We start from the raw sequence: 576,716 nt of genomic DNA, 5'->3' as shown, positions 1-576,716 counted from the left end.
TTTGCGCATGTACTCCAGCATTTTTTGAGTCATCGGGGGCTGAGGACGAGGCAGCAGGCAATTCCTCCGGAGGCTCGGTCGGCGATCTTGAGGGTGTTTTGGCAAACATATTACGTGAGCTTTTCTTCTTGCCAGCCCCAGCACCCTTAGTCATGGTGACGAGTAGTGGGTGGTGCCCAGGGCCCCAGAGGAGAACAGCGATCAGAAATAACAAGCTACCCCGTTTCGAATACACCGGCCGGGGCGCCGCAAGAAGAGTAATGAGGCCTGTTGAATGTAGCATCAGAGAAGTTCCTCTATGATCCGCAGGGCCAGCTGTGTGCCCCCCCCGTAGCGGCAAGGGGAGGGTCGAGGCAATGGCGCCACAGGCGCGCCACTTCAGTGAGGCGATGCAGGAAGAGTAGCTCAGATCAATGGTAGCAGTGGGCCACGCGAGTCAGTTCTGTGAGGTGTTTGACGATGCGACTCCGTCTCTACGGAAGAGCAATGAGCAAAGCATGCAGTAATATGGGAGTCCTCCCCTAGACCGTATGGCATGGAGCGCTCACATAGTTAGTGCTGCGGTGTGCTGAGAGTGAAACCCCGGATTTAGTGCAGTACAGTGAGGGGGGCAGGAGCCCAGCGGATCCGATCCAGCAAATCGTGATAAACAGGTGAGTGAGTAGGTTAAGCCACACAGGTGAGTACCGTTTGTACAGCTGCACCGCTGTAAAGAAAAGGAGAGCCCAAGTTCTGGAGGCAGGGGCGTCAAGCAAGGTAATGTCCACCGGGGGGCCGCCCAACACCGGCCCAAACTCACTAGGATATGCCACTGACACCAGTAAGTGTATGGGGGGAATAGAGGAGAAAACAGTGGCGTTGTGAGCCCCAGGCGACAGTCAGGCAGATGCCCCCGAGGTCCCGGGCGGGAGGCAGCCTTCACTCGATCCAGACTAGTAGGGCCCGACGCCAGCTCCTGCCGTCCAAACCCTGCCGAGGCTCCGCAGCCATAGAGGTGCCGCGGGTCAGACAGGCCGGGAGGCAGGGATCCAGCAGCATGGCCGGCCGCCAGGACCAGCGGCGGCAGTCACACCCTCTTCCCCCCCCCAAACCCCCTACCTTGCAGCCGGTCGGATGTGTTCCCGGAGGGGGGGGGCAGCGGGGAGAGGAGGCTGGCGAATTGCAGAGGAGTCCGCCGTGGGATACCAAAAGTCGGCACAGGAGATCAGGTCGCAGGAGGCTGTTAAAGCTGGTGAGGGGGGGGAGGACAGGGGGGCCGAGGTCGGCCGCAGCAGGATGCCGCAGTATGCAGAGGGTGGCCTCGCCCGAGGCGGCAGTGCGGTGCGTCCCGGGCTCAGTGCCCCTCCCCCCTACAGCAGGCCGCCGAACCGCACCCTCGGGTGGCCGAGTGGGCCGCGTTCCCCGCAGCTGCAGGGCGGAGAGGGCGAGCAGAGGGATCCTCTGGCACGATCGGGAGGTGTAGCTCTGCGTCCAGGGCACCTCCAACTCTGGGACTTCGCAGGGATGCGGTGGGGAGTCCGCAGCAGGAGTAGCGGGGCAATTATGCAGAATAGGCAGAGTTGATGGCAAAGAAATTGATTGTATCCTCTCCCTGTCCGGAGGTCCACACTCAGGCGGCCATCTTGTTTCGGCGCAACAGCGCCCCCCCGTAGCAGCTTTTTGAATGAATGTAGAGATGAGGAGATCGTCTCAAATGTATTTGAGCCTGCTCTTCTCAACGAGTGGTACTTGGGTCAATCATTTTAAGAAGACCGCTGAATGGGCATCCTTAAGTTTAAACAAAAAAAAATTTAAATGTTATTTCAAGTCTGGGGCATTCAGATTGGACAGGTTCCTAGAGGTATATAAGGCAAAGGTATCTTCCAATTATTTTTAATGCCAGTGAAATCTGGATAGGTTTGAACTGTCATGCCCTAGAGTGGTTGCAAAATAAATTCCTGTGCCAAATAGCAAGTCTCCCTCCAGGTACAGCATCTTCTGAGCTGAATTGGGGTGTTCAGTTTGAAGGTGTCAAAAAGTTAAGATTTTTCACTTACATTTTAAAAGCACATCTGGGATTTTCTGCAAATCATGAACTGAATTTAAGTGTGATTGCAGCCTCCCCTGGTAAAGAAAAATACTTGCTGTACAGGGCTTGTAAGGCCCTATCCATTTGGATAGGGGTTGGAATGTAACTAAATTTGCCACATTAATTCAACACAAAATGGCTCTTAAAAGCAAGAGCTTGTGTGATGGAGAGTGGCAGCTAACCAAAATATATATACACTGCCCTCTTTAAAATGAAGACACATAAAAGACGGCAAGGAGACAAGATCAATAGAATACAGGAGGCTTATGCTAATATGTTTCAATATACCCAACCCTCAATAAATGAAGAAGGTGTGCAGGAGGAGGCGGCGCAAAGTGTGCCTGCAAACGGAGTCGATGAAGATTTGCGTAATTTTCTGTTAATTTGTTATTTTGGTGTTTGGCGTAAGTGTGGACATGCATGGAAGCTATGTTTTTTTAAATATAATTGTAATGATCAGGTTTTTATATATAGCTTGTTTAAATATGTAAAAGCTGCTTTTTAATTTTGAGCATGTTCTATGTGAATTTGATAAAATATACATTTTTAAATGTTGCTAACGTTCAATGGAGAAAAAATGTTAAATGTTAAAGATATCTGTAACGTGCACCGTCGCCAACGGCGTTGGTCCCCAGGTGCTCTTGCGGATCTGCAAACGACAAGGTGGGATGGATTAGTATGGTGAAGAGGAAGTAGGATAGTGAGAGGAGTGGTGTTCTGTTGGCAGCTTCAACTCGGTATACACCGGGTGCTGAGCTTTTGGTGCGAGTATCGGGGCGATGACAGTCCTCGTGTGCTGTTGGTACGGTTTATGTGTGGTAAAGTGCATGCGGATTGTGGTGAGAGAGGTGGTTGTGTTAGTTTGAGTGAAATAAGTATGTAGAAAGTTTTGAGCTTTTTTTTTTTTTGGTTAGTGGGTTAAATGTTTTGCAGATAATCACCGTCTGGCTGAATGCCTGGGTTTTGGGAGTCTTGCCTGGTGCGAAAACGGCTAGACTTGGGAGACCCGCATGAGAGTAAGAGTGGGGGAAGAGTCCCACGCCCAACTGGGTATAGTAACTTACTTCGCTGTGATTGAGAAATAATAGAATAATTCAGTGCAGTCCTAAAACACTGCTAGATTGAGAGTCCCACAAGGGTAAGGAGAGGCTCGCACCTGACCGAGATTCGGTTTTGGCGCGACGCAGGAGTCTGGGTCTCCTCTTGCCCTACCATCTAAGTGAATGTCTGCTTGAAAACTTTAGGTGTGGGACGGGCCATGATGTTGTGGATGAGTCGACTAAGTGGTTTCATCTTGGTCTGCCTGTGTTCTGTCTAGTGTTCTCCTCTTGTGACTATCTCTTGATGTCTTGTGGACTGTCGTGGGGTGCATTCTGATCGAGATTGGTTGTTTGGTGGGGGCCGATGTCGGTCTCTTTATTCTTTGTTGATAATCAGTGTGGGCGTTCTTGTGGGTGGTCTTCTGGTTACGCAGTGAGGAGCCAGGATTTGAGCAGTTTCCTGAATGCCAGGTGATTTCTTGTGTTCCTTATGTTCTTCGGTAGGTAATTCCATGTTCTCGGTGCCTGGTGAGAAAACGAGGATCCAAATTATGTGAAAATGGTTCTGAAGGTGCAGCGACTGCTCTGTGCTCAAAACCTATTTCCCCCCTTTTCCCAACAACGTCCACAGTAGGCACAACTACTCCCAACCCTTGCAGGTGTTCCTGGGCTGGGAGAGTGCAGTTTATTCGGGGGAAGCAGAGCCCTCATTGCTACCACCAGACGCCCCTGCCACTTAGGCCCCAAGAGGCGCTGGTCTCGAGAAGAGCGAAGACCCTTCCGGCTTAGGCAGTGAAGAGCCAGGATTTGAGCAGTTTCCTGAATGTTAGGTGGTTTCTTGTGTTCCATATGTTCTTCGGTAGGTCATTACATGTTCTCGGTGCCTGGTGAGAAAACGAGGATCCTCAAGTTTTCTTTTGTTAGAGGGTTTCGGTTGTAGGCGTATGTTGTTTGATCTGAGCGTTCTTGTCGGCTGGTGTAGGAGTAATTTATCTCTCAGGAATTCTGCGCCTTGGTTGTGTAGGTTGTGTATAGCTCTGTGCGTGATGCACATGGGTTTTAATTTTATTCGCTCTTTTATTGGTAGCAGGTGTTGTGTTCTAGTCAGGGTAGTTTGAGAAGGAGTCTGGCTGCCGCATTCTGTATGCTTTGTACAAATAAATATTGAGTAATACGGTAGGCTTTACATATCACTTCACTGGGGCTTTGGAGCTTAACTCCTAAGTGTTATTTTGCCATCTAATGCCGTTCTTTTGGCATTTAATGGTACATAGTGCATTTTAAAGCATCTGAGGCCTGTTACATTGGTGAAAAAGTTGTTAAATACAAATATTTTTCTGAAGGATTTGGGGCTTCTTTTCTCTGCCCAAAATGTATTTTGCACAAAACTTGCTGGAAATTATTGGTCAAAACTTTGAGCATTTGACGACTACTTCGCGAGGGGTGTGGTGGTGCTGGGTATTTGGATTAATTTATTGGCTAGTTAATTTAAATGTATTAACAGTAACTTAATTGGATTTGAATATGGGGCGAATTAATTATGAAAAATGTGGAATGAATTTGCCTTATGTGGCCATTATCAGCGGCGTGCCAGAGTATCCAAATGATGAAAATATTTCCACTACAACACTATGTAATAATATAGGTGACACTAAAAGTAATATTTAAGATAAATATAATGCATGGTGGCATCAAACGCAAACCTCATTTGTACAAAAAGCAGTGCATGCAAATTATTTAATAAAGTAAAGTTGAGTATGCATGCTACTAGCTGTATAAAGGAACATAATATGACCATTTTCTCCAGGACACAAACATGGGAACATGGTTCAATTATTTTGCTCACTAATAAATTTGTCAGCTGGGCAAAGTATCTGAAGATGACAGGGTTTTAACAATGACACTGGTATAATACGTAAGGACATTTACTGAAAAATCATTTACATGGTGGCAACAAACTCAAATATTGCATCTACAAAAATAAACAAACTGGAACCACAGCAGGCTCATTTGCCAACATTCTCGAACAGTTCAGGACTATGTCCTGGCTATACTTCTACTGAGATCTCATCCCTTCATCACCTTACCTTCTTCTAGGCCTCCACACCATGTGCTAGAGCAACTGGTGAGCAACAATTTACAGTTCCATGAGCAACATGTTGCTCCCGAGCTACAGGTTGGGGGATCACTGACATACATTAGTGCCAAAAGGGTACTTTGTTGGGGTTCAGCAGGCCGGTCCGGCCAGGTACGCTTAGCAAATTTAGTTGCTCTCATATATCTTAGAAATTGCCCCCTTGGGAGACCCTCTTTTTGCATGAGATCAGTGAGTTCTCTATAGGTTCCGTTTTCATACTTGTCTCCCCAGGTGGCAATGCCCAATCCCTCCACGCATCGCAAAGCTTTCAGTTTTTCTGGGTCCCACTGTGTTAATCACACAAAAGTAATCAGGATGGGGGTATTGGGAGAGTAGGGGTGCTGAGCCTCAGTGTCATGTGTCTTCAACCAGACCTGTCTAGCCACCCTTAATAGCAATGGGTAAATTACATGTTTGCTCCCCGGGTACCATATTGCTTCCCTTAGTAACACTGGGCTTATCGGAGTGCTAAACAGAGTAGACATTCTGGATTCCGTCCCCAACACGGGACTGAAACCGCCCTTATTGACTTGAAAGCGCAGATCGATTCGCTCAGAGACAACGGGCAAGCCGCCCTACTCCTCCTCCTCAACCTTTCTGCAGCCTTCGATCTGGTCGATCATTCTGTCCTTTGCTCACACCTCCACACTTCGGCTCACTTCTCCAGTGAGGCCATCACCTGGATCACATCCTTCCTCAACGGCAGGACTATGAGGGTCTTCTCTCCCACGGCGGCAGCAGACCCTATACCCATCACATGTGGTGTACCTCAGGGCTCCTGTGTCTCCCCCACATTATACAAAATATTTACCAAGCCCCTTTTCGATGATTTGGATCATCTCGGTATCACCTACACTAACTATGCAGATGATACTCAGATCCTCCTTCCGCTTTCAGGAGATTATGGAAAGGATTTGGCCTTGCTAAATAGGGTGTACATCATCATCCAGGCATGGATGGCTACTCATGGACTATGCCTGAATGATGATAAAACAGAACTCATCATCTTAGGCACCACAATCAGTATAAAGAAACTTGGCCCGGCCTATAACTCCTTCATGATTGACGGGAACAACATCAAAGTCGGACAAGAGGTCAAAACATTGGGATTCTATCTAGATTCCAATTTTTCCCTCAAAAGACAAGTGAGCTCCCTTGCATCCTCCACGGCTTACACGTGCAAATTAATCCGTGCAGCCAAACCTTTCCTGTCTGACACTAGCTGTCTGACACTCGCCAGAGCCCTCATACTGTCTCGCCTCGACTATTGTAATGCCCTCTACCTAGGATCCACCAAGGCCACCACCAATAAACTGCAAACCCTTCAGAACAACGCTCTCAGAGCAGCTCTGGGCATTTCCAGAAGAGAACACATTACAGGTTTCAGCCAACAGAACAATTGGCTCTCCACCAGAGATAAAATTCTCATAAAAACGGCATCTGTCACCCACAAGTCTCAACAACGCAGCCCCAACCTACCTGATCAACAGGTTCCACAAACAATCCTCCTCAAGACCCGTCAGAACCGCATACAAAGATTGCCTATCTGTCCCCCACTACAAACGGGCCACCATAGGAGGCAACAGCTTCCCGGTAAAAGCTGCCAAGCTCTGGAACTCCCTGCCTCCAAACCTTAGAGTAGACTTGCCCTATCAGAACTTCCGCTCCAAGTTAATCTCCTGGCTGAAACTGGAGACCCACTAAGACTAGGTAGTGTCCAGCGCTACACGCACACATCGTAACCACGTGTGCCTCTTGCTTACCTGTATATTACATTACCGCCTGCTGGCCTTACTGATGATTTGTATATACTGTATATAACATTTGTGCACCTATTTTTTGTATTATGTATATTCCTCGTGTACTGTAACCAAGCTTCGAAAATTCTTGTAAAGTCTGCGCCCTGATACCCCCGGGTACACTCGCGCATTATAAATAATAAAACATAAAACAAACAAACATAAACACATGTTCTGTAGTGGTTTTGTCTGACAGCCATTTAGCAACAAAGCTAAATTGAGCCGCTAAGTAGTAGTATTCCAGCCGTGTTAGTTGGACACCTTCCTGCTCAAAGGGGAGGGACAGGGTGGGATGGCCAATGGGAAGAATTCCTGGAAGAAGTGTGCTTCAATATAGACGGTAATGCTTGTGAAGCTATATAGAGCCTAGGTAAAATGATCATCTTCGTGATAGCCACCCTTCCCATAAGCGAGAGGGGCAATCGGGACCAAAACACCATTGATCTTTCAACACCCGCCGCTGCCCTCCATGTGTTCAGAGCGTGTCCCAGATACCTAAAGGAGTCATGTTCCCACTTCAGGCCTAATCAAGCGCAGAGGTCAATTTAGTGTCATTTAGTCCCACTAGGGGGAATAAGCATGATTTCTGCTTATTGAAGGTGATCCCACGACAATCTTGCAAAGTCGTCTAGGACCTCTAGGATTATAGGTTAATTATGATGCAGTTGGCATGAGTATAGCAGTATAAAGCGAGCATATGTGTGGTGTCCCCTATTTGAATCCCCACCTCCTGCTACTCTTGTCTTAGGTATGCCGCTATTGGTTACAATGCTAATATTTAAACCATCGGTGAGAGCAGGCGCCCCTTTCTATGGCCCACTGTCTTGATATGTGCCGGCCTGTCTTGACTCTAGCGGTAGGGGGAAGTGTACAGTATTTTAACCCATCGTGTGAAAAAACGCTTCAAATCCGAGGCCCCGTAGTGCATCCTCTATCCACTCCCAATACACTGAATCGAAGGCTTTGACCGCATCTAGGGATGCTGCTGCATGTTGTTCTGAGCCACCTTTAGTTTGGTCAATTACATGTTGTAATCTGTGCAGGTTTGAAGTGGTGCGACGACCAGGTACATACCCAGTTTGGTCCAAATGTATTGGTGCTGCAATGCACCGACGAAGTCGTGTGGCTAGCTTAGAGGTTAATAGCTTAAGGTCGTAATTGAGCATGGCCAGGGGGCAGTACGAGTAGCATGTTTCTGCAAGTTTACCAGGCTTAAGAATGGAACACCCATGTTTCACGCATTGTGTTCGGGAGTTCACCTATGTGCGCAGGAAGTATCACAAGCAAAAGCAGCAGGGTACTTGTATTTCAGGGGTGCGCAGGAAGTATCACACGCGATTCCATCAGGGTACGTGTATTCCAGGGGTGCACGGGGAGCACCACACCTGAATTGCACGTGTGGGTCCTCCCAGGTGTTCCCTCTACACCCTCCACGGCCCCTGCAGGTGGCCCACACCACAGGGGCCTACCCTGCACATGTCCCGCAGGCACCCCATCCACCATGGCCATGCCCCCCAGCCAACCCACATGTTACCTTGCACTACTGCCCACCAACGCATGTCCCCCTGCACCCCCAGCCACCAGGGGCACCCTCCACCAGGCCCCCACTCATGTCTCCCACCACCCCACCCCCCCAGTAGTGCAGGGGCACCCTCCACCAGGCCCCCACTCATGTCTCCCACCACCCCCCAGCAGTGCAGGAGCAGCCTCCACCAGGCCCCCACTCATGTCCCCTATCACCCCCACCCCCCAGCAGTGCAGGGGCACCCTCCACTAGGCCCCCACTCATGTCTACCATCACCCCACCCCCCTAGCAGTGCAGGGGCAGCCTCCACCAGGCCCCCACTCATGTCTCCCACCACCCCCACCCCCCAGCAGTGCAGGGGCAGCCTCCACCAGGCCCCCACTCATGTCTACCATCTGAATCACCCTTCGGCATCCATGTAAAAGACTGGGCAGCCAAGCTGCCCATGACTCGAGCTGCTCGTGCAACTCTTCTGCGCATGTGCTTGGCTGACACAGTGCCTGGGCTGGGCACAAAAATTGATACAATGTTTGAGCCCAGCCCAGGATCGTCTACTTCTGCCGCGCCTGCAAGCTGTGCAGCTCAAGCCCAGGCAGACCAGGCTAACGAAATTCATTGTCTTCCAAAAATCATGTTGCCGTTAGTGCGACATGATTCTTTAAATGAAAAGCAAATATCCAATATTGTATCGCAAACGGCAATGCTGCTTATTTTATTCCTTGTAGTAGTTGATGAGGTGAGCCTGTTGCCAGTTGTTCCCAGGTGCCATGCTATGGCGGGGACTGCACCGCCCGTCGGTAACTGACAAAGAGGCGCTAATTCCATCATCACGTGGAGGGTTATCATGCGTGTCTATGCTGTTGTGCTCCATCCGCATCGACACTGCCTCTGGACTCTCATAGAAGCGCAACCTTCCTTCATGTATCACTTTCCGTTTAGCTGGGTAAGTGAGCATGTATTTGATACCCTTCTGTCATAGCCTGCCTTTGATTGAGATCTGTTCCATTGCTGCTGCATTAGGGGGGTGTAATCTGGGTAGATGGTTACGTTTGAGCAACCTCTCTGTATCACTCCAGCATCCCTGGAGAGTTGTAGAAGCACTTCCCGGTCTCTGAAGTTCAATATTTTTGCAATTATAGGGCGAGGGTGTGATCCAGGTGGAGGTCTTTGTTTTTGTTGTAGGGGGATCTGTGGGCCCTATCAACAGCAAACCCATATGACAACTTGCCAGGGCCGACCTCCTGCAGAAACAGATTCTCTATGTAGGTCGTTGGGTCCCTGCCCGCCATGCTTTATGGTATACCCAGGACTCTGACATTATTTTTTCGGGTATCGGCCCTCTGTGTCTTCAGCCCTTTGTTCAAGAAGCAGTTCTTGGACTCGAGTGATTTCAGCCGGGTTGCTAGGTCGCCAGTGTTTCGGTGTTCGTTACCCGCTCCGTCAGAGATCTCACTTCCTGACGTAGAGGTTGCACATCTATTTTGACCTCATCAATTCTGTGTTCTAGGGAGGATCTCAAGGGTGCAATAGCTGCAAGTACTTTATCTTCTAGTGGGTCCGCCTGAGCGCCACCATCCACTGTATTCATTCCACCCAATGTTGGGGCTAGTGACTGTGACTTCCCGAGGCCCGCAAAGGGGTCCATGATGGTGCCCTTGAGTTTATTTTTGGTTGGGGACATGGTGCTTGATCTTGGAGGTCAGAGAGTATGATGCTGTCTGTGGGCACCAAGTCCCTTCTGCTTGGCCATGATCTTGTCCTGCTAACCGTTACAGGTCTTGCACTTGCAAGGCCGTGCCAGACCTCTAAGAACGAGTTAGTCTGGGTCTGTCATGTCACTGATTTTCTGTGTCCTGCCGCGTATGGGCCGGCAATTCCGAGTAATGCCTTAGTTCAGATGATCCTGTAGTGCGCGAGCCACGTCGGCCCCAGCGTAATTCGGTTGGATGCGGGGCTGTGCAGGACTCGTGGGCAGGGTGGTACACTGGGTCAGGGTTGCACATGGTGAAGTCTTTTAGAGGTTTGGCTTGAGCAGAAGTCTTGACATGCAGCGCTGTTGCAGTGCAAGCATCTGTCTTTACATCTTTGAGTGCGCAACAGAGCTGCAGAAGTGCTTACAGCAGGGAATCTCCACCTCTGATTGGTGCCTGAGCAAGAGCGACATTTGCATGGTTTAGCAGCCCACTGTAATTGATGCCCTTGTGCCCAGCTATGTTCGCCCGAGTCTATGCTCCAATACAGAGGGGGGGGGCACCAGCATCTGAGGGCCACAGTCCGGAGATGTATAAGTGCTGAGCTTCTAGTGTCTTGGCCCGGTCCCCAGCAGGTTGCCACTCAAGCCTGCCGTCGCAACGGAAGCCCCAAGGCTGCGCACACAACCGAGCTGAGATAAGTAGAAGGGGGTGCTCGCCTATGCGCACTAGGAGGACACAGGCTCCGTGCAGGAGGCTCCTGTTATGGGAAGGCCGACCTCTACCTCCCGACCCCCCAGCCACCACCCCCCAGCCACGAGGGGCACCCTTCACCAGGCCCCCACTCATGTCTCCCCCACCCCCCAGCATCCATGGGCACCCTCCACCAGGCCCCCACTCATGTCTCCCCCCCACCCCCCAGCAGTGCAGGGGCAGCCTCCACCAGGCCCCCACTCGTGTCTACCACCACCCCCACCCACCAGGGGCAGCCTCCAACAGGCCCCCACTCATGTCTACCATCACCCCCACCCCCCAGCAGTGCAGGGGCACCCTCCACCAGGCCCCCACTCATGTCTCCCACCACCCCACCCCCCAGCAGTGCAGGGGCAGCCTCCACCAGGCCCCCACTCGTGTCTACCACCACCCCCACACACCAGGGGCAGCCTCCAACAGGCCCCCACTCATGTCTACCACCACCCCCACCCCCCAGCCACCAGGGGCACCCTCCACCAGGCCCCCGCTCATGTCCCCCAGCCAACATGTCACCACAATCTAGATCCCTGGCCCTTATGGTCAGCCTCCAAATGCCAAACACCCACCTGAGTATTGCATCCACCCACTTAGAAATGGCAAAAACATGATAGAACCCCAATTGCAAGTTTGGAAATGAACACATGTCCCTCACATACACCCAATGGGTGTCAGTGAATGTCAAAACTTGTATCATGATATGCATGAAACCAATGAGATGATACTACACATTGAAGTTTGAAGTAAAAATATGTATTCAACGCAACATAAATTGAATCAAAAATAAACAAACAATAATGGATTTCTTTTTTTTTTAAAACCAGCAGGTACGTGAAATAATGCAAAACCACAAATCATAATGCAAACGAAAGGTGTCCAAAGTCACAGTCCACAAAAGTAAATCCAATGGAAAATTAAAATAAATCGAAAACCATTGCTCCATGGTGAAATCATAAAAAAAAAATGAAAATCCAAAAGTCAACTATATACAGATAAACAATCCAGGAACCATGATCCCATGAAACCTATCGAATAACACTACCTAAGAAAAGAAAATATATACAAAAATGTGGCCCATTGTCCAAAAGGTCCAAAAAAAAATGCTAAACCTAACACTAACTACAGAACTATTTACAAGGGCAGCGGGCTAGTCCGACGGCTCACTTCGGGATGTACCGGGCCAGGGCATCATCGAACTCCTGCTCAATGTCCCGGAGGCGCTCCTCCTCCATGGCCCGAGGGTCCGCAGGGCCGTCCACATGTTCCTCCCCCCACACCCCAAACTCCCTGCGGATTGCCTCGAGGCACTCGGCCCGCCTCAGGGCCCTCCGCATGGAGTTCTCCGCCCTGACCATCGTGAGCCGTGCCTCTTCCGCCCGCAGCCGCTCCGCATCTATGGCGTGGCCCAACCGCTGCCACACGGAAGACACTTCCCGTCCTGGGTCCTCATGCCCTCCGGCCGATGCCTGCCCCTCCGATGTCTAAGGCCCGAGCCATCATGGCTCCCACCATGTTGCTGCTGCTGCGCCTCTGCCCGTGCACTGTCTCCTGCTGCCTGCACATCCTCCGCTGGCTGGGGTGCAGTCGTTGATGTGGCCACCCCTGCTGGACGTCCGACTCCCGACTGTGGCAGGGATGCCTCCTCCACCAGCCTGGCCGTACCGTCAGAGGCAGCTCCACAGGGCACCCAGGTGACTGATGGGTGGGAAGATGGCACGGAGGACGACTGGCGCATAGGGGGTTCAGTTGAGGAGGGGGTCTGAGCAAGCCCCATCAAACGGAGGAATCCGGCCTGGGTGACCTGTCCCAGTAGGCTGACGAGGTCAACAAGCCATTCGAGATGACGTGCAGTCTCCTCATGAAAAGACTGCAGGTCACCTCGCATGGCCCGTTGACGCAACGCCACACCAGTCAGGACAGGCTCAACCCGGACCCGGATAGCCACGTCCGCAGGCAGAGGAAGGCCAGTTGTCGTGAGCTCATCCCCTGCCTGAAAACGGGTCTGGACGTAGGCATCCCTGCTGGTGCAAGATGATGCAGTGACAGGATCAGGGACAGGATTGCACACAGGCACCTCCGCGGCGACCTGTGCTGCCTCCTGTCCCTGGTCCTGCACTGCACCACTAGCACCAGTGGAATCCCCACCTCCAGACCCCGTCTCTGTTGCTTGCACGGCCTCCTCCTCCACCAAACCCCCCCACCAACCTGGATGACTCCGTGCCATCTTCCCCCGTTGGGCCCTGTGGCGTCCCAGCTGCCCCTTCTGCTGCCGAGGAGTCCAACTCCGACCTCCGCCTCTTGGACCTCCCCCCGGCAGCTGCGGCCTGGGACGCGGCACCGGACTCCTCACTCCCCGACGAGATCACAACCTGGGAGGGGAGCCGGGCCTTGCGTCTCCGGCTGGCGGTGCGATCCCCGCCGCTGTGCTCCACAGCACCTTCTCCGCCCTCTTCATCAGTTGACGCTGCAGACAGGGAGAAATAAAACACAGGCATCAGGGCACTGTACAATGGACACATACACACATGACAGTTGCACATGAGTGGCATTGGCAAACCTCAGACATGGCATCACAATTGGCAACACACGTCATTTCTACATGCACACATGAGCCATACCACAGCCACATCGCAACTGCCAGCACCATCCATACACATACAACAGCATGAGCAGGCAAAGGTGAGCCAGACATCACATGCAACACAGGGAGTGCACTACACATGCATGCACGCACACCACCACACTTGCATGCATGTGTACACCTCAGCCAACTGTTGCAGTGTTCCGATGGGCATCCATCTCACATCTGGCAATCAGGCTTCCACATCCCGCTGTCACATGCATCGATGTTGCATCACTGTTGCACCCTTGTCAAATACACATGCACATGTACACAGTGCTGATACATGCAGCTGAAAACATACATGCGTGACATCACGAACATGCCTACTTACATACACATTCATCCAAACATGTGTGCCCACACAACTGCATTTGGCATGCAAGCCTACACACACAAGCACCATCCATGTCTCACACATTACAGCGCTCGCATGTGTTAGCCTCACGGTCCTGTACACCCCCACCCATACTCGGCCCCATACAAACAGATGTGCAACCGGCACACTACTGCCACATCACCACACGCACAGCTTACAATCATGATGCATGTACACTTACCGCTCGACTCCAGACGGGTCTGCCTCTCAAGGACCTGGACGTGGAGCGCTGGGGCTATGCGTTCCAGGACCCTCATCTGATCTTCCGACAAGTGGCCCCGGCGCCCCTTAGCATCTGCTGCCTTCAAGAGGCGCCGGGCCTTGTTCAGGGTCCTGGACCTGAAGTCCTCCCAGCGCTTCTTGACATGTTGGAAGTCGCGGACTGCCACCCCCTCCGCGTTGATGGCAGTCACGATGTCCGTCCAGATCCGAGTACGTCCTTCCTTGTCGGCGCGCAACCTTCCGTAGAGGACATCATACTGCGACAGGACTTGCTCCACCAGGACAGCAACTTCCCTGGCACTGAAGCTGGTGCCCCTCTGCCTCTCTGGCCGGGGGTTGTCAGTGGTGCCAGATGTTGCGGTGCCCGACATGACAACCCCAGAGGCAGGAGTGGGTGGGCAACTGGGTCCTGGGGCTGGGCTGTGGAGCGATGGAATCCCAGTCGGGAGTCTTCGGTTGCAGCAGGGGTGGTCACAGCAACAGCACCCCTGGCTGATGTCCAGGCAGCAAATGGCAGGGCACGTGGGCAGCAGGCAGTCAGACAGCAGCAGATGGCAGGTGGGAGCGTGCTCTGGGTTCTGGGGGGCAGTTAATCGGCTTTCTGGGCCGGAGCGTGGTCTTCCGTGTGCTTACGCGTGGCCAGCTTGATACGGAGTGATTTGGCACGTGAAAAGTCCTGCACGTCTGCGTGTAATTCGAGGAAAGGCCCTTAGCGCATAAGCGCATCTGCACGCATACGTGATTTCATTGGCCCAAAGGCCCCCATGCGCAGCTGTGACGTCCCGCGCATGGCCGTAGAGAATGGCGCGTGTAAAAAAAAAAAAGATACACGTCCGAGTGTCAAAGCGTGTAATTGGTGGAAATGGCCTCATCGCGTATGCGCGTCTGTGACGTGTGTATAAAAGGTACGTGTAGAACGCCATTTCCTTGTACGTGCTTTTCGTGGAGAGCGAGTGGGTGAAATCTGTACTTCTTGTCGGTTCACACGCGATTTACTTCACAGCGTTTCCAGTTCGTACTCCGTTACCTCTAACAGCGTTTTCTCTTTTCCTCTTTTTCCTGGGCCTGTTTCCTCAAACAGCGTTCCCTTCTACTGTTGTCCTGTCTCCTCAGACAGCGTACAAATCTTCTTTTGGCGGGGGTGTTGCCAACGCGCACATGCGCATATTTTTCACGCTTTTGTTCCTGGCAGACGGTGAGTCGCGCACGTATTTAACATCTGTGCATGCCCCGTGTGTCGCGTACCCCTTCAGAGGTCATTCTAGGCTGCGTGTGACACGCATATGTTCATTCTTGTGTTTCTGGGTGCCACAGCATAGTGCAGGTTTATTTTTCCACGCACGTGGTCTAGGAGGGGTTGCGTGCACCTTACTTCCCTTTTTTGGGCTGCCTGTGCATTGCGTGACCCGTCATCTTTCCCCAGGGGTGACATACAGCCTTGCTAGAGCACTAGGGTACGATTACCATCTGGTACCCAACCCCTTTGACCCCCAATTGCCCAGGACAATAGTTCACATCGACTCCCATACGCACAATAACATCAGTGCCATGGCTGGGAGGCGAACAAGCCGTAAGGGTGGCAAAGGTGGCCGAGCCCCAAGTGGTGGCCGTGGTGGATCCGGTAGGGGACGTGGCCGTGACTTGCAGGGTGCCCCTAGCCCCCCATGTGTGGAGGAGCAGTCAGGGACACCCATGCCATTTTAACACCCCACCCCCCCAGTTTGAGGTTAACGTGGCTGACACCATCCATGCTCAGCCCTTGTTGGACCAGCCCACTGTGGAACCAGACCTGGCACAGGGTGACTCCATGGCTGACTTCCAGGTCAGCAGGTCTAGGCCACGTGCGCCAGTGAATGTTGGTGTCATCAGGCCACGTGGATCAGGGGCAGCTAGGTCATCTGCTGCCCCGCATAGGCAGGCTGGGGAGGCTGCAGGGGCAGCTGCTGCTCCATCCACCCCACCTCTCACACACCCAGCCAGGACAGTGTCGGTCCAAGTCCATCATGCTGACATTCCCCCTGACACCATCACACTTGAGCTAATGCCTGCACCAACTCCCATGCTGAGTGTGCAATCCCACACTCCTAGTACAGAGTCCACCAGGGCTCCTGCCCCTAGTGTCCAGAGCGGCGTAGGACACTCAGGATCCCCACCACCTTCCAAGCGGAAGAGGAAGAGTGCTCGTCCAGTAGAGGCTGATGCCCCAGACACGGCTACACAGTCTGGACTGTCGAGGAAGCCCAGCTTCAATTAGGCCGAACTGAATGCACTTGTAGAGTATGTGTCCGCACATGACAGCGAAATGGTGATTGTTGCAGGATCCAAGACCACACCTGCACAACGTCAGGCACACTGGCAGACCATTGCGGACATCATAAGTGACCTTGGAATCGTGAGGCGCACAGCTACTGAATGCTACAAGCGCTGGAATGACCTGAAGCGCAGGGCAAAGAATAAGCTGGCCTCAAGTCATGCCGCAACTCTAGTGACTGGAGGTGGGTCTCCAGCAGAGGACATAGAACTCACTCCACATGAGCAGGTTGCTGGGACCTACGTCACGGAGGAATAGATCCAAGGCGTGGGAGAACTGGCAGATTACGAGGCATTGTCAGGTGAGTGCACATGCATGTGTGTGTCATCCATGTGCATGGTGTGTGTGGGAGGGCTTCTGTTTGGGTGCCAGGTGAGGGTGTGTGTGCGCCCTGAGTGGTTTGGGTCACCCATGTGCCTCATCCTATACATTCTGCGCACCAGCATTTGGGTTTAGCAGCATCCCTTCTGCCAACATTAGACATCCAGCCCAACACCACGCCAGTTGCACTTGGAGTGTCATCTTGCCACAACATTGTTGCTTATTTACCTCTGTTTATTCAGGCAGATTGTTTGCATACCACCACTTTTACTCGGGATTTCTCAGTCCTATTGTCACATGTCTGACATGGCTATGGTACAGTGGACTGGCTTTGTTTCCTGGACATGATTTGTTTAGACATGTCCCTGTGCTATAGGACCATTTTGGACTGGCAGCTCCAGGTTAAACATTTGAACCATTTCAATGAAAAAATCAATTTCATGAGCAAACTGGACTGAATGAACAATTGGTGACCACCTCTCCCTCTTCCCTTCATGGCTAGGGTACATGCCATCTGTGTGATGGCATGTGTATTTGACCTGCCAATCACTGGCCAATGTGTGATGCCACTGCTAGGCAGCATGCAGCAAATGTGTTCATCTTCCATCTTGGTGTCATCAATGTGTGCAATCTGCCTACCCTTCACACGCAGTGACAGTGCATGCATGGGAGGGTTTTAGTCATGTGGGACATGTGTCAATCAAGTACTGTTTCTGTAGCCTCTCAGCCCTAATTGTGTGCCATAGTGCTAATGCCTGTTTCCATTTGTTTTTTTTAATGTCTTTGCAGGGGATGACGCACTTGATACTGCTGGGGTTGTGGAGATGGTGCAGACCCAGGAGGGGTCTGAGGGCCGACCGACCACCAGTGAGGGACGGGGTGTGGTGGTGGGTGAGAACCCACAACTGCTGCAGGTCGTGCTCTCAAGGGGTGTCTCTGGCTGCACCTCCCCCGAGCTGTATTCAGGTGTCGATTTGGATGATGAGACCTATGTGCCGTCGCAGGTGAGTGTTCCTGGGAGGGATTCTGTTCTGTCCGACCCACCTGCACTAGGGTTAGAACCCTCAATGGGGATGTCAGTGTTGGCAGGTACGCCTTTGGTGGTTACGGATGCAGGGTCACACTCCGCGACATCTGATCCTGTTCCTGGGCCAGCAGATCAGAGGGGGAATGCAGTCCTGCAGCCTCAGGCAGTGCCGGCACAGCAAGGCGCAGTTCGCCTTGCCCCAGACAGGTGTGGTGCCCGCCGACGTGGTGGCCGTCAGCCACCTGGCAATACCGCATGGGAGCAATCCATATACGGTATGGCAACCCAACAAGCAGCATTATCAGAGATGATGGCTCAGGCCATGGAATGGGTGGCCACTTCCATTAGGCTAATGGAGCGACTACAGCAGGCAACAGACTCCATCTGCCAGTCACACAGGGAGGACATGTTGGCGTCTGACAGGGACAGGCGGGTGGCACTGGCGACTCTGCAGGAAGCCATTTCCATAGAGTCCCAGGGCCACAGGGAAGCCCTGAGGGTGGAACTCCTTCACCTCAGGACGACTCTTGTTGAGCTTGAGGCTTCAACAAACAGAAGGACAGAACAGCAGCTGGAGCGTCCCACATGTATGCTCTCAGCTGAGATGCAGGCAACTAGGGCGGAGTTCCGGGCATCCCGTGAGTTGTTGCATGGGGACCTCCGCACAATTATCCTCCAGAACGAGACCTACCACACCCGCATGCTTGCAGCCATGGAGGAACAGACTAGGGCTTTGCGTGGGCTGCCTCCCATAGTGCCATCACCTCCTGATGCAGCTGCAGAGGGTGAGGAGAGCGACAGCAGTGATTCTCCCACAATAGGGTAGCCGTGTAGGCCATGAGCCCATGGAGGTGTTTTTTTTCCGCAAGATCCACACAGGTGGGTGTTGGTGTGCACCCTGTCCTCGGACCTCCTGGGTGGCCTCCCCCACCCCCCTGGGCCCATTAATGGCCTTTTTTTTTTTTTTTGACAGTGTGTTGCCTTGTGTGGCTCCCGTGGGCATACGCTGCATTGTGGCTGGGCACATGCAGGCTTGTCATGAATTTGGTTCAGATGCTTGGGTTTTTGTGACACACAACCCTCCTGCTTCCCGTTTCCATGGGCTTGCAAAGGGTGTGCCCAAGTGACATTGACGTACATGGTGACATTGGACTCCCATTCGATGTTTGGGCAGTCTGTAGTCAATACTGTGTATACATTCATAGTGCATATTGTAGTTGTATTGTACACTGCATGGTGTATTGATATGTGCCTCTGCGTCCATCTCATCCTCCTAATTTGCAGGTCCATTTCTCATGTCTTCACAAGGCGATCCACCTTGGAACTGGAGTCCATGTTGTAAGCAGTGCACCTACACTCTTGCGTGGCGCAAACACTGTATACTTGGAAGTGTTCGGAGTGCTGGCATCATCAGGTAGTGAGGCTAGCAAAGTTTTAAGTCTGTAATGTCATGTTTAAGGTAGGTTGGAGGTTGTGTAGGTGATTGGTATTCTTGGTAAGTATTTGGTAATGTGTGTTGTAGGTCCTGCATTACTGTGAGCTTTTCATGTGTGGCCATGTTGCCATTAGGGACACTGTAGCTGGTGACACTTGGGGCATGTTGTGGGGATTAATTTGTTTGCTCTCACATTGCATGACATGTCATGGTGTGTTGTGTGGCCGTGCCGTGCCAGGGAGGGGTTGGGTGTCGTGGCACTGTTTTTATGTAGTATTTTGCAAGTGGGTATTCATTTCTGCAGCATGGAAGTGTCTTTTGATGACACTGCATTGGTGGTGTTTGTGTAGGTAGGGATGCACACATTGTGACACTTCCACATGAACAATCTCAAGCTGCTATGGTTCTGACAGTTGACTGTCCCTTTGTTCGTCATAATTGTCAGGTCGAGTCATCATTGCTTATCAGATGGTATGTGCCAGGGCTGTGTGCACTCCACAGGGGTGTGATTTCTATGTGAAGTAATTAGCCACCAGCTGCGTACGGGCTGCCTCACCCCGTGCCCTCTCCCCTCCCATGCGCAGCGGGCGTGCATGTGGTTGGGAATGTGGGGGCACCACCATGTCCACAGCCAGGCCCCGGCGTGTTGCAACATTGTGCAGGACACATGCTGCCACTATGATCCTGCAGACTACTGGGGGCGCATATAACAGCTGCCCGCCAGAACGGTCAAGGGAGCGAAAGCGTGACTTGAGCACTCCGAATGTGCGCTCCACTATGCCCCGGGTTGCAATATGGGCTGTGTTGTATCTTATTTCTGGAGGCGTGATGGGGTTCCGAATTGGCGTCATCATGTGGGTGCTCAGAGGGTAGGCACTGTCCCCTGGTGAAGAGGTGATGGGTATCATTAGTGGGGTAGTGACATAACTCTGCATCTGACATGCATGCATGTGCAGTGGCATTCATACTCCCCAAGCAGCCATGTATCGCCATGCCACCCAGCTTCTACGTCCCGGCTTAGGGTAGACATTCGGTAAATGAAGCTGTCGTGGGTGGACCCTGGATAGTTGGCATATACTGAGGTGATGATTCCCTTGGCATTACATACTACCTGCACGTTGATGGAATGCCAGTGCTTGCGGTTCCTATAGATGTGCTCAGATGCCCTGGGGGGACGTAGTGCCACATGGGTGCAGTCAATGGCACCTAGCACTTTTGGGAATTGTGCCACACCGTAGAAATCGAGGGTGGCAGCCTGCCTTTCTGCAGGTGTCCTGGGCAGGTATATGTGCCTACGGACTGATGGGCGTGCAGTGATGATGTTCAAGACCTGGTGTAGGCAGCGTGACTGCGTGGCCTGTGACACCCCACCCACTATGGCACTTATCCGCTGAAATGATCCTGTGGCCAAGAAGTGCAGTACATTGAGGACCTTCTCCAGGGGGCTGAGTGCTTTGGAGCACAGGGTGGGTGATGTGAGGTCATCCACCCACTCACTGACCAGGTCCAGCATTATGTGTGGTGGAAACTGTACCTCCCATACACCTGGTCATCAGGCATCCCAAAAAGGCTGGTTCTGGGAGTGAAAATTCGGGCCCTCACTATCCTCCTCCTTTGGTAACCCACGGCCACTGCTGCTAGGAACGGTATATTCATCCTGGCGTCTGAGCTTGTTTGTTGTTTGCGTGCACTTTTATGCTGCGCGGGTCGACGTACGCCTGCTTCATGCTGGCTACGTGTTTCAGGATTGGACCATTTATTTTTCGGCGCGTCGTAGGCGAACGTGTGAATCTTCCCGCCCACCCCAGGAATACACGTAGCACGCTCTCCCAGGCCCAGTCACGAGTAAATATTCCCGCCCACCCCTGGAATACACGTACCCCACTCTCGCAGGCCCAGTCGCGTGTGGAAGTTCACACGCACCCCGAAATACACGTACCCAGGGCAATCGCGTGTGGAACTTCCCGCGAACCCCGTAAAACACGTAGCCCGCTGGTATCGCGTGTGGAAGTTCACGCGGACCCATAATACACGTACCCTGATGGTATCGCATGGGAGACTACCCGCGCACCCCAGGAATACACGTACCCTGGCAAATCGCACGGCTGGGGGGTGGGGGTGGTGGGAGACATGAGTGGGGGCCTGGTGGAGGGTGCCCCTGGTGGCTGGGGGTGATGGTAGACATGAGTGGGGGCCTGGTGGACATGAGTGGGGGCCTGGTGGAGGCTGCCCCTGCACTGCTGGGGGGTGGGGGTGATGGTAGACATGAGTGGGGGCCTGGTGGAGGGTGCCCCTGCACTGCTAGGGGGGTGGGGGTGGTGGGAGACATGAGTGGGGGCCTGGTGGAGGGTGCCCCTGGTGGCTGGGGGTGATGGTAGACATGAGTGGGGGCCTGGTGGACATGAGTGGGGGCCTGGTGGAGGCTGCCCCTGCACTGCTGGGGGGTGGGGGTGATGGTAGACATGAGTGGGGGCCTGGTGGAGGGTGCCCCTGGTGGCTGGGGGGTGGGGGTGGTGGGAGACATGAGTGGGGGCCTGGTGGAGGGTGCCCCTGCACTGCTGGGGGGTGGGGGTGATGGTAGACATGAGTGGGGTCCTGGTGGAGGGTGCCCCTGGTGGCTGGGGGGTGGGGTTGGTGGGAGACATGAGTGGGGGCCTGGTGGAGGGTGCCCCTGCACTGCTGGGGGGTGGGGGTGATGGTAGACATGAGTGGGGGCCTGGTGGAGGCTGCCCCTGCTTTGCTGGGGGGTGGGGGTGATGGTAGACCTGAGTGGGGGCCTGGTGGAGGCTGCCCCTGCACTGCTGTGGGGTGGGGGTGATGGTAGACATGAGTGGGGGCCTGGTGGAGGGTGCCCCTGCACTGCTGGGGGGTGGGGGTACCGGGAGACATTTGTTGGTGATCAGTAGTGCAAGGTGACATGTGGGTTGGCTGATGGGCATGGCCATGGTGGATGGGTTGCCTGTGGGACATGAGCAGGGGTGCAGGGTAGTCCCCTGTGGTGTGGGCTGCCTGCAGGGGCCGTGGAGGGTGTAGAGGGAACACCTGGGAGGACCCACACAGCCTATTCACGTGTAGCATTCCCCGGCACCACCGCAATACACGTACCCTGCTGAAATCGCGTGTGAATCTTCCCGCGCACCTCGGAATACACGTACCCAGGCCAATCGCGTGTGGAACTTCCCGCGCTCCCTGAAGTACACGTACCCAGGCCAATCGTGTGTGGAACTTCCCGCGCACCCCGAAACACACGTAGCCAGGCTAATAGCGTGTAGAACTTCCCGCGCACCCCATAGTACACGTACCCGGGCCAATCGCGTGTGGAACTTCCCGCACACCCAGGAAAACACGCACATGCTATTTTTCACACAGCGTGTCTCTGTGTTTGTCGGTACCCCTTTGCACCTCATTTGTCCTAGAGGGACACTGTATGGACCATTTATCATGGCTGTATATGGGTGCTTTTTGTTAGCGCACATTTTGGCGCACATTTTTTTCAGGCGCAAGGGCGCTACCGCCTCCTTTCTTGTGGCGTACTTGTTTGGCCCTGTGCGCGTCTTTGACCGTGCGCTGGTTTGCCCTATTCGATTCCATGAATACGGGTTGTAGGCGAGCGTGTGGGCGTTCCGCGCACTTGCCTCCTGTACTTCCCCCGTGATGCCCATATTTTCACACGCTGTTCCCCATTCCGAGTGTTACGCCCCGTGTTCTGCCTACTTTTGTGATTTGCGCCGCGCTATGTGCGATTTCGCAGTGGCCGTGGCGCACGCTGTTGGATGACCTGTGCGCGGCGCACATTTTTAGCGCACATCCAATGTTTTTCTCGCGCACGGACTTCCATGAAACGATGTGCGCTGGTTTCCCTGCGATTTTCGCACTTGCACTGCGATTTTCGCACGTTTTGGCACCTCTGCGCGGGAATTTTCGGCGCACATTAATTCCATGTATCGACCCTATAGTCTCCGGTGATGGGGATGAGTATTTGGATGTCGTCAGCATAATTAGTGTAGGTGACACCCAAATAGTCAAGGTCATCGAACCGATACTTCGTGAACACATTATATAAGGTTGGCGACACACAGGATCCTTGGACTCCGCATGTGGCTAGTGCTTGCTAGGCAGATGCCGAGGGTCCAAAGATCCTCCTTGATCATTTATCTATGAATGACTGGATCTGTGCATTGGCTTTATCAGAGAAATATGCGGCTGAGGTTAGATGATTAAATAGGACTTTTGTGATTTACTAAGTGGAATGCAGTCTAATAAAAAGAGGACGTGTTTGCCTTTGTCTTTTGAGGTCTTCAAATTGTGTCTTGAGCCATTTCCGTAATGTGTCTGAAGCCTGATTGCCTGAGACCAAGAAGGTTATTTATTTCTAGATGTTGCTGAATCTGCAGGTATGTTGCTCGGTCCAGAATTTTCAGTACAAAATGTGCCGTGGTGATTGGTCTGTAATTAGTGGGGATGTTTGGGTCTAGAGTCTGCTTTTTTTAGTAAGGGAAGGACCCAAGCATCTTTTAAGTTGTCGGGACTGTTTTAAATGAAGTGTTGATTAGGGAGGTGAGGAATGGGGCCAGTTCCTTGGCTGCCTCTTTGATGATGGCCAAACAAAAGCTGCAGTTATCCGTGGATAAGCTGCACAACCTCCTATAATTGATTCATATACATTTGTGCATAAAGACGCTGCATGATCCCCTCCCTCCAAGACAACAACCCTACTTAAAGAGTATGTGTTTTAGACGCAAGACAGCATGCCAGAACTCATTTATTTCAGGTTAATTTAATCCTTTTTTAATTATAGAAAACTTCAACAAGATAGGAGGTTGGAAATCACATTGTTTCACAAGATGTACAAGACTAGAATTAACATAAGGAATATCTTTTAACAGATAAGAGAAACCCTACAAATCAGCATGTATTGTGGGACATTCCTTTGTGGATAGGACAGGAAAGTGGACCGAAGGGTCAAGAAGCAAACTACCACATCCTGGTGGGAGAAGTCTATTCTGACTGAGAGCGTTTTCACAAAAATGGAACACACACATCAGTGAATGGGATGGAGTTATTCCATGCAGGGATTTTAAACATACTAGCAGCAAGGGTATGCAAATAGAGCTTTAGGGGAGCAAGGGTCTTTTGGATGAACCAGAGTGGCCCTGGGCCCACTCGGGTGTGGCGGCAAGCGCAAGAGTGCTCACCAGACAAGATGTAGGTCCCCAACACATGGTCCTGAGAGCTCACAATGGGGACACTGGTGAGCCAAGGAGGGCTAGTTCCTGTTTCACGGTCCAAGTGCCCAAAAAGTTAGGAACTATGATAACGCTGCACACCTGTTGATTTGTGACATAAACATAGTAATCTTGTTTGGTTTTATTGTTATGTTTAATAAAAGCCACACTTTTATTGCCAACACAAAAGTAAAGCGTCTGCATAATTTTGTATGATGCATAATATATATTTTCAATGCTACACAGAGGCTAGCGATTCCAATGCTTGTGGCACCTTGAGGGTCCACACCCACCCACCCACTACTGGAGGGGGGATGGATGGGGACGAGGTGAGCGCAAAAGGGCACCAACCATTCCTTCATGATCCTCCTAGACGATTAACCCGGGATGTGTTTTTTGGTTATGAATAACTATTTTTAGAAACTGAAATAGGTGACATTGGTAAATTGAGGATGTCTGTGACTCATTAGCCAGACAGGGCCAGCAAGATAGAGTCTTTGCTAGTTTTCCTCTCCTCAGAATTGATTTCTTTACCGTGCCACCATAGTTTTTAATGATTTATTCATAAAATGTTAAAATGTTAATGTTTATATGCATGCATTTTCCATATTGATATATGTATTTATGTGGTTCTTTTAGTCTATAACCATAGGACCAAAGGCCTATGTAATACATTATGAAGGTTTTAGTACAAAATGAAAAATACTATTCACTGTGTGTTCTGTTCCTTGTTGTGATTCAAATAACCTATGGAATAGGATCCAGTATTAGTCAAGACTGGGTCATTGAACTATTTGTTTAATGGTTCATCTGGGGGACCTCCCTATGTGTGTTTCCTCCTAGAAGATTGAACATGTTCTTGACTCACTGAAAAATTTAAAAAAAACTATTTGAATATGCGCATTTGTATTTTATTTAGTTTGGTGAGGTGCATGGCACAATAAAACTACAAATTGGGCCTCATTACAACTGTGCCAGTCCGGTAGGCCTACCGGCACCGTTGTTACTGGACCGGCACACTACGAGTCTGCCTGCGGAGTTGCTGTGCCCAGCACGTCTGACCCTGCCGGGCACAGTGGCCACGGTAGGTAGACTTTCACGGAAGCACCGGCAACGTTCTTAACGGTACCAGTGCTTCCGCTGTCCCCATTGTCATTGAGTCCTATGGGACTCAAATGGGAATGTGGATTTACCATTTACCAGCACCTGACTTCCGGAACTGGTTTTACCAGCACGGTTACCGCTGGACTTGCAATGAGGCCCGTTGTATACTTGCAGTTGCTGCATAGTGTGTGAAAATCCCCTGTACTGTCCGCTGTCACTGGGAAATTTGGCGCAAATGGCTTGAACGACACAGGCGGGTATTACTCGTCCAACGTGGAATTCAAGCCTCCCATAAAGCCACCATATAAACAAACGGTAAGCCACCAGCCTGTACCACCCGTGAAAGAGAAACATAAATATTTTAGTTGAATGAACCAGATAAGTGTACCACCTTTGTCGAAAATGCATCCTAAATTCTACAGCATAGTTGCCCTTAGAAAAGTTACTTTCTGGAAAAATGTACTTGGGTTTTGAAGTATCGACCGATTACAAAAGTGAACACCCATTTAAGCCAGAACGGTTTGGGCCATAGGGAAATATTGTTTTTTAGTTGAAATTGAAAGACATGTAAGCGATAAACGCTCCGATTTGCAATAAGTAGAGAAATGTATTCAATTTACATACCAAATTAATTCGCTAGTGATCGATCGAAGTTACAATAATGTAAGAACATGAAATGTTAGTCGTCTCAGTGGTCAAAATTACATCACATCTAGAGTATACTTACTCGTTACTTGGATTGCGAGGGCAAACTGTTGCGCGAAGTTTGTGCATAAGCACCATCATAATCCCCAACATGGACCTTATGAGATAGGCTGCCCTGAAGTAATACAGCTCTGTAACGCATAGTGGTAGTGTGCCTTCTTCGGTTATGTAGGCCGAGCATCCACAGTCTTCATGGCAGCACAGTTATCCACCTCGGTTGGCATGACCTTGCAAGGAATGTAGGTACACCAGGTGGAAACATCTTCCATGCTACTAGGCTCAGGCTCTGGTGATTCATGTTCCCAAATATCCGATTCCCCCATTGCTTCTGCTTCTTTCTCTTTCAATTAGTTCCTCTTCGGAATACTCGGGCTCATACTGGTAGGGCTGTATTGTTGCCATTATACAACAAATATTTAAATAAAACGAAATTACCTCAGTTCTGCTAGTGTAAGTACCTGTTTGCGGTACGTCTTACTAGGAAGATAGCTGTACAGAGCAGAAACTAGTTCTGGGCGATCGAAACTAAATACAGTGAAACGATTGAAAAAGCAATGTCTGCTCAGAAAGGGTCTGTTTATTCTTGTTGAGGAAAGAGGCATCCTGGCATTTCCATCGAGACACGTCAATAGCTTGCGCACAGAGAACGTTGACACAAGACATGGATTGGTGTTGTGAAAAGGGGCGTAAGCGTCTGGTGATGTCAGTTTGAGGGACAGGCCATCTGTATTCTTGCCGCAAGGGCACTTGAACTTGGGGGAATGCATCAACGGCTAAGATTAGCACAAGATGGCCACGCCCAACACGTTTTCGCATGTGTAAAAGTGAGGAAAACTAAGGTAAGATGCATACACATTTTTTTAAAGATAGATTACAGTATGCTTAAAAATGCGTGCCCGAACGATCGAAGCAGTAACATTTTTGAGTAGACTATTCCTTTAAATTCTCTGGCAATGGAACCAGGGTATTATATCCAATAATGGGGAGTTGGAATTTTTAAAGTCCAATCTGGAAAAATATTCATTTTCCCTCCCCTTAGAATCTGTAATGCTCTGACCACCCAATTGCTTTATTTTACTTGTCTGTTCTTTCTTCTTGTGTGCTCCTTGCATGTTATCCCTTTCTTCTAAATGTATTTATGACATCCTGAAATCCTTGTTTTGTCTTCCTTCTAAATTGCATTAGGATTCACACAACAGACTGTGTTGCTGTTAATCAACAGGCTTCTTAATTCTGCAACATTTTTTTTTTTTTACGTTTCAGGACCCCTTGTGTGTGTGTTTAGCTGACTGGATCAGATCTCAGGTACTGAATGAACTTTATTCCTGACACCTGTAATCAGTAATCATGTCCTTTTCAACTGAAGCACAAAAAGTATGCCCCTCATTGTTTATAATTCCTTCAGACCCACAAGGCATGGCCTTTGTTCTCTCGCATCAAACCTGGAATTCGTCTGTGCCATTTTATGGTCATCTGGAAACCAATTCATTTTTTGTACCAACATTTTTCCCAAATGCCTTGCCTACGTTGCCCACCATGTTGCCCACCATGTTGCCATTGAGCCGTGATCTTCTGTCCTACGATTTTGGCATGCCCTCTGGTACGGCAATGAATACTGCTGGAATGGGCCTTCTACAGATTAGTGACCCTGTATCGAAATCTCCAGGTAAGCTACTGAAAGGTATTTTTGCAAGTTAAAGCAGTTATTCATTTTTATCAACGTTGACATTTGTAGAAATCCATCTCTGCAAGAGCAGCTTGTGTACTGTGATTCTTTATGGGGTTGTATGTGGAAAAAAATCAAGCAATTATGTCCTGTGACCCGCTAACTTAATTTTACTATTTGTAGATTGTTTTCATATAAACTCAATTCAATGTCAAGACCGGAGGCAAGCGTTATGCTTCAACTTCTTTATTTCTACTCTTCCACCAAATTGAATCTTCAAATTTGTTCATTTTAATATTTATTTTTTTTGCATGGCAAACACTCTTAAAACTTCATCTCCCTTGAACCTCAGTGGCTCTCGTAGTCCTATCCTGTCTGTGTCCCATAAGCCACCCCTTGGCTAGGTCCTTTCCTCTTCTTTTCTGCTCTTCCAAAGAGATAAGTTGCATGCATACGTAGCTCCTGTGATAAGATATTGTACCTCAGGATGTGTTTTTAAGTGAATAGAGCATTGTCAGAATGTGTAGGGTTGCTAACACAGAGCATGTCAGAATATGGTATAGTCGCGTGCAGCTCTGTCTTCAGTTCACTTTACTGAGCGGGGGCCGACAGAGTCGCAGCCAGACCCGCAAGTAACTTGCTCGCTTTTGGCAACCCGGCTGCGCTCTGACCAGCGCTAGCATCTTCAGACGCTCTGCAGCCGAGCTGATACCGGCTTTTGGCCCACCCAGCCCCGGCAGCGCACCCAGATGAGTGTGCATGTGCATTAGCGGGGGGGAAAGACGAGTGCTTGACCCGCATGTGCACTAGCTCACTCACCCAGAAGGTGCCGTTCTCTAATGCACGCAGTTCCCCGACTAAAGAACCAACGTGTCCTAGAGAACCTTTATTACTTAAACGCTTATAAAGCTACATTTACAAGGCGTGCATGCAGACTCTGGTCCATATGTCTTCCTGAGAAGGCCTTTCCATTCAACAGGCAACACAAAAAGCTTTAAGGAGCTTTAAACATACAACAATTTTGCAACATCGGTTCTGTAGTTCACTGATCAGTGGAGTTCTCGGCCAACTAAACAACTGTGCACAGTTAGTTCTTTCCGTATAAGCCTATATGCCCTTTGGGCACCTAGCACTCTGCCCCCACTTCCCCGAGGATGTGCCATTCAGCCCTCACCGTTCAGGCACCTAGGCACCAGTGTGAAATAGCGAATGGAATCATATGACGGAAGTGTGGGGAGCCGATATCAAGATTTTTCCAAAGACGAGGGTGCTAGGGGATTCCCTCGTAAACCCTGTATCACAAGGGGTGCATCCTCTCCATGATAGACTGGAGGCCCTGGAATCTTTGATTAGGTAAGGCCGCAAGACGCAAAGTTCAGAAAAGGTCAAAAGCACGTCCTCCGAACAGCCTAGCACTAGGGCAGTTGAGAAGGGGCGAGAACAGACCCGTAAGTGAAAGCACCCTACCACTCCCCGGGTCATATCGAGGAGGGAACAAGACATTCTCCTGAGACGGTTAATGTATTTGAGAAGCGGAAGGAAGCCTTCAGGTTATGGTCAACGGTGCCGAGCCTCCTACCCCCTTCCCAAGGGCTGCACAACATAGGGGACGAAGACTCCTTGCCACAGTCCATAGTTTCTGACTCAGTGGCCACCCAGAAATCCAAGGGCGGGAAGAGGAAATGCAAAGAGAAGCGTTTAGAGGAGCCCAAAGAAGAATATGCAGACATGTTTGTTCCCGAGTCAATTGTCGACCCGAGTTCGAATGACTGGCTACCATCACCGAGAGTGGTGCCGTACATGACGCAAAGGCTTGTTAGGCAGAAACCTGGGCAGTTCCCTCTGGGACCACTGCAAAATATTTAGGACTACAGGTGTTTGGCAGTAAACCCACTTGGTAGCAGTCTGTACCACACAGATTCACTTGGTAGCTGTGGCTGAGCAGTCAGACTTCCCTCAAGAAGAGTTAGGCAGTATACATAGTATTCACAATAGGTCAAGAGAACACAATGGAACAAGTAAACACTGACCAGGGCTTGGTGTAAAAGAGATATATAATTATTTATTTAAAACCACATCTAGAAAAACACACAGGCACTAATAGTAAGCAATTCAAAAACACGGTCACTAAAAGATATACACTCCCTTAAAAGAATATTAGACCAGTCTTAAGTAAAGCCCCACTTATTTTCAGACAGCGGTGAGCGCTTAACGTAGATGGCACTCTAATAATTCGTTTTAAAAAAGGGAGAGAAAAGCAGAGAATACATTGAAACAGATCCCAACACTTTTTCACGTACACAAAAAGAGAGGAAGGCAAAGTAACACCGTGAATTCAGAGTCAGTAGGCCGGATCCGCTTTAAGAGGATCAAAACGAAATGTGTCCAAGGTCACACGGTTGTAGTGCACAAAGTCTTGTAAGGGTTCAAAAAGGAGTTGGACCAAAGAAAGGGACCAGTTAGAGGGTCAAGGCGGCCAGCCCAGTCCAGAAGGTTAAGGGGTTATTATTACCTTGTAGCAATCTTTAGAAAGGGAGGCCCGGCGGACACGGTACCTTAAAGTGGTGAGAATACTCCAGCGGGGGTAGTTGTTCCTGGCAGCGGATGCAAGTCGGTGCTTCGTCCGGGGGAAGAGAGGATCTTGTCGGGAAGGAAGACAGGAGTCCGTTGCACAGCCAGGGAAGAAACCAGCCGCAGAGTTTCTCAGGTACAATGAGCGGTCCATTGATTCGCGGTCCAGGGGTAAGTGGCTATCCGGCTGCCGGGGTGCTTGGCACAGGCAATTCGACCACAGACCGGTCTGGGGTGCGAAGAGAAGAAGGTAGACTGGTTGTGCCCACCAGTCAGGGGAAGAAGCCTCTCCAGCCGGGAGATCTTCTCTGTCGTCGGGAAGTGGTGAGTCGGTTCCGCAGGGCTCCACCGGTGGTGTCGTCGTGGTAGGTCGGCTCAGCTTCTCCCTCGTCGGATTCTCGGGTCCTGTGGCGACTTCTGAAGTAACAGTCCCCAAAGCCCTGCTTTTATGCAGCATACCCCCATTCACTCAGCCTAGCTGTCAATCAAACATGTTAAGTGGTGAGCCGGTTGGCTCACCACTTGGGCCAATTACACAAGAGTGCGACTTGAGTTACCAAGGTAACTCAGTTGAGGTTGCCTAAACCCCCTACCCCACCCACTGTGGTACCCAGACAGAGTGGCACCACTTTTGGAGGCTTCTGTGGAGAAGCCCGCCAAAAAGTGGAACAAAGGGCTCGACTTGGGTTGGAGTCACAGAAGAGAACACAAACGCCATTTTAGAATGGAGTCCTGGCAAAAAATACCAACCGGCGAATTAATATTAATTAAATAAACCGGCGGTATGTTCGAGGCTATGAGAATTAAATAATTAAAGTTGGTAGCCTCGAACAATGGGAAAATCCCATAGGGAAATATTTGCGGTCGAATATAAAAAGTAGTTTCTACTGCCACCAGCCAAAACTCGATCAGGGGGGACGGAGACGTGCCCCCTCGACTAACAGACCCCGGGGCAATCGAATTGCCCCAACCAGTACGTCCACAATATGATGGTTTGTACTGTTTTCTGTTAATAATTTGGGACTAGTAAAGCCAATGGTGACTTTACATGCCCTGGGAGACAGTAGTCAGTCCCAGGGTATGGAGTCTAGCGCTCTGTCCATTTGCGGAAATCATTTAAACAGACGGCATCTACCACTGCAAGTTTGCATCACGCTGAGCAGGTATACCAAGCTTCCAAATGTGCCCGGTGTGACTGACAAGCCCCCCTTTGGTCCCTATATTAGGGCACATATTTTCACTCAGCAATTAATATTCTGATCTTCTCCACCTCCTGTCAGATTATAATGAAGCTTTGCTTTGGAGAGCTCTGGCTTTCCCTGAATTCTGTCATGGGACAACATACGAGAACAGTATGAAAGCAGCACGCCTGAATGCTTGCCACCTAAATAAAGCTCTAGGTAGGCAACAATGCTCCTCTCAAGCCAACATCGTTTCAATTGATTTAACTTTACCTTTGTTTGCTTCAGTTGTCTCTGTTCCTGTTCTTTCTCTTTTTCTTCTTTTTTTTCTTCTTTTCCATAAATACTCAATGGGAATGGCACTATACCACTGTTATTTCCTTAGTATGTTCACTTAATGAATACACTGGTTTTGGTTCAGCTTTTACACTCGGTGGATGCATGGGTAGTCGGAGGTTGCGGTCCCGGCCACCACCCAGGAAGGGCGAATGCCCGGTCTTGCATGCTATATTCTGTTCCTTTGGTACCATACATATCTATGCTTGTTTGCAAAATATGGTAGTCATAACTGACTGATTAGGGGCTGAACAAATGAGTCATAATCCTGACGAAGGTGTTTTACCTTGCTACTTTACCACTGAAACGCCATCTCTGCCACAGTCCATACACAGGGGCTATGACTACACCCGTGGCCAGTGAACGTGGCTTTTCACGCTTCTCACGATTCAGGATAGCGGAAGGCGTAGCAGTATAATGTATCAGCCTCATGTCTTACTGTGCATAAATTAGTTTTTCCTCATTAGCTCTGTGACCGGTGTAGTATCTAAGTTTCTGAGGCTTGTGGAATCTGCTTAGATCACATGCTGTGTGCATAGGCCGACATCTAGTGGAAGCTGTGGAGTATTAGTTTGTTTTTCGAAACTCGAAAATGGGCGTCGACACAGGGCGTGCCAGTAATACTATCCCTAGTGTGACGTCCACTGTACCCAAGATCCCTCACGCATCTAGGATCCTCAGATTGTTTTTTTCGCCATACTGGTCGGAAGCATTTTGCGGAGTCCCCTGGCCTTAGCCATACTTTTGCTAAAATATTTAAAATATTTAAAATATTAATCTATTGACATCCTTCCCCGATACTTCGACACTCGACGCCGGCTGGAGAAGAAATCGACCGTCGGCTGCTGCACGACGGATTTGGGCCTCGGAAGGCCTCTGGCCTCGGCCCGGGCCTTGGAAGGCCTCTGGCCTCGGCCCTGCAAGTAGGGAGAGTGGGGGGTTGTACATACTCTACACTCTTGGTATATAGGTACACCTTATACATTTCCTACACTTAACAGCTCGCTGCCTCAAGGTGCGTATGGAGGTTACCCCTTTTCAATTCTGCCCCAAGTGCAATCGCAAATACCCTTGGGTCGACAGGCACGCCACGTGCAATCTCATCTTGCCGAGGGACCACCCCGAAGCGAACTGCAGAGCATGTAGTAGGTTTAAACCTAAGACACTTAAGGAACGTTCGACGAAGCGTTGGGCCCACCACGCCAGGCAGGCGGCCATGGCAGCGGAGGGCGCCTTCAGCGGCGGCAGCGACGCCGTACTTTCGGACGGCGAGGGCATTACGGCGTCGAAAGACAGCCGAGCGCAGGTCCCCGACCTCGGAAGGTCGTCCGACAGGGCGGCTACGGGGAAGACCCCCAGCGACACAAGCGCTTCACACACTACACACACTAAACACACGAAGTCCAACCGAGACTCGACGACGTCGAGTTCTCGGAAAGAGGCACAAACAGAACGGTCCGATTCGGTGTCCTCTGGGCGCTCGCGATCAAGATCGCCGCATGACCCCAGGCAATCATCCACTCTTGCCAAGAGTGCCTCGCTCCCTAGGCTAACAGAAGTTCGATCGTCGGAAGACGAAGACGACTTCCACCACCAGGCCGTGCTCCAGGAGTCGGAGCCCGCAGTCAAAATCAGCGAGGCCCCATGCTCGAAGGACAGGGACCCCACCCCCAATCCTCGACGCCAGGCGTCGAAAACCTCTGGAGCCTCTAAAGGACAGGGAAAACATTTTTCCACTCGCGGGGAGGGGGGAAAACATCAGAAGAAGCAGCCTTTGCACTCTTCCACACCTCTGAAACACACCACTCCCCCTAAACAGACAGACAAAACCAGGTCTGCTGATATGTCTAAAACCAGCAAATCTACTCAAGATAAATCCCATAGACTTGCTGAGAGAGTCATTCCCAGTTCCAGAAAATGGTCGAGTGAAGACATAGATAGGGTCATGTCAAGGATGTCTTCTTTGGCTGATTTTTATGATAAAAATCCAGAACATTTCCTCTCGTATGATCCACAAGGGGCGACACCCTCAGGCTCTAATGATCCTATCCCCCCGAGTAAAAAGCCCCGGTTTGAAACACCGATGAGGTCAGACCCCTTTGAGGTACAACCATACTCAAGACCATACTCACTGTATCAAGGAGAGGCTTCCTTTGGTGAAGAATTTGGCATGGTAGAAGAGCAAACCGGGACGGGCTACTATAGGGATGATGAGGAAGAGGAAGACCCGGAAACATACAGAGTAGATTCCCCGGTAGAGAACGAAGCCCCGGTTACCGACTCCCCGGTCGATAACCAACCCCTCCTAAACGAGGTTCTCGCACGTACAGCAGAACATTTCCATATTGACACCCACGGTGTCCAGGAGGAGAGGGGCTTCGCCGAAGAGTTAGTGGGAGAAAGGAGGCCTGTTGCCCAGACCATCCCTATCCTTAAGTCCATTCAGCGAAGAATAGACCCGTCCCTGGTGAACCCGAACCTCACCAGAGCAGTCCATCCCAGGGTTGAAAAATGTTTCAGGGCGGCCCAGTCTGACCCTCTCTATATAAGAGGACATCTGAAGCCAGACTCCCTAGTTGTCACCAACACTCGTAAGAGGGCTGGAACACCCTTGTCATCGTCCGAAGCTCCTCCCGACAAGGAGAGCAAAAAACTATACGGTTTCGGCAGGAAAGTAGCCTCAACGTCCGCCTATCAAGCAAGGATTGCAAACTCCACCACCCTGTTGGCCAGCTACAACTGCCATCAGTGGGAAGAAGTCGCGGCACTCATAGCCTCTGCTCCTGAACCTTTAAAGGGCCAGTTAGCTCGGATTTCCGCAGAGGGTAGAGCCGTGTCTGGTTGCATTTTGAAAGCAACCTTCGACGCCGCGGACAACGCAGGCAGATTGATAGCAGAAGGCACTATTATCAAAAGACATGCGTGGTTACGGCAGTCTGGTTTTAAGGCAGAAACCCAGGCATCATTGTTGGACAAACCAGTGGAAACCGATCTGTTTGGTAAGGCGGTCGAAGACGCACTGAAGAATGCCAAGGACGAATACGAAACACTCCAGTCCCTTGGCCAGTTAACCAATAAACCCCCTAACCAGAGAGGGAATAGTATTTTTTGTCACCCACGCGGACAAAATTCCCAGAGAGGATCTTAACTATTCCCAGGGGCAGGGTACACAGTGGAACAACAACCAACAGTCTACCCAGGGTTACGGCGGGGGTAATAGGAGAGGTCGTGGTAAAGGCAGAGGCAGCCCCAGCAAGGGAGGCGGCACGCCTCCACCAAAGCAGTGACGCTCCGTTCAGGGTCCCTTCTCACGCAACCCCAGTAGGGGGACGCATTTCCAACTTCACCCAGGCTTGGGAAGGGAATCACATCAGACAGATGGGTGCTGTCAACAGTATCCACAGGATATTGTATAGAGCTACTGCAGCGTCCCCGGAACCATCCTCCACGACAAAGAGTACACTCTTTAGAACATGGGAAGATTCTCCTCGAGGAGATCGCCTTTCTGCTAGAAAAGGACGCGATAGAACTCGTCCCGGGACACCAGGTAAACAAGGGTATTTATTCAACTTACTTCCTTGTGCCAAGGAAAGATTTGACAATGCGCCCAGTATTGGACTTGCAGCCTGCCAACAAGTATGTCAAGCCCCAAAGGTTTCGTATGACCACGCTACAAGAGGTAATCCCCCTCCTAAAAAAGGGGGATTACATGGCAACCTTGGATATGAAAGATGCTTATTTTCATATTTCCATGTTCCCAGCGCACAAAGTATTTGCGCTTCAACACAGTCGACACTACCAATTCAAGGTACTGCCCTTCGGGATAGCTTCGGCACCAAGGGTATTCACCAAGGTACTGGCGGTGGCGGCTGCACACCTACGCAGGGAGGCAATCCCAGTGTACCCTTATCTGGACGACTGGCTCATAATGGGGGAAACCCCAGGAATTTGCAGGACAAACCTTCAAAGGACTATTGACCTCCTCCACGAGTTAGGCTTCTCAATCAACGAGAAAAAGTCAAGCCTGGTGCCAAGCACCTCCAAACAATTCCTAGGAGCAATCCTAGATACTCAAGAGGGGTTGACCTTTCCTTCAGAAGAAAGGATCCAGAATATACTACTGCAAATTCCGCATAATCAGTCCGTTCAACAAATAACGGTACGCAAAGCAATGCGTGTAATGGGCATGATGGAGTCATGTATTTACCTGGTCCCCCACGCGCGCCTGCGCATGCGTCCCATGCAGGAATGGTTGGCGAAACAGTGGTCTCAGGCAAGTGGTCAGTGGGACGGTCTAGTTGTCGTTTCGCCAACACTGATACAAAGCCTTCACTGGTGGACAAGAGAGAATCTCGCACAGGGGAAACCCTTTTACGATCCCGAAGTACAGGCACTAGTCACTACAGATGCATGTCTGACGGGGTGGGGAGCTCACCATCTCCACCACACAGCTCAGGGTCTCTGGTCTCTCTCAGTGGCCAAGAACCACATCAACCTGCTAGAGCTTCTGGCAGTATTCAGAGCGCTTCAGGTGTTCGAGCCCCACCTACTAAACCTGTCAGTGCAAATCCGGACGGACAGCACAACAGCCATGTTCTACCTGAACAAGCAAGGAGGGACTTGCTCGCCAAATCTGTCCAAGCTTGCCCAGAAAATCCGTCTGAGTGCCCATATCCGGAACATCTTCCTGTCATCACAACATGTTCCAGGGGAGCTCAATTCCCTAGCGGATGCTCTGAGCAGAGACTCCCTCCCAGAGGAAGACAAATGGGTTCTACACAGAGAGGTCGTAGAAGATATCTTCTCTCAGTGGGGTTTCCCCACTATAGACTTATTCGCCACAAGCGAAAACAGACAATGCCCAGGATTTGCATCCAGGTTCCCCCAACCAGACTCCCAGGGGAACGCCCTGTGGATGAACTGGTCAGGGATGTTTGCGTACGCTTTTCCACCAACTCATCAGGAAAGTGGTGAACAAGATGAACAGAGAGTCGATGACGCTCGTCCTAGTTGCTCCCATGTGGGCAAGACAACCGTGGTTCCCACACCTACGCAGGATGGCGGTGTGCGAGCCCATCAAACTTCCAGCCTGGTACAACCTGCTGTCCCAGCACCAAGGTCAAACAGTGCACCAGCAACCCAACTCAATGAACCTGGCAGCATGGCTCCTGAGGTCATAGAGTTTGGATATCTCAATTTGCCACAGAGGTGTATGGACATCCTAAAGGAATCTAGGAAACCAAACACAAGGTACTGTTACTTTGACAAGTGGAAGAGGTTCGTTATCTGGTGCCAGAGTAGACAAATCAACCCGGTTAATTGCACTCCTTCCACTATTGTTACATACATGCTCCACCTGCTAGATGCAGGATTGGTTTTTAACTCACTGAAAGTACACCTGGCAGCCCTGTCGGCTTACACCACTTCCCATAGCAAGGATTCGTGGTGGAAAGTACCAGTAGTTAAAGCCTTCATGGAAGGAGTAAAGAGACTTCACCCTCCTATTTCAAACCCACCACCAGGGTGGGACCTTAATGTGGTGCTAGCCAAGCTCATGGGCCCCCCTTTCGAACCCATGCATAAAAGCAGTCTCAAACACCTGACTTATAAAACGGCCTTCTTAGTAGCTATTACTTCTATAAGAAGGGTCAGTGAAATTCAGGCTCTCTCAGTGCAGGATCCCTTCTTTACTGTCCATAAAGACAAACTGGTTTTACGCACACACCCTAGGTTCTCACCTAAATTTATATCAAAATTCCATGTAAATCAGTCCATCGAGCTTCCGGCTTTCTTCCAGGACCCGCAAAGCTCGGCTGAGGTGAAACTACACACCCTAGATGTGCGTAGGGCGGTCCTCTACTATGTAAATAAAACCAGACCGCTAAGAAAAACAGATCAACTGTTTGTCTCCGTAGCTACAGGCAGAGAGGGGGATCGCGTCTCTAAAGGTGCCATCTCGAAGTGGATTATTAACTGTATCCAGCTGTGTTACTCACTCTCTGAAAGAACTCTGCCTTTCACGCCAAGAGCCCACTCTACTAGAGGCATTGGGGCCACTCTGGCTTTCATTGCAAATGGTGTCAAGGGGTACATTTGCAAAGCAGCTACTTGGAGCTCTATTCACACTTTTACTCAGCATTACTGCATTGATACCCATTCCAAGGCAGATACACAAGTGGGACAAGCAGTTCTAAGACACTTATTTGCTCATGACCCTTCTCACATCCCACCTCCTTCTTCAGGTACTGCTCGCTAATCTATGCACAGCATGTGATCTAAGCAGATTCCACAAGCCTCAGAAGGGATACATTACTCACCGTAATCGTATTTCTGATGCTTGTATCTGCTTAGATTCACATGCGACCCGCCCTTCCTCCGCTCTGAGAGAAGGCGCATGGATGCTTGTAGTCTTACCTTTCTGTGTATCTGCTTGGATTATCTGTACTCGCGCTACTCCTCATGCTACCTCATGTCAGAAAAAATACAATCTGAGGATCCTAGGCGCGAGGGATCTTGGGTACACTGGACGTCACACTAGGGATAGTATTACTGGCACGCCCTGTGTCGACGCCCATTTTCGAGTTTCGAAAAACAAACTGTAATACTCCGCAGCTTCCACTAGATGTCGGCCTATGCACAGCATGTGAATCTAAGCAGATACAAGCATCAGAAATACGATTACGGTGAGTAATGTATCCCATACCAAAACAGCTCCTTGGTTGACTTTTGCCTATAGAGACTGTTGTTATCTGTTCCAGCTAAGTTAGGGATAGGTAGCCCTGTATGGTCTAGTCAGAATATCTAGCCCTACAGACAGACTCACCCTGCCCCAGTATATATCTCACATTGAGCGTGATTGGTTTAATCCAGTTTATTTCCTTGAATTGTATTTTTTTTATTTTCCCAAGAATTGTCTGATGTTCATTTGGAACACACTAACAGTCTTAAGTGTTTGATATTGACTTGGAATATATTAATTCCAGTCATTTTGACGTGTTCCACATATTTGTTACTTTTCCTTGATGTATTTCTTTGTCTTGCACATAATTGGCAATTTTATTGTTTTGTAGAATTCATTATTTTTTGTGAATCATTGACACAATAAAATACTCTTTAAATGTTTTAGATTTCACTACTCTTTTTGGATTTATGCTGACAAGCTTATAGTTTACAAGCATAATATTATAGGTACCATATTTTACTAAACCATATGATTAATTCATGAAACAAACTAGTTTAGTAAATGCTGTTAGCTTATAAATCATCTAACTAATAGTGTCTCCGCGGGAACTCCCCATTGTTTGTTTCTAGGTTACTACTCCATTTTGTTACCGAGGTTTGTTGGAGTTCCTCTCGGTTATCATCCCCCACATTGTACAACATTTATACAAAGCCCCTTTTTGACCTTCTCGACTCACTCGGCACCTCTTACTCAAACTAAGCTGACGACACCCAAATGCTTAACCCCCTATCGGACAACTGCTCCCAAGACACAGCTAAGGTCAATGCTGTGTACGAGAACATTCAAACATGGATGGAAGGCGGGGGCGTGGCTAACTAGCCATGGACTAGGACGTGCTTTCGTGCTGAGCTCCTGCTGATCCGACATCCGAGAAACTACGCTTTATAAATGCTACATGCGCCTTGAAACGGAAGGGATGGGCATTGGAACACATGTTCTGCAAGAATCCTGAAGAGCAAGCCATTCGTGTTTGCGGATTTGAAGATAAACCGACTTGTAAGAAGCGTCTGTGTGAATACAGCGTTCCCAAGATGGCGGACAACAAAGGGACTGTTGCTGCAGCCTGGATAAGAAACGAATCTTCCTGAATCAAACGGAGCGCGAGGAAGACGGCGGCCAGTGGCAACGTATTACAATCCTGCTGGGTACTTTCATGACAAATCGGCGCTCCCGGGCCTGTACGAATGTAGCGGTCGGAGATTGCTACATTAATAACACAGAAGCCCTGCGTGGCAGCGCGGCTTCCAGTCATACACAAAGGCAGCTGGTGCCTGCTACATCACGTGGAGCGTGTGGAAGTTGGCTACCAGTAGTCGGCATTGGATATTGCTTAACTGCTGTAACTACGAGGCGGCGCTCCCGAGTTAGAACGAAGGTATTGCTCGTAAATGGCTACAATAGTAACGGTGGAACACCATATGCAAGCAAGACTCCCAGCCGCTCACGAAGGCAGCCGAGCTTGAAGACTGCGTGGATCTGCGGAATGAAGAGCGAGCAACGGTGAGAGGGGAGAGGAAGGCACCGATGGAAAGTCGCATGGGCCTGTGAGCTGCACAGCCCTAAGCGCGGATGATGACAGTGATTCACATTTACATAGAATATACAAAATGGGGCCCCGATGCTGAAACGAACGGTGCAAGATGCTGAATCGAGTGCTTGCACAAATCTAACTCATTTGAATGTTTACAATAGCTGCGGATAGTCGCTGTACACAAGCGCAGATCCCAGCCGCTCACGAAGGCAGCTGAGACTGAAGATTGTCGCAATCTGTGGCATGAAGAGCGGGCAGAGGTGAGAGGAAGAGGAAGCACAGAGCAAGATGCTGGATTGAGTTAATCTGCATGACGGCAGTGCGCGGTGGGCGCAAAGGGGCACGCTGACTGAATTGGGAGGCTGCCGAACTCAGTGTATCAAGTGCCGGGGAATTCACCCCTTCCACTGTTGGGTCATCTGAGGAATACAAAGTCGCTGGTCTGTGCAGTGACACTAAGACCGAGGAGTAAGGACATGCACAACGCAGGGCGGAATAAGCACACGAGATGTGCAGATGGCCTGTCACGTATGAACTGACGCAACACTGCGAGCCTTAGCATAGGCTGGGACCTGCTGTATGCACACGGAGCCCGAGTTGACACGGTGCTAGGAAAGGCGGGAAAAAGTGGGGTGTGAGCACGGGCCCCGGAAACACGCAAGTGAAATACTGCCCAGAGGAGAGACGTGGGAGGACACAGCCCACTCTCAGCTTGGTCTTGCGGGCTGCCTTGCATTATGGCTTGCTTAGAACTCCCAGTCACGGTACCGGATATATCGAAACACAAGACTGCTGATGGACGGAGTGAGACTGCAAGATGTCGGTGGAAGGGCTGAAAGCCAAGAGTAAACAACCCACCATGGACACCTTTGCAAAAGCGCAGCGGAACCCTCTGGCCCCAATTCAAAAAACCAGGGAAGCATCGGGAGATGATGCCCCCGAGGGAGACAACCAACAAGTCCTAGCTGCTATAACAGATCTCAGTGCGAAGTGGGGCACGACAATAGCAGAACTGCGAACAGCCCTGGAGAATAAAATAGATGCCGTAGGAATTGAAGTTACCCTGCTGCGACAGGATGTCAGAGCGCTGGCAGAAAGAACTAGTAGCCTTGAAAGCGCAGTAAAGACGAATACTGACGTAAGCACACACCATGCGAAGGAGATCCATGTGCTCCAACAGGTCGCCAACCTTGAAAACAGAGTGGAGGAAGCAGAAGGACGAGCGAGACGGAACAACATCCGGGTGGTCGGCCTGCCAGAAGGAGAAGAAGGCCAAGACCCCACGGGCTACATGGAGAATATGATCCTGCAAGAAGTGGGTGCGGACAAGCTCTCATAGGGATTCACGGTGGAGCGGGAACACCACGCCCTGATGAGGAAACCACAGCCGGGAGCTCCTCTGCGGCTGATGATTGCGAAAATCTTAAATTACAAAGACAGGGAAAAGATCCTGGAGTATTTCCGTAAGGGCGGAACGATTGAAAGAGCTTCCTCCAAGATCACAGCATACCCTGACTGCACTATGCTGGTGCAAAGACAGATATAGTTATGTGGCGGTCAAGAGAAGACTGCGTGCAGTGGATATCGGGTACATGCTATTGTACCCAGTGAAGCTGAAAGTTCTGCACAAAGGCAGAGCGCTGTTTTTGATACTCCAGAGGAAACGGTGTCATGGTTGGATTTACAGGACTGCCCGGCGCAAGGTGAGGAACAGGACGGCCGAACACACGATAAGTGAAGATACTATATCATGTACATTGCGACGATGGGAGGGTGGGAATTTACTATTGTGCCTTGATGTACTCGATAGAGGAGGTGTCGCCCTCGAACTTTATGACTATAATGGACTATAATATGGTATATAATAGCGCACCTGAAACTGAGAGCATTAGGCGTAGCAACTTTAAACAGGATCACGGTTACCTACCCCTGAGAATTGGTAACAAGGCAGCCACTAGGGCGGCCTCACCCTGCTGAGCCTCGAGTACGGGTTTCACCAGAAAGGGCTAGATGCGGGGGTGACTGAGATCCAGGGATGGAGCTGGGCAACAGTTGGGGAGGGTGGTGTTGGGGAAGGGAGGTGGGAGGGAGAGGGGAAGGGGGGGTTTGGAGTGTTTGTAGTTGTAGGAAGTTTGAATTGGGGAATGAGCCTAGATAGATTGAGACGAAAGTGGGATCGGGACTGCACCGGTGGGAGGGAAAAAGTGGACTCTAATGGGCCATGGGGGATCTTAAAATAATCACGTGGAATGTCAGGGGACTTAACAGTCATGTTTTTCCTGGGCAGGCAAAACATAGACATGGCACTGTTGTAGGAGACACATCTGACATGAGAAAAGATGGAGATGGTTGTGAAGAAATGGAAAGGGGTTGTGGTGGGCTCGACATACTCTGCCTATGCTAGAGGAGTACTTATCTGGGTGGCGCCACATGTCCCGTTTCAACTATTACAAGAAGCGGCGGAAACGGATGGGAGGACGGTCATACTGAGGAGATTAGTGGAGATAAGCATAGTAAATGCATATGTCCCCAACCAAGGCTCCGCAGCGTATTTCAGAACTTTGTGCACCAACCTTAGTATGTGTATGGGTAGTGCGGTTATCTGGGGCGGGGATTTTAACTGTGTATTGGACACTAGGATAGATGGATCAGATGACGAAATGGATAGACCCGCCCCGGCGGCAAGAGCACTGCAGACACTGCTAGATGACTTTGGTCTGGCAGATGTGTGGAGAATGAAATACCCCTGAGAAAGGCAATATTCGCACTACTCCGCCCCACAGCAGCTACATACAAGGCTAGATTATATCTTTGCTACACAAGAGGTATTAACTGAGATTACTCGGGCAGAATATAAAGCTAGGGTCCTCTCAGACCACTCGCCTTTGGTCCTCGGGTGGCAATATTGCCCCCCGAGAACACGGATTCCGACATGGTGCCTCCGAGCAGAGGCGCTTAAGGACCATGTTTTTAGGGAGGACCTAAGCGAAGAGATTACTAACTATTTCGAGACAAATATGGGTAGTGTTGACTGCTGGTACATTATGGGAATCCTTCAAGGTAGTGATGCGAGGGGTGGCCATAGCAAAATCAAAAGGCCTGCAAGGTGGAGTTTTGGCTGACCTACAAAAAACAGAAAAGGAACTAGAAAAGGCATTAAGGGGGGGGGGGGGAGTGCAGACATGGAGTTGGTACTTAAATTACAGCAGAAATGTGCAGAACAATGGGAAAGACTGTGCAACCTCAACTACCAAAAATATATAGAGAGAGACAGCATGCAGGGGGAGATAAAACGGGATGGCTTTTGGCATGGTTATACAAGAGCAAAACTCCTAGACCCACAATCAGAATGATAATTGGAGGAAATGGTAGTGTAGTGGACACCCAAGAGGGAGTTAACCAGGAGTTTGCAGATTATTAGAAGTTGTTATATGGGGATGAAGAGGAGAGTAGCCATGAGAAAAATAACGGAAACATTGGAAGGCATAGGACTGCCTATGATCAGTGTTGAGGAAAGAGAGGAGTTGGATGTGGTGAAGCAGCTGCCTACCAGTAAGACTCCGGGGGTAGATGGGTTCCCAAGTGAATTTTATAAAGTATATAGGGTGGAAGTGCTCCCCCCAATGTTGGAAATGCTAAATGAAGCGTTCGAGGTGGGACGGCTGCCGGAGTCACTTAGAGAAGCGATCATAGTACCGCTTCCCAAACCCAACAAACCTGGGCATAGCTGCGGTTCTTACAGACCTTTGTCGATGTTGAACCAGGACAGCAAGATACTGACGGCTGTCGTGGCAAACAGATTGCGAAGAGTTATTGGCAAACTTATACACCCAGACCAGACGGGCTATGTCCCGAATAGAAATATAACTCATAATCATAGACTTCTCCATTGGATTGTTGAATGGGGAAGCACGAATGTAGGAGAAATGCGATTTTGTCCTTGGACGCGGTAAAGGCTTTCGATTCGGTCAAGTGGCCTTGGCTGATGGCGGCCCTGGCGGGGTATGAAATGGGACCTGGATACATAAGGTGGGCGAAGATGCTATACAGTGCACCACTGGCAAGATTTAGAACAGGATCAGTGATATCTGAGAGATGGCAACTCGGTAGAGGCACCAGACAGGGGTGCCCATGGTCCACAATGCTTTATATACTAGCCCTGGAGTCCCTAGCAATATACCTTAGGCATCAATATGATACTATAGGCATTGAGGTGAGGGGGGAACAACACTTGATCTCCTTCTATGCGTATGATTTGTTGCTGTACTTGAGGTACCCGGAAGAAAATCTCCAGTACATCCTGGAGGTGATGGAGAGATATGTGGGGCTGTCTGGGATAGCAGTGAATCCCCAAAAGTCTAGTATTTTCCCACTGGGCAGCTATAGGGGAACCCCTGTGAGACGGTTACCCATATTACAAATAATATGGGTTGCTAGCACGTTCCGGTACCTTGGGATAGACGTGTACCATACGGTTGAAGAGGAACATAGGCACAATACCGAGGTGGCTATTTTGAAAATCGAGAAGTGTATGAAGTTCTGGGTGAAGTTGCCCCTAGCAATGATGGGACGAGGTGCAGTGCTGAAGATGGTGGTCCTACCTAGGCTTCTGCATTATTTTGGGAATATTCCTTATGATACCTAAGAAGTTCTTTGCCAAACTAGACAGCATGTGTAGGGATTTTCTGTGGCATGGTACTCGAATAGAGTGGCGCTATGGTAGCTGCAGAACTTTTATGAAAAAGGGGGGATAAAGCTGCCTAATTATGAAGTTTATTATGTAGCGAGCCAGCTGCAATATGTTGCCAAATGGCTCTCAGACGAAGCGACCCCCCCGAATCCAGGTTGTTCGGACATGATTGCGGCCCATTTTTAAAAGAGATGATCTGGCTGCCCAAAACAGAAATGAGAGAGCGCCCTAGGATGATGATGCTTGGGTGGAAGATGTGGCGCCGGGCATGCCGGATGATGGGGAACCCATTCCCGTGCTCCCCGCAGATACCACTAGTTGCACTGGCAGAAGGAGATAAGCAGCTCAGGGTGATAATCAGGAACCATTGGGAATTGGTGGGGCTGGTAACGTTGGGAGATATTTGGCGAGAGGGGACTATATGGATTTTGAAGTGCTAGGGGAGGAAGCGGTGTTACACTCGGGCCAGTATATCACATATCACAGAATGGTGCAGAGGATCAGGAAGACCTGGCCCGAAACTGTACTAGGAGAAGAACCAGATGCTATCATAGATGTAATACATGATATATCGGAGGGAGATCTCCAGACTGTACAAGATGGTGATGGCTAAGGTCGGGAAGAATTTAACACAATTGAGATTGGAATGGGAAGCGGAAGTAGGAGCCCCGATAGGGGATGGGATGTGGGAGCGTGCGCTGGGGTACCACAGAAAAGTGTCGAGGAACGCAAGGCTGAAACAGATACAACTGTATATTACGCACAGGGCATATATGACACCTCAGTGGATCTCCAGGTTTGAAAATGCCGGACGACCAGCATGTCCCAAATGTGATGAAGAAAAGGCTGACATGGTGCACATGTTTTGGTCATGCCCGGTAATTGAGCGTTTCTGGGGTGAAGTGGCACAGAAATTAGCGAAAAAAGGGGTTAAGATCATCATAGATACAGCCTGGGCCTGCTTGCTGGGGGGGTTCCCCAGATCGCAGAAACTTAAGCATGTTGGTAAATTGAAAGATCTAGCATATGTGCTCGCAAAAAGGATTGCCCTGGGATGGAAGACATGTCATAGGCCACGGGTGGAGGTGTGGTGGAAGGAGTTGCAGAAATGGGCGGAGGCAGAAACCATGGTATGTCAAGAGGCGAGCAATGAAGGGGGAAGAGGAGGAGGTGGGAACCATGATGGCATGGAAATCCATTAATAGCGGAATTGTTTGGAAAAACACAAGACTTGACAGAATCCATGGAAAATGAGACCCGACAGGTGCATCGGATGCAGAGTGTGTGGAATGAATAGGCTCATATAGGGGGGTGGGAAGGGGGAAGGAGCGACCGAAATTAAGCAATGGACACTTTAACTGGGGATATATGCACTGCGTGTTTGGTTTGTATTGTTGTTTGGTTGAATAAAATCAATAAAATCTTTTTTTTAAAACAAACATGGATGGAAGGCATAGCCTTTGTTTGAACTATGACAAGATGGAACTTCCGATCATTTGCTCCCGAGATCGCCTCGCCAAGCTCCTTCAACTCCTTACCAGTTGTTAGGGAGAATTCTCTGTTTAGGCTGAATTTCCTAACCTAGTGAGTCCCCCAGCAGCTTTGCTGGATTTTTTGGGGTTTATTTTTTTCTCCTGCCAAGAGTGAGACTCTTTTACCCTCACTCTTGGACATGATTTGAGTGTGTTTCCTTGAACCTAGAAGTGTTTAATGGGCTATGGGGTCTTTTACTCCATAGGGTTTCATGTGTTTTTGTGATGTGTGTTACACAGCACCCTCAGTGCAGTGACACAGGGGTGTCTTAGTGACCCCCCAGTATAGACTCCATACCCTGGGACTGACTACTGTCTCCCAGGACATGTAAAGTCACCATTAACTTTACTAGTCTTAAATTCTGAACAGAACCAGTACAAACCATCATATTGTGGACGTACTGGCTGGGGCAATTCGATTGCCCCAGGGTCTGTTAGTCGAGGGGGCACGTCTCCGTCCCCCCTGATCGAGTTTTGGCTGGTGGCAGTGGATACTACTTTTTATATTCAACCGCAAATATTTTCCACGGGATTTCCCATTGTTTTAGGCTACTATCTTTAATTATTTACGGTAGCCTCGAACATACCGCCGGTTTATTTAATTAATAATAATTCTCCGGTTGGTATTTTTTGCCAAAACTTGATTCTAAAATGGCGTTTGTGTTCTCTTCTGTGACTCCAACCCAAGTCCACAGAAGCCCTCCAAAGTGGTGCCACTATGTCTGGGGTACTTAGGAGGGGTGGAGGGGAATTTAGCCACCCTGGACTGAGTTGCCTAAGCAACTCAAGTCGCACTCCATCCTGATTGGCCCAAGTGGTGAGCCGGCCGGCTCACCACTTAGCATGTTTGAGTGACAGCTAGGCTGAGTGAATGGGGGTTTGCTGCATAAAAGCAGGGCTTTGGGGACTGGAACTTTAGAAGTCGCCACAGGACCGAAGAATCCGACGAGGGAGAAGCTGAGCCGACCTGCCACGACACCACCACCGGTGGAGCCCTGCTGGACTGCCTCACCACTTTTCCCAACGACAGAGGAGATCTCCCGCCGGAGAGTCTTCTTCCTTTGACTGGTGGGGATAACCAGTTTCACTGTCTTTTCGCTTTCCCGACGTACCTTGTGGCCGCCTTGCCCGTGCCAAGCACCCCGGCAACCGGGATACCACGTTTTACCACGACCGCGAAACCAAGGTACCACCTTTAACCGGAAAACTCTGCGGCTGGTTTCTTCCCTGGTAGTGCAACGACCTTCATCTTTCCTCCAAGTCGAGATCTTCTCTTCCCCTGGACGACGACGCAACTTGCACCCACTACCAGGAACAACTGCCACCGCTGGAGGATCCTTCCCACTTAAGGTACCATGTCCCGCCTGGCTTCCCTTGCAACCAACTCTACGGGGTAGATTTAGCCCCCGGCTTTCGAACCTGGGTTAGCCTGGGACACCTTGGCTAATCTTTTCTAAAGCCTCTCTAAACTCTTTTTGAACCCTCTGCAAGACTTTCTAAGCCTAGTGTAACTGTGTGATCTTGGCGCATTTGAGCTCTGCTCCCTCTAAGAGTGGGCCCAGCCTTTGGACTTTGGCTCACCAGTGACTTTTTGCTCTCTGCCTTGCTAACAGTGTTCCTGAATCATAGAGTGGTGTACCTCTTCATATTTCCCTCCCTTTCTCGCAAACTTATTAGAGTGAAATCTAGTTAAGCGCTCACCTCTGTATGAAAATAAGTGGTGTTTTACTTTGATTTATCTAATAGGGAAAAAGGGGTGTATATATCATAATAGTAACTGTGTTTAGGATATTTTACAATAAGAGTGCTGGAGTGTTTCAACTGTGTATTTATAATTATATACTTTGATACCAAAGCTCTGGTCAGTGTTTGCTTGTATTATTGTATCTGAGTGCCTATTGTGTATACTTTGCATACTGCCTAACCCTTCTTGAGGGAAGTCTGACTGCTCAGCCACAGCTACCAGGTAAATCTGGGTGGTACAGACTGCTACCAAGTGGGTTTACTGACAACACCTGTAGTCTTAAATCTTTTGCAGTGTTCCCTAAGGGAACTGCACAGGTTTCTGCCTAACACCAGTTGATGGGCATAACATCTCCATTGTATCTGCAGTAAAAACTCTGGGGGTCTACCTTGAGGCCTCCCTCAACATGTCGCAGCAAGAGAATCACATTGCCTCCTCTTCTATATATGCCACCAAGCTGCTCAACACCAGCAAGCCGTCCCTTTCCTCTGACAACTGCACTCGCATCGCCCGAGAACTCATTGGATCCAAATTGGACTATTGCAGCTCACTTCTCCAGCATTGGATCTTTCATGGATTCACATGCTTTGAATGTTTCCCGTCATCAGCCTGGGAATACCTTGGTAACTTAAACATAGCGTTTTCCTATGAAAAACTTTGACACAGTGTGTCCTATTGACGTCTTTTTGGGTGCTTTAGGCTGCACCAATAGGACATCTAGTATAAATAGCCCCGCCCCACGGCTTCACTTCCGATTTCAGCCATCTCCAAACTGTTTGGATCACCTCGTGTTTTCTCTTGAGAAAATTGCTCTTTGTGTTTTCCATGTGCCTATGCTGTTTTGTGTATTATCAGGCCCATCATGTCATCAGTGGGCCCGAAGAAATCGTTGTTTCAGCTGTGAGACCTGCTGCCTCAAGAACGTCTATGAAAGGGATGGGCATGCAGACTGTCTGTATTGCCTGTATCACAATCATTCCGCGGACAACTGTGAGATTTGTCAAGGATTCTCCCAGAAGACGCTAAACGACCGCAACCGGCGGTTGATTTGCTGACTGAATGAGTGTACTTACCCGGGTTTGGAAGTTGGTTCGGCCCGCAGGGGCAAGTCGTCTACTGCGGCGGAGAAGGTGTCGTCTTTGCACCCGAGCGCGAGGTCGGGAGAGCCCCCCTCAAAGAAGCAGTGCAAGGCAGTGCCGGCGGGGAAAGGCGGTGAGTCATCTGGAACCAGGTCGGTGCATCCAAGTAGAGGGTTGGGAGGTTTCTCTCAGGACAGGGCCCCAAGGGCTGAAAAGTCAAGCGAAGTGAGTGCTAGGCCATAGAAGTCTGAGTCACTGTCGGACAAGCCCTCGACAGCTGATGAGAAGTCAGTCCTCCTTGTTGACGAAGCGCTCCTCTAAGGACCGGCACCATTCTTCTTCGGGCTGTGAAGCATCGATCCAGCTCCACGTCCATGTGGTCCGCTTCGCCGGAGAAGGCCAAGCCGGTTCCTCTGCAGAGGGGTTTGTTTACAGAAGTACCTCCGTCGACAGTGGTTGTGCTGCCTTCTATTCCTTTGTCGGCCATTGTGACAACGGCTCCGTTGTCGACCGGGCTGGATACCTCATCGACGTCCACGGCGGCAGGTGTGCAGCTGTTGAAATCCTTGGCTCCGCTGGGGCCTGAAGGTGGTCCGTTGACTTCGGAGGTGCCTTGGCAGTCTGGGTCCGGCTTTGGGCCTTTGCTCCTGTTGGAGATACTTCAGCAAGACCCCATGACATATAACTTTGACTCGAGTTCGAAAGGGAGAGTCATCCGTTTTTTCGATCCGTTGGCGTTGGATCTGCAGCTGGCAGGGCCGTCCGTTTAGGGAGGCCTAGGGGCTGTCGCCCCTCAGTATCCATTGGTGAATCCACACTCGTTGCTGTGCATGCAGGTGCTGAACACGCTGCTGTCACTTTTGGGACCGTTGCATGGCTCCCAGTACCTCCAAGCCCGTTGGGACCCGTGGAGCAGGATGTGTGGGGTGTGCCGTGAAAAAGAGGGTGTGGGTTTCCCTTGCCTGGGCCTGCCTCGGAAGTCGCCTACGGTATGGCCACTCGTGCCGTCTCCGGTAGGTTTCACCGCTCCCCGGGGCTATCCAGAAGAAGGGGAGCTGGTGGATTCTGATCATGACAGTGTGACACTCAGTCGACGGCGTCGTCGCCCAGGCGTGCGGGTACTTGGGATACAGACCCAGAGGTGGATCCCTCGAGTAGCCCTTGTTAGGCAGAATCCAGGGCAGTTCCCTCAGGGAGCACTACCCCAGATTAGGACAACAGGTGAAAGCAATAAATCCCCTTTGGTATCAGTCTGTACCACAAAGATTTAGTTGGTAGCTGTGGCTAAGCAGTCAGACTTCTCTCAAGAGGGAGATGAGCAGTATTCAGGGTTGACACAATAGGCAATACAGTACTATGGAGCAAGGTATCACTGACCAAAGTTTTGTATTAAAAAGACAATATATATTTATACACTTCTAAGTCAACACATAGATCACAATTAATAAAGTAAGTTAAGTTTAGTCCAAATAAAAGCATATACAACTCCCTATTCAATTGTAGACACGTTTGCGGTTAAATGAAAACTGAGCAAAATGGCACAGTGAAAAACAACTACAAATGGCACTAACAATTCAGCGAAAGGGAGAGAAAGTACAAGTTAAGTCGGAATATCTTCAGACATCCCATAGCAACACTTCCCTGAAGTTTGGTGGACAAGTAATGCACAGTAACACTTTAACCAAAAGATAAGTGAATGAAAACTGAGCAAAATGGCACTCCACGAGTTAAAACAGTAGGAAGGAAGAGGGGTTTAGAAGATTTTAGTGCATCAACACATTTCTCATTGAAAACTAATCTAGTGAGAGCAGATCTAACAAATCAGCCAAAGTCAGTAGGCCTGAGCCAGAGTCCGTGGTACAGGACCAAGAGCTTAGCAGCAAAAAATGTTTTTGGCGCTGCAGTCAAGCCTTTAGTAGAAAACTTTTGAAGAGGTAGATGCAAGGCGAAAGACAATGTTAAGAGAGAGGGCAGCCGACCCCACAAGTAGTTAAAGGATTTCAAACACCTTTAGGGCTACCACGGAGAAAGGGCGGCCTGGCGGAACAATGTACCTTAAACGTGGAGAAGTGGCTCCTGCGATGGCGGTTGTTCCTGATAGTTCCTGCAGGTCGAGGGGTCCAAAAGAGGAAGAGAGGCTCTCGTCGTGGAGGAAGGTTCGAGTCGCTGCACTACCCAGAGATGAAACCAGCCGCGGTGCTGCCAAACGAAGTTTAAAAGGTACGCTCCTTTTAATCGCGGTCTGGGTTGATAGCTGCCTGGCTATCCGGTCTCCAAGTGCGGGGCACTGTCGATTCGACCAGGGCAGGTCCGAGGATGCGATGGGCAAACTGGTTGACCCCACCAGCTCAAGGGAAGGAGGCACTTCGCTGAAGATCTCCTCTCGTCGTGTGGAAGAAAAGTGATGAGACGATCCGGCAGGGCTTCACCGGTGGTGTAGATGCTGAAGATGTCTCTGGCTTCTCTTCCCTTCGGTTCCGTAGTTCCAGTGGCGACGTCTTGCTCTTCCAGTCCTCAGGACCCTGCTTTTATGCAGAAAGAGACCCATTCATACAGCCTAGCTGTCACTCACGCGGTGGAGTGGTCTTCTTGGCGGGAGACCCTCCAGCCTATAAGGTTAGAGTGCGACCTGAGTTGCTGTGACAACTCTGTCCAGGGGTTCTACTCCCCCTCCCAAACAGACCCACCTCAGACTCAGTGGCGCCGAAAAGAGGGCTTCTCGGCAGAAGCCCACCAAAAGGACGAACAAAGGATCCCCAACCTGGGTTAGAAAAATGAGTAAGACTCGAGAAAAGTTTTATCAAAGTTCTGGCAAATAAAACCTATCGGAGTAAAGTTAATAAAATAGACCGGTGCTATGTTAGAGGCTGTCAGAAAAAGTGGTAGTCTCGAACAATGGGAAAATCCCATAGAGAAATATTTGCGGTTGAATATAAAAGGTAGTAACAACTGCCACCAGCCAGAAACTTTGTAGAGGGGGACTTTAAGGTACCCTCTAGAAAATGAACATAGGGGAAAAACTATTAACCCCTTCCAATACTTCCATATTAAGATGGGGTGTACTGGTTAAGTTCATAAAAATCGACTAGTAAAGTCAATGGGGGCTTTACATGCCCTGGGAGACAGTAGTCAGTCCCAGGGTATGGAGTTTGTTTGGGGGTTGCTACGACACCCCTGTGTCACGGCACGGAGGGTGCTGTGTGACACGTGCATAAAGATGGTTCCTATGGGTGAGAGACAAGATTCCATAGGCATTAAACACAAAAATAGCCTAGAACACACAAATGCCTGAGAGTGGGGAAAAAGAGTCTCACTCTTAGCAGGTAAAAAGAGACAAACCCTTCAAATCCAGCAAAGCTGCTGGGGGGACTCTCTAGGTAAGGGAATTTATCCATGAAATGAGAATTCTCCCTAACAGCCCTGCTCAGCCATCTCTGCCGGATGATGTTGGCGCTTTTCATGCAATGATGGCAAAGGCTTGTCAAGAGTTTGGTTTTACTCCGGAAGAGGAGTGAAAGGACTGTTTTTTTTTTTTTATTTGACCACGTGGGGAAGAGACTGAAGGCAGTCTTCTCTGTCCCCATATAGGACCACTTGTGGCACGAAGGTCTGCGCACGATGCGCCATCCGTTCTCCGAGCCTGCGGTCAAACGCCGCCTGGAGAAGAAGTTTAAAGCGCTGGAGTCTGCACCCAAGTCCCTCACGTCGCAACCCGCGCGGATTTGGTGGTGTCGTCGGCGGCTAGTCGGAAGGCCCGTAGTCAGCACAAGTGTGCGATGCCCCCAGACAATGAGGGCCGTAAGCAGGATGCGTTCGGAAAGAAGGTGGTTACGGTGGGGGCTACGATGGTCAAGACGGCCTTCTCCTTGGCCATTATGGCTCGCTATAACGGGGAAATGTGGCACTAGTTGGCTCCACTCCTGGATCATCTGCCTGAGCAACAACGGAAGGAGGCAATGCTGTTCGAGAGGGGGGAGGAAGCCTCCAACCACAGCATTAATATTGCAGTGGACCTGGCAGAATCCGCTTATTTCTACATCCCGATGCTTCCCACACATTACAAGTTCCTACAGTTCGTAATATGCGACCATCATTACCAGTTTCGGGTTCTCCTTTTGGCCTCAAGTTGGCTCCTAGGACGTTCACTAAGTGTCTCGCTCCGGTAGCTGCCTTCCTCCGCAGGGGGGCACACCAGGTTTATCTGAACCTGGACGACTGGTTGGTCAGAGGATCGACCCCTCAAAGGACGTCCGAGTCTCTCCATGCATCAATGCTTCTGTTACAGTGGATGGGCTTTGCGGTCAACTTTGCAAAATCTTGTCTGACGCCATCCAGGGACTTGGTTTTCCCCGGGACCCAGTTTCACACGCAGCTCAATCTGGTGAAGCCGTCAGTTGACAGAATTCAGAAGTTGATCTCCAGGGCGGTTTGTGTGGGCGGGGAACATTGGTCGCAGTCTGAGGTTACATGTCTTTTCTCGGATCCATGGCGTCCTGCATCCCCCTCATCCCAATTTGGTGACTGTTTCTCGCTTCAAGGTGGTCACAGAGCCTCTGTTCCTGGTCCAACAAGGTTGTCATCTCCCAGGTGCTGGCAGAGGCCCTCCGGGGGTGGACTCGCTCCGACAACTTTGTGAGGGGCATGCCCCTGGTAGACCCGGATTTTCAGTACACGATCGTGACGGACGCTTCCCAGGTGGGTTTGACGGGAGTCTTGACCAGGTTCAGGGTTTATGGTCACTCAAGGAGGCGTTGTTAAACATCAACCTTCTGGAGTCGAAAGCAGTGCACTGGGCTCTGAAGTCTTTTCTGCCTCTCACTCGGGGTACAGTGGTTCGAATTTTGACAGACAACACCACAACGATGTTCTATCTGCACAAGCAGGGCAGCACGCACTCACGGCCCCTGTCCCGGGAGGCTCAGGCAGTCTGGCATTGGGCCATTGCTGACAGGATTCACATCACTGCTTACCATTTGCCAGGTATACAGAATGTTCAGGCGGATGCTTTCAGCAGAGAAACGGGTCAGTTACACAAATGGAAACAGAAGGACACCCAGGTGGTGAGAATTTTCAAGAAATGAGGGTCTCCCCCTCTGAACTTGTTCTCCAGCCCAGAAAAAAAATCAGTGCCCTCTTTGCCAGCAGGGTGCTTCATCCAGACTGGAGGGGGAGACACGTTCTCATTCCCGTGGACGGGCCTGTTCGCGTACGCGTTTCCTCCGTTTCCTCTGATCCGGAGAACGATCCAGATGGTGCGCAAGGTCCAGTGTAGGGTGATCTTGGTACCCTTATTTTGGCCCAGGCAGATCTGGTTCTCGGACCTGCTTCACCTTGCGGTGGACGACTCGCTTCATCTGGGGTTGGAGCCTGATCTGTTATTGTAGGACGACGGAAAGTTGTGGCATCACGACCCGGCATCCCTCAGTCTTGCAGCGTGTCTCTTGACCACTCCAACTTTGGACATCTAGGGATCCCGCAGGATTGCCGTCGGATCTTGGCTGCGACAAGGGTGCCATCTACCAATGTGTTTTACAGTCGAAAGTGGACTAGGTTCTGTGCCTGGTGCGCAGAGCAACCAGAATTACAGCCATTAGAAGTGTCACCAGCCCGGCTTCGACTGTATCTTCTTCCGCTGCTGGCGAAGGGAGGGCTGGTGTTGTCTTCAATCAAGGTGCATTTGGCTGCTATCTCAAGGTTTACGAGATGCTGCAAATCTACACCTCTGTTCAGGGACAGGTTGGTCAAACACTTCCTCAAAGGCCTTTTCAGGACATTTCCCCGGGAGAATGGGTTTGCTCCGGTATGGAGTCTCAATGCGGTACTCTCAGCTGTCATGAACCGCCGTTTAAACCTATGTCAACGGCGTTGATGAAGTTCCTCATGTGGAAAGTCGTTTTTCTGGTGGCTATTAAATCTGCCAGGAGGATGTCTGAACTTCAGGCTCTGGTCATCGACCCGCCGTATCTGTTTTTCATGAGGGACAAGGTTCTCCGGTATACTAATCCTCGCTTTATCCCTAAAGTGCTGTCGGAGTTTCACAAGAACTCTACGATAGCCTTGCCAACTTTTTGCGCTAAGGCTACCACTCTTGTGGATAGCACTGCATTCCTTCGACGTCAAGAGGGACTTTTAAGTTTTCTCGATCAAACTCAAGTCTTCAGGAAGTCGAGGCAGCTGTTTGTGGCTTTTGGCCCCTCCAACAGGGGGCAGTCTCTTTCTAAGTAAGGTCTTTCCCGTTGGGTCTCCTCTACGATTTCCTTTTGCCACGGGAAGGCTGGCATGTCTTTGCGGCCCTCTCTTAAGACCCAATCTACAAGATCCACGGCTTCGTCAGTGGCTCGCTGGGCGAGTCCACCGCTCAGGGACATTTGCCAAGCAGCATCTTGGGCAGTGCTGTATACCTTAACCAGACAATACTGTTTGGGGCAACAACATGTTGAGGATGTGCAGGTGGGACGTTTCGTTCTCCAACGCCTGTTCCAATAAGGTAGGCTCGCAGCTTCCGGGGTTTTGGTTTGTTCTAATGGTGTTTGTTTATCATGCCTGTTGTTCAATGGTTTTCATTATGTTCATTACTATGACCTAGGGCATGGGGATTTTGTTTGCCTGTTATGCATCACCGGGTTGTCATACTGCTATGTAATCTATTCACAGTATGTGAATCCATGAAAGATCCAATGCTGGAGAAGGGAGTCGTTTCAAGGGGATTGGGTCCTTCGAAGTATTCCATATCTATGACAGGTAATCACCACAGCTGTTCTGCTTCGGAACATTTTCCGCGTCGATACCCTGTCCTCGAGGGCCTCCGTCGAGCCGACATCACCGGATGTTATAAGTAGGACGCACGACGCCCATAGCCTCAGTTCTGTTTTTTCCGCGAACGTGTTCGCTTCGGAGATCTCAGCGCGCCTCGGTTCTTCTGAGTTCTATTCTTTCGGTCCTTCGAGCCTGTTTGTGAAAATTTCCATGATGTCTTTGTCATCTTCTACCCTGCGGCCGGGTTTCAAGAAGTATTGGAACTGCGGTTCCAAGATGTTGCTGACGGACCCGCACAATGCCCTCCCCTCTGGTGCCTCGGTGAGGACCACGCCACTGACTATTGTGACGATTGGCAGTCATTAACTTCGAAGGCATTGCGGGAGCGTAAGAAGAAGCTTTCTGTCGGTAAGGTGGCCAAGCCCGGAAGTCGAAATCCACTGGGCTTTCGACTGACGATTCGAGGGGCGACTCTCGGTATCGTCGTTGCAAGTCCGGGGGGTGGGGTCTCAGTCCCGGAGTGGGTCCTGCCATTCCTCTGCCTCTTCAAGGCACTCACGGAAGCGCTTTCGCCTTCCCTGTCCTGGTCCGAGGACTCCGCCCGTCGGCGGGTTGCTTGTCACAACAAGCATTCCACTCCTGCGGAATGGTATTCATTTCGGCCAGAGATGATGGCGATTTTTCATTCGCAGGGCTCCCTTCCGTCCGCGCCGTCGAAAGACGCCAGCCATGCTAGAGCCACCACTCGCACGCCTTCAGGCTCGGGTGGACGGTACGATCATCGAGCACCTTCGACGTCTCGATCGGACAAGGTGGATCGCTCTAGACATGCCCGCTCCAGGTCCCGGTCCTCGACGCCCTCGAGACCGTCGGAGCCCGTGAGGTCTTCGAAGACATTGACACCTTCGGCGTCGAGGGACTCTCTCGAGTCTCTGCCTCCAAGGAAGCCATTGACGCCATCGGCGCCCATTCTGTTGAAGGACACGCTCGGGGCTCCGCCCTCGAGGACTGTGTCGAAGCCGTCAGCACCGATTCCATGGACGCCTTTTGAGGGTGATTTGTCGGAAGTACCCCATGGCACGGTGGAACCCCCTAGAAAGGCTCTGGCCAAGTCGAAAAATGTCTTTGTCCCTTTTTCTGTGCCCCCATTCCAACCTCTGGATTATATTTCTGAGGTGAAAGAAGGGTCTGCGGAAGAAGTTTTGGTTCCTGATGAGGTACCTGACGAGATTTTGTCTGGTCATAGCCAGATTGAAGACCTGCATCAGTCACTGCACAACGCCAGGGGTCTGGGCACCTCTCCGGAGGTTGAGTTCGGGAGGCCTGAGCCTGGCATGCACGCCGTGTCCTCGTACCGGCACCTTATGTCGAGGGTTACGGAATACTTGGGGTGGTCTGCGCCACCAGTGGATTTTCTGCAGGATGACCTGACTGGTATCCTTGACCAAGGTCCATCAACTGGCCCGGTATTGCCATTCCATGTGGCATTGCAAAGAAGGGTGGCAGCGGCTTGGACTGCTCCAGAGAGTCTCCCGGCATTGCACAAGTCTTTGCCGAAGAAATATCATCCAGCCAGTAGCGACCCCGGCTATTTGACTACGCACCCCACTCCGGAGAGTTTGTTGGTGCAGGCGGCTACGGCCACGGCGAGACAGGCGTCGTACACTACCATCCCTCCTGATCGGGACGACAATCGTTTTGATTGCTGGGCGATGATAGTGTTTTCTTCAGGGGGTATGGCTTTACAGGCAGCTAACTCCGTGTGTGCCTTAGCACGTTTCACTCCAACTCTGTGGAATTGTCTCGTTGGTGGCTGTACATATTCCCGAAGGGGAGGAACGGGATGGCTTTCTTGCTCTTGTTCAGGATGGCAAGGATGCCATGTGTGAATCCGTTCGGTTGGGTCTGGACATGGCAGATTGCGTTAGCCGGTCCATGGCGGCAAGCACCGTAATGCGCAGATTTGCGTGGTTGCGGAAGTCGGGGTTTGCTCCTGATGTACAAGCCCGGCTTCTCAACATGCCCTTTGATGATGAACATCTTTTTGGCAGCAAGCCTGACGAGAGCCTTGAGAGGCTGCAGACCTCCAAAGCTGCAGTGAAATCGTTGAGCGCTGCAGTTCGCCAACCTCCGCCTTTTCGTCCTAGGGGACAGCAATAGAGGGGAGGTTCCTTTTGATATTACTCATCCTTTGGTAGATCGAGAGGAGCTACAAGTCAAAGGGGTCACCATAGGAGTACCAGAGGTGGAAAGCAAGGTACTCGAGGTGCCAAGGCCGCTCGGGCAGTTGCCTCTTTACCCTCAGGCAATGCCGCAGCCGCTTCAGCTCAGTCATGAGGCCATGTCCCATGGTTCGCCGGTTAGGGGAAGGCTGGCGCAGCATCTTGTAGAATGGCGTGCCATTGCTTCAGATGTGTGGGTTTTGGAGATCATAGCCCACAGCTACTGTCTTCCTTTCCGGCAGAGGCCTCACGACAATCCACCAGGGAATCTCTCTTTGAAGATTCCGGATCCTCTCCTTGCGCAGGAAATTCAATCCCTGCTGGAGAAAGGCACCATAGAACTGGTGCCTGTAGCGGAGAGGAACAAGGGATGGTATTCCCCTTATTTTTTTTATTTCGAAGAAAGACGGGGGGACTGAGACCCATCATGGACTTGCATGGTTTGAACAAGCTCCTCAGGAAGGACAAGTTCAAGATGGTTTCTCTCTCTCAAGTCCTCCAGGCCCTTCAACTTCAAGACTGGTTGGTGTCTCTCGACCTCAAGGATGCTTACTTTCATGTGTCAATCCATCCCAAGCACAAGAAGTACCTTAGGTTCGCGGTTGGCGACTTGCACTTTCAGTTTCGGGTCCTGCCGTTCGGATTGACCTCCGCCCCGAGGGTTTTCACCAAGCTCATGGTGGTGGTGGTGGTGGCAGCGTATCTCAGGGAAGGGGGGGATTCACGTCCACCCCTTCCTGGACGATTGTTTGATCAGGGCGCGCTCTCCCGAGTCCTGGATCATCTGTCCGTCACCTGCCACTCCCTTCACAAGCTGGGCTTCTCTCTCAACTTAAAGAAGCCCCACTTGACGCCAACCCACCGGCTCCTGTACATCGGAGCAGTGCTCGACACATCCCTGGGGCAGTGTTTCCCTCCCCAGGTGAGGGCTCGTCACATTCAGCACCTCTGTGCAGGGAGGCGATGCAGCTCTGGTTCTGGGCCATCCAGCAGGAAATTTCGATCTCGGCAGTTCATCTGGCTGGAGACGAAAACGAGACGGCGGATGCTTTGAGCAGGCAGAGCGCAATCTCTCATGAGTAGGAGTTGGCTCAGGAGAGTCCCCTGGAGATCTTCACCCTTTGGGGGGACCCTTCCAGTGGATCTCTTCGCCTCCAGTGTCAACCGGAAGTGCGAAAGGTTCTGCTCGTGGGAATTTACTCCAAAAGGAGCCTTAGGGGACGCGTTCGTGGTGGAGTGGTCCTTCCCACTGCTGTACGCGTTTCCTCCAGTCCCCGTCATCCCGCAAGTGCTGCGGAGGTTACAGAGGCTCGGTTTGGTTCCCGGATGATTCTTATTGCTGCGGCATGGGCCCGGAGAACGTGGTACGTGGACCTTCTCGACTTGTCGATCATCCCTCCACGTCCTCTTCCCTACCGAGACGATCTGCTCTCACGGGAGAGGGGGGTCAGGTTCTCCATCCAGAGGTCAGATCCCTCAACCTTCACGCTTGGCTTCTGAAAGGTTGAGGTCTAAGGATTGGGACCTCCCTGAAGACGTGATGGAGGTGTTGCTTTCGGCCAGATGGCCTGCAACAAAGTCCCTGTACCGTTGCCGTTGGAGAAAGTTCTGCGACTGGTGCAGGGCTAAGAATGTGGATCCTTTTTCATGTGACATTCCTGTGGTTCTGTATTTTTTGCTTTCTTTAGCCCACAAGGGCCTGCAAACGGGTACCATTACAGGTTACCTGGCGGCGCTGTCCATATTTAAGCGCTCGTCTGAGGAGTGTTCTTATTTCAAAATTCCTTTAATTTCGCCGTTTTTAAAAGGGCTCACTAATGTGTTTTCACCGTCACCTTTCCAGGTGCCCGGTTGGGATTTGAACCTTGTTCTAAAATTCCTAATGGGTGTTCCATTTGACTCTTTACATTCCTGTCCTTTGACACTGTTAACCCTTAAAACTGTATTTTTAGTTGCGGTTACTTCCGCTCGCAGAATGAGTGAGTTGCAGGCACTTTCTGTTAAGCCACCCTTCAGTGTTTCATAAGGACAGGGTTGTCCTTGGAGTCCGTCCTTCGTTTCTTCCGAAAGTTGTATCGGAATTTCATTTAAGCCATAAGGTCATTCTTCTGGCATTCTATCCTCCTCCGAATCCTGGTAAGGACGCGGAGAGGCTCCATAGGTTGGATCCTAGGAGAGCTTTAAGTTTCTACATTTCACGCATGTCCTGGGTTAGAGTGGACGATCAGCTCTTTATAGGTTACGCTGGAAGGCGTTTGGGACAAGCTGTTACTAAGCAGACTTTGTCTAGCTGGATTATCTTGGCAATTTCTGAATGTTACCACTTGGCGAGTAAGGACCCTCTGGTAGGCTTATGGGCCCATTCTACTAGAGTTATGGCTGCCTCTCCTATTCTTAACATCTGTGAAGCAGCCACTTGGGCTTCGGTCCATACTTTTGTAAGACACTACTCCCTAGATTCTATCCATGGGCAGGATCTGGCCTTTGGCAAGGTGGTCCTTTACTCTGCAATTTGATTGGGCATTCTAAATTTCTATATTCTAAATTCTTTTCCCTCCTCCATACGTTGGTACTGCTTTGGGAGTCTGTCATAGATATGGAATGCGTCGGAGGACCCAATCCCCTCGAAGAACAAGTTACTCTTACCTGGTAAGGTTCTTTCGATTGGATGGTCCGACGTATTCTATATCGCTCCCTCCCTACCTGCCCCGCTACAGAATTTCTTATGCAATTGCAGCTTACGTTTCCGCAAGGCTTTCTGTGGTCATACTGGCAGAAGATTGGTGCCACACGTTCTGGGAAAAAACTGAGGCTACAGGCGTCATGCGTCCTACTTATAACATCCGGTGACGTCGACTCGACGGAGGCCCTCGAGGATAGCGTATCGACGCAGGACGCAGATGCCGAGAATTTTACAAAGCAGCACAGCTGTAGTGATTACCTGTCATAGATATGGAATACGTTGTTGGACCAACCCATTGAAAGAACGTTACCAGGTAAGAGAGTAATTTGTTCTTCTTACCTCTAACTCCATTTCTCCGGCATTGGTATCTTTCATATTATACTTTTGTGAATAGTCATTGGTTTTGATAACATTCCTTCAGAATTTTTGACATTTTTATTCAAGCCATTAATTCACTTTGATGATGCAACATATGACGTAACTCTTCTACTTTTTATCGAAGCGCCTTGAGGCATAGAAACAACTTTTCACATAAACTCTCATATAACCAATAATGCTGTTTGTTTCCTGGAACACAGGAGGTTAACCTAAATCCCTAAACGGGCAGGGCGAGGTTGCCACTCCCAATGGTATTCCGCTTGCCCTGTCCCCTAGGGTGTGTTAAGCTTAGCAGGCTAACAACTTTAGTCTGAATGGCAGTGGCTCCCCTCGGAGGAGAGGGGATGAATTCCCTGTATTTGTCACATTCCCCTTGGGTGGACTAGCTGGTCTGGGAGGATTCTGTTCCCAGATGATTTACCAACTGGTGATGTCACTGCAGCCTTGGGCCTGTCTTCTGGCGCAGACTAGTTGTTTTCTGTCTTTACTCATTCAGAGTGTAGTAATCGTGAGGATTCAGATGCTCTGCTTCCTAGTCCTTGCGTTTTGTCCCACCATCGTGTGTAATGGAGTGTTCAATGCCTGGAACCTCTCAGCGGCTCGGATGTAATCCAGTGGGCTGGTGCACATATGGAAGATGTGGCCCTCCTGCCCACACCTGTGGCAGAACTGCCTGGGCTGGAGCAGTCCAGTTCGCCGTTGGTAGTCTCTGGGTGACCAAGGCTTTTGGGGAGTGTGCTCCCTCTCCCGGAATAGCAGTGCAGAGCCTCTTCTGCACTCTGGTGGCCTGGATGTGAATAAAGGTTGTGTCTTGACCAGTGCTCTCTGCAGCTGCATGGTCTGGATGGTCTAGTTCAACTCCTCCACTTGATGTGTTGGGTCATACCCTCCGGCTGTATATGGGGACGCCAGTTGATTAGGTAGACTGTACACTCTGTCCTCCATTCCTCCTTCGAGTACATGCTTCCCAGACCACCATCAAAAGAAGGCTGCATCCAGCATGTGCATGATTTCCTTCGCTGTGAGGTCTGGATGCATCGCACGAAGCACCTGGATGGCTCTCGGTGTAGGCTCTTGTAGACTCTAGACTCGTCACCTCTTCTCCCAGTCAAGAGCGCTCCAGTCGTGAATCTGGTTGGTCTGGCCCACCCTGATCTGATATTCCTCTTCACCTCTCAAGGTTGTTTTCTTCCCTGATGAGGGTCTGAGGCAGAGATGGGGACCATGTTTTGATGGTGTGGTGATGGCCTAGTCCTAGCATACTTGGTGGGAGACTCTTGTATGTGGGTCCATCAATACATGTTTTCTGGCATTTTCTTTTTCTTTTAAATACTTGGCCTCCCTCTTACCGGTCTCCAGCAGCCCCTGCTTACCTGAGCACTGGATCAACCTGGTGCACCTGTGTGGGAAGTGGATTTGGGCGGGTAGTGTGGCGGGTCTGAACAGAGACCATTTCCTTCCATTTATTGACTTTATTTAATAAAAGTAAGAAACTCCCGACTATCCTTAATCTATGGGTTTTACCTACCTAACACAAACTAACTAGGTTGCTTGTCAATAGTCTGCGAGTCCAAAACAATGATCGGTCCCCTGTCCAAAACTAAACTATTCTGTCCCTACCAATATCAAAACAACTTCAACACAGGAGAATTACTCCCTTCTCCTGTTGTCTGCTTTTCAGCACAGTCATTTTAGTTCCTTAATCATGGGTAATTCTTGGCCACTCTTTTTACCAGTTCATACAGTTCCGAAATATTATTCTTCAGTTTCTCTCTCGTGTCCTTGACCCCTTGTTTACCCATTCTGCGGGTAATCTTCTCGTGTGTTTTATACAATTGGTGCTTCTATAGACTATGTCCACTGTTTCTCCTGGCTGGACCACTCCTAAGTATTCTCAAATGAACTCTCGCTTTTCTCTGTGACTCTATTTTTACTGTGACGAGTATGAGGATCCCAGTAATGATTCTCACTTCTCAACACCTCTTTAGTATTATTGGGACAAGTAGGAGGGTACCAGTAATTATTTTGTTCGTTCTTCACTGTTCTTTCTTTATTATGAAGGTCCCCTGTGAGGGGTCAGAAATTAGAGACGGACACAAAGTTGTAATGTTTTCAACATTAGTCATCTTTATTAAAATAAAAGGTTTGGATGAAGCCATCTCTGTCCCTATCCTAAAGTTTCCCCTCCTAGGAAACAAACTAAAGATTGGTCTGTCTCATCCTCAAAATAATGCAAACTGTCCCAAAACATATTTGACCCTCGCACTAAAATGAAAATGAAAAAAGTGTGTAAACATCAAATATGAAAAATTCAACAAAGAATCCTTGAATTCAGGAGGTGGTTCCCTTCCCCTGGATGGTATCGGGTAGGTTGGCGAAGTGTCCTTTTCAAATAATTATTCTTCAAGAGTGTGAAATGTCTTTGCCCCATAACACTTTCTTAAGGATGGCCAAACCTAGTCCTTCTGAAGAATAAGAAAGTGTCTTTTATACAACATATTTTTAAGGATGGCAAATGTTTTTGAAAAAACAGTGATTCCTCAAGAGTAGTCGAAATGTCTTTCACACAACACTTTCTTGAGGATAACAAAAGGGTATCTTTTCCAAACAACGCTTTCTTATAGTTGGTTTCCCAGTATGCTCCCCTGCCAGGAATCTCTGGGTTTTTGCAGATGCCCTGGTATATTCTCCTGCCAGGTATCTTTTTCCTCCCCAAAGGTTCATTGCCTGATGTGCTTTTCTCACCAGGACTTGCTACAATGTTCTTCTTCAGTATAGCAGTCTTATGTAACTTTTTGTTTTACTTCATTTACTTTACGCAATACTTGTTCCAACTTTCCCCATAGTGACATCTCATATATGGAGACTTGTTCTGACTCTTAACATCTTTACAGGTATGTATTTGCTTGTAGCAATGTTTATTCCAATTTTCGTCAAATTGGCATCTCAAATATGGAAACTTGTACAGATTTCGCTTTTCAACTTCTTCATTCAAAGGGATTGTGTCCTCCGACGTATTCCTTATCTTTGATAATTCGTCTCCTGCTTGCTGGCCTCGGAAATGTTTTCTCTGTAGAGGGCGCTGCGCGTCGACGTCCGCCGAGTCGATGTCCCTCGACAGCCACCGTATCGGCGCCAATGCCACCATGCCCATAAATAGCCACGTCTGTCGTCCGTTGCTCAGTTCCGTTTTTCCGCGCTTCGTGGGGCCTCGGAATATCGTTGCTCAGTTCAGTCAGATAAACCTCTTATATTTACTCGCTAAAACCAACTCGTTCTCGATGGCTTCTTCATCCGAACCGACGACTCCGCGGTCCGGCTTCAAAAAATGTCGAGACTGCGGAAAGAAAATGTCGATAATGGATCCTCACAGGATCTGCTTGTGGTGCTTGGGAGTCGAGCACCATTGTTCGAAGTGTGAGGACTGCATTTCCATGACGGCGAAAGCCTTGAAGGAGCGCAAGAGGACGCTCGAGAGCGGTAAGTCAGTCAAAACCTCCTTGAAAGTTTCTTCGGCCGAGGCATTCGTCTCTTCACCGTCAAAAGCATTCCCATTCTAGGTCTCGAAGTAGCTCCCACCACTCGTCGAGATCTAGACACTCAAAGAAGAGACGTCGAAGATCCCCTTCCTCGTCATCTTCGGTTTCCCCAGAAAGGGTCTCCTGCCCCACAAAACACAGCTCTCAGGCTGAGTGGGAGGAATTCAGAAAGAAAATGCTAAGCGTCTTCGAGAAAGCGGTCTCGACCCCCTCGAAGACAGCTGAGGGTGATACCCTGGGTGAAAAACCCAAAAAATCGAAATGCCGCAAGTCGTTGCACCCGGCGAAAGAGTCCACCCGAGAGCGCCACGGGCCATCGGGTAAGAAGGCACCATCTTCGCCGTCGTCGAAGATCCCTTGAACGCATGGATCGACGCTGTTGTTGAAGGGTTCTTCGACGGATCGGTTGATCGAATCGACGCCAATTAAAAGAGAAAACCATGGCTACTTCACAGCCAACGGTTATACCAAGAGCCTCCGGCACAATGACGAGAACGTCGTTGACATCTTCGAGTAGGATCCCGATCCTCTCGAGTTCTTCGAGGCCTCTTCCAGTTTTCTTGATGCCTTTCTCGGCGCCTTCGAAGCCTTTCACATCGACGTCGACGCTTTCTCGCCCAATAATGACGAGTTTGGCTCCTTCTGCCTTAGAAATGGGTTTTACACCATTTCCGAGGTCAGAGTACCCCAGATTATCTTCAATCTATGAAGAAGGGGAGGATTCTGACCAGGAAAGACCCTTCGGGCTGCAGAGGACCACACCACCTGTTTAAGAGGATTTTACCTCTGAGGAAAGAAGGTTGAAAGACCTACAGGAATCATTACATGAGGCAAGTGGGCTGGACACTTCCCCAGAAGTGTAATTTGTCAAACCGGACCCAGGGGAACATGCTGAAACCCTCTATAGAACCCTGATGGCAAGGATTATTGAATTCATGGGTTGGTCTGCGCCTTCACCTGTTTTTCAACAGGATGACCTTACAGACATACTAGACAAAGGTCCAAAGGAGGATCCTGTGGTCCCCTTCTATGCAGCCCTACAAAGGAAGATTTCATCAAATTGGGAAACTCCCAAGGTTATCCCTGCAGTCAATAAAAGATTGTCAGCCAAGTATAGGGTAGCTGCGGCTGACCCTGAATATTTATCAAAACACCCGACTCCAGAGAGACTGGTGGTTCAAGCGGCAACTTCATCAAGCAGCAGATCCGCTTACCCTACTGTCCCACAGGATAGAGATGACAAAAGGTACGATTCTATGGCAAAAAAAGTATTTTCTGCTTGTAGTATGGCGTTGAAGTCCATCAACGCCACTTGTACGCTCGCCAGGTTCAGTCGCACACTGTGGGAGTGTGCTTCATCAGCGGCTGACTGCATACCGGAAGGAGAGGAAAGGGAAGCCTTCCTTAACATCATTAAAGATGGCAAAGATGCCATGTGCGAATCTCTTCAAACTGGCATCGATTCCGCTGACAGTATCAGCAGGGCCATGGCGGCAAGTACTACAATCCACAGGCATGCGTGGTTGCGAAAGTCTGGCTTTGCTCCAGATGAACAGGCCAGACTTTTGAATATGCCCTTTGACGGCTCTTCTTTATTCGGTAAAAAGGCTGATGACAGTCTGGAAAAGTTGCAAACATCTAAAGCAGCAGCAAAATCTTTAGGAGCTGCAATCCGCCAAACTCCTTTTCGCCCCTCGGGAACCTCTGGGAGAGGAAAGTCCTTTCGCTATTATACCGCATTCGGGAAAGGCAGAAGACAGCCGGCTCAAAGAGGCCAAAGGAGATCCACCCGAGGTGGACGGGTCAAAAGTACTAAGGCCGCCGCAGCAGCAGCAGCAGGTGCCTCTTTACCCTTGGCATCTGCATCAGCCGCCCCCAAACCATCCTGAGGTCTTTCCACACAACACCTGTAGGGGGCAGGTTAACTCACCATCTGACGGAATGGCAGGCTATTACGTCGGATGCTTGGGCATTGGAGACAGTTGCCCAGGGTTACTGCCTACCCTTTCTACACATCCCTCAGAGTCATCCACCGGGGCACAGCTCTCTAAAAGTTCCAGATCCGCTCCTCTTGCAGCAAATTGTAGACCTGCTAGAGAAAGGTGCCATAGAACCGGTACCTGTAGTTGAGAGGACCAAGGGCTGGTACTCTTTCCCCCCCCCCCCCCCCTACTCCCCCTCCTACTTTCTCATACCAAAGAAGGACGGTGGACTGAGATCCATCTTGGACTTACGAGAATTGAACAAGTTCCTCAGGAAGGACAAGTTCAAGATGGTAACTCTCTCTCAGATCCTTCAGGCCCTCCAGATCCAGGACTGGCTGGTATCTCTGGACCTCCAGGATGCTTATTTCCATGTGCCAATCCATCTCAAACACAGGAGATACCTGAGGTTCGCAATTGGCGGCTCTCATTATCAATTTCGAGTTCTGCCATTTGGGCTAACCTCCACCCGAGGGTCTTCACCAAGCTAATGTCGGTAGTGGCTGCAAGTCTAAGGAGGCAAGGGAATCCACGTCTACCCCTACCTGGACGATTGGCTGATGAGAGCTGTATCTTCGGAACAAGCTCAGATCTAGCTAGATTCTGTCTGCCACTTCCTTCACAAACTGGGCTTCTCCCTCAATTTAAAGAAGTCACAGATGATACTATCACAGAGACTCCAGTTCATGGGAGCGGTCCTGGACACTTCCCTGGGAAAAGCCTCACCACCAGAGGTGAGGGCTCAAGATATTCTGCAGATGGTCAACAAGTTTCAAAATGCCCAACATCTCCCAGCCTTCGACTTTTTGAGGTTGCTATGCCTCATGGCATCCTGCATCTTCCTTGTGCCAGAGGCTCGCCTGAGAATGAGATCTCTCCAGTGGGCACTAAGGACCCAGTGGTCACAATACTCAGGAAGAATGACAGATCTCCTCCGGATTCCGGACAAGGTAGCCCACGACCTTAAATGGTGGGCCAATCGAGAGACCATCTTGAAAGGAGAACTGTTTTGGCAACCATGGCCGGAGATAACTGTAGTCACAGACGCCTCACTCACGGGGTGGGGAGCCCATGCCAACGACTTGACCATCAGCGGTCGTTGGTCTCCATCGGAGTCCAGACTACACATCAACCTATTGGTGCTGAGAGCGATCAGACTAGCACTGAAAGCTTTCCTGCCATCAGTACAGGGGAGAAATGTCCTGATAATGACGGACAACACGGTGGCCATGCACTACCTCAACAAAAGAGGAGGCGTAGGGTCACTGCCACTGTGCAGAGAGGTAATGTAGCTCTGGTTTTGGGCAACTCGGGAAGGAATCTCTCTATCGGCAGTCCACCTAGCCTGAGAGAAGAACTTGACAGCGGACGCTCTGAGCAGGCAGAGCACAGTCTCCCACGACTGGGGGCTAGCTCAGGTAGTCCTTCAAGAGATCTTCGCCCTTTGGGGAACCCCTCAGGTGGATCTGTTGGCCACCAGCACCAACAGGAAGTGCGATCTGTTCTGTTCAAGGGAATTTCCCCTGAGAGGAGCTCTAGGGGACGTGTTCGTAGTGGACTGGGAGTTCCCACTCCTTTACGCGTTTCCACCAGGCCCTGTTATTCCTCAAATTATCAGGAGGTTGAGAAGATTCCGGAAAACCATGATCCTAATTGCCCCGGACTGGGCCAGGAGAACGTGATACCCGGACCTTCTAGATATGTCCATCTGTCCTCCAATCTGTCTTCCAATCAAAGAGAATCTTCTCTCACAGAAGGGAGGTCAGGTTCTCCATCCAGACATCAGAACCCTCAACCTTCACGCTTGGCTTCTGAAAGGGTGAGGTAAAAGGATTGGGACCTCTCTGATGACGTCATGGAGGTGTCGCTTTCGGCCAGAAGGCCAGCAACAAAGTCTTTATACCGCTGCCATTGGAACAAATTTTGCAGCTGGTGTCAGGAAGAGAATATCGCCCCTATTTCATGTGGTACACCAACGGTGTTATCGTTTCTACTCTACTTGGCAAACTCAGGCCTTCAAGTTGGCACTGTAAAAGGCTATCTCGCAGCGCTATCAATCTTCAAGCGCACTGCGGAGGAACCATCGTATTTCAAACTACCCCTAGTAATACAATTTCTCAGGGGATTAACTAATGTTTATCCTCCAAGACCATTCCAAGTTCCCTTATGGGACTTAAATTTAGTCTTAAATTTCCTAATGGGTACTCCTTCGAACCACTCCATTCTTGTTCGCTGAGTTTTCTCACTCTTAAAACTGTCCTATTGGTAGCACTAACATCTGATAGGAGGATGAGCGAATTACAAGCTCTTTCTTGTAAACCCCCATACAATTTTCCATAAGGAGAAAGTTGTTCTACAGGTGAAGCCTAATTTCCTCCCAAAGGTGGTTTCTGAATTTCACATCATTCAGAAAATTACCTTACCTTCGTTCTACCCTCCTCCCCATCCGGGGAAAGAGGAAGAAAGACTACATAGGCTGGACCCAAGGCAAGCTCTAAGCTTTTACATCAGCAGACCTGGCTAGGATTAGGCAAGCAGACCAACTGTTTGTAGGATACTCAGGTCACAAGTTGGGACTACCCATAACAAAACAGACCATTTCCAGGTGGATTATTTTGGCCATTCTGGAATGTTACAAACTGGCTGGGAAAGAGCCACCCCAAAATCTTAGGGCTCATTCAACCAGGGGTATTGCAGCCTCTTCGGCCCTCCAAATAGGGGTACCGGTCAGAGACCTGTGCGGCTGCCACATGGTCGTCCGCACATACATTCACAATATTTTACAACCTGGATTCCTCCATTAGTCAAGAGACCAGATTTGGCAAAGCCATATTACATTTGGTTCATTCCTAAAAGCGATACATGACATTATTACTCCCACCTCCAATTACATGCCACTGCTATGGGAGTCTATCAAGATAAGGAATATGTCGGAGGACGCAATCCCTTCGAAGAACAAGTTACTTCTTACCTTGTAACGTTCTTTCGATGGGATGTTCCTCCGACGTATTCCTTATCGCCCCTCCCATCCATCCCGCAGTAATACTTCCCTTGTGGTTGCAGTTTACGCTCCTTCAAGGTCAATAACCACTTCAGGCATGACTTATCTTATGCTACAAAACGGAACTGAGCAACGGACTGCGTGTGGCTATTTATGGGCATGGTGATATCAGCGCCGATACGGTGGCTGTCGAGGGACATCAACTCTGCGGACGTCGACGCGCAGCGCCCTCTACAGAGAAAACATTTCCGAGGCCAGGAAGCTGGAGACGAATTATCAAAGATAAGGAATACGTCGGAGGAACATCCCATCGAAAGAACATCCCATCGAAAGAACGTTACAAGGTAAGAAGTAACTTGTTCTTTATGTTCATTTGCTGGTGATACTTACTCCAACTTTCCCCATGTTGACTTCTCTTATATGAGGACCTATGTAAGTTCTGTCTTTCTAATTTACTTGGTCGATGTTCAAAATGGGTTTTCAATTGTTCATCTGCCATTCGGTGTGCCCTCTGGGGGTCCCAATACCTATGGACCGACTCACTGCTGTTTGATGGCGTTTCCGAATCGTGGCACTGTGATGCAGCGAAATTTGGGCTCTGGGAAGCCTACACCTGCTTTGCAGACACTCATCCAGTCCTCTCGCTGGTTCTGCTTTACTTTGGCAGCGGAAACTGCTGCTGCTCACCTGGTCTGCGTCTCCAACAGTCTTGGTGCTGCTGTCAGTGCCCCAACAGCGCTTCCAAGGCATCAACTGCGCTTCCACCAGTCTTGCGTCCCTCCGGTAAACTCTGCTGACACACGGTTGCTTGGAAGCACCTGCCTCATGTGATGAATCCTGCAGAGTCATCACTAAACCCCAGCCTAAAGTCTCCTATGTGGCTGCGGGAAGGCAGCCGCTACCTGATCCTAACCCTGTGGGTAGTATCATGAGTGACAAGATGACTGTCAAGGGGAAGTAGTGACTCTGTCAGGAGGGACGCGGTATTCATCCTCTTCTGAGGACGAGATGTCCATAATGTCTAACTATCTAATGGTGTGTTGTCACTGTATGGTTCCCTCTCCCGGAATTACCCAAAGTACCAAACTTAAAGACCCTTTTTCTAAACCTGGAAATGGTACACTCAGTGATCAGGAAGTTAACATTGCATCTTCTAGATGTTATGATTCTGCTTTATATCAAGTTCCAAACCCAAAAAGGAAAACAGCAACTCCTTCAATAACCTCCCGTAACTCAGAACGCTCTGTTACTCAGTCAGATCGGATTAACTAAGAATACAACAAGCAAGGACATTATGGACTTCTTACTACTTAGACAAGGAAGAGGGGCTCATTGTAAAAGAATGGGTATTGGCGGTTTAGTTGTTTTAATGCAAAATACCTGAGCAGGACCTTTAAAAACCTGAAGACCCTTCAGGTGCGACGGAAGTAGCAGCAGGAAGAAGCAGAAGCTTATGGGGCTGTGGCGGCAGCCAAACATGGTGTAGCAGATGTGGCAGAATTCGGGACAATGTGGCCTTGCAGAGGAGGTGCAGCAGGAAGCACTACTGAAGCAGCCACGCTGTGTGGGAGGGATGCTCCCGACACACTGATTGCTCCAATGCTACATTCACACGGAGAGTGTGCAGAGCTGTTAGAACAAGGCGGCAGTCCGATAGGAGCTGACAGAGGCAGAAGAGGTCATGAAAAGAGTAGAGGCAACACCAGCGTCAGACGGTTACGCCAAGACATACTGTCGAGTTGGCCTGAAACAGTTGACCCTGGGGCGCTCCGAAGGAGATCGCTAGGTGATGAGATATTTTTTGGGGAAAACCGAACAATTTAATTAAGGCAAACTGAGCGCAACTCTCCTAATGTGGGATTCCAAATAGGGGAACATTGTAACCTGCATTGCCAAAGTCAGAGGAGGACAATATACAGACAAATTGGGCATAACTCTCCTGAACATGGATGCCAATTGGGAGATTATTATAACCCATATTGTCAAGTGAGCAGAAAAATAAAACCAAGGCAAATTGGGTACAACTCTCCCAGAAAGAGGTCAAGTGGGAGACCATTGTAATCCGCATTGCCTACAGCCAAAAGGGTGTACAACCAGAAAACAAAGGCCGCAGGAGCAAAGCCCTCGTTGTATGAGAGACTAAGGTGGAGAGAACTGTAACCTGCATTGCCAAAAGACGAGCAAGATAACAATTACCCTTTTGTGGAATATGAATTGTGGAAAGATGTAAACCTTTTAATGAAATCTAAAAGAATATCGAGATAAGCAGTTGTTTGTTCAAATCTTCGCATTTATGATTCTTGTGTGGAGAGTTTGGAACCAGCATTACCATAGAGTACAAAATTGTAGGAGGAGTATTATCTTGGCAGGCGAGTAAACCAAGAAAGGGAAAACTTGTAGTTAGTCCTGGCAGGCGAGTGGACCAGGAAGAAGTGATTCGAAGTACTGTGATTGTGGTAATGGAAAAGAAATGTTGACTCCATCACTGTCTTGATAAACTGCTGCATATAAGAAGGGGATTTCTTCACTAAAGTGTTTCCTTTGAAGAAGCAGCAAGAGGTGCTTAGAAATGATTGGCTTGTGGAGAAAAGAAAACTTACTTTTGATTCATGAATTTGTTTGGAGAAGATTTTTATCTTGAGCAGTAGGTATTTGGAAGGAATAGATGTGTTTTTCCAAAGAGCAAGTTGTGAAAACATTAACAATTGTTTTGATTTGTGAACAAACCTTTTTCAGAGAGTCAATCACTTTGCCAAGTGAAAGGAGGCGTTGAATGAAAGACTTTGTATGATTTATTGAATGGTACTTTGTTACTATACAGAACTTTCTTGAAATTGAGCTTTGTTCTGAATATTCCGAATTAATCCAGGGGAAGGGAATTCAACCCTGGTCACAAGATTACTGGTTCTAAATTTTGAGTTCAACATTGTGTGTTATTTTGTGAAATTTAAGAAAGCCAACCAAACCTTGTATTTTGTTGTATATATGTGTAAGGGCAGATACCTTTTGGACACTAGGTCATTTTTCATTAGCCTTAGTTTGTTGGGCAGGGACATCATTGTTAGGTTAGGGAAAGATAGGCGTTTGTTTCACCCCTTTTTATTGAATAAAAATGGCAACTTGTGAACAAACTATACCTGTGTCCGTCGTAGTTTCTGACCTCTTACACTCTCCTCGCCTCTGTGTGTCCGCCTCTGTCTTCAATTCTGCTTCCTGCTTCTCCTGCTCTGCAACTCCCTTTTCCACGTGCACTCCTACTTTGAAGGTGGTCAGCTTGTTCAAATGTACTGCACAGCTGATTCTTACTGTAACAACTAAGTCTGCACGTTAACCTTTGTGTTTCCTTCAATCCATATTAACGCCTCCTTCCTCGTCTCTGTTCTTGAGGCTTGGAGTTTTGGACCTTTTAACATTGTATTGTTTTGAATTCTGGTTTAAATCTAAACCAACAGACAAGATGTTAAATGAGTATTGTGTACATGAAGTATAAATGGTATTCTGCCCAGATTGGGGTTTTAAAATGAGAGGATATTTTAGGGTGACAAGCAATCCGGAATCTAGAAATCATAGGGTCTTCTTTATTTGGGAGAAAAGAATACTGCCTTTCTCCTGATGGGGTCACCACTTCTCCCCGACAGCAGTCTCCTCCCATGTGATCCTCCCTCATAATAACACACTCAGAGTCAGGATCACGTAGCGGTTGCTGTTCACTGGCCACATGGAGGGAGATTTTAGGCCGGGATCAGTGATGACTCCACAGGAGTCATCTCATCCCATACAACTTCCCACTCTTTGTTGAATATTGAGTTGCTTTTCTCACTGAGACGATTATGATTGTCTGTTATGTTCGTTTTCCTTCCTGGGTCTCGCGCCTTCCCCATTACCTCTTACATGGAGATCGCATCACTGGCCCTGTGGTCGTGACAGGATCTTTAGTTCTTTCTGGCAGGTTGGCTTCTAGTCTCTAGACTTTTTTTTTTCTCCCGACCCGCTCCATGCCGTTAACGGGTCTGTGGTTTTGGCGTCTTTCTTCGACTTAACAGTCTGCCGACTCTCGGTCACGCCACCACGTAAAACTCTGTAAACTGCTTTACTTCCCTCAGGTCTTCTTTATTCAGGATTACCTTGCTTCGTCTTCACTCGCCAGCTTGTTTCCACATTTGCAAACTGCACGTCCCGGTCTGGTTCAGCTTTCGTTGCACAGCTGATTCAAATCTCTTGGGCTTCCTCTCCTGACAAGATTTCTTCAACTCCATTTATGACGCGTACCTGGGCTTTCCCCGGCAGTGTTGTCTGGGTGCTCTACATTACTCTGACAATCTTCTTCAGAGTTAATTTTCTTTCTCACAGGGATTTATGTTTCTGCATCACAGTAACGCACATTAATTGGTTCTTCATGTCTCCTTTGGATAGAAGTTGTTGGAGGTGCGGAGTAGGTGAGTGAGTAACCTAGGGAGTTCCTCTTCAAAACTGGTGAGATTCCCTTGCCTCTACCCATAGGGAGTGTATCACGTAGCAGGCTCACCTCCCTAGCCTCACAGGGAAAGCCCCCCCACCCCCCTCGGGGAGAAGTGACTGAATCCCGCGATGCATCACATACCCTTTCCCTTGGTTCACTGGCTTCCCCTTGTTCAGAGATGGGAAATCGGCTGACAAAATCCACATTCCCTACCTCTTGCCCTTTTCAGTGTTCAACTGTAAAACAGAATGGTTGAAGGTCTAGGAACCATTGCATAATTTCAGTGTTGTCTTTCCCCAAGCTCATCCATGTGATGGGAGAGTGTTCGGTTACCAGACTAAACCTTCGTCCGTGAGGTAGTATTTCAGGTGAGTTACAGCCCATTTGATGGCCAGGGCCTCCAGTTCTATGGTGGTGCAATTATGCTCTCCTGGAAAGATTTCTACTTGTGTAGAGTACAGGATGTTTCACGCCATTGTATTCCTGTGATATCACTGCACTAAGACCAGTGTTTGACGCATAGGTCTGCAAGATAAAATCATGTTTATATTCCAGAATTTTTAGGAATGGTTTAATACATAAAATGTTCTTGAGGCCATCGAACTAATTTGATCTTGAGATTTCCACACCAATTTGTGGGGTTGTCTTTTTTTAAGTTTATCAGCGAGTCTTGCAGCTCTGGAGGAAGCATTGTAAATCTCCAATATTATCCTGTTAATCCTAAAAACGCACAAAGCTCTCTTTAAATTTTGTGACGAGCTGTCTGTTACACAGCTTTAGTTTTCTCATTTTCTAGGCTGTAACAAACCATTTACCACAAAGACACCCAAGTACTTGACAGATGATTGGGCTATGTGACATTTCTTTGGAATGGCTGTTAGTCCTGCCTTTCTCTAAGCCCTGACGATTTCATACAAATGGAATAGGTGATCCGTCCACGTCTTACTGTAGATTGATATCAAAGTAGGCCACATAATAATGGCATAAGGGTCATAGAACTTTATCCATCAGGCTTTGAAAAGTCACCAGGGTCCCTTGTAAGCCAAAGGGTAATACCTTAAAGCAGAAAAATCCCTGAGGCGTTGAGATGTTTTTTCTCTACCAGAGGGATTTAGGGGGACTTGCCAATAGCCCTTAGTGAGATCAGTCGTTTAGATGAATTTGGCGTTGACCAATTTGTCAATAAATCATCTATCTGGGGCATGGGATAGTTATCAAATTGCAAGATTGAATTCAGCTTCTGGAAGTCAATGCAACTTCTCCACGATTGATCAGGTTTTGCGACTAGGACTATTGGCGAAGACGAGGGACTTTCTGATGGCTCTGTCAGCCTGAATCATACTCTCCACTTCTTGTTCTATGATTTTCTTTCTGAACTCACAGTATTGTATTCATTTTCTTTCTCACGTGGATTTAAGGTTTTTGCATCACATTAACACACTTTAATTGGTTCTTGATGAGTTCTTGTGCCGAAGGGGGGAGTTTCCCGGGGACGTTCCGCTTGCCTCTATACCCAAGGAGGTTATCGCGTAGCAGGCTCACCCCACTAGCCTTACAGGGAAAGGCCCCCTTGGGGTGAAGTGACTGAATCCCACGATTCGTCACAGTATGAAAGGCAAAGGTAAGTATTCCCCGATCAGTCCAAAGAAACACTAGGTTTTGATAATGGTAAACTCACAAGAAAAGGCAGACAAGAAAAGGCTGGTGTAGGGATCCTTTAGTTTATATATAGACTTCTCTTTCGTCCTGGCTCTCGCTCCTTCCCAACTGGTAAGGTTGGATGGGCTGGAAAAAGCTGGCTACAAAAGATACTTGCGAAAAAAGGGGGGGATCAGTACTCCCTAATTTTCTACACTCACAAGTAAATTTCCTTAATAGTGTGTGGTATACTAGATATAATTTTAAGGTGCGGGGGAGGAAACGTGACCCTGGCACAGGATCACTGCAACAGATAATGTAGAAACAAAAACGAGGATCCAAAGATAGGAGCCCTCCCGTCCCCTGCACTCTGTCCTAAGTCCATCAAAAGATGGTTCATCAAAGTTTGGTATGTTGGCTGTGATTATGCAAAAATATACATGCTAAATGAGTAATGAAGCTAATCATTCAATTGTTTCGTAAAAAAACCCAAAGGAGGTTTTAATTGTAGTCACAATTAGTTCACCATTGAGATTTTAAAGTGAAAAAGCCAAACTAGCTGTCAACAAAATAAAGAAGTAAATAAGCAATGGTAATCAATGTATACAATTCAGTAATGGCTGGCGCGTTCGGGATACGCATCCCTTCTTCTTGAGCCAAGTAGGTTAAAACGTTCATAGTGTTGTGATCAGGGAGCTTCTTGTATGTATAGATGAGGGTTCAATCCAATTCCATTTGTTAAATGGTGAATTCTCCTCAATCTTCATGATGTTGCGTGATCATCTCCTGGTTTGAAAGTGGTTAGATGCCTTCTTCCTCATGTGTGAGTTCAACCGCGGTCCAAAATGGGCGCTATTAATACTGCATCACGTTAGTGATGCGGTAACGTGATGATGTCATCATGTTTGTTTACAAAGAGGACGTCATGCTGTCTCATGGAGCGGGGCCTGCAGCTGGTTCAGGCGGGAGTCGGCCGCGCAGTGGCTTACCTTAAGATAGCTGCCATTTTAAGAAACTTGAAGATGCTCGGGCTAGGTTACGCGTGCGTCCCACCGCGCGCCTTCCCCACACCTCACCAACGTTCCACACCCAGTTTCTGTTGTCTGCCTACTGGGCAGGTCGTCGTGACTCCCCCCCTTTTTTTGGGGCATTACTCCTGGCTGTCCATCCCATTTGTCAAGCGATTGGTTTTCCTTGTTTCTTTTTTTTTTTTTCTTTTTATTTAAAATTCGGTGCCTCCCTCTGATGTATGCTGTTTACAACTGTATTCAAGCAATGCATCCGTTGTAGGAAGCAATTCTCAGCGGCCCTTCCTCATCATGCCTGGGTATCTCACCCTGTGAGTATGTGTTTTCTGATGTGAAATCCACCTCAGGTCTCTGGGTAGTCATCATCTTTCCATGTCGCAGCTGGGACCAGTACCGAAGGTGACCAAGGACTTTGTACAGACCAGGAAGGAGGCCGACTTCAGGGGGACCATACATACTGGTGATGTACGTGTTTCAGCACCTGCCCTCAGTACAAATGTGAAGACTGCTTCCTCAGTTCCGAGGACTTCAGAGGACTGTTTAGAGGAAACCCTGGGCGCTTACACCGGAGTACCTCTGAGTGGGAAAACACTAGTAACTTCTGGTGGGAAAGCGTTACGGCCTCCAGATTTGTTCGGCCTTGATAAAAGGCTTACGGTACCAGGGGGGAAAACCTCATCTGCCTCGACTATCCAAACAGGCATGGGCTCAAGCCTCCAAGGTTGATTCTGTACCAGCCGATACTCCCTCGCGTCCCCTTTCCTCCATACTTATGGGAAATCTCTCCGTCCTTTGGGACGGGTCCGGAGCACTATGTAAAAAGCATCAAAACATTTTTTTTTAAAAAAATGTGTCCTTCCTCTTTCTTGCGTGGGGCCCGGCACGCGGCCGTAACCCCGCCCACCTTGGCTCCGCATCGCCCATCAGTCCTTTTCTCTGCTCGTTCGGGACTGGACACACTTGCATCCTCAGAGATTTTCTTCCCTTTTTCCTCTCTGGCTCTCGTTAGCGATCGTGTACTAGTCTGTCTTTCAAACTAGATTTTCCAGATTGTTCATCGTGTCACCGTCGCTTGACGAGGGCGGATCCCCATCCTCTTTGTTTAGTGTTTGGGTCCGGATCACCGTTGGGACTCCTGTTTTTACTGCGACTCGCTTTCGGTCCGGGCACTTCAACGTCGGTTGGAGCGGTGGGACGAGGTGTTCCGACTAACTCCTCCTTCACATTTTCAGGCGTTCATCGACGAGAACAAAAAACGCCCTGTAATTTCTTTACTTATCAGAGCACCCCGGCTGGGGGATACTTTTTCTAGGTTTCTCTCGGGCCGGGAGGAGCGTTGATCGCTCTGTCACCGGGGATCGCCCTGAGGTGCCCGTTGGGCCTAATAATTGTACCAGAGTTTTCTCCCAGGGTCTCCGTAAGGGGCCTGTGGATACCGGAGCACTCTGAGGCCCCTTCTGTGGGGGCTGTTTGTAGACCCGGTTCTACTGAGTCGTGGGATACCGGAGCTCGCTCTGAGGCCTCTCTGTCAGCTTCCCTCAAAAATAAGACCGGGGTGCGCCCGAGGCCTTGGTGGGGCTTGCTGTCACCGAACGGATGTTCGAGGCCCGCGCGGATAAGGCTGTTACCGGACGTGGGGGTCCGAGGTCCCTCTTTCAGAGGCTAAAGTTACCAACATTTCTGAGAGGCCTGACAAAGGCCTTGCCGGTGAAGGCTGTTTCTCACCGTTCCCGCTCTTGCGGCGTCACCAGATCTGTTGAGGGGGCAAAGAAGGAAAGTTCTTCTTTTACCGGAAGTGCTGAGGTCCTTCCTGGGAAGGCTAATTTGGCGGTTGGTATGTCGCAGAACCATTCCAGGACTCATAGTACCGGCTCTGCTAAGGTTCCTTATGTTGAGGCTTAAGTTAAGACCCCTGATCCATCGACGGGGACCCCTGCCTCGCGTGCCGCAGTTCCCGTCAGGCGATGACAAAATGGCGCCCGTTCCCGCCACGACCACGGTGGCCATTTTGGGTGCTACCCCTACAACTACACCATCGGCCTCCGGTGTTGGGCTTGTTGGCTCCTTGGGTGAACATAGAGTCCCTTGTGCGCATCCTTATCGGCCAGTTTACGATTGGAACGGCCGGATGCCCCTTCCGCACGATGTTTTGTTGCCTGCGGGGTCGGCACCTTTGATTTATGTGGATACGTCGGTGGATGGGCCGGTGTGGCAACCTTCCCCGTTACGTCCCTGGAATTATTGTCCTCATGAGAGGCCTCCTCAGGTTCCAAAGCAGTCCCCGCAGGACGCCTTTTTCGGTAAATTTCAAACGCTCATGCGTACCGACTCCATGAGGGAGTATTTCGAAGGGCTTTTTAGGGAGATATGTCCGCCCGCGCCTCCGGCTCCACCCGTTCCTCCGGTGGTTCTGCCGGTGCCTCCCTTGCCTACGGTGCCTTCCCTGACTCTTCTGCCTTTGCCCCCATTGTACCCTGTGGACAAGGCAGCGCCCGACACGGCTCAGCAGGATCCTGACCTGTCGGATGACGCGCAAGGCGTTCAGGACAATGAGGACTTGCCCCGCTCTATTAGAGCTTTTCATGACCGGGTACTGGACATGATGTGCTTCTTGGATGTTCCGGTGCCCGAGGCATCCGCTTTGCAGGAGGGCGTGCTATCTGGGGCGTTCACCCTGTCTCCTTTGGAGCGTACCGCACTTTTCTTGCAGAAGGATGTTCTGGGCGAGGTCCGCAGGGTCTGGTAAAAGCCACACTCTGGACTTTTCGTCAATAAGAAAATTGACGCGAGATACAGGCTGCTTTCTTCAGAAGAGGTGGCCCTGTCGTCTTGTCCGCCCTCCTCCTCCAAAGTGGTGGCTGCGGCCACTTTGCAGTCCAGGCCTGCAGCATCCTCTTCCTCGACGGCTACTCCGGTTCTGGGAAAGGAGGATACGCTCCTTGACCCCCTTGGGAGGAAAATGTTCGCCAACTCGGCCTTGCAGCTCAGGCAGGCAAATGCCGAACTGGTGGTAGCGGGGGCTAATATGCGGATGTGGAAAGGTCTGCCGGAGTTTGAGGAGTTCATCCCGGTCGAGAAGCTGGAAGACTTTAAGGGGGGGATTATCCGATGCCAGGGTCTTGGCCCAGGATCTCCTGGAGGCTGCGGCTCATCACGTAGACACCTCGGCTCGGGGCCTTATGCTGGGGGTTGATACCTCACGGCAAGCGTGGCTGCATGCCACTAAATTCTCAAAAGAAGCGCAGGACAAGGTGTTGGACCTTCCGTTCGATGGTAAGGAGCTCTTTCATTCTACAACAGATGTAGAGCTCACCAAGACGAAGGATAGCACTCAGACAGCTAAATCCTTGTCGGTTCTTGTTAAGACCCCTTTCAAAATCCATAGACCGTTGTCCCAAAGCCGACCCTCCTCTGGCTTTAGGGGCTTCCTCGACCGGAAATCTCGCAGAGTGGATACCCCTTTGGGGGAATAACCGCCGTAGGCAACAACAGACTTGGTTTTTCTCCCGCTCCTCTGCCTCCTCCTCAGGTTCAGGTCCTCCTCCTCCGGTTCAGGTGGCAACACCACCTAAAAACCTACTAAATGAGGGTTCTCCGCGCTCGCACGAGACCCCGGTGGGAGGACGCATTGCGTCTCATTGGGAGGCGTGGCAGACCATCACCAAAGACCGATGGTTCTTGTCAGTCGCTCGCGAGGGCTTCCGCTTACCCCTACCCCACCCTTCAACCCTCCTTTTCAGCTGTCGGGCCCGCCCTCCTTCAAAGCTGAGGTTCAGAAACTTCTGGACCTCGGAGCTGTGGAACCTGTTTGTCAAGACCGGTGGGGGGGGTCTGTACTTCCGCTCTCTATATGGTAGAGGAGAGGCACAGAAGACCCCAGCCAAGATTCTCGATTACGGTAGCAATGGACAAGCAATCAAGGCCTAGCTTCTCAGGAGGTGATGCAGGCTGGTTCTTAAGTACAGTGTATCCCCAAGCCCCCACAAAGGAATGTCCACACACTGTATTACTGAAAACACAGTCTTTATATAATTAATATTCAAAGGTTATGTACACTTATCACAATAACGCACCTTGTGCTCAGGAAAATCAATAATGGTAAATATCTACAATTCTAAAGTGGTACCACTAATATTAGACCTCATTAAAGTGCATCCATCAAAATGTCACACAGATCAATAAGTGAAACCAGCAATAGAGAGAAGAGAGGAAATAAGGTGGTTGAACAATAGGCAAAATACTGGCCCCTACCACTAGACACAGTTCTGTGTGGAGATCCCCCCCACCTGGGCAACCTGTAAAATAAAGAGATATAACACAAGCCCAGTCCATATATTGTTCAATAGTCTTATTCTCTCCTCCAATGTTTTTACCCCCCCAATGTACCTGGTGGAGTCGAGTTCTTCGAAGAGGCGTCGACAGATCCTTCTGGAGCGACCCCCTTTCAAGCGGGAGTCACAGATCGTCGAGAGGCGTCGGGAAACGTCGAAGACCTCGGGGTTCGGCGACGGGGAATCGACGGCCCTTCTTGAATGCCTTCCCTTTCAAGCGGGAGGCACGGGGCGTCGAACGTCCGTCGACAAACGAGGTAGAACGATGTCGAAGAGGAGGCAGCTTCGTCCGAGCGGTGCTCGTCGGCGTCGGGGCGTCGGCGTCCTGCAAGGCGGAGGTGTGCGGGGCACCTCGATGACAATAGTTCTGGACCGCAAAGATTGTAGAGACGGGAGCCCAGCAAGGGCGTCGGGTCGTCCGAGTCTTTGAGGTCGTTGGGTGGCGGGAAACCCACAGGCAGGTTTCTCCTCGGCGCGTTGGTCGTCCTCGACTTTCTCCGGCAGGATAAGCGGTCGACGATGCGGTCGAGGGAGTCCTTCGATTGAATGTTCTTAGGCAAGGGAGCGGACGGCTCCGGTCGTCGGCGGCACGGCGTCAAGTGGTTCCCACGGCTGGGCAACACAACTTCGACGGGCCTCCAGTGGTTACACAAACCTGCGAACCCTGGTCGACGGCAATGGACTTCGACGGCGTCGATGTCCGGGTGCTTCACTTCGATCTCCTCGGCGGTCCCGTCTCGGGTCGGCAGCCTTTCGAGGGTCTGACTTCCAGGGCGCTTCGGTGAAGATGTAGCGGTGCTCGATGATCCCTCGGAGCACGGGAAGAGGGCGCCTTACCAGGTCCTCTCTCGGGTCAGTCCTTGACGAATTCGGCAACCTTCAGATCTGTCGAAGCAAATGCAGCAGCAAGTCTTCTTCTTCCAGCTGGACGTCGAGGATCAGCAGTTCCAGTTACTCTTGAGTGGAGACTCAGCTTCTGAACGCTTCTGAACAATTTCCAGTGGTGAGAGGTCCCCAGATATACTATTCTGTCTCTCATCCACACTGCTGGCACACACACAGCAGCCAATCACACAGAAGGGCATTCATGCAGTCAGTCAGCCAATCAGGCACACAGTGCATTCAGGCCACACTCCTCCCTTTCAGACACTCACAACAAGGAACGTGGATTGGGACAAGTACCCAGCCATTCAACACTACACACTGCATTCAGGCCAGTTTCGGGCAGGGCTGTCTCCGTCTTTGTCTCACATGCCAGAAACCAGACAACCACAACAAGGAGTGTATATTGGTCACCCACTCCATTCACCCAGGTCCCACCCACAGGAGGTACCCACAACATACAGTGAATGGGAAGGCTCCAGTCAGTCTAGCTGGGCCTTCACAACAACACCATATATGGAACTTCCACCCAACAGCCAGTCAGGGGGAAGGGACAGAGTCAGGGCTTCCCAGGACTTTGGGAAAAACAAGATAACAGGCAATAGAAAGCAAGAGGCCACAGGGGCCATCTTGTTTCCTATCAGGAATCAACTGATTCCAATGGCAGGGCCTGGGTATCCCAAAATGGAGGACACCCAGAGCACCTGTCAAATTCAGCATGGAGCTGCCACCAGCCCATACCCTGCTCTGTGGGCCACCCACAGGTGCCCAAAAACATACACTAAGGGCACAGGGTTGTACCCCTACCCATGGGTGCCATAAGGGTATCCCATGGGTCTGTTCACCAAACCAAAAGAGAGAGCTGCACTGCCAGGAGTCCCACATGGACTCCTGGGCAGAAAACACGACAGAACACACGATAAAAAAACAGTAAAGGACAAGGATTCAGAGGCCCTGTCCCTCTGATGCATTTCCAGCATCACACTGTTCCCTTCGGAGAACGAGGGGCGGCTTCTACACCCGGCTGTTTACGGTGCCCAAACCCAACCAGGCTGGCCTGCGCACCATCCTAGACCTTTCCCAGTTCAATCTTTTCCTACCCCAAGAGAAATTCAAGATGATCACGCCCAGCCATATACGGTCCTCCTTGCAGATGGGCGATTGGTTCAGCTCGGTGGATCTTCAGGATGCGTACATGCATATGCTCCAGCATGGGGTCTGGCATGGATTCACATGCTCATGAATATTCCCCGTCGTCAGGCCGGGAATCCTCGGTATAGAAAAAAAAAACACTAACAGTTTAGTTTCTGATCTGTCTTTCTTAGTAGTAACAAATCACTGGTCTCTGGGTCATACTGCCCCCAGCCAATGACTGCCCTCTCCCTAAGCCCCGCCTCCGGCAGCCATCCTCAGATTTTTACCGCACGTTCAAGTGTTGGGAGTCCTCGTGCTGTAGCTCTCGAGCTTTTGCTGCGTTTTTGCGCTTTTTCAGGAGATTTTTCTCATTTTTCAGTTAAATAGAGCCTCCAGCTCCACTGTTTCTACATCCGATCAACGGGGACCCGTTTCGGAGTTTTCTACGCCCCTCAAGGGTGAAGATTTCGTCGAGTTATGCTTTTGGAGGATTCCAGAAGTTTCCGAGGCCTACCACGGACATGGTCCAGGAGAAAGGAAGCTCGACTCCCGGGAAGCTGTTCAGGACCTGCCCTGGATGCCAGCTTCAGAATGTTTTCAAGGAGGACGAGCATTCGTTATGCCTCTACTGTCTCCATGAGGACAAGACGCACAAGGAGAAGGACTGTGCGTTTTGTGGGAACATGTCGGAGCAGACCATGAAGGAACGCCACCTCCGTCTCGCCAACTGGCTGGAAGGGAAGAGCCCGTCAGGCGAGAAGAAAAAGAAGTCCGAACAGTCTTCTAAGTCCTGTGAGGGTGCCCCGCCGACGGGGGCCCAACAAAAGGCTAAGCACCATGAGTCCTTAATTCACCCTGCTAAGACCTCGATTGAGGATGTCGCTGCGGCCCTGGCTCAGCCTGTGGAGGCTACACCAGTGGAGGCGCCCTCAGGACCCAGAGTCTCCCTGCCACCGTGGAGGGAGTCGTCTTTCAGGCCCATTGAGAAGACCCCCACAAAGTCCTCGTTGGAGAAGGTGGGGGAGAGACTGATGGCCATCGTGGATACGGACACGACCTCTGAAGAAGAGCTCATCGAAGTCGTGGAAGAGGCCCAGCCCATCGGGAGGGATCCCGATGAGGGCAACGACGAGAGCGACGGTGTCGCCGACAAGGCTCCTCAAGAGCCCTCGCGCCCGTAGATTCCGGCGCCGCAGGACACCTCGGCGGCCATTTTGTCGGCGATTCAGCCCTTATGGTCGGAGATAAGGACAAGGTTGCCCCTTCCCCCGACGGAGGTACCTGAGCCAGACCCGACGGGGGAACCGGAGCCAGGACCTTCAGAGAGTCCACTGCATAAGAGGAGGAGGACGCATCCTACGCCACCTCTCCCACCTCTGCGGCCTGCTCTGCCTTCCCCCCGGTCTGCTACCCACGGGGATGATACAGGCACGGACACGGCTACGACAGGTACAGATGACGACGGAGGCGACGACGGGACGTGTCCCCCGTCGCCCCCTGCTTGGGTGCCCCGCCCGACAAGATTGGATCCTTTCATGCCATGATTTCCAGGGCATCCGAGCTTTTTCAGCTCTGCCCAGAAGAAAAGAAGAAAGAAGGGTTCCTTTACCAGCGGCGCGAGGCTAAAAGGAAGACGGTCCTCGCCGTACCGCTTCTTGATGACATCTGGGATGAGGGGCTCGCCCTCCTCAAGAACCCTGCCACGGCGCCGGCAAAGAGGGACCGGTACGAGAAGTACCGGGTCCCCGACGCTGCCCCCTTGTGCCTTCGGGCACAACCTACCCCGGATTCGGTCATCTCGGCGGTGGCAAAGAAGAAAGCTGGGGGGGCATCGGCCTCGATATCAACTTCCGGACGGCGAGGGCAGGAAGTTGGACGCGAATGGGTGACGGATAATCTCATCGCCAGCGACGACTATCAAGGCGTCCAACGCCCTGGCTATCGTAGCCCGCTACGACAGGGAGTTGTGGTTCAAAATCGCCCCTCTGTTGGACTTCCTTCCGGATGCCAAAAGGGCTCAGGCCCTTGAAATCCTACAGGAGGGGGAGAACGCTTCGGACCATGCCATCACAGTTGCAACGGACATCGCCGACACCGGTTTCCGTCAGTTGGGCAACAAAGTTTGCCTGAGACGACGGCCACGAATTTCCGCCAGGACTTACAAACGAAGGTCTTGGACATGCCCTTCGACGGGAACAACCTGTTTGGGAAGGCGGTTGATGAGTACCTTCAGGCCATCAAGACAGACACAGAGACTGCCCGGGCACTGGGAGTGCTCCAACAGCGACGGCCGTCCTTCCAGAGCTCAGGAGGCAGACAAGGTGCCTCCAAGGGATCCGGCAGTGGCTCCTCCTCTTACCGCCAAGCGGCAAGATCTTCGTCCCAGGAAGCCTACAGGGGACGCAGCAAGTCAGGTGGTGCCCGTCGTCGTCAAGGGGGCAAGGCGGCCTCCAAACAAGATTGAACCGACTGGTGGGAGGCCGGCTGGCGAGGTTCGTCAGCGTGTGGGAGTCAATCTCCACCGACCGTTGGGTGCTGGACGCCCTGGCCCAAGGGCACGCCCTCGAGTTTCAGAAGAAGTGCCCTTGCGTTCCACCCGTGGCCAGGAAGGAAAATCACGTCGTTAACTACTGTTGGAAGTAAGGGCGATGCTCAAGAAGGGTGCCATCGAGCTCGTCCCAAAGAGGCTTCGGGGCTCCATTTACTCAAGGTACTTCCTCGTAAAAAAGAAGACAGGAGGATGGCAGCCCATCCTGGACCTACGACGACTGAACAAGTACATCAAGGCACAGAAGTTCCGTATGGTCACCCTCCAGCATGTGCTGGGACAGCTGGAGGAGGGCGATTTCCTGTCGTCGTTGGACTTGGAGGATGCGTACTTCCACATCCCCATTCTAAAAAGACACCGAAAGTTCCTCAGGTTCGTGGTCCAAGGGCGGCACTACCAGTTCAAGGCCTTCCTGTTCGGATTGAAGTCGGCACCCACCCAGGGTGTTCTCCAAGTGCCTCGCACCGGTGGCGGCGCAGCTGCGCCTACAGGGGATCCACGTCTACCCCTACCTGGACGACTGGCTCATGCGGGCAAGGACAAGGGAGCTCGCCGTGGAGCACACTGCGAAGACCGTCCAGTTGCTCACAGACCTGGGATTCTCCATCAACTTTCCAAAATCCCACCTGGTTCCGTCGCAAGTCGCCCTGTTTCTGGGAGCCAAGCTGGACACAGTGGCGCGGCTGGCCTCGCCGTCGGAGGAAAGGACCAGGACCATTCTGGGCAAGGTGCAGCGTCTCCTGGCCACGGACATGGCCAGGGTAAGATCTATCAAGTCCCTCCTCGGGATGATGTCCTCCTGTATTTATCTGGTGCGCCGTTGCAGGCTTCGGATGAGACCCTTACAGGAATTCCTCGACGCCCGCTGGATCCAGTCAACGGGCAGCTTCGAGGACAGGATCCCTCAACGAGACGTTCCGTCAGGCGATCCGGTGGTGGGGTACCCGCTCTCATCTGTCGGCGGGCACGGACTTTCAGACCCCAGCTCACCAGGTGACGACAGACGCCTCCCTGGAAGGTTGGGGAGCACACTCTGGAGATCTTCACGCGAGAGGCCTTTGGCTCCCGGAGGAGTCTCTCCACATCAACATCTTGGAGCTCCGTGCGGTGTTCTGGGCCCTCGGGTCCTTTCTTCCGTCCCTCAAGGGCAAGGTGGTGAGGATCTTCACCGACAACACCACCACAATGTTCTACATCCGGGAGCAGGGCAGAACCAGGTCCCCGGCCCTATCCAAGGAAGCCCAGGATCTGTGGCATTGGGCCGTCGCCCAAGGGATGTTTCTGGTGCCTCTTCATCTGGCAGGAATAAAAAACACGATCGCCGTCTCACTCAGCAGGGAGCTGCGCTCGTGCCACGAGTGGGAACTACGCCAGGATCAAGTGGATCGACTCTTCCGACAATGGGGCGAACCCCAAATCGATCTCTTCGCGACTGCGACGAATTCCAAGTGCCAGAGGTTCGCTAGCAGGTTCCTCCAGCCGAGGAGCATGGACGATGCTTTCTCGTTCCCCTGGGACGGCCTATTTCTTTATGTGTTCCCTCCGCTGCCGTTACTGCTCCGGCTCATCAACCAGCTCAAGAAGTCCCGGTGCAGGATGATCCTCTTCGCACCGGCGTGGTCGAGACAGATCTGGTTCCCGGACCTTCTGGACTTGTTAACGTCCCCACCGGTCAAGCTGCCGACGGACGCAGACCTTCTCTCTAGAGAAGGAAGCGTCATTCTTCACCACAACCCGGAGTCGCTGAACTTGCAGGCCTGGCTCCTGCAGCACTAGAGTTTGGAGGGTATGACATCCCGGCCGACTGCAGAGAGGTTCTTGCAAAGGCCAGGGCGTCCTCAACTCTCAAGTGCTACGGACATAAATGGAAGAGGTTCTCTGTCTGGTGCCGTGCACAGAAGATTAACTCTCTGCGGATTACAGCCCCTCAAGTACTGCCGTACCTACTGTCGCCGGCCAAATCTGGACTGGCTCACGCCTCCATCAAAATACATCTGGCTGCAATCTCCCGATATACCAGGACGACGAGTCGGGCATCCTTGTGGTCTCATCGCCTGGCGAAATAATTCATGAAGGGACTATTCCGATCATTCCCGCCGGTGAAGGCTCCTGACACTAGTGGAAAAGGTTCTCTTTCTGGTGCCGTGATATATATTAACCCTCTGTGAATTACGGCCCCTCAAGTGCTGCTGTACCTGCTGTCGCTGGCCGAGGCGGGGCTAGCTCACGCTTCCATTAAGATCCATCTTGTAGCGATTTCCCATTACACCAGAACTATGGGACGGTCATCCCTGTGTTCTCATCGCCTGGTGAAGGAATTTATGAAGGGACTGTTCCAATCGCTCCCGCCGGTGAAGGCTCCGGCCCCAGCGTGGGAGCTCAACGTGGTGCTGACCAGGCTCATGGGGTCACCATTCGAGCCTCTGCACTCGGCACCGTTGAAATTTCTGTCGTGGAAAAAAGCGTTCCTTGTGGCCATCACCTCCGCACGACGAGTGGGAGGGATCCAAGCCCTATCCTGCAAGCCTCCATACTTGACTTTTCATGACACGAGGGTGTTGCTGAGGACGCACCCTTCCTTTATGCCCAAGGTGCCGTCGGACTTCCACCTCAACGAGCCCTTGGTGTTGCCAGTTTTTTCCCCCGACGCCTTCGTCGCCGGCCGAGAGGACTTTGCACTCGCTGGATGTAGTTAGAGCGCTGAAATTCTACGTGGACTGCACAAGGAGTTTTCGGAAGACGTCACAGCTGTTTGTGAACTTTCGGACTGTGAATCAAGGGAAGGCTCTCTCGAAGACTTCCATTTCCAGATGGCTCTCCGGCTGCATCATGCACTGTCACCGGTTGGCAAACCGACCGCTGCCCGTCCGTCCGAGAGCCCATTCGACCAGAGCGATCGCTGCTACCACGGCGTTCCTGTCTGGAGTGCCCCTGCTGGACATCTGCATGGCTGCGACGTGGAGGTCGACGCAAACCTTCACAAGGTTCTACTGCGTTGATCGGGACTCCAGGGAGGAGTCCAGGGTCGGCCAAGCAGTGCTGCACAACCTGTTCGCCTAAGGTGAGCCTGGTGAGGATGTAAGAGTTGCTTAATGTTGAGCATGTTGTAACCTCCCGTGGTTGTGCATGTGTGTACTGCTATGTATTCTCTTATTCATGAGCATGTGAATCCATGCCAGACCCCATGCTGGAGAAGGAACAAGTTACTTACCTGTAACTGTTGTTCTCCAGCATGGGTCTGGCATGGATTCACATGCGAACCCTCACGCCTACCCCTCTGTGGCTCTTCACTTGGTCATACTGCCACTTTACTACCAAATCTGAGGATGGCTGCCGGAGGCGGGGCTTAGGGAGAGGGCATTCATTGGCTGGGGGCAGTATGACCCAGAGACCAGTGATTGGTTACTACTAAGAAAGACAGATCAGAAACGAAACTGATACTGTTTTTTTTTTCTATACCGAGGATTCCCGGCCTGACGACGGGGAATATTCATGAGAATGTGAATCCATGCCAGACCCATGCTGGAGAACAACAGTTACAGGTAAGTAACTTGTTCCTTCTGATTTGGAATCCACACCGGAGATATCTCTGTTTCTCTTTGGGAGAGGAGCATTTCCAGTTTCGAGTGCTTCCTTTTGGCCTCAGCTCGGCGCCGCGTGTCTTCACAAAGATGTCGGTGATTGTGGCCTATCTTCGTCTGCAGGGTATCCATGTGTATCCGTATTTGGACGACTTGCTCTTACGCAGCCCTTGTCCGTTGAAAGCAGTGGGCAATGTTCAGTCTCTCCTTCAGCTCCTGTTCCATCTTGGGCTGTCGGTCACCTGGTGGAAATCTTCCATGACGGTCTCGCAGGACTTGATTATATTGGGTTTTCGCTGGAACACGATCGACTGCCGAGTGTACCTGACCGGAGACAGGATGGCGGATCTGTTAGCCATGTGTCAGATGTTTGCGCAGTCGGAGAGCATGTCGGCCTGGTGGTTCCAGAGGCTTGTGGGCCTCATGGCCTCGTGCGTATTGGCTCTTCCTCTTCTCAAGATGAGACGGACCCAGATGGCTCTTCGGAGTTCTTGGCGTCAGGCTGTGGACCCGGATTCCAAGCTGATAATAATTCCAGGTTCCATGAGAGTGGACCTGGAATGGTGGTCATCTCTCAGCAACCTGTCGGTGGGTGTGGGGTTTCAGGAGCCTGCCCCTACGGTGACCATCACAACGGACTCCTCCCTCCTCCGGTGGGGTGCGACGTTCGATCTTCAGGTCTCGGATCTCTGGTCGCCCTCAGGACAAGCTCCTCCACATGAATCATTTAGAGCTTCTGGCGATCTTCCTAGCGCTCAGGGCGTTCAGACCGATCATAGCCAACAAGGTGGTCCGCATACGCACGGATAATGTGGTGTCGATGTATTACATCAACAAGCAAGGGGGAACCAAGTACTCCTCCCACCCTCCCCTGTGGACCTATCCATCCAGATTTGGGAGTGGGCCGTGCTTCGCAGTGTTTGGCTGCTTGCAGTGCACATCCCGGGCCAGCTGAATGTCACAGCGGATGCCCTCAACCGGCAGACAGTGGTCAGCTACGAGTGGGAGTTGAAGGCAGCGGTCCTCTCACAACGGTAAACAAGAAGCTTCCTCAGTATGCCTCCAGAGGGGTGCTGGGAGTCTCCTCTCTGGGGGATGCTCTCGAGATTCCATGGCACAACATGAGAGCTTACGCCTTCCCGCCTCTGCCTCTAGTCCATCGAGCAATTTGGAAGTTGAAGAACTCTGTGAAATGTTCCCTTCTACTCATAGCCCCGTGGTGGCCGGCCAGGTTTTGGTTCTCATAACTTCAACACCTGTTGATGTATTCGCCAATCAGGTTACCAGTGTCCCCCCGATCTTCTTCATCAGGGGGAACAGCAGATGTGGCACCCCTCCCCACAATCGCTCAGCTTGGTGACATGGTGCCCGAGTTCAAGTCTTTAGAACATCTTAGCTTGTCTGCGGATAGCATGCGTATTATCCAGGCAGCCAGGAAACCCTTGACTAGATCCCAATACAAAAGTAAATGGCTCAGGTTCTTTCATTGGTGTTAGGGAAAGCAGTTGGACCGAAGGGGAGGCTACGATTGACACAGTGCTGTCCTTCGTATCCTTCCTAGGAGAGTCGGGTGTTCACGTTCGGTCATGCAGAACTTAACTTTCAGCAGTCTCCGCTTATCTTTCTACGAACCACTGTTCTTACTCTCTGTGTAATCCAGCGGTTAAGAGGCATTTGGCAGGCTTGACATGCCTCTACCCTCCAGTTCGTAGTCCGCACCCGCCGTGGGATCTAAATGTAGTCCTGACGGCGTTGTGCCATAAGCCTTTTGAACCCATGCCACGGTGGACCTCAAGTACATATCATGGAAAGTGTCCTTTTTGGTCGCTGTTACGTCAGCAAGGCGGGTGAGTGAGCTCCACGCCTTTTCGGTGGAGCATCCCTTCTTGGCCTTTCACAAGGATAAGGTAGCCCTACAGACGAATCCTGCTTTCCTGCCGAAGGTGGTAACTGAATTACATTTGAATCAGTCGATCTCCCTGCCGGTCTTTTCGAGGGGAATGGGTCCTCCGACGTTTTCCATATCTGACATGCAATCACCACAGCTGTGCTGCTTCGGAAAATCTTCGGCTCCTGCGTCGATGACTTTGATACGTCGCCCTCGAGGACCTCCTCTGACGGCTGACGTCACTGGATGTTATAAGTAGGACGCACGACGCCCGTAGCCTCAGTTCTGTTTTTTCCGCAAACGTGTTCGCTTCGGAGATCTCGGCACACCTTGACTCTTTGGAGTTTCTGTTCTTTCTCAGTTCTTCGAACCTGTTCGTATTGTGAAGAATATTCTTCGTGCAGATGTCTACCTCGTCTTCCACCCCGTGTCCGGGCTATAAGAAGTACGGGGACTGTGGGTCCAAGATGTCAGTGACTGACTCGCACAACGCCTGCCTCTGGTGCCTCGGGGAGGCCCATGACACGGATGACTGTGTCGAATTCCAGTCGCTCACGTCCAAAGTCTTGCGGGAGTGCAAGAAGTTGTTGTCGGTAGGTAAGGTGTCCAAGCCACGGAAGTCTGGGTCTGCGGGGCTTTTGACGGACAATTCGAGGGGCGACTCTCTGCATCGTCGTCGGAAGTCCAGTGGGTCTTGGTACCGGAGTCGGTCCCGCCACTCCTCTGCCTCTTCGAGGCACTCCCGTAAGTGCCATCATCGGTCGCTTCCCCGTCCTCTTCCGAGGACTCCGCCCGTCGGCGGGTCGCTTATCCCACCAAGCATGCGACGCCGGAGGAATGGGCTTCCTTCGGGAAGAAAATGTTAGTGATTCTCGAATCGCAGGGCACTGGTCCGTCCGCGCTTCCGAGTGGGGTCGGTTGTGATCGGTCGAGAGACACCGCTGGCTCGTCCTCGGGACAAGTGGAATCGTTCTCGTCATGCCCGTTCCAGGTCCTGGTCCTCGACACGCTCGAGACCGTGTGCACCTGTGGTGTCTTCGAGGAAGACTTCGATGCTGGTGGGGCCGAGGTCGTTGACGTCCTCTTTCGAGGACCCGCCTCCGAAGAGGTCGTCGACGCCATTGGCGCCCAGGCTGTCGAGGGACACGCTGGGGGCTCCGGCCTCAAGGCCTGTATCGATGCTGTCGGCGCCGCATTCGGCGTCAACGCTGATTCACTCGATGCCTTTCAAGGCTGTTTCGACGGGGGTACCCCGGGGCTCGGTGGAACCCCCTAGAAAGGCTCTGGCCAAGGTCAAGCATGGCTTTGTTCCACATTCTGTGCCTTCTTACCGCCATCTTGAGTTTATTTCAGAGGTGGATGAGGGCTCTGATGATCGCATGGTTCCTGATACGGCGCCAGATGAGATTCTCTCGGGCCATAGCCAAATTGAGGACCTGCGGCAGTCCCTGCACAATGCCAGTGGGCTGGACACCCCTCCGGAGGTGGAGTTTTGTAGGCCTGAGCCTGGCACTCATGCCGACTCCTTGTACCGGCGTCTTAAGTCTAGGGTCACCGAGTACTTGGGATGGTCTGCTCCCCCAGGGGATTTTCTTCAGGATGACCTTACGGATACCCTTGACCAAGGTACACCAACTAACCCGGTACTGCCGTTCCATATGGCTCTACAGAGGAAGGTGGCGGCGGCTTGGACTGCTCCGGAGAGTCTCCCGGCAGTGGGCAAGTCTTTGCCGCGAAAATAGCGCCCAGCCAGTAGCGACCCCTGCTACTTGACCAAGCACCCCACTCCTGAGTTTGGTGGTGCAGGCGGCTGCGGCCCCGGCAAAGCAGGCGTTGTATCCTACCATCCCTCCTGATAGGGACGACATGTGTTTTGACGGCTGGGTGAAGAAAGTGTTCTCTTCAGGGGGAATGGCGCTTCAGGCAGCCAACTCTGTATGTGCCTTGTCACGTTTCACGCACACTCTGTGGAACTGTTTCCTTAGCGGCTGAACATATTCCCAAAGGGGATGAACGGGATGGTTTCCTTGCCATGGTTCAGGATGGCAAGGATGCAATGTGTGAGGCCGTTCAGTCGGGTTTGGACATGTCAGATTGCGTCAGCCGGTCCATGGCCGTGAGCACTGTGATACGCAGGTTTGAGTGGTTGCGGAAGTCAGGGTTTGCTCCTGATGTGCAGGCCCGGCTCCTCAACATGCCCTTTGACGGGGAACATCTTTCTGGCAGCAAGGCTGACGAGATCCTTGAGAGGTTGCAGACCTCCAAAGCTGCAGCAAAGTCGTTGGGCACTGCAGTTCGCCAACCTCCACCTTTTCGTCCTGGGGGACAGCAATGGAGGGGAGGTTCCTTTTGTTATTACTCATCGTTTGGTAAAGCGAGAGGAGCTGCCAGTTAAAGGGGCCACCGTAGGAGTGCCAGAGTTGGAAAACAAGGTACTCGAGGTGCAAAGGCCGCTCGGGCTGTTGCCTCGTTGCCCTCAGGCAACGCCGCAGCTGCTTCAGCTCAATCATGAGGCCATGTCCCTTGGTTTGCTGGTTGGGAAAAGGCTGGCACAGCATCTTGCAGAGTGGCGCGCCATTACTTCAGATGTGTGGGTTCTGGAGATCATAACCCACGGCTACTGTCTTCCTTTCCGGTAGAGGCCTCAAGACAATCCACCGGAGAATCTCTCTTTGAAGAGTCCGGATCCGCTCCTTCCGCAGGAAATTCAATCCCTGCTGGAGAAAGGCGCCATAGAACTGGTGCCTGTAGCGGAGAGGAACAAGAGATGGTATTCCCCTTATTTTTTGATTTCCAATAAAGACTGGGGATTGAGACCCATTATGGACTTGCGCGGTTTGAACAAGCTCCTAGGGAAGGACAAGTTCTCTCTCCCAAGTCCTCCAGGCCCTTCAACTTCAGGACTGGTTGATGTCTCTCGACCTCAAGGACGCTTATTTTTATGTGCCGATACATCCAAAGCACAAGAAGTACCTGAGGCTCGCAGTTGGCGACTCGCACTTTCAGTTTCGGGTCCTGCCCTTCGGATTGACCTCCGCCCCGAGGGTCTTCACCAAGCTCATGGTAGTGGTGGCAGCGCACCTCAGGAAAGTGGGGATTCACGTCTACCCCTACCAGGACGATTGGTTGATAAAGGCGTGCTCTCCTGAGCAAGTCCTGCATCATCTGTCAGTCACCTGCCACTCCCTCCACAAGCTGGGCTTCTCCCTCAACTTGAAATCCCATTTGACACCAACTCAGAGGCTCGAGTACATCGGAGCTGTGCTCGACACGTCCCTGGGGCAGTGTTTTCCTCCCCAGGTGAGGGCTCATCACATTCAGCAGATGGTGCACAAGTTTCAGCTTGCCCAAAGTCTCCCAGCGTTCGAGTTCTTGAGATTGCTCGGCCTCATGGCATCCTGCATTCTTCTGGTGCCAGAGGCCAGGTTGCGGATGAGATCTTTGCAATGGGCACTCTAGCTCCAGTGGTCGCAGTCCCCCGGCAGGTTGTCGGACCCTGTTCAGGTGCTGTCCTCGGTCGCCCAGGACCTTCTGTGGTGGGCCGTCGAAGACAATCTGATGAAGGGGGCTCCATTTTGGCTACCCTGGCTGGAGGTGACCATCGTGACGGACGCATCCCTCACAGGATGGGGAGCTCATGTCAACGAGTTGACACCGGTCGTTGGTCTCCGTCGGAGTCCAGACTCCATATCAATCTGTCGGAGCTGAGGGCCGTCAGGCTAGCCCTGAAGGCTTTTCTGCCGACTGTGCGAGGGAAGAATGTCCTGATCCTGACGGACAACACGGTGGCCATGCACTACCTCAACAAAAAGGGGGGGCAGGGTCACTTCCTCTGTGCAGGGAGGCGATGCAGCTCTGGTTCTGGGCAATCCAGCAGGAAGTTTCGATCTCGGCAGTTCATCTGGCCGGAGACAAAAACGAGACGGCGGACGCTCTGAGCAGGCCGAGCACGATCTCTAACGAGTGGGAGTTGGCTCAGGACATTCTCCTGGAGATCTTTGCCCTTTGGGGGACCCCTCAAGTGGATCTCTTCGCCTCCAGTGTCAACCGGAAGTGTGAGAGGTTCTGCTCGCGGGAATTTCCTCTAAAAGGAGCCTTAGGAGACGCGTTCGTGCTGGAGTGGTCATTCCCACTGCTGTACGCGTTTCCTCCAGTCCCGTCATCTCGCAAGTACTGCGGAGGTTACAGAGGTTCGGTTCCCGGATGATCCTCATTGTTCCGGCATGGGCCCGGAGGCCCGGACCTTCTCGACTTGTCCATCTGCCCTCCACGTCGTCTTCCCTACCGAGACAATCTGCTCTCACGGGAGGGGGGTCCGGTTCTCCATCCAGAGGTCAGATCCCTCAACCTTCACGCTTGGTTTCTGAAAGGTTGAGGTATAAGGATTTGGACCTCCCTGAAGACGTGATGATGGAGGTGTTGCTCTCGGCTAGGCGGCCAGCAACAAAGTCCCTGTACCGTTGCCGTTGGCGTAAGTTCTGCAACTGGTGCAGGGTTAAGAATGTGGATCCTTTTGCATGTGACATTCCCATGGTTCTGTCTTTTTTGCTTTCTTTGGCCCACAGGGGCTTGCAAGTGGGTACCGTTAAAGGTTACCTGGCGGCGCTGTCCATATTTAAGCGCTCGTCTGAAGAGTGTTCCTATTTTAAAATTCCTTTAATTTCTCAGTTTCTGAAAGGGCTCACTAATGTGTTCCCTCCATCACCTTTCCAGGTGCCTGGTTGGGATATGAACCGTGTTGTCAATTTTCTGAGTGGGTGTTCCGTTTGAGCCTTTTCATTCATGCCCTTTGACACTGTTCACTCTTAAAACTGTATTTTTGGTTGCAGTCACTTCCGCTCGCAGAGTGAGTTACAGGCACTTTCAGTTAAGCCACCCTTCACTGTGTTTCATAAGGACAGGGTTGTCCTTGGAGTTCATCCTTCCTTTCTTCCGAAGTGGTGTCGGAATTTCATTTAGGCCAGAAGGTTGTTCTTCCGGCGTTTTATCCTCCTCCACATCCTGGTAAGGAAGAGGAGAGGCTCCATAGGCTTGATCCTAGGAGAGCGTTAAGATTTTCTATTTCACGCATGTCCCGGGTCAGAGTGGACGATCAACTCTTCATTGGTTACGCTGGAAAGCGTTTGGGACAAGCTGTGACAAAACAGACTTTGTCTCGCTGAATTATTCTGACTATTTCTGAGCGTTACCGCTTGGCTGGTAAGGACCCACCGGTCAGCTTGTGGGCCCATTCTACCAGGGTTATGGCTGCCTCTACTGCCCTACAGAGAGGTGTTCCTATTCGTAACATCTGTGATGCAGCCACCTGGGCTTCGGTACATACTTTTGTACATCATTACTCCCTCGAGTCCATCCATGGACAGGATCTGGCCTTTGGCAAGGCGGTCCTTTACTCTGCAATTTAATTGGGCATTCTAAATTTCTGTTTTCTAAATTCTTTTCCCACCTCCTTCCATTGGTACTGCTTTGGGAGTCTGTCATAGATATGGAATACGTCGGAGGACCCAATCCCCTCGAAGAACAAGTTACTCTCTTACCTGGTAACGCTCTTTCGATGGCATGGTCCGAGGACGTATTCCATATTGCTTCCCCGCTGCAGAATTTCTTATGCGATTGCAGCTTACGCTTCCGCAAGGCTTTGTGTGTCAGACTGGCAGAAGACTGGTGCCACACTTTCTGAGAAAAAACTACAACTGAGGCTACGGGTGTGGTGCGTCCTACTTATAACATCCAGTGAAGTCGGCCGTCGGAGGAGGTCGTCGAGGGCGGCGTATCGACATGGGACGCAGACGCCGAAGATTTTCCGAAGCAGCACAGCTGTGCTGATTGCATGTCATAGAAATGGAATACGCTGTCGGACCATCCCATCGAAAGAATGTTACCAGGTAAGAGAGTAACTTGTTCTTTTCTGAACCCTACCTCAGAGGCAGAGAGGGTTCTGCATTATCTGGATGTCAGAAGGGCTCTTTAGTTCTACCTGGACAGAACTTCAGAGTTTAGGAGTTCTTCTCAACTATTTGTGACTTTTGGTAACCCTCCGGGTAAGCTGGCGTCTAAGGCGACTATTTCTCGGTGGATCGCCGCCTGCATTACAGAGTCTTTCACCGTCCAAGGGCTGAAACCTCCTAAGGGTATTCATGCACACCTGGTGCGGGGCAAGGCAGCCGCCGTTGCTTTTCAGAAATATGTCCCCTGGGAGTCCATCGCTAGGGCAGCTACTTGGGCCTCCCCATCTGCTTTTTGTCAGCATTATTGTCTTGACATGAGCTCAAGAGCTGATTCTCAGTTTGGTCAGGCTGTGCTGAAGAACCTTTTTCAGTAAGGGGTATTTCCATCCACCCGTAGTTCCTGTTAGGAGTGCTTGGGAATCTCCCGTAAGTATGGAGGAAAGGGGACAGGACTTAGGAGTATAACCAGGTTACTCATCGTAGTGACCACCTTACTCCTAGTCCATAGTCCCCTTTCCTCCATACGCCTGCCCGCCGTCCCCTCTAATAAGGTTCCTCTGTTATTGCTTATAGGTCTCTGACCTGGCGATAGAAAAGAACTGATGGGCGATGGGTGGGGCGGAGCCAAGGTGGGCGAGGTTACGGCTGCGTGCCGGGCCTCGCGCAAGAGAGAGGAAGGACACATTTTTGGAAAAAAATGTGGATGCTTTTTACAAAGTGCTCCGGTCCCGTCCCACAGGAAGGAGAAGGAGAGATGTCCCATAAGTATGGAGGAAAGGGGATTATGGACTAGGAGTAAGGTGGTCACTACGGTGAGTAACCTGGTTATTCTCCTGGTTCTGCATCTGCCAAATTTGGCTTCTGCAGTTACATCTTCCAGTACTTTGGTCCCGAAAGAAAACCATTCTACCTTGGTTACCATGGTTGAGTCTTCCGACTCCTCGGTACAGAGACAAGGCACACAAGTCCTCTAACAATAGACCTAAACCTTCTCATTCGAGATCCACCCCGGCACCGGCTTCTCCGAGGAAGCGCAAGCGAAAGAGGGCGTCTGTTGACAATGTCTTATTTTTGGTACCGGAGAGTCAAAGGGACCATATCAGCCTAATTTCTTTCTCTGAAGAATGATTCTTCTAAATAATTCAGTTCTTCCTGAACAATCTTTCAGTTCTCCTGTGAGAGTAAATACTCCAGAAATGTTGCCACATTTTTCTCTTCCGGTGGAGGACATTTTGGCCGAACCAGTTCAGATCCCAACATCGCAATCGGGACCACAGCTGGTTTTAACAAATATTCAAGTAGCCCCTGAGTGCCAGGCCAGTGGTATTCAACCTTTAAAATTCATCTCATTAGACTACCCGGAATGACTCATCCAGCCTAAAAGGGGATGTTGAAGAATCCCAATCTGATCCGTCGCACTTGGTAAATGATATTACCAATACGGTTCTTGAGACCATGCTGTCTGAGCCTATTTTGGAAGTCTTGGCTCAAGACATTAAGGACAAAATGTCTCCTCCTGTGCCTCGTTGGGGCGTTGTTCCCATAGATCCAGTTCCTGTGCCAAATCCCGTTTCAGTAAATTGTGATGAATCTGCTCCTTCTTCCAAAAACTGTCCAAGGATACAGATACTGATTCAGATGGCAACACTGAGTCTGCTTCTCCTTCTAAGCTGTTCATGACATTGTGGCATGCAGTACTTAAAAATCACACCTAAGGAGAATGGGAAGCATTTAGGGTAAAAATGATGGGTGTTCGAGAAAGAGAAGCCTCGGTCCGCGCCTTCCTCGGAAGCCGGCCAGGAGCGTTATCGCTCCGACAGTCGCGCACCCTCGAGCCCGGGTGATCGAAGGAGGAAGGATAGAGAACCTTCCAGGACGCAGAGCGAAAAAGATCGCTCGAGGTCACCAATGCCTGTCCGAGACCGAACATACCTCGAAGGGGAAGTTTTCGAAGAGTGCCTCGATGCCCTCGAAGCTGATGCCGTCGAAGTCGGGTACTACATTGACGCCTTTGTCGATGCCAAAGCCCTCGACGCCGAAACTTCCAGCTCGACAAGATCAGCTAGGGAGAGAGAAAGAAAAGGCTAAAGCACCCATGTTGCATTCAGGACCCATTAGCACTCCTCCTACACCTCCTTCAGAGAAGGTTTTCAAGCATCTTCCTAGGAAGGAGTTTTTCAAACCCCTGACCTCAAGTTTTGCGGAACAAGAAAGATCTGATGAGGAAAATGTGCCTTTTGGGCTTGAATTTGGTACTCCAAATGTTCCTGAATGCCTGATTTCAGAGGAAAGCAGGAAAAAGGATTTGGTTGAATCGTTGCACAATGCAAGTGGTATTGATACATCCCCAGAAAATGAATTTGGTAGACCAGAGCCAGGTGAACATGCCAATCCTTCATACCGTCAGTTAATGACTAAGGTAGTAGATTATTTGGGCTGGGCCAAGCCTACAGCCCAATTTGTCCAAGATGATCTTACAGACATACTGGACCATGGTCCTACTGAAGACCCAATTTTACCTTTCCATGTGGCCTTACAAAATAGGGTGGCCAAAAATTGGGAGACGCCGGATTCTATTCCTCCAGTGAATAAACCCTTACTTCCAAATACCGCCCTGCCAGTAGCGACCCCGGCTATCTATCTAAAAATCCCACTCCCAGTCATACAGGCAGCCACAGCTTCTAACAAACTTGCGTACCCGTCTATCCCTCCAGGGACGATAAGCGTGTGGATGGCTGGGCACGGAAGGTATTTTCAGCTGGGTGAATGGCATTAAAATCAGCCAACTCCACTTGTGCCTTGGCAAAGTTTTCGTACACTCTGTGGGAGTGCATGAGCACATACCAGAAGGGGAAGAAAGCGAAGGATTCCTAGCCATTGTTAGAGATGGAAAGGAAGTTATGCAGGAATCCCTTGAATCTGGTTTGGACACTGTTGATAGTGTGAGCAGGTTCATGGCCGCTAGCACAGTAATGCGTAGATTTGCATGGTTACGGAAATCGGGTTTTGCACCAGACGTACAGAACCGTCTTCTGAACATGTCCTTTGACGGGTCTCACCTTTTTGGCAGCAAGGCTGACGAGAGCCTTGAGAGGTTGCAGACCTCAAAGGCAGCTGCCAAGTCGTTGGGAGCTGCTATCTGGCAACCTCAGCCCTTTTGTGCGACAAATCAATCTTGGAGGGGACAATCCTATTGTTACTACTCCTCATATGGATGAACGAGAGGAATGGCCAGTCAAAGGGGCCAATGAAAGGCCACTTGCGGTGGACGAGCAAAACGTGCAAAGCCAGCACCAGCAACAGCCTCTTTGCCTTCAGCATCTGCAGCAACCGCCACAAAACCACTTTGAGGACTTGCATCAGAAAACACCTGTAGGAGGTAGGCTGTCACAGCATCTGCAAGAATGGCGAGCCATTACTCCAGATGTTTGGGCTCTAGAAATAATAGCCCAAGGTTACTGCCTTCCTTTTCTAACGCAACCTCAAAGCAATCCAACAGGGAGACACCCTTTGAAGTTTTCGGACCCGTTCCTACAGCAGGAAGTTCTAACCCTGCTGGAGAAAGGTGCTATAGAACCGGTACCTGTAGCGGAGAGGAACATGGGATGGTACTCCCCGTATTTTTTGATCCCCAAAAAGGACGGAGGACTGAGACCCATCCTGGACTTAAGAAATTTGAACAAGTTCCTCAGGAAGGTCAAGTTCAAGATGGTCACTCTTTCTCAGATCCTTCAGGCCCTTCAACTTCCGGACTGGTTTGTGTCATTGGACCTCCAGGATGCTTATTTTCATGTGCAGATTTTCTCAAGCACAGAAAATACCTGAGGTTCGTGGTAGCCGACTCACATTATCAGTTTCGAGTCCTACCATTCGGATTGACCTCCGCCCTGAGGTCTTCACCAAATTGATGGTAGTAGTGGCAGCACACCTCAGGAGAGGGGGGGGGAGGGATTCATGTATACCCCTATCTGGACGATTGGTTGATCGGAGCATGATCTGCCGAACAGGCACTGAATCACCTGAAAGTCACCTGCCATTTCCTCCAAAGTCTGGGCTTCTCTCTCAATTTCAAGAAGTCTCAAATGACACCTTCTCAATGGCTCGCTCCAATATATATAGGAGCTGTGTTAGACACATCCCTGGGAAAGAGCTCGCCTCCCAGGTCGAGGTCTCAAGACATTCTTCAGATGGTTTTCAAATTCCAAAACGCCCAAAATCTTCAGGCTTACGACTTCTTAAGGTTGCTCGGCCTCATGGCATCCGGCATCTTTCTGGTGCCAGAGGCACGTCTGAGAATGAGATCCCTTCAATGGCCTCTAAAGACTCAATGGTCCCAGTTCTCAGGTCGAATGACTGATCTTCTCCAGATTCCGAACAAGGTTCGTCAGGATCTTCTATGGTGGACTTGTTCAGAGAATATCCTGAAAGGAGAACCCTTTTTGCAGCCATGGCCGGAGATCACAGTAGTGACGGACGCCTCTCTCAAGGGGTGGGGAGCTCATGCCAACGATCTGACAATCAGCGGTCGTTGGTCTCCATCGGAGTCCAAGCTACACATCAATCTTTTGGAGCTGAGAACAATCAGACTACCGCTGAAGGCTTTCCTGCCATCTGTCAGAGGGAAGAATGTCCTGATAATGACAGACAACACATGCATTATCTAAACAAAAGAGGTGTAGGGTCACTACCTCTGTGCAGAGAGGCAATGCAACTCTGGTATTGGGCAATTCAAGAAGGAATCTCTTTAACGGCAGTTCACCTAGCCAGGGAGGAGAATATGACGGCAGATGCTCTGAGCAGGCAGAGCACAGTGTCCCACAAATGGAAACTGGCTCAGGAAGTCATTCTAGAGATCTTCGCCCTTTGGGGAACCCCTCAGGTAGACCTATTTGCGACCGGTATCAACCAGAAGTGCGAAAGGTATTGCTCAAGGGAATTTCCCCCGAGAGGAGGCCTGGGGGACGCGTTTGTGGTGGAGTGGAATTTCCCTCTATTGTATGCGTTCCCTCCGATTCTCGTCATTCCTCAGGTCATCAGGAGGCTGAGACGCTTTGGGAGCCGCATGATCCTAATTGCCCCATATTGGACCAGGAGAACGTGGTACCTGGACCTTCTAGACGTGTCCATCTGTCCTCCAGTACGTCTTCCTCAGAGACCGAACCTTCTCTCTCAAATGGAGGGTCAGGTTCTCCGCCCAGAGGTCAAAATGCTCAACCTTCATGCTTGGTATCTGAAAGGCTGAGATACAGGGATTGGAACCTTCCAGATGACGTTATGGAGGTGTTACTTTCGGCAAGAAGACCATCAACAAAGTCTCTATACCGTTGCCATTGGAAAATGTTTTGCAACTGGTGCAGAGAAAAGAATGTCAATCCTTTTCTATGTTCTATTCCGGAAGTACTATCTTTTCTTCTGACCCTAGCAAACAGAGGTCTGAATGTTGGAACCATTAAAGTTTATCTTGCGGCGCTTTCCATCTTCAAGCGCTCGTCGGAAGAATGCTCCTACTTCAAAATTCCTTTGATAATACAATTCTGAAAATGTCTCACTAATGTGTTTCCTCCTCACCCTTTTCAAGTACCAACTTGGGAACTCAATTTGGTCCTAAAATTCTTAATGTGTGCTCCTTTTGAGCCTTTGCACACGTGTCATTAAGATTACTAACATCGAAAACTGCTTTCCTAGTTGCTTTAACATCTGCAAGAAGAGTGAGCGAATTGCAGGCACTGTCTTCTGGCCCACCCTATACTGTGTTCCATAAGGACAGAGTTGTGTTGAAGGTTAAACACTCATTTCTACCAAAAGTGGTATCGGAGTTTCATTTAAATCAAAAAATTGTGTTACATGCATTGTATCCTCCACCCCATCCTAGTAAGGAGGAAGAATGATTACACAGGCTGGATCCAAAAAGAGCTTTAAGCTTTTATATCTCTAGGCTTTCTAGGCTTAGATTGGACAGCCAACTGTTTATTGGCTACACAGGAAAAAGATTGGGTCAATCAGTAACAAAACAGACAATATCGCGCTGGATTGTGCTTTGCATTTCGGAATGCTACAGACTGGCGGGAAAAGACCCACCAGAAGGTCTAAGGGCTCATTCCACCAGGGGCATCACTTTGTCTACAGCCCTGCAAAGAGGTGTTCCTGTAAGGTCCATTTGTGAAGCAACAACTTGGTCATCGCTGCATACTTTTTCAAAATTCTACAACGTAGATGCTTCCCAATCTGAGGAGCTAAATTTTGGTAGAGCAGTCCCTACTCAGCCATCTGAAGATAATAAAAAAGAAATTAAAAAAAAAAAAAATTCTAATCCCTCCTCCATAAAAATTATCCTTACTGCTTTGGGAGTCTATCAAAGATGAGGAATACGTTGGAGGACACAATCCACTCGAAGAACAAGTTACTTACCAACTGGTAACGTTCTTTCGATTGGATGTTCCTCATCGCCCTCCCAACCTAACCCTCTGTAGATTTTTCCCGGGCTGTTGCCACTCCAACTCTCGCAAGGCAAATACCTGTCTACCGGCACAGTCTACACAGTGGAAAATCGATAATGAAAGGGGGGGGGGGACAGAACTGAGGCCAATGGGCGCTGCACGTGCTACTTATACACCTGATGACGTCACCCTCGACGTAGGCCTTCGAGGGACAATCGACTCGACATCGACGCACGGCGCCCTCTGGCGAAATTTTTTTACAAAGCTGCTGAAGCTGGATGGAATACATCAAAGATGAGGAATATGTTGGAGGAACATCCAATCGAAAGAACGTTACCAGTTGGTAAGTAACTTGTTCTTCTGCATCATCCATAAGGCGGTCTGGGGACCAAACTATCTACAACTTGCTCTCACCAAATACTCTCCCTCCAGATCTCTACGCTCCTCTGGCTCCACAATGACCGCACCAAAAGTGCTGGCCCTGCCAAAAAGTCCGAAAATGCATACCACCAAAGGTTCGAACACCAAAAGTTCGAACATTTGGTGGTATGCATTTTAGGTAGGTAAAAAAAAAAAGAATGCGGGAGACAACCCCGCAGCTGCCTGAAAAAAAAACAAAAAACAAAAAAAAAAAAGTAAAAAGGCTGCAGGATTTTCCACCGCAACACCCCGCTCACTGTACTATACAGTATAGTGAGTGCGGGTTGCGGGGGACACCCCATCAGCTGCCCAAAAAAGAAAAGGCTGTGGGGGTATCCCCCACAACACCCCGCTCACCATACTATACAGTATGCTGACCGGTGGTTGCAGGGACACCCCTGCAGCAGACAGACCAAAAGGTACAAAAAAAATACAAAGAAAAGGACCTTGCAGCGCCGGTTCCTGATCACGGAAGTGAAAGGAAACCCGCGTTGCAGGGACACAGCGCGTCAGAAAGAAAGGTAAGTAGGGGCTGGGGGTGTGTTGGTGGTTTGTGTGGGTGGGGGTGTGTCTTTGTATGGATGTGGTGTTTTTCTAAATGGATGTCCGCATGGGAAATGTACAAACAATTTTGTAGTTCGTACATTTCCCATGCAGATTTTTTGTATGCAGTGATTCCCGTTGCAGGAAAATCACTTGGATTTGTGTCAAGCGCTACTCAAAACAGAGAGCTGATGGGCAATTTCTTTCCTTGGCTGGCTCCCTCCTCTGGAACAGCCTCCCCCTTTCTCGGTCTTGAGCCGGATCTCCTCAGATTCCAGAAGTGCCTCAAGACTCTCCTCCTTGCCCCTCTCCCTCCTGTGTTAATCCCCAGTGTCGCTGATATTGGTGGCCTGGGCCCTTATGTGTCCTTCCAGGTCCTGGCCTTCCGTCCAATCGCCTTCAGCCACTGCCCTCTCCCAGCACTTGCCTTCGGGCTCCCACTGGCCTGTGCCCACTTACTGTTGTGGCAGTGAACACTCCTCACCTAGTGATCTCTGCCAGGCACTCACTTGCTATCCGCAATTTCATTCTCTGGCACTTCCCTTCTGGGTACCTCTTGCACTTACGCCCTTACCTTGTCCCTCTCTCTCTGCACTTGTACATTCCGAATGCTTACATGGCCAATAGGACTGCCTCTTTCTTTCATCAGTCTTTTGCCTATTTGTCCCCTTCTCCCACCCCTTGCCCTGTGGGTGCTTTGAAATAGTTTCTTGATATATAGGTGCATTACAAATGCACACATTTTATTTCTTTTTTAAAAAGGCTTCTTAGTCTGGTCCCAACCAGTTGGCAAGGAGGGAGAGCCAGGACGAATGAGAAATTAAAAATGACCTTTATGGTGATTAATTTTCTTAGTCCAGGCTCCTTCCTCCTTCACAAGCAGCAGCGTGTGGGGGGTGGTCCCCAAAGTTCTTAAACGCTGCACGACGCAGCCCATAAACCCAGCTACAGCATTGGGGTTGGGTGGGTCCCTTAAATTCATTGTCAGGGCTGCATCTGCCAGGTGCAGACCAGCATGGATTGCAGAAGTATGGGGCCCTGGTCCACTTCCTCAAACCGGGCAGCGTCTGCTGCCCTTTTTGGCAGGGAGTGGTCCTTAAGGATTCACCCGGCCCCCATCGCCCCCCCTAACCTCTCCTGTGCAGGGAGTGCCATATAGTGCCATATAGTGCAAGAGTAACCCAGGCACATTGGTGGTGACAGTTGGGTGATCCCTGTCCTCACAGAGTGCTAATGAATGAGCCTGAGCCCCATGGTGGTCAGGAGCAGCGCCAGTGACTTTGGGCGCTTCCTTCCTTCTCACTGGGAGGACCACACTTTGGAGCCTGGGCAGGCCCCGGTGACCGCTGCCCCCTCCTGGCCATGTGGCGCTGCAACGTTAGGATCAACCAGATATTTTAGCAACACGCTGAGTGGAGCGCATGTCAAGCTGTCCGATGCTAGGGTTGAGATTCAACCGTCCTAACTGCTTAATACGTTTTTCAGCAGGATGACTTGTAGCTTGTGGGGGTGTACGGCGAGTTAAACACTCAGTAGTTCACTTCTGTGAATCACGTTATGACAGCCAAATCAAAAATAGTAACTAATAAACTTGTGCTATTTTCCAAAACACTATAATGGTATGGTAAGGCAGGTGAGAGGGTTTGAGCAATGCTTGCAATTGCGGGCGGAGGTTGTTGGCGGACATTGCTTTTTCTATAATTTTTTTCAATTTGGGAAACAAATCAAAAGTACTGCTTATTGACTGTTTTTGTAATTTTTGGTACGGTAATCTGACAATTTAATTCCATCGGGCTCCGAATAAGGAAGAGGGATCCTTTTAGAGCTCTGTGCAACCTACACAAATTTTAGATTGATCGTCACGTTAGTCGCAGTCTAATACAGTGCTCTGTAGCTTCAGGTGGGTCCTCGCTGCATAAATCTCACACGCAAGGCTAATCTGAAATGGTTTAGTCACAGCAGAGAAGCCTTTACAGTATAGCTAAATTCTGAATTCTAAAAATGCTGTCTTATCATAGGAGAAAGATCAAGACGCTGAACTGCTGATACTTCACCCTTTCTTAGTTATCTGCACACACGCATGACATATTTCGTTGATCCTATCCAATAAATTTAAGCTTAGAAAGGTTTTGTAATGCATATAAGCAGGCTGCATCGATTCAGCAGATGGGTAAATACTATTCAAAGGGGTTGTGACTTTAGATGTGTTTCTACCTGTTAATGCATTGTTTCCCTTATTAGCAGTGGTGGAAATTGAAAAAATGTGGTGGGGGATCCCACAAGTGCCGGGGTGGGGGAGGAGTTGGGTGGGGGGCATAGGGGGTGTGGTCTAGAGGGGGCAGGGTTGGTAGTGGCCATCCGATCAGACAAAAACTTTAAAAAAGAAAGAAGAAAAGCGCCCACCACGGCAACATTGCCTTTTACCACCGACCAGGGCTTTAAGTGGGCCGGGGCCTGCCGGGGCTCAGCCCCGGCAGGCTCTGAAATTTCATTTTAAGGCGGGTCCCACTAATCTCTCCTGCCAGCCCCGGCCACTACAACAAAGGGATTTTTTTCTGAAGCCTGAAGCTCTCGCTCGTATGCCAGAAAAAATGCCTTTCAGCCATAATGGTGGCGCCGCACCTGCGAGGCATCCCTTTAAGCAGGAGATACCCGTGGGCCGGCGCCACCATTATGGAGAAAACGTGAGGCCGCTGGAAGCTGAGGCCCTTTTCCTGAAGACTTGGTAGTTTTGTCTTTAGGAAAACGGCTCAGCTTCCAGCGGCCTCATCCTTTCAGCCTTAATGGTGACGCTGCCCCTACCCAGCTGGCAAGGGGCAGCGCCACCATTAAGGCTGAATAGGCGAGGCCCTGTCCCCTACCAGGCAAGCCTATAGAAAATAAATGCAGAGATCAACACTCTATCCCCTATGGGGAGAGGGTGTTGATCACTAGAAAAGGATGCCTGGCAGGGGTGCCAGTGGCCCATTGAGCCGGGGCTCCTCGGGGGAGTGTGGACTAACGGGCCAGCAGGACCCCTGCAGTTAGGCCAAGTCCTCTTGATGAGCCCTGGCTCATTTTTTAGTGCCAAAAAACAAAAAAAAAAGTCTGTGACGGCAGCATTGCCGTTTACCGCCGGCTTTGGTGTAATGCCCAATGCTCGCTACATGTACAACTGATTCCTTTCAGTTGTACATGTAGCGAGCATTGTGCATTACACATCAGTACCAAACCTGGCGGTCAACGGCAATGCTGCGTCGCAGGCTTTTTTTTCCTTCTTTTTTACAGCGTGGTTCATGGGCTTGGGCGGCTGACTCTGGCCGGATCCCGAGATCCGGCTACACATCTGGTGCCGGATCTCGGATCCGCCGAGAGCCGGCCCAATGACCAGCACTGCTTATTAGGCACTTATTTCTGATTAGAATTTAGTTGCCGTTATAAGTAGTTAGAAACTGCAGAAAAACACTCCTTAAATTGTTGTTCTACCTTAAACAATAACATGACTACAAGTAAAAAGGTTACCTGGACATAAATTGAAACACCGAGACTTGCCCATTTTAACCATTCAGAGATTCTGGTTCATGAAGTGCCTCAAATTGTTGCTTTTAAGATACTCTGTGTCGAAATATTGTATGTTTTTTGTTGTGTATCTTAAATTGAAAATGTCAGCCTGTGGTGCGTTTATAAAGCACCAAACGTAAATGATCACCAGCAGACAATATGCACTAGTTGACAGAATTACCTAACACTGTTCAAAATAGCATTCTTTTTTTTTTTCTAGATTTCTTACAAGAGAGGCCATGCCATACTTATAAAGAGAAAAGAAAAGATATCCTGAACAGGTACTTTTTTCCCATTATACCGTTATTTTGTTGCGATGATTAATTGTCCAAAATGTAATTGACCAACCCTATTGAAAGCTGGACAGTGCAATTCTCTTTACCACCTTTTCACTGTTTATGATTTCAGTACGTTGTCATATCCTTTTAGAGCCCCATTCTATTCAATCTTGCTTTGACAATGTTGCCTCGTCTCTAGAAAAATGATATCCCCATTAACACACAGTAGATGCCACAAAGATAAGCAAGTTAAAATGTTAAAACCCAACCATGTGTTCAGTTGTACCATGATCCTTTGTGATTTTACCAGAAACAAGTGGGATCAGTAATGTCGCCCATAAAGACGCATTCTTTTTAGACCATTTCACTGAAAAGCAGTGCATACAGTGACCTCACCAGAATTTGCCTAGGGCAGGATTGTTTAGTGTTGAAGTGGCCTATGCACTGTTTGGCTACAAACCTTGTTGAGAAAGGCTTAAACAATGAACCTAAGAAGAGCTGTTCTTGGGGTTTTCTTCATTGGAAAATTTGGATTACACACCAAGGTTAACCAGTTTGTAAAATATCACCTAAATACCAGCTTGCAACCATCACATCTCATCCTCCCAATTGGCATCACCTGTTAAAACAATCAAAATTCTCCATACTGGACAATAGTTCCATTAATTTAGTCTGCCCTTTGCCGATCTTCAATTGCCAAATTTCTGACTATGCTAATCAAAGCAACAATAATTAATCTATGACCTGAACCCATATAATCTTGCCTCTCCAAGCTTCCCACATGAAATTGATCAAAGTTGATCCATTACCATGGCCCCTTTCCCTTTAAAATCACATCAAAATTTACTGCTCATGCAGACCTCTAAGATAACAAGTCTTTGCAGTGCTAAAATTCTTTAAATTGTACCCTGACAGCTGTTAAAGCGCCTGAAACTCTACAGCTTCAGCGTTGCACAGAAGAGTACTATTTTGCTGCTTCCTAATGGCTCACCTTTTAGCCCTGTTCTCCATCACGTCATTTCATGTATTCCTCCTCAGTAATTCTTCTTCAGTGGCACTGTTACATTGCCACTTATGTTCCTTTTGTCACTTGCCTATTCTGGTTGATGTTTATTTCGGATACAAATCGATCCAAAAAAACCGAGTGTACACAAATGCAAATCTACTCCTAAATATTCTCCAGTTGACCCCTGAACTTGATGCAAGCAAATGAAGTTTGTAGAAACACTAGCTATCCATGAACCAAGTCATACATATGTTTTGACAACCCAAATACAAAGGAAGATTATATTTAAATAATGACGCAAGTCTTAAAACCTTTCAGATCAAGCAGGTAGGTCCTAAAAGAATATTCAAATAAATGGTCAAGCATGCCCTCCGCTGTTGGCCGTATTCTAAATGTTAGTGCCATCTCTGGAAGCCTTGTAGAGACTAATTTGCACGCTTGTTGGGCATTAGTAGTAAATGTAAAAGTGCAGACTTGCTTCTCCAGCCTTCAATCTTTTATAGATTGATTTACTTGAAATACTTTGCAGTTTTTAGGCTGGGAATCCTCAATATGCATTTGCCGTACCAATTTACAGGAAATACATTTCAGTAGGCTGTTCACCTCATTTTGGTCTATTTGACCCACTGCCATTAAGGTGGCAAAGCTTAATCACTGAAGGCCATCTTCAGAATTTCTAACTGCTTTCAGGGCAGATTATCTAACATTTTTGTGATTTTTGTAAAGCTTTTGCAGCAGATTGTGTAGCTCTTTCGATCAGACTCCTGCTGTGATCTTCTTTGCATTATTTCCTGTGATATTGACCATTTTAAGTCCAAGCAATCCTCAAAGGTGTCCGCTCCTGAAGTGAATCCCTTGGTGTTAGTTTGTTGGACCCGGGCTGTTATGCCAGGCCACACACACCCTGTGACACTGAGCTGGAGCTGATAGACCTTGACCGCTTCAGGGCCCCCAACACCTTGCTATGTAGCCCCAGTGCTTGGGACCAGGGGATCTCTCCAAGTCTATTGCACTCGCGCCAATGCACCCTTGATGAGGGGCTGCTCTTTACATGCACGCAAGTATCGGATCCATGCCACTTCAATGCTGGATTATGGATAGTGACAATAGGCTGTTCCAAACAGACTTTATTACCAGAGAGATGACACAGAGGCGATGGCTAGTGGAACATCTTTCCCTTGCCCCTACTTTACAGTGGTTCCTTTTCCTTCCAAACTGCAGGCAGGTTCTTCATGGGGTCACTCTCTACCATGGTTCTTTCAATCTGGTTGTAGACCTTCCTTTGTGCAACCAATTCTTGCAAGGACCATGTTATGCTGGAAATGCATTATGGAGGGACAGGGCCTCCTGTCTATGTCATACCACTTCTCTGTGTGTTTTCTCTGTTTTCTGCCACTGAGGTCCCGCCTGGACCACTGACGGTACAGCTCTTCATTCTTATCTTTTAGTGAACATCTCCCATAAGATACCCTTATGGCACCCATGGGATGTGTTTTTGGGCACCTTTGTATTGGCGGAGTCGGGTTGCAGAGTCTCTTGCCTGCATTGGAGTCTGATTTCTCACAGAGGAGCTGCAGTCTGTCCACTATTGCTGCTACACCACCTGCTGACTCATTAAAACCCTGATCCGGCCGCGGTGCGGGCCGCGGAGTCCGATTGCAGAGTCTCTTGTCTCTGGTCTGCTGGGACTGTTGGGCTGACGAAAGACGGTAAGACGCCCCGTAAAACTTTGCAAACAGTACTGAATTGTGGATCCCAGGAAACCCTATCATTGCCCTTCACTTATGTCCGCAGCAACGAGTAGTGAGCAATTGTAAACCGTTATATTTGGTTAAGCGGGAACAAGTTGGGCGTCGACATCGTAAAGGTTTACGCCTTACTCTGCCTGTCTGAGGCACGATTCCTCTGGAATTCCAAGAGAAACCGCCTACCTGGTGTCAAAACACTAAACTTGCCTCGGGCATTGGCACTCGGAAAATCCCCGCTTCCCGCTCCTACCTCCTTGTTGGTTCGCGTCCCACACGGAGTGCAGCTGTGGGTTGGGCACGCCAAGGAGACACGGCAGCGATCCGTGTCTGCGAGCGCTGCTACCTTTGCGAGCGCTTGCGGTGTTCCCCCTGCTGCTTCCTGTGGGAGTTTGTGAGAGACAGCCTGCGTGAGATATCTCATGGAGCGATCAGGTAGAAAACTGTTAAGACTCTCCAATAACCTTTTTTTTTTCTCCTTCTTTCAAACCGGAATATGAGCCAAGGTAAATAGCGGTAACCTTGTATCCCCAGCAAAGAAAGGAGCAATCTGGGGGTGTGGTACCTCCAACACTACCGGTACCTGAGCGAGTAAACTTAGAGGAGTAATTGAGTGGCAGGAGTGGGTCAGCAGTAGCAGGAGACTGCGGGACTTCGTCCTTTGATCCTGGTGGTGAGTTGGCCCACCCCATATTACAACAGGCACTCTGTGGTTGTGTGCCACTACAACAGGAGACTGCGGGTCTACGGCCTTTGATCCTGCTGGTGAGTTGGGCCTCAGTTTATCAGAAAAGCCACTCTGCTGCTGTGTGCAACTATCTGCAGAGTGTGTTTATGAACAGCGTGTAGTGAAGCTCACCTTATCAACCAAATTTGGAGGCAAACAAACTGAGCGGAAAAGTCTCATTTGAATTTAGCACTATTTGCCTGTAAACACTAGTACTAATGGCGACTGGAACAAGACTTGCAACCAAATCCAAGAGCACACTTGGTACTACGGTTGAGCTGAGGCCCCTTGGAACCAATCCCGATGTTACCACACTAGGTGACATTTCACAAGCATTGAACACAAAAGGAGATATTATAACACTAGTTAACACATTGGAGGACAATATTCAGGAAAGGAACATTAACCCTGAGATTAGTAAGGACATGTTCAATCCAAACAAAGATTCAACAGTGCCAAGCCAGCCCCCAAACCATGTATACAAGATCCAGACAGAAACTCGCGAGCCCCAATTGTCACAAAAGGAAAAAGCGATTGCGGCAAAAAAAAAATTGGGAGCTGGCATATACAAAGGCCAAGATGCGAGAAGATATCGGACAAAGAAGCTTCCAGTGAAAAAATACCAGGCAAGCTCTATCGATGCACATTACAGAAATTGAGGATTTGATGACGAATCAGGCTAAAAGAACATGCAGAAAAGCATAAAGGGAGAGCCGCCATGGTTAGCATCAACACCACAAATCTTAATGCCTGATGTGATGACAAAGGAGTATCACACATCTACTATAGTACATAATATCAGACAACCTGGAGACAGATCCCCAACAACAGAGCATACATCGAATAATAAGAATTTCTGTCAATATCAACCAAATGCATTACCGACAAACACACCAGAATCAATACCCACAACTATGCTAGACTTACAAAATTTGCTGTTAGCTGTAACCTCACAGGCGATGATACCATTCATGAAGTTATTGGAAAGTAATTGCGATACGCAAAAAGATCAAGCTACCCTGCTGGCTCTCATCCACTCAAAGCAGATTTTTGTGGAGTCCTTTCTAAACACGATAAATAATCGATTGAATCAAGAAGCTGAAACAAGTGCCCAATGGCAGTCCAGGCTATTTGAAATAGCAAGAAGAGAACATGAAGAGAAGGCAACACTGACAGCAGGTATGATGGAAAGCTTAGCAAAAGGGCACCTGCCGCCTAGTGTAAGACCGCAAAATGAAACTGGACAAAAGGAACCCGTGCCACATCAAATTGCGCAAGCACAATCTGAATATGTGCAGGGTAGTACCGACATTTTGATAGTGGACTCTATCCAACAAGGTGAGAACGCGATTGAAACCACTTAGGCTCTGACCTCCTTACCTGAGAAGCCAATGGAAAATTTTCCTATTTTTGACAATAAGAACATTGCAAATATCCCACAACCATCACAGAAAAAAACTACCAAATCAACAAAGAAAAAGAAAACAAATGGGTCTAGAGCCTTCTTACGTAATTTGACAACCCCTAAAGCGAACAAAAATATACAAGGAGAGAAAAAAAAAGAGGCAACACTAAGTAGGACAGTGAAGCCACAAAAACCCAATACGACCGAAAATATCCAAACAGATATCACTAGGATGGATGCTGTGATGACTGAAACAAACAAAGAGCGACAATGAAGAGATGCACATAGTCAAGATGATTTGTTGAACCTATCTACTTACTCCAAAGAAGAGCAAGAGCGTAACTTGGATTTGCAAATTTCTACCAATGATCATTCTCTAATCATTGTTGACTGTTATGAAGAAGGTTACACCATAGAGTCCAGCTACACTGACCTCAGCTGTGAAGACATTTCTGATCTAGATCTGGAGACGTCTAGACCAAGTGTGGAAGCAATTTCAGACAGTGAAGATTCTACATCACATTACTCAGAGATGAGCAAAAGAAACAACAAATTAGAAAATAGTGTAGACACAGGTATTAGATCAAAACTGCGGAAACCTTTATTTCTTAATCCTATGGATACTCCTCAAACCATAAAATTAAAAATCAAGCAAGTGGAAAATGATAATTACCAACAAGATCTGATCCTAAACAGAACAAATACTTTGAGACTGATGCACGCAATTGCCGCACTGAGATAGGTTAACACAGGACAGTTGAAAGTGGTGGAATTCATGGATGAAAAGAATTCAGATATGATCCTCGTACATTTGCATAATATAGAAGATAGTGAAAAAATCATGAAAGAGGCTCATCTCTTTTTAAAATTGGGATTCTCATGTACGGCTGAAACAGCAAGTACGAGGAAACCAACACGGGAACCTCAGCATTACATGAAGAGATTGATAAAACGGGAGAGAGGGGAAAATGATGGTGCACACTCCCCGGGGATCTCTACAAAAAGCAGAATGGTACGCTCAGCAGAAAGAGTGATAAATAAATATACGAGAGTAAATGTTACTAACATGCCATTCTGGAGAGAGGAGGAAACCCCACATAAAACAATGACGACAATGTGAAAAAACGATTCATAACCATCAATTAACAGACCTACCGCTACTCTGACTCTGTGTACTTGGAACACCAGAGGATTTTCTCATCTGTTTCGCCTAAATACAGATGATCTATGTAAATATACCTTCATATGTTTACAAGAAACATGGATTGACATTATGCCAGGATGCGACGGTACACAGTGATCCTGAATCCTGCCATATCACGTAAAAAAGGACGTCCATCAGCTGGACTCTTAACTTTGATAAAAATGGAAGAAAATATTCTAGTGGCAGATTCTATAAACATCTCACCGTGGATCCCACTAACGATGGTAGAAATCTTGAGTGGCAAGAAGAAATATGAAAACTTGGTGCAAGTGCCGGCGCAGAGATTAGCAATATTCTATATATTGGAATCAGGCGGCGATTCAAATGGAAGAATTCATTGATACACTATTCTCCGCCGTAGATAGTTATGCTGGAATCACACGATACTGAGATGATCTTATGTGGAGACCTGAATATACATTTATTTGACCTTCAAGGGTTAGCGATTGAGAAAATGCAACTCTCAGCGAGAGCAAAAATATGGAGCAAAGAAACCACAGTGCGACAGCTCTACTGCACCAATCAACTGAACTACAATGCAAAAAGTGCAACATGGTCAAATGGAAAAGTGTCAGCCACTTTGGATTACATTTATATGTCACAAAATCTAATCTCCAAAGTAACGGCTCAAGTTAACATAACCTCAGATAATAGTGATCATCACATTGTCAGCATAACATGGAAAGCACCATATTGTGAAAGTAATAAAATTCATCTACCACCCATGGAAACAAACTCCTCAGTCAGCCGACTGCGCATCAATGATGATCAAATCAAGAAATTAGTAAGTACTTACACCAGCTCTGTGGTATCTGGCATGGAAAAAATTAATTATGAATGGATACTCTCACCGTTCTTACAAAAGATCCATAACCAAGAGTCCTCAAAGAAGTGCCACACCCATGCTTATAACCTACAAGTAGTAAACAAAAAAAAAGAATTGCGGAAATCGATCACGGAAATAAAAAGAAAGAAAGAGGCCAACTCATGGATTGCAATTAGACAAGCAAAACAAAGCTATAGAAATTGGACAAAGAATGCAAAAGCATTGCTTCTGCATCTTGTTGTAAGAGCAATCTTAGCCCTCTTGAAAACGAATAATACGCGAGGATTATGGAACCTATTGAATCCGCAAATGGACAGGCACCATAAAACAATTCAAGGGATATCGGAATCTACATGGACTAATCACTTCAAGGCAATCTACAAATCTACAGTGAGAATTCAATCTACCAGTATGGAGCAGAATGAAATGTCTGTTTGGACAAACTCCTGGACAGAGGAGGATATATTTACAATCATAAAGAAGCTCAACTCATCAAGGGCCCCTGGCCCAGATGGTCGAAGTAACATGCTTATAAAGAAACACCCAAAGGATTGGGCAAAATTCTGCGTTCATCTATTCTCTGCAATTGAAAAAGGGAAACAAATACCCGATACCTGGACAACTGCAATCCTGATACCAATATATAAAGCAGGTGATGGGCAACTACCTACAAACTACAGACCAATCGCACTTTTGGACCCGATTGGGAAGATTTTTGCAATGCTTCTACTAAACAAACTTAATATATGGATTAAGGAAAATAAGCAATTTGACATCAGGCAGACTAGATTCACAAAGAGCACGGGTACTCATGTAAATCTAATCTTGAATCTATTGAAACAGGAGGCATTGGTCAACAAGCATACCACATAAGCAGCATTCATTGACCTGCATATGGCCTTTGATTTGGTAAACAGGAGAACATAGTGGGAAAAACTAATGAAGTGGAAGTGTCCATCAACAATATTGGAACCCATCAAGCAACTATATAGCAATACCACCTTAAGAATCAGACTTTCACAAAAGGGTCAATTATCGGCTCCTATTGAAGCGGAAAATGGTCTAAAACAGGGCTGCCCTCTTGCAGCAACACTGTTTAAGCTGTATACTATGGATCTCCCTGATCCTCCTCGTTTTCAGAAGGCAAATCCACCAAAATTGAATAACCAGCAGATTAAGCACCTGATGTATGCGGATGACATTGTCATCTTAGACAAAACAGAATTGGGGCTACAAAGAAGCCTATGGGAGTTGGAAACTTATATGGTGGAAAATGGCTTGGAGATTAACACAGCCAAAACAAGAATCGTGCCACTTTCAGTAAAAAAAGGACAAAAAAAGAAAGCAAGTCTTTTCAATTTTACATGAACGAACAAAAATTGACAAAGGTAACAGAAATCAAATACCTGGGAGTCCTAGTGAATCAATCAGAAGTTGAGACACCATGGATAAAACAATTAAGAACAAAAACAGCCTCACTGGCGAGACCAGGGTTATTTATACACAGAAAATTCTGAAAATACTCCTTACAACTGATCCTCATATTCTACCGACAAAAAGTAACCGCAATTTTGAGTTACAGGAGTGAGGCTATGATAAACATCGACCAATCAATATGGGATATTTTAGAAGGCATGTTTTGGAGGAAAATCCTTGGGTTATCGAGCTCATTTCCTATCAAAAGAATCAGACATGAGATTGTGACTCAATCATTAAGATCAATAGTCGAATGGAAAAAGATCGACCTGTATAGAAAGATGATTAATGAAGACAAAATACCAGCATACAAACTATTTGCACAGAGATCTGTTACAGTGGCTAACGCGGCATTGGCGACATGGAAGAACTTCATGATTGACGTGATGGCAGCAAACAGTATAACAGAGATTCTTGTGAACCGCCCTCAATGCGCTAAACAAAGATTACAGCGAAATGATTGGATTTCTACCCTAACAGACAAAGCACGATATCAGATGAACTTAAACTGTGAACTGGACAACCGTGCACTCAATGACTTACCGGCGTATCTGAAGCAATTTCCGGATAGAAAGATTAGGGATCAATTCATTAGATTTCGATTGAATCAACTACCAACACGGGAACTTATGGCAAATAACAGGCTCATCTTGAAAGAGGCAGCATTCTGTCGATTCCGTGAGAACAAACGATTGAAACTATACATCATATCATCATGAATTGCCCTGCGTTGGCTGAAAAAAGAAACTGGTTTCGAGAAATATCTACATCTGGAAACAAACTCAATAGCCAGGACAGATGGAATCTAATACTGTCAGGAAATAACAGGAGTCTCACTACTGTCATAATTTAATTTTGGAATCCTATTACTATGATGAGAAGCACATACTTTGTTATTATGGACTTATAGTAGTATCCAAAGTTGCAAGGGAAATGAAATAAGATAGCTTGGAAAGTACGGTCAATGAAGGAATGTGTTTTTTTTTCTTTTTTCTTTTCTCTTTTATACATTTTGGAATTGTATAATTGTATGGATTAATGAAAAGTTTTGACTAAAACGACAACATTTAATAGAAAAAAAAGTATTGCCCACAAGCAGGGTATGGGCTGGTGGCAGCTTCATGCCGACTTGACAGTGTCTCTGAGTATCCTCCATTTTGGGATACCCAGGCCCTGCCATAGGAATCGGTGGATTTCTGAAAGAAGGGAAGAGGACCCCTGTGGCCTCTTGGTTTCTATTGCCTTTTACCCTGTTTCCCAAAGTCCTGGGCAGCCCTGACTGCGTCCCTTCCTCCTGAATGGCTGTTGGGTAGAAACACCATGTATGGCTCTGGGGCTGCCTCCTGTCATACCCTAGGGGTGGGAACCTGTGTGAATGAAGACTGAAGTGAACTCACATTCTCTGTTGTGGGTGTCTGGTTTCTGTGTGTGAGAGACACAATGAATGATACAGCCCAGCCTGAAACTGACTTGAATGTAGTGTTCTGAAAGGCTTTGTACTTGCCCCAATCCAAATCTGTTATGGGTGGCTGGGTGGATGGAATTGCCTGAATGCCTGTGAGCCCGATTGGCTGCCTGCCTGCATGAATGCCATACTGCGTGATTGGCTGACTGAGCCTGGCTCGGGCAGAGTGAATTGAGGGACAGATGATCTATATCTGGGTACCTCTCACTTACCAATTTGTTCAGTAGCTGAAGTCGAAGCTTAGAAAGAAGCAGCTGCTCCTTGAAGCACAGCTGAAAGAGAACTCTGCTGCTGCATTTCTTCAACCAGGACTGATCCAGAGAGGACCTGAAAAGGAGACCACTCCCTGAGCAACGGAACCATTGTGCAAGCTCTTCATCAAAGTATCCTGGAATCCAGTCCTGTGTGCCTGCTGTCCGGAGAAGTGGTCTTCGAAGTCCAGAAGAGGAGTGCCGGACATCTAGAGCCAGAGAAATCCATTGGTATCGCCCAGGGTCCGGAGCAGCGTTTCATGACTGCTGGAAACCGTTTGTCTACCGCCGAGAACAGGGGGTACCCTGGCATAGTGCTTCTGGACACCCGGAGCAGCGAAGTTCCAACTGCCTTAGAACATTTGAAAGGTATCCTTGCAGTCCCCACTGACCACTCTTTCCCACCGGAGAGAGCCCAGACTCTAGTGCCGTGGAAGGTCCGCCGATGGGTTTCCCGCCACCAGCAGCTATCCAAGTTGTCCCAAGGGTCCAGACTTGACGAGGGTGCAAGGTCCACTCCAGTGGTGGAGTCCAGGTCTCCAGAAGCCGTTCAGAAGTCAGTGCTGCGGCTGCAGCACCGAAAGTCATGATAGTCTGAAACCCAAAACCAAAAGACACCTAGGCACCGGTAGCTGCCAGAAGTCATCGAAGGGGCCCAGGAGTCTTATCTTCATCCACCAAGCCTTTAAGGAGACCAGAGCAAGTTTCTACTTCACAGGACTTCTTTGGTCGACAATTTCTATGACTGTAGGAGAGTACCGCGAAGAGCCAAACTGCTGCCATTCTGAAAGACTTTGATTCCTTTTTATTCTTGGATTCAGCATCCAAGTGGCTCCTTCTTCCAATGCGGTGTCCATCTTCGGAGGGAATCGTCAAGTAAAGCCAAGCAACTCTGCCACTTTGCCTGCAAAGGCACCAAAGGTACTGTGACGAGGAAGAACATCTTCTAGCTTCGGGAGTCGTCCAGAGGTCCGAGATTCGTCTTGGATCCTGTTCTCCTGTGGCCTCTCGGGTACTTTGGGATGGTAGAACCTTTTTAAAGAAGGCACAATGTTATTGAACAATATTGGACTGTGCTGTAAAAGGCAACATAAGTTATCCCTAACATTTCTATTACAGGGTGCCTAGGTGGGGGGGGGGGAGATCCTTACTTAGAATTACTGGTCTAGTCTAAAGAAAGCATTCTGCCACTGTTCATAACTAACCCGCATTTCTTTTCAATTCTATGCTGTTTACACCTCATTTAAGAATTCACCTACAGTTATTACTAAATTTAAGTCTTGTGTGGTACCACATAGAAAGACTTATTCAAAGAACAGTAAACATATACACTAAGTACAAAGTGTTATTTCTATATGTATATATTGTTGAACATTATTTTATATAAAGAAGCTGTGTGGATATTCTTTTGTGGGGGCTTTGGGGAAAGGCTGTACTGCCTGCATCACCTCCTGAAAGCTTAAAGGGGAAGTGCACTCAAAAATATTATTGTCCCGATCGCTCAAGCATGTCTTGTTAAGCATACTATGATCGATCATAAAAATTGTTCCTATGCATCTTAGTTTAGTAAACAATGTGTTGGGCGCGGCCATCTTGTGCTAATCTTATCCGTGGATCGATCGCCCTAAGTTCAAGTGCGCTCACAGCAATAAATTATATCACCCGCCCCTGAAGCTGACATCATTTGTCCGAACGATCTGCTACACCAATTTTCATTACGTTTGTGGCCAGCATAGCACAACGTGCCACGTCATCACCCATGCCCGCAGAAACTGGAAGATAAACACAAGATAAATACAAATATCTTCACACTGAGCGTACCTTCTGTCTAGCCCAAAATAGCATTTGAATATAGATTTTTTTTTTTTAGGAATGCATCAGTAGTCCGCAATGTAACAAGCACTTTTATTTTACAAAGAGCGTTTACAACAAATTATAAACTCCAGGAAACCATTTTTTTGTTTTATTTCCCGGTAAATTAGAGATGACGAACATCGCATGACTCTCAAGCTAAGCAGATTTCGATGAACGACAAATATTCTGTGTCCTTGTGTTTCCATATAGTATAACAGCAACACATTTGAAGGACCCACTTGGTGCTTCATGTGGGAGAAGAAATTGATTCTTTGCACTTTGACGCCCAAAGCTGTCGCTTCTGCACGTTGCTACATCAGGAATGCTGATGGGTTGCTCCTTGTTGCCGGCACCGCCAAAGGACAGATCGGTCCATGTCGGTCGTCCCACATAACTACGGTACAACATATCTGCAAACCAAACACAATAAAAATACATTTCAGTAGCCGTTCTGTACTCTTGTTAAGTTATTGTGTAACTCATAACTGTTTGAAACCTAATCCTAAGCGCAAAACAACCAATATTTAACACACGCATGAAAACATGGTGTAGTACATGAGACCACAAGTTGCATTCAAGTTGAGCGCTGTGAAGTAGGTATAGCTCCCAATGGGATGGAGAAAACGAAGAACAAAGATAGCAACCATTTAGGTTGAACCACATACAGATGTCATTATAACGAAGCTGGCAAGATTACTGATCGAAAAGTGTTCCCAGTGCACACAATGTCCCCCCCACCGACTTTATGAAGCTCTACGATACAACGGTATGTTCCGTGGGACAAGGCGGTTTAGATATCCCTACCCTGCTTACGGGTGGTGTTTGTCTAATTAGTTATTATGCATACAGCACCCTAGTAGTTTTTAATCCCACTAATAATTTTATGTAAACTTGAATTTACATAATTTCTTATGTCCTTTGAGCAGTTGCTGCCTAGTGTTCAAGGCCAAATAACAAAAAGGCACTTGTCCTGTTCTAAGGCAGAGACGTTTAGGTTTCGATTTAGAAAAAGAATGAGGGGGAAAGTAAAAGGAAAAAGGCAATGATTTGTGACAGTGTTTCAGAGCAGGAAGGACAGTTTCAAACATCCTTGTAAAAATGTTACGCCATGTTAAACTGAACATTCACAAATTGTGTGTGTTGCTGCAACGCACGTGTGTATATCACCCCTCAAAGGAAATACCACATAAACCCAACCTCGCCCCCCTCCAGAACTGTTTCATGCCACCAAGCATATTCCCTGTTGATGTAGTAGTCGGTCTAGCATATTATCGTACCTTTCACAATGTAACTTGTGAGAGTCAGATGGACCTTACCTTCGCTAGATGGAGAGATGAGCCCAGCTTACACACGCTGTAATCTATAGACTGATGAGAAAAACCAATGGGAGCCTTCAATCCCCTATGTAATAATGTTATGTACACTGTTTTACCAATTAACGGTGCATGTTCATACACTGTGTGTGATGTCATTCCTGGCGCCGTGACCTTTCGAAAGGCACCAATATTCACTCTGTATTCAGAGAAATGATGTGATTTTTATTTTTTTTAGTTTTTTGTTAGTTTTTTAGTTTTGTTTCTGTTTGCTGTACATTTAAACAGTGTTATCCTTGCTAGCTATCTCTTGCCCTTTTTCACTCAGGGTTCATTTTGGGTTAAGTGCAAAATGGGACAGCTTTCAATTGCGCCGCGCTTACTGTAATTCATGCATGTTGGACCATACTTCCTTGCGCACCTGAGTCAGCCCTCTCTGTAACCATTACACGAGACAGTTGACATAGTCGAGCCGTGAGCTGTGTGTCAATTTGTACTCAACATTGCAGTAGCTGGTGAAAGTGCACGATCGTGCCGCTAAATGAAAAAGTGGTTCTTCTTGGGAAGTCTGTCAAGTCAGGAAGGGGTGATGAAGAATTGGTTACCACTATTTGAGTAGGGTGTTCCCTTGGCGTGAGATCAGTTTTCAGAAGGGTGAGAATACCTGGGGAGCACAGTGTAACACAGCCAACATTAAATGTCTCGACTGTCTGCTATCCAGGAGCGGTGCGCCTCCAATGATCTCACCTTCACCCGATGCTCACTGTGTCTAGAGCACAGGTTCTCTCTAGGCCTTTCCAAAGGCACCAACATTCACTCTGTATTCAGAGAACTTTCGTGCTAATTTTTTTAATTTTCTGTATGAAATCACATACTAGAATGAACTAGACAATATATTTGTATGATCTAGTGAAATTCGGATAATAGACACAGTATAAACCAATAACTCTGATGCGGGATAGCACATGTATTACTTTATTGTTACTGTGAGCACATTTTAAAGAGAGCTACAAATCATTTGAATCTAGATGTCAACATTTCGACAAGTCGGAATTTGGAGGACAAGGCTCGATTGCAATGTTTGGTGGCATTGTATGTGTCCTGGGAACGAAATCGGCATCCAGTCAATGAGTATGCATGGCCAACAGTGTCAATATCCGATCTTTGACAAATTCAAAATCCATTTCCTCGTATATTGGCTTGGCCACCCATTGTTTGCCTCGTTTTGTAAAGGCCTTGCTGTAACGAAGCATCCCGAATGTTCCTGAAGTTCTCGCTTGTTCCCTCCCTACGTTGTTATGGGCAAGTACAGTTAGTCTAATTTTGGCCTCCATACCGTCTATGCCGAGTGCAACCTTTTGGGCCTGTACTTTAGGCACATATTATGGAACACCTCCAAATTTCCAGTGTGACAGAATTCAGTGAGTCCCTTCAGGTCTCCCGAAAGCGTTTTATCGTAGACCATCTTTTCAAGTGCTTTGTGTGGAAGTGAACATGGCACCAACCACTTCTTCTTTCGTTCCTCCTCCGTCGACAAAATTCCTTGTGCACATTTGTGGAAATGTTGGTTTTCTGTCCATGCATGTACGTTGGGACAATGGTGCATCAATGAACGCCATTTCTCAAGTTCAATTTCCACAGATCCATCACAAGTTTCCACCAAAGATGGTTGCTGATGGACTGACCCCATTTTATAAGGTTTCAGAACCCTTCTTTTTCCCAACAGCTGTAATTATTTTATTGATTTTCCAACGTGCCATACATCAAATTGATGCCGAATGTGTGGAAAGTGCTCTCGCATGGCCTTCGCTATTGAAACGTGCCTGTCAGTGGCTATCTGGTCTATTTCCATTCCCCTGGATTGCAGAAGTTGAATGGATTTGATGAAACCATGTTTCTCCATTGCCACAGACGATGAATATTCAGACACCTGAACAATGCCAGAACTCGCAATTTTTTTACTTTCCATGTCTTGAAAGTGGGGAGTGCAGTACTTTGCAGAAAATCTAGGACTGTCACACTGTCCGTCACCAGCTAGCCAGAAACATTTGCTAGAGAATGTACTGCCCATTGACATCTGTTCGACATTCCAAGCATGACTAATACCTGGGAATAAGAATTCCCGTTGGTATTTGTAGTATTGAGTTTTAGCAAGGAACTCGAGACCCACAAACTTCCAAAAACTGGAAATCTTGCTGAAAGTCAGTCCGCTATACAGTAAAGCTGCTGCACAAAGTAGATTCCCAGCTGGCCCTTTGCTGAGCATCTGTTGAGCAGGCCATGAAAATGTATTATGAAGGTGGGCACAGGTTGCATATCTTCCCCCCAATTGTATGTTCACATTTCAGCATTTGTACAATATCTATCAGGCAGCTATCGAACACAATGTACTTTTGCTCCTTTTAATAGCCAATCGTCCTGCTGTAGTGTGCTTTGTCGGTGGTGGACAAATACCCAAGACTTGGCAAACTGAAGTCGAGATGTTGAGCAAGTTCATTTTAATTGCGTTGAAGCTTCAACCTGTCAGTTCAAGCTGTGATAATTCAACATGAATTGGAGAAACAGGTAATATTTAATGTTTTTTGTGTAGAACATTTTTAGCAGGTGTAGATTGTGTGAAGGGGTCGGCAAGCAGTTGCAATGCATCATCTCTTTCTTCATTTTCATGTGTTCTAGCTGGCAAAAAGTAGCAATGGTCCAGGCTGACTTTGTAAGGGACGCATATGAGAGTCCATTCATTTTTCTGGCCACTGGACATATGCATCACTAGTCTGCATGTTGACTGTGCCTCAGATATGAGTTGCTTCATTGTGAAATCTGTTTGGCAAGCGGCATCTTTGGTTTCAAGCGATGTCTGCGTCTTTATACTACTCTTACTACTGGGCTTCTAAAAGAATTAATAGAAGAAGATGCTCAATGCATTGCACACATACAAAACGTACGATGTTACAGCTAAAAACCGAAAATGACTAAAACATCTCCTCAAAAGCTTGAGCAAAACAAAGTGGTATGTTCTTTACCCTTGGTTTCTTGATTTGCTACGAAACAAAGACCTTCTCTTTGCAGATGGCGACATCAAGCTGCAAAAAAAAGTTTTTATATGGTTTTGATACAGCAAATTTAATTTCAAAGCAAACAAACAGAAGTAAATATCTACACATCGAAAACAAATAGACTTGAAAACATAGCAACATAATTAAAATGTATTCATAATGCAATGTGATGCCCAATATTACTTCATATATGTATACCTCTGTTCCATGCGCCTCTTCTAAGTCCACATCTGGAGTACATTCCTTGAATAGAGTAATATAAAAAAAATACAATGTCAACCAAAGTGCACATTAAAAGTTTGCATTCGACAGAGCACCTCCAAGCTAAGTATTTTGCATAGATTGCGAACCATATACTGTTGGGGTTGCTGTTGCAACACAAATAGAACATTGGTATGGTTAAAACCTCGAAACGAGTGTACGTGACTTGGTCATAACATTCAGTTCATATTTCACCTGATATCCATCCGAGTTCACACATGGACTTAATTTGAGGTCACCCTGTAAAACCTGGTGATTACAGTGTTGCACTGCAAAGTATTTTGCTTTGTAATGTGTCCTTGGTAACTGTTCTGCAATAGGGTGAAAGTGCAACATTGCAACCACAATCAGAAAAGTTTTAAACCGTGCACGGTTACATTAATTTCTGTCTCAGAGTATATCCAATTTTGGATGTACTCTGATTCTTGAAAGTGAATTGTGAATAGAATACTTCAAGCTGTGGACCTGTTCCAAAGGAGGAAGTGATAGTAGTCGAAGTTCCACCATCCACCTATAATACAGCGCTTGTTTTAATACAGATTAAAAAGCAAAATGAAACATTAAAAATGCAATGCAGAAGAAGGTGCATACTCAACTGAAAAGAAATGCAGACTATGGTCCACACGTGTGTGTGTGTGTGTGTGTGTGTGCACACGCAACAGCCTCCTCCCCTCCCCCCATACCTGCCTTTTTGTACAACTAACCAGTACTGCACATAATACATTTGGATATGTTTACATTCAAAGCATACCACATGCAAGTAGTTCAATCACATACAAAGAGTAGTGTAATATAATTACTTGGTAGGTGATTGAGGTTGATGTGGACTCTGGAAAAGATCTTGATGCAGAATCTAGCTCCTTCATTTTCAGTACAATGTTAATAAATAGTACAATGGAAAAAGAAAATTAGTACTTGAACTGTGGTCTTATGCAACACTATACCATTTCATTTTGTGCAGGTCGGTAGTGCTCACCATTGGGATAGAATTCGTGTCAGTGGTTTCGTCGCTTGCGAGGGTCTGTTTTTCCATCAATGTGCTCTAACTAAAGAAGGGTACATCAACCAACACATTTCTCAAACATAATTTCTATGGGGCACTGTGGAAGTTTTCATCAAGGATCACATTTATTGTTTCGAGGCTCCAGAAAGCGATGAAAGATGAAGTATACTAAGATTAAATATTTGACACTGCTGTTGTATCGGGCGACTATGGAAAATTGAGTAATGGAACATTGATATAGATAAACAGATGGAAGATACTTATTAATGCAGACCATCGTCCTACATACCAACAAACTCAACGTTCACTACTCGCCTCACGAGCCGCCTGCGGAAATTTAGTTGGGATGTCATTTTTAAGCAATATAGGAAGAACTTGCAGTTGACTTTTTGTGTGTACCTTGACTGGTCATACATATTCTCGGTAAAGTGACGGCTGCAGATGCAGAATCGATTGGCCCTCACGTCGGCCAAGATTTCCTGGGCCTTAATTTCATTCTTGTTCACTTTACAACCGCAATTTCTAAGCCATCTTTTTGAATCAATATCCTTTGGGAGTACATGCAAGATAGTGCGCTTTGGCATGGCTTGCAGAATTACAACCGACAACCACACATGATGGCATTCTTGAAAAGTGTGTATGATCTGTATAAAGAAATATGAACTAGTAGTATGAATAATACTGGATGAATGTGAATAAAGATATTTGCACTAGAGATTTGTATTAAAAGTGTAATTAAAATAAACAAAAAAGCTGTGTAACCTAGTCTAGTGAACTCTGCGACAACTTTATTGTACAATTGTTATACTGCACATTCTACTATAACGCACAGTGATGAATTGTATTAGTTACCAAGAAGAAAATACCTGAATTAATTGCTAATGCTGAAGTCGTCTTTGAGATACATGAACATTAAAATCCTGGCTACTTTAGTTTGAAATTGACATAAACGTTCATAGTAATGATCGATGAACATGGGGAAGTAATAAATTGACTTGCCCTTACTTTGGCAAACAGATATGCCGATTCAGCAAGCAGAGGAACAAGTATCCGGTGAACAGGTAGCTCAGTGACTATATACCTTGTAGATCTCCCAGATGTTCTCAAGGTAAATCTCAAGGTGTTTATAAAGGCTTACAGAAGTGGGTGTGTATGATTGGATGATGTGTTCTTAGACACCCACTCTGCCTCCATCCCAATGGTTCCCATCTGCCATATGAATGCACCCTGCCGTCTTTCCAACGCACAGGCATAGGCCTACTCGTACAACATAGAACAATAGGGCCAGGCTTGTAACACAAACGCAAACCTGCTTGTGTGGGTCTTTGCTTTTGTTTTAAAGTCGCATACTTTTTGGGCCATGAATGCCAGTTTGATGAGTTAGTCCAATTGTTGGGTAGTACTAGTGAACACTGTTGCTGATTATATATTTCTCCAGCATGGGGTCTGGCATGGATTCACATGCTCATATTCCCCGTCGTCAGGCTGGGAATCCTCGGTAAAGAAAAAACCAGTATCAGTTTCGTTTCTGATCTGTCTTTCGTAGTAACAACCAATCACTGGTCTCTGCATCATACTGACCACAGCCAATGACTGCCCTCTACCTAAGCACCGCCTCTGGCAGCCATCTTCAGATTTTTACCGCACGTTCATGTGTTGGGATCCTCGTGCTATTGCTCTCGAGCGTTAGTGCTATTTTTTCACGTTTTTTTCTCAAAAACTTCGTTTTTTCGGTCAAAAGAGCCTCAAGCTCCACCGACTCACTATCCGATCAACGGGGACCCGTGTCGGATTCGTCTGCGCCCCTCAAGGGTGAAGATTCGTCGAGCTACGCTTTTGGAGGACTCCAGAAGTTTCTCAGGCCCGGTCATGGCCCAGGAGAAGGGAAGCTCGACGCCCGGAAAGCTGTTCAGGGTCTGCCCTGGATGCCAGCTGCAGAACGTCTTCAAGGAGGACGAACACTCCTTTTGTCTCTACTGCCTACATGAGGACAAGACGCACGCGGAGAAGGACTGTGCGTTTTGCGGCAACATGTCGGAGCGGACCATGAAGGACCGCCATCAACGTCTCGCCAACTGGCTAGAAGGGAAGAGCCCGTCCGGCGAGAAGAAGAAGAAATCTGAGCGGTCTTCTAAGTCCTTTGAGGACGCCCCGGCGACGGGGGTCCAACATAAGGCCAAGCACCGCGAGTCCGCTGGCACCGGGAGCGCCGAACGGTCGGGCTCTACGGTCGCCAGGCAGGGCGCACCCTCCCCGGCACCATCAACCACGAGCCAACGCTCTGGGTCGGGTAAGAGGAAGGCCGAGCACCCGGCGAAGCTCCTGGAGAGGCCCCGGTCGAGCTCGAAGGCCCCATCGGAGGGGGAGCGAGGCGGTGTCCCCCCCCTCAAGGATAAGGCGGTGAGCGCACCTAAGGTGGTGAAGGCCTTAATCCATCCGGCCAAGCCCTCTATCGAAACTGTCGCGGCGGCCCTGGCTAAGCCTGTGCAGGCTACACCAGTGGTGGCGACCTCGGGGCTCAGAGTCTCCCTGCCACCTCGGAGGGAGTCATCTTTTGTGCCCATCGATAGGACCCCCGTGAAATCCCCCGTGGGGAAGAAAAAGGGGGGGCAGGGCGTCGTCGTAGATTCGGCCTCAACCTCGGAGGAGGAGCTGGTCGAAGTCTTAAGCCACGGCCTCGGCGTGGAAGAAGACCGACCCGTCGGGATGGATCCCGACGCAGGTGACGACGACATCGTCGAGGGTACCGACGGGGTCCCTGATCGCCCGTCGGATTCCCCTCTGCAAGCGCCGCGAGACAACTCGGCGGCCATTTTGTTGGCTATACAGTCCTTATGCTCAGAGATAAGGACGAGACTACCGTTGCCGACAGAACCTCTCCCGTCGGGGGACCCAGAACCGGGACCTTCTGGTGTTCCCCCTACCAAGAAAAGAAGGATCCACCCTCCGCCTCCTTTTCAGCCGTCTCGCCCCTTCCAGCCCTCCTCCCCGTCCACCCGAGGAGATGATACGGGGACTGACACGGCAGCGACGGGTACGGACGACGAGGTATACGACGAGGATGTACCGTCGTCGCCTCCCACCAGGGCTTCTCCGCCCGACGAGATTGGATCGTTCCACTCCATGATCTCCAGGGCATCCGAGCTTTTTCAACTCTGCCCTGAGGAGAAGAAGAAGGAAGGTTTCCTTTATCAGCGGCGCGAGGCCAAGAGGAAGACGGTCCTCTCAGTGCCTCTATTGGACGACATTTGGGATGAGGGCCTCACCCTCCTCAAGAACCCTTCCACGACACCAGCTAGAAGAGACCGGTACGAGAAGAAGTACCGGGTCCCGGACACGGCCCCCCTGTGCCTCCGGGCGCAGCCTACCCCGGACTCCGTCGTCTCCGCGGCGGCCAGGAAGAAAGCGGGGGGGGGGTGCGGCCTCCACATAGACTTCCCCACCGGACGGTGAGGGAAAGAAATTGGACGCTATGGGACGCAGAGTCATCTCGTCGGCAGCGACGACGATTAAAGCGGCCAACGCCTTGGCTATCGTGGCCCGCTACGACAGGGAGCTCTGGTACAAACTGGCTCCCCTGCTGGACTTCCTGCCGGACGACAAGAGGACAGAGGCCCTGGAGATCCTGCAGGAAGGTGAGGTGGCTTCGGACCACGCCATTACCGTTGCGACGGACATCGCCGACACTGGGTTCCGCCAGTTGGGCAACGGCGTTTGCCTTAGGCGGCGTGGATGGCTCAAGGCTACGGACTTCCGTCAAGACGTTCAGACCAGAGTCCTGGACATGCCCTTCGATGGGAACAACCTGTTTGGCAAAACAGTGGACGATTCCCTTCAGGCCATTAAAGCGGACACTGAGACGGCCCGGGCCCTGGGAGTTCTGCAGCAACGACGGACGCCCTTTCGGAGCAGCGGAGGCAAGGGCGCCTCCAAAGGTTCCGGCGGCGGTTTCTCCACCTACCGTCAAGCGGCCCGCTCGTCGTCTCAGGAGGCCTACAGAGGACGAGGCAAGTCTGGCGGACTCCGCCGTCGTCGCCAAGGAGGTCGAGGCGGCAAAGCCTCGTCCAAGCAGGATTGAACCGACCGTGGGGTCGGGCCCCCACCGAAGCACCCCGGTGGGAGGCCGGCTGGCGAGCTTCGTCAGCGTGTGGGAGTCCATCTCCACCGACCGTTGGGTGCTGGACGCCTTGGCCCGGGGCCACGCGCTCGAGTTTCAAAGAAGGTGTCCACGCGTCCCCCCGTGGCCAGGAAAGAACTTCACGTCCCTCAACTTCTCCTGGAGGTAAAAGCGATGCTCAGGAAGGGCGCCATCGAACTCGTCCCAAAGAGGCTTCGGGGCTCCGGAGTGTACTCGAGATACTTCCTCGTGAAGAAGAAGACGGGGGGATGGCGCCCCATCCTGGACCTGCGACGTCTGAACAAGTTCATCAAGGCGCAAAAGTTTCGGATGGTCACCCTCCAGCACGTCCTGGGTCAGCTGGAGGAAGGAGACTTCCTGTTGTCGTTGGATTTGGAGGATGCCTACTTCCATATTCTCATCCTAAAGGGGCACCGAAAATTCCTCAGGTTTGTGGTCCAAGGGCGTCATTACCAGTTCAAAGCCCTCCCCTTCGGTCTACGGTCGGCACCCAGGGTGTTCACCAAGTTCCTCTCACCGGTGGCGGCGCAGCTGCGCCGCGAGGGGATCCACGTCTACCCCTACCTGGACGACTGGCTCATCCGAGCCAAGACGAGGGAGCTTGCCGTGGTTCACACGGCAAGGACCGTCCAACTTCTCACGGACCTGGGATTCTCCGTGAACTACGCCAAATCCCACCTGGTACCCGCGCAAGACGCTCTGTTTCTGGGAGCGAGGCTCAACACAGTGTCCCTTCTGGCCTCCCCGTCGGAGGAGAGGACCAGGACCAGGACCATCCTGGGCAAGGTGCAACGGATGTTGGTGGCCGACGCGGCCAAGGTGAGGTCCATCAAGTCCCTCCTCGGAATGATGTCTTCCTGCATCTACCTCATTCCCATGTGCAGGCTCCGGATGCGCCCGTTGCAGGAGTTCCTGGACGCGCGCTGGATCCAAACGACGGGCAGCTTCGAGGAAAGGATCACACTCGACGAGAGTTTCCGACGAGCGATCCGGTGGTGGGACACCCGCGCGCATCTGACGGCGGGCATGGACTTCCAGACCCCAGCCCACCAGGAGACAGTGACCACGGATGCCTCCCTGGAAGGGTGGGGAGCGCACACCGAAAATCTACACGCAAGGGGCCTTTGGCTCCCGACGGAGAAATCTTTACATATCAACGTCCTGGAGCTCCGTGCAGTGTTTTGGGCCCTCAGGTCCTTCCTTCCGTCCCTCAAGGGCAAGGTGGTGAGGATCTTCACCGACAACAACACCACCACCATGTTTTACATCAGAAAACGGGGCGGAACCAGGTCCCCAGCACTGTCCAAGGAGGCGCAGGACCTGTGGCATTGGGCAGTCGCCCAAGGGATGTTTCTGGTGCCGTTTCATCTGGCAGGGATAAAAAACACCATCGCCGACTCACTCAGCAGGGAGCTGCGCTCGTGCCACGAGTGGGAACTACGGCAGGATCTAGTGGATCGCCTCTTCCGACGGTGGGGCACTCCCCAGATCGACCTGTTCGCGACGGCGACGAACTCCAAGTGCCGGAGGTTCGCCAGCAGGTTTCCCCAGGCGAGGAGCATGGGCGATGCTTTCTCGTTCCCCTGGGAGGGCCTGTTCCTCTACGCGTTTCCTCCTTTGCCACTGCTAATCCGGCTCGTCAACCAGCTCAAGAGGTCACGGTGCAGGATGATCCTCGTCGCACCTGCGTGGCCTAGGCAGATATGGTTCCCGGACCTTCTGGATTTGTCAGCGTCCCCGCCAATCAAGCTGCCGGTGGACGCGGATCTGCTCTCCAGGGAAGGAGGCGCCATCCTCCACCAGGACCCGAAATCGCTGAACTTGCAGGCCTGGCTCCTGCAGCGCTAGAGTTTGGAGGATACGACATACCGGCCGACTGCAGAGAGGTTCTTGCAAAGGCCAGGGCGTCCTCGACTCTTAAATGCTACGGACACAAATGGAAGAGGTTCTCTGTCTGGTGCCACGCACAGAAGATTAACCCTCTACGGATTACGGCTCCCCAAGTTCTGCCGTACCTGCTGACGCTGGCCAAAGCTGGACTGGCACACGCGTCCATCAAGATTCATCTGGCTGCGATCTCCCGATACACCAGGACCACGGGACGGACGTCCTTGTGGTCTCATAGTCTGGTGAAAGAGTTCATGAAGGGACTGTTCAGATCGTTCCCGCCGGTGAAGGCTCCGGCCCCGGCGTGGGAGCTCAACGTGGTGCTGACCAAGCTCATGGGACCTCCGTTCGAGCCTCTGCACTCGGCCCCGTTGAAGTTTCTGTCATGGAAGACAGCGTTTCTTGTGGCCATCACCTCCGCACGACGGGTGGGAGAGATCCAGGCCCTTTCCTGCAAGGCCCCTTACTTGACTTTTCACGACACGAGGGTGGTGCTCAGGACGCACCCCTCCTTCATGCCCAAGGTACCGTCGGACTTCCATCTCAACGAACCCTTGGTGTTGCCTGTATCCTTCCCGTCATCGTCGCCGGCTGAGAGGACTTTGCACTCGCTGGATGTGGCTAGAGCGCTGAAGTTCTACGTGGACCGCACGAAGTGTTTTCGGAAGACGTCACAACTCTTTGTGAACTTTGGACCTGTCAATCAGGGGAAGGCTCTCTCGAAGGCTTCCATTTCCAGATGGCTCTCCGGCTGTATCATGTACTGTCATCGGTTGGCAAACCGACCGCTGCCCGGCCGTCCGAGAGCCCATTCCACCAGAGCGATCGCAGCTACCACGGCGTTCCTTTCTGGTGTGCCCCTGCTGGACATATGCAGGGCTGCTATGTGGAGGTCGACGCACACCTTCACGAAGTTCTACTGCGTCGATCGGGATTCCAGGGAGGAGTCCAGGGTCTGCCAAGCAGTGCTGCGCAACCTGTTCGCCTGAGGTGAGCCTGGTGAGGAGGTAAGATGCTTAATGTTGAGTTTGATGCAATGCTTAATGTTGAGCCTTTGCCACCTCCCGTGGTTGTGCATGTGTGTACTGCTATGTATTCTTTATTCATGAGCATGTGAATCCATGCCAGACCCCATGCTGGAGAAGGAACAAGTTACTTACCTGTAACTGTTGTTCTCCAGCATGGGTCTGGCATGGATTCACATGCGAACCCTCCCGCCTACCCCTCTGCGGCTCTTCACTTGGTCATACTGCCACTTCACGTGCTTCCAAATCTGAAGATGGCTGCCAGAGGCGGTGCTTAGGTAGAGGGCAGTCATTGGCTGTGGTCAGTATCACGCAGAGACCAGTGATTGGTTGTTACTACGAAAGACAGATCAGAAACGAAACTGATATTGGTTTTTTCTTTACCGAGGATTCCCAGCCTGACGACGGGGAATATGAGCATGTGAATCCATGCCAGACCCATGCTGGAGAACAACAGTTACAGGTAAGTAACTTGTTCCTTATCTAGTTTAAAGAAACTGTATGGCATGGCCATGAGGACAAAATAAATTAATGGGCTGTGGAAGGAAGCTGCCAGTGATTGCAAGAGAGCTTGCCAGACAATATGTAGGTCCACAACACACAAACCTGATAGCCCACAAAGGGTGCAATTGGTTAGCTAAAGAGGGCTAGTTCGAGATACATGGTCTGGGGAGGCCATGTGGACAATAGTAACCATGCGGAACATCCCTTTGAAGTGTACATGGTGTTTGACAACTTGAACAGTCCCACCCACCCAGCCCCATTGGGACCGCATGGTCATATGTGTGAAATGACATTGATACTCGAAGGGGGATGGATGGGGACAAGGTGAGCGCAAAAGTGCACCAACCAGGGCTGTACTGGCCTACAGGGTACTGGGGAGATTTCCCGGTGTGCCTTTGCACTCTGTGCCTATTTCGCATTTTATTTTCACATTATTTCATAGGAAAAGGGTTGAGCTAGCTCAAATTGTGTAATATGGGACCACTTTGCAAATTATTTCCAGTGCCTCCATTCGTTCCCAGTCCACACCTGGCACCAACCGTTCTTTGATGACACTCAGACACTTGAGTGTTCTTGACTCACTGAAAAACTCAAATAACTATCTGTATTTATTCATTTCTATTTTATTTGATTGGGTGATATTGATGGCACCAATAAACTACAAATTGTATGCTTGAGGTTGAAGTACGGTATGAGAAAATCCATTGTACTGTCTGCTGTCACTGGGGAATTTCTTGCCACTTGCTTGAACGACAGAGGCGGGTATTACTCTTCAAACGCGGTATCCAAGCCTTCCATGAAGCCACCATGTAAACAAACGATAGGCCACCAGCCTGTACCACCTGTGAAAGAGAAATATACATATTTTAATTGAACGAACCTGAAAAGTGTACCACCCAACTTCAAAAAGTGCATCCGAAATTCGATGGCATAGTTGCCCTTAGAAAAATGAAGGTGGGAACCCTTACAGCACAAGTCCCAATGATATGCTAAAAGAAATAACACACCCCAGAGGTTTGATCTTCCATCTGCCCTGCTTGGATCCTAGTGATATAGGTGGATGTGTGTTGCTTTTGGGAGAATATACTGATGCACAGGATTAGGGCTGTGGTGGGTGTTCTAGAATGGTCAGTGCATGGGGGTCAAATTAGTATCAGCATGAAAGCAACTGGGGGGGTCAGGTTTGTGGGACCCTGGCCTGGAAGGGTCGAGGTTGAGAGGGCACAGGCATTTTTGTGGGGATGAATGTACCCTTGGGATATGGCTTGTCACGGTCTCAGACTCTCCGCAAAGCACATTCTTTCGGGGATTACACTACAGAATTGTAACCAGGCATGTCTGGACTTTCGTGAGAACAGTTCTCGCGCGGAGCTGACGGGGGGGAGGCAATGGTGTGTGTGGGCTTGCTGTGCGAAGCGGCGGGGATGGTAGAGCTTCATTTCTACAGAGAGATCGATCAAAGTGAGGACAAAGTAGGAGAGAAACATGAAGTTCTAATGGTCTCAATGGTCAAAATTACATCACATCTAGAGTATACTTGCTCGTTACTTGGATTGCGAGGGAGAACTGTTGCGCAAAGTTCCTGCATAACCACCATCATAATCCTTAACACAGCCCTTGTGAGGCAGGCTGCCCTGAAGTCATGCAGCTCGGTAACGCAAAGCATTGGTGTGTCGTCTTCGGCTATGTAGGCCGAGCATCCAGAGTTGTCTTGGCAGCAGCAGTTCTGCACCTCGGTTTGCATGAGCTCGCAACAATTGCAGGTGCACCATGTTGAAACTTCTCCCATGCGACTCTGCTATGGCTCATGCTCGGGTGATTGATCTTGCAAACTATCATCTGATTCTGCATCGTTTCTGCAGCCTTCTCTTTCCATTTGTTCCTCCTCGGGCCACTCGGGCTCGTACTGGTAGGGCTGTATTGTTGACATTGTACGACAAAGATTTAACCAAAGCTAAAGTAACAAATACAATCAGTTCTGCTACTGTAAGTAACAGTTCGCAGGGCCTTTGTACTAGGAAGATAGCTGAACCAAGCAGAAACGAGCCACGGGCGATCTAAACTAAATACAGTGAAACTATTGATAAAGAAACTAGAATGTTGTCTGATCAGAAAGGGTCTGTTGATACTTCTTGAGGAAAGCAGCGTCCTGCCATTTCCATGGAGACACGTCAATAACTTACGCACAGAGAACGGTGAAACGAGACGTGCGTTGTGGAAATGGCCGAGCGCATCTAGAGATGTCCGCTTCAGGGGCGGGCTAATATGATTTTTTGCAGCAAGCGCACTTGAACTTAGGGCGAGGCATCAACGGATAAGATTAGCGCAAGATGGCCACGCCCAACATGTTTTCGCATGTGTAAAAGTGAGGAAAACTAAGGTAAAATGCATAGGAACATTTTTAATGATTGATCCCAGTGTGCTTAACATGACATCCTCGGGCGATCGGGACAGTAATATTTTTGAGCGCACTTCCCCTTGAAGCCTTGCTGCTCGTCCATAGCTACCAAATTGAGAGCCCTGCTGATGTTACGTGTCTTTACCCTACCATTATAGGGGGCAAAAGTACAGATATCCCCTCCAGTATTTACAGACCATGTCATTGAAAGTGGTCTGCGGGTGTGCCTTTCAGGGGGCGGTCCCTGTCAAATGAGGGAAACCCAGTTTAAGATTCTAAAATTATGAAGTTTTCTTTTCTAAACTTCATGTTCTTTGGTCTATTATGAACATTCGGTTTCATTGTGCCCTGTTCTGGGATCTGGGCTATTCATCTTGCTGGGTATAACCTATCTAACATTCACTTTGTAAGTGTTACACTGTCCGTCTGGGAATTCCTCCAGTCTGGGATTCTGTGCAGGGTCAGCAGAAACACTTGTTAGATATTCTATGCTTCCCAGATACCTGTACCACATAAGAATAGTGTCCTCATCACGTGACCTGACAGTCGAGCCATTTTGGCTAGCTTCACTTTTCCTGTTATAATTAGTTATATTAGCGCCTCCACGTATTCAGGCAGCTCTTGATCCGGCACATGTCGCGGAACACCCCTGAGGCAGACATTGTTTCTTCTTGACCTATTTTCAAGGTCCGCTTGTTTAGCCCACATCTCCTCTAGATGGTCTTCGATAGACCTCACTCGCTCGGTCAGCACCTCGACGTTATGCGCATGCTCGCAAGTCACATTTTCGAGTTTGTTAACCCTAGTTTCCAAGCCTGTAAGATGTGTTGTCAGGTCTGCTAACGAACGGGCCAAAGAGTCCTTGGAGGATTTAATTTCGGACTTGATCTCTAGTGTGATCTCTTGCTTGAAAGATTTAAACATTGCCTCAAAGTCGTCCCTGGAGAGAGCCATATTCAACTCTTGATCCAAACGTGGAGGGGAGGGTGTATTTCCGCCGTAATGGTGCGATGACCGGGCGAGAGTGTCGTCTGCGGCGCCAGGAAAGCTTGAATACCCTGTGTTTTCCGCTTAGCAGCCGATTTAGGCATCGACAGGGCGCACACCGGTTGGAAGATCTCGCAATCTCAGTGACACAGAGCCAACCACCCCAAGCGCAGGGAAGGGGAGGGCGCGATTCGTTCCGTCAGGCAATGTGGAGGGAGCCTCCGCTTGAGGTGCAGCATGCGGTAGAGTAACCGATACTCTCAGGCCAACTTGCCCCCTCCAGGTTGTGCACAGTACAGATGCAGTATATATCGCCCCTATTGCTCTCACATTCTTTTCCCCCTCCAGCCGAACCACTCTCCCACTCTCCCAAGCAGATGGGCCCCTTCTTCAGACGTTCTAGCCCTCCAACCCACAGGCAGTTCTTTTATTCCTCCTTAGACCTTGCTGGTTGCTCTCCAGTGACCAAGGCCCCCACAACAACTCATGCCGGTAATCGGGGGAAGCCAGAGGGAACCTCTAATCTAGCTGCGCCATCATAGCTCGCTGCCGCTGCATACAGAAGCACTGCGGGCGTGGAAGGTGCTCTGCAGATCGAACTCACCAACACGCTGCACAGCGGGAGCGCGATCTTCACCACTCCGCTCCAACATTCGGTGCCAGAGGTCCTCCAGGGACACTGGACTGCCAGCCAGGGACCGAGGGCTCCCGCAGCAGAATGGCACGCCCCGAGGGCAAACGGCACACCCGGGGCCCCCGCAGGACTCCCAGTCTCTGTCCTCTGGGTTTCCCCTCTCAGGGCGGGAGGAGCTCAGAGCGCGTTTGCCAGCCCCAGCGAGGGGCAGCGAGCCTGCAGGGAACTCCAGATCGTCTGTCGCCCCTCCTCCAGGCAAACGAGAGAGAGCGTCAGGCCGGGGGCAACGCCAGGCTGCTCAGGCACTCCTTGGCGAAGACAGGACCTCCATCCAGCAACCGACGAAACAGGCAATGCTTTCTTCACTTGCCGCCATTTTCGCCTCCCGCCACCAGGACAGCCCCGCAGTAAGATATCAGCTCCACCAGATAACCGCCGTCGCTGTTCTTCCCTTCACAGGTGCCGCAGCATGTCCAGATTTCATACAGTAACATAAAGTAAACTCAGCTGTTAATGCATATATAAAAAGAAATTCGGTCACCTGTTCACGGAGCTCATAGCAGGCACGTTTGCATGGTGTGCCGCTCAGCCATGCCCCCAACTCAATAAATTCTTACAGATTTCCTTTAATTTGATCAGAAATATCGACTTTGATGTACCTTGTCTAAGCATACAAGAAATGTCATTGTACAAATTATTTTTGGTTTGACTGATAAGATTACAGAATAGCAGTAAGCATTTCCACTCTACAATGCTCTTCAGTGATTGTAAGCCGAATTCATACCGTATGGCTACTAATGGAACACATTTCTGGAAGCAAAAAATAGTTTCTCTAAGGATGGTCGCCTCCAATTTGTTCAGTTCCAGTTTACCCGTTATGAAGGGAATTTCACTGCCATATAAAACTTAATTCCTAGTCTGATCTTGTTCAAAGACCAGCTTTTTTGTGGCGGCTTTCTCTTTCCACTGAAACACAAGATATGGGATTTTTGAACATTTACCGCTAAACCATTATACATCATGTAGGTACTGAAGGCTGTTAACAGATGCTGGAGCCCCACTGGAGTCCTGTCAAACAATAAAAAAATAATCCGCGTAGGAACACAGCACATTTTTTTGCCTTCAGCTTAGGTTTAATGAGGGAAGCACTCAGTAACGATGGGCCAATGTCAGATCTATACAAATTATATAATGTCGGAGCAAAGATGCAACCTTTTCTAAGTGCATTGGATGTTTTAATTGGCTGGGACAAGAGGCCTTCATTGTTGAGGCGAATAAGGACCGCTGAGCGTTCATGCAGATGGATTAGAATATCCAAAATATCGGGAGGAAGGCCCAAGAGATCCAGTTTCTTCCAAGTGTTGCCCTATTCACCATATCGAAAGCAAGGGATAGATCCACACTAGCCAAATACACCGTAATTGCCCCTTTTTTCCATCCCATTTCTTGTAATAGGGAAATAAGGAGACCCCACCCCCTTCCAAGGTGCCGATTCCTTTCCTAAAACCGAATTGAAATGGTGAAAGAATCTGATTTTTAGATGCCCATAGTTCAATTTCTTGCAACAGAAGACTTGCATACATTTTGGAGTCTGAAACTAAGCGTGCAATTGGCCGATAGTTAGCCGGTAAGGATCTAGCCCCCTTCTTGTGTATTGGGATAATATAACTCATATTCCATGAACATGGAATGTTCTTTGTTTGATTATTCTCTTGGAAGAGAAGATATAGAGCCTTTCACCAGGTGTCCGGATTGCCCTTAAAGAGAACATTCAATAGACCATAGACCCCGCAGCCCTAGAACTGCTGGCCAAAGCGATTCTCTCCCTGATCTTATGAATCAGGAAGTTACATTTCCATTTAACAGCTCCCTGCCAAAAAATGAAATGCACCCTCTAACTGCTCGCTGCTGTCATACAAGATCTTAAAATGTTCAGTCCACACCTGTTCATTAATAGAATTTAAATTCCGTTCTACCCTGGGTTTAGAGGTTCTGTTTAAGAGTTGCCAAAATCGTCTTACTGAGATCTTTCAGTAAATGCAACATTTCTTCATTATCTGCTTGAAGCAGCCTGTGTTTATAACTTTTTATCCAATTTTGATAGATTTCTTTCAGATGTTTCGCCCCCTCTCTTCTAGATGTTTCTGAAATTTTTAACACTGAGTTGCCTTAGTGAGCTTCGTAAAAACGTTTTACTAGATCGCACAATAAATTCATATTTATGAATGTCTTGTGTACCCCTGTTTTTTACCCATTGTCTTCACTGAGCTATCAATGAGGGTTTTTACATGCAGGCCAAAAGGATCGTGAGTAAACCTTAATTTCTTTTCCTCGTAAGTAGAGTCAGTATGATCTTTACAAAATAGATTGTTGCAAGATTGTACATTCTCTGGATGCCAAACAATCCTGTTATTACCCGGATTCAAGACCAAATCACTGGGCATCTTCTCAGTCACCACTTTTGCTCTTGATATGAGCAGGTTCAACTCGAGCATCCTATGATCACTCATCCACGTAGGTTGCACTGTAAAACTGTCTACCAGATTAAGGATGTGCTCTGAGGCCAAAATATAGTCAATAGCTGATGACCTATCTCCTAATGACCAGGTTATATATGGTTCAACCTGTTTCGTCAACATGTGTACAGATTTGAGACCCCAGGTTTTACATAACATAATCCAACATGTTTCATCACATTTTTTGTAGAACATGTTCATACACTGAAACTGTGTAGTTCCTAAGTGCTCACCCATCACATTCAGTGGATCTGCGTCAAAGACCCCTTCACTCTCCATCACAAACTTCTGATTGGTGTTCAGATCCCCCATCAAGAGAATTTGGAGCCCTGAATATTTATGTAAGCAGTTCTCCATAATCTCTTCCATTTTTGTGGTCACCTCAAATAAATTGGAGCCTGGCGTCCAATAAATATTCCAGATTAGTACATGAGAAATGCTGTACACCTTTACCAGCACGCCCAAATCATGGGGAGAAATTGTGAAGATATCCTTAGTGCAAATACCTAACCCCAACTTCACAGCCAATAACAAACCCCCCTTGGGCCGACCTAGTCGGCCCTTGGAGGCAAAGAGATGGTGAAACTCTAATCCATCCTGCTGGCTGCGCATGGGTCATAATCCATGTTTCCTGTATACAAATAATATTTTTAGTTCCTAATATAGAGCATCATTCTGACGAATAAAAAAGATGGAAGTTCCCACGTGAGTTCCAGGAGAGTATAGGAAATATACTATCCAGCTCTAGATTTGTTGTTTTAATGTTTGAAGCTGAGCAATAAAGTCTCGAAGGCTCAAAGCCAGCCATCTCCAGCTTGATTCCTGTTCCTGGAGGCTCTCTGGCTCTTTTATTTTTTTTACTCTGACCCCACGAATAACCCCAGCGTGGGAGATCATATTGGCTAGGTCCTTCTTGCTGTTGAGAACCTTCGCCAAAAATCAGTATATGGAATCCCCTCTTGTTAAACTGATCCAGTTCCCCTAAGACGCTCTGGAATACCAGCTTGGAGTGAAAGACTATTCTCACGTGGTCAAAACACTGGGGATGAATAAAATCCACCCTTTGAATGTCCGCCGAGGTTAAATTTGCTAAAGCCGGAATGTCATTGAAGAGTGACAAGGACCTATACCTGTTCATTGCCGGTTGCATACCACACATCAAAGGATAGAGTAAGATACTTGGGAAATTTGAAAGGCATGGTTTCCTCCATGGAATATGTTTAAATTCTGTGTCCAGATAGATTTTGGGAAGCCTTGTCTCTTCCTCCCCCAGAGAGACTCTCGGCGAGGGCAATATAGAATTGGTAGATGACGGCAAATCAACTAGGGGGGGCGTTATCCAAAACCTCAACATTGGGTGGGCTGATGAGATTCGAAATACCAGGAGCCGCTACAGCTCCCGCCATCTCCTGTTGATCTTTGGGCCTTACTGCGGTGGAGTCACTGGAAGGTAGGCATAAAATGTTGTCCTCTAATGGAAGCCTGCCCTGCAGTGCCTCCTCCACTGCTGTGCGAATCATCAGAGCCACACAGAGTTACTCAGTGCAGTTTTATCTTGCAACCCAGTCGTCGGCTCACTCCCAATAGCTTTATCCGCTAAGGGGTCCACTGTCTTTCGAGAGCCCCCCACCTGCCGCTGAGTTGCGGTTTTCCTGTCCCCGATAAATTCACATTTGGTTGAAACTCTTTTTTGCTAAAGAACTCAATATGACAGGTACTTTTCCTTGATAAGAAAAGTTTGGCCTCGAAAAGAGGCCGTAACTTTCCTTCTGGCCCACTGTCTGGCAAGTTTATCCCTTACCAGATGTTTGTCATTTTGGCCCTTATTTATTTTGGTGGGGGATGATTTGTGAGTAATTTCTTCTGAGAGGAAGTTGGTCGGAAGGCTATATGCATCACCCTTAGAATTGTTCCACAAATACGCAGGCTCTATTATTTCTACCTCTGCGTCAGAGCAATGTGCCTTTTCCTCTCTAATACTGTTTCTCCAATTATTTTTAGAGAGTTCGTTCCTTTGATTAAACAGAGATAAATTCCCGGTTTTCTTTTGGTTATTTTTGTTTTTTTGATCGTTTATCTCACTTTTTCCTGTCGCTATTTTATTCAGTGCTGGACACTCCTGGGTTGTTTTATTTTGTGGAGGAATGATCGAGGGAGATGGAAGAATCACTTCTGAATGTGATTTTTCCTCCATAGCCTTCGTTATGGGCATTCCCAGAGCCAGCAATCTAGTCAATCTGTGTGGGGAAGAGTACAAGTGCTTCTATAAAAGTTTTGGATGGGGAGTTTTGTCTCTCCATCAGTATTCTTACTTCCATAAACCCAGTAGAGTGTACTTTTAATTATTGTAAGATTAAGGAGAGCAGCCCCCCAGTATCTGATGTCTGGCCATATTGCTAGGATGGTTGAAAGATGGGGGTATCGTGTATATGTTGAGACAGATCCAGCAGATCCGCCTCTGCAGAAAAGAAGTCCAGAGGAGTGTCCAAAAAGGACATCTCCGACAACACGGGCATGTCCTTCTTGGGTAGCAAGCCAAACCTACATGAGCTGGAAGCTTCTTCCTGCAATGCATGCGCGATGCCAAGTTTTTTTTTTTTCGGTTAAACAGAGCCTCAAGCTCCACCGTTTCCCCATCCGATCAAAAGGGACCTGTTTCGGATTTTCTACACCCCTCAAGGGGGAAGTTTTCATCCAGTTACGCTTCTTGGAGGAGTCCAGAAGTTTCTGAGGCCTACACGGACATGGCCCAGGAGAAAGGAAGCTCGACGCCCAGAAAGCTGTTCAGGGTTTGTCCTGGATGCCAGCTACAGAATGTGTTCAAGGAGGACGAGCATTCAAAATGCCTCTACTGCCTTCATGAGGACAAAACGCACGTGGAGAAGGACTGTGCGTTTTGCGGGAACATGTCGGAGCGGACCATGAAGGATCGACATCTTCGCCTCTCCAACTGGCTGTAAGGGAAGAGCCCGTCAGGTGAGAAGAAGTAGTCTGAGCGGTCTTCTAAGTCCTGTGAGGGCGCCCCGGTGACGGGGGCCCAACAGAAGGCAAAGCACCGCGAGTCTGCGGGTACCGGGAGTGCCGAACGGTCGAGCTCCTCAGCTGCCAGGCAGGGCGTATCCTCTCCGGCGCCATCATCCACGAGCCAACGCTCTGGCTCGGGGGAAAAGGAAAGCCGAGAACCCGGCAAAGCTTCTGGAGAGGCCCCGGTCGGGCTTGAAGGATCCAGCCGGGGGGGGGGGGAGCGAGGCGGTGACCCTCCCCCCAAAATGAAGGCCACAGTCCCACAGAAGGTGGTGAAGGCCTTGATTCACCCGGCTAAGGCCTCTATCGAGGAAGTCGCGGCGGCCGTGACGCAGCCTGTGGAGGCTTATCAGTGGAGGCGACCTCTGTGCCCAAAGTTTCCCTGCCACCTCCGGAGGGTAGCCTCTTTCAGGCCGATCGAGAAGACCCCCCCGTGAAGACCCCAGGAGAAAAAGAGGGGGGGGGGTGGTGGCCATCGTTGATACGGTCACAATCTCCGAGGAGGAGCTGGTTGAAGTCTAAGAGGTCGACGAGAGCGACGGCGGTGGTGATGAGGTTCCAAATCAACTGTCGCGCCTGTCGCTTCCGGAGCCGCAGGACAACTCGGTGGCCATTTTGTTGACAATACAATCCTTATGTACGGAGATGAGGACGAGATTGCCCCAACCTCCGACGGAGGAGCCGGAGCCACGCCCGACGGAGGAGCCAGAACCAGGCCCGAAATCCCCCAAGCAAGAGGAGACCGACCCATCCAGCCCCGCCTTTTCAGCCCGCTCGGCCTGCTCAACCTTTGCCCCCGTCCCTGGGGATGTCACAGGAACGGACACGGCCACGACGGGCACGGATGATGATGACGGGACGGATCTCCCATCGCCTCCGACTCGGGCCTCCGTGCCCGACAAGATTGGGTCCTTCCACGCTATGATTACCAGGGCATCCAAGCTTTTCCAGCTCTTCCCCGAAGAGAAGGAGGGGTTCCTTTACCAACGGCGCGAGACCAAGAGGAAGACGGTCCTCGCCGTGCCTCTGCTGGATGACATCCGGGACGTGGGACTCGCCCTTCTCAAGAACCAGTCTACGACACCTGCTAAGAGGGATCGGTACGAGAAGTAGTACCGGGTCCCCGATGCGGCCCTCCCCTGTGCCTTAGGGCGCAACAACCCCTGACTCGGTATTCTCAGCGGCGGCCAATAATAACGCGGGGGGGGCATCAGCCTCAACCTCAACTTCCCCGCCGGATGGCGATGGAAAGAGGCTGGATGCGATGGAACGACGACTTATCTCGTCGGCGGCAGCAACGAATAAGGCGGCCAACGCCCTTGCGATCGTGGCCCGCTATGACAGAGAGTTGTGGTACAAGATCACTCCCCTGTTGGACTTCCTACAGGACGACAAGAGGGCGGAGGCCCTGGAGATCTTGCAAGAAGGTGAGATGGCGTCGGACCGTGCCATAACGGTGGCAACGGACATTGCCGACACCGGTTTCCGCCAGCTAGTCACCGGCGTTTGCCTTAGACGGTGTGGGTGGCTCAAGGCAACGGATTTCCGCCAGGACGTATAAACCAAGGTGTTGGACATGCCCTTTGACGGGAACAACCTGTTTTGGGAAAACAGTGGATGAGTCCCTCCAAGCCATCAAGGCGGACACGGAGACGGCTCGGGCCCTAGAAGTTCTCCAGCAACGACGGCCGTCCTTTCAGAACTCCGGAGACAAGCAAGGTGCCTCCAAGGGATTCGGCGGTGGCTCCTCTACATACCGCCAGGCGGCCCGCTCCTCGTCGCAAGAAGCCTATAGTGGACGAGGCAAGTGGGGTGGATCTTGTCGTCGTCGCCAGGGAGGCCAAGGCGTCAAGGCGTCCTTCAAAGAAGACTGAACTGACCGTGGCGTCGGGCCCCCACCGAAGCACCCTGGTGGGAGGCCGGCTGGCGAAGTTCGTCAGCATGTGGGAGTCCATCTCCACCGACCGTTGGATGCTGGACGCCCTGGCTCAGGGGCATGCCCTCGAGTTTCTAAAGTGCTCCCGCATTCCTCCTGTGGCCAGGAAGGAAAACCACGTCCCTCAACTACTACTGGAGGTAAGGCCGATGCTCAAGAAAGGTGCCATCGAGCTCGTCCCGAAGAGGCCCCGGGGCTCTGGAGTATACTCAAGGTACTTCCTCTTGAAAAAGAAGACAGGAGGATGGCGGCCCATCCTGGACCTGCGACGGCTGAACAAGTACATCAAGGCACAGAAGTTCCGGATGGTCACCCTCCAGCACGTGCTGGGACAGCTGGAGGAGGGCGATTTCCTGTCGTCGTTGGATTTGGAGGATGCATACTTCCACATCCCCATTCTAAAAGGACACCGAAAGTTCCGCAGGTTCGTGGTCCAGGGACGGCACTACCAGTTCAAGGCACTTCCTTTAGGATTGAAGTCGGCACCCAGGGTTTTCACTAAGTGCCTCGCACCAGTGGCGGCGCGGCTGCGCCTGCAGGGGATCCACGTCTACCCCTGTCTGGACGATTGGCTCATCCGTGCAGGGACAAGGGAGCTTGCCGTAGAACACACAGTGAAGACCATCCAGCTGCTCACGGACCTGGGGTTCTCCATCAACTTCCCGAAATCCCACCTGGTCCCGTCGCAAGTCGCACTGTTTCTGGGAGCCAAGCTCGACACAGTGGCGCGTCTGGCCTCGCCGTTGGAGGAAAGGACAAAGGCCATCCTGGGCAAGGTGCAGCGTCTGCTGGCCACGGACGTGGCCAGGGTGAGGTCCATCAAATCCCTCGGGATGATGTCCTCTTGCATATATCTCGTGCGCCTGTGCAGGCTTCGGATGCACCCTCTACAGGAGTTCCTCGACGCCCGCTGGATCCAAATGACAGGCAGCTTCGGGGACTGGATCCCTCTCAACGAGACCTTCCGACGAGCGATCCAGTGGTGGGGCACCCACGTTCATCTGGGGGCAGGGACAGACTTTCAGACCCCGGCCCACCAGGTAACGGTGATGACGGATGCCTCCCTGGAGGGGTGGGGAGCGCACACCAGAGATCTTCACGCGAGAGGCCTCTCGCTCCCGGAGGAGAAGCCGCTCCACATCAACATCCTGGAGCTCTGTGCAGTGTTCTGGGCCCTCTGGTCCTTTCTCCCGTCGCTCAAGGGCAAGGTGGTGAGGATCTTCACAGACAACACCACCACGATGTTCTACATTCGGAAGCAGGGCGGAACCAGATCCCCTGCCCTATCCGAGGAAGCCCAGGATCTGTGGCACTGGGCCGTTGCCCAAGGGGTGTTTCTGGTTCCGTTTCATCTGGCAGGGATAAAAAACACCATCGCCGACTCACTCAGCAGAGAGCTAGCGCTCGTGCCACGAGTGGGAACTACGCCAGGATGAAGTGGATCGACTCTTTCAGCGATGGGGCAAACCCCAGATCGACCTATTCGCGACAGCGACGAACTCCAAATGCCAGAGGTTCGCCAGCAGGTTTCCCCAGCCGAGGAGCATGGGCGATGCCTTCTTGTTCCCCTGGGACGGCCTGTTCCTATATGCGTTCCCTCCGTTGCCGTTGCTGCACCGCATCATCAACCAGCTCAAGAGGTCCTGATGCAAGATGATCCTCGTCGCACCAGCTTGGCCGAGGCAGATCTGGTTCCCGGACATTCTTGACTTGTCAGCATCCCCACCGGTCAAGCTGCCGACGGACGCTGATCTTCTTTCCAGAGAAGTAGGCGCCATCCTTCATCACGACCCGGAGTCACTGAACTTGCAGGCCTGGCTCCTACAGCACTAGCGTTTGGAGGGTACGATATCCTGGCTGACTGCAGAGAGGTTCTTGCAAAGGCCAGGGCGTCCTCAACTCTTAAGTGCTACGGACACAAGTGGTAGAGGTTCTCGGTCTGGTGCTGTGCACAGAAGATTAACCCTCTACGGATTATGGCACCTTAAGTGCTACCATACCTACTGTCGCTGGCCAAGGCTGGACTAGCTCACGCTTTCATCAAGATACATCTGGCGGTGATCTCCCGATACACCAGAACTACAGGACGGCCGTCCTTGTGGTCTCATCAACTGGTGATGGAATTTATGAAAGGACTGTTCGGATCGTTCCCACCGGTGAAGGCTCCAGCCCCGGCGTGGGAGCTCAATGTGGTGCTGACCAGGATCATGGGGCCTCCGTTCAAGCCTTTGCATTTGGCTCCTTTTGAAGTTCCGGTTGTGGAAGACAGCGTTCCTGGTGCCCATCACCTCCGCACGACGCGTGGGAGAGATTCAGGCCCTATCCTGCAAGCCTCCATACTTGACTTTTCACAATACGAGGACGTACGCACCCCTTCTTCATGCCCAAGGTGCCGTCGGACTTCCATCTTACTGAGCCCTTGGTGTTAACAGTTTTCTTCCCGTCGCCATCGTTGCCGGCCGAGAGGACTGTGCACTCGCTGGATGTAGCTAGAGCGCTTAAGTTCTACTTGGACCGAACGAAGAGTTTTCGGAAGACATCACAGCTGTTTGTGAACTTTGGACCTGTGAACCAGGGGAAGGCTCTCTCGAAGGCTTCCATTTCCAGATGGCTCTCCGGCTGCATCATGCACTGTCACCGGTTGGCAAACTGACCGTTGCCCGGCCGTCCGAGAGCCCATTTGACCAGAGCGATCGTTGCTACTATGGCGTTCTTGTCTGGTGTGCCCCTGCTGGACATCTGCAAGGCTGCTACGTGGAGGTCGACGCACACCTTCACGAGATTCTACTGCATCGACCGGGTTTCCAGTGAGGAGTCCAGAGTCGGCCAAGCAGTGCTGCGCAACCTGTTCGCCTGAAGGTGGGCCTGCCGGGGAGGTAAGAGCTGCTTAATGTTGAGTTTATGTAATGCTTAATGTTGAGCCTTTTGCCACCTCCCGTGGTTGTGCATGTGTGTACTGCTATGTATCCTTATATTCATGAGCATGTGAATCCATGCCAGACCCGATGCTGGAGAAGGAACAAGTTACTTACCTGTAACTGTTGTTCTCCAGCATGGGTCTGGCATGGATACACATGCGCACCCTCCCTCCTTCCCCATTGCGGCTCTTCACTTGGTCATACTGCCACTTTACGTGCTACCAAATCTGAGGATGGCTGCTAGGGGAGGGGCTTGGGGAGAGGACAGTCATTGGCTGTGGGCAGTATGACCCAGATATCAGTGATTGGTTACTACTAAGAAAGACAGATCAGAAACGAAACTGATACAGATTTTTTCTTTATCGAGGATTCCCAGCCTGACGACGGGGAATATTCTTGAGCATGTGAATCCATGCCAGACCCATGCTGGAGAACAACAGTTACAGGTAAGTAACTTGTTACTTGCTGATGTTGAAAAGTGGCAGCACTCACTTCCCCCGTCAGCCAAAGAGGTTTCAAATGCAAACCACTGACAGGCTAAAGGGGCTCTCATCTCCCAGGAAGGAATATGGGGGTGGGTGCGCTGCGTAGGGATGCCAGTCTGTCTGAGGCTGACCAAAAGCTCTAATAACTAGAGGCCAAACCGGCCTGGCCTTGGGTGCTTTTTAGTGAATAAAAGGCAGCCTTCTGCCATGGGCAGGAACAGTTATTCAGCTGGGCCTCTAACGGCGGCAAGCTGATTGGAGCTGAAGTTCTTCTTGGAAATTAAGGAAATGCCTTAAATTCTCCAAAGGGAGGGACGAGGGCTAAAATATTCGGATATCACTGAAGAGAAGAAAGATGAATGGCTAAAGAATGTCCGTCAAGCCTAATAAAAAACGGCGGGGGGGCCTTATGGCAAAATCAAATGGCACAAAGCAAAGGTCAAGCGATTGTTCATAGGTGGGGCAGAAGATAAAAACTATTAAGAGCGAAGTCGTAGGCTCAAAGGGACCCAAAAAGGGTTGCACGCTCCAGGGCAGAGGAAGCCCCTGTAGGTAAGAATGGAGCACCAGCCAGAAATGAGTGGACAAAATGCACACAGACCCGGTCCTGCGTACTGAACGCTAAGGGGACCTGGGACAAATAACCTGGAGTTTGAATGGCTGAAGTGAGGTGGGGTTTCCCCCTCCCCCCCCCCTTTCCGCGTGGTACCCAAAAGCACCTGTTGGTATTTAATGTTTTCAATATTGTGTTATATAATAAAGCCTGCAGCCTTTTACTTTTCCAATAAACAGCATTGTCTGGTTGTTATTTGTCATATGTGAATGTATTTACTGGTTTTCTGTCTTGGGTAACTATCTCCAATGCTTACCCCGACCGAGCCCTCCGCTTCTCTGAGGGAAGCAAGGGGCTCAGTGATCTAATTTGCTGTCCTCCTTTCCCCAGCTGTCACTTGCGCGTTTGCAGGCATTTTGATCAGCCTGGTTCTTTATTCTGGCCTGAAAGGGACACACTGCCCCTGAGACATCAGAGTGGCTCCATCTCTGCAGAAGACGCTGCTTTAAAGGATCATATCTTGTCACTGGTTGACCGCTGTTACAACTGCGCACACCGTGCTCCTCTAGTTCACATGCCCGCTCTGGATATTTTGAGTGCTCTTGCTATATTTGCACTATAAAATGCCCACACAAAGTCACAGCTGAGAAAGGAACTCACAGCCCCAATTGTGATCTGCACAGACCTTTCAGAAAAGCACCTGCAGCCAGATGCGAGATGCACAAAAGCATTGCGACCGTGAGTATTAATGACGCACTTGTGACAGACCACCTCCAGCAGTTGTGATCGGGACACAATATGGACATACTATAATTTCAAAGTGCATAAAATTGCAGGTGTTCGTTACCAGCCAATGACTACAGGCAAAATCTGAACTAATTGCCTCTTGAATGCCCGAAACCAGGAGTGAACTCAACTGGTGCCGTCTGTGTGCTTCTAGAATAAAAATGTCCCTTTGCATGTCTTAACATGGAAACATAAAGACCGTCTTGTCCAAAAGAATGGTCTCTTAAATGGGCAATTACTGGTTAATCGCTGCCACTTTAAATACTCTCCCAGAAGAAAGTGATAAACGGTCAATAAGAACTTCCTCACGTTCCCCCAGCAGCGTCTGCCGCTTGGAGGGGTTATTTGACTTTAGAGAGTCAGGGGTAGGGCTGGGCGATATATCGATATGTATATTTTCAATATCGATACAGGATGAGGCAATATCGTTAACAAGCTAAATTCATATATACAACAGAATTGCTTGCTGTATAAATGCATGATTTTTACCTTCCCTGGGCCACTTTGCCCATGCCAATTTGGGAAAACCATACACATTGCCCTTTTAGTCCCCCCCCCCCCCCTGCTGCCCCCCACCTCGTCTGTACCCCCCTCCCTGTAAATTTGATACCTGGAGATGCCACTGATAGCCAGGGAAGTCTTGTAACAATGCAAAGGGCTTCTGGTTTCTCTTTGACATTGTAACAACTACAAGTTATTTAAGAATGAAGTCGTCTATTTTCACTTTTGAGCATAGTAGCAAAAATGATCCCGTTTATGACCGGATCCTCGCTATGTTGCCAGCAAACCACTATTGGATGTTCGCCAGCACAAGTGTTTGGTAGCCTTGATGGGTAAGAATAACATTCCAAGGTTGTCTTTCCCTTTAAACCAACAAACAATGGTGGGAACCTCCAAACCCGGCACCTAGAGGTAAAACAATACATATGAAACAGGTGGTGGTGCCGGAAACACAAGACCAACTGAAGAACAAGGCAAAGGGCATTACATCAACAATTCATTTTATTTTGTTATAGATTGTAAAAAAGTCTTTAATTCATTTTGTAAAACACATCCTATATAACAGACATTCATACATTCATTCATACTAATACAGCTCAATACAGCTATAAAAATAGTACATTTACATTTTTTAAAGGGAAATGTGAAGAAAGTGCAACAACTGTTCCATTGTTAGGATAAAAATTACGCTTTCTAAAAAAACAATTAATGGGATCAAAAGCAAACGGATACAAATTCTGTGTAATGGAAATGTCAACAACACTTCCAGTGTTCAATGATAATGGTTTATTCCAGAAAAAAGTTATCGACTATTAGTGCCCAGACTGTTGATGCCAAGATAAATAAGTCTTCTTAGTCAAATAGGCTTCTTAATACATAGTTTCGACTTGGATAGTTATCTATGTCTTCATCAGGATAGGGTTGAACCTAACAACATTTCTGAAAACCATACACCGGATGGTAAACTGGTCTTGTCTTGACCAGCTTCTCCTCTTTATTAGAGATGCTGGGTCAAATACAGGTAGTCCTCGTTATAAAGCACACTCCAGGAAATTTGTAAACATCAAACATCCCTCAAAAAAGTGATGAATCTCCTTGACTTTGTATAGATGAAATGTCGGCACTGTCTCTCTTATCGAGGCCGACTTCGTAGAAATGAAAGAGGGATAGACAGAAAACTGTGACCGCCGTAACGTCCCCACTGTGTCGCAGTTCCTACTCTGCAAGCGACGCAGCTTCTCACGCAGAGTGACCGTCGCCCACGGAGAGTCCCAGCAGACTGATGAAGACATAGATAACTATCCAAGTCGAAACTATGTATTAAGAAGCCTATTTGACTAAAAAGACTTATTTATCTTGGCATCAACAGTCTGGGCACTAATAGTCGATAACTTTTGTCTGGAATGAACCATTATCATTGAACACTGGAAGTGTTGTTGACATTTCCATTACACAGAATTTGTATCTGTTTGCTTTTGATCCCATTAATTGTTTTTTTAGAAAGCGTTATTTTTATCCTAACAATGGAACAGTTGTTGCGCTTTCTTCACATTTCCCTTTAAAAAATGTAAATGTACTATTTTTAGAGCTGTATTGAGCTGTATTAGTATGAATGAATGTATGAATGTCTGTTATGTAGGATGTGTTTTACAAAATTAATTAATTAAAGACTTTTTTACAATCTATAACAAAATAAAATGAATTTTTGATGTAATACCCTTTGCCTTGTTCTTCAGTTGCTCTCGTGTTTCCGGCACCACCACCTGTTTCATATGCCTTTCCCTTTAATCGCAATCTTTGGGCTTGCGTTTCCTCACACCTTCGCAAGGATCATAGCTTTTGCCAAGTTAAAAAAGAAATCCCAGAACGCTCCTGAACAATGTGCTCCAAGGAGACATGAAAAACGGCGAACCATAAACGTACCTTGCTGCCGCCACTTAAAATGGAAAAAAGTGATTTCAAATAACACTAAGTTATCCCGTTTGAGTGCTTAGCCTCTATCATAAGTCCTTTTTCGAATGGGCAGAGGTGAAGGGAGTTATAATATAATTTATGTACGCTTTAATGTCCTTCTGGGATTTGTGGAAACTCTAGCAAAGTGTAGACAAGGGCCTATAGAAGCAAAGCTATTCTCCAGCATTGGATCTTTCATAGATTCACATGCTTTGAATATTCCCTGTCGTCAGGCTGGGAATCGGTAATAATAGAGCAGTTTAAATTAAACTGAAACTTCGTCGCTTTAGTGCTCTATCATCGTTTTGGGTCATACTGCCCACAGCCAATAGGTAACACTCCCTTAACTCCGCCCCTGTCGGCCATCTTCAGATTTTTTACTGCACGTTAGTGTTGGGAGTCCTCCAAAAACCTTCATCAATTTTCTTTGAATAATATAGTATTTTGGAATTTTGATGAAAATGACGTTTTTCCTTGACATCGTTCGATCGGCAATGCGGTATCAATGAGACCTCCGCCTGATGTCCCCACCACCGGTGAATGTCAAAGACGAGTTCAACTACGCAGTTGGGCCTACCTCATGTCAGCGACCATGAGAAAGTGCCTGTTAAGGGCGTGTCCCCGGTGTGGGCTGAAGAACGTCTATGTGGAGGACCATAACGAAGAATGCCTCTGCTGCCTTCGCCTTCGCCCGCAGCATGTCATCAAGAACTGCGAGATCTGCTAGTAGTTTTCATTGATGACGCTGAAGGATTGTCATTGCCGTCACTAGGCTGGAGGATGCCGGCAAGGCCTCTGATTCGGCTTCAGTATGAATTCATGCCTCGTTAAGGCAAGGCAGGACGGCCCCGCGAACCACCTAAAGTAAGAGGTATAGATCGCACGATGACCAAGCCATAAGCGAGAAGAGGCAGAAGGAGGCCTCTGGCAACAGCTCGAGATAGTCCCACAAGGACCTGCCCCCCCACGAAGTTCGGTACCCAGGGAGACCCAGGGCAGGAAAAGGAATAAAGCCCTTTCCATCGCTCCAAAGAAGCATTGAGTTTGAAATCCAGCTCCAAGTCAGGTGAGCATTCCTCTCTGACCTTATTGCAGTCTGCTACGAAGCAGTCTTCTTAGCACTCCTGGTCATATACGCTTAAGTAGTCAACCGCAGTTTCCTCGTTGACAAAGCCGGCAACGGCAAGAAAGTCTGCAGACTTATCGATGACGAGGCCTTCTAAAACATCCACAACAAAATTTTATACGAAACAGTTGACTCCAGGACAGTTGACCAAGACAAGACCGTCATCAACCTCGACGGCTACGACCACACCGACTACTGGTGCTTCGCCCACCATAACGTCATTGACGAGATGGGAATCTCGCCAGCCCATTGTCGCCACAGCTGTTGACCCAGAGACCAGAACCGCCACATTAGAAGCACAGGCTGATGGCCTAATAACTGTGTACCCAAACCTGGGAGTAGCTCTACTACCAGGTGGCCTTGTGTTCTCAGAGCTGAGTCTTACACAATCAGAGGAGGAGGACACTGTTGTACCATAGCCGACATCCCCTCCTGGAGCTCTGATAAACTATGATATGGCATTTATAATGCACCTATACACAAGTGTTTCAAGGCGGGACGAGGCAGGGGAGGGGGAACAGAGGGAAGACTGAGATGATGATCTTACTAGGCCAGGTGACATTGAGATCATACAAGTGCAGAGGAGGGGGGAAAGGGAAAGTGGGAGGGGACAGTACAGTACATAGGATCAACAGTAATAAATAAAACAATAGGTGAGAAGTGCTGCCAGTTTGTGCCAAGAGCTAGTGGGGACTGTAGGGATACATAAACAGCCCCCAAGTGCAGGAGTTGCCTGGGAGGCAAGTGCTGGTGTGCAACTGGCAGGGACTGGCCCTGAGATCAGAGGGTAGCCAGGTGACCAGTGCAGTTTCAGTCAGGAGTTCAGCAGGGGAGAGGAGGTGAGAAAGCAGAAGCAAAGAAGGTTTTGAGGTGCATCCAGAACCGGAGAGGTTTCTCCTCAAGTTTCAGTGAGGCTGTTCTAGAGGGAGGCCCCAGCCGAAGAAAGAGATCTACCACCAACTCGTTGCTTGGAGAAGCGACTGACCCTGAGGGAGCTGGAGGCGGATGAGCGAAGAGCTCGAGAAGGAAGATATTTAGGAAGAGCGAATTGAAGGTGTTGAGGCCCCAGAAGACCTTGTGGACAATGCAGAGGGTTTTGAACTTAATCCTCCCAGCCACTGGGAGCCAGTGCAGAGATTTCAGTCCTGGAGGGATACGATCCCTGGGCTCGAGGCCAAGGGCAAGTCTAGCAGTCCTGTTCTGGATGAGTTGCAGAGGGCGGGGAGTAGAAGCAGGCAGATTTAGAAAGAGGCTGTTGCAGTAACCCAGCCTAGAGAGAACCAGAGCTCTGGAGACAGTGAGCTTCTGGGGGAAGGAGAGGAAAGGAAGAATACTTCTGAGGAGGTGTAGCTGGTAGTCTACTTCGGGTGGAGTCCACCTCTGGGTGAGGCAAGCCTCGTTAGACAACCACCTTTTTAACACCCCTGCCGTCAGCAGTGCTGATGCAGCCTATTCAACTTCTGCACCAATGGGATCCTATGCTATCAACAGGAGAAGTCCAGCATCAACCACCATGCCCTTAGAGGAATGCATTGTTGTATCTGTTATCAACTCTGACACATTTGGTTGCAACCTTGCATGCGCTCCCCTCGACAGCACGAGTGGCCGAACGCAGCAAGCAGAGGCCGGCTGAAGCCCCAGGACCCTCCAGAGAGGGTTACCAGATTCCTCGCCCCCAAGCTCCAAGGGCACCGGTCGGCACCGGAGTTATCGACTGACGAGGGAGCGGGCATGTAACCTGAGGGGACACGTCTCATACTCATTCCGATATAGACGAGTTAGAGGGTTTTGTCACTGCAGATGGTGAACCAGATGAAGTTTCTCCCATGGACTCTCCCCCCGATGAGATGGGAGTGTTCCACGCGCTTATGTCCAGAGCATCCACAATGTTCGGTTTAGCTCTGGAGGAACAAAGAAAGGAAATCGTTTTATGTCCACGCAGAGAACAACGCAGGAAGTCTATCATGGCGATACCACTCCTGGAAGACATCTGGGAAGACGGCCTGGTAGCCATGGCACACTCGGCAACTGCACCTCCAAAGAAAGATCGGTTTGACAAAAGTGCAGGGCTCCAGAGAGCGCTGCTGCCCGTCTCTACACACAGCCCATTCCAGACTCTGTGGTTTCGGCGACGGCCAGCAAGAGGTCGGCCAACCCATCTTTATCCTGCTCGGTGCACCCAGACAATGAGGGCATGTGACTTGACGCTTTGGGCAAAAGGATCAACACAAGAGCAGCCACAACCACCAAGGTGGCTAACGCTATAGCCATACTTGCCTGTTATGATTGCGAGTTATGGTGCAAGTTAGGACTCCTGTTAGAATTCTTGCCCGAGGACAAGAAGCAAGAGGCACTGGACATTCTGCATGAGGGTGAGATCGCATCTGACCACGCCATCACAGTCTGCCGACATCGCAGACATAGGCTATTGCTGAATGGAGTGGTCCTGCGCCGACGAGGTTGGCTTACGGCCATGGACTTCAGACCAGATGTCCGATCTCGGTTTACGGATATGCCTTTCGATGGCACAGTCCTGTTTAGAAAGAAGGTGGATGGAGCATTACCGGCCATAAAGACGGACACTGAAACCGACCGCTCCCTGGGCACCTGGCAGCACAATCGCCAGTCCTTTCGGGCAGGGAAGGGGCCTTATAATAGACACGGGATGACCGCAGCACGTATCAGTCGTCCTCTTCCTACAAGACCCATTATTCATCTGGGGACCAGTACTGGAAGCAAACCCAGTCCTACAAGGGTTCCCAATGACACTCGGGCTCCCCCCATCTTGTCTCTTCGGCTAGTGAAAGAGTTTTTACAAGGTCTGTTTCGTTAATTTCCCCCACTCAGTCGCCCCCGCCAACCAGGGAACTCAATGTACTGCTCACAAGGCTCATGAGACACCTTTTTGAGCCCATGCACCAGGCATCCATCAAACAACTGTCATGGAAGACTGCTTTGCTGGTGGCAATCACTTGAGCGTGGCAAGTGAGAGGGATGCAAATATTTTCGTCGAAACTGCCCTATTTGACCTTCCACAGAGACAAGGCTGTATTGCAAACTAACCCAAGGTTCACACCTAAGGTACCTACAACATTTCATCTTCACCAACAGGTGGTGTTAGCAGTGTTCTTCGGCTCTCCCGCATCTCCGGTAGAGCGCACCCGGCACACACTGGATGTGGTGCGTGCCCTCCAGTACTATGTGGCCTGCACAACATCACTCAGTTTAACAAATCAACTGCTTGTCGCATTCGGACCTACAGGGCTCGGCAAGGCTGTCTCCAAGTCTTCGATTGCCAGATGGGTTGCAGCCTGCATCTTTCTGCCATCAGCAAGCGGGCAGACCGCTCCCGGGTATACCCCGCGCGCATTCCACCAGAGCAGTGGCCGTGACTACTGCTTTTCTCTCTGGGATCCCGCTGCCAGATATCTGCCGCGCAGCCACCTAGAGATCTGTGCATACGTTACCAGATTCTACTTTGTCGACAGGGATTCCGCAGAGGAGTCTAGAGTCAGCCAGGCAGTTCTACGAAACCTGTTAGCATAAGGTTGGTAAGTCTTCTGTGGTAAGTGATATGGGATCTCCTCCACCCTGGTGTATTGGTTGTTTTTACTGCTTTGTAATCTATTCACAGCATGTGAGTGTATGAAAGATACCAATGCTGGAGAGCAGGAGTTGCAGGTAATTAGTACCTGGCGACGGTCAATCGGAATGTAACAAATAATCTGATTGGCTCTCGATGGGGGTTTACCAGACCAGGAATCCCTCGCCCATGATTCCTTTCCTTTGTTCCCAGCAGGGGGTGTGGCAGCCCCTCAGCCAATCAGAAGGCTCGAAACAGGGCAATCCCCGCTCTGAGCCTCCACACGGCTGGAGGCTGCCATCCTCCCCCGCAGGGGATTCAGGTAAGTGATTTGTCCCTCTTCCCCACCCCACCCTCCAAACAATCCCTTCCCTCCCAACCCCACTTAACTTCTTTTTCGGGAACGAACACGCTGGGAACACTTCTGTCCCTAGCGTGTCTGCACCCGATGGCAGCCATGGAAAGGGAAAACAGACTTCTGTTTTCCCTTCCCGGCGGGCAGTTTAACTTTTTTTTTCTTTTTTTTTTCTGTCTTGCGGGCTGGGGTACTAATAGCAATAAGCCCCTCGCCGCAAGGGCATTACCTGAACAGGTAATGCCGCCGCGGCTCGGGGCTTATTGCTTACGTAACTTATTCTTTGTTATGAATTCAAATTGTGTCCTCAGCAACCTTGAGGTCTGTGGACGGGCTGTTCTTTTTGACAAGTGCTTTAGTACACATTTTGGGTTCTGCAAACCCACCTGCTGACAATCAGAATGTGTTGTGCAGTACATCACCTTCCATATGCACCAGTAGAACAATATTTTGTATTTAACATTAAACACGCAGAGATTATAAAGTATGTTAACAAATGGACAAATACTATCGAACAAAATATTCATACCGTGCAATTGTTTGCTCATTTAGATAGTTAGAAAGCTATCTTACACATCGCCTTACAATTGCTCTCTGTTCTGTTACTTAATGTGCTGCTGAGGGGAGGCTACAAGAATCTATGGCGAGCCTCTGAGAACTCGCCGTCGAGCACACAGCGAAGACCGTCCAGCTGCTCACGGATCTGGGATTCTCCATCAACTTCTCAAAATCCCACCTGGTTCCGGCGCAGGTCGCACTGTTTCTGGGAGCCAAGCTCGATACAGTGGCGCGATTGGCCTCTCCGTCGGAGGAAAGGACGAAGGCCATCCTGGGCAAGGTGCAGCGCCTGCTGGCCACGAATGTGGCCAGGGTGAGGTCCATCAAGGCCCTTCTCGGCATGATGTCCACATGCATCTACCTGGTGTGCCTCTGCAGGCTGCGGATGCGTCCTCTACAAGAGTTCTTCGACGCCTGTTGGATGCAAGCGGCGCGCAGCTTCGAGGACAAGATCCCGCTCAACGAGGTCTTCCGCCAAGCAATTCGGTGGTGGGGCACCCACGCGCTTCTGATGGCAGGAAACGGACTTTCAGACCCCGGCACATCAGGAGACTCTGACGACGGATGCCTCCTTGGAGGGATGGGGAGCGCACACCGGAGATCTCCACGCAAGAGGCCTTTGGCTCCCGGAGGAGAGGGCACTCCACATCAACGTCCTGGAGCTCCGAGCCATGTTCTGGGCCCTCAGATCGTTCCTCCCGTCCCTCAAGGGCAAGGTGGTGAGGATTTTCACCGACAACACCACCACGGTGTTCTACCTCCTGAAGCAGCGAGGCACCAGATCCCCAGCCCTATCCAAGGAGGCCAAGGATCTGTGGCACTGGGCCGTCGCCCAGGGGATGTTTCTGGTGCCCTTCCATCTGGCAGGAATAAAGAACACCATCGCCGACTCACTCAGCAGGGAGCTGTGCTCGTGCCACGAGTGGGAACTGCGTCAGGATCAAGTGGATTGACATTCAACGATGGGGCAACTCCCAGATTGATCTGTTCGCGACGAACTCCAAGTGCCAGCAGGTTTCCCCAGCCGAGGAGCATGGGCGATGCTTTCTTGTTCCCCTGAGATGGCTTGTTCCTGTATGCGTCCCCCCCCCCCCTGTTGCCGTTGCTGCTGCGACTCGATCAACCAACTCAAGAAGTCCCGGTGCAGGATGATCCTCGTCGCACCAGCGTGGCTGAGGCAGATTTGGTTCCCAGACCTTCTGGACTTGTCAGCTTTCCCCCCCAGTCAAGCTGCTAACGGACGCGGACCTTCTCTCCAGAGAAGGAGGCGCCATCCTTCATCACGACCCGGGGTCATTGAATTTGCAGGCTTGGCTCCTGCAGCACTAGAGTTTGGAGGGTACGATATCCCGGCGGACTGCAAGGAGGTGCTTGCGAAGGTCAGGGCGTCCTCAACTCTCGTGCTATGGACACAAATGGAAGAGGTTCTCTGTCTGGTGCCGTGCACAGAAGATTAACCCTCTGCGAATTACGGCCCCTCAAGTGCTGCCGTACCTGTTGTCGCTGGCCAAGGCAGGGCTAGTTCACGCCTCCATCAAGATACATTTGGCGGTGATCTCCTGCTACACCAGAACTACGGGACGATCATCTCTGTGGTCTCATTGCCTGGTGAAAGAGTTTATGAAGGGACTGTTCTGTTCATTCCCGCGGTGAAGGCTCCGGCCACGGCCCCGGGAACTCAACGTGGTGCTGACCAAGCTCATGGGGCCACTATTCGAGCATCTGTATTCCGCACCATTGAAGTTCCTGTCGTGGAAAACAGCATTCCTCGTGGCCATCACCTCCGCACGACGAGTGGGAGAGATCATGGCCCTATCCTGCAAGCCTCCATACTTGACTTTTCATGAAACGTGGGTGGTGCTGAGGACGCACCCCTCCTTCATGCCCAAGGTGCCGTCGGACTTCCATCTCAACGAGTCCTTGGTGTTGCCAGTTTTTTTCCTGTCGCCTTCGTCGCAGGCCGAGAAGACTTTGCACTCGCTGGATGTAGCTAGAGCGCTGAAGTTCTTTGTGGACCGCACAAAGTTTTCGAAAGACGTCGCAGCTATTAGTGAACTTTGGATCTGTGAACCAAGGGAAGGCTCTTTCGAAGGCTTCCATTTCCAGATGGCTCTCCGGCTGCATCATGCACTGTCACTGGTTGGCAAACCGACAGTTTCCCGGCCGCCCGAGATCCCATTCGACCAGAGCGATCGCTGCTGCCACGTCGTTCTTGTCTGGTGTGCCCCCGCTGGACATCTGCAGGGCTGCGACGTGGAGGTCGACGCACACCTTCACGAGATTCTACTGCATTCTACGGGATTCCAGGGAGGAGTCCAGAGTCGGCCAAGCAGTGCTGCGCAACCTGTTCACCTGAAGGTGGGCCTGGTGAGGAGGTAAGAGGTGCTTAATGTTGAGCCTTGCCTCCTCCCGTGGTTGTGCCTGTTTGTACTACTATGTATTCTTATATTCATGAGCATGTGAATCCATGCCAGACCCCATGCTGGAGAAGGAACAAGTTACTTACCTGTAACTGTTGTTCTCCAGCATGGGTCTGGCATGGATTGTCATGCGAACCCTCCCACCTACCCCTCTGTGGCTCTTCACTTGGTCCTACTGCCACTTTACGTGCTACCAAATCTGAGGATGGCCGCCAGAGGAGGGGCTTAGGGAGAGCTAGTCATTGGCTGCGGGCAGTGTGACCCAGAGACCAGTGATTGGTTACTACTAAGAAAGACAGTTCAGAAACTAAACTGATACTGATTTTTTTTTCTTTACTGGGAATTCCCAGCCTGACGGGAAATATTCATGAGCATGTGAATCCATGACAGACCCATGCTGGAGAACAACAGTTACAGGTAAGTAACTTGTTCCTTACAGAAATTGTTAATGTGTGCAAAATGGTAGAGTGCTCAATCAGGGCAAGGTGGAAACCTAATTTTCAATCCCCACTTAAAAAATCGGGAGAGATGTAAGCATGAACAAATGCCATTAGTGTGATCACTGCCTTGCTGGCAGGACGTGTTGATAGCACCTTAAACGTGTCACAGGGCCGGATATTATAGGGACCTTTTTCTGACATGAGTTATTTTCTGGTGAGGCTGTTTTGGTGCAGTGTTTTCAGCACAGGTCACTTTAAGGCATGCACAGTTGTCCACGTCAAGGCGTGCAGAGGGACCTATCAACGCCGGGATATTACTTTTTACTTAAATATATTACCATTGATACACTTGCCAGCATTTCCACTCACAATATACAGAACAGATATCCTCACTAAACATTATGTAAATGCCACCTGCTGGCTGTACTTTTACTCCTATTTATTTTTATCCCATGTACTGCACTGTCCCCTCCCCCTTACCCCGCACTGCACTTCCCTCCTGCCCCTTCCCATGCACTTGCGCGATCTGAATGTCCCCTGGCCTAGTAGGATCGTTGTCTGTCTTCCCTCTGTTCCCCCTCGCCTGCCTCGTCGCGCCTTGAAACACTTGTGTATAGGCCCGTTATAGATGCCATATTTCATATCATACATGTACATGGATGTTAGGGAGAATTTGCATAAATGGTTGATTTCCCTTACCTACTGAGTCCCTCAGCAGCTTTGCTCGATTTCTAGGATTTATTTTTTCACCTGGTAAGAGTGTGAGCCTTTTTTTTCCCCCACTCTTACATGTGTTTTGCTATATGTATTTCTACTTTTTTGTGATCTTGGGCACTGGAGCCTCACCTTCTCCATGGCACCATATTCTTCCATGTGTGTTACACAGCACCTTCAGTGCAGTGACACAGGGTTGTCTTTTAGACTTCCCACCGACTCCATTTTCTGGGGCTGACTACTGCCCCCCAGAAAAGAGAAAGTTGCCATTAACTTTAGTTACTTTTTACCACAGACCCAGTACACCATCTTCCATGGAGTAGTGGAAAGGGTTAATTCTTATCCCTTTTTGTCTGTGTGTCCTGGAGCATTGTTTCGCTCCCTTTACACTAAGACTTGGCTGGTGGCAGTGGTATCTACCCTATATTTTATACCGCGGTTATATTAAATAACCATGGTATTGTTCTAGGCTATTATATTAGCCTCAAACATAAACCTTCTTGACCATATATATTTTTTATTACGGTTCCGACTGGATTTAGTCCCCATTTATTTTTGTAAATATCTGTCTTGTGTTTTACTCTGCGTGCCAAACCAGGTTTGGTCCCTTTGTTCATCGCCTTTTTGAAGGCTTCCACACAGAAGCCTTCCTTTAGGCGCCTGAGAGTCTGGGTAGGCAGGATGTTTGGGAGGGGTTTTAGCACCCCTGCCATGGGTTCCCTTGGTAACCCTAGTCGCACTCCTATTTGATTGGCTGGGTAACTGTCCTTGCCAGGACAGCCACCCTGCTGTGTGATTGACAACCAGGCTCTATGAATGGGGGAAAACTGCATAAAAACCAGGTCTCTGGGACTGGAAGAGCAGAGTTGCCACTGGAACGAAAGAACCTATGAGGAACTGACGGAAGAGGACCCCTACAACGACTGAACTGCCCGGTGAAGCCCTGCTGCAGGTCTGAATCTTCAGAAGCCGACAACAGAGAAGATCCTCCAGGAAACTTCTTCCCTTGAGCTGGTGGGACCAACCAGTTCACCCAAACTGCAAGCCAGGACCCCTCCTCTGGTTGAATTCGCTGTACAGAGCTACAGTGGGGCGTATAGCCAGGAAGGTTGGACCCTGCTTGGGTTTGAAGGAGCGCACCTTTTATTCGTTGCTTTGCTCTGCTGCTGACTACTTCCCTCGGTAGTGCAGGACCCTGCAGTCTTCCTACTTCTGATCTGTCCGACAGTCGCTTCAGGAACCGTGAGCCTGCAGGAACTACCAGGGACGTCTGCCTCAGCTACAGCTCCCTCTCGGTTTTAAGGTACTGTGCTAATCCAGTTGTTCGTTTCCTTCAGCCGCGGTGAACGTATTTGAAATCTTTCTCCAATCCGAAGGCTTGTCCTTCTCTTCTCTTTTGAGCTAACTTTTCTACCAACCAACCTCGTCCGGAAACCTTGGCACAAACTCTACTGCAAACTACACTGAACTGTATTCTCTCGAGCAAAAGACTTTTGAACCATTGACTTTGGCCCTAAGCCTTTTCTATCTGATTTTATCATTGTAGTCTCTCTTGTTCGCTTGCCCTGAGTACTTACCTGTTGGTGTGAATTCATTTCTGTTAACTTCTGTCTTTCCCTCCCTTTTTAAATTGCTGGACTGCCATTTTGCTCCCACTTCATTTTGTGAGCTTAACTTGTCTGGAATTTAAGGGAAGTGGTGTAGTGTATTAAGAGGGTGATTTTTAGACTGCTTATAGTAGTGTAATGTTCTACAACTGAAGAGTGAAATAAATGTATATTATTTTACTTGAAAACCTTGAGTCAGTGTTTGCCTGAATCATAGTAATTGCTGTCCTTTGTGAAACTATTTGATACTGCTCACTTACTCTTGAGATAAGTCTGGCTGCTCTGCTACTGCTACCACTCTGTGTAGTACAGGCTTGTACCAAATGTGAAATTGTACTGTCACTTGTAGTCTTAATTGTTTGTGGTGTTCCCAAAGGGTACTGCATATAATTCTGCCTAACAATGGAAGCATAACCTGCAATTCCAGCAATGACAGATTCCTGCAGAAGGGATGGCGAGCTTTAAAACTGTCCATTGACCTGCCCGATTTTACGCTAAAGTTCTACAAGATTTGACGTGGTAATTGTACAAAAAATGATGCTTGAATTTCACAATAAAGCACATATTTCCTGACACACCATTATGGAGAGTAAAGGCTACTATTCTACCTACAACATCTAGATGGCCTCACAAACCATTAGGGATATTTAAAAGTGCACTTCCATCAACATACATATGTCCACACAAAGCCATAGTGAGGAGGATCCTGGACAAAGAATGGCTATAATTGCCTTGGAATGAAATCTGACACAAATTTGGTGATGGTGTAAATTCTGTATTGTAATTAGTACCCACTCCCCTTTCCCTATTTTATTTTTTATTAGTGTGGGCTATAAGCTGAAGCTATTGCGTTACAGTGCAGATAGGGAGGAATGGCATATGAGGAGGGACACTCAGCCTGAAGGTGTTGTTTGGTTATTTTCCCACCCATTGACTGCCAATGGCCATGCTAATCCCTATGGCCATTCCCACCCAGTTTCTACCCCTGCCCGCCCAAAACACCTCCTCATGGGGACTGTTTGAGCTGGCTTTAGACAAGCCTTACCATCAAACCTTTCACTCAAAGTGCCTGCCAGTGTTTTTTCATGCAGCCTTGATGACAACATTTGAGTTGTAAACCTGCAACTGGTGGAATAAAAATGCCTAAACTGGGTCTGCCTTCATCTACTCGAATTTATAAGTCCTTCACTGAAGTCCTGTTAAAAACCATCATTGGCAAAGCCAATAGTTTTGGCTTGTGTATAAGTATTAGGCATTTGCCAGGTGGTACTATTAGATGCCAAGGTACTCGCACCATTTTGCACCTGCTACCATCAATGGGCAGTTAATACCACTACGGCAGTGCCTGGCAAGTACCTTTTCCCATGCCTACATAAAAGCCCGAACAGTTGGTATTGCCAATGCTTGTCATTTAAAGTGTCCATCCACTTGTAATCCTTTCTATAAAGTTTACATGTCTAGTTTGAGACTTTCAACCTGAAGAGCTAAATCCTGATTCTTCCCCACAATGCCTGATTTTCCTGCATCAGACAGTTGCCCACGAAACCTCTCCTGTGACATTAGTTTTTAAATGATGGTGAATTGAGTTAGATGTATTGCAGTAAAAAACTGTCTCTGTGATACATTCCTGTGAAATCCTCACCGAATCCCAGCCCAAAGTCTCCTCCCATGTGGCCAGGGGAAGGCAGCCGCTACCTGATCCTGACCACCCTGGGGGTATTAGCCGGGTGGATCACATGGGAGGAGAAGGCCATAAGGGGAGGTCAGAGTTATGTAGTATTTATCCTCTTCCGAGGGTGAAGGTTTCCGAATACCTGAATGTTTGATGGCTTGTTATCATGGTAAAGCTTCCTCTCTGATTTTGCCAAAGCATTAAGTGTGAAACACACATGGTAAACAGGGAAATTAAATGTTATAATGCTACAGTATATTTTAATTGTGCGAGCAAGAAACAACCATTAATTCCTTAGAGAACCTCGCCTAAATGTATATCCCATAAATCATTAAACCATGGTTAATTGAATAACCTTAAAGGGAATAGGAACATTATCGTCTTCAAGTCCCATAATGCTCTGAGTACTGAGACCAGGAGGAAGAGCTCAGAGATGCAGAACTATAGTGTGCAGTCTTGTGGTTGTAATGACACACACCTCAGGGGGACCTTTTAAACATTTTAAAGGCCTTTCAGGTGTGGGCCATTCTGAGAAAGAGCAAGCGGTAGAAGTAGCAGAAGCATGAAGAAGTAGGCGACTGAGCCACTGCTGTTTTGGAAATGGGACGCTGTGTTGAAAAAGTTGCAGAGGTCGGGAGTCCTGTAGGATGCAGAGAGCGGCAGCAGTACAGAAACAAGCTGTCCCGAGGGTGAAACAGAGGTTCTCCTAGTCCTGGGTGCTGCTCCCGTGTGTGGTGTTCACCGGAGTGCGAAAGGAGCAAAGGTTGCTCCAGCTACAGGAAGCGTGAGCAAAGGAAACGTTACCGGAGATGTCAGATGCTTGTGCAAACCCAACAAAAGAAGAAACGATGGCAGAGTGTCCAACAGACGCGCAGAAAGACCGGTGAGTTGGCCTTTGATGGGTGACCCCGGGGCGCTCTAACAGACGGCTGACTCATAAGAAAGCTTTTGAATACCAAACTAATTGTTACAATTTGGTTGTAACTCTCTTAGCTTGAGAGAGAAAGTGAAAAATAATACTGTAACCACCCTTGTCAAAGCCAAAAGGGGACTATATTTAACCAAAGAGGTAAAGAATATTGTAACAACCTTTTGTCAAAGCCAAAAGGGGATACTCTCACTATCCAATTCCCACTACACCCTACTGCCCCCCGCCCCCTCGCTTTTCAGTTCCGCCAGAGCGCCTGGGGACCACTTCCGGTGGTGACTGCACAGTAGAAATACCTTTTAATATTAACATAACATTACCAATATTCAAACAAAGGGGATGTGATTTGCAGAAAGGAAGATCACTTATAAAAAGCTTTGCATAAGCCAAAGCAAGGCAATTCAAGAAAACTAAAGGTGGCAGAATAGAAGCCCTCCTTATAAAAATCATTAAGGGTGAGAGAAATATAATCTGCATTGCCTGTGGCAAACAAATCAGTGTTAGAGTCCTTGTCAATGTTTAGAAGAATTTCTAAACCTCTTGTTTGTGGCAATCCTCGATGAAGTAGTTGTTGATTTAACGTTCCCTATTGAGGTTCTAAGTGTGGAAAGTTTGAAGCAATCCTCACTGCAAAGTACTAGTAGCGGCAGTAGCACCAGCAAAGGATATTTTGTGGTTAGTCCGGCAGGCGAGTGGACCAGGAAGAAGATAAATTGAAGTACTACGATGGGGTAGAAGGTTGTGGTGGAAAGACAGTGATATATCCATTGATGAACTATTGTGCACTCATCCTGACAAAACTGTGTTGCGTATAAAGGAGTAACGTGATTTAATGAAAGATGATTGTTCTTCACAGAAGAGACTATTTATATTGCCTCCTGACTTGATATATGAAGGTATCTTTTTGGTTTATCAAACAGCAGTTGATGTGTTATGTTATGTTATTGTGCTTATACCGCGCCAAAGCCCGTAGGCATCCAGGCGCCGAGAGAGCAGAGTATAGTAAACAGAGACTACGGCAGGGGATTACTCTAGTAAAAGAGATGCGTTTTCAATTGTTTTCGAAAATCAAGAAGATCTGTTGTCTTGCGCAGGGATATGGGCAATGCATTCCATGCCTTAGCTCCCTGGGTGTAAAAGGCCCTTCGAGAGCCTCGGGAGTGTTCAACTCGGTGCTGTATCAAAAGATGGCCTTCAGCTGACCTGAGGTTTCTCTTGGGCTGGTAGATGCCAGTGACGTCCTTAAGGTAAGCAGGAGCACTGCCAAAGATGCATTTGTGACATATAGTTATCAATTTAAATTGAGTTCTGCGTTCCACAGGGAGCCAATGCAATTTTATTCTGGCTACAGTAGTGGGTTCTGAACGCGTCATTTGAAAAATAATGCGAATAGCTTTATTTTGAATTTTTTGTAACTCCTGGATTTCTGCTTTACTTGCACCGCCTAAGAGTGCATTGCAGTAATCAATACGAGGCAAGATAACCGCTCTCACGAGCTTGATACGGTTTTCGACTGAAACTAGAGGCGCAACTTGCCTAAGCACTTTCAGGTGGTAATTAGTGCTAACAGAAATGGCTGCAACATGTGCTTCGCAGTCTACACTGCTGTCCATGTATGTGCCCAATATTTTTACTTTCTGCACAGTGTTGATGAAGCTACCATCTATCGTAAAACCAGTATATTCCTGCCCCAGCTTGATTTGTGCCTGGCGTGGGCCGAAGATCATGAGCTCTGTCTTTGTAGCGTTCAGACATAACCAGTTGGTGGACATATACTGTTTTATGTGATAAGTCTTACTTGAAAATAAGATCATTATATTGCCAAGTGAAGGACATATGGAGTGAACAGAATGTGTGCTATGTTTCAAGTGGTAATTTGCTATTGAAAATAACTTTCTTGATTTTGAACTTTGATTTGAAACATCTGGCTGTTCAAACTTCATGTTCTTTATTGTGCAGGTTGTTTCTTTTGTTACTTATGCAATCTGCTGGAATTTCAGCTTTGTTGACCTGTGTGATGCGGTCCAAGTCCTATTGTCCTTTGAACATCCCTTTGGTCTTACCAGGGCACCCTTTTTTAGTTGTCCCCCACCCGAACGCTAGTGGAGCCAGGAATCCCATATTTATTTGGATTGCCATTCTACGGTTAAGGATTCGTGGACTTGTTCAGAGCTGTGGACCCACAAGAAAAAAATGCAACCTTGAGGCAAGTTTGTGAACACACAGGAGTAATTAATATTAAATAGTCCTGAAAAGTGGTAGCTGAAGTGTGTCCACTCTCTGAAACAATTGCTCTAATACTGCCAACTCCCACAACACTCTTCTGAAGGACTGGCTTTCGGTGCTGCCTTTATTTGCAGAGTTCTGCCTGGAACTCTCAGCTCGCCTCCATCACTAACCGCTCTCCATACCCCTGGCTTTCTCCAGCATGGGGTCTGGCATGGATTCTCACCTCATGAATATTCCCCGTCAGGCCAGGAATCCTCGGTATAGGAAAAAATCTGTATCAGTTTCGTTTCTGATCTGTCTTTCTTAGTAGTAACCACTCACTGGTCTCTGGGTCATACTGCCCCCAGCCAATGACTGCCCTCTCCCTAAGCCCCGCCTCTGGCAGCCATCCTCAGATTTTTACCGCACGTTCAAGTGTTGGGAGTCCTCATGCTGTAGCTCTCGAGCTTTTGCTGCGTTTTCGCATTTTTTCAGGAGATTTTTCTAATTTTTCGGTTAAACAGAGCCTCAAGCTCCACCGTTTCTACATCCGATCAACGGGGATCCGTTTCGGAGTTTTCTACGCCCTTCAAGGGTGAAGTTTTCGTCGAGTTACGCTTTTGGAGGATTCCAGAAGTTCCGAGGCCTACCCCGGACATGGCCCAGAAGAAAGCTAGCTCGACGCCCGGGAAGCTGTTCAGGACCTGCCCTGGATGCCAGCTTCAGAATGTTTTCAAGGAGGACGAGCATTCGTTATGCCTCTACTGTCTCCATGAGGACAAGACGCACACGGAGAAGGACTGTGCGTTTTGTGGGAACATGTCGGAGCGGACCATGAAGGATCGCCACCTCCGTCTCGCCAACTGGCTGGAAGGGAAGAGCCCGTCAGGCGAGAAGAAGAAAAAGAAGTCCGAGCGGTCTTCTAAGTCCTGTGATGGCGCCCCGGTGACGGGGCCCAACAAAAGGCTAAGCACCGCGAGTCCACGGGCACCGGGAGCGCCAAACGGTCGGGCTCCTTGGCTGCCAGGCAGGGCACATCTTCCCCGGCGCCATCAACCACGAGCCAACGCTCTGTCTCGGGTAAGAGGAAGTCCGAGAACCCGGCGAAGCTTCTGGAGAGGTCCCGGTCGATCTCGAAGATTCCGGCAGAGGGGGAGCGAGGCTCGGACCCTCCCCCCAAGGTGAAGGCCCCAGGCGTACAGAAAGTGACGATGGCCTTAAGTCACCCTGCTAAGACCTCGATTGAGGATGTCGCTGCGGCCCTGGCTCAGCCTGTGGCGGCTACACCAGTGGAGGCGACCTCAGGACCCAGAGTCTCCCTGCCACCGTGGAGGGAGTCGTCTTTCAGGCCATTGAGAAGACCCCCCACGAAGTCCTCGTTGGAAAAGGTGGGGGAGGGGCTGGTGGCCATCGTGGATACGGACACAACCTCTGAAGAAGAGCTCATCGAAGTCGTGGAAGAGGCTGTCACGATGCCCGCTCCCGGGGAGCCGGCTCAGGCCCTGCGTCCCCCGAGAGCAGACATCAAGTCCCCGGGGAAGGTCCCAGCAACCCCTTATAGGGGCCCTTTGGACAGCGTCCTGGCGCCTATGGCACCAGGCTCATTATGAAAGTGTTTGGGTGCACTTACCTGATGCAGACCATGCTGCAGAACCCCGGCCTCCTTGAGGCCTGAAAGGAACTACTTTACCTGTGGGACTCATTTACCACCCGGGCGTGGTTGGGGAAGGATACATACCTGATTGGTGGAAGGACACATTCTAAGAACTTCTTCCAAGGCTATTTAAACCACACCCGATCAGCCACACGTGCTTCGCGTTGTTCTGCATCTAGCAGCTGGACGCTCACCGTGTCTGCTCCTGCATCTTGACTTCTGCCACACCTGCCAGCATCCTGAATCACCTGCAAAGGAAGGGAACAAGAGAACAGAAGAAGGAAAAGGCCTCACCTGCTAAATCTGCATCCCAGAGACATTTCGCTGACAATCCTGAAAAGGAAGACATTTATTTTTAAAAGCACATCGCATCGATCGCTGCAGCGCCGCATTCTGCTCACCTGTACAGGGCGCCTCCATGTTCAGCAGCGACCATCCGGATTCGCATTCGCGCCCCCGCGCTTAGGGAGAAAAAGACAAGAACCAAGGTGAGAGAAAGAAGGGAAAAGGGAAGCTAAAACTCCATGTCAAGACTTACCTGTTGGGTCATTCCCTTTTCATTTCGGGTCCGCGCCGCATCCAGGCATTTTCGGACCCCGACCCCTAAGGGGAAAAAGACATCAGCGTTAATGAGTGAATGAAAAGACATTACCAAAACACTCATTAAAGACTTACCTGATTTCCACAAGGATTTCAACGCTCACCTCGGGTCGGTGCCTGTTCCCCGGCATTCCGTACCCCGGCCCCTATGGGGAAAAAGACACTAGCATTAGAACATTAATGCATGGACACAAGGGGAACCACTTATAGAAAAACTTACCTGGAAGCCAAGCAAGTTTGGTTCTCACCCATCCGAAAATCCAGTGACGTAACTGGATACCAACGCACCCCTGCATCAGAAGTAGGATGGAGAGCTCGTCCTTCCAGACCCTAAGGTGAGACGCTACGGGGAAGCACAGAAGGGTTTTGAGGAGGGTGAGAGGGGTAAGTGGGAGGCCGATTGCATTACCCCGCAGACAGTTAACCCCCTATTCTCACCTACAGAAGGATACTTCTGCGAGTCAGACAAGCCAGATCTGGGGCCCGGTCCAGTCCGTCTTCCGAACCCTGCGCATCACCTTAGACGAGGTCACAGCAGCGCGAACCAGGCCAGCGCCCCCGTGGGAGTCAGGTGAGCGTTACAGAGGCCCAGCCCATCGGGAGGGATCCCGACAAGGGCGACGACGAGAGCGACGGTGTCGCCGATGAGGCTCCTCAAGAGCCCTTGTGCCTGTCGTTTCCGGCGCCGCAGGACACTTCGGCGGCCATTTTGTCAGCGATTCAGTCCTTATGCTCGGAGATAAGGACAAGATTGCCCCTCCCCCCGACGGAGGTACCTGAGCCAGACCCGACGGGTGAACCGGAGCCAGGACCTTCGCAAAGTCCACCGCATAAGAGGAGGACGACGCATCCTACGCCACCTCTCCCACCTCTACGGCCTGCTCTGCCTTTCCCCCCGGTCTACTACCCACGGGGATGATACAGGCACGGACACGGCTACGACAGGTACAGATGACGACGGAGGCGACGACGGGACGTGTCCCCCGTCGCCCCCTTTTCGGGCGTCCCCGCCCAACGAGATTGGATTCTTTCATGCCATGATTTCCAGGGCATCCGAGCTCTTCCAGCTCTGCCCAGAAGAGAAGAAGGAAGGGTTCCTTTACCAACGGCGCGAGGCTAAAAGGAAGGCGGTCCTCGCCGTGCCGCTTCTTGATGACATCTGGGATGAGGGGCTCGCTCTGCTCAAGAACCCTGCCACGGTACGAGAAGAAGTGCCGGGTCCCAGACGCTGCCCCTTGTGCCTTCGGGCGCAACCTACCCAGGATTCGGTCGTCTCAGCTGCGGCAAAGAAGAAAGCTGGGGGGCATCGGCCTCGACATCAACTTGCCCGCCGGACGGCGAGGGCAGGAAGCTGGACACGATGGGACGACGGATCATCTCATCCACAGCGACGACTATCAAGGCGGCCAACGCCCTGGCTATCGTAGCCCGCTACGACAGGGAGTTGTGGTTCAAAATGGCCCCTCTGTTGGACTTCCTTCCGGACGCCAAAAGTGCTGAGGCCCTTGAAATCCTGCAGGAAGGTGAGATTGCTTCGGACCACGCCATCACGGTGGCAACGGACATCGCCGACACCGGTTTCCGTCAGTTGGGCAACAGCGTTTGCTTAAGACGACAAGGATGGCTCAAGGCCACGGATTTCTACCAGGACGTACAAACCAAGGTTTTGGACATGCCCTTCGACGGGAACAACCTGTTCGGGAAGGCGGTTGATGAGTCCGTTCAGGCCATCAAGACAGACACAGAGACTGCCCGGGCACTGGGAGTGCTCCAACGACGGCGGTCCTTTCGGAGTTCCGTAGGCAGACAAGGTGCCTCCAAGGGATCCGGCAGTGGCTCCTCCACGTACCGCCAAGCGGCAAGATCTTCGTCCCAGGAGGCCTACAGGGGACGTGGCAAGTCAGGTGGTGCCCGTCGTCGTCGACAGGGAGGTCAAGGAGGCAAGGCGGCCTCCAAACAAGATTGAACCGACCGTGGGGTCGGGCCCCCGCCGAAGCACCCCGGTGGGAGGCCGGCTGGCGAGGTTTGTCAGCGTGTGGGAGTCCATCTCCACTGACCGTTGGGTGCTGGACGCCCTGGCCCAAGGGCACGCCCTCGAGTTTCAGAAGAAGTGCCCTCGCGTTCCACTCGTGGCCAGGAAGGAAAATCACGTCCCTCTACTACTGTTGGAAGTAAGGGCGATGCTCAGGAAGGGTGCCATCGAGCTCGTCCCAAAGAGGCTTCGGGGCTCCGGAGTTTACTCAAGGTACTTCCCTGTAAAAAAGAAGACAGGAGGATGGCTGTGATGCTGGAAATGCATCTGAGGGACAGGGCCTCTGAATCCTTGTCCTTTTTCTGTTTTTATCGCGTGTTCTGTCGTGTTTTCTGCCCAGGAGTCCATGTGGGACTCCTGGCGGTGCAGCTCTCTCTTTTGGTTTGGTGAACAGACCCATGGGATACCCTTATGGCACCCATGGGTAGGGGTACAACCCTGTGCCCCTAGTGTATGTTTTTGGGCACCTGTGGGTGGCCCACAGAGCAGGGTATGGGCTGGTGGCAGCTCCGTGCTGAATTCGACAGGTGCTCCGGGTGTCCTCCATTTTGGGATACCCAGGCCCTGCCATTGGAATCAGTTGATTCCTGATAGGAAACAAGATGGCCCCTGTGGCCTCTTGCTTTCTATTGCCTGTTATCTTGTTTTTCCCAAAGTCCTGGGAAGCCCTGTCTCTGTCCCTTCCCCCTGACCGGCTGTTGGGTGGAAGTTCCATATGGTGTTGTTGTGAAGGCCCAGCTAGACTGACTGGAGCCTTCCCATTCACTGTATGTTGTGGGTACCTCCTGTGGGTGGGACCTGGGTGAATGGAGTGAGTGACCAATATACACTCCTTGTTGTGGTTGTCTGGTTTCTGGCATGTGAGACAAAGACTGAGACAGCCCTGCCCGAAACTGGCCTGAATGCAGTGTGTAGTGTTGAATGGCTGGGTACTTGTCCCAATCCACATTCCTTGTTGTGAGTGTCTGAAAGGGAGGAGTATGGCCTGAATGCACTGCGTGCCTGATTGGCTGACTGACTGCATGAATGCCCTTCTGTGTGATTGGCTGCTGTGTGTGTGCCAGCAGTGTGGATGAGAGACAGAATAGTATATCTGGGGACCTCTCACCACTGGAAATCGTTCAGAAGCAGCCAGAAGTTCAGGAACCTTCAGGAACGTTCAGACACGTTCAGAAGCTGAGTCTCCACTCAAGAGTAACTGGAACTGCTGATCCTCGACGTCCAGCTGGAAGAAGAAGACTTGCTGTGGCATTTGCTTCGACAGATCCGAAGGCTGCCGTGTTCGTCGAGGACTGATCCGAGAGAGGACCTGGTAAGGCGCCCTCTTCCCGTGCTCCGAGGGACCATCGAGCACCGCTACATCTTCGCCGAAGCGCCCTGGAAGTCAGACCCTCGAAAGGCTGCCGACCCGAGACGGGACCGCCGAGGAGATCGAAGTGAAGCACCCGGACGTCGACGCCGTCGAAGTCCATTGCCGTCGACCAGGGTTCGCAGGTTTGTGTAACCGCTGGAGGCCCGTCGAAGTTGTGTTGCCCAGCCGTGGGAACCACTTGACGCCGTGCCACCGACGACCGGAGCTGTCCGCTCCTTTGCCTAAGAACATTCGAATCGAAGGACTCCCTCGACCGCATCGTCGACCGCTTATCCTGCCGGAGAAAGTCGAGGACGACCAACGCGCCGAGGAGAATCCGCCGGTGGGTTTCCCGCCACCTCACGACCTCAAAGACTCGGACGACCCGACGCCCTTGCTGGGCTTCCGTCTCTACAATCTTTGCGGTCCAGAACTATTGTCATCGAGGTGCCCCGCACACCTCCGCCTTGCAGGACGCCGATGCCCCGACGCCGACGAGCACCGCTCGGACGAAGCTGCCGCCTCTTCGACATCGTTCTACCTCGTTTGTCGACGGACGTTCGACGCCCCGTGCCTCCCGCTTGAAAGGGAAGGCATTCAAGAAGGGCCGTCGATTCCCCGTCGCCGAACCCCGAGGTCTTCGACGTTTCTCGACGCCTGTCGACGATCCGTGACTCCCGCTTGAAAGGGGGTCGCTCAAGAAGGATCCGTCGACGCCTCTTCGAAGGTCTCGACTCCACCAGGTACATTGGGGGGGTAAAAACATTGGAGGAGAGAATAAGACTATTGAACAATATATGGACTGGGCTTGTGTTATATCTCTTTATTTTACAGGTTGCCCAGGTGGGGGGGGGATCTCCACACAGAACTGTGTCCAGTAGCAAGGGCCAGTCTTCTGCCTATTGTTTCAACCCTCTAGTATCTCTCCTCTCTCTATTGCTGGTTTCCTTCTTATTGATCTGCGTGCCATTGCTACAGTATTGTGAATGCACTGTTATGAGGTCTAATATTAGTGGTACCACTTTAGAATTGTAGATATTTATCATTATTGGTTTTCCTGAGCACAAAGTGCGTTGTTGTGATAAGTGTACATAACCCTTGAATATTAATTATATAAAGACTGTGTTTTCAGTAATACAGTGTGTGGACATTCCTTTGTGGGGGCTTGGGGATACACTGTACTTATGAACCAGCCTGCATCACCTCCTGAGAAGCTAGGCCTTGATTGCTCGTCCATAGCTACCGTAATCGCGAATCTTGGCTGGGGTCTTCTGTGCCTCTCCTCTACCATATAGAGAGCGGAAGTACAGACCCCCCACCGGTCTTGACAAGCTGGTGGCAGCGGTGGGATGCTTATGGTTTTAGTTGCCGGTTTATGGTTTTTTTAGCCGGTCAAGTGGCACAGCGAGTAGAGCGCCCGCTTTGACACCCGTGCAGAGCCTGTTAACGCAGGTTCGAATCCCGGCGGGGCCAAACTCAGCCTTTCATCCTTCCGAGGTCGATAAATGAGCACCACACACCGTGGGTAATAATAAGCAGCGCTCAGATACCTGAGGGTTTGTAGCGCTATATAAAAGCCTAATTATTATTATTATTATTATAAGACTCAGTGTATAACCGTGCCACTTACAAAATATCCGCACTTTATTAGATTAAGGTCTGGGTGTGTACCAAATAACTGCATTACAAGCAATGGAGCCCATTGCGAATGGTAAATTGACTAGGATGAGCTTAGGCTCTCCAGAGTGCTTGTGAAGCCAGGGAGTTAGACTGTGTGGATAAGTCTAGGGCTGAGCTGATAGCTGCCCTGGTGGACTACCAGACTGATGGTGAAACACTTGATGAAGGGGGAGATGCAACCAGTGAGGACTCTGCCCCTGGGGTTGTCGCTGAATCTGTTTCTGGGAATGCCACCATTCCTGCTGCCTCTGTTCCAAACCCCAGCAATTCCATGGAACTTGAGTTATTAAGGATGAAATTGGCCTTTGAATATCGCAAGTTGGAAATAGAAGCTGAGCTTAAGAGAGAGGAGCTGGCACAGCAAGTGGAGCTCAAGAATAGGGATCTTGCGCTCAAAGACAAGGACACTGAATGTCAGAGAATCCAGCTAGAGAAAGCTAGAGTGGAGACTTCAGCTAAATCCAGTGAGAGTGTCAGGTCCCCAGCCACCAAGTTTATGAAAGATTTGGTTGGTGTATTTGTGGAGGGTTCGGATATCCTCCAATGGATTGAAGCGTTTGAAATGGCTTGTGAGATTCATGATGTGGATAAAAGAGATTGGGCGAAGTGTTTGTTAAGCAGAGTGCCTCAAACCGGGTATGACTGTATTCTGAAGCTGAGTGTGGAAGAAAGGGGTCAGTACGAGTGTATGAAGTCTGCTTTAATTGCCAAGTTTGGCAAGACACCTACCCAATACCTTAAAAGGTTCAGGGATTTTAAGAAAAGAGAGAATATGTCTTGGGTTGACTGGGTGAGTGCTGCGCACATGAACATGATGGGGTGGATCGATGGATACAAGGTTAAGACTTTCGTTGAATTGTCCCACCTCTTGTTTTTTGAGCATTTCTCTGAAGCCTGTTCACCAGAGCTGCGTCAGTATGTGGCTGACCAGAACGTTTTGGACCCCCTTAAGCTGGCTAGGTTGGCTGACAAGTGGGTCTCCCACCGGGTGTCCCCTAAGGACTCCAGTGGGAAGGACAAGGATAAAGAGAAGGGGGCCTCTCAGAAAGCTGAGGAGTCCCCCAAGCAGTCACAGTCGGGTAAACCAAAACCTTCCTCTCCTAAGACCCAAAAATCTAGTGGGGATAAGTCATCTGTGGGTGGGAATAAGAGTAGTGGTCCACCTGCTGCAAAGCAGGCTCCCAGTGGTTCCAGTACCGTACCCCGCACTCCTGGCACTTGTTGGGACTGTGGGGCCCTGGATCACAAAAGGGGTGACTCCAAGTGTAAAGGTAAGGCACTTGGAGTACAGGCTGTCAGCCTGACCTACCCTTACCCCGTGTCTGAGGTGGAGGCCACTGTCCTCCCCTCCTCTACAGGAATCACCTTTGGTGCTCCTGTAGAGATTTCCTTAGTGTCCCTTGGGGCCTGGGACCAGTACGCAGAAGTACTGGCGACTATCCCGCAGAACACCCGTAGGTTTTTGAGAAGTGTCCTCTTGAATGGCCAGCCTTCTACTGGTTTGAGAGACACTGGGGCAAGCATGACAGTGGTGGACAGGACCCTGCTCAGGCCAGAGGACTATGACGGTGCTCCTCTGCAAACCACCAGGTTAGCTGGTGGGCCTCCCAAATTATCACCTGTAGCCTTAGTCACACTCATGATTGGAGACAAGACAGCGAAGCTTCCTGTCCTGGTTCAGGACAATGTCCCTGCTAACATTTTGTTAGGGAATGATCTAGTAGAGTTGGGGTTGATCTCGGATGGTCTTCCCATGACTGCTGCTGCAGTCACTAGATCACAGGTGACCCAGGGTCTGGCTGTGGGTCAGATACCCGAGCCAAAGGCGAGGCCTAAGGCAAGAAGGCGGAAGACCAAGAAGGCCACCTCTGTGGAGGGAGCACCTTCTCTTCCTGCTGCACCCATTGGGATCCATGCTCCGGACGGGCTGGCTCCAGTGGAAAACCCAAACTCAACTCCTTTGGGAGAAGAGGCAGAAGACTCTCCTGTGGGAGAGGTTCTCAACCCGGAGGATCATCCCGACCTTCAATGCTTGTTAGCTGAAGGGGGACCCTCCCGGGCAGACTTCTGTAGGGGACAGAGGGAGTGCCACTCTCTCGAGGGTCTGAGGAAACAGGCCCTGTCCCAGGCACAAGGAGAAGTGCCTAGGAATTTCCGGATTTATTGGGAGGGTGAGCTCCTTGTTAGTGAGCCCACTAAGCCTGAACCTGGTGCCCGCAAGAGGTTGGTGGTACCCCAGGTTTACAGGCCCTTCCTTCTGCAGTTGGCGCATGAGGTGCCCTTGGCTGGTCATCTTGGGACCAAGAAGACTAAGCAGAGGCTCTCTGCCCATTTCTACTGGCCACGGATGGGAGTAGAAGTGGAGTCCCACTGCAGGACCTGCCCCACTTGTCAGTTGTCTGGCAAGACTGGAGGCAGGGTCATTGCCCCACTGCAGCCGTTACCAGTGGTTGGCACACCATTTGAGAGGGTGGGCATCGACATCGTCGGTCCCCTTGACCCTCCCACTTCAGGTGGACATCGGTTCATCCTGGTCTTGGTTGATCATGCCACCAGGTACCCTGAGGCAATACCCCTTCGGACTATTACTGCCAAGGTGGTTGCCAGGGCTCTCCTGGGCATTTTCACCCGTGTTGGATTCCCCAAGGAGGTTGTCTCTGACAGAGGATCCAACTTCATGTCTAGTTACATGAAAACCATGTGGAAAGAGTGCGGGGTAACCTACAAGTTCTCCACCTCTTACCACCCCCAGACCAATGGTCTGGTTGAGAGATTTAACAAAACTCTCAAGGGCATGCTAGGTGCTTTGGAAGAGCCCCTAAGGAGGAAATGGGATCTCCTCCTGCCATGTCTGCTGTTTGCTTACAGAGAGGTACCTCAAGAGGGTGTTGGTTTCAGCCCCTTTGAGTTACTCTTTGGACATCCCGTGAGGGGGCCCCTCGCCTTGATCCGAGAAGGCTTGGAAGCCACCCCTCCCGGTCCCGCCAAGCAAGTGGGGGACTATGTGTTAGGCCTCAGGCGGAGGATGACACAAATGATGGGTCAGGCAACAGCAAATCTCAAGGCCAGCCAGGAATTGAATAAGTACCGGCATGACCTTAAAGCTTCGCAAGTGGATTGGACTCCGGGGCAGGAAATCCTTGTGATGGAGCCTACAAAGCCTAGAGCTTTGGCCGATAAATGGACTGGACCCTTCCGGATAATCTCCAAGATGGGCGAAGTCAATTACCTGGTTGACATGGGTGCCTCTGGGGTGGCCCCTCCGGTATTCCATGTCAACAGGCTCAAGCCTTTCCACAGGCGAGCAGAGGTCTCATGTCTCTTGCTAGCTTCAGGGCAAGAAGATGATGAGAGTGAGCCCCTTCCTGATTTGCTGCATAGCAACCCTCAGGATGGCTCAGTGGAGGGAGTGCATCTCTCTCCAGATTTGACAACAGAGCAGCAGAGGGCCTGCAGGGCTTTGCTCCAGCAGTATGCCTCTCTGTTTTCACTGACACCGGGCCTTACACCGTGGTGTAAGCACAAAATTGACACTGGTGACAGTGTGCCTGTCAAAAGCAGGTGCTATCGTATGTCAGATACCGTCAAGAACCACATCCAGGCTGAGGTCGCCAAGATGTTGGATCTGGGTGTTATTGAACCCTCAACCAGTCCCTGGTCCAGTCCAGTGGTCCTTGTCCCCAAGGCAAGTTCCCAGGCGGGTACCAAGGATTGGAGGTTCTGTGTGGACTACCGAGGAGTCAATGCCGTCACCAAAACTGACGCGCACCCATTGCCCAGGGCTGATGAGCTCGTGGACACCATAGGTGCTGCCAAATTTGTGAGCACCTTTGACCTTACCTCAGGCTATTGGCAAATAGCTCTGACGGACCAGGCCAAGGAAAAGACGGCTTTCTCAACACCTGAGGGACTCTACCAGTTTAGGGTCATGCCTTTTGGGTTGAAGAATGCCCCTGCCACCTTCCAGAGATTGGTCAACCATGCGCTCAGTGGGCTGGAAGCCTTTTGTGTGGCTTACTTAGACGACATTGCCGTCTACAGTTCCACCTGGGAAGAGCATTTGACACATCTGGATAAGGTGTTGCAGGCCTTGAAAAGGGCTAACCTCACTATCAAGGCCACCAAGTGCCAGATAGCTCAGGGGAAAGTTACCTATCTTGGTCATGAGGTAGGAGGGGGTCAAATCCAACCTCTCTCCAGTAAGGTACAGGACGTACAGAACTGGGAGACTCCCACTACTCAAACCCAGGTGAGAGCCTTTTTGGGCCTCACTGGGTACTATCGCAATTTCATGGCAGACTATGGAACCATAGCTGCACCCCTGACAGCTCTAACTTCGCCCAAACAGCCTAGGAAGGTTAATTGGACCGAAGACTGTCAGAGGGCCTTTGAGGGCTTGAAAGAAAGTCTGTGTAGGGCACCTGTGTTGTGTGCGCCTGACTACAGCCGACCCTTTATCGTCCAGACGGATGCCTGCGACACCGGAATTGGAGCTGTCTTGTCCCAGTTAGATGACAAAGGGAGAGAACACCCTATCATATTCATCAGTAGACAACTCAAGGGTAGAGAACTTAGATGGGCTACTGTTGAAAAGGAGTGTTTTAGCATAGTTTGGAGCCTTAGGCGTTTTAGGCCCTACCTTACGGGGTCCACCTTCAAGGTCCAAACAGATCATAAGCCCCTGAAGTGGCTTATGTAGATGAAGGGTGAGAATCCGAAATTGCTCAGGTGGTCCATTAGCCTACAAGGGCTAGACTTCACCATAGAGCACCGACCAGGGAAGAGTCACGATAATGCAGATGGCCTTTCCAGAAGGTATGTTGACCGTCTGGATGAGGGTGTCTATCCCGTGGGAGATTAGGCACCCTCCACCTCAGTCTGGGGGGGCGACTGTGATGCTGGAAATGCATCTGAGGGACAGGGCCTCTGAATCCTTGTCCTTTTTCTGTTTTTATCGCGTGTTCTGTCGTGTTTTCTGCCCAGGAGTCCATGTGGGACTCCTGGCGGTGCAGCTCTCTCTTTTGGTTTGGTGAACAGACCCATGGGATACCCTTATGGCACCCATGGGTAGGGGTACAACCCTGTGCCCCTAGTGTATGTTTTTGGGCACCTGTGGGTGGCCCACAGAGCAGGGTATGGGCTGGTGGCAGCTCCGTGCTGAATTCGACAGGTGCTCCGGGTGTCCTCCATTTTGGGATACCCAGGCCCTGCCATTGGAATCAGTTGATTCCTGATAGGAAACAAGATGGCCCCTGTGGCCTCTTGCTTTCTATTGCCTGTTATCTTGTTTTTCCCAAAGTCCAGGGAAGCCCTGTCTCTGTCCCTTCCCCCTGACCGGCTGTTGGGTGGAAGTTCCATATGGTGTTGTTGTGAAGGCCCAGCTAGACTGACTGGAGCCTTCCCATTCACTGTATGTTGTGGGTACCTCCTGTGGGTGGGACCTGGGTGAATGGAGTGAGTGACCAATATACACTCCTTGTTGTGGTTGTCTGGTTTCTGGCATGTGAGACAAAGACTGAGACAGCCCTGCCCGAAACTGGCCTGAATGCAGTGTGTAGTGTTGAATGGCTGGGTACTTGTCCCAATCCACATTCCTTGTTGTGAGTGTCTGAAAGGGAGGAGTATGGCCTGAATGCACTGCGTGCCTGATTGGCTGACTGACTGCATGAATGCCCTTCTGTGTGATTGGCTGCTGTGTGTGTGCCAGCAGTGTGGATGAGAGACAGAATAGTATATCTGGGGACCTCTCACCACTGGAAATCGTTCAGAAGCAGCCAGAAGTTCAGGAACCTTCAGGAACGTTCAGACACGTTCAGAAGCTGAGTCTCCACTCAAGAGTAACTGGAACTGCTGATCCTCGACGTCCAGCTGGAAGAAGAAGACTTGCTGTGGCATTTGCTTCGACAGATCCGAAGGCTGCCGTGTTCGTCGAGGACTGATCCGAGAGAGGACCTGGTAAGGCGCCCTCTTCCCGTGCTCCGAGGGACCATCGAGCACCGCTACATCTTCGCCGAAGCGCCCTGGAAGTCAGACCCTCGAAAGGCTGCCGACCCGAGACGGGACCGCCGAGGAGATCGAAGTGAAGCACCCGGACGTCGACGCCGTCGAAGTCCATTGCCGTCGACCAGGGTTCGCAGGTTTGTGTAACCGCTGGAGGCCCGTCGAAGTTGTGTTGCCCAGCCGTGGGAACCACTTGACGCCGTGCCACCGACGACCGGAGCCGTCCGCTCCTTTGCCTAAGAACATTCGAATCGAAGGACTCCCTCGACCGCATCGTCGACCGCTTATCCTGCCGGAGAAAGTCGAGGACGACCAACGCGCCGAGGAGAATCCGCCGGTGGGTTTCCCGCCACCTCACGACCTCAAAGACTCGGACGACCCGAAGCCCTTGCTGGGCTTCCGTCTCTACAATCTTTGCGGTCCAGAACTATTGTCATCGAGGTGCCCCGCACACCTCCGCCTTGCAGGACGCCGACGCCCCGACGCCGACGAGCACCGCTCGGACGAAGCTGCCGCCTCTTCGACATCGTTCTACCTCGTTTGTCGACGGACGTTCGACGCCCCGTGCCTCCCGCTTGAAAGGGAAGGCATTCAAGAAGGGCCGTCGATTCCCCGTCGCCGAACCCCGAGGTCTTCGACGTTTCTCGACGCCTGTCGATGATCCGTGACTCCCGCTTGAAAGGGGGTCGCTCAAGAAGGATCCGTCGACGCCTCTTCGAAGGTCTCGACTCCACCAGGTACATTGGGGGGGTAAAAACATTGGAGGAGAGAATAAGACTATTGAACAATATATGGACTGGGCTTGTGTTATATCTCTTTATTTTACAGGTTGCCCAGGTGGGGGGGGGATCTCCACACAGAACTGTGTCCAGTAGCAAGGGCCAGTCTTCTGCCTATTGTTTCAACCCTCTAGTATCTCTCCTCTCTCTATTGCTGGTTTCCTTCTTATTGATCTGCGTGCCATTGCTACAGTATTGTGAATGCACTGTTATGAGGTCTAATATTAGTGGTACCACTTTAGAATTGTAGATATTTATCATTATTGGTTTTCCTGAGCACAAAGTGCGTTGTTGTGATAAGTGTACATAACCCTTGAATATTAATTATATAAAGACTGTGTTTTCAGTAATACAGTGTGTGGACATTCCTTTGTGGGGGCTTGGGGATACACTGTACTTAAGAACCAGCCTGCATCACCTCCTGAGAAGCTAGGCCTTGATTGCTCGTCCATAGCTACCGTAATCGAGAATCTTGGCTGGGGTCTTCTGTGCCTCTCCTCTACCATATAGAGAGCGGAAGTACAGACCCCCCACCGGTCTTGACAATGGCGCCCCATCCTGGACCTGCGGCGACTGAACAAGTACATCAAGGCACAAAAGTTCCGTATGGTCAACCTCCAACACGTGCTGGGACAGCTGGAGGAGGGCGATTTCCTGTCGTCGTTGGACTTGGAGGATGCGTACTTCCACATCCCATTCTAAAAAGACACCGAAAGTTCCTCAGGTTCGTGGTCCAAGGGCGGCACTACCAGTTCAAGGCCCTCCTGTTCGGATTGAAGTCGGCACCCAGGGTGTTCACCAAGTGCCTCGCGCCGCTGGCGGCGTGGCTGCGCCTACAGGGGATCCACGTTTACCCCTACCTGGACGACTGGCTCATCCGGGCAAGGACAAGGGAGCTTGCCATGGAGCACACTGCGAAGACCGTCCAGCTGCTCACGGACCTGGGATTCTCCATCAACTTTCCAAAATCCCACCTGGTTCCGTCGCAAGTCGCCCTGTTTCTGGGAGCCAAGCTCGACACAGTGGCACGGCTGGCCTCGCCGTCGGAGGAAAGGACCAGGACCATTCTGGGCAAGGTGCAGCGTCTGCTGGCCACGGACATGGCCAGAGTAAGATCTATCAAGTCCCTCCTCGGGATGATGTCCTCCTGCATTTATCTGGTGCGACCTTTGCAGGCTTCGGATGCGCCCCTTACAAGAGTTCCTCGACGCCCGCTGGGTCCAGTCGACGGGCAGCTTCGAGGACCTGATCCCTCTCAACGAGACGTTCCGTCAGGCGATCCGGTGGTGGGGTGCCCGCTCCCATCTGTCGGCGGGCACGGACTTTCAGACCCCAGCTCACCAGGTGTTGGTGACGACGGACGCCTCCCTGGAAGGTTTGGGAGCGCACTCCGGAGATCTTCACGCGAGAGGCCTTTGGCTCCCGGAGGAGAAGTCACTCCACACCAACATCTTGGAGCTCCGCGCAGTGTTCTGGGCCCTCAGGTCCTTTCTTCCGTCCCTCAAGGGCAAGGTGTTGAGGATCTTCACCGACAACACCACCACGATGTTCTACATCCGAAAGCAGTGCGGAACCAGGTCCCCGGCCCTATCCAAGGAAGCCCAGGATCTGTGGCATTGGGCCGTCGCCCAACGGATGTTTCTGGTGCCTCTTCATCTTGCAGGAATAAAAAACACGATCGCCGACTCACTCAGCAGGGAGCTGCGCTCGTGCCACGAGTGGGAACTACGCCAGGATCATGTGGATAGAATCTTCCGACAATGGGGCGAACCCCAAATCGATCTCTTCGCGACGGCGACGAATTCCAAGTGCCGGAGGTTCGCCAGCAGGTTCCCCCAGCCGAGGAGCAAGGGCGATGCTTTCTCGTTCCCCTGGGACGGCCTATGTCTTTATGCGTTCCCTCGACTGCCGTTGCTGCTCCGGCTCATCAACCAGCTCAAGAGGTCTGGTGCAGGATGATCCTCGTCGCACTGGCGTGGCCGAGACAGATCTGGTTCCCGGACTTTCTTGACTTGTCAACGTCCACACCAGTCAAGCTGCCGACGGACGCAGACCTTCTCACCAGAGAAAGAGGCGCCATTCTTCACCACAACCCGGAGTCGCTGAACTTGCAGGCCTGGCTCCTGCGACATCCCGGCCGACTGCAGAGAGGTTCTAGCAAAGGCAGGGCGTCCTCAACTCTCAAGTGCTACGGACATAAATGGAAGAGGTTCTCTGTCTGGTGCCGTGCACAGAAGATTAACCCTCTGCGGATTACGGCCCCTCAAGTACTGCCGTACCTACTGTCGCTGGCCAAAGCTGGACTGGCTCACGCCTCCCTCAAAATACATCTGGCTGCGATCTCCCGATATACCAGGACTACGGGACGGGCATCCTTGTGGTCTCATCGCCTGGTGAAAGAGTTCATAAAGGGACTATTCCGATCATTCCCGCCGGTAAAGGCTCCTGCCCCGGCGTGGGAGCTTAATGTGGTGCTGACCAGGCTCATGGGGGCCCCATTCGAGCCTATGCATTCGGCGCCTTTGAAGTTCCTGTCACGAAAGACAGCTTTCCTCGTGGCCATCACCTCTGCACGACGAATGGGAGAGATCCAGGCCCTATCTTGCAAGCCTCCATACTTGACTTTTCATGACACGAGGGTGGTGCTGAGAACGCACCCCTCCTTTATGCCCAAGGTGCCGTCGGACTTCCACCTCAACGAGCCCTTGGTGCTGCCAGTTTTCTTCCCGTCGCCTTCGTCGCCGGCCGAGAGGACTTTGCACTCTCTGGATGTAGCTAGAGCTCTGAAGTTCTATGTGGACCACACAAAGAGTTTTCGGAAGACGTCACAGCTGTTTGTGAACTTTGGGACTGTGAATCAAGGGAAGGCTCTCTCGAAGACTTCCATTTTCAGATGGCTCTCCGGCTGCATCATGCACTGTCACCAGTTGGCAAACCCACCGCTGCCCGGCTGTCTGAGAGCCCATTCCACCAGAGCGATCGCAGGTACCACAGCGTTCCTATCTGGTGTGCCCTTGCTGGACATCTGCAGGGCTGCTACGTGGAGGTCGACGCACACCTTCACGAAATTCTACTGCGTCGATCGGGATTCCAGGGAGGAGTCCAGGGTTGGCCAAGCAGTGCTGCGCAACCTGTTCGCCTAAGGTGAGCTTGGTGAGGAGGTAAGAATTGCTTAATGTTGAGTTTGATGTAATGCTTAATGTTGAGCCTTTGCCACCTCCCGTGGTTGTGCATGTGTGTACTGCTATGTATTCTTTATTCATGAGCATGTGAATCCATGCCAGACCCCATGCTGGAGAAGGAACAAGTTACTTACCTGTAACTGTTGTTCTCCAGCATGGGTCTGGCATGGATTCACATGCGAACCCTCCCGCCTACCCCTCTGCGGCTCTTCACTTGGTCATACTGCCACTTTACGTGCTACCAAATCTGAGGATGGCTGCCAGAGGCGGGGCTTAGGGAGAGGGCAGTCATTGGTTGGGGGCAGTATGACCTAGAGACCAGTGATTGGTTACTACTAAGAAAGACAGATCAGAAACGAAACTGATACTGATTTTTTTTTTCTATACCTAGGATTCCCGGCCTGACGACGGGGAATATTCATGAGCATGTGAATCCATGCCAGACCCATGCTGGAGAACAACAGTTACAGGTAAGTAACTTGTTCCTTCTCTTCCACATTGGCTCTGGGTTTGCCACCTTGCACACACTGCAGTCCCAACTCCAATTTTCCATGACCGTTCGTTCCCCTGTCACCGTCCTGGTTTGCCTTCTATCATGCTTTGCAAGATTCCACGATTTATAGTGTTACTCTCTAGTGTTCAATTCCGCCATAAAACCATGGTGACTGCACCATTAAATGGGAATCTGGTCTATTTACTCACATGGCCCAGAATTTCTTTTGTCCATAGGAATCAGACCATCGTCCTTTCTGCACTGTACTGTGGCACTCTTCCACTCACTCAATTTTCTTTTGCTTTGTTAAGCAACACCATCTCGGCAAAGGCCCATATTTTTCATCGGCACAGCTGCCTCATGTCCATTGACTACTACTTTTAGTGCTACTGTTGGTATTCTGTTGCTACTGCTGAGTAAGCACTATTCAATATGTAAGCATGTTGGTGCAATGTAAAAAAAAGTATTTTATGTTACATCTTTGTTTGATAGTGCAAACTCAGAATGCACTTTATTTCCTCCTCCTGATTTCACTTCCTGTTTCAGAGATTGAAGGCAGTTCACAAAATTGATTTAAATCCAATTAAACCTATAATTCTCAAAAACCTCTTTAAAATATATAGTTGTGAAGTTTAATTGGAAGTCACCCAACCTGAAATGTTCCTTAGTACTGTTTAAAAAAAAATATATGTAACCTTGTGTCCTTTAAGAAATGCATTTTTGCTGCCGGTATGACCATACTTACACCACATGATCTGCCTCTGCGTTAAGTAATATCAGCATATTTGTCACATTCTAAAATTCTGCTTTGGTGGGCACCTTCAAAAGGGTATGTTTGTGTAAAGAAATTGCCTTATGAAATGTGAAGAAAGTTATAATTTTGTATTATTTTTATGCAATGTATATGTGATGCTTGAAATGCCTTTTGGAGGGACAGGGCCTCCTAGTCCTTGCCCTACTACTTATCTGTGTGTTTTCTGTGTTTTTTGGTAGTGCAGCTCTTCGTTTTTCCTTTTGGTGAACAACTCCCATGGGATACCCTTATAGCACACATGGGTGGGGTACATCCTTGTACCCTTGGTGTGTTTTTGGGCACCTGTGTTTTGCCCACAGAGCAAAGTATGTGTTGGTGGCAGCTACATGCTCAGAGTGTCCGCCATTTTTGGGTCACCCAGGCCCTGCCATAGAAATCAATAGATTCCTGAACAAAGGCAAGATGGCCACTGTAGCCTCTTGGTTTCTATTGCCTTTACACCTTGTTTCCCAAAGTCCCGGGAAGCCCCGACTCTATCCCTTCTCCCTGACTGGCTGTTGGGTGGAAGAACCATAAATGGCTCTGGGGCTTCCTCCCGTCAGACTGACTGGAGCCTTCCCAGGGACTGTGTTGTGGGTACACCCTTTGGGTGGGACCTGTATGAATGTAGTCTGAAGTCAACTCACATTGCGTGTTATGGGTGTCTGGTTTTGGTTGAATGAGACATCCCTGACTGAAACTGGACTGAATGCAGTGTTGTGTGCATGAAAGGCTGGGTGCTTACTCCAATCTACATTCTGTTATGAGTGTCTGGGTTGAGTGAATGGCCTGAATGCCTGTGAGCCTGATGGGCTGCTTGCCTCCATCAATGCATTTGTGTATGATTGACAGGCTGAGTCTGGCTCAGCCTGAGTGAATGAGGGACGAATGTGTATATGAAGGGGATCCCTCACTCACCAATTCGTTCTTTTTCTTACCTGGAAACTGAAGCTGAAGTTGAAAACAAAGCAAGTATCCTGGGTCCAGTTGGAGGAAGAAGTCTGCAGCTGCATCTCTTTAAGCATTCCGAAAACTGCTAAACTGACCGAAAGACAAATCCAGGGGAAGACCTGGATAGGAGACCTCCAAGAGCTATGAGGGACTTTCATGCAACCTGCTGGTCTTCATGAGAAGTACCCTGTAAGCCAGTCCTGTGTGCCTGCCATCCGGAGAAGGGGTCTTCTTGAGTCCAGAAGAAGAGTGCCCGGACATCTCATGCCGAAGAAGTCCAGTGGTGTTGTCTAGGGTCTGGAGGAGTGTTTGTGACCGCTCAAAGCCCAATTGCAGTGCAGTGCCCAGAAGAGGGGCTACCCTGGCATAGGCTAGTTGACAACCGGAGCTGCGAAAGTTCCACACTGCTGAAGAATATTTTAAGGGACATCCCTGCCATCTCAATTGACCACTTTTCCATGCCGGGATAGGTTCAAGGTCGCTGGGTGCAGAGGAGTGTCCACTGCTGAGTTGCCCGCCACCCAAATCCAACAAAGACGTCCCCAGGGTCCAGACATGCTGAGGGTCAGTGGTTCAGTCTGGTGGTCGAGTCCAGGTCGCCAAAAGCGATCCAGAGGTCGGTGCTGCAGCTGCAGCACTGAAGGTCCAAAAGATGGTGATCTGTGAAATTCCTGCAACCTGGCACCTACTGAAGGCACTGCACCCGGATCTGCCGAAAGTCATCCAAGGTCCCCAAGGGTGTTATTTTCACCTGCCATGCCTTTTTGGAATCCAGAGCAAGTTTCACCTTCCTAGGACCTCCACAGTCGGAGTAATCGTCGACCATTGTAGACTAGAGCGAAGACAAACTGCTGCCCTTCGGAGTGTTTGGTTCTCTTTTTCTTCTTGGACTCGACATCCCTGTGGCTCCTTCTTGCAAAGGGGTTCCATCGTCGAGGAGTACTGTCGAGTAAAGCCAAGAAACTGCTGCTTTCCCTGCCAAGGCACCAAAGGTAGTGTGATGAGGAAGAGTGTCTTTCAGCCTCCGGAGTCGTCCATGGGTTGCAGAGTCATCTTGGATCCTGTTCTCCTGTGGCATCTCGTGTACATTGGGGTGGTAGAGCCTGTAAAAAGAAAACAAAACAAAACATGTTCAATAATGCTCTGGGCTGTAAATGACCAGATCAGGTACTCCTTAACTTTTCCATTACAGGTTGCCCAGGTGTGGGGATTCTCACACACTATTACTATTTGAGGTTCACTAAAGTATACTACCTATGTTCTGAAACTAACCCGCCGTTCTTCCTTCATCTATGAGACTACACCTTAAGAATTCATATGACTTTTTTTAAACTGTCCTCAGTGGTGCATTATTACCTAATTAGTCTTGTGTGGTGCCATGTAGTGTGTATATATTTCCCATTATTTGAATAGAACTGCCTGAGTATAAAGTGTCATTATTCATATGTATATATTTTACTGAACCTCATTTTATATAAAGAAGCTGTGTTATCACCTAACATAGTGTGTGGACATTCCTTTGTGGGGGCTTGGGGATTCACTGTACTGAAGAACCAGCCTGCATCTCCTCCTAAGATCTTGCACCTCGGTTGCTCGTCCATTGCTACCACATAGAGACCCTTGGCTGGGGTGCTTTGTGCCTCTGTCCCAACCATATAGAGAGCAGAAGTACAACTGCCCCTCGTGTGTTTACAGCTTATTTTCCTCCAGTGTCCCATCCACCATTATAATGAAACAACTTGGGACATTAGCACCCGGGAGAATGGCACCAGCCAATTAGGGTCCAAGGAATGTGGGCTATATCTGTTAATATAAGCCTGTGTTCTATTCCTCCCTCATGCCTCATGCGCCACAGCCCAGAGTTGGCATTTTATTTTCACTAAGCCTCTGCTTTTGGCCCTGAATTCCCCCCATGCCCTCATACTCTGCTCCTCACCACCCTTGCATCTCCCTGGCAACACCATCTCCGTATGTTTCCATCCCCCAACAGTCAGTCACCCGTCACTCCTACCTCCCGCAGCCACTTCTTCCATTCCCAAATTTTTGTCAGCCAATAAAATAGTAAAATTACTTACTCCCTTTACTATTTCTTCCGTCAGCCATCCGTGTTTGTAGTTTTCTTTAAAGGAAATAGGGCACATGTGAAAGACTTGGTGCTGCTTTCCTTTAAAATAAAAAGAATTAACACATCAGGTGAAGGCCCCTGGTGTACTGATAGAATTAACCATGTAATGGTGCAAACTTGGCACAGCCCACCACAATACAGTGTCATTAAAGCTTTATTGTGAAATCCATATTTTTTTATTTATATCCTTTTCAGGGAATTTTTCATTTTGAGGATTCGAACCAAGTGCGTGTTTTTGTGAGCTGCGTTCTATGGATGAGGCAATACGTGTGATATTTCTGAGCAGAATCCTAGTTTCTGATCATACAACAAGAACATTGTATTTTGTGCATCCAATGTCCCTGTCAATTTGCCAGTAATATTTAGTGCCTGAAAAATGACTTGTTTTTCTTTTTTTCTTCTAGGCAAATCTCTGATTTGATCAGCAGTAATGGCTGCCTGGAGATCACTGATCATAAACTGCTTGGGTGGTTTATGATGCTATCTATTGAAGATAGACAACTTATCAAAGGTAAGTGTTTGTTTCTCTGCTACAGTTTCTGTATACATATTTGAACTTGCTTCATGTTATCTTTTAAAGATTCATATTGTCAGGAATTAGTATGAAACTGTGGCCAACAAAGTGCCCAAAGAAATTATCTCACGTCTGAGCAGGTATTGGTGATGCTTTGCTGCACAGAGCAAACTGTCTATCCCCCTCACAGAATGTAGCCAAATATATCGCAGACAGAATTAACAGATTTGTAACATGCTTTTGCAAGTTTGAGCCAGATGAAGTTGACCAATACTGCTACAGCTGCACGATTACTTATGGTTGAGTAGAAGAATTCTCCTGCACAGTTATGCCTCCGAGTTGTATTAACCTGAATGTTGGCACTTTTAAATGGGAATACCTTTCAGTATCAAAGGTAAAGAAAAATTGTGTATCAGAAGTCGCTTGAAAGAAAACCACCAGACATGGAAATTTGAAAAGGTGAATGAGGATTGACATCCTCCACTCTCCTTCCTGTCAAACTCCTGGGAGTTTGGATTACTCCCACTTACAAAAAAGAAATATCCTAGCAGTGTGAATTTGAATTCATGCACAATGCAAGAGAACAATAGTTGCAGATGAATAACTTTTTTCTCTTGAATTAACCTTAAATGGTTTATGTCTCAGGTGTTCAGAGACCTATTCCTAACTACCCCAAATATGGCCGACCCTCCCAGGTCCAGCTTGGGTCCTTCCTCTCCGCTATCTTTTTCTCCACCTGTGGCGTCCCCCAGGGTTCTAAACTCTCTCCCTGGCTGTTCAACCAATACCTGGCACTCCTTGCCCACCACATCGCCACTCTCTGCCCCAACTTTCAGTGCTATGCGGATGACACACAGCTCATTTTCAGGCTACCCTCGGCCTCCTCTCTTTCCCTCATCTCTGACTGTTTGTCTGCTATCCAGGAGTGGTGTGCCGCCAATGACCTCTGCCTTAATGCCAGTAAGACCGAGATTCTCCTCATCGGCACACCCCCGCCCCCTCCTTCCCTGTAGCTCTCTGGCCGGACTCTATTGGCCCTCTTCCAGCTCCCACCTGCAATGCTAAAAACCTTGGTCATCTTCGACTCCATACTCTCCTTCTCTTCTCACATCTCTGATGTCTCTAAGAAGTCGCACTTCCAGCTGCACCTCCTCCGAGGGATTCTTCCTTTCCTCTGCTTCCCCCAGAAGCTCACTGTCTCCAGAGCTCTGGTTCTCTCTAGGCTGGACTAGTGCAACAGCCTCTTTCTAAATCCACCTGCTTCTACTCTCAGCCCTCTGCAACTTATCCAAAACAAGACTGCAAGACTTGTCCTTGGCCTCAAGTACAGGGATCGTATCTCTCCAGGACTGAAATCTCTGCACTGGCTCCCAGTGGCTGCAAGGATTAAGTTCAAAACCCTCTGCATCGCCCACAAGGCCTTCTGGGGCCTGGGTCCTCAATATCTTCAACTCACTCTTCCTAAATACCTTCATTCTCGAGCTCTCCGCTCATCCGCCTCCAACTCCCTCAGGGTCAGTCGCTTCTCCAAGTAACGAGTTGATGGTAGATATCTTTCTTTGGCTGTTGCCTCCTTCTGGAACAGTCTCCCTACCTCCCTTAAACTTGAGGAGAATCATCTCTGGTTCCGGAAGCACCTCAAAACCTTTCTCTTTGCTTCTGCTTTCTCTCCTCCTCACCTCTGCTGACCTCCTGGCTGAAACCTGAACCACACTGGCTACCTGGACACCCTCTGATCTCGGGCCCTGGCCCCTCCCCTGCCATTGTTTCTCACCTGCACTGCCCACCTGGAAAACCCCGCAATTGGGGACTGTGTCTGTATCCTTACAGTACCCCCGACACCTGTTGGCCTCACTTACCCATGCACTTGCCACATGCTGGCCGCTACTCAATTATTGTTATCATCTTGTACTGCACTGTCCCGGCCCACTTCCCACGCACTTGCGCGATCTGAATGACACCTGACCTAGTAGGATCGTTGTCTGTCCTCCCTGTTTCCCTCCCTTGCCTCGTCGCGCCTTGCAGCACTTGTGCATAGGCGCGTTTTAATGCCATGCCATATCATATCATGCCATGTACACTCTTCTGTAACCCCTCTAAAAGTGTCAAAAGAAAGGTGAGGTAATGGTAATGGCTATTTCTCAGACCTATTGTGCCATTTCAAAGTCCAAGTTATTATAGGCATCTGAGAAATGGTAACTATTTCAGTATTGCCACTGCACCTTTAAAAAATAAATAAATCCATACATTGATATGGACATATGAGCCCACAGTCACACAATGGTTTAGTTGCAGACATCGGAGTAGAATGCAAGGACAGTTAATTTGTCAGGCTGATTTACACCAGCTAGATGACCGAGTAACAGTTTGTTACAGAGGAATCGAAGGAGAGTAGATCAAAACTGAGAAACAAGTTATGATGATAGTGGAAATTATGCATCCGTCTGTGTAAGCTAAGGTACAAGCCAAAAGTAAGTACAAGGAAAGCACAGTTTTGAAACGGTCAGTGGTAAATCTTTCACAAAATCACTAAATACTGTGAAGCTATTCTCCCAGGATACACACCTTTTTGACAGACGCAATGTTTGTCAGACATAGGCAGCCCCGAATAATAGGTCTTTTGTAATTTGTGGGTGAGGAGGATTCCCGGGGGTGCACATACTTGTTGCTAGAGCACTTGCACACGTTTCCCAGAAACGTATTGTAGCATATGACTGCAAGCCTACACATTTTAGTTAGAGATGCACCGAAAAAACACCACCATCAACAAAACACCAGCACTAGCATGCTCTACTCATATTTCTTTCTTTTTTTATTTATAGCTGGTATGGTTGAAAAATGTATTCTGACCTTTCAGCATTAAACAGAATAAATACACAAGTGACATACTTCCATTCACTTAATAGCATAAAATATATTTAACAACATTTAAAACAAAAATCATCTGTTAATAACCTAATATAAGATACCACATAAATGCCTGTCTTTGACATTCGACCATTATCCTCATACTATAATTTCTCAATGGTTTATTTTTACCTATGCATACAATTACCTTTTTGCAGAATGGTCTGCCTTTGAGCAGTTCACTCATGGCTACTAAATCCCATCTACGATCTTTTTTTGTTGTTGTTGAGAATTTAGATAGCTTACAATTGCTTATCTCAAGGATTTCCTATGTGTATGAAACAATTCTAACCACAATAGGTCTGCTGTCAAACACACATTATCATCGAAATAGTGCTTTAGATGGTCCACTGTCAATTGCAATAGCTCTTTACATTCCACCATTAGATGTTTCATGGTTTCTGGCATCTTATTACAGAATCGACAGTTCTCCAGCATGGGGTCTGGCATGGATTCAAATGCTCATGAATATTCCCCGTCGTCAGGCTGGGAATCCTCGGTAAAGAAAAAATCAGTATCAGTTTCGTTTCTGATCTGTCTTTCGTAGTAGAAACCAATCACTGATCTCTGCGTCATACTGACCACAGCCAATGACTGCCCTGTACCTAAGCCCCGCCTCTGGCAGCCATCTTCAGATTTTTACCGCACGTTCAAGTGTTGGGATCCTCGTGCTATTGCTCTCGAGCGTTAGTGCTTTTTTTCGCGTTTTTTCTCAAAAGAAATCTCTTTTTTTCTGTCAAAAGAGCCTCAAGCTCCACCGTTTCTTCATCCGATCAACGGGGACCTGTGTCGGATTCGTCTACGCTCCTCAAGGGTGAAGATTTCGTCGAGCACGCTTTTGGAGGATTCCAGAAGTTTCTCAGGCCCTTCTCGAGCATGGCCCAGGAGAAGGGAAGCTCAACGCCCGGAAAGCTGTTCAGGGTCTGCCCTGGATGCCAGCTTCAGAATGTCTTTAAGGAGGACTAAGACACTCCTTTTGCCTTTACTGCCTGCATGAGGACAAGACGCACGTGGAGAAGGACTGTGCGTTTTGCGGCAATATGTCGGAGTGGACCATGAAGGACCGCCATCAACGTCTAGCCAACTGGCTGGAAGGAAAGAGCCCGTCAGGCGAGAAGAAGAAGAAGTCCGAGCGGTCTTCTAAGAACTTTGAGGGCGCCCCGGCGAAGGGGGTCCAACAGAAGGCCAAGCACCGCGAGTCCGCTGGCACCGGGAGCGCCGAACGGTCGGGCTCTACGGGCGCCAGGCAGGGCGCATCCTCCCCGGCGCCATCAACCACGAGCCAACGCTCTGGCTCGGGTAAGAGGAAGGCCGAACACCCGGCGAAGCTCCTGGAGAGACCCCGGTCGTGCCCTAAGGCCCCATCTGAGGGGGAGCGAGGTGGTGACCCTCCCCCCAAGGAGAAGGCGATGAGCGCACCTAAGGTGGTGAAAACCTTGATCCATCCGGCCAAGGCCTCTATCGAGACAGTCGTGGCGGCCCTGGCTCAGCCTGTGGAGGCTACACCAGTGGTGGCGACCCCGGGGCCCAGAATCTCCCTGCCACCGCGGAGGGAGTCCTCTTTCATGCCCATCGACAGGACCCCCGTGAAACCTCCGACGGAGAAGAAAAAGGGGGGGCAGGAGGTCGTCGTGGACTCGGCCTCAACCTCTGAGGAGGAGCTGATCGAAGTCTTAGGCCACGGCTCTGGCGTGGAAGAAGGCCATCCTGTCGGGAGGGACCCCGACGTGGAAGACAAGGGCGTCGAGGGTGCCGACGAGGCTCCTGATCGCCCGTCGGAACTCCCTCAACCAGTGCCGCAAGACAACTCGGCGGCCATTTTGTTGGCTATACAGTCCTTATGCTCGGAGATAAGGACGAGACTGCCGTTACCACCAATGGAGGAACCGCTCCCGACGGGGGACCCGGAGCCAGGCCCTTCTGGGAGCCCTCCCCCTAAGAGAAGAAGGATTCATCCTCCACCTCCTTTTCAGCCATCGCGCCCTGCTCAGCCCTCCTCCCCGTCCACGACACGTGGGGATGATACGGGGACTGACACGGTCGCGACGGGTACAGACGACGAGGTTAACGATCAGGATCTCCCGTCGTCACCTCCCACCCGGGCTTCCCCGCCCGACGAGATTGGATCGTTTCACTCCATGATCGCCAGGACATCCGAGCTTTTCCAGCTCTGCCCGGAAGAGAAGAAGAAGGAAAGTTTCCTTTATCAACGGCGTGAGACCAAGAGGAAGACGGTCCTCGCTGTACCTCTACTAGACGATATTTGGGATGAGGGCCTCGCCCTCCTCAAGAACCCATCCACGACGCCGGCTAGAAGGGATCGGTATGAGAAGAAGTACCGGGTCCCGGACGCGGCCCCCTTGTGCCTTCGGCACAGCCGACCCCGGACTCAGTCGTCTCCGCGGCGGCCAGGAAGAAAGCGGGGGGGGGGCGCGGCCTCTACGTCAACCTCCCCGCCGGGCGGCGAGGGAAAGAAATTAGACATGATGGGACGCAGAGTCATCTCGATCGGCAGCGACGACGATTAAGGCGGCCAACGCCTTGGCTATCGTATCCCGCTACGACAGGGAGTTGTGGTACAAACTGGCCCCCTGCTGGACTTCCTACCAGACGACAAGAGGGCGGAAGCCCTAGAGATCTTGCAGGAAGGAGTGGTGGCGTCGGACCACGCCATTACGATTGCGACCGACATCGCTGACACTGGATTTCGCCAGTTTGGCAACGGCGTGTGCCTTAGGTGACGTGGATGGCTCAAGGCTACTGACTTCCGTCAGGACGTGCAGACCAGAGTCTTGGACATGCCGTTCGACGGAAACAACCTGTTTGGGAAAACAGTGGACGATTCCCTTCAAGCCATCAAGGCGGACACGGAGACGGCCCGGGCTCTTGGGGTTCTCCAACAACGGCGGCCGCCCTTTCGGAGCGGCGGAGGCAAACAGGGTGCCTCCAAAGGTTCCAGCGGCGGATTTTCCACCTACCGTCAAGCGGCCCGTTAGTCGTCCCAGGAAGCTTACAGGGGACGAGGCAAGTCAGGCGGACCCCGCCGTCGTCGCCAAGGAGGACAAGGCAGCAAAGCCTCGTCGAAGCAGGACTGAACCGGCCGTGGGGTCGGACCCCCACCGAAGCACCCCGGTGGGAGGCCGGCTAGCGAGCTTCGTCAGCGCGTGGGAGTCCATCTCACCGACCGTTGGGTGCTGGATGCCCTGGCTCAGGGTCACGCGCTCGAGTTTCTAAAGAGGTGCCCGCGCGTCCTCCCCTGTGGCCAGGAGAGAACATCACGTCCCTCAACTTCCCTCAACTTCTCAACTAAAGGCGATGCTCAAGAAGGGCGCCATCGAGCTCGTCCCAAAGAGGCTTCGGGGCTCCGGAGTTTACTCAAGATACTTCCTCGTGAAGAAGAAGACGGGAGGATGGCGTCCCATCCTGGACCTACGACGACTGAACAAATTCATCAAGGCACAGAAGTTCCGGATGGTCACCCTCCAACACGTCCTGGGTCAACTGGAGGAGGGCGATTTCCTGTCGTCGTTGGATTTGGAGGATGCCTACTTCCATATTCCCATCCTAAAGGGACACCGAAAGTTTCTCAGGTTCATGGTCCAAGGGCGTCACTACCAGTTCAGAGCCCTTCCCTTCGGATTGAGGTCGGCACCCAGGGTGTTCAACAGGTGCCTTGCACCGGTGGTGGCGCAGCTGCGCCGAGTGGGGATCCACGTCTACCCCTACCTGGACGACTGGCTCATCCGAGCAAAGACGAAGGAGCTCGCCGTGGAGCACACGGCAAGGACCGTCCAACTACTCACGGACCTGGGATTCTCCATAAACTACGGCAAGTCCCACCTGGTGCCAGCGCAAGACGCACTGTTTCTGGGAGCGAAGCTCGACACAGTGTCGCTTCTGGCCTCTCCGTCGGAGGAAAGGACGAGGGCCATCTTGGGCAAGGTGCAGCGGATGCTGGTTGCGGATGCGGCCAGGGTGAGGTCCATCAAGTCCGTCCTCGGAATGATGTCTTCTTGCATTTATCTCATCCGCCTGTGCAGGCTCCGGATGCGCCCGTTGCTGGAGTTCCTGGATGCGCACTGGATCCAGACGACGGGCAGTTTCGAGGAGAGGATCACACTCGACGAGAGTTTCCGACGAGCGATCCGGTGGTGGGGCACCCGCGCGCATCTGACGGCGGGCATGGACTTCCAGACCCCCGGCCACCAGGAGACAGTGACCACGGATGCCTCCCTGGAAGGGTGGGGAGCGCACACCGAAAACCTGCACGCGAGAGGCCTTTGGCTTCCGACAGAGAAGTCCCTCCATATCAACGTCCTGGAGCTCCGTGCAGTGTTTTGGGCCCTCAGGTCCTTTCTTCCGTCCCTCAAGGGCAAGGTGGTGAGGATCTTCACCGACAACACCACCACCATGTTCTACATCAGGAAGCAGGGCGGTACCAGATCCCCAGCCCTGTCCAAGGAGGCGCAGGATCTGTGGCATTGGGCCGTTGCCCAAGGGATGTTTCTGGTGCCGTTTCATCTTGCAGGGATAAAAAACACCATCGCCGACTCGCTCAGCAGAGAGCTGCGCTTGTGCCACGAGTGGGAACTACGACAGGATCTAGTGGACCGCCTCTTCCGACGGTGGGGCACACCCCAGATCGATCTGTTTGCGACGGCGACGAACTCCAAGTGCCGGAGGTTCGCCAGCAGGTTTCCCCAGCCGAGGAGCATGGGCGATGCTTTCTCGTTCCCCTGGGAGGGCCTGTTTCTATACGCGTTCCCTCCATTGCCGTTGCTGATCCGGCTCATCAACCAGCTCAAGAGGTCACAGTGCAGGATGATCCTCGTCGCACCTGCGTGGCCGAGACAGATATGGTTCCCGGACCTTCTGGACTTGTCAGCGTCCCCGTCAATCAAGCTGCCAGTGGACGCGGATCTTCTCTCCAGGGAAGGAGGCGCCATCCTCCATCACGACCCGAAGTCGCTGAACTTGCAGGCCTGGCTCCTGCAGCGTTAGAGTTTGGAGGCTACAACATACCGGCCGACTGCAGAGAGGTTCTTGCAAAGGCTAGGGCGTCCTCAACTCTTAAATGCTATGGACACAAATGGAAGAGGTTTTCTGTCTGGTGCCACGCACAGAAGATTAACCCTCTACGGATTACGGCTCCCCAGGTACTGCCGTACCTTCTGACGCTGGCCAAGCGCACGCGCCCATCAAGATTCATCTTGCTGCGATCTCCCGATACACCAGAACCGCGGGGCGGACGCCTTTGTGGTCTCATCGTCTGGTGAAAGAATTCATGAAGGGACTGTTCAGATCGTTCCCGCCGGTGAAGGCTCCGGCCCCGGCGTGGGAGCTCAACGTGGTGCTGACCAAGCTCATGGGACCTCCGTTTGAGCCTCTGCACTCGGCTCCGTTGAAGTTCTTGTCATGGAAAACAGCGTTTCTTGTGGCCATCACCTCCGCACGACGGGTGGGAGAGATCCAGGCCCTTTCCTGCAAGCCCCCGTACTTGACTTTTCACGAAACTAGGGTAGTGCTCAGGACGCACCCCTCCTTCATGCCCAAGGTGCCGTCGGACTTCCACCTCAACGAACCCTTGGTGTTGCCTGTTTTCTTCCCGTCGCCTTCGTCGCCGGCTGAAAGGACTTTGCACTCGCTGGATGTGGCTAGAGCGCTGAAGTTCTACGTGGACCGCACAAAGTGTTTTCGGAAGACGTCACAACTTTTTGTGAACTTTGGACCTGTCAATTAGGGGAAGGCTCTCTCGAAGGCCTCCATTTCCAGATGGCTCTCCGGCTGTATCATGTACTGTCATCGGTTGGCAAACCGACCGCTTCCTGGCCGTCCGAGAGCCCATTCCACCAGAGCGATCGCAGCTACCACGGCGTTCCTATCTGGTGTGCCCTTGCTGGACATCTGCAGGGCTGCTACGTGGAGGTCGACGCACACCTTCACGAAATTCTACTGCGTCGATCGGGATTCCAGGGAGGAGTCCAGGGTCGGCCAAGCAGTGCTGCGCAACCTGTTCGCCTAAGGTGAGCTTGGTGAGGAGGTAAGAATTGCTTAATGTTGAGTTTGATGTAATGCTTAATGTTGAGCCTTTGCCACCTCCCGTGGTTGTGCATGTGTGTACTGCTATGTATTCTTTATTCATGAGCATGTGAATCCATGCCAGACCCCATGCTGGAGAAGGAACAAGTTACTTACCTGTAACTGTTGTTCTCCAGCATGGGTCTGGCATGGATTCACATGCGAACCCTCCCGCCTAACCCTCTGTGGCTCTTCACTTGGTCATACTGCCACTTCACGTGCTACCAAATCTGAAGATGGCTGCCAGAGGCGGGGCTTAGGTAGAGGGCAGTCATTGGCTGTGGTCAGTATGACACAGAGATCAGTGATTGGTTACTACTACGAAAGACAGATCAGAAACAAAACTGATACTGATTTTTTTCTTTACCGAGGATTCCCAGCCTGACGACGGGGAATATTCATCAGCATGTGAATCCATGCCAGACCCATGCTGGAGAACAACAGTTACAAGTAAGTAACTTGTTCCTTAACTTCCTCTAGTGATATTATTTTGTATTTATACAGGATTTCATTAGTTGGCCAGATGTTTAATCTACAACGCAAAAAATCTGCGCGATGGCTGGCATTTGGAGAGCGTATCAAATAAGGCTCCGTAAAGCCCTGTAATTTTAGACCAAAGGGATTTTGAATAAACTTTTTCCATTCCATACAACTATCCCGTGTACATATCCAGTCATATTTCAAGAGCGTGCTCTTGGCTTTAGTCGTATTTTCTATTAATAGTGCCAATGATATACCAGCTCCGCGCACATTTTTTGCCCAGTGCTACGCCATTTAATTGCAATCTGATCTTCTGATTTTAACAGATGGTTTGAAATGATTTTTAGAAGACCATTATTGCTTTCCACCATCATACATTTTCTATACAGTATGCAGATTCTCCATTTATACATGGCATAAAGGGACGTAACGCCCAATTCATGCCTAATGATGCACAGTGATTCTGACATGGGCAACATAAGGGCTTTTTTCCAATAAAGACTCTCGCTACTAGCCCAGTAGGCATATGTTTGGCATTTTTTCATTTCGGCTCCATATAATATAGTGGGTTCGAGTTTTTGCCTATAATACACAATTAATGGGCTGATAGAAAATTTGCAGAATTTAGTTCTAATAATCGACATCTGTGATAATGCCGTAAGTTTTTTTTAATATGATTCTCTGATGGTAAGTCTCGCGGGTGGTTATTTACACAGATGCCTAAATATAAATATATATATATATTCTTGCTTCTACCTGTTAGGTAGATGGTTCGAGCTGCACTCTCCACAATAACTTAAACAACCAGTCACCATTGCAAGAAGTTGAAATCCAAACCTTTGTTTTTCATTCCAAACTGTTGCTTGATTTATTTCACAGGGAAAAAGTCACGTTAAAAATCCATGGAAATCCGTTCCAAAATTGGAAAAAACAAACATAAAGACCAAAGTATCCAGGTCCTCCCAAGTGCACCACTCCTCTTGAGGAGGCGTTTACGCGTTTCGCGGCCAACTCGCCGCTTGCTCACAATAATTAACCTCATTGTTACAGAGCCGTTTTAAAACGTGAGGAAAACAGGCAAGCAGGGGGAGGGGGGTAGGTGGAGGGGGAGGAGCACAAATTGTAGCAATCATAAAAGGACTAATTTCGCCTTTCCAAACTTTGTCTTTGACTTGGCCATCTTGGAACAGTAAATTTTGCCATACAATCTTAAGTATTACCAGTCATACTTTGTAATCTGCTACATTTTGTGCATTTCCTTCACAGTGCATTAAAATAGCAATGATTTCTGATTCCTCCCATCCTACTATTAGGGTGTAACATACCCATTTCAATCAACAGCAAGTTCCCATGTGTTGCAATTTCACTGTTCTTTGGTGTGGTTGTACTCTGACTTATTTAGTCCGTGTGATATGAACCTTTTCCCTTATACAAGGCTAAAGTGCATCGTGCAAGTTTTATAACGTCATGTGCTCAAGGCAACATATTCAATTTGAACAGTTTTCTGTGTACTGCATATTTTGCTAATTCCTAGCAGTAAAAATGCACTGTGCATTCTAAGCAATCTCTTCTATAAAGAATAGTTTTGTAAAGCTTAGTCCACATCTGTATGCAGAAATTAATAAAAAGAAGGAAAAAATGTCCAATACATCTCTCGCTTCTCTTTGATAATGCCGTAGGTTTTGTTTTAATATGATTCTCTGATGGTAAGTCTCGCGGGTGGTTATTTACACAGATGCCTAAATATAAATAAATTATATATATATATATATATATATATATATATATATATAATATGATTTGACACTGTGTTTTGTAACTTCCACTTGTAGTTCATGTTTTTCTTTGTCATATTGCCAAATTGCATCACTTGTGTTTTTGCTATGTTGATCTTGATGCAGTTCCTTGAGGTGTATTTGTCTACCGCTTGGTGTTTTAGATATAAGAATCATATCATCGGCATGACGCAAATTGCAACCCCTTGAAGTTTGGGGGCGTCCGCCACAAGTCCTTTGAGCCAAAAATCCACGCCTGATATATAAAAATTAAAAAATTAAACAAAGCAGAGGCCAATAAGCAGCCCTGCTTCAAGCCTCTCTCGGTCTGTATCCGGTTCGAGAATAGGTCATCATTCCTCCGTCTTACTTGTATTGTCATAGCTGTATGTAGATCTACGATCCATTTCACGATGCGCCATGGGCATTTATTATCTAACAATTGTTTGCACATTTCCCTTGGAACAAGATCAAACGCGGATCTGAAGTCAATAAAAGCTACATATATGGCCTGTTTGTGCTGTTTTTCTTGATGTATAAGGGAAGTTAGCGTAATTAAATTAGTTGCTGTACCTAGACCTGGGATGAAACCAGTTTGAAATGGATCTCTCAAGGATTTTTCATTCAACCATTTATAAAATTCATCCAGGAGAAGACGTGCAAATACTTTGCCAGGACAATCACGAAGGGCTATCGGCCTGTATAATCTTGGGTCGGCACGATTGCCCCTCTTGAATATTGGCAAAATAATATCTTTTTTTCCCATGATGAAGGAATTTTACCAGTTACCATAATGTGAGTATAAATCTTGTGCAGGATCTGTGCCCACATTTCAGGATTGTCCTTCAATGTGATATTATGTAGCCCATCTGGGCCTGAGGCTCGTTATCTACTCAGCTTAGTAATGCAGTGTTCTATGTCTGTCACGTCAAATTCAAATTTGTAATTTTGCTTGATGGAATCCAAATTGATCTGTATACCAGGATATGGAGGCTGATATATGTTAGTATAATACAGTTTCCAATCGGATGCAGATATTGGATTTATTTGCATAATCATCTGATTTTGGCGTAATTTTCCATTGAGAAGGGCCCAGATTCCTCCTGGTGATTTTAATACAATTTGCTTCATCATTGACTCTCCATCATGTTGGTATTGTATCGCACATCTTTCTCTCAACCAGTCTCTATAAATGGATTTCAACCTTTTGGTTTGCAATTGTTTGGACTCGAGCGGGATATATTTCAGACTCTGTATATCCTTGAGCAATTCCGTCTTTCTCTCTTTTACCACCAAATCGAAAGTGTGAAGATGGCCATGGCTACGTGGCTGCATCTGGCTCTTTGTATGTTTGAAGAGTTGTATTGCCTGCACGTAGCATAATTGGGTCACATCGTCACTATTTCGATATTTTTGTGTTAATGTTTGGCAGTATTGAGAGAGCTTTTTTTTAGACCAGGTGATACTGTTGCCTGTATTATTTAACACCAATTTCGCCACATTGTGCTTTATCGGCAGCTCCCAATTTGGCCTAGATCCATGCCAAGTCATACATAATTGAAAATGATTGATCGCAAAAGATGGTTTTATGCTCCACGAGACTACTGTATTCATAAAGGTTATATCAGAGTATATATAATCCAGAGTGGCCTGCTGAGTGTCCCTCTCCCGGAGATGCATTTCCTTGTACAGAATTATTTAGCATGACAAAGTTTCTCTCAGACATAATATTTATCCATCTTTGCTCGTCTGGGGTTTTCTCCACTTTATCTGCAGGTAATAAGCAGAGATTTAGATCTCCCATAATGAGTGTGTATTAGGGTTAGATCCAGTAACAAGGCATCTAATACAGCATTCAATTGCCAGAAAAAATTATCTGCAGTTATATGCTTCCTTCCCCAGTATATATTTACAATAGCAATAATTAAGTTGCCTCTTTGTCTTTTCACAACTTGAAAAAATGGAGAATGAGTGTTATATGAAAAGATTTGGAATTGTTTATTTCTTGAAGTCCATGAGTAAGCGATCCATTGGTCGACCCTGTTTTGCCCGAATGCCGGAACTGTACATACATTATATAAATCTCATATCGGAGTGGTAAGAAGCCAGGTTTCCTGGAACACTATTATGTCATACTTGTGAAGATTTTCACTTTTGGTGTTAATGAAATGGTTATGTGCTCTTGTGTTCCATGAGAGAAGGCTTATTATATCCTGTTCTATGGACTGTTATGAGTTGTTCACACAGTCCTGTTCTTGCCAATGTACTCTTGTTTGCTGCTGATTGTTTTTGCATTGATCGAATATCCCTTGTCCATATATCCGTACCCTTGGGATTTGAGCCGTTGTCTTCATATCATTATTAGATATGGCCCTCCGTGTCAATATAAATCCCATATTGTATAGGGAGGTGTGTGCCTGCCAAATTGTATTTGCTACTACGCCTGATTGTATATACAATCTGGCTGTGTCAGGTTTTTTTGTCATTTGTAAACTCTACCAATCCAATATCTGCCGATGTGAGATCTTGTAACGCAGTCACTTCTGAGCATATATTCAGGATACTGGTGCGATTCAGATCTTATCTCTCGTGAGGATGGGGTCTGCATTTTATCACTGATGATAGTTTTTGTATAGGGCCCATTTTTTATCAAATACTGGGACCTGTATTCTGTCACTGATATTAGTTGAGGCAGCTGCCCCCTTCGTATGAGTACCATACACCTCAGTAGAACCTCGCACTGGCCCATTACTATACTCTTAAGTCAACATCAGGGCCTTGTAGTAACATTTTAATGTTAGGCAACAAGGATTGTGATGATAAGCCATCTATAGTGCATATATTCTGTGCATTGCTCTTTACCTGAGATCTATCATGATTAACCAATTTATATTGTGCTATAGAGTGTCTGAGCTCTTCTCGTAATTCTTGAATTGAAGCAATTATGGGTTTTAGATTTTCAACTTGCTCAACTTCTGGTGACTGAAGCACCCGTTTAGAGGCTATAGAAGGAATCCTAGATGTATGAACAGGTAATAACGGATTTGTAATTAAACCTATGTCCACAATTTTTTGAGGATATTTTACTAGAGCTACTAAATCATCAAGAGGTTTATAAGCATCCAATTTCGTTTTTGACAAATCTAATTCCACATGACCTTGCAAGTAACTTCATTTTAGATGCAGCTTTGGCAATTCTTATACATTTCCTTGGTTTTGTTTTTCTTTTCTCCTATTTTGTTATTCTAGGTTGTACTGGCTTGTCAATCCAACCCGGCTGTCTGTTCTTCAGGTGTAGCAGAGAAAATATTATATGAATTGTTTGATTTTTTTTTTTTTAGCAAGTCTCAATCACCGGACTACTTAGTGTCACAGCTGTGGCAATTGTAGCTCCATTTATTTCACTAATACCACTCAGCAGCCGGGTTTTCTGATCATTAAGATAATTTTCTCTTGAACTGAGAAGTGTATCTGTCAAAAGGATTCAAACCGCTGCAGGAGATCTTTGTCTTCTGGTGTTAAGAGTGGCCTGACCTGGGCTGACTCATGAGTTGTACTTTGACCCTGTTCTGACAGCACGCCCTGTGATTCATGAAGAGACTTCTTTGCCACATCAGATGTATCTGCAGATGATTTTTGCACATCAGATGGGTTTCCTTTATTTATAAACTCTGTCATAATTGCAGTTAATAATATATCGATTTTCCTGTTAACTTTCTCATCCAAAGTTTCATGTAACTTCGCTATTGAGAAGAGTGCTGTGTTATTAAGCGCGGGCGCTTCTGGAAATGAAAACCAATTGTGCACTGTATTAATGAAGTCCTCTTGTATAAAAAATGGTGGAGCTACCCCTTGGGCATTAAACTTTGGACGCATGGGCGTACGTACAACAAATGATAATGATTTATTAGGACTCACAGAAAAGGTTTTATCGAGTAAAGCGGGAGAGTGTGACAGATCCGACCCTTTCTCCCTTTGTAATTCTGGATTCTGACTTGTCGGTGAGGTCAAATGTAGACTTGCATCGAGCTCATCATGAAGCTGGATCAAGTCTCCTGTATTAGAACATATGTATTTTACCTCTTGCGAGGCACGTCCTTCAGAATTACTACTATTCATAAAAAGCATTGTCTCCTCATTAATTTCTCCTGCCATGGTCAGAGTCTCCTAAGCCTTTCTTAATTTATATTGTGCTTCGACTGTACAAATGGCCGGTGTTTTGGGAGAGGAGTTACACACCACTGGGGCCACCAAGCCAGAGGGGCATAAGTCGCCAACGTTACAAGCAGATTCTAGAGTCATATCTGTAACTTCAGCAAGCAATTGTGTATCTCTATTATTAGACAAAATGGCGACTGACGCCTGCTGTGGCTCTCCAGTGATGGCTATAGCTCCACTCTCGCACAAGACAGGAGTATCAGGTTTTGTCTTTCTATCTGAGGTGCTTGGGGCCGTTTGCTTATCCTCAGTTGAATAGAAGGTGCCGATGTCTGTTAATGACATTGATCGCTGTATTTTATTCAACTTATTTTATTTGATTATCCCACTCAGAACAGCTTTCTTACTAAGGGGCTCAATGCTATTATATACATCTTTATTATGAATCGGCATGCAGGTTCTTAAGGTGTATATTCCGTTTGACATTATCACGGATAGGGACCCGCCTGCACGAGCAGAATGGGACATGCTAGATACTATCAATCAAATGAACAGTAATCAAACAGACTTAAAGAACTTTCCACTAGCGGAATACTCCCGCCCACTGATAACACGCGATACAGCAAACACACTACTGCAAACGCACTTCCGCGCGGGCACAAAGTTTTTGAATGAAGTAACGCACAGGAGGCGGGGCAATCCAGCTCGCTTACCCAATTAGGCCACTCCGGTCCAGTCAGTAGAACGTAGCACGTCGACAAACACTCACTTTGTAGCTTGATGAAGACTGCTTGTCAGGGTCCACCAGCGAGACAGCAAACACACATACGCACAATGTTTTTGAATTAAGTAACGCACATGAGGTGGGGCAATGAAGCTCGCCTACCCAATTAGGCCATTCTAGTCCAGTCAGTTGAACGTAGCATGTCACCAAACTCAAACACCCGTTTTGTAGCTTGATGAAGGCTGCTTGTCAGGGTTCGCCAGCGAGACAGCAAACACACTTCTGCAAACGCACTTCCGCAGACGCGCTCGCGCGGGCAAATGGTTTTGAATGAAGTAACGCACAGGAGGTGGGGCAGTCAAGCCAATTAGGCCAGTCCAGTCAGTAGAACGTAGCACGTCGCCAAACACCGGCTTTGTAGCTTGATGAAGGCTGCTTATCGGGGTCCACCATGGAGACATCAAACACACTTCTGCAAACGCACTTCCCCAGACGCGCAATATTTATTTCACTGCACCATTGATAAAGGGTCTGTACCAAACTTGACCCTACCTTCAAGCTGTAAAAATGGGCACTGAAGAAGGGAAAAAGTCTGTAAGCAGGCATGACGCACAGTCTTTCTAGGAAGAACGGGGGTGAATTTCCCAATTTCTTCTACTATTTATTTGCCTGAATATGACTGCAGCATTTTTTTAAAAGACTGATGAAAAAATTAAGATATATTTGACAAACTTTTCGAGGGATGACAAACCTGTGGATGTTTGTAGGTGCTGGTTGGATTCAATAGCCCAAACATTTTGCAGTTTTGCTTTTGGTTTTAATTGGTGGTCTGGTCACAAGCGTTGTTGGTGCATGTGGTTTTTTAATCATTATTTCTGTTGGTTTAACAGAACAAAAAATTCAACAGAATGGCAAAGATGCCGGTTGGTCAACCTTAGTGAGTGCAAACCGCTGACGTGCGTTTCGACCGAAGTCTTTTTCAAGGCCAAGTTAGTATGTTGGTGGGTTCAGGGTAGAGCTGATATCTGGTCCTCCCAGGTCTGGGTGCCATTTGGGCTGGGTAGCCTGGTCTAATGCCAGGATCGGCGAGGACAGCCGTGGTTCTTGTGTCGATTATATTTGACAAACCTCTTCCAATACAATGGGCTTCATAACGAGTTTGGCGGTAAGTGGAGCAAGTGGCAGTAATGGATTTACAGCCATGTTTACACTCAGCTGAATTAAGCGTTCTTGAAAATCAGCACCGACATTAGCGTTCTGTATCTAAGCCAATCAGCCTCCCACATTTCCATGATCTGTCTAGCCTCAGGAACGGATAGCATAGTATCCCCCCCCCCTCATATAGGTCCATTACACCGACATGCGGCCACACCGTGTCCTGCTTGGGATGTAGTTTGTTATTCAGTCGGTATGACGAGCGCTCTAATACTAATTCTAGTCAGCGCAGTATGATTGGATGTGCCCAATGTTCTCATCTTGTGCGAGCGTCGGCCCGATAATTGGGTGCGTCTTGACCTGGCCAGGCAGCTTGGTTGGCGGAATGGCAAGGATCTCCAATGGGGATTATGGGGCCAGTCGGGATAGCTCTATAGTCTTCCAGCTGGTCTCATCCTGCAGGTTGAGCTGAGCCACCGCTTAGCCCTGCATACCTGGGTGGCTTGGCAGTATACTCTCCAAGCGGGTAGGCCCAGCCCCCCACCCGCATTGGAGGACTGTCGAACCTCCAGCTTTAACCATGCTCTCTTGCCCCGCCAGACAAATTTGGAAATATGTGCTTCTAATTCTTTGAACATTGCCGGTGTGGGAGTTACAGGCAGCATGATGGCCAAAAATGCCAGCTCCGGCAGGGCGCTCATTTTGAAAGCGTTGATCCTGCCTGTAATGGACAGGGTCACAGAGTCCCACCTGGTTAGGTCCTGCTTAATTTTGTGAAGAATCGGGGGATCGTTTAGCTCCATAAACTCACTCAAGGTACCTCTGATGTTTACCCCTAAGTATTTGATGCTCTGCGTTTGGAGCCTAAAGAGAGAAACTCCCCCGGTTTCTCATGGGATGTCCGCTCTCAGCAGGAGGATATCCGATTCGTCCCAATCGATTTTGCAGCGCGCCATGAGGCTGAATTCTTGAAGCAAGCGCTGCAGTCGTGGTAGCAAGGTTATACTATTGCTGACGTATACAAGTAGATAGTCTGCGTATAATTTCGCTCCACGCTCCCCCTCTGCAGGCCCGATCATTCTGAGTCTGTGCGGGGCTTGGTCTTGTATGGTAATGGCCTACAGAAGAGGGGAAAGGGGTCAAACTTTGCATGCTCCTGTGTGCAGGGAAAAAGGGAGCTGATGTGATCCAGCAAACGTTGCACATTATCGGAAGAGTGTCTATTGCAGATAAAACCCATTTGGTCCCTGTGAATTAGGAGTTGAAGGAGCGCCTCCATTCGTTGCACCAGACATTTTGTGAGAATCTTGACAGTGTTAATTCAGTGTTAATGAGCCAGATAGGCCAATATGACCCACATTCTCCCGGGTTGCAGCCTATTTTTTATTGAATACCACAATGTTAGAAGCCAGCATTGTGTGTGGGAGCCTGCCATATTCGCATGCACTGGCAACCACTGATTCCAGTATTGGCACCAGTCTGTCTCCCAATGCCTTGTGTAGGTCAATGCATAGCCCATCCGGACCCAACGCTTCTGTGTGGCACAGCAGGAAACGCTTGACAAGGATATCACATTTATTAACCAGGTGTGTGGCGTTGGAAGGGTCCAGCCAGTAGTCCTATCCTAGAATAGCTACTGTGCTTGTTGGAATAGAAGGTATTATCCCTCTGCCCCTTGTTTGTAAGCTGCCAAACATCCCTGAACCTGAGATTGTCCATTAGGGAGGCAAGGGTGGCCCACTTATGGGGTCAGAAATGACATCCTGGTTGCCACCCCATCTTCCCCCACCGTCAGAGACCCCAAATAGGGCATTCAGTTAAGGTGGGTGTGTAAAAAATAAAAAAAATTAAAAAAGCAGGCGTGTCCGCAGTAGGCACATATATGTTGAGTAACGTGACAGGCTGTTGTTGGATGCAGTCCTGGATCAGGACATAACGTTCTTCTTTGTCCATATGTGTATTGAGCACCTGAAAGGACACGTGCCTGTTGATTAGTATTGACACCCCTCTTTTCCCCTGACGTGGAGAATGGCTGCGACACTCACACCCGGCCCCGACTCAGTTTTGCTGACTCGCCTGCAATGAGGTGTATATTTTACAAAAATGTCGTTCTGGATGTCCCGTATTTAGTTAAGCATTCGCCTCCTTTTGATGGCATAGCCCAGCCCTTGTATATGTAGAGTTACCAGTGTGAGTGTGGTCGTGCCATCCTAAAGGGGGGCCTGATCATAGTGAGCTAGGCACACATCACCGGTATTATCACCCATATCTTTAACAATGACTGAGGCACATACGTACAATAATCCCCAACAGTGAAAACAACTCAACCAACACAACTAGGAAAACATTGTAATTGGTAAACTACTTCCCAATACAGCGCTAGAGTAGGCCATGCCTGGGGCCTAACAGGATAGATCAAGGGACCATCTCCCTTCCCCATGTATGTCAGTGCCCCTTCCACGGGAGCAGTGCAGTGTTAAAGCACAGTAGAACCAGGGGAAGTACCGATGATCCCAGGGTGACAAATCGATCAATGCGTGCCATCCCTATGCATGCAGTCTAGAATACCGTAGGATAGCATGTTCATGCTTCCATCAGGTAACGGCGGCAAGGCACATCCCGTGCAGCAATGAATGTCAGTCCCAGAACCCCGGAATCGCCTGTGCAAGGGGACTCCAAGCAGAGCGCACATAGTCCATCCTCTCTGGTTTAAGAGTCCTTGGCACAGATCCGCTATGAAGATCCCTCCACACTTTCACTTCACAGTCCTCTCTTGTCTGCCATCCTAACACAGTGGTCCCCTGCCATGACTGGTGCTATGGCAGCGCTGACACATGCACCACAGGCGCATACCCGGCGTCGACTTTTGGAAAATCAGTGGCCACCATGTTACTGTATTTCAGAAAGCACCAGGCCTCTTCCATGTCCTCAAACAAGTGCCACTGTCGGTAGAGCTGAATGCACCGAACAGTCAGAAATTTCAAGTGAAATCTCTGTTCAGTACTTTTCAATGCATCAAATATGGGATTGAATACTTTCCTGCGGGGTGTGACCTCGATGGAATAGTCGTTAAACTACTGAATATCTGAGTTGCCCACTCGCACTGTCCCTGCAGCCCATTACACCTTAAGAAGTGCAAGTTTGTGCTGAAAGTTCAGGTGGCGCACGGTTATGGTGCGTGGCCGTTCTCCTGCAGTGGGTTTGAGGGCAGGGGCCTTGTGAACCCCTTCAATGATGTAGTTCCTCAGGTTGTCAATGCAGATTTTGTCCTGCAGGAAGGTGTAGATGTATGCCTTCAAATCTGCGCCCTCTGTTTGCTCCGGGAGGCCCACTATAAGGAGGTTATTGCGCCGGACCCATTTTCCTGATCCTTCATTTTGGCCCCCAGACACTGCACCTCTTTGATGAAGCCATCTACATCAGTGGCAGCTGTGTCGTCTTCCATTGAGCAGATGCGATGCTCATTGTCGGCTGTTCGGTCTGCCTGTGTGTTCAACTGGATGTGTACATCCTCCAGGTACCGTTTGATATCTTGGATGGCATTGCTGGTTTCTTGTCTCTGCTGCCCAATTATTTTCATTTCCACCAATACTGCTTGTAGCTGGGTCTGGATATCCATCATATGGTGCCTTCGAGACGTGGCGTAAAGGGGCGCTGGCGGAGACGGTGTAGTCAGCGCTGTCCGAGGTAATAGCAGCCTTGTGCATACCAAGCCGATGCAAAACACCTGGTAGCTGCACACCGGCGATGGCAGTGAGCGTCTGCGCCACCCGCGTCAGTTGCAGCCTCACATCAGCCTAGTGCCAGTCAGGGATAGGACCCCAGTCAATTAGCATAGATGGCTGTATATCCTGCGTTGTGCGGATCCCAATTAGGGGCAGTCGTCAGTGGCGCAGGAGTGTGGGCACCCCCTCACCTCTCCCATCACACGCTACAAGGAAGGCGGGAGGGAGTCGGCTGTCTTGGGCTCATGGCAGTTGACGCCTCAGCAGGTGTTCCAGTCCCTACTCACCACCTTCCTCCCAGAGCGGGCTAAAGAGTTTTAGAGCAGGCCACTGAAGCCAATCAGCAGTGATACGTGGGTGAGTTCAGATGGGTCAGTTGTAATCCCCTCGCTGCCAGCGCTCACTGCTTCTGTATCTTGTTCCTTGGCATCTGTACTGTACAGGCATGCATGCGTGTCACAGCCCCTGCCTGGGCCGTAGATATTTAGGCGATGAAATATGGTCTGTCCGCCGATGAATTCCATGCGAGCCCCACTTTGCAGCAGCATGGCCCATAGCTCATTTGACTCATGGCATCTTCTGGCTTCATCTGCCCATGCACACCAAGTCTTGAGCGCATCTGGCCACTGGGTGGAGAGGTGCACCACTGCCACCCTCCAGTTTAGTCTGCAACGCCCTAGGCACGGTCTTCAATCACCCCCGTAAGTTAATGCTCCTATCGCGGAGTGCCTGAGGTAGGTTTGCCACAGCGCTGTTGTGGCGCTCAGCGCTGATCCGCTCACAATGCTCTCGGCCTGTCAGCTGGGGGTTTATCTCCCCTCCTGGTCTCTGAAGTTGCATCAACACCTCCTGGCTACCAGCGGGTAGCCGGCCCCTGACTAGGCCCGGGGCAGCCCGCAGCTGGACATGGCACGGAGATCCCCTGCATTGCATTCTTTGGGGGTCTGTTGAAAAAAAGAAGGTATGGGTTGGTCCGTTTTACAATGTATGTGTGCTGTGTGCGTGCGTGTATGAGTTTGATGGGGAAGATGTTTGTGGTGGTGTGTGAATGTGCATTGGGCAGTCACAATGATTTGGGAAGGCCATTTTTCTGTTTGTATGTTACTACACTGTGCTTCAGATGAGAGTAGAAAGTGAGCTAGTGGTGAGAAGCATTAATAGTAAACGTAATGGTATAAAATTAAAATACCTATTTGTTTTGTAGTACTAACATTCTAAGACTTGTGTATGTTGTTTGTGTTCCAAAAACACAGGGATTTGTGTGCCATTCTGCCTGTCAATCTTTGTTTAATAAATGGGGATTTGTGGGCAGAATGGTTCAGAAATCGATGTGTTTTTTTTGGTGCGCAAATTACATAAATACCCCACACAATCTCTTTGAGGAACAGTAAGAATATAAAGGTAGTACTGTACTTACTTTTTTTTTGTGGAATGGCCAGGTTTCTTCGGATATGTTTGCAGTGTAGATGCTGTTGATTTTCAGGAGAGTGGTCTTCACTGCAATTGTAAAAGGAAGAAGTTAGTAATTTTGTGTGTTTAAAGCAGTGATGTTAATGTACACGTTTATTTTTCAGCTTTCCTGGGAGTATTCCTGTTTGATATCTCAACACAGTGTATGCGTGCATTTCATTTGACTATGTGCAGCCTTTATATGTTATTTACAGTATGTTAGTTAAACCTGCTTCGCAAATGAGTACAATTTTAAGTTCATGAAATTCCCTTGTTTTTTTTCAGCTGTGTTGCAGGTTTGGAAGTGATAGGTCATTATAGTACATGGGGGGAAAATGTGAATACTTTCATATTATAAGTAGGAATGCGAAAAATCTGGAGCACCTGAGAGGGAGATGTCACCACAGCATTTGGGAATGTTTATTTTTCTCATACGATCGTATTCGAAGTAGCATTAATTTAGGTGGAAGACAGTAAAAAATTGTGACATTTATTATTGGAAAATCGAGTTTCGCGCATAAATCGGGAGGGTTGGTACGTATGTATAGGTTATGCGGGAGAAAGTAAGAAGTAGTGCGATTTTCCAATGAAAAATCGGAAGTCTCGCGCTTAACGCGGGAGCGTTGGTATGCATGTATTGGCTAGGCTGATTTAGTGGCATTAATTTATTTAAATGGAATCAGAAGAGTTGCACATGTAGTCTGAATAAAATATGCATACCTGTACATCTTAATCATGCATGTGGGTATGCATGGAGCTGTAAGTAGAAATTTGCGACACTTGCACAGTAGTTTTTGTAGTAGGTGCTTTGCAATGTTATGAGACTTGTATTCATAGTGATCAACCGTACATTTGAAGTGCGGAACTCTGATGACGGAGTTAGATGTAGAGGTCTTGGATGTGATTGGTGGATGGTTGAGTGACTGCTTAGCTGTGTCCAATGAGGGAATGGATTTGTGAGTGATGTGGAAAGGGTAGAAGGACTGGCTAAGAGGTGCGTGCTGCACGGACACCACGTTTGTCCGCGGGCAGGGCGTGCTACATACAGGGTTTTGCAGCAAATCCAGCATTGAAAGGGGACTGTAGGCATCAGCCAATCAGATGTTGACATTGTTGATTTGTGTAGAAAGAGAGTGTGTGTAGTGAAGATGGCAGAGGTGGAGACAGTCAGGGTGTTGGTACTCGGACATTTTTTTGTACATGGTTTACAGCACTATTCAGAATGTAGGCATGTGGCAAACAATTTCGATGTTGGAGGAGTGGAGGTGGTGTGGAGCGCTGCGACTGATTGCAATGTAGCACCAATTCTCCAAGTTTGCAGAGATATGTGTAGGATGACCAGTCCCCATGTGGTAGTTTTGCACTATGGTACTTGCCATTTGGGCTATGTGAGTTCACCTACTTTGTTGGGAGATTTGGAACAGTTGGTTCAAGCAGTCATTAACATCTTTCCAACTGCGAAAGTAATTTTTTCTGGCTTACTCCCTAGAGCAAAATTGGACAACAGTTCTATTTTTTGTCCTGATCAAAGTATTGGTAGGTGTGCCATCAATAGCGGCATGTGTGCTTTCATGTTAAGAGCTGGTATGTTTTTCTGCAGCCACAAGAACATTGTTTCCAGTAATGCGGCTTATTTTGAAGCAGATGGTGTTTCTTTATCTTTTTGGGAAATGCCATGTTCTTTTGGAATCTTAAGCGTCCTTTGGAGAAGGTTATGTGATGATTGTAGGAGTAAACTAAGAACAAGAAAACCCAAAAAATACAAAGTAACAGGTGTCTGTCAGGCATCTGAAAAAAAAAACGGCTCTTTTCAGAGCACACCTTAAAGGGTAAAAGGGGAATACTATTTAAATGTACAGTCGTCACTCTCGGATCCTCTTTATGTCCGCGGACATGGCAGTAGTCTACAGGCAGCGCGTATTACATACAGGGATTCTGGGGTGGAGAGGCATGCAAATGAGAATGAGCAAAGCTAGGGATTGGTCGGTAAAGTTCAGGGGGTGTGTTGTGAACGGAGAAATTTAGTCAGAACATCTTTTTTCTGAGAGGAGAACAGACCGCTATGGCTGTGTGTGATCAAACAGATTATCTGGATTTTGGTAGACTCATGGATACATTGGTTGAAGGTCCATGCAGAACGTTGCAGTATATCTGCAGATCTTGGATTCCCTCATGTAGAAGTGCACTGGCATGGAGTGCGTGGAATGAAGTGGCTGGACCTGGTACCTCTCTGTGCTACTTTACAGACATAGCGTCATCCTGATATAATTATCATTCATTGTGGAGGAAACCGTTTAGGACATGTCTCTTGATATGATATGGCATTTGTAATGCGCCTATACACAGGTGTTTCAAGGCGCGACGAGGCAGGGAGGGGAGGAACAAGGGGAGACAGACAACGATCCTACTAGGCCAGGTGTCATTCAGATCGCGCAAGTGCAGGGGTGGGGGAGGGGGAAAAGTGCAAGGGGAAGGGGAAGGGGAGGGGGGGGGAAGTGCAGTACAAGGTAGGTGGCGTAAAGTAATAAATAAATAGGGCCAGCTGGTGGCAAGTGCAAGGTAAGTGCAGAACAAGTGCTGGAAAAGGGGGGGCTGTAGGGATACAGAGACAGTCCCGCAGTGCAGAGGGGTTCCAGGGCATCAGTGCAAGTGGAGAGTGACTGGGCCCAGGACCGAGGCTGTTAAGAGTGGTCCAGTTGCAGAATCAGTGCAGTTTCAGTGAAGAATATTTGCTGTTCAGCAGGGGAGAGGGAGAGAGAAAGCAGAAGCAAAGAGGAAGGTTTTGAGGTGTTTCCGGAACCGGAGATGGTTCTCCTCAAGTTTCAGGGAGGCAGGAAGGCTGTTCCAGAGGGAGGCCCCTGCCGCGGAGAGAGATCTACCCCCAGCTCGTTGCTTCGAGAAGCAGCTGACCCTGAGGGAGTTGGAGGCGGATGAGCGAAGGGCTCGGGAAGGAAGATATTTGGGAAGAGAGAGTTGAAGGTATTTAGGACCCAGGCCCCAGAAGGCCTTGTGGACAATGCAGAGGGTTTTGAACTTTATCCTCGCAGCCACTGGGAGCCAGTGTAGAGATTTCAGTCCTGGAGAGATACGGTCCCTGGACTTGAGGCCAAGGACAAGTCTCGCAGTTCTGTTCTGGATGAGTTGCAGAGGGCGGAGAGTGGAGGCAGGCAGATTAAGATAGAGGCTGTTACAGTAATCCAGCTTCGAGAGAACCAGGGCTCGGGAGACAGTGAGCTTCTGGGGGAAGGAGAGGAAGGGAAGAATACCTCTGAGGAGGTGCAGCTGGTAGTGTGACTTCTTAGCGACGTCAGAAATATGAGGAGAGAAGGAGAGTGTGGAGTCGAAGATGACCCCAAGGTTTTTTGCATTGCAGGTAGGAGCAGGGAGGGGGCCAAGGGAGGCAGGCCAGAGAGCTGCAGGGAAGGAGGGAGTGGGTGTACCGATGAGTAGAATCTCAGTCTTACTGGCATTAAGGCAGAGGTCATTGGCGGCACACCATTCCTGGATAGCAGACGGACAGTCAGAGATGAGGGAAGGAGAGGGGGAGGCTGAGGGTAGCCTGAAAATGAGCTTGGAATTTCTTTGCATGACTCTGCACCAAATTGCACTGTTTACAGGTGACCAGGTTCGCACATGCTTTTGGTACGTTACCAAAAACGGTAAACAACCGCCACACCCACGACTCCCGGCGAGTGCTGGTAGTAGGGAGTTCCTCCACCTCATTCTCTTCATCCTCCTCTTCCTCGCTCTCTACATCCTTGCGCGTATTTCCCTCTGCAGGCCCTTGGGGAGGTGGTGGCGGTGGAGGGTTTGGGGATGGTGCTGAGGCTGATGTAGCAACAGCAGCCATGGATGCCATTAGGGTTGGTGAGATAATCTCTGCTACAGCACCAAACGCAGTAAAACTCAATCTACAATCGCCAGAAGTACAATGAAGATGAGCTCAGGGGTGTGGCCTTTTATAGGGATGGCGGGGTGCGCCTCGTGACCATATTGATCACTCAAAAGCATTGAAAAAGTTCCAAACAATATGTTGAAAGCTAGGGCTATTGTATGGGACATGTGAAATGGTGATTTTGTATTGTAAAATAATTTGGCATGTCTGCAAAGGTTCTTTTGAAATGTTGCGGAAGCGGACAAAGTGTGCAAATTAGGACACACGCTCAGCGTGGGTGCAGTCACATGATGACGTTGTGAACACATCCGCGAAGGAAATGGGTGCCTGCAGGATGCCAAATGCACAGGAACGGTCGTGCGGATGTGCACGGGTGTTCTACGGACAGTGTTCGGGTCCTGAAACTAAAAGTGCGACACAAGTGAGACGGACAGTTACGGACAGGGGTGATATTCGCAAGCCTTACAGGTGTGGTGCGCATGTGCCTAGATGTTCTGCTGACTGTTCGGCCAGTTACAGTGTCATTAGGACATCTCCATTTTGTTTGACTACGGACGTGCCGGACACCGCACCTGTCCTACAGACAGTCCCATCTTGGCTGCAGACGGTACGGACAGGTATAGTGTCCTTAGGACAGTCCCATGTTGTTCATTTACGGACATCCCGGACACCTGGTGTGTTCTAAGAACATTTTCATCTTGGTTGTGACAGTACGGAGAGGTATAATGTCTTTAGTACGCCCCCATTCGAGGGGATTGGGTCCTCCGACATATTCCATATCTATGACAGTAATCACCACAGCTGTGCTGCTTCGGAACATTTTCGGCTCCTGCGTCGATGCGCCGTCCTCGAGGACCTCCTCTGACGGCCGACGTCACCCGATGTGATAAGTAGGACGCACAACGCCCGTAGCCTCGGTTCAGTTTTTTCCGCGAACGTGTTCGCTTCGTGAATCTCGGTACACCTCGACTCTTTGGAATTTCTGTTGTTCATCTCGATTCTTCGAACCTGTTTGTGTACAATTTCTTCGTGAAGATGTCTACCTCGTCTTCCACACCGCGTCCGGGCTTTAAGAAGTGCGGGGACTGTGGGTCCAAGATGTCGGTCACGGACTCGCACGACGCCTGCCTTTGGTGCCTCGGGGAGGCCCATGACACGGATGACTGTGTCGACTGCCCGTCGCTCACCTCAAAAGCCTTGCGGGAGCGCAAGAAGTTATCGGTAGGTAAGGTGTCAAAGCCCCGGAAGTCGAGGTCTGCGGGGCTTTCGACGGACGACTCGAGGGACGACTCTCCGTGTCGTCGTCAGAAGTCCAGTGGGTCTCGGTCCCGGAGTCTGTCTCGCCACTCCTCTGCCTCTTCGAGTCACTCCCGGAAGTGCTGTCATCGCTCGCCTTCACCGTCCTCATCCGAGTACGCTTACCCCACCAAGCATGCGACACCGGAGGAATGGGCTTCCTTCGGTAAGAAAATGTTGGCGATTCTCGAATCGTAGGGCACTGGTCTGTCCGTGCCTCCAAGTGGGGTCGGTCGTGATCAGCCGAGAGACCGCGCTCGCACGCCTTCGGCCTCAGGTGGTCGTCACGATTTGTGGGAAAGGTCTCGCTCGGACAAGGGGAATCGTGCTCGACATGCCTGGTCCATGTCCCGGTCCTTGACGCGCTCGAGACCGCATGAACCTGTGAAGTCTTCGAGGAAGACATCGACGCCTCTGGCGCCGAGGTCGTCGACGGACTCTCTCTCGAGGCTCTGCCTCCTAGGAAGTCGTCGGCGCCCAGGATGTCGAGGGACACACTTGGGGCTCCGCCTTCGAGGCCTGTGTCGATGTTGTCGGCACCGCGTCTGTTGTCGACGCAGATTCTCTCAGCGTCGATTCACTTGACGCCTTTCGGGGCTGTGTCGACGAGGGTACCCCGTGTCTCGGGGGAACCACCTAGTAAGGCTCTGGCCCTGGTCATGCATGGCTTTGGTTCTAGTTCTGTGCCGTCTTACCGCCATCTGGAATTAATTTCAGAGGTGGATGAAGGCTCTGGCACGGTGCCTGACGAGATTCTCTCGGGCCATGGCCAGTTTGAGGACCTGAGGCAGTCCCTGCATGATGCTAATGGGCTGGACACATCTCCGAAGGTGGAGTTTTGTAGTCCTGAGACTGGCACTCATGCCGATTCTTCGTACCGGCGACTTATGTCACGGGTGTCTGAGTACTTGGGATGGTCTGCTCCCCCAGGGGAGTTTGTTCAGGATGACCTTACTGATATCCTCGACATTGTTCCACCAACTGACCCGGTACTGCCATTCCATATGGCTCTGCAAAGAAGGGTGGCTGCGGCTTGGACTGCTCCGGAGAGTCTCCCGGCAGTGAGCAAGCCTTTACCGTGAAAATAGCGCCCAGCCAGTAGTGACCCCTGCTACTTGTCCAAGCACCCTACTCCGGAGAGTTTGGTGGTGCAGGCGGCTACGGCCCCGGCAAAGCAGGCGTCCTACTCTACCATCCCTCCTGATAGGGACGACAAGCGTTTTGACGGCTGGGTGAAGAAAGTGTTTTCTGCAGGGGGTATGGCGCTTCAGACGGCCAACTCCATTTGTGCCTTGTCACGTTTCACGCACACTCTGTGGAACTGTGTTTCCTTAGCGGCTGAACATATTCCCGAAGGGGATGAACAGGATGGTTTCCTAGCCATGGTTCAGGATGGCAAGGATGCCATGTGTGAGGCCGTTCAGTCGTGTTTGGACATGGCAGATTCCTCAGCCGGTCCATGGAGGTGATCACCGTAATACGCTGGTTTGCGTGGGGTTTTTTCCTGATGTGCAGGCCCGGCTCCTCAACATGCCCTTTGACGGGGGAAGATCTTTTTGGCAGCAAGGCTGACGAGAGCCTTGAAAGGTTGCAGACCTCCAAAGCTGCAGCGAAGTCGGTGGGCGCTGCAGTTCGTCAACCTCCGCCTTTTCGTGCTAGGGGACAGGAATGGTGGGGACGTTCCTTTTGTTTTTACTCATCCTTTGGTAAAGCGAGAGGAGCTGCCAGTCAAAGGGGTCACCATAGGAGTGCCAGAGGTGGAAAACAATACTCGAGGTGCCAAGGCCGCTCGGGCTGTTGCCTCTTTGCCCTCAGGCAACGCCGCAGCAGCTCAGTCATGAGGCCATGTCCCATGGTTTGCCGGTTGGGTGAAGGTTGGCGCAGCATCTTGCAGAGTGGTGCGCCATTACTTCAGATGTGTGGGTTCTGGAGATCATAACCCACGGCTACGGTCTTCCTTTCCGGCAGAGGCCTCAAGACAATCCAGCGGGGAATCTCTTTGAAGAGTCCGGATCCGCTCCTTGCGCAGGAAATTCAATGCCTGCTGGAGAAAGGCACCATACAACTGGTGCCTGTAGCGGAGAGGAACAAGGGATGGTAGTCCCCTTACTTTTTGATTTCCAAGAAAGACTGGGGCTTGAGACCCATCATGGATTTGCGCGGTTTGAACAAACTCCTCGGGAAGTTTAAGATGGTTACTCTCTCGTCCTCCAGGCCCTTCAACTTCAGGACTGGTTGGTGTCTCTCGACCTCAAGGACGCTTATTTTCATGTGCCGATCCATCCAAAGTACAAGAAGTACCTGAGGTTTGCAGTTGGCGACTCGCACTTTCAGTTTCGGGTCCTGCCGCTCGGATTGACCTCCGCCCGAGGGTCTTCACCAAGCTCATGGTAGTGGTGGCAGCGCACCTCAGGGAAGAGGGGGATTCACGTCTACCCCTATCTGGACGATTGGTTGATCAGGGCGCGCTCTCCCGAGCAAGTCTTGGATCATCTGTCAGTCACCTGCCACTACCTCCACAAGCTGGGCTTCTCCTTCAATTTAAAGAAGTCCCATTTGACACCAACTCAGAGGCTCCAGTACATCGGAGCAGTGCTCGACACGTCCCCGGGGCAGTGTTTTCCTCCCCAGGTGAGAGGGCTCATCACATTCAGCAGATGGTGCACAAGTTTCAACTTGCCCAGACTCTCCCAGCGTTGGAGTTCTTGAGACTGCTTGGTCTCATGGCATCCTGCTTTCTTCTGGTGCCAGAGGCCAGGTTGCGGATGAGATCTCTGCAATGGGCACTCAAGCTCCAGTGGTCTCAGTCAGGATGTCGGATCCTGTTCATGTGCCATCTTCGATCGCCCAGGACCTTCTGTGGTGGGCCGACAAAGGCAAGCTGATGAGGGGGGGCTCCATTTTGGCTGCCCTGGCCAGAGGTGACGATCGTGACGGACGCATCCCTCATGGGATGGGGAGCTCATGCCAACGAGTTGACAGTCAGCGGTCGTTGGTCTCCGTTGGAGTCCAGACTCCATATCAATCTGTTGGAGCTGAGGGCCCTCAGGATAGCCCTGAATGTTTTTCTGCCGACTGTGCGAGGAGAGAATGTTCTGATCCTGACGGACAATACGGTGGCCATGCACTTCCTCAACAAAAAGGGGGGGTGCAGGGTCACTTCCTCTGTGCAGGGAGGCGATGCCGCTCTGGTTCTAGGCAATCCAGCAGGAAGTTTTGATCTCGGCAGTTCATCTGGCAGGAGACAAACGAGACGGTGGACGCTCTGAGCAGGCAGAGCGCAATCTCTCACGAGTGGGAGTTGGCTCAGGAGATTCTCCTGGAGATCTTCGCCCTTTGGGCGACCCCTCAAGTGGATCTCTTCGCCTCCAGTGTCAACCGGAAGTGCGAGAGCTTCTGCTCGCGAGAATTTCCTTCAAACGGAGCCTTAGGAGACACATTCGTGGTGGAGTGTTCATTCCCACTGCTGTATGCATTTCCTCCAGTCCCCGTCATCCCGCAAGTACTACGGAGGTTCGGTTCCTAGATGATCCTCATTGCTCCGGCATGGGCCTGGAGGACGTGGTATCCGGACCTTCTCGACTTGTCCATCTGTCCTCCACGTCGTCTTCCCTACCGAGACGATCTGCTCTCACGGGAGGGGGGTCTGGTTCTCCATCCAGAGGTCAGGTCCCTCAACCTTCACGCTTGGTTTCAGAAAGGTTGAGGTATAAGGATTGGGACCTCCCTGAAGACGTGATGGAGGTGTTGCTTTCGGCCAGAAGGCCCGCAACAAAGTCCCTGTACCGTTGCCGTTGGAGTAAGTTCTGCGACTGGTGCAGGGTTAACAATGTGGATCCTTTTGCATGTGAAATTCCCATGCTTCTGTCTTTTTTGCTTTCTTTGGCCCACAGGGGCCTTCAATTGGTTACCATTAAAGGTTACCTGGCGGCGCTGTCCATATTTAAGCGCTCGTCTGAAGAGTGTTCCTATTTTAAAATTCCTTTAATTTCTCAGTTTCTGAAAGGGCTCACTAATGTGTTCCCTCCGTCACCTTTCCAGGTGCCCAGTTGGGATTTGAACCTTGTTATCAAGTTTCTGATAGGTGCTCCGTTTGAGCCTTTGCATTCGTGCCCTTTGAGACTGTTAACTCTGAAAACTGTATTTTTAGTTGCAGTCACTTCCGCTCGCAGAGTGGGTGAGTTACAGGCACTTTAAGTTAAACCACCCATCACTGTGTTTCACAAGGACAGGGTTGTCCTTAGAGTTCGTCCTTCTTTTCTTCCGAAGGTGGTGTTGGAATTTCATTTAGGCCAGAAGGGTGTTCTTCCGGCATTTTATCCGCCTCCACATCCTGGTAAGGAAGAGGAGAGGCTTGATCCTAGGAGAGCGTTAAGCTTTTATATTTCACGCATGTCCCGGGTCAGAGTGGACTATCGGCTCTTTATTGGTTATGCTGGAAAGCGTTTGAGACAGGCTGTGACGAAACAGACAGTGTCTCGCTGGATTATTTGGGCTATCTTAGTGTTACCGCTTGGCGGGTAAGGAGTCCCCAGTCGGCTTACGGGCCCATTCTACCAGGGGTATGGCTGCCTCTACTGCCCTGCAGAGGGGTGTTCCTATTCGCAACATCTGTGATGCAGCCACCTGGGCTTCGGTACATACTTTTGTACGTCACTATTCCCTCGATTCCATCCGGGGGCAGGATCTGGCCTTTGGCAAGGCAGTCCTTTACTCCGCAATTTGATTGGGCATGCTAAATTTCTGTTTTCTAAATTCTTTTCCCACCTCCTTGCATTGGTACTGCTTTGGGAGTCTGTCATAGGTATGGAATACATCGGAGGACCCAATCCCCTCGAAGAACAAATTAATCTCTTACCTGGTAACGTTCTTTCGATGGGATGGTCAGACGACGTATTCCATATTGCTCCCTCGCTACCTTCCCCGCTACAGATTTTCTTATGCGATTGCAGCTTACGTTTCCGCAAGGCTTTGTGTGTCAGACTGGCAGAAGACTGGTGGCACACGTTCTGGGAAAAAACTACAACTGAGGCTACGGGCGTCGTGCGTCCTACTTATCACATCGGATGACGTCGCCCGTCGGAGGAGGTCCTCGAGGACGGCGCATCGACGTCATCGACGCAGGACACAGACCCCGAACATTTTCCGAAGCAGCACAGCTGTGGTGATTACTGTCATAGATATGGAATACGTCGTCTGACCATCCCATCGAAAGAACGTTACCAGGTAAGAGAGTAACTGGTTCTTCTGTTGATTTACGGACATCTTGGACAGCTGGTGTGCTCTAAGAACTGTTCCACCTTGGTTGCGGATGGTGCGGGTTGGTGTATTATCCTTAGAACATGCATATTTCATTAATTACGGACAGGCCGAATAGGCGCGCTATCCTCAAACATTTTAACTCTTTAAAAAAAAAAAAAAAAATTAGACCCAAACAATTCCTCTAAAACTAACGTAACACTTTTTTAATTAAACACACATACAGGAATTAAGAGAGAGAGGGTGGAAGCAGACACTGAAACAAATATAGGGGACTTAAGGGATTTCCACAGGCTGGTTGCGAGGGGATGAAGGGATGGAAGTTTCGTCAAAACGTTTGTTGTTCTTGAGGGTTTGGCGATAGTTCACTGGGAAATGGGGAAGGGGGACGGGTACAGGTGGGACAGTGATATCTGATTTTTCCTTTCACGTGGTCCTCCACAAATTGCCTTAACCCATTACAATTCTCTTTTAGCATGTCCTCTTTGTCTAGACCAGGTAGGTTAAGCAACCATAACTGGCCGCACCACTGTGCACTGCTAACACTAAAACCCAGGACATCAAAGATGACATTGCAAATGTCATTGATGACATCACATGTACATTTAGTTTTCATGCAGAGCCTCCACAAGGGATTGTAATTATATTATTGGCAGAAGTATTGAGATGATTGAAGAACTAAGATATGCCACGTAGTTCATTAAGCAATACATTGCTGGAAAAAAAACAATTCCATTACTGAGTTCTTTCAGTACATGAACAAACTCATGAAGAAATGTAGGCATTGTCTGCAGCATGCACTACAGAGGGGCAATATTTGCAATCTTCCCCTCTTGCATACTACATTGATAAATGCTACAAATATTTACAAACTGTGAAACATAAGTATCTATGTATGCTTCCCTTAATCCATAATTGTACTATTACTCACAAAACCATATAGAGAGCACAATGCATGCAAATATAAGCATATACAGGGAACGTAAAGCATGCACCAAAAACTGCAGTTTTAATACAAAATGTTCATACGTGAACTAATTAACTTCATGCACAGAAAATATTCTTGTGTTTCTGGATTCCTTCTTCTTCTATGCATATGTATGATATGATGTAACCTTAACCTAAGGAAAGTATTGTAAGAACATATGAGAAGGGTAAGGACTACAAATATAGAACTTTTACCTTCTTAAACTCCTGACTGACAGTGAAGAAAAAAAGGAGCTAGACATGTAATGTCATCTGTGCTGTCACCATAGTACTTTGCACTATTGTAAGTATAGTGACTTTTTAGTTCCTGCCTATTACTGCCCTAGATATATCAGCGAAGGAAAAAAGTGAGCCAGACATGTGATGTCATCAATGACATTTGTGATGTCATCTTTGATGTCCTGGGTGTTAGTGTTAGCAGTGCACAGTGGTGCAGGCAGTTACGGTTGCTTAGTCTACCATAACTGCCGAAATTCAGGGTTTTTCCGGTTTTACTTCGAACCATAACGTCACGTTTATAAAGTGTTTTTTTTAGTGAATTTCACAGGTTTTTAGTAGCGCAACCTAACTATAACATCCCTTTAACAAAGCTTTTTTAGTGATATATATATATATATTTTTTCTTATTTTATTCTGTTTTCTCCTCTCAGTTCTCCCTTCTCCCTCTCTCCCTCTCTCCTCCTTTACTTTTTTGTATGCATTTACTCTATCAGAATTGTCCCGGGACCTAGTATGATAGAAAGAAAATGTTGTCTCTTCCCCTCCCCTTTAGTTGTCCCCCTGCGCGCTCCCGCCCCCCCCAGCACTATCTGAAATGTAGTAAGGCATAGTACGATAGTCGCTAGTTTTGTTCCTCTCCCTCCTTTCTCCTCCCCCTCCCTCACCCCTTGTTAATCTCCGGCTCTACCAGAAATGTCGTCACGCCTAGTACGGTAGTCGCCTGTCGGTTTCCCATTTCCTTCCCATCTGTGTTTTAGCTCTTGCACTATCTGAAATGTCGTCGGGGCGAGTACGATAGTTAATTTCACATCCTTACTGTTCATGGCCTGTAAGAATGTCATTGTATTTTCTCTTGTTCCCTCCCTTGCCGTGAAGCGCTTTGAAACACATTGTGTGTAGGTGCTATATAAATAAACTATCATATCATAACTTCAGGGCCTCTCCAATGGCTTAGATTCTGGGTTTTCAGTTACTCCAACTGTCCTTAATGTTTACTCCCGTCTTCTTGGACCACTATAGTTAATGCTCTTATACTTTCTCGCAAGCTTTGTACTTAAGCTTTTGTCAGGCTTTCATAAGCAGCTTTCACATTCTAATCAACTTGTCTCTCAGTGTCTCTTATAGGGCGCTGTTGGCCCCTCCTATCTTCGTCAGACCGCTCTCTGGTTCTCTCCACAAGATCTATACTTCGGGTTTCTCCGATTCGCGTCATCTGCTTTCTTCTCAATATGTCTCATATAACGCTGCCACCCCTCAATCTTTAAATGGTACAACTTTCCTGGGCTTTCTCAATGTCTCTTAGTATCTCATAGGGCGCTCTCGGCCGTCTCCAATCTTTACCTCCAGTAACTCTTGTTTGCGCTTCTCCCAAAGCCGATACATCGGATTTCTCAAGTTCCCATAAACCTGTATTGTAAATCGCTTCATACTGTTCATTCTGTCCCTCCCTCCCTCCCCCCCGCACCCCTGCCCCCTTTCCTGAACCATCCAGATACCGTCTCTTGTGCTAGGCTGGTTCACAGGGGGTTGGCGTTGGGATATGGCGACTTTGTATTCTCTCTTCTCTGCTTCCTTGGACTATCACTGACTCGCTCTAGCCGTCTGTTTGCTTCTGTAGGCTTTGCACATGTCTGCAGATGTGAGGTTTTGGTCCTCCAGGTTTGACTGGTTGCAGCGTTGTCTAGCGGTCCCCGGTCCTACTACTGCTTCCTTATGGTCACGCCACCAAGCAGGTTGGTCTCTGACTCGTCCCTGCAGCGGTTGCTACACTGCTCGTTACACCAGGTTTGCAGTGTTTTCCTCAAGTGTTTGTTTGCTCTCAGGCTTCCACTGGCTTCATGGCTCTCTACCCCTTGAGGACGTACTTGTGTCAGAGATCCTCCCTGCATAAGGTCCTCTCCAATTCAGTTTCTTTTTGGTTTTTGTACCTTATCCAAAACAAAAGCGATATGTCTGCCCTCTTTTACTATGGAGTTCAGGCGAGATCCGACATCACCTGAAACCAAAGATTGAGGAACTCTCACTACGTGGTGGATTCGGAACAAAAGTATTCAAAACTGAAGTAACAGTTTATCCAATTCCCTTGTAGGCAGATAATATTCTCTGGATATGGGAGATCCTTATCGGAATGGGAGTCCTTGTCCCCACAAGGGGAGTCATTCTGAGTGAGGTTCCACTTGCCCAGACCCTTATGGAGAGTCTGGATTAGCTAGCTCACCTCTCTATCCTGAAAGGGGGTTGCTCACCCGCCAGCCGGTGAGAAGGGATAAATGATATAGATTCATCACAATATAGTTGGGTCCCATGGCTGATGACACATGTTCGGAACCCACGTACAGCAGATGAGGAGGCCTTCAGTGAGGCTCAAATAAGGACCAGGCATAGCATAAAGCGTGCCTTTGGCCTACTGAAGGGACGGTTCTGTGTTCCGCATTAGACAGGCGCCAGCAGAGGCAGGTAAGCAGTTCTAGTGACTGCCATGCTGAACAACATGTGCATCAGGCGACGGGTCCCCCTGAACCCAGATGCTGACATGGCTCCCCCAGAAGATGGCACACCAGGAACCACTTGCTGCCACACAGTGACCATGAAGAAGAGAGGGGTGGTTGTCTAGTGTGTCAAAGTGACAATTTCTTTTAAGGAAATTTGATTACATATACCTGACACAATTGTACATCGGCACACCCACTCAGAAATGACTGTCCTTGCATCTGTTCAAGACTTAATTTAATATGTATACAAACCAACACCAATGCCCACCCACTTCCTTCAGTCCCCAATCTTATCTGGCAATTATTTTTATGGCGTTGATCTTCATCAAAAGGTACCTTTTTTCTATACGAGTTGCAGTGTGCAATGACCTTAAGGGGCCCCTGCGGCGGTACCTGAAGCAGAGCTGACTGGCTCCAGGCCAGGCGTTTGTTACATTGTGATGAGAAGTACCTTCAGTATATTCTACTGGCCATCTGCAGTGCCTTAGTAAGCTCCCGAACTCTGCCCCACTACTGTTTTTTTCGCAGCTAGATGATGGCACTGATGTGCCATTTCCCTGGCTATTCTCCTCGAGGCTCCATGCACGACATGTGGTATTGACTATATGTGCTGCAGCTGGAGCTTTGCGAGCTGTTCCATCTCCTGCTGCTGCTCCATTCTTGTGATCCTATGCCAGATAGCAGGTAAGGCATCACTGCGCAGGGTATTAGGTTGCAAAGAGGTGCCGTGTGGAACATTGCTGCATTGCCACCATCCGAATCTTCCTCATGTTCTGTAAGTGACTGCATGTCACCTGTGACAGGGTGGTTGGACGAGGTAAGGACAACTCTAGCCCCATTACTGATGGGTGATAAAGAGCCCATGCTGGAGACTGATTCAGGCTGACTGGTGGTAGTGGTTGCCAGAGGTACCCTTCTTGATGTGCGGCAGGCTCATTGCTGTAAGTTGTCGAGAGGGATGGTACAACTGGCAAGGCAGTTGCCTTATTGCCAGCTAAGGTGCTTATGGGTGCAGTAGCTGATGTGGGGGGCAGGCAGCTTGGTGGTGGTGGGCAGTGCACATGTTCATATGGTGGTGTGAGTGACGGTAGAGATGGCAGATTCTTCCGGGTACACTTTTGTTCTTGCTTTTGTGGCTGCTGCCTGACATATGGAGTGCATGGGTGGCAGACGAGGTGCTCGGGTTGGCGTTGTCTTCTGCTGCAGTGATGGGCATGGCATGCAGAGTACCTTCACCCTGGCTGCCTTTTGTGCCTGTAGTGAGAGGAATGACCTAGCCTCACTTGCCATGTATACTGGGGTAGCTAAATGCTTCTTAGATTTCTGAATGTACTATTAAACATTTACATTGAAGAAAGAGGGAACAAGTACAAGCCAATAAATGATTAAAAATGTTTAAAACATGTTCACGTTGATAAGTCATGAGGGATCATGATTAGTGATAAACAATTAGTACAATGTGTATCAAGCTAAATCAAATAAGGTAAAAAATTACAATAAAGTGCCTCTGTGCATTCTGTGTAATCCCACTGCACTCTCCCCCAACGGACAATAGCGTTACTAAATTCCAGTATCGATGTGGAACTTAGACTATCATCTACATCTGATTTTTATTTTATTTACTTTGAAAAGTAATAATCCCTTGTGAATAAATGATTCATCATGCCCAAATTGAGGTACTCCGTCTGTCCCTGTATCAGGGAATGACGGACCCAGTTTCTTTCTTTGCAGCCAAGCTAGATGCATACATTTGGTGACGGCAAAGACAATTAATGTCAGAGGTTGGTTTTACATAGAAGTAGCCATTCTGAAAGGTGTCTGACCCCATGTCTTAATAAAATAGGTGAAGTCTAAAAGGGTTCGAACCGGAGTAAGTAGGATGACAAGGAAATCAATCTATTGATTACTTCTAAAAAAAACATTTTATTTTTATAATACAAAAAATCTATACGAATTTAAAACAATTCATCATGTTTAAACAATTCATCATACTCGATAACATTATTAGTCAACTTCTAACCAAAAACAAACTCATCCACGCACTTCTCTTTCAGTCATTCATTCATCCCTATTGTGTATAATGGCAACAAAAGCTCCTTTCTTATTACTTTGGTATTATAACTCATATACCAATATCACAATGATTTTTCAGGATTTCAAAACCCAATGTCAATACAGGTCTTTATCTGTTCGTGTTTTTTTTAGAACAGTTCTATAATCGTTGACATATGTTTCAGTCTTTATGGGGTTTGTACACTCACCCCCCTCGTTCTCGACCTTCTTCAGGAAATTTACAAAGAACTCGTTGACTCTTTGCCTCAGACTGATATGGGTTTCTTTCACCTAATAAAAAACATAGAGACACTATATTTAAAAACTACCTATACTTCTTGTCGTCCAAATTATTTAACACCATAAATGTGTAACACAACACTATGAATTGGTTGTTTCCACCTTCACTCACCTCTGCATATAATGTACATTATATAATAATGTTATTGAGTATGATGAACTGTTTAAACATGATGACTTGTTTTAAATTCATATAGATTTTTTTGTATTATAAAAATAAAATGTTTTTTTAGAAGTAAGCAATAGATTGATTTCCTTGTCATCCTACTTACTCTGGTTCGAACCCCTTTATACTTCACATAGATTTTACCTGATGAACCAGAGGGTTTAACAGGTAACCCCTTATAATTTTGTACTGTTAATAACATAGGTTTCAAGTACAATGCCCTAATTTGCCTGTAAAATGGGCAGAGGAAAATGAAGTGTAGGTACATGCAGGAAACGCAAGGAATGGTCAGTGACCTGGGTCCATCTACATATGTAGGTGTTAGTGCTGTCTTGTGCACAGTTCACTGGGTAGTCGGGTGGCTACAGAGGCTGGGGCGGGCGAATTGCCACCGCGCCATTAACATTATTATGACTGATAGAGTGCATGTGTGTTATTGTCTTGGTTTGACGGCTAGGCTGTGTTCCATGGGTTTGTGGTGCTGGTGGCAGCAGTCCTAGGTCTACTTTTGTGGAAGGTGTCTGTCCAGCCTTATTTGACCTGGCATGCTTGTGAGAGTACTTGGACTCCTGGGGTGGATACTATTTTTGGTGGTGTATGGCACTCCCTGTAGGGAGAGGCCATGGTGCCTGACACATTTGTCTGTCATGAGGCGCTTTGTACATGTCTGGATAGGGCGCAATCAACATCACCTTCCGCCTCCATTGCCAGATGGCATTCGAGGTCCTCTTCGAAGAGGAAGTCATTTACCCTGGCTAAACTGTGTGATAAATCCGAGAAGCCTCGGAAGGAGGAGAAGCAGGCTCAACCAGCACAGGCTAAGACCTTGTCAGAGACAGTCGATGACTGCTACTGCCACGACAGCGAAGGGCGCTGAACCTGAGAAGGTAGCCCCCATAGCTCAGGTGTTCCTACCCTCAAGGTGCAACACTTCTGCAGTGACTGCAAAGTCTGCTGGCATGCCATAAGGGAGGGAAACCGGCTCAAAGCCCTGGTTCAAGACCCTCCGGAGTAAAAGGGGGAGGGGACGAGGCGTCAAGGAGCCGAAACCGCCCTCCCAGGTGGTTGCCCAAGCCATAGAGGTCTAGTTCACGGATGACAAAGACCAGGAGTCCTTGCACATGGTCCACAAGGATGTTGAAGTGGAGTATGGCGCAGGGCCTTGTTTTCTTGTTCTGCCATCTCAGCCGAGGGACATTTCCTTGGATATTCCATCGACCCTGCACACCTTGGTGTAAGAGATCCAGATGAGGATGCCTTTGGCTCCAGCACCTGTGGTCCCCCAGGTCCCTGATCAGCCTCCAGCGAAGAAGAGGAAGCATCATCCAACGCCCCCATTTCAACCTATGGCTCCACGTCGGGTCCCTTCTCTCCCAGCAGTCCCAGACACGGGGGCGGATAAGGCCACGACGGATGACAAGGATATAGTCGCAGCCGGCAGCACATTTCTGCATTTGGATGCTCCACATAGGGTGTCCCCACCGGATGAGGTGGGATCGTTCCACTAAATTATCCCCACAGCATCCAAACTATTCCAGCTAGTGCCCAAGGAAACCCAGGAGTGCTTTTTGTACCATAGGCGAGCGGCCAAGAGGAAGACTATCATGGCATTGCCCCTTATGGACGACATTTGGGAAGAGGGCCTGGCCCTCATGAAGAACCCTTGCATGGCTCCAGCCAAACGGGATCAGATGGAGAGGAAATATCGGGTGCCGGACTCTGCACCCAGGTGCCAGAGGTTGCAGCCATTGCTGGATTCTGTGGTATCGGCGGCCGCAAGGAAACAGTTGGCCAACATGTCTTCGTCCTCTTCGATCCCTACGGACAGCAACGGGAAGAGCATGGACACCAAGGGGAAGAAGGTGATCTACAACGTAGCGTCCACTATCAAGGCGGCCAACACACTGGCGATCCTAGCTAGGTATGACGGGGAGTTGTGGTACAAGCTGGGGCCTATTCTTGAGTAACTCCCCGGCGATAAAAAGATGGAGACAATCGCTCTCTTCCAGGAAGGGGAGGTAGCATCTGATCACGCGATCACAGTGGCGTTGGACATCGCTGACACTGGGTTCTGGCAAATGGGGAACAATGTCTGCCTTTGTCGCCAAGACTGGATGAAGACCATGAATTTCCGTCAGGAGGTCCAAGTGAAGGTGCTCGACATGCCCTTCGAAGGATAGAATCTATTTGGGGAAAGTGGTTGACGAGTCCGTCCAGGCCATCAAGGCGGATACAGAGACAGCCCATTCCCTGGGCGCACTCCAGCAGCATCGCTCTTCTTTTTGCTCCTCCAGGGGAAAAGTCAAGCACGTCTTCAAAAGGTTTCTCCACATCGTACGTCAGCCTTCCAGATCCACAACTCAGGAAGCCTACCGAAGCCATTCCCTGGCCTGCTGTAATGGAGGACAGTGTCCACGTCATCCCCAGGACGCCGGCGCCGAAGCAAGCCTGAATTGACTGGGACATCAGGCCCCCACTTGTGCACCCCGGTGGGAGGCTGGCTGACGAATTTCATCAGCGAGTGGAAATAGCTCACCACCAACAGATGGTTGGTGGACGCTCTTGCCCAAGGACACACCCTGGAGTTTCAACGCTGGTGTCCGCGGATCCCTCCCATTACCAGTCAGGAGCAGCACATCTCTCAGCTCCTGGAAGAGGTTTGGGGCCATGCTGCGAAAAGGGGTGATGGAGCTAGTGCCCCAACGGCTCTGGGGCTCTGAAGTCTATTCCACATAATTTCTGGTCAGAAAGAAGACGTGGGGGGGGTTGAGGGTGGGGGGGCTGGAGACCATCCTAGACCTACGGCGTCTGAACAAATACCTGAAGTCCCAGACTTGCAGGATAGTCGCGTTGCAACATGTGCTCGGCCAACTGGAAAAAAGAGACTTCTTGATGTCGTCGGACCTGGAGGACGCCGACTTCCACGTCCCCATTCACAAGCAGCATCTAACATTTCTACGCTTCGTGATGCAGAGGCAGCACTACCAGTTCAAGGCTCTACATTTCGGTTTGAAGTCGGCCCCCAGAATGTTCACGAAATGCCTGGTACCAGTGGCGGCCCATCTGCTTCTACAGGGCATACACGTATACCCGTACCTGGACGACTGGCTGACACACATGGAGACTGTCCAACTACTGACGGATCTGGGATTCTCCATCAACTATCCAAGGTCCTGCTTAAAGCCATCACAGAATGTGCTATTCCTAGGCCCCAGACTCGTAACGGTGTCTTGCCTGGCGTCGCCCTTGGAGGAGAGGGTAGCAGCCATTCACGGAAAGGTGCAACGACGGTCGCCGAAGACAGCTACAGTGCAGGCCATGAAGTCGTTACTGGGCATGATGTCGTCCTGCTTCTACCTCATCTGTCTCGGCAGGCAGCAAATGCACCCCTTCAGGAATTCCTGGACGGTCGCTGGATACCGGTGTCCGGGAGCTTCACGGACACTATCCTCTCAAAATCACCCACGGCACAGGATTTCAGAACCCCCCATACCAGGAGACGGTCAACACGAACGCCTCAATGGAAGGATGGGGAGTGTACACCGGACGGCTACACGCCAGAGGCCTGTTACTGCAGGAGGAGAAGGACCTTCATAACAACATCCTGGAACTACGGGCAGTGTTCTGGGCCCTCAAGTTGTTCCTTCCATCTCTGAAAGGCAAAGTGGTGAGTATCTTCACGGACACCACCATCATGTTCTACACCTGGAAGCAGTGGGCGCTCTATCTCCGGCGCTCTACAAGGATGCGCAGGACTTGTGGCGCTGGGTCGTCGGACAAGGGATTTTCCTCATCCCTCTCCACCTGGCAGGAGTCAAGAACACCATTGCAAGTGGGAGCTTCGTCAGGATCTGGTGGATCGCCTATTCGTCAAATGAGACTGGCCCCAGATAGATCTGTTAGTGACGGAAGTGAACTCAGTGCCAGAAGTTTGCCAGCAGATTCCACCTGCCGAGGAGCCTGGGTCACGTGTTCTTCTTCCCGTGGGAAGGCCTGTTTCTGTACGAGTTTCCTCCGTTCCCTATCCTGCTACGAGTCATCAACACACCCAGACGCTGGCAATGCAAGATGATACTCATCGCACCGGCATCGCCGTGGTAGATTTGGTATTTGGACCTTCTCAGCCTGTCGGCAGCACCTCTGTTCAAGCTGCCAGTGAAGGAGGCACAATCCTTCATCACGACCCAGGATCGCTGAACCTGAGGTCTTGGCTCCTGCAGCCCTAGAGTCTGGAGGATACGAGTTGCCTGCAGACTGCAGGGAGGTCCTCTCCAAGGCCAGGGCATCATCGACTTTCAAGTGCTACGGTCACCAGTGGAAGCGCTTCGCTATGTGATGCCGATCTCATAAGATTATCCCTCTCAGGGTCACAGCCCCGCAGATCCTTCCATACTTGCTATCCTTGGCCAGGGCCGGACTGGTGCACATCTGTCACATTACATCTGGCGGTTATCTCCCGCTACACCAGGTCTCCAGGAAGATAGTCGCTTTGGTCCCACCGACTCGTCAAGGAATTTCTCAAAGGACATTTTTGATCTTTCCCGTCAGTGAAGACTCCTGCCTTGGCGTGGGAACTCAACGTGGTTCTGACGAGGCTGATGGGGGTGCCCGATAGGATTTACATCTGGTTATTAGGCCATAGATACAAGCCCAGTCTAAATGGGGATCCCAAGTATCCTTTCCCTTCATTGAGATTACAGTCGTGCTATTGTTCATCAGGAGCCCAAATCTGTCTTTATAGTATTTCACCCAATCTCGTTCTGAAAATGAATTAAGCTGAGTTACGGCATAGTTAGGGTCTTGCCCATTAATAAGATACCAACACGCGCTGACATCAGCTTTAATCAAGGTGCCAAGCATAAATTCAGCATCTTGCTGGATGATGTTATGTTTGTGAGATTTACAGAGATTCCTATAGACTGTCTTGCCTTTCTAATTAATTCATTACAAGTAGCCTGTTAAGGGTTATTGGACCTTATCCTACGGATTTCCCTTCTCATAGCTCTTTTTGCTTCAGCTGATTCACTGCTTAAGCCATGTGTATGTCTAGATAGTTGTTTACATCTACTCCCCTCACCTACCCTAATGCCTGTCACTATTCCCTCCCCCCTGCACTCCCCCCCCACCCCCCCAACAAGTTTTTGGAACTCATTAGTATTAAAACATCTAATCTTCCAGTCATAGGAAGACTGGTCAAGTGCATTCCTTACCCTTGCATTCAGCAAAAGGACATTCCGATTAGTCCATTTGACAGCATTCCCAGCCGCATTGGCTGTTACTCGTGGTTGAGTCAAAAATTCCCTGGTGTTTAGCAACAAATTAAATGAGGCTGTCAAAATAGAGTGGTCACTCCAATCAGTTTTCAACACCTCAAAAGACTGGCAGTGGTTCATAAGAAAAGAGTCAACATAGATGTAGTCGATCAAGGAGGAAGTTGGGCCTCTATGCGACGTATGCCAGGCTGATGGGATAATTTGGTTGGAAACTTTTCCCACTAGTGGTTGAAGACCACGACCCCCAAGCCCTACCTTCCACTTGCTGCTCCGGGATCTTTTAGCTGAGTCCCCACCAGTTAGGCCCTTCAAGTTCCATAGAGGATCCTGTGGGTCACAGTCAGCATTGAGGTCATCTAGCACCATAACTCTCCCATTCAAATTGTTCTTACTCCAGATATCGATGGTATCACCTATCGTACTTAGGAAGTCATCTAAAGATGCAATCCCCTTATGCCAGTATATATTAATAATCAGAAGCTTAACCTTGTCATCACAGGAGAAAAGTTTGATTCCCAGTGCCCCAAATGGGGGAGGTTTTCTACTGTATCCCCACTTAAGCTCGATGAGTTGTCAATTGCAGTCAGCAATCCCCTTGAGGGTCTACCACCAATACTTTCTTTCCCTAGTTGCACAAAAACCGTAAAGCCATCTAGATTAGGGGCAGAGGTAAGCCAAGTCTCCTGGAGACAAACGCAGTTAGCCGATCTTAAATTGTCCACACGTCTGATTAGTAAAAAGATGCAAATTACCTCGGATGTTCCAGGATTTTACCGTAAATTGGATCTCCTCCCGGGCAGCTGTCGCAGTAATACTCTGATCACAGTACCAATTTTTGCCACATGGAGGAGATTATCGTTGCCCAATTTACATCTTTCATTTCCACATTATTTGGTAGCCCCAATTTACCAGGGATACATGGAATAGGTTTTATGGCGTGGTGAACAGTTTCCCTCTTCTCCTCCTCTGCCCTCTGGACATCAATCCCAATCACAGAAAGGGCCTCGCTCTGGGTAAGAATACGTTCCCCCACCAGAAGAGAGGCCAAGTCAATGATGCTAATACCCAGTTGGCTCTTCACTGGGAATGAGACTCTTTGGGTGTCATTAGATACCACCAAGGCACGTAGGGGAATTTCTGAAAAGATGGTCAGACTGTTAGCACGATTCAAACATATATTAATGGTCGGATCCAAGTAACTACTGATCTGGATTCGGTATGGCATGCTTTTATTCTCATCAGGGTAAGGCCCCATACCTGATCGGCCCCTTTTAGTATGTATTCTATCCGATCTGCCCCTGTTTGCCTTTTGGGGCATGGGGACGTATTCGGAGGGGTGAGAGTCGTAGGATATCCCTTACCCCAGCTGAGATTCGGGGATGTGTTACTGCCTCTGGTATATCTGCCTCAACCTCCAAAAACCTTAATTTACCCCCCTCCACATCCCTCACTCTTTGGGTGCCCCATCCTTGCGTGCACCAGCAAAACCAAATACATGAGGTACCCCTCAGACTCCACTCTTTGGGCTAAAGTAGTGGATCTACCTATCCCATGATTGTACTGGGCTTCAGCCGAGTTGGAGGCCCCCTTACAGGGTCCCCAGACAGACTCAATACGTTCAATAATTCCCTGAGGGGGGTATACTTCCCTCCCAACAATAGTAGGGATTAATGGTGGGGATAGTACAGCCATACTCTTAAAGGAAGGTGGTTCTAATCCACCTTAAATGGATTAATAGCCAGCTTCCCACTTAGTCTGTTTGGTTCATAGAGTCCACTCTTTTAACTTCCAGTGGTGAGGCCAAATTCGAGGATTCAAGTTCTACAACAGGAGACAGGCCAGAGCGAAACAATGAGCTATGGGCAGTTCTACTAGATAGGAGCCGATTTTTACAGAAGCCCTGTTTAGCTCTTGTCTGTTTCCCTCTGGCTACAATCACCCTTTTATTGGGGGGGTCGTTTCGCCTTAGGCATTTCATTTATCGGTTCATCCTTCTCACCCATTTCCCCAGTCAAAACGATGTCTTTAGTAAAATCACTTTTCCACCTTCGTTGCCACGAGCGCAGGGCAGGATCCCCTGTTCCCCCCACAACCAAGCAGAGGGCAGAAGCCCCCGTTCCCAGGAGATAAGACACAAGATGGACCCGCTTTAGGAGCCCCATCGCTGCCATCTAAAAGAAAGCACTGACCCAGTGCTGAATCATATGCTCCGGCAACCCACACAATCCTGCTTCATCTTTTCCTCACAGAGAAATCTGCCCAAATCGAGCATGGCGCTGCTGAAAATGGCTGCCTCCTCCTCGCTGTGTGGTTGCTAAGCAACCATAATACAACACACGCCGGTATACGTGCATCCGGTTGGCTGCACACCTGAATATCCAGCTACCCACACTACCGGAAGGCGCTAGCCGGAAACAGGCCTAAGCATCAAGGGTCTAGCTGTAAGGGCCAGGCCTGTCTGTGCCTGTCCGTGTCGGACGTGGCGACGGATGGTATGCTATCAAACCAAAAACTCTAATATCTGTAAGTACCATTGCCTGTAGCTTCCATAAATCCATTGTCCGTTCTGTCTTCCCACCCAGTATATGCATACATGCTATACCACTGCCATTTAGCCTCAGTCAACGTGTTGACAAAAGCCTAAGAAAAAGCAGACCCGATTCACTGTTGCTATATGCCTATTGCATACTGTTGTGCCCCACCGTGTCTACATACGACCACTCTGTCAAATATTACACTAAATGCTGGCATCATGTATATGTACGTTGCTAGCCTGTAATAGTGCAATCTAGGGCCCTATTGTTATTTCATGCATAACCTTGCATTATTGTAACTTATTGTCAATTTGCCAACGTAGAGAGCGTGCCATTATCTACTCTGCTTACGTGTCATCCCCTCCTACTATCTCGCCCTATAACTCAGATACCTTTACTGATACCCACCGGCCACCTCTGCACATAACCCCTCACTCGCATCACCAGTCCACAACAACACTGAGGAGCTATCCCATAGTATCTGCTCCACCAGCCTTACTTCTTCTCCACCTGATGTGTTCACCTTGCACTCCTATTTTGTACAATTCCTTAATTTCTGAAAATGTTGGGTAGCAACACAATGCTTTTACTGATCTTAAGGTGCAGCGGAGATAACGGTCAACCCTGGCAAATGGGTTGTAAAATATACATGAAAAGAGATAAGTTCCTAATAGAGGAACTCCCGTCCCCTGCACACTTTCACAAGCTCATAAATGAGCAAAACTGTTGACGTCATTTGTTGAAACACACTCTGAATAGTTCTATATATATAGAACTAACAGTACTAGTTCATTTGTATAGTTGGCATATAAGCATTTTTATGGTCTTCAATGATAAATATCAACACATTAAGTGAAGGTATTTCTTCAAAAGTCTTTTTATCATTCAAAAGTTCATAGTTGGCCCAACGCGGTTCGAGAAAAACAGCTCTTCTTCAGGGGTATATTCAACCGATAATCTCACATCTAATGGAAACCTTTCAGAAAAAACATTCAATTACTTATATTGCAGAGTACTTCTGAATTCTGCTTGATCTAATATCTATAACAATCATATGTTTCTTACAAAGTAAGAAAGTCAATTCTTGTATGTACCATAAAAAACAATTATGTACATTCACATTTTAAACCATAATGTTGTTACTGAGTATTTTAGGTACATAATCTATTTCGAATTTGAAGTCCACAATATATTATCTAGAATGAAAGAGGGCCGTAAATTCAGAACAGGTGGGTAAACAATATTCATAATTTAAGTCAGTCAATGTGTCTCTAATGCTGATACACATTGTAAATGGTGAGTATCATCCCAATCCGAAAATAAGACATAATCTCTGTTGTATGGCAAAATCCCAGTTTGAATCTAAAAATTCAAGCCTTTAGTAGTTAACTTCCAAGGGAAAATCTAACTTGGAAAAAATCGTAAGATCAAACTCTTACCCTTAGGATTGGTCCAGAAGTGGCCAAAGCGTAGGAAGATAGTCATAAGAGAAGAACAACAGGTTGGCATGTGTCCGCGTGTTCGCATGCGTTCCGTGTCCTAGGGATAGTAAAGTAAAGAAAGTCTGCAAATAGTAAGGTAAGTCGATGAATGTAAATAGAAGTAGTGGATGGGGCAGAGGTGGGAATAAGCTTACCTCTTGGGTCAGGATTCCAGAGAAGGGAAGATCAGCTTGTATCAGTTCCCGTCAGTGTGAGTGGTGTCAGTTAAGATGGCCGTATATATAGCGGCGCCTATTAGTGACATCACTACGTTGTGGCATAATGTGACGTCGCAGATGTAAACATAGTTTTTTTCTTTGTGTTCCGCTGTGCGTAAGCGTCACTTTAAATGTTTCTTCAGATTACCATATGTTCTGTTTCAGTATGGCATTGTGTTTTGGATATTTAAAAGCGATGTATTGTGTCCTCCGAAAAATGAAAATAAATATAAAGAGTAACGATTCGTGTGAACGGAAGACGAGTGGCAAAGTGCCCGTCTCCGAATAGTATCTCGTGATTTGTTGGGACTGGTGGCTGTTGTCCGCGGCTGTCAAAAAGAGCCTAAGTATTTAAAAAGGTCCAAAACAATATAATGGTGTCCACATATTAAGATTAGTACCGATATTCAAGGTTGAGCTTGTTGGGTACCCGCATTTTTAGAAAAGGACCGGCATTTGAGGATGAATTAAAGGACCTTTATGGATATAGACTGGAAAGAGTCCAGAATCGGCCCATCCCGTTTGGTCGAAAATATCTGTGAGGTGGAAGAAGGATAATACGTATCAATTGGCTATCCTTGTCTGTTAGGTACATGGTCAGTATATTATCAAACTTACTTTCGCTTTGATCCTATCACCCTGTAGGAGACTTACATTCTAGAGGTATTGTCTTCTTGTGCATGTTGCAACATGTAATTCACAGAGAAAAACCTTGTCGTCAAGACATTCTTTCAGGGTTTTTTGGCCCTCTAGTGCTATTGCAAAAACTGTGTATGAGCGTTTCATTCTGTCTGAGTAGAAACCATTCCAAGCCTTCTATACCTGCTTGGTGGGGTATTGATGTACATTAGCTGTTTTCGTCTAGTGTGAACAGTATCACATGTGCTTCATCTGTCTGAATCTCTCTAAGTAATCGTAGAAAGTGTGCCGTGTCTTTTAGGTAAGTTGAGGTTTTCTGTACAATCGGCCGGAGAGCTTTATCAAGATAGATTGCAAGTGGATGAAAGATGCTTTCCATGTCCACTACTATTGGTCGAAAGGGTGGGTTTATGAGCTTTTTTGTGCCCTTTTTGAAGTGCATAGAACACCAGTGTAATCGGAAATCTTTTGATAAAGTCTCTTGTATGTTCTGTTATCCAGTCTGCGTCATAGGCTTTATCAATGGTTTCCTTGATCATAGTGCTGATGGACATAATGGGATCATTATCCAAAGTAAGGTATGTTTGTTGGTCTTGTAAAAGTCTAAGGCAACCTTCGTTATAGTCCACCCATTACTGATTCACCCACGTTGCATACACATTACACAAACCCCAGAAATAGCCATGATTATAACTAAAAAGTTTCTCATTAAACTGCACTTGGTTAGTCGGATTTTCAGAAATCCTGATGCTTTGGACCACTCAGATTGTAAGTCTCTGTGACAGTTTGTCATTAACAGTTATTTTTACGTGTTCTAAACCAGAAAAAGCATGGAACAAAAAGCACAAGAAGGCCAAAGAAACCTGATAGAATGTAAGTCTTGATGACAAGGTCTTTCTCTGTGAATTACATGTTGCAACATGCACAAGAGGACAATACCTCTATAGAATGTAAGTCTCCTACAGGGCGATAGGATCGCAGCGAAAGTAAGTTTGATAATATACTGACCATGTACCTAACAGACACGGATAGCCAATCCATACTTATAATCCGTCCTCCACCACACAACAGATATTTTCCACCAAACGGGATAGGCCGATTCTGGACTCTTTCCAGTCTATATCCATAAGGTCCTTTAATTGATCCTTAAATGCCAGTACTTTTCTAAACATGCGGGTACCCAACAAGCTCAACCTTGAATATCGGTACGAATATTAATAAGTGGACACCATTATATTGTTTTGGACCTTTTTAAATACTTGGGCTCTTTGACAGCCGCGGACAACAGCCATCAGTCCCAACAAATCACGAGATACTATTCGGAGACAGGCACTTTGCCACTCGTCTTCCGTTCACACGAATCGTTACTCTTTTTATATTTATTTTCATTTTTCGGAGGACACAATACACCTCTTTTTAATATCCAAAACACAATGCCATACTGAACCAGAACATGTGGTAATCTGAAGAAACATTTAAAGTGACGCTTACCCACAGCGGAACAAAAAGAAAAAAACTGTTTACATCTGTGACGTCACATTACGCCACAACGTAGTGACATCACTAATAGGCGCCCCTATATATACGGCCATCTTAACTGACACCACTCACACTGATGGGAACTGATACAAGCTGATCTTCCTTTCTCTGGAATCCTGACCCAAGAGGTAAGCTTATTCCCACCTTTGCCCCATCCACTACTTCTATTTACATTCATCGACTTACCTTACTATTTGCGGACTTTCTTTACTTTACTATCCCTAGGACACGGAACGCATGTGAACACGCGGACACATGCCAACCTGTTCTTCCCTAATGACCATCTTCCTACGCTTTGGCCACTTCTGGACCAATCCTAAGGGTAAGAGTTTGATTTTACGATTTTTTCCAAGTTAGATTTTCCCTTGGAAGTTAACTACTAAAGGCTAGAGTTTTTAGATTCAAACTGGAATCTTGCCATACAACAGAGATTGTCTTTTATTTTCGGATTGGGATGATACTCCCCATTTACAATGTGTATCAGCATTAGAGACACATTGACTTCTCTATCATTCTAGATAATATATTGTGGACTTCAAATTCGAAATGGATTATGTACCTAAAATACTCAGTAACAACATTATGGTTTCAAATATGAATGTGCATAACAATTGTTTTTTATGGTACATACAAGAATTGACTGCCTTACTTTGTAAGAAACATATGGTTGTTATAGATATTAGATAAAGCAGAATTCAGAAGTACTCTGCAATATAAGTAATTGAATGTTTTTTCTGAAATGTTTCCATTAGATGTGAGATTATCTGTTGAATATACCCCTAAAGAGCTGTTTTTCCTTGAAACGTGTTGGGCCAACTATGAACTTTTGAATAATAAAGACTTTTGAAGAAATACCTTCACTTAATGTGTTGAGATTTATCATTGAAGACCATAAAAATGCTTATATGCCAACTATACAAATGAACTAGTACTGTTAGTTCTATATATATATATATATATATAGAGTGTTTCAAAAATTTACCTTGTAAATGAGAGGCCTGGCAGCAAGGATTGTTGAACCAAAAAAACCCCTTTATTCAGGATGCAGGGATAACTGCTTCATCTTAAAAGGCTCTTAATAAAGATTACTTCTTCCTTCGGTAGTAAGGATGAGGCTTCACAAAGGTGTAGCTAGTTCTCATAAGCCCACAGCGTCTCGGGTGCTCCTTCTCTCTTGGGTTCCTGCAAGGGAATGTAGAAGACACACACAGTCCGTCATTTGTCTCCACCTTCATATAGAGGCTGGAGGGTTGTGAACCAATCAGGGATGTGTTGTTCAGGTAGTCTATGAAAGTTCCCATAAGCTCCGCCCCCTTTCTCTCGTAACAAAGGTTGCCTCCATGCCTGGTCCGCCAAGCCTGCGCAATTGAAAGGAACGCCGGCCTCCACGTGAGCCGACACCGCCGCAGTCGCTGGACCTCTGCAACGAGAAATGAAAGGTGAGCGTTGCCGGGGTTCTCCGTAATCCGGTACTCCCACGTGTTTCTCTGTCGCGGCTTTCCACTGCCATGTGAACTGAATTGCTCGATGGTAATCCACCAGCTGTTTGGGAGCATAACTGGTCTGATTGATGTTACCCTGCTGACATGAGGGTATATTTCTCGGATCTAGGGGAGTGGGTACGGCCGGGAGGCTTCTGTTCCGGTCTTCTCTAACCCCACCTTCCGAGGACTCGCGGCCATCAGCCGCCTGTGACCATGTACGCCCTCGACATTGTTGTTCTACCCCCTTTGTTTGGTCTATGTCGAACAAACCATGCTTTCTTCCTTCCATTGCTCTGTGATTAATTTGTCTCCTTTGATCGTCTCTGTTCCGTCGTACCGCTGCTGGTGTCCTTTCTTCAGCGTTCCGTTCACATACCTTAACAGTTTTGCTTATTTATGAGCTTGTGAAAGTGTGTAGGGGACGGGAGTTCCTCTATTAGGAACTTATCTCTTTTCTTCTCCACGTGCCACCCCTGACCCGCAACCAATATTCTCAATCCCCACCATGAAACACCCTACATCTACCAAAATGCCAGTGGCCCCCCACACTTTTTCCTCCAACATCCCCCCACCTACTTCCTACCTTAATTCTTTACCAAAAGCAACCCCACTCAACCCATCCTACACCGACCCTTACCACACACCCTAGACCCACCAACACCAGAAACCAACTCCTGGGGCTCCGCTCCAGACACTCCAGCATCCCAGCTCATGCACCTCCTGACCTACCCAGGAGAATGGCTCCGCCTACTGATACATCTGAGCAAGCAGCACGCACACCAGACACAAAACCCCCGAACCCTGCCCTACCGCCAAACACCACCTCCCTCGCTGTAACCCATGCATCCAACCACCTGCAATGTGCCTTGATCAATGCTAGATCCATTCCTGCACACGCCATTGAAATCAGCACACTTACAACCAATCTTGACCTCAATATCCTCGCTGTTACCGAGACCTGGTTACAGGGCCTGCTCTCACCCTAGCCATCCCACAAGGCTATTCCATCATCAGGCAAGACCGGCTCACTACCATAGGCGGTGGCATAGCATTTATCATGAAAGATTATCTGGAGGCCAGACAAATCCCATCCAACCTGGTTGGAAACTCTGACTCCCTTGCTATAAAAAATCTCTCTCTCCCCCAACACTACCATCACCATCAACCTGGTCTATCGCCCTCCTGGCCCATCGCCCTCCTGGCCCACTAATGGACTTCCAGGACAACCTCACTAACCTACTTCCAAAAGCATCCTTCTAGGTGACCTCAACCTCGGCTACAACGATAAAAAGGACAAACCAGCCAAAACTCTCTCACTAGCCTTACAAGAACTAGGCTTCGACCAAAACATAAACACTCCCATGCCCAACAAAGGACGTATCCTTGACTGGATATCCAACCACAACTGTAGTATTGACTTCAGTTCCATCACCCCAACCGCTTGGTCCGAACATCGCCTCATTCGCTTCTTCATCCCCACTGTCGCCACCAAGGTGCACAAACCTAACCCTATCCCCCCAGCCCTGGCAAGAAGTGCAAAAAATCTTACAAAAGAAAAGATCATACCTCATCTCAACACCCTCACCACTGATCTTGAATCCACTGACCCATCCGTGCTAGCAGATATCTACAAACACACCATCAGCGCTGCAATAGACACTATCGCCCCACTACAAAAGAAAAAAGCTAAAATTATGAGACATTCCAACACCTGGTTCTTCTCTGAACTAAAGGAACTCTGCACTCTGAAGCGCAAAGCGCTGAACACCTGGCAGAGATCACCTTCTGAAGCCACCCTATCCTTCTATGAAAAAGTCACCTCTCAATACAAAAAAGCCATAATCACAGCCAAATCTGCATCATTCAATGACAGAATCACAAATGCTACTTCTGAATCCAAAGAGCTCTTTGCCATTTTCAAAGAACTCAATACCCCAGCCACCAAATCCCAAGATGTCATTAAAGACCAATCTTGGTGCAACTCAATACATTCTGCCCTACTTAACAAAATCCTACACTTGCTAGAAAAAATCAAGGAGCACCACAAAAACGTATCACAGCACATTCAATCAACCACCATCACCGAGCACAAGTCCACCCCCAGCGTAGCACCTCCTACCACTAAAGACCCCATAACTCTGTTTAAATTTAGGGAAATAACTGAACTTGAAGTAATTGAGATAATGAACAAAATCAAACCATCCAACTGCAAAGGAGATGCCTGCCCAGCCAAACTAATTAAAGACTGCACAGAAACGCTTGCCCCTTTTCTCAAATCCTTCATCAACGCATCCTTCAACTCCAACACTGTCCCAGACAGTCTAAAAGAAACCCGAGTGTGCCCCCTTCTAAAAAAAAAAGAAACACTCTGGACCCAGAAATCGCCAACAATTATAGGCCCATCACCACCGTGCCATTCTTGCTCAAGATCCTGGACAAAGTCGCCTAAACGCAAATCCAGCAATATTTTGAGGCAAACCACATCCTAGGTAAAAGACAGTCAGGCTTCTGACCAGGACATGGGACTGAGTCCGCCCTACTTGATCTTAAAATTCAACTTAGCGACATCATGGACAAAGGCAAACTGGCACTTCTCCTCCTTCTGGACTTGTCCGCTGCCTTTGACCTGGTCAACCATGATATCCTAGCCATGCACCTAAAAAATGAAGCACATTTCTCACCTGAAGCCATCGCCTGGGTGGCCTCCTTCCTAAATGGTAGACTCATGAAAGTCTTCTTGGACACTCCATCTGCCAGCCCTACCACCATACACTGTGGTGTCCCTCAGGGCTCTTGCACCACCCCCACACTCTACAACATATTCAGCCTCCCGCTATTCAACGATCTCGACTGTCGCAACATAGCGTACGCCAACTACGCTGATGACACGCAGGTACTACTCCCACTTACTGGGACCTATGAAGAAGACGCAGCTGCACTAACCAAAATCTGCTCAGCCATCCAGACCTGGATGGCCGCCAAAAGGCCTTTGCCTTAACGGGAATAAAATGGAGATCCTCCTAGTAGGAACCAGCGAAACTCTCAACAAGCTCCTACCGCAATACAAAACCTAGAACATTGACAACTCCATCATTACAGTCTCCTCGACTGTTAAAACTTTAGGTGTCCATCTGGACTCCTCACTATCCATGACTCGCCAGGTTAACGCCATAGCCTCCTCAGCCGCACTCACCCCTAAAGTGATCAATGCAGTTGAACCATTTATCTCCACGAAAAACTGCCTCTCCATCGCGAGAACCACAGTAGGTACAAAGCTGGACTACTGTAATGCACTATATTTGGGCACCTCTGCAAAAAACTTGAACAAACGTCAAATTACCCAAAACAATTCCCTCAAGGCAGCACTGAGCATTCCCAAAAGGGAACATATCTCCCAAGCTAGGAAAGATGCCCACTGGCTATGGGTTAAGGAACGCATACTGTTCAAATCCATGGCCATCACTCACAGATGCCTCTCAGACGTCCCACCCTACTTATCTGAAAGAATCACACTCGACTCCTCTAACAGACCTACGAGAACCCACCTTTCCAATCAGATTTATGTTCCCACGTTCAAAAGAACAAAAGCAGGGGGGTCCAGTTTTCAGCACCTTGCCCCCAAAAACTGGAATGCCCTGCCCACCACACTAAGAAATGAAAGATACTACTCCATCTTCCGCAAAACACTAAAAACCCTGTAAATGTATCTGCCTGAATATACATGCTGTTTTTCTGTAACCCACCAACAGCAAAAAGTACACTCTCCTTCTGTATCTTGTTCTACATCTGTTTTATTCCATGCTTCGTCACCATTGATGTGTTTCATATGTTAAGTTAAGCACTCTGTAACAGCGCCACGATGCCCTAAGGCCGTGTGTGTGCTTTATAAATGCAAATAAATAAATAAATATTAAGAGGCATCGGGGTTAATATGGATCGTATTTTGGGCCAGGTCCACAGCAGGAGCTGGATAAATGGGGGATTCAATTACAATGGCATCATTTGATATTTCAATATTAGCCATATGTCTAGCACCCAGGGAGGCTGGTATAGAAGTCACTTGCTCAGCCCCCCGAGGTAGAGGGACGTGATAACCCAAGTGGCCCATCCCTATGCCTGCCATCCCTTACGGCCCAGCTCCATATCTACCAAGGCAGACCGCAGTTCTCAACTCCTAGTTTAAACCTAACATCAGTCAGTACTACATTAGTGGATTACAGTTCTGCCCAGACATTATCATACATGGAGACAAAAGAACTCAGAACCACATTTAATGCAGATACTGTGGGGTGTCAGAGGAACACGTTAATCAACCTCCCTATAGGTATGGTGCAGTGCTGATGAGTCGTTCGAGACCTCCTGCCCCATCACTGGTGTTAATTGATCATCATCATCAGGATGGTCATGAACAGGGGAAATTCCAGTGAGCATATCCACTAGAGGAGTTGGTGAATCCAGGGTAGGTACATCCACACCCTGCTCACCTAAGGGCACAGGCTTTGGTGGTAAATCGGTCTTCAGTTCTGCTTCAGCTTGGTCCGCCACCTCAATCATGCTTATCAGTAAGGTCCTTCAAGCCAGAAAAATTAGGCTGTGTGATCGTAACCGTATGATCTAGCATAGCTTTGCACTTGATAGCATGTAGAGCTTTACGTTCAGTACTGGTGATGATGGATTTGGGGAAATAATGATCCATAACACGTTGACCTGAGAGAGGTTTCGGGCCCGGAGTAGAGTTAGGTGTTTGGAACCGAAGGGCCCGCGCACCTCTTTCAGTGTGATGACATTGGGCTTGATGTACACCCTGGGAGGCAACATTTGTAAGTATCACACATTGTATGGACTCATCCATTGCAGAGCGGGGTGCCAATTGGCAGGATAGTTGTGCATGACCTACTAGTTGATTTATCCTCAGCTCATGTTGATTCTGGCTAAACTCATGCTGGAAGAAATCTTGAGGGGTTTCGTCAAATTAAGATTGAATGTGGGCAGACGGTCTTCTGTTTGTACACCTGACAGTGACCTCCCCAGCCTTGGCTCCATACTTCAACCTTGCATTCTTTCCGCAGTGTGAACAATAGTAGGAATTATTAGTAGGCTTTGCGTAGTAGCTGGATCCCGGTCTCCCCCCGCTACACAGGCCTGATCGCATACTTCGATTAGGCAGGTGTAGTTCAGACAGTGGGGACTCTCTAGGTCAAAGAGGAATGCAAGAAGGCGAGCCCCCGAAGTCCCTAGGGGCACCCAGTCAATTTCTACACTGGCCACACAGACCACACAGGTAGACAAGAGAAGAAAGAAGCAGCCGCCAGACAATCGCTGGTGAATGCTCAGAGCACAAGCACAGGCACACAAAGAGCAGAATGTTAGTATGGGTGCACGGTTCAAAGGAACAAGTCCCGCAGTCGCCGTAGCTCCCAGCAAAAGGTCTAGATGTCCACCGTAGTTATGGCTGCTTTAATAGTGCCAGACCTGCTCCACCGAGCACAGTATCTGACTTGGATTACAGTCAGATTATTGCCCGGGGTATAGTGCAGCTACTGTGCGATACAAGGCAAGTACAAAGCGGGTACACAGTACACACAAGTCGCGGTTCTGTGGCACTCGCTCAATTGCCAGTTATTTGGCAAACCAGTTTAGTGATATTTTCCAGACGGACAAGCCCAACCTGCAGCGGTACAATGTCAGCGTACCACTTTAGGCAACAGCGGACAGCCTTTGCAGTCAGGCTTTGCAGAAGGAGGAAGTCACCGAGGTCCCGGGAGCCACGGGAACACAGGAACACTCTGCAATCCACTCCAGAAAACGCTCCGCTATGGAGCTTGGTTTTAAAGTTTCACGTTGTACGCCCTATAATGGAAATAAATGAGGGACTTCCTCACTGCATCAGAGCCGTCAAGTCCAGCAGCAACAGGGCAACGGAGTAACACAGGAACACTCTGCAATCCACTCTACTTATGTTCAAGATTTCCTTTAACTTTTACCGCTACTATTAAAATTCTCTCTCAATCTCGTGCATCTAAAAGCTCAACAGTAACGGTCAGCCCCTCTAGAGGCACTTGTTTTTTTATCAGAGGAGAGTGTCTTAGTTAATATTTATCGATGTATATGGGGGTCATCTTCTATTTACAATTCTTGGATTTCTGGAATTCAAGTGGAGGCAAATGCCCCCATTCTACTCCAGGGCGGAACCCTTTAACCCTGATGTTTTTGCTCGCACTAAATTTTCCATCTACTCCAATCTACTTTCCACGACACTATTGCCCACGATAGTTGCTTCCAGGTCCTTTCCCTACTGTTTCATGACTGGGAACGTCTGGGCACACTGTCAAATTCAGTGGCCCTCTGTTCAAGATTAGAGGTTCTTGATTCTGGTTGTGCAAATTTCTCAGCCATTTTGTCAAATGTATCTAGTAACGTCAATTGACTTTTTTTCTATTCATCCCAGCGCGGCCATCACCGGCTCTTGTGAAAGGGAGGATGCTCCGGACTGCTTCTGGCAGGGCTGCTTGTTAAACTACGGTGTGTAAAGAAGTTGGATCATTGGATTTGTCTCTACATTTATTTTTTCCAGTTGCCCTTGTTCATATAGCCTTCTCTCTTCTTATTTTTCTCAGACTTGGGTTTCCTGATAAGAGCACAGATGAGCCTTTCCTCAAACTCTCCTTAACCAAAGTATGTTTGGGAGTGTGTGGTGTTATGAACATTTAGGTAACCATATTGATTGTAATGTAATTACACCTTTGCTTTAAAAGTTGAGACTTTACTGTTTGTTCGGAAGGTTGCTGTCTTCCAAGACTAATCTTGCCCTCAGATAAAATGTCTGCCCACTAATTGAAATCAGTATGGCATTGTGCAATATCCCTGGTTGCCCACTCTAAAGATGGCTTTCACTGCAACTGTGGAAGGAGTATGGTTAAACAGTCCTGTCACTCACAAATCTGTGTATCTGAAGGATGCAGGCCGCCATCTGGCTGCCGCAAACTGCAGTCCTCAGTGCTTGTCCTGGGAGTCATACTCCCTGTGTGAAGGCAGCGAACCGATCAGGGTCCACTACAACTGTCAGAGGGTACCAGCGCCCCCCTATGCTCAAGGCGCTGGGCCACGCTGTCCCCATAAGCACCATGACTTCAAAGAGACCTCCCACCCCCATGTGGTTGCTCTCGTTAAGTTTTCTTCAGTTATAGTTTTCTTCTCCTTGCAGGTTGTCCAGGGCTCCTACACCAAAAAGACCCCTCTTTAAACACCTTTTTCCAATCTTTTAAGGCAGGATTGGGGCCATATTGTTTGGGTCCCACTCCTGTCTGCCTACTAATATGAGAGATTTCCTGTTATATATTGCATTGTCCCATATGAGCAGTTGAGGTATATAAATATAGATTTACCCCTCCATTTTAGTAAGCCTTGTCCATACCCAGTGGATTGCTTTCAAATGTGTGCGTAGTGATGTTGACTTTTAATAGCGGGATATGTGATAAATTGATGGGTACTAGAGCTGTCTGAGGAATACCGGTTAACACAGGTCAAACACGTGTTTGAAGTGTACACTCTATCTATTTCCGGGGTAGGATAAACTATTAGTATCAGTATGATAGAGCTATTATGACAGGTTACACTTCATGCTCTGGCAACATGCAACAATTATTTGAAGAGTTTAATAGTTTCAAACATAAGTTAACATCGTATTAACTCAATAAACACATAAGTAAACACAAGTGCTAGAGTGGCTAGTAAAAACTGGTTTATAGGAATACAAAACAAAACCCACAAGTGGCTAATAATCGAGAACCAAGTCATAAAATGCGAACATAATATCAATGCATACAGTCGTCCGTAGTTTGGCTAGTAGTGTTAATTTGTATCTGTTACACTAAAGAGATTATGATCTCAACATGTTTGTTCTTTAGGGTGTTAGGTACTGAACATTCTTCAGGAGAGAAGATTCAAATCCAATTCCTATTGCAGCGGATTCAGCTGGGATAGAGGTTAAAACGAGCATAACCTTTCGAGTTAAAAGAACGGAAAATAGTATTCTATAAAGTCTTAAGCACTCTCATGGTTCTGTAACTGAACATAGATCCTATAACCAACGGTTTAAGTTACCTTGGTGGGTTCATGTGGGGGCGAACAACTACTTAGTTCAGTTGTCGTGGGACTATTAAATATTCCACTGTTGCGAAACTGCAAGAAAAGCATAGAGATAGCCTTTCAGTCACATATAGTGCTACCATAGTCTCTCAAATCATTGCTAGCATTTCATAAGTCATAGCGGGTCATACAGATTAGGCGGGCCACGCACCTGTTGATTTGGATTGTCTTTGTGATGTATTGTGGATCTGCATGATTTTTCCGTCACGGAAAAGTCAGTGATGGAAATGTTTGCATGGGAAATGTACGCACCACCAAAGGTTTGTACATTTCCCATGCGAACAAACACTGCAAATCACTACATACCCACAGCCCCAGCCACAATGCACGACACTCCCCACCCACACCCTCAACACACTCCCAACACACCTGTTATGCTCACCTGGCTCCCACAGGGGCGACGGTCGGAACTGGAAAGCTGCGGCCTCCACGAACGTGAATTGTAGTGCAGAGATGACTGACTGGACTGGCCTGCTCAATTTCGTCTGCTTGACCCGTAGGAGTATTCTCCTGAAAGCGGAGAAAAGGAATTAGCCACCCGTGGATTGAGCGAGCACACCCCCAGCGTTTTCCCACTAATCACCTCTGATATCCCCTTTCACCAGTCTCACCTTATGGTTTTGAATGATGAGCTCTCCATCCTGCGTGGAGTGCAGGGGCGCGTAGATAACCAGTTACTTCACTGGTCCGAAGGAATTGGGTGAGTTCCAGACGAATATTGACTCTGAGGTAAGTGGCGAGGAGCCGTAAGTATTTGGTTCTTAAGAGTTCAAAATGTCTGTTCTTAAACTCTTGTCCGATTCCATCCTTTGTCTTGCAGCTTGATTCGAGAGGAGGTTGTCCCGTAGCAGCTGATTGCGGTTAGGTAAGAGTCTGTGTTACCCAACACTGTCCGGTAGATAATGCCAGTGCTTAACCTGTTGCTTTCTATCTCCTTACAGGTGCAGCGTACAACGATGTGGCGTGTAGAAGAATAATATCTCCAGCGGTAACTCAGTAGGTCTATAGTGATAATAGAAATTGTCTTGGTTGGTTTTCTCGGCTCACCTTATTGCCTTTCTTCGTCCCTTTAGGTGCCGGGAGTTCGGCGATGAATGATGGAGCAGTGCCGGGTCGAGGAGGTGCTGTGAAGACTGGTAAGTATAGCGCAGCGCTGCAGCTGACAGTGCGACGCGCACAAAATAGTCCTTTTCCTTGTTCGGATGAACGAAGGATCCAGGATCAGATGAAGAATGAAGGTAATGTTCTTGCTCTAACCTTTTCTTCTTATTTCCCTTCTTTCTAGGAGCTCTGGATTCGAGGCGGGCGTGGCAGAAGACTGGATACTGGACTGACAGGCACGGTGAGCGTTACGCTGCAGGATGCAGAATAACGCGAAGCGGGTGCTGCTCATCGGGCGTGGTTTAAATAGCCGCCAAAGTAGTCCCCGGTAAGAAGTTCCCCAAGACCACACCCGAGTAAAATATAGTCCTTCAAACAAAGTAGTTCCCTCCAGGCCTCACGCTTGCTTGGATTCTCTGCAGCATGGTCTGCATGAGGCAAGTTTCCTCACATGAGCCCAGCGCCCATGGCGCCAGGACCGATCCCATATATGAGCGTGGCGCCAGGACTGAACCCAGATAGCCCCTAGCCGGGATGGCTGGGTTTTCAATAGGTGTCTGGATGCCTGCTCCCTGGGCTGATGGACTTGGTCTAGATGTCCGGGGGTAGGCATCATGACCAGTTCCCTTTCACTTACGTGATCGGGAACCCAACGCCGCAGGGTCTTCTTTTTTTTTTTTTCAGGGCAGCTGCAGGGGTTTCCCCCGCTCACTATACTCTGAAGTATAGTGAGCGGGGTGTTGCGGGGGACACCCACGCAGCCACAGTTATTTTTTTGTTTTTCTCTCAGGTGCGCTGCAGGGCTGTCCCCTGCAACCCCCCGCTCACTATACCACACAGTATAGTGAGCGGGGTGTTGCGGGGGGCACCCCTGCAGCCCCCGTTTTATTTATTTTTTAACTTACCTACGGTGCATGCCACCAAAGGTTCGAACTTTTGGTGTTTGGACCTTTGGTTGTATGCATTTTTGGACTTTTTGTACAGTCGGACCTTTTTCGGTCCGATCGTACAATTCCATGTATTGTAGGTCGTTGATAACATCAGAGAGGGATATACTTGCGTAGTCAGTGGGACAGGAGCTTCATTAGTAAGTAGGACCTAGCTATTAGGTAGCCTCTCTGATGAGTGTTGGAGACATGAAAGCGCTAGGAGAACAGCAGTGCAAGAAGGGAATCAACCCTGTGAACAATTGGGTAGGAATTGGGATATAACCCTGTGAATTAACTGGACACTTTGGGATTTAACCCAGTAACTTTTTTTCAGGTAATATATTGCCCAGGAACTGGAGTGCGCCCCTCGCCCCTTCTTGTTTTATAATGAACATGTAGCCTTCAGGGTGAGGCACTCGGATTGTATAGTCCGTTCAAGTACATTTAAAAAAAAAAAAATAACGTTCGTAAGAGCAACCGGGCATGACATACTGAGGGTATAGTTACCTTGCGCCCGATTTACGTGGTTTAAAAAAATCATTGTTCTTAAAGAGCTCTTTGTGGTGGCATACTGCAGTAGTGCTCAGTTATAATCTGTATCGCCGAGTAGGAGCTGTAGGGAATCGCAGACAGTAGGGATTTATCAGTAATCATCCGTGCTTGGTGAACTCCGGTGTCGTGGCGGTACAGCGAAAGTAGATGGCCTGTCAGCAGGCAGAGTTTACCTTTGGAGTAGAAATCCTCGTGGCGAGTGGAACTCGAATGAAATTAGAGCCGTAGTCGTCCTGGAGAGCCTCTGATGTCTCTGTCCTCGATCGATCTGAGTTGCTTCGGAGATCTGGGTAACTATAGACGATGGCCGCCCCCGTTGTCAGGGCGACGCGGTGTAGCTAAGTCCGTTTTGCTTGTGATAACTCGCACTGGAATATGGGCGCCATCTTTGAAGGGAGTGTTTTAGTAATAAGACCATCAGTAGTAATGGCATATAGGGTGCTCGGAACCATAAGTTCAATAATAAGAGCAACGTAGGGCTCATAGGGGTACGCATTCAGTAGAGAACGAGCTGGCATCCGATCCAAATCTAGAAGTTAAAAGTTTGGTAGGATAAGATGGTGATGTATTAAACTAATATGTGTTCCAAAAGGAATCGGTGACAGGACTTGATGGAAATGCAGCGAGGCACTTCTAGCGCCCTTAAATTTTGATTTTGTGCCATTCAATAGATTCATTCAATACGTTGATATCACTTCTCATCCTAAAAATCATCTCTCTTGCCCTTTCTTCAACAATCTGTTTTCTTGAGTGGAAGTGTTGCCGCCCTTCAGAACCTGTAGTACCGTCCATGTGAAGTCTTCATGGCCGTTGTTCATCCTGGTAAAGTGATTAACCTTGGGTGCTTTCTCAGTTTTGTTTCTCAAGCAGCTCTGGTGTTCAAATATCCGGGTTTGACTTTTCTATACATCTTGCCCACATAGGATAGTCCACTGGGACATCTGATCAGATAAATGACACGGTCAGTGTTGCAATTGGACATGTTCTTCTGTTGCCAGAGTCTGTTAGTATCAATGTCAACTTCTTTGGTCTTCTTAGTGAGTTTGCAAACTTCGCAGCTTCCACAGGGGTAATGTCCAATAGTGTGTTCCATTCCGCACATTGTCGTGATACTTTGCGTGGGTACAGAAGTGGATCTAATCTTACTGCTACTGACTCTATTCCCTATGGACATACTTTTTTTAAGCAAAGATAGGTGTCGGGCTAGGGTTTTTACTGGTGCTGAAGGGTTTCCAATGTTTTTGGATGATGATTTTAATCCTGAAACTGTCTCAGTGAAGTGTACCTGTCGTAATAGCTCTATCTTACATATATTAATAATTTGATGGGTTCCACAACTCTCTACAGCAACTTAGTGACCGTCTCTTGTGTCACTTATAGACTGAGGAACAACTTATTGAAGCATTCCTGACACAATATGCTTTATAGTCATGGGCCCCTATCCCTCATTCATATGGTAATTTCAGTGTTTTTAATCCAACCCTATTGCTTTAAAATAATCATACTAATAATCTGCCCAGCCTCCAAAATATTTCTGTTTATAAGCCTAGGCATTCCCTGAAAAAAAAAAAAAAAAAAAATAATATATATATATATATATATATATATATATATATATATCTCAATAGTACTATTTTATTCACAGACACTCCCAATCAAGGATAAGGGAAGTTTCAGCCAGAAATCTGATTTATCTAATCCCTTTATGGCTGTGATGTTCTCAATAAAGAACTCCATCCAATCAGCACTATTCTTCTTTTTATTAGCTGAATTAATCAACTTTTAAAATCAAATTATCATACAAATTTGAAAGTTCACCAATTTAACAATAAAATGAATAAAAAAGGAAAAGCACAATTTAAGATGTTTGAATTGTTAACGATCAAAATACAATAAGAACAGAAAAAAAAACAAGAACAATTCATCAAAGAAACAATTATAATTGCAATTAAACTTTCTGTTCAGCTATTAATGGTCACAATTTGAATAATAATTGATATCTTTCATTCAATTCAGGGCATATATTAAGATTTCACATTAAAAATTAAAATGACTCCATAATTTAATTGGTAGGTTTATCTAATAAATTTAACTCATGCAGAAATCTAATTACATTGATTCTTAAGGAGGTGTTTTTGCCCTCAAGTATCATCTGCCACAACAAACTTGGAGACAATTCTATGTAATGTCTAAGAGATGGCTTAAGTAGCTGTATACGCTTATGGACAAGGGACGTACATTCAGTGAGTAAATTTTGTAGAGTTTCTTTCTGATCTGTCTCATTGCATTGTCTACAATAGCCATCCACTGTCGTTTGTAGTTTACGCCTTGTCAATATTTCGCGGGTGGGACAGAGGTTAAATCTCAGCCTGGAAAATTCCATTCTGTGTGTCACTGAGGCTGATCTAATTAAGTATTGCTCCATTACACTTTGTTTTTTGTGCAATTGCAGATAGACTGCAAAATCATGTAACTTCAAACATTGTGCTTGATTTCTACTCCAATCAGCAGGATTATCAAGTAGGGTCTGAAAAGAAGCATCAGCCTCAGCTAAAGCATCAATGGCAATTTGACGCCATTTAGATACATGCGGTTCATTACTTGTAAGTAAATGATTTGACAGTGTGCCTATTAACATTTGATTATCCGTGGTCATTACACACTTACGAAATAAACTGACAATAAGCCACAAGTGTCGTGTATATAAAGAGATGAGACCTAACTCGTGTCTGATCCAGCAAATCGAAGCACAATTTGGTAAACTTAAACAGCACCTTCAATAAATGCTCTCCATTCTACTCCAACAGGGCTCCGTCATTAAACCCGGAGTCTCAAACCCATAGAGCAAGACCGGAGTAACCTTTTGACAATAGTAGGTTAAAGCCGGAGCAATTGAAAACTTCCCCAGATCTAAGTCTGGGAGATCATTTGTCCCAGTTTCTTGTTGATAGTTAACCAATGGGACTGTGATTTGACATTAGAAATAGTCACGCCCAAGTAAGTGTATTGATTAACAATTTCAGTTCGAGAACTATCAATATGCCAATTATAAGACACAATGTTTTTCCACTTAGATGCAAAAATCATTATTTTAGTTTTTTGTAGATTAATAGTCAATGAATTTCGTCGAGTATATAAAGCTACTGCGTTAAGTAAATTTTGGAGACCACAAGATCATCCGCATAAAGCAGGGCTAGGGTCGGTTTGAGAACAAGTTATGGAGGATCTCCCAATGCTTGTATGAGAACAGGGGCAATGTCGGATAGAAAAAAATTGAAGACTGACGAGGCTAGCACACATCCTTGTTTTAGACCTCTACGAGTATTAATAGGACAAGTCAGGACACCTTCAGTAGTAAGTCTAATTTGGACAGTAGTGTTAGTGTGTAAAGAATGAATTGGTGCTGTCAGATAAGTGGGGCATCCTGCAACTTTAAGTTTTTCTAATATAATTTCCTGCGAGACCGAGTCAAAAGTTGCTCGTAGATCAATGAAAACTAAATAGAGTGGTTGTCTAGTCATATAATGAGAATTAATAATAGCCGTTAATGTGAAGAGGTTAATTGAGGTGCCTAAACCTTAAAAGAAAACCTGTCTGACAGGGGTCATGTTTAAGACGTTTCAGAGTCCATAAATTAAAATCTCGTAGAATGAAGCGAGCAAACAACTTCCCAGGAGCATCAAGAAGGGCGATCGGTCTGTAATTTGATGGATCAGACCGATCGCCCGTCTTAAAGATCGGAACGATAATTGACTGGCGCCAGGAATAAGGAATAACATTTGAACTAAGTATTTATGCAAAAAGATGATGTAATATAGCAGCCCATTCTGAAGGATTCTGTTTGAATGTGGAATTCGAAAGACCATCAGGGCCCAGGGCTCTTGAAGAACTGAATTTCTGAATAAAGTACAATATGTCCTCCACTAGTATTTTCAGTTCTCCAGCATGGGGTCTGGCATGGATTCACATGCACATGAATATTCCCCGTCGTCAGGCTGGGAATCCTCGGTAAAGAAAAAACCAGTATCAGTTTCGTTTCTGATCTGTCTTTCGTAGTAGTAACCAATCACTGGTCTCTGCGTCATACTGACCACAGCCAATGACTGCCCTCTACCTAAGCACCGCCTCTGGCAGCCATCTTCAGAGTTTTACCGCACGTTCATGTGTGGGATCCTCGTGCTATTGCTCTCGAGCGTTAGTGCTATTTTTTCACGTTTTTTCTCAAAAACTTTGTTTTTTCGGTCAAAAGAGCCTCAAGCTCCACCGACTCTCCATCCGATCAACGGGGACCCGTGTCGGTTTCGTCTGCGCCCCTCAAGGGTGAAGATTCGTCGAGCTACGCTTTTGGAGGACTCCAGAAGTTTCTCAGGCCCGGACATGGCCCAGGAGAAGGGAAGCTCGACGCCCGGAAAGCTGTTCAGGATCTGCCCTGGATGCCAGCTCCAGAACGTCTTTAAGGAGGACGAACACTCCTTTGTCTCTACTGCTTACATGAGGACAAGACGCACGTGGAGAAGGACTGTGCGTTTTGCGGCAACATGTCGGAGCGGACCATGAAGGACCGCCATCAACGTCTCGCCAACTGGCTGGAAGGGAAGAGCCCGTCCGGCGAGAAGAAGAGGAAGAAATCCGAGCGGTCTTCTAAGACCTTTGAGGACGCCCCGGCGACGGGGGTCCAACATAAGGCCAAGCACCGCGAGTCCGCTGGCACCGGGAGCGCCGAACGGTCGGGCTCTACGGGCCCCAGGCTGGGCGCACCCTCCCCGGCACCATCGACCACGAGCCAACGCTCTGGGTCGGGTAAGAGGAAGGCCGAGCACCCGCGAGGCTCCTGGAGAGGCCCCGGTCGAGCTCGAAGGCGGAGGGGGAGCGAGGCACTGTCCCCCCCCTCAAGGATAAGGCGGTGAGCGCACCTAAGGTGGTGAAGGCCTTAATCCATCCGGCCAAGCCCTCTATCGAGTCTGTCGCGGCGGCCCTGGCTCAGCCTGTGGAGGCTACGCCAGTGGTGGCGACCTCGGGGCTCAGAGTCTCCCTGCCACCTCGGAGGGAGTCCTCTTTTGTGCCCATCGATAGCACCCCCGTGAAATCCCCCGTGGGGAAGAAAAAGGGGGGGCAGGGCGTCATCGTAGATTCGGCCTCAACCTCGGAGGAGGAGCTGGTCGAAGTCTTAAGCCACGGCCACGGCCTCGGCGTGGAAGAAGACCGGCCCGTCGGACGACGACATCGTCGAGGGTACCGACGGGGCCCCTGATCGCCCGTCGCATTCCCCTCTGCCAGCGCCGCGAGACAGCTCGGCGGCCATTTTGTTGGCTATACAGTCCTTATGCTCAGAGATAAGGACGAGACTACCGTTGCCGACGGAACCTCTCCCGTCGGTGGACCCAGAACCGGGACCTTCTGGGGTTCCCCCTACCAAGAAAAGGAGGATCCACCCGCCTCCTCCTTTTCAGCCGTCGCGCCCCTTCCAGCCCTCCTCCCCGTCCACCCGAGGGGATGATACGGGGACTGACACGGCAGCGACGGGTACGGACGACGAGGTATACGACGAGGATATACCGTCGTCGCCTCCCACCAGGGCTTCTCCGCCCGACGAGATTGGATCGTTCCACTCCATGATCGCCAGGGCATCCGAGCTTTTCCAACTCTGCCCTGAGGAGAAGAAGGAAGGTTTCCTTTATCAGCGGCGCGAGGCCAAGAGGAAGATGGTCCTCGCGGTGCCTCTATTGGACGACATTTGGGATGAGGGCCTCACCCTCCTCAAGAACCCTTCCACGACGCTCAACTTCTCCTGGAGGTAAAGGCGATGCTCAGGAAGGGCGCCATCGAACTCGTCCCAAAGAGGCTTCGGGGCTCTGGAGTTTACTCGAGATACTTCCTCGTGAGGAAGAAGACGGGGGGATGGCGCCCCATCGTGGACCTGCGACGTCTGAACAAGTTCATCAAGGCGCAAAAGTTCCGGATGGTCACCCTCCAGCACGTCCTGGGTCAGCTGGAGGAAGGAGACTTCCTGTCGTCGTTGGATTTGGAGGATGCCTACTTCCATATTCCCATCCTGAAGGGGCACCGAAAATTCCTCAGGTTTGTGGTCCAAGGGCGTCATTACCAGTTCAAAGCCCTCCCCTTCGGACTACGGTCGGCACCCAGGGTGTTCACCAAGTGCCTCGCACCGGTGGCGGCGCAGCTGCGCCGCGAAGGGATCCACGTCTACCCCTACCTGGACGACTGGCTCATCCGAGCCAAGACAAGGGAGCTCGCCGTGGTTCACACGGCAAGGACCGTCCAACTTCTCACGGACCTGGGATTCTCCGTGAACTACGCCAAATCCCACCTGGTACCTCTGTTTCTGGGAGCGAGGCTCAACACGGTGTCCCTTCTGGCCTCCCCGTCGGAGGAGAGGGCCAGGACCATCCTGGGCAAGGTGCAGCGGATGTTGGTGGCCGACGCGGCCAAGGTGAGGTCCATCAAGTCCCTCCTCGGAATGATGCCTTCCTGCATCTACCTCATTCCCATGTGCAGGCTCCGGATGCGCCCGTTGCAGGAGTTCCTGGACGCGCGCTGGATCCAAACGACGGGCAGCTTCGAGGAAAGGATCACACTCGACGAGAGTTTCCGACGAGCGATCCGGTGGTGGGGCACCCGCGCGCATCTGACGGCGGGCATGGACTTCCAGACCCCAGCCCACCAGGAGACAGTGACCACGGATGCCTCCCTGGAAGGGTGGGGAGCGCACACCGAAAATCTGCACGCAAGAGGCCTTTGGCTCCCGACGGAGAAATCCTTACATATCAACGTCCTGGAGCTCCGTGCAGTGTTTTGGGCCCTCAGGTCCTTCCTTCCGTCCCTCAAGGACAAGGTGGTGAGGATCTTCACCGACAACACCACCACCATGTTTTACATCAGGAAACAGGGCGGAACCAGGTCCCCAGCACTGTCCAAGGAGGTGCAGGACCTGTGGCATTGGGCAGTCGCCCAAGGGATGTTTCTGGTGCCGTTTCATCTGGCAGGGATAAAGAACACCATCGCCGACTCACTCAGCAGGGAGCTGCGCTCGTGCCACGAGTGGGAACTACGGCAGGATCTAGTGGATCGCCTCTTCCGACGGTGGGGCACACCCCAGATCGACCTGTTCGCGACGGTGACGAACTCCAAGTGCCGGAGGTTCGCCAGCAGGTTTCCCCAGGCGAGGAGCATGGGCGATGCTTTCTCGTTCCCCTGAGAGGGCCTGTTCCTCTACGCGTTCCCTCCTTTGCCACTGCTAATCCGGCTCGTCAACCAGCTCAAGAGGTCACGGTGCAGGATGATCCTCGTCGCACCTGCGTGGCCGAGGCAGATATGGTTCCCGGACCTTCTGGACTTGTCAGCGTCCCCGCCAATCAAGCTGCCGGTGGACGCGGATCTGCTCTCCAGGGAAGGAGGCGCCATCCTCCACCACGACCCGAAATCGCTGAACTTGCAGGCCTGGCTCCTGCAGCGCTAGAGTTTGGAGGATACGACATACCGGCCGACTGCAGAGAGGTTCTTGCAAAGGCCAGGGCATCCTCAACTCTTAAATGCTACGGACACAAATGGAAGAGGTTCTCTGTCTGGTGCCACGCACAGAAGATTAACCCTCTACGGATTACGGCTCCCCAAGTACTGCCGTACCTGCTGACGCTGGCCAAAGCTGGACTGGCACATGCGTCCATCAAGATTCATCTTGCTGCGATCTCCCGATACACCAGAACCACGGGGCGGACGTCCTTGTGGTCTCATCGTCTGGTGAAAGAGTTCATGAAGGGACTGTTCAGATCGTTCCAGCCGGTGAAGGCTCCAGCCCCGGCTTGGGAGCTCAACGTGGTGCTGACCAAGCTCATGGGACCTCCGTTCGAGCCTCTGCACTCGGCCCCGTTGAAGTTTTTGTCGTGGAAAACAGCGTTTCTTGTGGCCATCACCTCCGCACGACGGGTGGGAGAGATCCAGGCCCTTTCCTGCAAGGCCCCGTACTTGACTTTTCACGACACCAGGGTAGTGCTCAGGACGCACCCCTCCTTCATGCCCAAGGTACCGTCGGACTTCCACCTCAACGAACCCTTGGTGTTGCCTGTATTCTTCCCGTCGCCTTCGTCGCCGGCTGAGAGAACTTTGCACTCGCTGGATGTGGCTAGAGCGCTGAAGTTCTACGTGGACCGCACAAAGTGTTTTCGGAAGACGTCACAACTCTTTGTGAACTTTGGACCTGTCAATCAGGGGAAGGCTCTCTCGAAGGCTTCCATTTCCAGATGGCTCTCCGGCTGTATCATGTACTGTCATCGGTTGGCAAACCGACCGCTGCCTGGCCGTCCGAGAGCCCATTCCACCAGAGCGATCGCAGCTACCACGGCGTTCCTTTCTGGTGTGCCCCTGCTGGACATATGCAGGGCTGCTACGTGGAGGTCGACGCACACCTTCACGAAATTCTACTGCGTCGATCGGGATTCCAGGGAGGAGTCCAGGGTCGGCCAAGCAGTGCTGCGCAACCTGTTCGCCTGAGGTGAGCCTGGTGAGGAGGTAAGATGCTTAATGTTGAGTTTGATGTAATGCTTAATGTTGAGCCTTTGCCACCTCCCGTGGTTGTGCATGTGTGTACTGCTATGTATTCTTTATTCATGAGCATGTGAATCCATGCCAGACCCCATGCTGGAGAAGGAACAAGTTACTTACCTGTAACTGTTGTTCTCCAGCATGGGTCTGGCATGGATTCACATGCGAACCCTCCCGCCTACCCCTCTGCGGCTCTTCACTTGGTCATACTGCCACTTCACGTGCTTCCAAATCTGAAGATGGCTGCCAGAGGCGGTGCTTAGGTAGAGGGCAGTCATTGGCTGTGGTCAGTATGACGCAGAGACCAGTGATTGGTTACTACTACGAAAGACAGATCAGAAACGAAACTGATACTGGTTTTTTCTTTACCGAGGATTCCCAGCCTGACGACGGGGAATATTCATGAGCATGTGAATCCATGCCAGACCCATGCTGGAGAACAACAATTACAGGTAAGTAACTTGTTCCTTGTTCAAAAAGCCCTGGTGGTAGTGTGACCGACTGTGGGGGCTCAATTGGGAATGCATACAAAGTTGTGTAGTGTTCAATCCACACACTCACTTGAACTGGAGTTTGTGAGTCGTGATTGACAATATTCAGAAGGGACCCTATGGCAGACACATTTTTCGATGTTATTGCAGAAAGCATAGCTTCACCATCATGTTGTAATTGGGTTGCCTTATAACGTTTGAGCCAATTCCTGTGTTTACATTTAAGAGCTCTCAAGGTAGCTAGCCTTGTGCTAGATGGTAAATGTGCGGCGCAGCGTTTTTGACGATTTAACCAAGTCTTTTGCTCTTGAATCTCTCGATCAAAGGTGTGTTTATGTACATTGTGCGAATGTGAATTTATACCAACTTTAGTTCGAAATAATCATAAGTGTGATGTGTAGGGTTCATGAGGCCATTGAGAAGTCTTGTTGTTAATAATAAGTTGTTTAAATTGTTCCAACGATTTGTTCGTCCAGCGCAATCTAGTTCTTGCATTGTTGACCACAACATCTGTATTATAGATAGGTTCTTTGTTTAGAGAAACAGTAGAAGTAGGCTGCCAAGTATCGATAGTAGTTTGTGGTCGCTTGATTTGCACTCAATAATTTCAAACTTCATGGTTTCTCAAAATGTGCGCGCATTGACTAATGCAAAATCAATAATGGAAGTTGTAATGCCTCAGCGCCATGTGTAGTGCGAAGGAATGTCACCCTCACAGGCACCATTCAACATAATAAGATTATAGTATTCCATTAAGGTCTTCCACTTACAAAAGGCTGGCATGGTGTAACGCTCACCTGATATCCACGGGGACGCCACTCAGCCTGTTCGGACCTCCCACAACCTCAAACCCTTCCCTGTAGTCTGTTTGAAGACTGGGCCTGAAACACAGGATTGTCAGAGTTTAACTCTCTATTGTCTCTGCTTGCTTGACCCCCTTCTTTCCTGGGGTCCAAACCTTCCCCTTGGTCCACTCCTCACATTGTTTTCTTGTGTAGCGCGCTCTCCGTCCTGCCTTCAGTGCAGGGGTGCGTTGCTGATGTTGGCGCGATGCTGCCTAGTTGCTTCACTGGCGTGAGCCTGACGCCAGGGCTTGCTGAACTTCAGCCCGACTGGTAAGTAGAATGAGTCTTATGAATAGTTTTGTTGACTCTTGTTCCTTCGATAATGTGTCTTTCCTTCCTTAGGTGATGGAAGGGGTTCAGAGATGGCGGTGTGCTGCTGAGGTGAGTAGCACTAACGGTGAGTGAAGGCGCAATGCACGATGCAGCCCCTTCTTACTTGTATTAACCAGTGTTCGTCTGTGTCCTTTTAGGAGCCGCAATGTCCCAGCGTGGTTGCCATCTGAGAGAAAGAGATGCTGTGAGTAAGCGCTATGTGCGGCGCCTCTGAATGCTTTCCACGCTAACCTGGTATATCTTTTCCTTCTACTCCGGAGCATCTTATCGATCTACAAAGAAGTTACCCCGAGCGGCTTGAATTCAAGTAAGCGTTTGAATCTAGTACAGTTTTCGAGTAAGCGGAGATATGCAGAATGCTTACTAATGTTTTCTCTGTTCTTTTTTCCCCTTTCTTAGGATGCGGCGTGCCGAGATGAAGATGACACCGCTGTAGCTATCCACAGGACTGGAGGAGCGATGGATGGAAGCTGGATGCTCAGCCAGGTAAGGCTATTAATGGTGTTCTTGTTCTTGCAGGGGCGCTGGGCGCAGAAGAAAGGAGCAGGTCTTCTGGAGACTGATCTGAGCACGGTGAGTGTCACGCTGCAGGTGTGTTCCTCGGCCTGGGCGTGGCTTAAATAGTCTCTAGGTATCCCTGGGTTGAACCACACCCAAAAGGCTAGACTGCATAGTCCGTTCAAGGAAATGGAATATGTGGGGGCATCTGTGATGCTGGAAATGCATGGGAGGGACAGGGCCTCCGTATCCTTGTCCTTTACTGCTTTTTATCGTGTGTTCTGTCGTGCTTTCCGCGCAGGAGTTCATGTGGGACTCCTGGCGGTGCAGCTCTTTCTTTTGGTTTGGTGAATGGACCCGTGGGATACCCTTATGGCACCCATGGGTGGGGGTACAACCCTGTCGAACGAAGTGTATGTTTTTGGGCACCTGTGGGTGGCCCGCAGAGCAGGGTATGGGTTGGTGGCAGCTCCATGCTGAACTTGACAGGTGCGCGGAGTATCCTCCATTTTGGGATACCCCGGCCCTGCCATTGGGATCCGTTGATTCCTGATGGAAAACAAGATGGCCCCTGTGGCCTTTTGCTTTCTATTACCCATTACCTTGTTTTCCCAAAGTCCTGGGAAGCCCTGACTCTGTCCCTTCCCCCTGACTGGCTGTTGGGTGGAAATGCCATATATGGTGTTGTTGTGAAGGCCCGGCCAGACTAGCTGGAGCCTTCCCGGTGATGTATGTTGTGGGTACCTCCTGTGGGTGGGACCTGGGTGAATAGAGTGTGTGACGAATATGCATTCTGTGTTGTGGATGTCTAGTAACTGGTGGTTGACACAATGACTGAGACAGCCCTGCCCGAAAAACCGGTATGAATACAGCTGGGAGTGTTGAATGGCTCGGTACTTGTCCCAAATACACATAACTTGTTGTGAGTGTCTGGAGAGAAGTGAATGGCCTGAATACCTCGTGTGCCTGATTGGCTGACTGCCTGCATGAATGCCGTAGTCGTGATTGGATGCTTGAGTGTGACCCAGCGGAATGAATGGGAGATCAACCGTATATCTGGGGACCTCTCACTGCTAGGAATCGTGTTCAGAAGCTGAAGTCCACTAGGAGTAGTAACTGGAGTAACTGACGCTTGACCTTGAAGCCCTGCTGGACGAGAAGAATTGCTGTTGTTCTCCTTCACAATCTGAAAGCTGCTGTGCCTCCAAGGACTGACCCAGAGAGGACCTGGTAAGGTGCCCTCTTCCCAAGCTACGAGGGACCATCGTGCACAGCTGATCTTTGCCAAAGCTCACTGGCAGACAGACCTTCGACAGGCTGCCGACCCGATACGGGGACTGCTGCGGAACTCCAAAGAGAAGCACTCGGACTGTTGTCCGGCACTGTCAACGACCGCCGTCGCCGACCGGAGCCACCGTGCTCCCGTTTGCCTAAGAACTTCAATTGATCATCGGACGCTCTCGCCTGCATCGTCATCTGCTTGTCTCCCGCTGGAGAAGGCCCAACCGTCGACGCGCTGAGGAGCATCCACCGGTGGGTTTCCCGCCACCTAAGGACCACAGACGCCGACGACACTACGCCCTTGCTGGGCCACAGTTGTTCATCATCTCTTTGCGGTCCAGAACTATCGTCACCGAGGTGCCCCGCATGCCTCTTCCTTACAGGACGCCAACGCTCGTGTCGTCGACGAGCACCGCTAGGAACGAAGTTGAGATTGGATAACATTAATGGTACCACGTTAGAATTGTATATATTTATCATTATTGACTTCCGAGTACAAAGTGCGTTATTGTGATTGTGTACATACCTTTGAATATTATATAAAGACTGTTTTCAGTAATACAGTGTGTGGACATTCCTTTTTGGGGGTTCGGGACTACACTGTACTTGAGAACCAGCCCGCATCACCTCCTGAGAAGCTAGGCCTTGATTGCTCGTCCATTGCTACCTCATAGAGAATCTTGGCTGGGGTCTTCTGTGCCTCTCCTCTACCATATAGAGAGCAGAAGTACAGACACCCCTTACCAGACTTTACGGCATCCATGTTGCCCTCTATGCATTACAAGTCCAATGCCATCCTAGGGTGGTGTGTGAGCCTGGCGCCACAGGTGCCATGTCTAACTCCAAGTGGGTCTCTGGGAGGATGGAGAGGTCCTAAGGGGCCATGTAGGTGATCGTGGCCTGTCTCCAGCCTGATATCTTAGAGGGCTGGGGGCAGGAATCATGACGCATGGATTTACTTTTGGAACTAGGGAGACAGTCTATATTGAAGTCACCAACTATAAATAAGTTGGTAATTTCTGCAGTCTGCGTGATTATGTCTAGGATTGCTTCTAATTCAGAAAAAAAGGTTAGATCGGTCATGGCAGCTGGGTTTCCATAAAGATTTATGAGAGCGATAGTTCCCCCAGTGAATTTAATTCTTACAAGTTGAAGGTGGCGGTTTGGGGCGAGCCAAGGGCTAATTTGTAGTCCTAGTCCACATTTCACCGCGACTAATAAACCAGAAGACGGTCGACCCATCAGTCCAGGTTTGGCAGGATTAACCCTTTAAGTGCCATGGGTATTTCTCCCCAGTGCCAGGGCCTTTTTTGGTGATTTTGGTATGTGGCCATTCAATGGCTTGTAACTTTTTTGTTACATGAGATATCTCGGCCAAATTTGGCTCCTTTTTTTCCCACATGTAGGCGGTCGTAACGCCACCCAGAAATCCCTGGTTGCTGTAGGGGGTGAGAGAAAATAAGGAAAAAGTGCGAAAATGTTGGGTTTTTTCAGAAAATGCCAATAAAATGATGTACAAAGAAGCCTGTGGTTTTTTCCTTGTAAGAGCTAGGAACAAATGGTTTGCTGTGCTGAGTTCCCCAATGTGTTGGCTTTCAGGAACAGGTTGAGTGGAAGTGGAAAAAAATTGTTTTGATGTGGTTATCAACCGTTTTGTGAGAGGTAGGCGATTTTTGCCATTTTTGCCAATTGGACATGCATGGACGGAATCGAAGAAAAGGGCAGGAAAGCCAAATTGGAGGACAGAAAGGCATGTATTTCTGAAAAGTAGACAAAATTCCAAGTTTAGGAAGGGGTGATTTGCATAGGTCAGGCAACAACTAGGTAGGGGAAACTGCCATCGAATGGGGGAAAAGCGGGAAAATGAGTGAAAAAAAGTATGTGTTGGACATGGTTGGCTTGGTACGGCAATGGCTTCTATGAATTTTGAGAAAAGCAATGCTCCGCTACATTCCCCTGACTCTTGCAGTTAGGAGAGCATACCATTTTTGTAGTGTTTGTACAAAACTAGCAATACCACAAGCCAAACACTGAGCCATGGTACACAGGAGTTTTACGCTCACGGCCTGACGAGACGCACTTAGCATGTGTAAATTGGGAAAACCAATGTGGTGAGGAACGGCAGCCATACATTTTTTGAAAGAGCACAGGCAGACCTTTTCAAGGGTAGGTGACTTGTGCAGGTTACAAAAGTGTATGGTGGCTAAAGCAGCGACTAAATGTAGGTCACATTTGGGAAAAGAAAGGGTTGTGAGACAAAGGGCACCAGCAAATGGGTCAACACATTATGAAAACCACACAAACACAAGACATGGCCTACCGTCCCGCGTTCCCACAGGTGTCCCGATGAAAACGGTACCCCACATGTGTGGGTGCACCTACCTGGCCGCCAAGGGGAAAGCCTAAAACACAAGTAACCCCAAGTCTGTTTTCAGAGGGAAATCTCAGACATTCTGCCGACCGGCACAACATACAGATATGGGCCTCGGGTGTCCAAGCCACCGAGGAAAACGGGGAACCCCATGCATTTCCAAAAAGAGGACACCCGTGGGTGCCCAAACCCTACTGCCCCATCTATTGGGGGTCCTGCCCCACCTTTTGGGGTGCCCCCCCACCCCACCCCCAATGGCTGGGGGGCACACCTCATGCAGGCCTCCCTGGGCCTCCTCCAAACGGCTGCGTGAGGTACACCCCACCTGCATTTGGGGTGAGGGGGGAGAGGGCCACCCCAAAAGGTGGGGCAGGACCCCCAATATATGGGGCAGTAGGGTTTGGGCACCCTGGGGGCAGATAGCCACACTAATGTGGCCATCTGCACCAAGCGAAGTGGGTAAACCAAAAAAAAATACAAATTCATAGCCTGCTTTTTAGGGGGGGCTGAGGGGCACCCTAAATTGGCAGCGAATGATGTACTGCAACAGAGGGTGGCCCTCAGCCCCCCCCACCCCAAATGGAGGGCCCCACCTCATGCAACCCTACCTGGGGGCCGCCCTTCCTGGTGGCAGATAGGGGGCCCCACCTCTTGGATCCCTCCCTGGGGTCAGATGCCCCTTCCTAGGATCGCGCGCCCTGCGCCCGATCCGTGACCAGCAATGCCTCATATGTGGTGTCCTTGGAAAGGGGAGAAGGTCCCCTTTCCAGGGACACCACTTTTTGATCAATCCCTGGTGGTCCAGTGGGCCCCAGGGCCCCAAACCCCCTCCCACCTCCCCTCGATTTTTTTTTTTGCTTTTATTTATTTTTATTTTCACCCCTGGGGGCAGTGATTATCTGCCCCCAGGGGTCTCTGGCGCTGTGGCCCCATGCCTTGGGGCCACAGGGGGAGGGGGGCCGCTTACCTAGTAAGCAGCCCACCCTCCCCCTGCGTCACAAATGGATCTTCATTGATCCACTGGCATTGCTGCCCGCGGATCGCGTGCCCTGCACCCGATCCGCGGGCAGCAATGCCTCATATGTGGTGTCCTTGGAAAGGGGAGAAAGTCCCCTTTCCAGGGACACCACTTTTGTTCCATCCCTGGTGGTCCAGTGGGCCCCAGGGCCCCAAAACCCCTCCCACCTCCCTCCATCCCATCCCTCGATTTTTTTTTTTTGGTGTTTTTATTTTTTTATTTTCACCCCTGGGGGCAGTGATTATCTGCCCCCAGGGGTCTCTGGCGCTGTGGCCCCATGCCTTGGGGCCACTGGGGGAGGGGGCCGCTTACCTAGTAAGCAGCCCCCCCCTCCCCCTGCGTCACAAATGGATCTGCATTGATCCACTGGCATTGCTGCCTGTGGATCGCGCGCCTTGCGCCCGATCCGCGGGCAGCAATGCCTCATATGTGGTGTCCTTGGAAAGGGGAGAAAGTCCCCTTTCCAGGGACACCACTTTTTGATCCATCCCTGGTGGTCCAGTGGGCCCCAGGGCCCCAAATCCCCTCCCACCTCCCACCTCCCCTCGATTTTTTGTTATGTTGTTTTTTTTTTTATTTTCACCCCTGGGGGCAGTGATTATCTGCCCCCAGGGATCTCTGGCGCTGTGGCCCCATGCCTTGGGGCCACTGGGGGAGGGGGGCCGCTTACCTAGTAAGCAGCCCACCCTCCCCCTGCGTCACAAATGGATCTTCATTGATCCACTGGTATTGCTGCCCGCGGATCGCGCGCCCTGCGCCCGATCCGCGGGCAGCAATGCCTCATATGTGGTGTCCTTGGAAAGGGGAGAAAGTCCCCTTTCCAGGGACACCACTTTTGTTCCATCCCTGGTGGTCCAGTGGGCCCCAGGGCCCCAAAACCCCTCCCACCTCCCTCCATCCCTCGATTTTTATTTTTTTTATTTCACCCCTGGGGCAGTGATCATCTGCCCCCAGGGGTCTCTGCCGCTGTGGCCACATGCCTTGGGGCCACAGGGGGGGGGACGCTTACCTAGTAAGCAGCCCCCTCCTCCCCCTGTGTCACAAACGGATCTGTATTGATCTTGTGGCATTGCTGCCCGCGGATCGCGCGCCCTTTCTCCCCTTTCCAACGATACCCGCCTTGATCTCCGGCTTGAAATACAGCCGGAGATCGAGGCGGACAAAGGTGGTCTCTTACCTTCTCTCTTCCCCGCAGCAGCCAAAAATGGCTGCTGCGGGGAATTTACTTTAAGTTTCACGCCGACGTGCGTTACGCACGCCGACGTGAAACTGAAGGTAATCCAGCCCCCTGGCAGTGAGGGGGGACCTCCCCCTCACATAGCCCGGGGGTTGGATTACAGTTTTGAGCGATCCCTGCTTTGCAGGGATCGCTCAAAACAAGGTGCCGAAAATGACAAGCTATCTCGTCCTTGGCACTGCGTGTGCACTGTCAAGGACGAGGTACCCCGTCCTTGGCACTTAAAGGGTTAAGGATTACATCGTAGCCACTCCACACAGGCCTTTCTAATAGCCATGTGTGTTGAAAGGCCATGATGGTATGGCTTAATATTATATAATCCATAGCAGTCATCAAATGTGAATGACCGTGTGTGTTCCAGCTACCAATTCGATAATGGGTGGGCTTTAGTTGGAATGATGGTTATTTCTGGTGATTCCAGAATCGTGACTCAGGCTGATGGTTTTGATTAAGCTGAGTGGTTGTGTGAGGATGCGTTTGGAGTCTAGAGGAAGAATACAACCTCCGCTTCTTTGTCATCGGAGTTGCAAAAGATGCAGATTGGGGAGCCGCATCACATGGTTCTTCATGATCAAATGGGTCAAGAGCCAAAAGAAGGCCCATCGAAAAGTTTCATTTTAGCTTGCCATAAGGTGTTGCGAACCAGTGATGATGATACCAAAATGCGAAACACAGACCAATCTTCATCTAACAACTCAACTTGAACTATATCTCGAGTGGGGATATTGCGTTATAAGCCAATATCACCCAGTAATGCTAGAACACTTGATCTCGACAGATCATAAGCTGAAAAAGGAGCAGCTCGACACTTTAGGATAAATCGGTGATGTTTGCTAATTGATAAGGCGTGTCTAGATTTCGAAGGAGCGCTTAATTTACATGGGCGCTCGTTCTTGTTGTTCTTGTATATGTTCTGTGTGGAATAAAGCTTATTGGATTCCTCAATCATTTCTGCTTGCTGACAATCTGAAGGTCTAAGACAAGAAGATGAAGAGATCATTGGAGTAGGTAAAGTGAGCTGGTCAGAAGAGAGTTTGAATTTTAGAAATTCATCCATTGTTCTCTTAATTTCCGCCCGCACATCTAGTAATATTGCCTCAGTTTGTAAGATGGTAGTCGAAGAATTTTCTTTAGAAAATGAGGCAGACGTTGAAGGCAACAGTAAAGGTAAAGCAGAGGTATTGTTAGCTGTTAAATCGGATACCATTGCAACTTGAACCGTTGCAGAGTCAGGTGTTACCGAACTTGTTGTTTGAACAGAAATGGCTTGAATTAGGTCATTCAATGGCTCATGGACGTCAATTCGAGCCACAGCTTGTGCACGATTGCGTCCTTTATATTTATCAATATTTCTGTGTTTGGTTTTGATTGTTTTATTAACATTGTTGTTCTGCGTTTGAACAAGTCGTATTCGTTTGACGAATTGTCAAATGTTCGATCTCGTGCTCATTGAATGGGCAGTCTGTTTTTTGGGATTTTCTTTGGTAGAGAGTTGTGTAATGGCATCTGAATGAGAACTAAAAATGTTGTACTTTGGAACTGTGGCTTGATCTACTGTTGAGATAGCCACAGGAATGGTTGGGTTATTTTCAGTGACAGGAGGAAGAAGGCTCGATATTGGCAAGTTTGTTGATTCAACTGGACGAATAACCTCTGGAAAAGAAGGCAGAGAAATAAAAGCAGTGTTCATAGATGTCTAGAGTCAGGAGGAGTTCTGATTGGATTCACAAGAAAAAAACTAGAATTCAAATCAAGCGGTGAAAGAGGAAAATCAATCATTTGAGTGCCCTGAGATGCTTTCCTTATGTTGATCGTGGATACGATTTCTAGATTTTCAAATAATTTAAGCAAAGAGTTAACTGAGGAGTTAATCGCGCTTAATGTAATTTCTATTAGCGTGTTTGAGTGAGAGCCGCCAAGCCTAACGTGGGCAGGACGGGATTAAGAGGTGGTCTCCGAGGAGTAGTATGAATAAAGGAGGCCGACAAAGCAATGGAGTTATCCTGTTCCGGTTCAAATAAACTGGGGGAATGATATTAACTATCATTATTGTTCTTAGAGGTCTTTGAATTAACAGAAGAGTGAGACGTACTTCAGACAGAAGGTGTTTTGGCTAAGGGAGTACAGTGGGAGGTTAAGGCAATTGGAACAATGGTTTCATTGTTCTGAAGATGCCTTGAAGCAGCTCCTGCACTGTCTGAAGAGTTAGATAATTGAGCACTAGTGTTATCATTATGAATCTCGATCGGTAAAATGACGTGATTAATGTTTACAGTAGGAGATAACACAGGGGGTTCTAGATGCACAGGTGAAAGAGGGGGTGGTTTATCAGAAATATGCGCAATTTGAGAATCGGTGATTGAAATGTTTAAAGCATTTTGGGATGAACATGTTAAGTCAACACACAGAGTCACAATGATATTTGCTTTATTTGGTACATTTTATGCAACACGCTCACCTTCCGAACCACGCGAAGAATCTTGACATATCGAGTAAAAGTCGCGAATGTCAGCGGAGGCCATTTTCTTTCCTGTAACAAGTAAGGGATGACCGCTTAATTTTGTTTTGAGGGCTATCGTGGGTGAGGGTTTCGGAGTGGTGGATTTCAAAAGTACGGAGGCACTTGATACGACTAGTTGGGCCGGCATCCCTGTTTTCAGCGTGTACATTCGAACTTAAAGTTTACTTGAATGAGGTGCAAAGTGTAAAGTTTGCGCTTTCAAAAACGAGTATCAATAGTAAAAAGGGTAATCCAAGGCAAAAGCGACACGCTGACACGCTTAACAGTGTAACAGCAGACTTAGTAAGCGATTTTTTGACGCGTGCGTTCGAAGCTCTGCGTTCACGTAGATGAAGGAAACTTGGGTAAGTGGGAGGCGTTTTTCCTTGGGTAAATTCCTACAAACTCCTACAAAGCACAAAAACAGACAAAAATGGCTGATTAGGCACCTTTTGAATCCGATAAGTCTGTGACTTGTTAGGCAGCTGGAAGAGTCTTTGCCTTTCGCGTACCAAAGTCCACAAAGCAGCGTTCCCAGCGTATCAGCAGACTTAGTAAGCGACTTTGTGAAGTGAGCGCTCGAGAAGCGCTGCGTTCACGTAGATGAAGGAAACTTGGTTAAGTGGGAGGAGTTTTTCCTTGGGTAAACTCCTACAAACTCAACAAAATCCAAAGTCCAAAAAGCAGCGTTCCCAGCAGCGTTCCCAGCGTAACAGCAGACTTATTAAGCGACTAATCTGAATCTAACAGAAGGTGTTTCTTGTAATGGTTGTGGGAAACGTCTTTTTTCTCATTTTCGTCAGCTAACTGGTAAAGCGTATATTTTCCCCAGTTGCTTTGTGTGCCTGATAAAATCGCAAATTCCTCTATTTGTTCTAAGATAAGGGGGAAAAAAGGTAGCCGGCGAATGTTGTCTGCTGTGATGAATCCTGCAGACTCCTCACAAAATCCCTGCCTAAAGTCTGCTCCCAGGTGGCCAGGGGAGGCAGCGGCTACCTGATCCTAACCTTGGGGGTGGTGTTAGTCGGGTGGATCACTTGGGAGGAGAAGGCCACCAAAGGAACACAAGGACTCGTCAGGTATTTGTCTTCCTCATAAAGGGATATTTCTAAGGTGCCAGAATATTTAATGGCTTGTCAGAGTAAGGCGTACCTTTACAGAACTACCCACATTCATGATATGGAAAACTCTTGTAATCAACAAGGAAGCCATACATGTGGGAATCAGAATCTTGACACCCTGACTTCTAATGATACCTTCTAAAAACCTTCCCTAGAAATCTAGTCCATAATCTGAGTAATTCCAATAAAGGTGAAGTATGTATTCATGAAGACAAATGTAACCAGACCATTGGGAAATTCAAGTCCCACAATGCCCTAAGTACTGGGATGAGTAAGAGGGATTCAGATACTCTCAACTGCAGTATGCGGTCTAGTGATTCCAATGACCCACACATGACCGGGACTTTTGAATATTTAAGGAGGCCCCCTCGAGTGCAGGCCGTTAGAAGTAGGCGATGGAGTAGTTGCAGAGGTCCATGTTGCAGCGGCAGCAGAAGGGAAGCTGAGCCGCTGCTATCTCCAGAGCGGATGAGGTTCCCAAGATAGTGTCCAACATTGATGGCCTTGAATGCAGAGGTTGCGCTGCAGGAAGCATTGTTGTGAAAAGCTTCCCTCCCGGAGAGGGAGGCTCTCCTTATTGTAAGCTGTGTTCCGGTGGCTGCAAGCACTGGAGTGTTTCAAGAGCAAGGAACTCTCCTTTCCCGAGCGGTGTGGGCCGTGGGAAGCAAACCAAAACAGTTTGCTTTGCAGGAGGTGGCAGAGGAAGCAGAAGGCACTGTGGCAGCAGAGCGAATGGACGCATATGCAGCAACCAGTGAGTTCACCACTGTTGGGTACCCCGGGTAGGCTCTGTACTGGACCGCTGGCCACTAATGACTTTTGAATACCCAACTAATATAAAGAAGTTTAATTGACCTAAGAAGAACTTTGTGAAGGGACCAGAAAGAAAAGGTTATAATTATTACTATAAAGACCAACGTTATTGCCAAAGCCAAGAGAGGGCAATACTGAATCAAGTTAACTATAACAACCATTGGTTGGGGTTCAAGAGCCCGGCCAAGATGGCGCGTCTGAGCTCTGTCTAGCGTAGGCTGGCCATTCCAGAAAATCCTGCTATAATCCTGCCCGAGACACCTTGCTGAGTGGAGCTGGTGGAGGAGGCTGGGGTGCTGCACAACCTGTGCGACTTTGGTTCACCGCTGTGCCCCGCAGCAGCTGTTCTCCTGTGGGCCCATCTGCTCTGGTGACCAGGTGCGGGCCCTTTGCGCTGTGTTGGTGTTGTATTAGCCGGCAGGTGCCTGTGAGTGGGTGGCGGGGAGCAGACTCCAAAGATGTGGAGAAGCAGCCTCTAGAAAGGTACGGCACGCAGGCGGCGAAAGGTGCCTGGGGGCTGCTGACTTTTAATCCCTGCTCTGGTGGACTGCTGCTGCGGATACTGTAAGGAAAGCATGGTATCGAAGTAAGAAACACAAGTGACCACAATTCAAGGGTGTTTGTTGAACTTTCAAAGGGGTGTGATAAACGCCTATATAAACTTAAATCTAAGATGGGAGCAAGCTGCGACCATCAAATAATAAAGAATGCAGTCCTAAACGAATAATAAAGAATGCAAATCCTTGTCAAAATAAAAAGGCCTATACTAAAAAACCTATTGCCAATCCTTACCGCAAATTTACCAATACTGTGGGGGAATTTTCATGAAAAAGAAAATTGTTCACAAAATTATAAATCAGGATGTTAGGCCGTTGGCCTCCCTTCCCCACATTTTCAGCACGGGGCAAGGCTGTTCACTCGAACCAAGCACACTGATTTTCTTGACACGTGGATACAGTTCCAATTCCAGTATCTGGGCCTTCTCTGCTCAACTCTTTTCCATCAAAGTCTCTTGTTTCAGAGGGCCTAATGTACGAAACAAAAATAAAGTTCTTTTCTTCTTATACGTTGTATGATTTGGGCGTCTCTCCCTGGATCACCCTCATCCAGGCTCAGATCCCTTTATTTTACGATTTTTAAAGTATTTCTTCTCGAGTGACTTTGCTGTTGACCCCGGATCCCCCTCAGCCGGGCTCAGATCTTTTTATTTGATTCAGTTAGTCTTCCTCAACCGGGATCGGACCAATTGCAGTTCATTTTATACTTATCGAAGACTTTCAAATGTGCACAGGGTTTAGCTCGACCCGTCGCTGGACCACTTCGATTCAAAGTTCCTTTTTTGCAATGCAGTTGCCATTCAGTTGGATACCTTTCAGAGACCTTTGAATGAACACCCTTATGGCTCTGGACCACTCACCTGGTATCTTATTTGGCTTCTTCAAAGTATATTCACTCCTTTAGTTTCCATTTGTTCGTGCCTCAAACACTGTCCTTTGTGGATTTCTTCATACAATGTTGCTGCTTGCATCCTTGGTTCCAACACAAGCTGATTTTGTATCGGCTTCTCCGACTCACTTGCTGTGCTGCTTTTAATGGCACGGCTTTCTTGCAGGAGCCAAGGACAGTACCACAACAGCAATCCTTCCTCCCTGCCTGGATTATCAACACAGGAGTGCCCCGGATACCTTTGCACAGTGTCGGATAGATCAGCATCAGTTCCCGGTCTTAGGCTTCTCACTTTCCAAGGCTTGTGAAAGGAACAGATTAGAGGTCAAGGGCACTTCCCTCCTTGCAACCCTCTCCGGTCTCGCTGCCTTTCTCCTAGTGTTATATCACCATCTTGGAACTGATGCTTCCTTGTTTTCTTTTCCTCGCTCAGTGTGCTTTCGTGCTCCGCCTTTTATCTGTGTGATGGGAGTCTGGTGTGTGTAATGATTAGTAATTGCTTGACCTTGCCTGACCAGGGTGTTGGAACACGTCGGGTATACGGCTCTGGTGTAAGTCCTTTGTCGCCGGCGGTGAACTGTCAATAAGAAAGTGTTCGTGTAGGAAAAGGGTGAGGTGGTTTTAACTTCTAGGTACCCTACCTAGTAGGATGTGGAAAAGGTGTTACAGGCAAAGAGATAATGCATCTCGCCCTTTGGTGTCCCACTTCAACTCCCCGAAGACCCCTTATCCAGGTGATCCTGCCGCACTGGTCCATCCCGGAAACTGCATCCAATAGCAATGGCCATGTCCTGGCCACCTGGATGACAGATCCCTGTGGGCTAGGGGGTGAGGCACCTTTAGGTTTCTCACAATACGGGGCACAGAGCTCCCAGGCCATTGGGTGGCTTTGGAGTGGCATTGGATTGGAGAGATGGTGTCGGCTCCCCCAAGTGTTAGGCCTGCTGGACAGTAATTAAGGCCCCCTGGGTGTGCGATTGCTGTGCGTTGAGCCCGCATTGGGCGGGCGCAGCGGTTGCTGGGCCTCAGAGAGGTTTGTTATCTGGGGGCTGGAGGAGGAGAACTGGAGGTCCTGGAGCGCTGAAGTGGAGCGGGCTTCCTTTGGAGTGAATGCAGTCACTGGAGTCCTTTGCCAAAATCGGGGAGGGCACCCAGAGCCTGACCTCCATGGAGCCCGACTGAGGAGCCTTCGTTTGGGAGAGTCTACGTTGACACAGATGGAACTTTGGAGCTGGAGTCATTGAGCAGGGCCAAGGCAAGCCTGGAGGAGTTGGAGAACAATGTGCGGCAGGGGTATTTGCCCCTGGTCGTGGCAGGATTGGTGATGGGATTTAGGCTTAATGTTTACTTCGGTGTCGCCTGTTCAGGGATTGGGATGTTTGTGAGGGGCCTAAAGCCTATGTTATGAGGAAGCACAGGAGGGTTGGTGTGGGCTGGGGGAGCGCAGTTGCATGGGGTGGCCTGCCTAGGTTGGGTGGAGAGCCCTTTCTGTAGTGTTTTACCCTCATACCGTTCACTGGCCAGTTTGTCGAATATGGGAGTTTGGTGGGGGTGGAGGGGCACAAGTTGAGCACGGTTGGTTAGTATTTGGTGGGGAGTTTAGGAGGTTGTGCCCAGTGTTGGGGGGGTTGTGGGTGGGGGTTGGTCAGGTAGGGGGGTTCGGGGTCTCTGTTAATGGTTGGCACTTGTCTACATTGCGGAGGGGGTGGCTTGGTGTGTATGGATTGTGGGGTGCAGATAGATAGGGCTGGTTCATATGGCCAGGTTGAGGTTGGTCAGCTGGATTTTGCGGGGGGTGAATACTGTAATTAAGACACAGAAAATTCGATCATATCTCATTTGGCATAGCATAGATGTGACAATATTGCTGGAAATGCACTTTGGCGTATAAGGCTTGTGGGGTGTGAAGAGGAGGTGGAAAGGGTGATGGTTGGTACTACCATCTCCACTTATGTTAGAGGGATACTGGTGTGGATTAGGGATGCAGTATCAGTGCAGGTGTCACAGACCTTGGTGGCTAAAGAGGGACGGTATGTGGGTATTGTGGGGGAGATACTGGGCACCTGGAAGTTTCTGTTGGGAACTAATGCCCCAAATGTGGCGCAGGCGGAGTTCTTCAGTGACCCGCAGGATGTATTGCTATATCGGGATGCCTGGTCCCTGTGTTTTGGGAACTTCAATTGTGTGCTGGATGGCATGTTGGACGTGGCTAGTGCAGTGGATCGGCATGTGGGAACGGCGACTAAAGTCTTGGCAAGGATATTGGTGGACCTTAACCTCAAAGATGCCTGGAGGGTGCACCAGGGGCGTGAGCATAGTTACTGGGAATTCTCATCGGTCAATACTCTTGTATATTTTTTGCGTTTGTGGGGGAGGAGAACATTTCCTGGGTGGCTGGGGTGGAATGTCTGGATAGGTCCTTATTGGATCACTCGCCCATAGTGGTGGCCTTTGGGCGGTGGGACATTCGTCCGCTCACTACCACGTGGAGGTTGGACACTCAGATGCTCGAAGACAGAAGGTTCAGGGCTTCTTTGCGGGATAGTATTAGTCTGTTTCTTGAAAGGAATTGGGGCGCGACAGTCTACACAGTGGGAAGCACTGGAGGTCTTTTTCAGGGGGCGGGGGCATATCTGCGATGGTGGGGGTTCTCTGCGTCCTTAGACAGGAGGTGTAAAATCTCAAGCTGAAGGTGGCCTGAATGGACCAGGACCAGGCCGGGGAGAGGGGGTGGATAGAGGCAGAGGTCTTGCATGAGGCGAATGGTAAGCTTGGGGCAGCGACGGATCAGCTGGTCGCCCTTGGTTATGCTAGATATGTAGCCAGACAGCATTCCAGGGGAGATACGGCATGGAGGCTACTGGCCTGACTGGTCAGGAGGGAGGAGGAGACAGGTGCTTTGAGGGCATCCGGGGGCCCGCAGGGGTTGCAGACTAATTGATGTAGGGGTCTGTGCTGCTTTTCAGGATTTCTATGCCACATTGTACCAGGAGAAGGGTGGTTTTGATGGTAAGCATGCGAGGCAATGGCTGCATGATGTGGGTCTGCCCTCACTGGACGAGCATATGAGGGAACGGTTGGGGGAGGAGAGGGACATTGACCTGCAGGAGGTTATTGAGGCCATTAACGCTCTTGCGAGGGGGATGACGCCTGCCGTAGACTGGATACTTGTGGAATTATACAGGTAGTATTGCGATATTCTGGCCCCAAAGTTACTTAAGGTGCCGTTAAAGGCTAGACCGAGGGGCCATTCCTGGCATCCATGTTCTTAGCCCTGATAATAACTCTGCTAAGGAGGGCCGGGATCTGGCCGATGTGAGTCTTACCGACCACTGCTTATGATGAATGCAGATCTAGATGTAGATGTTAAAATCATGTGTACAATTCTTGCAGCCCGGTTGACGCTGATTATGCACGCATTGGTCCACCCCGACCAGAATGGGTTTATCCCTAGGAGATCCACAATGCATAACCTGAGGCGGTTGCTTCTGATTCTTGATAGGCACAGGCATCCAGAGGAGAGGTTGGTGGTGATCTGCTTAGTCTCCCATAAAGCCTTTGAATCAGTCTCTTGGGAATTCCAATGGCTGGTCCTGGAAATAAATGGGGTTAGGGGGCCGGCTTTGATTGGTTCAGCTGTTATATGTAGGCTCCTCATATAGGGTCCGGGTGAATGTTTCTCTGTGTGTGGAGTAGGTAGGGGCATGCAACATCCCATCAATGCGGGAGGCCCCCGTGTACCACTGGCCTCTCCTGCTCCGCACCCCAGCTCTAACTCACGGTCTTATGATTTCCCTTTCGGAGGCTTCAAGGGTCTAAGTTGTAAAGGGCAATTCCCCCTTCGTCGTCCTTCCAGGTCTCACGGCTTTTATCCTCCCTTTGCACTGCCGTTTTGGTGTAGCTGTCTCTTGTGCATTCGGCCTTGCTTGAAGTGTGTTTTCGTGCTCCGCATTTTATCCCTGTTAGGAAGGTAAAGGGCCGTCATATATATATATATTATATTATATACTCTTTATAAAATTGAACTTACAGCGGAGCCCATGAGAAATTCATCTTTAATCGTTTAGCTTTAATTAGGGTAAGTGGACAGCGAATATTTTGTTGAAATGATAAGATGCCGAAATTTAAATTAGTGATGCCGCCTCTATGAATTGTCCTAAATTGGATCTTTATCTCACTTTCTCCCAGTTCATATTTGAACTACATCTGACTACAGGTAAACGTCATTTTAAATTTTCTAATAGTTCTTACATCTTGTATGGCCCACCAAGAACCTTCAGGCTAATGAATTCTTATTTACCCTTCTTTCCCCCCTTCCATTCTTTGATCTGATGTATTCAAACATGCAAATGGTATGAATTTTTCCCTTTTTTCATTGTAATCACACTGTATATGTTTTTGTTCTGTTGACTTGTTATTTCAAAATGTTAATATACTCTTTGCCCTTTGACAGCATGGATTGCAAAATTCGCAATATTGTGCCATGTGCCATGTATGACTACTGTTCTGTTCCATGGCTCATCCCTTGTTTGCTTTGTAACCTTGTTTAATTTATTTGTAATACATTATTTTGTGTTTACTAAAACAAACTTGTAGCATCAGAGGAAGGGCAAGTGCCCGAAACACGTGTCAAGGCTACCTCAGTGTCAATTAAAAATCACTTTACCGACTAGGTTATTTAGTGTCTATGTGCAGTGTGTTTGCTAAAATTGCATCCAATTCTACCTACCTGGCGGTAGACTTGGCAAATCCCGCCCCCTGCATTCACCTGCAGCTTTTTTTTTCTTTTCACTACTCCCAAGCTTCTTAAGTCCTTGCGCTGAACCTCGCCAGTCCCCCCCCCTTGCCAATTCACTTTTTCTTTGTTCAAGAAAGGCTGTAGTGAACCCGATTGAGGGAGGCCCTATTTTGCAAGCAGGATCTGAGCCTGGCGGAGGGAGATCCTAGGGGCGAAGATCAATCGCCCAAGGTGCAAGATCGTGAGATCATTTGTTTGTTTGGTTATTTTGAATCGGCAAACCTAAGGCTTTTGTAGGAAAGAAACTTAGCCTCTGAAGGGGTTTTGATAGTGTTGAACTGGAACTGTAAACCACGGGCTGTCGAGGACCAAGAGTGTGCGGTGCTCAGGAGTCCTTCCTTGTCCCGTGCTTCAAACATGGGAAAGGTTGACCGAGCCATACCATCCTGACTTATCATTTGGTGAACACCTTTTTCTTTTTTTTTTTTGTTGAAACTTTATTTACACAACATGTACAACAAAAACCCAAGACAATCAATGTACAACAAATAATACACGGTAAACAATACAAGAAAAGTACAGCATTTTACACAGTTCAATGTACAGAGTGAGATATACAATATCGCAAACCCCTCTTTCTTTTATGGTAAAGATTATCCCACACTATTTTGTAATTTAGTAGTAAGGATTTGACAATCTTTTTTTTTTTTTTCTTTCTAGTATAGGCCATTTATATTGGACAAGATGTCACTAGGACTGCCTTATTTTTTTTTTTATGGTTGTAACTTTCTCGCATCTTAGTTTTAGGTTTAGTTTAGGCGTTAATCCCGCTCATTGTAAAGTTCAATAAACACTCTTGAACTGTGATCACTTGTGTCTGACTTTACTGTTGCCACCATGAGTTCCTTACAGGGCTTCCATTTGGGTTGGAGGTGTCGAGTGCGGGATTTAAGTACTTGGGTAAACTGATAAGTGTGGCCGAGGGGACGGGGGTGTATACCCAGAACATTACGAAGCTGCTCTCTGCATTTGAGGGACTCACTAGCTTCTGGATCAGGTTCCATATTTTGTTGATGGGATGCATGCCTTTGGCAAAGGTGATCATTTTACCAAGTCTTTTGTATGTGCTCCACGTAATGCTGATGGTGTTGGGTAATGCCTGTTTTTGATCCTTGTACGCTACTCTCCATAGGTGATTTCGGAAGGGGGGAGACCCTGAGGATCGCCCTAGCCACATTACAATTACTGGCAGGTAAAGGGGGTATCGGGAGGCTGATTTTAGGGCATACTCTTGGGCATCAGTCTTGCAGCATATGGTGGACTGGTTCACCCAACCTCATGAGGACTGTAACATAGGCTGGATAGAGAAGGAAATGGCACAGCACAACATGCTGGAATCTCTTTTGGAGGGGGGGGCGGTAATGGAAGCTGCAGGGTCTCTTCTCCCCTGTGTGCACTATTATCAAGGTTTGGTGAAGGGCAACCGCTTGCAAGGAGCAGCGATCTCCCTTTCTGTTGAGTATTCCCTTGGGCTGTTTGATGCTGCGGAGTGAGACTGCAGGGAGGAGACTGCGACGGCTGGGGAGGGGGTGGGACTCTAGAAGATTTGTATGTGGAGGACAGGGCAATTACATATGCTGAATTCAGGAATGCTCATCCCCCTAGTTCGCCTAAACTTCCTGGAGTTTGCTACACTAATTTGCGGGAGTGAGAGCAGATTGGGGGATCAGAGGGTGGTTCCTGGGGAATCTCTGTACTCGCGGGATCAACGTGACTCTCATGCATTTGGTGGATGTGGGGGTGAGGGGGGCGAGTGTCAGAACTGTATGCAGCTGAGAGGAATGTGACCTCACAGTGGTAAGGCTACGTACTAAATGATAAATGGATATGAGGTAACAATTTACGGATGGGAATGTGTGAGGGCTCTTGAGCATTTGAGGAATGCTAAATTTCAATGGATACAACATAAAATAGCCCAGAGGCCATATGTAATGCCAGTGAGGGTAGCTAAGATGGTGGTGGGGGCGGGCCCAGCTTGCTGGAGATGTAGGAAGGAGGTTGGCAATTTCTTACATATGTGGTGGCAGTGTGACCGCGTGGCGGGTTTCTGGGGTGACATCTGGGACGAACTGGCCACGCTGGCTGGGTTGAAATTAAACATTGCTTGCTGGGGTTAATGCCTGTAGGGAAGGGCAGACGTCGGAAGGCGCTGGCCCGAGCTCTAGTGTTGGGCCTTTTTTTGGCTAGGAGGGTGATGGCTATGGCCTGGAAGGCACAGTGGGCTATTGGCGCATAAACGGGCTGATGTGGTTGAGAGCTGAGAGGGATGTGAGTGCCCAGGTTCGAAGGGAGGATGGTAAATGGTTTGGGACAAATTGGAACTGAACCTGGACTTGCGTCCCCCCTGAAGATGAAGTACAGAGGTGGGAACATGGCGAAGCGCGAGGGAAGGGGGAAGGTGAAGAGGGGCGGAGGGTGTGGGGGGGAAGGTGGGAAGGTGTCATTTGGTTTAGAACTATATTGGTTGGGAGTTTTTTTTTTTTAGTTTTATTTCTTTTTTTTTTACACTGCATGGTGGGTGGGCAGAGGGGGAATATTGTTCGGAGTCTGCAATGTATGACAAGCCCTTGTTTACCTTTTAAAAACGAAATAAAAAAGATTGTTAAAAAGCTATAACCACCATTGCCAAAGCCAACAGAGGGCAATACTGAAGCAAGATAACTAACCCTTATTGCCAGAGTGAGGAAGAGGCAATAGTTGAAAAAACCTCAACAAGCAGTGTCTAAGCAAAGAAGAGCAAGTTTGATAGAGAGACATTGTCGGCATTTGTTTGATGTACAAGTGGGAAAACAAGTGGCAGGAGAGAAGCCCTGCTGATAGAAGGCATTCATAAGGAGAGGAGTATAACCTGCATTGCATATGGCAATCGAGTGAAAAAAACGGCACCAATGCGTATCATGTCTTCCCAGAAGTAGTAAATGTTGATGTTGTTAAAAGTCAAAAACTTTCTCAAACTGTTTGAAACTGTTTGAAGTAAACTGTACCACAGAGGTACTTGTAGTAGTTTTAGGAGCTTTTTGTACTGGCAGGCGAGTAATCAGGTAGGGACTTAGTAGTGGTAGTCCTGGCAGGTTAGTGGGCCAGGAAGAAATCGTCAAAGTGCTGTGTTCTGGTTAAAGGTTGTGAAGAAGTGGCAAGACCACTAAGTGTTTCATAAATTGTTGTGGAATCATCCTGACAAAACAGTGGTGTTGATAAAGAACTGTGAAGAACACTGTTAAATTGTGAAAGTGGTTTTTCTTAAATTGTGTGGAACTCCTCTTTGCCACAAGTGGAGAGTGTTGTGGAATCATATACAGAAGAATTATGAAAGTGCTTTGTTTATTAAGAAGTTGTTGTGTTGAACTCTTTGTGGAGAGATGAAGACTTGTCTAAATTAACTGTTGGTTAAAATCCAAGTGAAAGATGTTTGGAGCAAGAAGAACATTTTAATCAGAACTTGGTTTAAAAACAGAACTTTCTCGTTTGAACTTGTGATTGAAAATCTTACTTTGAATATGGAGAAGGGGATCCAACCCAGGTAACAATGATACACAGTTATTAGGTTTCTCCAGCATTGGATCTTTGATGGATTCACATGCTGTGAATATTTCCCCCGTCGTCAGGCTGGGAAACCTCAGTAACTTTAACTTAGCGTTTTCCTATGGAAACAACATTTTTAGTGTCTTATCAATGTCCTTTTTTGGTGCTTTAGGCCCCACCAATAGGACGTCTGGTATAAATTAACCCACCCCCGCGGCTTCCCTTCAGATTTCAACCGTCTCCAAACTGTTGGGATCACCTTGTGTTTCTTTGTGATTTTGCACGTGCGTTTGGTAATCGTGGGCTAGGATGTGGTCTGCAGCCCAGAAGTCTGTTTTTCCTTGTGCTACCTGCAGCTTGAAGAAGATGTACGAAGGGGATGGTCGTATGGACTGTCTTAACTGTCTCTACCCCCATCACTCGGCAGATGCCTGTAAGATATGGCAGGTTTTTTCGCAGAGGACCTTGATGGACCGTAATCGACGGCTCATATGTTGGCTTAATGAGGGCACGTACCCGGCTTCTGAGGTGGGTTCGGCCCATTACGGCACGCATTCGAGCTGTGTCCTCGCCCGGATCTAGCGGGCAAGGTGGCCGATGCGACAGAGCTCGACCCGAAGATGATTCATTTTGTCAACAAGATGACGAAAGACCTGAGGAATTGCATGGACGGGTCCGGGAGGAGTTGTCAGGAATAGCTCCTAGACTTTACCGGCCTGCTGGCCAAGATCATGGACCTGGCCGTATGAGCCAGAGGTACTGAAGAAGAATTAAACGCGCACACACTAGCCAACTGGGCCCAACAGGCAGTTTGTTTCCTAGGAAATGCTAATTTCGCCCTCTCCGAGAGGCGAAGAGGGCTCCTATATAATATCGACTCGAAGCTGAGCGATGTCACCACATATGTGTTAGAGAGAATTCTCATTTTATTGCTAATTTCCCTTACCTATAGAGTCCCACAGCAGCTTTGCTGGATTTGAAGGGTTTGTTTCTTTTTTACCTGCTAAGAGTGAGACTCTTTTTCCCACTCTTAGGCATTTTTGCTATGTGTGTGTTCTAGGCTATTCTTGTGTTTAATGCCTATGGGACTTTCTCTCCCCCATAGGAACCATCTTTATGCACCAGTTGCACAGCACCCTCCGTGCAGTACCACAGGGGTGTCGTAGCGGCCCCCAAACATAGACTCCATACCCTGGGACTGACTACTGTCTCCCAGGGCATGTAAAGTCCCCATTGACTTTGCTAGTCAATTTCTACGAACTTAACCAGTACGTACAACCCATCTTACTGTGGAGGTACTGGAAGGGGTTAATAGTTTTTCCCCTAGGTTCATTTTCGAGAGTGTACCCTACAGTACCCCTCTAAAAAGTTTCAGGATGGTGGCAGTGGTTACTACCAAAAATATTTGACCGCAAATATTTCTCTATGGGATTTCCCCATTGTTCGAGTCTACCACTTTTTCTGACAGCCTCTAACATACCGCCAGTGCATTTTAATATTAACTTTGCTGCGGTAGGTTTTATTTGCCAGAACTTTGATATAACTTCTTTTTCGCGTTTTTCTCTACAATCCTAACCCAGGTCGGGGATCCTTTGTTCGTCCTTTTGGCGGGCTTCTACCAAGAAACCCTCCTTTCGGCGCCACTGAGTCTGGGGTGGGTCCATTGTGTGGGAGGGGGAGTAGGACCCCTGGACAGGGTTGCCTCAGCAACCCATGTCGCACTCTATCCTGATAGGCTGGAGGGTCTCCCGCCAAGATGACCACTCCACTGTGTGAGTGACAGCTAGTCTGTATGAATGGGTCTCTTTCTGCATAAAAGCAGGGTCCTGAGGACTGGAAAGGCAAGACGTCGCCACTGGAACTACGGAACCGAAGGGGAGAGAAGCCACAGACATCTTCAGCGTCTACACCACCGGTGAAGCCCTGCCGGATCGTCTCACCACTTTTCTTCCACACGACGAGAGGAGATCTTCTTTGAAAGAGCCTCCTTCCCTTGAGCTGGTGGGAACAACCAGTTCACCCATCGCTTCTCCGGACCTGCCTTGGTCGAATTGACAGTGCCCAGCACTTGGAGACCGGATAGCAAGGCAGCTATCGACCCGGACCGCGATTAAAAGGAGCGTACCTTTTAAACTCTGTTTGGCAGCACCATGGTTGGCTTCTTCCATGGCTAGTGCAGTACCTCGAACCTTCCTCCACGACGAAACCCTCTCTTCCTCTACTGGATCCCCCTAACTGCCGGAACTACCAGGAACAACCGCCACCGCAGGAGCCACTTCTCCACTTTTAAGGTACATTGTTCCGCCAGCCCTCCCTTTCTTCGCGGTAGTGCTACAGGTGTTTTTAATCCTTTTCCTACCTGTATGGTTGGCCGCCCTTCTCTCTTAACAATGTTGAAAAGGTGAAAGACAATGTTAACTAAAGACTTGACTGCAGCTACAAGAACATTTTGCTCCTGGGCCCTTGCCCTGTACCACTACTTCTGGCACAGGCCTATTGACTCTGGTCACATTTGTTAGTGCTGCTTTCTCAAGATTGATTCTACATTCGAACTGTGTGGTGCAACCCTGTCTTATAACTACCCATTCCTTCCCACTGCATAATCATTGTGAAATGCCATTTTGCTCAGTTTTCATTCTCAGTATTGCTTATATTGATGCACTGTCTTGCTGAACTGGTTCACAACTGATGGGAAATGTTGCTAGGGTGTACAAGAGCCTATTTCTAGATAACTTGTGTTTTCTCTCCCTTGTGAGAAATTGCTAGAGGTTCCCTTGTGTGTAGTTATCACTGTGCCGTTTTGCTCAGTTTTCACTTTGGCTCATTTGGTCTCCAATTTATATAGGGAGTGTGTATTTTTCTAGTGACTTATTTTAACTTACTTGATACTTGTGATACATGTGTTTACTTAGAAGTGTATAAAATAAATATATATCTACTTTTTAACTACAATGCTTTGGTCAGTGTTTTCTTGTACCCTAGTACAGTAGACCTATTGTGTAAACCCTGAATACTACTCGTCTCCCTCTTGAGAGAAGTCTGACTGCTCAGCCACAGCTACCAACTAAATCTTTGTGGTACAGACTGATACCAAAGGGGATTTATTGCTCTCACCTGTAGTCCTAATCTGGTGTAGTGCTCCCTAAGGGAACTGCACTGGATTCTGCCTAACAATATGAAGCCAGCGAAGCAGCCCATGGCCTCTTGTGTGGAGAAGCATTTGGCAAGGAAATGGGGAGGTTCGTAGGAACATGTACCCCCCCTCCCCCCCCCCCCCGGAGAAAGCCCAGCCCTCCATTAGGAAAGTTTTCCCAAACAGAGTTTTTGCTGGGACCGGTCACTATAGTAGTCGGGCTACCGGTCGCTTCTCGTCAACTCGCAGAACTCAAAGCGCCAGGGTGGTGGGCAGGGGGGTTACATGTGATTTGAACGAATAGATAACGAATAACATTTTGATCTAAAATGTTTTAATGAAAACAATATCGATTATTTGGAGGGTTCCCACCCTCTCTGTATCCCTTAGTTTTCCATCCCACCACAAAACCCTCCCCACCCCTTGTAACTCCTTACCCCACCCCCATATATAGTTTGAAAGATCAAAATGTTATTCGTTATTATCCATTGGATAAAATCACTACATACTGTGCCAGGTCCCACTACTGGGAGAGGATGAAACCCCACAGGTCGCAAAGGGAGAGGGTCGGGGAGAGCGCAAGAACTAGCACAGGTGACCGAGACACCAGTATCTTGGGGAGGGGGGCATTTCAATTTTGGCATCATTGGTGCCCGCTGTCCAGCGATACATGGGTACTACAGACAATCAGGGGGATGCACATAATTCATACAGGCCCACCGTGCTAGTTGGAATGCCAGTCCTCTTATTGCGCAGTCCGACGGAGAACTCCACCATGATGAGCTTGTTCAGCTCCTCCGGAAAGGAGCCATCGAAAGATGTGATTGGACCCCCCCTCACCCCCTAACCTTCTGCTCCCCTTAAAGGTTTGTGAGCGATATGTTGCAAGTGCACAGTAAAGAGAGAGCAGTCATTGATAATTCTAAATGAATTGAACGGCTGGGTGGTATACAGGTACTTCAAGATAGAAGGCATCAACCAGCTGAGCGACATCCTGAGGAAAGGCTGGTTAACCGTAATAGACCTGAAGGATGCTTGCGTCACAGTCCCAGTTGTACCAGAGTTTCGCCCCTTCCTGGCGTTCTGCTGGGAAGGGCAATTCTGGCAATTGAGGATGATGCCGTTCAGACTCGCATTGGCTCCCTGGGCGTTTTTGATGCTCATGAAGCCGGTGGCATCTGCCATCAGGGAGAAGGGCATATGCATAATCTTATACCTAGATGATATCCTACTGCTGGTAGACAGCAGGGAGACTTAATCAGACGGATGAAAGACCTCCTGTCATCATTCTGGTTCTGGTAGCAACCTGAAGAAGTCTGATACGGTCCCAGCGAAGAGACTAGATTTCTTGGGCTTCATGGTAGACACGAAAAAGTAACGCAAGAGCTCCCGGCCAGGGACATACAGGACATAAAAAAGGAGATAAAAGCGTGCCTCTGCAAAGAGGTCGTATCCTTGCGTACACTGGCGAGTAGGGATGTTAGCATCCTCTATTAAAGCGATATTTACGGGGACCCTGCATTATAGTTCTCCAGAACTAAAAATAAAACATCTCCACCAAGGCCTGAAGTACCATCAGTCGGTCCCGTTGGATCAGGAACCAATCATATACTTGAGATGGTGGTTACAGAACATGGATAAGTGGAATGGGCTTGCCATATTCTGAGACAGATTGGACTTAGTTATAGAGTCGGACACCAGCAGAGTAGGCTGGGGGGGCCTGCTGCGGCACCCTGGAGACATGAGGGAGTTGGGACTCTGAGGAACTATGGTTGCATATAAATTGTCTAGAACTATTAGCTGGATATTTCGCGATCAAAGCTTTTACAAAAGACCAAGCAAACTGTTGCATTCTCCTAAAGACGGACAACATATCGGCAGTCAGATACATAAACCATCCGGGGGTGGGGGAACGAGGTCCAGACTCCTAGCAGAGTTGGTGAAAGAGATCTGGCACTACTGCCTGCAGTCAAGGATTTCTGTGACAGCGGAATACCTACCTGGAGCGTGCAACGTAGTGGCAGACTAGATTGGAACTTGTGATAATTGACGGATGTTAGGGAGAATTCTCATAAATGGCTAATATCCCTCGCCTAATGAGTCCCTCAGCAGCTTTGCTGGATTTCTAGGATTTATTTTTTCACCTGGTAAGAGTGTGAGCCTTTTTTCCCCATTCTTACATGTGTTTTGCTATGTATTTCTACTTTTTGTGTGATCCTGAGCAGTGGAGCCTCACCTACTCCATAGCATCATTTTTCAAGTGTGTTAGACAGCACCTTAAGTGTAGTGACACGGGGTTGTCTTTGATACTTCCCACCGACTCCAATTTTTCTGGGGCTGACTACTGTTGCCCAGAACAGATAAAGTTGCCATTAACGTTATGATAGTCACTTTAAACCACAGACCCAATACAACCCATCTTACATGGAGTATTGGAAAGGCTTAATTCTTATCCCTTTTTGTCTGTGCCTCTTGGAGCATTGTTTCGCTCCCTTTACACTAAGACTTGGCTTATGGCAGTGGTATCTACCCTATTTATTATACAGCGGTTCTCTTAAATAACCATGGTATTATTTTAGGATGTTATATTAGCCTCAAAGATAAACCCGCTTGACCATATATATTTCATTACGGTTCCTGCTGGGTTTATTCGCCATTTCTTTTTGTAAATGTCTTTCTCGTGTTTTACTCTGCGCGCCAAACCAGGTTTGGTTCCTTTGTTCCCGGGTACTGCTCCACATAGTCTAGAAAGGGTGTCCATATGCTGTGAAATCTGTTCACATTTCCCCCTCGAGTTGCGGTTATTTTTTCAGCCACTGCCGTGGCTCAACATATCGGTCCTTCGGCTGTTTCCATAGCCGCGCTATGGTGATTTTTAGCTTCTGTGAGCGGATGTGTGCATAGGTCCGCTAAGTGTTCTGTCAGCGGGAATGCTCCCTCGTCCGTGTCCCCCAGCGGTACTATCCCCGGGGATTGTCAGCCCGTTGATTAGTCGAATCTGATCACATACCTCCCGCCAGAATCGGGTTGATTTCGGGCATGCCCATAGTGCATACTCTCCAGGATAGTGGTGATATTGCTGGGTTGCTTTTGTTTAGATTTTCTTGGGTTAGATACCACCTATAGTACACCTTTACCGCCCTCACCTTGTTTGTGATGCATTTAGAGCTCTTATGCATTCAAGACCAAATCCGCCCCAATCCTCCAGTACCAGTTTTCGCACCAAGTCCCTCTCCCATTTGAGCATGTACTTTTCTTTTTGCTGGGGTCGGATTTGTCGGGTAGTTTGAAGAGGACCGAAATGTTCTCTTTGGGGGCTGATGCTGTTTGGGTGCGCTCTAGCGCGGTTAGTTCCCTGCCCCCCTGTGTTTTAGTACTGCTGTGACATCCAGTGCCTGAGTTGCCCATATCAGAATCTTTCGGCCTATGTAACCCAAAACTTTGTTATGCTTTCTTCAAATGTTAGCGGGGTTCCACCAACAAAAAAGTCTATTTGGCTTAGTCCACCTTTCCTCCATTTGTTGAAGCATTCCGGGGATGTGCCGGGTGTGAAATCTGGGTTGTTCCACATTGGGCACAGGCGTCCCAGGGTGCCTCTGAAGCCCTATTTGCAAGCTGCCTTTCTCCAGCATTCCACTGTGTTTTTGGTGGCTGTTAGTTGGCCAGAGTTTGGGCGATCCTTTGGTTTTGTGATGTATGGAAGGGTTGCGAGCGGTGCCGGACTCAAAGCTTCCTCTAAATGTTTCCAGCTGGGCTGATTGGTGGTTGACTTCCACGCGATGTCTTGTGTGAGTTGCACTGCGAGGCAGTATCTTGGGGATATCCGGCACTCCCAAACCGCCCGTGTCTCAGAGCATTACTCGCTTAGCTACTCGTGTTTTTTCATGCCCCATACATATTTCAGTAGCCCCTTTTGTAAGTTTTGGAGTTTTCTCTCGGGGATAGTAACTGCCAGGGCCAGACTATGGTAGAGTATTCTTGGGACCAAGTTATTTTCAGGTCCGTAATTCTCCCTAGCTATACCTCTTGTTTATGCCAGCGCTCTAATTGTGGGAAGTTAGCCCGATATACGCGCGCTATTTTATTTGGGAGCTGTACTCCCAGGTAGCTAATGTGGGATTTGGCCTAGGGTACGGGGTGCCTACCTGCCAGTGCTTCTTTGTGCTTTTGCAAGAAATTAACGCCTAGTGCATTGGATTTAGTGTAGTTGACACTGAATCCTGATGCTTGTCCAAATGCCTCAATCTCTTTCCACAGGGCCTCCAGAGAGTCGCCTACTTGGGTTAGTGTGAGAAGTACGTCCACATACATGGCAGCTTTGTAGTAGCCATCGCCCACTTTTAAGCCCTGTGTGTGTGAATTTTCGCGTATTCTAGTCGCAATTGGTTCCATAGAAAGTGCAAATACTAATGGCGATGGGGAGCATCCCTGGTGCGTGCCTCTGGAGATATTCATTTTGGGTGATCTGATACCGTTTATTCTCAGGTAGGTGGTGGGGTGTTGATAGTGGCTAGGGTCCATTTCCTAAATCTCGGGCCAAACCTAAAGTGGATTAGTGCTTTGCTTATATACACCCAGTCTAGTAGATCAAACGCCTTATGTGCGTCGAGTCAGATAACCGCTAAATCTGTCCCTGTTCTGGTTGCGCTTTCTATCAGGTTTAGGGTGTGTCTGATGTTGTCCTTTGTGCTGCGTCCCGGGATAAACACTGTTTGGTCTGGGTGGATTAGTTCGGGGAGGATCTTTGCCATTCGAATTGCCAGGATCTTCGAGAAGATCTTATCGTCATTGTTCATTAGTGTTATAGGCCGATATGAGGTAAATAGGTCTGGGCCCTTTGGTATTAGCACTGTTAAAGCTTCTTCCATAGAGGGAGTGATGCTGCGTGTCATTAGGAAAGAGTTGAACATTGTTGCGAGTTGGGGGGGGCCAAGATGTGGGCAAATGTTTTATATAATCGGGCTGTGAGCCCATCTGGGCACGGGGCTGCGTTGTTCTGGTCTTTTATTGCTTGAATTATCTCCTCGATTGTGATTGGGATGCAAGGGCGTCTAATTGGGATGGGGATCCCTTTTTTGGGTGGCTTCCACGTAGTGGGTTTGTGCTATTTTCTCGGTTGGGTGTCCCAACATGATTTCTCTGTGGTGGCTTGTCATTACCTCCACCTTGTGTCCCTCCACGTACCAGGTCCGCCCAGCTGGGTTTTTGAGTTTTGGATGTTATTTCGGGTGTGTAGCTTTTTTAGTTTGTACACTAGCAGCCGGTTTGCTTTGTTGCTATTCATTTAATAGAATTGTTTGGTGTACGCTTGTGCTCGTGCTGATTTATCTGCTAAGCGCATTTTCAGAGTTGATTTTGCTTTTTTCAGCGCTCTCCCTGTTTTAGTGGATTGGTGTTTTTTGAAGCTTTTTTCCAGCTATGCTGCCCTCGTCTCAATCTGGTTTGTTGTAGTTGCTCCCTCATTCTTTGTGCTGCAACGCAATGATCAGTCGCCCTCATACCACTGGTTTCATTGCGTCCCAGACGTTGCTTCAGACCACCCCACTACCCGTGTGTTTCCTGAAATAACAGGTGAGTGTTTCCTCTACTTCACTCCTGATTGCTTTGTCTTGTAGTATGGAGTCTTGCAGTTTCCAGTGCTTTTGAGCGTTTGGTGGGGTCTGGGAGACCCTGCACTCTCACACTAGCCATTACTGGGGCGGGATCTGACAATGCTCTAGGTTGGATTTGGACCTTTTCGATACAGGGGAAGAGCATGCTGGACATCACAGTTAGGTCTATTCTGGAGAGTGCCTTGTTAATGAGTGAGTTAAAAACTGTAGTCGCGGACATCTTTGTTGGCGAGTCTCCAGGTATCTACCGCCCCCGTTTTCCTCATGAATTCAGCGAACCCCATTGCCCGGGAAAAATCTTCCCTTGTCGGTTGCAGCGTTTTATCGCTGTGTGGGTCTGGGACTAAGTTGAAGTTCTCCAGCATGGGGTCTGGCATGGATTCACATGCTCATGAATATTCCCCGTCGTCAGGCTGGGAATCCTCGGTAAAGAAAAAAACAGTATCAGTTTCGTTTCTGATCTGTCTTTCGTAGTAATAACCAATCACTGGTCTCTGCGTCATACTGACCACAGCCAATGACTGCCCTCTACCTAAGCACCGCCTCTGGCAGCCATCTTCAGATTTTTACCGCACGTTCATGTGTTGGGATCCTCGTGCTATTGCTCTCGAGCGTTAGTGCTATTTTTTCACGTTTTTTCTCAAAAAACTTCGTTTTTTCGGTCAAAAGAGCCTCAAGCTCCACCGACTCTCCATCCGATCAACGGGGATCCAGGTCGGATTCGTCTGCGCCCCTCAAGGGTGAAGATTTCGTCGAGCTACGCTTTTGGAGGACTCCAGAAGTTTCTCAGGCCCGGACATGGCCCAGGAGAAGGGAAGCTCGACGCCCCGAAAGCTGTTCAGGATCTGCCCTGGATGCCAGCTGCAGAACGTCTTTAAGGAGGACGAACACTCCTTTTGTCTCTACTGCTTACATGAGGACAAGACGCACGTGGAGAAGGACTGTGCGTTTTGTGGCAACATGTCGGAGCGGACCATGAAGGACCGCCATCAACGTCTCGCCAACTGGCTGGAAGGGAAGAGCCCGTCAGGCGAGAAGAAGAGGAAGAAATCCGAGCGGTCTTCTAAGACCTTTGAGGACGCCCCGGCGACGGGGGTCCAACACAAGGCCAAGCACCGCGAGTCCGCTGGCACCGGGAGCGCCGAACGGTCGGGCTCTACGGGCGCCAGGCAGGGCGCACCCTCCCCGGCACCTTCAGCCACGAGCCAACGCTCTGGGTCGGGTAAGAGGAAGGGCGAGCACCCGGCGAAGCTCCTGGAGAGGCCCCGGTCGAGCTCGAAGGCCCCATCTGAGGGGGAGCGAGGCAGTGTCCCCCCCTCAAGGATAAGGCGGTGAGCGCACCTAAGGTGGTGAAGGCCTTAATCCATCCGGCCAAGCCCTCTATCGATACTGTTGCGGCGGCCCTGGCTCAGCCTGTGGAGGCTACACCAGTGGTGGCGACCTCGGGGCTCAGAGTCTCCCTGCCACCTCGGAGGGAGTCCTCTTTTGTGCCCATCGATAGCACCCCCGTGAAACCCCCGGCGGGGAAGAAAAAGGGGGGGCAGGGCGTCGTCGTAGATTAGGCCTCAACCTCAGAGGAAGAGCTGATTGAGGTCTTAAGCCACGGCCTTGGCGTGGAAGAAGACCGGCCCGTCGGGATGGATCCCAACGCAGGTGACGACGACATCGTCAAGGGTGCCGACGGGGCCCCTGATCGCCCGTCGGATTCCCCTCTGCCAGTGCCGCAAGACAACTCGGCGGCCATTTTGTTGGCTATACAGTCCTTATGTTCAGAGATAAGGACGAGACTACCGTTGCCGACGGAGGAACCTTTCCCGTCAGGGGATCCGGAACCGGGACCTTCTGGTGCTCCCCCGCCCAAGAAAAGAAGGATTCACCCTCCACCTCCTTTTCAGCCGTCGCGCCCCGTCCAGCCCTCCTCCCCGTCCACCCGAAGGGATGATACGGGGACTGACATGGCAGCGACGGGTACGGACGACGAGGTATAAGACGAGGATCTACCGTCGTCACCTCCCACCAGGGCTTCTCCGCCTGACGAGATTGGATCGTTCCACTCCATGATCGCCAGGGCATCCGAGCTTTTCCAACTCTGCCCTGAGGAGAAGAAAAAGGAAGGATTCCTTTATCAACGGCGCGCGGCCAAGAGGAAGACGGTCCTCGCGGTGCCTCTACTGGACGACATTTGGGATGAGGGCCTCGCCCTCCTCAAGAACCCTTCCACGACGCCAGCTAGAAGAGACCGGTACGAGAAGAAGTACCGGGTCCCGGATGCGGCCCCCCTGTGCCTCCGGGCGCAGCCTACCCCGGACTCTGTCGTCTCCGCGGCGGCCAGGAAGAAAGCGGGGGGGGGGGGTGCGGCCTCCACATCGACTTCCCCACCGGACGGCGAGGGAAAGAAATTGGACGCTATGGGACGCAGGGTCATCTCGTCTGCAGCGACGACGATTAAAGCGGCCAACGCCTTGGCTATCGTGGCCCGCTACGACAGGGAGCTATGGTACAAACTGGCTCCCCTGCTGGACTTCCTACCGGACGACAAGAGGGCAGATGCCCTGGAGATCCTACAGGAAGGCGAGGTGGCGTCGGACCACGCCATCACTATTGCGACGGACATCGCCCACACTGGGTTTCGCCAGTTGGGCAACAGCGTTTGCCTTAGGCGGCGTGGATGGCTCAAGGCTACGGACTTCCGTCTAGACGTACAGACCAGAGTCCTGGACATGCCGTTCGATGGGAACAACCTGTTTGGGAAAACAGTGGACGATTCCCTTCAGGCCATTAAAGCGGACACTGAGACGGCCCGGGCCCTTGGGGTTCTGCAGCAACGACGGACGCCCTTTCGGAGCAGCGGAGGCAAGGGCGCCTCCAAAGGTTCCGGCGGCGGTTTCTCCACCTACCGTCAAGCGGCCCGCTCGTCGTCTCAGGAGGCCTACAGAGGACGAGGCAAGTCTGGCGGACCCCGCCGTCGTCGCCAAGGAGGTCAAGGCGGCAAAGCCTCGTCGAAACAGGATTGAACCGGCCGTGGGGTCGGGCCCCCACCGAAGCACCCCGGTGGGAGGCCGGCTGGCGAGCTTCGTCAGCGTGTGGGAGTCCATCTCCCCCGACCGTTGGGTGCTGGACGCCTTAGCCCGGGGCCACGTGCTCGAGTTTCAAAGAAGGTGCCCGCGCGTCCCCCCCGTGGCCAGGAAAGAGCTTCACGTCCTTCAGCTTCTCCTGGAGGTAAAGGCGATGCTCAGGAAGGGCGTCATCGAACTCGTCCCAAAGAGGCTCCGGAGTTTACTCGAGATACTTCCTCGTGAAGAAGAAGACGGGAGGATGGCGCCCCATCCTAGACCTGCGACGTCTGAACAAGTTCATCAAGGCGCAGAAGTTCCGGATGGTCACCCTCCAGCACGTCCTGGGGCAGCTGGAGGAAGGAGACTTCCTGTCGTCGTTGGATTTGGAGGATGCCTACTTCCATATTCCCATCCTAAAGGGGCACCGAAAATTCCTCAGGTTTGTGGTCCAAGGGCGTCACTACCAGTTCAAAGCCCTCCCCTTCGGACTACGGTCGGCACCCAGGGTATTCACCAAGTGCCTTGCACCGGTGGCGGCGCAGCTGCGCCGCGAGGGGTGTCCACGTCTACCCCTACCTGGACGACTGGCTCATGCGAGCCAAGACGAGGGAGCTCGCCGTGGAGCACACGGCAAGGACCGTCCAACTTCTCACGGACCTGGGATTCTCTGTGAACTACGCCAAGTCCCACCTGGTACCCACGCAAAACGCACTGTTTCTGGGAGCGAAGCTCGACACAGTGTCCCTTCTGGCCTCCCCGTCGGAGGAAAGGACCAGGTCAATTCTGGGCAAGGTACAGCGGATGTTGGTTTCCGACGCGGCCAAGGTGAGGTCCATCAAGTCCCTCCTCGGAATGATGTCTTCTTGCATCTACCTCATTCCCATGTGCAGGCTCCGGATGCGCCCGTTGCAGGAGTTCCTGGACGCGCGCTGGATCCAAACGACGGGCGGCTTCGAGGAGAGGATCACACTCGAGAGTTTCCGCCGAGCGGTCCGGTGGTGGGGCAACCGCGCACATCTGACGGCGGGCATGGACTTCCAGACCCCAGCCCACCAGGAGACAGTGACCACGGATGCCTCCCTGGAAGGGTGGGGAGCGCACACCGAAAATCTGCACGCGAGAGGCCTTTGGCTCCCGACGGAGAAGTCCCTCCATATCAACGTCCTGGAGCTCCGTGCAGTGTTCTGGGCCCTCAGGTCCTTCCTTCCGTCCTTCAAGGGCAAGGTGGTGAGGATCTTCACCGACAACACCACCACCATGTTTTACATCAGGAAACAGGGCGGAACCAGGTCTCCAGCGCTGTCCAAGGAGGCGCAGGACCTGTGGCATTGGGCCGTCGCCCAAAGGATGTTTCTGGTGCCGTTTCATCTGGCAGGGATAAAAAACACCATCGCCGACTCACTCAGCAGGGAGCTGCGCTCGTGCCACGAGTGGGAACTACGGCAGGATCTAGTGGATCGCCTCTTCCGACGGTGGGGCACACCCCAGATCGACCTGTTCGCGGCGACGAACTCCAAGTGCCGGAGGTTTGCCAGCAGGTTTCCCCAGGCGAGGAGCATGGGCGATGCCTTCTCGTTCCCCTGGGAGGGCCTGTTCCTCTACGCGTTCCCTCCTTTGCCACTGCTGATCCGGCTCGTCAACCAGCTCAAGAGGTCGCGGTGCAGGATGATCCTCGTCGCACCTGCGTGGCCGAGGCAGATATGGTTCCCGGACCTTCTGGACTTGTCAGCGTCCCCGCCAATCAAGCTGCCGGTGGACGCGGATCTACTCTCCAGGGAAGGAGGCGCCATCCTCCACCACGACTTGAAATCGCTGAACTTGCAGGCCTGGCTCCTGCGGCGCTAGAGTTTGGAGGATACGACATACCGGCCGACTGCAGAGAGGTTCTTGCAAAGGCCAGGGCGTCCTCGACTCTTAAATGCTACTGACACAAATGGAAGAGGTTCTCTGTCTGGTGCCACGCACAGAAGATTAACCCTCTACGGATTACGGCTCCCCAAGTACTGCCGTACCTGCTGACGCTGGCCAAAGCTGGACTGGCACACGCGTCCATCAAGATTCATCTTGCTGCGATCTCCCGATACACCAGAACCACGGGCCGGACGTCCTTGTGGTCTCATCGTCTGGTGAAAGAGTTCATGAAGGGACTGTTCAGATCGTTCCCGCCGGTGAAGGCGCCGGCCCCGGCGTGGGAGCTCAACGTGGTGCTGACCAAGCTCATGGGACCTCCGTTCGAGCCTCTGCACTCGGCCCCGTTGAAGTTTCTGTCGTGGAAAACAGCGTTTCTTGTGGCCATCACCTCCGCACGACGGGTGGGAGAGATCCAGGCCCTTTCCTGCAAGGCCCCGTACTTGACTTTTCACGACACCAGGGTAGTGCTCAGGACGCACCCCTCCTTCATGCCCAAGGTACCGTCGGACTTCCATCTCAACGAACCCTTGGTGTTGCCTGTGTTCTTCCCGTCGCCTTCGTCGCCGGCTGAGAGGACTTTGCACTCGCTGGATGTGGCTAGAGCGCTGAAGTTCTACGTGGACCGCACGAAGTGTTTTCGGAAGACGTCGCAACTCTTTGTGAATTTTGGACCTGTCAATCAGGGGAAGGCTCTCTCGAAGGCTTCCATTTCCAGATGGCTCTCCGGCTGTATCATGTACTGTCATCGGTTGGCAAACCGACCGCTGCCTGGCCGTCCGAGAGCCCATTCCACCAGAGCGATCGCAGCTACCACGGCGTTCCTTTCTGGTGTGCCCCTGCTGGACATATGCAGGGCTGCTACGTGGAGGTCGACGCACACCTTCACGGTATTCTACTGCGTCGATCGGGATTCCAGGGAGGAGTCCAGGGTCGGCCAAGCAGTGCTGCGCAACCTGTTTGCCTGAGGTGAGCCTGGTGAGGAGGTAAGATGCTTAATGTTGAGTTTGATGTAATGCTTAATGTTGAGCCTTTGCCACCTCCCGTGGTTGTGCATGTGTGTACTGCTATGTATTCTTTATTCATGAGCATGTGAATCCATGCCAGACCCCATGCTGGAGAAGGAACAAGTTACTTACCTGTAACTGTTGTTCTCCAGCATGGGTCTGGCATGGATTCACATGCGAACCCTCCCGCCTACCCCTCTGCGGCTCTTCACTTGGTCATACTGCCACTTCACGTGCTTCCAAATCTGAAGATGGCTGCCAGAGGCGGTGCTTAGGTAGAGGGCAGTCATTGGCTGTGGTCAGTATGACGCAGAGACCAGTGATTGGTTATTACTACGAAAGACAGATCAGAAACGAAACTGATACTGGTTTTTTCTTTACAGAGGATTCCCAGTCTGACGACGGGGAATATTCATGAGCATGTGAATCCATGCCAGACCCATGCTGGAGAACAACAGTTACAGGTAAGTAACTTGTTCCTCGCTTCCTATGAGTGGGTGGCCTTCCGTGAATTGATTATGGATGGGAGACCATTGCGGAGGAAACGGTCTTGTGCGTTGTTCGGGCAGTAAATAGAAGCCACAGTTAGTGGCTGCTCAATCAGGAGTCCCTTTATCATTATGCATCTGCCCATTGGTTCGTGTATTATTGTCACTTGTGCAAGGGGGAACTCCCGGCTAATTAAAAGGCTACACCTCTTTTTCTCACCTTCTATAGCGAAATAGCGCCCGTGTATCGGTGGAAGTGGACCCGCCTCTCGTCCACCTCCAGGAGGTGAGTTTGCTTCATGCAGACTGTCGGCGGAGAGCTGGGCTAATCTGCGCTCCACTGACTTTCTTTTCCCTGGGAAAGTAAGGCCCTGCACATTCCATGTAACCATGCGTAATTCTTTGCTACAGTCAGCTGCCATATCTGTGCTCGGTGTTTATCCTTCGCTGTCCCCCTATTGCCTCTGCGTGCCCCGAAGTGTGCCCAAGGTTGCCCCGTTGATTCCTCTGTTGCCGCGCTGATTAAGGTATTGTATGCTTCAGCCTTTCCTGCCTGTCCCTTCCCTCGAATCTGCCTTTCCCAAACTTTCCCCCATACCTCTGTGCCCTAGAAAAGCGAGTTGTTGAACCCAGCCCTCAACCTCCGGGGCAACTGGCTCAAGCTCGCATACCGACTTTATTAGAGGCCAACTGGGCTTCTTGCGAACGTGGGTAAAACATTTTACTTGCTGTTAGTTTAGTTTGTGCTCCATTAAGTGGCCATCGCAGATATCTTTTGTGGTTGTCTCTGCCTCTGATCGTGTCTTTGGCCTCGCCGTTTGGTGGTGATGTTTCGGGTGGGGGGATAGTCCCATTCTTGCATGGCGGTTGGCCGCCTATTCGTGGGAGGAGGCTTTAGTATCTTTTGAGGAATTAGCCTTGCAGCCTCAGCGTTGTCGCGATCATACTTTGGGGAGTTCCTCTGAGTCAGTCCTGGTCGCCTTTCTTGCTTTTTTGGATCGGCCCTTAATCCTGCTTCTGCAGTCCCCTCAGATCCATTGTTTTGTGGCGTCTCTTAGCTTGGTTTCATCATGTGCTGTTCTCTTTTCCTTGTCTTTGTTCTCTTTGTCGGGATTCAGGAGTCTTTCCGCTTCTTTCATGGTGCGGATTTGCCATATCTTGTCCTCCAGGGTGAAGGTCACTGCAGTAGGGAAGCCCCATCGATGGAACACTTTCTTTTCCCGCAGCCATTCTGTTAGTGGTTTTAGGGCTTTCCTCTTCGAGAGCGTGGTTGATGCTAGTTCTTGGTACAGCATAATGGATGCGTCACTGAATTGGATTAGTGTGGACATTCTCGCTTCCTGCATGATCTCTGCCTTGACCCTGTAGAAGTATACTAGCGTCAGTACATCCGGGGGTGTGGAGACTCCATTTTTGGCCTGGTTCTGTGAACTCTGTTGGGTTCAATTGGGGCGCTGTCGGGTAGAGTCAGGATTAAACGGAATAGGTCCTGCGGATCTAGGTAACTTCACGCATCTGTGACTGAGTTTGGGATGCCCCGCAGGCAGATGTTGTTGCAGCTGAGTCTTCGTTTGAGTTCGAGAGATTCGCACGTAGCTTCCAGTGCCATGATTCTGTCTGCCCCTTCCCCAATTTCGAAGGTTTGGTCGCATAGTGTGGTCTCAATCTCTGCGGTTCTGCTTTCCATCGCATCTATGCGCTTGTCCAGGGCTGTGATCTTCCTCGTTACTACTTCTGTGCCCTTTTGGTATTCTTTAGTCATAGCTGCTAATAGGTCTTGGTTACTGCTTGTGCAGGGGGAGAATTAGTGGATTCTGGGTCACCTTCTTGGGTCAGTGAGTCCGCTCTTCTCTCTCAGCTTTTTCCGTATTGGGAGTTGCGAGCAGAGTGGAGATGTACATTCGATTTTTAGGGTTTTTGCCATTCCCCCCACCCCCACCCTCAGGTGTGGCAGGGTTGGCTTTCTGGTTGGGATTTGCTCTTAGTTGGTGAGGTGTATAGAGGGCCACTCGAGCATGACCTCTCAGCGTAGTGTCCTGGCGCTGTGTGTTGCCGCTGCTTTTGATTGTGTAAATGCTACAGCTTCCTTCTTGTGTGGGAATTGCACCTTGTTTGCCTGGATTTGCTTTCCTGGCAAATTCTGCTCCTGTTGCCCCCTCTTCCCGGATATGCTACTGTGAGGCAGGTGTTTGCTGGTAGACCTCGGGGGAATGAGTATGGTTATTATGCTGCTCAGTGGTCCCTGCTTGGTGATCGGTTACTCTGCTGTTATTGGTTTTGAAGTGCCTTATGTACTCTTCCCTTTCACTGGCGCGCTCTCGGGGTAGAGCTTTTGTATGTTGCAGGGGGCTGTGCTTGGGTGACTACAGGTGCCCATAGCCCATCTCTGTGGCTTCTCTGGGATGGTTGGGGGTGATGGAGGATCAGGGGGTGTAGTCCTCCCCACCCCCAGTTTCTTTTTTCCCAGCCCCCCTGTTCCCCCTGCCCGTGTGACCCTGACACTTCGTTTTACTTCGTCCCTCCCGCCCGGAACTCCAGGGGGGGTTTTGGGGGGAAATCAATGTTGCTGTAGAGGGCTATTTTGCTGATGCTGAGGGTGTCACTGAGGTAGTCTCCAGGCAGGGGGGCCCGGCGCACCCCGTGATGCACCCGTTTTGCTTGGAGGGGGTGCTTCACCCCTGTAGATGTGGTTGGGGAATATGGGCGTCACCACTTGTGTGCTGCGCCAGATCCTACCTGCATTGTCGGACCTCCCACTGCCGACGTGCCGCTGGTGAAGTCTGGAGGGTAATGCTGGTAATTTTGGATATGGTGCAGTCTGCAAGGTGCTCCGTGGATACAACTAATGAAGCTTTGTGGTCTCTCTGGGGCCTACTTAATTGAGTTGAGCAGATCAGGTGCGGCTGCAGAGTTATTCTGGCTGCGTAGGTGTTGTCTCCCCTGTGGTGTTTGCCGCTGTGCTGGTCGGTTCCTTCCAGGCGTGTGGTTGAGACTAACGTTGCCTTTTGTGGTGCGGCCATCAGCGGGCGTAACAGGCTGCATTGGGTGGTCCTCTACATCCAGCGGATTGCCCTCATTCCGACACTCGGAAGCATCAGAACTCGTCCGCCATTTTATCAGCCCTGTCGGTTGTGCGGCCGCTGCAAACCGCTGCCTGTTTTACCTGCATGGGATTACTGCATGTGCCCAAACTTCAATAGTTTATTTATTTTTTTTACGTGAGGAGATGGCTTGGATGTGCACAAGCGTGATACATGCTTACCTTTACATTGAAGAAAGACTGGCACGTGTTCGTAAAAGCTCTCGATAGTAATTCAATCACCACCTGTCCCGATCTGTACCGTATGGGCAGACGGATTTGCTCCCCAACCACACATTGCTGCAGGGTGACCTCCCTTATGGGCATCTATAACAAACCATACATACGTGCCCAGGGCACATGAATGGTTGTGGCATTAGCACACAGCAACGTGTAGTGTCCGTGTCTCGCACCTCTCCTAGCCGCATGTGTTGAAGTGTCAAAAAGCAGGGTGGGACAAGGGTGCCTTGAGACTGTTAAAATCTAAGTAAATATTGTGTTTGTGGAATAGTTAAAATATTTAATTAGATTCACTGCACAGCTTGCAATTGAAAGTAGAAAATAATATTGCGCATTTTTGTGGCATTTGTTACCGAAAAGCAAACCTTCCTTTGGCAAACCGAGAACACACAATAAATGGTCTTTGTTATTTGTCCTTGAATCGCCCGTACTAACAATTCAAAGGACTACATGTTTGGAATATCCACAATGAATTGATGATTCACTCTAATGAAACTGAACCTAAGAACTTTACGTTTTTATTACTGAGATCTGTCGTTCGAGACGGTTGCTCACTCTTACATAGAGACAATGGAAAATCAGTATATAATGTAAGCATTGTTTCACATATTTATGCGACTAAAGTTGGCATTTCTGATGTATGCTTTATGATTAATGATATGCTGGATTAATGTTCATTTTGTCGCAAAGACTAGACATCGTACGTTTAACTGTAAATTATTAATTTCCATATTTATGTGCTGTGTATATTATTTCTTGGGTACTGTGAGACAGGCATGGCATGGTATGAGATGACACAGACAAGATATAGATTTCTAGCAAAACTTTTATTAATGATCAGGATGGTGTAGCGCCTAACTAACTCTATGCTATGATGGGATGCTCCCTGCCTAAACAAATCTTTGGTAAGTCTGTGTCTACCAGTCCAAATCAAAAGTCTGTTTGTGTCCAAACCTATGTTTGTCCTCACAACTACAGCAAAATCTAGTGGGGACATGTTCTCAACCAAATTGAAGTGTTTAACTTCAATATAGTTCCAATGTAACTTGGTTTCAAAGAGGTTTGATGACTTTGATGACGTTCTGAAGTTACCTTCTGTAGGTTCAGTTATCAGTTTGCATCAAAAAAGGGTCTTGAGTTTCCCTTCCCCAAGTTCAATTATAACCATATTCGTACCATACTGTGATCTTGGGACTGCCTTCCCCAAAATAAACACTCTCCAGTTGTTTGGTTCTCATGGTTCCCTTCCCCAAGACTGATACTGAGCCGTCGACTTGTTTCCTCTGTTCACAAGTTTACAAGCGAATACACGACCCGCTTGACCTGTATTGTGGTTAGCTTCACCAAGGACACACGCTTATTTGCTGCTTTGCCAATATTTAGTGGTTTCTGGTCTAGGCACAGTTGTCAGACCACACGGTCCACCCACTAAAGGTCATGCAACCAGCAACCACATGCCTTGTCGGTTATTTGACTCTTGATATTGACAATGTCCTTGTTTAGGAAACTTACTGATCTAGGCACAGTTGCCAAGCCACACAATACACCCATCACAGGTCACCCAACCATATGTTTCCCCAAAAGTTGTTGTTCAGTAATATTCACGATCACTCCTCAATGTCCTTGTATGTCTTGCATAATTATTCTTAAGGTGTTTTTCTTGCAGTAGGTCAAGTGAGCAGTAATGGGGATTACACAACGGACTACAATTACTGAGACTCAAGCAAACCCTGACTCAAGGTTTCTGGTTAAAAAATATATGTACATTTATTTTTAAACCATCTGTTCACAAAACACTTCACTTCTATTAAATAAAACCGCACTGTAAATATACTACACACCAACCAATTCTTCTTGTTCAGGTCAATTCAAGGTAAGTGCATTAGCATTTGACAGACCGGTGTTGTGAAACAAAGATGTTACCGGGGGTTAATACGCGATCCCTTGTTGACAGTAATGACAGTTCAGTTTTATGAAAGAAAAGCGTACCCGCGGAAAGAAATGTAACCGTAGTCGAACAAACTTAGCACATAGAATAAAAACAAGGTAAAAGTGGATAAAAATCGTAGACAGTACTTTTGTCAAGGTAATAGAATCAGAGAACGTGTTCTAAGAGGCAGATAAAAGTCAATAGGCCTGTGCCAGTGTCAAATGTATCAGGGGCTCTGTTGTCGAGGATCACATGGTGAGAACAGTTCAAGATTCATGTAGCCAGGAGTACTGGATTTTGTCAAAGGTAGGCAAAAGTTATAAAACGAAAGAAAGGAAGGACAAGCCTTCGGCAAGGAAAAGGGTTCATACCAATTCCTCAAGGTCGGACGAAGAGAACGACCAAATAGACACCGTACCTTATTCGGCTGAAGGAAGCTGGTGCTGCGGCAGTTGTTCCTGGTAGTTCCTGCAGACTCACGGTTCCTGAAGCTTCAGTCGTGGGGACAAGAAGGACGACGTCTGGAGCGATATGCACTACCCAGGGATAAGGCCAGCAGCAGCAAAGCAACGATGAATATAAGGTGCGCTCCTTAAAAACAGGAGAGGGCTCTTCTGATGGCTATCCTGACCACTACAGATCTGTGCATTGATTTCGACCCAGTAGAGGATTCTCTGGCTGTAGAAGGTGAGCTGGTTGATCCCACCAGGCTCAAGGGAAGAAGTCTCCGGACTGGATATTCTCTGTCGTTGAAGGGTAAGATAGCGCAGGACTGCAGCAGGGCTTCACCGGACATCCAGGAGTTGCAGCAGCTGTCTTCCTCTCCGCTTCTCTTCGGTTCTTGTAGTTTCAGTGGTGACTCAAGAGTCCTGCCTTTTATGCCAAAATCCCCCATTCACACAGCCTGGCTGTCAATCACACAGCAGGGGGGGTTGTCCAGCTCGGACAACCACCTCAGCCAATGAACACAAAGTGCGACTTGGCTCTCCAAGGATACCCTGTGCAGGGGGTGACTACACCCCTCCCTCACATTCAGCCCACCTAGACACCCAGATGCCAAAGGAGGGCTTCTTTGCAAAAGCCCACCAAAGGACAACGAACAAGGAAACGAAACCTGGCTTGGCGCGAAAAGCAAACAACAAGAAAGACATGAACAAAAAGAAATGGCGACTAAACCCGACCAGAGCCAAAATAAAGCATATATGGTGAAGCGGGTTTTATGTTCGAGGCTATTATAATAGCCTGAAACATGACCACGTTATATAAGATAAGCGCGGTAGAAAAGTTAGGGTAGATACCACTGCCACAGCCAAGTCTTAATGTTAAGGGAGCGAAACAAGGCTCCAAGAGGCACAGACAAAAAGGGGTAAGAGTTAACACTTTCCAATACTCCATGTAAGTTGGGGTGTACTGGGTCTGTCGTTAAAAAGTGCTATATAATGTTAATGGCAACTTTATTTGTTTCTGGGGGACAGTAGTCATCCCCAGAAATGGAGTTCACAAGGGAAGTCGAAAAGACATCCCTGTGTCACTGCGATAAAGGTGGTGTGTGACACACAAGTAAAAAGATGATGCCTAGGGAGTTGGTGACACTCCATAGCTCATGAGCACAAAAAGTACAACACACACAAAAATGCACTGTATGAGTGGGGAAAAAGGCTCACACTCTTACCAGGTGGAAAAAATATACCCCAGAAACCTGAGGGGCTCACTAGGTAAGGGAAATTAGCCATAAATTAGATTTCTCCATAACATTGACCTCCCCACATCTCTCATCTCAGCCGCTGTCTTTCCTTGTACTGCACTTATTTGGCTTAACTACTCATTGATGGTTGCACTTACGTTCTTCTCCTCCCAGTACTTACCCTGAGCACTTCTCCATGAGCATCAAAGCACCTATCCCTCACCCATCTTCACCTTTGCACTTGCACGTTCTGATCACTCACAAGGCATATTAGGTTTGTCTCCCCTTCCCTCTATTCTCAATATTTGTTTGTACTATTAATGCAGTTATTTATCCTTGCTGTAATTCATTGTTTACCTTCCCTGTCCCCACCCTGTTTGCCCTGTGGGCGCTTTGAAACAGTTTTTCTAATTGTACAAGAGCCTAATAGGTGACCAATAAATAAAATAAAGGTCAAATATGAGTATCAACATTGGCCTACAATCTAGCTATGAATGACAGGTTACTAATGTGTCTAGAAGGATGACATGCTCAATTTATACGAACAGGGTGCCTAATTTGGAAATAGCCCCATCAGAGGACAGCACGTCCCTGATAAACAAATATTGCCACTGTGGGCGATTCACCAAAGGATGTAAATCGATAAATCATGAAGACCTAGTGTAAGTACAGCGACACCAGAAATGAAAAGGTAATTTGTACAACATGATTGAATTAACGATAAACAACTGCTCCTTAAATCAGGGTATATTGGCCATGGAGGCAAGGTCTTTACTCCCTTTGGGTTCAAATATCCAAATGAGATTTTTTGTAATTTATGCCATATTATCTAGTCTTGTGATGGTTGTTAGCAAAGGTTTCTCTTTTTAGTAACTTTCCCTGCTAAGAAAGCCTGGAGACCAACTTTTGCTGCAGTCCCGGTTGAGCCCTGTCTGGCTGGTGATCTTTAGAAGTCCTTTGGTGGAGCTTCAACCGGACTAGTGGGACCAACCATTCCCGATGTCTGGTCGGTGCCATTCCATCTGGAGTCTTCGGAAACATTCCTGCGACCACCCTGTGGACTGACAAACTCCAGTTTATGCTACCGCGTTAGAGTTGTTGTAGTACTGCGTTTCGGCTCGGCACGTTGGGGACCCCCATATTAGGCTACAAGAGTCCCACCTGTGAAATTCCAGCGTTCCAGCTTCAATGTACCCAAAATAGGAGACACTCATCAAAACAGGTTTCCCTGTGTCTTGTCGACTGCCTAGAGGAGTGCTGAATCGGTGTGAGTTTCATTCACCGACCGGAACAGGTTGAACCAGCTTCTATATCCTACTCCTGGGCTTGTAAAGGTTTTGAATACTTTTGAAAGTTTTACCCTTTTGTTTGGCGTTGGCAAAACCTGTTGCTGAAAGCCACCCGAAAGCTGGGGGCAGTTTTATTTACTAGAATAGATCCTTAACTGACTTTTGGAACCTTTCTCCCATCCACAAGGCCCTCTCCTAACTTTTCCCTTGCTCACGAAACTGCTGGAAACTTTGAAATTGTAAGGCACAATGCCGGAGTCAGCTTAGGGTTGGATGTCTAAAGTTAGGGTTGAATTCTTATGGACTGCATAGCAAATCTAACCATCACCATTCCTTTCAGTATTGTGGGGTGAGCGTGTTGTGGTTTTATTGCACTTGCTACAGGGGCTTTACTAATAAATAGAGGAACTAACTGCATGCATTATCCTAACGTTATGTTTTCATTTTTTCTTCTCTCCTGTTTCTTCTTTCTCTTTTTTGCTTTGACCCACTACCCCTTACTTTAGTTGTCTTTGGACTAATTATCAAGCTGCATATGTATTTGTATGCCCTGATGATGGCCTTTTTGGTTGAAACACGTGTTGGCATTTCTTTAGTATTAAGGGCACTTCGTTTGCATAAAGCATTTTTTCGCAATTGTAGTAATTCAGGTTGTTTATCGCTACCTGGCATATAGCCTGCTTCAACAATGTGTTTAGACATTACATGGCAATATACTATGTCTCAAGTATAAACCCTTTCTCTTACAATTGTTTAAACTCAACGGTGTATACACAGCTGTATACTGTGTTCAAATTTTGATAGAACCAACACATTGGATGTGTGTCACTTTTTCTGTGAATGTACAAGTTTTCCTCTGAATAAAAAACCAACTGAACATATTTGTGACCACTTCCCCATCCTTTTTTGTGCAAATTTACCACATCCAGTGGTTTCTGTATAGGTATCGAGCGCAGCCTGTGTAGATGGTAATCCTCAATAATCTAATGCACATACATTAATACAGTTGCTGCTGGAAAAGGGATTAAGAGACTGTAATGGGAGATTTCCCTCAAAATTGCATTGCCAACGTTACATGCATAACACAGAAATGTGCCTCACATACGGATTATATTTTAACAGCAGACCGTGGGTGTATTTTGCAAGAATTTAAAGTCTTAGAGTGTTTGGAGAGCTACCACGATCCATTAATTGGTCTGTATTTTTTAGGGAGGAAAATTAGAGTTTACCTCAAACCTCCACAAGTAATAGCTCCTTCTGCAGCATTGGATCTTTAATGGATTCACATGCTGTGAATATTCCCCGTCGTCAGGCTGGGAAACCTCGGTCACTTTAACCTAGCGTTTTCGTATGGAAAACTTTGATACTTTAGTGTCCTATCACTGTCATTTTTGGGTGCTTTAGTCCCCACCAATAGGACGTAGGGTATAAATAGCCCCACCCCCGCGGCTTCCCTTCAGATTTCAATTGTCTCCAAACTGTTTGGGATCACCTTGTGTTCTTGCGTTTTTTTTCATGTGCGTTTGCTACTCGAGTATTGAGATGGCTTCTGGGGCTCCGAAGAAGTCTCTTTTCCGTCCCTGTGCGATTTGTGCGTTGAAGGTGTATGAAGGTGACGGCCATATGGATTGCCTCTACTGCCTTTATCCCCATCACTCGGCAGACAGTTAAGATTTGTCGGGAGTTCTCGCAGAAGACTCTAAAGGACCGCAATCGGCGGCTCGTCTGTTGGCTCAATGAGGGCACATACCCGGCCTTGGAGGTGGGGTTGGTCCGGAGCCTAGCCCTGGATCGGCCAGGGCAGTCTGTGGAGCATCGCCGTGCGGCGTCGGGCCGAGCCGCCGGCTAAGAAACATCATCCTACTGTGCCGGTGTGGGGAAGAGCAGTAGATCTTCTTTGAGTAAGCAGCTGTCGAAGGGTGCATCTTCGTCTAAGCTTGGTCGGTCGGACCATTCCCGGGGGTCTGGTAGTAGGCCCGAAACGTTGACGGCGCAGGTGAAGGGCTTGTCGAAGCCAAAGGAATCATCGATGCACACGTCTTCCGGGGTTCATCACAGGTCATCCTCCAGCAGGGAGTCATCTAAACTCATTGACTCATTTTCAGGCTGCTCTCTGCCTCCTCCTCTCCCTCTCTCATCTCTGATTGCCTAACTGCCATTCAAGATTGGTGTGCCGCCAATGATCTTTGTCTGAATGCCAGCAAGACAGAGATCCTCCTCATCGGCACACCTTCACCATCCTTTCCCCTCACTCTCTGGCTGGCCTCCCTTGGCCGCCCTCCTACTCCCACCTGCGAGGCTAAGAAACTCGGGGTCCACCCTTTCCTTCTCTGCCCACATCCCTGGGGTCTCGTAAAAAGTCAAATTTCTGACCGCATCTCCTCAGAGGTACTCTGCCTTTCCTCTCCTTCCCCTAGAAGCTCATGGTATCCCAAGCTCTGGTTCTCTCTAGCTTGGACTATTGTAACAGCCTCTTTCTAAATATACCTGCCTCTGCTCTCTGCCCTCTGCAACTAATCCAGAACAGGACTGCGAGACTTCTCCTTGGCCTCAAGCCCTGGTATTGTATCTCTCCAGCTCTGAAATCTCTCCATTGGCTCCCAGTGGATGCAAGGATTAAATTCAAAACCCTCTGCATTGTCCACAATTTTTTCTCGGGCCTGGGTCCAAAATACTTTCAGCTATCCCTCTGCAAATACCTCCCCTCTCGAGCTCTTCGCTCCTCTACCTCCAACTACCTCAGGCTCAGGCGTTTTTCAAAGAAACGAGCTGGGGGTAGATCTGTCTTCGGCTGGGGTCTCCCTCTGCAACAGCCTCCCTGCCACTCTAAAACTTGAGGAGAACCATCTCCGGTTCCGGAAGCACCTCAAGGCCTTCCTCGTTTCTTCTGCCTTCGCTCCCCCTCTCCCCTGCTGATCGGTTCTCTCTTGGCACAGTGTACCTGGCCACCCTCTGTCCTCCGGGCCCAGGTACCTCCTCACCCTGCCACCCTCCCGCACTGCCTCCGGGCCACCCCTTGCACTGGGGTCTGTATCTGTACCCATACAGCCCCCCCACTTTTTTCTTCTTGCACTTATCAGACCTATCTTGTCTGCTGCCTTAAACCTAGCACTTGCTGTTAGGGAGAATTCTCTGTTAAGGCTAATTTCCCAAACCTAGTGAGTCCCCCAGCAGCTTTGCTGGATTTTTGGGGTTTATTTTTTTCTCTCCTGCTAAGAGTGAGACTCTCTTACTCCCACTCTTAGACATGATTCGAGGTGTTCCTTTGACTGAATGGGTTATGGGTTCCTTTACCCCATAGGGCTTCATGTGTTTTTGGTATGTGGGTTATACAGCACCCTCAGTGCAGTTACCCAGGGGTGTTGTAGTGACCCCCAAACATAGACTCCATACCCTGGGACTGACTACTGTCTCCCAGGGCATGTAAAGTCACCATTGGCTTTACTAGTCCCAAATTATGAACAGAAACCAGTACAAACCATCATGTTTGTTTATTTATTTGTAGCGCGCGCCAGACCCGAGGGTATCCGGGCGCATGTTCAAGAATACTTTAAGCTTACATGTTACAGTTACACATTTCAGGAGGGTTACAAGGTGCATTAGCAGTAAATGATGACAATGTACGTGTTACAGTTAAACATTTCAGGAGGTTACATGGTGTATCATTAGTAAGTGATGACAGTATGCATGGTTACATGCGCAGGTGAGTGTGCACAGGGATGTGTACACAGTAAGCATTGAGTGTCAGGAGCAAGGTGGGTTAAGCGGGTGATGAACGCGGTATGCGTTCGGCTGCGGATTAACAGGTGGGTCAGACGTGATTAGTCCTAGTCTAGTAGGTTATAGGTCATTTTCTTTGAGCCATTTAATGCAATTGAGTCTGAAGTGTGGATAGGATTGGACAGATCTTAAGGATGATGGGAGGGAGTTCCATAGCTGGGCCGCTTTGACAGGGAAGCTGGTGCCTCCGGATGTGCTCAGTTTAAATGGGGGCACGGCTAGTTGGTGTATGCTTGTCTGGTAGGTCTGCTAGAAGTTCTTCTTTTGAATCTTTCTGTTAGGTATTTACGGGCTAGGTCATTAATACTTTTGAAAGTCAGTGATGCTGTTTTGAGTTTAATTTTGTCAGCTGTGGATAGCCAATTAGATTGTCTTCTGACGTCTGAGATGTGCTCTCTTCTTGGGATTCCTAGGGCGGCTCGAAGGGCGTTGTTCTGCAGGGTTTGGATTTTTTTCAGTGTGTGTTTATTGGACCCTATGTATAGTGTATTGCAGTAGTCCAATTTGGATAATACCAGGGCTCTTGATAGGGTGAGGCAGCTGGCGGAGGATAGATATGGTTTAGCTGCTCTAATCAGCTTACAGGTGTAAGCGGTGCTAGAGGCCATCGCATTCACCTGTTTTGTTAGGGAGAGGCAAGAGTCGAGGTAAAAACCTAGTGTTTTTACTTATTTCGCTACTTTAATGGTGTTGCCATCTATGACAAATGATGAGTAGTTATCGTTCAGTTTTTTGATATTTTGTGTGTTCCCCAGTATGATGAGTTCCTTTTTGTCATCATTCAGGCATAGACCATGACGGGCCATCCATGCCTGAGTGATGAGGTATATTCTGTTCACCAAGGCCAAATCCTGTTCATAATCCCCCGAAAGTGGGATGAGAATCTGAGTGTCATCTGCATAGTTTGTGTAGGTGACACCAAGAAGGTCCAGATCATCGAACAGGGGCTTCGTGAAGATGTTATACATTGTCGGAGAGACACAGGATCCCTGGGGGACGCCACATGTGATGGGTACTGGGTCAGCCGCTGCGGAGGTGGAGAAAACCCTCATGGTTCTGCCGCTTAGGAACGACCTGATCCCTGCAATGGCATGTGTGGAGAAGTGGGCCGCGGTTTCCAGGTGGGTCCAAAGCACATCATGATCCACGAGGTCAAATGCCACTGAGAGGTCCAGCAAGAGGAGTAGGGCAGTTTTTCCAAGATCTCTCAGCTCATCGACCTGGGTTTTGAGATCGATAAGTGCAGTTTCGGTGCCATGTTGAGGCCTGAAGCCTGACTGTCTGGTACCTAATAGTTGGTGCATCTCCAGATATTTTTGGATTTGTAGGTAGGCCACTCTGTCTAGGATTTTTAGCAGAAATGGTACCGTGGTGATTGGCCTGTAGTTAGTCGGGATGGCGGGGTCCAGGGTATGCTTTTTAAGGAGGGGGAGGACCCATGATTGATTAAGATTGTCTGGTATAGTGCCTGATGCAAAGGAAGCATTCATAAGTTTGGGGATGAATGGGGAAAGGTCTCTGGACGCGTCTTTTATCGGTTGGGCTGGGCATATGTCGCCTCGACAGTTAGTTGGTTTGAGCGAGAGTATTATTTTTTCAATCTCCAGGATTGTTACTTTGGTGAAGTTGAATTTGTGTTCTGGCTTGGTGGAGGTGGGTGGTTTACCGCTTGGATTGGTTGAGGTGGGTATAGTTTGTTTCTTTTTCTCAATTTTGGTTTGGAGTGTGGCAATTTTGTTGTTTAGAGCTTTTTGGATGTTGGAGCACCACGTTTTAGTTTTATCGCAGTTGTCTGGAGCTGGGATAGGGTTTTCCAGTTCCTTTAGTATAAGAAATAGTTCTTTGGTTCCAGACTTAGCCTGTGATATTCTGTTGTTGAAGTTTTCTTTTTTGGCCTTCCTTATTTCATTTTTGTAGATCTTAGAGGCACTGATGAGAGCTATTTTGTTAGTCTCTGATGGAGTTAGTCGCCAGGCGGATTCGCATTTGCGTTTTTCAATTCTTAGGGATTTGAGGTGAGGGGTAAACCAAGTATTTAAGTGTGCTCTGGGCTTGCTTTTTCTCATTTTCAACGGGGCGATAGTGTCCAAGGCTGTGGCCATGGTTGAGTTGAATACGTTCACTAGGGCTGTTGGGTTTAGCGATTCAGATAAGGAATTTAGGGATGTACTGGTCGGGGCAGTCCGATTGCCGCAGGGTCTGTTGTTCGAGGGGGCACGTCTCCGTCCCCCCTGATCGAGTTTTGGCTGGTGGCAGTGGATACTACTTTTTATATTCGACCGCAAATATTTTCCGATGGGATTTTCTCATTGTTCGAGGCTACCACTTTTTAATATAGCCTCGAACATACCGCCGGTTTATTAAATTAATATAAAATCACCGGTTGATATTTTTTGCTGAAACTCTGTTCCAAAATGGCGCTTGTGTTCGCTTCTGTGACTCCAACCCAAGTCGGGCCCTTTGTTCCACCTTTTGGCGGGCTTCTCCACAGAAGCCTTCAAAAGTGGTGCCACTCTGTCTGGGTACCACATGGGGTGTGGGAGGGGGTTTAGGCACCCTGGACTGAGTTGCCTTGGCAACTCATGTCACACTCTTGTGTGATTGGCCCAAGTGGTGAGCCGCCCGGCTCACCACTTAGCATGTTTGATTGACAGCTAGGCTGAATGAATGGGGGTTTGCTGCATAAAAGCAGGGCTTTGGGGACTGGAACTTCAGAAGTCGCCACAGGACCTAAAGAATCTGAAGAGGGAGAAGCTGAGCAGACCTGCAACGACGACACCACCGGTGGAGCCCTGCTGAACCTTCTCACCACTTTTCCCGACGACAGAGGAGATCTCCAGCCCGGAGAGGAGTCTTCCTTTGACTGGTGGGGATAACCAGTTTGCCCATCTTTTCGCCTTCCTGGATCCTCTCGTGTCCGCCTTGCCTGTGCCAAGCACCCCGGCAACCGGGATACCACGGTTTTTCCACTACTGCGATTAAAAGGGTCATACCTTTTAACCAGAGAACTCTGCGGCTGGTTTCTTCCCTGGCAGCGCAACGACCTTCAGCTTTCCTCCACGTCGAGACCATCTCTTCCTCTGGACGACGCAGTGACTTGCACCTGCTGCCAGGAACAACTGCCCCCGCTGGAGGATCCTCTCCACTTTGAAGGTACTGTGTCCGCCTGGCCTTCCTCGCAACGGTCTGTCTGGGGTGACTCTTAAAGCCTCCACTTACCACTTGGGTTGGCCCTAGGCTGGCTAACTGAACTTTTCTGAGCTGACTTAATTCTTTTCTGAACTCCCTGCAAGACTTTTCAAGACTTTTAAACTGTGTTATCTTGGGCGCATTGGTGCTCTGTTCTCTCTAAGAGGGAGCCTGGCCTCTGAACATTTTGCTCACAAGTAGACTTGACTTTCCTGCCTTGCTTCTAAAGTATTGTGTTGTGTGCTTTTCCTAATTTCTGCCTTTTACCTCCCTTTTTCTTAACTTATTGGAGTGCCATCTTTAGTTAAGCGCTCACCTCTGTCTGGAAATAAGTGGTGTTTACTAAGACTTGTCTAATAAGGAATAAGGGATGTACATCTAGTAATAGTGACTGTGCGTTGAATTTACTTACCTCTTTTTGTGCTAGTGTAATTTACAAGTGTGTCTTTAAATAAATAATTATATACTTTTACACCAAAGCTCTGGTCAGTGTTTGCTTGGACTACTCTCTCTGTACCTATTGTGTATACTCTGCATGCTGCCTAACTCATCTTGAGAGAAGTCTGACTGCTCAGCCACAGCTACCAGGTAAATCTGGGTGGTACAGACTGCTACTAATTGGGTTTACTGCCAACCACCTGTAGTCCTAAATCTTTTGCAGTGGTCCCTAAGGGAATTACACAGGTTTCTGCCTAACACTTGCAAATTGCTGGCTGCACTAAAACTGTTTGTTGCCTTTATTATTTATTTATTATTTATCTGTTTCTCCTCTGCTTCGCACTTTCCACTTCTCCCCCCTTCCATGCACTTTTGGCCTCCTCCTCTCCCATGCACTTGCGCGTTCTCAATGTCACTGGGCCTAGTAAGATCGCTGTTTTGTTCTCCCCTGTTCCCTTCCCTTGCCTTGTTGCGCTCTGAAACACTTGTGTACGAGCGCGATAGAAATAAAATATCAATATCCATATCGAACACCGGTCCAGCGCTGCCAAGCACTTCTGGTGAAGTGTACGCCGCAGGTGGCGGTTCCGACGACGACCACATCAACGGTGGTGTTGTCGGCTCCAGGGACAGCAGTGGTTGACAAGGGACCCATGCTGTTCTCGTCCACGAGAGTGGAAACTGACAGATTGTTACCAACAAGTGGGGCGTGGCAGGCTTCCGCCTTCAACTCGCTTGTGCCTGACAACATTCTGCATCATGATGCAGCGGCTTTTTCAGTGTCTTTGGAGGTGGACTACGACCAAGAGCCTGTGCTGGTCCCGTCGGCTTTGGGACTACAAAGTGTTGGGCCTTGAGCGTTGGATGGAGTTGGAGCTGGTCCGCTAGTTATCCACTGGTTAACCCACAGTCTATGCTGTCGCTCCAAGTTCTATCCACGCTGCAATCGTTGTTGGGCCAGCTCGATGCAAGGTTGCCTCCTCTGAATGTGAGTCCGTTGGGGCCGGTGATGGAGGTTCCTGGTGTGCCTCCAAGAAACTCTCCTCTGGCTGGGTTGCCCGTACCGTTGTCGGTGAGAGAAGACGTCCATGATCATATCCTGAGGGCGAACTGCCAGAATCGGAAACCGATACTGTTCCGCGGGACACTGCGTCTACTGGTTCGTCTTCGCCGACGAGGGACGATGCGTGGGATACGGACGGGGAGGTGGAACAGCCTCGGAGTCTGGCGCAGCCTTTCCCCCCCAATGATATTGGGGCATTCCACGCCATAATGTCTAAGGCGTGTGTGGAGTTTGGGTTGGCACCAGAGGAAGAGCAGAAGGATTGCTTCCTGTTCGATCACATGCGCAAGAGAAGGAAGGCTGTCTTCTCCGTGCCTATTCTTGACCATGTCTGGCAGGAGGGCCTGCGCACTATGCGCCATCCGTTTTCAGAGCCGGCTTTCCAAGGTCGGCTTGAGAAAGTTCAAGGCCCCAAAATCTACCCTGTGTGCTTAGTGTCTCAGCCTACTCCTGAGTCAGTGGCGTCGGCGGCCGCCAGCCGTAAGGCCCGAAGTCAGCACAAGTGTGCTACGCCTCCGGACAGTGAGGCAACGAGACAGGATGCCTTCGGGAAGAAGGTTTTGACTGTTGGGGCGACGATGGTGAGAGCGGCAAATTCCTTGGCGATCATGGCACGCTATGAGCGCGAGATGTGACATAGGCTGGCGCCTATTTTGGAACATCTGCCGGAGCAGCACCGCAAGGACGCTATGCTGTTGGTGTGTGAAGGGGAAGAGGCTTCCAATCACAGTATAAATATTGGCGTAGACCTGGCGGAGTCGGGCTTTAGGCAAATTAACAATGGGGTAGTGCTTCGTCGCCAGGCCTGGCTAAAGTGCCCTGACTTTCGACCGGAGGTGCAGTATAAAGTTATCGACATACCCTGTGAGGGGGAGCATTTGTTTGGGGAAAAAAGCGATGAAGCTCTCAAGGAGATTAAGGAGAACACAGAGACTGCTAAGTCCTTAGGGGCTTTGCAGAGTGGGTGCTCTTTTCGCTCCTTTTGCCCGTTCCGGGTTGCTTCGGGTAATGCCCGGTTTACTTCCACCAGGGACCGGGGTTACGGTCGATCAAAAGTCTCCTCCCAGGGGTATCAGCCTTTGGTGCAGTCTGCGCAGAAGTGTCAGGATTTTCTGGCTCAGAGGAAAAGGGGTTTGCAGTCCTCCACCTTGAAAGGGAGGCAAGCTAAACCACGACTGCCTTCAGGACCATCTACTGCGGGACAGGGTAGCAATGCACGTGGACGAGTGGAGAAAAATAACATCGGATCGTTGGGTGTTGGACACGGTGCGTCTAGACCACTCGTTGCAGTTAAAGTGTCCCCCAGTGTCCATTCCACCGGTGTATGGCTTACAACCGCATCTTCACATTCTGCGGCAGGAGGTAGTTCTTATGCTGGAGAAAGGGGCTATAGAACCGGTGCCGGTGGCAGAGAAGAGGCCAAGGGGTTTATTCCCGCTTCTTTGTGGTGAAGAAGCCCAACGGCAAGTGGCGGCCCATTCTGGATCTTCGCGCGTTGAACAAGACTCTGCAACGCCTGAAGTTAAAGATGCTCACTCTTCAGGAGGTCATCCAGTCGGTCCAGCCGGATGAATTTCTGGCATCGTTGGATTTACAGGACACATACTTTCACATTCCCATGCGTCGACGGCACCACAAGTTTCTGCGGTTTGTTGTAGGAGAGGACCATTACCAGTTTCGGGTACTTCCGTTTGGTTTGAAGTCGTCCCCCAGGACGTTCAGAGTGTTTGCCACCAGTGGCTGCATTTCTCAGACGGGTGGGTCATCACGTATACCCGTACCTGGACGACTGGCTGGTGAGTGGTTTGTCGCCAGGGGAGGTGCAGGACAGTCTCAGAGCTACCATGCAGCTGTTGCAACGACTGGGATTCGCCATCAACTTCAAGAAATCATTTCTGAAGCCTTCCAAGGAATTGGTGTTTCTGGGGGCGGAGTTTCTGACTCGCATGGGGCTAGTGAAGCCCTCCGGCGAGCAGGTCCTGAAGCTTCTGCAGGGCGTTGCTAAGGCAACTGCCCGTGGAAGATGGGCACAAGGGTGTCGGTCATGACCTACATGTCACTGCTGGGGGCCAAACTGTCGTCTCGTCACGGTGCAAGAGTTCCTCGCTGACCGGTGGGAACAGAGTCGCGGATCTTGCTCCGACAAGTTGGTGATCAACGGCACCCCGGTGGACGCTCTTCGCTGGTGGACGTGCTTGGGCGAATCCGTTTCGGGGCATGCCGTTGCTGGAGCGGGAGTTCCAAATTACGATTGTGGCAGATGCCTCTCAGACGGGATGGGGGCGCCTCTTGGCGAGTCGCAGGTTGAAGGCCTGTGGTCTCATGAGGAGTCTCGATTCCTCATCAATGTGCTCGAATTTAGAGCAGTACACTGGGCCCTCAAGTCATTTCTGCAGCGCAAACGCGGTTCGGTGGAGAGGGTATTGACAGACAATAACACCACAATGTTTTATCTCAGGAAACAAGGGGGCACTCATTCCAGGGTCCTGTCGAAGGAAGAGCAGGACCTTTGGCATTGGGCTCTGCTTCACGACATTGGCATTGTGGCTCATCTGCCGGGGGTGTTGATTGTGCAAGCAGACTTGCTCAGCAGGGACGTCGGCCTGCTGCACGAGTGGCAGCTGAAGGAGCAGCAGGTGTCCATGATCTTCCAGAAGTGGGGCCCTCCCCCACTCGATCTTTTAGCGAAGGTGGAAAACAAACAGTGCCGGGAGTTCACCAGCAGGTGGGCTCATCCCGAGTCTCTGGAGGATGCGTTCTCGTTCCTGTGGACGGGCCAGTTTGCGTATGCATTTCCCCTGTTTCCGCTCATTAGGCGGACACTCCACTGGATTCGGAGATACCAATGCCGTGTGATTCTGGTGGCTCTGTTCTGGCCCAGGGAACAGTGGTTCTCCGATCTCCTTTACTTGTCAATGGTAGAGCCGATTCGGTTGGGGGCGATGCCGGGTCTTCTGTCTCAGGACGGGGGCACTTTGTGGCACCACGATCCGGGGTCTCTCAGCCTGACTGCTTGGCTCTTGACTACTCCGAGTTTGGCCTTCTGGAACTTTCCCATGGCAGTCGCCAGATTTTGGAGGCGGCACGAGCACCATCCACGAATATCTCATATGCATGTAAATGGAAGCGGTTTTGTGTGTGGTGTAAGGCCCAGCCGGGGGTTGACCCTTTGAACATTTCCCCAGAGCAGGTTCTCCCGTACCTGTTGCAGTTGGCGGAAGGGGGCCTGGCATTGTCCTCAAAGTCCATTCGGCTGCAATATCTTGATTTACTCAGAGGCGTCATGTGGGTTCTCTTGTTTAGTGATCGGCTAGTAAAGCATTTCTTGAAGTGGTTGTTTCGAACTTTTCCTCCAGTGAAGAAGTTTGCGCCGGTATGGAGCCTTAATGTGGAGCTTTCGGATCTGATGAGACCGCCTTTTGAGTCGGTGTCAACGACTTCCTTGAAGTTTCTGTCATGGAAGGTGGCTTTTCTGGTGGCAATTACTTCGGCCTGAAGGATATCTGAGTTGCAGGCATTGGTCATCGACCCGCCTTACTTGAGATTCCTGAAGGACAAGGTTATTTTGGCCACCAACCCGCACTTTATCCCCAAAGTGCCAATGGCATTTCACAAACTCTCTTTTACTGTTTTGCCCGCGTTTTTTGCTTCAGCATCTACGCCTGCAGATTGGGCTCTGCATTCTCTCGACGTTAAGAGGGCGTTGAAGGTTTATTTCAATCGAACTCATGATTTCAGAAAATCAAGACAGCTGTTTGTGGCTTTTGGGCCATCCAACAAGGGACAAGCTATTTCCAAACAAGGACTTTCTCTTTGGATGTCCTCTACTATCTCATTATGCCACGCTAAAGCTGGGAAGCCTTTGCGAAGGATGCCTAATGCGCACTCGACGAGGTCCACGGCTTTGTCGGCGGCATCATGGTCGGGGATTCCGCTAGTGGACATTTGCAGGCGGACTCCTGGGCGGTGCCGCATACCTTTACCCGGCATTATGTCTGGGGTAGCAGCATGGTGATGTGCAGGTGGAACGTGTGATCCTGCAACGCCTGTTCCAACAAGGTAAGCCCCGCAGCTTCGGGGTGTTTATTTTGAGCTTTGTCACTTGATGGGTTTACTGTCTCAAGTATGTGATTCTGTTTCTGTACTGGTTTGCCTTGACACTCCACCATGCATGTTGGTACTGCTATGTAATCTATTCAAAGCATGTGAATCCATGAAAGATCCAATGCTGGAGAAGGGAGTAGTTTCTTACCTGTAACTCAATTTCTCCATTCACATGCGCCTGCTGGCAAACCTTGTTCGGGTTCCAGCTACGTTGGAGGTTAAAATCTGAAGGGAAGCTGCGTGGGCGGGGCTATTTATACCCTACATCCTATTTGTGGGGACTAAAGCACCCAAAAAGGACTTGATGGGACACTAAAGGGTCAAAGTTTTCCATATGAAAACGCTAAGTTAAAGTGACCGAGATTTCCCAGCCTGACTGGGAATATTCACAGCATGTGAATCCATGAAAGATATCAACGCTGGAGAAATGGGGTTACAGGTAAGAAACTACTCCCTTGACAGTTAATAAAGGGATAGTAATCTGTGGGAGCATAGACTGACAGGATAAAATCCCACAGATGTATGAGACCCTAATACCAATCATGGAGGAATTTTTCCTCGGCAATTTACATACCTCTTTTAACCTTTTTAACTGCCATGGGTTTCCCCCCCAGTGCCAAGTTTTTTTTTTTTTTTGGTGATTTCAGTATTTTGCCATTCAATGCCTTCTAACGTTTTCTCCTTCATTAACACCTTAAGTGCCAAGGACGAGCTACCTCGTCCTTGGCAACAGAGATGTAATCCCAAGGATGAGATACTTTGCCCTTGGCACTTAAGGGGTTAAGATATTCTGGGAATTAATATCTGAAGCTTTTACTCCACTATTTACAAAGAGCTTCAAAATGTAAGGCTACTCTTTTCTAGACTATTGCCACGTCAAAGTTCTTCTTTATCATTACCCCACCGGTGGTCGCTACGTTTGTACATAAATACCTAATAGTTTTCTCTCCAACCTGTATCCTTTTCTCTCCACACTGACAAAGCTAATGTGCTCCCTCGGCCGCCCCCCCTCCCTTACTAATTGAGTTCTGTATGTCACTTAACACTCCATGTTCCTGCAAATGCAAATCCTCTGAATTAAAACCTTAAACGTCTCCCATAATATCGCCTTAGAGGTCACAGTTGTTGCATTATTATCAAAGAATTGCGATATTTTCTTGGAAAGCTTGTTCACAAACACTCAGTCATGCCCTCTGCTTTTAAATGACCATGCCCTACCCCCACTCCTCACCGTTGGAGGAATAGTTTCCCGCACATGGGAGGAGTTCCGGGATGTATGTGACCGCTTGTGGATATGTGAGTGGATCCTGATGGGAAAAATAGTCTATTCTCAATACTGCATGGTGTATGGATGAATAAAAGGTGAAATGTATTACATGTGCAGGTAAACCAGGTGATCTAATCCGCACATCTCCTGAACTGGCTTTCCCAATCTAGGGAGTGACCAGAGAGTCTGACCTATGTTCTTATGGAGATCCTTTGATGTAATGGGATCCCCAACCACTGCTGCAAGCCCTCCAGTCATATTGAACGGTTATGTGAATTTTATGATCCAATTGACAATTGAACAATGATAAATGTTATGTGCTTCTCAGCTAGCATGCAGCAAGCCCAAAGGGTTTCTTTGGGGTGTTTGACAAATCTGGGCTATTCATCCCTTCTTCCCAGAGGGGAGTTTCCCCTTTGAGACTAGGGAGGTGAGTCCGCTCAGCAAGACCCTCACTAGGGGTCTGGGCAAGTGGAACCTCACTGGGAGGGACTCCCCTCTGGAACAAGGACTCTGATTACTACAAGGAACTCCTGGTCCAGAGTACATGGTCTGTCCACATGGTATTCGTAAAGACTGTTAACCCTGTTTTCGCCTCTCAAAATAGTGAAATTTCTTCAATCTCTTTGGGTTCAGGTTAGGGATATAAGGGTATAACGGTATACCATTAAAGATACCATGAACCACTTAATTGAACAATAATAACCGTCACATTGTTTGTACAGTTATAACGTTCATACCGTTAAGTGTGCTTTTCAATCTGATTTGGAAAGGCTGCAGTAAGCAAGTGCTGCACAATTTTGGTCTTGCACTGTTGATGTGCTGTCTTCCAAGTAGTTTCAGTTGGAGCAGTTTTTAATGCCATTCCATAAACCACACATGCCTGACACAAAATCAATATGTTAGCAATAGGAAGAATAGATAAAGTGCCATGAAGGGAAAGGGTTTACTTTGGGGTGGCGGCTTTGGGGTTTCTATGCATATATTTATATTTATATGGCTCCCAGTGGATGCAAGGATTAAATTCAAAACCCTCTGCATTGTCCACAAGGCTTTCTGGGGACTGGGTCCAAAATACCTTCAGCTATCCCTCCGCAAATAACTCCCCTCTCGAGCTCTTCGCTCCTCTACCTCCAACTCACTCAGGGTCAGTCGTTTTTCTAAGAAACGAGCTGGGGGTAGATCTGTCTTCGGCTGGGGCCTCCCTCTGGAACAGCCTCCCTGCCACTCTAAAACTTGAGGAGAACCATCTCTGGTTCCGGAAGCATCTCAAGACCGTCCTCTTTTCTTCTGCCTTCGCTCCCCCTCTCCTCTCCTGATGTGTTCTCTCTTGGCACCGTGCACATGGCCACCCTCTGTCTTTTGGGCCCACCCCTTGCACTGGGGTCTGTATCTGTACCAATACAGCCCTCCCTTTTTCTTCCTGCACTTATCAGACCTACCCTGTCTGCTGCCTTAAACCTAGCACTTGCAAATTGCTGGCTGCATTACCACTGTTTGTTGCCTTTATTATTTATTGTTATTTATCTGTTTCTCCTCTGCTTCGCACTTTCCACCTCTCCCCCCTTCCATGCACTTTCCCCTCCCCCCCTCTCCCATGCACTTGCGCGTTCTCAATGTCACTGGGCCTAGTAAGATCGCTGTTTTGGTCTCCCCTGTTCCCCTCCCTTGCCTTGTCACGCTCTGAAACACTTGTGTACGAGCGCGATAGAAATAAAATATCAATCAATAATAATTCCCTGGTTCTATCTTTGAATTTACAAATAATAAGTCACACTGCGAAATTCACTCATATGTCGGTATTCCCTGCTGCCATACCAAAGGGTAACATCCGTGATTACTGAACACCTTTTGGCCCGCAAAGCATTTCAGTGGAAAGTATGTTGAAAAGCCCAATTCTGGCCCTGGTGCCTGGTTTTGTTTGTGATAAATCTGTCAATTTATGACCTTTTAGAAAATATTTGTTAAAATTAGTTAACTCCACCTGCTATACCGCGATAACCATGCTATAACGTAATTTGGCAAGAAGGTTCTCATACCGTCATATAACTAATACTGTGACGCCCCTAGTTCAGGTAATGCAGGAGCTCGCTTGAACTCCACAGTCAAAGAACATCGACACACCGCTTTTATTTGTGATGACTTGCATAAAAAGAGGAATCTTGAATGGGGAGAGAGAGCGAATCCTACGCCTAAGTGAGCCTCTGATGGGAAGACGTCCTGGAGGAGCAGAGCCAGAAGGGCTGGTGCCCTGACCGACTGAGAAGCCAAGGTCGGGAGAGAGACTAAGATGGTAAAGCGACCGTCACGCCTGGTGGTGCGACCACATGGAAGTCGTGGTGGGCCTCGGACCTCTTAACCGACGCTGAGACCAGACCGCAATACAGAAGTTGGATCCCTGATCTCCACATGAGAAGTGCATTAGCTGCTGAGCACCAGAAGGGAATTGAACACTCCCGAAGAGGTAGTGCGGTTGAGAGGGGCGAACAATGATGAGTCTGGGAAAGCCACATGGGTCATGGGAGCCCGGCAAACTCGTACGGGCAGATGCCTTAGCGACGCCCTACTAACAAATGCTTATTAGAGGGACGGGGTTTTTGAGAACCCTAGAAAATCAAGAGAGACACAATGGTGGAGAAGCCACAAGCGTTACGGGATCTTCGAAGACCTTTACGGCAGACACCCTACTGAGGCCCTGCTAAAGCAAGCCTGACAGAGTGCCAGAGGACTTTGGGGAGTCCTGGAAACACGAAGCATAGTGAATAGAACTCTGAGGAGTGAGAACCTGAAGGGTTCCAGTGGTTAAAAACAAGACAAGGATACTGTCAAGCACCAAGGGAGACATGGTGGAACTGTGTTCAGAAAGCCTTGTCTTTTCGGAGAAAAAGGAACCATATGGAATATTCATGTAGACTTGAAAATTGGCATTACGATCTTGCAGAGAGTCTGAGGACTGTACTACAAGAAATAGTTTAACTTTTATTTTGGAAAGCAATCCCGAACTTGACAAACTTTTAAGACATTCTTCTTGGAAAAGGGATCCAAGTGTTGGGCCAGGCAGAAGCCAAGTTCAAACTCTATTGCTTTGGCCTCCTTTTTTGTTACGTTTTCCTAAGTGGTAGGCTCGGTTAGGTATTGGGGTTTGGTCTAAGGACTGTTTTTTTGGGACTTTGACCTGCACCGTTGGTTTTAGTTTGTTAGGCTGGGAACTTCCCTCATAGCAGTAGGGTTATATAGGCTTTTTATTTTGAATAAAAACCCTTGAACATGTCCGTACTTAGTATGACGCCTTCTTATGGTTCGCCATACATATTGCCAGATGTGGAATGCAGGCCAGCTGATATAAGCTGGGGGGAACCTTGCTATTTACAAAGTTGATAGAAAAGGCCAAATCCCCTACTCTGACAACTCCCCAGTGCATTGGCTTGAATTTTATGACATTTATAGTGTATGGTGTAGAGAACATTTCCATTCTGCCGAAGTAAATGAGCTTAATACTGACTGAGTCTTTCTCCTCCGCCGGGAACATGCATCAAACTTGCAACTAAGTTCTGACTAGCCTTGCAACATGCCTTGGAAGTTGCAGCTGGTGTAATAGATTGTGATTATATGGGAGAGGTGAAGGTGATCATCCATAACCCCTGGACTACATCTTATCTGGTTGAAGAGGGTTAGGGAGAATTCTCATTCTATGGCTAATTTCCCTTACCTATAGAGTCCCCCAGCAACTTTGCTGGATTTGAAGGCTTTGTTTTTTTTCTCCTGCTAAGTGTGACTCTTTTTCCCACTCTTAGGCATATTTGCTATGTGTTTTCTCGGCTATTTTTTGTGTTTAATATCTATGGGGTTTACACCCTCATAAAAAACATCTTTTTACACATGTATTACACAGCACCCTCAGTGCAGTGACACAGGGGTGTCTAGCGACCCCCAAACATAGCCTCTATACCCCGGGACTGACTATTGTCTCCCAGGGCATGTAAAGTTCCCAATTGACTTTACTAGTCAATTTTTATGAACTAAACCAGTACAACCCATCTTACTATGGAGATACTGGGAAGGGTTAATAGTTTTTCCCTGGTGTTCATTTTCGAGAGGGTACCATACAGTCCCTCTCTCAAGTTTCTGGCTGGTGGCAGTGGTTACCACTGTAAATATTCGACTGCAAATATTTCCCTATGGGATTTTCCCATTGTTCGAGGCTACCACTTTTTCTGACAGCTTCTAACATACTGCCTGTTTATTCTTATATTAACTTTACTCCGGTAGGTTTTATTTGCCAGAACTTTAATATAAATTCTTTCTCGTGTCTTTCTCTAAACTCCTTAGCAAGGTCGGGGATCCTTTGTTCGTTCTTTTGGCGGGCTTCTGCCAAGAAGCCCTCCTTTCGGCGCCACTGAGTCTGGGGTGGGTCCATTGTGTGGGAGGGGGAGTAGGACCCCTGGACAGGGTTGCCGCAGAAACTCATGTCGCACTCTAACCTGATAGGCCGGAGGGTCTCCCACCAAGATGACCACTCCACTGTGTGAGTGATAGCTAGGCTGTATGAATGGGTATGTTTTTGCATAAAAGTAGGGTCCATAGGACTGGAAGAGCAAGACGTTGCCACTGTAACTACGGAACCGAAGAGGAGAGAAGCCAAAGACAGCTGCAACAACTGAACCACCGGTGAAGCCTTGCTGTAGGGTCTCGCCACTTTTCTCCACACAACGAGAGGAGATCTTCATCTCAAAGAGCTTGCTTCCCTTGAGCTGGTAGGGCCGACCAGTTTTCCAATCGCCTTCTTGGACCTGCCTTGGTCGAATCACCAGTGCCCAGCACTTGGAGGCGGATAGCCAGGCAGCCATCCACCCGGACCGCGATTTAAAGGAGCGTACCTTTTATTTGTTGGGCAGCACCGCGGCTGGTCTCATCCCTGGGTAGTGCAGTCACTCGAACCTTCCTCCACGACGAGAGTCTCTCCCTCTGCTGGACCACCCGAACTGCAGGAACAACCGCCACCGTAGGAGAATTTCTTCATTTTAAGGTACTTTGTTCCGCCAGGCCTCCCTTTTCGTGTGGTAGCGCTGAAGGTGTTTTAAATCCTTTACCTACCTGTTGGGTTGGCCGCCCCTATTTTCTAACATTGTCTTTCGCCTTCTGCACCCACCTTTTCGAATCGTTAACCAAAGACTTGACTGCAGCTACAAGAACATTTTGCTCCTGGGCCCTCGCCCTGTACCATTGACTGTCACAAGTCTATTGACTGGCTACATTTGTTAGAACTGCCTTCTCTAGATTGCTTCTCAACTAGAACTGTGTTGGTGCACCTGCTTCTTATAACCACCTTTTCCTTCCCACTTTTAAACTTGTGAAGTGCCATTTTGCTCAGTTTTCATTTAAGTATTCTCTATGCTTAAGTACTGCCTTGTCTAAACTTGTTCACAAACCTATTGGGAAGTGTTGCTAAGGTGTCTAAGAAGATATTCCTGTATAACTTGTCCTTTCCCTCCCTTGTGAGAAATTGCTAGAGTGCCATTTGTGTTTGGTTTTCACTGTGCCGTTTTGCTCAGTTTTCACTTTTGCTCAAACTTGTCTACAATTTAACTAGGGAGTTGAGCATACTTTTCTTGACTGATTTTAACTTGCTTTATTAAGTGTGATTAATGTGTTGAACCAGAAGTGTAAAAAATAAATATATATTCTTTTTAATACAAAGCTTTGGTCAGTGTTTCCTTGTACCATAGCACTGTAGTTCTATTGTGTAAACCCTGAATACTGCTCATCTCCCTCTTGAGATAAGTCTGACTGCTTAGCCACGGCTACCAACTAAATATTTGTGTTACAGACTGATACCAAAGGGGATTTATTGCTCATACCTGTAGTCTTAATCTTCTGATGTGCTCCCTAAGGGAACTGCACAGGATTCTGTCTAACAAAGAGGGTGAACCCGTAGCACAAGGGATCCCTGATAAAGACCTCACCCTTGTACTTCAAAAGGCAGACACCTTAGCAGATGCAGAAAGAGGGTCGCTGGGATTTGGGAAGCCAACCTTGTTGGAAAGGATTGGGCTGTAAGAGAGGCCGAGGACTGCGACATATTACCTGATCTTGCCTTCGCCCAAAGAAACGACAAAGCCCTAAATTAGGCCTTTCCGGGGGTAACATCGGAAGAACAAGGGCGTAGTCAGGCTGGTCCCTTCTTTATGAAGAAAGGGTTAATTTGTAGAGGGGATGTTGGGGGAAGTTGGTCTTCACCCAACACAATTGGTGATTCCCTGCATTAATCGGAGGATAATGTTGGAGCTGGCCCAGTCACATCTGTCACCCATCAGGGAATAGGGAAAACCCAAAGCCAGGTAAATCAACGTTTTTACTTGCCCTGAGTGTTTGCAGATGTGTATAAAAGTCTCTACCTGCGAGAATTGCCAAAAGACTGCAGCCACTGCAGTTCCCCAGGCCCCATTACAACCCCTTCCCATCATCAAAGTGCCTTTGTCTCAAATAGCAATGGGCATAGTGGGTCCGCTAGAAACATCTAAGTTGGGAAATAAATTCATGTTAGGGAGAATTCTCTTCTAAGGCTAATGTCCCTTACCTATAGAGTCCCCCAGCAGCTTTGCTGGATTTTAAGGGTTTATTTTTTTTCTCCTGCTAAGCGTGAGACCCTTTTTTCAGTCTCTTAGACAGAGGACTAGTGCATGTTTTAGGCTATCTTGTGTGCTTATGGCCTATGGGTTTTTTTTCACACTCCTAGGAATCATCTTTTTAACATGTGTGGTAGCACCCTGCGGGCCGTACCGCGTGGGTGTCGTAGCGACCCCCAAACATAGGCTGCATACCTTGGGACTGACTACTGTCTCCCAGGGCATGTAAAGTCCCCATTGACTTTACTAGTCAATAATTATGAACTAAGCCAGTACAACCCTTCTTACTATGGAAGTACTGGAAAGGTTTAATAGTGTTTCCCTAGTGTTCATTTTGGAGGGGGACCATACAGTCCCTCTCTTCAAAGTTTCTGGCTGGTGGTAGTGTTGACTACCGTAAATATTTGACCACACATTTTCCTATGGGATTTTCCCATTGTTCGAGGCTACCACTTTTACTGACAGCTTCTTACATACTGCCGTTTTTTTTTTTTATTAACTTTACTCAGGTAGGTTTTTATTGCCAGAACTTTAATAATATTTCTTTCTCGTGTCTTTCTCTGAAATCCTAACCCAGGTCGAGGATCCTTTGTCCTTTTGGAGGGCTTCTGCACAGAAGCCCTCCTTTCGGTGCAACTAGTATAGGGTAGACAGGATGTGTAGGAGGGGGAATAGGCACCCTGGACAGGGTTACCTAGGCAACCCAAGTCACACTCTGCCCTGATAGGCTGGGGGGTTATCCCGCCAGGATAGCTACCCCACTGTGTGAGTGTCATGATCACTGGGTGTCCCCCTAAATTAAATTCCAAAGTGTCTTGTACTGTGGCATATCATTCCTGGGTAGGAAGAACCATTTTAAAGCTATCCTATCCAGAGTTAAACACTTCTCCAGCATGGGGTCTGGCATGGATTCACATGCTCATGAATATTCCCCGTCGTCAGGCTGGGAATCCTCGGTAAAGAAAAAACCAGTATCAGTTTTGTTTCTGATCTGTCTTTCGTAGTAATATCCAATCACTGGTCTCTGCGTCATACTGACCACAGCCAATGACTGCCCTCTACCTAAGCACCGCCTCTGGCAGCCATCTTCAGATTTTTACCGCACGTTCATGTGTTGGGATCCTCGTGCTATTGCTCTCGAGCGTTAGTGCTATTTTTTCACGTTTTTTCTCAAAAACTTCGTTTTTTCGGTCAAAAGAGCCTCAAGCTCCACCGACTCTCCATCCGATCAACGGGGACCCGTGTCGGATTCGTCTGCGCCCCTCAAGGGTGAAGATTTCGTCGAGCTACTCTTTTGGAGGACTCCAGAAGTTTCTCAGGCCCGGACATGGCCCAGGAGAAGGGATGCTCGACGCCCGGAAAGCTGTTCAGGGTCTTCCCTGGATGCCAGCTGCAGAACGTCTTTAAGGAGGACGAACACTCCTTTTGTCTCTACTGCTTACATGAGGACAAGACGCACGTGGAGAAGGACTGTGCGTTTTGCGGCAACATGTCGGAGCGGACCATGAAGGACCGCCATCAACGTCTCGCCAACTGGCTGGAAGGGAAGAGCCCGTCAGGCGAGAAGAAGAAGAAGAAATCCGAGCGGTCTTCTAAGACCTTTGAGGACGCCCCGGCGACGGGGGTCCAACACAAGGCAAAGCACCGCGAGTCCGCTGGCACCGGGAGCGCCGAACGGTCGGGCTCTACGGGCGCCAGGCAGGGCGCACCCTCCCCGGCACCATCAACCACGAGCCAACGCTCTGGGTCGGGTAAGAGGAAGGCCGAGCACCCGGCGAAGCTCCTGGAGAGGCCCCGGTCGAGCTCGAAGGCCCCATCGGAGGGGGAGCGAGGCAGTGTCCCCCCCCTCAAGGATAAGGCGGTAAGCGCACCTAAGGTGGTGAAGGCCTTAATCCATCCGGCCAAGCCCTCTATCGAAACTGTCGCGGCGGCCCTGGCTCAGCCTGTGGGGGATACACCAGTGGTGGCGACCTCGGGGCTCAGAGTCTCCCTGCCACCTCGGAGGGAGTCCTCTTTTGTGCCCATCGATAGGGCCCCCGTGAAATCCCCCGTGGGGAAGAAAAAGGGGGGGCAGGGCGTCGTCGTAGATTCGGCCTCAACCTCGGAGGAGGAGCTGGTCGAAGTCTTAAGCCACGGCCTCGGCGTGGAAGAAGACCGGCCCGTCGGGATGGATCCCGACGCAGGTGACGACGACATCATCAAGGGTACCGACGGGGCCCCTGATCGCCCGTCGGATTCCCCTCTGCCAGCGCCGCGAGACAACTCGGCGGCCATTTTGTTGGCTATACAGTCCTTCTGCTCGGAGATAAGGACGAGACTACCGTTGCCGACGGAACCTCTCCCGTCGGGGGACCCAGAACCGGGACCTTCTGGTGTTCCCCCTACCAAGAAAAGAAGGATCCACCCTCCGCCTCCTTTTCAGCCGTCGCGCCCCTTCCAGCCCTCCTCCCCGTCCACCCGAGGGGATGATACGGGGACTGACACGGCAGCGACGGGTACGGACGACGAGGTATACGACGAGGATGTACCGTCGTCGCCTCCCACCAGGGCTTCTCCGCCCAACGAGATTGGATCGTTCCACTCCATGATCACCAGGGCATCCGAGCTTTTCCAACTCTGCCCTGAGGAGAAGAAGAAGGAAGGTTTCCTTTATCAGCGGCGGGAGGCCAAGAGGAAGACGGTCCTCTCAGTGCCTCTATTGGACGACATTTGGGATGAGGGCCTCACCCTCCTCAAGAACCCTTCCACGACGCCAGCTAGAAGAGACCGGTACGAGAAGAAGTACCGGGTCCCGGACACGGCCCCCCTGTGCCTCCGGGCGCAGCCTACCCCGGACTCCGTCGTCTCCGCGGCGGCCAGGAAAAAAGCGGGGGGGGTGCGGCCTCCACATCGACTTCCCCACCGGACGGCGAGGGAAAGAAATTGGACGCTATGGGACGCAGAGTCATCTCGTCTGCGGCGACGACGATTAAAGCGGCCAACGCCTTGGCTATCGTGGCCCGCTACGACAGGGAGCTCTGGTACAAACTGGCTCCCCTACTGGACTTCTTGCCGGACGACAAGAGGGCAGAGGCCCTGGAGATCCTGCAGGAAGGTGAGGTGGCTTCGGACCACGCCATTACCGTTGCGACGGACATCGCCGACACTGGGTTCCGCCAGTTGGGCAACGGCGTTTGCCTTAGGCGGCGTGGATGGCTCAAGGCTACGGACTTCCGTCAAGACGTTCAGACCAGAGTCCTGGACATGCCCTTCGATGGGAACAACCTGTTTGGGAAAACAGTGGACGATTCCCTTCAGGCCATTAAAGCGGACACCGAGACGGCCCGGGCCCTTGGAGTTCTGCAACAACGACGGACGCCCTTTCGGAGCAGCGGAGGCAAGGGCGCCTCCAAAAGTTCAGGCGGCGGTTTCTCCACCTACCGTCAAGCGGCCCGCTCGTCGGCTCAGGAGGCCTACAGAGGACGAGGCAAGTCTGGCGGACCCCGCCGTCGTCGCCAAGGAGGTCAAGGCGGCAAAGCCTCGTCGAAGCAGGATTGAACCGACCGTGGGGTCGGGCCCCCACCGAAGCACCCCGGTGGGAGGCCGGCTGGCGAGATTCGTCAGCATGTGGGAGTCCATCTCCACCGACGGTTGGGTGCTGGACGCCTTGGCCCGGGGCCACGCGCTCGAATTTCAAAGAAGGTGTCCGCGCGTCCCCCCCGTGGCCAGGAAAGAACTTCACGTCCCTCAACTTCTCCTGGAGGTAAAGGCGATGCTGAGGAAGGGCGCCATCGAACTCGTCCCAAAGAGACTTCGGGGCTCCGGAGTTTACTCGAGATACTTCCTCGTGAAGAAGAAGACGGGGGGATGGCGCCCCATCCTGGACCTGCGACGTCTGAACAAGTTCATCAAGGCGCAAAAGTTCCGGATGGTCACCCTCCAGCACGTCCTGGGTCAGCTGGAGGAAGGAGACTTCCTGTCGTCGTTGGATTTGGAGGATGCCTACTTCCATATTCCCATCCTAAAGGGGCACCGAAAATTCCTCAGGTTTGTGGTCCAAGGGCGTCACTACCAGTTCAAAGCCCTCCCCTTCGGGCTACGGTCGGCCCCCAGGTTATTCACCAAGTGCCTTGCACCGGTGGCGGCGCAGCTGCGCCGCGAGGGGATCCACGTCTACCCCTACCTGGACGACTGGCTCATCCGAGCCAAGACGAGGGAGCTCGCCCTGGATCACACGGCAAGGACCGTCCGACTTCTCACGGACCTGGGATTCTCCGTGAACTACGCCAAGTCTCACCTGGTACCCGCGCAAAACGCACTGTTTCTGGGAGCGAAGCTCGACACAGTGTCTCTTCTGGCCTCCCCGTCGGAGGAAAGGACCAGGTCCATCCTGGGCAAGGTACAGCGGATGTTGGTTTCCGACGCGGCCAAGGTGAGGTCCATCAAGTCCCTCCTCGGAATGATGTCTTCCTGCATCTACCTCATTCCCATGTGCAGGCTCCGGATGCGCCCGTTGCAGGAGTTCCTGGACGCGCGCTGGATCCAAACGACGGGCAGCTTCGAGGAGAGGAATAGACTCGACGAGAGTTTCCGCCGAGCGGTCCGGTGGTGGGGCAACCGCACGCATCTGACGGCGGGCATGGACTTCCAGACCCCAGACCACCAGGAGACAGTGACCACCGATGCCTCCCTGGAAGGGTGGGGAGCGCACACCGAAAATCTGCACGCGAGAGGCCTTTGGCTCCCGACGGAGAAGTCCCTCCATAGCAACGTCCTGGAGCTCCGTGCAGTGTTCTGGGCCCTCAGGTCCTTCCTTCCGTCCCTCAAGGGCAAGGTGGTGAGGATCTTCACCGACAACACCACCACCATGTTTTACATCAGGAAACAGGGCGGAACCAGGTCCCCAGCACTGTCCAAGGAGGCGCAGGACCTGTGGCATTGGGCCGTCGCCCAAAGGATGTTTCTGGTGCCGTTTCATCTGGCAGGGATAAAAAACACCATCGCCGACTCACTCAGCAGGGAGCTGCGCTCGTGCCACGAGTGGGAACTACGGCAGGATCTAGTGGATCGCCTCTTCCGACGGTGGGGCACACCCCAGATCGACCTGTTCGCGACGGCGACGAACTCCAAGTGTCGGAGGTTCGCCAGCAGGTTTCCCCAGGCGAGGAGCATGGGCGATGCCTTCTCGTTCCCCTGGGAGGGCCTGTTCCTCTACGCGTTCCCTCCTTTGCCACTGCTAATCCGGCTCGTCAACCAGCTCAAGAGGTCACGGTGCAGGATGATCCTCGTCGCACCTGCGTGGCCGAGGCAGATATGGTTCCCGGACCTTCTGGACTTGTCAGCGGCCCCGCCAATCAAGCTGCCGGTGGACGCGGATCTTCTCTCCAGGGAAGGAGGCGCCATCCTCCACCACGACCCGAAATCGCTGAACTTGCAGGCCTGGCTCCTGCAGCGCTAGAGTTTGGAGGATACGACATACCGGCCGACTGCAGAGAGGTTCTTGCAAAGGCCAGGGCGTCCTCGACTCTTAAATGCTACGGACACAAATGGAAGAGGTTCTCTGTCTGGTGCCACGCACAGAAGATTAACCCTCTACGGATTACGGCTCCCCAGGTACTGCCGTACCTGCTGACGCTGGCCAAAGCTGGACTGGCACACGCGTCCATCAAGATTCATCTTGCTGCGATCTCCCGATACACCAGAACCACGGGCCGGACGTCCTTGTGGTCTCATCGTCTGGTGAAAGAGTTCATGAAGGGACTGTTCAGATCGTTCCTGCCGGTGAAGGCTCCGGCCCCGGCGTGGGAGCTCAACGTGGTGCTGACCAATCTCATGGGACCTCCGTTCGAGCCTCTGCACTCGGCCCCGTTGAAGTTTCTGTCGTGGAAAGCAGCGTTTCTTGTGGCCATCACCTCCGCACGACGGGTGGGAGAGATCCAGGCCCTTTCATGCAAGGCCCCGTACTTGACTTTTCACGACACGAGGGTAGTGCTCAGGACGCACCCCTCCTTCATGCCCAAGGTACCGTCGGACTTCCATCTCAACGAACCCTTGGTGTTGCCTGTGTTCTTCCCGTCGCCTTCGTCGCCGGCTGAGAGGACTTTGCACTCGCTGGATGTGGCTAGAGCGCTGAAGTTCTACGTGGACCGCACGAAGTGTTTTCGGAAGACGTCACAACTCTTTGTGAACTTTGGACCTGTCAATCAGGGGAAGGCTCTCTCGAAGGCTTCCATTTCCAGATGGCTCTCCGGCTGTATCATGTACTGTCATCGGTTGGCAAACCGACCGCTGCCTGGCCGTCCGAGAGCCCATTCCACCAGAGCGATCGCAGCTACCACGGCGTTCCTTTCTGGTGTGCCCCTGCTGGACATATGCAGGGCTGCTACGTGGAGGTCGACGCACACCTTCACGAAATTCTACTGCGTCGATCGGGATTCCAGGGAGGAGTCCAGGGTCGGCCAAGCAGTGCTGCGCAACCTGTTCGCCTGAGGTGAGCCTGGTGAGGAGGTAAGATGCTTAATGTTGAGTTTGATGTACTGCTTAATGTTGAGCCTTTGCCACCTCCCGTGGTTGTGCATGTGTGTACTGCTATGTATTCTTTATTCATGAGCATGTGAATCCATGCCAGACCCCATGCTGGAGAAGGAACAAGTTACTTACCTGTAACTGTTGTTCTCCAGCATGGGTCTGGCATGGATTCACATGCGAACCCTCCCGCCTACCCCTCTGCGGCTCTTCACTTGGTCATACTGCCACTTCACGTGCTTCCAAATCTGAAGATGGCTGCCAGAGGCGGTGCTTAGGTAGAGGGCAGTCATTGGCTGTGGTCAGTATGACGCAGAGACCAGTGATTGGATATTACTACGAAAGACAGATCAGAAACGAAACTGATACTGGTTTTTTCTTTACCGAGGATTCCCAGCCTGACGACGGGGAATATTCATGAGCATGTGAATCCATGCCAGACCCATGCTGGAGAACAACAGTTACAGGTAAGTAACTTGTTCCTTCCTCATCGTCCAACATGGCCGCCTGGTTGTTCCCTGAAGAAATCAGTGTGGTTCTAGTTGTCTTGGTTGGTTCGGTATTTAAGCCCCTCCCCCTTGTGCTTCCGTGCTTCGCATCGTTCTGCAGTAGCAGTGGACGCTTACCGCGGTTCAGCCTGCTGACTGAAAATTCCATGAAAACATTTCTCTCAGAATTCACTGTCTTGCCGCTCCCTTCTTTTCATAGCTTATTTATAGTTTGCAGTACACAGTTTTATCCCATTTAGGTCCTGAGATTCCTTCGTTATTTCCTGTCACCATTCCTGTGAGAACACTTGCTACATTTGTGGGGAGTTCATGCCTTGTCAACACTGCCTCCTGTTTCATCTCACCGCAAGTATTAGCATTGAAGTTCTAACGCACGCACATTCTTTTTCTTTTATGATGTGCCACGTGTGTAAATAGTGAGATTAAACGCGCACATATTTTTTCCTTGCTTTTATGAGGTGCCGCGTGTGTTTCTAGTGAAGTTTAAACACGCGCACATATTCATAGCATTTTCTGATGTGCCGCGTTGTTTATTGTAAAGTTTAAAAGTGCGCACATTTCTTGCATTTACTGTGGTGCCGCGTGTGTTTGTAGAGATGTTTCAAGCGTGCACTTTTCCTTGAAATTCCTTTATGTGCTGTGCGAGTTGTTGATACTGAATTTCCCTGAAAACTCCTGAATCCAACTTGAGCGCTCTGAACAGTGTATGAGGGTTTTCAGATATGGATATTAGATGACTTCCTTTGATTGTTTACATAGTTGGGCTCTGTGTGTTTAGGAACTTAGGGAAGTTCATAAGGTTCTAGAAGTCCATTCTCCTATTACAATGCCAAGGGTTTTCTAACTAGGGCTTCATTGGAGTTTGAGAGCACTTGCACACAGATCTGTTTTCCTGTGCATGGTGAAATCCTAGTGCCTTCATTTGACCACTATTCCATTTAGTGTCAGCAGTCTATGGTTAGGATGCTGGGTATTTTAGGCTCCAGGGGAGTTCTTGGCTTCTAATTTCTGCCCACCTTCATTTTAATTACGTGGGATAAGTTCCATTTCCTCAACCCTTTTGCTAGTCATTCATTACAAATCCCACTCTACAGAACAAGCGCCCCTGCGCAGAAGCAAGATGGAGAGCCCACCATAAAAGAGTAAAAGGTAAAGAAAGTGACTGAGAGTGATAAAAGTAATTCCCTTACAGTAGTTTCACCATTCTACAATCAGAATTCCTTGTCATTTTTTCTAAATTCAGAGGACAGTTCGGAAAGGTATCAGAGAAGTGAGGAAGCAACGCTAACCAAGAAGAGTTTAAGTTCACCTCAGGAGTCTGTCCCCGCAGAGTATCTAAGGTAAGCGTTAAAGTGAGTGACAGCTAGGCTGTATGAATGGGGGTCTTGCTGCATAAAAGCAGGGTCCTGAGGACTGGAGGACAAGACATCCCCACTGGAACTAAGAAGCCGAAGAGGAGAGAAGCCAAAGACATCTGCAACGACTTAACCACCGGTGAAGCCCTGCTGCAGATCCTCACCACTTTTCTCCAACGTCTCGAAGATCTTTACCTGCAAGAGTCTTCTTCCCTTGAGCTGATGGGGTCAACCAATTCGCCAATCGCCTTCCAGGACCTGCCTTAGTCGAATCGCCAGTGCCAAGCAATTGGAGACCGGATAGCAAGGCACCCGTCCACCACGACCGCGATTTAAAGGAGCATACCTTTTTATTCCGTTTTGGCAGCACCGCGGCTGGTTTCATCCCTGAGCAGTGCAGTAACACGAACCTTCCTCCATTACGAGAGCCTCTCTTCCTCTGCTGGATCTCCTGAACGTAAGGAACTGCCAGGAACTACCGCCATCGCCGGAGCCTCCTCCACTTTCAAGGTTCATTGTTCTGCCAGGCCTCCCGTTTCGTTGGGTATTGCTAAAGGTGTTTTAAATCCTTTACTCACCTTCTGGGCTGGGCGCCTTTTCGTCTAACATTATCTTTCTACGTCCTGCAACCGTCTTTTCAATCGTTTTAACAAAGACTTGACTGCAGCTACTAGAACATTTTTAACCTAGGCCCTTTGCCTTGTACCACTGACGCTGGCACAAGCCTCTTGACTCTGGCTAAATCTTTTACAACTGCCTTCTCTAGATTGTTTCTCTTCAAGAAATGTGTTGGTGCACCTAAAACTCTTATAACCACCTTTCTTTCCCCTTTTCATATTGCTGAAGTACCATTTTTCTCGGTTTTCACCCAAGTACTGTTGATGCTAAAGTGCTGCCTTGCTTAACTTGTTCACAATCCAAATTGGGAAGTGTTGCTGGTGTGTTTAAGAGGTTAAATCTGTATAACTTGTTCTTTCCCTCCCTCTAAAGAAATTGTTAGAGTGCCATTTCTGTGTCGTTATGCTCGGTTTTCACTCTTGCTCATACTTGTCTTCAATTTAAATAGTGAGTTGTGTATACTATTCCTGACTGTTTTAACTTACTTTAATGATAGTGATTTGTGTGTGAACATCAGAGTGTGTAAAATAAATATATATATATATATATATTCTTTTTGATACAAAGCTTTGGTCAGTGTTTCCTTGTTCCATATGATTGTAGTCCTATAGTGTAAACCCCGAATACTGCTCATCTCCATCTTGAGATAAGTCTGACTGCTTAGCCACAGCTACCAACTAAATCTTTGTGTTACTGACTGATCCCAAAAGGGATTTATTGCATATACCTGTAGTCTTAATCTTTTGTAGTGCTCCCTAAGGGAACTGCACAGGATTCTGCCTAACAATTCATGCTCATGATTGTTGACTTAAGCTACTCTGTATCACAATGCTTTTCCTCTTAGGAATAATACTAGTCAACAAATTCTGAAACATCTACTTCACTTTCTTTCGCAAGTCGGATTCCCAAAGAAATCCTCCCGATTCAAGGTACCACTTGTATGTTGAAAATCATGCAGGATGTAAAGAAAATGCTGCACATTTAAACCCCACATACCTCTGTGTGTCGTCCTTAGATGGCCTTGTGGAAAGCTTTAACCAAATCTTTTTTTTAAATCCTCCACAAGCTGGTAGAGGCTGATGGTAGAAATTGGGATGTCATGATTGCCTTGGTCCTCTTTGCGGTTAGGAAAACATCTTGGGCGTCTCTGGGGTATTCCCGTTTGAGTTATTATACGTACGACAATCTAGAGGCATATTGGATATGCTAAAGAAGACCTGCGAAGAGGGATCAGAGGCCATCCTACGAATTTCCTAGGCAGCCCAGAAGTTAAAATCCCATATGTCTTATCTTGGGGAAATTGTAAAACATCTTTTAGGCAAGGCACAAGAACATCAAACATTCCTACATGACGGGCAAGTAGTAGCCGATCTTTCTCCGTTGGGGAATCTGTCTGAGTTTTCCTTCCCACCTCAGAGAACAAATTGATCTCTAAATGGTACGGTTCCTATAAAATTCTTGGGAGAGAAAGTCCCTTGAATTATGTAGTGGCCCAACCAGATAAACACCAGAAGACACAAATCGATCATGTGAACTAGTTGGAAGAGTGGAAAGTTGACCCAAGACAGGGGAAGACTGGCAGTTTGGCCTATCTCCCCGAACAATTATTCAAATTGTGTATTTGATATTAAAAAAACGTGTAAAGGAAAATACATAAGAACATTTATTAATAATTAAGTGCTGTTTAACCCATCAATGTATCTTTAATGTAAAGAACACTGACCGAGAACAAAGAAGAAACGCAACTCGCCATATCCTGCATTCCTGTGGCAGAATCGAATGGCGTTTCACCTAACCCAGTGGTGCACAAAATATTCCCTGGTCAAAACCTCTTCCTCTCCCATGTCTTTTTTCTGTTGGCTTACACCTGCAGTTTTACCTCTTTTTAAAAACATGATTGCAGTCCCCACTATACAAATAGGTAAAAGTGGTAATGCCATTACAAGACAATGTTTCACACAGGTTACCTTTAAAGATGGAATAATAAATAAAAATGCTCCTCAAAACTCATGTTTTATTTTATTACTCAAAATTTGCCCATGAGGTATTGTACGATATTCTCCAGCATGGGGTCTGTCATGGATTCACATGCTCATGAATATTCCCTGTCGTCAGGCTGGGAATCCTTGGTAAAGAAAAAATCTGTTTGTTTCGTTTCTGAACTGTCTTTCTACTAGTAACCAATCACTGGTCTCTGGGTCATACTGCCCCCAGCCAATGACTGCCCTCTACCTAAGCCCCTCCTCTGGCAGCCATCGTCAGATTTTTACCGCACGTTTAAGTGTTGGGAGTCCTCGTGCTATAGGTCTCAAGCTTTTACTGCGTTTTGTGTTTTTTCGAAGAGTTTACTCTTATATTTTCGGTCAATCGAGCTTCGAGCTCCTCCGATTCTGCTTCCGATCAACGGGGACCTGTTTTGGAATTTTTCTACTTCTTGGAGGATTCCGGAAGATCTTTGAGGCCACCACCGCGTGGTCATGGCCCAGGACAAGGGAAACGCGATACCAGGATCCAAGCTGTTCAGGAGTTGCCCTGGATGTGGATTGCAGAATGTCTTCAAGGAAGATGAGAACTCCGGGTACCTCTACTGCCTTCACGACGACAAATCGCACGTGGAGACGGACTGTGCTTTCTGTCAGAACATGTCCGACCGGACAATGAAGGATCATCGTACCCGACTCACCAACTGGCTGGAGGGGAAGAGCCAAGCAGCAGGTGAGAAGAAGTCAGAGTGGTCTTCTACGACCTTTGAGGCCGCTCTGGCGACGGGGGCCCAACAAAAGGCAAAGCACTGTGAGTCCGCGGGCACCAGGAGCGCCGATGGTTCGGGCTTCTTGGCTCCCAGGCAGGGCGCGATCTCCCCGGCGCCATCAACCATGAGCCAACGCTCTGGCTAGGTGAAGAAGTCGGAGAACCCGGGTAAGCTTCGGGAGAAGCCCCGGTCGATCCCGATGGAGACACCCGGGCGAGGCAGCAACCCTCCCCCTAACGTTAAGGCCTCAGGCGCTCCCAAAATGGTGCAGGCCCTGATACACCCGGCAAAGGCCTCTATTGAATGAGTCATGGTTGCCCTGGCAAAGACTATGGAGGTTTCCCCAGTGGAGACAACTTCCGGGCCTAGAGTTTCCCTGCCACCCCGGAGAGAATCCTATTTTCAGCCTATCGATAAGACCCCCGTGAAATCCCGGGTGGAGAAAGGGGGGGGGGCACGGTAGCCGTAACAGACACGGATACCACCTCTGAGGATGAACTGGCTAGCGTCCAAAGGATCCTGGACAAGAAGTTCGAGGAGACCAGGGCCTACGGATGGGAAGGATCCCAACGAGGCTGACGAAGAGAGCAACGGAGGGGCCGACGACGAAGACCGGGCCATGGAGGACCCCACGCCCCAGCCGTCTGGCCCGTTGCAGCCGTTGCCTTTACCACAGGACAATTCAGAAGCAATCTTGATGGCTATTCAGACCCTGTGTACGGAGATGAGGACAAGGTTGCCCTTACCCCAGCGGATGACCTAGCGGTACCTGGACCGTCGGGGAGCCCACTGAACAAGCGGAGGCGAACCCATCCTCCTCCTCCCTTCCAGCCTCCACCCCCTCCACCGAGGGATGAGATGGGAACGGAGACGCTGACGACGGGGGACAGACGACGACGACGGTGGTGACGACCGGACGGACCTCCCATCACCCCCTGCCCGGCCCCCCCCCCCCGATGAAATTGGCTCCTTCCACGCCATGATCGCCAGGGCATCGGAGCTCTTCCAGCTCTGCCCCCAGGAACAGAAGGAGGGTTTCCTCTACCAACGACGGGAGGCAAAGAGGAAGACTGTCCTCTCAGTCCCATTACTGGATGACATTTGGGACGAGGGACTGGCTCTACTGAAGAACCAGTCCATGGCTCCTGCTAAGAGGGATTGGTACGAGAAGAAGTACTGGGTCCCGGACTCCGCCCTTGTGTGCCTCAGAGCACAACCGTCCCCGGATTCAGTTGTCTCTGCATTAGCCAAGAAGAAATCAGCGGGGACGGCGGCATCAACTTCCACTTCCCCACCGGACGGCGAGGGGAAGAAGCTGGACGCCATGGGACGACGGTTCATCTTGTCGGAGGCGGCGACTATTAAAGCAGCCAACGCTCTCGTGATCGTGGCACGCTACGACAGGGAGCTGTGGTTCAAGATCGCTCCTCTCCTGGACTTCCTTCCAGATGACAAGAGGTCGGAGGCCCTGGAAATCCTACAGGAAGGCGACGTGGCTTCGGACCACGCCATCACAGTGGTTGGCTCAAGACCACCGATTTCCATCAGGACGTGCAGACCAGGGTACTTCACATGCCCTTCGACGTGAACAACCTGTTTGGCAAAGCAGTGGACGATTCACTGCAGGCCATCAAGGCTGACACCGAGACGGCCCGAGCCTTGGGTTCTCTCCAGCAATGACACCCGCCCTTTCGGACCACCGGAGGCGAGTCGCAAAGTGCCCCCAAAGGATTCGGAGGCGGTTCTGTGTCGTACCGCCAAGCGGCCCGCTCCTCGTCGCAGGAAGCCTATAAAGGACGCGGCAAGCCCAGAGGATCCTGTCGTAGTTGCCAAGGTGGCAAGGCCGCGATGAAGCAAGACTGAAACGGCCGTGATGTCAGGCCCCCCCACCCATGCACCCCGGTGGGAGGCCGGCTGGTGAATTTAGTCAGCGTGTGGGAGTCGATCTCCACCGACCGTTGGGTGCTAGATGCCCTGGCCCACGGCACACTCTGGAATGCCAAAGAAGGTGTCCCTGTCTACCACCCGTGGCAGGAAGGAAAACCACATGCCACAGCTACTTCTGGAGGTACGAGCAATGTTAAGAAAGGGAGCCATAGAACTCGTCCCAAAGAGGCTCCGGGGCTCCGGAATATACTCGTCGTACTTCCTCGTTCCGAAAGAAGACCGGCGGTTGGCGACCCATCCTGGATCTTCACCGCTTCAACAAATGCATCAAGTCCCAGAAGTTCCGGATGGTCGCCCTCCTCCAGCTGTCCCAGCACATGCTGAAAGGTGATTTCCTGTCGTTGCTGGACTTGGAGGACGCTTACTTCCACATCCCCATACTCAAAGGACACTGAAAGTTCCTGCGATTCGTGGTCCAAGGGCGACACTATCAGTTCAAGGCCCTGCACTTCGGGTTGAAGTCTGCACCAAGGGTCTTCACCAAGTGCCTGGCACCGGTGTCGGTGCGGCTGCGCCTGCAGGGGATCCACGTATACCCCTGTCTGGACGATTGGCTCATCCGAGCAAAGTCAAGAGAACTCGGCGTCGATCACACAGCGAAGACTGTCCACTTGCTTACGGAACTTGGATTCTCGATCAACTTCACGAAGTCTCACCTGGTACCGTCGCAGAATGCCCTGTTCCTGGGAGCCAGACTCGACACAGTGGCACGTTTGGCTTCTCCATCGGAGGAGAGTACGAAAGCCATCCTGGGCAAGGTACAACGGCTGTTGACCATGGAAGTGGCCAGGGTGAGGTCCATCAAGTCTCTGCTCAGCATGATGTCGTGCATCTACCTCGTGCGCCTGTGCAGGCTGCGGATGCGACCACTACAGGAGTTTCTCGACTGCTGTTAGATACAAGCGGCGGGCAGCTTCGAAGACAGGATCGCACTCAGCAAGACTTTCCGCCAAGCGATCCGGTGGTGGGGCACCCGTGCGCATCTAGCGGTGGGCATGGACTTCCAGACCCTGGCACATCAGGAAACTGTGACGACGGATGCCTCCCTGGAAGGATGGGGAGCGCACACCAGAGATCTCCATGCAAGAGGCCTTGGACTCCGCAGAAGAGGTCACTACAAATCAACGTCCTGGAGCTCCGAGCCGTGTTCTGGGCCCTCAGGTCGTTCCTTCCATCCCTCAAGGGCAAGGTGGTAATGGTCTTCACTGACAACACCACCATGATGTTCTGCATCAGGAAGCAAGGGGGCACCAGATCCCCAGCCGTATCCAAGGAAGCGCAGGATCTGTGGCACTGAGCCGTTGCCCAAGGGATTTTCCTGGTACCCTTCCATCTGACAGGAATAAAGAACACCATCGCTGACTTACTCAGCAGGGAGCTGCGCTCGTGCCACGAGTGGGAGCTTCGGCAGGATCAAGTAGATCTCCTATTCAGACGATGGGGCAATCCCCAGATCGACCTATTCGCGACAGCGACGAACGCCAAGTGCCAGAGGTTCACCAGCAGGTTTCCCCAGCCGGGGAGCATGGGCGATGCCTTCTCATTCCCCTGGGATGGCCTGTTCCTGTATGCGTTCCCACCGTTGCTGCTACGACTCATCAGTCAACTCAGACGGTCCCGGTGCAGGAAGATCCTCGTTGCACCGGTGTGGCCGAGGCAGATCGGGTTCCCGGACCCTCTGGACATGTCAGCGCCCCCCCCACCCCTGGTCAAACTACCGACGGATGCGGGTCTTCTCGCAAGGGAAGGATTTGCCATCCTCCATCACAACCTGGGATCGCTGAACCTGCAGGCCTGGCTCATGCAACACTAGAGTTCGGAGGGTACGATATCCCGGCGGACTGCAAGGAGGTGCTTTGAAAGGCCAGGGCATCCTCCTCAAGTGCTATGGACACAAATGGAAGAGGTTCTCTGTCTAGTGCCTTGCACAGAAGATTAACCCTCTGCGGATTACAGCCCCTCAAGTGCTGCTGTACTTATTGTCGCTGGCCAAGGCGGGGCTGGCTCATGCCTCCATCAAAATCCATCTGACGGCTATCTCCTGTTACACCAGAACTACGGGGAGGTCGTCGCTGTGGTCCCATCGCCTGGTGAAGGAGTTCATGAAAGTACTGTTCCACTAGTTTCTGCCGGTGAAGGCTCCGTCCCTGGCATGGGAGCTCAACGTGGTCCCCCATTCGAGCACCTACATTCGGCACCGCTGAAGTTTCTATCGTGGAAGACAGCGTTTCTTGTGTCCATCACCTCTGCACGATGAGTGGGAGAGATCCAGGCCCTATCTTGTGAACCTCTGTACCTGACTTTCCACAAGACGTGGGTGGTGCTGAGGACGCACCCCTCCTTCAAGCCCAAGGTGCCGTCGGACTTCCATCTCAACAAGCCCTTGGTGTTAGCTGTTTTCTTCCCGTCACCTTCGTTGCTGGCTGAGAGGACTTTGCACAGGCTGGATGTGGCTAGAGCGCTGAAGTTCTACGTGGACCGGAAGACATCACAGCTGTTTGTGAACTTTGGACCTGTGAACCAAGGGAAGGCCCCCTCGAAGGCTTTTTTAGGGAGAATTCTCATAAATTGTTGATTTCCCTTACCTAAAGAGTCCCCCAGCAGCTTTGCTGGGTTTCTAGGATTTATTTTTTCACCTGGTAAGAGTGTGAGCCTATTTTTTCCCCACTCTTACATGTTTTGCTATTTGTACTTCTACTTTCTGTGTGATCTTGGGCACTGGAGCCTCACCTACTCCATGTGCACCACTTTTTGTGTGTGTTATATCCCGATATATCACCTGCACCTTCAATGCAGTGACACAGGGTTGTCTTTGAGACTTCCCACTGACTCAATTGTTCTGGGGCCGACTACTGTCCCCCAGAAACAGGTAAATTTGCCATTAACTTTATATAGTCACTTTAAACCACAGACCCAGTACACCCCATCTTACATGGAGTTTTGGAAAGGGTTAACGCTTATCCCTTTTTGTCTGTGTGTTTTGGAGCCGTGTTTTGCTCCCTTAACATTAAGACTTGGCTTGTGGCAGTGGTATCTTCCCTAACTTTTCTACCGCGGTTATCTTACATAACGTGGTAATGTTTTAGGCTATTATATTAGCCTCGAACATAAAACCCGCTTGACGATATGTTTTATTTTGGCTCTGGCTGGGTTTAGTCGCCATTTCTTTTTGTTAACGTTGTTCTCGTGTTTTTCTCTGGGCGCCAAACCGAGGATGATTCCTTTGTTCGCTGACTTTTCACGAGCTTCTGCACAGAAGCCCTCCTTAAAGCACCTGATAGTGTAGGTAGGTAGGCAGGATGTGAGGGATGGATCTTCGGACCCCTGCTGTGGGTTCCCTTGGGAAACCCAAGTCGCACTTTTGTCTGATTGGCTGAGGGGACTGGCCTTGCCAGGCCAGCCATCCTGCTGTGTGATTGACGTCCCGGCTGTATGAATGGGGGAAAACTGCATAAAAAGCAGGTCTCCGAGACTGGAAGGGCAGAGTCGCCACTGGAACGAAAAAACCAATGAGGAACTGGAAGAAGAGGTCCGCTACGACGACTGAACCGCCCGGTGAAGCCTTGCTTCAGGTCCGAATCTCCAAATCCGATGACAGAGAAGATCCTCCAGGAAACCTCTTCCCTTGAGCTGGTGGGACCAACCAGTTCGCCCAAACTACAAGCCAGGACCCCTCCTCTGGTTGAATTCGCTGTACAGAGCTACAGTGGGCCGGATAGCCAGGAAGGTCGGACCCTGCTTGGGTTTTGAGGAGCGCACCTTTTATTCCTCGGTTGGCGCTGCTGTTGGTTTCTTCCTTGGGTAGTGCAGGGCCCTCCAGTCTTCCTACTTCTGATCAGTCCGACAGTCACTTCAGGAACCGTGAGTCTGCAGGAACTACCAGGAATGTCTGCCTCAGCTACAGCCCTCTCTCCGTTTTAAGGTACTGTGCAAATCCGTTTGTGCGTTTCGCTCAGCCGTGGTGCAAGTGTTTGAAATCTTTCTCCAATCCGAGGGCTTGTCCTTCTCTTCTCTTTGAACTAACTTTTCTACCAACCAACCTAGTCCGGAATCTGTGCCACGAACTTTACCGCGAACTACCCTGAATTGTGTGATCTTGAGCAAAAGACTTTTGACCTATTGACTTTGGCCCTAAGCCTTTTTTAGCTGATCTCCTCACTGTAGTCTCTCTTGTTGAACCGCTCAGAATACTTACCTGTTGGTTTTACCTAATTTCTGAAAAACTTTGTCTTTCCCTCCCTTTTTAAATTGCTGGAGTGCCATTTTGCTCCCACTTCATTTTGTGGGCTCAACTTGTCTGGAATTTAAGGAAAGTGGTGTGGTGTATTTATGATTGTGATTTTGGCCTTGCTTAGAATAGTGAAATGTTATACAACTGTTGAGTAAATACATTTCTGAGGCTTGTGGAATCTGCTTAGATCACATGCTGTGCATAGGCCGACATCTAGTGGAAGCTGCGGAGTATTAGTTTGTTTTTCGAAACTCGGAAAGGGCGTCGACACAGGGCATGCCAGTAATACTATCCCTAGTGTGACGTCCACTGTACCCATGATCCTTCATGCGTCTAGGACCCTCAGGTTGTTTTTTCCGCCATTCTGGTCGGAAGCATTTCGCGGAGTTCCTTGGCCTTAGCCATACTTCTGCTAAATATTGTTAAATTTACCCATTTCTCCATCCCAACGTCGAGTCACCGAACTTCCACACTCGACGCTGGCCCGGAGAAGAATTCGACCGTCGACAGCTGCACGAAGGATTTGGGCCTAGGAAGGCCTCTGGCCTCGGCCCGGGCCTTGGAAGGCCGCTGGCCTCGGCACTGCAAGTAGGGAGAGTGGGGGGTGGACATACTCTACACTCTTTTGGTATATAGGTACATTCTTATATATTCCTACACTTACAAGCCCGCTGCCACAAGGTACGTATGCAGGGTACCCCTTTCCAATTCTGCCCCAAGTGCAACCGCAAATACCCTTGGGTCGACAGGCACGCCACGTGCAATCTCTGCTTGCCGAGGGACCACCCCGAGGCGAACTGCAGTGCGTGTAGTAGGTTTAAACCCAAAACACATAAGGACCATTCGATCAAGCGTTGGGCCCACCACGCCAGGCGTCAAGAGGCCATGGCAGTGGAGGGCACCTTCAGCGATGGCAGCGACGCCGTGCTTTCGGACGGCGAGGGCATTATGGCGTCGAAAGACAGCCGAGCGCAAGTCCCCGACCTCGGAAGGTCGTCAGGCAGGGCGGCTATGGGGAAGACCCCCCCCGGCGACACAAGCGCTTCCCACAGCACTTCCACAAAACACATGAAGTCCAACCGGGACTCGACGCGCACAGCGAGTTCTCGGAAATAGGCACATAGAGAACGGTCCGAATCGGCGTCCTCTGGGCGTTCTCGATCACGATCGCCGCATGACTTCAGGCAATCATCCACTGTTGCCAAGAGTGCCTCGTTCCCCAAGGTAACAGAAGTTCGATCGTCGGAGGACAAAGCCGACTTCCATCCCCAGAACGCACTCCAGGAGTCGGCGCATGCAGACCGCGTTACGGCAGCTCCCGAACCCCTACCTCCACACTCGAAGGATAGGGACACTACCCCCGAACCTCGACGCCAGGCGTCGAAGGCTCCGTAGGGGCGAATAAACAGGGAAAACACTCTTCCACTCACAGAGAGGGGGAAAAACAACAAAGGAAGCAGCCTCTGCCTACTTCCACACCTTTAAGACACTCCACTCCTCAGAAACAGACAGACAAGTCCAAGTCTTCTGCTATCACAAAAACCCCTACTCAGACCACCAAGTCTAGTCCGGATAAGTCAGAGAAACTTCCAGAAAGGGTCATCCCCAGTTCTAGAGAATGGTCTAGTGATGACATAGACAGGGTCATGTCAAGGATGTCATCATTGGCAGATGTTTACGCAAAAAACCCTGAACCCTTTCTCTCTTATACTCCCGACGGGTCAGCACCCTCAGGCTCTAAGGATTCTATACCTCCAAGTAAAAAGTCCCGGTTTGAAACACCAACACGGTCTTCGGACCCCTTCTATGCACAGCCCTACTCTCAGTATCAAGGAGAGACATCCTTTTGTGAGGATCCAGATTTGGGCATGTTGGAAGAACAAACTGGTACGGGCTGCTATGGGGATGATGAAGACCAAGAAGAGGATGACGACGACCCGGAAACCTACAGAGTAGATTCCCCAGTAGAGAAGGAACCCCCGGTTACCGACTCCCCTGTCGACAACCAACCTCTCCTGAATGAAGTGCTGTCTCGAGCAGCTGAACATTTACACATTGACACCCAGGGTGCTCAAGAGGAGAGGGACTTCGCCGAAGAGTTAGTGGGAGAAAAGAGGCCTGTTGCTCAGGCCATCCCTATCCTGAAGTCTATTCAGAGTGGAATAGACCCTTCACTCGTAAATCCTAACCTCACCAGAGCAATTAACCCCAGGATTGAGAAACTTTTCAGGGCATCCCAATCAGACCCACTGTATATAAGGGGGCATCTGAAGCCGGACTCCCTAGTTGTTACAAACACCTGTAAGATGCTGGAACACCCTTGTCATCGTCCGAAGCTCCTCCCGACAAGGAGAGCAAGATACTGTATGGGTTGGGCAGGAAAGTAGCCTCCACTTCTGCCTACCAGGCAAGGATTACCAACTCCACCACCCTGTTGGCCAGCTACAACTGCCATCAATGGGAAGAAGTCGCGGCACTCATAGACTCCGCCCCAGAACCCTTAAGAGCCAGTTGGCACGAGTTTCGGCGGAGCCGTGTCTGGTTGCAGTCTAAAGGCAACCTTTGATGCCGCGGATAACGCCAGCAGATTGATAGCAGAAGGAACTGTTACCAAGAGACATGCTTGGTTATGGCAGTCTGGATTCAAGGCTGAAACCCAAGCGTCATTATTGGATAAACCGGTGGAGCCAGATCTGTTTGGTAAGGCAGTCGAGGACGCGCTGAAAAATGCCAAGGACGAGTATGAAACACTCAAATCCCTAGGCCAACTAACCAATAAACCCCCTAATCAGAGAGGGAATGGCAATTTTCGTCCCCCGCGTGGCCAAAATTCCCAGAGAGGATCTAACTATTCCCAGGGGCAGGGTACACCGTGGAGCAATAATAACCAACAGTCTACCCAGGGTTACTGCAGGGCTAATAAAAGAGGACGTGGGAAAGGTAGAGGCAGCCCCAATAGAGGAGGTGGCACGCCTCCACCAAAACAGTGACGCTCAGTTCAGGGTCCCTTCTCACGCAACCCCAGTAGGGGACGCATTTCAAATTTCACCCAAGCTTGGGAAGGGATCACATCAGACAGATGGGTGCTGTCCACAGTATCCACTGGGTACTGCATAGAACTGTTAGAGCGTCCCCGAAACCATCCTCCACGACAAAGAATACATTGGCCCTCATTACGACCCTGGCGGAAAGCGAAAAACGATGGCGGAAATGCAATACCGCCATCGAATAGCGCTCGGTGCGACTATGACCCGTCACCGTAAAGTACGATGCCATTAGCGACACCGTAGTGAACGCCAACGCTAACTGCACCAAGTACGCGCGCGCGCGCCATGCCAAACCGTAATTAGCACCATGGCGCAAGGGTACGCGAATTCCGACCCTAGCGGACATGTACCTAACGCCATCAAGCACGGCGGAAAGTACCATTCCGCCATGGTGAGAAGTACGGCATCGCGAATCAACCGTAAACGGCCCCACTGAGTGCCTGTACACCGCTCCCTGGCCACATAGTACAACTCCCCGTAGGTGCAACGAAGTCACAATGCAACCAGTGAAATGTACAAGTCACCCATGCATGCCAACGAACAAAAGAATCACAAGAGGGGCCAATGGGAGCTGCAGGGCACAGATGGCACGAATACAGAAGCTATACCAATGGACATGACCTCAGTCTCCCACCAAGAAACGCACGCAAACACAGGCAGCATAATTCCGATAATCACATCATTCCACCAATCCACCTGGCTGACCGGCATCTGTTACACAAAACCTACCCCCCGCCCCTGAGCATGACATCATCCAAACAGTCATATTGGCAGCCCTCACCCCTGACCTCACTGGGCTTCGTAGGCAAACGCGCCCAGCACAGTACCACGCAACTATACTCCGAAGCTGGAACCCAATGCAGATCTCCTCACAATACATCGCTCCCCAAATAGGAATATGCCACATCACTTGCAAAGAAGAACGCTACACGGCCCATATCAGAATAGAAATTTAATGCACAACAGATTCACCAAGCCCATACAGCCATTAGGCCATGAACTCCAAAACACATTTCACCATTGTGGGCTGCATCCGCAAGAAATGACCAGCTACTTCCTGTGTGACGCCCTGTTCCCTCATGGTACACAGGGGCTACATTCCGTACGAAAAGGCAACATGGAAGCGCCTAGAACCGCAGGGCCGTCCCAATAGGGAGGCACTAGTCCAGCTGAAAGGCCGAAATGTTGCTCCGAGCCACTAGTACTGCGTAAGGGCATGTGGCCCATTGGCGATCGTCCCATAAGATCGTAATGCTGCTCCACTGATTAACACGAAGCAGCAGGTGTCGGGAGTAAAAGCCATCTGCAGGAGTGGCATACAGATGGCAGTGGCAAAAGGGGAGGAGATACCTGTCAACCAAAAGAAAAGAAAAAGAAAAGAATGGCCATCAGAACTACATTCGAACAACTCACTTCAATGATCACACTAGATCCACAGCCATATGCATGCTAGCCCACTCCAAAGGATCATCACCACCCCAAAACCACTTGCGACTCATAACTATCCATATCGAGGTGGAAACACCATCACAAACGAGTGTACCTGTGCATGCGTCTGTGAAAACAGAATCCATCAGATGGGATTGGCAACGTGCGTGGACACAAGTGTCTGAAGGCGCGTCGAGACAGGGAGGGCTCAACAAGGCCAGATAGACGATGGTCCCACTATGGCAGCCCTGCATCACATAGCGCAGGGGAGGCGGACAGATTCCAAGAAGCCCTGTACATGGCAAACACCGTATCAAATCATCTGCCCATGCATCCATTCATCATTCCCTCATCCCGTAATGATAACGCCTGTTTCCATACTCACATAACATGTGAGAATTCCATTGAGTCTGTGCGTTATGCAGCCTGCAAAATCCACTGTGCCCCAGCCCGTAATTCCAGTGTTGTGAAGTAACATGTATTTGGGAACGTCCGGCCTCATCATCCACTTCGCTATTGCGCATCCCAAACTATTCATATCAATCATTGCATCCTCGCCATGGCCCCTGTCCCAAGGACACTGAACAATAGAACGTTATATTTGCAGTCAGACCTGTGGGCATCTCCTCGCCGCTAGCTGAAGACCGAAAGCGCCGCCCTTCGAATTCCTCATTTGCAACATCACGTCGAAAAGGCATCTGTGGCCGCTTGAATTCACAAATTAATCCATCTAGTGCGGCTGTGTGTGAAAATGGCAACTGCCTTCACCCACAAATGGGACGCCCCGCCCGTCGGTGCAACTCGGTACAGTGATGCATGAGGGCCCACCGTTACTCGAGTACTACGTTCCACTGACCCTTCACAAGTCTGTTCGCGACTGCAAAGAATGCATGTGAAACAATGGGACCATAGCCGAATGAACATATCAACCAATGTTACACGGCCATCGGGTACTAATACATGATTGTAATAGCAAGATGCCATTCCTCGAATTGCAGCGTTGTGTGCGGGACGTGCTCGCCCAAAGGGGAGAGCAGCTTGCACAGGTGGAATGAATCACCACAGGTGGAGGCCATACAGCCTGAAAACACATAAATTGCACGCCCAGTCTCCTCCCACAACCACTCCGAAATGCTACCGGCCGGACTCGCGATGTTGGCCCTGGGGGACCTGATAGCACTGCAAGTACTCCAACTCCAAGAAGAAGACGAACACCAACTACAACCGGCCGCACGGAGGAGACGCAGGAGGAGGAGGAGGGCAAGGCATGGCCAGCAAGGGCCGCCAGCACAGCCACTACCACCACGCAGGCAGCCCGCAATCCCACGCCTCCGAGCACATCCGTTCAACCTCACTGATGAGCAGATCCACACCCTCTTCCGTTTGGACCAGGACACCATAGCCGCCATTGTGGACATGACACAGGCTGACCTTGTCAGCATGATAGATAGCCCAACCGCCATCCCACCCCTACTGAAGGTGGTGTCTGTACTCCACTTCCTGGCCACAGGCACGTACCAGCACACAGTCGGACAGTTGCATGGCATTTCTCAGCCACTGTTCTCACGGACACTATTGCAAGTGCTCGATGCCCTCCTGCAGCACGCAGACGACTACATCTCTCTACCACGCTCGGAGCAGGAAATTACCAACACAAAAGTGGGATTCCATGCACTTGCCGGCATACCGGGTTGCATTGGTGCCATCGACTGCACCCATGTGGAATTGGTTGTCCCACATGCCATGGAGGCCCAGTACCGCAACCGAAAACAATTTCATTCACTGAATGTACAAATGGTGTGTGACTCCAACAGGACACATTGTTGTGCCCGATTCCCTGGATCAACCCATGATTCTATGGTCTTGAGGAACTCTACAATACCACGCTACATGGAGCGACACGCAGGGAACAGATCCTGGCTACTCGGTGAGTCTCATTTCATGCATGATGATGTGGGGTATGTGATGCGGCAATGACCTGGCAGGAAGGGGGGGGGGTGCGTACGTAGCAATGGCATTCCACATAATTCGTTTATCGTCCACATACAGGTGATGCCGGATATCCACTGAAGAGATGGCTCCTCACACCAGTCTGGAACCCACGGGACCAGCATGAGGAGGACTACAACCATGCCCACTCACGTACCCGTGTAGTCATTGAACAGGCATTCGGCCTACTGAAGACCCGTTTCCGGTGCCTCAGCAGGTCTGGCGGGGCACTCCTGTACCGCCATGAGAAGGTTGCAAAGATGGTGATGGCATGTGTCATGCTCCACAACATGTGCGTACGTAGAAATGTGCCCATGCCCCCTGACGCAGAACTGCAAGCACCTGAAGATGGTCATGATGAGGGTGGGGATGTGGCAGCACCTCAAGGAGTCTGCGAGGCACAGGAGGGCCGTGAAATTCGTCAGCATCTCATAGATGCATGCTTCTAGCACTCACGCCTGGTGGCTGATACATGGACACGGGACTCGTGGCACTGTGTGTGTCTGGTACATGCACAAAAAGGACTGTACGCCTATGATGGCCTAGTACACAAAGATCATTGTCCACACATCTCATTGTTTGATCGTGCATTGTTTATGGCATATGTGATATCATGTTGAACACCCTATCGACCCGCCACCCAAGTGAGCCCAACACACCCCCTCCAGCCTCCTACCTCCCCCCCGAACACCAGTGTCCAAAGATGCTCATTGTCAGTGGGCAGTCGCTATTGCAAGCCCCCTCTGCGGGTATCAGGGGCACCCCTGCCTGTGGAGCGCAGGTTCCTCCCAGATCTACGTTGGGGGCTGCCCTGGACGGAACTTGCAACGGATGATGTCTCTGCCTGCTCACGTCCATGCATGTCCCTAAGGGTTTGTGAGAGCTCAGTGAGCACACGGCGCACTGCGGCAAGTTCGGCACATACGTCTTTGGACGTCGCATGCAGTTCCCCCCTCAGGCTCTCGGTGCTTCTCTCCATTTGGACTCTCAGGCTCTCGGTGCTACTCTCCATTTGGACTCTCAGGCTCTCGGTGCTACTCTCGATTTGTGCCCTAAGTGTCTCAGTTGATGTTTCTATGTCTGCCTTAGTGCCCCCACATCCATCGGCATGGTCCTTGAGGAGCGTGGCCAGTTGCTGCTGTTGCACGATTAACTGGTCGAGGGACTGTTGCCTCTGCTGGGCCATGGCCATTTGCGGTGGTGTCACAGAGGGGCTGTTCGCCTCATGTTGCCCTGCCACAGGGCTTGTGGGGGATGGTCAGTCGTCGTCTTGTGGGTGCCCCTGCGTGGTATCCTCATGGTGTACGGGATGGAACAGACAGGGGGATTGGGACAGGTCATGGATGGATCTGACTTCGACATCCCCGTCTTCTGTGTCGGAGCATGCTGCCATTAATGGGGTGTCACCTATGGTGCTGCTGCCACCAGAGGCAGTACCTTCTGTGGCATCCATTGGGGGGACCTGTGGTGGTGCTGTTGTGGGCATGCTGGCTGCTGGGGTGCCTGTTGATGTTCCCTCCTGTGTGCTGCCACTTGATATGTGCTGCTGCCGTGTCTTGATGCGTGCAGCTGAGGTGGAGGGTCTTTGGCCGTCGGTCTTGGCCCTCTTTGCAGGTGTGCTGGTAGGGGTGTCCTGGAGCTCGTCGTTTGGATCGGACCCTGTGGTGGAGTAAAGGAGGGCGAGCGTTATTGATGGGTCTGTGGGAATTGGAATGGCAATGTATCACATGCATTGGGGTGGTACCTGAGGGTGATTTGGGTCGGGGCCTTGGAGGTGCTTTCATTTGTGTGTGGAGTGAGGGTGCAGTTGTTTGGCAGCCTGCAGTTAGGGTGTGCCTGCTGCACGTGTAGTGGGTGTTATTGGGGTTTTTAATTATTTATGTATTTCTCCAGCATGGGGTCTGGCATGGATTCACATGCTCATGAATATTCCCCGTCGTCAGGCTGGGAATCCTCGGTAAAGAAAAAACCAGTATCAGTTTCGTTTCTGATCTGTCTTTCGTAGTAATAACCAATCACTGGTCTCTGCGTCATACTGACCACAGCCAATGACTGCCCTCTACCTAAGCACCGCCTCTGGCAGCCATCTTCAGATTTTTACCGCACGTTCATGTGTTGGGATCCTCGTGCTATTGCTCTCGAGCGTTAGTGCTATTTTTTCGCGCTTTTTCACAAAAACTTCGATTCTTTCGGTCAAAAGAGCCTCAAGCTCCACCGATCCTACATCCGATCAACGGGGACCCGTGTCGGATTCATCTGTGCCCCTCAAGGGTGAAGATTTCGTCGAGCTACACTTCGGAGGACTCCAGAAGCTTCTCAGGCCCGGTCTCGGAGATGGCCCAGGAGAAGGGAAGCTCGACGCCCGGAAAGCTGTTCAGGGCCTGCCCTGGATGCCAGCTGCAGAACGTCTTCAAGGAGGACGAACACTCTTTCTGCCTTTACTGCCTTCATGGGGACAAGACGCACGTGGAGAAGGACTGTGCGTTTTGCGGCAACATGTCGGAACGGACCATGAAGGACCGCCATCAACGTCTCGCCAGCTGGCTGGAGGGTAAGAGCCCGTCTGGCGAGAAGAAGAAGAAATCTGAGCGGTCTTCTAAGACCTTTGAGGGCGCCCCGGCGACGGGGGCCCAACATAAGGCCAAGCACCGCGAGTCCGCTGGCACCGGGAGCGCCGAACGGTCGGGCTCTACGGGCGCCAGGCAGGGCGCACCCTCCCCGGCACCATCAACCACGAGCCAACGCTCTGGGTCGGGTAAGAGGAAGGCCGAGCACCCGGCGAAGCTCCTGGAGAGACCCCGGTCGAGCTCTAAGGCAGAGGAGGAGCGTGGCAGTGCCCCCTCCCTCAAGGATAAGGCGGTGAGCGCACCTAAGGTGGTGAAGGCCTTGATCCATTCAACCAAGCCCTCTATCGAAACGGTCGCGGCGGCCCTGGCCCAGCCTGTGGAGGCTGCACCAGTGGTGGCGGCCTCGGGGCTCAGAATCTCCCTGCCTCCTCGGAGGGAGTCTTCTTTCGTGCCCATCGATAGGACCCCCGTGAAACCCTCCGTGGGGAAGAAGGGGGGGCAGGGCGTCGTCGTAGATTCGGCCTCAACCTCAGAAGAGGAACTGATCGAGGTCTTAAGCCACGGCCTAGGCGTGGAACAAGACCAGCCCGTCGGAATGGGCCCCGACGCAGGTGACGACGTCGAGGATACCGACGGGGCCCCTGCTCGCCCGTCGGATTCCCCTCTGCCAGCGCCGCAAGACAACTCAGCGGCCATTTTGTTGGCTATACAGTCCTTATGCTCCGAGATAAGGACGAGACTACCGTTACCGACGGAGGAACCTCTCCCGTCGGGGGATCCAGAACCGGGACCTTCTGGTGTTCCCCCTACCAAGAAAAGAAGGATTCATCCACCGCCTCCTTTTCAACCGTCGCGCCCCGTCCAGCCCTCCTCCCCGTCCACCCGAGGGGATGATACGGGGACTGACACGGCAGCGACTGGTACGGACGACGAGGCATACGACGAGGATTTTCCGTCGTCGCCTCCCACCAGGGCTTCTCCGCCCGACGAGATTGGATCGTTCCACTCAATGATCGCCAGGGCATCCGAGCTTTTCCAACTCTGCCCTGAGGAGAAGAAAAAGGAAGGCTTCCTTTACCAACGGCGCGAGACCAAGAGGAAGACGGTCCTCGCAGTGCCTCTGTTGGACGACATTTGGGATGAGGGCCTTTCCCTCCTCAAGAACCCTTCCACGACGCCAGCGAAAAGAGACCGGTACGAGAAAAAGTACCGGGTCCCGGACTCGGCCCCCCTATGCCTCCGGGCGCAGCCTACCCCGGACTCCGTCGTCTCCGCGGCAGCCAGGAAGAAAGCGGGGGGGGGTGCGGCCTCCACGTCGACTTCCCCGCCGGACGGCGAGGGAAAGAAATTGGATGCCATGGGACGCAGAGTCATCTCGTCGGCGGCGACGACGATTAAAGCGGCCAACGCCTTGGCTATCGTGGCCCGCTACGACAGGGAACTCTGGTACAAGATAGCTCCCCTGCTGGATTTTCTGCCGGACGACAAGAGGGCGGAGGCCCTTGAGATCCTGCAGGAAGGTGAGGTGGCCTCGGACCACGCCATCACCGTGGCGACGGACATCGCCGACACTGGGTTCCGCCAGATGGGCAACGGCGTTTGCCTTCGACGTCGCGGATGGCTCAAGGCTACGGACTTTCGGCAGGACGTCCAGACCAGGGTCCTGGACATGCCCTTCGACGGGAACAACCTGTTTGGGAAGACAGTGGACGATTCCCTTCAGGCCATCAAGGCGGATACTGAGACGGCCCGGGCCCTTGGAGTACTGCAGCAACGGCGGACGCCCTTTCGGAGCGGCGGAGGCAAGGGCGCCTCCAAAGGTTCCGGCGGCGGTTTCGCTTCCTACCGTCAAGCGGCCCGCTCGTCGTCGCAAGAGGCCTACAGAGGACGAGGCAAGTCTGGCGGACCCCGCCGTCGTCGCCAAGGAGGCCAAGGCGGCAAGGCCGCGTCCAAGCAGGATTGAACCGGCCGTGGGGTCGGGCCCCCACCGAAGCACCCCGGTGGGAGGCCGGCTGGCGGGCTTCGTCAGCGTGTGGGAGTCCATCTCCACCGACCGTTGGGTGCTGGACGCCCTGGCCCGGGGCCACGCGCTCGAGTTTCAAAGAAGGTGCCCGCGCGTCCCCCCCGTGGCCAGGAAAGAACTTCACGTCCCTCAACTTCTCCTGGAGGTAAAGGCGATGCTCAGAAAGGGCGCCATCGAACTCGTCCCAAAGAGGCTTCGGGGCTCCGGAGTCTACTCGCGTTACTTCCTCGTGAAGAAGAAGACGGGAGGATGGCGCCCCATCCTGGACCTGCGACGCCTGAACAAGTTCATCAAGGCGCAGAAGTTCCGGATGGTCACCCTCCAGCACGTCCTGGGTCAGCTGGAGGAAGGAGACTTCCTATCGTCGTTGGATTTGGAGGATGCCTACTTCCACATTCCCATCCTAAAGGGGCACCGAAAATTCCTCAGATTCGTGGTCCAAGGGCGTCATTACCAGTTCAAAGCCCTTCCCTTCGGACTGCGGTCGGCACCCAGGGTTTTCACCAAGTGCCTCGCACCGGTGGCGGCGCAGCTGCGCCGCGAGGGGATTCACGTCTACCCCTACCTGGACGACTGGCTCATCCGCGCCAAGACGAGGGAGCTCGCCGTGGTCCACACGGCAAGGACCGTCCAACTCCTCACGGACCTGGGATTCTCCGTGAACTACGCCAAATCCCACCTGGTGCCCGCGCAAGTCGCACTGTTTCTGGGAGCGAGGCTCGACACAGTGTCCCTTCTGGCCTCCCCGTCGGAGGAGAGGACCAGGACCATCCTGGGCAAGGTGCAACGGATGTTTGTGGCCGACGCGGCCAAGGTGAGGTCCGTCAAGTCCCTCCTCGGGATGATGTCTTCCTGCATCTACCTCATTCCCATGTGCAGGCTCCGGATGCGCCCGTTGCAAGAGTTCCTGGACGCACGCTGGATCCAGACGACGGGCAGCTTCGAGGAAAGGATCAAGCTCGACGAGAGTTTCCGACGAGCGATACGGTGGTGGGGCACCCGCGCGCATCTGACGGCGGGCATGGACTTCCAGACCCCAGCCCACCAGGTGACTGTGACCACGGATGCCTCCCTAGAAGGGTGGGGAGCGCACACCGAAAATCTGCACGCAAGGGGACTCTGGCTCCCGACGGAGAAGTCCCTGCATATCAACGTCCTGGAGCTCCGTGCAGTGTTTTGGGCCCTCAGGTCCTTCCTTCCGTCCCTCAAGGGCAAGGTGGTGAGGATCTTCACCGACAACACCACCACCATGTTTTACATCAGGAAACAGGGCGGAACCAGGTCCCCAGCGCTGTCCAAGGAGGCGCAGGACCTGTGGCATTGGGCCGTCGCCCAAGGGATTCTTCTGGTGCCGTTTCATCTGGCAGGGATAAAAAACACCATCGCCGACTCACTCAGCAGGGAGCTGCGCTCGTGCCACGAGTGGGAACTACGGCAGGATCTGGTGGATCGCCTCTTCCGACGGTGGGGCACACCCCAGATCGACCTGTTCGCGACGGCGACGAACACCAAGTGCCGGAGGTTCGCCAGCAGGTTTCCCCAGACGAGGAGCATGGGCGATGCTTTCTCGTTCCCCTGGGAGGGCCTGTTCCTCTACGCGTTCCCTCCCTTGCCTCTGCTAATCCGGCTCGTCAACCAGCTCAAGAGGTCACGGTGCAGGATGATCCTCGTCGCACCTGCGTGGCCGAGGCAGATATGGTTCCCGGACCTTCTGGACTTGTCGGCGTCCCCGCCAATCAAGCTGCCGGCGGACGCGGATCTACTCTCCAGGGAAGGAGGTGCCATCCTCCACCACGACCCGAAGTCGCTGAACTTGCAGGCCTGGCTCCTGCAGCGCTAGAGTTTGGAGGATACGACATACCGGCCGATTGCAGAGAGGTTCTTGCAAAGGCCAGGGCGTCCTCGACTCTTAAATGCTACGGACACAAATGGAAGAGGTTTTCTGTCTGGTGCCACGCACAGAAGATTAACCCTCTACGGATTATGGCTCCCCAAGTGCTGCCGTACCTGCTGACGCTGGCCAAAGCTGGTCTGGCACACGCGTCCATCAAGATTCATCTTGCTGCGATCTCCCGATACACCAGAACCACGGGCCGGACGTCCTTGTGGTCTCATCGTCTGGTGAAAGAGTTCATGAAGGGACTGTTCAGATCGTTCCCGCCGGTGAAGGCTCCGGCCCCGGCGTGGGAGCTCAACGTGGTGCTGACCAAACTCATGGGACCTCCGTTCGAGCCTCTGCACTCGGCCCCGTTGAAGTTTCTATCGTGGAAAACAGCTTTTCTCGTGGCCATCACCTCCGCACGACGAGTGGGAGAGATCCAGGCCCTTTCCTGCAAGGCCCCGTACTTGACTTTCCACGACACGAGGGTAGTGCTCAGGACGCACCCCTCCTTCATGCCCAAGGTACCGTCGGACTTTCATCTCAACGAACCCTTGGTGTTACCTGTGTTCTTCCCGTCGCCTTCGTCGCCGGCTGAGAGGACTTTGCACTCGCTGGATGTAGCTAGAGCGCTGAAGTTCTACGTGGACCGCACGAAAGGTTTTCGGAAGACGTCACAACTCTTTGTGAACTTTGGACCTGTCAATCAGGGGAAGGCTCTCTCGAAGGCTTCCATCTCCAGATGGCTCTCCGGCTGTATCATGTACTGTCACCGGTTGGCAAACCGACCGCTGCCTGGCCGTCCGAGAGCCCATTCCACCAGAGCGATCGCAGCTACCACGGCGTTCCTATCTGGTGTGCCCCTGCTGGACATATGCAGGGCTGCTACGTGGAGGTCGACGCACACCTTCACGAAATTCTACTGCGTCGACCGGGATTCCAGGGAGGAGTCCAGGGTCGGCCAAGCAGTGCTGCGCAACCTGTTCGCCTGAGGTGAGCCTGGTGAGGAGGTAAGATGCTTAATGTTGAGTTGATGTGATGCTTAATGTTGAGCCTTTGCCACCTCCCGTGGTTGTGCATGTGTGTACTGCTATGTATTCTTTATTCATGAGCATGTGAATCCATGCCAGACCCCATGCTGGAGAAGGAACAAGTTACTTACCTGTAACTGTTGTTCTCCAGCATGGGTCTGGCATGGATTCACATGCGAACCCTCCCGCCTACCCCTCTGCGGCTCTTCACTTGGTCATACTGCCACTTCACGTGCTTCCAAATCTGAAGATGGCTGCCAGAGGCGGTGCTTAGGTAGAGGGCAGTCATTGGCTGTGGTCAGTATGACGCAGAGACCAGTGATTGGTTATTACTACGAAAGACAGATCAGAAACGAAACTGATACTGGTTTTTTCTTTACCGAGGATTCCCAGCCTGACGACGGGGAATATTCATGAGCATGTGAATCCATGCCAGACCCATGCTGGAGAACAACAGTTACAGGTAAGTAACTTGTTCCTTATTGTGGTTTTAAAGTGCGCTATCAGGCCAATGTGTGTGGACGTTCTCCTGGCCATGTGTTTCTGTTGCACTATGTGGGCACGTGGTACTTCACATGATTGTACATTGTGGTTTTGGCATTGTTTTATTTGGGCCACCTACCTGATTCTCCGGATGTCTGCACTCCTTTCTCCATCCCTCCGACTCCCTCTATGCTCTCCATTCCAATGGTGGAGGCACAGATTTCTTCCCAGGGGGTCAGCTTGATGGGTGATTCCGACCCTCCCCCGGTGGCTGTGGCAATGTTGCGGTTGGCAGAAAGTATGCTACGGACGCGTATCCGCAGGTCGTCCCACCGCTTCCTGCATTGCTGTGGGTTGCGGGGTGCGGTCCCCACCGCACTTACCCGCTGTGCCACCAGGGCCCATATGGCCTTCTTGTTCGCAAGTGCCGTCCTGGTCATTTGCGTGGAGAAGACGGCGGCGGCATTCTCCTGGAGGGTCTCTGTTAGCACGGTGAGTTCCTCACGGGAGAAGTGGACCTGCCGCTTGCGGTCGCACGCTTTCTTCGCTACTTTTCCCATTTTTCTTGGTTTCACTAGGGTGGATGACGGGTTGGGATGTGTCTCAGGGTGGTGTTTTTAGTGGTTGTGTGTATTTTGTGGTTTTATAGGTGTACGGGGTGTTGTTTCCCGTTCCGGGCCCATGTTTTTACTTCCGTTTCCGTATATTTACGGTCGCCGTACTTTACGGTTGGCGCTCACTGCGGTGTCCGCTATGATGGGTGGCGGTATTGCACCTAGGGCGCCGTACGGCGGCGGTGTGGGCCGTTTTGGGGTCATTTCCGCCATCGCGGACTTTGCACTTCCGCCATGGCGTGGTGCTCGTGCCCGATGGGTCGGAATGGGCAGCACTTTGCTCCATCGTGCAATGGCGGAAACGCTATTTACGCTGTGGCGGTCCGGTCAGTCACTTTCCGCCAGGGTCGTAATGAGGGCCATTCTTTGGACCACCAGAACATCCTCCTCGAGGAGATCGTCAATCTGCTAGCAAAGGACGTGATAGAACTCGTCGCGGGACACCAGGTAAACAAGGGTATTTATTCAACTTACTTCCTTGTGCCAAAGAAAGATTTGACAATGCGCCCAGTATTGGATTTACGGCCTGCAAACAAGTATGTCAAGCCCCAAACGTTTCACATGACTACTCTCCAAGAGGTAATCCCCCTCCTAAAAAAGGGGGATTACATGGCAACATTGGACATGAAAGATGCTTATTTTCATATTTCCATGTTCCCAGCGCACAGAAAGTACTTGCGCTACAAGGTGGACAGTCGGCACTACCAGTTCAAGGTACTGCCCTTCGGGATAGCTTCGGCTCCAAGGGTATTCACCAAGGTACTGGCGGTGGCCGCAGCACACCTACGCAGGGAGGCAATCCCAGTGTACCCTTACCTGGACGACTGGCTCATCACTTGGGAGACCCCAGTAATTTGCAGAACAAACATTCAAAGGACTATCGACCTCCTCTTCGAATTGGGTTTCTCAATAAACGAGAAAAAGTCAAGTCTCGTGCCAAGCACATCCAAACAGTTGCTAGGAGCTATCCTAGACACTCAAGATGGGTTGACCTTTCCTTCCGAGGAAAGAATTCGGAATATACTGCTGCAAATTCCGCAATATCAGTCCGGTCGCCAGTTAACGGTACGCAAAGCAATGCGTTTGCTGGGCATGATGGCGTCATGCATTTACCTGGTCCCCCACGCGCGCCTGCGCATGCGTCCCATGCAAGAATGGTTGGCGAAACAGTGGTCTCATGCAAGTGGTCAGTGGGACGATCTAGTGGTTGTTTCGCCAACACTTGTACAAAGCCTTCACTGGTGGACAAGAGAGAATCTGTCCAGGGGGAAACCCTTTTACGATCCTGAGATACAGGCGGTAGTCACAACCGATGCATGCCTGACGGGGTGGGGAGCTCACCATCTCCACCACACAGCTCAGGGTCTCTGGTCGCACTCAGTGGCCAAGAATCACATCAACCTGTTAGAGCTTCTGGCAGTATTCCGAGCACTTCAAGCGTTCGAGCCCTACCTGTTAAATCTGTCAATGCAAATCTGGACGGACAGCACTACAGCCATGTTCTACCTAAACAAAAAGATTTGCATCCAGGTTCCCCCAACCAGACTCCCAGGGGAACGCCCTGTCGATGAACTGGTCAGTGATGTTTGCGTTCGCTTTTACACCAACTCCTCTAATCAGGAAGGTGGTCAACAAGATGAACAGAGAATCGATGACGCTCGTCCTAGTTGCTCCCATGTGGCCAAGACAACCGTGGTTCCCACACTTATGCAGATTGGCGGTGTGCGAACCCATCAAACGTTCGGGCTGGTACAACCTACTGTCCCAGCACCAAAGTCAAACTGTGCATCCTCAACCCAACTCAATGAACCTGGCAGCATGGCTCCTGAGGTCATAGAGTTCGGACATCTCAATTTACCACAGAGGTGTATGGACATCCTAAAGGAATCTAGGAAACCTAACACGAGGCACTGCTACTTTGACAAATGGAAGAGATTCGGTATCTGGTGCCAGAATAAACAAATCAACCCTGTTGATTGCACTCCTTCCACTATTGTTACATACATGCTCCACCTGCTGGACGCAGGACTTGTTTTTAACTCACTGAAGGTACACCTGGCAGCCCTGTCAGCATACACCACTTCCCATAACAAGGTGTTGTGGTGGAAAGTACCAGTAGTTAAAGCCTTCATGGAAGGAGTAAAGAGACTTCACCCTCCTATTTCAAACCCACCACCAGGATGGGACCTTAACGTGGTGCTATCTAAGCTCATGGGCCCCCCATTCGAGCCCATGCACAAAAGCAGTCTCAAACACCTGACGTACAAAACGGCCTTCTTAGTAGCATTTACATCTATAAGAACAGTCATGAAATTCAGGCTCTGTCAGTGCAAGATCCCTTCTTTACGGTCCATAGAGATAAACTGGTTCACGGACACACCCTAGATTTTCACCTAAGTTTATTTCAGAATTCCACATGAACCAGTCCATCGAGCTTCCGGCTTTCTTTGAAGACCCACAAAGCTCGGCTGAGGTGAAACTACACACACTGGATGTGCGAAGGGCGGTTGTCTACTATGTAAACAAGACCAGACCGCTAAGGACAACAGATCAGCCGTTTGTCTCCGTAGCTACAGGCAGAGAGGGGGATCGCTTCTCTAAAGGTGCCATCTCTAAGTGGATTATTAACTGTATCGAGCTGTGTTACTCACTTCCTGAAAAAAACTCTGCCTTTCACGCCTACGGCCCACTCTACAAGAGGCATTGGGGCCACTCTGGCTTTCATTGCAAATGTACCCCTTGACACCATTTCCAAAGCAGCTACTTGGAGCTCTATTCCCACTTTTACTCGGCACTGCTGCATTGACACTCATTCCAAGGCAGATACACAAGTGGGACAAGCGGTTTTAAGACATTTATTTGCTCATGACCCTTCTCACATCCTTCTTCAGGTACTGCTCGCTAATTTATGCACAGCATGTGATCTAAGCAGATTCCTTCTTCTTAATTATCAGATGCGCGGGCGGACCCACGCAGGCGCTTCCCCATCCTAAAGGATGACTACAAGCCTCAGAAGGGAAACATTACTCACCGTAATCGTATTTCTGATGCTTGTATCTGCTTAGATTCACATGAGACCCACCCTTCCTCCCCTCTGAGAGAAGGCGCATGGATGCTTGTAGTCTTACCTTTCTATCTATCTGCTTGGATTATCTGTACTCGCGCTACTCCTCATGCTACCTCATGTCAGAAAAAATACAATCTGAGGGTCCTAGACGCGTGAGGGATCATGGGTACAGTGGACGTCACGCTAGGGATAGTATTACTGGCACGCCCTGTGTCGACGCCCTTTTCGAGTTTCGAAAAACAAACTGTAATACTCCGCAGCTTCCACTAGATGTCGGCCTATGCACAGCATGTGAATCTAAGCCGATACAAGCATCAGAAATACGATTACGGTGAGTAATGTATCCCATATATTCGTTTAATTAGAAACCTTGAGTCAGTGTTTGCCTGAATCATAGTAATTGCTGTTTGTGTAATTATTTGTACTGCTCACTTACTCTTGAGATAAGTCTGGCTGCTCCGCTAACGCTACCACTATAACTGTGTAGTACAGGCTTGTACCAAAGGTGAAATTGTACTGTCACTTGTAGTCCTAATTGTGTGTAGTGGTCCCAAAGGGAACTGCATATAATTCTGCCTAACAAGCTTCCATTTCCAGATGGCTCTCCGGCTGCATCATGCACTGTCACTGGTTGGCAAACCGACCATTGCCCGGTCGGCCGAGAGCCCAATCAACCAGAGCGATCGCTGCTACCACGGCTTTCCTGTCTGGTGTGCCCCTGCTGGACAAATGCAGGGCCGCTACGTGGAGGTCGACACACACCTTCATGAAATTCTACTGCGTCGACCAGGATTCCAAGAAGGAGTCCAGAGTCGGCCAGGCAGTGCTGCGCAACCTGTTCGCTTGAAGGTAAGCCTGGTGAGGAGGTAAGAGATGCTTATTGTTGAGCCTTGCCACCTCCTGTGGTTGTGCATGTGTGTACTGATATCTATTCTTGTATTCATGAGCATGTGAATCCATGCCAGACCCCGTGCTGGAGAAGGAACAAGTTACTAACCTGTAACTGTCGTTCTCCAGCATGGGTCTGGCATGGATTCACATGCGAAACCCTCCCTCCTACCCCTCTGCGGCTCTTCTCTTGGTCCTGCTGCCACTTTACGTGCTACCAAATCTGAAGATGCCTGCCAGAGGAGGGGCTTAGGTAGAGGGCAGTCATTGGCTGGGGCAGTATGACCCAGAGACCAGTGATTGGTTACTAGTAGAAAGACCGTTCAGAAACGAAACTGAAACATATTTTTTTTCCTTACCGAGGATTCCCAGCGTGACGACTGGGAATAGTCATGAGCCTGTGAATCCATGCCAGACCTATGCTGGAGAACAATAGTTACAGGTAAGTAACTTGTTCCTTACCGAATGCAAAAGTCTGACCCCCATTTTTTGCAAACATATATGTGGGGGGGGATAAAGTTAATAAAAATGTATAGGGGTAAGGTTGGTGGGGGCTTTGGGGGGGTCTCCCCCACATATATATTTGCGGAAAAATGAAAAGAAAAAATAAGTCGGACTTTTGGTAGTCAGACTTTTGCATTCGGTAATTTCACACAGATCCGCCCCTGATGCCTCTACCCACAGGCTCATCCCTATGGACAGTCTGGCTCACTGTATACGATTTATGTGGTACATTCAGACTTAAAGCAAAATCAGTTCATCTCTGCCCTAACCATACCACAAGGCGCATGTGTGACTATAATAATTCCTTGCACCTCCAACTGTGTCCCACTTGAAGTTTGAGAGTCTGCTGGAGGAATGGATAAGAGGATAAGGCAAGGGACTAACCCATTACTTTTTATTTATGCAATTTGGTTACTGGACTACAATGGTTCAAATAACTTTGTAGCCCAAGTACTCTGTTGGGTGTACAGTAAGCAAAAAGCCTGACGCACAATTTAGTATACTGCAGCATGACTTATTTGTAATTCAAATATAATTGATTATTTATGTAGTGCAGCATAGGCTGAAGTGACCTTTGCCTCTCTCATGGAACTATCACTTGTCCCACTGTTAGGGAGAATTCTCAGCTATGGCTAATTTCCCTCACCTAGTGAGTCCCCCAGCAGCTTTGCTGGACTTCTGGAGTTTATTTTTTTCTCCACTTGGTAAGAGTGAGAGCTCCCCCCCACCCCCTCTCTTACCTGTGTTGTGCTATGTGCTTCCACCTGTTTTTGTGATTGTGGACTCTGAAGTACACCACTTCAGTAGCCCTCTTCTTTTTGTGTGTCACACAGCACCTTCAGTGCCGTGACACAGCGTTGTCTTTGAGACTTCCCTCGACTCCATTTCTGAGGCGACTACTGTCCCCCAGAAAAGGGTAAAGTTACCATTAACTTTACTTAGTCAATCTACCACAGATCCAGTACACCCCATCTTCCATGGATTACTGGAAAGGGTTAGCTCGTACCCCTTTTTATCTGTACCTCCTAGAGCATTGTTTCGCTTGTTTAACATTTAGACTTGGCTGGTGGCAGTCGTATCTACCCTACCTTTTCTACCGTGATTATATTAGATAAACGTGGTACTGTTCTTGGCTATTATATTAGCCTCGACCATAAACCCGCTTGACCAAATCGTCTTTCTTTTGGCTCTGGTTGGGTTTATTCGCCATTTCTTTTTGTTAAAGTCCTTCTTGTGTTTTACTTTGCGCGACAAACTAGGTTCGCCTTCTTTGTTCACTGTCTTTTGGTGGGCTTCTGCCAAGAAGCCCTGCTCTAGGCACCTGGGTGTCTAGGTGGGCTGAATGTGAGGGAGGGGTGTAGTCACCCCCCTGCACAGGGTATCCTAGGAAACCCAAGTCGCACTTTGTCATGATTGGCCAGGGTAGTTGTCCGGGCTGGACAACCCTCCTGCTGGGTGATTGACAGCCAGGCTGTGTGAATGGGGGTTTTCCGCATAAAAGGTAGGTCTCTTGGTCTAGAAGTCAGTCACCACTGGAACTACAAGGAACCGAAGAGAAGCGGAGAGAACGACGGCTGCTGCAACTACCCCGTCCCTGTTTTTAAGGAGCACACCTTTTATTCCTCGTCGCTGCTGCCGGCTGTGGTGCAGACCCCCTTCAGACGTCCTTCACAACTAAGCTCCTGGAATTGTGGGTCAGCTGGAAACAAACAGGAACTGCTGCCAGGGCACCAGCTGCACCATTGGAACAAGGAACTGTGTTCTGCTTGCGGAAACTGGGTGAATCCCTTTTCTTCATTTTCAAGGCTTGCCCTTTTGCTTCCGAACATTGACAATATTGAAGTACTTTAGGCTACGTTGAATCTTGAACTGTGATTGTGTGATCTTCGGCAACAGGCCCCGGTGTCTTTCGACCCTGGCTCTGGCCCTTTGACTTTTGAACTCCTGTCGCTGAGTGTTTTTTTATTCTGCCTGCCTAACCAAAATATTGCCTGTGATTTTTGCCTCCAACTCCCTCTGTGTATCTCAGGTGCTAAGTGTGTTTTTCCCCCGGTAGCATTTCATGTCACGGATACGCGTTTATTTAGTAGACCGAACTGTCAAAAAGTGATAGCAATCGTATTCACGGTAACCTGTTTTGTTCGTAACACTGGTTCATTCAACACAGGGTACTTACCTTGAGACTTACTGTACAAAGTGAATTGGTTAGTTATAGTATATTTAACATGTGGTTTTTATTTGAGTTTAATAGAAGTGTTGTGTTTATAATGAATGGTCTAAAAATAAATGTACTTATATTTTTACCTGAAACCTTGAGTATGTGTTTGCTTAAGTCACAGTAATTGTGGTCCCTTTGTGTAATCTCTGCTACTGCTCATATACTCTTGAGATAAGCATGGCTGCTCCACCACTGCTACCACTCTGACATAGTAGTACAGTCTTGTACCAAAGGTAAAACTTGTATTGCCACCTGTAGTCTTAATTGTGTGTAGTGGTCCCTAAGGGCACTGCACAGGATTCTGCCTAACACCCACGATTCCCTCTTAACTCAAAGTAAAATGAATGTTTTACAACATTTACTGATGTCGAACTTTTTTGGTCTTTAATCTATTCTGAATATATGTAAGGTCACTGTTAACAATAAATATAAACTGCATGGTAAAATAAATGGCTTCCTAAAAAATAAAATTGCCTATTTTATATTTGCGTGTCCTGATGAGCCACAGCGTTTGAAATTGCCACGATTATAAGCTTCCTCTTATAGTCTAGAAGTGCTTGGTTAGTTTGACACCAACAGCTACCAAAATCTACTACCGCAAGAACAGGTGCCACATAAACAACAATGAGCTAGGAAATGTCCAATAAAATGCATGCGTCATAGCCCATGCCACCAATTAACATGCATCTTTGCATGGTGATCATTCAGTCAGATTCAAACGGCTTCCCCAGCAATCTAGCCTGATGCTTTCCACTGCTTTGCTGCCCCAGCACCATAATCTGTCTTCTGATAAAGTACTGGAAGATAATCAAACAGAGCAGGCATCTGAATTAAAGATGTACTCCATTAAATGCGTTCTTCTGAATTAGCCCCTTCTGGCAGAACCCTGGAAGAGCAAGTTAAAGTGCAAGCATTCTGAATTAAAGATGCACTCCTTTAAATAGTGAACACAGAAGTAACCACCCAGATATTCATAGATGTTATCAATGAGATAGCTTTGCTGGACCCCTTCCTTATTATGCTATAAATACGCAGGCAGCGGATGGATGGATGGATGGATGGATGGATGGATGGATGGAGGGAGGGAAGGAGGGAGGGCGGAAGGAAGGGAGGGGGAGAAGCGGGCAAGTAGTGGCGGAACTTGAGAAGTGATCAGGAGTTGAAAGGACTGAAGATCAAGAGTGTCGGTTCATGGTGAAAAGTGTGAGGAAGGAGAGTAGACAAGCTAGAAAGGGATAGCGGAACAAGGAGTCGGGAAGAGCAGAAGAGATTAGAGCTAGAAGGAGAATGGGAAGAGAAGATGAGATGAACGGAAAAAGTAGAGACTATGCTCCCTTAACTTCCACATATTTTGTCGGTTTGATTTAAACAAGCGTAATTTGAAAACTATAGTAATAAAGTACCCCTGGACATGTATTCTGGGTGTACACATCACCAAATTGTGTAACTTTTTAAACTCTAAGGTGAAATTTTGCCATGTTTTTCTCTCGGGGCTTGGTTTAATTTGACAATGGATCCATGCCCCTCTGTGATTGAGAGGAAAACACTTTATCCTCTTTCCTAGGAAGCTGTTTGCCTCTGATGCTGAAACAAGTTGTTTTAAAACAGTTGCACTAACAATGCTCCCTGCACATCTTATTGCATGTTATAGCAGAAATTGTGAACATGTTGCGCTGAATTAGTTGTGTATGACTTTCTCCAGCATGGGGTCTGGCATGGATTCACATGCTCATGAATATTCCCAGTCGGGCAGGGAATCCTCGGTAAAGAAAAAAATCATTTTGTTTCATTTCTGAACTGTCTTTCTCCTAACAACCAATCACTGAGCTCTGGGTCATACTGCCCCCAGCCAATGACTGCCCTCTACCTAAACCCCTTCTCTGGCAGCCATCTTCAGATTTTTACCGCACGTTCAAGTGTTGGGAGTCCTTGTGTTTAGCCCTCGAGCGTTCGCTTTTTGGAAGAGTATTTTTCAGTCAATCGGGCTTTGTGCTCCATCGATCAACCTATCCGATTAAAGGGAAGTCGTCGGATTCTTCAGCGCCCCTCAATGGCGAATTTCGTTGTTTATTCGTGGATGCTCCCAGAAGATTCTTTCGGGCCTACACCGCGTGGACCATGTCGGAGGAGGAGGATTCCACTCCCCTGTTCAAGATCAGCTGCGGCTCGCAGAATGTTTTTTCGGACAACAAGCATTCCGAATGCCTTTACTGCCTGTACCTGATGCACAGGAGGATGAAGGACCTGCACAGGCGGCTGAACGACTGGCTACAGGTCAAGGCCTCTGCTCTGGGTGGGTCCCAGCAGCATGCTTCTCCCAGTTCCAAGAAGGCTGAGCGGGCTTCTAAGTCCTTTGAGGGCGACCCTCCCGCGGGGGTCCAACAGAAGGCTAAGCACAGCAAGTCCACTGTCACCGGGAGCGCCGTTGCGATGGGCTCCTCGGCGGCCAGGGCGCCTTTGACGTCTCCAGCCTCCGTCACCAAAACTCTCTGGATCTGGCCAAGAGGAAATCGGACCATCCGGGCAAACTCAAGGAGAGGCCCAAGTCTGTGCTACCAGAGAAGTCCAAGGGAGAGCGGGGCTCGGACCCTCCCCCTAAGGAGATGGCCAAGCAGGAAAAGGTTCCAGCCCTGACCGTGAAGGCACTGGTGCACCCAGTGATGGCCCAGCCTTCCTCAAGGGGGTGGCGCCGTATCTAGCAAAGGCCACCGAGACGGTCCCACAGGATGCGACCCCTAAGACCAGAGCGTCCCTTTCTCCCCGGAGGGAGGCTGCATTCTGGCCCAAAGAGAAGACCCCCGGAGAAGAGGATGCCCGTCATCTCCCCGAGACCTTCATCGCTGGATACAAATGATGGGGAGGGGTGCGGTGACCGTCCAGGGTACAGATATCTCCTCTGAGGGGGAGCTCACCGGTCTGCAAACCATCCAGGGGGAGGGAAACATAGGAAGCAGGCCCTACGACGAGCGCGCCAACTAAGGTGCCGATGAAGGTGATGATGGCAATCGGACAGCTACGATGGTCTGGGCTCCCAGCCGGTGCCCCAACGGCCTATTCTGCCTGCACCTCAGCTGCCACCCCCACCTCTGGTACCTCCTAGAGAACGCTCAGCCAACATCCTTTCGGCACTGCATACGTTGGTATCAGAGATCCAGACGAGGATGACTATTGCGCCGGCTGTGCCAGCAACGCCCCCCCCCCACGGTGTACCCCTGGCCAAGAAGAAGAGGGTACACCCTCCACCTCCTTGCCACTCTTCGCCCCCTTTTCCCCCTCGCGGGGGATGAGGCGGATCCGGACACAGCAATGACGGGCACAGACAACAACGGCGGGTTAGGGGCCCTACCATCGCCGCCGCCCAGATCTTCGCCGCCGGACAAGATTGTCTTGTTCCAATCTATCTCCAGAGCGCAGAGAGGGGAATCGGAAGACCATCCTCTCGGTCCCACTCCTGGATGACATTTGGGACAAGGGTTTGTCTCTCATGAAGAACCCTTCCACAGCTCCAGCGAAGAGGGATTGCCTCGAAGTACAGGGTGCCTGACTCTGCGTCCAACTGCTTACGGGCCCAGCCTTCCCGGGTTTCTGTAGTGTGTCCGGCAGTCAGGAAGAAGCCCTCGGATGGTTCTGGCTCGGCGGCCGCCACCCCACCGGACAGCAAGGGCAAGAAGTTAAATGCCATGGGACAGCGGGTCATCTATTCTACCATCAAGGCCGCTCACGCCCTCGCCATCGTGGCTCGGTACGACCAGGCACTGGAAATTCTGCAGGAAGGCGAGGTGTCGTCGGACCACGCCATCACGGTGGCCACGAACATTGCAGATGCGGGATTCCGTCAAATGGGCAACAGCGTTTGCCTTCGTCGTCGTGGCTGGCTCAATTCCACCAACTTTCGGCAAGACGTTCAGTCGAAGGTGCTGGACATGCCCTTCGACAGGGACAATTTGTTTGTGAAGGCTGTCGATGAGTCTCTTCAAACCATACAGATGGCGCGTGCTTTGCTCTTCAGCAGCGGAAGCTGTCCTTTCGGACCTCAGGCAGCAAGTCCCAAGGATCCTCCAAAGGATTCGGAGGGGGTTCTTCTTCTTACCGCCAACCCTCATGCTCTTTGGCCCAGGATACCAACAGGGGCCGTTCAAAGGACTTTGGAGGGCGACGTTGTGATGCTGGAAATGCATCGGAGGGACAGGGCCTCCGTATCCTTGTCATTTACGTTTTTTTGTCGAGTGTTCTGCCGTGTTTTCTGCACAATTCAGGTGGGACTAGTGGCGGTGCAGCTCTCTTTTGGTTTGGGGAACAGACCCATGTGATACCCTTATGGCACCCATGGGTAGGGGTGCAACCCTGTGCCCCTAGTGTATGTTTTTGGGCACCTGTGTGTGACCCACAGAGCAGGGTACGGGCTGGTGGCAGCTCCGTGCTGAAATGTCTGGTGCCCGGAGCGTCCTCCATTTTGCGATGCCCAGGCCCTGTCATTGGAATCGGTAGATTCCAGATGGAGACAAAATGGCCCCCATGGCCCCTTGCCTTCCATCGCCTGTTACCTTGATCTTCGCGAAGTCCCGGGAAGCCCTGCCTCTGTCCCTTCCCCCTGACTGGCTGTTGGGTTGAATTTCCATATATGGTAGTGTGGGGGAAGTGCCGACCAAACTGGCTGGAGCCTTCTCAACGACTGTATGTTGTGGGTAGTACGCCTGTGGGTGGGACCTGGGTGAATGGAGTGTGTGACGAATACGCATTCTATGTTGTGGGTGTCTAGTATCTGGCAGTTGACACAATGCCTGAGACAGCCCTGCCCGAAACCGGTATGAATGCAGTGTGGAATGGCTCAGTACTTGTCCCAATACACATAACTTGTTGTGAGTGTCTGGAGAGAAGTGAATGGCCTGAATGCACTGTGTGCCTGATTGGCTGCCTGCCTGCATGAATGTCCTTACTCGTGATTGAATGCTTGAGTTCGACCCAGCGGAATGAATGGGAGATCAACAGTATATCTGGGGACCTCTCACTGCTAGGAATCGTGTTCAGAAGCTACGAGTAACTGGAGTAACTGAAGCTTGACCTTGAAGCCCTGCTGGACGAGAAGAATTGCTGTTGCTCTCCTTCACAATATGAAAGCTGTTGTGCCTCCAAGGACTGACCCAGAGAGGACCTGGTGAGGCGCCCTCTTCCCGAGCTATGAGGGACCATCGTGCACCAGCTGATCTTTGCCAAGGCTCCCTGGTAGACGGACCTTCCACAGGCTGCCGACCCGATACGGAGACTGCTGCGGAACTCCAAGACGAAGCGCCCGGGGCTGTTGTCCGCCACTGTCGATGACTGCCGTCGCCGACCGGATCAGCCATGCTCCCGTTTGCCTAAGAACTTCATTTGATCCAAGGACGCTCTCGTCCGCATCGTCGCCGATGTATCCTGCTGGAGAAATCATGACCGTTGACTCGCCGAGGAGCATCCACTGGTGGGTTTCCCGCCACCGAAAGACCACAGAGACGCCGACGACTCGACGCCCTTGCTGGGCCACAGTTCTTCCAACTCTTTGCGGTCCAGAACTATCGACACCGAGGCGGCCCGCACGGCTCTTCCTTGCAGGACGTTTACGCTTCCCCGTCAACAAGCACCGCTAGGAACGAAGCTGCCACCTCACCGTCGTAGCTCGACCTGTTCTCCCACGGACGTTCGAGCGACCTGTGACTCCCGCCTTAAAGGGAGGGCACTCAAGAAGGGCCGCCAATTCCCCGACGAGGAACGCTACAACGCTAGGTACTTTGGGGTTGCAGAACTATTGGGAAGGCTGTTGAGAACAATATATGGACTGGGCTTGTATCTTTATTCTACAGGTTGCCCGTGTGGGGGGCGAGGGGGGATCTCCACACAGAACTGTGTTTAACGGTAGTGACCAGTATTCTGCCAATTGTTCAACCATCTTGCTTTCCTTCCTCTCTCTACTGCTGGTTTCCTCTTTATTTGATCTGTGTGTCATTCTGACCGCATGCACTTTAATGAGATCTGATAACGTTTGTGGTACCACTTTAGAACTGTATATATTTACTGTTGTTGATTTCGGAGTACAAAGTGAGTTATTGTGATAGTGTACATGACCTTGAATATTATATAAAGAGTGTGTTTTAACCGATAGTGTGCAGACATTCCTTTGTGGGTGCTTGGGTACAGACTACCCCCCTCTGGCATTTCTTTACAGGCGTCTTCGTCGCCAGGGTCCCCCAAGCAGGCCCTTTGATGTCCAAGCAGAATACCACCAGTTGCCTGGCAGGAAAAAGCACGTCCCTCAGCTGTTGCTGGAGATGCGAACCATGCTAAGGAAAGACGCGATAGAGCTTGTCCTGAAGAGGCTTCCGAGTGTACTCTAGGTACTTTCACGTCAGAAAGAAGACTGGGGGCTGGAGGCCGATTCTCGACCTTCGTCGACTGAACAAATGCATCAAGTCCCAAAAATTCTGGATGGTTACTCTTCAGCACGTGATCGGACAGCTGGAAGAGGGGCACTTCCTGTCGTCGTTGGACTTGGAGGATTCATACTTCCACATCCTCATTCACAAGGGGGCACCGCAAGTTCCTGCGTTTTATGATGCAAGGGAAGCACTACCAATTAAAGGTCCTTCCCTTTGGATTGAAGTCTGCGCCAAGGGTCTTCACCAAGTGCCTGGCGCCGGTGGCGGCGCAGCTGCGACTACGGTCCATTCACGTCTACCCTTATCTGGACAACTGGCTCATCCGGTCCAGCTCGAAGGATTGCCGTCGACCACGCGGTGAAGACCGTGCGCCTGCTGACCGAACTGGGGTTCTCGGTGAACTATGCAAAGTCCTGCTTGATTCCGTCGCAGGACGCCCTGTTTCTGGGATCCTGTCTCAACAGTGTCGTGCATGGCGTCTCAATTGGAGGAGAGGGAAGTGGGTATCTTAGGCAAGGTACAACGGCTATTGGCCCTGAAGATGGCAAGGGTTAGGTCCACAAGTCTCTGCTCGGCATGATGTTGTCATGGATATACCTCATTCGGCTGTGCAGGCAACGGATGCGTCTGCTACAGGAATTCCTTGACGCCTGTTGGCTACAAGGGTCGGGAAGCTTAGAGGACAAGATCACACTCGACAAGAGTTTCCGTCGAGCGTTACGGTGATGGGGAGTTTGCGCACATCTGTCTGGAGGCGCGGATTTCCAGACCCCACCACACCAGGAGATGGTCATGACTGACGCCTCACTGGAAGGATGGGGAGCTCACACCGGAAGTCTTCACGTAAGAGGCCTGTGGCTCCCGGAGAAGACATTTGAAGTGTTTTGGGCCCTCAAGTCTTTCCTTCCATCCCTCAAGGGCAAGGTGGTGCGGGCCTTCACGGACAATGCCACCACCATGTTTTACGTCGGGTAGCAGGGGAGCAACAGATCCCTGGCGCTCTCCAAAGAATTGCAGGCCCTGTGGTACTCTGCCGTCGCCCAGGGGATGTTCCTCATCCCTTTTCATCTGGCAGGAGTGAAGAACACTGTCGCTGACTCGCTCAGCAGGGAGCTGTGCTCTTGCCACAAGTGGGAGCTTCAGCAGGACCAAGTGGACCACCTGTTACGCAGATGGGTTAATCCCCAGATCGATCTATTTGCAACAGTGACGAACACCAAGTGTCGGAGGTTCGCCAGCAGGTTTCCCCAGTCGGGAAGCATGGAGGACGCATTCCCATACCCCTGGGACGGCCTGTTTCTGTATGCGTTCCCTCCGTTGCCGTTGCTTCTTCTACTAGTCAATCAACAGACGGTCCCGGTGCAGGATGATCCTCGTTGCCCGACGTGGCCGAGGCAGATCTGGTACCCGGACCTTCTCGACATGTCGGCATCCCCTCCAGTCAAGATTCCGGTGGTCGTGGATCTTATAGCCAGAGAAGGATGCGCAATTCTGCACCACGATCGCTGAACCCGAAGGCCTGGCTCCTGCAGCATTACAGTTCGGGGGTTACAACTTCCCAGCGAATTGCAAGGAGGTGCCTGCCAAGGCCAGGGTATCATCTACTCTTAAATGCTACGGTCCTAAATGGAAGAGGTTCGCCGTTTGGTGCCGTGCACAGATGATTGACACACTGCGGGTCACGGCTCTTTGGGTGCTGCCGTATTTGCTGTCGTTGTATAAAGCAGGACTGGCCATGCTTCCATTAAAGTTTATCTGTTGGCTATCTCCTGCTACACCAGATCTCCGGGACGGTTGTCGTTATGGTCACACTGTTTGGTTAAAGAGTTTATTAAAGGACAGTTCCGTTCGTTACCACCGGTGAAGGCTCCAGCCCTGGCATGGGAACTGTGGTGCTGACTAAGCTCATGGGCCCTCTATTCCAACCTATGCAGACAGTTCCACTGAAGTTTTTGTCGTGGAAGACCGTGTTTCTCAGGGCCATCACATCTGCACGACGAGTGGTGAGATTCAGGCCCTCAGTAAGCCACCTTATTTGACATTTCACGACACAAGGGTGGTGCTGCAGACGCACCCCTCCTTCATGCCCAAGGTGCCGTCGAACTTTCATCTAAACAAGCCTTTGGTGTTGCTTGTGTTCTTTTCGACGCTTTCGTCGGCGTCCGAGAAGATTTTGCACTCACTGGATGCGGCTAGAGGGCTGAAGTTTTAAGTGGACCGCACAAAGAGTTGCCGGAAGGCGTCACAACTTTTCGCAAACTTTGGCCCTGTGAACCAAGGGAAGGATCTCTCCAAGGCTTCCATTTCTAGGTGGCTCTCCGGCTGCATCAGCCATTGTCACTTGTTGTCAAACCGACAGTTGCCTTGCCGACCGAGAACCCATTCGACCAGAGCGATCGCTGCAACTACGGCGTTCCTGTCTGGTGTGCCTCTGCTGGACATCTGCAGGGCTGCTACGTGGAGGTCGACTCACACCTTCACGAGATTCTACTGCGTCGACCGGGATTCCAGGGAGGAGTCCAGAGTCGGCCAAGCAGTGCTGCGCATCCTGTTCGCTTGAAGGTGAGCCTCGTGAGGAGGTAAGATGCTTTTGTTGAGCCTTTGCCACCTCCCGTGGTTGTGCATGTGTGTACTGTCATGTATTCTTTATTCATGAGCATGTGAATCCATGCCTGACCCCATGCTGGAGAAGGAGCAAGTTACGTACCTGTAACTGTTGCTCTCTAGCATGGGTCTGGCGTAGATCCACATGCGAACCCTCCCGCCTACCCCTCTGCAGCTCTTCTTTTGGTCTTACTGCCACTTTATGTGCTACCAAATCTGAAGATGGCTGCCAGAGGAGGGGCTTAGGTAGAGGGCAGTCATTAGCTGGGGGCAGTATGACCCAGAGCTCGTGATTGGTTGTTAGGGTAAAGACAGTTCAGAAATGAAACTGATTTATTTTCTTTATCGAGGATTCACAGCCTGACGACGGGCAATATTCATGAGCATGTGAATCCATGCCAGACTTATGCTGGAGAACCATAGTTACAGGTAAGTAACTTGTTCCTTCCTGCTGCAAGTAATAGGATTTGTGGGATTTCTTACATGCCTCTACAAGGATCTGTGAAGGTCTAAAGAGACCACACAATCTCACAGGGCGTATTTGTTAGGCAGAATCCTATGCAGTTCCCTTAGGGAGCACTATAGAAGATTAAGACTACAGGTATATGCAATAAATCCCCTTTGGTATCATTCTGTACCACAAAGATTTAGTTGGTAGTTGTGGCTGAGCAGTCTGACTTCTCTCAAGAGGATGCCCAGGGATTAAACCAGCCGCGGTGATGCCAAGACGAATAAAAGGTATGCTCCTTTAAATCGCGTTCGTGGTTGACGGTTGCTGGCTATCTGTTCTCCTAATGCTTGGCACTGGTGATTCGACCAAGGCAGGTCCTGGAAGGAGATTGGCGAACTGGTTGGCCCCACCAGCTCAAGGGAAGAAGACTCTTGCAGGTGAAGATCTTCTCGAGTCGTTGGAGAAAAGTGGTGAGGATCTGCAGCAGGGCTTCGCCGGTGGTTCAGTCGTTGCAGATGTCTTCAGCTTCTCTCCTCTTCGGGTTTCTTAGTTCCAGTGGCGACGTCTTGTCCTCCAGTCCTCAGAGCCCTGCTTTTATGCAGAAAACCCCCCATTCATACAGCTTAGCTGTCACTCACACAGTGGGGTGGTAATCCTGGTGAGATAACCCCCCCAGCCTATCAGGGCAGAGTTCGAATTGGGTTGCCCTGGTAAACCTGTCCAAGGTGCCTATGCCCCCTCCCACATCCTGTCTACCCCAGACTCAGTGGCGCCGAAAGGAGGGCTTCTGTGCAGAAGCCCGCCAAAAGGACGAACAAAGCATCCCCGACCTGGGTTAGGATTTCTGTCGTGACCACAGGTTAGGTTTCCCATACTAGTCCTAAGAGATACAGGTTCATATGGAATTCATGTTGTCCTAGCTGGTTATTGATTCTAATACCCCCTTGTTAATGGTTGGAGTTTCCTTAATGGTTGCTAGGTGGTGCCTCTTAGTTAGCTAGCGGGTCTAGTTGTTTTCATGTGCCGGCTATTTAAGCCCCGCCCATCAGGAGGCTCGCGCTTCGTGTCGTTCGTCTGAGTTCAGATGGAACGCTCGCCGCGTACCTCCATTTCTTCAGCATGGGGTCTGGCATGGATTCACATGCTCATGAATATTCCCCGTCGTCAGGCTGGGAATCCTCGGTAAAGAAAAAATCAGTATCAGTTTCGTTTCTGATCTGTCTTTCGTAGTAGTAACCAATCACTGATCTCTGCGTCATACTGACCACAGCCAATGACTGCCCTCTACCTAAGCCCCGCCTCTGGCAGCCATCTTCAGATTTTTACCGCACATTCAAGTTTTGGGATCCTCGTGCTATTGCTCTCGAGTGTTAGTGCTTTTTTCGCGTTTTTTCTCAAAAAATTCCTCTTTTTTCGGTCAAAAGAGCCTCAAGCTCCACCGTTTCTTCATCCGATCAACGGGGACCCGTGTCGGATTCGTCTACGCCCCTCAAGGGTGAAGATTTCGTCGAGCACGCTTTTGGAGGATTCCAGAAGTTTCTCAGGCCCTTCTCGAGCATGGCCCAGGAGAAGGGAAGCTCGACGCCCGGAAAGCTGTTCAGGGTCTGTCCTGGATGCCAGCTTCAGAATGTCTTTAAGGAGGACGAACACTCCCTTTGCCTTTACTGCCTGTATGAGGACAAGACGCACGTGGAGAAGGACTGTGCGTTTTGCGGCAATATGTCGGAGCGGACCATGAAGGACCGCCATCAATGTCTCGCCAACTGGCTGGAAAGAAAGAGCCCGTCAGGTGAGAAGAAGAAGAAGTCCGAGCAGTCTTCTAAGACCTTTGAGTGCGCCCCGGCGACGGGGGTCCAACAGAAGGCCAAGCACCGCGAGTCCGCTGGCACCGGGAGTGCCGAACGGTCGGGCTCTACGGGCGCCAGGCAAGGCGCATCCTCCCCGGCGCCATCAACCACGAGCCAACGCTCTGGCTCGGGTAAGAGGAAGGCCGAGCACCCGGCAAAACTCCTGGAGAGACCCTGGTCGTGCCCTAAGGCCCCATCGGAGGGGGAGCGAGGTGGTGCCCTCCCCCCCCCCCCAAGGAGAAGGCGGTGAGCGCACCTAAGGTGGTGAAAGCCTTGATCCATCCGGCCAAGGCCTCTATCGAGACAGTCGCGGCGGCCCTGGCTCAGCCTGTGGAGGCTACACCAGTGGTGGCGACCCCGGGGCCCAGAATCTCCCTGCCACCGCGGAGGGAGTCCTCTTTCATGCCCATCGACAGGACCCCCGTGAAACCTCCGACGGAGAAGAAAAAGGAGGGGCAGGAGGTCGTTGTGGACTTGGCCTCAACCTCTGAGGAGGAGCTGATCGAAGTCTTAGGCCACGGCTCTGGCGTGGAAGAAGGCCATCCTGTCGGGAGGGACCCTGACGTGGAAGACGACGAGGGCGTCGAGGGTGCCGACGGGGCCCCTGATCGCCCGTCGGAACTCCCTCGACCAGTGCCGCAAGACAACTCGGCGGCCATTTTGTTGGCTATACAGTCCTTATGCTCGGAGATAAGGACGAGACTGCCGTTACCACCAACGGAGGAACCGCTCCCGACGGGGGACCCGGAGCCAGGCCCTTCTGGGAGCCCTCCCCCTAAGAGAAGAAGGATTCATCCTCCACCTCCTTTTCAGCCATTGCGCCCTGCTCAGCCCTCCTCCCCGTCCACGACACGTGAGGATGATACGGGGACTGACACGGCCGTGACGGGTACAGACGACAAGGTTTACGACGAGGATCTCCCGTCGTCACCTCCCACCCAGGCTTCCCCGCCCGACGAGATTGGATCGTTTCACTCCATGATCGCCAGGGCATCCGAGCTTTTCCAGCTCTGCCCGGAAGAGAAGAAGGAAGGTTTCCTTTATCAACGGCACGAGACCAAGAGGAAGACTGTCCTCGCTGTACCTCTACTAGACGATATTTGGGATGAGGGCCTCGCCCTCCTCAAGAACCCATCCACGACGCCGGCTAGAAGGGATCGGTATGAGAAGAAGTACCGGACGCGGCCCCCTTGTGCCTTCGGGCAATGCCGACCCCGGACTCGGTCGTCTCCGCGGCGGCCAGGAAGAAAGCGGGGGGGGGGGGGGCGCGGCCTCTACGTCAACCTCCCCGCCGGACGGCGAGGGAAAGAAATTAGACACGATGGGACGACGATTAAGGCGGCCAACACCGTGGCTATCGTAGCCCGCTACGACAGGGAGTTGTGGTACAAACTGGCCCCCCTGCTGGACTTCCTACCAGACGACAAGAGGGCGGAAGCCCTAGAGATGCTGCAGGAAGGAGAGGTGGCGTCGGACCACGCCATTACGATTGCGACGGACATCGCTGACACTGGATTTCGCCAGTTGGGCAACGGCGTGTGCCTTAGGAGGCGTGGATGGCTCAAGGCTACTGACTTCCGTCAGGACGTGCAGACCAGAGTCTTGGACATGCTGTTCGACGGAAACAACCTGTTTGGGAAAACAGTGGACGATTCCCTTCAAGCCATCAAGGCGGACACGGAGACGGCCCGGGCTCTTGGGGTTCTCCAACAACGGCGGCCGCCCTTTCGGAGCGGCGGAGGCAAACAGGGTGCCTCCAAAGGTTCCAGCAGCGGATTTTCCACCTACCGTCAAGCGGCCCGTTCGTCGTCCCAGGAAGCTTACAGGGGACGAGGCAAGTCAGGCGGACCCCGCCGCCGCCGCCAAGGAGGACAAGGCGGCAAAGCCTCGTCGAAGCAGGACTGAACCGGCCGTGGGGTCGGGCCCCCACCGAAGCACCCCGGTGGGAGGCCGGCTGGCGAGCTTTGTCAGCGCGTGGGAGTCCATCTCCACCGACCGTTGGGTGCTGGACGCCCTGGCTCAGGGTCACGCGCTCGAGTTTCTAAAGAGGTGCCCGCGCGTCCCCCCTGTGGCAAGGAGAGAACATCACGTCCCTCAACTTCTCTTGGAGGTAAAGGTGATGCTCAAGAAGGGCGCCATCGAGCTCATCCCAAAGAGGCTTCGGGGCTCCGGAGTTTACTCAAGATACTTCCTCGTGAAGAAGAAGACGGGAGGATGGCGTCCCATCCTGGACCTACGACGACTGAACAAATTCATCAAGGCACAGAAGTTCTGGATGGTCACCCTCCAACACGTCCTGGGTCAACTGGAGGAGGGCGATTTCCTGTCGTCGTTGGATTTGGATGATGCCTACTTCCATATTCCCATCCTAAAGGGACACCGAAAGTTTTTCAGGTTCGTGGTCCAAGGGCGTCACTACCAGTTCAGAGCCCTTCCCTTCGGATTGAGGTTGGCACCCAGGGTGTTCACCAAGTGCCTCGCACCGGTGGCGGCACAGCTACGCCGAGAGGGGATCCACGTCTACCCCTACCTGGACGACTGGCTCATCCAAGCAAAGACGAAGGAGCTTGCCGTGGAGCACACGGCAAGGACCGTCCAACTACTCACGGACCTGGGATTCTCCATAAACTACGCCAAGTCCCACCTGGTGCCCGCGCAAGACGCACTGTTTCTGGGAGCGAAGCTCGATGCAGTGTTGCTTCTGGCCTCTCCGTCGGAGGAAAGGACGAGGGCCATCTTGGGCAAGGTGCAGCGGATGCTGGTTGCGGACGCGGCCAGGGTGAGGTCCATCAAGTCTCTCCTCGGAATGATGTCTTCTTGCATTGATCTCATCCGCCTGTGCAGGTTCTGGATGCGCCCGTTGCAGGAGTTCCTGGACACGCGCTGGATCCAGACGACGGGCAGCTTCGAGGAGAGGATCACACTCAACGAGAGTTTCCGACGAGCGATCCGGTGGTGAGGCACCCGCGCGCATCTGACGGCGGGCATGGACTTCCAGACCCCCGGCCACCAGGAGACAGTGACCACGGATGCCTCCCTGGAAGGGTGGGGAGCGCACACCGAAAATCTGCACGCGAGAGGCCTTTGTCTTCCGACGGAGAAGTCCCTCCATATCAACGTCCTGGAGCTCCGTGCAGTGTTTTGGGCCCTCAGGTCCTTTCTTCCGTCCCTCAAGGGCAAGGTGGTTAGGATCTTCACCGACAACACCACCACCATGTTCTACATCAGGAAGCAGGGCGGTACCAGATCCCCAGCCCTGTCCAAGGAGGCGCAGGATCTGTGGCATTGGGCCGTCGCCCAAGGGATGTTTCTGGTGCCGTTTCATCTGGCAGGGATAAAAAACACCATCGCCGACTCGCTCAGCAGAGAGCTGCGCTCGTGCCACGAGTGGGAACTACGACAGGATCTAGTGGACCGCCTCTTCCGACGGTGGGGCACACCCCAGATCGATCTGTTTGCGACGACGACGAACTCCAAGTGCCGGAGGTTCGCCAGCAGGTTTCCCCAGCCGAGGAGCATGGGCGATGCTTTCTCGTTCCCCTGGGAGGGCCTGTTTCTATACGCTTTCCCTCCATTGCTGTTGCTGATCCGGCTCATCAACCAGCTCAAGAGGTCACGGTGCAGGATGATCCTCGTCGCACCTGCGTGGCCGAGACAGATATGGTTCCTGGACCTTCTGGACTTGTCAGCGTCCCCGTCAATCACGCTGCCAGTGGACGTGGATCTTCTCTCCAGGGAAGGAGGCGCCATCCTCCATCACGACCCGAAGTCGCTGAACTTGCAGGCCTGGCTCCTGCAGCGTTAGAGTTTGGAGGTTACGACATACCGGCCGACTGCAGAGAGGTTCTTGCAAAGGCCAGGGCGTCCTCAACTCTTAAATGCTATGGACACAAATGGAAGAGTTTCTCTGTCTGGTGCCACGCACAGAAGATTAACCCTCTACGGATTACGGCTCCCCAAATACTGCCGTACCTACTGACGCTGGCCAAGGCTGGACTGGCGCACGCGTCCATCAAGATTTTCTTGCTGCGATCTCCCGATACACCAGAACCACGGGGCGGACGTCTTTGTGGTCTCATCGTCTGGTGAAAGAATTCATGAAGGGACTGTTCAGATCGTTCCCGCCGGTTAAGGCTCCGGCCCCGGCGTGGGAGCTCAACGTGGTGCTGACCAAGCTCATGGGACCTCCGTTCGAGCCTCTGCACTCGGCTCCGTTGAAGTTCTTGTCGTGGAAAACAGCGTTTCTTGTGGCCATCACCTCCGCACGACGGGTGGGAGAGATCCAGGCCCTTTCCTGCAAGCCCCCGTACTTAACTTTTCACGACACGAGGGTAGTGCTCAGGACGCACCCCTCCTTCATGCCCAAGGTACCGTCGGACTTCCACTTCAACGAACCCTTGGTGTTGCCTGTTTTCTTCCCGTCGCCTTCGTCGCCGGATGAAAGGACTTTGCACTCGCTGAATGTGGCTAGAGCGCTGAAGTTCTACGTGGACCGCACGAAGTGTTTTCGGAAGACGTCACAAGTTTTTGTGAACTTTGGACCTGTCAATCAGGGGAAGGCCCTCTCGAAGGCCTCCATTTCAGGATGGCTCTCCGGCTGTATCATGTACTGTCCTCGGTTGGCAAACCGACCGCTGCCTGGCCATCCGAGAGCCCATTCCACCAGAGCGATCGCAGCTACCACGGCGTTCCTATCTGGTGTGCCCTTGCTGGACATCTGCAGGGCTGCTACGTGGAGGTCGACGCACACCTTCACGAAATTCTACTGCGTCGATCGGGATTCCAGGGAGGAGTCCAGGGTCGGCCAAGCAGTGCTGCGCAACCTGTCCGCCTAAGGTGAGCCTGGTGAGGAGGTAAGAATTGCTTAATGTTGAGTTTGATGTAATGCTTAATGTTGAGCCTTTGCCACCTCCCGTGGTCGTGCATGTGTTTACTGCTATGTATTCTTTATTCATGAGCATGTGAATCCATGCCAGACCCCATGCTGGAGAAGGAACACGTTACTTACCTGTAACTGTTCTCCAGCATGGGTCTGGCATGGATTCACATGCGAACCCTCCAGCCTACCCCTCTGCGGCTCTTCACTTGGTCATACTGCCACTTCACGTGCTACCAAATCTGAAGATGGCTGCCGGAGGCGGGGCTTAGGTAGAGGGCAGTCATTGGCTGTGGTCAGTATGACGCAGAGATCAGTGATTGGTTACTACTACGAAAGACAGATCAGAAACAAAACTGATACTGATTTTTTCTTTACCGAGGATTCCCAGCCTGACGACGGGGAATATTCATGAGCATGTGAATCCATGCCAGACCCATGGCATGGAAGCTCGACTCCTGGATGCTTTAGCTCTCGAGCTTTTACTGCGTTTTCACGCTTTTTCAGGAGATTTTCTCTTTTTTTCAGTTTAATCGAGCCTCAAACTCCACCGTTTCGACTTCCGATAACGGGGACCCGTTTCGTAATTCTTCTACGCCCCTCGTCGAAGTTACGCTTCTTGGAGGATTCCGGAAGATCTGAGGCCTACCTCAACAGACATGGCCCAGGACAAGGGAAGCTCGACTCCCGGATCCAAGCTGTTCAGGAGCTGCCCGGGATGTGGATTGCAAAATGTTTTCAACGAGGACGAGCATTCGAGATCTCTCTACTGCCTTCATGAGGACAAGACTCACGTGGAGAAGGACTGTTCGTCTGCAAGAACCTGTCGGACCGGTCCAAGCAAGATCGTCGTTCCCGCCTCGCCGCCTGGCTCGAGAATGGCACAGCAGGTGAGAAGGCGAAGAAAAAGTCTGAGCGGTCTTCTAAGTCCTGTGAGGGTGCCTTGGCGACAGGGGCCCAACAGACGGCCAAGCACCGCGAGTCTGTGGGCACCGGGAGCACCGAAAGGTCGGGCTCTTCGGCTGCCAAGCAGGGCGCGACTTCCCCGGCACAATCAACCACGAGCCAGCGCTCTGGTTCATGGAAGAGGAAGTCCGAGAACTCGGGTAAGCTTCTGGAGAGGCCCCAGTCAATCTCGAAGGGAGCCGAGGGGGAGCGAGGCGATGACCCTCCCCCCAAAGCAAAGGCCCAGGACGCACCTAAGGTGGTGAGGGCCTTGATCCAACCGGCAAAGGCCTCTATCGAAGTTGTCGCAGTGGCCCTGGTGAAGCCGGCAGAGACTACGCCAGTGGAGGCGGCCTCGGGGCCCAGAGTTTCCCTGCCACCGCGGAGGGAATCCTCTTTCCAGCCCATCGTTAAGACCCCCGTGAAGACCCCGGTGGAAAAAGAGTGGGGGGCCGGTGGCCATTACAGACTCGGATTCAGACTCCGAGGAGGATCTGGTGGAAACCGTGAAAGGCCTCAACAAGAGGTTCGAGAAGGTTCGATCCCAGGGGAAGGATCCTGCTGATGTGATCGAAGATGGCGACGACGAGGGCCCAGTGGAGCAGCCATCTCGCCCGTCGCAGCCATTGCCCGAGCCCCAGGATAGCTCCGCGGCCATTTTGTTGGCGATCCAATCCTTATGTTCTGAGATGAGGACGAGTTTACCACGGACCCCGATGGAGGATCCAGAACCAGGAATGTCGGGAAGCCCTCCGAACAAGCGGAGAAGAGTCCACCCCGCACCGCCCTTCATGCCCACAAGGCCTGTGGACCCCTCATCCCCCTCGCCGGACCCTCGGGATGATACGGCGATGGATACAGCGACGGGGACGGATGACGAAGGTGGCGATGATGCAACGGACATTCCTTCATCACCCCCCCCTCTCCGCCCGACGAAATTGGCTCTTTCCACGCCATTATAGCCAAGGCATCCGAGCTCTTCCAGCTCTGCCCTGAGGAACAGAAAAAGGAAGGCTTTCTTTACCAACGGCGGGAGGCCAAGAGAAAGACGGTCCTCACGGTACCGTTGCTCGACGACATCTGGGACGAAGGACTGGCTATCCTGAAGAACCCTTCCACAACACCCACCAAAAGGGACAGGTACGAGAAAAAGTACCGGGTCCCTGACGCCGCCCCCTTGTGCCTCAGGGCCCAGCCTACGCCGGACTCGGTCGTCTCGGCAGCGGCCAAGAAGAAAGCGGCGGCTTCAACTTCCACTTCCCCGCCGGACAGCAAGTGCAAGAAGTTGGACTCCATGGGTCGACGAGTCATCTCGTCGTCGGCGGCGACGACGATTAAGGCCGTCAATGCCTTAGCGATTGTGGCCCGTTACAACAGGGAGCTTTGGTTCAAGATAGCTCCCCTGCTGGACTTCCTACCGGACGACAAGAGGGCCCTACAGATTCTGCAGGAAGGTGAGGTGGCGTCGGATCACACCATAACAGTGGCAAAAGACATTGCCGATACCGGATTTCGCCAGCTGGGCAACGGGGTTTGCCTTCGACGACAAGGATGGCTCAAGGCGACAGACTTTCGCCAGGACGTCCAGACCAGAGTGTTGGATATGCCGTTCGACGGCAACAACCTGTTTGGGAAGACGGTGGATGAGTCCCTCGAGATAGCCCGAGCCCTAGGAGTCCTTCAGCAACGGCAGCCCTTTTGGAGCTCCGGCGGTAGCTCGTCTATGTACCGCCAGGCGGCCCTCTCCTCGTCCCAGGAGGCCTACAGAGGTCGCGGCAAGCAAGGAGGGTCTCGCCGCCGTCTTCAAGGAGGCAAGGCCTCTTCCAAGCATGACTGAAACGGCCATAGTATCAGGCCCCCACCGAAGCACCCCGGTGGGAGGCCGGCTGACTAAGTTAGTCAGCGTGTGGGAGTCAATCTCCACCGACCGTTGGGTGCTGGACACCCTGGCCCGCGGACACTTGCTAGAATTTCAAAAGAAGTGTCCTCGCATTCCTCCCGTGGCCAGGAAGGAGAATCCCGTCCCTCAACTTCTGTTGGTGGTAAGGGTGGTGCTCAAGAAGGGTGCCATCGAGCTCGTCCCCAAGAGGCTCCGGGGCTCCGGAGTATACTCAAGGTACTTCCTCGTCAGAAAGAAGACCATCGGTTGGCGCCCCATCCTGGACCTGCGCCGGTTAAACAAGGACATCAAGGCACAGAAATTCAGGATGGTCACCCTCCAGCACATGCTGGGACAGCTGGAGGAGGGTGACTTCCTATCGTCGTTGGACCTGGAGGATGCTTACTTCCACATCCCCATTCTAAAAGGACACAGAGTTCCTCAGATTCGTAGTCCAGGGGTGTCACTACCAATTCAGAGCCCTGCCGTTCGGATTAAAGTCGGCACCCAGGGTGTTCACCAAGTGCCTCGCACCAGTGGCGGCGCGGCTGCGCTTGCAAGGGATCCACGTCTACCCCTACCTGGACGATTGGCTAATCCGTGCAAGGTCAAGAGAACTCGCCGTCGAAGACACAGCGAGGACCGTCCGCCTGCTCACGGAACTGGGATTCGCCATCAACTACCCCAAATCCCACCTGGTTCCGTCGCAGGTGGCACTGTTTCTGGGAGCGAAGCTCAATACAGTGAAGCAATTGGCATCTCCGTCGGAAGAAAGGACGAAGGCCATTTTGGGCAAGGTGCAGCGCCAGTTGGCCATGGATGTGGCCAGGGTGAGGTCCATCAAGTCCCTCCTCGGGATGATGTCCTCATGCATCTACCTTGTGCCCCTATTATTATTATTATTATTATTATTATTATTATTATTATTATTATTATTATTATTATTATGTGCTATTATTGCCTCAGCTATGGAGAGGACACCATTTAAGTTTTGCCCACGCTGCAGGGGCAAATATACTTGGAAAGATAAGCACAAGCTCTGTAATCGTTGCTTACCCCTCGATCACATAGAGAACAGCTGCGCAGCCTGCAAGCTCTTAAAACCCAGGACTCTTAAAGAACGTAGGGTTAAGAGGTGGGCGGACTACGCGATGTCGAAGTCAGTTTCCTCACCCGCTGCCGCTGTTACTGAAAGTGACGAGGAGTGCGATAACTCGACGTCCGTTACGGAAGTCATGAACCCCCAGAAGGAGCGCTCACGCTCCTCGTCGTCCGTCCCCGGCCCCGACGGGCTCGGCTCACGCCCTGCTTATGGGGATGAACACCCCGGCGACAAGGACGCACACAAACCCCATAAGGCTAAACACACTACCCACGGCTCTTCTTCGTCGAGAACGAAGGATCCATCAGCGCCGAAGGGGACGCAGGGCACTCCGGCGTCTACCGCAGACCGTAAAGGTCACAAGCCCCACCCGCAAACGTGGATTAGGGATGGAAAAGCCCATTGGAGACCAGAGTGGGAGGTACGGCCATTACTGAGCCCTTTTGCATAAATTATAATAAAAACCCTCGTTCCTTCTTTGAGATTTGGTATGTTCTTGAGTCAGTCTGTGAAACAAGCCTAGAGGTTGCATTGCCATCGCAATAATTCAGTAACCTTGCAATAATAGGTCTTGGGCCAGCTTCTGGAATAGAGCGTGGCTTAAGGGATCTTTAAACATCTTTGAAAACTCAGGGTGGCTTAGTCTTGTAACGTTCTGTTTTCCACAAATGGTTTCCATATTTAAAGTCTGAGACAACTTTGGCAGGCTCGGGACTCTGATATTATTGCGCCTGGGCCAACTTTTTCAGTCGTAAAGTTTGGGTTGAATTCCCTTCAGGACCCCTTCCATTCTTTTCATTGTTGCAGAAGTAGCAATTGTGGTACCTTTTATATTGGAAATTGTCTACTCTGCTTCATCCAGCCTTCTTGAGTCTTGAACTTTAGAAGCCAGCACATCAAGTTTCCCACCAATTCCCCCAAAATAGCTTTAAGCTCAATGAACATTTCTCTCACCTTTCTTCAATGTAAAGCGATCTCCTCATTTTCCTGCGCTTTCACTTTAGAAATTCCAGCTTCCTCCATTGTTCAAACGTGAAATTCCTGTTTTTTTGCCGTTTATCCTGTTTTTTTGCCGTTTATCCTGTTTGCCCACGCCTGCACTTATTTCAGCTGCTGTGTATACAGAACAATCAGGCAGAAACTGGGGCCTTCAGTGCTATGAAGGGTTAAGCCTGAAGAGGCAAGAATATCTACTCCTCCCCTTCACTGCTGTCACTTGCTAGTGCACACCTCCCTTTTCCTTGTCTGCCCAATGGCCGTTCGTGCTCCCCTGTGTGTAATGGCTGTGGGTTGCTCACCTCTCCAACCACGTGTGGCGAATTATTGCCTCTCTTAGGAACTCTTCACATCTAATAACTGGCCCAAATTGAGTCTCGTCTATCACAGTCCATCCAGGTATTAGTCACTGCGTCTATGTTTTATATGCTTTACAGTGTGTCAGCGCATGGTGATTTCTTCTATCTCTTATAGACTGGAAAGAGCTGGTGTGCTTTGTTCAGAAATTCAGTCCCACCTCAAGAATCGTTTACCATAGCTCGGGTTTTTTTCTCTACCCCCCATGCAGCCCATCGAAGCCTCACCGTTTGCTGAGAATCTCTGACTGCTTCTATGGTTCCCCTTTCCCGAGCCTTAATGTAATATTTGTTTCCCGACTTCTGAAGGGCTCTGCCAATGAGACTTCCTATCGCTCGATCTACAATAGCCTCCAGTACACACTTCGTGCTGTAGTTTCTGTAGGGTCATGCAGTAAAAATGTAGCATCATTAATTTATTTTGCGCTCACGCAGATATTACTTAGAAACCGGGAATCTTGCTCGACTGCCAGTTGCACTCTGCTGCCTCCAAAGCTTTTCAGGTTGACAGACATTTACAGGATATTATAAGGATAGCAGACTCGTCAAAGGACTCAGTTTTTAAAAGTTATCATCACAACTCCATCGACTAGCCAACAACGTAAGTGGTCAAGAAACTATGAACAAGCATAAGGCTCTCATCCGGTCTTGAAATAAAATATATATTTTCCAAACGTATTTGTGTAGGAAAGTCTTGCTTCTATTAAAGCCATGTAGGTGAGCATTATTCCCACCATTCGCGCATAAAGGTGGACAGCTTTGGGGTTGTATCGGATGTTGCATTTTACTCTATTCCCACCCTCCCTCTTTATCTGACATTCTGCTTTTTATTGCAGAAATTGCGGGAAAACCTTTGTGGTGTCTTACTTCTCTAAGACCTAGCCGGAAGATGTGTTGTCTTAAGGAATTGCTTCAGTTGTCATTGGTTTTAACTGCTGAATGTGTCTTTGCTGCAAGAAAGGGGAAGAGTAAGGAGTGACGTTCTTTTATCGGGCACAGAGTTGAGTGGACTATTGGATCATGTGATTGAGGATGTTGTTCCCATTAAAACATTTTCCTGGTCCTTTTGTAAAATGTTTTAATACTGTTTTTGAGCCATTTTTTCTCTTTGAAATATTGCTGCTTGAGCAGTGTTAGGGAGAATTCTCATTTCATGGCGAATTTCCCTTACCTATAGAGTCCCCCAGCAGCTTTGCTGGATTCAAAGGGTTTATTTCTTTTTACCTGCTAAGAGTGAGACTCTTTTTCCCACTCTTGGGCATCTTTGCTATGTGTGTTCTAGGCTATTTTTGTGTTTAATGCCTATGGGATCTTTTCTCCCACCAATAGGAACCATCTCTATGCACATATGTCAAACAGCACCCTCCGTGCAGTGGCCCAGGGGTATCGTAGCGACCCCAAAACATAGACTCCATAACCTGGGACCGACTACTGTCTCCCAGGGCATGTAAAGTCCCCATTGACTTTACTAGTCGATTTTTATGAACTTAACCAGTACACCCCATCTTAATATGGAAGTACTGGAAGGGGTTTAATAGTTTTTCCCCTATGTTGTTTTTCGAGAGGGTACCTTAAAGTCCCCCTCTACAAAGTTTCTGGCTGGTGGCAGTGGTTACTACCTTTGTATATTCGACCGCAAATATTTCTCTATGGGAATTTCCCATTGTTCGAGGCTACCACTTTTACTGACATCCTCTAACATACCGCCGGTTTATTTTATTATTAACTTTAGTCCGGTAGGTTTTATTTGCCAGAACTTTGATAAAACTTCTTTCTCGAGTCTTACTCCATTTTCCTAGCCCAGGTCGGGGATCCTTTGTTCGTCCTTTTGGCGGGCTTCTGCCGAGAAGCCCCCCTTTCCGTGCCACTGAGCCTGGGGTGGGTCTGTTGTTTGAGAGGGGGAGCAGAACCCCTGGCAGAGTTGCCACAGCAACTCAGGTCGCACTCTAACCTGATAGGCTGGAGGGTCTCCCGCCAAGAAGACCACTCCACTGTGTGAGTGAAAGCTAGGCTGTACGAATGGGTCTCTTTCTGCATAAAAGCAGGGTCCTGAGGACTGGAAGAGCAAGACGTTGCCACTGGAACTACAGAACCGAAGGGAAGAGAAGCCAGAGACATCTTCAGCATCTACACCACCGGTGAAGCACGGCCGGATCGTCTCACCACTTTTATTCCACACGACGAGAGGAGATCTTCTGCGAAAGTGCCTCCTTCCCTTGAGCTGGTGGGGTCAACCAGTTCACCCATCGCATCATCGGACCTGCCTTGGTCGACTCGACAGTGCCCCGCACTTGGAGACCGGATAACCAGGCAGCTATCGACCCGGAACCGTGATTAAAAGGAGCGTACCTTTTAAACTTCGTTTGGCACCACCGCGGCTGGTTTCATCCCTGGGTAGTGCCGCGACTCGAACCTTCCTCCACGACGAAAGCCTCTCTTCCCCTGTTGGACCCCTCGACCTGCAGGAACTACGAGGAACAACCGCGACCGCAGGAGCCACTGCTCCACGTTTAAGGTACATTGTTCCGCCAGGCCGTCCCTTCTCCGTGGTAGCCCTAAAGGTGTTTTAAATCCTTTAACTACTTGTGGGGTCGGCCGCCCTTTCTCTTAACATCGTCTTTCGCCTTGCATCTACCTCTTCAAATGTTTTCTACTAAATACTTGACTGCAGCTACAAGAACATTTTTGCTCCTAAGCTCTTGGTCCTGTACCACTGACTCTGGCTCAGGCCTAGTGACTGGCTGATTTGTTAGATCTGCTCTCACTAGATTAGTTTTCATTGAGAAATGTGTTGATGCACCAAAATCTTCTAAACCCCTCTTCCTTCCTACTGTTTTAACCCGTGGAGTGCCATTTTGCTCAGTTTTCATTCACTTATCTTTTGGTTAAAGTGTTACTGTGCATTACTTGTTCACAAAACTTCAGGGAAGTGTTGCTAGGAGGTGTCTGAAGATATTTCGACTTAACTTGTACTTTCCCTCCCTTTCATTGAATTGTTGGTGCCATTTGTAGTTGGTTTTCACTGTGCCGTTTTGCTCAGTTTTCACTCTACCGCAAACGTGTCTACAATTGAATAGGGACTTGTATATGCTTTTCTTTTGACTAAACTTAACTTACTTTAACTGTGATCTATATGTTGACTTAGAAGTGTATAAAATAAATATATTTCTGATGTTTGTTAATCTGCTTAGAATCACATGCTGTGCATAGGTCCGACATCCAGTGGTCACTGCGGAGTATTGCATTTTGTTTTTCGTAGTCGAAAAGGGGACGTCGACAAGGCGTGTCTGTAACACTATCCCTATAGTGACGTGCGTTGTACCCACAATCCCTCACGCGTCGAGGTCCCTCAGATTGTTTTTTTCCGCCCAGTTTCTGGTCGCCTTTCGCGGAGCTCCTAGAGAGACATTGCTATACTTACCACGGACCTCGGTCCTTTTGTCATAACTTAATATACTGGTAACGATCCCTCCCCCTCGACGTTAGCTGTGAAGCTGTTTCTCCGCCGAACTATTTTCGACGGAGAGGAAGAGCGGAGGAGATCCTTCGGCGCTGCCGAACACGTGGCCTGGCCTCGACGGCCAACTTACAGTAGGGAGAGTGGGGGTTAGAACTTTGTCTCTTCTCTTTGAGAATGTCTTTCTTTCTCCCTTTTCTTTCCCTTGGGGTTGTTATCGCCAGCTATTATTGCCTCAGCTATGGAGAGGACACCATTTAAGTTTTGCCCACGCTGCAGGGGCAAATATACTTGGAAAGATAAGCACAAGCTCTGTAATCGTTGCTTACCCCTCGATCACATAGAGAACAGCTGCGCAGCCTGCAAGCTCTTAAAACCCAGGACTCTTAAAGAACGTAGGGTTAAGAGGTGGGCGGACTACGCGATGTCGAAGTCAGTTTCCTCACCCGCTGCCGCTGTTACTGAAAGTGACGAGGAGTGCGATAACTCGACGTCCGTTACGGAAGTCATGAACCCCCAGAAGGAGCGCTCACGCTCCTCGTCGTCCGTCCCCGGCCCCGACGGGCTCGGCTCACGCCCTGCTTATGGGGATGAACACCCCGGCGACAAGGACGCACACAAACCCCATAAGGCTAAACACACTACCCACGGCTCTTCTTCGTCGAGAACGAAGGATCCATCAGCGCCGAAGGGGACGCAGGGCACTCCGGCGTCTACCGCAGACCGTAAAGGTCACAAGCCCCACCCGCAAACGCAGCCGCGACCAGCGATTGGGCTTCCATCTAACACGGGCGCTACCCCAAAAACATCCGACGCAACGCTCCATAGAGCGACCGTCGAGGTACAACGCGCAACGCACACAACGTCGACACCAAAGCCCTCGACGGACAAAATCGTGGCCGAGAGCCTAGCGAGAATTGTCGCCGAAGACGAACGTACGCGGACGACGAAACAAACGTCGAATACCGCGTCGAAAAAACACAAAAGTAGCCAGGAACTGCCCCTTTCTCCAAAGGACGCTTCCGAACTACCTGAAGGCTTTTCAGAAGGAGACGGGAACCTCTCGTCGACATTGTGGGAGCGTTCGAAACGATTCGAAGGCGAAAACACTAATTTCCCCCCTCTAGACTATTCAGGGGTACCCCATGAGACCCTTGAAAGACTCCATTCTTGCATGGAGAAAATGGAAAGGTTTCTAGGAAACCAAGACCCACCCACTCACAAAAGACAAAGAGAATGGCCACAGGATGACCCTAGAGTCAAGATTCCTAGGCTGGTTGACCTCACTGAGGAGGAGCAATACCTCCAAGAAGATGAGGAGTGTTTGGGTGGAGAAGAAGAGGTAGAACTTGAGGAAGAGGGGTTCGAAGAAGATCCTTACACCACTCCTACAGGGTTTGAAGAGGATACAGCTACCTCGCAGCCCTGGAATTCACCGTCAGTGCAGCCTTGGCAATCCCCATCAGTACAGTCAGACCCTGATGCCTTTCTCCCTTCTCCTCTCAAGGATTCACATGGGAACTCCTCTCCCATAGATGACCAACCTTCCCTCAATGCACTATTGCGCAAGGCAGCAGCGCATTTTGAGATTGATACAGGGGAAACTCTTCCAGACATTGACTTTGTAGAAAAAGTCATCAAAGAAAAAGCCCCTGTTAGCCAATCTATTCCACTCCTGGCTTCTATTAAAAGAAGAATTTCTCCTTCCCTTACTAACCCAGCTTTAGTAAGAGGGGTCAACCCTAGAATAGAAAAGCTCTTCAGCCCTTCATCCTCTGACCCTTTATACATCAGAGGACACTCTATTCCGGACTCCCTTGTGGTTACCAACACAAGAAAAAGAGCAGGGGTGCCACTATCCACTAGTGAAGCACCTCCAGACAAAGAAGGCAAAAAACTCTACGCACTGGGGAAGAGAATCACGACCTCCGCCGCCTTCTCTACTAGAATTGCTAATAACAACTCACTTTTAGCTAGCTACGCAGATGCACAGTGGAACAAGCTGCGCAGCGAAGCAGAGGAAGCACCTGAACCTCTGCGTTCTCGCCTGCTAGCTATAATATCAGAGGGCACACTGGTAAACCAGGGCATCGTTAAAAACTCCCTAGATGCCGCTGAGACGGCTGGCCGCTCCCTAGTGCAGGGAATACTTCTCAAGCGCCACGTTTGGCTACGCAATTCAGGTTTTAAGCCCGAAACCCAAGCCTCCCTCATAAATAAACCCATTGAACAGACGCATCTGTTTGGGAAAGCAGTAGATGAGGCCCTAGAACATGCTAAAAAAGAGTTTGATACCATCAAGACTCTTGATCAAATTTCTAGGCCCCCTAACAGGCGAGGCTATGGTAATAAACGCTCCTTTCGTGGCCAAAGACAGCAGCAGAACCAACAACAACAATATTACTCTGGCTCCAACTGGCCCACCAACCAGGGTAACACCCAGTTCAGTCAAAGAGGCCAACGCCGTGGCAAAGGAAGAGGTCGTGGCTCCAGCCCCAGAGGTTCCACGCCCAATACCAGCAAATGACCCGAAAATTCGGGTCCCCTCCCATGCATCACCGGTCGGGGGCCGGCTAACATCGTTCCTTTCAGCATGGGAGGGAATCGCGTCAGACCGTTGGGTATTATCCACCATAGCCCACGGATACTGCATCGAGTTCAACAGTTCCCCGAAGTACAAACCCCCACGGAACCGGCGCATGACACCGCAACACCTCTCCATTCTTCTTCAAGAGGTGGAAGAACTACTGAAGAAAGAAGCTATAGAGCCCGTCCCCCTATCACAGGTAACAGAAGGTATTTATTCAGTGTACTTCCTTGTACCCAAAAAGGACTTAACCATGCGCCCTGTATTAGATCTGCGCCCAGCGAACATATTTGTCAAACCCCAAAAGTTTCGTATGGTGACCTTACAGGAGGTAATCCCACTGTTATCACAAGGGGATTACATGACAACACTGGACATGAAAGATGCATACTTTCATATTTTAATGTTGACATCGCACAGAAAATACCTCAGGTTCAAAATAGAGGACAAACACTACCAGTTCAGAGTACTACCCTTCGGGATAGCATCTGCACCAAGGGTATTCACGAAAGTACTGGCAGTGGCAGCGGCCCACCTGCGCAGATTATCCATCCCGGTATACCCTTACCTCGACGACTGGCTCATAACAGGGGATTCTTACGAAACATGCTTCTCCAATACCCAAAAGACCGTAGACCTTTTGTCCCAACTGGGCTTCTCCATCAACGAAAAGAAGTCCAGCTTAGACCCCAGCCAAACCAAACAATTCCTAGGGGCTCTAATTCGAACAAGGGACGGCCTCGTATTCCCCTCCAACGAGAGGGTCCAAAACATGCTGTTTCAAATTCCCCATTATGTAGCAGGCCGAGAGGTGACGGTACGCAAAGCAATGCGCTTGCTAGGGATGATGGCGTCATGTATTTATTTGGTACCTCACGCGCGCCTGCGCATGCGCCCAATGCAAGAGTGGCTCTACAGCCAGTGGTGTCAGGCCAGCGGACAATGGGACAATCTAGTGGTGGTCTCGCAGGCCTTGGTTCTCTCGCTACGGTGGTGGACAAAAGAAAACCTGTTATTAGGGAAAACTTTTGCCACACCCGCAGTGGAAGCCACTCTAACCACAGACGCATCCCTTACAGGATGGGGGGCTCACCTATCCCATCAAACGGCACACGGAGTGTAGACTCCGAGTTTAGCATCCAAGCATATAAACCTGCTGGAACTACTACCTCAACAAGCAAGGGGGAACTCACTCTCCAGGACTGTCCAAGCTGTCCCAGAATATATGGAAGTGGGCTCTCAAACACAACATGTTCCTACTAGCACAACATGTACCAGGGGAACTCAATCTGCTAGCAGACAAACTCAGCAGAGACTTCCCCCTGCCCGAAGAGTACGAATGGCAATTGCACGAAGACATCGTCTTAGACATCTTCACGCAATGGGGATTCCCGGAAATAGACCTGTTCGCAACCCTGGAGAACTCACAATGCCAAAGTTATGCCTCCAGGTACCCCAGAACCAGTCCAAGGGGAACGGTCTGTCGATTCAATGGTCAGGGAAATTTGTTTACGCCTTTCCCCCGACTCCCCTTCTCAACAAAGTGGTGCACAAGATGCACCAGGAGCAGGTTACCATGATACTAGTGGCCCCAATGTGGGCACGGCAACCTTGGTTCGCTCACTTGATGGAGATGTCCCTATCTCCCCCAGTGAAACTTCCCTGCCCGTACAACATGCTGTCACAAGACAAGGGCAGGACACTGCATCCATGCCCTCAGACCATGAACTTAGCAGCCTGGCTCCTGAGATCATAGAATTTGGACATTTACAACTCCCACAGAGATGTATGGACATCCTCAGGGAAGCCAGAAAACCTAATACTCGACACTGCTATTCTAGCAAATGGAAAAGATTCGTTATCTGGTGTAGAGGTACTAGCATCAACCCAGTTGACTGCTCTCCTACTGACATTATTCTATACTTGACCCATTTACTGGATTCAGGTTTAGTGTTCAATTCCATTAAAGTCCACCTAGCGGCACTTTCTGCATACACCACTTCCCAACTTAAAGTGTCGTGGTGGAAGATACCAGTTATCAAAGCCTTCATGGAGGGGGTAAAGAGGATACACCCTCCGATAGCTAACCCAGCTCCCGGATGGGACTTAAATGTGGTACTTTCCAGACTCATGGGCCCTCCCTTCGAACCCATGCACAAGGCAACTCTTAAAGATATCACCCTTAAGACTGCTTTCCTAATAGCTATCACCTCCATTAGGAGAGTAAGTGAACTACAGGCTCTTTCTGTACTAGACCCCTTCGTAACAGTTCACAAAAATAAAGTGGTTCTACGCACACACCCAAGGTTTGCACCTAAATTCATCTCGAAATTTCATGTAAACCAAACTATAGAACTACCAACGTTCTTTCAAAACCCTTCCAGCTCGGGAGAAAAAAGTCTGCATACACTAGATGTACGCAGAGCTGTCATGTTCTACATGGAAAGAACCAGACCACTGAGAAAGACTAATCAGTTCTTTGTCTCGGTGGCAGCAGGAAGAGAAGGAGATGCGGTCTCAAAATCCACTATATCTAGATGGATTGTTCAATGCATCACTCTCTGTTACACTCTTGCTAAGAGAGAACTACCCTTCAAGCCAAGAGCACATTCCACTCGAGGCACTGGGGCTTCCATAGCATTCATTGCAAATGTTCCCCTTGAGTCCATCTGCAAAGCGGCTACCTGGAGTTCTGTGCACACCTTTACAAAACACTACTGTCTAGATGCACACTCTAGATCTGACTCCCAGGTGGGACAGGCAGTATTAAGACATCTTTTCTCTACTGTTCCTTCTCATAACCCACCGCCAACTCCGGGTACTGCTCGCTAGTCTATGCACAGCATGTGATTCTAAGCAGATTAACAAACATCAGAAGACAATGCATTACTTACCGTAAAAGCATTTCTGATGGTTGTATCTGCTTAGATTCACATGCGCCCACCCTTCCTCCCCGCTCGGATGGAAGGAACATAGACTTCCTTTATATCTCTCTTTTCTGTACTCACTCACGTCTATAAGGCTCCCTCAGGGCAGAAAAATACAAACAGAGGGACCTCGACGCGTGAGGGATTGTGGGTACAACGCACGTCACTATAGGGATAGTGTGACAGACACGCCTTGTCGACGTCCCCTTTTCGACTACGAAAAACAAAATGCAATACTCCGCAGTGACCACTGGATGTCGGACCTATGCACAGCATGTGAATCTAAGCAGATACAACCATCAGAAATGCTTTTACGGTAAGTAATGCATTGTCATTCTCTTTTTAATACAAAACTTTGGTCAGTTTTTCCTTGCTCCATAGTACTGTACTACCTATTGTCAACCCTGAATACTGCTCATCTCCCTCTTGAGATAAGTCTGACTGCTCAGCCACAGCTACCAACTAAATATTTGTGGTACAGACTGATACCAAAGGGGATTTACTGCTCTCACCTGTAGTCCTGATCTGGGGTAGTGCTCCCTAAGGGAACTGCCCTGGATTCTGCCTAACTGTAACGCTCACCTGACTCCCACGGAGGCGCTGGCCTGGTTCGTGCTGCTGTGACCTCTTCTAAGGTGATGCGCAGGGTTCGGAAGACGGACTGGACCGGGCCCCCAAATCTGGCTTGTCTGGCTCGCAGAAGTATCCTTCTGTAGGCGAAAATAGGGGATTAACTGTCTGCGGGGTAATGCAATCAGCCTCCCACTTTCCCCTCTCACCCTCCTCGAAACCCTTCTGTGATTCCTCGTAGCGTCTCACCTTAGGGTCTGGAAGGACGAGCTCTCCATCCTGCTTCTGATGCAGGGGCGCGTTGGTATCCAGTTACTTCACTGGATTTTCGGGTTGGTGAGAACCAAACTTGCTTGGCTTCCAGGTAAGTTTTTTGATAAGAGGTTCCCCTTGTGTCCATGCATTAATGTACTAATGGTAGTGTCTTTTTACCCATAGGGGCCGGGGTACGGAATGCCGGGGAACAGGCACCGACCCGAGATGAGAGGTGAAATCCTTGTAGAAATCAGGTAAGTCTTTAATGAGCGTTTTTTTGGTAATGTCTTTTCATTCGCTCATTAACGCTAATGTCTCTTTTTCCCCTTTGGGGCCGGGGTCCAGAAATGCCTGGATGCGGCGCGGACCCGAAATGAAGAGGGAATGAATCAACAGGTAAGTCTTAACATGGAGATTTAGCTTTCCTTATTCCCTTCTCTCTCTCACCTTTTGTTCTGGTCTTTTTCTCCCTAGGCGCTGGGGCGTGACTGCGAATCCGGATGATCGCTGCTGAACATGGAGGCGCCCTGTAAAGGTGAGTGGAATGCGGCGCTGCAGCGATCGACACGATGAGCTTTTAAATAAAAGTCTTCCTTTTTAGGATTGTCGGGGAGATGTCTCCGGGATGCGGATTTAGCAGGTAAGGACTTTTCCTTCTTCTGTTCTCTTCTTCTCTTCCTTTGCAGGTGATCCAGGATGCTGGCAGGCGTGGCAGAAGTCAGGATGCAGGAGCAGACACGGTGAGCGTCCAGCTGCTAGATGCAGAACAACGCGAAGCACGTGTGGCTGGTCGGGTGGGGTTTAAATAGCCTTGGAAGAAGTTCCAGGTATGTATCCTTCCCTGACCATGCCCGGATGGTAAATTAGTCCCACAGGTAAAGTAGTTCCTTTCAGGCCTCAAGGAGGCCGGGATCCTGCAGCATGGTCTGCATCAGGTAAGTGCACCATAACGAGCACTTCCATAACGAGCCTGGCGCCTATGGCGCCAGGACACTGTCCAAAGGGCCCCTATATGGGGTTGCTGGGTCCTTCCTTGGGGACTGGATGTCCGCTTTCGGGGACGCAGGGCTTGAACCGGGTCCCCGGGAGCGGGCATCATGACACTAACAAGCAGTAAATAATGAAAATCGGCATAAGTCTTGCCTCTGTGTCTATACTACACTTATAAATACAAAATTACAAATACTTTAAAGTTTGGAACATCTCTATTATGAGAGTTGTTCACGCTTACGAGTGCCACGCTTGCAACATATCCTGTAAGGTCAACAGATTTCTAGTAGCCCATCCTACCCCTTTGCTCTACAACTACATTTACCTTTTACACAGTCTATTCTTGACAGGCACACACCTGGCTTGCAGGCTTGGCAGTGCTTGACTTACTTTTCCACAATTTGCACCATGGAAAAATGTAATGGTAAAAGTCAAAAAGCCATCAAGATTTAACTGGTCCTCCTGGAACACATCTCAAGCCAATCATGCAGCCAAACATTACTTATTAACTGCCTATTGCTCTTTGAGATTGCTTCACACAGTCCCTTGATATCAAACATGTTGGAATATACCTTACATTAAGCAATCTTGATCTATGGTGCACCCACACTATGGCAGGGGCACAGTACTCCAACTTCCAGACTCGCTAGGTGCACTGTGACCACTACGGTGGTGCTTTGGCACATGATAAAAGCCTGATAACGTAATATCCCCAACTGCCACATTAATGCACTTTGACTTCTGTTCTAGAGCAATTAGAAGAACCAGTGCCAGGTGACATCATTGGCACTAACCAAAATGTCTTGCTAAAATGCAGTTCTTTGCTGGAACTGAAAAGTATGAAAGAGTTGTTAGCCAGGCACTTGTCAGTGATTCTGCATTGTTTACTACTAACATTTTTCCAGGTTGTATTAAAATGCGAAACATCTGCATACCAAGGATTCATTATTGCAGGTGAGATAACTGTTTGTGGAGGGAACACCCTTTCTTCTTGAAGTCACCAGCTTTTTCTTCAATTTTACAGAAGCTGGAAGCCTAGTGGAATACCTGAAGAAGAATCCATCTGTGGAAATTATCAATAATTTTGTATACTTGAAAGGTAAACGAAACTAGACAAAAATCTCGAAAGAAATGCACATTCTTTTCATGCTCCTGCTCATCATCTTGAGTACCATTATGAATATTTTGTTACATGGGCCATAGAACAAGACAGGGAGTGTCTAACATGCATCTATATCGCGCCTGTTGTAGCAGTTAATTTTTTGTTGATGCCAAGCAGAGATCCTATTTTATGCTTCTGTTTTAAAGTTTTTTAGATTCAGCTCTCCTACCTGGTATAGGTTTTTCTTCAACTTTTTGGCACCACAGGTCTTTTGTTGGTGACATTGCTTAGCATCTTGTTGTTTTGCTATTTTTTAAATTATTTCTTTCTGAGCATTTTTCTGGTTTTATACAACACTGGATATGCAGATGCAAAATGGGTAGTCTGAAGTACACGAACTGTGTTTTTCCTTAGCATTGCAAATGTTCTGTTCAGACTAAAAGCTTAATGTTGGCCTCTTTATCTACATTAGTAGTATTCCCATGGAGCATGGGGACATTACGATAAAATATAGTGACTATGCTGATCCGCAATATTCAACACATTCTCATGGTCTGACATGATGTGGTATGGTCTATTGTCCATAAATGTTTTAGTTCAAAGGGTAAATGACTCGAATATAGTGAATAAAAAGAGAAACCACATAACTTAGTTAATTCCAAGTTTTTTTCAACTTTCACACCTATTCAACGTTCATACTTGGTCATCTGTTTAGACGTGCCTGCTTTACATATTCCGCAGCCTAGTGGTTGATCTGCACTATTACAAGTGGCTTACTTTTAAAGTAAAAGTAAAATTTTACAGGGCCGTTCTTGTCCCTCTATTCCTATCCTGTGTGTGTGTAGGCGACCCTTGCTGCCTACGCACTCAGGTTGTATTTTTCGGCCATTGGTCTGGTCGCAGGAGTCCAATCAGAAATAATTTTTAGTGTCATATGTGCACAAAACAGATATGGCGCATCAGTTGCACCGTGAAGACTGCAGAACAATACCCAACTAGTGGACCAAAAAACGGATACAACCATGTCTCTACAAAACGCAGCACGGCGTGCTGGCAAATTCCGTACTTGTAGAGACCACCATTTAAGTTTTGCCTACAGTGTAATAAAAGGTTCTATGGGACCTGGTCGAATCTTTTTCACCGTTGTAGATTGAATTGAATTTTGTACAGGAAGGTCTTGCTGCAAATAGATGCAGCCCCCCCTCCCCTTAAACCCCCTGCAATAATTATTGTCCTAAACCCCTCTACCCCCTACCCCACCACACATATATATTTGAGTAAAATCAGGTGAAAAAAAAATGGACGATTTACTTTGACGAATTCTACTGTGGCAAAAACTCCCTACCCCCTAATAAAAAGGTATCCTTTGCTCGGTGCACAAAACTTATAGTAATCCATGCCTGCCTTGAGATCATGCTGGAATCTCCTGTCCAGCTTGGACGTTTAAAGCAAAAGCTCTACAAAAATAAAATAAAAAAGTGCATCCAACTATGGGCAGCATATGTTCTCCAGCATGGGGTCTGGCATGGATTCACATGCTCATGAATATTCCCCGCCGTCAGGCTGGGAATCCTCGGTAAAGAAAAATCAGTTTCAGTTTCACTTCTGAACTGTCATTCTCCTAACAACCAATCACTGGTCTCTGGGTCATACTGCCCCCAGCCAATGACTGCCCTCTACCTAAGCTCCTCTTCTGGCAGGCATCTTTAGATTTTTACCACACGTTTGAGTGGTGGGAGTCCTTGTGATTAGCTCTCAGGCTTTTTACTGCTTTTTGGGCCCCCCCCCCCCCAGAGTTTTACTCTATTTTTCGGTCAACCGGGCCTCAAACCCCATCGACCCATCATCCGATTAACGGGGACCCGTTTTTGGATTTTCCAATCTCTCAAGGGCTGAATTACATAGAGTTCAGCTTCCAGAAGATTCTTCGAGGCCTACTCTGCGTTTACATGGCAGAGGAGAAGGAAGACTCGACGCCTCTGTTCAGGATTTGCACAGGATGTGGCCTACGAACCACCTACTTGGACGATGGGCATTCCCTGTACTTCTATTGCCTGCATTCGGACCAAACGCACGTGGAGGAAGACTGCGTTTTGCAAGGAGTTGGTCCCCCGCAACATGAAGGATCGTCGCAAGCACCTCACCTACAGGCCAAGGCCCCTGTTACGGGTGAGTCCCGGCAGCAGGCCTCCCCCAGCCACAAGAAGAAATCTGAGAGGTCCTCTAAGACCTTTGAGGGCGCTCTGGCGACGAGGGCCAAACATAAGGCTAAGTACCGCAAGTCCATGTGAACCGGTAGCACCGTTGCGACTGCCCCGTGGCGGCCAGGGCGAGTTCTGCATCTCCTGCACCCTCAACCACGAGCCAATGCTCCAGTTCGGCGAAGAAGAGGACGTCTGACCACCTGGGCAAGCTTATGGAGAAGCCCCAGACAGGCCAGGTGGAGAAAGCCAAAGGGGAGAGGGGCGCTGACCATCCCCCCAAGGTGAAGGCCTCAAGCTCGACAAAGGTCGCACAGGCCCAGATTCACCAGGCGAAGCCTTCCAATGAAGGAGTGGTGGCGACCCTATCGAAGACGGCTGACGAGGGTTCACAGGGTACAGCCCCTAAGGCGAGAGTTTCCTTGCCTGCCAGGAGGGCATCGTCATTTCTGCCTATTGAGAAGACGCCGGAGAAGGCGATGCCCATAATCTCCTCGAAACCGTCTTCCGTGGTCGAAAAGAAGGGGGGGGCACGGTAGTCCTGCAGGGCACAGACATCTCCTTTTGAGGAGGAGCTTTCTACTCCAGACCATTTTGGACAAGAAGTTTGTCGAGGCCAAGTCCTACGGGAAGGATCCCGACGAGGGAGACGTCGAGAGTGGCGACAGGACCGAGGAGGAGCAGGCCATGGAAGAGTTGGAGAACACTACACTGTTGTCTCTGTTGCTCCCACTTCCGCCACCTCAACCCCCAGTGGACATTTTGGTGGACATTCTCCAGGCACGCCACACCTTGTGTTTGGAGATTCGGACAAGGATGCCCATTCCGCCGACAGAGGATCTTGCAGCACCGGAAGATCCTGCGGCACCGGGGCCATCAAGTGCACCCCCTAACAACAAAAGAGTTCAGCCTCCACCACCTTTTCACCCGTTGCCCGCCTCGCCCGTCCTCCGAGGGGGGACACGGACATGGCGACGATGGCGGGGTAGGAGACCTCCCGTCTCAGCCACCCAGAGCCTCACTGCACGACAACATAGGCTCGTTCCATGCCATAATCTCTAGGGCCTCGGACCGGTTTCAGCTGACCCCTGAGGAAAAGTAGGGTTTCCTGTACCAACGCCGCGAGGCAAAGAGGAAGACTGTGCTGTCGATCCCTCTTTTGGACGACATTTGGGACGAGGGGCTGTCCCTTATGAAGAACCCGTCCTCGACCCCGTCTAAGAGGGACCGGCACGAAAAGAAGTACAGTGTACCGGACTCTGCACCCAAGTGTTTACGGTCCCAAGTACATCAGATCCCAGAATTTTCGGATGGTCACTCTTCAGCACTTGCTAGGACAGCTGGAAAAGGGTGATTTCCTGTAGCCGCTGGACTTGGAGGATGCCTATTTTCACATCCCCATTCACAAGGGACACCGCAAGTTTCTGCGCTTTGTGGCTCAAGGCCAACATTACCAGTTCAAGGCCCTTCCGTTCGGATTGAAGTCGGCGCCAAAGGTTTTCACCAAGTGCCTGGCTCCGGTGGCGGCGTAGCTGCGTCTACGAGGGATCCACGTATACCTCTACCTGGACGACTGGCTCATCCGAGCGAAATCGAGGGGTGTTCTCAGTGAACTATGCAAAGTCCTGCTTGGTGCCATCGCAAGATTCGCTGTTTCTGGGGTCGCGGCTCAACAGTGTTGTGTCTGGCGTCTCCGTCGGAGAAGAGGATAGCGACCATCCTCGGCATGTTACAACGGCTGTTGACCCTGAAGATCGCAAGGGTGAGGTCCATCAAGTCCTTCCTCGGCATGATGTCATCATGCATATACCTCATTTGGCTGTGCAGGCTACGGATGCGCCCACTGCAAGAGTTCCTCGATGCCCGTTGGATTCAGGTATCTGGAAGCTTCAACGACAAGATCACTCTCGGTGGTGGGGAGTCCGCGTGCATTTTTCAGCGGGCGCAGACTTCCAGACCCCACCTCATCAGGAGACGGTCACGACTGATACCTCCCTGGAAGGATGGGGCACGCACACCGGAAGTCTCCACATAATAGGCCTGTGGCTGCCAGAGAAGTCGTTGCATATCAACGTACTGGAGCTACGGGCAGTGTTTAGGGCCCTCAAGTGTTTCCTTCCATCCCTCAAGGGCAAGGTGATTCGGGTCTTGACGGACAACACCACCACAATGTTCTACATCCGGAAGCAGGGGGGCACCAGATCCCCAGCGCTCTCCAGAGAGACGCAGGACCTATAGCACTGGGCCGTTGCCCTGGTGATGTTTCTCGTCCCCTTTCATCTGGCAGGAGTGAAGAACACCATCGCCGACTCACTCAGCAGGGAGTTGCTCTCTTGCCACGAGTGGGAGCTTCGGCAGGACCAAGTGGATCTTCTGTTCCGACGATGGGGCAATCCCCACCTCGATCTGTTTGCGACGAACACCTAGTGCCGGAGGTTCACCAGCAGGTTTCCCCAGCTGGGGAGCATGGGAGATGCATTATCATTCCCCTGTGATGGCCTGTTTCTGTATGCGTTCCCTCCGTTGCTGTTGCTTCTGCGACTTGTCAATCAACTCAGACAGTCCCAGTGCAAGATGATCCTCGTCGCACTGGCGTGGCCGAGACAGATATGGTACCCGGACCTTCTGGACTTGTCGGCGTCTCCTCCAGTCAAGCTTCTGGTGGCCGCAGATCTTCTCGCCAGAGAAGGAGGCGCAATCCTGCACTATGACCCAGGGTAGCTGAACTTGCAGGCCTAGCTCCTGCAGCGCTAGAGTTTGGGGGATACGATATCCTGGTGGACTGCAAGGAGGTGCTTGCCAAGTAATCAAACGGAAAGTGGACCAGTAGATGGAGATGACACTAAATTAATTCAAAACATATCAAATTTTAATCAATAAACTCGTAACAAAAAACAATCATAAAATTCAATAAAAAACGACCAGTTCATTCCTTCAATCACAACCACATACACAACTCATTCAGACTTTCATCTATAGAACCCCAAAGTGATTTCTAAACCAGTAAGCATTGATAATGTTGCTACACCAATTTTCACATTCATCAGTGACCCAGTCCATAGTATCAGGTGTCGTTGTGCATCCAGTATTCTATTAGACCAGATGATTCACACCAAAAAGCGTTGACACGTGTTTCGGTCAAAGACCGTCTTCAGGACGTAGGGCATGGAGAAATCACACAGCCATATTCTCAACGTATATGGGCCAGTAGTCGGTCCCCAAGTTCCAACTTGAGGGATGGTGAACAGGACAGCGGAAATCAATCCTCCACTGGAAACAATATATATGTTGAACAAGCACCCATGGTGCAGAGTTGAGATCTTCAAAAGGCTAAGACTGCCAATTGCCACCTAGAGCCACACATAGTTCTAAAACGGATTGTCTTAAATTCCTAGTGTGTATCCATCAGTGATCTTTCACGAGGCGTGGATAGAAGCGTGAAACCCCCTTTCCTAGGGAATACAAACGGCGACACCTCCGTAACTCGCTCCACTCCAATCACCCACACATCAGTAGACTGTGCTTGCCAAGGCCAGGGCTACGTCTACACTGAAATGCTACGGACATAAGTGGAAGAGGTTTGCCGTCTGGTGCCGTGCACAGAAGATCGACCCTCTACTGATTACAGCTCTGCAGGTGCAGCCGTATTTGCTATCCCTGGCCAAAGCAGGGCTGGAGCATGCTTCCATCAAGGTTCATCTGGCGGCTATCTCCAGATACACCAGAACTCTGGGACAGTTGTCGTTGTGGTCACACCGCCTGGTCAAGGAGTTCATCAAAGGACTTTTCTGTTCGTTCCTGCCGGTGAAGGCTCTGGCCCCGGCGTGGGAGCTCAATGTGGTGCTGACTAGGCTCATGGTCCACTATTCGAGCCTATGCATTCGGCACCATTGAAATTCATGTCGTGGAAAACATTGTTTCCTGTGGCCATTGCTTCTGCACGACGAGTGGGAGAGATCTGGCCCTCTCTGTACTTAACATTTCAGGAGATGAGGGTAGTGCTATGGACACACCCCTCCTGCATGCGTAAGGTGCCATCGGACTTCCATCTAAACGAGCCGTTGCTGTTACCTGTGTTCTTCCCGATGCCTTAGTCGCCGGCTGAGAGAACTTGGCACTCGCAGGATGTGGCTACAGCGCTGAAGTTTTATGTGGACCGCACGAAGAGTTTTCGGAAGACGTCACAACCATTCGTGAACTTTGGCCCTGTTAACCAAGGGAAGGCCCTCTCCAAAGCTTCCATTTCCAGGTGGCTCTCCGGTTGCATCACCCATTGTCACCGGTTGGCAAACCGACCGTTGCCTGGCTGTCCGAGAGCCCATTCAACCAGAGCGATTGCTGCAACTACGGTGTTCCTGTCTGGTGTGCCCCTGCTGGACATCTGTAGAGCATACAGGTCGAAGCATACCTTCACAAAATTCTACTGCGTCGACCGGTATTCCAGGGAGGAGTCCAGGGTCGGCCGGCAGTGCTGCGCAACCTGTTCGCTTGAAGGTGAGCCTGGTGAGGAGGTAAGAGGTGCTTAATGTTGAGTTGTTCAAATGCTTAATGTTGAGCCTTGCCACCTGCAGTGGTTGTGCATGTGTGTACTGCTATGTATTCTTGTATTCATGAGCATGTGAATCCATGCCAGACCCCATGCTGGAGAAGGAACAAGTTACTCACCTGTAACTGTTGTTCTCCAGCATGGGTCTGGCATGGATTCACATACGAACCCTCACACCTACCCCTTTGCGGCACTTCTCTTGGTCCTAATGCCACTTTATGTGCTACCAAATCTGAAGATGTCTGCCAGAGGGGCTTAGGTAGAGGGTAATCATTGGCTGGGGGCAGTATGAAGCAGAGACCAGTGATTGGTTATTGGTAGAAAGAAAGTTCAGAAACGAAACTGAAACTGATTTTTTTCTTTACCGAGGATTCCCAGCCTGACGAAAGGGAATATTCATGAGCATGTGAATCCATGCCAGACCAATGCTGGAGAACAGTTACAGGTAAGTAACTTGTTCCTTCCCTCTCTGAGTGTTCAATGGTCCCGTGTTCAGGTCTTATTCAGGCCCCTTTCCTCTGTAGCATATGCAGGAGAATGTTAGTTTGCGGACTTCCCTGTTTCTCAAACCGCTTTCTGACTCCGAAAGCTGTACCGGTATCACTGATATGCAGATACCTTGCCTCAAAGTGGGTGGTTGGAGCAAAATTCGTTGGGCTCCAGACCCACTGAGAGTCCAAATCGGGCAGCAGCTGCAGCACCACAGTCCGCTGTGTGTCGGCCCCCTCACAAAAAAGGATGGGGCGTGAGTCTAACTCCCCACACTCGATGTTTTGGATGCAAACGCTGTGAGCACCTTAACCCCTTGCTGTAGTCTCTTCAGACTGCCCCAATACCGCACACGCATCCCACGGTTAGCCATATATTAACCTCTTAGTTTCTTGGAACAGGTTAAACCTTCTGGACTAGCCAGACCAATCAAGGTAGCTTGGCGGCGGTCAAGACTAGGTCTCAGGGGGGGCGAGGGTGACTGAAAGACCTCAATGAGCACGCAGAGTAAAGGACACTTACAAATCACTCTCATTTAGGTGTAGAGATATTAAAAATACAAATACATTTATTTCAAGACCTTTCAGTTTGAACACACAAATCAAATCGCAGTAATACTTATTAGTAATACTTATTAAGCCAACACAAACCTATCTAAATACATTTCTCCAGCATGCGGTCTGGCATGGATTCACATGCTCATGAATATTCCCCGTCGTCGGGCTGGGAATCCTCGGTAAAGAAAAAAATCAGTATCAGTTTCGTTTCTGATCTGCCTTTCTTAGTAGTAGCCAATCACTGGTCTCTGGGTCATACTGCCTCCAGCCAATGACTGCCCTCTCCCTAAGCCCCGCCCCTGGCAGCCATCATCATATTTTTACCCCACGTTCAAGTGTTGGGAGTCCTCGTGCTATAGCTCTCGAGCTTTTTCTACGTTTCGTGCTTTTTCAAAGAGATTTATCTCATTTCTCAGTTAAAAAGAGCCTCAAGCTCCACCGCTTCTACTTCCGATCAACGGGGACCCATTTCTGAATCTTCTATTCCCCTCACGGGTGAAGTTTTCGTCGAGCTATGCTTCTTGGAGGATTCCAGAAGTTTCTGAGGCCTACCTCGTGGACATGGCCCAGGAGAAAGGAAGCTCGACACCGGGCAAGCTGTTCAGGAACTACCCTGGATGCAAGTTACAGAACCTGTTTAAGGAGGATGAGTACTCGAAGTGCCTATACTGCCTTCATGAAGACAAATCGCACGTGGAAAGGGACTGTGCGTTTTGCATGAACATGTCGGAACAGACCATGAGGGACCGTCGGACTCTTCTCACAAACTGGTTGGAAAGCAAGAGCCGAGCAGGTGAGAAGAAGAAATCTGAGCGGTCTTCTAAGTCCTGTGAGGGCGCCCCGGCGACGGGGGCCCAACAGAAGGCAAAACATTGCGAGTCCGCGGGCACCGGGATCGCCGAACGATCGGGCTCCTCAGCTGCCAGGTAGGGCGCACCTTCACCGACGCCATCAACCGCGAGCTAACGCTCTGGCTCAGGGAAGAGAAAATCTGAGAACCCGGCTAAGCTTCTGGAGAGGCCCCGGTCGATCTCAAAGGAACCGGCCGAAGGGGTGCGAGGCGGTGACCCTCTCCCTAAGCTGAAGGCCTCAAGCGTGCCCAAGGTGGTGAAGGTCTTCATTCACCGTGCCCAGTCCTCTATTGAGGGAATCGCTACGGCCCTGGGGAAGCCTGTGGAGGCTGCCCCGGTGGAATCGACCTCCGGGCCCAGAGTTTCCTGCCCCCGCGGAGGGTATCCTCTTTCAAGCCCATCGAGAAGACCCCCGTGTAGACCCCGGTGGAAAAGGAAGGGGGGGACGGTGGCCGTTACGGACACGACTTCCGAGGAGGAACTGGTCGAAGTCGTAGAGGGACTCGACAAGAATTTGGAGGAGGCCCGGTTCCCACGGGAGGGATCCCGACGAGGGGGACGATGAGAGCGAGGGTGACGACGAGGCTCCTGCGGATGAGGAGCAACCGTCGCGCCTGTCGCAGCCCGAGCCACAAGACAACTTGGCGTCCATTTTGACAGCAATCCAAGCCTTCTGCATGGAGATGTTGACCAGATTGCCCTTGCCTCCGACGGACGACCCGACAGAGCCGGGTCCGTCGGGAAGCCCTCCTAACAAGAGGAGAAGGTTCCATCCAACCCCGCCTTCTCAGCCCCCACGGCCCTCTCAGCCTTTGACTCCTTCCCCGACCCCGAGGGAGGACACAGGAACAGATGACGGGACTGGTCTCCCATCGCCGATTCATCGGGCGTCGCCACCCGACGAAATTGGCTCGTTTCACGCCATGATCGCCAGGGCATCCAAGCTTTTTCAGCTCTGCCCCGAAGAGAAGAACGAAGGCTTCCTTTACCAACGGCGTGAGGCCAAGCGGAAGACGGTCCTCGCGGTGCCGTTGTTGGATGACACCTGGGACGACGGACTTGCCCTCCTCAAGAACCCATCCACGACACCTACCAAGTGGGACCGGTACGAGTAGTAGTACCGGGTCCCCGACGCCACCCCTTTGTGCCTTAGAGCGCAACCGACCCCGGATTCGGTTGTTTCAGCAGCGGCCAAGAAGAAAGCGGGGGGGGGCATCGGCCTTGACCTATACTTCCCCGCCAGACGGCGAGGGAAAGAAGCTGGATGCCATGGGACGTCGAGTCATCTCGTCGGCGGCAACTACAATTAAAGCGGCCAACGACCCAGCGATTGTGGCCCGCTATGACAGGGAGTTGTGGTACAAGATCGCCCCCCTGTTGGACTTCCTCCCGGACGATAAGAGGGCAGAGGCCGTGGCAATCCTGCAGGAGGGTGAGGTGGCATCTGACCACGCCATAACAGTGGCCACGGACATTGCCGACACTGGTTTCCGCTAATTGGGCAACAGTGTTTGCCTTCGACGGCGGGGCTGGCTCAAAGTGACAGATTTCCGCCAGGATGTACAGGCCAAGGTTTTGGACATGCCCTTTGACGGGAACAACCTGTTTGGGAAGACAGTGGATGAGTCCCTTCAGGCCATCAAGACCGACACGGAGACGGCTCGGGCCTTGGGAGTTCTACAACAACAACGTCCCCCCTTTCGGAACTCCGGAGGCAAGCAAGGTACTTCCAAGGGATTCAGCGGCGGCTCCTCGACGTACCGCCAAACGGCCCGCTCCTCATCGCAAGAAGCCTACAGGGGACGAGGCAAGTCAGGAGGATCTCGCTGTCGTCGCCAAGGAGGCCAAGGCAGCAAGGCGGCTGCCAAGCAAGACTGAACCGGCCGTGGTGTTGGGCTCCCACCGAAGTACCCCGGTGGGAGGCCGGCTGACATGGTTCGTCGGCGTGTGGAAGTCCATCTCCACCGACCATTGGGTGCTCGATGCCCTGGCCCAGGGAGACGCACTCGAATTCCTAAAGAAGTGTCCCAGCCTTCCACCCGTGGCCAGGAAGGAAAACCACATCCCTCAACTGCTGTTGGAAGTAAAGGCGATGCTCAAAAAAGGTGCTATCGAGCTCGTCCCATACTCAAGATACTTCCTCGTCAGAAAGAAGACAGGCGGATGGCGTCCCATCCTGGACCTGCGCCGACTAAACAAGTACATCAAGGCACAGAAATTGCGGATGGTCACCCACCAGCATGTGCTGGGACAGCTGGAGGAAGGCGACTTCCTATCGTCGTTTGATTTGGAGGATGCGTACTTTCATATCCCCATCCTAAAAGGACACTGAAAGTTCCTCAGTTTCGTGGTCCAAGGGCGGCACTACCGGTTCAAGGCCCTCCCATTCGGATTGAAGTCGGCTCCCAGGGTGTTCAGCAAGTGCCTAGCACCGGTGGCGGCACGGCTGCGCCTACAGGGGATTCACGTTTACCCCTACCTGGACGATTGGCTCATCCGTGCAATAACGAGGGATCTCGCCGCCGAACACACGGTCGAAGACCGTCCAGCTGCTCACGGACCTGGGATTCTCCATCAACTTCCCCAAATCCCACCTGGTCCCGTCGCAGGTTGCACTGTTTCTGGGAGCCAAGCTCGATACAGTGGCGCGATTGGCCTCGCCGTCGGAGGAAAGAACGCAGGCCATCCTGGTCAAGGTACAGCGTCTACTGGCCACAGACGTGGCCAGAGTGAGGTCCATCAAATCCCTGCTCGGGATGATGTCCTCCTGCATCTATCTGGTGCGCCTGTGCAGACTTCGGATGCGTCCTTTGCACGAGTTCCTCGACGCCCGTTGGATGCAAGCGAGTGGCAGCTTCGAGGACAAGATCTCGCTCAACGAAGTCTTCCGCCAGGCTATTCGATGGTGGGGCACCCGCGCGCATCTCGCGGCAGGCATGGACTTTCAGACCCCAGCATATCAGGTGACGGTGACGACGGATGCCTCCCTGGAGGGGTGGGGAGCACACACCAGAGATCTTCACGCGAGAGGCCTGTGGCTCCCAGACGAGAGGCCGCTCCACATCAACATACTCGAGCTCCAAGCGGTGTTCTGGGCTCTAAAGTCTTTCCTCCCGTCCCTCAAGGGCAAGGTGGTGAGGATCTTCTCCGACAACACCACCACGATGTTCTACATCAGGAAACAGGGGGTAACCAGATCCCCAGCCCTTCCAAGGAAGCCCAGGACCTGTGGCACTGGGCCGTTGCCTAGGGGATGTTTCTGGTAACTTCATCTAGCAGGGATAAAAAAACACCACCGCCGACTCACTCAGCAGGGAGCTGCGCTCGTGCCACGAGTGGGAACTACGCCAGGATCAAGTGGATCAACTCTTCCGGCGATGGGGCAAACCCCAAGTCGACCTGTCCGTGACGGCGACGAACTCCAAGTGCCAGAGGTTCGCCAGCAGGTTCCCCCAGCTGAGGAGCATGGGCGATGCTTTCTCGTTCCCTTGGGACTGCCTGTTCCTTTGTGTTCCCTCAGTTGCCATTGCTGCTCAGGCTCATCAACCAACTCAAGATGTCCCGGTGCAAGATGATCCTCGTTTCACCGAGGTGGCCGAGACAGATATGGTTCCTGGACCTTCTGGACTTGTCAGCGTCCCACCAGTCTAACTGCCGACGGATGCAGATCTTCTCTCCAGAGAAGGAGCCGCCATTCTTTATCACGACCCGCAGTCGCTGAACTTGCAGGCCTGGCTCCTGCAGCACTAGAGTTTGGAGGGTACGATAACCCGGCTAACTGCAGAGAGGTCCTTGCAAAGGCCCGGGCGTCCTCAACTCTCAAGTGTTACTGACACAAGTGGAAGAGGTTCTCTGTCTGGTGCCGTGCACAGAAGATTAACCCTCTCGGGATTACAGCCCCACGCGTACTACCATACTTATTGTCGCTAGCCAAAGCTGGACTATCTCATGCTTCCATCAAGATACATCTGGCAGCGATTTCCAGATACACCAGAAGTACAGGACGGTCATCCCTGTGGTCTCATCGCCTGGTGTAGGAATTTATGAAAGGACTGTTTCGATCATTCCCACTGGTGAAGGCGCCAGCCCCGGCGTGGGAGCTCAACGTGCTGCTGACCAGGCTCATGGGCCCGCCATTCGAGCCTTTGCATTCGGCTCTGTTGAAGTTCCTGTCGTGGAAGACAGCGTTCCTTGTGGCCATCACCTCTGCACGACGCGTGGGAGAGATTCAGGCCCTATCCTGCAAGCCTCCATACTTGACTTTCCACGAGATGAGGGTAGTGCTGAGGACGCACCCCTCCTTCATGCCCAAGGTGCCGTCGGACTTCCATCTCAACAAGCCCTTGGTGTTACCAGTCTTTTTCCCATCGTCTTCATCGCCGGCCGAGAGGACTCTGCAGTCGCTGGATGTAGCTGAAGCTCTACGTGGACCGAACTAAGAGTTTCCGGAAGACTTCACAGCTGTTTGTAAACTTTGGACCTGTGAATCAAGGGAAGGCGCTCTCGAAGGCTTCCATTTCTAGATGACTCTCGGGGTGCATCATGCACTGTAAACGGTGGCAAACTGACTGTTGCGACCGATCGCTGTTCCCACGGCGTTCTTGTCTGGGGTGCCCCTGCTGGACATTGCAGGGCTGGTACGTGGAGGTCGACGCACACCTTCACGAGATTCTGCTGCGTCGACCGGGATTACAGCGAGGAGTCCAGAGTCGGCCAGGCAGTGCTGCACAACCTGTTCGCTTAAGGTGAGCCTGGTGAAGAGGTAAGAGATGCTTAATGTTGAGTTTTGATGTAATGCTTAATGTTGAGACTTTGCCACCTCCCGTGGTTGTGCATGTGTGTACTGCTATGTATTCTTATATTCATGAGCATGTGAATCCATGCCAGACCCCATGCTGGAGAAGGAACAAGTTACTTACCTGTAACTGTTGTTCTCCAGCATGGGTCTGGCATGGATTCACATGCGAACCCTCCCTCCTACCCCTCTGCGGCTCTTCACTTGGTCATACTGACACTTTACATGCTACCAAATCTGAGGATGGCTGCCAGGGGCAGGGCTTAGGGAGAGGGCAGTCATTGGCTGGGGGCAGTGATTGATTGTAGTGATTGATTGTTTACTACTTAGAAAGGCAGATCAGAAACGAAACTGATACTGATTTTTTCTTTACAGAGGATTCCCAGCCTGACGACCATGCCAGACCCATGCTGGAGAACAACAGTAACAGGTAAGTAACTTGTTCCATATACAAGACCGATGGGGTCTAAAGGGTTAATGCACAAAATGGTTCCACAACCTAAAAGAGGGGCGGGGGCGGGAACAGGCAATGCAAATAGTCTTTAGCACCTTCTACATCCAACACACTCCTAAGAGGCAGTCCAATCCCTAAGAAGAGTGAAGCCTAATGCTCAAATATACATGCAATGCTAGAGCACGCGGTAGTTCAAATGGGCAAAACAGGGTATCTTCGAAGGTCTGTAGCAGGTAAGGAAGGTGGGTGAAGCGATGAAGAATAGGTTCCCACTATTCGAGGAGGGTCTCCACTTGAGGGCATAGTCGATTCCAACAGTTGAGAATAGTTTGCACTAGCATTGGAAAGGAGAGGGCCCCCAGTAAAAGTGGATGGAGGCGCTAGGGGCCACCGGTTAGGGTTGCGATTACTCACCGACCCCCGGTGCACTCTGGACCAAACTTCGGCAGTAGTCCACTTCGGTTGCAGGTTCAAGGGCGGCAATTTGACGGCTCTGCGGCTGACAGCGGCGACGATAGTGTTGATTCCCAAACCGGACAGTTGCGATTTCTCAGTTCCTGGTGGATGGATCAGGCTAGTTTCACTGCAGCAGGCTTCAGGGTTAAGAGGGGCACAAATGCAGCGTACCTGCAAAGTTTGTCACTACGGCTGGGCGACACGGAATCCGCGTATACTCCGGTTCTGACGCACTCGCTTCACTTCAGACCTGGGAACGCTAAGTGTACGAAATTCAGTGTGAGGGTGCTGTGAACACAGGCCTCCTCGAAACGGCGGCGGTATCGATGCAAAGAGTCTGCGTAAGCTTGTAAGCCCACTGGTTGGCCCAGGGACACTTCCAAGAAGGGTTACTTGCAGGGTTTGATGAAGGTGCAGAGAATAGTTGGTCCCACTATTCCAATGGGGCGAAGCGTATTTGCAGACCTTCTAGGACGACCAGATGCAGAGGTTTCCACGGGACGACAGCGGGCTCAGGGTTCCAAACCTTCCAGCGGGTCACTAGCTGTTCCTCGATTCAGCTTCTTAGTTTCAGGATACTTGGATCCTATCCTTCGTTTAGTGAGAATTCCAGAGATCGAACTGGTATGGGTGTTTGGGACCTTCTCTTATCCAGAATCTCCTTTGCGCCAAAACGAAGAGGTCCCAATGGGAGATTTGTTTACATGCAGGCATACCATACGTGGACCAATCATGGACCACAGTGGTTCCAGGCATTCACAGCACTCCAGTATCTCTGGCACCCAGGATGTGTATTGGAACCAGACGTTCCAGGCTACATCCTGGGGGCGCACACACAAAACGTGCAGAAGCCTGCGAAAGCTTGGCACTTCGTGGGAAAATGCATGCCCAAATAGGGACTGACCCGTGTTCGCTCGACCTGGGGAAGGTGAGGGGGCAAGATGGCCAAAGGACAGGACAAAGAACCTCGTGGCATGGCCATTTTGGAGCATCGCCACCCATTTGCGCCAAACGCAGTAATCACAGTTTACCTGGCAGGAAAGGATTAAAAATATACAAACTCTGGTGCCACCGATCCTGACCAAGGTTCATCTGCACTTCTCCTAAAAAAAATATCCTTCGAGTATCTAGGGCCTTTGGAAATGACTAATAGACCCAAGTGCACTGTACTAGCAGGTACACTGTACACGTGTTACATGTTGCAGCATAGTTGCAACATTGGAAAGGACTTAAGTCTCCCAGTACTGACTGTTTTGAGGGCATGTCAGTTTCCCCATAAGAAAAGCCCAGAGGAGTGCAGCAGAACCGAGTCGACGCCGGCGTCGATACCTCCACAGGCCGCAACGGTCTCACTGGGGATGAGGACCGAGACCTGGACACACGTCTCTTGCGACTGCTCTTGTCCGCACGGGACCTCAAGGGCTCCCGGTGCGAGTCGCAGCGCGAGCCCGAAGGCGTGCGAGCCCGGTTCAAAAGTGTTCTCTGCCGGCTTCGTGAGAAGGCGTGACAGGAACCGTGCCTTGCGACTGGAAAATCGCCATCATTTGTTCTTTAAAAGCCGGCCACTCCTCCGGAGACGAGGACTTTGTGGGACAGGCTACCTTACGCACGGCGCCATCCTCCGAAGGTTGGGGGGGGTACGCAACTGGAGGGAAAATTACACATGAAATGGAAATCTTTCCTAACACTATGCACGCCCATGCTATCTGAGCCAAAGTCACGGCGGTCGTATTCCAGAGACGCGTCCCGTGGCAGGGTTGATAGTCCTAATGTAGAAAGTCAAAATGTAGAAAGTCAAAATGTCAAAAAATAAATGTAGAAAAAAAAATGTTGAATTTTATGATGTTTTTATTCGAAATGAGGGGGTCCCCCCGACACCCCCTCTTTTTTTGTTTTACCCATTTTTTTTTTATTCCCGGACCCCAAAATAAATATATAATTAAAAAAGAGGGAACTGGACATTTTTTTTCTACATTTATTTTTCGACATTTTGACTGACCACCCCGTGGCAGGTCATCAGCAGGGCGGCCACGTGGGCCATCCCCACGGCCATCAGAAAGCACTACTGTTTGGGTGCTGCCTCCAGGTCGGACGCGGCTTTCGGGCAGGCAGTATTAAGGAACTTGTTTTCTTAAGGAGGATCACCTCTACACCCTGGGGGCTACATTCAGTTGTAAACGCCCATGCAGTCTGGACGAAAGGGGACGGGACGTAAGGGTAATTAGAAGTTACTCATCATAGAGACTAATGTACTCTTAGTCCATAGCGCCCTTTCCTCCATACCCCCCCCCCCCACCCTAATAAAACTTGTCATTAGGCAATGGTAAATATTGTCGACGTGTCAATGGGGACTGAGGAGTGGCGCCGGTGGGCAGAGTCACTGAGCACATGCTCCTGGGGCTGCACCCCCGCGCACCTCTAAATTTAAAACGCAAGATGTTTTTTTGGTGAAAAAGGCTGTCTCGCGTCCAGAGAAGGAACGCCTCCATGCACTATGGAGGAAAGGGGATTATGCACTAAGAGGAAGTTAGTCATTACGGTGAGTAACTTATAATTACTTGCTCTGTATTTGCACTCTATTGTGCCAACTCATTTTGTCTATACTTTCACTAAAGACATTGGGACATCTTTGTATTTCACGTTGAAATCCCTCTTCCATGGGGGCCACTACCTGCACTTTTACTTCCTGTCCTGGTTTGAGTTCAAATACTTAGCCTGCCCTGGGGCCTCAACGCCAGCAAACTATCACCCTTCTCTGCAATATACACCTTACCTTTTGTTTCCCAAAATTTAATCTGTCATGCATATTTACCCCAACATATCCATGGGTTCTCCCACATACATCACAAGATATATATCCTCCTCTCTCCCCATAGGGATTTAAATATGGCCAGCAAGACCCTTAAGGGTATATGGTAGGGCTGAACACGGTAGCCATCTGCATTTCTTGCCATGCTTCACTATATAGGCCACATGCGGCCTGTAAGTTTCAATTAGTCTTGTCCTTTAAACTGCTTAAATGTGCTTCACCACTGTGACAAATCTTGGCAATTAGTCCCTTTTTCCCAAGGGGAAGCCACCCGCTGTGGGACTGGGAAGGTGAGCCTGTTATGCAATACTCTCCCTAGGGACAACGCAAGCGGGATCCCACTGGGGTGGACCCCCTACCTCATTCTGGAGACAATAAATGGCCAACTAATGATACCATCTGTGATGACTCCTATGGAATAATCACTGATCCTCCAGCCTGAGATCTCTTCCCATGTGGCTAGTGGACAGCAGTCGCTACCAGATCCTGACCCTGGGAGGGGTATTATGAGGAAGGATCACATGGGAGTAGATGGCTGTCGGGAACATGTGGTGACCCCATCAGGAGAGATGTGGTATTCTTCCCCCCTAAATAAAGACCCTATAATTCCTAAGTTCTTGATAGCATGTTGTCATTGTATAAATCCCTCCAGTTGCAAAAACCTAAATTCTCCAGCATTGGATCTTTCATGTATTCACATGCTTAGAATATTCCCCGTCGTCAGACTGGGACCCCTCGGTACACATATATAGCCTTTTCCAATCGGAAAACTTCCGACACTTTTGTGTCCTATCTACGTCCTTTTAGGACCCGCCTACGCATGCTCCGTAGGCCGTCCCCGTATAAGAGGCCCGTCCCCGCGGTTCCCCTTCAGATTTCAACCGTCTCCAAAGTAGTGGGATCTCCTCGCGTTGTCTTACTAATTTGTACAAGGTTGCGTTACTGGAATTTGAGTACAGAAAATGTCCTCCGTGTCAGGAAAAGCGCTGTTCTGCCCTTGCGCGACGTGCGGCTTGAAAAAAGTTTACAAGGGAGACGGACATATGGATTGTATATATTGCCTCCACCCTCATCATTCGGCGTATAACTGCGACATATGCAAAGGGTTTTCTCAAAAAACCCTCAAAGACCGCAGTCGACGACTGGTGGCATGGCTGAATGATGGAGCGGGGGCATACCCCCCTTCGGAGGCAGGCTCCACACAATCGGCGAAAACATCACGCCGCGCTACCTCGTCGGAACCACCGGTGAAGAAATCTCGACCGACGGAAAAAGAGTCGTCTGGAAGTCACTCAACTAGAGACTCCTCGTCAAAGAAATCATCTTCATCAAAGGAAAGGAAATCCTCCTCGGGCGATCATCATAGATCGACCACGAGTCGAGAGTCGAGTAAAAGCAAGCCAAGTGTGGAAAAGGCGGGACCGCCAAAACCACCTGCTAAATCAGTCGTCGACGGCGGCCCAGTCATCGGCCTCCACCCTGCCACTTACGCAGGTGGCATCCACCGTCCCACCGACGACGACGTCGACGATGTCCTCGTCGACAGGGGTTCTACAGGAGGCCTGGAGGCCTGAAGGTTTTGATCCGATCCCCCCGGATACTTTACTACAAGAACAGGCTGTGTTGCTGTCCTCGGAGGACGAGAATGAGAGAATAGCTGGCACAGCAGACCTAGGGCTACGAGTGGCTGACAAGTCGTCGACGAGGGGATCCGTTATACCGGTATCTGCCCCTCTTCTCAATCCTCAATCTGTTTTGTCGTTGGAAATTCTGTCCACGCTTCAATCGTTGTTACAGTCGTTGGACCAGAGACTACCTCAGGCAAACCTGCCACAGTCACCCGTCGACGAGCCGGGCCCGTCCCGTCAACCGACGCACCGACGCACGCCAATCTCAGCACTGGCACAAGAGGACGGTGAGCTGCCAGATTCGGAGTCTGACAGGGGAGCCATGTCGGATATCTCATCATCCCCCTCCAGGGATCCAACCTGGGAGTCAGAGGTGGAGTTGGAAACCCCTAGAAGCCCAGCTCACCCGTCCCCTCCGGACGACATTGCGTCATTCCATTCTATGATGGAGAAGGCATGCAAAGAATTTGGTTTGTCCCAGGAAGAACAGAAAAAGTACTGTTTTTTGTTCGACCACATGGGTAAGAGAAGGAGTTCTGTGTTCTCGATACCGATACTAGACCATGTATGGAAGGAGGGGTTGCAGACAATGCGTCAACCGTTTTCAGAGCCGGCAGTGAAAGGACGCCTGGAAAAAAAGTTTTAAGGCTCCAGAGTCTACCCCCAAGTGTTTATCCTCCCAACCAACGCCAGACTCGGTGGTGTCGGCGGCAGCGGCGAGGAAGGCGAAGGCCCAGCACAAGTGCACGACGACTCCTGAGAACGAAGCGAGACGCCAAGATGCCTTTGGCAAGAAAGTACTATCCGTGGGAGCGACCACAGTAAAGGCCGCAAACTCTCTGGCAATTGTTGCCAGATACGATAGGGAGATGTGGCACAGGCTAGCTCCGTTGCTTCATCATCTTCCGGAAGAGCATAGGAAGGCAGCGATGTTACTCGTCCGAGAAGGTGAGGAAGCCTCAAATCACGCAATAAACATCACGGTGGACCTCGCTGAGTCAGGCTTCAAGCAAGTCAATAATGGGGTCGTATTACGTCGACAGTCATGGCTTAAGTGTACCTACTTCAGGCCAGAAGTACAATACAAAGTTTTAGATATGCCCTTTGAGGGAGACCTTCTTTTCGGTGAGAAGGTGGACGAAGCCCTAAAGGGAATGAAAGAGGACTCGGACACGGCACGTTCATTGGGTGCCCTCCAGAGTGGCAGAAACTACAAGTCTTTTCGTCCCTTTAGAGGGGCTTCAGGTAATTCAAGATTCTCTGCATCTGGGGACAGATCCTTTGGCAGATCAGCTTACCCCTCCCAGGGATACAGACGTGCCTCCCAAACGGCAAACCGTCGCCGGAACTTCCAGACTTCCAGAAAAAGACCATCATATCCGTCGTCGTCGAGAGACAAGCAAAATAAAAATCAGCAGTGACATACAACACACCGTTCTGGGGGGAAGAGTTTCAGCATATGTCGACGAATGGGAACGAATAACGACGGATCAATGGGTGCTGGATACTATAAGAAACAGACACTCTCTACAATTCAAACACAGCCCTCCCCAAATTCCACTTGCGTTCACCGCTCATTCCCATCTGAAGATACTGCAACAAGAGCTAACACTCATGTTAGCAAAGGGCGTGATAGAATTAGTTCCAACATCACAGAGAGGTCAAGGAGTCTACTCAAGATATTTTGTCATAAAAAAGCTGAACTGCAAATGGCGTCCCATTTTAGACTTACGCGATCTCAACAAATCTTTGAAGAGCCTAAAATTCAAGATGCTCACTCTGCAGGAAGTGATCCGCACCGTTCAAGAGGGGGATTTTCTAGCGTCCCTGGATTTACAGGACGCATATTTCCATATTCCAATGTGTCGGAAACACAGGAAATTCCTAAGATTTGTAATAGGGCGGACTCACTACCAATTCACGGTTCTTCCTTTTGGGCTCAAGACCTCCCCCAGAACGTTCACAAAATGCCTGTCCCCAGTAGCGGCCTGGCTAAGGAAGCAAGGCCACCATGTATACCCATACCTCGACGACTGGCTGGTAAGGGGATCCTCCCCAGCGTCGACCAACACAAGTTTACAAGCCACCATGCAGCTTCTACAACAGCTGGGATTCGCCATAAACTTCGAAAAATCCTCTCTGCAGCCATCGAGATCGCTGGTATTCCTGGGGGCACAGTTCGAGACCCAGTTAGGGCTAGTGAAACCTTCTCTCGACAGAACCTCAAGACTCAATCAACAAGCATGCCGACTACGGCGAAACACCAAGATCTCAGTGAGAAAATACGTTTCGCTCCTAGGGGCCATGGCATCCTGCATCCATCTGGTAGAAAACTGTCGCCTATTCATGAGGCCAGTCCAGGAATTCCTCGCGGACCGATGGTCGCAGGCTCAAGGATCGTGGTCAGACAAGATAACCATTGACGACGGCAAGCTGCTTCGGACCCTTCAGTGGTGGCAGAGTTTCCACAATCTGAACAACGGCGTACCCCTACAGGAGCCGGAGTTTCAGCGAACCATAGTCACGGATGCGTCCCTAACCGGATGGTGAGCTCACATGGGTGCTCTCCAAACGCAGGGTCGCTGGTCTCCAACGGAGTCACTCCTACACTTAAACGTGTTAGAACTCAGAGCAGTACGATGGGCTTTGAAGGCGTTCCTACCACACATCAAGAGTTTGCGAGTGCGAATACTGACCGACAATACAACAGCCATGTTTTATCTGAGGAAACAAGGAGGGACACGATCGAGGACTCTTTCCATAGAAGCCCAGAAAACATGGCATTGGGCATCGAAACACGAAATTTCCCTCGTGGCTCATCACCTTCCAGGAGTGAGGAACGGCCAAGCCGACTCCCTCAGCAGAAGCATGACCCAGATACACGAGTGGGAAGTGGACACGGGTCACTTGAGGAAAGTGTTTGAGAAATGGGGTCATCCCCCTCTGGACGCCTTCGCGACCAAAGACAACAAGAAATGCGAGCAATTTGCAAGCAGATGGCCCCAAGAGGGATCGGTGGGGGAGGCGTTCTCCTTCCCATGGACGGACATGTTCCTCTATGCTTTCCCCCGTTCCCCCTCATACGGAGGACAATACAGTGGATACGCAGATACAATTGCCGGTTAATTCTAGTGACACCATACTGGCCAAGGCAACCGTGGTTCTCCGACCTGCTTCACCTGTCGCTGGAACATCTCATAGGGTTTCCGAAAGCCCCAAACCTACTATCCCGGGACAATGGCACAGTGTGGCATCACGACCCGGACAGTCTCAACCTTACAGCCTGGCTCCTGACTTTTCGGAGTTCGGTGCTTTAGACGTTTCGGAGGATTGTCAAAAAATTCTGCAGGCGGCTAGAGCCCCTTCTACAAACAAATCCTACTCCTATAAGTGGCGGAGGTTCTGTGAATGGTGTAGGGGACAACAGGGCCTACAACCGTTGTCGGTGACGCCGGAACAAGTTCTACCTTACCTGCTCCTCTTGGCGGAGAGGGGATTATCCTTCACATCGATAAAGGTGCACCTGGCGGCCATCTCGAGGTTCACAAGGAAAAGGCAGTCGTCTCCTCTATTTAGCGACAGACTTGTAAAACACTTCATGAGGGGTTTATTTCGAGCTTTTCCCCCGGAAAAACGTTTCCCCCCGACTTGGAGTCTCAACACAGTGTTGGCAGGCTTAATGAAACCGCCTTTTGAGCCTATGGCCACGCCCGACATAAAATTCATTTCGTGGAAGTTGGCATTCTTGATTGCTATCACATCAGCTAGAAGAATCTCGGAACTGCAAGCGCTGGTCGTAGACCCGCCATACCTAAGATTCTTTAAGGACAAAGTAGTCCTGGCAACTAAACCTATGTTCGTCCCAAAAGTTCCGACAGTGTATCACAAACACTCATCCATTGTTCTCCCTAATTTCTTCGCCACACCATCATCGGCAGCAGAAAAAGCTCTTCATACCCTGGACGTTAAGAGGGCTCTGAAATTTTACCTACATCGTACACAGGAATTCAGGTCTACTAGACAACTGTTCGTCGCATATGGTCCGTCGACGAGAGGAAAAGCAATCTCTAAACAAGGATTGGCTCGATGGGTCTCATCGAGGATTGCGTTTTGTCACTCTAAGGCCGGAAGGCCACTGCAAGGACATCCTAGAGCCCATTCTACAAGATCGATGTCCTCCACAACAGCTTTATGGGCAGGAATTCCGTTGACGGACATATGCCAAGCTGCGGCATGGTCAGTGCCCCACACGTTTACCCGCCACTACTGCCTTGCCAGGCAGCATGCGGACGAGGTGCAGATGGGAAGAGCTGTCCTGCGCCATCTGTTTCAGTAAGGTAAGCTCCACGCTGTGGAGAATCTGTTGTCTACCTTTTTTAATGACAGTTTATTTTAGGTGGGTAAGGTTTTATGCGGTAACTTATTCCTACTGTACATATGCATTGTGTAGTATGTTGAGGGTATATTACACTACATTCTCACCGCCGTCTCAAGTGTTACTGCTATACAATCTATTCTAAGCATGTGAATCCATGAAAGATCCAATGCTGGAGAAGGGAATAGTTTCTTACCTGTAACTCCATTTCTCCAGCATTGGTATCTTTCATGGATTCACATGCGCCCGCCAACCTCCCCGGAATGTAATGTATTTAATTGATAAATTTAACCCTTCCTACTTTGGAGGGGCCGAAATCTGAAGGGGATCCGCGGGGGCGGGCCTCTTATACGGGGACGGCCTACGGAGCATGCGTAGACGGGTCCTAAAAGGACGTAGATAGGACACAAAAGTGTCGGAAGTTTTCCGATTGGAAAAGGCTATATATGTGTACCGAGGGGTCCCAGTCTGACGACGGGGAATATTCTAAGCATGTGAATCCATGAAAGATACCAATGCTGGAGAAATGGAGTTACAGGTAAGAAACCATTCCCATCCCTTGCTCCCAGACATTCTGGACAAAATACAATTTCCACCTCATATGTACATAACACACACATCTCCTGTCTCTGGTTTTGTGCTAACCAAAAATCCCAAACAATCAATTCAAAGTCCTTTAAGTCTTACGGACTACAACTACCATAACAACTTAAGCACTGAGACGAGGAAGAGAAAGAAGGATTTAATATGGATCATAAACACTAAACTGAATACACAGACTAGTTGTTACGAGGAGGACCGCCTATGCAGACCTTTAAAAATGGTGTCTGCATTTACCAGAGCGAGAAACCGAAGCGAGGCAGATGGGAGCAGTGCCACAGGAGAATGCAGAGGCACGTAAACGGCCGTGCTGGTGGGAGGAGGTGTTCCGAAGCTACCCACTGGAGAGGTGCTGGCCCACAGAGTAAGTTGTAGGCACCTTAAGAGGGACTGCTGGTGAACTGGCAGCAGCTAACAAGCTACCGGCAGCGCAGTCGAGTGTTGAGTAGCAGGCTTACCGGCAGACAAGTGCATAGTCAGAAGAGCAGAGAGGTATGTACAGCAGGAAACACCATCACAAGCAGAAAGCTTCATTTCAGAAAAGTACCACGGGTACCACGGGTCGGAGGCATTGCCAGACACCGGTGAGTGCCGACCTGCATGTGAAACATTAAGAACTTATTTTGAATATTGAGTAAACTGAAAACAGACGAAATTTACCCAAATCCTCATTTGAGATATCAATATGGGGAAGATTGTAGCCAGTATTGCCACAAGCTAATGAAGAAATATAAAGACAAAACTTGAACAAGAGATAGCAATATGGGGAAGCTGAAGCAAATCTTGCCAGAAGCAGATGAATACTATTGAAGTGAAAGGGTCAAACTTGAAAGTCTCCATATATGAAATGTCAATGTTGGGACAAGTAATGCCTTAATCCAAGAAAGTATATACAGTGGGAACATTGAAAAGAAACCCTGCTGAAAAGGGACATCAGGCTGTAAGCATTTTGGGGAGAAGAATATCTGAGGATCTGCAGACCCCAGAAGGGAATTCCTGGCATGGGAGTCCATCAGGTAATCCATCTAAATCACTCAAAGGTTACAGACCTTGTGAACAGATAACTGGCACGAGTGTATACCGGGAATCTGACGAACTTACTAAATGCATCCTGGCAGGAGATTATACCAGGTGATACTCCGTAAGAAGTGATTGTTGTAAAAGAGACACCTTCTCATCTTTTAGAACCACTTTCAACATCCTTAAAATATTGTTTGGAAAAGACACTTAGGCCGTCCTTAAGAAGTGGATGTTTGAATGACACTTTGCCATCATCGAGAATTGGTTGCTTGAAAGAGTCACTTTTCCATCTTTAAGGAACCATTATTTGTAAGGTGCACTTTTGCCATCCTAGCAGAGATATCCAGGGGAAGGTAAGCCCTCCCCCTGCTTTGGATTCAAGGATTATTTTGTTCTATTTATTTGCTGTTTGAACACTTTTCACCAAACTTCTATCAGAGACTCTTTCATTACTGGCGGTTGTTCAATTTAGTGTGAGGACAGATTCATGTTTTGGACACAAGGAGAGTGTATAATTTTGACGAGACAGATGGTTTAGTATTAGTTTCTTAGGTAGGGAAACTCTCTTTAGGATGGGGACACAGAGGCCTTTATCCAACCCTTTCCTTTTTTTGAAAATATTTTTATTGATGTTTATAAGTAATGGTCATATAGTAGGCAAATAACTAAAGTTCTCCAGCATTGGATCTTTCATGGATTCACATGCTGTGAATAGTCCCTGTCAATCTGGAAATCCCAGATTACTTTGATTTAGTAATTTTCCCATGGAGAAATGTGACACTTTGAGTGTCCCATCGACAACGTTGTGGGTTATTTTGGTGCCCACCAATAGGACGTTGAGTGTGTAGCTCCGCCCCAGCAGCTTCTCCTCTGATTCAACCGTTGTTCGAGCTAGTGGGATTCCTCATGTTATTCTCTCCTGAGAGAAAATCACGTTCCTCCAAAAGAATTAATATTTCTTCATTTTTCTCCATCCGGAGCAACCGACTGCTACATATACGTTCACGTCTATGGAGACCTCTGGACCGAAAAAGTCCTTATTCAGGCCCTGTGACACTTGCGGCCTAAACAATGTGTACGAAGACGGGCGTTACTGCCTCTACCCAAACCATTACGCTGAGGAATGTGAAATCGCCCAGGGTTTTTCACAAAAAATCCCTTAAGGACAGAGACCATCTCCTAATGTGTTGGCTTAATGAAGGAGCATACCCAGCGCCGGAAGTGGGTTCATCAAGGAGTGGGAAAGCTACCACTCCCTCTGACAAGAGGTCGCCATCACCTCAGAGATCCAAATCTGAAGAACCGTTGGCGAAAAAACATAAAACATGTGAGCCAAAATCATCCATGAGCCACGATAAGGCCAAACACTCCTCTCTTGTTTAAAAAAACACCAGCTAACAGTGAGGTGTCCCATACTGGGTCTAAACACTTGTCCAAGATCCCGTTGATGAAGACGCCTTCGGAAAAAACCGAGGGATAAAGGCTCACACCCGTCGACAAAGCCCACGTCCGACTTGTCGAAGGTCTTCTCCGCTGACAAACACAGATCCAAGTCGTCCACGAAGACCTAGTCTTCTACAGAACAAGAAACTCGGCTCATCTTCTTCAGCCAAAGGTTGCCTTCGTGGTCGAAATCGCTGCATGCTGCTGTAGTGGTCTGATTAGCCACCTGAAGAGCCTCTCCTGTTTTTAAGGAGCGCACCTTTTTATTCTTTTTCGCTGCTGCCGTCTTCATCCCTGTGTGGTGCAGACCCCCTTCAGATGTCGTCCTTCACGACGAAGCTCCAGGAATCATGGGTCTGCAGGAAACCATCAGGAACAACTGCCAGGGCACCAGCTGCACCATTGGAAGAAGGTACTGTGTTCTGCTTGAGGAAACTGGGGGAATCCCTTTTTCTTCATCTTCAAGGCTTGCCCTTGTCTTCCCTCCTTATAACTTTTGCTTCTGAACATTGACAATATCGAAGTACTTTTGGCTACGTTGAATCGTGAACTGTCTTACTGTGTGATCTTCGGCAACAGGCCCCCGTTGCCACTTGACCCTGGCTCCGGCCCTTTGACTTTTGAACTCCTGTCTCTTGAGTGTTTCTCGATTCTGTCTGCCTAACCAAAATATTTCCTGTGATTTTTGCCTCCAAGTCCCTCTGGGTATCTCAGGTGCTAAGTGTTTTTGCCCCAGTAGCATTTCATGTCACGGAAACACGTTTATTTAGTAGACCAAACTGTCAAAAAGTGATCGCAATCGTATTCCCGGTAATGACCATAACTGGTTCATTCAAACACAGGATACTTGCCTTGAAACATACTGTACAAAGTGAATTGGTTAGTTGTAGTATATTTGACGTGTGGTTTTTGTTTAAGTTTAATAGAAGTGTTGTGTTTATAACGAATGGTTTAACAAGAAATGTACTTATATTTTTCTACCTGAAACCTTGAGTCAATGTTTTAAAGATACTGCTGGGTTATTTATTTAATATTTATTCCCCGGTTGGGTCTTTTTGCCAGGACTCTGTTTTAAAATGGCGTTTGTGTTTGCCTCTGAAACTCTAACCCAAGTCGAGCCCTTCGTTCCACTTTTTGGCAGGCTTCTCCACAGAAGCCCTCCAAATGGTGCCACTCTGTCTGGGGTCTACAGGATGTGTGGTAGGGGGATTAGGCACCCTAGACTGAGTTGCCTTGGCAACTCAATTCGCACTCTTGTGTGATTGGCCCAGTGGTGAGCCGGCCGGCTCACCCCTTAGCATGTTTGAGTGACAGCTAGGCTGTTGAATGGGGGTTTTTCTGGATAAAAGCAGGGCTTTGGGGACTGGAACTTCAGAAGTCGCCACAGGACCTAAAGAATCCGAAGAGGGGAGAAGCTCAGCCATCGACAATGACGACCCCACCAGTGGAGCCCTGCTGTACGAACTCACCACTTCCCCGACGACAGAGGAGATCTTCTTCCAGGAGAGTCTTCTTCCCTTAGAGCTGGTGGGACCAACCAGTTCGCCTTTTTCGCCTTCCTGGACGTCTCGTGGTCGAATCGCCCGTGCCAAGCACCCCGGTGGCAGAATAGCAACGCTTCACCACAACCGCGAATAAAAGGGTCGTACCTTTTTTTTTTTTTTTTTAAATTCAAAGTTTATTGAGTTTATACAAGTTGAACATTCACTTACATTGAGATGAAGAAATTTCAGTGTATAAGTAGAAAGAGCACAAGAGAGAAGTATCATCAACATAAATCCTGTACAGTATTTCCTGAAAAGTGAACAGTATAGTGAACAAGAACAACAACGCCCAGTCGCACCCCTCCCCCTCCCCCCTCCCCCCCCTTCTCTAATATCTCCAAATAAATGGTTGGGAAACCTCCTTGCACAGCGAGACAACACCAGAGAACTTCGAATATGAGTATGATGACCGACCATTACACATAACGCAACTCAGAGAGCCGCCACAACAAAAATCTTCATTTGTTACTATTATTGGCACAAATCACAACAATGTATTGCACACTTTGTCTTTACGGGGCATGCTTGGCTCTAAACTCAGACCAGGCACTTTCAACATTAGTACGATCTCCGCGTAACGTGGCGGTCAGGCAGTCCATTCTGTAGAGATTCTGTGCCACCCCAAGCCATTCGGTTTTACTAGGGAGCTTGGGCCGCTTCCAAACCATGGTGAGGCAAGCTCGCGCAGCCATCAGGAGGCCCTGTACCATCCTAGGCGCTTTTACAACGTCGTCTCCTGTTTCGATCAGACCGAAGAGGACAAACATTGGTTGCTTCACCCTCTCTTCATCATCCAGGTCCCTGATCCAGCTAAGAACCTCCGACCAGTAAGTCTGGACCATGGTACACCCCCACCACATATGCCAGTAGCCAGCCCGCTCCCCACAACCCCTCCAACAGTATGGACTAACACCTTGGTACATTTTGGCGAGCCTGATCGGGTCATACTGCCATCTATACAAAAGTTTTATAGCATGCAATTTGTATTGGCAGGATATTGAGGACTTCGCAGTGCGTCTGCAGATGTGTAGCCACAGCTTTTCGGAGATCTGTCTGCCCATATCCGCCTCCCATCTGCCCTTGAGCACCAAAGAAGGGGAGATGTCAGTCTCGATCATGGCCGAATACATAGCACTGATCAGACCACTGGAGCCTGTACATCGATCAAGGATCGCCTCAAAAGGGGTAAGGTCCCTCTGCAGCTGGTCTTTCCATACAGGCCTTGTCATCACCCCTTTGAGTCTCAGATAGAGGAAGACCGAGAGTGCTCCTATGCCAAGCGCTTCCTGGAGCTCTTGTATAGTTACGAAGGTTCCCCCACGCCATAATTGGCCTGCTCTTTCCAGCCCCGCCTGGTACCATGTTTCGTAGCTTCCCGGTTCCGGTATGGCGTCACGGATCCCTGGAGACCAAAGGTGACCCAGGGGGGATGGCCACGTCGTGACTCCAACCATTTTCTTGCCTGGTCTCCAAATAGCCCATAATGTACCTAGGATAGGGTGAGATCTAACACTTTCACGTAACTGGGATCTGGGGACCCATAACCATTCAGGCACAATAAAGGGACGAAGGTGGTAATTATCTAAGGCTATCCACTGGGGTTCCGAGCGTTGCCTAAAGTGTGGGACAAGGACTCTAAGTTGCGCCGCCCTGTAGTATGTTTCCATGTCCGGGAGGCCTACTCCCGCGTTGTCTTTGCGGAGCTGGAGTAAGGGTCTTGGGATTCTGGGTCTTTGGCCCTGCCACAAGAAGGACAAAAACATTTTTCGCACATCTACGAAATATTCCGGGGGCAACCTAACGGGGAGCATCTGGAACAAATATAATATCTTGGGGAGAAAGACCATCTTTATGGCATTTAAACGACCCATCCAGGAGATTGTGAGTTTAGACCACCGTTGGCTATCTTTCTGTAAGGCAAGTAGCAGTGGGGGGAAGTTAGCACCATATAGGGAATCGAAGTCACGGGTAACATTAACGCCCAAGTAACGGAGGGTAGTGAGGCTGACTTGGACTCCCAACGGGGCAAAGCGTGCGATCTCAGAATCTCTACTCTTATCAATCGGGAGGAGGACTGATTTCTCCGTATTGATTTTTAGGCCGGCCAGCGCGCCGTATTCCTCAATTATTTCAAGCGCAGCTGGGATTGAGGCCAAGGGGTCGGTCAAATGAAGCAAGATGTCATCCGCATATAGCCCCAGTTTGTACTCTCTTTCTCCCACCGTGATGCCCTTGACTCTACCGTCATTTCTTAGTTTCTGCGCCAGCGGTTCAAGGGACATGACGAACAATATCGCCGACAGTGGACAGCCTTGTCTCGTACCTCTTTCAAGGGGGAACCAACGTGAGTATCCCCCATTCACCGCCACCGATGTCGTAGGGGAGGCATACGCGGCTGGTTTCTTCCCTGGCAGTGCAACGACCTCCAGCTTGCACCCGCTGCCAGGAACAACTGCCACGGCTGGATCTTTCTCACCATTTCAGGTACTGTGTCCCACCTGGTCTCCCTTGCAACAGATTGTCCAAGGTGTCCCGTAAATCCTCGACTTTCTAACTGGATTGACCTCAGACCTGCTAACTTTGCCTTTCTGAACTGATCTAACCTCTTTTTTACTTTTCTGCAAAGACTTTGAGTGCATTTCCACTGTGTGATCTTGGGCACATTCCGCCTTGCTCTCTCCAAGAGTGGGCCTGGCCTATGAACTTTTGGCTCTACAGTAGCCCTGCCTTTCTTGACTTGTGGGTTTCTTAAAAGTGTTGGTTCTGTGTTATTTCCATACTCTGCCTTTTCTCTCCCTTTTTAAACAAATTATTGGAGTGCCATCTACGGTTACACGCTCACCTCTGTTTTGCCAAATAAGTGGTGTCTTAACCTAGACTCGTCGAATAATTAATTAGGGAGGTGTATATACTTATAGTGACTGCGTTTGAACTTGCTTGATATATTAGTGCCAGTGTATTTTCATAAGTGTGCTTTTAAATAAATAATTATATACTTGTAATACCAAAGCTCTGGTCAGTGTTTGCTTGTTCTACTGTATTTTTAGCCCTATTGTGTATACTCTATATACTGCCTAACTCTTCTTGAGAGGTCTGACTGCTCAGCCACAGCTACCAGGTAAATCTGGGTGGTACAGACTGCTACCAATTGGGTTTACTGCTTACTCCTGTAGACTTAAACTTTTTGCAGTGGTCCCTAAGGGAACTGCACAGGTTTCTGCCTAACACTTCGTGATTCCGCGGTGGTCCCCTTCTCCGGTCGGCAGCCTTTCAATGGTTTGACGTCCAGGGAGCTTCGGCAAAGATCAGCTGGTGCACGATGGTCCCTCGTAGCTCGGGAAGAGGTCTCCTAGCCAGGTCCTCTCTTGGATCAGTTCCTTGAAGACACAGCAGCTTTCAGATTGGCGAATGACAGCAGCAGCAATTCTTCATCCAGTGGGCTTCAAGGTTAAGCATAAAGTATCAACTTCAGCTGCTGAACAATTTCCATCAGTGAGAGGTCCCCAGATATACTGTTGATCTCCCATTCACTCGGCTGGGTCACGTTCGGGCAACCAATCATTCAGAAGGGCATTGAGGCAGGCAGCCGATCAGGCTCACAGTGCAGTCAGGCCATTTTTCTCCATCCAGACACTCACAACACGGAATGTGGATTTTGACAAGCACCCAGCCATTCAACACTCAGCACTGCATTCATACCAGTTTCGGGCAGGGCTGTCTTAGTCATTGTGCCACACACCAGATTCTAGATGTTAGGGAGAATTCTCATAAATGGCTAATTTCCCTTACCTAATGAGTCCCTCAGCAGCTTTGCTGGATTTCTAGAGTTTATTTTTTTCACCTGGTAAGTGTGTGAGGCTTTTTTCCCACTCTTACATGTGTTTTGCTGTGTGTATTTCTACTTTTTGTGTGATCTTGGGCAATGGAGCCTTACCTACTCCATAGCCTCACTTTTTTCATGTGTGTTACACAGCACCCTCAGTGCAGCGACACAGGGTTGTCTTTGAGACTTCCCACTGACTCCATTTTCTGGGGCTGACTGCTGTCCCCCAGAAAAGATAAAGTTGCCATTAACTTTATATTAGTCACATAAACCACAGACCCAGTACACCCCATCTTACATGGAGTATTGGAAAGGGTTCATTCTTATCCCTTTTTCTCTTGGAGCATTGTTTCACTCCCTTTACACTAAGACTTGGCTGATGGCAGTGATATCTACCCTATTTTTTATTCCGCGGTTATCTTATATAATCATGGTATTGTTTTAGGCTATTATATTAGCCTCAAACATAAACCCGCTTGACCATATATATTTTATTACAGTTCCGGCTGGGTTTATTCGCCATTTTTTTTTGTAAATGTCTTTCTCGTGTTTTACTCTTGTTCGCCAAACCAGGTCTGGGCCCTTTGTTCAGTCTTTTCGCGGGCTTCTGCACATAAACCCTCCTTAAGGCATCTGAAAGTCTGTGTAGTCAGGATGTGAGGGAGGGCTTTTAGGACCCATGCCATGAGTTCCCTTGGTAACTCAAGTCGCACTCCTGTTTGATTGGCTGGGTGACTGTCCTTCCCAGGACAGCCACCCTGCTGTGTGATTGACAGGCAGGCTGTATGAATGGGGGAAAACTACATAAAAGCAGGTCTCTGGGACTGTAAAGGCAGAGTCACCACTGGAACGAAAGAACCAACGAGAAGCTGATGGAAGAGGACCCCTACAACGACTGAACCGCCCGGTGAAGCCCTGCTGCTGGTCCGATTCTTCAGAATCCGACGACAGAGAAGATCCTCCAGGAATCTTCTTCCCTTGAGCTGTCGGGACCAACCAGTTCGCCCAAACTGCAAGCCAGGACCCCTCCTCTGGTGGAATTCACTGTACAGAGCTACAGGAAGGTCGGACCCTGCTAGGGTTTTAAGGAGCGCACCTTTTATTTGTTGCTTTGCTCTGCTGCTGCTTTCTTCCCTGGGTAGTGAAGGACCCTCCAGTCTTTCTACTTCTTGTCAGTCCGACAGTCGCTTCAGGAGCCGTGAGCCTGCAGGAACTACCTGGAACATCCGCCTCAGCTACAGCTCCCTCTCCGTTTTAAGGTACTGTGCAAATCCGGTTGCTCGTTTCGTTCAACCGCGGTGAAAGTGGTTGAAATCTTTCTCCAAACCAAGGGATTGTCCTTCTCTTTGAACTAACTTTTCTACCAACCAACCTCGTCCGGAATCTCTGGCACGAACTTTACCGCAAACTACCCTGAACTGTGTGATCTTGAGCAAAAGACATTTGACCCATTGACTTTGGCGCTAAGCCTTTTCTACCTGATTCTATCATTGTAGTCTCTCTTGTTCAATTGCCCTGAGTACTTGCCTGTTGGTGTGATTCAATTTCTGTTAACTTTGTCTTTCTCTCCCTTTTTAAATTGCTGGAGTGCCATTTTGCTCCCACTTCATTTTGTGAGCTTAACTTCTCCAGTATGGGGTCTGGCATGGATTCACATGCTCATGAATATTCTCCGTCGTCAGGCTGGGAATCCTCAGTAAAGAAAAGATCAGTATCAGTTTCGTTTCTGATCTCTTTCTTAGTAGTAACCAATCACAGGTCTCTGGGTCATACTGCCGCCAGCCAATGACTGCCCTTTCCCGAAGCCCCGCCCCTGGCAGCCATCCTCAGATTTTTACCGCACGTTCAAGTGTTGGGAGTCCTTGTGCTATAGCTCTCGAGCTTTTACTGCGTTTGTGTTTTTTCAAAGAGTTTAATCTCATTTTTTCGCCAATCGAGCCTCAAGCTCCACCGTTTCTACTTCCGACCAACGGGGACCCGTTTCGGAATTTTCTACGCCCCTCAAGCGCGAAGTTCTCGTCGAGTTGCGCTTCTTGGAGGATTCCACATGATCTGAGGCCTACCTCGTGGACATGGCCCAGGACAAGGGAAGCTCGACACCCAGATCCAAGCTGTTCAGGAACTGCCCTGTATGCGGATTACAGAATGTTTTCAAGGAGGATGAGCATTTGAGATGTCTCTACTGCCTTCATGAAGACGAGACGCATGTTGAAAAGGACTGTGTGTTTTGCAGGAACCTGTCGGAATGGACTGAGGGACCCGCCTCGCCAGCTGCCTGGAGAAGGGCCCAGCAGGTGATAAGAAGTCCGAGCGGTCTTCTAAGTCCTGTGAGGGCGCCCCGGCGACAGGGGCCCAACAGAAGGCAAAGCACTGTGAGTTCGCAGGCACCGGGAGCGCCGAAGGGTCGGGCTCCTTTGCTGCCAGGCAGGGCGCACTTTCACCGACACCATCAACCACGAGCCAACTCTCTGGCTCGGGGATGAGAAAATCGGAGAACCCGGCTAAGCTTCTGGAGAGGCCCCAGTCGATCTCAAAGGGATCAGCCGAGGGGGAGCGAGGCGGTGACCCCTCCCCAAGGCGAAGGCCTTAAGCACGCCCAATGTGGTAAAGGCCTTGATTCACCCAGTGAAGGCCTCTATTGAGGGAGTTGCGTCGGTCCTGGCGAAGCCTGTATAGGCTAACCCAGTGGAGGCGACCTTGGGGCTCAGAGTTTCTCTGCCGCCACGGAGGGAATCCTCTTTTCAGCCCATCGATCAGACCCCTGGGGAAAAAGAGCGGGGAGGGCCGGTGGCCGTCACGGACACACATGCAGCCTCTGAGGAGGAGCTGGTTGAAGTCGTGAAGGGCCTCAACAAGAGGTTCGAGGAGGTCCAGTCCCACGGGGGGATCCCCGAGGAGGCGGACGAAGAGGGCGACGGTGGCGCCGACGAGACTCCAGTGGAGGAGGAACAACCATTGCGCCCGTCGCAGCCAGTGCCCGAGCCTCAGGACATTTTGATGGCAATCCAAACCTTATGCACGGAGATGCGGACGAGATTGCCCCTCCCCCCAACTGATGACCCAACAGAACCAGGCCTGTCGGGAAGCCCTCCAAACAAGTGGAGGCGAGTTCATCCCCCACCACCCCTGCCTTTCCAGCCCTCGCGGCCCCCTCATCCTTCATCACCATCCCCTGATCCTAGGGATGACATGGGGACGGATGACGAAGGTGGTGACGGGATGGGCCTTCCATCACCACTCACTCGGGCCTCCCCGTGAGACGAAATTGGCTCCTTCCACGCCCTGATTGTCAGGGCATCCAAGCTTTTTCAGCTCTGCCCTGAGGAACAGAAGGAAGGTTTCCTCTATCAGCGGCGCCAGGCCAAGAGGAAGACTGTCCTTGTGGGTCCGTTGATTGACGATATCCGGGAGGAGGGACTTGCTCTCCTGAAGAACCCGTCCATGATGCCTGCCAAGAGGGATCGGTGCGAGTAGTAGTACTGGGTCCCCGATTCCACCCCTTTGTGACTTAGGGAACAGCCGACCCCGGATTCGGGGGCGTCATCCTCAACTTCGACCTCCCCACCTGACTGCGAGGGAAAGAAGCTGGACGCCATGGGACGACGAGACATCTCGTCTGCGGCGACGACAATTAAGGCGGCCAACACCCTAGCGATTGTGGCCCACTACGACAGGGAGCTGTTGTACAAGATTGCTCCCCTGCTGGACTTCCTACCGGACGACAAGAGGTCGGAGGCCCTGGAGATCTTGCAGGAAGGTGAGGTGAAGTCGGACCACGCCATAACGGTGGCCACGGATATTGCTGACACCCGATTCTGCCAGTTGGGCAACAGTGTTTGCCTTCGACGGTGGGGATGGCTCAAGGCAACTGATTTCTGCCAGGATGTGCAAGTTTTGGACATGCCCTTTGACGGGAACAACCTCTTTGGAAAAACAGTGGATGAGTCACTTCAGGCCATCAAGACGGACACGGAGACGGCTTCGGCCTTGGGAGTGTTGCGGCAAACGGCCGCCCTTTCGGAATGCCGGAGGCAGACAGGGTGCCTCCAAGGGATCTAGCGGCGTCTCCTTGCCGTACCGCCAGGCGACCCGCTCCTCGTCGCAGGAGGCCTACAGAGGACGCAGGAAGTCAGGAGGATCTCGTCGTCGTCGCCAAGGAGGCCAAGGCGGCAAGGCCGCCGCCAAGCAGGACTGAACCGGCCGTAGCGTCGGCCCCCAGCGGTGCACCCCAGTGGGAGGCCGGCTGACTAAGTTCGTCAGCGTGTGGGAGTCCATCTCCATCTGACCGTTGGGTGCTGGATGCCCTGGCCCACGGGCACACTCGTATTTCAAAGGAAGTGCCCCCGCATTCCTCCCGTGGCCAGGAAGGAAAATCAGATCCCTCACCTACTGTTAGAAGTAAGGGCGATGCTCAAGAAGGGCGCCATCGAGCTCGTCCCGACGAGGCTCCGGGGCGCAGGAGTATACTCAAGATAATTCCTCGCCAGAAAGAAGACAGGCGGTTGGCGCCCCATCCTGGACCTACGTCGGTTGAACAAATGCATCAAGGCACAAAAGTTCAGGATGGTCACCCTCCAGCACGTGCTGGGACAGCTGGAGGAGGGCGACTTCCTATCGTCGCTGGACTTGGAGGATGCTTACTTCCACATCCCCATTATAAAAGGACATCGAAAGTTTCTCAGATTCATAGTCCAATGGCGGCACTACCAATTCAAGGCCCTTCCATTCGGGCTGAAGTCGGCACCCAGGGTGTTACCAAGTGCCTCGCACCAGTGGCAGCGCATCTGCGGGGGATCCACGTCTACCCCTACCTGGACGATTGGCTCATCCGTGCAAGGACAAGAGAACTCGCCGTCGAACACCCAACAGAGACGGTCCAACCTCTCACGAATCTGGGATTCTCCAACTACTCGAAATCCCACCTGTTCCCGTCACAGGTCGCACTGTTTCTGGGAGCCAAGCTCGATACAGTGGCGCGATTGGCCTCGCCCTCGGAGAGGACGACGAAAGCCATCTTGGGCAAGGTGCAGTGCCTGCTAGCCACGGGCGTGGCCAGGTTGAGATCCATCAAGTCCCTGCTCGGAATGATGTCCTCATGCATCTACCTGGTGCACCTGTGCAGGCTACGGATGCGCCCTCTACAAGAGTTCCTCGACGTCCGTTGGATGCAAGCGACGGGCAGCTTCGAAGACAGGATCCAGCTCAACGAGGTTTTCTGCCAAGCGATTCAATGGTGGGGCACCCGCGCGCATCTCGCGGCAGGCAAGGACTTTCAGACCCTGGCACATCCGGAGACCGTGACGGACGCCTCCCTGGAGGGATGGGGAGCGCACACCGGAGATCTGCACGCGAGAGGCCTTTGGCTCCCAGAGCAGAGGTCACGCCACATCAACATCCTGGAGGTCCGAGCAGTGTTCTGGGCAAGGTGGTGAGTATCTTCACCAACAACACCACCACGATGTTCTACATCCGGAAACAGGGAGACACCACATCCACAGCCCTGTCCAAGGAGGCCCAGGATCTGTGGCACTGGGACGTCGCCCAGGGGATTTTTCTGGTGCCCTTCCATCTAGCAGGAACAAAGAACGTCATCGCCGACTCACTCAGCAGGGAGCTGCGCTTGTGCCACGAGTGGGAGCTGCGTCAGGATCAAGTGAATCGACTTTTCCAGCGATGGGGCAAACCCACGAACTCCAAGTGCCAGAGGTTCGCCAACAGGTTTCCCCAGCCGAGGAGCATGGGCAATGCTTTCTCGTTCCCCTGGGATGGCCTGTTCCTTTATGCGTTCCCTCCGTTGCAGTTTTTGCTCAGACTCCTCAACCAACTCGAGAGGTCCCATTGCAGGATGATCCTCATCATACCGGTGTGGCTGAGACAGATCTGGTACCTGGACCTTCTGGACTTGTCAGCGCCCCCCACACCCCCAATCAGGCTGTGGACGGACGCAGATCTTCTCTCCAGAGAAGGAGGCGCCATCCTCCATCACGACCTGGAGTCGCTGAACTTGCAGGCCTGGCTCCTGCATCACTAGAGGTTGGAGGGTACGATATCCTGGTGGACTGCAAGGAGGTGCTTGCAAAGTCCAGGGCATCCTCAACTCTAAAGTGCTACGGAAACAAGTGGAAGAGGTTTTCTGTCTGGTGCCATGCACAGAAGATTAACCCTCTGCGAATTACGGCCCCTCAAGTGCTGCCGTACCTGCTGTCGCTGGCCAAGGCGGGGCTAGCTCACGCCTCCATTAAGATCCATCTTGCAGCAATTTCCCGCTACACCAGAACTACGGGACGGTCATCCCTGTGGTCACATCGCCTGGTGAAGGAATTTATGAAGGGACTGTCCGATCGTTCCCGCCGGTGAAGACTCCGTCCCCGGCGTGGGAGCTCAACGTGGTGCTGACCAGGCTCATGGCGCTGCCATTCGAGCCTCTGCACTCGGCACCATTGAAATTTATGTTGTGGAAAACAGCGTTCCTTGTGGCCATCACTTCCGCACGACGATATAATTCTGCCTAACACTAGACAACATAACATGAAATGAGTATTCGTCACCCACTCCATTCACCCAGGTCCCACCCCATAGGCATACCCCAGTCTGGCCTGGAGTTCCCCACAATGCCATATATGGAATTTCACCCCAACAGCCAGTCAGGGGGAATGGACAGAGTCCGGGCTTCCCAGGACTTTGGGAACAAGGTAATGGGCGATGGAAAACAAGAACCACAGGGGCCATCTTGTCTCCTATCAGGAATCAACTGATTCCAATGATTCCAATGGCAGGGTCTGGGTATCTCACAAGGGAGGATTCTCGGAGCACCTGTAAAATTAAGCATGGAGCTTCCACCAGCCCATACATGGCTCTGTGAGCCACACAAAGGTGACCAAAAACATAAACTAGGGGCACAGGGTTGTACCCCCACCCATGGGTGCCATAAGGGTATCCCAAGGGTCTGTACACCAAACCAGAAAGAGGAAGAGCCGCACCACACATGAACTCCTGCGCAGAAAACAAGACAGAACATACATGAAAAAGCAATAAAGGACTCGAAGGCCTTGTCCCTCCGATGTATTTCCAGCATCCGTTTGTCAGGGCCAGTACGGCGCAACCAGGATTATTTTGCAGTGATATTTGCCTGTCATCTGGATTGTTTTCCTGATGAGAGGGTTTTAGGGAGAATTCTCTTCTAAGGCTAATTTCCCTTACCAGTAGAGTCCCCCAGCAACTTTGCTGGATTTGAAGGGTTTATTTTTTTCTCCTGCTATGAGCGAGACCCTTTTTTTCCCACTCTTAGACAGTTTGCTAGTGTGTGTGTTTTAGGCTATCTTGTGTGCTTATGGTCTATGGGGTTTTTCTCACCCTCATTGGAATCATCTTTCTAACATGTGTGTTACACAGCACCCTCCGTGCTGTACCACAGAGGTGTCATAGCGACCCCCAAACATAGACTCCATACCCTGGGACTGACTACTGTCTCCCAAGGCATGTTAAGTCCCCATTGACTTTACTAGTCAATTATGAACTAAGCCAGTACAACCCATCTTACTATGGAAGTACTGGAAAGAGTTAATAGTTTTTCCCTAGTGTTCATTTTCGAGGGGGTACCGTACAGTCCCTCTCTCAAAAGTTTCTGCTGGTGGCTGTGGTTGCTACCGTAAATATTCGACCGCGAATATTTCCCTATGGCATTTTCCCATTGTTCAAGGCTACCACTTTTACTGACAGCCTCTAACATACCGCCGGTTTATGTTAATAACTTTACTCCGGTAGGATTTTATTGCCACAACTTTAATATTTCTTTCTTGTGTCTTTCTCTATAATCCTAACCCAGGTCGGGGATCCTTTGTTCGTCCTTTTGGCTGGCTTCTGCACAGAAGCCCTTCCTTCGGCGCCACTGGGTCTGGGGTAGACAGGATATGTGGGAGGGGGAATAGGCACCCTGGGCAGGGTTGCCTACGCAACTCAAGTCGCACTCTGCCCTGATAGGTTGGGGGGGGGGGGCATTCTCCCGCAAGGAGAGCCTCCCCACTGTGTGAGTGACAGCTAGGCTGTATGAATGGTGGTCTTGCTGCATAAAAGCAGGGTCCTGAGGACTGGAGGACAAGAAGTCGCCACTGGATCTAAGAAATCGAAGAGGAGAGAAGCTGAAGACATCTGCAACGACTGAACCACTGGTGAAGCCCTGCTGCAGATCCTCACCACTTTTTTCCCACGACTTGAGAAGATCTTACTCTGCAAGAGTCTTCTTCCCTTGAGCTGGTGGGGCCAACCAGTTCGTCAATCGCCTTCCAGGACCTGCCTTGGTCATATCGCCAGTGCCCTGCACTCGGAGACCGGATAACCAGGCACCCGTCCACCAGGACCGCGTTTTAAAGGAGCGTACCTTTTATTTGTTTTGGCAGCAACGCGGCTGGTTTCATCCCTGGGCAGTGCAGTAACTCGAACCTTCCTCCACGATGAGAGCCTCTCTTCCTCTGCTGGATTTCCCAAACTGCAGCAACTGCCAGCAACTACCGCCACCGCCGGAGCCTCTTCTACTTTAAAGGTACATTGTTCCGCCAGGCCTCCCGTTTCGTTGGGTATCGCTAAAGGTGTTTTAAATCCTTTACTTACCTACTGGGTTGGCCGCCCCTATCATCTAACATTGTCTTTCACCTTCTGCAACCGCCTTTTCGAATCGTTAAACAAAGACCTGACTGCAGCTACTTGAACAGTTTGATCCTGGGCACATCACCTTGTACCATTGACACTGGCACAAGCCTTTTGACTCTGGCTAAATCTGTTACAGCTGCCTTCTCTAGATTGCTTCTCACCTAGAAATGTGTTGGTGCACCTAACTCTTATCACCACCCTTTTTCTTCCCCTTTTTTAAACTTGTGAAGTGCCATTTTACTCGGTTTTCACCTCATTATTGCATATGCTGAAGTACTGCCTTGTCTGTTCACAATCTACTTGGGAAGTGTTGCTGGTGTGTTAAAGAGTCTAAACCTGTATAACGTGTCCTTTCCCTCCCTTTTGAGAAATTGCTAGAGTGCCATTTCTGCTTGGTTTTCACTGTGCCGTTTTGCTCAGTTTTCACTCTTGCTCAAACTTGTCTACAATTCAAATAGGGAGTGTGGTATATCTTTCTGGACTAATTTAACTTGCTTTAGTAATAGTGATTTGTGTGTGAACATCAGAGTGTGTAAAATAAATATATATATTCTTTTTGATACAAAGATTTGGTCCGTGTTTCCTTGTTCCATAGTACTGAGACCCTAATGTGTAAACCCTGAATACTGCTCATCTCCCTCTTGAGATAAGTCTCACTGCTTAGCCACAGCTACCAACTAAATGTTTGTGTTACAGACTGATACCAAAGGGGATTTCTTGCATATACCTGTAGTCTTAATCTTCTGTAGTGCTCCCTAAGGGAACTGCACTGGATTCTGCCTAACAGAGGGAACAGCTGGAACACAAATGCGTTTATGCCGGTCTATGGGAACAAGAATGCGTCCCCGAGAGTCGGGATGAGGGGTCCTGCTTGTGAATTTCATCCACTGCTTGTTGCTCTGAGTGGCGAAGAGGTCCAGGGGAGGACGACTCCATGTCGAGAAGATTTGGGATATTTGGTCATTGTGTAGTTGCCATTCATGGGACTGCGACAAATCCCTGTTGAGGGTGTCCGCTTATTTGTTTTGTATTCCCGGGAGGTGGCAGACTTGAAGCAGAATGTTGATGTGAATGACCCAGTGCCAAATGGTCTGCGCTCCTTGGAACAGGGCGTTTGACCGCTCTCTGCTTTTTTACCGCAAATAAAACCTTGTGGTTGTGTTGTCTGTGAGGACTCGTACCACCAAATTCTTGATTAGCGGGAGGAAAGATTTTGGGGCCCAATATACTGCCTGCAGCTCCAGCACATTTATGTGGAGGACGTATTCTTCGGGGCTCCACAGGCCTTTGACTTGATGTTCATCTAGGTGAGCTCCCCATATCGCCAGGGATGCATCGGTCACAATCGTGAGATGGTAGTTGAGCTCCACAAGGGGCATCCCCTTTGCTATGTTGTAGGGGCATGTCCACCATTTTAGGGTTTTTGAGAGAGTGAGTGGTGGTAATCTTGTCTGACCGTGGCCTCTTGCTTTCTATCACCTGTTACCTTACTGTTCCTGAAGTCCCGGGAAGCCCTGACTCTGTCCCTTCCCCCTAACTGGCTTTTGAGTGGAAGTTCCATATATAATTTTGTGGGGAAGTCCAGGCCAGATCGGCTGGAGCCTTCCCAATGACTGTTTGTTGTGGGTACGCCCGTGGGGTGGGACATGGGTGAATGGAGTGTGTGACGAATATACATTCTGTGTTATGGGTGTCTAGTATCTGGTGTTTGACACAATGACTGAGACAGCCCTATTTGAAACTGGTATGATTGCAGTGTGTAGTGCTGAATGGCAGAGTGCTTGGATGGAGAAGAATGGCCTGAATGCACCATGCACCTGATTTGCTTGCCTGACTGCCCTTCTGAGTGAGTGGTTGCCTGAGTGTGACCCAGCAGAGTGAATGGGTCGATCAATATTATATCTGGGGGCCTCTCACTGCTAGAAATCGTTCAGAAGCTGAAGTTGATGCTTACTCTTGAAGCTGAGCCAGAAGAAGGTTCCCTTCGTTGCATTCTGAAAGCTGATGTGCCTTCAAGAACTGATCCAAGAGAGGACCTGGCTAGGAGACCTCTTTCCGAGGTTCGAGGGACCATCGTGCACCAGCTGATCTTTGCCATAGCTCCCTGGTAGACAGACCTACGAAAGGCTGCTGACCGGAGAAGGGGACCGCTGAGGAGAACGAAGAGAAATACCGGACAGCCGTCCTCGACCAGAGCCGCAGTGCTCCCTTTGCCGAAGAACATTTGATCCAAGTACACCCTTGCTCATCCTCGTCGACAGCTTTCGTCCTGCCAGAGAAAGTCAAGGCCCCCGACGACAGAGGAGAAACCGCCAGTGGGTTTCCCGCCACCCAAAGATCTCAGACGCCGACAAAACTACTGAAGCCAGCCGTGGTTCACGTCCCGTTCGCCGACGACCCGACGCCCTTCCTGGGCCAAAGTTCTTCATTGATTCTTTCCGGCAACGAACATTCGACGTCGAGGTGCTCTGCATGCCTCTTCTTCACAGAATGTTCACGAGCTTTCGTCAACGAGCACCACGAAGATCGAAGGTGCTCCCTCTACGACAATGTTCACCTCTTTCTTCACCGAATCTCGGCGACCCGCGGCTCCTGCCTTAAAGGGAGTGGGCTCAAGAATGGCCTGTCGACGACTCACCGAAAATAACTCTACGAAACCAGGTACTTTGGGTCACTAGAACTTTTATAGGAGATAAGACTCTAATAGACCATATCTGGTCTGGGCTCTTAGTGCAGTTTCATTTACAGGTTGCCCAGGTGGGGGGGGGATCCTCATACATAACTGTGCCTAGTTTTAGGGTCCGAGTATTCTGCCAATTGTCTAACCAACTTGTTTTCCTACTAAATCTATGGTTGATATAGTGTTGCTGTATTGATTTGTATGTTATTTGAACTGAGTACAGTTGATGCATTTTAATGGAATCGGAGTAATAGTGGTGCTACCTAGAACTGTATATATTTACCATTTTAGAATTGTCGGAGCACAAAGTGTTTTATTGTGATATTGTACATAAAGGGAACTTAAATTTATAAAGAGCAGTGTTTTAACTTAACAGACTTTCCTTTGTGGGTGCTTGGGGACTACACTATACTTAAGAATCAGCCTGCATCACCTCCTGAGAGGTTAAGACTTGATTGCTCGTCCATAGCTACCCTATAGCGAATCTTGGCTGGGGTCCTCTGTGCCTCTGCTCTGCAATATAGAGAGCAGGAGTAGACACCCCTCCTCCAGTCTTTACACAGACCTGGTTCTCTGACCTCCTTCAACTGGCTACGGATGATCCAGTTCATCTAGGATCTCACGCCAATCTCCTGCCGCGGAACAGCAGGTTGCTTCTACATCATGACCTGGGTTCCCTAAAATTAACAGCATGGCATCCTTCAAGACTGCCAGTGTATTCTAGCGGCGGCTAGGGACCTGTCCACTAACATTTCCTACAACCACAAATGGAAAAGGTTCTGTACATGGTGTGCACAGTAGCCAAACCTTCAACCACTGGCAATAAAACACCAACAGGTTCTTTCCTAACATCTCATTTTGGCAAAAGGTCTAGCGATCCCCTCTATAAAGAGGCACTTGGCAGCAATTTCTAGTTTCACAAGGAAAAGAGGATCACCTCCTCTCTACAGCGACAGGCTACTCAAACACTTCTTAAAGGGGCTTTTTCATACCTTTCCTCCAAAGAAACGGATTCCACTGGCATGGAGCTTGTCCTTCCGGTCTTATGAAAACTCCTTTCAAACCTCTATCCACAGCACACATCACGTTTGTGACCTAGAAAGTGGCATTCTTAATAGCCATTACATCCTCTAGACGAGTTTCAGAACTACAAGCTTTAATAGTAGATCCTCCTTATCTCCGAAAGCGATACTTTCCACCAGTCCTCACTTCATCCTAAAAGTGCTATCATTGTTTCACAAGAATGCAACCACAACTTGCCCTGCATTCTTTCAAATCTCCATTTCCCCTGGGGAGAGAGCCCTGCACTCTCTGGACGTGAAATAGGCATCAAAATATTATCTTGACCAAACAGCCTTTTGTCGCCTTTGGCCCATCAAACAAGGGAAAATCCATTTCAAAACAAGGCATTGCAAGGTGGATATCCTCAGCGATTTCCGTCTGCCACACAAAGGCCAACAGGCCTCTGCAAATTGTGGCTAGAGTGCTGTCTACAAGGGCCATGGCTTCCTCTTCGGCTCCCTGGTCCGGAGTGTCCATCAAAGACATTTGCCAGGCGGCAATGGGCAGTGCCTCACACATTTACCAGGCCCTACTGTTTACAACAGCAGCATGCTGAAGACGTGCAGACGGGACGAGCAGTCCTTCAAAGGCTGTTCCAGTAAGGTAAACTCACAGCTTCCGGGGTATTTTCTTGTACTTTCTCCAGCGCTGGGATCTTTCTTGGATTCACATGCGCCCTCTAGCCTGCGCCCTCCAGGCAAACATCCTCTACAGGGGGTGGGAAGTATCCTCCAGCTGGAGTGGTTAAAATCTGAGGGGAAGCTGTTGGTGCGGATCTATGTACTCAACGTCCTATTGGTGGGGACCAAAGGCACCCACAACGACGTCGATGGGACACTCAAGGTAAGTTTTTCCATAGGAAAATGAGTAAATCAACGTAACCAGGGATTCCCAGCCTGACTGGGAATTCACAGCATGTGAATCCATGAAGGATACCAATGCTGGAGAAATGGAGTTACGGGTAAGAAACTACTCCCTTGAGTTTGTGGGCCTTGGAAAATAAGTATGCTAGACAGCAGCTCTGGATGGACATCGAACTTTATTCAACTCAACGTGGAACTAACGGTTCCATCCACACTCTTCCTTTTCCCCTTGCGTCACCAGCCACTCCCCTTTAACTTGAATGCCTTTCTTACAAGGGGCAGAGGCAGTTAACACCACTCCCGGACAGATGTTCACACTTCCGGGTTAACATAGATGTTCACACTTCCGGGTTAAACCCAACGGGTAGGCCTCCAGATCACTTGCTGAGGCCTTTCACTTTCGTCACCGGACGAGTCGTGCTCCATCGTCTTAGCTGCCACCTGTCGTCAATGGCAGGTCTCGCTTGGAGGGACCCATAGGTCATCTCGTGCTACCTTCGGATTTGGCTTCGGAGGGAGCGGTTCAGTTTTCTCTCCTGACAAAGCGCTTGAATAGAGAGCTGTTCTTTGTGACCTCTCTCTCTTCGTTCTGGGCCGTCACCATTGTTCCCTTAACCGCCACCACGTTCATCAGCTCCGGGGCATACCGCAAGTCTGTCTTCCTGGTGCTTGGTTGTTGGATAAGGACTTAGTCTCCAATCTGAAGGTCTTTGGGCACTGCTCCTCGCCTCAGATCTGACTCTAGTTTGGTTCTCTTTCTGATCAGTATTTTTTTGGATGACTTCTGCATCTTCTTCCCCTATGACATTAGAGTTCCTCACAATTTGAGTGTGCACGTCGTACCGCATCATGAGCTCTGCTGGGGCCTTATTGGTGGCCTCATGTGGCGTGTTACGATAGTCAGGCAGGAGTCTACACAAAGCTTGGTGGGGACTGGTTCCCTCTTTCCTGGCTCTTTGCATCGTCTTTTTGATCGAGGCCATGAACCGCTCTGCCATTCCATTGGCCTGTGGCCACCTGGGAGTTATCTTCTGGTGCTTGAACACCTGATGTTTTGCGAATGTTGCAAATTCCTGGCTGTTAAAAGGCAGCCTGTTGTCCGACTTGATTACTCTGGGAATACCCCACTCTCTCAGGACCTTGTCGAAAGTCAATTCTACGTGGGAGTACGCCGTGGTGGCTACTCTCGACGATGGGGATACGAAAATATTCATCTATCAGCAACAGGAGGTATTCTCCTGACTCCATAGGTCCATAAAAATCAACGGTGACTCTCTCCTAGGGTCGATCCGGGATGTGCGTCGGTTGTAGCGGTATCTGGGCCTCTGCTCACACTGTGCACCGGCAAGCAAAACAGTTCTTCACCCAGGTATCGACAAGTGAGTCTAGGAAAAGAAACCAGACATGGCATGGCATGGCATTGCAGTTGCCTCTTCGTGTTTTTGGCCTCCAATGTCCTTCATGAGCCGTCTTGATCACATCAACTCTGAGTGCCTCAGGGATGATTATTCGGTAGCCTCTCAGTAGGACAGCGTAGTCTTTGACGGCCAGCTCAGTGTGAATCCTTGCCAGTCTTTCAAGCTCCTCTCTGAATACCTCTGGCTGGCTTAGCATCGCTCGTTGGTAGTCCTTCCATTTATTGTTGTTTGTGAGAGTCTTGGCCAGCGCCAACGTAGGGTCAGCAGCCGACGCAGCTGCAACTTCCTCAAGGGACATTGCCGGGGGCAGTGAGCTGGCGGCAACATAATCAATGTATTTGACATCTCCTGCCCGAGTGGTCGGGGGTATCCTCAGGGTGGCGAGATAGGTAGTCAGCCGGATTCAGGTCACCCCCGGGCCTGTGGACAATGTCATAGTTGTACTCCTGTAGCCTGATCCCTCGATCCTGGGGGGCATCTTTGTGCGCGGGTTCCCAAACAGGTACAGCAGTGCTTGCAGATCTGTGATCAGCGTAAATTTCTTCCCGATAATGAAGTTATGGAAATGCTGACAGGCCCAGACGGCTGCCAGGCTCTCCTTCTCGGCTTGCGAGTACGTGGATTCAGGAGCAGACTGGGCTCTGCTCGCATAAGCAACGATATGCCTGGGATGTATGTCCACGCCTCTTGTTTGCGCCAGGATGCTCCCAGGCCAGCTGGGCTGGCATCTACGGTGATTTCAGCCAAAATATGCAAGACAGTGGGCTTCTGCCAGGGCTCGCTTGATGGATTCAAAGGTCGACTGACGGGCATGAGACAATATGAAGATGAAAGGCGTCTCTTTTTGTAGCAGCTTCTGTATGGGCTCTGTGATTGATGCATAATGCGCAATATATATCAGGCACAGTATCCAGCCATGCCCAGGAAGGATCCAACGTCAGCCACTTGGAGTGGCTCCTTCAAGTTGGTGCTAGTACTGACTTTCTCCGGGTCAGGAGTCATGCCCGCGGTGGAGAAGATGTGGCCGAAGAACTTCAGCTTACACTTGCTGAAACGACATTTGTCGATGTTGAGTGTCAGACCAGCGTTTTGTACGGCTGCGCAGGTGGCTAGCAGCGCAGCCTTGTGAGCCTCCCGGGACATGCCAAATACAAGAATGTTGTCGCTGTAGTTCAGCGTGCCATTGATGCGCCTGATCATCTGTCGGATAAACTCCTGGACAATTTTGGCAGCCGACGAGATGCCTAAGTTCAGACGTCGTTAGCCAAAAAGGCCTTTCTGTGTAGCGAACGTCGTAATGCCTCTTGATATAGGGTGGAGTTGCAGTTGATGATATCCCTGAATGAGATCAAGGTCTGAAAACATCACTGACTTGTTGAGTTGCACAGTCGTGTCCTCTATACATGGCTCCGGGTTGCGTTTTGTTTGGATTGGAGCATTCGCCATCCTCATGTCTACGCACAGGCGTAGTCGATCACTGTGCTTCGGCATGATGACCAAAGGAGACACCCACAGCGTAGGGCCTGTGGCCGGCTCGATGATGCCATCACACAGTTGGGGAAACTTGGCCAGGACTACCTCCTTGGTGATGAGGTCATGGAGAGCAATCGTGTCAATTGCACAGACTGTACCTTCCCATCTCAAACTCTCCCCCGACGAATGTATGTCTCCTTCGCAGAAATGGATGTCAATGAGCACGATGCCATGTGGTAGCTAAGGATACACCTGCCCTTCGTTGGGCTCCTGATGGCTTGGATGGTTGTGTCCACCTTCAAGCCTTTGTGGCGGAGTTGGCGTTTGAAGTGTCCAATGGCATGCAAGGGTGAAGTCGCCCCCCATTGGAATATCCTTGAATATGTCTTCTCCAGGGGAGGCTTGTCTGGAATTTTCAGGTATTCTTGCTCCCCCCATGATATTGAGTCGCACCAGAGTCCACTAGAGTATGTAAGAGGTTATTACCCATTTTGACTAGGATTCTCGGGGCTTCTTTCGCCTCTGTCGTCTTGAATGAGATTGACGCACTCATCATGCAGCGGTTGGTCATAGTTGGCGACGTTCTGGTATGATATGGCTTGACTTGCGTCATACTCTTGATATTCACGAGGGGGCTCATCATATTCATCGACCACGCGGGAGCGCTGGTCATAGTAGCCGTAATCCTTGGGGGTAATCTGCCACGTGTTGATCCTCGACAGACCTGACGTAGCAACATTGGTTGGGTTGGTATAGTCTGCTTTGGTAGTATTGGGGTTGTGGTGGCTGGTTAAACATTCTGTTGGGCAGCTGTGACCTCGGGGTAGGGCATGGCCTTCCTTCTCTGCATACGGATTGAAAATGTCGTCCTCTTCCACAGTTGGCGAAGCTCTGAGTTGAGGCTGAGCAGGACCCTGAGTGTGGGAACGCCATGCCGCACCTGTAACATTCCCTCTGTGCTCTGGGTCCAGGCTGGTTGGTCGTCCTGGAGGGTGCACATCCTCTCTCACATGGGCGTTGCGTCACACCGATTGTACTGCCGCGATGATGTCAAAGCTGCCGTGCTTTGACGCAGGGGTGCCTGTCATGGAGGTGGCTTGGACGATGACACTGTCGAAGATTCTCGCGAGTTCACCGACTTCATCTATTGAGAGGGCCTTTTTGAGCAATTGCTTCTTGAAAGTGGGTGACGGGCAGCCCTCGAAGACTCGCAGTCGTATAGCTTCATCTAGGGAGAACGCATTTAATTGACAGGGGCCCCTTTGTCCCTCAGACGAGTGATGGATTTGTCGACTGGCTCTTCCGCTCTCTGCGTGCATTGATTGAGCATGTATCTCTCGTTATCTGGGTTTGGTTCGATTACAAGTTTCCTGTTTAGGGCGGTGATCAGAGAATTGAAGTCTGGTTGATCAGCTGCCGGAATAGTCTTGACAATGGTTTTTATTTAGCTGCCGATCAGGTTGATGAATACATCCCGCAGGTGGGGCGAGTCCCCCTCACCCGACGCCCTAACTAAGTGGTGAAAGTCCTCCATCCACTAGGTCCATCAGGCCCTTTGTCCGCTTGCAGAGTCATGGAGAAAGGTAGTGGCATCCGCAACATGATCGACTTTGCCCTGTGTACACGGGGCGGCGAGTTAGGGTTGTAGCCTTGTGATGGAGAGGAAGCGGCTTGATGTATATGGGGTCACGGGTGCGTGGAAACTGGTACCTGGAGTGCTGGGCGAGTGAACCCTGGGGGAAGTCACGTCTCAGCAGGGCTAGCTGTGTTCCTGGTCTGGGATTTTGCTCTGGGTTGTAGCCCGTGGGTTAGAAGCTCCTTATTTGTGAGTGTCCTCCATGTGCCCCTGATCGGCGTTAGAGGGTGCTTGGGTTGCCCCAAACGCTGAGGAGCTCGTGTGAGGCTTGGGCAGGCCTTTGGTTAAGCAAATGCTGGTGCCGGCCAGCGTAGGCCTTCCTGAGTAGTCGGCGTGTGTAGGGCTGTGCCGTGCGTGTAGGGACGCCCTTCCTGCATGCTCCAGTGTGTGAGTCGAATGTTGTGGGGTGTCCACCCGTCCACGGCGTGACACCGCTGTTCAGAGCGGAGTGTTTGGATAGTTTGGGCAGATGGAGGTGCTGGTGCAGGAAAATACACGTAGCACCTGCTCTGTGAGGCGCTTGGAATGTAGAACGCACGTGGAGCAGCGTTCCAATCCTTTATTGCCGTAGCAAACGGTCTTTCGGCGTGTGTGAGTCACGTGGAGTCGGGCTGTATGAATGGTGACAGGCAGAAGAATGAAATCGCCAACCTTCCGGCGTACATACAACATCAATGATAGTTTATATCCTTTCACTGAACCTCTTAAGGCTTCAATCATCTTCAGATTGTCCAAACCTTTACATTATCAAATTGGTTTTTATTCAAAGATTCATCAGCAGAAGCCCAGGACGATGCATTTCGGACTTTAGGTCCTCCTTCAGAGAGGGCTCTAAAACATAGTAACAAACATGAAGTTATAATTACCCCGTCTCCTCTTGCTTTCTATATTGTTATTTTTAAAAAAAGGAACGAAAATAACATTGTGGCTATTGCAACATACCTGTCAAGTAGTGATCATAACTTGAATTTTGTAATATTCACTTCCCTTGAAGCAATATTTGCACCGCTTGATCAGAAGTCCTTGGAAATGGACTTTGTACAAGAAGCAAAAAAGAGTTGCAGACTATAGCAGTGACCTGTGTGCAGAATTACCACAGTTATGTCAATAGTACATACACCAGACTTCCAGTATGTCATATGAGGCTATTACCTTGGTCTTTATCCAGACATTCTTTCAAGTACATAGATTTGAGGGACCCGTCTAAGTCGAAGATATGGCTGAGAACATAATCTCCTTATTCCTGCAGTGTATGCTAAAAGTAAAAAAATGCCAGGCTTAAAGGGTGCTCGGAGCTAAACCGTTATTGACATTTACTGTAGTTTGACACAGTAGAGGTATGCACATTGTAGTGGTGTTTCAAAAAAAGCGCTTACCTTATGTAGGCATGTCTGCATCAAAGTCTGAAGTTTATGGCTTGCCGTGGTCTGTTGATGGAAGGCTTAAGTCTACATCCTAACACGGAAATCTTGTTTCAGTTACTGTATTTCAATTAGGCCATCTTGCACGGTGTGTCTACGTGATATGTGATTACGTCACTTTGTTATTATTCTTCGTGCCGCTTGTCAATGGTGTTGAAGGCAGGAGGTCTAAGGGCATCTCCGCGTCTGCAGCAACACTGGTTGCCAGGGACACCAGGCCGCCGAGGCCCTCCAGAAGCTTATCTACCTATGCGTCATCACATCCGACCCCAATTGCGTAAAAGCGTGTTCGTGCGGTGTCATGGGAAATGTAGTAATGCTGTGTAGTTATGTGTGCGTAATGCTTCTCTGAGCTGCGAGCCAGTATTATGTATACAGTTAGCATGGATGCCAAACACATAATGCATATTTATGTGTTTGTATGTAAGCAAATATACACATGGTAATGCGAGATATGAGTGGAAATATTGGCCATAGGATAGCTCTCGGTGTATATAAGAATGGCTCACAATCAGCACGACGTGGCATCTAGTGCGTATCACCTTAATTATCATATGAGCACCCGGACAGCCAAAGTAGTAAAATAGCAAGACGGCTATCGTACATATATGTAAATATAGTCAACTGGCTAGCTGCGGAATATTGAACTGATGTCAATATTGCTGGTATTGATAAAAAATGGGTAACTCTCATTAAAGAGTTGTCCAGAGTAGACCTGTTGTATACGTGGCAAAAATCATCGGGATGATTGGAGGATATGTCTGTAATTGTAAGAAGATTTATTTTGAAAACCTAAGAACCTAAGTTAGGTTATCACTGTCGTCCCTCGATACAGGAGTTACATGGAGGTACTATGTTGCTGAAGGGCTGATATCTCTATCTGTGATTATAAGCAATTGTGCTATATTATGGTAACATTATAATGCGTGGGATTAGTGCCTAGATAATGATCTAAATGTCATGTCTAGATGAATACAAAAGAAAGGAGGTCAATGTAAGTTACAAGAGGCTGTAGTGGGCAAAATTGAGATTAGTATTGACGTAACTCCTAATGGTGCATAGTGATGTTGATTTTAAGACACTTATCCATTCATATAGGTATATGCTGGTGGTAATATGCTCCACTAGAATTGATTTCTACAGTGGAGAAACCTTGCAACTGATAATAGTACACCTGTTGGTACTGCAAGGGAATTTGCAACTTGGATACGTGTCAACCCATGTTGGTCTGGATACGTGTTCATTGTAAATATTAAATTGCCATGTTATGCATGATATTGCTAACTGTTAAACCAGGTAATCTGTGCTAGAGTATTTTAAGTTAACTAATCATTCATGTTCATCATAGTGGTAAAGCATACTCCTACATATTGCACGCTGTGTACATGGTCAATGCTTGGCGGTCATCACAAGAATATTTATCAAAAAAGGGCACCTGGTTAATGCCTCGCTCTGCCCAGGTGGGTTATTACGTATAACGAGGAAAGTGAGCGAGGTCAAGGGGTACCTGGCTGTTTAACGAAAGGTGCACTCACTCCTATGGGGGTACACGATGACTCCTAACATAGATGTATCGGGACGCTTTTCAGTACCACAGTTGGATTTTAATGAAACTGTAGTGAGTGTTAATAGATACACTTGACTGAGGGTTAACACAAGAAACAGTATTTACACATATATGGTTTAGTAACCAAGTAGTACAAAGCAAATGCAAGTGGATTTCACTGTGCAGAACAACCTGCACACTTGTTCTTAGATGCGGGCATTTTCACATCTTCTAGTCATGCCCACCCCCGTCACACCGATAGCATGCTTTTCGCACAGTGTTTTTCGTTTCAAGGAACGCTTCCCTAAGCCCCTTGTTGTTCCTTTGTCTCCGCAGCCTTTCAGCTTGCGGTTTCCTTGCGTACTCGCCACGCCAGCCTCCCCCACCTCATCATGGACGTCGATAGGCTCCCCCAAGGTAAGCTTGGCTCTTACCGGTTTTTATCGCTAGGTGTATTCCCACTCCTTTTGGCTAATCACAGCCCCTCTGTCATCCCCACTCCCACAGGAATGGCAATTTCTAGGACCTAAAAAATCCTCCAGTGTACCTCTGACACTGCCACACGCTGAAGTTACAGCACACCCAAGTTCCGGTAAGCACCGGTCCTTCTTAAACTTAACCTATACCTGTGCTAGATACCTACGTTTGTGCCCACTCCTAAATACTTCCGGTCTGTTTATCTCTACAGACCCCACAAGATACTCCACGCTTTGGAATATCCTGTCCTGATGAAGGCCACGCCACCAGAGCTTAATTCAGCTCATTTACTGGCCGAAACACTGTCTTGTTGACTGTTGTATTGTCCTCTGTTGTCTTGGTTCAACTCTACATTGTTCAGATGTATATTTGCTGATTGCTCCATGCTATCACCTCACTAAATCCACTGGTCTCCTTCCCAAGGACCCCTCAGTGGATGTGCAAGCTTTGATAAAAACACCGCAAATATTTTGCATTTGCTTTGTACTACTTGGTTACTAAACCATATATGTGTAAATACTGTTGTATCTTGTGTTAAACCTCAGTCAAGTGTATCTATTAACACTCACTACAGTTTCATTAAAATCCAACTGTGGTACTGAAAAGCGTCCTGATACATCTATGTTAGGAGTCATCGTGTACCCCCATAGGAGTGAGTGCACCTTTCGTTAAACAGCCAGATACCCCTTGACCTCGCTCACTTTCCTCGTTATAGGTCATCACAAGAAGCAATGTAGATCACGTTCTTCATTGAGACGCTGGAGAGACAGTGTCTAGTCTGTCAATCCAGAAGGCCTTCCTTTGTTCGTTTCTTTGTGAGATTTGTCTGTAGATCTGATGGAACCCATATCACAAGTATTTTTAGTTAATTAAAAAGATGTCCAATACATTTTTCACTTGTAGTGATTTCTGATGAGAACTATGGGGAGCATCTAGACTTCTGTTTATTTGGAGGGGAAAAAAAAGCGGACTGATGTTTAAATGCTCTCCCTTCTCCGGTTGCCCCCCACAAACTGGTATACACATCCCAAATCCATAATTTTCTCACAACTAACCAACAGACACAGTTCTCCTTTTCAATTCATGCTATGTCCTGTCTTTAGGAAAAAAAATGTGTAGGTACACTTGTACTGAGGATGCTGAATTGTCGATTTGCCACATGCTGAGGGGAAGGGAAGTGTGTGAAAGATTACAAGAGCATACAGAAAAATGGGATGTAGGGACATAATGTTATGCTAGTTAGTTATGTAGCACCTTCAAGGCTCTTAAGCGGTCTCCAAACTGAGGATGAATCTGCGTAAGCTATAAAATGTTTCCTAAAGAATAGCTACACTGTTTCTTTTTTGTTTTTTTAGCTAAAAAGATACCTTCTCATAAACACATGGATAATACTGCCCATTTGCAGCCACATTTTAACAAGTAAGTGAAAGTGTCATTTTACGAAAACTGAATGGACTACTTGATCTTCGCTTGTAGGAATTCTTTTTACCAGAATGTTGATTCATTTTAAAAATTATCTTTGTATTTAAATTTGTTATGAGGAATCCGAAAAACCAGTTGCCTTGATTCCCTCCATGTTGTCATAATATTCAGCACTTCTGACCTGATCTCGGTGTCCAGCCCCAAACCCCTTATCTGGACAGACCACTCAGCACTACCTTCCTCTCTCCGCACACCGACCCCACAACCCATGGTCCACCCGATCCCACCACACGACCACAAACGCTGGAACATGGTCAAGGTACTGCCGACCTGGCTGAAGCCTTGCTATGCTCACTCCCAGCCACAGACCAACCTCTACCTATCGAATCGTTTGACTCTGGGTTCAATGACTCACTCATCCCTCTCACCCGCTTACACCCGCAAAGGACCAATCCCCAAATGGTTGACGCCCCACCTGAAAACTCAAAACCCATAACCGCTCCGTCGAGCGCAAATGGCGAGCATCAAAACCCCCTCCCCCCCCCCCCCCCTTAGCAAATCCCTGTCCTGAACTGCTGCAGCAGTAGTAAAGATCTCCTCGGAATTTGTGAATCCCACTTGAACCTCTGCCCCTACCATGCCCATGCAAGCACCCTGCAACTCACTGTCCCATCACTTCTACAAAACAGCACTGGACAGGACGTCCACCCTTAATGTCAAACTCTCCAACCTCACCCCCCTACCCAACACCCGCCGCTCAAGATCCCACCTCCACCAGCGCTCACTTTCTACTCCTTCAAGTCGATCTTGTGCGAGGAATTCCTCAAACTATTGTGTCCTCCCTCCCCCCCCCTTGACCCTTGCCTCGCATCTCTCCTCAAAGAAATATTCTCCTCTACCTGTGCAGGAGAACAGGTCAGGTGCATACTCAAGACTCCTTCACTTCTGGCTCCTTCTCAGACCCCTTTTGAAAAAGGCAGGTCTCAAAAAGGCAGGTCTCGACCCCCTCCAGCCATCCAATAACAGGCCCATTTCCAACACCAGATTCCTTACAAAAATCATTGATCGCTCTGCCTACTCTCAACTCAACCTTTTCGCTGAATCCAATAACCTACTAGTCCCCGCTCAGTCTGGCTTCCGACCTCGCCATGGAACAGAAACCACATTGATCTCGATCTGGAACGACCTCAAAGTCACGGCAGACTCTGAAGGATGCGCCGCTCTGGTTCTCCTTGATCTCTCAGCTGCCTTTGACACCATTTAACAAACTCCAGGGTGAAAAATGCTGCTGCTAAACTCCTCTTTGCACTGGGTCGAAGGGACCACATCTCTCCTGCCCTCCGCAGACTCCACTGACAACCGATTGGACGAAAGGCCACTTTCAAAATCCTGTGCATCACACACCGAGCAGTGCACAAGGCTGGCCAGACATGCCTCCAAGAGAAGACTACACTCTAACGCCCACCCTAAAATCAACAACTCAGCCAGACTTGGAGGGTCAGTCTACTCTACCCTGACACCAACTCTATGGAATTCACTACCTCCCCATATTCGACACAACCAGGACTACCCAGCCTTTCGTAAAGTGGTTAAAACATGGCTTTTCCCAAATCCATGAAGGGGTCCGCCTAAGGCCATAAACCCACCCCTCAATGAACAAAGTCCTGTGAGAATCCGCACCAACCTGAAACACAAGCAGAGCCACGGAAGACTGGCCAATTAATGAATCACCTCACCCCAGAAATGCAAGAACAACCAGAGAGTGGAAGTCTGCCTATAGACCAAAGGCTGCTGCAGCCGCACGCACCTAGTTCAACCGCCAAAGCATAGCTGGTGTTATTTGATCAATAGAGGCAACCCCTGTCCACATATAGATAAGAACCTAGAAGCCTGCACCAGAGGCGCAGAAGCAACTATGCTTGGCTAAACCCTCGGGGAATCGTGCAATAACTCAAGAAGCTCCCAGGAAGCCAGCATAAAATTGTTCCAGGGACCCGGAAAATGGGCCCTCTGAGTCCCACTACAGAGCGTCTGTAAAATGACTGCACGACCGCGATAAAACCACATACCATCAGTGACCAGTTTGCTTCTCTCTCCACCACGAACCACCAGGACTGGTACGGCCGGCGCACTGTGCTCCAAAAGCATCCCAAGTAAGGAAACCACCCACCGATAACCACACACTCATTCCTACCAACATGCTCACTTTCCACTGCATCAACAAATAGAACGCAGCTACACCCCTCGATCAATTCGGCCTAGCTACACACATACCTACATCGCTCATAAATCACATCAACAGCCTGGTAGAACGCAGCTATACCCCACGAAAAAATCAGCTTTGCAGTTTACAATCTCTTACATTTGCCCCACGGCAGCCAGTATGCATTCTCGGAGACCACCCTCCTTATTGCACACATTACACTGATCTATCACATCCACTGCACCACACTTTGCATTAGAATGCAGCCAATCCGCACAAACCACTCTGGCTGCTCGCATACCAAGTTCACCCAAGGACTATATGCTACACTACTCTCTCAACTGATAGGGATCACGGTCCCCAAGGGCGTTCAACCCACAGCGCTTTGAGATCATACCAATGATACATAAGCCACTATACAAATGCACTATAACAACGCTCAAGCCGGTTTTCACATGCTGCCATGAGTTACTGTGTGAGCACCCACTCTTTTCCATATTCATTTTTTTCTTCCGGGTCTCATTTCGCTGGTTTCCCTTGTTCCTGCATAACTAAGCAAGCATCTGAAAATCCAGCAAGATTGGCTTTAACATAATGTGATGTATTGTAACTAGAACGTCTAGCGTGCCCGCTGCCATTTTGGCTAACTATTACAACTTTGTTTTGCTGGTGGGAAAGGGGGTTGGCAGTTGGTGAGAGCTGAGCGAGAGGGAAGGTGTGAACCCTGATGGTTTGATGCTTGCTGATTTGGTGCCAAATGTCCATGTGCTGTCACATGCTAGGTGCGTTGGAGGATGCAGAGCTAGAGTTGCCACATGGACCCCAGATGGTATGCTAACGAGATTAACCCTACAGCAAGGAGTACATGGTAGATGCAGCATTGTGGGGTGCGTGTAGTGTTGTGCAATATGCAGTGGTGCTGCTGCTTGGTGTATTTTAGTTCGTAGATAGTTCTCAATCTCTTAGGTGGGCTACCAGACTCTCTCACGCATCATTCACTGGTTTCTGAAAACATTCTTTGAAAACAATTGATGCAGGTTTTTCCGCTATGTGCTCATTCCTTCTCATATTATATACTTTCACACATACTTTTTAAATCATAAGAATTTTTATTTTATTTCAATATTAAAAACTGTTACATATTTCCTATAATGTAACTACTAGCTAGCTAAAGTGCTAGTGCTCAAAGTGCCGTGAGTATGCTTAAAGTGCTTCTGTGGGAATATTCCCTAGATCTATTAAATTCATATTGTAAGGGCGCTGAAGGTGGAGACTGACACACAGGTGACGTAGTGATTGCTATACAGTTTTATTTTGGTACAAAATAAAAGGAAACCCCTAACTATCCCTATCTCTGAGGGGTTTCCCTGCTTGTACTAAAGTACAAACGGGTCCGTCAGAATGTCCAAGTAAATGAAAGTCCACCGTTATGTGGCAAGACTCTATCCTCAGTTAAAAGTGTAAGGGAGAGAATTAAAGTAGAGCTTCTTGTTCCAGAAGAATGACTCCCTTCTCCAGCATGGGGTCTGGCATGGATTCACATGCTCATGAATATTCCCCATCGTCAGGCTGGGAATCCTCGGTAAAGAAAAATTCTGTATCAGTTTCGTTTCTGATCTGTCCTTCTTAGTAACCAATCACTGGTCTCTGGGTCATACTGCCCCCAGCCAATGACTGCCCTATCCCTAAGCCCCGCCCCTGGCAGCCATCTTCAGATTTTTACCGCACGTTCAAGTGTTGGGAGTCCTCGTGCTGTAGCCCTCGAGCTTTTACTGCGTTTTGCCTTTTTTCAAAGAGATTTCTCATTTTTTTCGGTCAATTGAGCCTCAAGCTCCACCGTTTCTACTTCCGATCAACGGGGACCCGTTTCGGAACTTTCTACACCCCTCAAGGGTGACGTTTTCGTCGAGATACGCTTCTTGGAGGATTCCAGAAGATCTGAGGCCTTCCATGGACATGGCCCATGACAAGGGAAGCTCGACGCCCAGATCCAAGCTGTTCAGGAACTGCCCTGGATGCGGATTACAGAATGTTTTCAAGGAGGATGAGCATTCAAGATGTCTCTACTGCCTTCATGAGGACAAGACGCACGTGGAGAAGGACTGTGCGTTCTGCAAGAACCTATCAGAACGGACCATGAAGGATCATCGTTCCCGCCTCGCCAGCTGGCTGGAGAAGGGTCCAGCAGGTGAGAAGACAAGGTCAGAGCGGTCTTCTAAGTCCTGTGAGGGCGCCCCGGCGATGGGGGCGCAACCAAAGGCTAAGCACCGCGAGTCCGCGGGCACCGGGAGCACCGAGAGGTCGGGCTCTTCGGCTGCCAGGCAGGGCGCACCTTCTCTGGCACCATCAACCACGAGCCAACGCTCAATTCGCTTTGATTCACCCGGCAAAGGCCTCTATCGAGGGAGACGCAGCGGCCCTCGGGGCCCAGAGTTTCCCTGCCACCGCGGAGGGAATCCTCTTTCCAACCCATCGATAAGACCCCCGTGAAGACCCCGGCAGAAAGAGGGGGGGGCGGTGGCCGTTACGGACACGGATTCAGCCTCTGAGCAGAAGCTGGTGGAAGCCGTGAAGGACCTCAACGAGAGGTTCGAGAAGGTACGATCCCATGGGGGAGACCCCGAAGAAGTGATCAAAGACAGTGACCGTTGCACTGATGAGGCCCCAGTGAAGGAGCAGCCACCCCTCCCATCGCAGCCATTGCCCAAGCCTCAGGACAACTCGGCGGCCATTTTGATGGTGATCCAGACCTTATGCACGGAGATGAGGATGAGATTGCCACGAACCCCGGCGGACGATCCAGACCGGGCCCGTCGTAAAGCCCTCCAAACAAGCGGAGGAGAGTTCACCCCCACCCTTCATGCCCTCACGGCCCGTGGAGCCTTCATCCCCCTCACCGGATCCCAGGGATGACACGGCGACGGATACGACGACTGGGACCGATGACGGTGGTGACGACGGGATGGACCTTCCATCACCACCCCCTTGGGCTTCCCCGCCCGACGAAATTGGCTCTTTCTCCAGCATGGGGTCTGGCATGGATTCACATGCTCATGAATATTCCCCGTCAGGCTGGGAATCCTCGGTAAAGAAAAAACCAGTATCAGTTTCGTTTCTGATCTGTCTTTCGTAGTAGAAACCAATCACTGATCTCTGCGTCATACTGACCACAGCCAATGACTGCCCTGTACCTAAGCCCCGCCTCTGGCAGCCATCTTCAGATTTTTACCGCACGTTCAAGTGTTGGGATCCTCGTGCTATTGCTCTCGAGCGTTAGTGCTATTTTTTCACGTTTTTTCTCTCAAAAACGTTGATTTTTCGGTCAAAAGAGCCTCAAGCTCCACCGTTTCTTCATCCGATCAACGGGGACCCGTGTCGGATTCGTCTACGCCCCTCAAGGGTGAAGATTTCGTCGAGCCACGCTTTTGGAGGACTCCAGAAGTTTCAGGCCCATCGGACATGGCCCAGGAGAAGGGAAGCTCGACGCCCGGAAAGCTATTCAGGGTCTGCCCTGGATGCCAGCTTCAGAATGTCTTTAAGGAGGACGAACACTCCTTTTGTCTGTACTGCCTACATGAGGACAAGACGCACGTGGAGAAGGACTGTGCGTTTTGCGGCAATATGTCGGAGCGGACCATGAAGGACCGCCATCAACGTCTTGCCAACTGGCTGGAAGGGAAGAGCCCGTCAGGCGAGAAGAAGAAGAAATTCGAGCGGTCTTCTAAGACCTTTGAGGACGCCCCAGCGACGGGGGTCCAACACAAGGCCAAGCACCGCGAGTCCGCTGGCACCGGGAGCGCCGAACGGTCGGGCTCTACGGGCGTCAGGCAGGGCGCACCCTCCCCGGCACCATCAACCACGAGCCAACGCTCTGGTTCGGGTAAGAGGAAGGCCGAGCACCCGGCGAAGCTCCTGGAGAGGCCCCGGTCGAGCTCGAAGGCCCCATCGGAGGGAGAACGAGGCAGTGACCCTCCCCCCAAGGAGAAGGCGGTGAGCGCACCTAGGATGGTGAAAGCCTTAATCCATCCGGCCAAGGCCTCTATCGAGACAGTCGCGGCGGCCCTGGCTCAGCCTGTGGAGGCTACACCAGTGGTGGCGACCTCGGGGCTCAGTCTCCCTGCCACCGCGGAGGGAGTCCTCTTTAATGCCCATCGACAGGACCCCCGTGAAACCTCCGACGGAGAAGAAAAAGGGGGGGCAGGAGGTCGTCGTGGATTCGGCCTCAACCTCTGAGGAAGAGCTGATCGAAGTCTTAAGCCACGGCGTTGGCTTGGAAGAAGACCAGCCCGTCGGGGACCCCGACGTGGGAGACGACGATAACGTCGAGGGTGCCGACGGGGCCCCTGACCGCCCGTCGGAATCCCCTCAACCAGTGCCGCAAGATAACTCGGTGGCCATTTTGTTGGCTATACAGTCCTTATGCTCGGAGATGAGGACGAGACTGCCGTTAACACCAGCGGAGGAACCGCTCCCGACGGGGGACCCGGAGCCAGGCCCTTCTGGGAGCCCTCCCCCTAAGAGAAGGATTCATCCTCCACCTCCTTTTCAGCCATCGCGCCCTGTTCAGCCCTCCTCCCTGTCCACGACTCATGGGGATGATACGGGGACTGACACGGCCGCGACGGGTACGGACGACGAGATTTACAACGACGAGGATCTGCGGTCGTCACCTCCCACCCGGGCTTCCCCGCCCGACGAGATTGGATCGTTTCACTCCATGATCGCCAGGGCATCCGAGCTTTTCCAGCTGTGCTCGGAAGAGGAGAAGAAGGAACGTTTCCTTTATCAACGGCGCGAGGCCAAGAGGAAGACGGTCCTCTCCGTACCTCTACTGGACGATATTTGGGATGAAGGCCTCTCCCTCCTCAAGAACCCATCCACGACGCCGGCTAGAAGGGATCGGTACGAGAAGAAGTACCGGGTCCCGGACGCGGCCCCCTTGTGCCTTCGGGCACAGTCGACGTCGTCTCAGCAGTGGTCAAGAAGAAAGCAGCAGGGGCGATGGCTTCAACCTCTACTTCTCCAGCATTGGATCTTTCATGGATTCACATGCTTAGAATATTCCCCGTCGTCAGACTTGGACCCCTCGGTACACATATATAGACTATTTCAAAGGAAAACTTTCGACACTTTTGTGTCCTATCTACGTCCTTCTAGGACCCGCCTACGCATGCTCCGCAGGCCGTGCTAGTATAAGAGGCCCGCCGCCGCGGCTCCCCTTCAGATTTCAACCGTCTCCAAAGTAGTGGGATCTCCTCGTGTTGTCCTACTGTTTTGTACTAGGTTGCGTCATTGGATTTCGAGTAATAATGTCCTCTGTGTCAGGTAAAGCGCTGTTCCGTCCATGCGCGACATGCGGCTTAAAAAAGGTTTACGAGGGGGACGGACATATGGACTGCATATATTGCCTCCACCCTCACCATTCAGCGGATACCTGCGACATATGCAAAGGGTTTTCTCAAAAAACCCTCAAAGACCGGAACCGACGCCTGGTGGCATGGCTGAATGATGGAGCGGGGGCATACCCCCCCTCGGAGGTGGGCTCCACACAGTCGGCGAAAACATCGCGCCGGGCGGCCTTGTCGGAACCGCCGGCGAAGAAATCTAGACCGTCGGAAAAAGAGTCGTCTGGAAGTCACTCCACTAGAGACTCCTCGGCAAAGAAATCATCCTCATCAAAAAAGCATGCGAAGGGTAAGGAAATCCTCCTCTGGCGATCATCACAGATCGACCACGAGTCGAGTAAAAGCGGGCACAGTGTGGAGAAGGCGGGACCGCCAAAACCACCTGCGAAGTCCTCGTCGACGACGGTCCAGTCATCGACCGCCTCCCTACCACTTGCACAGGGGGCATCCACCGTCCCGTCGACGAGGCCCTCGTCGACGGGGGATCCTACAGGAGGCCTGGAGGCCTGAAGTCTTTGACCCGACCCCCCCCCCCGGAGCCTTTGCTACAAGAACAAGCTATGTTGCTGTCCTCGGAGGACGAGAACGAGAGAGTTGCTGGCCCAGCAGACCTAGGGCTACGAGCGGCTGACAAGTCGTCGACGAGGGCCTCCGTTACACCGGTATCTGCCCCTCTCCTCAATCCTCAATCGGTTTTGTCGTTGGATATTCTGTCCACGCTTCAGTCCTTGTTGCAGTCGTTGGACCAGCGACTACCCCAGGCAAGCCTGCCACAGTCACTCGTCGACGAGCCGGGCCCGTCCCGTCAACCGACGCACCCACGCACGCCAATCTCAACACTGGCACAGGAGGAAGGTGAGCTGCCATATTCGGAGTCCGACAGGGGGGCCATGTCGGATATCTCACTTTCCCCCACCAGGGATCCTACCTGGGAGTCAGAGGAGGAGTTGGAAAACCCCAGAAGCCCAGCTCACCCGTCCCCTCCGGACGACATCGCGTCATTCCATTCTATGATGGAGAAGGCATGCAAAGAATTTGGTCTGTCCCAAGAAGAACAGAAACAGGATTGTTTTTTGTTCGACCACATGGGCAAGAGAAGGAGGTCGGTGTTCTCGATACCAATACTGGACCATGTATGGAAAGAGGGGTTGCAGACAATGAGACATCCATTCTCAGAACCAGCAGTGAAAGGACGCCTAGAAAAAAAGTTTAAGGCTCCAGAGTCTACCCCCAAGTGTTTATCCTCCCAACCAACACCGGACTCTGTGGTGTCGGCGGCAGCAGCGAGGAAGGCAAAGGCACAGCACAAGTGCACGACGACTCCTGAGAACGAGGCGAGACGCCAAGATGCCTTTGGCAAGAAAGTGCTCTCCGTGGCAGCGACCACGGTAAAGGCCGCAAACTCCCTGGCAATTGTGGCCAGATACGATAGGGAGATGTGGCACAGATTAGCTCCGTTGCTTGATCATCTTCCAGAGGAACAGAGGAAGGTGGCGATGCTACTGGTCCGAGAGGGTGAGGAAGCCTCAAATCACGCAATAAACATTGCGGTGGATCTCGCTGAGTCAGGCTTCAAGCAGGTCAACAATGGGGTGGTATTGCGTCGACAGTCATGGCTTAAGTGTACCTACTTCAGGCCAGAGGTGCAATACAAGGTCTTAGATATGCCCTTTGAGGGAGACCTTCTTTTCGGCGAGAAGGTGGACGAGGCCCTAAAAGGGATGAAAGAAGATTCGGACACGGCACGTTCATTGGGTGCCCTCCAGAGTGGCAGAAGTTACAAGTCTTTTCGTCCCTTTAAAGGGGCTTCAGGTAATTCGAGATTCTCTTCGGGAGACAGATCCTTTGCCAGATCAGCTTACCCCTCCCAGGGATACCGTCGTGCCTCACAATCGGCTAACCGTCGACGAAACTTCCAGTCTTCCAGAAAACGACCATCATACCCATCGTCGTCGAGAGACAAGCAAAATAAAGATCAGCAGTGACATACCACGCACCGTTCTGGGGGGAAGAGTTTCAGTATATGTCGACGAATGGGAAAGGATAACGACGGACCAATGGGTGTTAGACACCATAAGAAAGGACACTCTCTGCAATTCAAATTCCACCTGCATTCACCGCTCAGTCCCATATGAAGGTACTGCAACAAGAGGTTACACTCATGTTAGTGAAGGGCGTGATAGAATTAGTTCCAACATCACAGAGAAGTCAAGGAGTCTACTCAAGATACTTCGTCGTAAAAAAGCCAAACGGCAAATGGCGTCCCATTCTAGACTTAAGCGATCTCAACAAGTCCTTAAAGAGCCTAAAATTCAAGATGCTCACTCTGCAGGAAGTGATCCGCGCAGTTCAAAAGGGAGATTTCCTGGCGTCTCTGGATTTACAGGACGCGTATTTCCATATTCCAATGTGTCGGAAACACAGGAAATTCCTACGTTTTGTAATAGGGCGAACTCACTACCAATTCAAGGTTCTTCCTTTCGGGCTCAAGACCTCCCCCAGAACGTTCACAAAATGCCTGGCTCCAGTGGCTGCCTGGCTAAGGAAACAAAGCCACCATGTATACCCATACCTCGACGACTGGCTGGTAAGGGGATCCTCCCCAGCGTCAACCAACATAAGTCTGCAAGCCACCAGGCAGCTTCTACAACGACTAGGATTCGCCATAAATTTCGAGAAATCCTCTCTGCGTCCATCGAGAACGCTGGTATTCTTAGGGGCACAGTTCGAGACTCAGTTAGGGCTGGTGAAACCTTTCCCTCGACAGGACCTCAAGACTCATTCAACAAGCGGCCCGGCTACGGCGGAACACCAGGATCTCAGTGAGAAAGTATGTTTCGTTCCTGGGGGCCATGGCATCCTGCATCCATCTGGTGAGAAACTGTCGACTAGTCATGAGGCCAGTCCAAGAATTCCTCGCGGACCGATGGACACAGGCTCAGGGATCGTGGTCGGACAGGATAACCGTCGACGACGACAAGCGACGTCGGACCCTCCAGTGGTGGCAGAGTTCCCACAATCTGAGCAACGGTGTGCCCCTACAGGAGCCGGAGTTTCAGAGCACCATAGTTACGGATGCGTCCCTAACGGGATGGGGAGCGCACATGGGTGCTCTCCAAATGCAAGGTCGCTGGTCTCCAACGGAGTCACTCCTACACATAAACGTACTGGAACTCAGAGCGGTACGATGGGCTTTGAAGGCGTTCCTACCACACATCAAGAGTTTGCGAGTGCGAATACTGACCGACAATACAACAGCCATGTTTTATCTGAGGAAACAAGGAGGGACACGATCGAGGACTCTTTCCATAGAAGCCCAGAAAACATGGCATTGGGCATCGAAACACGAAATTTCCCTCGTGGCTCATCACCTTCCAGGAGTGAGGAACGGCCAAGCCGACTCCCTCAGCAGAAGCATGACCCAGATACACGAGTGGGAAGTGGACACGGGTCACTTGAGGAAAGTGTTTGAGAAATGGGGTCATCCCCCTCTGGACGCCTTCGCGACCAAAGACAACAAGAAATGCGAGCAATTTGCAAGCAGATGGCCCCAAGAGGGATCGGTGGGGGAGGCGTTCTCCTTCCCATGGACGGACATGTTCCTCTATGCTTTCCCCCTGTTTCCCCTCATACGGAAAACAATACAGTGGATACGCAGATACAATTGCTGGGTGATTCTAGTGACACCATACTGGCCGAGGCAACCGTGGTTCTCAGACCTCCTCCATCTATCGCTGGAACATCCCATAGCGTTTCCGAAAGTCCCGTACCTTCTCTCCCGGGACAGAGGCACGGTGTGGCATCACGACCCGGATAGTCTCAACCTTACGTCCTGGCTCCTGACTTCTCGGAGTTCGGCGCCTTAGACATTTCAGAGGATTGACAAAAAATTCTACAGGCGGCTAGAGCCCCTTCTACTAACAAATCTTACTCCTATAAGTGGCGGAGATTCTGTGAATGGTGTAGAGGACAACGGGGCCTACAACCATTGTTGGTGACGCCGGAACAAGTTCTACCTTACCTGCTCCTCTTGGCAGAAGAGGGATTGTCCCCCTCGTCGATAAAGGTACACCTGGCAGCCATCTCGAGGTTCACAAGGAAGAGGCAGTCGTCTCCTCTATTCAGTGACAGACTGGTAAAACACTTCATGCGGGGTTTATTTCGAGCCTTTCCCCCGGTGAAACGTTTACCCCCGACGTGGAGCCTCAACACATTGTTGGCAGGCTTGATGAAACCGCCTTTCGAGCCTATGGCCACGTCCGACATAAAATTAATTTCGTGGAAGTTGGCATTCCTGATAGCTATCACATCAGCCAGACGTATCTCGGAACTACAAGCGCTGGTCGTGGACCCGCCCTACCTAAGATTCTTTAAGGACAAGGTAGTCATGGCAACTAACCCTATGTTCGTCCCGAAGGTTCCGACGGTATAGCGCAAACATTCATCTGTGGTTCTGCCTACTTTCTTTGCCACTCCATCATCGGCAGCAGAAAAAACTCTTCATACCCTGGACGTTAAGAGGGCCCTGAAATTTTACCTACATCGTACACAAGACATCAGGGCTACTCGGCAACTGTTCGTCGCATATGGCCCGTCGACGAGAGGACAAGCAATCTCTAAACAGGGTCTGGCTAGAAGGGTCTCGTCGACGATTGCTTTTTGTCACTCTAAGGCCGGAAGGCCACTGCAAGGACATCCTAGAGCTCATTCTACAAGGTTGATGTCCTCCTCAACAGCGTTATGGGCTGGGATTCCGCTGATGGACATATGCCAAGCGGCGGCATGGTCGGTGACCCACACGTTTACCCGCCACTACTGCCTTGCCAGGCAGCATGCAGACGAGGTGCAGATGGGAATAGCTGTCCTGCGCCATTTGTTTCAGTAAGGTAAGCTCTTCCCTGTGGGGATTTGGTTATCTACCCTCTTAAGGGCGATATACTTTAGGTGGGCAATGTTATATGACTTAACTTATCCCTACGGGAGATATGCATTGTGTAATAGGGTGAGGATATATATTGTTACATTACATTCTCACCGCCGTCTCAAGTGTTACTGCTATACAATCTATTCTAAGCATGTGAATCCATGAAAGATCCAATGCTGGAGAAGGGAATAGTTTCTTACCTGTAACTCCATTTCTCCAGCATTGGTATCTTTCATGGATTCACATGCGCCCGCCAACCTCCCCGTATATAATGTATGTGATAAATTGAACCCTTCCTACTTTGGAGGGGCCGAAATCTGAAGGGGAGCCGCGGGGGCGGGCCTCTTATACTAGCACGGTCTGCGGAGCATGCGTAGGCGGGTCCTAGAAGGACATAGATAGGACACAAAAGTGTCGAAAGTTTTCCTTTGAAAAAGGCTATATATGTGTACCGAGGGGTCCCAGTCTGATGACGGGGAATATTCTAAGCATGTGAATCCATGAAAGATACCAATGCTGGAGAAATGGAGTTACAGGTAAGAAACTATTCCCTTCCCCACCTGACGGCGAGGGAAAGAAATTGGACGCCATGGGGCGATGGGTCATCTCGTCGGCGGCGACGACAATTAAGGCGGCAAACGCCTTAGCAATTGTGGCCCGTTACGATAGGGAGTTATGGAATAAGATAGCCCCCCCTGCTGGACTTCCTACCAGACAAGAGGGCGGAGGCCCTAGAGATTCTGCAGGAAGGTGAGGTGGTGTCGGACCACGCCATAACGGTGGCAACGGACATTGCTGACACCGGTTTTTGCCAGTTGGGCAACGGTGTTTGCCTTCGACGACGAGTTTGGCTCAAGGCGACAGACTTCCGTCAGGACGTGCAGACCAGGGTGTTGGACATGCCGTTCAACGGCAACAACCTGTTTGGGAAAACGGTGGATGATTCGCTGCAGACCATCAAGGCCAACACGGAGATGGCCCGAGCTCTGGGAGTCCTTCAGCAACAACTGCCCTTTCGGAGTGCCGGGGCAGACAGGGGGCCTCCAAGGGATCCGGCGGTGGCTCCTCTTCCCCATCCTGGACCTACGTTGGTTGAAAAAATACATCAAGGCACGGAAGTTCAGGATGGTCACCCTCCAGCACGTGTTGGGACAGTTGGAGGAGGGCGACTTCCTGTCGTCGTTGGATTTGGAGGATGCTTACTTCCACATCCCCATTCGAAAAGGACACCGAAAGTTCCTCAGATTCGTAGTCCAGGGACGACACTACCAATTCAGAGCTCTGCCATTCGGATTAAAGTTGGCACCCAGGATGTTCACCAAATGCCTTGCACCAAGGGCGGCGCGGCTGCACCTTCAGGGGTTCCACATCTACCCCTACCTGGACGATTGGCTCATCAGGGCAAGGACAAGAGAACTCGTCGTCGAGCATTCAGCGAGGATCGTCCACCTCCTCACGGAGCTGGGATTCTCCATCAACTACCCAAAATCCCATTTGGTTCCGTTGCAGGTGGCACTGTTTCTGGGAGCGAAGCTCGATAAAGTGGAGCGATTGGCGTCCCCGTCGGAGGAAACGACGAAGGCCATCTTGGGCAAGGTGCAGCGCCTGCTAGCCACGGACGTCGCCAGGGTGAGGTCCATCAAGTCCTCCCTCGGAATGATGTCCTCATGCATCTACCTAGTGCGCCTGTGCAGGCTACGGATGCGTCCACTACAGGAGTTCCTCGACACCCGCTGGATGCAAGCGGCGAGCAGCTTCGAAGACAGGATTCCACTCGACGAGGCTTTCTGTCGAGCGATTCGGTGGTGGGGCACCCGTGCTTACCTCATGGCGGGCACAGACTTTCAGACCCTAGCACATCAGGAGACGGTGACGACGGACGCCTCCCTGGAGGGGTGGGGTGCGCACACCGGCTATCTCCACGCAAGAGGCCTTTGGCTCCCGGAGGAGAGGTCTCTCCACATCAACATCCTGGAGCTCCGAGCCGTGTTCTGGGCGCTCAAGTCGTTCCTCCCGTCCCTCAAGGGCAAGGTCGTGAGGGTCTTCACCGACAACACCACCACGATGTTCTGCATCCGGAAGCAGGGAGGCACCAGATCCCCAGCCGTATCCAAGGAGGCCCAGGATCTGTGGCACTGGGCCGTCGCCCAGGGGATTTTTCTGGTTCCCTTCCATCTGGCAGGTATAAAGAACACCATCGCCGACTCACTCAGCAGGGAGCTGCGCGCGTGCCACGAGTGGGAGTTACGCCAGGATCAAGTGAATCGGCTCTTCCAACGATGGGGCAAACCCCAGATCGACCTGTTTGCGACGGCAACGAATTCCAAGTGCCAGAGGTTCGCCAGCAGGTTTCCCCAGCCGAGGAGCATGGGCGATGCTTTCTCGTTCTCCTGGGACGGCCTGTTCCTGTATGCGTTCCCCCCCGTTGCCGTTGCTACTGCGACTCGTCAACCAACTCAAGAGGTCCCGGTGCAGGATGATCCTCGTCGCACTGGCGTGGCCGAGGCAAATCTGGTTCCCAGACCTTCTGGACTTGTCGTCGTCCCCACCAGTCAAACTGCCGACGGACGCGGATCTTCTCTCCAGAGAAGGAGGCGCCATCCTTCATCACGACCCGGAGTCGCTGAACTTGCAGGCCTGGCTCCTGCAGCACTAGAGTTTGGAGGGTAATATATCCCGGCAGACTGCAGAGAGGTTCTCGCAAAGGCCAGGTCATCCTCAACTCTCAAGTGCTATGGACACAAGTGGAAGAGCTTCTCTGTCTGGTGCCGTGCACAGAAGATTAACCCTCTACGGATTACGGCCCCTCAAGTGCTGCCGTACTTCCTGTCGCTGGCCAAGGCTGGGCTAGCTCACGCTTCCTTCAAGATTCATCTGGCTGCGATTTCCCGATACACCAGAACTGTAGGACGGTCTTCCCTGTGGTCTCATTGCCTGGTGAAGGAGTTTATGAAAGGACTATTCACCGGCGGGAACGATCGGAAGGCTCCAGCCCCGGCGTGGGAGCTCAACGTGGTGCTGTCCAGGCTCATGGGCCCGCCATTCGAGCCGTTTCATTCGGCCCTGTTGAAGTTCCTGTCGTGGAAGACAGCGTTCCTCGTGGCCATCACCTCCGCACGACGCGTGGGAGAGATTCAGGCCCTATCCTGCAAGCCTCCATACTTGACTTTCCACAAGACAAGGGTAGTGCTGAGGACGCACCCCTCCTTCATGCCCATGGTGCCGTCGGACTTCCATCTCAGCGAGCCCTTGGTGTTACCAGTCTTTTTTCCGTCGCCTTCGTCGCCGGCCGAGAGGACTTTGCACTCGCTGGATGTAGCTAGAGCGCTGAAGTTCTACGTGGACCGAACGAAGAGTTTTCGGAAGACATCACAGCTGTTTGTGAACTTTGGACCTGTGAACCAAGGGAAGGCTCTCTCGAAGGCTTCCATTTCCAGATGGCTCTCCGGCTGCATCATGCACTGTCATCGGTTGGCAAACCGACCGTTGCCCGGCCGTCCGAGAGCCCATTCGACCAGAGTGATTGCTGCTACCACAGCGTTCTTGTCTGGTGTGCCCTTGCTGGACATCTGCAGGGCTGCTACGTGGAGGTCGACGCACACCTTCACGAGATTCTACTGCGTCGACCGGGATTCCAGAGAGGAGTCCAGAGTCGGCCAGGCATTGCTGCGCAACCTGTTCGCTTAAGGTGAGCCTGGTGAGGAGGTAAGAGATGCTTAATGTTGAGCCTTGCCACCTCCCGTGGTTGTGCATGTGTGTACTCTATGTATTCTTATATTCATGAGCATGTGAATCCATGCCAGACCCCACATGCTGGAGAAGGAACAAGTTACTTACCTGTAACTGTTGTTCTCCAGCATGGGTCTGGCATGGATTCACATGCAAACCCTCCCTCCTTCCCCTCTGCGGCTCTTCACTTGGTCATACTGCCACTTTATGTGCTACCAAATCTGAAGATGGCTTCCAGGGGCGGGTCTTAGGGAGAGGGCAGTCATTGGCTGGGGGTAGTATGACCCAGAGACCAGTGATTGGTTACTACTAAGAAGGACAGATCAGAAACTAAACTGATACTGATTTTTTCTTTACCAAGGATTCCCAGCCTGACGGGGAATATTCATGAGCATGCCAGACCCATGCTGGAGAACAACAGTTACAGGTAAGTAACTTGTTCCTTCTTCTGGACTGAGGGAAATCTTTGCTTCTCGACTTTGACTTCGTAGTTGAATGACTTCCTTTCCTGCATCAAAATTGTCTTCCAACACAAGACAACGTTTACGCAATGTTCTTTGGCAGGCACTCTGCCCTCCTTTTTACACTTGGTATCTGTCTGAAAGTTATTCCCTTTTGGGTATCTGGAAAATGACTCCCTTCTGCTGATATCTTGAAATCCCACTGTCAAAGCTCCAGGGGGAATGACTCCCTTCCCATAGCTTAAGGTTACCTGGAGAATGACTTGCTTCTCCTTGTATCTTGGGTTCACTGTTCCATAACACCCGGAGGAATGACTCCCTTTCCTTGACTTGTTTTGCTGTTCAAAACAGTAGGGGAAATGTCTTCTTTCCCCTGGCCCTTTTCATGGTCTTTATCAAATTTCGTAATGCCAGGGAGTGGGGAGGGGGGCTTCTCCCTTCCTCTGGACGTTCTCAGATTCAACAAGGCAGTTCGCAATGGCAGGGTCATTGACTCCCTACCCCTGGCCTTTTTCACAATCTGGTTGTCATCGGTCCCAGACCCAAGTTTCTTTAGTGACTAGTTCTGGGCAGACCTGGTTCACTACCCTGCCAGGCACTGCCACCAAGAAGATGATCAATGAGGATTTCCTCCTCCTTGGGTTACAGGTCCCAGACCTGGCTTTCTTCACTATATCTTGTTCCATTTTTACTCGGAATACCTGGCGGGATAGTTATTACTTGTTTCAGGTTCTCCGTATTGTTTCTGGGTCCCAGACCCTGGTTACGGGGTTGGTCCTGTTCCCCTGTACCTTCTGAGTGGCTGCTGGATTTTCTCTGCCGTTCTGGAGCTCGCAGCGACTCTGCAACGTTTCTTCTGGAGCGGGCTGCGCGTCTCATGCACCCATGTTGTCCAGTGGCTTCTCTTGCCCGTTCCCTGTCCTCTTTGCTTTCCAGTCTGTCCAGGCATGGCAAACTAGGTAGGTTGCCTGGATTCTCCCTCTTGCGTTCCAGCCATAAGCTTTGCCTGCTTCCTAAGCGGGACATCCTATTCGCTTGCGGTACGTCCTGGCGTATCTGACGACCAGGTAAATTGTTCCTTTCTTTTTATCATGAATGGGCAACAACTAACACGCCCGTTCAAGTTCTCCCTATGAACCTTCATCGCGCCCCCCCGCCTCCTCCTCATCTCAGTCCTTTCTAAGGAAGCTCTTGTCAGGCCATCCTTACTCTTCCTCGTCTCAGTCTATGGGTAGCTATCAGCCTCACAGACATAGATGGAAGAGTGTAACATAGAGGTGGGAGGTATGGGATGAGGCGGTGTAAATGAGTTGGGTAGAGGTGATGGGGGTTCGGCATACTGCGTTATCCTGAGATGTTCTCACTTGTCCCCAGAGGGGGAGCCTCTCCTCATGAGATCCTCTCGCTGAATATAACCCCCAGGGGAACTATCTAGTAGCAGCCTTACCTCCCTGGCCTCATGGGAAGGGGATCCCCCATGCGGAGGAGTGAGGACGTCTTGGAATTCATCACAACATCAATGCACAATAACTAGTACAGTCTATAATAACCCTCATTCCATAATTGTTAAATGCTTGATATCTTTCTCTATTCTTAACCGCCCCAAAGACCTTTCATATTCCATACTTTTCATATGCCTGATGTACTTTGTCTTTACAGGCAAGTAATATCCTATTCGGATCACCCTAGATGTGCATGTTTGTCTTACCTTGCTTCTAATGCTTAGACATTCATCAGGTGTTCTCTTAAACATCAAAGGAAATCCTATTTAAGTTACTAATGCATACACTTGTCTCTGGTGTTGTCTTGAGTTTGCAGCCAGCCTACATAAAATAGACTTTTTTCTACTACTTGGACATTAATCTAGGTTCTCTTGGCATCATTGCAGTCTACATGGAATACGTTTCTCCTTACTGCTTGGACCTTCATTTGGGTTCTCTTAACTTAATAGACCGTCCTATTCATGCCATTAATACATCAAAGCGCGGAGTTAAGGGCTGTGCTTTGTGTTGCCTACTGCGCTGTTGAGCCGCTGTGGCTCTGGTTACAGCTATTTTCGAGAAGATTATCCTAAACAAAACTGCTGTTGGATCTCCCACCTGTCTGCTGTTTGTTGCTCCAAGGTAATAGGTGCCTTTGCCTTTAAAGACTTCTTGGAACTCGGAGGCCAAGCCATGCCCCCCTGCTTTCGGGACCCGGACCCGGAAACAAAAGACACGGTTCAGTACCCTTGCGGCGTGAAACCCAGCGCGGAGTTAAGGGCTGTGCTTTGTGTTGCCTACTGCGCTGTTGTGCCGCTGTTTGACTTTGGTTGGGTCAAAGGACATTCGAATTACATCTCCAGTTCAGTGTGCTCCATTCGCATTGTGATATTTTGACTGAGGACCTGCACAACGTGTTCTGCGGCTGGAGCTCTGCGTTTGTGTTGCTTATTCAGTCTGATCGTGATCTCATCGTGTGTGCGCATCAGACCCATGGCTGACGCTACGACCAAGAAATCAGGGCTCCAGAACCGCCATAAAACCTTGCAGCAGCGCTGCATGCTGAATCCATGGACCGCCCTGAACAAGGCTACAACTCCTGAAGGCAAGGTAAGCAAACATACTGTTACCTTGCCGACATCTGATTCTGCAAGTGAGCTGCCAGACATGGCGGAAATGTCAAATGAGCCTAATGTGCCCGTTTTGATGGGCAACGGAGCTGTCTGTAACCCTCGTATTGGTCCGATTGAGGCCATGACCACAAGTGGCTCGCCTACTTCTATTGTCTGTCACGGCCCTGCTGATTCAGTGGACCCCGCGGGTACCGTACCTAACAATGTTTCTCCAATTGACTCAAACTGCAGCGTTGAACCTGGCTCCTTGACTGTATCGGAGCCGGTTCATGCTGTTGTACGACCCACGACTGCACCTCTGAAAATTGCTCTGTTATCACTAAACAATCTAGAACCAATCTCGCAATCAATGTGCGAGTCACGGGAGAAGACCTCCAGTCCTGTAATCTCTGAGATGTTTTATTCTCCATTCGAGATTACGGATGCCGACCTGATGGCGGCATCATATGTTGGCTCTGCTACCAACGACCTTGAACTAATAAAAGCTACAAGGCAGACATGCCTTAACGGCACCGAGCACAATGGGAATGTGTCTCCCGTGCCCCATGTGCAGGACCATCTTCCAGCTGGTGGTCAAAAAGATTGTCTGTTAGCGGAGCTCGAAATCGCAAAGCACATGGGCAGCCAGATTGCCCTCAACATCAACTCAAAGGTGTTAATCGGTCGGATGGGAAATCCACTTGATCTTTTGCGTGACTCCTGAAATGTCTCCACAAAGAATCTGCATCGGACTCAATTTCACGCTACCCATGAAGGGCTGGCACCTCATGGTGGAAAGGTCATACGCTATCACGCGATGGCTAGCAGAACTTGTTCTGACAAAGCAGCAAGTCATATCCCCAAACCGCTAGTATTGTCCTGAGACAATACAACAATCTTTGGTAAACACGTTGACATGCCTCACGAAAACAACTACGGTGGAGGTACGCAGCCAGCCATAAGCTCTGTACACTTGCCTTTGGTCAATTCCCCCATTCATGTGAATAGAAGCTCTCAAGCCCGTGACCCCATCCACAGACCGATGACTCCCTCTGCTCAGGATGGTCAGCAAAACTCTCTGCAGCAACATGTAGCTCTGATGCAACAGGGTCCACTTGCGTCACCATGCTTGGAACTAGTAAATGCCAAAAATACGAACATGGCGTCAACAAACCCTTTCAAAGGTAGCTTGCCGCCTTTAAACTTCGAACTTGCCAAGCCAAATACAAGCACTCCGATGGCACCTATGCGAAAAAGCAAAAATACCAAAGGTCTCGAGTCGTCAAGGAAAATCGACCTTACAATAGAAACACATGATCAAAACAAGGACTCTTCATGCCTTTCGACAAGTGGTGCTGATAACAACGGCCAAATACCAGCAAAGGCCAGCATTTCCTCAGCCGCGGCGATGCAAATCCATAATAACGTTCTAGCAGCTTCCTCTCTGGCGATGATACCTTTTGTAAAATTATACAACGCCCTAAGTGAACGGATCCAGGACCAAGGCGCAATGCTACTGAACTTGACCCAGAAAATGGATCAATTTGAAAGGTCCAACAAGCACTTGCAAGATAAAATTCAGGCAGAGGCCAAACATACTGCAGCTTGGCAACGCAGGCAACACGACCTAGCCATGCGAAATAGCTGCCAACAGGAGAAACTAGTCGATAGCCTAATTGAAGCTCTCAGGACAACGAACAAGTGCCAACATTCTGAGACCAGTGATTGCGTTGATCCTCGTACTAGGCAAATTGACACAACAATTTCTAACACACAATCTGCCCGAATTACCTCAAAACAGACTTTTGTGGCAATGGTCTCTGATAGTGGATCACGTATCGATGTTGTGGACCATCGACATAACACCAATGATCCCATCATGGCTGAAGGCGTAAGCCTAACGCACACTCTGCTGGACTCTGATTCCAATACTGAAAAGGCAAAATGCACTGGTGCATTTAGAAGTCATACCTATGATGAAAGATCCAATGTCCCCATTACAGAATCCCCACAGGTCGACTTGCCATCACAAACATCTCCGACCGCATTACAATGCTCTTCTTTTGGCATGTTTACTGGAACAGCCAAAACAACCTCAATCACTCTGCTTAAGGATGCAATCAAAACAGTCGGAAAAAAAGCAAGCGGAAACGCAACAAAGAACTCTAAATTGGCTGGCACTTCGAAGACCAAGGCATTCATAAGGAATATATCCACGCCCCCGAAACTAAGCCTATTCAAACGAGATGCTGGTCACAAAAAGATCAAACCACAACCGGAATTAAACAAGATCACCTCTGCTCCCTTGACTCAAGACAAATTCAAACCATCCGTAAAATGACGAAGAATAATATCTGATTCTGATTCAAGCTGTACCACAAGTGCATCCACTCCAACAAACTTATGCGACCTGTCCACATATTCGATCCAGGACGACCAAGATGCCGCTAGCACCCAAACTGCAATCCAGTGGTATCAGCACAGGACTTTACTCAAAACCCAAACCACAGGCCCGCAAAAGCAATGAAACCAGTGGCTGAGCGTCAGCAAATCAGTAATGTAGGCTCAGCAAGGACCCTTCAAGACCCTGCAAGTGAACCGCAGTTAAACCCGAAATTCACACAAAATCAACGGAAACAACGGGTTCACTTCAAAACAAGAGTACACAAGAACAATTCCATCAAAAATTCACGCGGATGTCGCAAACTACGCCTACAAAACATCCAAAGTGATGACGCCGAAGTAAATCTTAATTGAGCAAACATCATGAAATTGTTCAAATGTGTGCCATTGCTGCGAACAATTAATTCAGATGACATACGGATTGTCGAATATGCCACAGGAAAATCTTCGGATCAGGTGCTCTTACATATTAATTCAGCAAGCGTATGTAGCACACTCTTAAATGTAGTGAGGAGCTACTGTTCTTTGGTTTTGAAATCCTGCCTGAACCAGATCAGGAGGAATTAACTCAACCCGACAGATCAAATGTAGGAAGCAAGTCCCGAATGAAACCCGTCGATTTGGCTGAGTTACGGCAGTCCATGGGTGCTACCATGATTCCACGATTTGATCCATCTTCGAAAAAACATGCTTCAGTTAGAAAATCTATCCAAAACCAGACTAGGAACCAGCATTAGCCATGACTAACCTACATCGAACATCCACTATTATTCATATCCTGGAATACACGCAGTTACAAACACTTATTTAACGACTTCGAAACATCTTTGGAAAGCGTGTTTATTATATGCCTGCGGGGAAACATGGCTTTGCAACCCACCCATTGGTGATGGTTTCACCACCTTATTAAATGCCGCAGTTAAAAACGCCAAAGGTTGTCCAAGCTCAGGCCTCATAACAGTGGTGAGAATCACACAAACTTGGTCATTTCCTGTGTCAACAAATCCTAATCCATACGTGCAAGGTACCATCATGCACACAATGGAAAACACTCTGGGAGCAAAGAAGCACTTATTGATCATAAATACTTACTGGAACCCGGCAAAGATCAGTACAGACGCCATTATAACTGCAATCTTAAAGCTAATTGATGATGCAATGTTAGTTTATAACAACTTATCAGTTATTTGTTGTGGCGACCTAAACTGCACTTGGTTCCAGTTTGATCATTCCTTGAGGCGGTATCAGCGGCTGCCGATCGATCTGATCGATGAAAGAGGGCAAAGATGGCTGACCGCCATAGGCTTGCGCGACCTATCCATGTTAAATGGAGCAACAAAAGGAGACGTTCACGCCAAGCCAACATTGCATCGTGATCTAACACAGTATTCTCGACTATATATGGATCTCCAACAATCTTGAAACCAAGATAGTTGACCTACAAATAAAGAATATGAAATATAGTGATCAGTCTCCTGCAACTTCATTTCATGATTGAATGGAATCTACCAACGAGTCCTATTAAGGTCACTTTGGAAACAAATTCAAGCGGTAACCGACTTTGACTAAGCGGCAATCGGATTCAACGCCTTGAGATGAAGTTAATGAATAATCCAGCTACTAAAGCCCTGAATATATCCCATTGCTGACAGAATTCACCATTCCAGGAAAAACCTCAATGCAACTCGGGCAGTCCCACAGACACACATACAGCAAGGTGCTACATGATGCTAAAAAGGTCCTGCGGAAAGACCTGAGAGAATTGAGAAAATGAAAATGTTTAACAACAATGGAAGCTCATAAGGCGATAAAATCAAGACGCATAATCTATCGTAATTGGGCAAAGTCTCATGCTACTGTCATCGAGCAAGATCGCGCTGAGCACGTTACGCCTTATCGTGACTAAGAATACATGTGACATCTGGAAGATTCTGAACATGGACCTTTCTAAATGTACTCCAACCTTAATAAACACCATACCAGGTGACGTATGGGACTCGCATTTTTCCTTGGTTTTTCAAAAACCTGAATCTGAGGTCTCGATAACGACCGGTACCACCCAGTGGGATGTACAGATGGAGCACGATGAAATCGTCCGTGCTATTAACGCCTTAAAGATCTCACGTGCAGCCGGTCCAGATCTGATTTCAAATGTGGCTTTAAAAAAACATCCAAGTGAATGGGCTGACTTTATTGGAAAACTGTTCACGAAAATCAGCCTGACAAAAAATTGCCTGAATCATGGAAGACTGCAATAGTGGTACCAATTCATAAGCGGGGCAGTTGGGACGATCCAAACAACTATCGCCCAATTGCCCTGCTAGATACGATTGGAAACTTTTGGGTCCAATCTGCGTATAAAACTTGCAAAATGGGCTGAAGACTCACAGATAAACAACATATGACAAACTGGATTCACAAAGGGTGTCGGAGTGGATGTAAATCTACTAATTCTGACGATTCTAAAATTGGAAACATTAAAGAATAACGGAAAGATACAATTTGCATTCATCGATATGAAACAGGCCTTTGATGGTGTGAACCGTAGTCGATTATGGGCAAAACTGTCAAAATGGCGCTGTCCGGCATCCATTCTAGAGCCAATAATCGCCCTTCACGACCACACATCAATCAAAGTCCGATTAAACAACAGCGGTGAGCTATCCAACACCATCTTAACCCATAAAGGCGTCAAACAAGGGTGCCCTTTAGCTGCAGAGCTATTCAAATTATTTCTGGCTGATTTACCATACGACCTTGCACAAGTTCCCTGCTTCTCACCCAAGATAAATCAAACACCGATCAATTGCATCATATATGCAGATGATCTGCGTCTGCTAACAGGTCTACAATTGTACATGGTCCGGAATTAATTATCAATAAACACCTCAAAAACAAAAATAGTTTCAATTGGAAATGTAAGAAGCAAAAAAGACAAAGCATTTAAGTGGAAAATCGCTGACTCCAGTATTGCTTCCGTCGATTCAATAAGATACTTGGGGATACAATTTTATAATTCCATCTGCGAACAGCAATGGGTCGACGAACTAACATCAAAAATGACGAAGCTAGCTCTGCAAGGTGCAAAAATTAACAAACTACGGAAAGTTCTCAATAGAACCTGTCCTCAAATTTTATCAACAAAAAGTGGTCCCAACGATGATCTTTGGGGCCGAGGCTGGCTGGAACATAAGAGAACAAACTTGGCATATATTAGAAGGTCGCTTCTGGCGCAAAGTCTTGAGGCTTTCAACATCGACAACCTTACTGAGACATGAATTAGCTATAAATTCATTGTACATGAGTGGTTTGGAACTCGATTGCCACAATGCGCAATATCGCCTTAAAATCACCGGCACCGGCATACAAAATCTTTGCCAACGATCAGTCCACAAACAACCAAAGCTTACTTAACATATGGTTCCACAAATATGGGCTTTTCTATCGGCGGCAGACATAACTAACTACGATTTTTCTAACTCGCCCGCAGCATGCCAAAAAGAAATTTGATAACTGGGCTTGGATTATCAACAACAAAGCAAGACAAAAGCTGAAATCAATAAAATTGATGGGCGTCGATCATAGGAAACTAAATGAACCAGCGCGCTACCTATTGAATTGTCCGTCCCGTCACCATCGAGAGCAATTTCTAAAGTTTCGAGTAAATACTCTAAAAACCAAAGAAATTCTTTGGCAAAGAAAAGATAATTCTCTACATGATAACCTCTGCCGCTTTTGTGGCCAGTCGATCGAAACATCTAAACATCTGCTAATTGAATGCTGTCAGACTGTCAAGCAACGTTCACTACATCTCGGAAAATTTGCCCCTATAGATGAACACATGGAGGGCTGGTGGGCTAAAATCATTTCCGGAAACAACATAAAACTCATATGTGCTACCATGAATTACCTTGATATGATCTTGAACGCAGATGTTTAATTCTTTGGAGTAGCTGCACAGGTCCCTTTCTTTTTCCTTGTTCTAGAAACAAAAGTTTGAAATTTTGTGTTCAAACTGTAGCTTTTCTATAAACAAATAATAAAAAAAAAAATTAATACATCAACAATTCTCTGATGCCATCTTGTCTTCATAAATAGTATCCACTGTATTCTTTCCTGCAATCACTTCTTTGGGTATTTTCATTTCATTGCTTAAAACATTTGGAAGGAATCTTTGGGGTTGCCTTCTCTTTCTGTGTCTTCCTTTCTGAAGGAATTAACAGCAATGCATGATCGCTGTGTTTTTTAGCAAAGCCATTTTCATATCTTAAATATTTTACATATTTTATCCTTCAGGTTTTCGATTGGGACTTACTCCTAAGTAACATCTGTTGTTAGTAGGTCATTTTATTTAGTCTGTGTTCTCCTCTCTCCTCCCAATGAGCATTTTCATTTTCGTTTATCTAGGAAACGGTGTGTAACTTTCTATTAAGCATTAGCCTAAACTTTCTGGCTGTTTAAAAAAAATATATAATGGTATACAGTTTAGTTCCTTTCGCTCACTTTTCGTATCCTAGTGAGTGATTCTCTGTTAACTTCTATTTGTATTAGTTTCCATCTAATGAAGTATAAAATAACATCATTCTATTTGTGTTATCTTATTTAACTTATTTCTAATGGAAGTAAACAATATATACTAGTTTGCTTACATGTGTAATCTACAGAGTCCCGTCCTCCGTGGTAATGTGATGTTAATAAGGGAAAACGCCACACTACAGCGTTCCCCTTGTATGGATATTAACTGTTTCTCAACTTGATACTACTTCCTGTGTTACTTGGACAACAAAAAACCTAGAAACTGTTAACCCCTCAACTGCCAATGTTTTTCCCTCCCAGTGTCAAGCCCCTTTTTGGTGATTTCGGAATGTCGCCATTCAATCCCTAGTAACTTTTTGTTACATGTGATATATCGGCAACATTTGGCCCCTTTTCTTCCCACATGTAGGCCATCATGACCCCACCAAGGAATCCTAGTTTGCTGTATGCGGGTGAGAGAAAATAACCAAAAAGGGAGCAAATGTTGTTTTTTCAGAAAATGCCAATAAAATGATGTACAAAGAAAGAAGCCTGTGGTTTTTCCTTGTTAGAGCTTGGAACAAATTGTTTGCGGTTATGAATTCGCTATTGTCTAGACTTTCAAAACTAGATTGAGTTGAAACCTCCCTCCCCACCCCCCCCGCAATAGGACATGCATGGACGGAATGGAAAAGGAAGGTAGGAAAGCTGAATGGGAAGACAGAAAGGCATACATTTCAGAAAATTAGACACAATTCCAAGTTTAGGAGGGGGTCATTTGCGCAGGTCAGGCAACAACTGTGTAGGTACAATTCCCATAGTTTGGGGAAAAATTGGAAAAATTACAGGAAAACAAGGTATGTGCTGGACATGGTTGGACCTGTAAGGTAATGGCTTATGTGACTATTGAGAAAAGCAATGCACTGCTACATTCCCCTGACTCTTCTAGTTGGGAAATAACACATTTTTCGTAATGTTTCACAAAACAAGCAATCCCACAAGCCAAAAACAGAGCCATGGTAGATAGGATTTGTATGCTGACGGCCTGAACAGACGCACTTAGCATGTATAAATAAGGAAAACAAATGTGGTGAGGAATGGCAAGCATGCATTTTTTGAAAGAGCACACGCAGACCTTTTGTAGGGTAGGGGACTTGTGCAGGTTTCAAGGGTTGTGTGAAAAAGTGCAGTAGCAAATGTATGAAAACCAAGAGAAAACAAATGTCCTACCTTCCCACATTCCCACAGGTGTCCCGACAAAAACAATACCTCACATGTGTGGGTGCACCTACCTGGACGCAAAGGGAGATGGCCAAACCACTGCTACATCAAATGCCCTGGGGAAGACTGGATTTGGCTTTGTGGACAACTCATAGATTTGGGCTTGGGGTGTTGCAGCCACCAAGGAAAACGGGGAACCCCATGCATTTCTGAAAGCCACTCGTGGGAATCCACAGAGGTCTGACTTGTGCGAATCGCCCTAGAATTTATTACCCACAAGACCCGGTAAAGGGTGAAAATTTAGGGGGGGAAGAAAGCAATGTTTCAGACATTTCCCACCTGGAAACCACCGAAACACGCAGCCGCCAACACATGTTTTACCTTACCGCGTTCCCACATGCGTCCCGACGAAAACAGTACCTCGTGTGTGGGTGCACGTACCTGGACCCAAAGGGAAAAGGATAAACCACTGGTAACCCCAAGCGTTTTGAGAGAGCAGATTTTGCAGGAATTTGCTCTTGTGGACAACCTACAGATTTGGGCCTGGGGTGTCGCAGCCACCAAGGAAAACGGGGAACCCCATGCATTTCGCCTTAGAATTTATTACCCACAAGCCCAGACAAAGGCCTAAAATTTAGGGGGGAAAAAAACAATGTTTCAGCCATTTCCCATCTGCAAACCACCGAAACAGGCATCCAACAGCACGTGTCCTATCTTCCCGCATTCCCACAGGTGTCCCGATGAAAACAGTACCTCGCATGTGTGGTTGCACCTACCTGGGCGGAAAAGAAAGTGTCGAGCGTCCAAAAGTCCAACGGCAGTGCCAGGTAGCCCCGGCAGGGTCCCCATCTGTTCCCTGTGGGATTAGGTGTAACGCAACCCAGCCAGAGCTCCAGGATGGTCAGGGGTGATGTCCCTGGCTTTGGGTGCTTGTCCCTCATGTGGGTTGACAGTCCACAAGTTCAGCAGCGGTTTCAGAGGGCCTCGGCATGCTCTCGGTCCTTTCCTAGAGGGAGAAGGCTTAACGCAACACAGCCAGATCTCAAGGATGGTCGGGGGTGATGTCCCAGGCCTTGGGCACCTGTCTCCCATGTGGGTTGACCATCCCCAAGCCCAGCCTGGAGCACTGGCTGGGCTGCATTACAGCTTTTCCTTCTGGGGAAGAATGGGGACCCTGCCGGGGCTCCCTGCAACTGCTGCAGGACTATGGGATGATCGAACCACATGGGAGACAGGTGCCCAAGGCCGGGGACATCACCTTCGACCATCCTGTAATTCTGGCTGGCCTGCGTTACAGCTCTTCTCTCTGGGAAAGGACGGGGACTCTGCAGGGGCTCCCTGGAACTGCTGCTGGGCTTGTGGACGGTCAACCCACATGAGGGACAGCCGCCCAAAACTAGGGACCTAACGTCAGACCATCCTGGAGTGCTGGCTGGGCTCCGTTACAGAATTTCCTTTGGGGAAGTGAAGGGTACCCCAGAGGCAAATTCTGTAACGCAGAGTTTCGGCCCAAGACGCTGAAAGACAGGACTACTACGGTGGGTGGCCTACGCTATGCAGGCCGAAAACCTTTCCCCTGCATGCGCTTCAGACAAGGAATCTGTTGGCAGCCATGGCTCCGATTCAGAAGCCATTGACCTTTCCGTGGAGCCTATGCGCGCCCATGTGCGCCCATGTGCCCGTCCCCGATAGGCAGGCCGTCGTTACTGCTGTGGGAAAGTCACACCCCGGTGACAAGGGCACCCACACACCACGTGTACCTAAGCACACAACCCATAAGGCCTCTTGGAGAAGTATCTTTGGGGACGATCCCGGTCCGGATGTTTCTTACAGATGTTTTGACCTTTATGACCAAGACTCCGTCCACCAAGACCCAGACTGGGATCAGGCGATGGCCCGGGCTCGTGGCACGCACATAACACTGACCCAGACGTCATATGTCTGGATCCCCCCCCCACTACTTCTGAAGAGAGATTCGTCGACAGTTGATGACCAAATGCTGTTTAACTCCCTCTTATATGAGCAGCCAACCATTTTAAGATTGCTACGCACAAAGCCGCCCCTGACTTGCACTTTGTGGAGGAGATCCTCAAGGAAAACGCTCCCGTTAGCCAAGCCATTCCCTTATTAAATTCCATTAAAAGACGCCTGGCTTACTGTTTTGCCCAGCCCCCTCAGATTTATTCTACATTAGCAGCCACGCCACACCGGACTCATTGGTCGTAAAACCACTCGCAAGCGGGCAGGGGTGCCACTGTTATCGGCAGAATACCTCCAGACAAGGATTGTAAAAAACTGTACGCTCTTGGAAAGCGTGTCACCGCCTCTGCAGCTTACTCCACGAGGATTGCTAACCCCACGCTCCTTGGAAACTACAGTGATGTTCAGTGATGCCTAGTACAAGATGGCCTTCAGGACGTTCCAGAGCTTACCCGATCATGCCTCCTGGTAGTCGTCGCTGAAGGCAGACAAGTTACCCAGAATATCCTGAAGAACACTCTGGACTCGACCGAAACCGCAGGGCGCACCCTTGCCCAGGGAACCCTACTCAAGCGGCATGGCTGATTGAAGAACTCTGGATTCAAACCAGAAACACAAGCCTCCTTAATTAACAAGTCTGTGGAGGAATCCAGCCTATTCCGGAAGGTGGTCGACGACGCCCTGGAAACGGCAAAAAAGGAGCACGAGACATTAAAGTCACTTAGCCAGATTTCGGCTAAACCTTTTCACCAGCGTAGCAGCACTAACACCTGCTGGTCCTTTCATGGACAATCCTTCTGCCGCTCGCCCCAAGGTCAGTATGGCTCGGCGGGTGCCCCCTGGTCCTCTGGATACTGCTCGTCTGGCAATTTCCAGGATCGACAAAGAGGCTCTCGTATGGGCAAGGGCAGAGGTAGAAATTCTGTTCCTAGGGGCTCACCGGCCTACACCTCCAAGTGTCTTGCTGGTACGGGTCCCTTCCCACGTTGGTCGGGGGGTCGCCTGTCACCGTTTATCCACGCCTTGGAGGGGAGCACATCAGATCAGTAGGTACTAAAGACTGTCGCCTACGGCTACTGTATAGAGTTCCTCCGACCACCTCACTACCACCCACAATGAAGCAGACGCCTGTCGTCAGAGCACCTGCGGATCCTGCTGGAAAAGGGCGCCATCAAAGTCGTCCCCCCTTCTCCAAGTAAACAAGGGTATTTATTCAGTGTACCCAAAAACGGATCTCACCATGCTCCCTATTTTAGAACTGCATCCTCAAACAAGTTTGTCAAATCTCGAAAGTTCAGGATGACAACTCTTCAGGAGGTAATCCCACTGCAGGGGGATTGCATGGCCACGTTGGACATGAAAGATGCATACTTTCATATTTCACTGTTGCCAGCATACAGAAAGTACATCAGCTTTGTTAGGGAGAATTCTCTTCTAGGGCTAATTTCCCTTACATATAGAGTCCCCCAGCAGCTTTGCTGGATTTCAGAGGTTTGTTTTTTTACTCCTACTAAGAGTGAGACTCTTTCCCACTCTTAGCTGTATTTTGATATATGTTTCAACCTATGTTTGTGCTTATGGGCTTTGAGGTTTTTCTCACCCTCATAGGCATCATCTTTTTACATGTGTATTACACAGCACCCTCCGTGCAGTAACCCAAGGGTGTCGTAGCGACCCCCAAACAGACTCCATACCCTGGGACTGACTACTGTCTGCCAGGGCATGTAAAGTTACCATTGTCTTTACTAGTCAATAGTTATGAACAAAACCAGTACAACCCATTTTACTATGGAAGCACTGGGTCGGGTTAGTAGTTTTTTCCTGGTGTTCATTTTCGAGGGGGTACCGTACAGTCCCTCTCTCCAAAGTTTCTGGCTGGTGGCAGTGGTTACTACCGTAAATGTTTGACCGCAAATATTTCCCTATGGGGGTTTTCCCCATTGTTTGAGGCTACCACTTTTATTGATAGCCTCTAACATACCACCGGTTTATTTTAATATTAACTTTACTTCGGTAGGTTTTTATTGCCAGAACTTTAATAATATTTCTTTCTCATGTCTTTCTCTGAAATCCTAACCCAGGTCGGGGATCCTTTGTTCGTCCTTTTGGCGGGCTTCTGCACAGACGTCCTCCTTTCGGCACCACTGAGTCTGGGGTAGACAGGATGTGTGGGAGGGGGAATAGGCACCCTGGACAGGGTTACCTAGGCAACCCAAGTCGCACTCTGCCCTGATAGGCTGGGGGGTTATCCCGCCAGGATAGCCACCCCACTGTGAGAGCGACAGCTAGGCTGTATGAATAGGGGTCTTCCTGCATAAAAGCAGGGTCCTGAGGACTGAGGACAAGACGTTGCCACTGGAACTAAGAAGCCGAAGAGGAGAGAAGCCAAAGACATCTGCAACGACTGAACCACCAGTGAAGCCCTGCTGCAGATACTCACCACTTTTTTCCAACGACTTGAGAAGATCTTCACCTGCAAGAGTCTTCTTCCCTTGAGCTGGTGGGGTCAACCAGTTCGCCAATCGCCTTCCAGGACCTGCCTTGGTCGAATCGCCAGTGCCAAGCATTAGGAGACCGGATAGCCAGGCACCTGTCCACCACGACCGCGATTTAAAGGAGAGTACCTTTTATTCTGTTTTGACAGCACCACGGCTTGTTTCATCCCTGGGCAGTGCAGTAACTCGAACCTTCCTCCACGACGAGAGCCTCTCTTCCTCTGCTGGATCTCCCGAACTGCCGCCACCACAGGAGCCTCTTCCACTTTCAAGGTACATTGTTCCGCGAGGCCTCCCGTTTCGTTGGGTATTGCTAAAGGTGTTTTAAATCCTTTACTTACCTTCTGGGCTGCCCTCCTTTTCGTCTGACATTATCTTTCTACATCCTGCAACCGCCTTTTCAATCGTTTAACAAAGACTTGACTGCCGCTACTAGAACATTATGAACCTAGGCATTTTGCCTTGTACCACTGACTCTGGCACAGGCCAATTGACTCTGGCTAAATCTGTTACAACTGCCTTCTCTAGATTGTTTCTCCTCAAGAAATGTGTTGGTGCACCTAAAACTCTTATAACCACCTTTCCTTCCCCTTTAAATATTGCTGAAGTGCCATTTTGCTCAGTTTTCACCAAAATTCTATTGATGCTAAAGTGCTGCCTTGCTTAACTTGTTCACAATCCAATTGGGAAGTATTGCTGGTGTGTTAAGAGGCTAAACCTGTATAACATGTTCTTTCTCTCCCTCTGAAGAAATTGTTAGAGTGCCATTTCTGCTTAGTTTACACTGTGCCGTTTTGCTCAGTTTTCACTCTTGCTCAACCTTGTCTACAATTTAAATAGGGAGTTGTGTATACTTTTCCTGACTGTTTTAACTTACTTTGGTAATAGTGATTTGTGTGTGAACATCAGAGTGTGTAAAATAAATATATATATTCTTTTTGATACAAAGCTTTGGTCAGTGTTTCCTTGTTCCATTGTATTGTAGTCCTATTGTGTAAACCCTGAATACTGCTCATCTCCCTCTTGAGATAAGTCTGACGGCTTAGCCACAGCTACCAACTAAATCTTTGTGGTACATACTGATACCAAAGGGGATTTATTGCATATACTTGTAGTCTTAATCTTCTGTAGTGCGCCCTAAGGGAACTGCATAGGATTCTGCCTAACAAGCTTCATGATAGAGGACACCCACTATCAGTTCAAGGTTCTCCCCTTTGGCAATGCCTCAGCTGCAAGGGTGTTCACAAAGGTACTGGCGTTAGTGGCAGTTCACATGTGCAGGCAGTCCATCCCAGTCTATTCCTACCTCGAATTGCTCGTAACAGGGGATTCGTACAGAACATGCCGGACAAATACCCAGAAGATAGTAGATCTCCTCTTCAACCTAGTATTCTCTGTCGAGGAAAATAAATCCAGCCTGACACCCAGCCAAGCCAAACAGTTTCTGGTGGCTCCAATTCGAACAGAAGACAGATTCGTCTTCCCCTCCAACAAGAGGGTCCAAAATAATGCTGTTCCAGATCCCTCACTATGTAGCCAGACACCAGGTGACCGTACACAAGGCCATGCCGCTGCTGGGGAGGATGCCTTCCTGCTTCTTCATAGTTCCTCGCGCTCATCTTTGCATGCGCCCCTTGCAAGAGTGGCTCTCGAGCCAATGATGTCAGGCCAGCGGCCAGTGGGACGATCTAGTGGTTGTCTCGACAGCCCTCATTCAGTTTCTGCAGTTTTGGTAATGGGAGAACCTTCTGCAGGGAAAATCCTTCACCACCCCCACAGTAGAGGCCACTCTAGCCACAGACACATCTCTGTTGGGGGTCGCCTCCTTCAAGAGACAGCGCACAGCTTGTCTCCAGCAGTAGCATCCCATCACATCAACCTGTTGGAACTGCTAGCAGTGTTCAGTGCCCTGAAGGCTGTCCAGACACAACTCCAGGGGAAGACTGTTCTAGTCCACACGGACAGTACCACAACCATGTCCTACTTGAACAAACAAGGGGGCACTCACTCTAGGGCTATCCAGACTGTCTCAGAACATTTGGAAGTGGGCACTCGAACACAATATGTTCCTCCCTTCACCATGTTCCAGGGTAACTCAATTTTCTGGCAGACATACTGAGCAGAGATTTCCCCCTACCTGTAGAGCACGAGTGGCGGATACAAGAGGACATTTTACACAATGTCTTTGCAGAATGTGGCTTTCCAGAGATCGACTTGTTCGCCACACTGGAAAACTCCCAATGCCCAGGCTACGCCTCCCAGATGCCCACAGAACCGCTCCGAGGGGGAACGGTCTCTGGATAACATGGTCTGGGAGATTTGCCTATGCCCTCCACCACCGCCACTGCTGCCTCCCCTCACCCCAGATGCTCCCCCTCTCCTCCTCCCTGATTCCCCTTCTCAAAAGGAAATAGCACAGAATCCAGTGGGAACCAGTCACGTGGGCCCGCCAGCCTTGGTTCTCCCATCTCACGACGATGTCAGTCTCACCCCCTAGGAAACTGTCATGCCGTTACAACATGCTATTCCAAGATCAGGGAATGACACTTCACCCCTGCCCCCAAACACTGTACTTAGCAGCCTGGCTCCTGAAGTCAGAGTTTGGGCACCTTCAACTCCCCCAGAGATGTATGGATCTACTCGGGGAGGCACGGAAACCTACCACTAGACATTGCTACTCCAGTAAGTGGAAGCTCTTTACCTTGTGTAATACCAAGGGCATCAATCCTATTGATTGCTCTCCTAAAGACATTGTCCTTCACCTAACTCACCTGTTATATTCAGGACTAGTTTTCAGTTCTCTAAAGGTCCACTTAGCTGCTATTTCGGCGTACACCACGTCCCAGAGCAAGGTTTCATGGTGGAAGATTCCTGTGATTAAAGGCTTTATGGAGGGGGTAAAGAGACTTTATCCCCACTCTCCAACCCAGCTCCCGGCTGGGACCTGAATGTGGTCCTTACCAAACTAATTGAACCATTGCACAAGGCTAGACTTTAGGCACTCGCCTACAAGACTGCCTGCCTAGTGGCTATCACCTCTATAAGGAGTGTTGGTGAACTGCAGGCCCTTTCAGTTCAGGACCACTTTGTCACAATTCACAAGGACATGGTGGTTTTGTGCACGCGCCCAAATTTATCTCAAAGTTCCATGTAAACCAGTCCATAGAACTGGCCATCTTTTTCCAAAACCCCACTAACGTGGCAGAAAGGAGCCTCCACGCACTAGATGTGAGGAGAGCGGCAATTTACTATCTGGCAAAGACAAAGCCACTAAGGAAAGAAAAGCAGTTCTTCGTTTCATTGGCAGCTGTTAGAGAAGGGAACCCTGTATCTAAGTCAGCTATTTCCAAGTGGATCGTAAACTGCGTCACACTGTTACACTCTTGCGAAATCTACCCTTCACACCTAGAGCCGACTGGACTTGCGGCACAGGGGCTACCATAGCATTCATTGCAAATGTCCCTCTAGACTCCATTTACAAAGCAGCAACCTGGAGTTCTGTGCACACTTTTACACAACACTACTGCCTAGGTCTGATTCTCAGGTGGGACAAGCCGTGCTAAGACATCTCTTTGCCACTGTTCCTTCATACATCCCACCACCATCTCTGGGTACTGCTTGCTACTCTATGCACAGCATGTGATTCTAAGCAGATCTACAGGCATCACAAGACGCACATTACTCACTGGAATCGTATTTCTGATGATTGTATCTGCTTAGATTCACATGCGTCCACCCTTCCTCCCCACTTGGTGTAGAAGGAACATAGACTTCTTACACCTTCTGTCTTCTGTACTCGCTCACGCAAACTACAAGGATCCCTCGCAGCAGAAAAAAACAACTGGTGGGACCTGATGCGTTAGGGATTTTGGGTACACTACACGTCACGTTAGAGATAGTGTTAGTCACACCCATGTCGATGTCCCTTTCAATCTTAGAAAAAAAGATGCAATACTCCTCGATTACCACTAGATGTCAGACTATATGCACAGCATGTGAATGTCATCATAAACGCTACTTTTGAATGGATTGTGTCCTCCCACATATTCCTCATCTTGTATTGCCATATCCAGCTTCAGCTGTTTTGGAATTTCTTTTCCAGCAGAGGGTGCTGCGCGTTGATGCCTGTGGACTCGATGTCCCTCAGAGGCCTTCGACTTGATGTCAATGTCATTGGTGGTATAAAGCGTGCGCAGCGACTGTTGGCTTCAGTTCCCATTTTCAGCAAAAGCTATTGCTTCGGATACGGTCCGCTTCGGTTCCCTATTGCGAATCTTCTTTAAAAAATGGCATCATCGGGGTCTTCGACTCAGATCGGGTTTAAGAAGTGCCAGGATTGTGGGGCAAAGATTTGCCTTACGGGCCCGCATCGGCTGTGTCTGTGGTGCCTTATTTCCTCTTATGCTACCTTCGAATGTAAGGACTGCCTATAGATGACAGCGAAAGCCCTGAAAGAGCAAAGAGAAAAATTAGCGACAGGTAGTTCAACATTGTTATGCTGGAAATGCATTGGAGGGACAGGGCCTCCCTGTTCTTGTCCTGTAGTCCTTTTTCATTTGTGTTCTGTATATTTTTTCTGCCCAGGAGTCCATGTGGGACTCCTGGCAGTTCAGCTCTTCCTGTTTTTGGTTTGGTGTACAGACCCATGGGACACCCTTATGGCACCCATGGGCGGGGGTACAACCCTGTGCCCCTAGTGTATGTTTTTGGGCACCTCTGGGTGGCCCACTGAGCAGGGTATGGGCTGGTGGCAGCTCCACGCTGAATTTGACAGGTGCTCTGATTATCCTCCATTTTGGGATACCCAGGCCCTGCCATTGGAATCAGTTGATTCCTGATGGAAAACAAGATGGCCCCTGTGGCCTCTTGCTTTCTATTGCCTGTTACCCTGTTTTCCCAAAGTCCTGGGAAGCCCTGAATCTGTCTTTTCCCCCTGACTGGCTGTTGGGTGGAAGTTCCATATATGGTGTTGTTGTGAAGCCCTGTCCAGACTGACTGGAGCCTTCCCAGTGACTGTATGTTGTGGGTACACCCTGTGGGTGGGACCTGGGTGAATGGAGTGTGTGACGAATATGCACTTCTTGTTGTGGCTGTCTGATTTCTGGGATGAGAGACAAAGACTGAGACAGCCCTGCCCGAAACTGGCATGAATGCCCTTCTGTATGATTGGCTGCTGAGTGTGACCCAGCAGTGTGGATGAGAGACAGGATAGTTTATCTGGGGACCTCTCACCACTGGAAATTGTTCAGAAGCTGTGTCTACACTTAAAGAGTAACTGGAACTGCTGATCCTCGACTCCCAGCTGTAAGAAGAAGACTTGCTGTTGCATTTGCTTCGACCCGATCTGAAAGTTGCCGAATCCGTCGAAGAATGATCCGAGAGAGGACCTGGTAAGGCGCCGTCTTCCCGTGCTCTGAGGGACCATCAAGCACCGCTGACCTTCGCCGAAGCTCCCTGGAAGTCAGACCCTTGAAAGGCTGCCGACCGGAGACGGGTCCGCCGAGGAGATCGAAGTGCATCACCCAGACTTCGCCGCCGTCGACCAGGGTTCGCAGGTTTGTGTAACCGCTGGAGGCCCGTCGAAGTTGTTGCCCCAGAAGAGGGGACCGCTTGACGCCGTGCCGCCGCCTACCGCAGCCACCCACTCCTTTGCCGAAGAACATTTGAATCGAAGGACTCCCTTGTCCGCACCAACGACCGCTTTATCCTGCCAGAGAGAGTCAAGGCCGCCGAGGAGAATCCGCCGATGGGTTTCCCGCCACCTGAAGACCACAAAGGCTTCGACGACTCAACGCCCTTGCTGGGCCACAGTTCTTCTGAAACTCTTTGCGGTCCAGAACTATCAAACGCTGAGGTGCCCCGCGCACCTCATCCTCGCAGGACGTCGCCGACGAGCAACGCCTGGATCGACGCCATGGTCTCGGCACCCTCAAACTTCTCATCGATGGCAAGTTCACTTTTTTCGACGCCTCTTGATGATCCTGCTTGAAAGGGGGTCACTCAAGAAGGATCCATTGACGCTTCTTCGAAGAACTCTGCTCCACCAGGTACATTTCGGGGGGTAAAAACATTATAGGAGGAAATGAGACTATTGAGCAATATATGGACTGGGCTTGTGCTATATCTTTATTTTACAGGTTGCCCAGGTGGGGGGGGGGAAATCTACACACAACTGTGTTTAGGTAACTCACTCAGTATTCTGCCTATTGTTTCAACCATCTTGCTTTCCCTCCTCTCTCTATTGCTGGTTTCCTTTTTATGGATCTGTGACATGTTAACAGTATAGTTGATGCACTTTAAAGAGGTCTAATAATATTGGTGGTACCACTTTAGAATTGTATATATTTGCCATTGTTGACTTCTGAGTACAAAGTGAGTTCTTGTGATAGTGTACATACCTTTGAATATTAATTATATAAAGACTGTTTTCAGTAATAGTGTGTGGACATACCTTTGTGGGGGCTTGGGGACTACACTGTACTTAAGAACCAGCCTGCATCACCTCCTGAGAAGCTAGGCCTTGATTGCTTGACCACGTTTACCAATAATAGAGAATCTTGGCTGGGGTCCACTGTGCCTCTCCTCTACCATATAGAGAGCGTAAGTACAGACCCCACCTCCAGTATTTTACAAACATCCACTTCAATGACACCAGCAAAAAGACAGTCTTCAGACGAATCAAGAAATATTTCTCTTCGTCTAAAGAAGACAAAAAGATCTAGATCACTCAGTGGTACTCACCACTCGTCATCTTCGTGACGTTCGAAGAAAAGGCACCATAGGTCGCCATCTTCGTGTTCCTCCCCAGAACGGGTTAAATGCCAGATGAAATCGGCCTCTTGGCTGAGTGGGAGAAGTTCAGAGTTAAAATGATGCAAGTACTTGAGAATGCGGTCATGACCACCCGAAGACATATGAAAGCCATGTCCAGGTTGAAAAATTTGACAGAAATAAGGGCAAAACCTATGCGACCCCGGGCCAGGGAGGCAAAAAATAATCTCCTCAAGAAGTGGTCATCAGCTCTGAAAGTTTCCTCGACTGACCATGACAAGTCCTCGATGCCAAAGGCTGCAGACAAGTCCTCTACGCCGTAAGCGTTGAAGCCCTCGATGTCGATGGAGATTTCTGCGCCACCATGAACGCCAACGAGGATTACAGAAAGTGTATGCTCAACTTTCTTCGATTTATGAGGAAGCAGAACATTCCTCTGATTCCCAACCTTCTGGTCTTCCATATGTATCACATGGGGTCCCTGAAACCCTTTATCTCAGAGGAATCAACGTTTCAAAATGTACAGGAGTGCTTGCAAAAGGCAAGCAGACTACATACGTCCCCAGAGTTTGGGAGACCTGACCCTATTAACCATGCTGAAGGGTTTTACAGACAATGTGCACAAAGGTGGAATATATGGTGTGGAAAAGACCCACACCAATATATGAACAGGATGATCTTACTGACATCCTAGATAAAGGACCCCAGGAGGATCCTATACTTCTCCAGCATGGGGTCTGGCATGGATTCACATGCTCATGAATATTCCCCGTCGTCAGGCTGGGAATCCTCGGTAAAGAAAAAATCAGTATCAGTTTAGTTTCTGATCTGTCTTTCTTGGTAGTAACCAATCATTGGTCTCTGGGTCATACTGCCCCCAGCCAATGACTGCCCTCTCCCTAAGCCCCGCCTCTGGCAGCCATCCTCAGATTTTTACAGCATGTTCAAGTGTTGGGAGTCCTCATGCTTTAGCTTTCGAGCTTTTACTGTGTGTTGTGTTTTTTCAAAGAGTTTAGTCTCATTTTTTCGGTCAATCGAGCCTCAAGCTCCACCGTTTCTACTTCTGATCAACGAGGACCCGTTTTGGAATTTTCTACGCCCCTCGTCGGCGAAGTTTTAGTCGAATTTTCTCTTCTCGGAGGATTCCAGAAGATCTGAGGCCTACCTCGTGGACATGGCCCAGGACAAGGGAAGCTCGACGCCCGGATCCAAGCTGTTCAGGAACTACCCTGGATGCGGATTACAGAATGTTTTCAAGGAGGATGAGCATTCAAGATGTGTCTACTGCCTTCATGAGAACAAAATGCACGTGGAAAAGGACTGTGCGTTTTGCAAGAACCTGTCGGAACGGACCATGAGGGACCGCCGGTCCCGACTCGCAAGCTGGCTGGAGAAGGGCCCAGCAGGTGAGGAGAAGTCTGAGTGGTCTTCTAAGTCCTGTGAGGGCGCCCCGGTGACAGGGGTCCAACAAAAGGCAAAACACCGCGAGTCCGCGGGCACCGGGAGCACCGAAGGGTCGGGCTCTTTGGTTGCCAGGCAGGGCACACTTTCACCAACGCCATCATCCGCGAGCCAACGCTCTGGCTCGGGGAAGAGGCAATCCGAGAACCCGGGTAAGCTTCTGGAGAGGCCCCGGTCGATCTCGAATTAACCAGCCGAGGGGGAGCGAGGCGGTGACCCTCCCCCAAAGGTGAAGGCCTCAACCGCGCCCAAGGCCTCTATCGAGGGAGTCGTGGCAACCCTGGCAAAACCTGAGGAGGCTACCCCAGTGGAGGCGATCTCGAGGGCCCACAGTTTCCCTGCCTCCGCGGAGGGAATCCTCTTTCCAACCCATCGACAAGACCCCCATCAAAGCCCAGTTGGAAAAAGAGGGGGGGACGGATGCCCATTATGGACACGGATACAGCCTCTGAGGAAGTTGGTTGAAGTCCTGAAAGACCTCAACAAGAGGTTTGAAAAGGTTCGATCACGGGGGAGTGACCCTCAGGAAGAGAGCGACGGTGGCGACGAGGCCCCAGTGGAGGAGCAGCCTTCGCGTCCGCCGCAGCCAATACCCAAGCCACAGGACAGCTCAGCAGGCATTTTGATGGCAATCCAAACCTTTTGCATAGAGATAAGGACTAGGTTGCCTCTAACCCCGATGGGCGAGCCGACGGAACCGGGCCCGTCAGGAAGCCCTCCAAGCAAGCGGAGAATTCATCCTGCCCCACCCTTCCAGCTCTTCGGCCTGTAGAGCCTTCATCTCCCTCTCCGGAGCCCAGAGATGACTTGGCGACGGATTCGACGATGGGGACGGGTGACGACGGGATAGACCTTCAATCACCACCCGCTCGGGCTTCTCCGTCCGACGAAATTGGCTCCTTCAACGCCCTGGTTGCCAGGGCATCCGAGCTCTTCCAGCTATGCCCCGAGGAACAGAAGGAAGGTTTCCTCTACCAATGGCGGGATGCCAAGAGAAAGACGGTCCTTGCGGTACCGTTGCTCAATGATATCTGGAACGAGGGACTTGCAGTCCTAAAGAACCCGTCCACGGCGCCTGCCAAGAGGGATCGGTACGAGAAGAAGTACTGAGTCTTGGATTCCGCCCCCCTATGCCTTAGGGCCCAGCCGACCCCGGATTCGGTCATCTCTGCGGCGGCCAAGAGGAAGGGGGCTGGGGCGACGGCTTCGACTTCCACCTCCCCCCCCCCCCCCAGACGGCGAGGGAAAGAAACTGGATGTCATGGGGCGACGAGTCATCTCGGCGGCGACGACTATCAAGGCGGCCAACGCCCGAGCGATCATGGCCCGCTACGACAGGGAGCTTTGGTACAAGATTGCCCCCCTGCTGGACTTCCTACCAGATGACAAGAGGACTGAGGCCCTGGAAATTCTGCAGGAAGGAGATGTGGCGTCGGATCACGCCATAACAGTAGCCACGGACATCGCCGACACTGGTTTCCGCCAGTTGGGCAACAGTGTTTTCCTTCGGCGGGGATGGCTCAAGGCAACTGATTTCCACCAGGACGTGCAAACCAGAGTTTTGGACGTGCCCTTCGACGGGAACAGCCTGTTTGGGAAAACAGTAGATGAATCTCTTCAGGCCATCAAAGCCGGCAGACGGCACGGGCCTTGGGAGTTTTGTAGCAACGACGACCGCCCTTTCGGAACTCCGGAGGCAAGCAAGGTGCCTCCAAAGGATCGGCAGAGGCATCGCGATGTACCGCCAGGCAGCCCGTTCCTCGTCGTAAGAAGCCTACAGAGAGCGTGGAAAGTCAGGAGGATCCCGTCACCAGGGAGGCCAAGGTGGCAAGGCCACCTCCAAGCAGGATTGAACCAGCCGTAGTGTCGGGCCCCCACAGAAGCACCCCGGTGGGAGGCCGGCTGGCGAGCTCTGTCCGCGTGTGGGAGTCCATCTCCACCAACCGTTGGGTGCTGGATGCCCTGACCCAAGGGCACACTCTCGAATTTCTAAAGAAGTACCCCCACATTTCTCCCGTGGCCAGGAAGGAAAATCGCGTCCCTCAGCTGCTACTAGAAGTATGGACCATGCTCAAGAAAGGTGCCATCAAGCTCGTCCCAAAGAGACTCTGGGGCTCCGGAGTATACTCAAGATACTTCCTCGTAAGAAAGAAGACAGGCGGTTGGCGCCACATCCTGGACCTGCGTCGGTTAAAGAAATACATCAAGGCCCAGAAGTTTCGGATGGTCACGTGCTGGGACAGTTGGGGACATGTGACTTCCTATCGTCGTTGGACCTGGAGGTCGCTTACTTCCACATCTCCATTCTGAAAGGACACCGAAATGTTCTCAGATTCGTAGTCCAGGGCCGGCACTACCAGTTCAAGGCCCTGCCCTTCGGATTGAAGTCTGTGCCCAGGGTTTTTACCAAATGCCTAGCATCAGTGGTGCTGCGGCTGCGCCTGCAGGGGATCCATGTTTACCCTTATCTGGACAATTGGGTCATCCGGGCAAGGACAAGGGAGCTCGCCGTCGAGCACACAGCGAGAACCGTCCAACTGCTCCAGGATCTTGGATTCTCCAACTTCCCAAAAGCCCACCTAGTTCCGTCGCAAGTCGCACTGTTTCTGGGAGCCAAGCTGGATACAGTGGCGTGACTGGCTTCTCCGTCGGAGGAAAGGACGAAAGCCACCCTGGGCAAGGTGCAGAATCTGCTGGCCACGGACGTGGCCAGAGTGAGATCCATCAAGTCCCTCCTCGGCATGATGTCCTCTTGCATTTTCCTGGTGCGCCTTTGCAGGCAACGGATGTGCCCTCTACAGGAGTTCCGTGACGCCCATTGGATACAATCAGCGGGCAGCTTCGAAGACAAGATCCCGCTCAACGAGATCTTCCGCCAAGCTATCCGGTGGTGGGGCGCCCATGCGCATCTCGTGGCGGGCACAGACTTTCAGACCCCAGCACATCAGGAGACGGTGACGACAGATGCTTCCCTGGAAGTATGGGGAGCGCACACCGGAGATCTACATGTGAGAGGCCTTTGGCTCCCCGAGGAGAGGTCACTCCACATCAGTATCCTGGAGCTCCGAGCAGTGTTCTGGGCCCTGAAGTCTTTTCTCCCTTCCCTCAAGGGCAAGGTGGTGAGGATCTTCACCGACAACACCACCACGATGTTCTACATACGGAAGCAAGGAGGAACCAGGTCCCTGGCCCTGTCCAGGGAGGCCCAGGAGCTGTGGCATTGGGCAGTGGCCCATGGGATGTTTCTAGTGCCTTTCCACCTTGCAGGGATAAAGAACACCATTGCCGACTCGCTGAGCAGGAGCTGCGCTCATGCCACAAGTGGGAATTGCGTCAAGACCAAGTGGATCGGCTCTTCCCACGATGGGGCAAACCCCCGCTGTACCTGTTCGCGACGGCGATGAACTCCAAGTGCCAGAGGTTCGCAAGCAGGTTTCCCCAGCAGAGGAGCATGGGCGACGCTTTCTCCTTCCCCTGGGACGGCCTGTTCCTGTATGCGTTCCCTCCGTTGCCGTTGCTACTGCGACTTGTCAACCAACTCAAGACCCCCCGGTGCAGGATGATACTCGCCGCACCGGCGTGGCTGAGACAGATCTGGTTCCTGGACCTTCTGGTTTTGTCAGCGTCCACCCCCCCGCCCCCCGATCAAGCCACCGACAGACGCAGATCTTCTCTCCAGAGAAGGAGGTGCCATCCTCCATAACGACCCGAGGTCGCTGAACTTGCAGGCCTGGCTCCTGTAGCACTAGAGTTTGGAGGGTATGATATCCCCGCGAACTGCAAGGAGGTATTGCAAAGGCCAGGACGTCTTCAACTCTCAGGTGCTACGGACACAAATGGAAGAGGTTCTCTGGTGCAGTGCACAGAAGATTAACACTCTGCGGATTACGGCCCCTCAATTGCTGCCGTACTTACTGTCGCTGGCCAAGGCGGGGCTGGCTCATGCCTCCATCAAAATACATCTGGCGGCAATCTCCCGCTACACCAGAACTACGGGATGATCATCTCTGTGGTCTCATCACCTGGTGAAGGAGTTTATGAAGGGACTGTTCGGTTCATTCCCGCCGGTGAAGGCTCCGGCACCGGCATGGGAGCTCAACGTGGTGCTGACCAGTCTCATGGGGGTGCCATTCGAGCCTCTGCACTCGGCACCGTTGAAGTTCCTGTCGTGGAAAACAGCATTTCTTGTGGCCATCATCTCCGCTCGACGAGTGGGAGAGATCCAAGCCCTTTCCTGTAAACCTCCATACCTGACTTTTCATGATACGCGGGTGGTGCTGAGGACGCACCCCTCCTTCATGCCCAAGGTGCCATCGGACTTCCACCTCAACGAGCCCTTGGTGTTACCTGTTTTTTTCCCATCGCCTTCGTCGGCGGTCGAGAGGACTTTGCACTCGCTGGATGTGACTAGAGCGCTTAAGTTCTATGTGGATCGAACAAAGAGTTTTCGGAAAACATCACAGCTGTTTGTGAACTTTGGACCTGTGAACCAAGGGAAGGCTCTCTCGAACGCTTCCATTTCGAAGGGATTGTGTCCTCCGACGTATTTCTTATCTTTGATAATAGGTTTCCAGCTTGCTGGCCTCGGAAATTTTTTCTGCAGAGGGCACTGTGCGTCGACGTCCGCCGAGTCGATGTCCCTCGACGGCCACCGTATCGCGCCGACGTCACCATGCCCATAAATAGCCACGCGCTGCGTCCGTTGTTCAGTTCCGTTTTTCCGCGCTTCGTGGGGCCTCGAACGTCGTTGCTCAGTTCAGTCAGGTTAACTATCTATTTCGACTCGAATATTCCTTATCGTTCTCAATGGCTTCTTCATCAGAACCGACGACGCCACGATCCGGCTTCAAGAAATGTCGGTAAACAAATGTCAATAACGGATCCACACAGGGTCTGTTTATGGAGCTTGGGGTCCGAGCACCATTGTTCGGAGTGTGAGGACTGCATGTCCATGACGGCGAAAGCCTTGAAGGAGCGAAAGGGGAAGCTCGAGAGAGGTAAGTCAGCCAAATCCTCCTCGAAGGTTTCGTCGGCTGAGTCGAGGCATTCGTCTCCTCGCCGTCAAACATTCCCATTCTAGATCTTGAAGCAGCTCCCACCATTCGTCGAGATCCGGCGAAACATTCCACCCGAGAGCGCCATGAGCCATCGGGTAAGAAGGCACCGTCTTCGTCGTCGAGGATTCCTTCGACGCACGGATCGACGCCGTTGTCGAAGGGTTCCTCGACGCATCGGTCGATCGACTCGACGCCATCGTTGACGCCGATGAAAGAGAGGACCAAGGCAACCCCACAGCCAACGGTGATTTCAAGGGCCACCGGCCCGACGCCGAGACCGTCGTCGATGCCCTCGAGTAGGATCCCGATCCTCTCTTGTTCTTCGAGACCCCTTCCAGTTTTTTCTACGCCGTTTTCGGCGCCTTCGAAGCCTGTTACATCGGCGTCGACGACATCAACATTTTCTCGTCCAATAACGACGAGTTTGGCTCCTTCGGCCCTAGAAATGGGTTTTACTCAATTTCAGAGGTCAGAATACCCTGGTCTTCAATTTATGAAGCAGGGGAAGATTCTGACCAGGAAACATTTGGATTACAGAGAACCACACTGCCTACTGCAGAGGATTTCACCTCTGAGCAAAGAAGGCTTAAGGAACTTCAGGAGTCACTTCATGAGGCAAGTGGGTTGGACACTTCCCCAGAAGTGGAATTTGGAAAAGCCAGACCCAGGGGAACATGCCGAAACACCATATAGAACCCTGATGGCAAGAATAATTGAGTTTATGGGTTGGTCTGCGCCTTTGCCTGTTTTCCAACAGGATGATCTAACAGATATATTGGAAAAAGGGCCACAGGAGGACCCGGTGGTCCCCTTCCATGCAGCCCTACAAAGAAAAATTGCATCTAATTGGGAAACTCCCGAAGTTATCCCTGCAGTCAATAAAAGATTGTCAACAAAGTATAGGGTAGCGGCTGCTGACCCTGAATACCTGTCAAAACACCCAACCCCAGACAGCCTGGTGGTTCAAGCGGCAACTTCATCCAGCAGTAGGACTGCTTACCCTACTGTCCCACAGGATAGGGATGACAAGAGGTACGACTCTATGGCAAAGAAAGTCTTCTCTGCCTGTAGTATGGCGTTGAAGTCCATCAACGCCACCTGTACGCTCGCCAGGTTCAGTCACACACTATGGGAGTGTGCTTCAACAGCGGCTGACTGCATACCCGAAGGAGAGGAAAAGGAAGCCTTCCTTAACATCATTAAAGATGGCAAAGATGCCATGTGCGAATCTCTTCAAACTGGCATCGATTCCGCTGACAGTATCAGCAGGGCCATGGCGGCAAGTACAACAATCCGCAGGCATGGGTGGTTGCGAAAGTCGGGCTTTGCCCTTGATGTACAGGCCATACTTTTGAATATGCCCTTTGACGGCTCTTCATTATTCGGGAAAAAGGCTGATGACAGTCTGGAAAAGTTAGACTTCTAAAGCAGCAGCAAAATCCTTAGGAGTTGCTATCCGCCAAACTCCTTTTCGCCCCTCAGGAACCTCTGGGAGAGGAAAGTCCTTTCGCTATTATTCCGCATTCGGGAAAGGCAGAGGACAGCCAGCTCAAAGAGGCCAACGGAGATCCACCCGAGGTGGACGGGTCAAAAGTACCAAGACCGCAGCAGCAGCAGGTGCCTCTTTACCCTCGGCATCTGCATCAGCCGCCCCAAACCACTCTGAGGCCTTCCCACACAATACACCTGTATGCTTGGGCATTGGAGACAGTTGCCCAAGGTTACTGCCTACCCTTTCTACACATTCCTCAGAGTCATCCACTGGGGAACAGCTCTCTAAAAGTTCCAGATCAGCCCCTCTTGCAGGAAATGATAGACCTGCTAGAGAAAGGTGCCATAGAACCGGTACCTGTAGCGGACAGGAACAAGGGCTGGTACTCCCCCCTACTTTCTCATACCAAAGAAGGACGGAGGACTGAGGCACATCCTGGACTTAAGAGAATTGAACAAGTTCCTCAGGAAGGACAAGTTCAAGATGGTAACTCTCTCTCAGATCCTTCAGGCCCTCCAGCTCCAGGACTGGCTGGTATCTCTGGACCTTCAGGATGCTTATTTCCATGTGCCAATCCATCTCAAACACAGGAAATACCTGAGGTTTGCAATTGGCGACTCTCATTATCAATTTCGAGTTCTGCCATTTGGGCTGACCTCCACCCCAAGGGTCTTCACCAAGCTGATGTCGGTAGTGGCGGTGAGTCTAAGGAGGGAAAGGATCCACGTCTATCCCTACCTGGACGATTGGCTGATCAGGGCTGTATCTTCGGAACAGGCCCAGACCCAGCTAGATTATGTCTGCCTCTTCCTTCACAGACTGGGCTTCTCCCTCAATTTAAAGAAGTCACAGATGATACCATCACAGAGATTCCACTTCATTGGAGCGGTCCTGGGCACTTCCCTGGGAAAAGCCTCGCCACCAGAGGTGAGGGCTCAAGATATTCTACAGATGGTCACCAAGTTTCAAAATGCCCAACGTCTTCCAGCCTTCGACTTTTTGAGGTTGCTAGGCCTCATGGCATCCTGCATCTTCCTTGTGCCAGAGGCTCGCCTGAGAATGAGATCTCTTCAGTGGGCACTGAGAAGTCAGTGGTCACAATTCTCAGGGAGAATGACAGATCTCCTCCGGATTCCGGACAAGGTGTCATGATCTCTGCTTCCAAAAGGTCAGGGTTTTCCCAACTCCCTTGGAAGCAGATCTATAACCCAGGTTCCGAGTGCCAACCAGTCCCAATTGGGACCTTTTGGACCCAGTCCTGGCGCCAGTGGTACCAGGCTCATAAATATGCCCAGTCCCAGCGCTGGAAGCGCCGGGCTCATAATGCTTGGGTGGACTTACCTGCAGCAGACCATGCTGCTTACTTGCCTGCCAGTTGAGCCTCTGATCCTCTTCTGTTTGGAACTACTTTTCCTGTTGGGTGGGGCAGGAGCCACTCCCTAGATTCAGAACACTGGAACTCTTCTGGAAAGCAGGAACTCTTTTCTTACCTAGGCGTGGCTGTGGAAGGAGACACCTAAGCACTACAGGAGGCTATTTAAACCACACCCGATGGATGAATCTTGCTTTGCGTTATTCTGCATCCTCTGCAGCAGAACGCTCATCGTGTCTTCTGCATCTGATCCTGGGCCTAAGGAAAAAGGCTTACCATCCTGAATCCAGTCTTCAGCAACACCTATAAAGACAAGAAAATCCAGTCTTCAGCAACACCTATAAAGACAAGAAAGAACAGGTTAGCATTACGGTCTTCAGTGACAGTTCTTCACTTACCTGGTCCATCGGCTGTCACCAACGCCTCGCGCTGCATTCCGGCATCTGAAAGACAAAGGCTTACCTACTCTTCGTGCGCTCCGGAGGTCTTCACACTGCATTCCGGCATCTGAAAGACAAAAGCTTACCAACTCTTCGCACGCTCCGGAGGCCTTCGGCGCTGCATCCCACATCTGAAAGACAAAACAAGGTGCGTTTAAAGACATTGGGGAACTTTAATACTCACGTGCCATTACTCCTTTCCACATCTAACCCAGTGGGTATTCCGGCACCCTGCAGCCGCTCCGAACTTGTACCTGCAAAATAAAAAGACAGTTGGAGCGCATCGTGAAGCGGGCAACAAGCGCTTACTTACGTGCTTCCAGTCGCTTCTATTCATCACACGGGCTCCATCTTCATCTCACTTCAGCCCGTCATCCGCCATCGCCGGAACCCTGCAAAACAAGAAACATAATTACTAAAGACTTTAAAGACATTAGAATTACTCGAAACTTACCGTTCGTGCAGTAAACGACGGACAGCAGTCCTCTGAAGTCAAGAGGCCTGCCCCCCTTATCCAGTGAAGAAACTGGTTACAGCACCCTGCCCCGAGGCAGATGGAGAGCACGGCGTTCACTTACCTAAGGTGAGAGCGTTAACCTTTGGGGTTCTACAGGAGAAGAGAAAGGGAAGAAGAGAGACATTCAATAACCCAGTTCCTTAATCCCATATTTTCTATCTGCAGACATCTTGCCCTTCGAGTCAGACATACAGTGCACAGAGGTCCAGCCCAAAGAGCCAGCCGTGTGTTACACATCACCTTTGAAGATACGGTATACGCCCAGTCAAGACCGGCGCCTCTACGGGAATCAGGTGAGCGTTACAGAACGCAAAGCCTACCACAAAACTCCCGTCCAGGCGCTATGGAAACCTCGGATACCGACCAGCTAGCCCAGTTACTCGGGGAAGTAAGGGCAGAAGTGCATGCAGCCCGTCAGGAAACGAACGCTCTAAGAAGGGAACTGATTATTTCCAAGGAGCGAACAGATGATCTCGCTAGACAATTGCTACAGTCACAAGCCGGACAGACCCCGTTACCCGCATCTGGGGGAAATCTTCCTTCTACATCCTCTATGAATCCAGTGCAGATCAACCTACCTGGGAATGTACCTCTGGCTCCGCCCGAACGATTTTCTGGTGACCCAAAGAGGTTTGCAGTATTTATCAATCAGTGCCGGTTGCATTTCTTATGCCGGCCAGCAGCCTTTCCAACTGATCAAGCTAAAGTAGCTTTCGTGCTTTCGTACCTTAGTGGCAATGCGGCAGACTGGTCGATCCCTCTAGTAAATCAAGATGATCCGGTCCTCCATGATTTTCAAGCTTTTCAGCTCAGTATGGAAAAACTGTTCGCAAGACATTCACAGGGGCAGGCCTTGGACAATGAGCTTCTTTCGTTGCAACAAGGTAATCAAGACCTTTTGGCTTATATTGCATCTTTCAACAGACTGATAGTGGAAACTCAATGGCCTGAGGACAAAAGGATTACGCTGTTTTATAGAGGTCTACGTGGAGAGCTCAAAGATGTGTTAGCCCAAGTAGTGAATCCCCCACAAGATTGTTCGGACTATATAGACTTAGTCGTTCAAATAGATCACAGACTGCAGAACAGGAAGGCCGATCGTTCCAAGTTTGATGCTCGAGTATTTTCCAAACCGCCCACTCCTTCCAAAGGAGTAGACTCCGGGGAACCCATGCAAATAGGGGGTCTGAAAGGTCCTCTAACACAAAAGGAGCGGGAAAGGAGAAAACAGTTGCAATTATGCCTCTATTGCGGAAACTCAGGGCACTTTCTTCGAGACTGTCCGGTGAAACCTGCCAAGAAGGCAGTAGGAGCTGCAGTTACCAAAGTTACAAACTCTGAGCAGGGAAACAACCTCGCCCGACAAGAATAAAGGTCCTCTTGCCGAGCGTGAAAACCAGTTCCGTGACCTCGCATTTCGTGATACCTATGGTCCTCATTAGCCCTGATAATCCGGATCGATTACATGCAATTGAAGCTTACGTCGACAGCGGTGCCATCGGCAATTATGTGGATCATGAAATGGTTTTGAGGATGAATCTAACTCTTTGTCCCAAGGCTGTAAAGGACGTCATTACTACGGTGGATGGTACGGAGATAGCCTCCGGGCCAGTAACGCATACCACTCAAGAGGTGACGCTAGTAAGTCAAGATGGACACCATGAGAAGATCGTGTTCGATGTGATCAAGGCCCCTCAGTTTCAGATTATTCTAGGAATACCTTGGTTAGAGAAACACAATCCTCTGATCGATTGGCGAGCAAGAACGGTCCAGTTTCCAGAATGTGTCTCTACTTGTCACCCTCCACCTGGTGTTGCACTGGCAGCAATTTCTTCAGAGACTCCCCAGTTACCTCCCGAATACCTAGAATACCAAGATGTTTTCCGGAAGGATCAGGCTAACTCTCTACCTCCTCATAGGTCTTATGACTGCCAGATAGACCTGATACCTGGATCTACTCCTCCTTGTAGTAGAATTTATGCCCTCACCGAGCCTGAGAACCTTCACCTTCGACAATACCTGGATCAATACCTGGCAAATGGGTTTATTCGTCCTTCCAAGTCCCCTGCTTCTTCAGCTTTGTTCTTCGTTCCAAAAAAGGAAGGAGACCTTAGAACTTGTATAGATTATCGCTCCCTGAACCAGATCACTGTTAAGAATAGATATCCATTACCTTTGATCCCTGAACTCCTGGACCAAGTCAGAAAAGCATGCATATATACAAAGCTGGATCTTAGAGGAGCTTACCACTTGGTACGAGTAAAAGAGGGCGATGAATGGAAGACGGCCTTCCGCACCAAGTATGGGCTATTTGAATATCAGGTCATGCCCTTCGGACTTTGTAATGCCCCAGCCGCCTTTCAATATTTTATGAACGATGTCCTCAGAGAGCTCATAGATGTGTGTGTTGTTGTTTACATTGACGACATCGTCGTTTATTCTTCATCGGAATCTGAACATCGGAAACACGTGAAAATGGTCCTCGAAAGATTGCGTCAACACAAACTTTTCGCTAAATTGGAAAAATGTGTTTTCAACGTGACTGAAGTTGAATTCTTGGGATTCATATTATCACCTGGCGCAGTGCGTATGGATTCAAAGAAGGTCGATGCAGTTCTCAAATGGCCATCACCATCCTCCGTAAAAGGTGTGCAAAGCATGTTAGGCTTCGCTAACTTTTACCGCAGGTTTATCCCCGAATTCTCTCGAATAGTCCAGCCCATCACTGCCTTGTTAAAGAAAAACAAACGTTTTGAATGGTCTACCGAGGCGGAACAAGCTTTCCAGGATTTGAAGACTAAATTTATCTCTGCACCAATCTTAAAACACCCTCGCCCCGAACTCCCCTACATCGTGGAAACTGATGCTTCAAGCCTTGCCATGGGGGCAGTTCTATCACAAAAGGACCCGGTAACCAATCAGTTGCATCCCGTGGCATTTTGGTCCCGCAAATTCTCGCCTCCTGAAATCAATTACACGATTACTGACAAGGAACTTCTGGCTATCAAGTCTGCCTTTAAGGCTTGGCGGCATTATCTGCTGGGGGCTTGACACATCGTTACTGTGATTACGGATCACCGAAACCTGCAATATTTGAAAACCGCAAAAGCCCAATCCTCTAGACAACTCCGTTGGGGATTATTCTTTGCCGAGTTTGACTTCATAATTACCTATCGACCTGGTACAAAGAACGGTAAAGCTGATGCCCTTTCTCGGATGGGAGTGGAAGAACACTTGATCAACCCTAAACCTGTACCAATCATTCCCGATCAAAGAATTATGGGTGTAATCGCCACAGAATCCATAGAGGAAGTTAAGGATAAAGCCAGGCAACTTGTAACTCCAGCAGACATACAGAATTGGCATCTGCAGGGAAAGGACTTTGCAGTAAAGGACAACTTATTGTATTTCCAAGAACGATTATACCTACCCAGCACAGATTTACAGAAAAAAGTAATCTCTTGTTATCACGATTCTTTAATGGAAGGACATCCCGGTATGGCCAAGACCTCAGAAAAGATCAAGCGCTACTTCTGGTGGCCGTCTTGGAAAAAAGATATCGTAGACTTTATAATGTCCTGTGGAGTATGCGCCCAAAACAAGAGTCAAAAGGAAAGACCAGCAGGCCTCTTACGCCCTATTGACATCCCACCTCGCCCTTGGCATACGCTTTCTATGGACTTCATCACCGATCTACCTCCATGCTCCGGATACAATACGATTCTAGTAATCGTGGACTTATTCTCCAAGATGGCGCATTTCATTCCGCTCAAAGGCTTGCCAACAGCAGCAACTCTGGCCCGAGAATTTCTCGAAAACATCGTCCGACTGCACGGTTTTCCTTCAGTTCTAATTTCGGATCGAGGTAGTCAATTTATTTCTCATTTTTGGCGAAGTTGCTGTCGGTCGGCTCAAATTGATGTGAGACTATCGACCAGTCACCACCCTCAGACCGACGGACAAACCGAGAGGACCAATCAAACTCTGGAACAGTATTTACGCTGCATGCTGCAACAAACTGAAAAAACTTGGAAAGACATCCTTTGGATAGCCGAATATGCCTACAATAACTCTGTCCATTCGGGAACTGGGAAAACCCCGTTTTTTCTTTTGTACGGCAGTCACCCTCGAACCTCGGAGTTGGATCCCCTCCAAGATCTTGAAACACCAGCAGTAGACTACCTGCATTCTACAATCACCCAAGCCTTTAAGGAAGCTGTTTCTCACCTTCAAAGGGCTAAAGAACAATACAAGAAAGGAGCAGATCAACATCGGAAGGAAGCCCCTCAATATCAAGTAGGGGATCAAGTCTGGTTATCCACCAAATATCTACCTCTAAAAGGGCCACGCACATTCAACCCAAGATACCTTGGTCCCTATTCCATCACTACCATAGTAAACCCAGTAGCGGTCAAGTTGGACTTGCCCCCGCACATGAAGATACATCCGGTCTTCCACGTCTCTCTATTAAAACCCGTGCAACCTCAAACCCGACTAACTAAATCTCCAAAACCTATCCTAGTTGATGGAGAACTCGAGTTTGAAGTCAAAAGCATTCTGGACTCCAAGATCTCCAAATCTAAACTATTTTACCTAATTGACTGGAAAGGCTACGGCCCCAAGAGAGATCCTGGGAACCTGCTGAATATGTCCACGCTCCTCGCCTAATCAAAAGATTTCAACGAACATTTCCTGACAAGCCAAAACCCCCGGAAAAGCCCGGTTTGGGAGGGGCCTTGAGGAGGGGTACTGTCATGATCTCTGCTTCCAAAAGGTCAGGGTTTTCCCAACTCCCTTGGAAGCAGATCCATAACCCAGGTTCCGAGTGCCAACCAGTCCCAATTGGGACCTTTTGGACCCGGTCCTGGCGCCAGTGGCACCAGGCTCATAAATATGCCCAGTCCCAGCGCTGGAAGCGCCGGGCTCATAATGCTTGGGTGGACTTACCTGCAGCAGACCATGCTGCTTACTTGCCTGCCAGTTGAGCCTCTGATCCTCTTCTGTTTGGAACTACTTTTCCTGTTGGGTGGGGCAGGAGCCACTCCCTAGATTCAGAACACTGGAACTCTTCTGGAAAGCAGGAACTCTTTTCTTACCTAGGCGTGGCTGTGGAAGGAGACACCTAAGCACTACAGGAGGCTATTTAAACCACACCCGATGGATGAATCTTGCTTTGCGTTATTCTGCATCCTCTGCAGCAGAACGCTCATCGTGTCTTCTGCATCTGATCCTGGGCCTAAGGAAAAAGGCTTACCATCCTGAATCCAGTCTTCAGCAACACCTATAAAGACAAGAAAATCCAGTCTTCAGCAACACCTATAAAGACAAGAAAGAACAGGTTAGCATTACGGTCTTCAGTGAAAGCTCTTCACTTACCTGGTCCATCGGCTGTCACCAACGCCTCGCGCTGCATTCCGGCATCTGAAAGACAAAGGCTTACCTACTCTTCGTGCGCTCCGGAGGTCTTCACACTGCATTCCGGCATCTGAAAGACAAAAGCTTACCAACTCTTCGCACGCTCCGGAGGCCTTCGGCGCTGCATCCCACATCTGAAAGACAAAACAAGGTGCGTTTAAAGACATTGGGGAACTTTAATACTCACGTGCCATTACTCCTTTCCACATCTAACCCAGTGGGTATTCCGGCACCCTGCAGCCGCTCCGAACTTGTACCTGCAAAATAAAAAGACAGAGCGCATCGTGAAGCGGGCAACAAGCGCTTACTTACGTGCTTCCAGGCGCTTCTATTCATCACACGGGCTCCATCTTCAACTCACTTCAGCCCGTCATCCGCCATCGCCGGAACCCTGCAAAACAAGAAACATCATTACTAAAGACTTTAAAGACATTAGAATTACTCGAAACTTACCGTTCGTGCAGTAAACGACGGACAGCAGTCCTCTGAAGTCAAGAGGCCTGCTCCCCTTATCCAGTGAAGAAACTGGTTACAGCACCCTGCCCCGAGGCAGATGGAGAGCACGGCGTTCACTTACCTAAGGTGAGAGCGTTAACCTTTGGGGTTCTACAGGAGAAGAGAAAGGGAAGAAGAGAGAGACATTCAATAACCCAGTTCCTTAATCCCATATTTTCTATCTGCAGACATCTTACCCTTCGAGTCAGACATACAGTGCACAGAGGTCCAGCCCAAAGAGCCAGCCGTGTGTTACACATCACCTTTGAAGATACGGTATACGCCCAGTCAAGACCGGCGCCTCTACGGGAATCAGATGAGCGTTACACAAGGTAGCCCGCGACCTTCAATGGTGGGCCTATCAAGAGAACATCTTGAAAGGAGAGCTGTTTTGGCAACCATGGCCGGAGATAACAGTAGTCACAGACGCCTCGCTCACAGGGTGGGGAGCCCATGCCAACGACTTGACCATCAGCGGTCGTTGGTCTCCATCGGAGTTGAGACTACACATCAACCTATTAGAGCTGAGAGCGATCAGACTAGCGCTGAAAGCTTTCCTACCATCAGTACAGGGGAGAAATGTCCTGATAATGACGGACAACACGATGGCCATGCACTACCTCAACAAAAGAGGAGGCGTAGGATCACTGCCACTGTGCAGAGAGGCAATGCAGCTATTGTTTTGGGCAATTCGGGAAGGAATCTCTCTATCGGCAGTCCACCTAGCCGGAGAGCAGAACTTGACAGCGGACGCTCTGAGCAGGCAGAGCACAGTCTCCCACAAGTGGGAGCTAGCTCAGGAAGTCTTCAAGAGATCTTCGCCCTTTGGGGAACCCCTCAGGTTCCCCAAACAGCCATCTGTTCGCCACAAGCACCAACAGGAAGTGCGATCTGTTTTGCTCAAGGGAATTTCCCCCGAGGGGAGCTCTAGGAGATGCGTTCGTAGTGGACTGGGAGTTTCCTCTCCTTTACGCGTTCCCACCAGTCCCTGTTATTCCTCAAATGATCAAGAGGTTGAGAAGATTCCGGAAAACCATGATCCTAATTGCCCCGGATTGGGCCAGGAGAACGTGGTACCCGGACCTTCTAGATATGTCCAACTGCCCTCCAATCCGTCTTCCACTCAAAGAGAATCTTATTTCACAGAAGGGAGGTCAGGTTCTCCATCCAGACACTAGAACCCTCAACCTTCACGCTTCGCTTCTGAAAGGTTGAGCTACAAGGATTGGGATCTCCCTGATGACGTCATGGAGGTGTTGCTTTCGGCCAGAAGACCAGCAACAAAGTCTGTATACCGCTGCCGTTGGAACAAGTTTTGCAGCTGGTGTAGGGAAGAGAATATCGACCCTTTTATATGTGCTACACCAACGGTGTTATCGTTTCTACTCTACTTGGCAAACTCAGGCCTTCAAGTTGGCACTGTAAAAGGCTATCTTGCAGCGCTTTCTATCTTCAAGCGCACTGCGGAGGAACCATCGTATTTCAAAATTCCTCTAGTGGTACAATTTCTCAAGGGTCTAACTAATGTTTACCCTCCAAAACCATTCCAGGTTCCATTATGGGACTTAAATTTAGTCTTAAACTTCTTAATGGGCACTCCATTCAAACCTCTTCACTCTTGCGCATTGAGATTTCTCACGCTTAAAACTGTCCTATTGGTAGCACTAACATCTGCTAGGAGGGTGAGTGAGCTACAAGCTCTCTCCTGTAAACCCCCACATACAATCTTCCACAAGGACAAGGTTGTCCTACAGGTGAAGCCTAATTTCCTCCCAAAGGTGGTTTCTGAATTCCATATTACACAGAAAATTACCTTGCCTTCATTCTACCCTCCTCCCCATCCGGGGAAAGAGGAGGAAAGACTACACAGGGTGGACCCTAGGCGAGCTCTCAGCTTTTACATCAGCAGAATGGCTAGGATCAGGCAAGCAGACCAGCTGTTTGTAGGATACTCGGGTCACAAGTTGGGACTACCCATAACAAAACAAACCATCTCCAGGTGGATTATTTTGGCCATCCTGGAATGTTACAGACTGGCAGGGAAAGAGCCACCCCAAAATCATAGGGCTCATTCAACCAATGGGTATCCCAGCCTCTTCAGCCCTCCAAAGAGGGGTACCGGTCCGAGACATATGTGCGGCTGCCACATGGTCGTCCGCACATACATTCACAAAATTTTACAATCTGGATTCCTCCACTGCTCAAGAGACCAGATTTGGCAAGGCCGTATTACAATCGGTCCATCCCTAAAGGGATACATAACACTATAACTTCTTCCTCCAATTACATACCACTGCTATGGGAGTCTATCAAAGATGAGGAATACGTCGGAGGACACAATCCCTTCGAAGAACAAGTTACTTCTTACCTGGTAACGTTCTTTCGACGGGATGTTCCTCCGACGTATTCCTTATCACCCCACCCATCCATGTCCGCAGTGATAACTTCCCTTGTGGTTGCAGCTTTCGCTCCTTCAAGGTTACTAACCGATTCAGGCATGTCTTTTCTTATGCTACAAAACGGAACTGAGCAACGGATGCAGCGCGTCGCTATTTATGGGCATGGTGACGTCGGCGCCGATACGGTGGCCGTCGAGGGACATCAACTTGGCGGGCGTCGACGCGCAGCGCCCTCTGCAGAAAAAATTTCCGAGGCCAGCAAGCTGGAAACGTATTATCAACGATAAGGAATACGTCGGAGCAACATCGCGTCGAAAGAACGTTACCAGGTAAGAAGTAACTTGTTCTTCCAGATGGCTCTCCGGCTGCATCTTGCACTGTCATCGGTTGGCAAACCGACCGTTGCCCGGCCGTCCGATAGCCCATTTGACCAGAGCGATCGCTGCTACCACAGCGTTCCTGTATTGTGTGCCCCTGCTAGATATCTGCAGGGCTGCTACGTGGAGGTCGACTCACACCTTCACGAGATTCTACTGCGTCGACCGGGATTCCAGGGAGGAGTCCAGAGTCGGCCAAGCAGTACTGCGCAACCTGTTCGCCTGAAGGTGTGCCTGGTGAGGAGGTAAGAGTTCCTTAATGTTGAGTTTATGTAATGCTTAATGTTGAGCCTTGCCACCTCCCGTGGTTGTGCATGTGTGTACTGCTATGTATTCTTGTATTCAGGAGCATGTGAATCCATGCCAGACCCCATGCTGGAGAAGGAACAAGTTACTTACCTGTAACAGTTGTTCTCCAGCATGGGTCTGGCATGGATTCAAATGCAACCCTCCCTCCTACCCTCTGCGGCTCTTCACTTGGTCATACTGCCACTTCACGTGCTACCAAATCTGAGGATGGCTGCCAGAGACGGGGCTTAGGGAGAGGGCAGTCATTGGCTGGGGGCAGTATGTCCCAGAGACCAGTGATTGATTACTACTAAGAAAGACAGATCAGAAACGAAACTGATATTGATTTTTTCTTTACCGAGGATTCCCAGCCTGACGACGGGGAATTATCACGAGCATGTGAATCCATGCCAGACCCATGCTGGAGAACAACAGTTACAGGTAAATAACTTGTTCCTTGTGCTCCGTATTGAGCCCCTCTTTAACACACCGCAGGTAGCATATACATGCCTCTATCTTTAGCAGTTTGTTTTACATCCCTGCCCCTTTTGTCTAGCTGTGTTTTCATTAGACCAATGAATTTCAATTCTCTCATATCTTCCATTTGCTGGCATTCCTGCCATTGAGTAGCTAGCAGGAGTTGGTGATCTTGTTTGTTTTAAGCTTGCCTTATGTTCCCTGATTCTTGTTCGGAGCTGTCTGATGCTACTGCCCAGATATAGTTTTGTAAAAACACATATGATAGCATATACCACATGTTCTGTTCGACAGTTAATAAAGTCCTTGATTTTAATGGTGGATCCCCAAGTATACTCCCGGCAATCTGGGTGTGCGTGTATGCACATGCTACATGTGCCACATTTATAGAAGCCTGTCACGCGCTTAAGCCAATCACTACTGCTCGTGTTCTTAGTAGCGAATAATGTCATTATTCGTTTCCTATTCTGCCATTTGGGCTGACCTCCGCCCCAAGGGTTTTCACCAAATTGATGGCAGTGGTGGTAGTGAGTCTCAGAAGAGGGGGATTCACGTCTATCCATACCTGGACGATTGACAGATCAGGGCCAGTTTCCCCAGAACAAGTCCTGGAACACCTCAGCTCCACCTGTCACTCCCTTCACAGACTGGGTTTCTCCCTCAACTTCAAGAAGTCCCACGTGATACCATCTCAAAAGCTCCAATTCATTGGAGCAGTGCTGGGTGCATCCCTGGGGAAAAGCCTAGCCACCGGAAGCGAGGGCTCAAGACATTCTGCAGATGGTCACCAAATTCCAAAGTGCCCAGCGTCTCCTGGCCTTCGACTTTCTGAGGCTGCTCGGCCTCATGGCATCCTGCATTTTTCTGGTGCAAGAGGCGCGCCTGAGAATGAGAACCCTCCAGTGGGCTCTCAGGACTTAATGGTCTCAATTCTCAGGCAGGATGCCCGAACCTTTTTGGCAGCCATGGCCGGATTTAAAGGTAGTAACGGACGCCTCACTCACAGGGTGGGGAGCCCATACCAAAAATCTGACAATCGGCTTTCGTTGGCCTCCTTTGGAGTCCAAACTACAATTCAACCATTTGAAGGTGAGGGCAATCAGACTAGCGCTGAAGGCCTTTCTGCCCTCTGTGCGGAAAAAGCATTCCCTGATAATGACAGACAACAAAGTGGCCATGTACTACCTCAGCAAGAGCAGGTATGTGTAGCGTCACTATCACTCTGCATAGAGGCAATGTAGGTCTGGTTCTGGACAATTCAGTAAGGAATCTCCCCATCGGCAGTGCACCTAGTAGGAGTGCAGTATATGGGTGCTGATGCTCTGAGCAAGCAAGGCACAGTCTCCCACGAGTAGAAGTTAGCTCAGGAAGTACTTCAAGAGATCTTCACCCATTGTCGAACCCCCCACCCCCCGCAAAGTAAATCTGTTCGCCACTGGTGTCAACCGGAAGTGCAAGCACTACTGCTCCAGGGAATTTCCCCTAAGAGGAACTCTAGGAGGCGTGTTTGTGGTGGACTGGGAGTTTCCACTCCTGTACGCGTTTCCTCCGGTACCCGTCATTCCTCAAGTCATCAGACGGTTGACAGTCAGGAAATCCATGATCCAAATTGCTCTGGATTGGACCATGAGGATGTGGTACCTGGACCTTGAGGACATGTTCATCTGCCCTCCAATAAGTCTTCCACAAAGAGAGGATCTCTGTCTCTCTCGGTCTCTCTCTCTTTCTCTTTCTCTCTCCCTGCCCCTCCCCACCCCCCGGTGGACATGAAGTTAGCACTGCCTTGCGCATACAGGGTGGTAAATTGGCTAGTGGCCCTTGGTACAGAGGGCATCACACTGTGGTCAGAGAGAGATCTCTTTCCAGAGGCCAAGACGCTCAACCTTCACGCATGGTCTGAGAGTTTAAGATACAAGGATTGGGACCTCCCGGAAGACGTAATGGAGATTTTGCTAACAAAGTCTTTGTGCCGTTGGAATAAATTTCACTCGGAAAATGTTACCTTCATTTTATCCTCCTCATCCTGGAAAGGAAGAGGAGAGGTTATGCAGGCTTGATCCAAGGCGTGCACTGACATTTTACATCTCCAGGATGTCGAAAATAAGACACGATGAACAACTTTCTGTAGGTTTGTCTACAAGTTGGGTATGACAATTTCGGAACAAACACTATAAACTGGACTCTTCCTTAAGCCGATAAGCTTTATTTGGAAAGGCATTGGAACATTCTGTTCACACAGACCTATAAAGGAACTCCTAAATTACATGAGTCTGAACATTCAGACTCCCTCCTCCATGAATACATTGACTGCTTTGGGAGTTTCTCATAAAATAAGGAATACGTAGTAGTACACAATCCATTCGATCAACAAGTTACTTACCCATGGTAATGTTCTTTCGACTGGATGTTTCTCCCACGTTTTCCTCATTGCCCCTCCCAGCCTGCCCCGCACTAGAATTTTCCATGTGATTGCAGTCTTCGCTCTTTCAGGAGGATTAACTGTTGGGTGTATGATAATCCTATACACGCCTTAGAAACAAAGCTGAAGCCAACGGTTGCTGCACTCTCTTTATACGATCGATGATGTCGACATTGAGACAGAGGCCTCCCAGGGACATCGAGTCGACGGGCATTCACGCGCACCACCCTCTGCTGGAAAACATTTTCGAAGCAGGTTATGGAAATATCATAAGATGAGGAATACGTGGGAGGAGCTGTCATGATCTCTGCTTCCAAAAGATCAGGACTTGCCCGACTCCCTTGGAAGCAGACCCATAACCCCGGTTCCGAGTGCCAGCCAGTCCCAATTGGGACCTTTTGGACCCTGTCCTGGCGCCAGTGGCACCAGGCTCATAAAGATGCCCAGTCCCAGCGCTGGAAGCGCCGGGCTCATAATGCTTGGGTGGACTTACCTGCAGCAGACCATGCTGCTTACTTACCTGCCAGTTGAACCCCTGATCCTCTTCTGTTTGGGACTACTTTTCCTGTTGGGTGGGGCAGGAGCCACTCCCTAGGCTCAGAACACTGGAACTCTTCTGGAAAGCAGGAACTCTTTTCTTACCTAGGCGTGGCTGTGGAAGGAGACACCTAAGCACTACAGGAGGCTATTTAAACCACACCCGATGGATGAATCTTGCTTTGTGTTGTTCTGCATTCTCTGCAGCAGAACGCTCATCGTGTCTTCTGCTTCTGATCCTGGGCCTAAGGGAACAAAGGCTTACCATCCTGGAATCCAGTCTTCAGCAGCACCTGTAAAGACAAAGAAAGAACAGGTTAGCACTACGGTCTTCAGTGGCAGCGCATCTCTTACCTGGTCCATCGGCTGTCACCAACGCCTCGTGCTGCATTCCGGCATCTGAAAGACAAAGGCTTACCTACTCTTCGCATGCTCCGGAGGTCTTCGCACTGCATTCCGGCATCTGAAAGACAAAAGCTTACCAGCTCTTTGCACGCTCCGGAGGCCTTCGGCGCTGCATCCCGCATCTGAAAGACAAAAGAAGGTGCGTTTAAAGACATTGGGCAACTTTATTACTCACGTGCCATTACTCCTTCCCACGCCGAATCCAGTGGGTATTCCAGCACCCTTCAGCTTCTCTAAAGCTCCGAACTTGTACCTGCAAGATAAAAGGGACAGTTAGTGCGCATCGTGAAGCAGGCTACAAGCGCTTACTTACGTGCTTCCAGGCGCTTCTATTCCTCACGCGGGTTCGATCCTCAACTCTCATCAGCCCGCCATCCGCCATCGCCGGAACCCTGCAAAACAAGAGATATCATTACAAAAGACTTTTAAGACATTTGAAGTGCCCAGAACTTACCGTTCGTGCAGTTAACGACGGACAGCAGTCCTCTGAGGTCAAGAAGCCTGCACCCTTATCCAGTGAAGAAACTGGTTACGGCACCCTGCCCGAGGCAGATGGAGAGCTCGGCGTTCACTTACCTAAGGTGAGGGCGTTAACCTTTGGGGTTCTACAGGAGAAGAGAAAGGGAAGAGGAGAGAGGCACCCAATAACCCCAGTTCATTAATCCCATATTTTCTATCTGCAGACATCTTACTCTTCGAGTCAGACATACAGTGCACAGAGGTCCAGCCCAAAGAGCCAACTGTGTGTTACACATCACCTTTGAAGATACGGCATTCACCCAGTCAAGACCGGCGCCTCTGCGGGAATCAGGTGAGCGTTACAGGAGCATCCAGTCGAAAGAACGTTACCATGGGTAAGTAACCTGCCCATTTGTTGCTTTATAATTCCGGCTGATTTGTTTTTATTCCTGGTGCATATGTGCCTTGCCTGCTGTTTTGATTCCTAATGATGTATACTTAAATAGAAGTTGCGATTTTTAACGCAATCAAATGTTAGTTGCTAGATATAACTATTTGGTCTTATTCCTCATTGTTAGATGACTTTCCACATTTTTCCTCACAAAGATCTGTCTCCCTATCATATCCGGCAAGGGTACCCCTTGACTGCTCATATGAGGAATATTTATTGAAATGTGTTCATATTAACACAATCCTTGACCCTTACATTTAAGTTCCAAATTAACTCTGTATTTGTGAAGCATATGCTGGCTAAGAAATGATTTATGGTCTCTTTAGAAAGTGTCCTTACAGTCTCCCACTCAATATTAATTAATTCAAATCTATCAGCAACATACCTTACCTATAGAACGCTGAGAGATGGAATCGGCAAGAGGTAAGACCTGTCTCCCCAAGAAGCCTCTCTGCCGCCTAAATGAGATGACGGGGACTGAATAGGCAACCTTAGGAGTGCATGACCAAATAGGAGGAAAACCCCAAAACTGGGAGCAAAAACCCCAGGATGGCTGCTTGCAAGAGGTTGCTTGAAGAGACCCTCATGGGTTAAACTGGAAGAGTGTTGTTTGTATAAGGTAGTCTGCCGCCCGGTCTGAGACCCGACCATTATCCTTGGTTTTTATTATACCAGATTGTATGGTCTCTTGTTGCTTAGGGGTAGGATCTTCATAAAACCTTGCGTACAATAACGGGTAAGCTAACAGTTTCATTTTTTCTCTTCTGAATTTCTAATAGCCAAATTCTTCAATGCTTGCTCCCCTTTTTTCATTATATTCTTAAAGGTCTTCTTGAATCTTATTTGTAGTTCTCCAGCATGGGGTCTGGCATGGATTCACATGCTCATGAATATTCCCCGTCGTCAGGCTGGGAATCCTCGGTAAAGAAAAAACTAGTATCAGTTTCGTTTCTGATCTGTCTTTCGTAGTAATAACCAATCACTGGTCTCTGCGTCATACTGACCACAGCCAATGACTGCCCTCTACCTAAGCCCCGCCTCTGGCAGCCATCTTCAGATTTTTACCGCACGTTCATGTGTTGGGATCCTCGTGCTATTGCTCTCGAGCGTTAGTGCTATTTTTTCACGTTTTTCTCAAAAACTTCGTTTTTTTTGGTCAAAAGAGCCCCAAGCTCCACCGACTCTCCATCCGATCAACGGGGACCCGTGTCGGATTCGTCTGCGCCCCTCAAGGGTGAAGATTTCGTCGAGCTACGCTTTTGGAGGACTGCAGAAGTTTTCTCAGGCCCGTCCCGGACATGGCCCAGGAGAAGGGAAGCTAGACGCCCGGAAAGCTGTTCAGGGTCTGCCCTGGATGCCAGCTGCAGAACGTCTTCAAGGAGGACGAACACTCCTTTTGTCTCTACTGCTTACATGAGGACAAGACGCACGTGGAGAAGGACTGTGCGTTTTGCGGCAACATGTCGGAGCGGACCATGAAGGACCGCCATCAACGTCTCGCCAACTGGCTGGAAGGGAAGAGCCCGTCCGGCGAGAAGAAGAGGAAGAAATCCGAGCGGTCTTCTAAGACCTTTGAGGACGCCCCGGCGACGGGGGTCCAACACAAGGCCAAGCACCGTGAGTCCGCTGGCACCGGGAGCGCCGAACGGTCGGGCTCTACGGGCGCCAGGCAGGGCGCACCCTCCCCGGTACCATCAACCAGGAGCCAACGCTCTGGGTCGGGTAAGAGGAAGGCCGAGCACCCGGCGAAGCTCCTGGAGAGGCCCCGGTCGAGCTCGAAGGCCCCATCGGAGGGGGAGCGAGGCAGTGTCCCCACCCCTCAAGGATAAGGCGGTGAGCGCACCTAAGGTGGTAAAGGCCTTAATCCATCCGGCCAAGGCCTGTATCGAGACTGTCGTGGCGGCCCTGGCTCAGACTGTGGAGGCTACGCCAGTGGTGGCGACCTCGGGGCTCAGAGTCTCCCTGCCAAATCGGAGGGAGTCCTCTTTTATGCCCATCGATAGGACCCCCGTGAAATCTCCGGCGGAGAAGAAAAAGGGGGGGCAGGGTGTCGTCGTAGACTCGGCTTCAACCTCGGAGGAAGAGCTGATCGAGGTCTTAAGCCACGGCCTCTGCGTGGAAGAAGACCGGCCCGTCGGGATGTATCCCGACGCGGGTGACGACGACATCGTCGAGGGCGCCGACGGGGCCCCTGATCGCTCGTCGTATTCCCCTCTGCCAGTGCCGCAAGACAACTCGGCGGCCATTTTGTTGGCTATACAGTCCTTATGCTCGGAGATAAGGACGAGACTACCGTTGCCAGCGGAGGAACCACTCCCGCCGGGGGACCCAGAACCGGGACCTTCTGGCGTTCCTCCTCCCAAGAAAAGAAGGATTCACCCTCCACCTCCTTTTCAGCCGTCGCGCCCCGTCCAGCCCTCCTCCCCGTCCACGACTCGAGGGGATGATACGGGGACTGACACGGCCATGGCGGGTACAGACGACTAGGTCTACGACGAGGTTCTTCCGTCGTCACCTCCCACCAGGGCTTCTCCGCCTGACGACATTGGATCGTTCCACTCCATGATCGCCAGGGCATCCGAACTTTTCCAACTCTGCCCTGAGGAGAAGAAAAAGGAAGGATTCCTTTTATCAACGGCGCGAGGCCAAGAGGAAGACGGTCCTCGCGGTGCCTCTACTGGACGACATTTGGGATGAGGGCCTCGCCCTCCTCAAGAACCCTTCCACGACGCCAGCTAGAAGAGACCGGTACGAAAAGAAGTACCGGGTCCCGGACGCGGCCCCCCTGTGCCTCCGGGCGCAGCCTATCCCGGACTCAGTCGTCTCCGCGGCGGCCAGGAAGAAAGCGGGGGGGGTGCGGCCTCCACATTGACTTCCCCGCCGGACGGCGAGGGAAAGAAATTGGACTCTATGGGACGCAGGGTCATCTCGTCTGCAGCGACGACGATTAAGGCGGCCAACGTCTTGGCTATCGTGGCCCGCTACGACAGGGAGCTATGGTACAAACTGGCTCCCCTGCTGGACTTCCTACCGGACGACAAGAGGGCGGACGCCCTGGAGATCCTACAGGAAGGTGAGGTGGCGTCGGACCACGCCATCACTATTGCGATGGACATCGCCGATACGGGATTTCGCCAGTTGGGCAACGGCGTGTGCCTTAGGCGGCGTGGATGGCTCAAGTCTACGGACTTCCGTCAAGACGTACAGACCAGAGTCCTGGACATGCCGTTCGATGGGAACAACCTGTTTGGGAAAACAGTGGACGATTCCCTTCAGGCCATTAAAGCGGAGACGGCCCGGGCCCTTGGGGTTCTGCAACGACGACGGCCGCCCTTTCGGAGCAGCGGAGGCAAGGGCGCCTCCAAAGGCTCCAGCGGCGGTTTCTCCACCTACCGTCAAGCGGCCTGCTCGTCGTCTCAGGAGGCCTATAGGGGACGAGGCAAGTCGGGCGGACCCCGCCGTCGTCGCCAAGGAGGTCAAGGCGGCAAAGCCTCGTCGAAACAGGATTGAACCGACCGTGGGGTCGGGCCCCCACCGAAGCACCCCGGTGGGAGGCCGGCTGGCGAGCTTCGTCAGCATGTGGTAGTCCATCTCCACCGACCGTTGGGTGTTGGACGCCTTAGCCCGGGGCCACGCGCTCAAGTTTCAAAGAAGGTGCCCGCGCGTCCCCCCCGTGGCCAGGAAAGAGCTTCACGTCCTGCAGCTTCTCCGGGAGGTAAAGGCGATGCTCAGGAAGGGCGCCATCGAACTCGTTCCAAAGAGGCTTCGGGGCTCCAGAGTTTACTCGAGATACTTCCTCGTGAAGAAGAAGACGGGAGGATGGCGCCCCATCCTAGACCTGCGACGTCTGAACAAGTTCATCAAGGCTCAGAAGTTCCGGATGGTCACCCTCCAGCACGTCCTGGGTCAGCTGGAGGAAGGAGACTTCCTGTCGTCGTTGGATTTGGAGGATGCCTACTTCCATATTCCCATCCTAAGGGGGCACCGAAAATTTCTCAGGTTTGTGGTCCAAGGGCGTCACTACCAGTTCAAAGCCCTCCCCTTCGGACTACGGTCGGCACCCAGGGTTTTCACCAAGTGCCTTGCACCGGTGGCGGCGCAGCTGCGCCGAGAGGGGATCCACGTCTACCCCTACCTGGACGACTGGCTCATCCGAGCCAAGACGAGGGAGCTCGCCGTGGACCACACGGCAAGGACCGTCCAGCTTCTCACGGACCTGGGATTCTCCGTGAACTACGCCAAATCCCACCTGGTACCCGCGCAAGATGCACTGTTTCTGGGAGCGAGGCTCGACACAGTGTCCCTTCTGGCCTCCCTGTCGGAGGAGAGGACCAGGGCCATCCTGGGCAAGGTACAACGGATGTTGGTGGCCGACGCGGCCAAGGTGAGGTCCATCAAGTCCCTCCTCGGAATGAGGTCTTCCTGCATCTACCTCATTCCCCTGTGCAGGCTCCGGATGCGCCCATTGCAGGAGTTCCTGGACGCGCGCTGGATCCAAACGACGGGCAGCTTCGAGGAAAGGATCACACTCGACGAGAGTTTCCGACGAGCGATCCGGTGGTGGGGCACCCGCGCGCATCTGACGGCGGGCATGGACTTCCAGACCCCAGCCCACCAGGAGACAGTGACCACGGATGCCTCCCTGGAAGGGTGGGGAGCGCACACCGAAAATCTGCACGCAAGAGGCATTTGGCTCCCGACGGAGAAATCACTACATATCAACGTCCTAGAGCTCCGTGCAGTGTTTTGGGCCCTCAGGTCCTTCCTTCCGTCCCTCAAGGGCAAGGTGGTGAGGATCTTCACCGACAACACCACCACCATGTTTTACATCAGGAAACAGGGTGGAACCAGGTCCCCAGCACTGTCCAAGGAGGCACAGGACCTGTGGCATTGGGCCGTCGCCCAAAGGATGTTTCTGGTGCCGTTTCATCTGGCAGGGATAAAAAACACCATCGCCGACTCACTCAGCAGGGAGCTGCGCTCGTGCCACGAGTGGGAGCTACGGCAGGATCTAGTGGATCGCCTCTTCCGACGGTGGGGAACACCCCAGATCGACCTGTTCGCGACGGCGACGAACTCCAAGTGCCGGAGGTTCGCCAGAAGGTTTCCCCAGGCGAGGAGCATGGGCGATGCTTTCTCGTTCCCCTGGGAGGGCCTGTTCCTTTACGCGTTCCCTCCATTGCCACTGCTAATCCGGCTCATCAACCAGCTCAAGAGGTCACGGTGCAGGATGATACTCGTCGCACCTGCGTGGCCGAGGCAGATATGGTTCCCGGACCTTCTGGACTTGTCAGCGTCCCCGTCAATCAAGCTGCCGGTGGACGCGGATCTACTCTCCAGGGAAGGAGGCGCCATCCTCCACCACGACCCGAAATCGCTGAACTTGCAGGCCTGGCTCCTGCAGCGCTAGAGTTTGGAGGATACGACATACCGGCCGACTGCAGAGAGGTTCTTGCAAAGGCCAGGGCGTCCTCGACTCTTGAATGCTACGGACACAAATGGAAGAGGTTCTCTGTCTGGTGCCACGCACAGAAGATTAACCCTCTACGGATTACGGCTCCCCAAGTACTGCCGTACCTGCTGACGCTGGCCAAATCTGGACTGGCACACGCGTCCATCAAGATTCATCTTGCTGCGATCTCCCGATACACCAGAACCACGGGGCGGACGTCCTTGTGGTCTCATCGTCTGGTGAAAGAGTTCATGAAGGGACTGTTCAGATCGTTCCCGCCGGTGAAGGCTCCGGCCCCAGCGTGGGAGCTCAACGTGGTGCTGACCAAGCTCATGGGACCTCTGTTCGAGCCTCTGCACTCGGCCCCGTTGAAGTTTCTGTCGTGGAAAACAGCGTTTCTTGTGGCCATCACCTCCGCACGACGAGTGGGAGAGATCCAGGCCCTTTCCTGCAAGGCCCCGTACTTGACTTTTCACGACACGAGGGTAGTGCTCAGAACGCACCCCTCCTTCATGCCCAAGGTGCCGTCAGACTTCCACCTCAACGAACCCTTGGTGTTGCCTGTGTTCTTCCCGTCGCCTCCGTCGCCGGCTGAGAGGACTTTGCACTCGCTGGATGTGGCTAGAGCGCTGAAGTTCTACGTGGACCGCACGAAGTGTTTTCGGAAGACGTCACAACTCTTTGTGAATTTTGGACCTGTCAATCAAGGGAAGGCACTCTCGAAGGCTTCCATTTCCAGATTGCTCTCCGGCTGTATCATGTACTGTCATCGGTTGGCAAACCGACCGCTGCCTGGCCGTCCGAGAGCCCATTCCACCAGAGCGTTCGCAGCTACCACGGCGTTCCTTTCTGGTGTGCCCCTGCTGGACATATGCAGGGCTGCTACGTGGAGGTCGACGCACACCTTCACGAAATTCTACTGCGTCGATCGGGATTCCAGGGAGGAGTCCAGGGTCGGCCAAGCAGTGCTGCGCAACCTGTTCGCCTGAGGTGAGCCTGGTGAGGAGGTAAGATGCTTAATATTGAGTTTGATGTAATGCTTAATGTTGAGCCTTTGCCACCTCCCGTGGTTGTGCATGTGTGTACTGCTATGTATTCTTTATTCATGAGCATGTGAATCCATGCCAGACCCCATGCTGGAGAAGGAACAAGTTACTTACCTGTAACTGTTGTTCTCCAGCATGGGTCTGGCATGGATTCACATGCGAACCCTCCCGCCTACCCCTCTGCGGCTCTTCACTTGGTCATACTGCCACTTCACGTGCTTCCAAATCTGAAGATGGCTGCCAGAGGCGGGGCTTAGGTATAGGGCAGTCATTGGCTGTGGTCAGTATGACGCAGAGACCAGTGATTGGTTATTACTACGAAAGACAGATCAGAAACGAAACTGATACTGGTTTTTTCTTTACCGAGGATTCCCAGCCTGACGACGGGGAATATTCATGAGCATGTGAATCCATGCCAGACCCATGCTGGAGAACAACAGTTACAGGTAAGTAACTTGTTGCTTCCAACATGTCTTAAGACCCTATTCTGAAAAACGAATGTTTCTGCTGTTCAAGCGTGCCTCGAACAATAGGCAAGCTCTCTTGAAATAAAAGCATACAGAGAGAGACTCAACACGTATGAACGAACGGATAGTACCACAACCACTTGCAACAATCCATCAAATAAAATAAAAAATGTGACTAGACAAAAATGGGAAGATCCTGAACAGTGGAAAATCTAAATTTGCAGAACCTCTATTTGCATTTAAAAGAAGTTTGAGATAAAAGGGTTGTATCCGAAAGATCTCATCTGGCCGCAAATCTGGCGGTTGCTTGAAGTTAAAAGCCATTATCCGTTTAACAATTGTGTTGTGTGCCCAAACAATAAAAACAGTGGAAATAGATCAGGGGATAAAGAAGAAATAGAAAATAAATGGATTAAATAACTGCAATTTGAAAATGGTTATCTACATGGTACATTGCCCACGTGGAAAACAGATGAGATAGTGAAAAGTAGAATGATTGAACATAAAAGTTGCAGGAAAAAAGTTTCCTTGAGGCTCAAAGGTTAAAACCTTTAATTGAGGCAAACTAAAAACCTGAACTGTTCCAATGGATGGTACTCCAGCAGATGCAAGGAGTCGATACGCAACGGAACAGACAACTTATTCTGGAACAGAACATTATTTTTGGAATACGCAGTGATTTGAATGGAACAAATGATAATATTGAGTGGAGGTACTCAGGAAATGTTTTAAATCGATCACAACTCGGTTGTTAGCCAGCATATATTTCATGAACAATTTTTACATTTGGAACTAAAAGAAGAGTCGAGTTGTGTCAATATTAACACATATTTAAATGAATATTCCTTATATGAACAGTAAAGGGGTACCCTCACCGGTTTTGATGGGGAGACAGATCTTTTTGAGTAAATATGTCATCTAATATTGAGGAATAACACCAACTAGTGTTATCTAGCAACTAACATTTGATCGTGTTAAAACTTAAAGCTTCTATTTAAGCATAAATCATTAGGAATCATAAACATGTAAGCTGTAGAGGAACTAGGAATAAAAGAATGGAAATCAGGAGTTATCAACCAGTGAATAGTATTATTTTAGATGAAACGTTTTGCCTTGGGGAAACCTAACAGAATTTGTGTTAATAAATACTACAGTGCCTAAGCTTTTTGTAGTCTAAGTGACACAAAGCTGTACCACCAAGCTAGGAAATAGTATATGCCATGTATGGGAGACCTATCATTTTGTGTAATAATCTCCAGTCACCTAACATTGACAATTACAATCTGTTATACCTAGAAACCAAAATAACGTTAAAAATGACAACTTCATTTAATTTAAACTTCTAGGAACCACAAATAACATGTTGGGTGTAAAGACACTAAAAAAATATATATAAATCGTGTGGAACTACCAATAAGTAAATAGTAACATTTAAGATAAAACTATCCGCCTCAGAGAAACAATTTGTGAAAAAACAAAAATTCATGTTACAGAACTATAAGTGCCAAGCTTTTTGTAGTCCAAGTAGCACAGGAAGTAGTGTAATAAAGTTGAGAAACCCTTAATGCCTATATAGAAAAGAAACGCTGTTGCGCAGCCCTTTTCCCCCCATTAACATCACATTACCACGTGGGACTCTGTAGATTATACGGGTAAGCAAACTAGTATAGATAGTTTACATCCATTGGTAATAAGTTAAATAAGATGACACATATAGATTTATGTTTTTATACTTCATTAGATGGAGACCTCTACAAATGGAAATTAATAGAGCATCACTCGCCTACTAAGTATGAAATCCAGGGAATGTAGGTAACCTAAGAAACAAAATTAACATTTTAAAATGGTGGAAATTTAAGGCTAAGCACAATATGCGTAATAATAGAATCTTACACACCTTGTACCTAGACAAATGAAAATAGAAATCCTAAAAACGGTAATTTGGAGGAGTGAGGAGAACTTGGAGACTAAATAAAATGACCTACTGAAAAAGGATATTAATAGGGGTAAGCCCCCATCAAAATATGAAGGATAAAATATGTAATATATGAACATAGCTTTGCTAAAAAACACGGAGGTAATGCAGTGCTGTTAATTCCTACAGAGATTCAAAACACAGAAAGAGATGGCAACCACAGTGATTACTTCAAAGTGTTTAACCCCTTAACTGCCAATAAAATGATGTACAAAGAAGCCTGTGGTTTTTGTTCCTTGTAAGAGCTAGGAACAAATGGTTTGCTGTGCTGAATTCGCCATTTTCCAGGCTTTCAAGAACAGGTTGCGTGGAAACAAACATATTTTTATATGGTTACCATCCGTTTTGTTAAAGGTGGGCGATTTTGCCTTTTTTTCCAATAGGACATGCGCGGACGGAATGGAAGAGGATGGTAGGAAAGCTGAATGGGGAAGACAGAAAGGCATACATTTCTGAAAATTAGACAACATTCCAAGTTTAGGAAGGGGTGATTTGCACAGCTCAGACAACTATGTAGGGGAAATTCCCGTAGTTTGAGGAAAAATTAGAAAAATGACAGAAAAGGTATGTGGTGGAAATGGTTGGCCATGTAAGGCAATGTCTTCTGTGAATTTTGAGGAATGCAATGCCCTACTACATTCCTCGACTCTTCATTAGGAAATCACACATTTTTCATAATGTTTCACAAAAAAAGCAATACCACAAGCCAAAAACTGAGCCATGGTACACAAGATTTTTATTCTTGCAGCCTAAACAGACGTATTTAGCATGTGTAAATAAGGAAGGCAAATGTCGTGAGGAATGGTAAGCATGCATTTTTTTCAAAGAGCACAGGCAGACCTTTTGAAGGGTGGGAGACTTGTGCAGGTTAGAAAAGCGTATAGTGCCTAAAGTCGAGACTAAATGTAGGTCTCATTTGGGAAATCAAAGGGTTGTGTGGCAGTGCGGCAATGTATGTATGAAAAAGTTAAGAAAACAAAGAGAACACAACAAATGTCCCACTTGCCCGCGTTCCCACAGGTGTGCCGACGAAAACAGAGGTCTGATTTACGCGAATCGCCCCAGAATGTATTACCCACAAGCCTCTGCAATGTTCGAAATGTGCCGAAAATACCACAACCCAACCCACCGAAACAGGCAGCCAACACATATCCTACCTTCCTGCATTCCCACAGGCATCCCGACGAAAACGGTACCTCACATTTGTGGGTGCACCTTACTGGGCGCATAGGGAAAAGGCTAAACCACTGGTAATCCCAAGTCTCTCGTCGGAGCACATTTTGTGGTAATTTGCTCTTGTGAACAACCTACCCATTTGGGCCTAGGGTGTCGCAGCCACCAAGGAAAACGGCGAACCCCATTGTAAAGACTGGAGGGGGGTTTTCTGTACTCCTGCGCTCTATTTGGCAGAGTAGAAGCCCAGAGCAACCCAGCCAAGATTCTCCATAGCAGTGGTCTTCAAACTTTTTTGGCCGGGGCCCCCCTGAGCAAAATTTGGGCAGGTCGGGACCCCGCAGAAATGCCAAATGGACAGTATATATTGCGCGCCATCACCTGCTCCCATCAGTGTCGCTGGGCTCCCTCAACCCACTCCTACCCAGTCCCTGGTCTCTCCCCACCCCACCCCATCACACACTGTGAGCTCTCCCCACTCTGCTCCCCCCAATATCCCGTGGTTCCCACCCATTGTGCTCCCACCATAGTCCCTGGGTTCCCCACATCCCGTTCCCAACACATTCTGAGGGCCAGTGGCGGCTGGTGATTTTTTTAAGTGGAGGGGCATAACTATTTCCCCCAAAAATGCCATAGCGACTGAGGCATAGTGAGGGAGCCCGAACCAATAAAGGAGGGTTCGGGGGAGGGGGTTTCCCCCTGTGAATTTTTTTTAATAATGGGTTAAAATGTTGCATTGTAGAGCATACTTTTAACAGAAAAATGGGTAAATAGCCGAACAGTTTGCAATTGGTGCTGGGGGCCCAGGGGGCAAGCATGACATTTTTTTACCGGACATCTGATAGATATCCAGTAAAAAGATACCATCCCTGTCCCCTGGGCCCCACTGGGCTTAACACAATCAACACGATTATGTGTGAATGCAAGGCGCTGCACATTCATACAGCAATCACTCTATCATTCACACAACCATCCATCACCATACATTCACTCATACCATAAGCATACACACATCCATACACATGTTTAAATAAAAACAATGAACATAAACATACCTTCTGCATTGGCCTGCAAGTTGGTGCTGAAACGCCCTGCTCCAGGCTGCTCTGTCCGAATGTGCGAGGAGGTGCAGGAGCTGGAAAAAGCGGCTGAGGGAGTGCTCACTGTTTCACTGGGCTGGCTCCTTAGCTCCTCCATAATGTGTGAGGGGCCACTAGGTGAGCGCCCCCTCGCCATTATGGATGAGCCGCCAGGCTCGGACTGGCCTAGAGAGCAATGCCTGGATCAGAAATGTAAAATGCTAGTGTGGGCCAGTCAAAATGGGCCACCTTTTTGGCCAATGTGGACCAGTTTGATGAGTTACTTAACTATGCAGTTAGTAATTTTGACCATTGTTGCTGAATATAATCACAAGTTAATTACATTTTAACACAAAGCACACCCTTGGGTACTATTCAAACAGTGGGCCTCATTACAACCCTTGCGGTAGCTGTGCCAGTAACCGCGAGCCCAACTATGGCGGTACGGTAGCAACGGTGCCGGTAGCTTACCGGCACTGTTGTTACCGTACCGCCATAGTTGTAATGAGGCCCAGTCTGTGACGAAAGGAATGAATATCCATTTACAACTGTGGGCCACTTTTTCATTGTTGCCTGAGACAGTTTCATGCTTCAGCCCGACCATGTGAGCCACCCTTGACCATTTGTTACAATCTAAAAAAATAAATAAAAAAAGATTTTTTATTTTATTTTTTTATATTTCATGCTGAGCTCTCAGGACCCCCAGGGATGCACCCGCAGACCCCTGGGGGGTCGCGCCCCACAGTTTGAATACCGCTGCTCTATAGGGTAGCAATGGACAAGCAATCAAGGCTTAAGCTCTCAGGAGGTGATGCAGGCTGGTTCTTAAGTACAGTGTAGTCCCTAAGCTCCCACAAAGGAATGTCCACACACTATGTAATTGAGAACACAGTTCAAGTTATATACATATACATAACACACTTTTTGCTCAGACAATACTATAATGATAAAGGTACAATTTCTATGTGGCACCACAATTACTCTTTGACTCCATTAAAATGCACCAACTGCTGACAGTTTCAAGTGGCATATAAATCAATAGCAAAAGGTATCAACCATAGACACAGGAAGAAACCAAGTGGTTAAACAATTGGCAGAATACTGGTCCCTAGCACTAGAGACAGTTCTGTGTGAGGATCCCCTGTAAAGAATATTAAACAAGCCCAGTCCATATATTCCTTAGCAGAGTCTGATTTCCTTCTATAAATGTTCCACTACCCCAATGTACCTGGTTTAGCACAGTTCGGTGACTGGTCGATGACAGATCCTTCTTGAGTGAACTTCCTTTAAGACAGGAGCCACGGATCGTCAAAATCCCTCGAAGAAAAGGGTGAATGATGTTGTTAAGGCAGCAGCTTTGGTCCTTGCTGTGCTCGACGATCGGTCGTGGACGTCCTGCGAAGATGAGGCTTGCGATGGACCTTGACGTTGATAGTTCGTTGCCGCAAAGAGTCGATGAAGAACGTATACCCAGCTAAGGCGTTGGGTCGTCTGCTTTTGGTGCTGGCGATCAGGACTCAACCACGTCTGGCTTTCGGATCTTTGTCAGCGTCTCTGAGGACTTCCGGTGGCGGGAAAAACCCACTGGCGGATTCTCATTGGTTTGTCGGCGACCTTGCTTTTCTCCGGCGGCACAAAGCAGTCAACGGTGATCAGCAAGGTAGTCCTTGATTGAAATGTCTTGGGCAACGGAGCGTTGCAGCTCCGGTCAATGCTGATGGTCGGCGATGGACTTCAATGTCCGGGCGCTTTGCTTCAGATTCCTCGGTGGTCCCCATCTCCAGCCTGAAACCTTTCGATGACTGACTTCCAGGGAGCCTTGGTGAAGGTTAGCTGGTGCACAATGTTCCCTCATAGCTCGTGAAGAGGTCTGTTAACCAGGTCCTCTCTTGGATCAGTTCTTGGAGACCTGACCGCTTTCGGATTGCATCAAAGAAAAGCCACAGCAAAGCCGCCTACTTCCAGCTGGGCTTGAAGGTAAGCATCAAGTTTCGACTACAGCTTCTGAACGATTGTAATCGGGGAGAGGTCCCCAGATATACTGTTCTGTCTCCCATTCACACTGCTGAGCCAGGCTCAGGCAGCCAATTTTTCACCAGGGCACGCCGCAGGCAGGCACCCAATCAGGCTCACAGTGCATTCAGGCCATTCTTCTCCTTCCAGACACTCACAACACACTATACACTGCATTCATACCAGATTCGGGCAGGGCGGTCTCAGTATTTGTGCCTCACACCAGAAACCAGACACCCATAACATGAAATGTATATTGGTCACACACTCCATTCACCTATGTCCCACCCCAAATGCATACCCACAGCATACAGTCATTGGGAAGGCTCCAGCCAGTTTGGCTTGGACTTCCTCACAATACCATATACGGAACTTCCATCAAACAGCCAGTCAGGGGAAGGGACAGAGTCAGGGCTTCCTAAGACTTGGGCAAAACAAGGTAACGGGCAATAGAAAGCAAGAGGCCTTTCAGGAATCAACTGATTCCAAAAGCAAGACCAGGTTATCCCAAAATGGAGGATACTCAGAGCACCTGTCATATTTGGCATGGAGCTGCCACCAGCCCATACCCTGCTCTCTGGGCCACACACAGATGCCCAAAAACATACACTAGGGGTGCCATATGGGTATCCCAAGGGTCTGTTCACCACAACCAAAAAGAGGAAGAGCTACACTGCCAGGAGTCCCACATGCACTCCTGTGCAGAAAATAACACAGAACACGCATGATAAAAGGACTACTGGACAAGGATTTGGAGGCCCTGTGCCGCCAATGCATTTCCGAAAAGAAGACACTTGTGGGAATCCAGAGGTCTGAATTGCGCAAATTGCCCCAGAATTTTTTACCCACAAGCCCCGGTAAAGTCTGGAATTTGGCAAAAAAATGCACAATTTACAGACATTTCTCACCGCCAAACCATCATAACACTCTGCCAACAACACATGTACTACCACCCCGCGTTCCCACAGGTGTCCCGACAAAACGGTACCTCACATATGTGGGTACACCTACCAGGACGCTTAGGCAAAAGGCCACACCACTGGTAACCCAAAGTCTTTCGTCAGAGCAGATTTTGCTCTTGTGGACAACCTACAGATTTGGGCCTCGGGTGTCGCAGCCACCAAGGAAAACTGGGAACCCCATGCATTTCCGAAAAGACACCTGTGGGAATCCAGAGGTCTGACTTGTGCGAATCGCCCCAGAATTTATTACCCACAAGCTCTGGCAAAATCAAAAATTTGGCTAAAGATTTTTTAATTTTCTGACATTTCCTACCTGAAAACTACTGAAACATGCCATCAACAACACATGTCCTACCTTCCCACAGGTGTCGCATGAAAACAGTACCTCACGTGTGAGTGCACCTACCTCGGCTGAAAAGAAAGTGTCGACCGTCTACAAGTCAGCAGTCCCAGGGAACCCCGGCAGGGTCCCTGTCCGTTCATGAGGGAAATTCTGTCATGCTGCCTAGCCAGAATTCCAGGATGGTCGGGGGTGATGTCCCTGGCCTTGGGTGGCTGTCCCTCATGGGTTGACTGTCCACAAGTCCAGCGGCGGTTTCAGGGAGCCTGTGCAGGCTCCCCGTCCTTACCCAGAGGGAGAAGGTGTAACGCAACCAGCCAGAGCTCAAGGATGGTCGGGGGGTTATGTCCCAGGCCTTGGGCACCCGTCACCCATGTGGGTTGTTAGGCAGAAACCTGTGCAGTTCCCTTAGGGAACACTGCAAAAGATTTAAGACTACAGGTGTTGGCAGTAAACCCACTTGGTAGCAGTCTGTACCACCCAGATTTACCTGCTAGCTGTGGCTGAGCAGTCAGACTTCCCTCAAGAAGAGTGAGGCAGTATGCAAAGTATACTCAATAGGCACTCAGATACAATAATACAAGCAAACACTGACCAGAGCTTTGGTATCAAAGTATATAATTATTTATTAAAAAACACACAGTTGAAACACTCCAGCACTCTTATTGTAAAGTATTCTAAACACAGTTACTATTATGATATATACACCCCTTTTTCCCTATTAGATAAATCACAGTAAAACACCACTTATTTTCATACAGAGGTGAGCGCTTAACTAGATTGCACTCTAATAAGTTTGTGAGAAAGGGAGGGAAAAAGACAGAAGATGAAGAGGTACACCACTCTATGATCCAGGAACACTGTTAGCAAGGCAGAGAGCAAAAAGTCACTGGTGAGCCAAAGTCCAAAGGCTGGGCCCACTCTTAGAGGGAGTAGAGCACAAATGCGCCTAAGATCACACAGTTACACTAGGCTTAGAAAGTCTTGCAGAGGGTTCAAGAAGAGTTTAGAGAGGCTTAGAAAAGTTTAGCCAAGGTGTCCCAGGCTAACCCAGGTTCGAAAGCTGGGGGCTAAATCTACCCCGTACAGTCGGTAGCAAGGGAAGCCAGGCGGGACACGGTACCTTAAGTGGGAAGGATCCTCCAGCGGTGGCAGTTGTTCCTGGTAGTGGGTGCAAGTTGCGTCGTCGTCCAGGGGAAGAGAAGATCTCGACTTGGAGGAAAGATGAAGGTCGTTGCACTACCAGGGAAGAAACCAGCCGCAGAGTTTTCCGGTTAAAGGTGGTACCTTGGTTTCGCGGTCGTGGTAAAACGTGGTATCCCGGTTGCCGGGGTGCTTGGCACGGGCAAGGCGGCCACGAGGTACGTCGGGAAAGCGAAAAGACGGTGAAACTGGTTATCCCCACCAGTCAAAGGAAGAAGACTCTCAGGCGGGAGATCTCCTCTGTCGTTGGGAAAAGTGGTGAGGCGGTCCAGCAGGGCTCCCCCGGTGGTGTTGTCGTGGCAGGTCGGCTCAGCTTCTCCCTCGTCGGATTCTTGGGTCCTGTGGCGACTTCTGAAGTTCCAGTCCCCAAAGCCCTGCTTTTATGCAGCAAACCCCCATTCACTCAGCCTAGCTGTCACTCAAACATGCTAAGTGGTGAGCCGGCCGGCTCACCACTTGGGCCAATCAGGATGGAGTGCGACTTGAGTTGTCTAGGCAACTCAGTCCAGGGTGCCTAAATTCCCCTCCACCCCTCCTAAGTACCCCAGACAGAGTGACACCACTTTGGAGGGCTTCTGTGGAGAAGCCTGCCAAAAAGTGGAACAAAGGGCTCGACTTGGGTTGGAGTCACAGAAGAGAACACAAACGCCATTTTAGAATCAAGTTTTGGCAAAAAAATACCAACCGGAGAATTAATATTAATTAAATAAACCAGCGGTATGTTCGAGGCTACCATAAATAATTAAATAAAGATAGCCTAAAACAATGGGAAATCCCATTGAATATAAAAAGTAGTATCCACTGCCACCAGCCAAAACTCGATCAGGGGGGACGGAGACGTGCCCCCACGACTAACAGACCCTGGGGCAATCGAATTGCCCCAGCCAGTACGTCCACAATATGATGGTTTGTACTGATTCTGTTCAGAATTTAAGACTAGTAAAGTCAATGCTGACTTTACATGCCCTGGGAGACAGTAGTCAGTCCCAGGGTACGGAGTCTATACTGGGGGGTCACTAAGACACCCCTGTGTCACTGCACTGAGGGTGCTGTGTAACAAACATCACAAAAACACATAAAACCCTATGGAGTAAAAGACCCCATAGCCCATAAAACACTTCTAGATTCAAAGAAACACACTCAAATCATGTCCAAGAGTGAGGGTAAAAGAGTCTCACTCTTGGCAGGAGAAAGAAATAAACCCCAAAAATCCAGCAAAGCTGCTGGGGGACTCACTAGGTTAGGAAATTCAGCCTAAACAGAGAATTTTCCCTAACATGGGTCGACCATCCCCAAGCCCAGCCTGGAGCTCTGGGGGCGGTGGATTTCCCTGGCATTGGGCGCCTTGTCTCCCATGTGGGTCAACTGTCTACAAGTCCAGCTGCAGTTCCAGGGAGCCCCAGCACGATCCCCATTCCTCCCCGGAGGTGACATCTGTAAAGCAGCACAGCCAGAGATGCAGCCTGGGCTTGCAAACGGTCAACACACATGGGAAACAGCCGCTCCCAGGGAAACACCAATGTTATGCTGGCATGAGGGGAAATTTGTGGCCTGACCCTGCAAATGTGTCCCAGGCCACCAAAATACCTCCCTAGACGGCCCAAACCACCAACAATCCAGCCCCAGTCCCACCCAACCCACTGAAACACTTTTATATAGGCACGTTATAAATGCCATATCATATCACTGACCATTGGGCCCTAACCTTAGAATAATAAAAAACAGTTCTTGCATTACTGTGCCCATCTGTCCCCAGGGTGGGCAAAACATGCTGCCCCATGCTTTGGGGGCCAGGGGGAGAAGGGCGCTTACATAGTAAGCGGCCCTCTCACCCACCCACTTCACAAACATCCGTGGTGGTTTAGTGGCATTGCTGGGCGCGGATCGAGCGAACGGCCCCCAATCCATGCCCAGCAATGCTTCAAATAAGGTGTTGTTGGAAAGGGGAGAGTCTCCCCTTTCCAACGACCCTCCCTCGATCTCAACGGCACAATAATGCCGGAGATCGAGGGAGAAGGGAACTAGCCTTCCCTTTTCACTGCGGCAGCTGAAAATGGCTGCCACAGTGAATTTACTTTCAGTTTCAAATCAGCGTTCATTACGCATGCTGACATGAAACTGAAGGAAATCCAACACCCTGGGCCATGAGGGGGACCCTCCTCCTCCTCACATTGCCCCGTGGTTGGATTTCAGTTTTGTGTGATTGTGCAGTGAATGCACAAACTGCAGTGCCAAAAAGCACAAGCTATCTCGTCCTTGGCACTGCAAAAGTAATGCTGAGGAGATAGCTTGTCCTTGGCACTTAAGGGGTTAGGGAATGAAAATACCTAAAGAAGATATTGGGAGGGAGAATACCATGTAGATTGTTTATGAAGACAAGAAGGCATCAGAGAATTGTTGATGTCTTAGTACCATGAATAGGACATCCTATGATTTTAGAGAACCCACCTGAATGTCCAGTTAAAAAAAATATATTGCATGTAGAGTGCCTATGATGAGAGAATGTGGGGATGGGCCTCTAAGCATCTTAACCCAAAGCCAGCCCACATCTTAAGAAAAAAGTACATGTTTGTATGTACAGCAAGTTTATTGTATAATCATCCGGGGAGAGGCTAGATGACGCTGTAGAGTCAAACTAACCAGAGTCTCCCTGAGCCACACAAGCTGACACATTTAAATTTTTTCAACAGTTGTAACACATATATTTTATTACAAGCCACCCCCCACGCCCACATGTGATTGGTAAAGACGTACACAACAGAAATCCAATCTTTCTCCAATTCCCCTGTTCATTGGTCACGATAATCTTAACCAGCATCTTCAGATCATGTGTACAACACACCCTCTTTTAGAATTTGTTTGTGGTAGGTTGTGACATCACAGTTACACATTCACTTACAAACCTAATCTATTACAAGTCACAGCTGGTCTGAGATCTCCTAACCATAAATGTAATTGCACGTGGTTTGTACAAACACTTCAAACAACAAGAGAAGCGGCAGAATAAACAGTTTCCCTTTCAACTGGCGATAACCTCTCACCCACCCCGACTTGCTGGTATCTCTGTGACACTATAAATGACTACCAATTCAGCACGCATGGCACATCCTGAAAAATTAATTGAAGCACATGCGTATCGGTCACTCTGCTCTTGAGCGTCACTTCACCTCAAGTTTATTGTTGGTGGAAAGCAAATGGCTGCATATCCCTGAACACTAAATAAAATACTCCCATGCACTTAAAAAGATTACATCTTCCTTTGCGATACTGCCAAGCCGTCGAAACCCTTGCCTGTTTGTTGGCTGACCATCTGCTCAATGTCGTGGCTAATAATTACCTCTCCTTCGGCCTCCAAACTGGCAAAACCAGTTTTTCCTAGTCACTTAAATTTCACCTCACAACCCCCTGACTGCAGAGTTGAACCACTTTATAAAAAGAGCACACCATGTTCGGAATTGTATATTCAATAAAGCAAGGCATGGGTGGGCACCACTTTCGTGTTTCAAATTTTCTTAATCTTTAAATTACTTCAAAACTTAGTGTTGATGTGGGCTGGTTTAGCCTGGAGCTGTCAGAAAAAGAATGTTCCTATGACGTAAGGACCATAAAAACCTATTGCAATAAAATTAACTGAGACCACCTCATTAGATCTGGCGCTCTCAGTTGGCTGCAATAGGAGCTGTAGTAATTCATTTGATTTTTTATTTACTGTATTTTTTTAGCATTTTCGTGCTTTCTTAATAAAGGAAATTCTTTTGTCTTCATTAGAACCTAATTCAATGGAACTTATTAAAAAAAATCCAGGAACTGTTTAATGCACATTCCTGTGTGAATATTTTCCACTTGGCGAGTAATGCGACAAAAGTAAAATACAAAAAGTGTATTATATGTACATATGCCAATGCATTTTGGTGCAACTAAGCACCATCTTCTGGGCTGTACTATTTGCTGCATTTATATTTATATAAGAAATAATCATTCCAATCATGATTCAAATCTTCATGTACAAACAGAAAAATAACATGGTAAACATACCTGTGCGTGCCAATAGTGTTCAAATTGGATGCAATCAACATTGCAGGGTTGGAGAAAAGGAGACATTGTGTCAATTACTGTGAGGCAGAATCCTTTGCAGTTCCCTTAGGGAGCACTACAGAAGATTAAGACTATAGGTATGAGCAATAAATCCCCTTTGGTATCAGTCCGTACCACAAAGATTTAGTTGGTAGCTGTGGCTAAGCAGTCAGACTTATCTCAAGAGGGAGATGAGCAGTATTCAGGGTTTACACAATAGGGCTACAACACTATGGCACAAGGGGTTCAAGGAAACACTGACCAAAGCTTTGTATATATTTATTCTATACACTTCTAGTTCAACACATTAATCACAGTTAGTAAATCAAGTTAAAATCTGTCAAGAAAAGTATACACAACTCCCTGGTTAAATTGTAGACAAGTTTGAGCAAGAGTGAAAACTGAGCAAAACGGCACAGTGAAAACCAAACACAAATGGCACTCTAGCAATTTCTCACAAGGGAGGGAAATAACAAGTTATACAGGAATATACTCTTAGGCACCCTCGCAACACTTCCCAATAGGTTTGTGAACAAGTTTAGGCAAGGCAGTACTTTACCATTTATAATAATGGCACTTCACAAGTTTTAAAAGTGGGAAGGAAAAGGTGGTTATAAGAGTTGGGTGCACCAACACAGTTCTGGTTGAGAAGCAATCTAGAGAAGGCAGTTATAACGGATTCAGCCAGAGTCAGTAGGCCTGTGCCAGAGTCAGTGGTACAGGGCAAAGAGCCCAGGAGCAAAATGTTCTTGTAGCTGCAGTCAAGTCTTTGTTAAAGGATTCGAAAAGGTGGATGCAGAAGGTGAAAGACAATGTTCGATGATGGGGGTGGCCAACCCAGCAGGTAGGTAAAGGATTTAAAACACCTTTAGCGATACCAAACGAAAAGGGAGGCCTTTAAAAAGTAGAAGAGGCTCCTGCGGTGGCAGTTGTTCCTGGCAGTTCCTGCAGTTCGAGAGATCCAGCTGAGGAAGAGTGACTCTCGTCGTGGAGGAAGTTTCGAGTTACTGCACTGCTTAGGGATGAAACCAGCCGCGGTGCTGCCAAACGAAATAAAAGGTATGCTCCTTTAAATCGCAGTCCGGTGTACGGGTGCCTGGCTATCTGGTCTCCGAGTGCAGGGCACTGGCCTGTAGAAGAAAGGAACAAGGGAAGGTATTCCCCTTATTTTTTGTTTTCAAAGAAAGACGGAGGATTGAGACCCATCATGGACTTGCGCGCTTTGAACAAGCTCCTCAGAAAAGACAATTTGAAGATGTTTACTCTTTCTCAAGTCTTCCAGGCCCTTCAACTTCAGGACTGGTTGGTGTCTCTCGACCTCAAGGACGCTTACTTTCATGTGCCGATCCATCCCAAGCACAAGAAGTACCTGAGGTTCGTGGTTGGCGACTCGCACTTTCAGTTTCGGGTCCTGCCGTTCGGATTGACCTCCGCCCCAAGGGTTTTCACCAAGCTCATGGTGGTAGTGGCAGCGTATCTCAGGAAAGGGGGGATTCACGTCTACCCCTACCTGGACGATTGGTTGATAAGGGCCCGCTCTCCCGAGCAAGTCCTGGATCATCTGTCCGTCACCTGCCACTCCCTTCACAAGCTGGGCTTCTCCCTCAACTTGAAGTCCCACTTGACGCCAACACAGCGGCTCCAGTACATCGGTGCTCGACACATCCCTGGGACAGTGTTTCCCTCCCCAGGTGAGGGCTCATCACATTCAGCAGATGGTGCACAAGTTTCAACATGCCCTGAGTCTCCCAGCGTTCGAGTTCTTGAGGTTGCTCAGCCTCATGGCATCCTGCATTCTTCTGATGCCAGAAGCCAGGTTGCGGATGAGATCTCTGCAATGGGCTCTCAAGATGCAGTGGTCACAATCCTCTGGCAGGATGTCGGACCCCGTTCAGTGGCCGCCCTCGGTCGCCCAGGACCTTCTGTGGTGGGCCGTCGAAGGGAATCTGATGAAGGGGGCTCTGTTTTGGCTACCCTGGCCGGAGGTGATGATTGTGACGGACACATCCCTCATGGGATGGGGAGCTCATGCCAACAGTCAACGGTCGTTTGTCTCTGTCGGAGTCCAGGCTCCATATCAATCTGTTTGAGCTGAGGGACGTCAGGCTTGCCCTGAAGGCTTTTCTGCCGACTGTGCTAGGGAAGAATGTCCTGATTCTGACGGACAACACAGTGGCCGTGCACTACCTCAACAAAAAGGGGGGGGCATGGTTACTTCCTCTGTGCAGGGAGGCGATGCAGCTCTGGTTCTGGGCCATCCAGCAGGAAATTTCGATCTCGGCAGTTCATCTGGCCGGAGACGAAAACGAGACGGCGGACGCTCTGAGCAGGCAAGCGCTATCTCTCACGAGTGGGAGCTGGCTCAGGAGATTCGGTTCTTACTTTTGTAAGAGACTACTCGCTGGATTCTATCCATGGGCAGGATCTTGCCTTTGGCAAGGCGGTCCTTTACTCTGCAATTTGATTGGGCATTCTAAATTTCTATATTCTAAATTCTTTTTCCCTCCTCCATACGTTGGTACTGCTTTGGGAGTCTGTCATAGATATCGAATACGTCGGAGGACCCAATCCCCTCGAAGAACAAGTTACTCTCTTACCTGGTAACGTTCTTTCGATGGGATGGTCCGACGACGTATTCCATATCGCTCCCTCCCTACCTGCCCCGCTACAGAATTTTTTATGCGATTGCAGCTTGCGTTTCCGCAAGGCTTTCTGTGGTCATACTGGCAGAAGATTGGTGCCACACGTTCTGGGGAAAAAACTACAACTGAGGCTACGTGCGTTGTGCGTCCTACTTATAACATCCGGTGATGTCGTTTCGACGGAGGCCCTCAAGGAGAGTGTATCAACATCGACGCAGGATGCAGACGCTGAAAATTTTCCAAAGCAGCACAGCTGGGGTGATTACCTGTCATAGCTATTTAATACGTCGTCAGACCATCCCATTGAAAGAACGTTACCAGGTAAGAGTAAATTGTTCTTCTTTTGCATACGTGCAAATCGTAATATGTATTAACTTGAACACAAAATAACATTTAAGCTAACACATCCAATTCACATTAACTACGCTGGATACATAAACCATTGCAACATTGAGCCATCTTCTGCGCTCCCCCAGTCACAAATATGGCATGCGCAACATTAACCCCTTATTCTCAGTGGGATCTTTCCTGACCACCCCAATTTTCCCCCTTTAGTCAATACTAATAAACAAAATTATTGTTCTTTAAAACCATCTTCTCATAGGGAAAAGCCCTAAAATCATCTCACATTGATCCCAATATGGGCATCCTCCTCCGCAGAACAACCCCAACTCTTCCCCCACCATTTCCCCAATCTACAGCTGCTCCACACAATCATCGCAAATTGGTGGAGGACCCAAAACCGCTTCAGTCTTAGTACCCAGATCATATGAAATGGTAGCTGCTTTTGGTACTTGTGCAGAACGGCATCATAAAAGCATTTGACAAAAGCAAAAGATGAGGAAAAAGCAAAAAAATGGCATTAGGATTTTCACAGCTAAGCACATCCAAGATTGCACCCAAGAAAATAGAGACTCCAACCAAGGGTCATTTGTGATTCCAGCCTCGTTCTCCATGATCACTCTGAGCTTGTGAAAGGCGGCAACAGTCTGTCAGGCAATCATTCTCTGAATCATTGTACGGCATAAACATGCAGCACATGCTCCCTATCTTCTGACAGACTTCTCCCTCCATAGCGGCTAGGAGGTCGAGGATATACCATTTCTGCAAGGCTATGAGCCTCAGGGCCTGCAGCTCTTCATTGATGGCACTGAAAGCTGATTGGGAAGAATAAACAAATAGCAGGAGCTCATGTCATGTTGGCTGCAGCTCGGATGCCAGGTGGGAGAAAAGAAAGTCTCTGTACGATTAAACAAACTATACTGTTCAGGGATGTCCATCAAAGCGTTTGAAGATGCTGCCGAAAGGGAGTTTGACCGCTTGATCCCTCACAATGGTCCCTCCTTTCCTTGATCAGACAGTCATTGATACGTCCATGTGTGATGATACAGGTGACGCAAGGGGCACAGGGGTCATATGGGGCACGGATGTGGCTTTGAGCATCGGGCGGTTAAAGATCAAGTGTTACTCAGGAAAACAAGTACAGGCACATGTAACGTAGTGTAGCTGCTCACACCTCCAAGAGATTGGGGAGGAATTCTGGGGTGCACTCATACAGCAAATAACTGAGTGTAGTCTCTATTACCTGGTAGGGTTCTGCTTAGCAATCATGAGACCGTTCTGGCTGGTATGACTTTTGGATCTTCTTTATTATGAACCAGAAGACAACCAGTTTAAGAAACCAACGTACATTATTTGTATGTATCGTGAACCAGACCACCTCTGTGGAAACTTTATATGACAGGACTAGTGATTAACAATTGGTGTTTGTATTTTAGATAATCATGTGTGTTAACCCTGTTTTTCGTTTGTAATGAATTATGTTTTTTGATGATTACATTGTTTTTAATTAGACTGAAAGATTTAGTGAAATAATCTTTTCAGTGTTCTAAACTGCCAGAGCTGTCTCTATCTCATGATTGCTAAGCTGCACACACCTCGCTAGGCTGGACGCAACTGCTTGTAGGCGGATTGGCCATAATTACAAACATCAATCAAAAAAAAATCAAAACATTGAGAATCGCAGCTGTACCTGCAGCCAGGTCGGTGATGTCAGGCATGCGGCTGAAGTTTCTATTTGTACCAACAGGCACTGTGCCATTGCCCTTAAAACACAGAGAAAAATGGGTGAGTGTTTGTATGTTAACAGGTTTTTCTGGCTCCTTGAGCCATGTCGGATGTTTTAAATTTGCCACACATTTCCACATTATTGATTTGCAGGCGCCACCCCTTCTTCTGAGAATCCCCTCATCTCTCCAACTCTTCACCTTGCTCCCATCATTACTCTTCCCTCCCCCTTTCCTCCATACTGTATGGGCGTCCCTCCTAGGGACGGGAGATGGAACCTTTTTCACCCAAAAAAAATCTTCCCCTTTAAATTTAGAGGCACGCAACAGTGCAACCATGGGAGCATGCGCTCCCGTGTCTCTGCCCACCGGCACCACTCCCCAGTCCTCTTTTCCGCATTGACGGGAACGGACCGCTTTTACCAGCGTTCCTGGCTTTGGTTTTGTAATTCCATGCGCTCTTCTCCGGATTCTGTCTCTTTGTCTTTTTCTTCTAATCTTTATTCAGGTACTCTGTCCTCTGGCGCCACCCTTCTCCCCAGCGCATGTCGACGTCCTTGGGCTTCAGAAGGTGTCCAACCTGCGAGGGGCTCTTGCCCCACATCCAACCCCCACGCTCTGTGCCTCCGCTGCCTTGGCCCCGACCCCGGCCGGGACGGCTGTACTACGTACGACACACTTACACTGCGATCTCTGAAGAACAGTTTAGCAAGGTGGAGGGAGCTGGCTGTCACGACCCGTGACCCAAAACCCCACTGGCATGGTCACAAGGGCCTTGCACTATCCTCATGGACTCTCCTGGCGCCAGGCTCATTTTCAGATTGGAACACTGTCTTGAAGGGACTACTTTTTCATTTGGAGGCCTGTAGCCAACATGGAGGCACCCACACAGCCGAGTTCCTAGAACCAGACTGTGCGGTGCAGTGCTTTGGGTGTGGTAGCCCGGACTACTTTACCTGGACTACTTTACTGGAGGGCTGTATAAACCACACTCAAGTTACAGAACGTGCTTCGCGTTATTCTGCAGCCAGCAGTGTGATGCTCATCGTGTCCAGAGACCAGAATCCGGCGTTCCTTGAACAGCGGACCTGCAGAGGAGACAAACGAACATAGTTAGTCTCTGCTTACCTGCAACTTTCCATCCGTTGATTATCCATCTTCCTGCTGCTCGCGGTCTTCCATCCAGCTGGCAGCACCATCGGGACACCACGCATGCACCGGAACGAAGCACCTGGAGGGAGAGAGCAAGAAGGACAAAGTTAAAACAGTTTACTCACTGCATTTACGGCAGTAATCACGAGAACATCGCCTGGCTGGGCATTTCTTGGCCGGCTCCGCTCCTGAAATCTTCACACGCCCAGAAAGACCTTAGCGACCTGAAAAGGAATAAAGAATGCAGGTTAGCAAAAGAAGACATTACCGCGCCACACTTCCCGCTTGACCTACCATCCATCATACGCTCCTGTAGTCGATCATCCTGGTAGGAGCCCGATCCAAGCTGCGCATCCACCGAACCTCCGTGCACCTAAGGGGGAAAAAATAAGGCAAAGACATTAATCGCAAGAAAGGAAAGCAAGGACCTCTTAAGACTGCTATACAGACTTGCCTCCTGAAAGACACTTGAATGGGTTAGCACCAGTGAAGTTAACTCAGTCGCTCAAACCCACAGGAAACAACACGCCCCTGCACAGAAGGCAGGATGGAGAGCATGCCAGACATCACAACAAGGTGAGGAGTGGGCCATCTGTCATGATGCCTACCCCCGGGGACCCAGACCAAGTCCAGCAACCCCGGAAGCGGGCATCAAGTTATCCTAAGCAAGCCCAACAACCCCTGCTAGGGGCTATTTGGGTCCAGTCCTGGCGCCTATGGCGCCAGGCTCATATGGAGAGTCAGTCCTGGCGCCATAGGCGCCAGGCTCATAGATTAAAACTTATCTGATGCAGACCATGCTGCAAACTTACCTGATGCAGACCATGCTTCAAGAGATCCAAGCCAAAAGAGGCTTGGAAGGGACTACTTTACTTAGGGACTATTTTTTTACTTGGGCGGGGCTGGGGAGGAATACTTATCTGGGACTACTTTGGAGGCTATTTAAACCACGTCCGAAGAGCAGTACACGCTTTGTGTTATTCTGCATCCAGCAGCGTAACGCTCACCATGCCTGCAAGTCTGCATCCAGCCTCCTGCCACGCCCGCCTCGAGTTTGGAGCTCCTAGAAAAAGGGAGAAAGAAGGAGAAAAGGTTAGAACAAGAGCAATACCTTTGATCCTTACCTGAATTCCCGATCCATCGCGCCTTCGAGCTGGAAGAAAAATTATTTTATGCGCGTCGCCTCGCCTGCTGCAGCGCCGCGCTGAACTCACCGGCCTTCGCAGCATCTTCACATTCCACCGCATCCTCCTGCATGTTCCCGCCACACTCCGGCACCTAAGGAGAAGACAAGAACAGCAAGGTGAGCCAAGGGAATACACAGAGGAATATTAGTTACCCCCCCATAGACTTACCTGATTTTACCACCGGGGGTACTATTCCTCTTCACGGGTCGGCGCAGCTTCCACTGCATCTTCGCCGAACCCCGGCCCCTAAGGGGAAACAAAAGGACAGCAAGGTGAAACAAAGGGACTAACAAGGGGAACCCTCCTCACCACAATAGACTTACCTTATTTTACCGCCGGAGGTATTATTCCCCGAGACTTCATACTTTCTCTCAGCGCCTGAATAAGGGAGAAAACAGGTTACATATTAACATTATTTTATCGAACTGTGTTGGAAAATACAAATCCTTACCAGAATACTACCGGTTGCCACGAGGAACTTTTCATTAGGGTCAAGCTGCAACCTGCAAGGAATCGGACAAGAGTGAAAGTCAGGCATTTGAACTCTTACGAACTTTATACTTACGGCGTCTTGTCGGGAATCTCTGAGTCAATATTGTTCTGGAACTCGCCAATTCCTTCGAACCAGTGAAGCAACTGGTTATCAACGCGCCCCTGCGCTCAATGCAGGATGGAGAGCTCATCTTTTCAAACCATCAGATGAGACTATAAGAGGGGACATCAAAGGTGATCTGTGGGGAGAACAGCAGGGGTGGGGGGATTTACGCTCAATTCCATGGGTGGTTAATGCCCTTTCTCCATTTGCAGAAGAATATTCCTACGGGCCAAGCAAACAAAGCTAGGTGGGCCAGTCCAGTCTGTCATCTCGGCCCTACGCGTCACATTGGTGGAGACCGCAGCTGTCCAGTTCCGATCGACGCCTCTGTGGGAGCCAGGTGAGTGTAACACCATCAGATCGAATCCAGGGTGCAGGGGGAGGAAACGAAATCTGTTCCTAAGTCCAGTCCTCCTGTGTTTTCAGGCCTGACCTCCATAGAAGGCACCATCTGGAATCGAGAAGGGTCCAGGGTGAATCCGCCAACCAGGGCATAAGGGCGTCCCCGTGGATACCAGGTGAGCGTAACACTGTTTGAGAAGTCACCTCCAGAGGACTTGAAGAACATTTTCAAGCACAAGTCAAGGCCCAAGGCAGGGCCACTTTTTTCCATCGCACCCCGCAGGGCTGATTCCTTTCCTAGGAAACATCAGAGTGGGAGGAACCGTTCAGGTTCTCTCACCAGCGCAGGTACCGAGGCTCATTCAGCTACTGGCCACCATGCAGAGGGTTCGCTAAATCCTCCCGCTGAGAAACCGCAAGGTTCTTTTACCGGGCTTTCACCCGAGGGGCCATCTGAGGTGGCGCCTGTACTACCAGCGCTTCGGCCGAGGACTCTATGCCTACCAGGTCTGGTCCTGAGGTGCAGGTTAGGCCTCAAAATCCACTGTTATGGAGGAGGCCGTTCCCAGCGAGCCAGGCACCACGACTTAGACACATGGCATGTAGCTCGGCAAGTTAGCTGCCATGCAAGACACGATGGCCACACGTCAGTATGCACAGGCCCCTGCAGCCAGCCATGATTCTGTCAATATCACACCACACACCATCCTGTGAAGACCGTTTTTTTTTTTTTTTTTTTTTAGAAGTTCCTCCCGCTGATGAGGTCCCAGCTGATGAGCTGCATCCTTTGGGATGTTATTAGGGACATGCTTCCACCAGTTGCGCGGCCAGCACCCATAGTCATTCCGCCTATGGCTCTGGCGCCTCAAGCTACGCCGCAGCCTCAGCTGCCACGCCGGCACCTTCAATTCCGGCCCCCCTGCCGCCTACAGCTAAGGTAGCCACAATAGCCTCCACAGCAACCGCCTGCTCGGGTCTCAACACATCTGTGAACGGCTCCCAGAACGACTCTACCGGTCCCAGACCTGTCTGACACTGATGAGGAGGACATTGACGCACCCTCGTCAGCCAGGGACTTCCATGATCGACTTGCAGGTTTGGCTGAATACTTGGGGCTTCCACAACCCGAGGTTGAACAACCTGAGGTGGGTGTCCTGGCAGAAGTCCTACCTCTATGATCTGTGGCTAGCACAGGGATTCCGATACATAAGGACGTTGTTGCCTTGGTAAAAAAGGGATGGCAGAAACCCCACCCAGCGCAGCCCACAAACGGGTACCTTGACGCCAAGTACAGGCACTTGGAGGGGGATACACTCTTGTTTTCCGCACTCCCGGACCCACACTCCTTGGTGATTGCCTCGGCTTCCATTTACTCCAAGCTGCAATCCTCATCGGCCACCTCGTCTTCGGCACTGCTAGGCAAGGAGGAGAAGATCTTGGAGGCATTTGGAAAGAAGGTCTACTCCAACACCTTGCTGCACCTTTGTCAAAGTGATGCCATGCTTGCAACCGTTAACCAGAGGCTTTGGCAGGAAATAGCAGACTACCTTCCGGGAACTTCGGGTGCACAGTTATGCAGATTTCAAGGTGGGGCTGGCTGAAACAAAGATGGTGGCTCAGGACATCATGGAGTCCACAGTCTTGCATATCGATACCTCAGGCTGTGCCCATCTGCATTGCCACAGACATGAGAAGGCTGGCCTGGCTCCGGCCTACCAAGTTCAAACTGGACGTCCAGGAACACATATTGGGCCTTCTTTTGAGGGTAGTGACCTCTTTCATTTCTCCACAGATGATTGATTGGGTAAGAACAGTTCAGACTGCAAGTATTCATCCTTACAAAGTCCACACCCAAGACTTTCAGTTAAATGCACCAACATTCTGACAAGGGTTGGGCCTTTGGCGGGTTCCGGTCTTTCCAAGAACAACGGCCCAGGCAGCACGACCGCTCTCCAAGCCAACACCGCCGCAAGCAGCACAAGGCGGGGAAGAAGGGCTTCTTTCAGTCCCCCTCCTCACCCTCAACCGGAAAGAAAGCATGACATTCCTCTCCAGATCCACGTGTCTCTGGTGGGGCAGGAGGGATGAGAGAACCAGGCTTGCTCTCCACGCACAAAATTGGCGCGTGAGCTTCACGGATCCCTGGATCCTAGCAGTAGTTTCCACAGGCTACCGCCTACCGGATCCTCCCTCTCCTCTCTCCTCCCCTCCACAGATTGGGACAGCAACTCTGTTGGCGGAGAACCGATCGCTCGTAGTGAGCCAGGCAGTGGAAGAAGTCCCAGCGGGGTATGGGCTTCTACGCCAGGATTTTCGCCATACACAAGAAGAACCAGGCTGGCCTGAGAGTTGTGTTGGACCTTTCCACCCTGAATCTTTCCCTCCCGCTTCAAAAATTCAAGGTGGTTACCCCAGCGCTTATTGCGGAGACACTGTGGAAGGGAGATTAGATGTGCTCCCTGGATCTGAAGGACGCTTACTTACACGTCCCCATTTGGCAGCCCCATAGGTCCTTGCTGAGGTTCAGGATCATGGGCTTCCATTTCCAGTACAAAGTTCTACCCTTTGGCCTCAATTCAGCCCAAAGGGTCTTTACCAGGGTTATGAAAGCAGTGGCAGCCCTTCTCAGGACCCAAGGCCACCATGTCTATCCATACCTAGATGACTGGCTCGTCGGGGCGAGATCCCCGAAGGCGGTCCATCACACCTCCTCCACCCTCACGAACATGTTACACGTCTTGGGATTTACCATTTATCTCAAGAAGTCTCTGCTGGAACTGACAAAGATCTACGTTCCTGGGCCTCATCTGGTATACGAGGTCCGAGAGAGTCTTTCCATCAGAGCACACGATTGCAGCCAACAGGAAGGCCACAAGTCACTTTCTCAGCAGAGGGGTGACTTCAGCTTGGTGGTACCAACCCATACTGGATATTATGGCTGCATGTCTTCTGGCAGTGCCTGTCATGATCTCTGCTTCCAAAAGGTCAGGGTTTTCCCAACTCCCTTGGAAGCAGATCCATAACCCAGGTTCCGAGTGCCAACCAGTCCCAATTGGGACCTTTTGGACCCAGTCCTGGCGCCAGTGGCACCAGACTCATAAATATGCCCAGTCCCAGCGCTGGAAGCGCCGGGCTCATAATGCTTGGGTGGACTTACCTGCAGCAGACCATGCTGCTTACTTGCCTGCCAGTTGAGTCTCTGATCCTCTTCTGTTTGGAACTACTTTTCCTGTTGGGTGGGGCAGGAGCCACTCCCTAGATTCAGAACACTGGAACTCTTCTGGAAAGCAGGAACTCTTTTCTTAGGCGTGGCTGTGGAAGGAGACACCTAAGCACTACAGGAGGCTATTTAAACCACACCCGATGGATGAATCTTGCTTTGCGTTATTCTGCATCCTCAGCAGCAGAACGCTCATCGTGTCTTCTGCATCTGATCCTGGGCCTAAGGAAAAAGGCTTACCATTCTGAATCCAGTCTTCAGCAACACCTATAAAGACAAGAAAGAACAGGTTAGCATTACGGTCTTCAGTGACAGCTCTTCACTTACCTGGTCCATCGGCTGTCACCAACGCCTCGCGCTGCATTCCGGCATCTGAAAGATAAAGGCTTACCTACTCTTCGTGCGCTCCGGAGGTCTTCACACTGCATTCCGGCATCTGAAAGACAAAAGCTTACCAACTCTTCGCACGCTCCGGAGGCCTTCGGCGCTGCATCCCGCATCTGAAAGACAAAACAAGGTGCGTTTAAAGACATTGGGGAACTTTAATACTCACGTGCCATTACTCCTTTCCACATCTAACCCAGTGGGTATTCCGGCACCCTGCAGCCGCCCCGAACTTGTACCTGCAAAATAAAAAGACAGTTAGAGCGCATCGTGAAGCAGGCAACAAGCGCCTACTTACGTGCTTCCAGGCGCTTCTATTCATCACACGGGCTCCATCTTCAACTCACTTCAGCCCGCCATCCGCCATCGCCGGAACCCTGCAAAACAAGAGACATCATTACTAAAGACTTTAAAGACATTAGAATTACTCGAAACTTACCGTTCGTGCAGTAAACGACGGACAGCAGTCCTCTGAAGTCAAGAGGCCTGCTCCCCTTATCCAGTGAAGAAACCGGTTACAGCACCCTGCCTCGAGGCAGATGGAGAGCACGGCGTTCACTTACCTAAGGTGAGAGCGTTAACCTTTGGGGTTCTACAGGAGAAGAGAAAGGGAAGAAGAGAGAGACATTCAATAACCCAGTTCATTAATCCCACATTTTCTATCTGCAGACATCTTACCCTTCAAGCCAGACATACAGTGCACAGAGGTCCAGCCCAAAGAGCCAGCCGTGTGTTACACATCACCTTTGAAGATACGGTATACGCCCAGTCAAGACCGGCGCCTCTATGGGAATCAGGTGAGCGTTACAGAACGCAAAGCCTACCACAAAACTCCCGTCCAGGCGCTATGGAAACCTCGGATACCGACCAGCTAGCCCAGTTACTTGGGGAACTAAGGGCAGAAGTGCATGCAGCCCGTCAGGAAACGAACGCTCTAAGAAGGGAACTGATTATTTCCAAGGAGCGAACAGATGATCTCGCTAGACAATTGCTACAGTCACAAGCCGGACAGACCCCGTTACCCGCATCTGGGGGAAATCTTCCTTCTACATCCTCTATGAATCCAGTGCAGATCAACCTACCTGGGAATGTACCTCTGGCTCCGCCCGAACGATTTTCTGGTGACCCAAAGAGGTTTGCAGTATTTATCAATCAGTGCCGGTTGCATTTCTTATGCCGGCCAGCAGCCTTTCCAACTGATCAAGCTAAAGTAGCTTTCGTGCTTTCGTACCTTAGTGGCAATGCGGCAGACTGGTCGATCCCTCTAGTAAATCAAGATGATCCGGTCCTCCATGATTTTCAAGCTTTTCAGCTCAGTATGGAAAAACTGTTCGCAAGACATTCACAGGGGCAGGCCTTGGACAATGAGCTTCTTTCGTTGCGACAAGGTAATCAAGACCTTTTGGCTTATATTGCGTCTTTCAACAGACTGATAGTGGAAACTCACTGGCCTGAGGACAAAAGGATTACGCTGTTTTATAGAGGTCTACGCGGAGAGCTCAAAGATGTGTTAGCCCAAGTAGTGAATCCCCCACAAGATTGTTCGGACTATATAGACTTAGTCGTTCAAATAGATCACAGACTGCAGAACAGGAAGGCCGATCGTTCCAAGTTTGATGCTCGAGTATTTTCCAAACCGCCAACTCCTTCCAAAGGAGTAGACTCCGGGGAACCCATGCAAAAAGGGGGTCTGAAAGGTCCTCTAACACAAAAGGAGCGGGAAAGGAGAAAACAGTTGCAATTATGCCTCTATTGCGGAAACTCAGGGCACTTTCTTCGAGACTGTCCGGTGAAACCTGCCAAGAAGGCAGTAGGAGCTGCAGTTACCAAAGTTACAAACTCTGAGCAGGGAAACGACCTCGCCCGACAAGAATAGAGGTCCTCTTGCCGAGCGTGAAAACCAGTTCCGTGACCTCGCATTTCGTGATACCTATGGTCCTCATTAGCCCTGATAATCCGGATCGATTACATGCAATTGAAGCTTACGTCGACAGCGGTGCCATCGGCAATTATGTGGATCATGAAATGGTTTTGAGGATGAATCTAACTCTTTGTCCCAAGGCTGTAAAGGACATCATTACTACGGTGGATGGTACGGAGATAGCCTCCGGGCCAGTAACGCATACCACTCAAGAAGTGACGCTAGTAAGTCAAGATGGACACCATGAGAAGATCGTGTTCGATGTGATCAAGGCCCCTCAGTTTCAGATTATTCTAGGAATACCTTGGTTAGAGAAACACAATCCTCTGATCGATTGGCGAGCAAGAACGGTCCAGTTTCCAGAATGTGTCTCTACTTGTCACCCTCCACCTGGTGTTGCACTGGCAGCAATTTCTTCAGAGACTCCCCAGTTACCTCCGGAAAACATCTTGGTATTCTAGGTATTCGGGAAGGATCAGGCTAACTCTCTACCTCCTCATAGGTCTTATGACTGCCAGATCGACCTGATACCTGGATCTACTCCTCCTTGTAGTAGAATTTATGCCCTCACCGAGCCTGAGAATCTTCACCTTCGACAATACCTGGATCAATACCTGGCAAATGGGTTTATTCGTCCTTCCAAGTCCCCTGCTTCTTCAGCTTTGTTCTTCGTTCCAAAAAAGGAAGGAGACCTTAGAACTTGTATAGATTATCGCTCCCTGAACCAGATCACCGTTAAGAATAGATATCCGTTACCTTTGATCCCTGAACTCCTGGACCAAGTCAGAAAAGCATGCATATATACAAAGCTGGATCTTGGTGGAGCTTACCACTTGGTACGAGTAAAAGAGGGCGATGAATGGAAGACGGCCTTCCGCACCAAGTATGGGCTATTTGAATATCAGGTCATGCCCTTCGGACTTTGTAATGCCCCGGCCGCCTTTCAATATTTTATGAACGATGTCCTCAGAGAGCTCATAGATGTGTGTGTTGTTGTTTACATTGACGACATCCTCGTTTATTCTTCATCGGAATCTGAACATCGGAAACACGTGAAAATGGTCCTCGAAAGATTGCTTCAACACAAACTTTTCGCTAAGTTGGAAAAATGTGTTTTCAACGTGACTGAAGTTGAATTCTTGGGATTCATATCACCTGGCGGAGTGCGTATGGATTCAAAGAAGGTCGATGCAGTTCTCAAATGGCCATCACCATCCTCCGTAAAAGGTGTGCAAAGCATGTTAGGCTTCGCTAACTTTTACCGCAGGTTTATCCCCGAATTCTCTCGAATAGTCCAGCCCATCACTGCCTTGTTAAAGAAAAACAAACGTTTTGAATGGTCTACCGAGGCGGAACAAGCTTTCCAGGATTTGAAGACTAAATTTATCTCTGCACCAATCTTAAAACACCCTCGCCCCGAACTCCCCTACATCGTGGAAACTGATGCTTCAAGCCTTGCCATGGGGGCAGTTCTATCACAAAAGGACCCGGTAACCAATCAGTTGCATCCCGTGGCATTTTGGTCCCGCAAATTCTCGCCTCCTGAAATCAATTACACGATTACTGACAAGAACTTCTGGCTATCAAGTCTGCCTTTAAGGCTTGGCGGCATTATCTGCTGGGGGCCCGACACACCGTTACTGTGATTACGGATCACCGAAACCTGCAATATTTGAAAACCGCAAAAGCCCAATCCTCTAGACAACTCCGTTGGGCATTATTCTTTGCCGAGTTTGACTTCATAATTACCTATCGACCTGGTACAAAAAACTGTAAAGCTGATGCCCTTTCTCGGATGGGAGTGGAAGAACACTTGATCAACCCTAAACCTGTACCAATCATTCCCGAACAAAGAATTCTGGGTGTAATCGCCACAGAATCCATAGAGGAAGTTAAGGATGAAGCCAGGCAACTTGGAACTCCAGCAGACATACAGAATTGGCATCTGCAGGGAAAGGACTTTGCAGTAAAGGACAACTTATTGTATTTCCAAGAACGATTATACCTACCCAGTACAGATTTACAGAAAAAAGTAATCTCTTGTTATCACGATTCTTTAATGGAAGGACATCCCGGTATAGCCAAGACCTCAGAAAAGATCAAACGCTACTTCTGGTGGCCGTCTTGGAAAAAAGATATCAGAGACTTTATAATGTCCTGTGGAGTATGCGCCCAAAACAAGAGTCAAAAGGAAAGACCAGCAGGCCTCTTACGCCCTATTGACATCCCACCTCGCCCTTGGCATACGCTTTCTATGGACTTCATCACCGATCTACCTCCATGCTCCGGATACAATACGATTCTAGTAATCGTGGACTTATTCTCCAAGATGGCGCATTTCATTCCGCTAAAAGGCTTGCCAACAGCAGCAACTCTGGCCCGAGAATTTCTCGAAAACATCGTCCGACTGCACGGTTTTCCTTCAGTTCTAATTTCGGATCGAGGTAGTCAATTTATTTCTCATTTTTGGCGAAGTTGCTGTCGGTCGGCTCAAATTGATGTGAGACTATCGACCAGTCACCACCCTCAGACCGACGGACAAACCGAGAGGACCAATCAAACTCTGGAACAGTATTTACGCTGCATGCTGCAACAAACTGAAAAAACTTGGAAAGACATCCTTTGGATAGGCGAATATGCCTACAATAACTCTGTCCATTCGGGAACTGGGAAAACCCCGTTTTTTCTTTTGTACGGCAGTCACCCTCGAACCTCAGAGTTGGATCCCCTCCAAGATCTTGAAACACCAGCAGTAGACTACCTGCATTCTACAATCACCCAAACCTTTAAGGAAGCTGTTTCTCACCTTCAAAGGGCTAAAGAACAATACAAGAAAGGAGCAGATCAACATCGGAAGGAAGCCCCTCAATATCAAGTAGGGGATCAAGTCTGGTTATCCACCAAATATCTACCTCTAAAAGGGCCACGCACATTCAACCCAAGATACCTTGGTCCCTATTCCATCACTACCATAGTAAACCCAGTAGCGGTCAAGTTGGACTTGCCCCCGCACATGAAGATACATCCAGTCTTCCACGTCTCTCTATTAAAACCCGTGCAACCTCAAACCCGACTAACCAAATCTCCAAAACCTATCCTAGTTGATGGAGAACTCGAGTTTGAAGTCAAAAGCATTCTGGACTCCAAGATCTCCAAATCTAAACTATTCTACCTAATTGACTGGAAAGGCTACGGCCCCCAAGAGAGATCCTGGGAACCTGCTGAATATGTCCACGCTCCTCGCCTAATCAAAAGATTTCACCGAACATTTCCTGACAAGCCAAAACCCCCGGAGAAGCCCGGTTTGGGAGGGGCCTTGAGGGGGGGTACTGTCATGATCTCTGCTTCCAAAAGGTCAGGGTTTTCCCAACTCCCTTGGAAGCAGATCCATAACCCAGGTTCCGAGTGCCAACCAGTCCCAATTGGGACCTTTTGGACCCAGTCCTGGCGCCAGTGGCACCAGGCTCATAAATATGCCCAGTCCCTGCGCTGGAAGCGCCGGGCTCATAATGCTTGGGTGGACTTACCTGCAGCAGACCATGCTGCTTACTTGCCTGCCAGTTGAGTCTCTGATCCTCTTCTGTTTGGAGCTACTTTTCCTGTTGGGTGGGGCAGGAGCCACTCCCTAGATTCAGAACACTGGAACTCTTCTGGAAAGCAGGAACTCTTTTCTTAGGCGTGGCTGTGGAAGGAGACACCTAAGCACTACAGGAGGCTATTTAAACCACACCCGATGGATGAATCTTGCTTTGCGTTATTCTGCATCCTCAGCAGCAGAACGCTCATCGTGTCTTCTGCATCTGATCCTGGGCCTAAGGAAAAAGGCTTACCATTCTGAATCCAGTCTTCAGCAACACCTATAAAGACAAGAAAGAACAGGTTAGCATTACGGTCTTCAGTGACAGCTCTTCACTTACCTGGTCCATCGGCTGTCACCAACGCCTCGCGCTGCATTCCGGCATCTGAAAGATAAAGGCTTACCAACTCTTCGCACGCTCCGGAGGCCTTCGGCGCTGCATCCCGCATCTGAAAGACAAAACAAGGTGCGTTTAAAGACATTGGGGAACTTTAATACTCACGTGCCATTACTCCTTTCCACATCTAACCCAGTGGGTATTCCGGCACCCTGCAGCCGCCCCGAACTTGTACCTGCAAAATAAAAAGACAGTTAGAGCGCATTGTGAAGCAGGCAACAAGCGCTTACTTACGTGCTTCCAGGCGCTTCTATTCATCACACGGGCTCCATCTTCAACTCACTTCAGCCCGCCATCTGCCATCGCCGGAACCCTGCAAAACAAGAGACATCATTACTAAAGACTTTAAAGACATTAGAATTACTCGAAACTTACCGTTCGTGCAGTAAACGACGGACAGCAGTCCTCTGAAGTCAAGAGGCCTGCTCCCCTTATCCAGTGAAGAAACTGGTTACAGCACCCTGCCTCGAGGCAGATGGAGAGCACGGCGTTCACTTACCTAAGGTGAGAGCGTTAACCTTTGGGGTTCTACAGGAGAAGAGAAAGGGAAGAAGAGAGAGACATTCAATAACCCAGTTCATTAATCCCACATTTTCTATCTGCAGACATCTTACCCTTCAAGCCAGACATACAGTGCACAGAGGTCCAGCCCAAAGAGCCAGCCGTGTGTTACACATCACCTTTGAAGATACGGTATACGCCCAGTCAAGACCGGCGCCTCTACGGGAATCAGGTGAGCGTTACAGTGCCCTTCACAAGACTCTAAATGAGGAGATTACAGCTGCACTTCGCAGCCTCATGGGATCGGGAGCGAGGATCACAGGCCGAACTCATCAGCATTCCTTCCTTCCTTCACAGTACCTAATCTGGCGGAGCACGGACTGCAACCTGAGGGTAGGCAGGCCTTTTCGACAACCAGCGCCGCAGGTTACCATCACCACGGATTCATCCTTGCAGAGCGGGTGAGCGACCCTGGACAACCACATTGTCCGCAGAGTCTGGTCACTTCAGGAACAGGAGGTCCATATCGAGGTCCCCTCCATTATGCACCTTGGCGGTCAGCATCTGGGAATGGGCCCTGGAGAACGGCATTGACCTGACAGCGATACACCTCCTGGTGGAGTCGAACCTGGAGGCGGACAGGCTCAGCAGATTGGGGGTGGACAATTACGAGTGGCAGCTGAACGATCAGGTCCTTCAGGTGCTTTTCAGGAGATGGGGTCATCCACAGGTGGACCTCTTTGCCACCTGGTTCAACAGGAAATGCCCTCAGTCACATCCTGGCAAGGACAGTGTCTAGGCTCTCTGGGCGATGCATTACAGATACAGTGGAACAGCATGGTTGCCTATGCCTTCCCGCCCTCACCACTGGTAGAAAAGGTGATCTGTAAGATAAGAGTCCTGTCACCTCAGCATCATCCTGGTGGTTCAGTGGTGGCCTGCGAGGCCATGGTTCTCAGAGTTACTAAGCTTTTCCTGTCGGACCAGCCTCCGATACACCTTCCTCTGGGCCCAGCTCATCTCCTATTGCAGCAAGGGGGCACGGTCATTCACCCCGCCCGCAGAAGTTAGCCCTTGCAGCGTGATTCCTGAGCAGGTCACCTCTTGCAGGCTAATCTAGACCTCATTCAGGGGACTAGTAGCTATGCCACTAGGAGCCAGTACAAAAACTAGTGGACTAGGTTTTGACACTGGACGGAAGCTAAGAAAGTCGATCCTCTCACTTGCTCCCTGGATGATTTGCTTTCTTTCTCAGCACACCTCGCACGCCCAGGAGTGCAGATAGACATTTGCCGCACTTATCTAGCGGCTATCGGAGCCTACCGGAACTCAGAAGAGGACGTTTTCTCTGGTTGTTAAACGACATCTGACGGGTCTCACTAGGCTCTATCCACCCATTAAGAAACCCAACCCTGTGTACGACCTCAATATAGTGCTGGGCGTTGTGGCGCATAAACCTTTTGAGCCAATGGCGTCTGTGGACATTAGGCTGGTCACCATCAAGACAGCCCTTTTGGTAGGCCTGACATCAGCGAGGCGTGTCAGCGCGATCCAAGCTCTAGTGGCCTCTGAGCCATACGCTACCTTTCATAGGGACATGGCGGTCCTCCGAAAGCACCCCACGTTCTCACCTAAAGTAATCTCTGCATTCCACCTGAACGACGAAATGGTACTCCCGACTTCCTTCGCAGAAGCCAAGGACGATTCTTGGAGAGTTCTGCATTGCTTAGAGGTCAGCCGAGCGCTAAAATTCTATGTTGACCGAAGCACGAACTTCTGCAAGTTGGACGCTCTATTTGTCACCTTCGGCGGGTCAAGTCCAGGTTATCAGGCCTCCAAGGCCTCCATAGCAAGGTGGATGGTCGCAGCCATTAAGGAGGCATAAAAGCGGCAGCACAAGCCGCTTCCGGCTAACGTGCACACCCACGCTGTCACAGCCAAGGCCACAGCGGTCGCATTCCAGAGGCACGTCCTGTGGCAGGTCATCAGCAAGGTGGCCACATGGCCCACCCCCTTGGCTTTCTGTAAGCACTACTGTTTGGATGCTTTCTCCAGGTCAGATGTGGGAGGAGGTTCACCTATTCACCCTGGGGTTACATTCAGTTGTCTTTGCCCATGCAGTATGGAGAAAAGGGGACGGGACGTAAGAGTAATTAGAAGTTACTCACCATAGTGACTAACATACTCTTAGTCCATAGTCCCATTTCCACCATATGTTCCACCACCCTACCCCTCCAGCCCCTAATAAAACTGGTGTCATTAGGCAATGGTAAATATTGTCGATGCGTCAATGGGGACTGAGGAGTGGCGCTGGTGGGCGGAGTCAGGGAAGCGCATGACACCAGGGCCGCAGCCCCGCGCTCCTCTGAATTTAAAAGGGAAGATTTTTTTCTGGTGAAAAAAGTACCGTCTCCAGTCCCTAGGAGGGACGCCTATGCAGTATGGAGGAAAGGGGACTATCGACTATAAGAGTACCTTGGTCACTACGGTGAGTAACTTATAATTTATTGGTGATAGTAGCCTCTTTTTAAACTCAAGTGGACTCTGTGTACACGGGGCATTCTTCTGCTCTTTACGGTTTGTAGCTGAACATTCTTCGTCAACCAGTAAAATAGATTCTGTGACTGATTGCTTTTTAAACTGCACAAAGCTATGTGCACTAGACACAGTGTGTCTGCTGACTCTTATTTCATCAGGGACAAACAACCTAGAGACACCAGTAGCATGGGGGATGAGAGAGCAGATGTAGGAAAATCCTACAGACCTCGCTCTTCCAACTCTCCTCATATCGCTGTACCGTACATTATTCGCTGCAAAACCATGTGCATCTATCGGGTCCAAATTTCCATTGTCCTGATTGTTCAGGAAATCCGCATCAACATTTCTTTGTGGCCTCAATAATGTCATCAAATTCTACAAGTCTAGATACATTTAAATCATTCACATCCATACTGTTTGCCATCTTTTAACATGACAAAAGACATATAAACAATCATCTAATATAAATTATAAATTCAAAGTATTCTTCTTGAACAATTTCAATTCTTGCTTTTCATTTGCACCCTTCTTTCCACTGGAATGAACTGTGAATCCTTAGGGCATTAACTGTTATTTCAAAAAAGGTAGCAGGCACTCCTCTCCAGAAGGAACATGGCATGATAAACTGTTCTCAGATGAGTTTGCAGCACACGCCTTTGGCTCACTGTACCTTTCACAGATGGGAAATGTCCATTTGCATATCAGTCTTTGTCCCGCCGGTTGGGGAGAATTTTCATAAATGGTTGATTTCCCTTACCTACTGAGTACCTCAGCAGCTTTGCTGGATTTCTAGGATTTATTTTTCCCACCTGGTAAGAGTGTGAGCCTTTTTTCCCTCTTACATGTGTTTTGCTATGTGTATTTCTACTTTTTGCGTGATCTTGGCCACTGGAGTCTCACCTACACCAAGGCACCATATTCTTCCATGTGTGTTACACAGCACCTTCAGTGCAGTGACACAGGGTTGTCTTTTAGACTTCGCACCGACTCCATTTTCTGGGGCCGACTACTGCCCCCCAGAAAATATAAAGTTGCTATTAACTTTATTTAGTCACTTTTACCACAGACCCAGTACACGCCATCTTCCATGGAGTATTGGAAAGGACTAATTCCTATCCCTTTTTGTCTGTCTCTTGGATCATTGTTTCGCTCCCTTTACACTAAGACTTGGCTGGTGGCAGTGGTATCTACCCTAATTTTTATACTGTGTTACCTTAAATAACCATGGTATTGTTTTAGGCTATTATATTAGCCTCAAACATAAACCCGCTTGACCATATATATATTTTATTACGGTTACAGCTGGGTTTATTCGCCATTTCTTTTTGTGAATGTCTTTCTCTGGTTTTACTCTGCGCGCCAAACCAGGTTTGTTCCCTTTGTTCATCGCCTTTTCGCAGGCTTCCACACAGAATCCCTCCTTTAGGCACCTGAGAGTCTCGGTAGGCAGTATGTGAGGGAGGGGTTTTAGGACCCCTGCCATGGGTTCCCTTGGTAACGCAAGTCACACTCCTGTTTCATTGGCTGGGCGACTGTCCTTGCCAGGACAGCCACCCTGCTGTGTGATTGACAGCCAGGCTGTATGAATGGGGGAAAACTGCATTAAAAGCAGGTCTCTGGGACTGGAAGAGCAGAGTTACCACTGGCACGAAAGAACCCATGAGGAACTGACGGACCACAACTGAACCGCCCGGTGAAGCCCTGCTGCCGGTCCGAATCTTCAGAATCCGACGACAGACAAGATCCTCCAAGAAACTTCTTCCCTTGAGCTGGTGGGACCAACCAGTTCACCCAAACTGCAAGCCAGGACCCCTCCTCTGGTCGAATTTGCTGTACAGAGCTACAGTGGGCCGGATAGCCAGGAAGGTCAGACCATGCTTGGGCTTTAAGGAGCACACCTTTTATTTGTTGCTTTGCTCTGCTGCTGGTTTCTTCCCTGGGTAGTGCAGGACCCTCCAGTCTTCCTACTTCTGATCAGTCCGACAGTCGCTTCAGGAACCGTGAGCCTGCAGGAACTACCAGGAACTTCTGCCTCAGCTACAGCTCCCTCTCCGTTTTAAGGTACTGTGCAAATCCGGTTGTTCGTTTCGTTCAGCCGTGGTGAAAGTGTTTGAAATCTTTCTCCAATCCGAGGGCTTGTCCTTCTCTTCTCTTTGAACTAACTTTTCTATGAACCAACCTCGTCCGGAAACCGTGCCACAAACTTTACCGCGAACTACACTGAACTGTATTATCTTGAGCAAAAGACTTTTGAACCATTGACTTTGGCCCTAAGCCTTTTCTATTTGATTTTATCATTGTAGTCTCTCTTGTCCGATTGCCCTGAGTACTTAGCTGTTGGTATGAATTAATTTCTGTTAACTTCTGTCTTTCCCTCTCTTTTAAATTGCTGGAGTGCCATTTTGCTCCCACTACACTTTGTGAGCTTAACTTGTCTGGAATTTAAGGGAAGTGGTGCAGTGTATTAAGAGTGTGATTTTTAAACTGCTTAGAATAGTGAAATGTTATACAACTGAAGAGTGAAATGTATCTTCTTTTACTTGAGTCAGTGTTTGCCTGAATCATAGTAATTGCTGTCCTTTGTGTAACATTTTGATACTGCTCACTTACTCTTGAGAGGAGTCTGGCTACTCAGCCATTGCTACCACTTTAACTGTGTAGTACAGGCTTGTACAAAAGGTGAATTTGTACTGTCACTTGTAGTCTTAATTGTGTGTGGTGTTCCCAAAGGGTACTGCATATAGTTCTGCCTAACACCGCCCACATGGGCAGTCCAGCACCGAAATGCTATGGCAATTCCTCAACTTTTAGCCTGCTCCTGTGCCAGTGGAGGGGCATCAGTATCCCTTCGCAACTCATTGATATGGACCCAGCTTTTGCTGCCCTCCACCCTCACTGCACTTGAAGTTGCAAATATCACATGGTGCGGCCCATGCAAACGCTGCTCATTCCAGTGTCGCATGAAGGTACGAATAAAAATCCAGTCCCCTGGGAACAATAGTGGCTTGTGCAAATTGTCGGATTCTTTACTGCTTCCTCCTGTAGGCTGTTGGTAAGAAGATACCTGTTAAGATATCATTTTGACACTTTTGGTTGAGGCCTAAGGTACTCCCTAAACTCCTCACCGAAGACCTTTTCTGACTTGGGTGTATCTGATGCTGTGCATGCATGTGAGAGCGGTGTGTGTAATTTACGTCCCGTCATGATCTCATGAGGACTTAGGTGGTGCTCTTTACGTGGCTGATTTCTAAAATAAAACCAAACCAAAGGCAGACAGTGTAACCACGGTTTACTTAAATCACTACACATTTTTGCCAACCGGAACTTAAGAACCCCATCTAAGCGTTCCACAATCCTGTTGGCGCTATACTCTGCGTAAGATGGGCTTGATTCCCAAGAGCGAAGTGATTTCTGACAAAGCATTAAAAAGGTGGGTTGCATTGTAGGACTTGAAGACTTTACAAATTCCCCACCGCGGAAATACCTCCCTCACCAGAAACCTTGCTGCACACTTGGCATCAGGGTGTACGCAGGAACCAACTTCAAGCCACCAGGAGAACAGGCGAACTATGACTATAAGGTACCAGTAATTGTTACATCTCACAAGCATACCGATAAAGTCAATATGGAGCTCCCGAAATGGCCTAGAGGAACTAGGCAAAACTCCCCCTGGTGACATCATGTTTCCAGGATTGCATTCCCTACAAACTAAGAGACAGGGTGGTTGTCATAGTATATCTGCCAGTGCCACTGATTCAAGATTGGTTGTGAAAGGTGTCTGTGTTGGAGAGCTGCTTAGCTAAGGGTAGCCGCACAACCGAATGCCTTACTATATATTTAGAAACCAAAATCCCTCGCTATATGAGTGCATCTCACTGATATAAAGTATGGGCAAATTCCCAAGCACCCGCTGGGCTTTCTTAAGGCAAATTCCATGAATTACATAGTTTCCTTATTGTCAACATGAGTTAAATATGTTCAAAACTGTTCCCATTTAGCTAATTGAATTACAGCCTCCAAGGTCACAGAGAGGGGAAACAGGCAGGTTTAGGGAATTTGTAGTCATACCTGCAAATAAGTGAAAAAAGAACCCAGAAATCAAAGTTGAAAAAGGAAAGAATAATAAAGGCACAAACATGTATTGGTGAACCCAAATGAAAAACACAGTATTAGAAAAAATAATGAGAAACTAATGCAAAAGTAAATGATGAAAAAACAATAAATATAAAGAAATATGTGCATGGCAAATAGTTTGGAAACGTCAAGTGCTGTTGGCACAATAAGTTATTATTGGGAATTAGTTTGTGAGTAGTTGGTATCGCATTCTTGCTGGTATCTTAATTAAATACTATTCTGTCGTAAATGGCGCTATTGGTGAATATCATGGCCTTGCATGTGATAGGCTACGTTGAGTCAATAAGTTGTGCTGGGTTTAATGTAAATATCTGGTGCTCGAGTTTGGGCCAATGTAATATTTCCTCGGGATGTTCAGATTTCTTCAGCTATAATAACAGTACCAGTCTCCTATTTAATAACCTAGTGACAAAACACAATTGTCACTCTTGGGTGCTCTTTTCTTACTTTTAATACTGGTGATTGAGGTTTGAGATTAGATGTAATATTCACCCTACAGTTCCAAAACGATGTCCATGTTTTCTATGGTTATTTTTTCACATTATTCTAGTTCTGCACCGGTTCTGTTTTAGGTGGCAAGAATTTTTGGCTCTAAAAGAGATAATTGTGTTTTAAATATATGCACCCTTCTGATGGAACATATCATCATTCAATAGTCAGTCAACCCCATTATGACCACTTTTGGTGTTATCGGAAATTATCTTGCTGCATGTTCTCTCAATCAGCAGTTGCCCTATTGCTGCACTGTCAACCTTATCTAATAACCGGTCCCTTAGCCATACACTTTAACCATTTTTTTAATTCTGTTAATCGTCTGCATATCAAACAGTAATCACCATAGGTTTTTGGTCTAGAAATGGTCTTAATTGAGAGCGCACTCCTGGCGCAGTAATTCATCAAACAGGAGTGCTAGACTTGTCCTTGGCCTGAAGCCTAGGGATCTTATCTCTCCAGCCCTGAAATCTCTCGACTGGCTCCCTGTGGCTGCAAGGATCAAGTTCAAGATCCTCTGCATCGTCCACAAGACTTTCTGGGACCGGGGACCACAGTAGATCCAACTTTCTTCCTAAGCTTCTTCTTTCTTGAGCCCTCCACTCATCCACCTCTAACTCTCTGAGGGTAAGACGCTTCTCCAGGTAAAAAGTTGGGGGGTAGATCTCTGCCCTCAGCTGGGGCCTCCATCTGGATAAGCCTTCCTGCCTCCCTCAAATTTGAGCAGGACCACCTAAGATTTAGGAAGCAACTAAATCTTACATTTTCGTTTCTGCATTCTCTCTACCTCCCTCTCCTGTGCTGATGTCCTTGTCTGCTGCACATTCTGGTTCCGTGGCCTCCCACTCAATCTACGGGACCTGGCTCCTGCACGACTAGTTGCACTTGCACTGCCTCTGGGCCTCCCAACCACTTAAGGAATGTTTCTGCAACCCTACAGTCCCCCAACTATCTGCACTTTTGAGACACCTCTCTGGCAGCACTTATGAATTCCTTTGCACTCTCTGCTTCCCCTCCCCCCCTGACACTTCTCCCCCGGCACTTGCGCAATCTGAATGACACAAGGCCTAGTAAGATCGTTGTGTTGTCCTCTTTTTGTCTTCCCTCCTTTGTCTTGTCGCGCCTAGAAACACTTGTGTACAGGCTCATTATAAATGACTTCCATCATTTCATATATCATAGTCCTGAAATAACATGAACTGTCAGATTACAACCACTATTTGTGTTACAAAACTTGTCTTTACAAATGCGTTCGCAATGCATGATTGCCCCATTGCATCCTACACCTGTTTTCTTAAAGAAAGAAGTGCCTCCTGATTTAACCATGTAAAAAAATACTTAAGTGTTAAATGGTAAGTACTAGAGTGGATCTGCCAGATAAGCGGTCGTATCCTGAAAGGTTGCCTAACTAGAAAAAATGATTTGTCAAGATGAGGGCGCCCACGTCTATGGGCCCCACTCAAACTTGGTGTAAAGGAGCTATGCAGTTATCAGCGTACCTTTTTTGTTTCCGGGATTCAGTTCCCCACCAATAGTCGCACTGGTCTCCGTTGCTGGCTCACTCTTACGACATATAAAGCGATATGCTGGTGTGTCACGTGATCGTGGGTAGCGTTCACGTGACTCACTGGGTCATTTGATCCTGCATGATCGGTGCAATATTCGATTAAGTTAAGATAGGGAAATCATCTTGAAATGTCTTTCTTATCCTAATTCTATGCTTTATTGCACACTAGTATTTCTTAAGCTTGAACAGTTTGAGCTTGTTCTTTGTATGTTATTGTTCTCTCAATAACACCTGATTTCTTTGTTAGTACTAGTTTTGTTGTAATAAATATATATTTTATAGATCTCTATAGGTAGTGTCCACTGAGTGCTTAGATTAGATCTCAATATGTTGTCCTGGCTACTGTCAATACATTTGTGGTCATGTGTTCTGCTGCTTATATTGTCCTGATCTGCAAGTTAAGTTATTGGTAGTCTGAATCTACATTGCCGATTTGTAATGTGCAGACTATTGTTGACACTAATAATAGACTGTAGAGGTACAAGTGCCATTATTAGGTTCCAAGGGGGGGTTATTGTGATTACCCTGTTGACGTAACACACATTATATCACAAGCAGTATTGCATTTCGGTGTCCGTTTTGAGACCATGTAAATTCGATCTGAATTTACAAATGTATTTGGCTTCCATTTTCCTCAATTAATTTTCTGTCTCCAGCGTGTACTGGCGACTTTATCTGGTCATTTGCCGAAAATCTGAGTTTCTTCTTATCCTCCATGCCATGCACATCCATTCAATGTTGCACAAGCGGAAATCGAAGGGCTTGTTTGCTCATAGAGTTGAGATGTTTTCTTATCCTGAAGTGAACTTACCTGATCAGGCTACCAACATAAATTTTACCGCAGGCACAAATATTCAGGTATACTACATAGATTCTGCGGCAGTTAAGTAGTTTGTCGGTATAAACTGTATGACAGTTGATTTATCCAAAGTGTACATACAGAATGAGCAAAACCCACACCTGTGAAAACTTTTAGTTTTGTTATGTTGCTCTGTTAGCCAGTTGTCGCCTGCTTCTAGACCCTGCCAGTGACTTGGGCATAGTAAGTGTGGGGACTTGGGTAAAGGTAATAAGTGGCGTATTTCCAATGTATTCTTTCAGGTGTTCGTCCATCATCATGTGCCAGTGCTTTTTTTAGAGTTTGAAAAATCTTAGCGCTGTTGTTGCTGTATTGTGTGATTAATCTCACTTAGTTTCTCTGGAAAACTCTGGGTGTTGCTTCCTTTTTGTCAGGTGTTGGTTCCTCTCTTGTTCTGCTTGATATCTTTTGTTCTTTTGCTGAGATGCATGCATTACCACAGCCTCTTCTCCGAAATCTGTTTAACCAAATCTAGTTCCACTTCAAAGACATCTGTCTTACTGCATTTACTTATGGGTATTATCTCCTGCACTGGAATGTTAGTAATCGCATGTTTTTGGTGACTGCTGTTGAAATGCAAAGTGGAATTGTCTTCTGTGGGTTTGTGGAACGTACAGGTCTGTTTCTTAACGTCTTTAATGTAGATGTGCAAGTCCAAAAAAATCAATTTCTTGATTGCCGATTTGTCTTTGCATCTCTAGTTCAAATGCTTTGTGATTTATGTAATTTGGTGAATTCCTGAAACTGCCTTTCGGGGCCATCCCATGTTACAAAAAATCAATGTAACAATGCCACCCAATTATGTGCACGTCAAAATGTTGGTAAGTATGTGTGTGTTCTCAAAATGATACATGAATAGATTGGCCAACGATGATGCGTAGCAATCCCCCATAGCATCCTCTTTGGTTTATTTGAATAATGTGTCATTAAGTGTGAACATTTTATGATTCACAGCAAGTTAGAAATTCCTTGAGGCATTCCAGATGCATATGGTATGAGGCTGACACATTTGTGGAACTATATTCAAAAGCTTTAATTGTATGTTCATTGTCAATCGAAGTGTATAAAGCCTTGACATCAAAACGTGCTAGTTGGTAGTGTGAAAGCCATTTTATTTGATCAAGTATCTGAATGTGTTTACACTCTCCTACGTAGGTATCTAGTTCAATCACCTTCGGTTGGAGGTACTGGTCTATGTGCATCGACATGTTTTTGGTTAGCCAGTCAATTCCCTAAGGATGGAGCTCGCTTGTGGAAGTTTGTGTTAAGGTTTATGGACTTTCGGTAGTCCCATTTTCACGTAGTCAGTGCGATTCAGGATGACCATGTTCCCACCTTTATCGGCCTCTTTGATAGTTATGGTATAATTTATTTATTTGTATGTATTGGTTATTTATAAGGTTTTGTATAAAAAGACAGTGTTTTAAAGCACCACAAGGTAAAAAGGAAGGAATAAACAATGGAAAAGACAATGAATAAATAATAAAGCAAACAGTGGTCCTACTGGGCCTTGTGACATTCAGAACGTGAAAGTGCAGTGAGAAAGAAAAGGGGGGGCTGGATGGGATTAAGTGCTATTAGGGTCCCCCGAGGGGGGAGGGAAGTGCAACAGGTGCTTGTTCAGGGGGGGGGGCAGCAGGTAAGGGCATTGGCGGAGATGTCCCAAATGAAGAGGGATGTCAAATGCCCGACAGGTACGTTCAGGGTGCAGACAATCCACCCAAAGGCGAGCTTAGGCTCAGAGGGCAGTGCAGGGGAGTGGGAGTGGTGCTGGAGGCGATTGGGCAGAAGGCTAGGACCCAATTGGACTCTTAAGGGACAGGGCCGCTAATCCGAGCAACACAGGGGGAAGGCTGGCACTGGAGGGGGAGAGGGAAGAAGAGGAGAAAGGTTTTGAGTTATTTGCGGAAGTTGAGGTGGTCCAGTTCAAGACGTAGAGAGAGTAGGAGACTGTTCCATAGTGGGGAGCCAGCTGAGGAGAGCGATCTGCGGCCAGCCCTCTGCTTGGAGAAACGTTTGATCAGCATAGAGTTGGAGCCAGAGGATCAAAGGGGTCTGGAAGGAGAGTATTTAGTAAGAGCTGAAGGTAGCGTGGTCCCAGGCCCCTGACAGCCCTGTGGATGATCTAGAGGGTCTTGAATTTTATCCTTGCAGCAACCGGGAGCCAGGGGAAAGATTTTAGAGCTGGAGAGAAACAGTTCCAGGGTTTGAGGCCAAGGATAAGTCTTGCATCCCTATTCTGGATTAGTTGAAAAGGACAGAGTGAAGAAAGTGGCAGTTTGAGGAAGAGGCTGTTACACTAATCCAGCCTGGAAAGGACCAGAGCTCTAGTGACATTGAGCTTCTGGGGTAAGGTGAGGAAAGGAAGACTGGCTCTAAGGTGGTGAAGTTGAAAGCGGGCCTTCTTGGCCAGGTCCAAGATGAGGAGTTAAGGAGTTAGGAGTCGAAGATGATCCAAAGGTTTCTGGCCTCGGTGGAAGGAGAGGGAGGTGAGCCCATAGATGGTGGCCAGAGTGCAGAAGGCCAATGGGGAGCAGGTGCCCCGATAGAAAGAATCTCAGTCTTACTGGCATTAAGATGGAGATCATTCAAGGTGCTCCCAGACTGAACAGCAGACGGGCAGTCAGGGATGATGGAGGAGGAAGAGGGGAGCTTGAAAAGTTGTGTCATCCGTGTAACACTGGAAATGAGGAGAGAAGGCAGAGATCAAGTGAGCAAGAGGTGCAAGGTAGATATTGAAAAGCCAATGTGAGAGGATAGATCCCTGGGAACACCACATGTAGAGAGAGTGAGGAGTCCAGAAACACCTGGGAATGGCGGTCAGTGAGGAAGGAGGTCAACCAATCCAGTGCCATGTCTGATGTACCAAGAGTGTCTTGGAGACATCTATGAGGATAGAATGGTTAACCGTGTCAAAGGTGGAAGAGCAGTCAAGGAGAATGAGAACCTCAGGAGTGTTGGAGTCGACATTTGCAAGCAATTCTTCATGGATGTTCAGGAGAGCGGTTTCCGTGCCTCTGGATGCTCAGAATCCAGATTGTCATGTACACAACCAACAAGCTCAGTGTGTTGGGTCAGTTTGGGTGGGGGGAAGACAACTTCTCTAGGAGTTTCCCAAGGACGGGCTTATTAGAGATAGGGCGGGGGTTGACCAGACACAAGGGGTTGGCTGAAGGCTTTTTAGGAGTGGATGCACAAAGGAGTGCTTGAGGGAAGAATGGAAAGAGCCAGATGTTAAGGAGTGGTTGCAGAAGTCTGCAAACGCCGAAGTGAGGGAGGAGATGCTGTCCTTGATGGTTCTGGAAGAACAGGGTGAAACCTGTTTGGATGAGACCTTCATAGAGCTGACTACGAGATCTCATCCGTTGTGATGGGTGGAAGAGAGGCCAAGAGAGGAACTGGGACAGGGGGGGAGGAGTGAAGGAAGGGGAAGAAGCGAGAGAGGTGAGAATGGACTGAGTTTTAGAGGTGAAATGGGTGGCCAGTGCAGTACAGAGGTACAGAGAATGAAGAGGCAAGGTGGAGATTGCAGATGGATTGGCTAGGTCCTTGCAGATTTTGAGTAAGATCAGTCAACGACTTCCTCTCTTTTGGTGTTAAGTTATCTGCCATCTTATATGTGCATTTGTTAGTGTTTGTCCATGGCCTGGTGTAAATCTGCCACAATTGCCTTGTAAATGGTGTCTATCGCTCCATCGTGTGATGTTATGATGAGATGATATGGCATTTATAACGCGCCTATACACAAGTGTTTCAAGGCGCGACGAGGCAAGGGGGGGGGCAAAGGGAAAACAGACAACGATCCTACTAGGCCAGGTGTCATTCAGATCGCACAAGGAAGGGGGGGGGAAAGTGAAAAGTGCGGGGAAGGGGAAGGGAGAGTGGAAAGTGCAGTACATGGGAAAAGTTGAATAAATAAGACGGCCAGCTGGTGGCAAGTGCAAGGAAGTGCAGACATAAGTGCTGGCAGGGGACTGTAGGGATACAGTACAGCGGTCCCCAGGTGCAAGGTTTGCCAGGGAGGCAGTGCAGGTGGGTATTTAGCTGGGCCTGGGCCATGGATCAGAAAGGGTGGCCAGGTAAACCAGTGCAGTTTCGGTCAGGAATTCAGCAGGGGAAAGGAGGAGAGAAAGCAGAAGCAAAGAGGAAGGTCTTGAGGAGCTTCCGGAACCGGAGTTGGTTCTCCTCAAGTTTCAGAGAGGCAGGAAGGCTGTTCCAGAGAGAGGCCCCTGCCGAAGAGTGATTTGCCATCAACTCGTTTCTTGGAGAAGCGACGGACTCTGAGGGAGTTGGAGGCGGATGAGCGAAGAGCACGAGAAGGAAGATATTTAGGAAGAGAGAGTTTAAGGTATTGCGGCCCCAGACCCCAGAAGGCCTTGTGTACAATGCAGAGTGTTTTAAACTTAATCCTCGCAGCCACTGGGAGCCAGTGCACCGATTTCAGTCCTGGAGAGATACGATCCCTGGGCTTGAGGCCAAGGACCAGTCTCGCAGTCCTGTTCTCGATAAGTTGCAGAGGGCGGAGAGTAGAGGCAGGCAGATTTAGATAGAGGATGTTGCATGTTGCTGGACTGTAGTTAGATTTTTTTCTAGTCAGCTTGGAGTCTGCAATTGTATCTGACTCAGTTTCTAAGTCGCGTTATCTACATGTCTGACAGTTGTGTCTTTATTACAGGAAAGAAGTAGTCTTGTGTGGTCGATATCCTTCATGGTAAGAGTTCTCAGGGGGATTGGATTGTAGTGTTGTCAGCCTCTGTCTCGTGGTTTTGCTGTGAAAGAACCTTTTATGTTTCAATTTCTAACATATTTGAAAAGATCTAGTTGTCTGTATGTAGTATTGGTAGGTGTGAAGGACAGGCCCTTGCTCGGTACATGTACCTCGTATTGACTAAAAACTCTGTTTGATCAGGTTCTCGCTGATCTGTTCTTACGTAATGGTATCTGACCCTTGTGTTGTGACCTGGTTGTTGGCCTCCAAACTCTGTTCCCTGTTTCTGCATCCCTCCCTTCCCTCTTACTCTTACTCTGCATCCTCTGAATCTGTACTTGGTGTTGGAAGTATTTTGTACAATGGGTCGGGAAATGTTGGGTGCCTTGTGTTGCTGCGTTTATTGCCCTGTTTGAATTGAGAAATTTGATCTAAAGAATTCCCCTTTCTTTGTTTCCCCTGTGCTTGTGTATCGACACTATTAGATGCATTGGATCTCTTACTGTCAGCATCTGAATCTGAGCTAACGGGACAAGAGAGAGGGTGATCTATCTTGTGCGCTGGGTAAACTGTTGGTTTAGTCGCATCTAGATAAAAATGTGTAGACTCTAGGCAAAAATGTTCTGGTCTTGCGCATCTTAAATTCACCCTGGTGCTGTTTTGGACTTGCCATACATTTTTATTATATATGAAAAAATCTGAACCTCGAGAGGAAATATTACCGTGGACCACACCAGAGGACCAGGTATTCACATTAAACTCAGTACAACTTAATGACCTAACGTAGCCTACCACACACTAGCCCATTGTTATCACAAATATCGCCATTTACAACAGAATAGTATTTAATGAACAGACCGGCGACAATGCAATCCTAACTACTGCTTATTGTGCCAACACCTGTTGACTTTTCCAACATAACTATTCTCTGCAAACTATGCAGTGTTCTAAAACTGTTGCTGAGGGTTTGGTATAAACCATTCCTCCTGGAGCTCTACTGCAATTTGTTGTTGGTGTGCGATGGGTAATGTAGTTGGTCTAGAGCCACAAGAAGCAGTTCTACAGGCATCACTACATTCCCGGTCAGCTCCTGTCTCCACAGCAATTCAGTGGGCGAGAGGGCACATCCTCTTTTTGCCTAAAGCTCCTGTTCCCCTTTAGGTGCTTTTCCTTGCATTTCTATGATTTGAAGCAACAGGACTGCAGTGTATGGAGCTGGCAACTGTACCTGCTGTGAAACAGTTTCTATTTTCGTGGGATGTGGCAATGGCAAATATGCGGCCTCTTTCGCTGCTATGTCTGCGGCATCATTTCCAAGTGCTATTCAGTTAGTACCATAAATTAGCGCAGTGCACTTTAGGAGACATACCTCTGTGGACAATATTGGCGCTTGGATTAATCTGGATAGCAGTGCAGCATCTTGACGGGGGTCCCATCAGATCTTCTCTGCCACCTTGATAAGCCTGAATGCACAGTGGAGGTATCATATGCAGAGTCTAAATAAATGGCGACTTCCTTCCCTTTACTCATTTCTAGCGCCTCTCAGTGCCACTAGTTCCTCTGCTTGCATGGAGTAATGTGAAGGCAACTGTTTCTTCAGTGTCACCTGGTATTTCTCATCCACAAGGTCCACAACGGCTGCACCCATATGCCTCTCAGCAGTGTCCTGATGGACTGTTGAGGACCCATCAACAAAAAGTACCTCCCGTCCCTCCAAAGCATCCTCCTCAACACTTGTCCTCTCTTCCTCCTCTCCCTCGTATGTTGGACAATGGTGGACAATGCATCAGGTTTCACTGGCTCGTCTAGAAATTTTTCAGTATTAACCAGGTGACATTGGACGGGATGTATAGATGCATTAGATAGAATAACCTCATACCCCAACACTCTTTGGGTCGTCAAAGTCGACTTGGATTTTTCCAAGATCGCAAAGACTGCATACTTTTGAATTACAAAAGCAGCTGCCGCTAAAGCTTTCTCACAAGGGAACTGTCACTGCATTACTGGGTTTAAGAGTCTGCTATAGGTTTATGGCCTAGCGATGTTTGCTGGGCAGGGACTGCTGTCATCACCTGCCCGTTCGAATGAGAAAATACATAAAATGGTAATTCGGGTTTGCCAAGACTGGAGCATTGCTGATCGCAGCCTTGATTTCCCAGAAGAAAGTCACAATTTCTTCAGACTATTCTATTGGACATTCAACTTCTGCACTTCCTTAAGTCCCTGCAGTAAGGGCCTCGCGTAACTAGAGTAGTGAAATATCCAAGATCTACAATAGTTAAAACCCCCAAAACTGCTGCATTTATTTCACTGTGACTAACTGAGGTGTATTCTGAGCGTCGGTGGCTATCTGGCATTACCTTCCTTCTTCCGGGCAATATCACTTGCCCCAAATATACTACCTCCGTCTGGCAGTACTGGAATTTTTCTTTGTCCTATTTATACCCCTTTTCCATAACCAGGGTGAGGCTTATTGAATCTCCTGGACACTGGTCTTCTGAAGTGCTACAGATTATCAAATCATCCGTGATTACTGTACTGGACACATGTTAATTCCCCAAATCCATTTGAACCACTTTGTTGAAAACACTCTGAGATTAACAGTGCCCCTGGGGCAACCTCACATGCTCAAATCTCTGACCACGATACATTAACACTGTGAGGTAATGAGAATCGTGCAGCAAGGGGACATAGAAAAATGCATTCTTTAAATAATTCACTGTGAAGTGGGTCAACCCAGTAGGGATATTAAAGAGAATGGTAGCAGGATTCGGTACCACCGGTAATTACTATTAGTGAGGGTGTGCAAATTCTGGACCATCCTCCAACTGGACCCCTTCGCCTTCTTCACACGGTAGATGGCCGTTCTACATGTGGCAAAGAAGGTTGTATTATGCTTTGCTTCAACAATGCCATAATGGTCTCATAAATTCCCTCGTCTGCCTCTCTAGACATAGGGTACTGATCTGTGGTAATATTGCACCAGGTTTGAATTTTATCCGCACAGCTCCGACACTTTAACAGCCCCTCACAATGGGCATTGCTGGTCTATAAAGCATCTGGCACATTTTCCAAATCCTCCTTCCACTTTGGTGATCTATTTCTAACAATGAGCATGGTCTGTGGTACTTTTACTTTGCTCTATCGCTATCTGGTAAGGCACCCAATGTCAAAGACCATCCTTTTTGTGTCTTCCAACAATTGGTTGTCGGAAAGTTAGAATCAATGCACAAAACTTTACGCCACTCTCGGCCTTCCTCATCGGTGCCTGAGAGAAGCACCCTATTCTTGATAACTACTGCTTCGAGGAGAATCGTAACAATGGTGCCTGGTGCGGCACAACAGGCGGAAACAGAAATTTAATCTGTACCCGCCATGCCTGATCTCCGATTCCCGGGACCCAACTTGACAAAACCATTACCCCATATAGAAACAAAGTTGAATGTACAGGCACCCCCCTTATCATGCTCTCTCTACAGTATGCATGCAAACACTCTGCTTCTCTTACTGGATACAACCCTGGTATAGAGCATACTATAGTTTCCTCCATGAAAGCGATCAACCTGTGGAGTTGACTGATGAAATCTCTGCCCAAGAGATTTGCCATGGTATCTGTGCAATACAACAAAGGAGCAGATACATTTTGTGTGCTTACCTTAATATGTAGACCTTCAGTGTAAGGAGCCGCCATGGCAACCCCAGAGAATCCCTGTGTGCATTGTTTTACCTGACAAGGGGAAGTCATCTACCTTGATGCAAGATTTTGTAACCCCTGCATCGACCATTAATGAAAACATTTCATCACCTACCTGCATACCTATCCGGGGTTCCTCTTCTGGACCAGTGGTAACGGACATGACTGGACACATCAGAGATCCCTGTGGGCTGTCCTACACTTGGTACATATTTGCACCAGGTAGCAAGATAGGATTCCCTCCAAATACACTTGCTTCAGTGTAATGAATGACGTTCCTTTGGGTAAAGGATTTATTTTTCCCAGGTGTGTACCGATGCCTGCATCTTCGGTTGAACCACATAGGTCTGTGCAGCCCTGGTCGCTGGGTTCTTTTCAACCTGTGGCTGCTGCGATTGCTCAGAACCTGGGGCATATGGCATGGTCGGGAATTGCATTTGCTGAGCTCCAATGTTAAAATACTGTGGCCTGTCTCGACAATCTCCTAACATATGTTCCATCCTACCGCCCGACCAACACTGAATCCCATGCAACTCTCCATAGTTATTCCCCATTGGCCCGTGAAACCAGGACCCCATTCTTCCGAATTTGCCAAATGACCCACTTCCTCGTGAAAATCCTCCCCTACCCATCTGAAGCGTTCTCATTTGCCTTGGACCAGGAGCATACCCGTCCATCCAACCTTGTCCTACCCGATTCACTGTCCCTGTTGTTTCCAATTGTCCCTGATGTTGCTCCGTGGAGCTGGTAATCACTGCTCCTGTCAATGTGATTTTCGCTAGCTTGGTCGCTTCCTTTTTTGCATGTTCTATACTTTCCTTTTCGTTCTCTTGCTTCCTTTGACAAAATTGCACAATATGTGCTGAATTTCCAGCCAACTCTTGGCCTCCATTGGTAGGGAGAATTCTCATTCTATGGCTAATTTCCCTTACCTAGTGAGTCCCTCAGCAGCTTTGCTGGATCTCTGGAGTTGTTTCTTTCCACTTGGTAAGAGTGTGAGCTTTTCCCCCACTCTTACTTGTATTTTGCTATGTATCTTTTACCTGTTTTTAAGATTGTGAGCTCTGGAGTACACCACTTCAGTAGCCCCCTTCTTTGTGTGTGTCACACAGCACTTCTGTGCCACTGCACAGGGTTGTCATTTAGACTCCCACCGACTCCATTTCTGAGGCTACTACCGTCCCTCAGAAAAGGCTAAGGTTACCATTAACTTTATTTAGTCAAATTTAACCACAGATCCAGTACACACCATCTTACATGAGTGCTGGAAGGGTTAACTCTTAACTTATCTGTACCTCCTAGAGCATTGTTTCGCTCTTTTAACATTTAGACATGGCTGGTGGCAGTGGGATCTACCCTAAATTACTACCGCGGTTATCTGATATAACCGTGGTAATATTGTAAGTTACTGTGTTAGCCTCAAACTTAAACCCGCTTGACCAAATCCTTTTTCGTTTGGCTCTGGTGCGGTTTATTCTCCATTTCTTTTTGTTAAACTCCTTCTTGTGTTTTACTTTGCGTGGCAAACTAGGTTTGCCTTCTTTGGTCACTGTCTTTTGGCGGGCTTCTACCTAGAAGCCCTCCCCAGGGCGCCTGGGTGTCTAGGTGGGCTGAATGCGAGGGAGGGGTGTAGTCACCCCCTGCACAGGGTATCCTAGGAAACCCAAGTCACACTTTGTTATGATTGGGCAAGGTGGTTGTCCGGGCTGGACAACCCCCCTGCTGGGAGATTGACAGCCAGGCTGTGTGAATGGGGGTTTTGCGCATAAAAGGCAGGTCTCTTGGGCTGGAAGTCAGAGTCGCCACTGGAACTACAAGGAACTGACGAGAAGTGGAGGAGAGGTCGACTGCTGCAACTACCCCGTACCGGTGAAGTCCTGCTAAGAGGTCGACTGCTCAACTACCCCGTACCGGTGAAGCCCTGCTGCAGTCCTGAGCTATCTACCCTTCAACGACTAAGAGGAGATCCAGTCCAGAGTCGTCTTCCCTTGAGCCTGGTGGGGATAACCAGCTCATCATCTTCAGCCAGTGGTCGCCTTCGTGTTCGAAATCGTTGCACACTGCTGTAGTGGTCCGGATAGCCACCTGAAGAACCTCTCCTGGTTTTAAGGAGCGCACCTTATATTCATTGTCGCTGCTGCCGGCCTCATCCCTGTGTGGTGCGGACCCCCTCATCGTCCTTCTTTGTGCTGAAGCTGCAGTAAAGCGTGGGTCTGCGGGAAACCAACAGGAACAACTGCTGTGGCACCAGCTCTGTTCTTTGAGAAAGGTACTGTGCCCTGTTTGAGGAATTTTGGGTGAAATCCCTATTTCTCTACTTTAAGGCTTGTCCTTACTTTTCCCTCCTTCTTATAACTTTTGCTTCCGAACATTGCCAATATCAAAGTACTCTTGGCAACGTTGAATCTCGAACTGTCCGACTGTGTGATCCTCGATAACAGGCACCCGGTGTCACTTGACTTTGGCTCTGGCCCTTTGACTCTTGAATTCCTGTCTGTGTGTTCTTCGATTCTGTCTGCCTAACCAACATATTGCCTGTGATTTTTGCCCCCAACTCTCTCTGGGTACTTCGGGTGCTAAGTGTGTTTTTACCCCGGTAGCATTTCTTGCTGCGGATACCCGTTTATCTAGTAGACCGAACTGTCAAAAAGTGATTGCAATTGTATTCACGGTAACGTGTTTTGTTTCATAACACCGGTCCATTGAAACACAGGGTAATTACCTCGAATATTACTGTACAAAGTGAATTGGTTAGTTGTAGTATATTTTACGTGTGGTTTTTGAATTAATAGAAGTGTCGTGTTGATGACAAATGGTTTAAAAATAAATGTACTTATATTTTTTTACTTGAAACCTTGAGTCAGTGTTTGCTTGAGTGACAGTAATTGTGGTCCCTTTGTGTAATCTCTGCTACTGCTCATATACTCTTGAGATAAGCCTGGCTGCTCCGCTACTGCTACCACTT

At 49.6% G+C, this 576,716-nt stretch overlaps 1 long non-coding RNA gene across 1 annotated transcript; it reads left to right on the top strand.

The window, feature by feature from the left end:
• Positions 1 to 108,587: 108,587 nt before the first annotated feature.
• LOC138488715 (uncharacterized) lies at positions 108,588 to 455,229 on the top strand. Its single transcript, XR_011274702.1, has 4 exons — positions 108,588 to 108,650; positions 190,137 to 190,243; positions 400,918 to 400,992; positions 455,164 to 455,229. It is a non-coding gene; the product is annotated as an uncharacterized lncRNA (long non-coding RNA).
• Positions 455,230 to 576,716: the final 121,487 nt, after the last annotated feature.

This window comes from Ambystoma mexicanum, chromosome 9 (assembly GCF_040938575.1).
Source record: "Ambystoma mexicanum isolate Mex_15411 chromosome 9, UKY_AmexF1_1, whole genome shotgun sequence".
NCBI lineage: Eukaryota > Metazoa > Chordata > Amphibia > Caudata > Ambystomatidae > Ambystoma > Ambystoma mexicanum.
Note: the sequence above shows the minus strand (reverse complement) of the source record. Positions and strands in the feature narration are given on the sequence as shown.